This window comes from Zosterops lateralis (assembly GCF_965231275.1).
Source record: "Zosterops lateralis genome assembly, chromosome: 1".
NCBI lineage: Eukaryota > Metazoa > Chordata > Aves > Passeriformes > Zosteropidae > Zosterops > Zosterops lateralis.
Window position 1 is genome coordinate 45572422 of NC_139762.1, and position 548248 is coordinate 46120669.

General features: G+C 40.5%; 7 protein-coding genes across 14 annotated transcripts; 4 read left to right on the forward strand and 3 right to left on the reverse strand.

The window, feature by feature from the left end:
• Positions 1 to 7034: 7034 nt before the first annotated feature.
• On the reverse strand, positions 7035 to 21087 carry LOC310916631 (CX3C chemokine receptor 1-like). 3 transcript variants are annotated; one of them, XM_083874311.1, is made up of 3 exons: positions 21019 to 21087; positions 17290 to 17354; positions 7035 to 8614 (listed from the first exon to the last, which is right to left on the reverse strand). In XM_083874311.1, the coding sequence occupies exon 3, from the start codon at positions 8598 to 8600 to the stop codon at positions 7539 to 7541; it is 1062 nt and encodes a 353-aa protein (XP_083730437.1). In that variant the 5' UTR covers positions 8601 to 8614; positions 17290 to 17354; positions 21019 to 21087; the 3' UTR covers positions 7035 to 7538. The 3 variants fall into 3 exon arrangements, with proteins under 3 accessions (XP_083730437.1, XP_083730436.1, XP_083730438.1); XM_083874310.1 differs by lacking the exon at positions 21019 to 21087 and adding an exon at positions 18587 to 18754; XM_083874312.1 differs by lacking the exons at positions 17290 to 17354; positions 21019 to 21087 and adding an exon at positions 15986 to 16046.
• A 5399-nt stretch (positions 21088 to 26486) lies between these two features.
• On the reverse strand, positions 26487 to 32308 carry LOC310916590 (C-C chemokine receptor type 8-like). Of its 2 annotated transcripts, none has more exons than XM_083874247.1 (3): positions 32205 to 32308; positions 29620 to 29688; positions 26487 to 28772 (listed from the first exon to the last, which is right to left on the reverse strand). In XM_083874247.1, the coding sequence occupies exons 2-3, from the start codon at positions 29671 to 29673 to the stop codon at positions 27693 to 27695; spliced, it is 1134 nt and encodes a 377-aa protein (XP_083730373.1). In that variant the 5' UTR covers positions 29674 to 29688; positions 32205 to 32308; the 3' UTR covers positions 26487 to 27692. The 2 variants fall into 2 exon arrangements, with proteins under 2 accessions (XP_083730373.1, XP_083730374.1); XM_083874248.1 differs by lacking the exon at positions 32205 to 32308 and adding an exon at positions 29780 to 29963.
• A 224-nt stretch (positions 32309 to 32532) lies between these two features.
• SLC25A38 (solute carrier family 25 member 38) lies at positions 32533 to 39059 on the forward strand. Of its 2 annotated transcripts, none has more exons than XM_083874378.1 (7): positions 32533 to 32671; positions 34635 to 34756; positions 35368 to 35452; positions 35959 to 36138; positions 37132 to 37300; positions 37907 to 38073; positions 38935 to 39059. In XM_083874378.1, the coding sequence occupies exons 1-7, from the start codon at positions 32597 to 32599 to the stop codon at positions 39055 to 39057; spliced, it is 921 nt and encodes a 306-aa protein (XP_083730504.1). In that variant the 5' UTR covers positions 32533 to 32596; the 3' UTR covers positions 39058 to 39059. The 2 variants fall into 2 exon arrangements, with proteins under 2 accessions (XP_083730504.1, XP_083730505.1); XM_083874379.1 differs by lacking the exon at positions 32533 to 32671 and adding an exon at positions 33563 to 33653.
• An 8415-nt stretch (positions 39060 to 47474) lies between these two features.
• RPSA (ribosomal protein SA) lies at positions 47475 to 242199 on the forward strand. Its single transcript, XM_083874362.1, has 8 exons — positions 47475 to 47542; positions 47779 to 47946; positions 48894 to 49012; positions 50226 to 50471; positions 51267 to 51395; positions 51635 to 51803; positions 51898 to 52014; positions 242189 to 242199. The coding sequence occupies exons 1-7, from the start codon at positions 47482 to 47484 to the stop codon at positions 51990 to 51992; spliced, it is 987 nt and encodes a 328-aa protein (XP_083730488.1). The 5' UTR covers positions 47475 to 47481; the 3' UTR covers positions 51993 to 52014; positions 242189 to 242199.
• On the reverse strand, positions 65831 to 96616 carry TMC2 (transmembrane channel like 2; the record flags this gene model as incomplete). The annotated part of the gene is made up of 21 exons (XM_083872613.1): positions 65831 to 66084; positions 67177 to 67297; positions 68403 to 68481; positions 72894 to 73019; positions 74782 to 75021; positions 75482 to 75549; positions 77712 to 77840; positions 79174 to 79326; positions 80122 to 80301; positions 81754 to 81942; positions 82371 to 82518; positions 83926 to 84068; positions 87362 to 87460; positions 89287 to 89393; positions 89681 to 89762; positions 90705 to 90795; positions 93016 to 93168; positions 93907 to 94307; positions 95033 to 95127; positions 96210 to 96257; positions 96571 to 96616. The coding sequence occupies 21 exons, from the start codon at positions 96614 to 96616 to the stop codon at positions 65831 to 65833; spliced, it is 2952 nt and encodes a 983-aa protein (XP_083728739.1).
• Positions 200707 to 407287, forward strand: MYRIP (myosin VIIA and Rab interacting protein). The gene is made up of 18 exons (XM_083874194.1): positions 200707 to 200750; positions 214498 to 214647; positions 294909 to 295130; positions 354788 to 354924; positions 356609 to 356692; positions 357312 to 357409; positions 357761 to 357841; positions 359409 to 359558; positions 371767 to 371944; positions 372826 to 372921; positions 375758 to 376407; positions 383438 to 383677; positions 397338 to 397532; positions 401271 to 401432; positions 403086 to 403190; positions 403286 to 403346; positions 404125 to 404243; positions 404927 to 407287. The coding sequence occupies exons 2-18, from the start codon at positions 214538 to 214540 to the stop codon at positions 404957 to 404959; spliced, it is 2721 nt and encodes a 906-aa protein (XP_083730320.1). The 5' UTR covers positions 200707 to 200750; positions 214498 to 214537; the 3' UTR covers positions 404960 to 407287.
• Positions 407288 to 423067: 15780 nt separating this feature from the next.
• EIF1B (eukaryotic translation initiation factor 1B) lies at positions 423068 to 432042 on the forward strand. Of its 4 annotated transcripts, none has more exons than XR_014590128.1 (5): positions 423068 to 423358; positions 425456 to 425619; positions 426315 to 426416; positions 426997 to 427224; positions 428564 to 432042. XR_014590128.1 is itself a non-coding variant. In XM_083861689.1 (4 exons), exons 1-4 carry the CDS (start codon positions 423328 to 423330, stop codon positions 427039 to 427041), a joined length of 342 nt encoding a protein of 113 aa, XP_083717815.1. In that variant the 5' UTR covers positions 423068 to 423327; the 3' UTR covers positions 427042 to 428554. The 4 variants fall into 4 exon arrangements, 1 of the variants encoding a protein (XP_083717815.1); XR_014590129.1 differs by having other exon boundaries at positions 426997 to 427183; XR_014590130.1 differs by having other exon boundaries at positions 426997 to 427180.
• Positions 432043 to 548248: the final 116206 nt, after the last annotated feature.

Consider the following 548248-nt stretch of genomic DNA (forward strand, 5'->3'; position numbering starts at 1 on the left):
AAAAAGAAAACAAAAAGAAAACCTGAAGCTTCTCACTCACCTCAAACATGACAGAAATAGACATTTTGTATGCTGAATTTTACTTAAAATAAAAATTACTGATACAAAAGACATGAGTTTTATTCTTCTTAAATGTGAAATGGCACAACAGAGAGCTTTCTTGATCATGTTTGGTGATCTGTTAAATGTTACCAGGCTGTTTCTACAGGTAGGTAAGAGATTTGGGCTGTTTCCACTCTGAGGAGCAGTTGAACCCTGAGATTTAATTATTTTTTTTTCTAAATGTCCCAGCCATCACCTAATCATCATTATGAGGTCCTGTTAAAGGCTGGTCTTTTTGAATAGAAAAAAAAAAAAAAAAAAAAAAAAAGAAGGCTGTGGTGAATAGTAGAATTGTTCTCAGGCCACTTTGTTTGTTGTTTATTGTGATGAGTTTAGATACAGAGGAAGGATGACAATGTGGCTTAAAGGCTTTGTGTTCTGTGTGCTTTGTGTTGGTGCCCCCAAGTCTCCAACACTTCAGTTGCTGGTAGCCTTTAAAAGCTTATGAAATGACTGAACTTATCCTAAACACCTACATTTTCAAAGTCTCTCCTGATGCGTTCCTCCCACAGCAGATGTAATATAAAGGAGGCTAATTAAAAAAACTCAAGTATTTGCAGAGGACCAACAGTGAGAAAGAACTAACACTTGATCTTACCAATTACTAATCTTTCCATGTTTGCTAAGGCCCAGGCATGGAAAAGCTGTTTTACTGCAAGGGTTGTTCAGCCAACTTATACAATATTCAGTTCACTTCTAGTAGCAAGGGAGACCACTCAGGACACCAAAATAAAACTGAAAGGCACAACAAAAGGTTTTCATCGGAGCACCTCTGTCATCTTTGTGATGCATAGGATATTCTGATGTGCTTTGTGAATTGTTGGTGAAACTGTCTGTAGTTAATTTTACATCCTCAGACTTTCATTTACTCGCAAGCAAATAAATGAAACTTCAGAGAAATTGATGTTTCTTCCATCAGCACATTGTAGTGACGAATTTTTTCTTACTTTTCATAAACGTATTTTTTACACTCTGTACTTGCTCAACAGTGACTCCACTTGTTTGAATGGAGGGCCCTGCTTTAACCAAGGATGACTTTCAGCTCCAGTGGAGTTTAATGCCACCTTCTGGTGGAAATGCAAAGAAAGCACTGACACTTAAGAGAGGCAGAAGGAATGATGGAGTGAGCTTAGGGCAGAGAGCAAGGGTAACTACAGGGGTAGTGAGAGGGTGTGGTGACTCTGGAAACATTTGGCTCCATGTGCTGTTAGCCTTGTGCAAAAAGATGTATACCACTGTCTACAGCTGCACCTTCTGAATCTGACTTGAACTGTAAACCCTGGCCTGGGCATTCTGGGCTGTTTTAATTGTAACTTGAATTTTGTCCATCCTTTCAATGTACCCTCCTGAAACCTGAACTACCAGGAGGATCTGGAGAGCAAGGCTCAGCAATGGGACCAAGGGAAAGGAACTGAACAAGAGACCAAGTGAGGGTCTCTTTGAGTCAAAGAGGGCTGTCTTGGGAAAAAAAAAAAAAGAAAAAAAAAAAAAAAAAAAAACCAACAAAAAAAAACACCACCAAAGCCTAAACCAAACAAAACAGAAAAAACAGTCAAACAAACAACAACAACAAAAAAGCTGAACACAGAATGAGGATAGCTATTTTCCAAGTCAGGAGTCTAAGCAGGAGGGGGACTACAATAAAAGAGAGTCACTGCAGAGGGTCTCTGAAGCCACTTAGGGTTATAACCCCTGGTAAATTTTAGTCAGCTCTAATACTGCCATTCCCAAAACAGGCAAACCCAGCTTTGTGCCTCCTCAGACACAATCCTTCCAGAGCAAAGAAGATGTGAGGTAAAGGTCCTTCATCTATACCAGAAGGCCTAGCATGATATCCCTGGGAAGTGCTGAAGAAGCAAGTCCTGGGCATGCTGACCCAGTTCCCCATCCCTGGCTGCTCACAGGCCATTGGCACGACTGGTTGAGGTCCTTCCAGTGGGAAAAGCTCCCCACTGCCTTGTGCCCCAGCTATGGCCAAACTGGGATCCACTTGTTGCTCAGCAATTGCCTGGGGCAAAGTGGGTGGACAAAGATGGTTCAACAGCCTGCTCCAGGTGCGTTTCAGATTTACCATTTCCTTCTGGTCCCCTCCTACCTGGTTGGAGACTGGAAAAACAGTTGCAGCAGCAGCTGAGGGTTCCAAGCAGCTCTCTCTCACCTGTAAGGAGCCGTCCTGCTCCGGGGCACAGGAGATTCCTCTGGGGAACAGTAGCTCGTGTGTGACACCAGGGGGAACTGTCTTGTCCCGGGTGCCTGGAGCCATCGCCCTCTGCTTCCTCAGCTTTGTCGGTGTCCTCCGACGTGCCCTGCAATCTCTGCTGACATTTCTGTGCCTCTCGGTGGCGCTGGCGTTCATTTTAATGTAGCAAATGTATGGGCTAAAGGCAAACTCCTCACGGGAGAAATGCAGCTTCTCAGTTGCCTGTATTGTCCTGGCATATTGCACCTGTGTGATGTGGGACTCTTGTGCTGCAGCTGGAGCAGTGACAAATGCATGCAATTTATCAGAGACACAAAATCTGAGTGGGGTGGCAAACAGACTGTTCCAGTGACAGCTGCAGTTTGAAAGTGGAATACATCCACTGTATAGGGAAACAGCAGTGCCAGAGCTCTTGTTTGCATTCTCTATCCCATTCACTAAACTCTGCCTTCGGTGATACAAAGTTCATGTGCTCCTTCCTGCTGATTGGAATATTATGGTTAGAAATGTGGTAAATGCAACTGTTTTCCAAAACCGAACCATTTTTGCTCATGTCCAATGGGAGTGATTTCACAGCATATTTTTAGAGAGAGGAATGAAAAATGCAGTATATTAACATTTTTGTGTTGCATATTACTGTAACAAGCAAAATCAGACAGGAATAGTTGGGGAACTTTAGTTTTTTCCCATTTTGAAAATGTGTTAACACTGGTCCTGTGAAACCTAGATCTTGAGGTTTGGGTGTGTATGGTGAAAACCAAGCTCTTACAGTGGCTACCAAGTAAATTAGGAAGTTCTGCTTACAAGTGGCAGCAGAATTATTGCCAACTTCAACAGAAATTATATGTATGTGGTTAAGTGTGAGAAACCAATTTTTAATAGTTAAAAATTGTTCTCAATTTTTGCTTTCATTCTTGAACTTGAACTTCAAAACAACTCTGGATGACACGAATTTTCAGTAGACTTTTGGGTCTCCTACAGAGTTAAGAAACTGAAGTGCAAAAAGTAGAATTTTGAGCAGGAGTAGGTATGTTCTTAATACAGAAAATATTTAATTCAGTGGCTATTTTAGAAGTGGCCTTTGGCCTTTGGCAAATATGCATCATGCTTGGGCTATAAGTACAGAGGAAAGACATTACCAGATGGGGCCTGAAAAAGCAACAGTGGATAGAGATAGTGCAACTTTAGATTTTCTTTGAAAAATTCTCTTTTTTTTTTTTTTTTTAGTGATAGCAGGATTTGGGATTGACATGGATCAGACTTTTTCCCTTGTTGTCCTGCTAAGACAAGGGCCTTGTATCACTCACAAGATCTCAGTGAGAGGATCTCACAGAGGTTAAAGGGACAAAATGGAAATGACAGAACTTAACCCATAATCCATCGATTCATTAGTAGTTTCTCTGTGAAGGGAATTAAATAATTAAATAATTAAATAATTAAAACTTCAGACTACCCTGGACTAGGACTTCAAATTCACTCCCACCAAATGCTGAATCCAAAGGAAATACATGCGTAATGACTGACTCCTTCCCAGTCATTGAAAATGCCATGACTTTTCAAGACTTCCATGCCAGTCTTGAAAATGACAGCTTTCACTGCTGAGTAATTTCCTAGGCCAATGTGATGCTTTGACCTACTGCACTTCTAAGCTTTTTGTACAAGGCTTTTGTTGAAAAACCCAAGAATCCAGAGTGGTTAAAAAAAGAAAAAAAAAAAAGAAGAAGAAGAAGAAATGAAGAAATGTAAATTCTATTGTTTTGGAACTGTTTTGTAATATTTAAATGAGATGCATTCACAATGGCACCTAAAAATACTAATATCCATATATCTCACTGCAAGTAGTTCAGCTAAATATGTGTCTTGTTCATTCTATTTTTAAGTAGAACATGAAATATAGTCATGAACTTGTCAATGAAATTTGGATTCAGGTTTTACTAGTTCCTCAAATTTAACCCAGCTGGGAAAAGATTTATGGTAAGTGTCAGTGTGATTCTCAAACAGGAAAAGGTTGATAATACTGAAAAATTAGGATGCAAAGATAGCTCATCACCCCTCAAAACCCCAAAGCCCAACACCCACTCCCAAAACTCAGATATTTCCTCACCTCATTTTTGCACTAAATACTATTCAATGGATACAAGTGTGTGTGCATTTCCATGTGTAAACTGTGACTTGCTAGGTGAGCAAGAGTCTGTCCTTAATTTATGGCCAATGAAAAGGTTTTATCCCACACTGAGAGGGTGGTTTACTTTCTCATGGGTAGGAACTGGATGTTGCTGGTCCTCAGGGATGTGTTGATCCAGTCTAAGGATAAATATATCATTAGTGCTATACATAGAAAAGCTTTGCAGGTCCTAAACTAACTAGGCAGTTAGAAAACACCAGTTTCCTGCTGCAGAGGTTTTGAAAGAGAAGTTGTATCTTTAAATAAAGGCTACAATTAACTGAAAGTCCAGATCTTAAAGAGACATCAATGGGCTTTCCATCAGGCTTGAATGGTGCAGTGCAGCAAAGGGCAGCAATGCCTGTCCCATCTTGCAGCTGAACCCACACCTGGTAAAGTTTGCTACTTACTGCTCTCAGAGCACAGGTATGTCCCATGGAGGCCGAAGTTTTTAAAGGAACAATTACAAGAATACTCTTCCTGTTGATACAAAAAGTATGAAAATGGTCATTTTGGTTTCCACTTGGGTTTTCAAAGATTTACCACTGCTCTTATGAGGAAGAACCTGCATAAACAGTGGTTTGTTGTGGAGCCAAATGTCTAGGAACTCCCTGAAGTTTTTAATCTCATACAAATGCTCACATATGGAGCAATAAAACCATGAAAATAAATGGCAAACATAATAACTTGCAAATGCATGGCATAAAACTTGACAATGGCAATCTTTGGAAGTATTCCGTTGCACAGTGTGGTAAAGAAGACAGGAGTGCAGGTTTTCAGGAGTGGCCCTTGACTTGGAAGTGAAGGTTTTTTGCAGCTTGCAGAGGACCCAGGGCTGTCAGGCAGTCTGACTCACAGTAGCAAGTCTGCCCTGCCAGAGGGAGATGCATCTGGAAGGAGAGGGATGCATTGTGCTGGCAGTGGGTAGGACTGTTGGGGAACCACTGGGTCAAAGCAGCAAAAACCTCTCCTTTCCTGGAGAGCTGGCATCAAGCTCTGGGTTTCCACCTTTCATTCCAAAGACAGCACATGGATCATATTTAAAGGTGCCTTTTACTCTTCCCACTCAGTAACTCACCATTGTCTGGAAAATCAAAGGGAAGTTAAATAAACCAAGTGAGATTGCACTGAGTTTGGCAATCCACCGTCTTCAGGCCGAGTTCATGCAGATAACTTCTTGTTTAGTCTCAGAGCCTTCCTCTTTCTTTCTGCACATCTTGACATTTCTTAAAAAAACATTGTAAAAATACCATTTCCTAAAATAACACTTTCTTGGGGGTAGGGACAAACAAAGTTGCCTTATATCCCTTGATTAGGCAGACCAAATATTGAAAAATAATTTAATTTCAAGTGACACTCATGCTACACATAATCCACTTATAGCTGAAAATTACAAAATTGAGCATAGAGAATATATTTCAATAAATATAAAGGATTTTATGAAAATGTGGTCTGGTTGGGGTTTTTTTACTGTAGATTGTGATGAATGTTCAGTACCAAAAAGTGGAATATTTGTGTCATTATTGTCAATGGAAAATTGCCCAATGGACAAACTCTCCTCTACATTTTCTAGGAAATAAGGTGGTACTAATGTCCACAAAGAAAGGCCCTACTCCTCCCCATGACAGTCTGAAACAACTTTTTTGCATTAGTTCAAAAGTGAGGGTGTTTCTTCAGATTTGACACATTACCAGTTCCATCAGTGTACAGAAATAGGATTCTACTGTCATGGGCTTGTTTTGTAAGATTGGTCCTTGACTTTTCCTTATCAAGTGATCTCAGCTTCATTACTGGCAACAATCCTTTTTCCACTCACCTAACTCTAGTCCACAGTGCCAACAAATCCTCTTTTGCTTTTGCAACAGATGATGACAGGGATGCCCAGGTAAAGGACTCAGTTGTCTGATGGACATTTTGCATCCCCAGCACATTGTTACTACATGAGTAAAAAGGATATTTGGAGGCTGTGGAGTGCACATGAGAAATGTGCCCTCAGGGATGCATTAATTCTGGGTAGAGCTGCAGTTTTCCCTGAGGAAATCAGCTGTAATGGGAGAAGTCCCAAAGCTTGAGGAAGGTTGTGGCAAGCAGCATGGGAAAGTGGTTATTTTGTCCCCAAAGACATTGTCTGTGACAGTGTAGACACAGTTGATGTTTACAACATGTGGCAAGCAGGGCATGGGTGAGAGGCAGGGACTTACTTTGCTCAGCTTGATTGTGCTATATTTGTCCCAAAATCAGAGATATCCAAACCCACGCTTCTAGTTCTCATTGTTCCAGAGGGTGCTGATGTTCCCTGGTTAAAGCCCTTGGGAATGTGCTGAGTGAAGGGCTCCACTCTGCTCTGGCATTTGGCTGAGGCCAAGCTTGTGGAAATTGGGAGACAGACCAACTGGCACATCTCTGATGCTAAAGGATGGATTAGAGATCCTTGCTCTGATTATTGCATGCTATAAACACAGAGTGAGCAGGTGACACTAAACACGTGAGAAGGAGACAAACAAGGAGAAATAACTCTTTTTCTTTTTAAACAGTGGGATTTTATTACATATGAAAGCACAGTTAAAACATTTGCTGCAATCAATAACCACAAAATCATTTCTTTATGGATACATAGCATCAAAAACACACCCCTTTACTATGAAAAATATTCCCCTCTCCTAAAAGTCCGTCACCATTCATTGAAGAGATTTCTCTTCCCTTAAAAAATGAGTTTAGGTCTATGTACATCAGTGTCACTTGCACATACACTGACACATGCACAGGTTCCAGTGATAGAACCATTCAAAAGGTTCCCTACTCTTAAATTCTTCTCCACTTTTTTTTTCTAGGCACAGAGTGGTCCTTTTGTTTCTACTTTCCCTCTTCCTTGCTCTTGATTCCATTCCATGTCCAACACTGACATATTGTACTGCTTTTGTTTCTAAAATCTTTACTGTTTTAGAATATTTAATGCTTAACTAGAGGCATGACAGTAATTCCGTGCAGCCATTAAGGCTCTTCATACAGGTAAATGCAACCCCTCAGTGGTTGCTATCCCTGCAGGAGACATATATTGATACATTTTCCCTTTTAGACGAAGACAGAGCCATCCTGGTCACTGGTGTTCAGGGTTACGTCGCTGCACACCACACTTTCTGCATAACTAACTGAATGAGGGACCTGGTAGCGATGGCAGGGCCCACAGAAACATGGGAATGGACAGTACTTCGAGCAGACATGATAAATGTATTTCCTGAATTTTTCCCCAGCAAAGGCATAGATAAGAGGATTGAGACAACAGTGACTGAATGCAATGGTTTCAGTCAGGTGCATTGCGTAGTCCAATGACTTAATTTGGTTGCAATTTGTGAATAACTCATAGTGATTTAAAGTTTCTAGAAAAATCAGTACATTGTAGGGGGACCAAAACAGAAAGAACACCAGCACCACAATCAAGATCAGTTTTATGGCTCGTGCTTTTTTCTGATTTTTGCAGGACAGGAGGGTTTTGATGATCCCGCAGTAGCAATAGAATATGATACAGACCGGGATGAAAAAGCCAATGGTGTTCAGCTCCATATTGCAGAACACTGGCCAGAAGTTCTCCAGCTTCTCTGGGAAGACAGCCATGCAGTTATTTTCTACAAGCTGGGAGAACACAAAATGTGGCACTGACACTAAAACCGCTATTGCCCACACCCCGCAGGTTACAAGAAAGCCGTGCCTTACTGTTCTGGATTTCAGAGAGTAAGTTGCCCGGACAATGGCAAAGTACCTGTCAATGCTGATAACAGTGATAAAGAACATGCCCCCAAAGAAACCAATGTAATACAGTGAGGAAACAGCTGTACATGCCGTAGTCCCAAGGGTCCATCCACGGACGGTGTTGGACGCCCAGAATGGGAGGGAGATCACAAAGAGAAGGTCAGAGACCGCCAAGTTCAGGAGATAGATGTCAGTGATGCTTTTTTTATTGCCTTTCACAATGGCAAAAACCACCATTAGATTCCCTGTGAGGCCGAGAGCAAACACCACAATGTAAAATATCGGCAGAAATATTCTCCCAAAGTCTTGGATGTCGGTTTTATCGCAGAAGAAAGCATGTTCATCGTAAGTGTATTCAGCTGTGGTTTCTGTGTATGCTTCTGTCATGCTGAATTTGCTGGCTAAAGGCAAAAAAGAAAGAGTAAAGAAAATAACATTAGAGTGATCTATGTGCTGTGGTAAAATACTGAGGAACTGCACCGAGCACACTTTGGAATTTTGTCACTATTTATTTTAGTGAGGGTTGTACTACTGTGGAGCTGATGGTAGATATGTTATGACAAAAGCCCAGATTCTGCTGTTACAGGTACTTCACTGAAAATTAACTCTTTAGGATAAGAAAAAAATTAATGAGAATTTCAAGGGTTGTCACATAAGCCCCTACTTACTGGAGTGCAGCAGGAGCAGCAGCAAGCTGAGATCTGGCTGAGCTCATGTGGTGTGTGGTATGGGCTGCACCATGAGCAATGCAGGTGCTCTGCTACTCTGTGGGCAATGCTTGGCAGGAAACAATAGTTCACAAATAGATCAGATTCTGTGCCTGTCAACACCCCAGCAGCCCCATCTCCCCCTCTTGCTAACCCTGGGCTGGAAGGTGGCAAGACACCCAGTTTGGCCAGGCCTGAGCTGATGCTTGATGATAAGAGAGAAGCGAGTCTGCACTGGGACATTGCTGGCAGCAAGTGTATCTTTGATGAGGCTTTTTTAAAGATCATCCTATGATCAAAAGAAGAGAAAATATATTGACCCTTTTCCTCAAGCAACAAAACATCTCATGACTGCTCCTGCTCTGGCTGTGAGACTGGAGCTAGGAATTCACTTTGGCTGAATCCAAAGAGAGTATGGGGTGCAGGTGTGTGACCTCTGGGCTCACTGATCTGCACACTCAAAAAACCCAGAGAACCTGTCAATTCATCTACTCTCCTTTTGGATGTGGTGTTCAAGTCTCCACAAAGATTTCTGTTTGCAAGGAATCAAACATCCTATAGGAGTGCAGAGGTTGCTGTATTCAGTCTGCTCCCTCCCTGGCTGGGTAAAGAGCTTATAAGCATCCATTATTTGCTCTCACTGTAGGAGATAAAAGAAAGCGATACACTGTTCAGAAGCCCAGGGAGATGATACCATGGCCAAAGCAGGCTGTTAAAGCTGAGAATGAAAGAAAAGTGATAAGAAAACAGCGACTCATAACTACCCCTTGGCCACAGTGTCACCATCTTCTTACAGGAATGCCCCAGTGCCTGACCAGAAGGGACTCAGTTCAGTGACCATAGGCTGTCTCTAATAGAGGTGTCTACATTTCCTGTTAGTGGAAGATATAGTCAGTGCAGCCAACAATGAGCAGTGCATCTCATCCAATGCAGGTCAGGCCAAATCTGCTTTAAGACAAGACAGACTGCTTTCCAGACTGCTGACCACACTGATGAAATTTCTTTTCCCAAATATAAGGTGAGCATGGACACACTGCTCAGCAGGAGGTGCTGATGGTGTACAGCTACTCTGACTCCTGACACTTATAGCTAAGTGATTGGAATCCACATTTCACCAACAGCAATAGTTTTTATACCTTCTGTTTCAAATAACCCATGCGAGACTAAACACGAAATAAAGATGTCCTCAGGTGTGAGACAGTTTTCTATGACATGGTGGTAACTACAACACTCTTCCCCATGAGTAGCTACTGTGACCATACCATACCAACATTTTCTCCTAATGCTTCATTGCCAGAGCATCGTCTGTGGTGTAGACTGTGAAGTTCTGGACTATTATTTTGTAGAAATATCTTAAAGAAGGTATGTTTCTGTGCTAGTTGGAAATGCAAGCTCTCAATTTTAAAATATATATTTTATCTTAATGTTTAAACCCTAATGATTAGCACTGACAGACTTTAGAAAACATCGTTGTGGTTTGCACAGGAAAAGTGAGCTAGGAAACGCTGTCTCAGCACTGGTAGTTCTGGGGCATGGGCACGGTATGGGGAAAGCTGTTAGCAGCAGGCAGGCACACCCATGGGCAGAGCAGCTCTTGCAATATCTGTCCACTTGAACTGGGAGCTGAGTCCACCTTCAGAGTCTGTCCAGTCCCTGCCTGTCAGCCCAGTTCAATTCTCCAGCCTCTGGAGAGGAGGTATTTGACACCAGCAGAGTTAAAGGGATACAAAAGCTTAGATGCTGAGGTGGAAGCAGACAGCAATTGCAAACAAGATACTTATTTTCTACTGGTGAGATAAAGAAAGAGTTGCCATCTCTTTATCTGCCCAGTTGAGTTATACAGACATGAGCAAGAGACACCATATATAATCCCAATAACCCATCATTTTATGCCGTCCCATCCTGATTTCTTTCTTCCTATGCAGCAAAAGCACCAGGATACACCAAGTCTCCTGTGCCAGGTATGTGTCACTCTGTCACCCTCCCCAGCTCCTTTGTCACTGAGCTGTTACTGCACCCATCCGTGCAGCACCAGATCTCCACCTTTCTCTGTGGGCTCATGTGCTCCACAGCTGGCTCTTCACTGATGCAGCTGAGGGCTGGAGGAGTGACTGGCTGGGGCAGGAGCACCTGCCCTTGGAGAAGACACTGGGTTTGGTCAGCCTCAACAAGAGATGTCTCAAGAGGGATTTAGCAAGAAGGTGTAAAGGTGAAGCAGACAATTTTCCTCAGGCGGATAATATAGCAGTAGCCATAGGAAATCACTATTTAATGTTTTGAAAACAAATTTTTGCCATGATGGTGGTCAAACACCAGGACAGGTCTCCAGGGATGTTGTGAGATCTAATCTCTGGAGGTACTTGAAACTCAGCTGGCCCTGCTCTGTGCATGGGTTTGGGAGAGACCTCCAGAAGTCCTGTCCTATCCTTGTGACTGTGGCAATGCCTGACAGACATCATGCTGTTTCTGCAAAATATCTCAGCTTCTTCTCTGCCATGTCAGCTCCTGTTTCAGACATGTCATTCCTGGTGTAACAACCAGAAGTCTCATCAGACAAAGAGGTAAAAACTGATCAAAGCTTGCTCATACCCCCTTAATGCTTCTGCTAATTGTGCCATCATCCAGATGGGGCTGTTTGGTGGTGCTTGCCTTGACTGTGTTGTGTGAAATCCCTGCTCTGGAGAGAGGGAACCCACATTGCTTTACTCACCTCTCTAAGAACCTCAAGCTCTGCTGGTTTTTAATATGCTTGCTCCCTTAATTCATATCTAGAAAGGCAGCTTGTCTGCCTGGAGAGTTTCCATATGTGTCCATAGAAGTCACTGTGCCCTGTTGCACACAGGATATCATACATATAAGGAGATGCAGCTCCCACCAGGAGTTAGCCCTCAGGTCTGGCAGACTTCTGCACAGATTTCTGGACTGGCATTGCCTGGAGAGAAACCTGGGTGTGGGAATAGGCACCTTCTTCAATGGAGAACATTTGACCCAGATGTGCAGGAGAAACTCCTGGCCTTAGTGAAGTAAACAGAAATATTACTCGTGCTGGGATATTTCCTGAAATATCTTTTCAGTCAAGTAATCTCCTCTAGCTCACTGATGAGGACCATTTATTTCTACAGTAGCAAATTATTTCCTTTACCCTTGGATGGGTGTTTGTGGGGTCTGTGGTACCTACAACAATGGGAAGGGTAAGATTCTGTATTGCATGTCCAGGAGCAAGCAAGGACTGCAATTACCAAAATGACATTGGGGTTTGAATCTGCTGGAAGTCTGTGGCTTGTTTACCATCTAGCTCCTGGATTTCATATATCAGAAGTCATATTCTTCCACCACTACTCATCCTGCACAGGCAATGCCATCAGTACTGTTTGAATATTTAGCTCCTCTGATACCACCTGGCTCAGTTTAAACTGATGATACTCAGTAGGTGGGCTGCAAATTTCAAAAGGCTCCCAAAACCCAGCCCATGCCAGATAGGGATAATACGTTGAAATTATATTGCACCTTAAAGAGAAAAACTTAGATCTGACCATCCTCCATCCTTTCCTGTCAGGTATTCTCTATCAGCCTCTCAAAGTCCACTGCAGCACATGCTACAGGTTTCTCACCATCAGCTTCAACCCAATTTTCTCTTTTGTGCTTACAATAAATGTTCACCTAAAGGATGGAGTGAACTGAAGGGTGTAGAAGACACAGGAGGACTGCAAGGCTTTGAGGTTTCTCCACCAGATATTTTCCCTTGCTGACTATAAGAAATAGTAGATTCACTTCTGCTTCTCATGGCCACTTTTCTCTCTCTCCGGATTTCCCCATCAATTTTACACCCTACTCTTCACAAACACTTCTGCTCTTAATCATGTTTAGAGCTATGTCAAAGACCATAGTCTGCAAGACCAAGACCCCTGTTTCTCAACCCAGATATTCCCAACCACCATGTGCACCCCATGTAGTACACAAGGAAGTGAAATTGTGAGAGGTTTGCAAACTCCTCTAAGGAACAGAAATTGCATTTCAATCTCCAAACACTGGTATCAGGCTGGGTGACACCAGAGCAAATTCTCTTTATATATCTGATCTTTCCAGGTGTCATTCTTGGCACTCCAGCCAAGTGCCATGTTACAGGCTTTACAGCCAAAAAGAGGGAGATCTACCAGCAGTTTGCCTCCCTGTATGCTGCTCCTACCATCAAATTAAAAGAAGTGAAAAAAATTACCAAATCCAGACCTCTGCCAGAGGGTCACACTCCAGATTTGCACAATATGCTAATAAAGGTATTTCAGCCTCAGAAAGATATTCACAACTTAGTCAGCATTTCTGAGTGATGCTTACATGATTTTTTCATGCTAGCAGAAGTTTTCAGTGCACACTGAATAGCCCAATGAATCAACCAGCCCTGGGAAGCTGAAGGCTTTGTGAGAACCCCTGGGAAACCCTACAGGTATATGTATATCCCTTTTTCACCTTTAGATCTGAGCTGCCATCACCCTACCCAAATATAAATGCTCTTGCTTTTTTGCATTTGCAACTACACCCACCTGCTTCTTAACTGCTGGTGATTCTCAGTAAAAGCATAGGGATGACCTCAGGCACCTCCAGATGAAATGTTGTAGCTATGGTGGCACTTCTAACACACAAGAGAAAGAGATTAAAGGAAATAACCAGAACTGGGTGAGAGCTAGGAGGAGATGGCACTCTGGGTAAAATTTAACCAGCCTGGCCAAGCAGCTACTACAGAATCATTAGACTGCCACGGACACCTCTACCCACGGTTTAGATGATGCACCACCCAAAACTTAGGCTTACAGTTAATACATTAACCAGAGATGGGGCCCAGTTGTTAGTCCTGCACCCTGCTAGTTCCTGTAATTCAATTGGTTTATTTTTCAGAGCAGGGTGGTTCCATTCATAGGCAATGGCCTCTGGAGCTGGTTGGGGTTATGTTAGACAGCCAGGGTCAAAAGCAAGCCCATCCCACCAAATGCAGTTACTTTAAATCTTAAATTTCAGCCTTTCATTCAGTCCTGAAGTGGGGAGATGTTCTCCCTATTTCACCTCTACATGCAGACCTCTGAAAGTAGGAAGCAAGGTGAAAGGGCTGATCTAAACTAACCTTGAACTCAGGTAAAACAAATTTAAACAGTTAAGGGGCAGAGTGCTGCTAAGGCCAATCTGTGTGGCTTTATAGAAGAGGATTTTTAGTTTGGGCTTGCAAGGTTCAAAAAGGAGGATGTGTGAGTGAGTTGGAGCTCTGACTTGCACGGCATGCTTATTTGGTTAACACACATCTCCAGCCCAAAGCAGGACCAACAAAACAGTGCAATGAGATTTGAACTGGTTAGACATCTGATCTCAAAAGACGGACATCCATGGAGGAAGCCTTGCTGGACTAGGAATATTTCTTGTAAAATATCTGTAGAAATGGCATGCTGAAAGCCAAAAACTCTGTGGTGTTTTCATCATTGCTCTGAAAACACATTGGCCATGAGAGCTGGCAGGGGCACATGACAAAAGGGTTACAGGACTGGAGAGTGATTCAGACAGTCTGGGTAATCTGTGGCTTCCTAGATGATTCACATTGGCCCTAATGTAGCCAAATGTAACCAAAGCGACACGCTTGGGAGTTAAACAAATGGGCCGTGTCTCAATAGTGGGGCATATCCAAAAGGAAACTTGACTGCAAGAAAAGCTGATGCAACCCTCAGGCGTTAAAAGAGCTTCCAGATGGGACGGAACAAAAGAGGGATGACTTTACCATTGCAGAGTTTGATACAGGGGCTGCAGATATAATTTGGTAACACCTAATTTCACTTTTGCTTGTGTTAATAACCTTGCTAATTATTTGAGTGGGATTAGCCATCTATTACAGTGATGCAGGTAAATTCAAACCAGAAACATGCAAGACAGGAATAAGATTAACATTTTTAACAGCGAAAGGCTAATGATTGGAACAGACTTCATATAGGAAAAGGACATTTTTGCATCTCTGAAGGCCTTCACTTTGAAAGAAGGTATCAGTCTGGGAAATGGATTTAGGCCAGACATAGTGAAGGAGCTCAGCAGGAGGGTGCTGGGTTAAACCCTATGGCCCTTGATAGGCAGACCCAGTTGGGGCACAATTCTCTGAACAATCATGACTCTCTTCTGGTAATAAGTGACTGAAAAAGCTTAACTGTCCTCTCCCCAGCACTAGCTGGCTCAAATCTGGAATGTGACCCCTGGAAGGAGCAGGAGCTGCTGCTGGTTTTGGGTTAGCAGTGAGGCTATCATGATGGCTGTGGAAAGAAAGCAGCACAGTTTGGAGATGTTGTTATCAAATAGCCACTCAGTTGAAACCTGTGTGTTTTCCCACCCTAGCAGTTCTTTTTTCATTCCTCCCTAGCTTCTGACTGAGTGTGGAGTAATGCCACATGCTCAATGCCCCTCCAGTTCTTCCTCGGTGACTTTAAGGTGAGGAAATTCCTTTCTCTGGTGTTTCTTCTTTCTTCTGTCATTTATTCCCAGATCAACTGGACTATTTCTGTGGCCCACCAGAATTCTGCAAACCTAATAATTGCTTTTCAGTTTGGGTGATTAATTTATGGAGGCTTCCCCCAATAATTAGAGGATAAGTTTTTTAAAAGCAAGTAGTTCTCTGGTATGCTTTGTTATTGAGTTTTCCAATTCAAGGTGAAGTTGAAGGTGCAGAAACATGATGCTGAGGCTTTCAAAGAATTAGGCCACTTAAAGTGTCATAAGTAAATGACTCAGAAATAGAAGCAAATAAAACAACTGCTGATAAGAATATAACTGAATATTGCAGAGGCCTTGGATCCCTTTACAATGGTATTTAGGTCAAAGATATTTTAAAAAATGCCACTTCCCTGATCAAATTCTACAGTTTCTATACCAATACCACAAATTAAATTAGAAGCAGACACCACTAGTTGAAGATGAGAAGCATGTAAATCTACAACCTTAAAGCAATGTTTTTTGGTGCAAAAATACATTTGAAAAGATCAGACTCTGATCATGAAAGGCAGGAGGAGATAATATAGAGTCCAAAATCCCTGGAGTCTCTCTCACCTTAGCCTAGGGCATTATAGTTTTGGAAAGCACTTTCTCAATGATGCTCCATGCACACCTGGAGGTAACAGCACGTAACCAGAGCACAAGATTTATATTAGCCCATCACGTCAAAATTACATGTATTCATCATTTATAAAGAAAACACAAACTCATGGACTTTCTGCTGGATGTCTCTGCCAATGTCAAGGGCATCATCACCTTTCTTTCAGAGCAACAACAGAGGTATATATTTTGAACAAGATCTTGCCCTTGCTCCCTCCGTGCACTGGCCAGGCTGGTGGCCTCACTCAGGCTGTTTGCGCTACCACCACAGCAAAGCAGGCACAGGCCACTGAACCCAGATGTCCTGGGCACATCCTGCCCCCAGCAACATCCCCCTCAATTGCTGGTTTTGTTGCCCCACCAGAAAGACTTGCTGTGAGCCGGTTGGAAGGGAAAACTGCACCATAGCAGTGTGTGGTTTGCTGGGGCCAAGGAAAGCCCTGCCAAAGCCCTGGCGGCTCACTCCTGTCATTGCTGGTGTATTTATAGCAAAAGCTGAAGATTTCAGTGGTTTCAGCTCCTTCTCTCAGCACTGGGGAGGACAAAGCCCCTCCGAGGCTGACAGGGTGGACATGCAGGAGCCTTGGTGGCTGCACACTTAATGGAGCAGGGAAAAGGTTCATGTTTCAGGGCATGACCAAGTCTCTTGAGCACGTGAAGCTGTTTCAGAAATGACTTTACGCATTTAGGAAAGATGACCAGACAGTGTGACTCAGACTCCCACATTTCCCCAGCATGTTAAAACTGAGGTTCAAAAATCACTGAAATCGTTCTGAAATTTGCATCCATGTCTGTCAGGGTGGCCTTGATCCTATGACTAGAAGCAAGGGATCTCTGCAGAGCTTCTGCAGCCTGAGGTGGTTTCCCAGCAGTGCCCTGCTCCCAGGGGTCAGCCAGGGGATAGGAAATTAGGTATATGGTGACTACTGTTGTAGAGCAGTATTTATTTTGGTCCTCACAGAGGCTGGGGAGCACTTTAACTCAGCTGCTGAGAAGCAGTGGCAGAGCTGAGAAAGCAGGTGCCCTCCCAAGAGCTGCCCCCAGGGAACTGGGTGTTTGGGGCTGTCATCTGACAATGGTGACTGGATAGTGACTGTCAGGATCAGTTTTTTCTTGGAAAATTTATTTCACAGGTATTTCAACTAGCCTGTTAGTTCCCCTAATTGCCCTTTCTGCTTGCACGGTTGTTCAGACACTCAGTATCTATTTTTTTTTTTTTTTAATGTATAGCTGACCACTTTGCCAGTGTTTTCTCTTACCTGCTCTTCCTCAGTATTTATTTTTCTCCTCTTCTGAAGCAATGTTCAAATTCCTTTTGTATTTTCTGTTGAAGGGATAGCAAAAACAGATGATTATTTGTAGCTATGAGCACTGTTTGTACTCGTTTATGAGTACTGTTGGCTCCATCCTCTCACTGCCTTTATAATGGCATAAATTCGCTTCCTGCCCCCACACCCTTTTTGTGATTAATAATTTCACATTGCCTCAGCATCTCTGAAAAATCAGAGAAGGCTCTCTAGCAGTGGGAGATTTTTTAAATCATCTTCTCAATCATTTCAGAGAGCAAAGCACATTAGACTTTCTTGATTGTGTATGGATGAGATTTAAGTTCTGGAGTTCCCATCTCCTTCCTGGGAATATCAAGTTTTCTATGGGATTTACTCTCAATTTATTATGCATTGCCTTTTATCAAATTTAGCCTTTTCTTCTCCCGTTTGAATTTTTCTGCACTGCCTAGACTCTTTTTATTCATTGTAGTTGTCTTCTTTTATTCTGTCATCCAGTGCTCTGCCTCTGGCTGCACTGCCTGCACACAGGGCTTGCCACAACAGACCAGATTTTGGGAACCACTGTGCAGATCTGTGTTTATACCACACAAATACTTAGTGGGTTGCCACCACTATATTACCGAAATCTCTCACCCAAACCAGCAGACATCTTCATATAACATCTTTCCTGTGGAAAGCTGAGTCACAGAAAAACGTTATACAGAAAGTTAAGGGTTTTCAAATGTCTTTAATTTCCGTTGCTCTCTTGCTGGTCTGTCTGTATCAGATGTTTTCTATTGACTCTACCAAATTTTCTGCTTTGGGTTGTCGTTCAGTGTCAGTGATGTTTTGGATGTTGGTTCACTGACTAAAACTAGAAGCAAGCAATGCTAGTGAGTTGTGAAATCTCTGCAGACATCAAACAAAAAACTTCTAATGAAGTAGAAGGGCTGCATCTTCTTGTTCTGTCCTTCTAGTTAATGTTGCGCACTATCAGCATTTACTGACCTTGAAGATTTCTATCCAGGGTGAATATTCTTCCTACCACAAGATGTCACAAATAATTAGTGACCGAATAAAATTTATCTGCCCTGGTTCACTTCGTTAACAGAAATGCTTCCCTTTTTACTGTCACAATTTGTAAAGAGTACCCACATCACCTTTACCCAAATTAAATATTATTTAGGTTCCAAGCACAAAGCAGTGAAGAATTTCCTTAAGTTCATGAGATACCATTTTGTTTCATCTTGCTCTGTCAAATTACAGGAAAAATAGAATTGTGTCTTACCTTAATTCATAGCTGCATTGAAAACCAATGTTTTCTTCAAGCTGAGGCTGTTTGGATTTAAATGTACATTTCCTCTTCTCTAATGCTCATGAACATATTGGCTTCCTGGGCTGAGCTTCAGGGCTGAGCTAAGAAAGCACTGATGTGCTGTGCTTGGGTCCTGCTGGCTTCTTGTGAAATTGTGAAGCAGGACGCAGCCACTCAGAGGGGCAGAAGTACTTACAGGGGACAGGACTTGCATAGAGACAGAAATGCCTGAGGTGCCACGACAGCATGTCAAAGCTGTCACCCCCTTAGTTTCCCCCATTCTTTGCAGAATAAGTCATTTTTCGCTAAGACACAGTACAGTGTGTAGAAATGCAAGTTTGGTAAAACAGCAGGAGCCTAGAGCTGTGAGGATGCAGGAAGAAGCACAGAGGAATGCAGGTATGGGATGTTAGAAGAAGGAGCACAGGCTGGCACTGGGGAGCCCCGCAGGTCTACACAACTCACCGATGGTCAGTTAAAAAAATGTGGATCTGGAGCTAGCAAAATTGGGATAATGGTAACAGAGAGAACAAAGTATCTAACATACATAAGGGGCACTGCCTATAGTAGGTTGTGTATAGACCAGTGAAGAAAGAAGAAAGTATAAAGGCATGCTGGAAAGCACAAAAAAGCAATCCAAAGTAAATCCTAGAAAAAGACAGAAGGAAAATCAAGGTAAACATTGCACTCATCTCAGGGAAGAACTGGAGGTGCTGACAGCTCAGTCTGACACCTCACTTCACCACAACCATCAGCTGTAGGACCCAAAGGAGCAGAGAAAGAGTGAGGATAACACCAGGAAAACGGATAGAAACTGTGTCTTGAAAAAATTTGAACTGCGATAGTGTTTTTGTTTCTCCGTAGCCATCAGATTTAAACTGATAACAATTGGAGCCTTGAGAATGCCATTGCACTCACAACAAATTCTTGGCCCTACCTATGCATACATTGTGCCCACTCTTTGCCTGTAAACAAGATTTTAAGAATAACATTTCTCTACAGCCCAGAACCAGGGGAGTCTGAGGGTTTAAAATATTGGGATGTTCATTAATCAAGGACCCTTCTTGGCCCCTGACCCAAGCATCCTGCTCAGGGTTGCACTATGAGTGAGCACAACTGGGATGCTGTGAAGCACACTGCCAGGCACCACTGGGGCACAGAAAGCAGTTCCTCTGGGGTGGAACCAGGCAGGAGGCTGTGCAGTGGGGTGTGTTGTGAGAAACAGACACCACATCCAGTTGGCTGCTGTACCAATACCGAGGCCCTCCAGGACACAAGGAATGTGGTTCTGGAAAGACCTCCAGGTACTCTGCCTCAAATGTCAAGGGAGATTAAAATGCCTTCTGCCCAAAGGCAGAGTTCTGCTGTCTTCAGGCAGATGGACCTTGGTGGGATTTTGGGGGTGGAGAGTATCTTCCAGGCTGCCTCAGCTGTTGCTTGTGGATTGGTTAGCAAGTTGCCAGGCAAACACCTTCATATAAGTTCAGTTCTGGTACTTCTGCCAATTACATTTTGGGGTTTTTATTATGTTATGATTTATCTAGCAAATGTTACATCCCCAACAGCTACAAGCAATGTAATTGAGGTCAAACCACGGGCCTCCAACATCAGCCAAATTACGCAAGTGATGTCAGCCAGATGGGCCAGGACAAGCACCTGTGGAAATAATTAGGGAACTGACTCCTGGATGGGTGCTAGCCAGGGACAGCAAAGATACACTGCTGGAAATAAAGTTTAAAGTGTAGGGAATTATAAAGGGCCAAAGCAGTGTACTTCCAAAACTCATCTTTTTCTGACAAGTGCCAGCAGACCCATCCTACCCATTCTTTAAAAACAGATGTAAAGCACTCTGCACTGTTTTCAGGACAACATCAAAAAGCTGGTTTCTCCTCACACCCTGAAAGCAGGATCTATGACTGCCAAAATGATGAACTTTTAACTTGCAGAAAGGTAATTTCTGGTAGATGGTACTAAGGAAACATTCTCATTGTGTGAGAACCATGAGATTCAGAAAGTTGAAAGAAGGCTTCTTCCATGCCACTGATAGTCTGATACTATCAGAGCAGAACTGCCCTGCCTGTAGAGGTGCTGTTGTCTCCCATGTTCTCATGGTGATGATGAAGGGCTCCACCCCCACCTCCCTCAGCCTTATAAAGAAGGCACAGATAGACCAGTAGGAGCTTCCCTACTGGGAACCTGCACATGCCAAGCTGCTTTGCTGCTGATCTGTAAAACGTGGGCAAAACCCAGACAGACATGGACACTCTCACCCTGGTGGGCACCCGCTCCTGGGTCACCAATACTCAGCATCTCTGCTGTAGACCTGTGCAGGTAAAATCCTTGAGAAGGGGGGTCAGGACTTCCCACATGTAACAGCAGGAGAGGCTGTCCCAGGTGTTGCTTACCCCCAAGTAGAAAGAACCTCCTAAGAACAGGGTTTTCTTGAAGGTGGTCATCAACCTCTTCCTCCTGTGTTGCCCAGAATTTAACTGGAACCGAGAACAGAGCAGACTATTACTCTCAAAAGGAAATGAGGTTTGTCAAATTTAACCCACACAAGTTTTATCTGGAGACTTCAATTAAAGAGAAACCAAGTCAAGTTGACTTACAAAGATCCTGGAAGACAGAAAAGGCTTTCTGCTGTATTCTGCTGTGAGCGGTAAACCTAGATAAGTGTGCTACTCATTATAATGGTGTGCACTTGTATGCAGCATAGACAGGTGTGAAACTAACACTACCTGAAAGACAACTGCCACATCAACCATATCTCTGCTCTCCATCTTCAGCCTCTGGTATTGAGGCCAGCTCATGAATAAAAAATTTTGAGGAAGCTGCTGAAAAGACTTTCATTCTGGCTCCTGCATGATGGAGGAAAACATCTTTTGTTTCTCCGAGCTAAAACAAAAAAATACATTGCATCCCTTGTAACCAGAGAGATTTTCCTGGGAATGCCTAGGTACAGTGTGCTGCTTTCCCAACTAGGAGGCATACAATGATTTTACAGGAAGAAATCAAGAGTAAGGGAGGTATGTGCAGGGACACTGTGGATAAAGGGGGGCAAACCCCCTGTTCTTTTTATTCCATCTCTCTATGATTGGCCTTCCAAATGTGAAAACTCATTTCTCTCAGTATCTGGGGAGAGTTGAGGTACTTCTACACCACTGGCATCTCCTCCTGCTCTGTGGCCAGGCTGCCAGGTCAGCTGGGGAAGCTGGGTTTTGCACGGCATCACTGGGAAGTTCAAGTTTTGTGGACTAAAGCAATTGGCAAAGAAATGTCAAGCCTGAAGGATCAAAATGCTGTTCTCCCCAGCACACTCTGCTTTTGCTGCCATGGAGGAAAGCCTGACAGTTGTGATTTTCTATGAAAAGAAGCTCTCTTGGTTCTCAAGAGTTTCACTGGAGTCCTCTCTGCAGGGCCAACGGGGAACAGTAGTGGTCTGGGGGTACCTGTTCCATCCTCCCAGCATGGAGCCCCTGAGTCCCACAGGAGTTCTGGGGTGCAGAGCTGCCCTACATGGCTCAGCAGCATGACACACATCATTGCCATGACTGCACTGACCCCTGCTGGACACTTTTTCTCTTAATTTCTCCTAAACTCTCATCTTTCCTGTCAGCTGGGTAGAGGCGCTTCTGGAGCTGCATCCCTGCCACACCGGCATCCTGTTCCTCCCCTGCTATCCTGCAGCAGAGCCCACCCGACAGCTTTTGGTGCAGATGTGAGCACCAGCTGCTCACACACAGACACACATAAAAATCATAGAAATCATTTCCGTACCTCACCTCTGAGAGAAAACTCAGCAGAAAGAGCCTCATCCCTTCATGTCATGTTCTGCAGAGATGCAAGAAGACAACTGAGCTCTGGTGTCTTTCCAGCCACCAGTGGGAGAGGCATTTATTCTAGAGGCATTATTCATTAAAAAGGTGGGGATGCAGAAATTACCCAGCGTGAGGAAGAGAGAAGTTATGTCTAGGGATGAAAATGTTTCATCCTGAGGCCTGGTGAAGGGAAGAGCCACAGAAAGATGAAGGTTTGCACAGTTTCACATCCATTCCCTCTCAGGCTCATCCAGGCAGGAGGAATGGCTGCAGAACCACACTCCAGCAAGCTGCTGTTCAAAACGCTGAATAGAGAAATGTCTTTCCTCCCTCCTTCCCTCCTTCCCTCCTCCCCCTCCCCTCTCTTTCCCTTGTGCTGCTTGTGAGAGCTGGAGGTGTTTAGTACACCTGCATCAGCACCACCCCTCTCTCTCCAGGGCTGCAGCTGAGTGCATATCATGGCAGTGTGGTGCTGGGGACACCAAGATGTGCAGGGATGGTGGTGCAAGATGTGCACGGGTACAGAGACATGTGCAGAGGAGAGTGGAAATGCTGCCTGCCTTGCAGTGAGCATGGACAAAAGACCCAAGGAAACCACCCAACATTGGTGAATGCCCAGCTGGATAACTGAGCATTAGGGAACAAGACTCATTTCCTCTACTCCTTGTTGTATAGGAAAGGCACTGCCTTTTGGCAGTTTGCAAACATTTTGCTGGTTTGCAAACATTTCTTGCTACATAGATCTCTTTACCTCGCTGAGTGCTGCAGTCAAGGCTGGTGCTGATTCAAACACCAAGGGCAGTCAATACTTTTGCAATGTTCTCACAGCCTATGTTAGGCCAGGGCTGTGTCCTTCCTTTTTTCCTTCTGTCCATCCTCATATTCTGCACACACATTCACACCTCTGAACTCGGGCATGTGGAGGGTCAAAGAGACTGCACAACCTCCAAGGGTTCCAGGTGAAGAAGGAGATTAATGCCTTGGCAATGCAGACCTGCATGCACATGTTACACATTCATTAATGTTGTAGTGGGAACTCTGCCTGGATAGTGGAGTATAGTGAGAAAAACCCATTTTCTGGGGTGACACAGCAGACACTGCTGTTTGCTTGGTGGCACTTCTTTCTTGCATCGAGCTCATCCAACAGGGTAAGTGTGATCCAGCTGCTGACACCAGCATTACACTGGTGGCACTGAGTGCTGGAAAACACAGCAGACCCACAGGGACAGCTGATGGCCACTGGACAAGAGCAGTGCGGAGTCAGAACGAGGCCCCAGCAGACACACGTGTCAGCAGCGGCTGTAGGAAACAAATCAGTGCTATTCTGAGGTGGGGATTTCTGTGACCTGTCCCTGTACATTTTGACATTTCAGCTAAGTCAGCAGAAACATAAATTTACCTAGAGCAGAAGCACACTGCTCAGAAGTCGTGCGTCAAAACTGACGCACTACAGTAGCAACTTTGCTTTGCCCAGTATTACTTGCTGCCTTTAAGGGACATTAACATTTAAGGTATTTTAACCAAATAAGAGTAGCAGCCCACACCTTACAGTTAAACCTGACGTATTCAGATGAAGATTATAATTATCTTTCAATTTCCCCAACTATTTTTACATCTGGACAGAATACCTAAAGCCATGGGGTTTTTTTGTCTGTCATGATCCTTTCTAGATCCTCTTCTGGCACAGTTAATAATTTCCATGCTGCTTCATAACTGGTATACATACATATGTATGTATATATAGTAAGTGTTTTCAAGAGTCTGAAAATAAAACTGGATTATCCTGGACATGATACAATTAACTTGGGGAGTTGGGCTTGGGGAGTTTTATGTATGCTGATGTAGGCCCATCCCTGTGCAGGGGCATCCTTCAGCTAAAAGAAGAGCGGGACACAAATATCCTTCATTAATCTTTCTTTTCCCTCTCCTTGAAGTTTTTCCTGGTTCTGCCCTCCAGGTGTAGCTGGATGTCACCACAGCAGAGGTAGGCAGAGTTGTGCTGCTGGCTGGCAGGGCTCCTCCAGAAGGCACCGAGTCCGTCCTATCCTCATCCCCAGACTGCATGCACTGGCCTGAGCAAGTGATCAGAAGTCCAGAGATTCTGCCAAGAATTTAATAAGTTTGTCTCCATGTTGCCTTGGGAAGGAGGCTTCAGCATAATCTGGCTTCAGCCAGATTTTTCTGGCTTCAGCCAGAAAAAGCCAGATATGGACTAGTTTTTTACTCCAGGATACTGTTTTGGGACAAGAGACTATGGTTACTAGTGCTAACATGGTAGTCCTGCAGCTCAGAGCTGAGAAGAGGAAAAATTTGTGAGGTCCCACTTCACACAGTTTTCTGAGGGATCTAGCAACATCATAAGCTGGCAGATCCTCATACATCCCACTTTTTGCTGCTGTAGTTCAACAGCATGGTCCTTAAACATGCCCATGCAACTGCTGCACGTTTGCAGAGTGTGGCAAGTGATGAGCACCCCTGACACCACTGCAAGGCTCCAGCCTGTCAAGGCCTTTCCATCTAGACATTCAGAGAGTGTTGTGAGTGGCATCAGACAAAGTCTCCATCTTTCTAAGAGGCCCTCTGTAGAAGGAACCCTCTGGTGCAAGTAACGTCAATAGATCAAAATAAAACAAGTATGTACTTCAGGTTTAAGCGTGAATGTGGGTAACAGTTACTCTGGTCTGTTTTAGGATAGTGTGCTGAAGCCAGAAGAAGAATATATGTGATGGTTTCATGTGACAACATCATCCTAAATCCTCTTTAACCTGCATCATCTCAGCAAAAAGAAAAAGCAAGATCAGGATATGAAGGTAAGCAGCAGACATGAGCAGGAAGAATACAACACTTGTGGTGGAACACCTGTGGGTGGGTACCTTTTATGCAAGTAGATGAACAGGCACTGAGGCTGTGCAGGATATTTTAGCCTCAGCTTCTTGTGTTCTCTGTCCTTGGGAAAACCCTAAAATTTGACATTTTCCTCAAGCTGTCTGTCAGCTTGCACAGATACAGGAAGATGTCTTCTGCTCTCAATGCCCTCACAGGCACTGGAAGGACGGCAGACTGCTCGAGGCTCATCCTTTCAGAAAGCAGAGGAGCTCTGTGACATACAGGGATGCTTCTGGCCACCCAGAACAACATAGGGCAGCTCTTGGCAGCCAAGCACTCTCCGGATGTGGTTCTCACATTCCCCCTTTGCACAGGAAGGCAGCAGTACCAGCTTAAAGCAGTTGGGCAGTGAGAGAAGTTGAGGTCAGGTCCAACTCAGCTCCTGGTGTTGCTAATAAAACAGAAGCCATCTGCCTCTGGCAGAAAAACCCTTTAAGATGCAGAAAGTATGTCCTGACTCCTTGCTAGAAGGCTTGTGAGTGGTGTTGAGGCAACGGCAGGACAGAATGTCCTCCAGTGAGAGCTTGAAAAGTGAAAGACTTTGCAAAGAAGGCTCTGTATGTTTAAGCTACCCTCATGCCACTGGGTTACAGCCCTGGTGGGGAAGCCTCACTCCAACACCTACACAACAGCAATCAAAGAAACCTCTGAGCACAGCGAGATGTCCCCTAGCAGACATGCTCAACAACCAGAGAAAGGCCATCATCATCTTGCAGCTTGGGCAAATGGGCTCCAGCACGTGTCCCAAAGCACTCACACAAGGGGTGCAGAGCGAGGCTGTTGAGTCTGCAGAAATCATTCCTTGTGCTTCAGCTGATTGAATTGTGCTCTAGAGGGCTCCTGCTGTGAATCTGCAGGGGAGATTGCCCCCAGTCCTCTTGCCCACCACCCTTTGGCTTTGCCCTGAATTTTTTTGTGAAACTCCTAGAGAACCTGAGGGTTTATATATCCAAAAGAAGCCTGGCTGGCAATAAGGCACCTGAAAGGTAGAGACTGCTGCAACCCAGGCAGCAGCTGAACTGAAGAGGAGGCAGAGAAGAGGTGGCTGGAGGGATTATCAGTTGTGTATATCTGTCCAGGACAGAATAAAATGCAAATGCTGACACAAATAATGATGAAACAGGTTCCTCAGGTGTAAAGACTGTGCAATTACACTGCACACAGTATCTTTATTATAAAACTTAAAATATAGTGGTATCTTGTCGAGACAAATAGAAGAGAACAAAAAGCTTTGGAAAACAATTGCATTTATCTAACAATATTTGTACATAAAAAAGTATATATATGTATATACGGGTATATGTGTGTGCATTTGTGTATATGTACACACATGTGCAAGTATAGATATGCATGTATATGTCCATACTCCTATATAATACAGATACATATAGATATATCTATATGAATGGGTATATATTCACATATATAAAATCAGTCATCCCAAGCTGACACAATAACTGAAATGTCAACCCCAGTCACCTGCTCAAGAGCAGTGACCACACTGGCACACCAATTTTCCAAAGTTCAAAAAGTTAAAAAATGTTCAGAAAGTCCCCTGATAGGAATGTGTGACAACTTACACGCACTATTTTTTCCACTCTTCAGCCTTTTTCCTGGTAACAATTTCTCCATCCATTCCTACAGCACTCATTCCTTCTCATAGGGGTTGTTCCTTGACATCCACAGCACCATTTCTAAGCTACAGCTTCAAACCCTTCCAGCCAAGAAGCTGCAGGCCCTGGTAGCAGATGGGGAGTCAGGATCATACCCAGATAATAATTCACATTGATTTTACCAAAGCACGTGGACAGCATTTATTTATTGGTTGCTTATCCAATCATATACTAACTAAGCTCTTCTGGGCTGGAAGCATTATTCAGATCTGTCAACTGGAAGCCAGGCCCTGCCATGACACCTTAAACCTGGGCACCGTTTCCTTCCAAAGAGCAGGTTCCCATTCCTACAGCAAATCCCATCCCTGCTCACAATGCCAACACACTCTGCTGAGAAGAGGGAAGTGCCCAGGGTTTGGAAACATAAATATTTCTTTTCAGTCCTGAGTCTAAAGGGGGGAGGGTATGTTTCTAAGGTACCTCTCCATGCTGCTCTGGCAGTGTGGGAGTCTGCTGGTAATTTCACAAAGCAAGCAAGGCAGGATGTGCTGAGGGAAAGAGAGATGATGCTAAAAAAGAAAAAACCAACCCTCTAAAAAGTGAGAACACCAAAAGCAATCATGATAAAAGCAAAATCAAACAGCTGTTTCCACTTTTCGTGTCCTAAAAAGTTGCTCAAACAGTCAATAGCAGTGGATACCCAGTTGAGGATTTCTCCATTTTAGGTCACCCGTCCAGGATGATAGTTTTGGACTTGTAGTTCTAGAAGACAGTGCCAACAGAAGACAACTGTGAGGACTTTGTGTGCAGAGAGGAGTGCTTGTCCAGGCTGCGCCCACTGAAAGCCCCATAGCCTTTGCAGTTTGACAGAAAACAGGCAGATTTTCTGAAAGCATCAAGGAGATGCTTCTTGAACTTCTCACCCACAAAAGCATAGATGACTGGGTTGAGGCAGCAGTGGATAAAGGAGAGTGCCTCAGTCAGCTCTATGGCTAGGTCTAGCTTTTCACTTATCTGGCAGTCTTTGATGATGGACATGTTCCTCAGAGAGTCCAAAAACAGCACAATGTTGACAGGTGTCCAGGAGAGAAAGAAGACAATGACAACAATAAAAACCAGTTTTATTGCTTTGTACTTGTTCTTGGTATGGCACTTCTGCAGGTTTTTCAAGATGCTGTGATAGCAGAAAATGAGGACAACAACAGGGATTAGCCACCCCAGGATGTTGGCTTCAAAATTACTGAAAGTCTTCCAGTCATTTTTGCCATCAGGATAGTGACGGAGGCACTTAATCTGGTTATTGTCATCCACTTCCTGGAAAAAAAGGAAGTCTGTCATTGATGCTAAAATAGCAACTACCCAAACAACCAGACTGGTGATAAACCCAACGGCAGTTGTCCGAATCCCTTGAATACGGAGGGAGTGGACTATGGCCAAGTACCTGTCGATGCTCATGATGGTTATGAAGAAAACATTGCTGTAGAAACCAATGAAGTAAATTGAGCTGATGATTTTACACAGTGCATTTCCAAAAATCCACTGGCTCTGAACAGAGTATTGAACCAAGAAGGGCAGGGAGAATACCAAGAGGAGGTCGGAGACAGTCAGATTCAGCAAATACACATCAGTCATGGTCTTGATTTTCATGAAGACTGTCAGAATCCAAAGAACCAAAGCATTTCCCATGAGGCCAGTCACAAACAGTAGGGAGTACAGTACTGGATATAAGGTAGATGCAAATGCTGGAATACTTTCAGGAAGACAGATAATGTACTCTTCTGAGTAGTCATAGGTATAATCATAGGCTGCAGAGGAGTTAGGTGCTGGTGATGTGTAACTCACCTGTTTAAAGACAACAAAATTCATATGAGCCAAATTCTACATTACCAGATATACGAGGCAGGAGTCAGCTCACACCAAGCTGTATGAGGACAAAATGGACATGCCACAGCTGTGGTATAAGATGAAAATGAAGAATGAACATGAGGGGCTGGCCATCCCCTGCAAGACACAGGATGAGATCCTTGCATCACAGGGCAGAGGAGATCAAGGAACATGCAGCTGTGATGGCCCATGCCTGAGTCCAGGTGGGGTAGTGAGGCCAGAGACAGGGAGCATCCTCAAACCAGCAAAGGCATGGGCATGGCCAGAAGGCTGAGAGCCCCTGATATGGGTTTTGGGGTCCTATTTTATATTTCTTTCTGAAAGAAGAAAGGGAGCAGGGCCCAGGGAGAAACTGACATGTTAACACTCATCTCCTAAAAGCTTTGTTTCCAGTTAGCTGCGTGCCAGAAATGGGATGCACCAGCAACAGTGACATGCCCCTTTCCTGCTCACTAGCCCCTTGCAGCTCCCCCAACCCCCAGCAGCAGCCACCCCATCCCTGGGCAGTACCTGTGATAGTAAACAATTAAAGAAGATGGATAGCAGCATCCCTGTCAGGATGTCCTCCATAGGGCACTCCTAGCACTACCTCTGCCCTCAAGGACAGTCTTCTTCCACAAGCACAGTCTCATCAGCTAAAGACATTTCCACCCTGTGTTTTGGTTTCTTTCCAGAGAACAACAATGGCACTGATTTATCCTAAACGTCCATCATCTCCACCAGTACTGTGTCCCCACAGGAAAAACTCTAAGATGTTCTCCTGGTCCCAGCTTGCAGGAAAGAAACCTGGAAGGAAGTAACTCACCCTTATGTCCTCAGAGCCACCGCTGCCCAGCAGGTATGAGAAATTCTGCTCCATAATCCAACACTGCGTCTGAAAGAGCGTAAAATCTGTCTTTATATAATGTATTTTTGAGAAGCAGACCTTCTATATACCTTTGCATATACAGGCTGGCAATATTTACCTCAGCTTATGCTGCAAGGCCAAGTCACAGTTAAAGTCCTTACTGTAGCAGGACACAGTCCTAAAATAGCTTTTCCTCTGTGTGACCTGCTATATTAAACTTGTATGAAACCTCAAGCCAGTGAGTTCAGCCTCTGTATCTAACACCTACAGAACGGAAATGTCAAGCTTTATCTTCTGTAGGATCATGAAGTTTTCATTTTGAGCACTTAAACTCTTCAGTGAAAGAGATCTGAAATTTCCCCCTTGTCTTTGAAGTGTTCCTGTCTCCCACCCCTCCCACCTGCCTGCCCTGTCCCACCTGCTGCCCCTGCTCTGCAGTTCCAGTGTCTAGGAGAGAGAAAGTGGTGTCTCTCCTCTGCTCCAAGGACTTCTTGTGAAGATGGCTGATGGTGATGGTTCAATGTTGCCAATATACAGTGATGGCAAAGGGTCCTATGTTTGCTTAAACATTTCATTTTTCCTCAGAAGGCAGCTTCCCCCCACACCCACCCAAGCATAGACAGGAATACTTAAGGGAAATGATTACAGAATCATAGCCATTTAGGCTGGAAAAGGAATTTAAGATCATTGAGTCCAACTGTAATCCTAACACTTCCAAGTACATTTAAACCTTTCTTCCCAGAACACGCACACTGCAGGATGCTCTCTCAGACTAACACTGAAATAAAGCCCTCAACAGCATTGAATTCCCACCAACTCTACCACACGCCTACTGTGACCTCATCCAGACCCAACACAGCTTCCACCCCACAGCCATCTCTAATCTTCCCCACAACACAAGATACATGGGAAAGAGCAGCACTACTGAGCAACAGGCATCATTTGAAGTGTGTGTTGTCTCCTTAAATTCTGCTGCTCCTCACTAGAGCCTGGTGCCAGCACTGAAATTCAGGCAAGACACATCACCTTTTTGTTCGTTTTTGAACAAACAGCACCTCATTGTCCATCAGTCCATGGAGGTGCTGCTAGAGATCCCCATGTGGAATGATCTGTTGTCTTTCTCAAACCCTTTGGATTTGGCAGAGGGATAATCTTCTGCAAAGGCAGAGGGATAAATTTCTGGGAACCAAGAAAATCTGCAGCTGCCGCATGTGTGGCAGTGGACGGCTTTCCTTGGCCATGTGAGCAGTGTGATATTAGGGCAAAGTTTTAGGTGTGAGTCAAGCCATGACAGACAAGCTCTGCTGGATATTAACTCTTAAAATACCCCAAACTAGGAATTAAAACCAGAAATAAGCTCTTCTGTTACGGACAATGTTACCAGCAGTTGCTGGCAGTGTTGAAGCTTGATCTCCCCTGCACTTATGGTGGTTTAAAATGGCACTCACAACTCTGTTGGTTCTAAAATGGCAAAGAATACAACCAGGAATTATTAAATGTAGAAAAAGATGTGTCCACCAAATGGGAATTTGGCTGTTCCGTGCCTCTCATCTTTAATGTTCTAAATAGAGATGACAGGCCATCAGAGCACAAGGACACCGAAGCGACATGAAGGGATGCGGCTCCCTCTGCTGGGCATTCCTGCAGAATTGAGGCACATCCCTGCAGAGACGTGTGTGATCAGCAGTGCTGTTTCACCTCCTTATTCATCATGAAGCTTATGTTAAAGAAGAAAAAGCTTCCACAGCAAGATAAAAACCTAGAGACTGACTGTTGCTGCCAGAGTTTCATGCTGGATGAGCACTTTCTTGGGATAAATGCCATTTGACCAATATTTTTGGAGCCCATTTGGCTTTGGAAAACTACGAAAATGTCAATTGTTGCTCCACCCAAAGATATGGAGGGAGAGGATCTAGCCACACCATCCACAGCCCCACATAGAAACATTTCAAATGCATCATTGAGTTTGTTGGCCTTACTAAAGTTATGCTTACTCCTCTAAACAATCTTCTCTCCCAGTCCCACCAGAACAGCCAGAAACATGTCAAAAGAAATAGCCAAAGGGGCTTTTTCAAAATGACATGTATATCCCAGACAGCTTCCTTATATAATCAAATGGATAACAGATGATCATGCATTGGGTTTACATGGAAAGGTTTTGGTAGCAAGGGGGCTGCAGGGCTGCCTTATGTGAGAAGATGCCAGAATCTGCCCCTGTGGTGGCAGTAGCCAGTTCCAGCTGACTCCAGGATGGCCCTGCTGCTGGCCAACCAATGAGACCATTGGTGATATTGGTAGCGCCTCTGTGATTCAGAAACACTGTGCAACAGCAGCTGTGAGAGAGTGAGAATATGAGAGAAATGCCTTGCAGAGTCCACAGTCAGTGAAGATGGAGTCCAGCAAGATGTGAGATAGGGAAAGAAGCATCAGGAGGGAAGGGGATAAGCTAATCTTTTCCACGAGTCAGCAGGCAAAGTCAATTAATGAAATAAAAGGCAGTCACTCACCCAAGGAGGGAACTGCTTAACAAGGGAGGAACTTACCAATGATAGTCCGTAATGAAGTGCTTTTGCTAGCCTGTGTGTTATATCTTCTCAGAGAAGTATGTTCTCTCTTTCTTCAGGGGCTGCCAAGAGGCCAAGAGAGTACAGGACAGGAAGTGGTTTGTACATAATGGCTACTGCAGCACACAGGGTCTTCCTTCTAGAAACACCAAGAACATGATGTTCTGTATCTGTCATTGGCCAAGGCACAGCAAGCAGGCAATTCTTAGAAAAGCAGTTTGCCAAAGCCATACTCTTGGGAGCTCCTCCCAGCTCCTCCACATTTGTGGTTGATAAGCAGTGTCCGGCCCTGCAGGGACAGTGAAGCCACAGTCTCAGGGCTTTCACAGGTCTAATATTGAAACACTTTGTTTTGGTGCCTCACTTCTTCAATGCTCTGGAAAGCCAGCCTTCCTCTGCTCTGGGCCCAGGATGCGGATGAGCAAGTGGAAGCACTAGCGATAGCGGTAAGGATGTGTCAGTGTGCATCTCAGCTTTCTGCACAACAGGGTATTCATGGGAAGCTGGTTTTGTGAGGAAGTGGGAGGTGTGAACTGAGGGAAGACGTAAAAGCTGTCAGTCATGAACTGACCTTTCCCACCACCCATGTCTGACAGAATGCACTGGGGCTCAGTTGCTGGACACAGCACACAGCGCTGGAATATAGAGTGCAGTTGCTGGAACTGAGTACAATTCTGCTGCCCACAACTTCAGCCCAAGGAACTGTTAGAGAAAGCCCAGATGAGGCCACAAAGTTGATCAGAGGACTGGAGCACCTGCTCCATGCAGTCAGGCTGAGAGCATCGGGGCTGTTCTGCCTGGAGGAGAAAAGGTGGTGTGGAGATCCCATAGCGGCCTTCCAGTATCTGCAGGGGGCCTATGGGGAAGCCAGAGAGGGACTCTCCATCAGGAACTGCAGTGACGGGACAAGGAGTAGTGGGCATAAACGAAAAGAGGAAATTTAGGTTAGACATTAGGAAGAATATTTATCTGTGAGGGTGGTGAGACACTGCAACAGCTTGTCCAGAGAAGATGTCGATGTCCCACTCCTGGCAGTGCTCAAAGCCAGACTGGACGGAGCCTTGCACAATGTGGTTTAGCGGAACGTGTCCCTCCCTGTGGCAGAGGGGCTGGGCTTAGATGAACTTCAAAGATCCACTTCAACCCCTTAACGTTCTACGACTCTCTGCAGAACGTCCAAAAGCCGCGACAACAGGGAGGCGGTGCGGGCAGGCCTCACCCCGGCATGGTGCCTGCGGGGCCAGGCCGCGAAGGGCAGGCGGGGGGTTCCGGCAGCCGGGAGGGCGGTGCTCCGGAGCGGGGCCGGCTCGGGGCGGGCCTGGGCGGCTCGGGGCTGGGCTGGGCCGGCTCGGGGCTGGGCTGGGCCGGGCCTCCCCGCCGCGCTCCGGGTTTGCGGGCGGCGCTGGGATGCCGGGCCGGGAGACGGAGGTACGGCCGCGCCGCGCCGGGCCGGGTTGGATCGGGCCGGGCCGCCCCGCTCCGCCGGGCCCTCCTCGCTCGCTGTGCCGAGGAGAGGCCGGGGTGGCGCCCCGGTGGGAGGTGAGGGGGGCTCGCTGAGCCCCTTCGTCTGTTCCGCGGCCTCGGGGCAGCGAGGGACGGCGGGGACGGGCCCGGGCCCGTGTCGGTGGGTGCGGGCGGCCCTGGGGAACCCTGAGGGTGCCCCACGCTGATTCGGGTCTGTCCGCGCTTTATGATCTGTCGTGATCCTGCTGCGACCAGGGGCGCGGAAACTCCTTCTCCCTTAGCAAATACCGTTATATATTTATAATAATAAAAATCCCTCTCGAAACACAAAAAAAAAAAAAAAAAAAAAAAAAAAAAAAAAAAAAAAAATCTTCACCCTTCCGTGGGTTTTGTTCCTTCTGCCTTACCATTATTTCCCGAGGAGTGGCGGCAGCGGCTGTGTGTGGCAGAGGTCGCCTCAGCCGGGCAGGCCGTGCAGTGCTGGGGGTTTGTCTGGACAGCGTTCCCCGGCAGTGTGGGGGACCTTGCTTGGTGTGCAGGGCGGGAGGGGAGGGTTGGGGATGCTGCCAAGGGTTGGGGATACTGCCAGCAGTGGTGGGTGGAACTGCGGCAAAGGTACGGGTAGGTAGGTGGTGGGAAGGGGACACCTATTTCCTTCTGGCTGCTAGTATATCTGATGTTCAGAAAACTCTTTCTAACCACCGAATTTCAAGGAGACTCTGGAACAATCTCCCAGAAAAAGTAGAGGGACCAAAAAACTGCAGATAAAACTTGATCAGCCTCAGGAAAGGTCTGGAAAAGCTTCCTGTGCCCTAAGCAGCTGTCCTTAGCATCTGGGGTCAATTCACCTCCTTTCCTACATCGTGCAATGTATAAGCTGAAATATTTGCTTTTGTACTGTTCTTAATAAAATGGCCGTTTAAAGTTCTATTCTTTCTCTTCCAGATGCATCCAGTCCTAAAGGCCTTTGTGTGCGGCTCCATCAGTGGCACTTGTTCCACGCTCCTCTTCCAACCCCTTGACCTGCTGAAAACCCGCCTGCAAACTCTGCAGCCTGCTGTGAATAGGTGAGAGGAGGGAGATGTGTCTGCCTGGGGGGTCTGGAGGTGCTTTGCCATAGGCTTCTACCTTATTTGCTGGCTAGGGCTTGGAGTTCAGAGTTGTAATTTGGGAAATCGGTCTTTCTGAAAGAGAAGGTATGTTTTTTATGTTAAGGAGAAGGATTGTTATTTTGTTCCACAAGAGCAAAAACGTCTGTAGTTGTTAATGCTACTGGAATAATTTGTAATCTCAACATTTGTTCTCATCCGAGAGACTGGTGTTTGCTGGAGTGGCTACCAAGCAGTTTCATGGGGTATCCTCTGCCTGAAAAAAATCCTGCATGGTTGTCAAAAATTTTTCATGCACGCAGCTTGGTGTAGTCAACCTAAAATCTGCTGCTGCTAACAAAGGAAATGAGCAACTAAAAATGCTAATGAGTGTTACAAGTTGTAAGATACAGAAGGTGATGGAGAAGCCCTGGAAAGAGTGACCAGGAAAAGCAGAGTGAGATGAGGAAGCACCTTGGAAGTGCTGGGTTAATGCACAGAGATATGAGTGAAAGAGATAGCTGTGGAATGCATCTGCCAAGGAGCAGAAGCAGGTAATTTCTTCAGTTCTTGTCTTGTCTTTCTTTCAGGTCTGGTCGTGCTGGGATGGTAACACTGCTCGTTAGGGTTGTTCGTACTGAGAGTATTCTGGGGCTCTGGAAAGGTGTCTCTCCAGTAAGTGGCTGGTTTAACTCTGATTTGTAAAAATAAGTAGATAAATCAACTTACTGTTTATTGCTAATTATGTCTGCCTGAATTTAAATAGCCAACTCTTGTACAATTATGAGTGAAACCACATGATTTAGATTATGTCCTATTTTAAGGAGTTAATGTTGTGAATTTCACTGGTTTGGTTATGGCAGTCCTGAGCAGCTGAACACTTGAATGCTTTTGCAAATGTGGCATGGCAGCTGCAGGAACTTCATTTTGGTTTGGAATATCTTGTTCCTAGAAAACTGCCATTGAGGACTGCATTAAATCCTGGCATCATTTGAATCACTTGTCTGTCAGTGCCATAAATGATTTCTGCCTTATCTTCTTTCCTCAGCGTATTAGCTTTAGGGATGTTTTTGTCTTCTACAAAGCTTCCTGTCAAGTTGAACAGTATCAGGAATGTTCTGTAGTATATTTTGTCTTATGTAAGCTTTTCCTTTCTTCATCTGCTTCTGTTTCTCCTGAAGTCCTTTGCAAGATGTATTCCTGGGGTTGGGATTTACTTCAGCACTTTGTACATGATGAAGCAAAAGTTCCTTGTGGACCGTTCCCCCACAGCCCTGGAGAATGTCTTTCTGGGTGCCACTGCTCGTGCAATTTCTGGGATTTGCATGTTGCCAGTGACTGTAGTGAAGACCCGATATGAGGTATGACTTTCCAATTGGTCCCCTGTTAATTGTTGTGGGAAACACTAAAAGTTAAAAGGATTTTTAGGAGCTGAAAAAGCAGGCCTTGAACAGAAAAAGCTGAAAACTCAGAATCTGCTGTAACTGAAAAAGTTTGAAACTAGAAAAGATACAGTAGTATAGCAAACAAGGACATGGGAAACAAAGGCTGAGTTTATAGGTCTGGCTTGAATAAATCTTAACACTGCAGAAAATATATGCCTTACAAGATAGTAGAAGGTCTTAAGCTTAATAAGGGTATTGTGTATTGTTAATAGAAAAACATATGAACGAACATTGTTTAAAGCAGGTGTACATGTACTATAATTGATTGGTTAGAACAATTGTCTGTAAGCTTTAACAATATGTTACTGGCTGAAAAACTTTTAAGATGCTTTGTAACAAAGAAATTTGTGGCCACTGCGAGCAGACTGTGACCTGCTGCCATCCTTTATCTACACAAAATCCTGTAATGAGGCTGATGCTTCATTAAAGATTGAGAAGAGTTACCCCGGCAGCTCCATCCCATTCCTGCCTGCACTGACACAAATGGTGTCACACACCTTCCTTGTGATGCAAAATAAATCCTGCTGCCTGGGGAAGGTTGCTGCCACTTGGGTATAGCCAGGAATGTAGTTCTGATTTCATCTCAGTTCACACATTGTGCAGGAATGATATTTAGGCAAGAAGAGGAAACATAATTTACCCTAAGATTTATAAGTTCCAGTTGTGTACAATGTTTGTGCAGCATCTTTCATATGTTAGCTTCTTGAAGGATTCTTTTAAAGACTGAGGTAGGTTAAACCCAGTTTTTGCCTTGAGTTGTCCTCTGTGTTTCCATATTGGGCATCCCATTAAGTTCACACTATCATTTGTTTGGATATTTTATATATTATTATATATCCTTGGGGTGTGTGTAGGGCTCCTCAATCTGTGTCTGGCACATGGATGACTGACCTTTGTCTGGCCTTGCAGAGTGGAAGATTTGGCTATGGGAGTGTGTATGGAGCCCTGAAGAATATCTATCAGACCGAAGGGGTCCGTGGCATGTTCAGTGGGCTCACGGCCACGCTGCTGCGGGATGCGCCCTTCTCTGGCATCTACCTGATGTTCTACACACAGACCAAAAACCTCACACCTCAGGGTGAGGCTGAATGTTGGAATGGAAAATATTCCTCTTCTGTGATGTTGCCCTGCAGCTGGCAGCCTGCATGCTCTACTCATTGCCCTCCACCTCAGAAGTTAAATTAGTCTCCTGTAGGGAGTTGGGTCACACACTCTCGTTTGCCTGTGGAGAACTGTAGACCTATAGTTGAGGTCAGTGCAGAAATGGAGACTGGCCCTAAATTGATTAGTTGTCTTCGTGAAGACTGATGCATAAGTGGGTTAGTGAACAGTTCAAAGACAGGGTGTCTTAAGCACTGCTTGCTGCTTCTGCTTGTCTTGCATACTGCTCAGTTTCCACTAAACTGGGGCTTCTCTGATATTGGAACTCACTGGGGCAACATTTGTACAATTTCTTCTTTTCTGATTTTCAAATTCAGTTCCCTATCAAGTGAGCCTTTTCAATAGTGTTAACTTTTGACTAGCAGCCACTTTTCCCCTTGAAAGGTTTCTCTAGCTGCATAGATTTTAACTTCTCTTAGGCTCTGATATTGATTTAATCATTCAATAGCTTTCACTTTGTCATGCAGCATGAGTGTTCCTGGCCTGAACAGTGTCTGAGTGCGTTCCCCTTGCTCTGTTGCAGACCAGCTGGATCCAGTGCTCGTGCCCTTGCTGAATTTTGGCTGTGGGATCTTTGCGGGAATCTTGGCCTCTCTGGCAACGCAGCCTGCTGATGTCATCAAAACACACATGCAGCTGTCACCCCAAAAGTACCACAGCACAAGCCAGGCCATTGCCTTTGTCTACAAGGTGAGGTGAATCCCTTCTGACATGCACAGCCACATCCTCAATTCTGATCCCCTTGCTCAAAGCACAGCTATGCTGGGGAAGTTGTTGACTTTTAAAGGAGGTGGAAGTGTCAGTGCTTCATCTGCTCTTGCAGTTGGACAATTCAGTGTTGGCATTTTCAAGATGATGAAGGGGGTCATGCTGTGCTAGACCAAGACTATAGTGTGCAGTGCAAAATGCTGATTTCAGATACAAACCAGCTACAAAATAATTCTTTGCTCTTTAGACATTAGAAGATAAATAAATGCCCGGGTCTTTACCCCAGGAATGGGATGGAGAAGTAGTCAAAGCTCACCTTTCCCTTCCTGCTGTCAGAAGGGCAGGTCTTGGCAGATTCACTCTGTTTCCATATTGAACTCTATTCCTAATCTGTTTATTTGTTTATGCATTTTTATGTACCTTTTTTCTCAATTTTTTTTTTTTAACTTAGAAATCTCAGGTTTTTACAGAATAGCTGAGAGAATTTTGCAAATATTAATCTCCAAAACAAAGAATAGTAATTTTCCTGTAGTGTCTGGAAATGATTAAGGGCAATACCTTGCCTTCTCTTTGTAGGACTGTAGTGTGGCTTTCTTCATCTGTTGTCTCCATCCTGGCCTTCCTTTTTCCACTTATTGCTCTTCCTGCTTTCCTGGGTAGCCCTGCAACAGTGCAGTGCTACAGGTTCTTCCTAAACACTAAATGCTATTTAAGCCTGTATCTTTCTGAGACTGATCTGAGTCTGAGCTGAAATACATCCTGTGCTCTTCCATGTAATAAATGATGAGAAATTAAAACCCTCTAGGCAGCGTGGGATGAATTGCTGTTTACCTCTTTTTGCAGGACTTTGGGCTGGTTGGCTTTTTCCGAGGCAGCGTGCCCCGAGTCCTCAGGCGCACTCTGATGGCAGCGATGGCATGGACGGTGTATGAACAGATGATGGAAAAAATGGGCTTGAAGTCCTGACTGAGCTGCACGAGAAAGGACCAGCTTCACTCCTTCTCCCGCTTGCTGTGATCAACCGGCACTGAGAAGTTCCCAGTTCCACTGAGGAATAAGCCTTCCTCAGCCAGGAGGAAGAAAGCCCTTCTGAGACAGGGGATTAGGCCTTTGGGCAAGTAGAGGGAAGAAAGGATTGGATCTTTGTGTTGTTTGATCAATGCATTCCAGAAGGACTGCACTTGCAGACTGCCATGGGAAATGGCAGTGTTTTCACAGACTGGTAACTATGCTGACAAGCCCCTTTTAAAAGTAACTCTGTGCTCACCACCTGTATGCAGTGAGACAGTGTTAGAGCAAAAGTGTTTAAGGAGAAAACAGTGATGGCAGAATGTGCCAGCCTGTTCCTTGCTGGTGTGGCCAGAAAGGCCACAGTGACCACCATCTGATACATCTTCCTCATATGCTTTATTCTCACAGGGGAGCAGTGGGCCCTGATGGGAAACTGGATGTGTCTCATAATGCTTATATTGCAGGAGTGGGTGGAAGAGAAATGTATGCAGAGGAAAAGCTACAAACATGGTCTCTGCCATCACTTTTGTACTGTGGGTGATCACATAGAGAGTAACTGGAACTGCCCTGCTGTGTTATGTGTTATTATGTGATTGAGCATCTTAACACTCTTGAAATGTCCTCCTGCCTCTACAGCAGAGTTTGCACAGGAATCAAGAAGCATAAGGCACTTTAGAATCGATTGCTACCAAAGTTCTTCTTGTTCTTTGAAAAAAAAAAGCTGCTGGTCTAACTATAGCAGGAATACTCAAGTGGGTTTTGTTGGGGTTTTTTACGCAGTTGTCATAGAGATTTATTTGCTTCCTATTTCTTATTTGTTATCCCTGATCAACACCCTCAGTGTGAACTGGTCCTTAGATGTAGCTTTCAGGACCATGGCTCATAATGTATAAATGTATAATGGAAACAGATGTAGATACTGGCACTTCAGATTTCCCTAAAAACATTGTTGAATGCATGTGGAGTATGTTTTGGTTTGGAAAGAAAAGATTGCTATTTCTGTAAGCCTTCTCCAAAGTTTGAGCTCTGTGGGTGCTTGGTACTGACCTTTAATTCCCTTAGGGCTCCACACAGACTCTTCACATCTTCCTGTCTGATCCTTTTCTCTTATCAGGTAGTCCATGTTCGAGTATGCCTGAGTTTAAACACACTTTTCATCCTCTGTGCCTTCTTACTCTTTCCTACTGTGTTACTCAGACCTCACAGTGTGTGCCAGGTACAGCCTGCTCCCCTCTTCACTTGTGCCTCTGTGATGGGTTGGGTCCCTTGCAGCTTTGTTAGCATAGCCATGAAGCTGGCGTGGAAGTGTGCATCCTGTTCTGTAGTGTGCCTTGCAGAAAACTTAGCTTTGGCTTTTATTTTCATAAATATCCAGGCATATTGCAATTCACTTAAGAACCAGAGCACCTGTCTCTAAATATGAAGATACAACACTGTAGCTGTATGAACAGCCAGTGCTACCTACCTGTTGTTCATAAATTTTAGAGTGTATTTTGGACAATCACTGCCTGCCCAGGCAACTTCCCGAGTGCAAGAGCAAAGGGAATGTGGGTTCTTAAAATTCTTTACCATATTTCAACTCCAAGAAGGCTTGATGACTGATGTAAAAGTTGAGTGAAGTGTGAGAAGACAGGCTGGAGGTTTGGAAAGTGCTGCCTGTTTTCAGACTCAGCCCATCTGTGAGGGGAGGCTGGTGCTCTGCAGTTCAGGAATCTCCAGGAATGGTGGTGGAGGGTTCTGTGTGCACATCTACGTGTTAGCAATAGAGCACTGCATCAAATCAGGCTAAATATTTGCTAAATCCTAAATGTGAACACTTGTTCCTTTCTTTTGCTGTTCCTTCTGCCCTTAGTGACCAGAACTTGTGAGAGTACATGAAACCATGGTAACTGCACATCCTGCTTGTTTGCTATCCTCAGCACTACTGACACAGAGAACTGGAGAGCCAGGTCTAGGATTGCTGACCTGGTGGAATAAGGTGGCAATTAGTTGAGCTACCTCATTTGTCCCTTATTCCCCTTTGTATGGGATCAAACCAACATTGTGCTGGGAGCCTGAATTTATTTGGGACTTTTATAAATCTGGCGTGTGTGTTGGATCTGTTGATCATCCTGGGCTGTGGTAGCCAAGGGCAATGTGTGGGGTCACCTGCAAAGGTGCTTCACACATATTTTGTTCCTGATTTAGCAATGGCAAAGCAATGTGCAACCTATGGAGACAGAAACTTAAGCTCTTAGAAATGAGGCAGGCAAGCAAAGAATGCAAGATAATATGGAATTAAGTAAGGTCCTCATCAGAAACCTGAATTTCAGGGACACTTTGGTGGCTTTTATGTCCCTGTACTCTTGCCTGGTCAAGTAACAAAGGAAGAAATAGAGAATTTATTCCCATGCACTCATGTTTTAAGGTCTACTGTGGGGTTGTTTTTTTTTTGTTGTTTTTGTTTTAAATCTGGAATCAGGCCTAAAGCAGTGTTAGCTTTTTCTTTGGGAAAGTTTTTCCATTCTGCTTTGGTGCTTTGTTACTGGAGTAGAGTGAAAAATTTTATGGCTTTTGGCTTGTGAATTAACCTGGGCTCCTCTGAGTTTAAGAAATAGAGAATCTGAACTGCACTGTGTTTCATCTGTCATTGGTGCTGCAAATCCAAAAGCTTATCTACCTGTGAGTTGGGGAGAATGAATTCTGTGGTGCAAGATTGTTGTTTGTTTCTCTTTGTTATTTCTTTTGTTGAGTGTCAAATATGAGGAAGGGAAAGCCTGAAGTTCTGCTTCACTCTGTTCTGAAAGCTTTATCACATGGTCAAGCATAAGACAATTTCTCAGCTCTGATCCTTACTGTCCTTTACCTTTTTCCCCTCTTCAAAAACATTCTGTTTCTGAAGTGATTTATTGAAGTTACTCCTTGATAGCTGTAGGAAGTCAGTACAATCAAGTGTGTGGACTTAAAGTTTAGATGTATTCCCCTTGAGGTTTAATGCTTCTACTTAACAGCATATTGTCACTGTACAGCCTAAAGGTCAAGTAAATCAAATAAAAGATCTGGACAGAGGTGCTTAATCACCTACCTGCATCATACCAGCAATGCAATACTAGCAATCTTGTCAGAGAGTCATTTCCAAACCCATCTTAGCTTGGATTCCAGAGACAGTGGTGTGCTCCCTCTGTGCACTTTAGCATCACAGTTGGATCCCTCTTGGACTGACCTCTGTTGCTGGCAATGCACTGTTAGTGATCTGCACTGTCTCTGCTTGCCCCTGCAGCTGTGGGTAAGAGCACAGCTGGCTGCCATGTTGAGGCAGGCAGTGTTTAAGTGAGTTGAGAAATAGTCTGATTATTCATGCTTTGGAAACTTTGTTTCCACTCTTCCCGTGTGATGATTTTTTTTTTTTCTCTCTCTGTCTTAAACAGAACTGGAGCTTTGGAACATTGCATAGCTTTGGATATTGTGAGTGCCTATGTGTCTTTATAAAATATTTATGTGAAAAGGTGTATTGTATGTTTCTATTAAAAACTGGTTGCTAAAATGAAGGATGTAATATCTTCAGTGCTTCTTTAAAAAAACCCAAACAGGCCCCAAACCGATTAAATGCACAAGGATGGAATAGAGGCTTAAGAAGACAAAAGACTGCCCCAATAGGACAGGACTGTTGCATGTGTTCAGAGCCCATAAAAGCAAGGAATATTCTCTTTCTGTGGTGTATAATATGCACAGGTTGTGCTACTATGACCTAAATCAACTTTGCTTAAATGGAAAAAACACACAGCGTTGGGGAATGTGTTTTACACAGCTTCCTCTGCCTGCCTGCTGTGTGTAAAGACAGATGGCTGTTGAATCCCTGTACTAGCTGCTGAAATACCTGCCTTCAGGGCAGTGGGATTTTAAGCTCTCTGGGGAGAAACTGTTTTTAGTCTCCTGCTGATCAGGTTTTTGCTACTCAGGCAGTCCGATCTCAGCAGGGCACCACAAATTGTGCCTGGGACACAGTTGTGTCTTGCAAGGCATAATGCAAGGGGATGCTGGATTGCTGGGATCTCCTCTCGCTGTCACAGTATGGTTCTGGGATTCAGTAGCAGGCAGGTTGTGCTAAGCAAAATGTTGTTGATACTGAGACATACATCTTCCAGATGTGAAGAACCCAAGCCTTTTTTTTTTTGCTTAGATGACACATTCTCACATGGAGCAATTTTCATGGAGAGTTATCTGTGTGTAACAGACCCTGCTGTTACACCACCAGACAGTGCTGAGGTGCAGCCTTGTGCCAGCTGAACATGAATTGCTTGTGCAGCTTCCTGATAGCAAATTAGGCCTGGGATATTGCACACAGGGCCCTCCAGAGCTCTCCTGCTGCCTTGGAGAAACCACCTTCTGTGTAGTGGGTGTTGCTGTCCATGCTGCTGACAGCTGCCCCAGCTGTGAGAAGAGATAGCAGACAAGCTCCCTAACCCTTCTGGGTGGTAGAAGGTGGGCAAGATTGAAAGTTTAAAGGCACTGTGGTTTTAACAAAACATTGAGTTACAGATCTCCTGTTCACATTAAAAATGGGCAAACACTTTGCTTGCTTTTTAAATTTTTAATTAGTTGTGTGCCATACGTAAGCACTGATACCAGAATTGAGCAGAAAAGATTTCTTATTCCACACAGACACATATATATATATGTACTTTTGTGAAGTGCTCCATGAGGAGCTCTTCAATATGCTTATCCTTTCTGGATTTGGTTCTTATTTCAAAATAGCAAGCTGATTTTCTTCATTGCAGTTTCTTAATTTGCTATTTTATCACCATAAAATGCTCTAGGAGTTTTTAATATAATGCATTAAGGAGTTTTAGTAAAATGACAAAATACCAGTAAAAGGTTAAAATGAGACCTCTGCAAGTTTTGTAACAGGTGTTAGGCAATTCTAACTTCGTTGAACTAGAAATAAGAAGGGAAGAGATTTGCCGAAGTATATCTCCCCAAAACACGTAAGAAGTAATAACAAACTTTTGAAACAAAGGCCAAAATGGAATTTACAGGGAAGCACAGTAACATTAGTGGGGTTTTGCTGAAAATGGGCTGACCTTTATAGTTCCTCTTTGCCTTCTCCAGGGGTGCCACACCATCTCTTGGGTGACACCCACTGTCATGTTTGGTGGGGAAGATACTGGCTGAAAGGCTTTCTGCCTGACCCTCTTCCCCAGACACACAGCCCAAGCCCTTCATCGCAGGAGCTGTTGTGGCAGCACAGAAACCTCCTGTGCAGCCCTGTGAGGAGCCCTCTCTCCCAGCACTGGGGCTCCTGGTGCAGCCCCTTGCTCAGAGGCTTCTGGCAGGGGCTGCTGCTCCCTGCTGCAGCCTGGGCTGGCTCCCTGGGAGATGCTCTTTCTGGGGCTTTGTGAGCAGCCCAGGCACCCAGTGCAGCATCCAAAGGCTGGTGGTAGCTCCGTGGTGCTTCTCTCTGCATCTGAAGGCCCCGAGTCTCCTTGGCTCTGCAGGAGGGGCAGTGGCTCAAAGCTCCCTTCCCTGGCTTTGCTTGCTGCAGAGCAAGGCTATTCCCAGGGGCTGCCAGCAGCTCTGTAATTGTGTAACAGAGTTCACTGTGTACTTTAGACCGGGGAAACCTTGTCTAAAACATGTGATAAGATAGATACACTTTCACCTGTGGGACATGTCCATTATTAACTGGTCTCTTTTAAACTGTCTCAGCACATTGTTATAAAATAAAGACAAGCTTTCAGGTTATTTAAGGAAATAATTAAAAATGCTTTATTGTCAAGCTTCATCACCCTTCATCACCCCTTTTCCAAGCCCTCTCATGGGCTGTGGGCCTCATGTTCTACCAGAAAGGGTCCCTAAGTGTAACAATAAAAAAATAAAGTAAGTATTAGTGACACCAGAGGAGTCTATAATGCTTACCAGTGGCACCCTTTTGATAACCTAATATTTAATGCATTATTCAATACTTAATTTACAATCATTACGTTCAAATACATTTTTAATATGGATGGGTTTCAATTTTGCAGAAGAGCTCTCCAGAAAAAACCCATTACCCACACGGTGGTGAGATCACCATCACCTCTCCTCTTCCTTCCGCAGCTAATATTCACACTGCTCCTGTCTCCTGTACAAACTGTGTCCAGTTTGTACACAGCCTCATCAGGTCAGCTCTCACCATCCACAGTGCATTTACCAGGAGCCACAGATGTCTGTGATCTCTCAGGCAATGATAGTTCGCGCTCTGGCTGAGAGCTCACTAACCTGCTGCTGAGTTTCTTTTTACCTCCTTTGTCACCACCATGTGGCAAAAGTTTGAATTACTCTCTTACAGACTTCTAAAGCTGATCTGATAATCTTGCTAATTAACACCATCTAGTTAACACAAGCACGAAGAAAAGAAGAATAGGGAGCCATTTTCCAGGAGACAAAGAACATACATGAGATGATGTTGTGATCTGCTACTTAAGGAATTCTCCCCCAGAGTAACTCAGGGCTCAGTCATCAAAAAAGGGCTGTCAGGAGAGGCCAGGCCCAGTCACACTGATGTGGTTATATGAGGTTAAAATATAAGTGAGAAAACTAAAGGAGCACTGTTGTTAGAAAGATGTGAAGATGAGTTATCACTTGCAGGAGGCACTAGCAATAGTGTTTGGAAATCTGTCTAGAAATGTATCCAGATCTTGATGGTAGAGAGCATAGTGAAGTAACTATCACTACTTTTATTTTTTTCCAAGAAATTCCTTTCTCAGGCCTGTGTCTGCTTCCAGAATTGGACAAGGAAGATGAGAAAGGAGATGAAGATTCTTAAATCTCATAACTTTCTATGTTTTCTTAAAAACAACAAGAAAACCCCACCCAAACCCAACAACACACACACAAAAAAGGGGCAAGTACCACAAGAATGTCGACTGCAGAACAAGGATGTGTAAGTTCAGTATCAATTTCACGTAGTTTTACTGTCATTTCTGCAAAGGACAAGAGCAGCCTTGGTTTTCCAAGCTCTCCTGAGTGGTGCCAGAGCAGTGCCCCTGCAGGGAGGGGGAGTGTAGGTGCAGGGAAGATGCCACAGCTCCTTAGAACCTTCCCCTCACAGCAGGCAGTGTAGAGGCTAGATATAATTCATCAAATAATCCTCAGCCCCCTGGGACAACGGAATTGTAAATAGTTTAAAATAAATCTTTGCTTTCTTTTCGCTTCAGGACCTCAAAAACTTGTTGATGTTGGTTGGAGCACAAAGCACAGGATGCTCTGAAGCAGCCCCAGGATGAAGAAGCCACAGAATCAGCTCTGTTGGTAAAGGTCTCTGAGATCATGGAGCCCAAGCAATGAGCAAATACCTCCCTGTTAACCAGACCAGCACTGAGTGCTTCATCCAGTCTTTCCTTACACACCTCCAGGGACGGTGACTCTGATAGCACAGGGTTAAATTGATTTCTGAAGTAGCAAGGGCCCGAAAACAGGGGATCGGCTGTACTGTAACCAGGATGTTATTCCATGCTATTGTTTTAATTAAATGAAGTATAAAGTATAACTTTGCACAGGTGGTGGGGGGAGAGAAAGGGGGAACCCTGGTAGAACGCACAGGCTCTAAAAAGAATAAAGTTAGGTCAGGAGGATCTGTACCGATATAATCATTAATATGATGCATGCCAGAATTGTCAATTGTAATATCAGTTTGGTAGCTAAATATGATTATTTTCTCCAACCAAAATCTTGAGCAAAATCACACAGACCATTGTTCCTCGGGATGGAATCAATGGAACAATGGGGTTTAATGATTAACACGAATCTTTATGTAACAAGAAAGGTATAAAATTGTAACCACTTAGCATGTTGGACAAGCCGAGATCTGGGTCTGGACCCCCGGCTTCCAGAGCTCTGAAATAAGGCACCGCACACAATTTGGCGATTGTGTGTTCTTTTCTCGGCTAACAACTCCACCACCTCCCTGGGCAGCCCATTCCAACATCCAATCACCCTTCTGTGAAGAAATTCTTCCTGATGCTCAGCCTAAGCCCCTCCGGTGGAAGGTGGGCCGGTGTCCCTGTGCTGTGGCGGGTGGCCGGGCTCAGGCCGCCCATCCCACCGGCCGCGCTCTCCCCTCAGGGCGCTGTCGGGGGCGGTGAGGCCCGCCCCGAGCCCCCTTTTCTCCGGCCTGAACACCCTCAGCTCCTCACAGGATCACACTGCAGACCCTCCACCGGCTGTTTTGTGCTTCTCTGGGTTCCTAATCCCATAAATCCCACAAATCCCACGAATCCCACAGCTCCCAGGAACTTCCTTCCGAGAGGGTGTCGGGAAGGAGCCGCGCCCGGCCCGGGGACCCCGGGGAGGCCCCGCCCCCCCGCGCGTAGCCCCGCCCCCGAGGCGCCCCATTGGCTGGCGAGGCTATAAATAGGCGTCATGCGGGGGCGGGTTCTCTTTCGGCTCCGCGCCGCCCGGGCCTCCACACGGCGTTGTCAGCGTGAGTCGGGGCCACGGGGCGTGGGGGCGGCGGGGGGCGCGTTCCCCGCCCTGCGATAGCACCGGGGGGCACTGTGCATCCCGGCGCACTGCCGGCGGGCGGGCCGGGCCCGGCCGAGCCGCGGGGAAGGCCGAGGCCTGCCGGGAGTAGCGCGGGAGGCGGCCCAAGATGGCGGCCGGGGCGGCGGGACCTCGTGGCGCGGTCCCGCCGGGCTGAGCCGCGTCCCTTCCCCGCAGGTTCCCTGTCGTTGCTTCCAAAGGGAAACCCCACAATGTCCGGAGGCCTCGATGTCCTGCAGATGAAGGAGGAGGATGTCCTCAAATTCCTCGCTGCCGGGACCCACCTGGGAGGTACCAACCTCGACTTCCAGATGGAGCAGTACATCTACAAAAGGAAGAGCGATGGTAAACAGGCGGGATGGGTGGCCCGGGTTGAGCAGCTGGGATCTTGTGGGCACAACTGGGAGAAGCAGGAAAGTGCTAGTACTTGATTTCTTAAGCATGGTTTCTCCATGGCGTTTGAATACTAAACAGTGTTAACTCAAAGTAGAATAAAATACTGCTTTTAGAACAATTCTACTAGTTCTTGACTATCTTGATCCTTGACTACGTAAACAAAATGGTATTTGTATCTCAATAATGGCTTCTCCTTGTTTGTACTGCTCTTCCATCTAAGCTGCCCTGTGTTAGAAAATTAAAACTCATACCAGGTCTGGGTTTTTGATGGTGGAGCTGGAATCGTGTGTCATTAAAACCATAAGGGAAGAGTTTTCTTTGGAATAGCTTTCTACTAGCTAGAGTGAGACTAGAATGTTGTCATTTCATAAAGGACTTTGAGGTGCTGGAGAATGTACAGAGAAGGGCAGCAAAGCTTTCGAAAGGTCTAGAAAATGTCATGAGGAATAACTGAAGGAGCTGTGTTTAGTCTTGAGAAGAAGAGGCTCAGGGAGATCTCCCTGCTCTCTACAACTACCTGAAAGGAAAGGCCACCCTCTTCTGCCTGTCAGCAGTCAGAGAACCCAAGGAAATGGTTTTAAGATGAGACAAGGGAGATTCAGATTAGATAATAGAAAAAAATTTCATTGCTTGGGGTGGTCAAACAGTGGAATAGGTTGCCCAGTCACTTTTATGAGGGACCTGGATATGATGCTTGGTGTTATGACTTAGTGGTTGCAGTGGCAGTGCCGGCTGAGCAGTTGGATGGGATGATCTTGAAGGTTTCTTCCAACCTTGATGATTCTGTAAATTTTTGAGTAGCCACAGCCATGTGACAGGTTTAATGGCAGAGGAATGCTATCCTGTTTTAGGATCTTCTATTTGCTGGTTGCTCTAAAGCCTTTTGTTGTCCACAGGTATTTACATCATCAATCTGAAGAGGACCTGGGAAAAGCTGCTCCTGGCAGCTCGTGCCATTGTTGCCATTGAGAACCCAGCTGATGTCAGCGTCATTTCTTCCAGGAACACTGGACAGGTATGGACATCAGGAAGCCTGCAGTCCTGGGAGCAGGACTGCCTCGCCATGCATCATTGCCTGCCAGTGACAGCTTGCTGATAATAGGCAATAACACCAGGTATAACTACAGGAATGCTTTCTGTACACATGGTCTTTGTGTTGCACTTGGCAGCTTAAAACAGATGAGTTGAAACCCACTCCCTATTTCAGGGCATTTGATAACTTGTTTTTCTTCCATATCCTTCTTTCTGTTGGATTTCTATCATATTAATGGTCAGTCCCCTTCTCCCAGAACTGCTGTGTGTAATTGGTACTGATTTTCTGGGGGTGGTAAGCACCTGATCTGAAAGGTGTCAAAGAAGAAGTTTGCTGTTATTGAGCAAGGCATGGTAACTGGTATATTTGTAATTTTGACTCCAAAATTGTAGCAAAAACATTCTGTTGTAGAAGGTGATAACCTTTAATTAGTCACTGGAGTTGGTGAGGTTAGTTTCTTTAGGTAACTGCAGGTGGGGCCACAAATGTTATGGGAGATTCAGGGGTGGATTTCTGAAGGAAAAGTTTGGTATCCCGTGGGCTTGATGTGCACACTGTTAAAGCTTGATGCTGAGGTCAGTTTCTGGCCAATGAGCTCTCAAGTGTCGGAAGTGTGCGACAGCAAAAAAAGCAGGGTTTTCGCTAACGCCAGGAGAGGGGCTGCTCCCTCTAGGATTGGAGTTTGATAGTAGGCCCTGCCACATGCCTGACAAGTTGGAAGCTGTTGCCATTTAATAAGAACTGCCAACTGCAATTTCAGTGGACACAGCTACAATTTGTGTGTATTTATTGCTGAGTTTTTGTGTAGTGCCTTGAAGTTCCTGGATAATGAAAAGATGTAGAAATAATGGAAGAGAATGTGCTTTGCTTTTTTCGTAAGCTTATTGTTTAATTCCCTATTCCATGATTTAATTATTAGAGTTTGAAGTGAAGCTTGCCAATAACTTAAAAGGAAGAGAATGCTTTTTTCCATATCCTGACTTACTGCTTTGCTGGTGGATATAGTCTTCTAAACTCATGGTGTAACTCTTTTCAGCAACATTTCTGTTTTGTCTCCTGAGGTGGTGAGCCCTGAATTCACAGGAACGGGAACAAATTGCTCAGTTAAATTTTGTGCACATTCACTGACAGTGCCTGGGTGACCTGTCTGAAATGCACTTTTCCTGCCTCACCTTTGCCCGTGTCCCTTTTGCAGCGCGCGGTTCTGAAGTTTGCTGCTGCCACCGGGGCTACTCCTATTGCCGGGCGTTTCACCCCCGGCACCTTCACAAACCAGATCCAAGCAGCTTTCCGTGAGCCGCGGCTCCTGGTGGTGACGGACCCACGGGCTGATCACCAGCCCCTGACAGAGGCTTCCTACGTCAACATCCCCACCATCGCCCTGTGCAACACCGACTCCCCGCTGCGCTACGTGGATATCGCTATTCCCTGCAATAACAAGGTAACGCTTCCTCCAGAGTGCGCCCTGGGCTTCCAAGATGGATCTTTCTGCAAGGGAGGATTGGCTTGTATCTCACGTGTATCTAATTAATGTCTCTTGTAGGCGGGTGGGGAGGAGAAAATAAACTGCACACAGTTGGAGCTTGGAGCTGAGGCTGGTTTCTGGCCAAGGAACTCTCAAGTGTAGGACGTGTGCTATAGTAACCTGGCAGGATTTTTCGCTGACGCCATGAGGGTCTTTGTGGCCCAATGAGTGGAGTTTGATAGTCATTCTTGCCACAGAGCGTGAATATGAATGAAAGGTAAAGTGAACTGATAGAGAAACTGCTCTGAAATATTACCTTGCCAGAAATTGCCTGAAAGGTAAAGTCTAGGAAGAAGAGAAGCTATCTTTGATCTCTATCTAGATGTTAGTCACCAAAACTAGTGTGAGCCACGTGAGGATGTGCGTAAGCTTTGTTTATTTTGTCAAGTTTTCAATTCCTTCATTCTTGAGTATGTGGTGAACATCATCCCTGTCTTTTGAATGAGATTCACATAGGGTGGTGAGTAGGAGAAAGGTCCATAACAGGAGATTTATTTCAGGCCATCTAATGGTATCATGATTTCTGCAGAGACCTGAAAATATCCCACAGAACTTGAAAAGTTGACCTTTTTTTGAGTTGAAGTACTTCAGTCTGGCATTGGGAAGTAATGTCTTTCACCAAGCACAAGCCTTGGATGGGGTACAAATAAGTCTTCTGCTCTTTTTGCAAAGGTTTATCTTAACAGCAACTCTTACTTCCTTCTGTTGCAGGGAGCCCACTCAGTGGGCCTGATGTGGTGGATGCTGGCTCGGGAGGTCCTGCGCATGCGTGGCACCATCTCCCGTGAGCACCCGTGGGAAGTCATGCCTGACTTGTACTTCTACAGGGATCCTGAGGAGGTAGGAGCCTTGTGACAGGGAGTGTGTTTCTGGGATGTTCTGCTTGTGCTTCTATCCCGTGGTCCTGTGTGTCTGCTGTTGAGAACAGGTTCTACCAACATAATGGTGGCACTTCACACTCTGCTGTGGTGGTGGGTTAATTGTACTGCTGGTTGGTGCCTGTTGTCTGGTATGTGATAGTACAGATTGTATTCTGGGATGTGTTTCTGGGAGACTCAGGCTGGGCTCTTCCATTGCAGATTGAAAAGGAGGAGCAGGCGGCTGCCGAGAAGGCAGTCACAAAGGAGGAATTCCAGACTGAATGGACAGCCCCGGCACCTGAATTCACTGCTCCTCCTCAGCCTGAGGTTGCAGATTGGTCTGAGGGAGTGCAGGTCCCGTCTGTGCCCATCCAGCAGTTCCCCACAGGTCAGTCTGGGGAGGTGTCTGTGAGAAGGGGTGGGGGGTAGTGTTGTGGGTGGAAGGAGCTGGGGAGCACTAAGTGTTGTGTTTGTGATTGCAGAGGACTGGAGTGCCCAGCCTGCCACCGAGGACTGGTCAGCGGCTCCCACGGCCCAGGCTACTGAGTGGGTTGGCACTGCCACAGAATGGTCTTAACTTCAGCCCTGCTGTACTGTGAAAAATAAAGGCTGGTTTAATACACACTGTGCTGGTGCTGCATTTGTTAAGTTGTTGGCTGGTGACACATGGGTAGCATAGGGCACAGTCCTCAGGCAAGAGCAGCCTGTCTGTTACACTCTGTTACATGGAGCTGGGGGCTGCAGGCTCTGTCCCTGCCTGCAGCAGCTCCCTGGGCTGTCCCTGCTGTCTTAGTGTCTGATCTCACATTCCCACCTTCCCTGGCACCACCGTGGTGAGGAGACAGCAGTGTGTGTGCTCATGGGAGAGGAGGTGGTGACCTGGGGCAGAGCAGTTTGCTTTTAGTTTTTATAGCAGCCTGTCTGGGTCCACCCAAATAGGCTGGTTTTCTTGTTCTGCCTGGGGTTTCACAAGTTTGCAGGGTGAGGAAGGTTCTGGTGACCAGGTGTGGGAGGTGGCATTGACTGCACAGTGTGCTGAACAGAGCCCCTGAGTGGGAGCTGCCTCTCTGATGGAATCACAGCTTTAGCATCAGTATTGCCAGTTCCTTCCTCAAAAATATTTCAGTAATCTTCAGTGAAAAAACCACCTTCTTAATTCATCTGCTTTAGTTCTTGAGGATCAATTTGCTGTGATTATTAGCAATAATGAGAGGTAGGGTAGACCCTTCACCAAAAGAAATGGGATTTTGTTTGTTGGTGAAGATTCTTCAGATTGGGTCCTTTTTTCCCATGTTGGTGTGGTCAGAGATGCTCCTTTTTCTACCTTCAGCACTGCCAATCAGCCTGCAAATAATGTTTTCTCTTGGCTCATGTGCTCATTTCATTTTACTGAAATAGTGCATATTAGGAATAAAAAAAACCCTAAAGCAAGTTATGCATATTACTGCACAGTATCTGTCTAAAGGAGACTGATCTTTCTTCCTCTTGTCTTTACCTATTACATGCAAGGTGACTAAAGGTTTTGTTAATAATGAACAGCATTTAGCCAAGAGGTAGGTGAGCACTTCATTTGTTCCTGAAAAAGTCCTCCCTGTTCTGTTTGTTCACTGTGTTCCTCAGAATTGTGCTCGTGGCACATCCTCTGGTACTTCCCAGAATCCAGCAGGGGGAGACTCCTTCCTGCCACCTGAGATCCGTCATTGTGTGTCAGGGTGTGTTGAGAGCCTGGTCATTTTGGGACTATGTATGAGCGTTGTAGCTGGATGAAGAACAGCCTGTACAGCACCTGCTGATAGACTCCCCAGATCTGAGATGACCCCAAAAGGTTTGTTGGTCTGGGCTTTGTTTTCACTCTGCCACATTAAAAATTTCCAAACTCGGAGCACAGTCTTACCCCTTGCTACATTGAATCTCTGCAGTTACTGTCACTGTTTCACCGCTGTCCCATTTTTTTATCCGTTCTGTAACTTCTTTCATGTGAATGTGTTCCTGTTAATGAGTATGTAGAAGTCAGCACCTCCTCTGTGGGTGATGGTGCTGTTTTAAATCAATTGGTTCTGAGTACTTGCTGCTGAAATGTTCCCAGCGTGTTACTGCAGTGTGGTTGTTTTCATTTAAGTATTTCCTAAAGTTTCGCTTTGACTTTCATGATTTTCATTCTTGGAGCCAAGGACTGGCAGTGACAGGTGGATCTGCACAGCCTGGTCAGGAGACAGATCCCTGCATGTGGATTCAGGATCACCTTGCTGGGGTAATGGGTGGAGTGGGAGAGATCGTTTGCCTGCAGCACTGCAGAGGGGATGAATAGCAGCCTTTTAGAAAAGGAGATAGGCTTGGCTGTGACAGCAGAGGACTCATTGCAGGAATGGTATGATCCTCAGCATGCCAGAGGCACAGGATAGGAAAAGTCTCAGGAATGGAGACAGCAGCAGAGATGTAGCAGAAGATCCTATGTCTGCCAGAACTTCCCCTGTGGCAAATAACTGGCAGATGTAATCCATTGAGGCAGTGCAGAAGAATAGGGAGAGGAGGTATGAGCAAATCCTTGAGACACTGGCTTGTTCATTACTTCTTCTGTCTCTTTTTTTTTTTTTTTTTTTTTTTTTTTTTTTTTTTTTTTTTTTGGCAAGTGTAGCATTGATGTTGAACAAGAACATCAAAGAACTTGTAACTGTTGTTCAGGATCTGATTTGGCCCAAAACTGCTTAAAGGGTGGAGGTCTCTGTATAGTGGCAATTTCCATTGAAAGTCATGGTAGTGTTTCCTTTCTCTGTGACCCTCTCTTTGTATTTGATTTGGGTTGATGGAACTGGGTTGAATGGGGCTGGGTGAACTTTGGGTAGCCTTCTTCCAGAGTTGGTCTCAACAGGAGCTGGCTGGGGTTGATGAGCATTGTAGAACCCCTCTGGACAAATGAGCTGTTGCAGTCCTTGCCAATATGCTACTGTGTGATCCATGAGTGTCTCATACATAGGGGCTTTCCAGTTCCCTCCCTAGTTTACATTGCACTGTTCACAGATGTTTTCATCTCCAGGCATTTCTTTGCCCAAACAATCATGATATTTTTAGTATCTGCGTATTGTCAGATTACACCAAGGCTTTTCTTTTGCAGGAAGCAAAGGGTTTTACACACAGCTGAAGAGACTCAGCTCTCTGCTTAAATCCAAGCTGAAAAAATGTTCCACTCTTTGTATCTGTAGTCTGTTTTGCTTTGTGAAACTGAAAATGCCTATAGGAAGTTCGATATTGCATACTTATATTGTGAGCCTGTTTATTAAAATTAAAGCGCTGTATAAGTAAGCATGCAAAGGAAACTGAGGTTTGTGTGATGAATTCACCTCACTGCTCCTCTTAGGAGGCTTCCTCCCCACCCAGGACTGTAAGCATGCAGTTGGAGTGGATCTTGTAACACATTTTTTTTTCTTGGATTACTAGCATCTTGATGCAGATAGATTCTGCACAGAGTAAAGCATGTGGTAAATCTGCAATTGTCAGGAATGCAGCACTGTCCAAAGCTGTGTATCTTCTACCTTAGGACAGATGAAGCCTGGTACCTTGAATATGTGTCCTGGCAGGGGGAGAAAAAAGAAAAACATTCCATATTTATGTCATTATTGCTGTAAGACCAAGGTGTTGCTGGAGCTTGTCCCCACTGCCCTGCAGCTTCCAAAGAGACATCAGCCAGCATTTCAGTCAGTTTCTTTCCTCTAGCCAGTGCTTGGCACTACCAGCTCCCAGCCCTTGCAGCCTAAAGCTTGTGAAAATCACAAAGCCTCAGAGTTGGTGAAAACCTGGTCTGCATCGAGTCTGCATCTTGTAAAGGTAGAACAGTGTTACAGTTGCATGTAGCACTGGGAATGAAGAACATCCTTGATCATCAGCCCTGCAGAGAAGCAGACTGTGACAAACACCTTGGGCATGGGTACAATCTTGCTATGTCAGAGCACTGATTTTCTCAATTTATTGCTATATGGGGCACTGGTTTCTGAACCTGTTTTTATTTGGTTTTAAAATATTTTAAGGATACTCACTGCCATTTTTCTGCTGTCCAACTTTGGAAGCACATAATTTTCATTTATACATTGTTAGTTTTTACACTCAGTAGTCACTTCAACACTATGTAATGAAGATACCTTTTTGATATCTATAGCTGAAAGAACGTGTTTTTTCTGGGCTGCTGCTTAAACCCTCAGTTAATCAAGTGTTAATAAAGTCTTGAGTTTACCTGGAATGTCTTCTCATGTGACAGAGTGCTAAATATTTCTTGTCAGTGTTTCACTGACTACAAGATTGCTTTATTAGTTCTGTTCAAGTATGAATAAAATAAATTCTAAAGGGATGCAGGATGTATACTTTGAAATTATGGCTCCCTAACCATGCTTTGAAGGCCAGAGAAACCTGCTTTGGTAGAAAATCTTTCTCTTCATGCTAAATGCCATTGCACCACATGCAGAAGGGTTCCTGAGGTTGGGTCACACAGCTCACTCTTCATTTTGGTACGGTCTTGCTGGAGACTTTTGGGCAGGACAAGGGGTTCCTCAGTGCACAGGGACTGCCTGTGCCCACTACCCTTGGGGGCTTGGGTTTAAGCAGCTCTGAAGGGGGGAACAGTCTATTGCATGGGCCAGAGGGCTGAAACAACATTTTGGCTCCTCAATGGGACTATACTCCCTCCCACCACATATGTGGGTCAGGTTTAGGATTTTGCAAAGCAGGGAGCTCTGCATGACAGGTGTGGCCCAGGAACAGTTGTGCCAAGCTTTTGCCATGTCAGGACATGCTGGCACTGCTGTGCTGCAGCTGGGAATGCCAGGGTGCAGCCGTACACACTGGAAAGCTGCTGTGAAGCTCAAGTTCTCACCTGGAATGTAGAATTTGTTAGCATTGCCCAAGAAACTGGTTCCAAAGTGTTTTCCACCTTACCTCCTGAATGCCATGGGGACGCTCAGAGTGAAGGAGACGGTCTGAACGTTTGCCTTTTGGGTCTGAACTAGGTCAGGACGACCCTACCAGCCTTTTCCACTCAGACACCGGCATGGTGACAGAAGTGGCTTTCCGGGAGCAGGCTGACACCCCAGCACCGCTCCTACCTGGCAGGAGACAGGAGGGTGGTGGTGCCTCGCACGACTGCTAAGTACGAGCGTGGGAATCGCTTCCCGGTGTCCAGTAGATGGGGCTGTGGTTCCTGCTTGGTTCCTGGTTCTGGGCAGAGGGAACACCCGGGGAGGGCAGGTACAGAGCTGCCCCACCCTGGCTTTGTGACTTCCCTGTACCAGAATGGTGCCCTCTCACCGAGACCATAAGATACCTAAAAAAGCCCCAAACGACAAAACTCTACTATTTTTGTGTAAGTGTCTCTGAGTGTTAAACTTATTTCCTCCGTGCTCAGCTGCAAACTTGATTTTAATTAATTTTAATAATTAAGGGAGCAAGTGTGGGATGCTCCTGGCTGTGAGTGCTCCTAGTTGAAGAAACTCCATGTTGGAAACTTTCTAACTCATCTTTTCTGTTTGGCTTATTGCTTCCAGCATTTTCTAGAATGGCTCATCTCCCTACTACTCCCAAAGCTCCCAGGTATACAATTCACTGCACCTGTTGGCTTTGTTTATAGATGAAAAAATTAAGCAGCACATGCAAAGAGGGAATCAGGTGTGAATCATTTTCCCTCACTTGTTATTTTTCTGTTAGAGCCTCTAATTTGAGAGGAAAGATTAAAAAGAAAGGCACCACCATTTCCCTCTCTGCAGCATTTTCTAAAGGCTCCTTTAAGCTCATTCCTGCTCCCAGCTGGGTTAGGTTTTACGAGTCCCAGGTGCCATGGGCTGAAGTGTCTTCTACCATTTTCTCACAAGGAGTGGTATGGGGTAGGAGTGGATGTGCTGTTGGCTTTTCTTCTTGGCTTTGTGAGGCAAACCCACTTTGTCCGTGTGCTGTAAGCAGGCAGTGGTTCTTCATCAGCTCTTTCAGGAGGGCTGAGAAGTCTAGAAACTAGTTTTTCTGATTTCAAGAGTTCAGCCCTTTGAAAAGTTTTTAGTTAAATTTTAAATCATAATTCTTTTCCCTAAGCCTGTCTTGGATATCTCCTTGACTCCTATGCTGCCCATGCTCATTTTAAATTTTATTTTTGTTTTGTGAAAGCTTCGTGTTTGTGTTTATTGTTTCAAAATGAGAACTGGGATTTCTCAAACCATACGTTGAATATAGAAGAAGGAACTTCATTAAAATGTCAAATCTGAGATTTGTGATTTTAAATACGCCAAGTTATCAACTCTGCATGGTCTCTAGGTGGGATGAGTGCTCTGTGAAGCCATTCTTTTATGGCCTGTGCTGTCTCTACTCCCCTGGGATCTCAGGGATGGAGCTTGCTCTGTTGAGGTAAGTGTCAAGTTTCTGCATTTCTTTAAATTTTATTTTAAATCTTCTATCATTACAAGAATAGTGGATTGACCTTCCCTTCTAGTGTTCATCTCGTAGGCACTGCTCTTCTGCTGCTAAGATAATTGCAACAGAAAATATGGAGGCAAGCAAAGAGTGCCTCTCATGGGGCAGAGGGGAGCAGGGTGGGCATCAGGCACAGAGCAGCTCCCTCTTTGCTCTCCTAGGCTGGGGTGAGCTCAGCAGTTGTGGTAGCTGCTCAGGAAATATGTTGCTGGTACCATAGGGATCCCTGTGGCAATTGTGTCCTTGGTACATCTTCCTGGTTAGATGGAATTTAAGGGATGCTGTCTAGGATGCATCTGGGTATTGTGGAGCCCCCAAAACTGCCCAGAGGCTCCCTTTTTACCTGGAAGGCCAGATGGAACTGTAATCTCACAACAGTTTAAACATATGTTACTTTCAGAGACTCTGCCTTGCCTTCTATAGTCTTTCCTCTGAATTCGGGGTCTGGTGGTGGAAGGGAAGAGGAAACCCTTTATTTTAGGTGGAGATTTGTTTTTCCTCCTGGATTTTGTATTGGAGGAGTACTGTGAGCAGTGTATGTCTGGTTCATCCCCAACGATGTGATGGTTTTGACTGTTTGGTGAATAACCAGTTCAAATACCATACTTTGCTTCCACGGCACCACGGTAGTGTTGTGTACCCAGATGATGACTTATCCTATTCCAGCAGGGCAAGTTCAACTCCTCAGAGCCAGCTAAAGGTCTTCAAAAGCTACTTACCCTCCATATTACTGGCATAGGTGCTGAGGAGGACATAAAGTGCTGAAAGGGCATGTACATGACACTGGGCTTTCCCTGGAGATGGATTACAACAATTTTACACCACTTCTGTACAAGGGAACTGCTTTTGCCCATGGGTCAATGCTCAGGGCAGTGCTAAGGCAGATGTTTCCCAAATGTTGGCTCTCTGCTGCTGTGGCACAACCCCATCCTTTGTGGGCATGATGACAGGGGTGTGGAAAGTTGAGCAAAATCTGTCGAGTTTCACAGGCAGAGCTGCAGCTGCTTGTGAAGAAAACCTTGCCAGTGGTTCATTTGTTCTATTTGCAAATGCAGTATCAAAATGCTTCTGCAACCTTCTCCAAGAACTGCAGAACTTCTTGGGGAGCAGAAGCTGAGTTTGACACGGCCCTGTGCAAAAGCCCTGCAGCCCTGGCCTTGGAGCTGTTTCCATGCTGCAGCAGCTGCAGATGGAGCTGGGGGACCTGCAAGCTGCAGTGGTGCTGCTGTGTGAAGCTCTGTTGGTGATCAGGCAGTGTTTGTGCTGCTCTGTCCAAGCTGCTGTAGCAAAGTACTCTGGCTAATGAAGAAGGCATGGTTTTTATTATGGTGGTTTTTTTTCTTCTCTTCCTGGCCTTGAGCCCTCCAGGTACCTTATTAAAATAAATCTGATAATAGCCTTCATATTTTGAAGATCTTACATATCTGCCAAGGCACTGAATTATTTACTGCTGCTGCTATCCAAAAAAAACCCCCAGAAGTCCCATATGTGTGAAATGTTTCTTAATTAGAGGAAGGTTTGGATCTGCAGGCTTTTGTAGGGAAAGCCTTGGCTCCTCCAAACAACTTTGCTTTGAAGGAGGAAGAATGGAGGAAGGGGGAGGACACAGCTGTTTGGGATGTTTCTGCAGCTGCTCTTCCCTTTAAAAATGAGTTAGTAACGCCATTAAAATAATGTTCCACCTCCTACTAATCTGATCTGTGCACTTGATCACTGTGATGGTTTGTCTATCCTCAAGCACTCCAGGTAACTGTGCTGTGCCACTTTGGTTGTTTCCATTTTATTTTCAACTGAGCTGAAGTTATTTTTTCTCCCTCCCACATTGCCAGGAGAGGGATGACACTGGCAGCTTCTGCAAACATTGCTCGGCTCCTAACGGAGAAGCTCTGCTGCTTTTATATCCTGCAGCTGTTTCCTTGCAAAGATTTTTCACTGCCTTGTGAGGCAGTGGTGGGTGCAGTGTGCCCTTATCTCCATGCTGGCCCCAAGGCAGATGTAAGACTCTTGAATTTTTTACCCTCCTGATTTCCCAGCTCCATGAGCTGGGTTAAAGGATGCTAAATCCCACTCTTGTTGCCTTGGGCATGAGCCTCTAGGGAGCACAGCTGAGATCAGCATTAGGGATTCATGTGTCCCACTGTTGCTCTCCTGCCTGGATCTGCTCCTCAAGAGATGGAGAAGCCTCTCAGTGGTTGTCCCCCTCCTCCTCTTGGATTTTCTGCCACCTTCCAGTGACTTTTGACCATTGGGTCTTTCCATGGAGGTTTGATGCTGGTGCACATAAAGCCCTTGCCTGCTGGGAAATGGCATCTGTCTATCTATCCATCCATGCCTGGGGGCCTGTCAGCTCTCCTCCCTCCACCTGCGTGCTTGGAGCACCAGCTGCAGAGAAATCTCTGTGCTTCAGTGCTTCCTAGTTTTGCTGTCAATCATGGAGGAGTGGTGCAGAAAATAATATCAATTCTGAAACATTTTAAAAATCCATTCATCTTGATCTCACTGCCTGTGTGGATACATGCATACACAGATTGTCTCCTGATATGTGGGAGCGTGGTGGCCTCTTTTGCTAAGGTCGTGGAGAACGTGGGTATTCTCTGGGTAGCACCATGTGGTACCAATTTAAGATTTAGAGACAATGCTCACAACTGGGTTTTGGTGTTTATAGATGACTGAATGGAAGGGGACCCCAGGAAGTTGGGTGCTGTGATTGCAGTAAAGCCAAGCCTCCCTGCATCAGCTCAGTGTTGTGTTGGTACAATCCATTTAAAACACAAGTCTGAGTTCTGATTCAGCACTGATGACTATGTTGTGTGAGAAATGGGCCAGGACCTAGAAATCCTGGTGTTTCAGAGTCACTTTTTTCCCTAGGGGAAAGCTGAATCTGAGCACTTGGGAGTGATAAAGCCTTGGCTGCAGATGAAGCTGGGCTGCCACCTGCCAAAGGACAAGCTGCTGCCTCAGGGCTCAGGCAAATGGCAAGAAAACCATGACAGAGAGCAAAAAATTCCCCACGGCTGTCAGGCTGTAGAACTGATAGCATTGCATGTAATATGAATCAAAATGGGAGAATCACAAATTTAAAGTCTTTTGGCAAGCACTCCATTTTTCTTCTCCTTTTTTACCAGGACATTTCTGCTTTGAAGGGATGTGATTTAGAGAGGTGGTGGGGTGAGGCTCAAAGGTCCCTGTCTGGCCTGCTTTGGTGCCAGCAAAACCACTGATATGTGGTTGCAGAGAGTGCAGAGAGGGGTCTGAACATGCTGGGATGGAGGAAAGTGGGAGACCTGCTGTACCCATGGCCTGCTGGGGCCAAGGCAGGGCCCCACAGGACATTACATTAATTCTTAGTGCATCTTCACCAGCATAGAAGCTGCTCTTGTGCTCCTGACACTGGCAGGGGCCCTGCCTCTCTGGGCTTCTGCCAGTGCCAGTCTGTGAATGTCCTCCTTTGAGTGGGGCAGCTATTTCTAGAAATGACCCCTTGGCTTTTCTGTATTTGAAAACAAAACTCAACCACATGATTTTTGAAGAATTTTTGAAGTCTCTTTTTATATATCTCTTCCTTGTATTTCCTGGGAGTTCTTTTTTAAGGTTCTGATCTTTTTTATAAGCCAAAGATATCAAGGGAAGAGCTAGGCCTCTACAAATGAGCACAATGCAGTATTTAAGCTCTTAATTCCTGTGAGGAAACAGATACTTTAGTGTTTTCTTGGGTTAGACCTTTAAAGTGGAATCCTTTTTGAATTTTCCTCATGTCTGACCTAACCAGACTCCTTCGCTCAGTTCCTTGAAGATGGACATTCCCAGACTGGCACTGGCAGAGCTCCTGCCCAGCCAGACAGGAGTTTGTGGGGCAGGATAAACAGATAAAATCCCAGTCTCCATCATCAGGATTTTTCTCTGTGAAGTGGTTTTTGGTTGCCTTTCTTGCCTGGATTTGTCAGAGGAAGTTTCTTAGAGTAGGTCTGAGAAACTGGTGCTGGTGCCAGTGCAGCTGGTGGCCTTTGTCCCTACAATGGCTCTTGTGGTGTCCTGAGCCTGGTTGTAGGCTTGAGGTTTCTATAGCTTAGATGTGCAGCTGAAAACCTTCCTCAGCACCCTGAAAGAAAGTAAAAATCCATCCCCAGAGCTCTGGTTTGTTAACTGGTATGAGGAAACCCTCTCCCCTGTCTGTGAGCAGAGAAAGATTCCAGAGAAGTACAGAGGTGGATGACACACAAGACCTCTCCAGCTCACATTTTCAAGCAAGGTGACACTTCTGTTTCTGTGGAGGTTCAGAGTGTGTGATAAAAGGCTTTGTCATAGTGCAGGGTTAGCTATAGAAGGAGAGGATGAAAGCTCAAGATGGTCTTGACTGCTTGTTTAGAATACATGAGGTTATCAGGAAAAAGAATGCTGCCAGTAGTGGTGGCATCCAGTGCTTGTTTCCTTTTCTCTCCCTGGAAAGCTTCATATAAACTACCTGAAAATACAAGTTCAGGTGTTTCAAGGTTCCCTTTTGAAATGAACTTGCTGCCCTTCTGCAGCAAAAAGCTGATTTTTCTGCTTTGGAGAAGCCAAAGTGCCTTAGTACTGAATACAGATTCTGTGTAATCCTTGCATTCTTTTCTGGGTTTATGAGCAAACCTGCCTAATGTGTCTAGTATTTTCTGTTCATTGAGAGTACAGAAAGCAGCTTGTCTTTATACAGCTGAGCACATTATGGTAGAAATTTCTGAATTATGTTTTTGACCCTAAAAGAGAAGAGTGCACATTGTTATTCCCTTCACAGCTCATGTTTAGCCATGTGTCTTGCAAAATTACAAGTTTTAAAATTTTAAAAATTTTAATTTTTTAAATTTAATTTAAAAAATATAAATTGCTGAAGTTCCTGTTCATTAGTAATACTGAGCAGATGCTTAGTCTGTCCATGCAAACTAAAAACCAATGCTCATGAGAGCTGCCTGTTTAAAAACAAACCTCTGATGAGAAGACTAATAAAATAATTAAGCTTAGATATTTCCTTGGTTTTTTACCAAAACCTCTTGGCTGCAGTATTTTAGCTAGTGGCAGTACAAGATGTGAAAAATTTGCAATTCAGAGGGTACTTCCAGTCATCTATAATGAGTGCAAGCTGAAGGCTGTGAGGGTTGTTACTAAGAGGCTCCCAGTACTCACCACTGAGCTTTTCTCTTTTTTTTTTTTTTTTTTTTTTTTTTTTTTTTTTTTCTTTTCTTTTCTTTTTTTTTTTTTTTAATTTCCCATTGAAGTTGAGCCCTGGAGGATGATTGAGATGGATACAGTCTTTCAAAAAATGTTAGAGGGTTGGAAATCAATGCTCAGACAAGAGCCTTTTGCTGTTTCTAACAATAGAAAAACAAGAATGAAACCAAACACTACTGAATATTCCAGTGAGTTTGTGGAGTTTAACCTTCAGTTGCATGTGAATAACTGGTAAACGGACTCAAAACTCCAAGAGATAAATAATCATTTTAGTCAATATGAAGAGTGAGGGTCGGCAGTTTTGGAGCTTTCACAACTCTTGTACTCTGACAGAGAGTCCCACTGTGGATTGGAGACGGGGAAGAGAGTTGCTGCTGGTCTGCAGGACTTGTCTGGCTGATGCTATCACCCTTGTATCCTGGAGTCTCTGAGCTTGCAAAAGACATTGATCAATGGGTGAACCTAATGTATTATAATTAGAGATAAACAAGCCTTGAGCGAGTAATTAGCTAATGGACAGTTGTGTGTTCCAGAGATGACACAGTGCTTTGGAATGCTCTATATCATTGCTAGTCTGATTCAGAGAGTGTCCAAATCCTGTAATAGTGATTCATCTGGTCTAGGTCTGCTTCTGCTTCTCTGGTTTTCAAGACAAGTCTGGAGCTCTTTATGGCTTCCTCATAATGCTTCTTGTTGCCTTTATATGTGTGCAGACATGTCTGCTCACACACCCTTCCAGCCTCCTTCTGTTTGCTAGCAGAGCTGAGTGACATCTGAAGCCACATTCTCGCCTTTCCAAACTGTGTTTCAGTGCTCTTCCTTGATATTCAGCCACTCCCTAAGATACCAGAGTCTGCAGGGCAGACAGGCTGTGCTGAAGTCAGGGCACTGTGTTGTTTCTGTGACATCCTTCTGGGTTAAGAGGCTGGGAACATCTTCCCTCAGCACTTTCTGACCAATATGGACACCTCCAAAGAAGGATGTCTCCTGAAAAAGGCTTTCTCTTGTCTGACTTTTCTCCAGTTCAGTGAATGGGCATCTCTGCAGAGAGCTCACCACAGCCATGTTGCATCAGCAACTCTCATGGTAAAGAGGCAAGTCAAGACCTCACCTGTGGGACCCAGATCATAGAAATGTCCTTCCAAGCCTATGAAATTAAGCTGATGATCAGCTTCTCATGTGGAGGCTCCCTGGGGGAATGACCAACCCTGACCACAGCAGTGTCTTAGGAGCAGCCAAACCAACTTTGAGCTGTGCACGAGGAACAGCTGTGTCTAGAAACAATCCATTGACTTTTCTAGATTTGAAAGTAAAGTGCAATGGTTTAGTTTTTGAAGAAATTCTGAAGTCTCCTTTTATTTGTCTCTTGCTTGCATCTCCTGGAAGCACTTCTCTAGGACTCTGGTCTCTTTTATAAAGCTCAGACATCAACAAACAAGAGATGTCTCTATCTATAAATAATTACAGCACAATATTTAAGCTCATAATTTCTGCTGAAAAGCACATCTAAAACTTTTTGTTGTATTAGACCTGAAAGACTGAATCCTTTTCCCAGTCTGCCTCATGTCTGACCTAACTGGACTCCTTTTCCCAGCTCCTGAAAGGTGGGCATTCCCGGGCTGAAGGTCAAATGCTCTGTGCTCTGTCAAGACAGAGGAGAAATAAGTTACTGAGTTTCCTGTCCTGAACATAGCATTTAGCAAGATTTATGGAATTTAGTAGAAAAAAAATTCAAAGTGAGAACCTTTTTTAAATCCAAATATCCCAGTTTTACCAGAACTGTTACTATCTAGGTTATGGGCTTAGTTTTATTGATTTTTATAGACTTTTTAATGAAGAACAACACCCATGTAATCACCATGTCTAAGCTGGCCAGGGTGAGTTTATGTCAACAACTGGAAGAAATGGTAGGTGTAAGAGAGCAGGTCAACTCAGAGAAGATCTCTCACAGAGTCCTGGGAAGTCCTACAGATCTGGATAATACTGTACTTAAATTGCACCAGGAATTTTTAACTGGCTATAATCAGAAACTATGCCAAGGCACTGTTAGTCTCTCAGTTGTGCTGGGTGGTGTTGCTAGACTAGGAATCATATCCAGGGATTGAAATAATGGTGCAAACTGCTGTCAACAGACTGTGAAGAGAGGAGTGCAGTGGGAACCTAGAGAAAGTGGTGATGAGATTGAAACAAAAAGATGAAAGTTTGGAGGAGGTAGACTGTAGGAAAGCTATCACAAGGAACAAAATGCAGCTGACGAAACCCCTTCTGGTAGGAATCCTCTACTCCTAGTAGCAGCTGCCTTGTGGCTCAGCAGGGACACTCAATTTTTTATAAGAATACTAAATTCTTCAGGCAGATGAACAACAGAAAAAACCAAGAACAAACCTCTGTTTAAATGACAGGTAAAGTCACACCACTTTTATTAATTAAAGAAGCCCTTGAAAGTACTGGCAAGCACTTGCTCCACAGAGAAAATTCACTGCTGTTAGTGGCCACAGGGCCGTGATCTGTGTGAAGCAGATCAGCAATGTCACAGCTGATTTTTGTTCTGACTGCCTCCCATTTCCCTTGGGATCAAAATCAGCACAGCCTTTGGGGGTTACAGCTCAGAAGCACTACTCAGTGTCTAAACAAATCTCTATTAGAGAGTGTTGCATAGATACAGAGCACCACGAGTGGATGTCCAGCATGCAGCAGTAATTTCCTACCAAAACTACAGCAGTTCATGCAGCACCTCTATTTTAAAGTCAGACAGGAAAAGCTTTGCTGAGGTTATCGAGCAGCCCGTGGGTAGTATGCCTGCCCTCTCCCTCTTCCAGGGAGTGGTCCCAGGGGATGCCCCCATGGCCTGGGCTGGCCAGGGTAGGGAGCCCGAATGCCCAGTGTCCGTGGCTGTGTCACAAACACTTGTGATGGTGCGGTGAATGCTGCTCCTCTCCCACCGGCCATAGGGCTGCCAGCCTGGAATTCTCCTCTTCCTGGTTTCCTGACAGGGCTGGTTCCATTTGGAGACTCTATTTTCTTGTCTAGAGCAAAAATTATGAATGTTATTTTCTTGGGAGCAAACACTGCCTTTTGTCCTCTCCCCAGTGGCTACTGTTTCTTGTCTGTGCAATAACCAGAGTGTCTGGGGAATTGTGTTTGAACATCTGAGTAGAGAAACCAGCAATAAGAATGTTCCCCCCTCCTCTACTCCACTGCCAGTACCTGTCTCTGCTGCCCAACTGATGCATTCACGAGACATGATAATCCTACCAGCCATGCTGGTATACTTCTAGGCATGGGGTGGTTGTGAGTAATTCCTGATTTTAGTTATTATTTTCAGTGCACTCAAAACACTGCCAGCACTATTTCAATTTAAATGAATGCCTAGAGTCTGCTTTGGAGGAGATCTGTACTGGGTTGCTCTGAACCTTCCAGTTTGTTTCAGCCCATCGAATTCAAGGGGGTTATGGTGGCACTAGTCTGCTTTTCTCACCTGTACCAGGATAAGATCAAAATCTTTCAAGTGATTTTCACAAATAAGATCCAGGGGCTCTGGCAGTCAGGAAGTGGCTGGTTGGGATGGAGCTTGGAGGATCCATTTTCTCTGAAAATAACCCGATCCTGGTGCTAATGCCTCCTTCTGGTTCTTTCTGCCCAGCCATGGACCCCCACAGCAGAGCTTAAAGCATGCATTTATTTACTCTAAGACTTAACCTAATCCTGTGAAAAGTTTCTGCCTCATGCATGATGAGTTTTCCAATGAAAAGCTTAAGTCAGGAAGAAAAAGTCTGACTCAACTCATCAGCCCTGAAACAACAGTCAACTTAAACATAGTCCCCAGAATAAATCTGGTTTCATGACCAGCATGTTTAATAGTTGAGATGTGAATCACAATTTTGGACTACAATTCCCACTGTGACAAACCTGTGTGAGATATAATCCAGTCTAAAAATGTGCCCTTCCTAGGTGTCCATTGGCAGGTGAACTTCTGAGACAGGATAAAATCTCTGCTAATTACACTCATCCAATCCCTTGCTAAGGTGTATCCATCCAGTTTCTCAATCCTACCAGTCACTTTGGTGGCTAAATGAGCCTTTTCAGAAGTGTTATGGGGAGATTGTGTAATTTTTTACCTTCTGCTTGTTTGGGGGGACTTTCAGTCTTCGTGCTTGGTGTAAGTAAATCCTCCAGATCTTGCAGCATTGGGTTGGTACTGCCTTTGTTGTTTCTCTTGTTTTTCTCCTCTTCGCGTTGCTGCATCAATAAAGACCATGGGGTTTAGTTAAAAACTGCAGGTGTAATCTGGGAAATGGCCTGCTGTCGTGTTTGCCTGGCTGTTTGTTGGTATGAATGAATCTCTTTGACAAGTTCAAGATGCTGAATCCTGGTCCAAGTGATCAAGTGTTTGCAGGAAAGAAAGAACATCCCAGGCAAGGCTGGAAAACAGTGGTTCTGCTTCTGTTAGGGCAAAGCACTTGCTGATAATATGGTTTAGGTCTATCAGGCTGTCTGTGTGTTGCTGCAGCTACCAATCTTCAGTGTATTGGTTAGTTTTAAATGTAAGCCTCTTGAGAGAGGGTGTCAGGGATAAATGCCAGAAGAGGATATGGCAGCACACAGATGTGGGGCTGTCTTTGGCTTTACTTGCATACATTTAGGGCTGCAGAAGATCTTCTTCTGGATGGTAGATGGAATCTGTACTTTTGGATAGTGCTGAGTCCTGCTTTGTGATCCCTTTAGCCCTGAACCCTGCCAGGCTGTGCAGCATGAAATAGAGTGCCCCAAAATCTGAGCATGCTGTAGCACATGTTCAACTCCTGCAGTACTAGAGGATGCCCTTTGCACCAAGGCACTTCCTTTAAACTGAGTGATTAATTCTGAATTTGAGCATTTGAATGTAATTTATGGAGTCCCATTTCTCTGTACTCACATCTTCACTTTTAATGTTGCACAAGTCTCTGCTTTATGTGATGTTTTGCTTTATGTGGCACCACTTCCTTGTCTTGGATCCTGTCCTGTGCCAGGAAAACAGCTGTGGCTTTCACTGGTTTATCATTGTTCCTGGGAAAACTCAGACACCAAAGCATTGTCTGAACTTTGAGGTAACTTACTTTTGTAGACAAAAAGCACAGTTTATGTGAAAGCCAACTGTGGTTCTGATATATGAAACAGCAGGCTATTATGGGATGTGACCACTCTGCACAGCTAGACATTAAATGCCATCAGAGGGGACTGAACAAGCATAAAATACATCATCTTCTTGCATCACCAAAGTGAAGAGTGACTTAAAAGCATATGCTACACATCAAAATTGAAGCATGTGGTATTTCAAAGGTGGTTTTGCCAGATCAGTACCTACCATTTGCATTTTCTTCTTCAGCTCAGCATTGGCGCGCTGATATGCTTTAGACACAGCATTCAGGTAATAGATGGTGAGGCTAGAAAACAAAACATGTTGCTGTAGTGGAAGGATCAGGGGAAAGAGGAAGTTTCACAAGGAGGGAATATGTGATTTTTTGCCTACCTTCCAATAGCTAATTTTCCCACCAGCTGTTTCCAAATTTCTTTCAGAAGCTCAAGGTTTAGGAAAAATTTGGGCTGCCTGTGGCATGATTAGCTGGGACGGACTGAGCCCATCCAAAGCTCAGTTCTGCTCAAACAGAAGAAAAATGACCAGCCTGCTCTCGTGCCTCCACCTTGGCTGGCCTTGGGCTCTCTCCACTTCCTTTGCACCAACCTTGGGGAAACCAGCCACCAGCCTTGAGATGGAACTGCCACCAGGTAACACAGGCACCTTAGGAAAAACTGGGAAACTGGGGAAATAGTGGTAGAATAGGGCCTTGACACCTCTCCTGAAAAGCAGTGCTCAAGGAACAATCCTCCTTCCCCTTTTTCCAGGGCCAGCTGCATCCTGTATTCCTGGATGGGGCCTGAGTGAACAGACAGGAACTGAGGGCAAGCAGAAGCCAGGTTGGAGCAGAGCCACGGGCTTTTGTTTTGATCTTGTCTTCTCCAAAAAGGGCACACCAAAGGCAGGGGGAAACTGAGCCAAGCTGGAGGGAACTGAAAGGAAAGCAGGGATGGGAGAGGGGATGCTGGCTGCCAGCCTCTGGCACACAGGGAGACTGTGCTCTAAAACATGCCTGAGAGTCTGGGTCTGTCTTGCCACCTCTGACACTCACCAGCCAGTAATACTTCGGTAGTAAAAAATTGTCTCCTTCTACTTTTATGGAGTGTCTTTATTTTTCTAAATTGTAACCATCATCTGCTCAGTTACTCCAAGCCCTTCCCAGGAAAAGTACCAGCCGTTCAGTTCACTACTATAGCTGTTTAGGTGTTTTGGTTTTTTTTTCCCTAAATGAAGTAGAAAATTCTCTTATAAAGGGAAAAAAAAAAAAAAAAAGGTAGGGAAAGAAAAATGGTTTCCTGACAGTTCATAACCTGTGTGTGTTCAGCAACCTCAAACCAGACTCAAGGATTTAATCAACTGAGTGCCTGACCCTAAGCCTGGCAAGGCACCATGTACTGGCATGTGGGTTTCCAGGTTGGAAGATCAGGAAGCAGTGCTTAGGATTGCCTTTCTTGAGCCTTTTTACAGGAATCTGTCTAGAGGAAACACATTTGCTTCCTTTTGCCTAACATTAACCCAAAATTTAGACTTGGTGATCTGAGCTCTCTGTCCTGCAAATGCTCTTGGAAATTGCTTTTTCTTTCTGTTCTTTTGTAAAGGTGTGATAATTTTATTTCTTCTGTGTTATCAAGCTCATTGTCTAGAAAATACTACTTTGTAATCAGGGCTGTGAATAAGAATGGTGTTGATAACATACTGATGTTTTCGTTTTGCTAATTCTTGTTTATCCTAAGTTGAGCAAGGACCTTTGTTTCTGTCCCAAGCTCTGCCAGTGAGGAGGTACACAAAAGAAAGTGGGAGGGGGCATAGGTGGGAACAGGTGACCTGAACTGACCTAGGAGATATTCCACATCATAGAACCTCATGCCTGGTGCATAAACAGGGGATTTACCTTTAACAAGGGCAAATCTGGTTTTGGGAAGGGGGGCCTGGCATTGGTCAGTGGGCAGTGAGCAACTGTATTGTGTGTCACTTGTTTTTTCCTTATTATTTACCATTATTGCTATATTTTACTTTGATTTTGATTATTAAATGTTCTTATCTCAATCTACAAGTTTTTCTTTGATTCTCCTCCTCATTCTGCCAGGACTGGGGAGAGAGGGAAGAGGTTAAGCAAGTAGCTGGGTAGTGCCTAGTTTCCATGTGGGTTTAAATCATGACTCCCAGGCACCACTCTTCTCTGATATATTGCTTCCCCAGTTCTGAGGATAGTACAGGCTACTGTCCTTTTCTAGCCTTCATAAGGAATTAGAATTTTCCCCCCATTCTTGATAGAGTAAAATGCTTCTATCTTTTTCCAGGAAGCTCTGCAGGCCACAGCTTGAAATCCTACTCTCAAACTGAGTGGGATTAGGTTATATGCCTGTGGGCACAGTATCTTTCATTCTTCTTTCTCTGTATTTCCTATTTCCCTTGTTCTTGAGCAGTTAAAAGCAGGACAGTAAGCTTGACACCCATATCACTCACTGGACCCCATCATTGTTTGGAACCAGGAGCTAAGAACCAATATAAATAGAAGATGTATTTTGGATTGCACCTGGATAAAAGAGAAGAGGTTGTCATGGCTAGAGAAAATTACTTAATTCAGTCCATAGAAGTGGAAAACACCTTTTTTGAGAAGCTGCCATCAAAATTAACAGACCATCTGTTTATGATCCACCTGTTGCTCTTTGTAGAGGCTATTTTTAGTTAGGCTGGATTGTAGGTTGCCTTGCCTGCCGCTTTGAGAGCTTCTGGCTCTCTGCTCATCAGGACTAAATGAAGCTTTACATTTCCCCAGTTTCAATCTCTTTGAAAACTGGATGGGGTTCATCATAAGGATTAGCTCCAGCTTAACCCTGTCTTCCTGTCAGCACCACAGCAGAAATTGAAGATTTTCAGAGATAAGGGAGGAAACTGGGCACTTGACTGAAAAGGAGAAGAGAAAAGGGCCAAAGCCCTAAGAAACAGCCTTGTTTGGTTGCTGTGATTTTGTCTGGGATTATCAGAGGCAAGTATGAGTGTGTAGATAACAAGTAGTGCCTCTGCAAGACACCCAATGCTCTCAGAGCAGGTGAGAGCTACTGCCAAGGGGCCGTACACCTGGCTGGTCCATGCACTATAGGGGAAGCCACTTCTTTAGGGCTGTGACTCTCTTGGGAGCTGAACAGCTGGAAATCACAAGTATGTAATACATACAGGCAGTGTATCTGGGTGGAAAGTGAGGATGTTTTAGGTGGCATGGACATAAGCTATCTCAGTTCTCAGAGGGTAATCGGGGCAGAGACAAAACTGTGTCTATGCGTGGGAATAGCCAACACTGGAAAGGTGTGATAAAAGGTATCTCTTCAACAAATACACTGAATTTGTGCTGTTACTTTTCCCAGCTGTCAGTAGAAGAAAGGGCAGAAGATTGTCACTAGGAAAAAACCATTCTTTTCAAAGGTATTACTCTTTCCCATCAGCTATTTGAGGGTTGCATCAAAGCCTCAGAAATCTGGCTTGCAGCCCTACTGTAAAGGTGGCTCACTTAGGGTGTTCCACAGTCTTCACTTTGTGTTTCCAATGGCATCTGCCAGTGCAGCTGCAAAGCCCACAGGAGCAGAGTTCATAATTCTGTAATATGCTTGGCCGTGCTAGGGATGTGGTGTGAGACTTCTTGTCTCCTGCACAGACCTGATCTGACTTGTAGGTATAGGATCTGCCTGATCACAGTTACAGTACCTGATCACCCTTTTTAGGTTAAAATGAACAAATAGTTTGAGGCAGGTAGAGGGGTGACATGTCATTTTCAGTTTAACTGGGATGTTTTCTCAGGTTGTTGGTATAGGAAACTTTGTATGGAACTTGTATTTAATGGCATTGCCTTCAGTATAGTTATGCAGGTTGAAGCATCACAGTGCTCAAGGGCAGCTGTACTGGATCAGCCCAGAGGCTCATCTCCAGTGTGTGTGGATACCCCAGAAAGAATCAGAACAAGAAGCTCTGTACATCACAGGCTCCTCAGCTCTTTCCCCATCTCCCATTGATTAGTCTGAAGTGCCCGGAACTGCCTACAGAATTTGGCCACAGCCCTCCTACTCGTTTTGGTAGCTTTGGAAAACCTCAAGAACAATGCCAAAAATATCTTTAAGAAAAAAAAAAAAAAAAAAAAAAACAAACAAAAAAAAAAACAAACAAGGAGAACTAATCCTAGTACTGCTGAAGGTGCTGGGGATTTAAGTCTGATTTCAAAGCTGAAATAATCAAATGGCACTAAAACAAATACCAGATGTATTATTTGGAAAATAAAAAAGTAAAACCCCCCAAACCCAAACAAAGCTCACAACTCTTCATATTTTTGGAACATGTAATTTTTGAATGCCCTGTCTTGGCTGTGCTCTAAATACCACCAGCTGTGACAGAAATTGCTTCTCCAAAAGGCACCAGGCTGAGACTGTCCATTTATTTCCTGCTGGCTACAGAAAAATTTTCATATGGAAGAAGCTGTGACAGCTTTGATATCTACAAGGCCTCTGTCAGCAATGTATTTCATCCACAAAGTCATGTTTAATTGGGTCAGGTAATTAAATTTTGGGAAATTGGGTTAGGCAAAGGTAAAGGGGGTAGGGAGCATGTGTCTGCTCTAATCCACGCTGTTATCTCAGCAGAAGCTGTATTTTAGACCTGAATAATATCCCAGAATTTTTTTCCCAACATTCTTCCCCAAGGCCGGCATGTAATATTACAGGGAAAACTTACACCATGAGCAGAATTGCAGGTATGATCAGTCCTGGATTTGCCACATAGCTGAAGATCTTGGCAACAAAAAGTGGAAAATCGAGCTCGATGGTCTCTTGAATGACATCATACATCCTTTTCTTTCCACTGGAAAGACAAACGGCCAGTTAAGGAATGTAGATATTTTCTGGAGGGACAAAATGCCTCATAGTCTCATGGTGTTAAGCAGCATGTTTCAGCTCTCTTTCAATGAACATCAGCTTGCTGTCGGCCACCAAGGAGTTTAAAATACCTTTATTTTAAATTATATATTGGTTCATTCATTCCCTCCCTCTTTCTCCTCACTGATACAAATAATCTTTGCTAGGCCAGCTGGCTCCTGGAGTCAATACATTTATTTCCATGCTTGACTCCTTTATGAGTCTATTTACCCCTCTGAAATAGATAAAACCCTACAGACTGCAGTAACCACGTATTTCTGATGAATATCTTGTTAAGTATGGCCTTTTCATGGTAGAGATGACTTTCCATATGCAAATTCCAGCTTTCTGAAATAATGAGCCAACTTGAAGAGCTGCTAAGTAATGACAAAAATAGCAAGCTGTGATTATTGCTTAATAGGAGACTCAGTGAAAGAGTAATTTCAAACGGGATTGATAAAGCAGAGGAGAGTATTCTGTATGAAAGAAGAACAAATCTGTAAAGGGCTGGATTATGTAACTGACCTTCTTCTCTCCCCAGCATCTCTGGGTCTGGGAATTGAACCCTATCAGTGCTATTCCTCCCATTTAGGCTTGGTGCCTCCTGGAGCTTGCAGGATTCCCGTTCAGGAGGTATTGGACTCTCCGTCTTGATGATGAGAGTCAATAAAGAAAACTTGGATAAACAGTATCCCGACCTCATCAACTGCCAGGAGCTCAGGAGAGCTGAGCTTTCAGTCGAGCTGCCAAGGGTCTGAATCAAGCTGAGGGTTGATTGGGAATTGAAATAGCTCTTTCACATTGCAGATTAGTCATCCCCAAATGATAGTGTGTGTGCAACAAGTTACGTGTCAGAACATCTGACATGACTCGTTGACACCTGTCCTTGTTATAGAACTGAGGGTATTTTGGTTTCTTGCCATTCCCTTGAGTCTTTTAGCTTTCTGATGTCATTCTCCGTCAGCAAGCAGATAACCTAAAACAGTGCATCTACAAGAACAATTTGTTCCAAGCTGGCTCCTTGCTGAGTCAGATTCAGCAGGCCCAAGAAATAGCGTTATTCAATCAAATTAGACTTTATTGTCATGCTAATCCACTCCACTGAATGCTTTGTGCAGTGCCAATCCTGTCCTAATTAAAAGAAAAAAAAAAGCCCCACAACATTTAAAGAGAACCCAAACACACACACACACAGAGCTCAAAAAAAGCAGCAATTTTACAGGCTCCCCCCTATCCATTTTCTGCTATTTGCCAACTAAAGTCAACATGTAAAATACACCCTTTGGACTCATTTTGTTTCCTCAATGTTCCAAAGAGCCTTTAGGATCCTATAGTTGGGGTTTTATATTGTGGTGTTTTTTTTTTTTTTTTTTTTTTTTTTTTTTTTTTTTTTACTGGGGGCTTCAGCTTGCTGTCCCATCCCTGCTGTTCTCTGGTGCTTTCATCAGTGTGTGTTGGGGAACCACTGGGAATCACGTAGCAAGCAGACAGGAGCAGGCTCAGTGCTCCCAGCTGACTGTTTACACCCCATAGCTGCACATGATCCTTTGCTTCAAACGTCTAAGCATTTAAACACTTCACCATCTCTGCTGGAGTCCAGTCCTTCTAACTTCATGAAAATATGAAAATTTTGTTCACAGAATGAAACAAAAATTTTGTTCTCATGCACCAGAGAACAAAAAATATCCTTTTTGGTGTTTTAGTAGTACCTGAAAGGTCCACAGTCAAAGGAGGGAGGCAGGGACATGATGGTGTAAGCCACAGGCAGCAGGCTGAGGAAGAGGATCAACAGCAGCAATCCCATGTAAAAATTGTTAGACTTGGATGCTTTGAAGACTCTTGCATGAGGGACATTGCTGCTCATAACAGCCCAGCACTGAAAATACATGGAGGTTAATAAGCGCAGCACGTTTATACCCACGAGCCCTGGTGCATAAAAGGATCCCATCCTGAAAAGGAAAAGAGGACAGGCGCTGTTTTTTGACAGATTGGAAGGTTTACTCTTTTCAAGAAGAGAAAAGGAGGTGTTTGTGCAGTGACAAGTTTGTTCACAAATGAAGTCTGAGTGGGCTGGTAGGTCCTATCCCTCTGCTCCCACAGTAGAAGCCACCTGCACCCATAGGTCGTGGTATGGCCCCCCTCACTGAGAACCAGCAAGGCCTCAGACTGCTCAGGGATTGCTAAGAAAGTTTTCAGTTCGGGACAAAAATTTCTTGGAGATGGCTTGGAAAATGTCAGGTGAATGTAAGCAGCAGAAAGAGAGACCCACTTTTATAGTTAAGCACAGAAAGCCAATCAGTCAGAAAAAGCAGAACCCAAAGGTTTATCTAGTTGGCTTGGAAGCTTTCTAACTCCACTAAGAGATTTTCTAAACAACATGAAAAATTAATAAAAAAGGAAATGTCTTACCAAATCATTCCCTGGTTGAAAACCAAACCCAAAACATTGCCGCTGATGTCAAACTCTGCATAGGACGGCTGTACAGGGAAAGAAAGAAAAGTGTGTTGTTGCTAGAGGGACCTGCTATCATTTCTGCTGGGTGCATGATGCTTATTTAAAGCTGGCAAGCAGGGATTCCTGGGAGGGCTCCTGCTGCATGCACACTGCTTGAATGGACAGCCAGCAGTGTGGGGAAAGCAGAACTGGAGCTACTGTGCTGTGGGCTGCTGCCTTTCTCTTGGCTTCCTGAAAACTGGAATGATATTTGGGGATGCTTAGAGCTGCTTTGTGTTTGTCTCTCCCAGCTAATATGACACCAGCTGTGAGCATGGCACGGGACTGCATTTACACTCCAGCTGGTGCCTGGCTATGGACTTAGGTTCCACCCTGGTAAAATATTGAATTTTGAAGCAGTGATAATTATGAGCTGGAAGACAAATGCTATGCTGGATTATGCCCATGTCCCTGGGTCCAAGCTGCTGAAGAACAGAAACACAGGGCAAAGGGAGAGAAATACGAGGGAATATATGACCTGATGGGTATTAGGTGACATTTTTCTCTGTACGAGCTGACATGTTGCTTCATATAAAGGAGGATTTTAGCTATCTGATGTGAGTGCTAATGGTGGCAGGTCCAGAACAGGCTGATCTGATCTACTGGCAGTATTTGTTGATGTCTAAATTATTGTTTTGTTAGATTTGCATATGATGAAGCTATTTCTTTTATATATATATATATATATATATGCACAAAACTCAGGTAATTTTTGGCAGATGAAACTTTGTGTAAAGATTTTCATGTTATGTTTTCTTGAAAAAAAACTATTTTTTTTTAACTGCAATGCAGAAAACAAAATTCTAAGAAATGGTAAGCAATGCTCATATCTTTTGAATATCTTATGTGGTATGTATGTTTTTCATGCCATTTACATTTACTTAATACTGTCAGCAATTCATAAAGTTGAAGTTTAAGATGTTTATTCTTTATGATGAAAACTCAGGGGGAGCCTACCAGAGTCTTGCTCAGCTGACTGCTCACAGCTTTGGAAAGGGATTCGTGTAAACACTGTTTTCCTTGTTCTTTTGATTCTGGTTCATTTATACTTTTAGTCTTTAGCTAGGGGTTAATGTTGGCTTCTCTTTCACATGAAAATAAAGACAGCTTTCATAGTCTGCTGTCCTCTGCCTGGAGTATTCCTATGTGAGAAGGCTGGGTTAAACAAGAAGCTTATTCATTATCTGCATTAGAAAAACACATATAAAATTGTGCTGGTGTCTCTGCTTAGATTATATTAGATGGCTGTCAGCAAACCATCTTTGCACAAGCAATGAAAGAAATTTCACGCTGCTTGTCTGCTGGGAGGACCTCCCTAGGCCACCCTGGGAAATGTTCTCTGACTCCCTCAGAAGAATCACAGAGAGCTCCACAAGCAGCAAAATGTCTGTTGTGTCCCACTTGCTCTTCCTTGACCAAAGCCCTAATTTTGCTCTTCCTCAAACCATTCATGGGAACCCTCCCAATATGACAGCTAGGCAGTGGGTCAACTGATCTGCTTGTGATCTTTCAAGATATTTTCTTCTGTGTCTGAATCCATCTGGTTTTGCTTCCTCTCATGTGAATCAATGGACTTCCCTCCATTCCTCCATTATTTTATTTTGTGTTTTGTGCAGCTCCAGTACTGACTGCCTTGGTAATGTAACCTCTATGAATACCAAAGAGTCCAGGGCTGTTGTGTGTTACACACACAGGAGAGGGGAAGGAAATGTTCCTTGTTCCACTGCAGCAGAAGAAACACCAGCTTCCAGGAGCAATCAGAAACACTGCTGTGAGGAAAGCAAGTTCCTGCCTGTAGGGTGGGCAATGAACAGGAAGGTCTGGGGCTTTGAGAAGGGATATAGAAGGGCCCAAGGTTTTGGGCTTATAGCAACTGAGTGAACACCGGATTATTTCTTTGTTAAGTCAGCTTCATGTTTTAAAATTCTGAGATGGGGAGGAGAACTGCATTTTTGTAGACTTCTTACTGGAATTGAGCTGATTGACCCAGAAAAGTGATGCAGACTATGGATACCCATTATCCAGCAAGACCAGACAGCTACTGGAAGCATTCAAAACAAATTCATTTGTAATGTTTGACCAAATGGTCCAAAATTACTTTTATCTTCTTGGCTAAAAAATACTGACTCAGCTATGAGATACTTACAAATCCAGCCTCTAGGTCCCAGCACCAACAGTAATTCACAAATCTGACAAAGCAAGCTCGGATGAAATCTCCCACCAAAATGGTTATGAAGGTCACCAGGATATCAGACACAGTGAGCCTCACAAATTCCTGCAATTAAAAAGAATTTAAAAAGCCCCCACTTAATGCCTATAATTTCAGTAGTGCATTCAGGACTGTATTTTTTATTAAGCAATTTGTCTTTATATGACAGTAATCTTCAGAAAAGCATGCCATGAGCAAACTCCCTGCCTGTTTTCAAACACTGTGCAGTGTCTAAGCTCTACCTCTGTGCTTGGGAGCTACGAGCTCTGTTATAGTTGTTAGACCTGCTGCTGGCATTATTGACTGCACTGCATGCTGTGGCAGTACAGAAAATGGGAGCAGAATGCTAATGCTGCAGTGGTGCTGGTGTAAAATATATGTATGTGCTCAGTTGTTCTGATTGTGTGTAGCTCTGGTATGGCTCAGCTCCAGAACTTTTATGTGGACTCCTAAGAAAATAGTTCAGTTGTAAATAAGAGCTGTGTGTAAGTGTAGAGAAAGGAGATGTGCAAGACAAGCTAAAATTGTAGGCAGAAGGAAGACTCATGGGGTGGAAATAACTGGTGGCCCAAGGATGTAAAAGGAAAGACACTACAAGAAATGTTTTTAAAGTATGAGAGGGGAAAAAAAAGATTTATTGAATGACAGCTCAACTGCAGCAAGGATCAGCTCCTTCTGAGGGGTGACAGTGGCTAGTCTTTTCCCACAAAACCACTTGGCTTTTGAAGATGCTTTGATGATTTGAGGAATGCATAGCCTTGTAGTTTGGCAGGACGTAACTATCTCTATCAGCTAGTAAACAACTTCTTTTACTTTTAAAGTTTTCCACAGTCTGGCTGCAGATCTTGGTTCAAGGTAAATGTTGCAGGGTGGATTTGTGTGGTGAAACTCTGAGGATTTGAAGGCCACCCTGCCTGCCTTTCAAGGGGCTTACTTTTGCCTAATTCTGCATTCATCTCAAGACCTCATGCTCCATTACGGATTGGGACATGTCAGGAGTTCCCTTGAGGCATGTCCTCTGGCTGGGTTTTATGCCTGCATCAAAGCTTCTCTGGAACAAGTTCAAAAATAAATGAAGAAGAGAGGTTTGCTTCAAAGGCACAATCATGATCTGAACAAGAACATGATGCAGGCATGGCTGCAGACTGCCTGGCCTTTTGTGCTGTGCCTCAGAGCTGTGCACGCCCTGGTTGTTTCCAGCTGAGGATTTCACCACCATGGCTAGAGAACTATGGCCAAGGGCTTGTATTGCCTTGATGATGCTATATGAGGGTGGAGGAAAGAGCTGCTGTTTGTGAGGAAAACTTCAAGCCTGGAAATGTTAAAGACATTAGTGAGAAAAACAAAAATGAACCATCACAAACCAACACAGAGAATTGCTCCATAATAAATTTCTTACAATGCCAACAGTTGTCTCCCAGCAGGGTCCCCTGGGCACGTCTGCAGGGTCAAGGGGAGGTGGGGTGACAGTGCTGTCATTCCCTGCAGACGAGTTGTGGTGACCAAGCAGTGTCCAGTGTGTGATGTTTCTTACTACATCCTCTTCCGCCAGCTGCAATGAGGAGGACACCCCCCAGACAAAAACATCAGAAAATAGAAAGCACGGAGATGTTTGAAGAAATCCAAGTTCCTCCCTCCTCCTTACCAGTTACCACCCCTTGTATAAACATCTGTCCACAATGGAGTTACAGTGATGGCAATAGCACAGAAACTCTTTTTCCAGGAGCAGGAGAGCAGCAGCTGAGAGCAGGTCAAGGCTCTGTGAGTTTTTGGGGAACAAGCAATGTGCTCCCTGTACACAGAGGAGTCAGACTTCCTTCAAGATTCCTGCATGCAGATGTAGCCTTCACCCAGTCCTCCTCCTTTGCATTATTCATAATTTTTCAGGGCAGAGCAAGTTGCCTCAATTCCTCTAATTCTTCTCAGTTTAAAACAGAGTAATTTTTTCTGTGGATAAGTTAGACGTTTATCCTTTCCTGCAGTTATCTGCCCACAACACGCTACCAGGATAATGTTAAAGAGGGGAGGCAGGGGAAGAGGATTATAAACTATCCTCAGGGTCTGAAGTAATAGAAATTGCAAACAGTGTCAGATGAAGAAAAAATAGAATTACCCTAACATGCTGTGGTTATAGGAAGACAATAATTATGCTCTTCCCAGGGCTGCAAAGGGAAACCAGAGATTCTACTTGGTGAGTTTCCCTGGGGCACTGCTCAAGAGGACTGGGGTCAGAGCAAGCACCTGCTGCAAAGGGAATGGTTGCCCCTGCTGGCTGTTGGGACAGGTTGTATTCACCCTCGACTCTGGGAAATGCTATTTGACTGTAGCTTTTTGTCTCAGCTCTTACTTTTTCGTTGACATCATCCATCAAGGCCAACAGAAATGTGTAGAGGTTCCCCAGGAAGAGTGCAAAGATCCTCCCCAGCTGCCATTTCAGCCCGATGCGAGGATGGTAATTTTCTAGTGCAGCGATGGTTTCAAACAGTGGAGGGCAAAACATACCCAGCAAGGACATCACAATTTCAACCTGCCACATGAGGAAAATGAGATAACTGCTAATAGTAACAACAGTGACTATCTTACTTTGAGCAGAGCAGGAGCTGCCAGCAACTGGTTGGATATTTCTGAAGGATTTATAAAGGGGAGGGAGTCAAAGCAAACTCAGCTTCTGGCTTTGCTTAGTGTGCAGGCAGCACAACGTCAGACTACAGGGTTGGGTTGCACAACTTGCTCTTGCAGGAGCATTTTTGCTCTTATCTCAAAGGGATGAGCTCCAAAGAATTTGCTCCCTGTCAGTCCAGACTCATGAATATTTAGGTTCCTCAAGTACCTTGCAGTATTGCTTGCATCAGCTCCAAGATTCTTATTTTAGTTTCAGAGGAAGTGCAAGACTTGGCTTGTGTGCATAAAGATAATTAGTAAATGCTAATGTTTATTTTCCACGTTCAGCACCTTTGCTTTTGCAGAAGGCATTTACAGACTTGAACGGAAGCACATCAAGATCTCAGTTTTGCCGCTCAAGAAAATATGTCCCAGTGGTATCTTTGTTCCTGTTTATCGTGTCAGATACTAAGTTGTACTGTGGTCAATGAAGTAATTGGCCAGTCAAGGTTAGCTCAGGCATGACTTACAGGCTTTAAATATTTTAAAAGCCCTTCAGGCCCATGGCCTGTATCTATACAGGTGCAGGCAGTCTCTGACTCCTCTTTGTGCTTTTCTTTCCAGGAGAAGTAACAGTACTCGGCACTATATTTATTCAGATCTCACATTATCACCAGGAAAGAGTTGGACATTAAACTTTTTTATAAGATTTTTTTTTCTTTGGGAAAAATATATAGTGATAAATCAAAGTATTTTGTAAGCAAGGGCTGTCTTTCTAAAGTTTTCTGAAGGAATTTTGAAAATGCATGGCTTTGAATTTAATCTGGCCTTGATATATGTGGTAGACATTGAAATTAAACCTTTCTATAGATTGAAATATTTTTGTCTGTATGTGAAGAGCTTAAAGATTTGAACCTCTCATTCCAAAATCACACACAGGAAAACTTTGACAATTGAATTTTTTTTGCAGGTTCTAAAATTTTATTCCCATTATTTAAGGTGGATGACAAAGGTTTGATTTTAGTTTTGTCTGATTATGGACATTTCTGACACCCAGAGAGCTTTCTAGTACAACAGAATTTGTAAGTGTTATTATGCAATTTGATTCTTAAGATGGTGTTGAAAGTGCTGAAAAGCCATTGACTTTTCTAGCAATTTATTATAAGAGTATTTTCCCTTCTCTGCAGGAGTTGTTCATTTGCCCTAGGAACTTACAGGGAGATCAATGTATGTTCAAGTGCAAAGATACTGAAGGGGACTCCTGGGGCCTGGTAGGGAATCCCCCTGCCTTGGATGCTGTCCTCAACCTGTGGCAATTAATTTGCTGATGTCCAAAGCAAATTATCCCAGCAGAAAATTGGAAGCAAAGTTTCCTTACCTCATTTCTTTCATACCACCCAACATTTTGCATTTTGGAAAATGTCTGGGAGCGTTTCACCACAAAATAAATGAGGTAGCCACTCCCGCACAAGCAGCATATGATGAGGACATTGGCCAAAACCCGCAGGAACCTCCTCAGGTGGATATTCTCATCCTTGTTGCTTTCTTGCTCATCTACTATAGACTCCTGAAAAAAACAGGAGTGCTTAAGAAATTTGAATGGGTATCTTGCAGCACCAAGCATAAGGCAACATCACGAGGTTGTTCACCCTATGAAATGCGATCTTCTGCTATTCTGGCTATATCCAACTTGGTAGTTTTGGTTAAATTCAAACTAAGCTTCATAGAGGCATCCTGGTTTGACTGAAAGATATCAAATGGCAGAGTCTGGCATATCCCAGGGGAACTGCACCCTAAATCAATAAAAATTCTTTTAAAAGCTGAAGAAGGGTATTAGAGGAAGCAGGTCACAGAACCTGGAGCTGCCATGGCTCAGCACCATGCCCCATTCATATGGAGAGATGCTGAGCAGGTACCCATATTTCCCCTTAAATCTCTGTCATTGGTATGTGCTGGGAGTGTCTCCAGGAGCAGGCAGAGGGCAGTTAGGTTTACCTTGAAGCTGGTGGTGATGGAGGCAAACTTGTTGTCTGCTGTCTCTGGGTTGCCAATAAGGTAATCCCAGCTGGTGAACATTTTCCAGCTGAAAATGAAGTTGTTATCATCCCCATCTGCCGTGCTTTCGTTGGCATTGCGTGCCATCCTGCAAAGGGTGTGTGCAGTGACAAGGTCAGACACTGTTCCACAGAGCCACCATGTACCCTTCAGCTTTGCAAAGCTTGGGTAAGAGCAACCACTCTTGAGGTTTGGGAATGACTAAAATGTGCCATTGGACTTCGGGTCTAAGGAGGACTGAACTGTCAGGACTAGGTGGGTCTTCTATTAAAAATAGTGATACAGAGAAAAACTCTGATAGCATAGGTGATTAAGGAGGTCAGCTGGTGCATAATGCAAGTTTATTTACTGGGTGCTTCTGGGTCTTAGACTGGAGTATATTTACATTTACAATTTACCCTTAGTTAAATTTAGTTAAACCCCCCTGTCCTGTCCAATACACCCACAACGGCAAAAAGTTTTAGTGAGACTTCACTTGCTGCACAATGTTGGAGCCAAAGAGCCTGCAGCAAGTCATGCAGGGAGAGAAAAAGGATTATTCTTGTTAATCAGCATAGGAGCAGATATGGCTTCTGCTGTTTCCTCTCTATTATTTGTTCCCTGAAATCCTTCTGTAAGGCCCCTTAGAGTTCCTAGCACTAGTCCCTCAAGGAAGGCAAGACAAGAGATGCTGCAATTTCATGGCAAATGTACAACAAATCCCCATGTCCCACTCCAGCCAAAGGCTCAAGAGGCTCTTCCTGCTGCACAATAATATGGCCAGTTTCAGCAAGTGATCCAAATCCATGGGCTTATTCTTTCTTCCAAAGAAAGGAAGACCTTTTCATGGTGTGTCCTTCAGGCAGAGATAGAGGGGCTTATTTTTTTCTTTTTAATTGTGCAGAGACTTACAGCACTGACAAGTGCATTGGCTGCATCCTCAATGCCTTGAGGATGCTGTGGGAACCTCACTGGTGTTTTGGGACAGTGCACAAGAAGCACTTTTAAACTCCACCAATTAGTTAGGGAATCAACAAATACAGTCTGGTAGCATTTGGCTTTTCTCTGCAACCCTTGCACCATTTGTGGGACCCACATTGGAGTTCAGGAATATTTATTTTGCAATGAAAGGATGCAAAAGGAACCCTTGAAATTTACTGCAAGTAAAATCCTCCTTCATTTACAAAATCTACCTGTTTGATGGCCCTGTGGTAGTGTTGGGGGAAGGGTTAAAGAGATCTGGAAAAGACAAGAAGGAAGAAAATCGCTGGAGTAGGAAAGGTTCAAAACAGTGCACATGAGTACACAGATGAGGCAGGGGAGTGGATGGAGAGGCCAAGTGCCAGGGTGGTGGATGGAGAAGCCAAGTGCATGAAAACAGCAGGCACACATTTCCCCACATTCCCCCGGCCATCCAGTCAATACTGGACCAGTTCTGGGTGCCCATGGAGGAGAGCCCAACCGTGAGACACATCTGGGTGGATTTTGCAGGGGAGGCAATGTCAGCTGCACTTACGATCTTATAACAACCATCAGGCTGTAGCCAAACACGCTGATCCCGACCATGAAATATGCCATTGGCAGCCTGTATTTCAACCAGCCAATTGTCCTCTGGTTGTTGTAGTAGCCATAAAAGAGTGCTGAGTATTTAATGTAGCCCTGGAGGTAAAGCAAAAGAAATCCTGTGTAAGCTGTGCAGTTTTCTTCTGCAGGAAAGGGGTTTTTAAAGAAAACTGAAGATTTAAAACAAGGACAATCAACTTGGAAAAGTTTTTAGGGTCCCATTCTTGTCTGTTTGCTGCCCTGGCACCTTTGAGAGACATCTTCTTAAGAGTTTATCTTCCTAAGAGAGGGAAGATGAGGGAGAGCATGTCAGAAGACAGTGGCTTAAAACTAAAATGTAATTTTGATCCATCACTCTTTCATCCCTCCTAGAAAAACATCCTTATTGCTCTTTGTGGCTGTAGCCCACCTACTTCTCTAAGCCAATAATCAAACACTCAGATCTTGTAGAAAAGCTGTAGCAAAGGCTTTTCCCATCGTGATATGAAACTTTTACTTTCAGGTAGGAGGCAGCTGATGCTCAGTGCCTTTCAGATTTAGTTCCTTTTACTGGCTACCACCTGCAGAGCAAATATAACTAAGGAGTGAAATCAAAGCATTACTTTCATGTGGAAAGCAGAGCTCAGACACAATATCAACCATGTTGTCTCAAGTAAATCTATTTTTTGCTCTGCAATCTGTTCGGCAGAGCGTGCAGATCACCTAATCTGCATTAGCAATCTCTCCCTGTTTTTCTGTCATATCTCATCCGAGTTGATGTGTATCACTGCACATTGCACTTCTCTGGTTTTTGCCCCTTGTCTTTCAGCTCCTAAGTTGAGTGTACTTAATCAGTCTGGCCATGATAGTTGAGCAAGCTCCCCTCTGATCAAGCCTTTGGAAAGGCATAACTCGAAGCTTGTATTGAAGCCTGTGTAATGGCTCTTGTCTAGAGACATTGAAGAGTTTACATGTAAAGGGGCTTGTGGACGCTGTCTAGCCAAGCCCCCTGCTCAAAGCAGAGCCAATTGCAAAAGGAATTGTTGTGGCTTGGGGCTATATCCAGCTGAGCTTTGAAAATCTCCAAGGACGGAGAGCTCCCAGATTTCTGGGCCTTTCTTTCAGGGTTTGACCACCTTCACTTGATCAATTAAACTAAGCTCCCCCAAAACTCTAAGCTTTTTATTCCTAACCTAATAAAAAGCTTTGGTACCCCCAGGTGCCACGGAAGATGCATTTTTGCCCTGCACAAAGCTCAGTGCCACGGGTTCAGGACCACTCTGTGTGTGCTTCTATCAGTTCAGCAAGCCTGTGGCTGGCACACCACAGCGCAGCTGCTTGGGGCTCGTAGCCTGCTACACACAATATCTGCTGGGGAGGTGTGGTAGAAGAAAGCCTTGTAAAATATAATGTCCCTGGAAGGCACTGGTGAAGTTTGTTTCTCAGGTTGTAATTCCAAACCTTTGTCTTCTTGATTCATCAGATGGCAGGGACTGAAAAATTAGCTTCTCTGCTCACAACATCCAGTATGTTCTTTAAACTTCATTTGTGAGACGTGGTGTCTGGTGTCCAAGTGAGATTTATTCCTTTCTACTCCTCTAGAAATCCATGATGTGACCTCTTTCCTGCCAAAGCATACATTTCCCCAGCTCCTCTCTCCTGAAAGGTATTTTTCAGTGTAACGGTATTGACCCTTCATTTATGCCTGCTCTGATATATATTCCCCCCCTGCACCTCTCCTGTGGAGTGTGCTGGAATGAGCCTCTATTAATTTTCAAAGGGCAGAGCTCTGCACAGTGCTCCATTTGACATCTCCTGGCTGCAGAGGGTGTTGGTATACAGTGTTCCCCCATAGCTGTAGATGCTTCTCAACTTTGGTTGGTTGCTCCCTGATGTCAAATGGGAAAGGAATGGGTCCTGGATGGGGACCTGTCTGGCAGAGGGGTTCAAAGGACCAACACTTCACTGACAGCAGGGGAATGTAGATGTGTGCACCAAGACAGAGGCAGGAGACTGGCAGGTCATGGGAGTAAACATTTCCTCATCCAGAGGTCCTCACTGATAGGTCTATTACTTATGGTCTCCTCAAGAAAATCAGCAGCTGCATTTAATCAACACTCCTTCGGGTTTGTTTGTTCGTTTGTTTGGTTTTGAGTCTTATTTTGCCTTTTTTTTTTTTTTTTTTCTTACTGAGTTTAAATGTTACCTCTTGTATTTTCACAGTGCACTGCTCAAATGAGCTTTTCATTCCTTACACTGATATTAAAAATGTCCCAAATTCACCTCTGGATTCTGGCAGTGGGGTAAAGTGCTGAGAGAGGAAGAGCTGAAAGGATCCTCAGCAGACTATGGGGGGTAAATGAAGGCCTGGCCCTGGCAGGTTCTGGGACACCAGTATTTGAAGCCTTATTACTAAACTAGCTTAAATAATCTGATTTACAACAAAGTAGTTTGGTTTCTTTTTTTTTTTTTTTCTTTTTTTTTTTTTTTTTTTTTTTCTTTTTTCTTTTTTTTTTTTTTTTTGGTTTGGTTTGGTTTGGTTTTGGGTTTTTTTTTTTTTTTTTTCTTTCTTTAAACTAAGGAAATTACAAAGGGGTTCATTACAGAAGGACTGTAGCATGTGGTCCCGTGCTTGTAGCATGTGGGCCAGTGCTGACAAGCATTAAAAAAATAGTTCCAGAAGTAACTGCTTTGAAAGTCAGATCCCAAGGCACTGGTTGCATGCGAAAGTTTTCACCCCCTGAACATATACCTTTTCTTGGGCTGCCACCCAAAAACACTTAATCTCTTTGGTTTAAATCTTCAGAGTAACTGAGGTGGGAGGTGAATTTGTATTGCAGGTAAGCACCCAGAGATGGCTGGAAACTTGGGATCTTCCTTTGGGTGCAAGTTCTAAACTTTGGTTTGCACTTCAGGCTCATGTAAATATTTCAGGGGAACAGGGAGAGCAGGGACATGGGGAAGAATCCCCTTCCCAATCACTTTCAGTGGTCTGGCAAGGTGCTCCCTGCTGGTGAAGGGGGTCTGCAGCTTGAGGTCTCTGTCTGTCTGCCTGGTTTGGAGCAACTCCAGCCTTTCACTTTTTTGGGTTCTTGCTGCCTTTCCAGTTGGAAGCAAAATGGCTTTTGTGTCTACATACATGTGACGTACACCAGGCAGCACATTTGTGTATGGAAGTGGTTCAAATCCATATGCAGGTGTCTGCATGTGGACATGCTGTTTTGGCCAGAAATCTCAGCATCCAGAAAGATTTTGTGGCAACAAAAGGCTTTCCAGGTTTTTCTTCTGGAAGAAATAGATGCTCTGCTGGTTTATCTCAGAAAAAAATTCATCCTTTTAGCAACACTAACTTCTGAGGGGTTTTAGGAGGTATTCAACCAATCTTTTATGATTAACACTTATGTGCTTACCTCAAAATCCCAGAGAACTGAAAAATCCATAGCTGTTGCTTGTTCAGCCCGGGGTACAGTTTTCCTTGGCAAACTCCCATATGGCATTCCCATTAGGACCTGGAGAACATTAATAACAGTGATGCATGTATACTATAAAACACCAAAGAGTTTTTTAAAGGTTGTTCTTCTTAATGAGTCTGCTTTTGGTTGGTTTTCTTTTTCTGTTCATTTTGATATGTACTTTATTTCTGAACACTAGAGCAGCAGTTTTTAAAAACTACTTAGCATTACTGTAATTTATAATTATTTAATATTAATTATATATATTAATTTTTAGTGTGAAGTATATTTATTAATGTACAGTATGAAATTTATTGTCACTATTTAGTATTAATTTCAAATAATGCAAATAACCAGAGGACTTCCCTTTTCCTGGACACATCCATTGCACAGGAAATATTTTTTGGAGAACCTGTATCCTTCAATGAACAGCAGCAGTTGAAATGTCCTTAGTTTAGCAAGAAGTTCTTAGCTTGAACTTCATGGGTCTAATGCAGTAAAGGGATTAGCTTCATCTATTTGTGCAGAGCTCCTCCTCTGAGAGAAGTCAAGAGCATGGGGTCAAGCTTGCAATATAATTTGTATTTTTCAGTCCTGAATGGAAAGATATTCTCAAGGTGAGGTAAAGGGCAATTAGGTTTGGGATAAAAAAGTATATCACAAAAAGATGCAAAGAATAGTTTTCATGGCAGAGCCTATCCTGATGGCACCACACAAGTCAGGTCTTGCACCTGGAGCAGCAGTAGAAGTCCAGAGAGAGAATGCCAAGGGCTATGGAGAATTATTATATTTACAAGCTGATTGGTGCCTATACCAAAATATCTCATTAGCATTCATAGCCAAGAAAGGTCCTAGCATATCATCTATCACTTATTTTTCAGGGCTATCTAATTACACTCAAAATAATTTATGATTAAATGTTTATTGCCCAGCTACTCTCCGTACGGTAACAGCTCAGTAGGCAGCGAGTAACAGTGTGCACACTTCAGAGACAAAAGCTCCTGCCATATGCATATTTCCTAACCAAACACATTTGTATTGTTCAGTGCTAATGGTTATGTCTCCTCATCCTGGGAGGAAACTGAGCTTTCCCTTTCGATAGTGTGAGCAAGCACATTAAGGAGAACAAAAGCATGGTCCTCGGGAGACATTCTGCAGTGCATTTTTGCTTCATAAAATTCTGCATTGAGCAGAACAGATGCCACTGTCTGTGGATTGCACAGCCTTTAAATACTGCACTGAGTAATTTTGCCAGAGCTGTAATGGCTACATTAAAAAAATTCTTCAATAAACGATCATATAAAGTTGGCTATGAGATCCTTTTAATTCTCCAAGAAGAATGAGAAATAAAAAACCTAAAAATAAAACAATTGCTTGTAAATCATATGAATTGGAAGTACAAAAAAAGGGGCTATTTCCCAAGCAAACATTAGTTGGCAAAGTGCTGGGAAATCGTCCGTTCCCCGAGGGGCTGTGCCATAGCTGCTGCTCCATGGCTATGCCCCTCAGACAGCCCAAAAGTGAGGGTATTTAATTATTTTCAGAGCACAATCCATTTCCTCTGGCTCTTGCAGACAGGATCTTGTGCCTAGGATTGAAATGTCATCTTCTTCACTTTAGCTAAAATGTAAAACTAGCCTTGAATTAGATAGATTGTTGAGCCTCTGTTTCACCTGCTGGATGGGCAGGATCTTTGATAGCATTTTATGTCTCCTGATATCAATCCAACTTCTGGTCCTGTGTCAATAAGTCTCTGTAAATAATTGCCCTCAGGCATTTCATTTTTCTGAAGTGATGCCTGTTATGAGACATTTGTCCTGTCAATGTCATGTTTGTGTCAACCAAAGGGCAATTTATTACTGAAAGGAGAATTAAGCACTTACCTCTGGAATTATAACCAGTCCAAATATTAATCCAAAAAGGACAAGGTTTACTCCATACATCCACCGCAGAAATATGAAGTAGGAAGCAACAGAGGAGCCGAAGTGACCTTGAAGCAGAAGACATTTCACAGTTAGGAGTTTAGGAGGGTTCAACTGTTCTTAGTAACTCTTTCCCCTCAGGTCTCCCCAACATGTTTCCCATGAGCCTCCCAACAGTCCCCACAAGTGCTGGAGAGAGCAACATCTGGAGCTGGCAGGAGTGTGTGCTCCTTGTTTGGCACTGATGCCCAGCTTGAGTGGAGACTGTGGATCAAGAAGCTGGAACATTGTTTGTATGAAGACAAACCCGTCTTATAAAATGTCCCACTGCCACCACACAGCAACTTCAACTTACTCTCCACTTCCTTTATCTTCATCTCCCAGGGTATGCACTGAGTTTTAAAATTTTCGAAGTCTCTCTTAAATTTCACCCATTTCTGAAACAAGACAATATTGCAGTCAGAAGAGAGGTGCAAAGAGAGGGTCTGCTCTGAAGTAGGGCTTTCTAATTTGGTAACACGGTTAGGTGTGGGTGTAAAGTCCAAAGCAGGAGCTCTGGTCTGGGTCTTATCTTTTGGACTATTTCAGAAACTCCCTTCAACCAAAAATCCCCTCCACTCCCAAGTGTTCACATTTATGATTTGAGTTTTAACAGTTTTAACCTTTCCAGGCTTTTGGAAAACTGCAGTTTTGCTATGGATTGATCAGATTATATTGGGGGGGGGGGGGGGGGGGGGCGGCGAGGGGGGCTGAGAGAGAATTCAGACCAGGCTCTGGATTGAAAAAATTGGTTCAGAACAAACTCTATTCAAAACAAAATTTAGTTTGATAAAACACTGAGCTTGAATCTTTCCTCACCAGACCAGCAGCTAAACTCCCATTGATTTCATAATCTCAAGTCTGGCTCTGTTTTGAACTTCTCAATATAATCTCCATGACAACATGCAACTTGGCTACCAACTTCAGTTTCAAAACACAGCCATCGTTTTCCCTGTTATCTCCTCATCACTGGAGAAGATGAAATTTTACAGGACTAAGGGTAGTGCAAGAGTTTGGCAGGGCCTCTTTCACCTTTAGGAATATGTTTTCTCACATATCAAGGTTTTGGAGACTGCAGCCAGAAAGCCATGGTTTTCCCTGCTCCTGTGAGCCCTCTCTTGCTTCAGGAAAGCAAGGTTCAAGTTGGGGCAAATTTCCCCCTGTTTTGTCTGCAATAGTCATAGATTTGAAGCCAGCTAGTAGTTTTTTGAATGTGGGCAGGAAGTTTTATTTTGACTTCCTTGTGCCTCTTTCACCAAATAGAGGTCAATAAACCTAAAAATGTGCTGAACACATAACTGAGTATCCAAGCCTTTCCCTGCCATCACTGCAGCACTTACCTTCGCCATCATCATCTTATACGCATACAACTTCTTGCCCTTTCCTTTTCCCAGAGCTCCTTCAAACTTCTCTACAAAATCTTGTGCCTCCCTAATATGAAAATAAACAAACAGTTTATTAACACAGCAAAAGGGTCCTTAGTTTTTCACCCCTGCCTGCACCAGTGGGATAAGCAACCTTGCTGGTAGGAAGGTGGGCACTTGGTGTGTCTCCCCACCTGCTCTCTGCTGGTCAGATGCTGTTCCATGTAGAGCTCAGCCACCCATCCAGGACTAGTTATCAGGTCCCCAAAGCACTCACATTCATGTAGAGATGTTTTACATTAGCTTTAAGTATTGTTAGTGCCCCAAATCTTGTTCCACGCGTCTTCCTGAGTGCAAACTAAAAGCCTGCCCATTTTTCTCACAGCAGAGCTCTCTCAGCCTGCACACCTGTTATAATTTTTCTCTCCTCATGCGTTGGTCAAGAAGAAAATAACATTGCCTAGTGAGATAAACTCCAAGAGGATGCGGAGTTTCCTTTTATGAACACCTCCCAGGATAAATATCAGAGCTATGCAAATGGCCCAAGGGGATAATCTCAATGCCAGAGGAATGTGTGTACACCAGTCAGGAGTAAAATCAAGCTGCAAAATGAAATTAGTTTTACTAGGATATCTAAGGGAAATACAGAGAAAATAGTCTAGGATGCTGTTATGCTGAGTATGCTGAGCTTGTGAATAAAATTATAATGTATATTGGTGTTGCCAATAAGAAGAGATTAAATTTCAGGAGCTGGGAGGTTTTTTGCCATCCTAAGCCTGTGGGAAACATGGACTTCCACTTGGTATAAATAGCTGGCTAGGTCAACCTGTAATCTTGGGAAAATCACCTGTGACTTTATTTACAAACCTAAAGTGAGATCTCTAAGTCTTGAACATATTGTTTCCCTCTCTTTGTGTTTTACACCCCTCATCTGTGTGATGGGGCTAATAATTTCTTCTCTCATGGTTGAGTTTATGCAACCAAAAATATCTAATATCTCAGCATGCTGAGAGTCTTTCTGGAGACCCCTGCACAAGCAATGCAACAGTTTTGTTTAGGTTCATTAGTAGGCAGTGATGATTGCTATCACTCAGAAATAAGATGCAAGTATGGAGGTACATTGTCAAACATGATCCTAAGTAGAATTTTAGTCAGGATCCTATACCACAGTGAAAAAAATGCATCAGAAATAACTCTGCTTTGCTCCTTTTTCTTTTTTTTTTTTTTTTTCCTTAGAGAAATTTGGAATTTTAGGGCCATAAGAATTTATTTGTTATGAGCACAGGCTCACAGCAAAGCTGCAAGGTGGAAAAGCTACTTTAACACAGTTTCCCTGTTATAGACCTTTACCCAGATTTTCAGAAGTAATTGGCAGAGTTCACAATTCCTAATTTTATTGGAAGATGGAACAGGTCTTGGCCTCTAGGGCATAAAAAAGAGAAGCAGAGACACATGGTGACTGTCAGCTTTCACAGCACAGTCCTTGCAGCTTTGAGCAACCTCTCAGCAAACAAGGAGCAGGGCCATCAGCACTCCCTGTGGGCCTGTGTCATGGTTTAACATAGCTTGGATTTTAGTTAAAAAGAAAATGTATGTGTGCTTTGCAATGCATTTTTGAAGTCTCTCCTTTTAGAAAGGGGTTTCAGAGGTTCCTTAAGCAGTATAGCTGGGAGCTGAATCATTGCCCTGACAGGGGAATGGTTTGTTATGAGCCATTCCCTGTCAACCTGTGGGCTTTGATTTCCCTGGTCTGCTCTGCCCCACTGTCCCCCACTGCCCAGCACTAAGGGGTCTCTGCAGCTGCCTGAGTTGTTCCCACCTTCATCAGGGGCTGCGTAGCAGACTTATCCTTGCTCCATAAACTTCTGAAAATAATACAGCATTTTTTCCAAGAAGCCCCATCTCAGGACTGTGTGCTAACATGGCACTGTGCTGCTCTGATTTCTGCCTGACAAAAGACATGAATAAGCAAGCCAGGATACAGAGTTTGCTTTAACAAGTAGCCTGGCTGTAGTGAGTCATTTGGTTTTATATACGAGGGTAGAATGACTTGGCCATGGGTATCAGTTGAACAGATTTGCACTTTGTCTGTTCTTTGGTTACAGAGGCTGAAAATCAGATTGCACATTTTAACTTTGATCATTTGAACTCAGACAGGCTGGCCAGGTTCTGCTGGTCACTTTTTATCTGACACTATGGTATTATAGCAGCATCAAATACATAATTTCAAGGAAAGACAACAGTCAGCAGAGACCCCAGGAGTAGAGGTTCCCATTTTGATGGGTACCTGAGCACCGAGAGCTTCTTCACCATCCTCCAGGGCTTGTTCCTCATGGTGGAAATCAGCTTTTTCTTTTGCTCCACCTGCTCCTTCAGCATTGCAAGCTCTTCCTCTGACAGTGACTCCTCATCAGATGAGTTGGAGGAAGCAGAAGAAGTACTGGAAGACACACAAGATAAAGGACAGAGAAATGCTCACAGGGTTTAGAAGGAAGGCCTTGCTTGTGGTAGGCAGGCTGCTGCTGGCCCTGGGGATTCCACTCCAATGTGGGCACAGCACCTCCACATCCCCTGGCTCAGTATGATGCCAGTGCCCATCACACTCAGAGCAGGGGTCCTTCCAGCCAGGATAATGAGGAGGCATTTGTGCCCCACTACAAATCACTCAATGCCATGCCTTGGGCCATATTTCAGCTGTAGAACATTGCCTACAGCTACCAGAGCTACAGCTGGCTCCAGAAAAATGTTTTTCATGCCTTCATAACAAAATGGGAGATATGAGGAGAAGTGGAAGGTTGGGACAAGCAAGATTTGGAAGAGGAAGAGACTTGAAAACACAAGGGATCCATTTTAAATGGAATATTTCCATGGACCAACCAAAAAAATCTCCATGTCCAAATTTCTCGAAGTACCTTCTTTAGGGGGAGCTTTTCTACTCCTGGTTGTAGGTACTAAAATTCCACTACATGCATAGACCTGACCCTGGCTGAGAAATGATGATGACTTGGAAACAGTTTGATTTTGTGGCATTTTACAGTGTTTTCCACTGTGTCTCTTTTAGGAGAGCAGGAACTTATTTGCAGTCTATTGGTTTTGCCATTCTTATCCATCCACCAGTGGCATGTCAATATCGCTGCCAGCCTGAACAAAGCACTATAGTCAGGAATTGTTTAATTACCTGTTTTTCCTGTCTTTCTTCTCCCCCTCCTTCCCTCTCTTGGTTGTTTTCTTTTCTTTGTTTTCTGATTCTTTTTGATCTTTGGTAGGAGCTGTTTTGCCTCTGTCTTTCTTCTGGCCTCCTTCCTCTCTTGCCTTTTTTCCATCTCTGTTTTTCCTTTGGTAATTTTTTCTCCTAGAAGCTCTGTTTTGTTGACTGCCATTGTCTTCCTCTTTGCTCTCATCTTCTTCTTTGTCTTCTTTTTCTTCTTTGTCTTCTTTTACTTCTTTGTCTTTCTCTTGATTTTTGCTTTGAAGTCTGCTTGCTCTGCCAGTTTCCCTGAGGGGTTGTTTGTTAGTTTTCTTGTTCTTTACTTCATCTTCTGCAAGTGATAAAAAAACAATTACATTGGGAAATCCATGCTGGCAGAATAAAGATTCATCAGAAGAGCATTGGCAGCCAGGACACCTGATGCAAACCCTAGCAAATTCAAAGAGCAGGTGCCTGTTGATCTCGATGGGCTTTGTGTTATGCCCTGTCCAAGAACCAGGAGGAACTCTCTGCCTGTGCAACTCCCATTTAAGACAGCACAATTTAGCACATCAGCAACTTACACGTGACCATAAGAAAATTGGAAATTAGTTACAAATGCAAAAGCCCATCCATCAGACAGCACAGGCAGAAATCTCCCTGACCTGTAAACACACCAGAACAAAGGAAACAGAAATTGCAGTCTGTTACACAATGTGTAGTTTGCTTGTTGATGCGATGTCCTTGAAAGATGTTTACTTTTCAAGGCTGGGAACGGAGTTCTTCTATTTATAGAGAGAAAAGGCACAGCACAGGCAGTATCCGGTTTTCTTTCTCTGAGTTTTCTTTTATATTGGATGGTCTATATTGAGAGAAGAAAAAGAGCAGATAGTCTCTGAGGCACATTTCATTCTTACTGGCATTGTGAACTAAAACCCTCCTCTTTCCAGAAGTCGGAAATACTTCCAGCTTAAAGGATTGGAGTACGTTTAATTGCAGGATTTTATGGAAAGGGAGAAAAAAAATTCAAAAGTCCCCACATCTCTCCATCTCTTTCACTACCAAGCCTATTAAAATCAATAGTAAGTTTTCCAGAGTATTCTAGCTTCTTATTTACCAAAATTTCTGGCTGATGAAAATAAAGAGTTGGAGATGTTGTAATGGAAGAAGGAAATGGTGATGGAATGGGATCCAGAGTGTAAAATGAGGAGCCTAAAAGGTGAGAAAAATAAAAGCAAAAAGGAATTTGAGTATTTGGATTTTTGGTTTGGTGAAAAGCTAGAAATTAATGACAGGCAAATGATTTCTTGGTTTTAGTGGTAAAAAAATTAGTAGGTAGTGGTTGTCACATTTGACACTGGAAATGAGGAGGAGCTTCCAACTAATTTCTCAGGAGCCGTTAGGCAGGTTTCAGTTACTATGCAATGGTTCATCTAAACTAAATTTTGGTCAATCATCTAGATCAAAGGATCATTTGCTCTCTTTAGGAAAATGCTCATTTTGGATAGCAAACGATCTAGGGTTGTTTTTTTTTTTTTTATTTGCAACCTATCAAGTATTAGATGAAATATGAAGCATTAATTTGTTACCTTTATCTTACTACCTCTTTTGCCTATATGGAAAAGGTGGGTATGATTAAAAAAAAAAATTAAGTCCCAGTAGTTTGTTGTTTACTTTCTCATATTCTGTAATACAGACACAGTGGTGAGCTGTTTTTGCAGTAGCAGCTACATTTGTATCACCTATCCAGTGCTGTTATGATCTTACCTCTTAGCTCTCTCGCTTTAGATATACTATACATGCAGAGTTAAAGGTGTTTTTAGTCCTGTCACAGGCTTTTCATTACTTCCCTCTCAGTCATAAGTCTCCCTTCAATCCATCTTCATTGTTATCTTCTTGTGGCCACGATTAACGAGGATCCCAGTGTATTACAGTCTAAACAAGCATTACAGGAAGGGCAAGCAGAACCTCAGTATGGTGCAAAGCAGCCCCAGCCCTGCACAGGGTGGTGCTTTACTGCACTGCCTGATTCACTATGGACTGGCTCCTAAGGGATGCGGGCTCTGACAGCCCCTGACTCTGGGAACATGGATAAAAGAGGAGAGACTGCTTAAGAATGGCGGTTTACATATCACTGTTATAAGTCAAACCTCAAGGGAAAAATCTGCTTGCTTGCTTGCAAGTAGCTCATGAAAGAGTTCGTGTTGTAGAGCAAGTCATAAGTCAGAGACAAAAAGAAAAGGCATCACTTCTTGTATTTCAAACAAGACCACATTTGTTAATCTCTACATTACCTTCACTCTCTGTGTCAGTTTCCACTTCTCCATCAAACTCTATTCCGGCTGCAAAACAAAGAACAAAGAGTAATTGCATTTGTTTCTGGTATTTACACACATGATGCTTTACACAGCTGACCCTTAAGTTCCAGCTGAGCTTGGCAGAATATCTCTTATTGATTATACATTATATTCTTTCCCTACAGCAATGCTCTTAATATTTACTTTAGTCTGGCAGACTGACAAAAGTCTCCTGCCCAAGCAAACTGAATTTGTACAATCTTCGAGAGATACAAAACGGTGTGCTCAGGAAGCCCCAAGAGGTTTAGTCCAGTATTTGGCAGCATGCAAACTGAAATCATCTCGCAGTGATACCAACCATCTTCCAGGATGACCTGTAGAGCACTTTTCTTTTTCTTCCCCATGGCAGCCTCCTGTCTATGGCCCAGACACCGTGGCTGCTACACCGCACACACCCCCCAGTCATACACAGGCTACTCCCTCTTCCAGTGCCCATGTGCTTGTCTCCTCAGCCTTGCGGACAGATGGGCACATCCAGCTGTCAGTGACCTCTTGGTCGTGAGCCATGAGGACAGGGAGGGGTGGAAGAGGCAGGCAAAACCTGGCCTCTGCTTCAGCCTACCCAAACACTCTCCCTTCTTCTCCCTTCTCCCTGTGAAAAAAGCACCTGTTGGCATTACATTGCATTTCATTATTTAAACATGAAGGAAAGCCCTTTGGTGGGCACTTGGTGGTGTCGTATGAAACAGACACAAGTCACGTCTGGTTCTGACACAAGCATGTGGCTGGAAGCTTTCAAAGGATCAATTTTCTTAATGCCATATTCCTTACTGACCTGTGACAATCTGTGTAACCCCGTTAGTCATTCTCCTGCATCTTATTAAATCTCTCAGCCAGTGCCCCTTGGGACTCAGCTGTGGGTCACCTTTTGTCCTCCATGCGTGTCCTTTGGAGGGGACTCATGAGCTAATAGATGCAGCAAGGAGTCAGGAGTCAGGATACCAGGATCTCTCTTTCCTTTGCTCCTCTATTCTGTGTGACCTTTGCATACTCATTGCACTTGCTGGTAAAATAGGATAGATTTTCCTTCTAGGTGCTCTGAGGCTTAATTAATTAATGTGAGACCCTCATTTGGAAGGTCCTTTAGAACCACAAAGTATTGTATTGCATTCTGCAGCTTGCAGTTTTTCAGTGGGCCAAGAATAGGTTTGTCTGAGTGATGTCCAGAGTAAAACCTGCACCCTCTGCCTCAGCTGTAGCTCCCACAGAGAGCACCCAAGGGTGCATTCGTGGTGCAGGGTGGTTTCTCTTGGTTTCCCAAAAGGAGATCTTACCCTCACTCCATCTATGAAGCATACTGCAGACCCTTGGCTTGCAGGGGTGCTCCTTAGGGACCTGGCATAATGATTTTTTTCCAAGGATTAACAGGGAGAGTGCTAATTCCTTCCTTTCCTCCCAAAAGAGAGGATTGTTGCAGAGATCAGCTTGAGGCCGTTGTCACCATTGACATGTGCTGATGACTCCTGCTTTGGATCAGGTGTAGTGACTGAGGAGGTGCCAGCCTGAAGCTCTCTCCACTGCTTTTTCTCATTGAATTTGGGTCCAGGGGCACCTTTCAGGTACTCGAAGTCCAATCCCATACATTGTTTGATCTATGTTTGACTTTAGCTCAGCTCTCCTGAGCTTAATACATAATGTATGGGATATGCCTGTACATTATTAACAGCTATAACCCTACAAAGTTCAGTGCACAGGGCATTTCCACTGTGTGTTCCCCACACCAGTGGGCTTGACTGGATCTGAAGACAGTGATAGTGCCTTTTGAAGGTCATCCCAGTGAATGAGTTTCACCTGTAACTCTATATGTTGATGTGGTTTGTTTCCAATGTGATCGCTAGGTCGTTGAATTAATACTGCTCCAGGAAAAATAGAGAAATTCCCAGCCGCTGGAGACTACTGGAACAGATCTTCTGCAAAATACTTCATTTGCCTCAGTCCCAAACATCTCTTTCCCAAACAGAGGATCTAGGGGCCTTCTACTTATATGAAGACCACGTTTCAGAAGAATTGTGTGGCAGGAGGCAAAAGGGCTGTGGATGCTCATCAACCACACCCTCCACCCTCCAGTACTGTACTCAGTGATAGCACTGCTTCTGCCCCATGGAATCACAGAGTGGTTCAGGCAAGAACTGACCTTTAAAGGCCATCTGTTCCAACTCCACTGCAGTGACCAGAGCCATCTTCATGTAGACCAGGTTGCTCATAGCCCTGTCCCAAATGACCTTGAATGTTTCCAAGGATGCGACATCCCCCACCTCTCTAGGCAACCTGTGCCACTGTTTTACCACCCTCATTGTCAAAAAACTTCTTCTTTGTACCTAATCTAAATTGACCCTCTTTTAGTTTAAAACCATTGCCCCTTGTCCTCTCATGGACCTTACCCCTTCTTTCCCACCGAGGTATGCTCAGATGCTTTTTGCATGCTCAGGGTCTGTTTATGTGAGCATCTCATCAGCAGAGTTGAGTGTCCTGGTTTTTACTCCACCACAGAGTTGATGATTCACCCATGATCTGCACTGGAGCTGGGACAGCCACAGGCTCCAAAGCTGCTTGTGCCACTTGGCATGCCCATAGGTACCAAGTACATGATTTTGAAAACTGATGGGGACTACAAATTCATTTTACTACCAAAATGTGTGTCCAGGTAATATCTCTGTCTCTTGCCCTGAGATGAAACACCTACTCTTTGATTTTACAGTCTGTTTACAGCACTGGAGGCAAGGTGTGGTGTTTCCACAGCAGTCACAGAGGCCCTGGGCACCCCTTGCCACATGGGGGGATAAGACTGCCCTGCACTCCCCTCACAGTGGGGGTGACAGCTGAGGGGTGCCAGTGTATGGGACAGAGCAGGAACAGGGCTGTTTTATGTTGTTCCCATGAAGCAACATGCCAGTATGGATGAGCATACTTGCAATCAGCTCTGTTTGGCTGCTGCTTTGCTCCCCTGTAACTACACTGCCAAAGGTAGTGGGACTGGCCATGGTAAAATTGTGCTGTTACAGGCTGGGTGGCAGCATTTCACTTTTGTGTAGGTGGGGACCTTTATCTTTCACACTTCTGACTCCCTCCCATGGAGAGGAGGGGATTGCATAATGCCTAGCAGTTATTTCCTAATGAAGAAAATGTTATTAAAGTGTCTGACCAGGAAGTTACCCCTAAGGAGAAATCCCTACATTGCCTTTCCAACTCAGCCTGTGGTGCAACAGACCCTTAGCATATGACATGCTGCTCCCTTTGCCTTAGAGTCTCAAGAGAAATAAATAACCTACTCCATCTGTCTGACTCCTCTGGAAGTGATGGTCCCCCTGAGGCTGATGTGCAGCCTCACAAGCATGATGAAAAACCTTGAAATCTTGATTCTTTGTGATACACATCCTTGTCCTTGGGGGAACATGTGGCAGACTTGCAGAGCCACTGTCACTTTTGGGGTGGACCAGGCAGTGCTAGAGGCTGTGATGCAGAGGAAGGCTGGGCAGCAGAGCCTGGGGAGGAGAGGAGTGGGATTCAGTGCAACAAAGTGTTGTCATGTAAGATGAGACCAAGAAAAAACTGCAAAATGCAAGGTTGTCTTGCCAGCCTTGTTTGCCTTATTTTTTGGTAAGTGCAGAGAGATCTGTAATTTCACCCCAGAATTAGGCTGGTGGAGATCTTGCTGTACTTCTGGGCTGGTTTTGCCTGTGTGACAGTCTGCTTGTAGTTTGTGGACACTGAAGAGCATTGCTCAAAAAAACCAAAAAAAATGTTTAAAGGAAAAAAGATATTATGACATGGAATTAGTCACAGGAAAAAGCCTTATGATGGGATATTCTACAAAACACTGGGTGTGAAGTAAGAAAAGTGCACTTCACATCCTTTTGACACCCATCTTTGATGGTAGAAGGTGCTCCATTAAAGGAAAAATATACACCAAAGTTTATAATGAGACCCCAGCATGTCAGGCTTGGGAGAGCAGGAAGACCCCTCAGGGGCTGTGAGAGAGGTGACACACAAGGACTTTCTGTGTCCATCAAACAGACTATAGACCTGTGCAGGGCTTGCATGGCTGTTCAATGGGCAGTTCACCGGCAGTGCTTCAGCACCAAGTACACCACCATCCTCAGCTCATGAGCCTGATTTTCCTAAGAGGATCAAGTGTCTTGCAGGGCCTAGGATTTCTTAGGATTATAGACTGGGGGGAGGAGATTAATGGATGAGTCTTTTACCTCTTGAGTTATTTCACACAAGGTGTGAATAAGTAATGCACAGCCACGAACCCAGCTATTACTAATGTAAATATCATGTGTATGCAATTTATGGAGTTGTAGCGCAAATATTTTTTACTGTGTTATTTAGTAATTTTCTCCTCACACTGGTTATCACTAGCACTCAATAATTTGACAGTTCTGAGTTTTAGCATACGAGGATGTTTGGTGTCTCACACACATCCAAGTGTTAAATAAAAAACAGTTGTGTTATGGAGAGAGGGTAATTGAATCCTGGAAGCACATACAACATACTTGTAAATGCTTAATGAGCTAGTGTTTCTTCCTTTCTTGTTTTCTGATTAACATAGGGCTTTAGCTAATTAATCCATGGATTACATTTATTCAATATTCATCTCATCTATAAGTAATCTTTACTTGAGACAGTATTCGAGTAATAATAATAATAATAGTAATACCTGACCTGTGTGTGGACATTTTGATGAGGACCAAAACCTTGTGAATTACCGGAGCCAAGTTTAACAATGTATCTGGTAGAGACATTTAAAAGTGAGAGTTCACTTTCAAACCCTTATTTGGTTCTGTTGAACTGTTAAAGAAAACCAAATTCTTTTAAAAAACCCAAACCAACCATAATCATGTTTTCCAGGGTCTCTCAGGCATGTTCCATAAAACTGGATTCAGCTCCAAACTGACTTTTGACCATGTCTGAGTTTAACTTCGCAAAAACAAATTTCTTACAAAGCCATGAAAATCCACCAGGAGCCACAAGCTAACCTGAGCATCTACCTATCTATCCAGAAGTCATCTTTGCCCTCACATAATCTCTGCAATGCTGTGGTTCTATTCTCTTTGTTCAGGGTGGGCATTAGTTACTTATAAAGATAATGAAGTCCCACTGAAAGAGGTTGTGCAAGACTAATCTTGTAGTGTTGGGGATGCTCAAGTCAATGCCTTGTTATCTTGTGCCTGGCCCATGAAAATGAGCTTTATCTGTGCAATCCCAACCCAGGGTGGGGAGCACAAGGCCCTCAGATACATAACTATTGCTTTTTTTACTTTTCTATTGTTATTTCTTAACTTCAAGACACAGCTGGGAATTTGCTGTGAAGGAAGGCAAAAAGCTCTGTTAGCCATTAGCCTCTTTTAGCTGAAGAGGCACCTGCAAATTCAGACAGGTGCTCTGTCTGGAAGAATTAAACCAAAACAGGCAGAGGATGTGCACAGGTACTGGTGTTGTGCCAGCTCAGAGAGATATCTAGGAATTTCAGATCAATCATAGGACAGAGCCCGTCAGTCTTCCCCATAGTCTTCTTCTGATTCTTGTCATGTAGGAACCAGTAAAGATTTTTATTTTTTTTTCCAAATGTGCTCATATCACCCAGCTCTGTAAGATTAGAGCCCCACATTTGCAGCAGCCTTGTGGGAAACACTGCAGTTATTAAGACCCCCAACAAATGCAAATCACAAGCCAGTGTCTGCCAGCTCACTGCCATCTTCATCTACTCTTTATCTCAGGCTAAGCACGTGCATGGAGTCATCCTGGATCCAGGTGAGCTTGTCAGTGTTCTCCAAACACAACATAAAGGTGTTGAGCAGTGGTGTTCATCACATGGTGTGTGTGTTGCCACTGTATCATCCCTCCTCATTGCTGACATTTTTGCGGACAGGCTTTGAGGAGAACAGGCTCTTGTTCATCCAAAAAATGGTGTCCATCAAGATCCTTTGAACCTGGCACTGCACAAGTAACTAAGTGGTATTGGAAAAACTGTTCTGATTTCTAACTAGATACAGACACCCCTACCCATCTCCCATATCCCTTTTAGGGACTGGAAGAAACACAACATTCTTGCCAATGCATTGCTCCATTTATGCAGAGTAAATGAAATCCAAAATTGAAGTTCTCATGAAGTTTCCAAAGACAAGAAGAGAAAATGTTTAAGACAACAAACTTCTGGACTAATCTAAATCATTAAATGAGTCAACACTCTCATGTAGGACTGGAATGGAGAATGATTTTGTCATATAGGATTTATATGAGAAGACTTATGGTTTTAGAGAACATATGTGCAAAACCAGAAGAGAGCATGGGCTCCTTTTCTGGTTTATACTCTCCTGGAGGAAAATTTCAGCATGGTCCTCTCAGCTTTGTAGGAGAGCCCTGAAAGGGCATAAATGAAGGTCACAGCATAAGAAGATCAGGAGAAGCTTCTCCAGACACAGAGGGGTTGCTGCTGCTGGATTTCCCCTTTAATTCTGAGTCTGAGAGGATTTTGGGGGGTGGGAATCACATTCTTTCTGTCATCTCTTTGCCTGAAAAGCAACTTATTTCTTTTCCTTTTATTTAGAAATCAGAGGGAAAGCTGCCAACAATCCAGTCATGGCAGGAGGATCTTGCATGCTTTAGCCTCTTCCTAAAAGCTCCCAGAGAAGCTCTGCTTTCATTTGCATCAGCCAGACCCTCTTCTGCTACAAACTCTTAAAGTTTTAGTGACTTCCACGAGGATTTGACAAGTCACAGCAGCCATGGGTTTGTGCCAAATAACCCTAGGGCTCCTGCTGGATGGTAGGCTCAGAGATGCACAGGATTTTGAGGGGTCTCCACAAAATGCTCCCAGAGTCAGATGGTCCCTGTTAAGGTTACTGCTTGTGTCAGAAAAGAAGTAACAGGGTGACTGGAAGTCAGAAATAATATCTCTGTTTAAATTATATCAAGGCCTTACACATGGTTGATTTATACTCCAAACCCACAAGCTTTTGTACCATTGTTGGAAATGTAAAGCCATAGTAGTGAAACATGTTGGATTATTTTTTTAAATTAGGTTTTCTGGAGAAGTTTTTAAAAATAATAATCACAGCATCATGGTGGAGGACAGAAGTCACATAACATGAGAAGACAAATTTGTTTGAGGAAGAGGACTGCAATGATTTGGCATTCTAAGAGATTCTTTTAGTACATTTACATCATGCTACAGTAACCTGCTTCCTCCTTTTCCTCGGTGTCACTGTGACGAACAGTTGTGATGAACAGACACTTCCCACAAGAACTGTATCCCTCCTCTGCCCCTGTGAAAGCAGGTGAGGGGAAGCGAGCCCAGCTGGGCACATGGGGACCTCCCTCTTGCAGCAGCCCCTGGAAAATTCTTAGTTTTTTCCTTAAAGTACTATTATTAAATATCTTGCTATTGAAGGATCTGTTTTCTTTTTTTTTTTTTTTTTCCTTTTCTTATAAACTTGTGCTTCCTGTACTTAAGAGAACAGAAATAGGGTTGGAATTCCCACTTTGTTAACAAAAGCAGATCAGAAAAGTCTCTTAGTATATCAGCCTGAAGAGTTTTCAAAATATTTATCACAAATATCTTTAGGAAGAGCCCCAAACTACTGGGGGAAGGGCTGGAAAAAAATAAAATTGTTCTTTCCCAGCAGGGTGGTTTGATGAGACATCCGTCACAGCTGAGCTCAACAAGTCAGCCAGTCTGCACAGGAGGGCTGAGCCTGGGACCTGAGGTCAGTAACTCAGCACAATAATAGAAAAGTATTTAGATATGGAGGTAAGGCTATGCAGGTGTGTAAGCAGCTCAGTAATTCACCTGACTGCAGCCCTGCCATGTAAATACTTTATGTTAGGCATGGTTTCAGGAACTTGATCAGTCCAAATCTCTGATGGCACAGAAGGCCAGAAAAGATAACCCTCTTGATTTCTGGTGTAATTCTAGTGATGCTGGAAAGATCTATTTTAAAGATACCTGAAGCCCTTGTTGAAGAAAAATTCTGGGCTGTCTCTCTAAATTATTCCAGTTTGCTTTTATGATGTCTCATTTTTGAATGTATTACTGATACACTTAAGTATCAAATCTCAAGGCAACAGGTCAGAATGTCTTCAGAAATGTCTTGATTGTCATTCATACAAAAATATTCCCTAAATTCAGTGGCAACATTTGTTGTTTGGTCTCATAAACAAATTAAATTTCTAATAAATAGTGAAGGAAGAAAATCACCAACAAGTTACATGCTTTTAAAATGTTAATTATTTCCATGCATATTATTAAAATGATTGTGTATTATTAAATAGTGACTAAGAAAAATATAGTGATGAACGTCTGTCCTTTGCTAGCTTGGAGTGTGTGGCAGATATTGGCTTCTGAGAAGTTATTGTTTTTATCTGGGGTTTATTTAAAATCACTGTGTATCTGCTGGTGCATTTATTCCCTTTAGATGGTTTGTGAGGAAGCTGCCTTGGTTTAGAGAAGTAAGAAGAAGGGTAATTTGTTACTATTATTAATAATATGTGTGTGTGCCTATGTATTTGTGATCATGTGTTTTTGTGTGTGTTTATATGCTACAACTTCATGGCTATCATTGATAGAGTGTATGTAGTAATTAAAATAATGCATAATGGAAAATATATCTGCATGCCTCTCCTACTGTATTGCTGTGGCTTCATGTTCATATTCTTTTGAGCTTACAAATATACTTGTTGCCTTTACCTTTTGGAGGATTCAAGGTTTGAGTTGGGTAAGTCAAGTGTTAAAACTAAAACTGAGCTGGTATGGATGAGGTTTCCAGTCTCACAATGAAACTAGATTTTTTTGTGAAGCTTTAAAAGAAATATTGGATGCAGGTGTGTGCAAGCAACCTTTTCCATCATCTTGGTCTGTGTTAGCATTTGGAGCAATTCATGATCTTCTGGAAACTGAAACAGACTGGCTTTAGGCTGGGAAAAGAATTTCTGGTGAACTCCTAAGAAATGTTTTGTTGTTCACTGGGCAGATCAGCTGAATGCTATCGCTGAGCCACTGCTGTTCAACTTGGCTCATGTGGTAGTAACAAGGGGAAATTTAGCCTGATGTTTTAAATTTTATCAAGTGCATAGTCACTGGCTCAGTTTTTTGAGTGCTTCTCTGATCAGAGACTTTTATAACAGAACTTGTTAAGTCACCCTTGAGTGAGATTGAGATCAGGTGAACTAGACTGCCATGAAATCATCATACATCCAAATGAGAGTGTTTGAAAGATAGGTTATTTAAACAAGACAAAACTCTGTTGATTAAATTATTAATCTTGTGTGTGGAGTGTAGAATGGATTTTGGTTTTTTTGTTTTTGCTTCAACTGCATTGGCCTGCTCCTGAGGCAATTTGTTAGCAAGTGCTCATTTACAGTGTCACTATGCTGTCATGCTTTTGCCTTAATAACCTGCCTTCTGGTTTATCGTTGCTTATTATGACTGCGGAACTCTTGTCAAAACCAGTATTAACTTGCTCTAGCCATTGAAGAGGGAGATCACACTGTATCTATCTAAAGACCAAATGGACACAGTCCTAAGAAATCTAGTCTGAACTCCACTTGGACCATGTTTTGAGCAAGGGGTTGAACTTGAGACATCCTGAGGTGTCTTCTCAGCGTGAACAATCTTACTTTAAAATATCATGCACTTGTGAGCTAATGGGAACTGTTCTGTAGGGCATGAAGGAGGGGCTGCTAACCTAGACTATATAATCTAAACCTTTACTTTGGGCTAGAGCTCCTAATCCCTCTTCTTTGCAAAAAGGATGCTAGGGTTCCATCTCTGTCACAGAGAAATCCTGATTACACCTGCTGTTTCCAGCCTGAAACCTCTTCCTGTTTCCCCAGAGCACTGGACTGTTTGTTTTCTTTGGCTTTATAGGAATTTTGAAGAGTTTTCTCTAAACCTCATGCCTTTATGAATATGAAAAAGATGTGAAAGGCCTTCACTTTGACCTGGAATCAGTTCCTGAAAACTCGGAATCCTTCTGGGGTTTGCCTAAGACTAAAATTTTTATCCTATAAAGTTATGCTAAAATAGTTTTCAGTGTGTGGCATTTTAAGTTACCAGAATACTGCTGCTCATATATTTTGTATTTCTATAGAGAAATACCAGCCAAGTTTTCCCCAGGAGAAATCTAGCTTTATTCTTGTTTTGCTATAGGGAAACTGAGCCTGCAGAGTGTTAAACTAGGAGTTCCAGAAGGTTAATGAAGGTCTTTAGCTTTGGTCTCCTGATTCCCAGATTTGTCCTTTACCCACATTTACTTGCTGGTTTTGCATCTCACCTTTGGTTTCCTGAACATGTGCTCTTCCTGCTAGAGATTTCTAAGCAGGACCAAATCCCTGTTTTTATTAAATTGCAATTCCTAAAACCATTATTAAGACATTTCCCTGCTGAATAGGCCAGGGTGAGAATGCAAGTTAGGTAGAGCAAAAATGTCATTTGGAAACACCAACATTATCAGTATCTGACCATGGCCAGAGAGGTGTCTGGAGAAGTGAATGTAGAAGCATCATCTCAGGTCCAGGAGCTCCACTGACCCTCAGCACCTTTTTGAGGGGCAGCATCTTCTGTGAGAACAGTGCTGACCAAAAGGACATGTTGTGGGAGAGTGAGCTAAAAATGCAAATGCCTCAGGGATGTTGTCACTCTTGACTCTATCATGTATGTGTTGAGTGCAGGGGCAGATGAGTAACAGCTGATAGATCCCTCCTTGTCCTTGGGTACATGAGATATTTGATGATTTCTGCAGCTCAAACAGTGACCCAGGAGGGCAAGCTATTGCCTTTTCAACCAAGACAGACCTAGATGAAACAAAAACTATTTCTATGTGCTTATTTGAGCCAATTTATTCTGCTGTAATTAAGGTAATATTGACTATGATGTATGGATCTGAGAAATACTTATCATTGATGGCACTGTACCACTTCAGTGGGGTTTCACTTTTGACCTCTCCCTCCTCCAGATGCTGAAAATTGGTGCCATCTCGAGAGGATTTTGTTACATTGGGAGTTAGAGGGAGGATTCTTGCTGCTTTCTCAGAGAAATAGTGTTGAGTTGTGTTACTGCACTCACTGAAAACAACTTGTTAATTTACTGGGAATGAAATGTTGCTACTATAACAAAATATATAAATTATAAAAATTAGATTGCTCTGTCAGAGATTCAAGTGCCTATTTGAATATATATATATGTAAATCTAATGGATGCAAGGCTATAAATGCAGAGGAGAGGGAATCATTACAGCAGTAGATTTGTGTAGTGATCAACTTATAAAAGTCAAACAGCCAAGGCATTTTTAAAGGAAAATTAGGATATCATTAACATATGAGTAAGTTTGCAGACAAGATAAAAGGAAGATAAACTGTGATATTTGCTAGATAAAAGGAAGATATTTGTTTTCAAATCTTCAGGCTTATCCAAAGTTGCTTGAATAGATCCACACCTTAAAAAGCATCTCTGTCTGTCTGATAGAAGGGCTCTCCTGGGTCCCTACAGATAAAACCCAACCTTTCCTTCACAGAGCAAACTTCCTTGCTGTGTTTATCACCAGCAGCAGCTGTCAGGATGGAATTCAGGCTGCTCTTCTTCACTCCCTTGAGTTTCTTACAAGCTTGACTTGCTGGATCCTTTTTTTTTATACTTCTCTCAGTTTCGAGGCACACAAGCATTGTTTGTGCCTGGTTTTAGCAGAGTGATTTTACAAACAAAAATTGCAAGCGTGGAAATTGGTAGCACAGATTGAAAGCACTGTAGAGATCCTGTGTGAAATCAGAACAAGCTCTTGGGGATGATCTGTAAAAGGAAATTTTGAAAAGAATCTGTTTCTAAATGTCAATTTTTTGAAAGATACAGGGCAAGATGAAGAGAAGATTGCTTTGAGGAAATAGGACACTTGACTTTAGGAATCTGTAATCTATCATGTTTTAATAGAAGGTAAATGGCATATGTGTATATTCTTATATTGACTAACACAAGCCAGAATTTTAATGTATATAAGACTGAAGCAGAAAAAGGCCAGTATATGCCAGGTCATAGAAGATGAATTGAAGAACCACCCCCTGGCAGTCAATGGCACCTTTTGATCACAAGCAAATCAGTCAATAACCAATTAAAATTTATAATCCCCATGCTACAAAAGTCCATGCATTATATCACTGCACTGGAGTACAGGCAAGAATATGCTGGGGCACCTACTGGCTTCTCAATACTACTTGGAGGAAATAAGGATATTATGGAGAATGATTTTGCTCCATATTATTTACTTTCAATTAAAATGTTATGCTAGAGTGAAAACAGTCACAGGAAAGTACACTATCACAAGGAATGCTGCAGTGAACTTCACAGTGAGCACAAAGCACTTTGATATCCTCAGTGTGAAGCATGACCACTAACAGGGACATGTGCAGTAGAGTAGGGATGCAAGGATGTCCTGTGGGCTTGCCAGAAACCTCTGGGCATTTTAAATTTTGGGTTTCATAGTGGTGGGACACATTGTCCTTTTATCTGAATTTATTTCTTCCTGAGCTTCTTAGCATAAGTTTTGGTACATGTTCAACCAACTTGCTGTGACATGAAACGCTTTGGGAATTCTTCTCAAGAATCACAGAACTGCAAAACAGAAAGGTTATCCTTCTGAGTTCTTGCAGATTCCTTGCTCTGTGAATATATACATATATATGTGTATCTGTGCGTGTGTGTATATATATATATATATATATATTTCATTCATGTGGAAATAAGGTTGTGATTGATATGTAAGAATGAGGACCTCAGTAATGCCGAGAGGTTCAGAAAGTATCAATCATCTTGCTGTACTGAAAAGTAGAAGATTGTTACCATTCTTATTCAATGCTAGAAACCTGAACAGATCCGTATGCAAAGACACTCATGCTGCCTCCTTTTGTTAGCTGTGCATTTCCCCAGACAGGTCTAGTTTAGAAATGCTGGCCAAAGCAGGGTTAGAGTAAATGTTGTTTTGAGTGCAGTCAGTGTTTTTAGGAGATGTCATGAATAAATCACTGTCATATGTTCAAGTCCATAGTTTAGCAAGGTCATTTTGTTAGCATTAGGGAAAGCTATGGTCAAGCTTCCCAGATGGAATTTAAATATGGGGTAACACAAAACCAATCAGCTTTGGATATGGTCTGGAAAAGTGGAGGTGTTAGTTTTCTTGTTAAGCACTGTTACACTTACAAGTATCAATAAATTAACTTCCCAGCACCATAAGAAGCAGGGAAGGGAGGTCCCTTCATTCCCCAGAAGAAAATAAAGCTGCTGGTGTGTTTATTTGCTGCCTTAACTGCACTGTGGTGCAGCACAAGGTGCAGGCTGGCTGGGCCATGGCAGTGAGGATATGGGATTCTGCAAGCTAGCTGGGCAGAATTCACTCTGGGTCACTGCTGTCACCTGTGATGTGGCCTGTGTCTGACTTCTGTCTTCTTTCAAGACAGTTAGCAGAAATGCACACAGGCTTTTCTCTCTGGCTGCACTTTTTCTGGCTGATGTGTTGAATTTTAAACAAGCTATCTGGCTCTTCCTTCAGTTTGCTGTGGAGGGAGTATTTGCTGCTTGACTATTGATGTGTTATTCTTAAAATGGAATAGAAATAATTACAGTATCCAGTATTTCAAAATACATGCTGTCTAGCATGGCCTGTGAGGCACTTCCTTATTTTCAATAGAGAAAAAGCAAAACCTCTGATCGTAGTTCTGTGTATTTAATGCAGGCACATCTCTTTCTCAGGAGAAGTTTCTATGTGGAGCTTGAGGGTTAGAGAAAGAAAAGAGGAAATTATTGGAAATACTCCTGCTACATCCTAGTTTTCTTTCTTTCCCTCCCCAATGTTTGAAAAATTGCTATCACTGTTAATGAGCAGGTCTAACTAGAGAGAATGGTTAAAATGAGAGGCAAGATTTCTGAAAAAACAAATTAAGCTAAGACTTCTTTCAGCCACCAGCTGTTTTTCTGTACCATGTATCTTGGTCAGTCACTACACCTTGGAAAGCCTAGATTTCTTAAAAATCCCACTTCATCCTTCTTATCCCAGCCATACAGGCAGTACAGTCTGATCTAAACATCTCTGTGAGGCCTCCAGTGCTGCCATTGGGTCAGGCTGAGGTGCACTAGGGTAGGACCTGCCCCATGACTGCAGGGTCATAGAAGAAAAATTTCAGGCTGCTCATCTGTAATACACAGATTTCCCATGGGCACTGCCTGTATCCTGGTCTTTGTCTGGATGCTGAACTCAGGGCTAAGATACGGGCTTGTGGTGAAACATCCAAGGTCATGCACAGCAAAGCAAGCAGTGCAGATTTTGAAATGCAACATTGGCCATGCAGAGGGATGAAATTGCCAAGGAAAACAATAGTGTGAATTAACTGTTAGCTCTGGATGTTGGAGAGTGATGGTCTGCAGGGAGCTTGCCCAGCTCAAGGGGCTGAGCACATGATGCTGCTGGCACAGGACTGGGTTGTTTTCTCACAGGGAAGGAGGCAGCACAGAAGTCCCTCTGAATTTTTTTATCTTCCCAAACTTAGGTGGCCACAGACCCATCTCCTCTGGTTCTACCTGCATTTAAGCAGATGAGATCCATAATTATTCTCTTGGATATTGCATAAATACTCCTGGAGTGGCAACATCCCTCACGTGTGGAGCAATATTGGCTGAGCCTGCAACTGGTCAGCTGGGTGGAAAATTTAAAAATCAGCATCAGGTGGAAATGGATGGAAACTGGGAATTAGGAAAAAAAAACCAAAAACAAAACAAAAGAACTCTGAAAGCCTGGAAAAGCGTTTGAGAAGTGCTGGTGTGTTTGGGGTTACACAAACATTGTTTTTGGCATTACACAGCACTGTCAACATCAGTGCTCTGTGTGCAGTCCTTGCTTGTGATGGCTTGGCTTTCTTGAAGTTTTTCATAGTCCCATAAAGGATATAAGCTTCTTGTTAGCTAACAAAACATGCTGTGTAGTTTAATTAGCTCCCTGGGAAGGGAAAATCCCTGTGGATTTAAAATACGGGAAGACTCGTGGATTTAAAGAAGCTCTGCAAATACCAACCACGTTTTTGGCTGGTCTCCTGACTTCCAGTTGCAGAGGATTTTTTTTCAGCCCTCTGTGCTGTCTCCCTGTGTTTTGCAATGTAAAGGAAGCAATGCTTTTACTTAATGTGGGTTTTTTAGGTTTTTTAATTAAATCAGAATACTTGATTGAGGTGAATAGAAGCCTCCACCTTTCTGCCTCACTGCTTCGATTTGTATATCCCAGGAGGAGGCTGCTATCCTGCTGACTGACACATCACTCACAAAGCTGTGTGCTCATCTTCCTTCGTGGGAACCCCTTCCTGAGAATCCCACACAATTCTTAAACATCTGGCAACAGATTATGGTTAACTGCGTTTTCAGCAGTTAAATCCAAAGTTTCCTGCCCCAAGGGACTCAGAAAAAGGAGAGAACATCTGTTAATTTATCTTGGGCTGTATTCCTGCACCTTTGTGGCAATCTGTGTCTTAGTTCTGGGGTGCAGGATCAAATATCCCCACACGCAGCATAGGAACCAAAGAGCCCAGAGAAGTGTGTCCATCCCCATCAACCTCTTGCTATTGTAGCTTGTGTTAGAAACCTCTCTTCAGTCTTGGAATTTCTGTATTGCTCCTTGTAGTCTGACCTCTGCCTTAGGGAAAGTATCAGGTGTCTTATTTTCTGATCAACGAGTAAAAGTTAATTTCTTGGGGCGTTCACTAGTACAGACACCTGGTTTCATTTTCATATTGCTTGTCTTTGAAACAGTTAATATCCATTATTCAGTTAGTACCTGGTTTCCTACTCCAAAAAGAAGACTTATGTATGGACTGAAAAGAAATGTAATATTTCCATAAAAACCTGCATAAACCTAATGTAGGATGACTTTTAGAAATAGTCTCTGTGTGAATGGTAGAAATCTTGATTTTGGGTAATTCCCAGATCATTAAGGGGGAACAGGTTTTCCAATTGCGATGCTGTAAATTAATATCTGTGAATGGGGAGGTGATAAAAAATTCAAAAATCCTATTGGATCCCTATTCAGAGGATTTCCCACCACATATAGGGCCTGAAGACCTCCCATCCCTGAAGGTGGTCCTAATACTGACAACCAGTGAGACAGTCTAGTTAAATGCTGGGCAAACAATTATGAATCTTTAATCTGGCTTTCCCTGTCACGTGGGTCAAATAATTTCATTTTATTTATTAGGGAATGTGTAAATCTTTGGCTGGATTCAAGTATCACTTGCCTGAAAAGCTAAAGACTTTCACAGCTAAGATCCAGCACGTTTCAAGCCACCTTATTCCATCAATCATTGTAGAAAAAAACTTTCACCTTCTTTTTAGTCTTTACTTGAGATGAATCTTGTTATCATGAACATATTCTTTTCAATTTTACCTGATAGTTTTGGTTCATCTGTAAATGCATATGCGTTTTTCTTTCTTAAGTCCAAGAGGATTCTTACCAAATCAGGTGCAGATAAAGTTCTGGATACAGTTCCCAGATTGAACTGCATTCATCAAAAGATTTAAGGTACAAATTGATGATTCAAAAATTATTATTTTCTGAGCTTTTGCCAATTAATAAAAAATCTTTCAAATGTGTGCAGAAGCAGTATCCTGTTACATATATCCAGAAGCATCCTGTTTTACAGCCTCGTTCATTTGTATGTCTAGAAATGTTTGCAGCTTATTTCAGCTTGGGGTGTTCCTCGTCTCCTGTCCCACACATGCCTTTGTTATCTTTGTAAGTGCATTATTTCCCACCTTCTTCACAACTTTGCTGGCCCCTTCAAGCGGGTGCTTTGTGATGGCAAGGAGCTTGGGAATCCTCCCCTGTACAAAGAGCAGTGCAGGGAAGGTTCTGTGGCAGTGGCAGCTGGACTATGGGACAGTGGAACAGAGGAACAGTCTGGGGAAGGTACAGCACAAGAGCACTTTATGGCTGCACAGTTCCCTGGTCCTTACAAGCACCTGTGCACTTAGCCTTGGGTTTGAACATAAACCCTGTGGTGTTTTTGCTAATTATGACTTGGTTTAAGTGGGTACCTCTAGGTGACCAAACTGCCCAATATACAAATTATAACATCCCCACAGGACACTGATGCTTGGGGCTGCTGTTCAACAATGGATTAAACTCAGAGCAACTTTAGCAAAGATCAAAACTTGTAAATTTTAACCCCCTGCCATGTTCACATCCTCTCTGATCTTTCTTTCTCTCTCATTCTCTGACAATCCAGGAGACAATCGTGGTTTTTTCGAGCTTGTGCTATGGAAAAATCAGTCAAGCTTTCTGATCCCATGACAAGTGAAAGAAGCACCCTGCTCTCACAGGAGGAAAGAGACAAATGCTGTCATGTCCCCCATGCCACCTTACCAAGGCAAATTGTCCTTTAATCTAGGACTGAGTGGTAAATTGAAGCAGAGGGCCATGAAGCAAGCTCACAAATTAGTCTACTTAAAAGGTTGTGCTTTACATATTTGAACATAATTGAACCATCATGACTAATTCATGGAATAATTCTATGTTGACAGAAAAAGAGCCATTCATTCTCCTAAGATTAAATATCTGGAAAGTCTATTTTTTAGCCCCCTTCCTTCTATCCTAATGGATATGGTGATGAAACAGATGTATTTACTCCTTTCTATACATAAAGGAGTCTTTCTCAATTCTGCACTATAAAGGCATGAATAAGGCAATGGACATCAAGAAGAGGCTTATTGTTGTTTATGTGTCTTTGTAAGAGATGTCAAGGTCTTCTTCCTGTTGTATCCCAGGCTTGTTCAGCAATGAAGTAAAAAAAAAGGCCTCATGCCACAGCTTTTTCATCTGTGAATAGTGCAGCAATCATATTTGCAGGGAGAAGCCTTCTATTATTCCTACACTGGCTGCATCGAATTGACAGAAATTCTCTTGTAGATGGATATCTGTCTTGCACAGCTCCTTTTCCATTACAGCAGGCAACAGCTGGCTGTGCTGAGATGGGGCTCTGTATGCAATACCTTGGTGCCCACAGTTACTCCCAGAGAATTTCTTTCAGATTCTTCATTAGCCATTCTGCACAGGTGCAAAAATGAATACTGAAAAAGATTTGATAATTCCTATAAAAGCATCCTGCTGTAAGAAAAAGAAATAATTCTCTCATCCATCTTTAATGCCTCTCTATAGGCTGATCCTTAAATGTGATACAGTGCCTTCAACACCATGAAAATCAGAGGAAAATGAAAAGAGGGAAGGAAGCAAAATAGCAAGAACCTCGAGTTTCTATGCCTTGAGGGTAAACAAGCAGTTTTGCTAGTAATCAGTGGCATTAGATAAGCAGTGCAAGATATAAGACACCAGTGTCTTTCTTTTCTGTCTTATTTTTAATCATTCTATCATGTCTTAGGACTGTATGTTCAGCTATATTAACTGACTAAAATGGAGATTTGTAGTGGAAAAACAGTTTTGTCTTTGCTGAATTATTGGGCTGATAAAGTACAAGTCCTACTCCTCCTCACCCCTTGGTTTACTTCACGCTTGCTAATGCTCTTGGACCAGTTGTATCTGTGAAATAGATGTTCCCTTGTACTGAGTGGAATTTTACAGACCTGAACACTAGCATTGGAAAACAAAGATCCTCGCATCATCTTTTCTCCTATCCAGCATCTCTCGTGGACTTGTCTCATCAATCTTTGTTGCATCTCTAGAGGCTCTGCACTATAATATGTCTGATGTTCTTGTATCTTTTCACTTCCAGCTACTCCAACTGATCTGTTTCCTTCAGCTGTTGCTTTTAGTATGTATTCTTCTCTTCAGTCTAGCCACTGTTCCTTCAGGTATAACACCTTTGCTTCTTCCAAGCCAAGGCTTGTCTGATCTCCTTACTGTAATTCTCTCCACAATTTCCTCTATCACCTTCCAAAACAGGTATCTTCACCTCCTTCCTCTGTGCCTGGTTTGAGAATCCCCCTGTCCAGGCTTCTGGCACCTCTTGCAATGCCACCTCACTGTCTGTAGCTCAGATGAGTGGCTGGGCTTGTGCACACAGTGCCTCTTTTTGATCTGCAAAGCCACCAAGGCGTCTTGCTGCAAATCCCTTAGGTGTCACAACCTGGAAATGCAGCCAGGGCCAGCATCCTGCTCACATAGGCACTGGTAGCCCCAGCCAGAATGCACAAGGTTATGGTTAAGGGACCTGGAGCTGTGTGAAAAAAAGAGTTTGGGAATAGCTTATGTTTCATAGAATTTTGTCAGGAGAATGAACTTCACCTGAAGGCCCCTGCTCACAAGTGTCTGGTTTCTGGATCTGTATGTGTATTTTCCTTCCATGTGTAATCAGAAGCAAAGCAAGCTGCTTTTTCATCCCAGCCACAGGTTTTCTCATCCCTGTCACAACAATCCCCACTTCCTCTCTTTCGATGGCTAATTTTTAGAAAGCAGATCTGGATTAGACTTTGCTTTTAACCTTCCAGGTGAACCAGCACCACTGCTGCTTCTCACATTTCTTGTTCAAGCCCAAATGCTTTCCCTGGTGGCTGCATGGGGCTGCTGCTCACAGGTGCATGTGGGACCTTTTCCTCCCATTTCCCAGCATGGAGTGGGCCACATGATGAACATAAAGCCCTACTGTGAGCCAGGGGTTGTGCTGTGACCTGATTTTCCCGAGTGCTGCCCTGCCAACCACCCCAAGACGACCTGCTGTCTCCCCTCTTTCTGAGCAGTGTTTCTCTTTCTGTGATGTGAAGCCTGCTCATCAGCCTGTGCAATCTGACTGCTATTAAAACTGCAGGTAGCTGTGCTGATTTGCACCTCCCAAGGAGCCAGCCTGTCCTGCTAGTGCATTATTTTAAATGATAAAAGCATCAAAAGTGCTTGACTTTTCCTAATCAGAATTGCCATAATTTTCTGTGGTGGTGTGTTATCACTTTTAATTAATTAATAAATTAATTATTTACTTGTTTTATTTTGTTGAAGAAATACTGTGAGTGTAAATTTTCTTCCCACCAATGCCAGGTTTACTGTGACACAACTCATAAAAATTGAGGGTGCACCTCTGTCCTTGTGTAGTGTTGATGCAAAAGGAGCAAGGTTTCACTAAGCAGCCAGTCAGCAGCACAAGGGGCTGCTCCCTGTCACAGCTCACCTGGAAGGGCTTTGGGGCAGCATCAGCCCCCAGCACTGCAGGGGGGTCACCCCTGGGGGCAGTCAGGTGGCCACCCCCAGGCTGCAACCACTGCTCCTCCTGTGGGAACTGTGGAATGTGGGAAAAGCTCCCAGTGTGGTTTCAAGGATCCAACACAGAGTGGTTCATGGCTTATGCCAGGGTGAAATGAAAGGAAATCAGTCTCCAAGGGGGCAGCTCCGTGAACATACATAGTTCTTTAAATAAAGAGCTCATGTTATGAGAGCAAGCAATGCCATAGGTAGGGAGTGATGGGCTCATTGCCATGGGAACTGGTCTTTCTACTTGAATAACAAAATCAATAATTGCCTAAAATCTCCACTGTGTGTTTGGAGTTTGGTCCCCTTTTGCGATGTAGGTTTTTTGAGATGGGATATGATGGGTTCTGCAAGAAAACAAAACCTCTGAGGGTGCTGTGTGCTGTTTCCTGCCCATCCTGGGCCCTGTGCAGTGATAAATTAATGCCATGCCTTAATTTAAATAGAAGGAGGCTTTATCCTGCCATGCTGAAGGCCTAATTCTGTAACCCTTGGCTTTATCTGAGGGCGGGAAAGGCCTGTGCTGCTAGGAATAGTAACCAAAATATTAGTGAGTACTAGTCAAGATTTCTGGCAGCAGTAAAGACTGTGCAGACAGACCACAGCATAAGGATTGTACAGGTTGCTGAGTTTGAGCCAGTGCTCACAGTAATTACTCCTAGTTCTGAAGTTCTGAATCCCTCCCTATGGAGAAAGGAAATTCTGTTTGGGAATGGGTGAGCCAGGCTCTTCTCTGGCATAACTCCCCAGAGCTGTGGGAGCCCCCATGAGTCCCCATGGCTCCTTTATGTCCCAGAGACATGTGGAAGCTGGCACTTCTCCATCACCATGGTGCCAAAATAAGATATTGCTCCAAGTACGTCATGCAGGCTTATTTTTTGCTCCCACTCATTGCACACTTTGGTCAGCAGTGAAATAACTCCCAGTGTTATTGTGCTAGAGGCTCGTTACTGGGAATGATGCTAATGCCCCACTGGGATGAACAGAGGTGATTCATGCTGCTCTGAACTGCTGGGTTTGCTTGTTTACAAACTCAAGCTGCTGGTGTGACAGCTCAGTAATGTCCCACGTTATGAGTTAGCTTTTTCTCATAGTGATTTTCCTTTTTGATATTTTTTTTTTTTATTTATTTTTTTTTTTTTTTTTGGGAGGGGAAAGCCTTGGAGGGACCTGTTAAATTTCTGCATAGGTTTTGTGTATTTGTGCTAGCAACATGAATAGATAGATGAATTGATTTATATGTAAATATTTGTGTTTAGCATTTTGATGTATTCAGCAAAATGATTTAATGATGACAGGATATAGTTCCTGAACATTCCCTCCCTCAGCTACTTTCAGTAGTGCTGATCTTTCACACCTGGGAACCCCAGGGATCTATTTAATCTCTGCAGTTTACAAAATACATCAACAACCTGTGAACAAATACCAAAACACTTAGGAAAAAAGTGATTTCTTTCTCTTCCCATCATATTCAACTTGTTAATAATGGTTGTCTTTTTTATTTTGTCAGATTGCAGTATCACAAAGCTACATTTACACTCTCAACATACTTTTTTTTTTAAAGAGAGAATAGATTTTTATTGTTTATATATTATTTTGTCCACAGGGAGTTTGAGGAAGGCAGATGTCGAGGTTTGGAGCCCACTAGAGCCAGCAGACAGGATCTGGTCATTGCACCAGTGCAGTTGTAGGTGTTATGATAAAGATACCAATAGAAATGGCAGCATGTGGGATCATTACACATTTTCCAATTGGTTGTTTTCCCAAGGCTTCGTGCCTGGAACGTGCACACACACCTGATATGAGCTGTTGCTTAGTCTTAGTCCCATAATGGTCCCAGTTTTACTCTACAAGTTTACTGCAGGTTGGTCTGACCCTTTATGTGGCATCTACAATTGTAGGATGCTGGCAGTGAATCTATTGGGAGTTAGCTTGCAACTCATGCAATTTGTTAAGCTCAGTCAGCTTTGTACATTTGACAAATTGTTTGTTATCTTCAAAACATTGAGGTCATAAAAATGGCCTTGGACTGTGCAGGTAATAGAGATATTGAGTATAGTATCACATATACTGCTCTCCATTTATTTGACAGGGCTGGAGGGAATTCACCAGCTTCACAAACTGGCAAAGCCTGCAAACTGGAGTTTAACTTCAAGCTGGCTTTTTTAGTCATAGTTTTAAGTAATTCATGTGACTCAGACAGATGGGTCCTCATCTGCTGCATACCTGCTGAAGGCTGATGGGACTCTGTGACATAAGCTTTTACATGGCATGAGTCAACAATACCTGAGCTGGTGCAAATCTGTTTCAGAAGAATCTTTAGAAGCCTTATGAAGTCAGCAATGACTTTAAATTGTCTGTCTTATTTTGGGTTGGCAAAACAACTCTAGAAATCTGTTTTTTTCCAGATGAGTAACTAGAAGCAAAAGCCCTTTTATGGGGGGTCATGTTTTTGGGTTTTTTTTAGCTTAATATGTTAATTAGTGGGATTATTTCATAAGGAATATGAATATTCCCATTGATTCATCCTTGCAGTCTCACTAAAGGGAAATGTTGTATTCTGCCTCCATTTTCTTTCTGGTAGGGGCAGAACTCTGCTGCCCCCTCCAACATCTGGTTTCATAGTCAGGAGTTCACTTTGTCTAGCAGGGCTGCCAGCTGAAATATCTCTTGTTGCTCTTAGTGATTTAGATTGTTTTTCAGCAACTACTTAAATTTCCAGAAAGAGATCATTGAGGAGTTTCAAACATGTGGGAGACTAATTGATTTTTTAAAACTTTTTTTTAGTTTTTTGTTTTTCGAGAATAAAATGGTAACTTTCCATCTAAGATATAATTCAGTGCAATGAGCACACAAGATGAACAGGTATCTGTAATTAGGATGCACTAGCCATGAAAGTCATGAGTCACAATAATTTTCATTATTTTAGAAAAAACACCACCACCAGTCTGGAAGAAAATGGAGCCCTTTAAATGTAGATCTCCACCTTCTTCAGTTCCATATGTCTACTTGGACTATCTCCTGGAGATCTTGGTGCTCTCTTTCTGAGGAACAGGACAAGGATAAATACCACACTGAAGTGACTACAAGAGACTCAGTCTGATCCTGTGTCACGACTGACTGCATACCAAGCTGTTTTCTTGTACTTATTCCCCTCCAGGGTACAGGGATCTCTCAACATCATGGGCAGAGAAGTGTGGCAAAACAAGAAGGGACAGAATAGAGAGGTTTAAAAATTCCTCCCTCCCTCTGATTTTGAAAGTAGATGTAGGAGTATTCAGATTTTTTTTTATATTTTTCAGATTTATTTATCTAATTTTACAGCAAAAGTAGTGTTTGTTGTGGGGTGTTTTTTCTTTTGTTGTTGTTTTTTGTTTTGGTTTTTTTTTTTAATGGACACATGCTTGTTTCCAGCTTCCTCTGAGCCTCCAGGTCTTCTTGATGTGCTGACCTCAGCTCAGGCCACAGAAGACCCTCACTGACATGTCCCCCCATCCAAAGTTTTTGAAGAGCATCTTTTTTGCTGTTACAGAGCTGTCAAGTTTTCCAGAAAAACAAACCCTCTGACACTGAAGGCATAAGTCTGACATGCAGCCAGCATTGGTCTGTATTTAAACCATACCCCCTCCTGGGTAACCAGGAATAATTGAGGCTTTGATGGATGAACTCTGTTACTCCAGTCATTCACTGATGAACCTTTGCACCTACTTGAAATTCATAGAAATTCCTGTTATTGAGACTGTTTACTGTGTACATGATGAATATGGGCCTGGCTTGCTCTAATGCACTTTTCCATAAGGCAGTTTCCCTTATACTTTGTTTTACTGAAGATCTCCCCTCTCCTTTGTCTTGATGGTTGGCAAAGAGCCAGTTGCTGGGGCAGGCATCATTCCTGGGGGCTATCAGCTTTGATTTTCCTCTTATGCACTGTATTCCTGCTGCCTGCACATGGGAAAGCTGTGTTATAAATCTAAAATCTGTGTCTAAATCAATATGATTTCTATCCCTACTACTGACAGGAGCTGCTACCAAGCTTGCCAGTACATTGCTGTGAATTAGAGAAATTGCTGTCTAAATTTCTTCAGGAAAAGGAGCAAAGATAACAAGAGAACCAGGCAGGACAGTCAAGGAAATTTGGGAAGTGTTGGCCTGGGAAGTCAGAAGTTCAAATAATCCCCTTTATTACAGGACAACACCAACATACCTGGTAGAATAATAACACTGGATATATGCTTCAGATTTGCACAGTGCAGCATTTATTGCTATGGAAATAGAATTATGTGTTTTCAGAATGGTCTGTGGTAGTTGGAGTTTACTCCACTGCAGTCTTACAGTAGGGAAAAAGAAATATGCTCAGGGTGCTCAGGGCTCATTACTTCGTATCTGCATGGGATCTTAATGCAAAACTAAGTGAATTTGTCTTTTGTGGTGGGTTGACTCTGGCTGGATGCCAGGTACACATCAAATCTGCTTATTGCTCCCCTTTTCAACTGGCCAAGGGAGAGAAAACATAACAAAAGTCTTGTGGGTTGAGATAAACAAAAGTCTTGTGGGTTGAGATAAGGGTAGTGGCATGTCCATCTTGCAGACATCTGCCAGTGACTCTACTGGACATGGAGAAACTTCCAGAAGCTTCTCACAGAAGTCATTCAGAAGCCTCCCACTACCAAAGCCTTGCTACTCAAACCCACTATAATTATGTATTTAGGACTGTCTGAAATTTAAAATATCTTTGCATCTTTAACATAATCAGGGGTCAGGCAAAGCTGATAGTGTCCTATCAAGGAGGTCAACTGGTTTTCATTTATTCATATTTTTCTTAGAGAAATAATATAGAGAAATTCAAGTGACTATATACCATGTATTAGCACAGTTTTAGGGTAGGAGTTTCCCTAATTTCTACTAACAGCATCTGTGAGAAAAAGCCGCGGGGACAGGAGAAATAAATTATGTGGGAAGTCACAGTGCAGCATCCTGTGACTATAAGTCACAAATGTATTTGCTCTTTTCTAAGACACAGACTGTGCTTGATGGCATTTTTTCAGCTTAGTTGATAGACAAGGCAGTGACTCCAGTGAGGGCAGGATATTATCACCTTCTGTGAAGTGATAATCTTTCATGTCTTATCACCTTTATAGACTGCCTCAGTCCCTGCTTCCCAGGAGAGAGTGCAGTGAAGCACATTCCATGGACTTGCCCTATTTCTCCACTCTGCCTTGGGCACTTGTTATAGCAAAAACCCTCTGGGGGGAGCTGGGTCACCTTTGGTCCCACGCTGTACAGCCATTCCTATGTCTTTCCTTTCATTTCCTGACCTAGAAATGTGGGGACAACCACTTGCAGACTGAGTTAGCATGTAGAACAGGTCTCTACAGCCACAGGCCTGAGCCTTTACTGTTGCAAACTACCACACTGAATATAGTTCCCACTATCAATGAATCCAGATCCACTTTAGAGTAGTAGTATTTATCAGGCAGTTTGGATCACATATGCAAAGATACAGTAATTCCAGAGGAAAACTCCAACAACTCAAAAGGGAAATCAGAGGGTGAAGATGACTACACTGCTCTTCTCCAATGAGTTGTGCATGGTTGCAGCCCCCACAGTTTCTGATTTATAGCATATTTATAGATCATACAAAGGCTGTAAATTTGAAAATATGGTAGTCCAAATAATTTGGCTTATTGTGTGAATTTCGGATGCTGCTTTGACAACAGAGCGCTCTAGTCCCCAGGTTACATTTATTCCTGTCCAGTTTATACTCATGTGTTGTTCTACTAAGCTCTGTGCTTCCAACCCCTCTTTACAGAGGGCAGCTGTGTTTCCACTCTGTCCTGTCTCAGGGCTAGAATGGAACAAAGCAAGCTTCAGATGGCAATTGTAAACCAGCTTCCTCTTCCCTACTCTTCTTGGCATCCAGCTAAGAAGTATCTGATTTACTATGGCATTTAAGTGCATAATCTAGTCCTTTTTATAATTAAATTTCTATTGTTTCTCCCTCCAGGGTTCTCTAGTTTTTCTTAGACAATTTTCAAATTGTCATCTTTACTAACTGTGAGTTCTCACTTTGAAATCTTGGTAAGAAATGTGCTGATTGCACAACGTAAGCAATGAAAACACTAATGAATATGAATAGAAAAAATTTGAAAAGATTGATCAGTAATGAATTCTGCTTATAATCTTCCTCTGGCCTGATGAAACCTTTCTTCATCCCAGCTGGTTGCAAGTCACTTTAATCACTTGAAATTTCCTGTATTAATTCTTGGTTTATGTCATAATACTCCATAGTGGTTTAACAAAGTTCAAATGAATGCAATTTACCACATTTTCCTTTATCTAGAAAATAATTTTTTTCCATCAAAGAAAGACAAAAATCTAGTCCAACATAACTGGAATTGCTAGATATATGCTAAAGGTTATCCTCCTTTTTATCTTTTCTTCTCTGCTTTCATCTGAACACTAGCTGGTGAGACCAGACTGTTGCATCCCAAGGATGGTCTCAAAGTTCTGTTCATCTCTTTCTTTAAAAAAACCAACCAAACAGTGTTTGCTCTTCTTCCACGTACTGCTGCACAAATCCCAGTGATGGAGGTCACTGTGCTGCCTTTGCCTCTTTAACACAATTGTCTGGAGAAAGGCAAAATCATCTCAACTTAGATTTTGGATGGAATCTAGATATTCCTTAATGTTTTCAGCATCTAAATCCCATCCTATTCCCATCCTTGGTTTTAGCAGGCCAAGTGATCTGTCCTCATTCCCTCTAGGAATGATTTCCCACAGGCTTCTTCCCTGGCTTTGTGCGGAAACTTCGTAGAGCCCTTATTTTTGCTTTGGATATATGGAAATATGAAGCCTTTAGCATTCCAATGGCTCCAAGCTTTTCAGTCCAGCAGACTTGCATTTCCAGAAGGTCTCCTTATTTTTTCACATGTGCCTTTGTAAGATACACCCATCTCTCTGTTTGATTCCTTAAAGAGAAACAGCTCAGGGTTTGTCCATTCCAGACTATTTCCTTCAAGTGGCTCTTCCACAAACCCTTCATCAGGTGCCAAACCCAACTTTGAAAGAGCAGCAGCTCTTGCTGGCTCAGTGCCTATGTCTTCAGCTGTCTGTCAGCTCTCACATTCAGACACCCACCTCCGAGGGGAATCGTGCACAAAGCAGAGTCTTCACTGTCATGCCCAGCCTAACAGCAGGGCTTGATCTTCATAGACACTCCAGTTCCTTGGCAGGAGGTGTCACTCTAACTACCTGGCAATTATGTCAGCTGAAATTATCGTGAAGCACTGCATGTAGCTGGTTGTTTTCCATGCCAGGCGTCAGAGGGTACAGTACAAAGCCAAAGGTCTCATGTTGAGGGCAGGAAATGAGACCAATTTTGTGATGACATCAATCATGTCAATAGTGATGAGTAAACAAAAGGTCACAGCTTTTTGGCAAGGCTCCTGGAGTTCAGTAACAGTGGTTAAACCAACTTGAGGCTTCTGGAGTTGTGAAATATCATTATGCTAATTTTGGAGAGGCAATAGCATTAACTGAAGCCTAGATGACTTGTTGAATTTGTCAGATTAGGGCAATTTGCTGATGTGATTCTATTTTCATTCACTGTAGTTTTGTCTTGGAACATTTAACTTCATGTGTTTATTTAATCCTGTATTGCAATTGAATCTCTTACCTTGCATATACCTAGCCTACATTCACAGACCTTTGGAGAAAAGATTTTCACACCTGATTTGCAAGTTCGGACATGCTGGCTACATTTTCAAAGCGTTGGTATGATCAGGGATAAAAAGTCTTACTCACAGGACTTTTATTGGGCTGAGATTGCTGAGAACTTATGAAAAATCCTCTGTGCTTCTTTCAGTCACATTAACACTTGTCAAATGCCTGGTCCTCTGGTCATGGGGACATGCCCATGTGTGAAAGGCTGAAGTCAAATTAAACTGACCCCAAGCTCCTAAACTGACAGATAAACTGCCAATTTGACTCTGGCCATCCAGGGCTATTGAGCCCAGATCACTTGGGGTTTGAATTAGGTGTGTTGACCATGTCTAGAGACTGACTTCTGCCCCATTTCTCATTCTCATTTTGGTTCAGGCAGAACCATTTTTGGGTTATTCTTGGCAGCAACTTTGGTACCCATTGCATTTAAAATGCCTTATGATGCTGTCAGAGATGGATCTGCTTCAGGGAATGCATTCTTATTGAGGAGCATTTCTCACTGCCTTTTGGGAAACTGATTCCCTCTTGATTTCAGAGCTTTGGGCTGTTGGAGGAAGGGAGGGGATAGCCCAGAGTATTTACTGTCATCACTGTGCAGAGAACTGGGCATACAGCAAGAATGAGAGCCAGTCCCTTGTCATCAGTGATGCTGTATCAAAGTGAAATGCAATGCATAAAGGAGGCTAGAAAATGTGAGATTGAAGGCTTAAAAGCTTTTTTGCCTCCTTTTTTTCCCTCTGGAGTCTCCTGAAAACAAAGGGTGAAAGGGTGTATGACTGCAGGATGCTATAAAGCGAAAGCATCATGTTCCCTTGAAATAAAATTCTGCACAAAGGCAGTTTGCATTACATCCTTGTTTGAATGCTTTTTAGAACTACTCCAGATCAGCAACCTCTTGTAATTGCTTTAAGTCTGCTCTTCCACTGCTGCAGGTCTAATCTTTGTTTTCAAAATCGCGACAGTGATTGCTCAAAGCTGCATGCAGTCTTCAGACAAAAACTTCGTCGTTTTGGCACCTGTTGGTCCCTAAAATCTGCAGGTTTGGCTCAGGTATCCTCAGTTCCAGCTCTGTAGACAGAGTTTGTCATCAGTTCAGTCACAGAAAATCATCCACATATCTGTGGGAGCCTGCATGTAACCAGGGTTACAGCCCTGGATCTAGTCCTTTTGTCTGCAGGACAAAGTTTTTGTGACATCAGTGTAACTGAATATCCAGAAGTGTGAACAAAAATTTAACTTTTGCTCTGGGGTTTGCTTCGACTGAAGCTGCAGTTTCTGAGACTTTCTAACAGGCTATTCAGTTAGCCCATCTTCACAGAGATGACATTAAAAACAAGAATCTAAAGATCTTTGAATGAATTTTTGATTCTTATTTTCAAAACTTGTGAAGAAATCTGATTTCTAGAAAGGACACACTAAAAATTGTTTCTTAAAATAATTAATTTACCTTTTAAGGTATTTCAGACTTTGGTACCTGAAAATTGGAGTAAATTAATAACTCCTGGTATTCTATTCTGTGTCCTATTTGCCTTTCTTCATAGGATGAAATTTGCTGCACAGAACTCATGTAGGAAAAAAAGAAGAAAATGTGAGAATTTTATAATGAACACAAAATCTGGGCTCACTTCAACACTGAGCAATTCAGATCAAAACCGATGCCTCTGGGTCGTGATTTCTCTTAGGAGTATTTTTATACTCATAAAAAAGCAAAAGTTTCTACTGGAAAAGATGGTCAAATAACCTTAAATCCTAGTTTTGGAGTATTTCAGGTCCGTGTTTGATGTTTGCCAGATGTGCCCCACTGTAGCACCCACAATAATTTTGCTGTATAGCCCTGGCAAAGGAGAGCCTGATGCCTGCACATGTGTCCTTCCTGCCCCTGCCACTTCCTTGGCAAGGGGCGTGTGTGCTCCCTGCCAAGCCGTGTCCCAGCAACCAGTAAATCCTCTGGCTGGAACGCCATCTCCCCTTGCACTCCTGCCTGCTGTGTAACAAGTCCAGTAAAACGCTGGCAATTTAAGCAGGTGTTATTCTGTCTGCCTCCTGGTGAGCAGCTCCTGTCTGGAGTGCTGTGAGAGAGTGGGCACAGACTCCTCTGAGGTGAAATTGTGTGAGCACTTGTGCAGGGTAGCAACAGGCAGCTTCATCTCCTCCATTGCTCTGATGTTCCCCCAGTCCCCTTCCCCAGGAATGGGAGAGTATGGCTGTATTGACTTCAGATCATCCTCTCCTCTTTTACAGCAGAGCTGTTGCCAGCAGTATTTTCTCTCAACTTGCTGCAGTGCCCTCATTTTAGATGTGACTATTGGAGAAGTAAAAACTGTTTCAAATCACTATTCCCCAGCAGCTTCCCTCCTATGTCTGTACCCCTGCATGACAACTCCTCATCCATGCACTCTTAGTAGGGATTTCTCATACAAAAAGATGCTTTCCCATGTCTTTCCAGGCTTTTCTGTCCTCTGAAAGGTTCATGGCAAACTATTCTCAGGTGTCAAATTTTACTGCTTTTTCTCTCCTTCCAGTAGTCACTAAGAGGCAACAAAATTTTGGATGTTTGTGTTGTCTGTCTTACAAAGTCATTTACCAAGGGAGGAAGTGTTTGTCTCTCCTTAACACAAGTTCAGACATATATTACCTTCCATTATCTGGATCAATGGGCTGAGGCAAATTGCACGAGGCTCATGAAGGGCAAGTGCCGGGTCCTGCTCTTGAGTCACAACAACCCAAGGCAGCCCTATGGGCTGGGGAAAAAGTGGCTGGAAAGCGGAAGGGTGGAAAAGGACCAGCTGGTAGACAGCAGCTGAACATGAGCAGGGTGTGCTCTGGTGCCCAAGAAGGCCAGTGACATCCTGGCCTGGATCAGCAACAGTGTGGCCAGCAGGACCAGGGCAGTGATTTCCCCCCTGTACTGGTGAGGCCATACCTCAGGTGCTGGTTCTGGGCCAGTTCTGGGCCCCTCACAGCAAAAAAGACACTGAGGTGCTGGACCGTGTCCAGAGAGGGCAATGGAGCTGGTGAAGGCTCTGGAGAATAAATCATATAAGGAGCAACTGGGGGGGCTGGGGTTGCTTAGCATGGAGAAAAAGGAGGCTCAGGGGTGACCTTATCACTCTCTACAATCACCTGAGAGGAGATTGTAGCCAGATAAAAGTCAGCCTCTTCTCCCAGGCAACTGGAGACAGGACAAGAGGACAAAGCCTCAAGCTGTGCTGGGGGAAGTTCAGGTTGAACATCAGGAGGAAGAGTGGAAGGAGGACTTATTCACGGGAAGAGTGGTCAGGCATTGGAAGACACTGTCCAGGGAGGTGGTGGAACATCGCTACTGTCCCTGAAGGTGTTCAAGAAACAACTGGATATGGCACTTAAAGCTGTGGTCCAGCTGATGAGATGGTGATCTAAGGTTGGACTCAGTGATCTTGAAGGTCTTTTCCAACCTTAATGATTCTGTGATTTTGTGATCACGGAAACCTCTTACCAGCTTTCAGTTGTGCTTTGCTGTAAAGTTCTATCACTCTTGTTTTGCACTAGTTGCTTTTCCTCAAAGATTGTTAAATATTTCCTCCCAGGTTCCTGGATCATTTTTCCATGTTTACAGATTTAATTTTGGTTTGTTTGTTTCCCCTGATGTCATGCCTTTTGCAACCATAGAAGCATTTTGGAAGTTATTCAAGCATCACTTCTTGACATCTCTCCAAGCAAGTCTTGGAGAGTCAGTCTTTATCTGCTTTGCACTTTTTGATCAGGCTATTCATCATGAAGTTATTAGTTTTAAATTATCTTCCCTCCTGCTTTCCAGGTCCTCTTACTGTTATGAACAGAGTTTTCTCCTTCTTATTTTTGCCTGCAGATACAATGCTTTATTGAATCTCTGAGTCCTGAGTTCTCAGTTTTATTCCCACCTGTCAAATTTATGCTCTGAAATTCCAGCTACTGACACCACTTTACTTGGCAGAATCTAGCACTGCCTCTTCAAGACTTCTGTATCTGTGGGTTTTTTAGCTGTTTAACCTTTATTGAGGAATAACTTAGAAAAAAAATAACTGCATTATTAATGACTTTTCCAACTTTTCCAGTTGATGATGCACACATTTTTGATACAACACTGCAGTTTTATGTATTTTATGTACTAGTCTAAAAGAATCTCTGCATATCAGGAACTAGCTAACCCACCCCTCCAATGACTAAGTGAGTCATGAGCAGGTGATTCAGTTTACTTCAGCGTGTGACAGGTACTGTAAGGCAGTTGCAGGACATTATGGACAGCGTTTGCATCCTCTGCATCTATCTACCTGCAGCTTTGATATATCTGGCTGAACTTGTCTTTTTTTCCATTTCTGGGCTTTGACAGTGTCACGGCAGTAAAAGAGGGTTCTTCAGAGGGCACGTCAGTGTATTACAGAACAGCCTCTAGCCCTTTTATGGAGCAGCAGAGTTCAAATCCAGTTACACTTTTTTGAGAAAAGTATTTATCAGTCTTCATGACAAACATACAGACCACATCAGTCTTACCTTGATGTTAGAAAGCCAAACTGAGGTCATAGCAAAATACAATAAGGACAACACAGAACCAACAGACTGAGCCAGAGATTTCCTAGAAGCATGGGCAGCTGAATGAGCCTGATCACAAATAACCAAACAGATATGCTTGCTTTATATGCTATTTATTTTAGCAGGTGTCATGGTTAAACCCCAGCCATCAGCCAAGCCCCACGCAGCCACTTGCTCACTCCCCCACCAGCAGGATTGGGGGCAGTAGCGGGAGAGCAAAACTCAGAAAACTCATGGGCTGAGATCAAGGCAGTTTAATAGAGAAAGCAAAAGTTGTCCATGCAAACAAAGCAAAACAAGGGATTAATTCACTGCTTCCCATGGACAGGCAGCTGTTCAGCCATCTCCAGGAGAGCAGGGCCCCTCACACACAATGGTGACTTGGGAAGACAAACATCCCTTTTTCTTCCTTTTCCCCCCTACTTCATCATATACTGAGCATGATGCCATGGTCTGGAATATCCCTTTGGTCAGTTTGGGTCACCTGTCCTGGCTGTGCCTCCTCCCAATCTCCCATGCACCCTGAACTTCCCAGCCAGTGTGGCAGCATGGAAAGCAGAAAAGACCTTGGCTCTGTGCAAGCTCTGCTCAGTAACAACAAAAATATCTCTATATTATCAACCCTGTGTTCAGCACAAATCCAAAACACAACCTCATACCAGCCACTGTGAAGAAAATTAAGTCTACCCCAGGCAAAACCAGCACAGGAACACAGGTAATAAAAGAACAGCCCCTCTATTGGGTGAAGCTTTCATATTTTTTTCATTGGTGCACATGCAATGTACACTACCCCAGCTCTTCTCAGAGAGTTAAGTGAAGGTTCTGAGTTTATTGCATTTAATTTGTTATTCAGCATATAATTTGATATAATTTGTCTCCACTCAATGTGCATTACATATATTGCATTTATTGTTTCTTGACCTCTTATGAAGAGTAGTTAAGGTTTTTCATCAAGTACACAGATGTTTTTCTTTTCTTCTTTTAAAGAGTGGTTTTCTCCTCATGGGAGGGGCATTCCTTGAAAGTTTATTGAAATTGTACCTGAAGGTCAACAGAAGGAACTGACCCTGTTTTGGAAAGCAGCTCCTCTTCCTTCACTGACAGGGGCAGAGAGGGAGCCACAGAGGCTTCCTCCCCTTGAAATAATAAACATTATTAACCTTGCCAATTTTTGTGATATCCCCAGGCAGATGGGATAACTCCTCACATGTTTAGTCACAGTTTAGCCTAAGACAAGAGTAGCTAGGCAGCAGGTTTGTCTGCTCACTGTGTGTGTCAGCCACAGCAGCCTGGGTAGGGGGGACTGTCCCAAGGGAGGCACTACTCCTTTCTGTCAGCAGTGATGCTTCCCTATGTCCTGGTAGGTGTCTGCTGTGGCACAGAGGAGCTGATACTGGTACCTGTTGTTGAACTGGTTGCTGGATGTACCCTGCTCATTCTCTATGACATGGGGTGGCAGCCCTTCAGTAGCTAGCATTCCGCAGACATTCCTATTCACAAGGTGAGACATCTTTCCTCTACCACTCATGGTCCTCACATGTCTACCAATACTGTCCCAAGCCAAAGTGCAAGTCAGAGGAGAGTTTTTTTTTTTTAATTATGTTATTATTTAAATACCAAAATAAGATTTATCTAGTGTGGTATTTTAAGACTATTTAAACACCACATTGTCTTGATCTAGTCAGCATTAATGACTAGAATTTATTAATGATTTCACAACACATGGCAAGAAAGCATGCTTCAGAGGCATATTTTCTTTTCCACATGACAGAATAACAAGTCCCTTCAGGAGCATATCAATGGCTTTATCTTGGCTAATCAGTGCAAGTCTTCCATCTGTCCTGTTACAACTGCATAAAGGAAACAAGCAAATGAAAATAGTTTTTATACACTGATTATTCTTTCATGCCTCAGACCTGAAAAGACTACATATTATTTCACTAAAATAATGTTTTTGGCAATATCCAGATTTCAAATAGCTGATTTCATTGCTTGCTTGAAAGTACACCCAACAAGCTCCAAGTTCGTCACCACTTAGTTCCACAGACATGACGCATATGCTCCAGACCTTCCATAACAATCATGTTTATTGCAAGCAAGTCAAATGTTCACCAAAACATGTAAATAGAAGCAGTAGCAGCAGATGTCCAAACAAAACCAGTACTGTGCTGTCCAAGTTTCAGCTTGGCACCCATCTTAGACAAGCTCTTCACAGGGAAAGGTTATTCTATCTACAAAAACTATGTTAAAACAGTGAAATAAATCTGCCCAGCTGAGCTTTTGCCATCTTAGAAGCTACTGCTCTAACTTTATACTAATTCTTCCAAAATTTGTCATCCTTAAATGTAGGTTTTGGCACGTTAGCTCATTTTGCACAGTTTTTTTACATGATATTGTACTCATGTTCTAATTAATTTTGTTGCTCAGCTGTTTCCACATGATCCTGTCAGTTACAGAGTCCCACAGCATTTCTTACTGAAGTTGACTCCAGCTGGAGGCTTCCCCTTCAGGTTTCCAAAGAACAGTGAACAAAGAGAATTTAGAAAAAGCTTCAAGACAAGAGACATAGTGAAAAAAGATTACAGCCTCCTTGGAGAAAGTGTTTGGCATGCAAGTAAAATATATATCTGCACCATCTTGTCAGAATCTGATTTGGGCACCTGTCTTTGCACTAGATACCTTATAGTGACAGCACAGGGCAAGTATTCATTCATCTCTTCTGGTCTTCAGGTTTCTGTGTGATGGAGTCATAGGATATGATTTATGATCATCTCTTCTAGGCAGGTGGGGTGACCCAAGACACTCTTCACTAAAACAGGCTTCAAGCAAGGAGGCAGGAAGGACCGCCAGGAAAAAGTGCAGAGGGATTTAGAAAAGAGAAAAATCCTTAAGGCGAATGTTTGATAGCCAAGTTGAGAGAATCTTCAGCTGAAATTTCACTAGTGTTTTAGATTGATTTATTAATAAAATCAAGGTTGACACTCAGCTGTTCTTAAAGTAGTACAAGGAGGCTGGGCTGCAGGGCTTTCAGTATTGTTAGACTGACTTAACTGGAGAATAAGATTCTATTTCAAAGTCTCTGTACTATATTGAGGGCTGTATAGTATACTTATTTGCAGTGTATTTCTTGGTGTAGTGCATACATGGGGCAGCTGTTGAGATGGCTCATTGGTTTTCTTTCCCAGGTATTTCACCAAATATTGTTCACAGCTTCTCTTAAAGACACAAGCGGATCTTGATATTCCTTTTCTGGTGTTACTCTCGTGGTATTCCTCTGAAACCCTTGGCAAAGCTTTCTGTTCACAGTAAGATTTTTTTGTTTCATTTTAAATAGGAGTACAATGAATGTGTGATACATCAAGACACTGAGCCTGATTCCAGCTATATTTTTATAGCATGGGTTCAACTTTCCTGATAGTAGCTATATTCTTGATTTTGATACATATCCTTGGAGTGAGGTAAAAAGATGACATAAGCTTAAAATTAGATCCAAAATCTTAGTTCTTCTGCTGCATATCCTTACACAATTTTCTGCAGTCATGTTCTTATACACACTCATGAAAATTTATCATCTATTTGGTTGATTCTTATCCAGCTTTAAAATCTTCCTTAGAAAAAATAGTGTGAAATGTAATTTTACCTTTTCAAACACAACTAAATATCTACTTCAGGCTATAACTATTTAACAAGAGACACACTAGGTGAGGGTTGGTGAAAACAGCCAAATTGTTGCTTTAGCTCACTGGCAGAGGTGTCTAGAAAAGATGCAAAGAAGAAAGATATTCTTGCACCTGTTCAATGCATTGTTCTTGGTTCCAGAAACATCACTGCCCCTTGGTGCTGCATTGCTGGCAAAGACATGCCTTGTGGAAAATGCAGACTCTGGATAGCAGTAAATGAACCCTAGGTCCAGCTGGGACCTGTCTGCAGCCCAGAGAGAGAAATGTTGTCTTCCCCACTGCATATAATCTAATCATCTCTCCAGTATGAGAAAAAAGCCTGTCTGTAAATCCCTGTTTGCTGTGAAGAAAGTGGCACTGATGGGGATTCACTGCTTCAGGGTAGCGCTCTGTTCCCTTCTCTCCCCCCCACTAGTTTGCTTCTAAAACATAAGACAAAATATAGATAAATGCTGTGCAGAATGCAGAAGGTAGCAGAAAGCTCTCTTGCAGAGTATCTTGAGAAAGTTTCCCCTGCAATCATTTTCTACACATGTACTGCATGTATTCACTCACCTCCTTCCTCTGCCACGGGCTGATTTTTTTTTTTTTTAATGATTGCAGCTTCTGGTTCCGTTGTCTCAGATTTTATTGTTTAAAGCTAGAACAGATGGTGTTATGTCTATTAAATACGAAGCTGTGTCATGCAGGAATCATTATCTCAGCTGAATTGGCTCCTCTTAAGAGTGATTTTATCTTTTAGAATAGATTAAAGGACTGGGAAGAAATTCACTGCACTGCTGGATGCCAGTGACAGACTAAATGGATGACACTCCACTCTTGGCCAAAAACACCGTGTGGGTGGACAATCACTATTCTTTTCTACAGGATCAGATTTACCACAGGTTTCTGCATTCCTGGGTGCAGTGCAGAGTTGCAGCACTGAGAGGGGAGCTCAGCTGGAGAACTTTCCCTGGGGCACGGGGTAAAAGCCCTGTGAGATACTGAGCTACTTCCTTGCTTGTTTTGCATGGACCAATTGATCTGGGATGCATGACAATTCTGCTGCAGGAACTGTATTTTCTTCTATTTAACACAATTCCCCAGGAGTCACTCTGCATAGGTTTCCAGGGCTTTGAGATATCTGGGGAAAAAATATTTCTTAAAATTTGAAATATTCATTGATTGGGTCAGTTTGCCCCTGTTTATTCTCTCTTGCTCTCTCATCACTGCAATGCAAATAATTAATAAAAGGACTGGTCGTAAAAAGCCACAGGAACTGCAGTCATCTTCTGAGTGATAAATTACAAAACAGGATTCATTGGGTCTGAGTTTGACTCCCTGAAGTATAATAGTCTTGCAATTCACTGTCTCTGATGCAATGGATCAAAATATTCTTTACAATAAAATGAAGACATTTACAAAGTACAGGACTGTACTTTAATAAATATTGCCAGAAGGAATCTCATTTAAACAGCAAGACTCTACATCCTTTATTTCTTTCCTTTCCTCAATAAAATCCAGTTTGCTCTTGAGATATTTAAAATGTTTTTTCTGTGCGTATCAAGTGACACCACACAGTGCAATGAGTACAGCTGGAGAGCTTCACATCAGCAACACACTGTGTGGAAATGTGTTTTTCTGGAGTCTCTGTCTCTGAAGGGGTCAAGATAACATGTCAGACAAGGGCTCTTTTGGTATCGCAATCTGGTACCTCCCAATTCAAATAGCTCCAAAATGGACTTGACTGAAGCCTCATTTCAATTCTCTTATTCTTGTGATCATCTGTGCTGAAGCACCAGCCAAGTTGTGCTACATGCTTTGTGTATACTTGGAAGCATTTCTATTTGGCCTGAAGCAAAACTATTTTGCTGCATGACTGTTTCAGGAACTCTCCAGCACGAGGCAGTAGCCATTCCATCTTCTTTCCCTCCACTACTGACCATTCCTCAAAAATACATTCTGAAAATTCTGTTGAATTTTTCCGAGTCTGAAAATCCTTATACTGGGCCAAGACTGTGTGTTCTGTAGCCACCACAAATGAAATTACATTTCATTAGATCACTGGCTCTGCTGGCTCTCAAAACAAACCTGCACTCTATCAAACACTTCTGTTAGCCATACTCTGGTAAAACAATGGAAAGGGAATGGAAAAGCTCTTAAGGCCCAGCCTTACAAATCATGTGTGTGTTTTATAGAAATTTATATTTCATAGAAAAGAATGTAGGCAGTAGTTAGCCTATGAAGCTATCATAGAACTACAAGTTTTTTCATCTGCTCATTATTTTAGTTGCCCTAGTACTTTGCACATCAAGGACTACACCACATCAACTTCCAGTCATGGACTTGAGTAACAAAGTACACCTCAACATGGCATGCCAGATCCAAGTACTTGGAAACCTATATACCCAGGGGGACGTAACACTGGCCAGCACTTTGGGATTTCTGTTTCTCAGCTTTGTATGTGGCTTCACCAGTTCAGCATCCCTATCTTAATTTCTGTCTGAGCCAAAAAAATTGCTATTCTTAGTCAGAAAAATCTGTGACTTGAGGTGCTCTGGATTGACTCTGTGTAAAACTCAGTTGTGCTGTTTTGATTTTAGATTTTGATGCTGAGATATAAATGTAGAGTGCTTGACTGTTGGCTTTACTTTCTTGTGGATTTGATGAAATCTAGCAAGCAATATCAAATATTTGTCTTTCTCACTCCTTTATTGTACAATAAATTATATTTCCTTCCAAAATGAAAGCTCTCATTTAATTTTCTCCTTTGTATTTCTCTTTGCTGTCCCTCATATGATTGGGCAGACTGGCTCCCACATGGTCACTTCTGCTGGTTGCTCTAGAGAGAGCACACAGACAAGTAAAATGCCAGAGAGTTTTTTCCAGGGTTTGTACAGAAGATAAAATCCTCATAAAAATTCATCGGTACAACTCTTTGGGGATAGAAAATTTTAAGAAATGAGAAGCAAATTATCTTTGTGACCATTCCACCCTTCTAGGTCTATCATCACCAATTTCATTATTTTATTGGTAGTGTTTAACAAAGGTTTCTCAAATCTGAAATATGAGCCAAACTCTTCTTCTTCTAAAGACTTCTACTAAGCAGCCAAACTTTAAACTCAATTAGATCTTGGCAGTACAGATCTTGTTATCAATGCTTTTGAGACACTCGTGAATGTCTGAGGAATAAATTGCACTATCTATTGATGAATGACATCTCCACAGATAGTTCAAACTGCACAGACCATTGCATTAATTTTCTTTGCAACCAAAAGTCCTTCTCTGCAGTGAAATGAACTTTTTTCCCCACTCTGAGCTTCTCTTATTAAATTTTAGTTCAGTATTGAGGCCTAAAAACTCAGTGAGTCATTTGCTCAGCAGAGAAATTCCTGAGATAATCACCATTCTTTGAGGTATATCTGTGTTCCTTGCCTTGCTGAAAAAATGAGATGACAGTGAAGGCTTCCAAAAATAAGTACCTGCAGCTGCAGCAGGAACAATGGCTGTGTTCAAGCAAGATGCTCACAGAGGACCAGTACTGGGGTATCTGGAAGTTGCCCCCCAGTTTTGAAGTTGACAATCACTCTTTATCCCTTTTGTTCCCGCTGGTAATGAGCAGGCTGCCTGGACCCCTGCTCAGATGCAGGTGTTTAAATTGGCTGTGGTTTGGTCATACTTAAAATCTCTCTTTAAGGGATGAGGGGGTTGGCCCTATCAGTGCATACAGTCACATCGCTCTCCACTTTTTGACAGTATCTCCTCGCTGTGCCAGTCTCCTCACTTGCTGCTTTAAGTGGAAGATTGATTAGCTGAGGGCACTGGTTCTAAAGTTCTAAAGTCATGTTAAAATATCTTATTGGAATAACATGCTGTAAAACATACCCTGAGTATAAAAGTGGGTCCTGGATCATCAGAAGGATGGCAGAACACAGCAAAACCCTGTGTTGGACAGGATGTAGGTAAAATTCAATCCTGACAGACTGCTTTTCTTCTGATGTGGTCTGTAGTTTCCAAAGATGCTTTTGTTGTTTACATTTAAAGAGTTTAAATAAAGCATTAACCTAGAGGCTTTCCTTTGTCAGCAGTAAGCATCTTTTTCCCAAATCTCTTGGCCCAAATAACCAATTCACTTGCTCATGTTTGAAAGGGAGAGAGGCCACAAGATTGAAGGAATACGGTTTTGGTTTGGTTTATTTTAGTTTTTCTTACGTAATGCAGCTTGTAGCAGATCATGGAAATCTAGTTTTTTTTCTAACCACAGGAGAGAGTGCAACTATTCATATTCCTGAATGACTTTGCCACCAGGAGTTATGTGTCCTTGCTGGCAGAGTGCACACACTCGGTCACTAAGTGCCATTTCTGCAGAGTTAACTCAGATGGGAGCAGTTTCTTCTGTGCTTGGCAATTAGGTAAGTATCACTTAGTTATTTCCCTCAGCATTTGGAAGTTGAAGTTTTTAACAGAAAATCTAGGTATTTGAAAAGCCTAAACAGGTCAACAGTCTTGTAAATGGGACCCAGGGAACATTAATTAAAATACACTGGTGCCCAATTTCTTATCTGTCCTCTGACAAGTAAAGATAGGAAATGCCTCAAGCAATTATACTCTAGTTAATTTATCTATTTGAAAAGGTCTTTATAAAACTTTTATTCTGTTACAGTGAAGTACACTCTAGAACAATTTTATTTCCTGGTGAGGCTTTGCAAGAGAAATTTGTAAACTAGCAGCTGCTGTTTTTGAGCACTTCAGTGCCAGTGTTTCTGAGTAAAAATGAGTTCACTAACATGGTGGTGCAACCTACATCAATATAGATAATTGTGTGTACTGACCATGCATGAAAACTTGTTTGTATCATCATCCATGAGAACTCAGTCAAAAACTTTATAAAGCTAGGACTTGAGCCTGGGATTTATGGGTTTTACTCTTCAAGAGTCTTGGATCTGGAAATCCCTCTCACTGCATGCAGCTGGTGAAAACACGCAAAGCTCCTAAACTGATGACAAAGTTTCTGTGGATGTTCCAGTTGATAAAATAAGTCAATTACCTGTTGTAATAAGGCCTATTGAACAGTCTGGTTTGACGTAAGATAGGCTTTAAAGTTCAGCTGACGGTGCTTGGTCTCAAGGACCTGTATTCAACCATTAAAGTCTGGTTGAAACAGTCATTAACCTCTGGAAAGATACAGCAATGTACAAGAGATTTTGGATTATCTCTTTGACAAATGTTGTGGCTAGGTGTGTCTGAGGAAACTTTGGGAGTCGTAGGCTTCATCAGGGACACACCCTCATTTCCAGACAGCAGTGATCAGCCTCAACCAACAGCTCCTCTGGAAAGGAGGTGGCTTCCACAGGAAAAGCCACTTAAGATGTCTAAAATTGTTTGTACCTTTATTTTTATCTCCTTGAAATAAGAAGGAAAGGCGTCTCCTGATGTAGTTATACGAATTCCAGCCTCTAACTTTAAAGTAGTCCTTTGTGCTAGCATCAATATTGATTCTTTTCAGGATGACACTGAGGTCTCCATGTGGAAGGGAAACTACTAACATTAAAAAAAAAAAAAAAAAAAAAAAAAAAAAAAAAAAAAAAAAAAAAAAGTTGAACTTTAATAGATACTAGCAAAAATAACCATGTCTTCTCTCAGTGAGCCAGGTTTCATACTCATGGCTTATGCTGATTCCCTGATTAGTCAAGGCTTCCAGGGATAGCTGAACAATTTGCCTTAGGTTTTTAAAGCAAAGGCCCCTCTGTCCTCCCACAGCCTCCTCTTTGCCCTCCTTCCCTAAGCTAAAATATCTCACATTCATGGGCAAACATAAAGCATAAGGAAGCAAACCACTCACAAATACACATTTTCCCTTTTCGGTGACCTTTACTCTGTTTGTGTTGTGGGAAGCAAATCATAGAAGTATTAAAACAGTGTCAGATTTGTCACAATATTTTTTCAATGCCGGATGGCTTGCTCTTTAGGCCTATCTATCAATTACATGGCATTTAAATGTATGAATTCACACATCTTCAGGCAAAGGGGAGAGATGATTATTTTAACAATTAAAATCACAGATGAGGTGTTTATATTCACCTTGCACACATCTTGCATTGCACCGCTGGTATTTAAGACACTTGAAGCAAGGAAGAGAGGCATCTCCTAGGCAGCTGAATATTTCTCTTATTTCTTCTCTGAAAATGGCAAAACCTGGCCAGGTCAAAGATCACTTGAATTGGTCTTTTAAATCAAACATCTTTGCACACACAGTCAGGGTCCCATTCCCAGTTATGTGAGTGAGATAGGAAAGATTCACAACCTTCTGGCTGTATCAAAGAGATACAGAGAAGGGGAGCAGCCCATAGAGCAGTCAAGGGATCTGGCTGCAGAATAGTCCATGCAATCCAAATTCAGAGAGGTGTTACTTTTGATCTGTGTTTTATCCATTTGGAAAAAGAAGCTTTATAAACCTGATCAAAAGATTGCTGATACTGACAGAAGTCTGCAAAATACTGATAGCTATATAGTGACATAATTTTTTTTCTCATTAGCATACTCAATCCCATTCCTCTGATCTCTGGGGACAGAGTTTTTCTTCCCCTAACCCTCCACGGCCCCATTTGGCTTAGAAGCTTCCACAGGAGCACTGCTGAGACTGACAGGGCACAGGATTATTTTCCAAGCTTTGCCTCTGAAAAATGCCACACAAACACCAAATATTGCTGATGTGGATTCCCAAAAGCACAAACAGCCCAGCAAGGAGAGCAGGGAAGTGGTTTGCAGGAAGAGAAGTGCAGAGGTAGCAGAAACACAGGGAGCCTGAAGTGCAGGGGAGACTGAGCTGAATGCAACCTCAAGGCTGTGTGCAGGAAGGTGTTTCCACTGCCACTTGGCTTCCTCTGCCTCTCCCCCATCGGAGGAGATGCTGGGCTTGCCATAGCAACATCTCTGAAAACAAACTTATGCTGGAGTAACACAGCCTATACTTGCCCTCAATTGCATTCAGGAGAAGCCAGTCTGAGTCTTTTGAGGTTTGGATTGGGGATCTTTCTCCTCCTGCACCTTACATGCTTTTCTTTCAGGTTCTCCACTTTCGCAGGCATTGTTAATGCCCCCATTTGCTTTAGCTGCTTTCTCTACTTGTCTTTTCCACTTTCCTTCACAGTGCTGTCAGATGAAAAATAATTCTGGGCAAGAAGTACACCTGTCTGGTGTGTTGGAGGAGCAGTCCTAATTGCATGTGGCATTGCAGCACAGTGTAAGATAATTGCTAGAGGCAGATCTTCTGTGTTGTAGATACATTCATGATCCCAAATCTGCAAGTGTCTGTAATGATAAAGGAAGAAAACTTCAATGAGAACTGATATTTTTCCTCTTTTGGTCAGGAAGGAGATTGACTGGTGTGTCAATCATGTCTGAAACCTCTACTCCTTAGGAATCTGTTCCCACATCTCAGAGAGATTTGGGGTCTCTATGACTGCTATTTGTGTAGTTAGTTTAAAATGTATAATTACTTCCACAGCTCCTTAGGACGGACTGTGCTAAACAGCCAGTCAAAATTACAATCTAAATTCAAATAGATTTACAAAGGGGTGTGTGTGTGTGTGCGTGTTCAGGATCTGATCATCAATTTAAAATCATATCAATTTTCACTTGCATCAAATGAATTGTGTTACACTTAAACCAGGTCTCTCTGTCAGATTATCTGTGGTCATGCTGTCATTTACTGTTACTGAGCTCAAACTAGATGCAGGAACCTATGTCAGATCAGACCCAGGAAACATCCTGGGAGAAAGGAAAAATAGTCTGTGCCTAAAAGCACAGCAAATCTCAGCAGTCTGAAATTATGTTTTTAAGTGTTGTCTCTCAAACATCCCTTCTTCAGTTCAAAGTGTGCTGGAGTTAAGATCAGGGCTGTCTCTGGTCAGCATTCAGGTAAGAAAAGTTTCTTGTAGGCAAAACATTATGTGATTCCAGTGTGGGACTGGGACAGGACTGCATGTGTGTTCCTGTTTGAAACTTCAAACTTGATTTGGAGAGGCTGAGGTTGAGATTAGCCAAACTCACTGCCTTTATACTCCATAAAAATCCCACCTAGTTTGAAAAGATCAGCTGAACTCAGCTTGCCAGGAACAGCATCTCCTAATAAAGCTTAAGCCATGTGAAAGTTGATTTAGAGGCAATTTCATATAAATAAGTTAGAGTGGATAGAAAGCAGGGCCTCTACTACATGCTGAAGGCTCAGTATACACTCTGCCCTGTGCACATTGTTGGTGATCTCCAAGATTATGATATAAAAAGCAGTGTCATGCAGATAGCAAGAGATCCAGAAGAATGCTTTCATGCCAAGAAAATTAATTTATAGCTGACTAGTTTTTGTAGTTCCCTTTTGTGGATCTTTGGCCCCACTTATGTGTTCAGGACAAAAGTGTACTATGTGACAGCTCCTCAAATTCAGTTTCTAAATATTTCCAGCTTGGAAAACATTCATAGCATTTTGGGAATTGAAGGACATTTTTGGCCTCCTCCCATGTCCCCACACTTGGGTAGCACCCTCCATAAAGAGAATGGGAAATACTTAGAAGGGATTGGAAACAAGCTCAGTGCAGGCCTTTTAAGAATCACAGATACAATTTGCTGCAGCTCTCAGCATGATTCTACTTGATTTTTAAAAGTTTAAATTCTCAAGTTAAAATTTTAATTAAGCTCTTGACCATTTATGTCACTCTTTCTCTCAGTTGTTTATTTGCCTTTTGAGAACAGGAGAATATAAGAAAGTTTCCTTTTAATGACATTCTGCCTACCCAAATATCAGTAAAAGGATTGAATAGCTTCTTGTCTTTAACCCTGATGTGTTGTTCCTGCTAAACTCTTATCGTATTTCATACCTGAACCAGTTCCTATCAGTGGTGGATGGAGCGTTGTGTTTTTATGTGCTATATCTCAGCCACAGATTGTAAATTCTCTGCAATCCTTTTGGGGCAAAAAGCTTTAGGTAATAATAGGTATGATTCATTTTATGTGATACCTAGCTGCAGTTATTACTGTTTTACATATTCATCTCACATCAGTGCACAGATGTTTAGAAGACAGGACTAAATAAAATAAAATTTAAAAGAACTCTGCCTTTTTTAGGAGTTTGTATCTCTTAATGCTTTTTGCATTAGGGTGAGTAGAGCTGGGCTATTTTTACTTCTATATTAAATCCTATTTCCTACCATGGCTAATGAGTTTGGGTTTCATGCTGCTCGTTGTAATTCTATTTCTAAATAAAACTGAAAAATAATTAGGCTTCTTCTCCTCCCAGTGGATTGAAAAACATATTTAGATTCTTATCCAGAAGCTACGTAAAGAGGTATTTAAAAGTTACCAAAAATAGGGTGTCCAAGGAGTATTGTGAAACATTTCAGTTGATGTATTTCCTGTGTGAAGCATCAATTCAGTGTGAGTCTTCCTTGGCAGAAAGAAGCTGTCACACCAGAAACAAATGGTCACTTCAGCTTTCCTTTTTGGAGCTGCCAGCATCTCGACTTGTGTATTTGTGTATTTTGGAATTTTGGTGTCCACTCTCAGTGCCAGTAAAGCCACATGATCTTCCAAGCATTTATGCACCTTGTCAAGCCACTATTAATTTCTGTCTTGACCTTGTTATGAACATGAGAAAGAATAACAGTGCTGTCTGTGGAAGAACTGCACAGACAATATTAAGGCATGGTCAGTGACAGAGGAAAAGGAGCTTCTCTGCACCCATCATGTGGTCCAAAGACTTGCATAAAGGGGAAAGGCAAGAATTGGAGGAAAACTGAGGGAAGCCCATAAATGAGCACTGCATCTCCTGGCAAGCTGAGACTTTGCTGTGCTCCCAGCACACTGGGCAGCATCCTCTGGAAAACCCAGTGCTGTTCCTGGGGGCAAGGGCTTATGTTCATCAAAGATGCATTTAATGCTTCTTTTTTTCTTTTCCAAGCTTCCATATAAAGCCCAAGAGTGGTGCTGCATATCTTGAAAACATCCCTGTGATGCCATGAGAGGTCTTTCCAGATTTAAGAACACAAATTGCAGTCTAGAGTGACAAGAGTGGCAAAGGTGTAGGAAGTGAAGAAGAGTCTGTGCAGAGCATAAATGAATTATATGAAATCTCAGGGGAAGCTGAGGAAGCAGAAAAGGTTTGAACTCTGATTTTTTTAAGGGTAATGACTACAAAATTGTGTCCATCTTAAGGTATGTTCCTTGCATTGAAAGCAGTCTTTTGCTCTCAGCTCAAATCCATTTTAGGTGGGTCTGTCTTCACTCCAGGTGTATTAGAATAAGTAGTAATAAGTAAATTAAATAAGTAGTAATATTAGTAACGTGGTTTTTTATTTGAATGAAGCCCTTACTTTGAGGCTCAAGCAACAATTTTGATTTCCAGTTTGTCATCATCAGACAAACCAGGATGGTGGAAATGGAGACCAAATTCAAGGACTGATTTGAATCCTGGGTGTCTTTCACTGATAGTCAACTTCTCCCACCCCATTCCTCTTCCATAAAGCTTCAAATAGGCCTACCAGGAGAGAAGGCCAGCTCACTTGGGAATGTCATAGAGCTTGGTGTTTAGAGCACATTTCCAGACTACAGGGAGCTCTGCTGCCCTATCTTACCCCTTCACAGGTGACAGGAAACTGAGCCAGCTCTTCTCATCCACTTTAGCCCTTTAGTCTTAAATATACAGCAAGCTGGTAGTAACTCTTTCTCCTCCATTTTTTGGCTGTAGTTCACCTAACAATTCTTATTTCAAACCCACTGATGAATTTGACACAAATAATGGATAATTCTTAATTATTGATTTTTTTTCCCTTAGGCCAATACATTACTTGCAGAATTTTATTTCACTTTTATTGGCAAAATCTAGACTTTTATTTAATCTTGCAATTCAGGTGTAGCTAGAGAAACTGATATCCTGCATCCCAGGTGAAAAGCAGGAAGGGGCGAAGAATTCCACAGCCCAGATTTGTGTTAGCAGGGGAGAGGAGGGGAGTCAAGTGTACCTTGTGGGCTTGGCTCCACCTGTACCCTGGCTTGGGATCCCACATACCATTGCTGGTTTTACACCCACTATCAGTCCTGCTTGGGAGCTTCCTTCTCCAGGATAGGAGCTGAGGAGAGCTGGAGGAAACGTTCTCCCCAGCTGTCCCAGCAGCAAGTGCCAGAGGCATTGGGCAGGCAGGGGGTGGTTCAGTTCAGGGTGAGTGCCCCACAGCCTTCCTGCAGAGATGTCTGATCTTGTATTCAGCTCAGCCAGGGGCACATGGGGAGATTACCAAAGAAATGGCTACTGCTAGCCTGAAGTGCTGTGGGAGAAGGAGCATCTTCCTGCTAAAACACAACAGATTTTCACATCCAAGTGTGACTGACAAATCCAGTCTCGATAACTCTTTAAGGCAAATCAATTAATTTAACACTCCTAACTTGCACTATGTCTCAGCATTCTGTAAATTGGATTTTGATGGGATTTTTATTAGAGCTCCAAAGGGACAAAGCTGCATTTATTTAATAGTTCAAAGGAAGACAAGAAACTTTCTGAAATCTATTTAGATTGTCACCATTTAACTTATTTATATAAATAGGTTTGTCTTTTATTAGGAAAGTGGGAATAATTTCATTTATGCATGTTTCTAGCTTCAATTTTGCCATAAGAAGCATGAAGCCATTTTATCACTTATACTTAGCCCACTATAGTGACATTTAAAGATCATAAAATCTACTTGTTTCACTCTTACCTAACACAGTTTAGGAAATGTTACTATTCACTTTTTTTTGCCTGAAAATACTTATTGTGCTGCTATATTTTTTTAATTACTTTTTTAATGCTAGAGATTAGAATCTAAAATGTCTGCCTGCTCTCTCTTTGGATCTAGAGGTAACAAAGGGGTGAAATCAAGCAGGACTGCCTTTTAGAGGCAGTGGTTTCTCACACCAGGGCTGTGTTGTATGTTTATTTTCCCCATCCCCCAGACCTTGTGTATCTGGGAAGTCAGCCATCCAGCAACCAGCCAGAGATGCTGCTTGGGACATCTAAAATCCAAATGAATACAGAGACAGTGGCTGGCTAGGTAAGCACCCAGTCCTGTCTGATTGGCATGCAGGAGACCTGCCAAGAGGTTAAGAGGAAAAAGCAATGAGAGGAGAACTCTGGAGGGGATGGGGCAGCAGTAGAGAGAGGCAGTTTCTGACCCACATATTTGGGTGTTGACTCCATGCAAGCTGAAGATGAGGACATGGGACAGATCCCCAGAGCTGAGAAGCCCATGGGATGTACTTGGCTACTGTTTTTAGATCTGCCAGAGGGAGACCTGCTATGGGACCTGCACCCAGGGGAGCAGCCTGTGGCAACCCATGCCCTCTCTTGCCATGTGTGGTGTCCATGCATACCTGGTGCCTCTCAAATCCTCTGTTTGGATAGAGGAGCTGGAGGAGGTCATGTAAGGCTTTGTGCAGGGGCTACAGGCTCAATGTCCACAGAGCAGAACTCAGCAGAGTCCTTCAGCACTCGGTATTGTGGTAACAAATTATCTGGTCAATAAAGCCTCCTAGTGGGAGAGACCAACATGGGCCTATTCTGTTGTCCATCAGAATTTTTTTTTTTTTTTAATTTTATATTATTTTTGTCCCTGTTGGGTGGTAATGCAGTACTACATGGCACAGCAGAAAGACCAGGAGTGATGTTTTTAAGCAACAATAGCTGACCGTGACCAAAGGAACAGCTGTGACCAAGAGCATCCCTGGCTGTGCCAGCACAGTGAGCTGACTGCTCTTGGCAAAACTCTCAGGATCCTGAGCCATTTATGGAGCCTGGGATCATAGCTGTCTCCTTTTTCCATTTGGTTTAGTCTGACTGGGTTGGAGAGGAAGGTGAGTTTTTGGAGGAGAGGGACTGGCTGTTAGGTTTCAGTGGCTGGGGTTTTATCTGCAGGTGTTTGGATTTAGGCTGTGCCACAAGCTGGGGAAATTGGCTTCAGAGGCTCAAATCAAGGAGTAAAGATGAGATATTTTCTACATGAAAACCCACAGTGTTCTCCTCAAATGTTGCATTGAATGCTGCTCTGACATTTGCCTTGAGATGGCTTTGCTCTTGGAAAGGCTGGGAACATCAAAACCCAAAAGCAGAGTCTGATGCTGTCCAGAGAGCAAAGACTTGCACAGCACCATGTTCTGTCACCAAAACATCTTAAAACCAGGGCAGTCTTGGCTTCAAATGTAATTTTTCTCCTCATGTATCTTTAAAACCAGTGTGTTTATAGGTTAATAGGTACAGGATAAGACCTACTGAAAGGTAGGCTTACAAGGAAGCTGGAGAGGAACTCTTCATGAGGAACTCCAGTGGTAGGACACAGGGTAATGGCTTCAAATGGAAAGAGGGGAAATTTAGGTTAGATATGCAGAAGAAAGTGTTTTACTCTGAAGGTGATGAAGCACTTGAATAGGTTGCCCAGAGAATTTGTGGATCCCCCATCCCTGACAGTGTTCAAGGCCAGGCTGGATGGGGCTTTGAGCATGGCACGGAGGTTGGAACTGGACACTCTTTAAGGTCCATTCCAACTCAAACCATCCTATGATTCTGCTCTATAATTCTGTATATTAAATGGAATTAGTGTGACTAGATGGGGCTGTGAAACCTACTCACATAATTCATCATAATGTACAGAAATTTTTGTTTAGTTGTCTCTTCCTCTGGTGCTAAACTGGTGTTCTTTCAAAGGACCGCCTCACTTGCTTCAGTTTACACATCTTTCTAGTTTGCTTCTGATATTTGCTCACATCAGTATTTAATTGCCTTTCTCTGAGAAACAGCACATTTGTGGTCACAGGTCAGTAGTTGTTATTATTACCTTTGCTAATGATAAAGTTGTGATTTTTTCTTATTAAAAGGGGGGGTTGTCTCTTAAAAGTAGTTTGTCCTGCAGCAGATGACAAGAGGCCACTGCGCATTTTATTTTTGGGATAAACAGGCAGAGTTGGCTGAATAATGACTAAAATTCAGTAAAATTCATGAGCATTCATCATCTGCCTATGCTAAAGGTGACATATTGAAAGGCTGATGAGTAGCAAAGATAATTACAGCTGTATCTGAAATGGCTGTGGTAGCTTAACATGCAAAGGGACATACAGCTTAAAGGGGGAAAAAAACAAACTAGAGGTGGCATGAAGAAATGTGCCATTGATGGTAGATTAGAAACTGGATCATCTGGTAGCTGCAAGGTGTGAAACACCTCCTGGATGTCTCAGTCAGATACCTGTTGGGTTGGAGATACCTACAGAGAGGGTCCCTAAGATACAGCAAAACATTTCCAGTACTGCACTTTCCCTACATGCATAAAATGTACAGCAATGGATTCAGTCCCTTTGGATGCTGCAGAAGGGCAGATTGTTATTTACTCACACAGATTACCAAAATGGCAGGATTCTATTTTTGGTGTGGTCTTTAACCAAGTATCCCCAAACTGAATGAAAATACATGCAGAAACCATCCTTGAATGAGAATCAGAAATAATTACCTGCAGGCACCCCTGAATTTCTAAGGATTACTTGCAGCCAGATTCTAATTTACAGGGACTTTCCAATGAAGCTGAACTAAAACCTTTTGGACAGCATTACTATACATGAATGAGTTACATCCAAATGTGCCCATCTAGCTAAGAAATGAGCTTGGGAGGATTGTCTCATTACAGGATAACCAGTATATTCCATCTTTCAAAGTTCTTGCTTACTTATAAATAATTTTAATAAGGGTCAACATAGGAAGAAGCATTTGGGATGAGAAGTATATGGGATAAAAACAGGTATTATATTATTTTTTTTTTAGTTCATCTGCTGATCAACTAATTTCTTAACTATCTCCTATTGTCAGTTTGGAATTGGGGCCTTTTATCCTATTTCATTATTGTAAGGTCACTGTTATTTTCTTCCTTCTTTGAATATTTGATATCATTGATTCCCATCTTCTTCCTGGCATCTCAATACATATTTATAGTAGTTATCCCATATTATCTGTCAGATGCTCTTTTGCTATGGTAAAGACTGCCACTTTTCAGAAGTTTTCCCACAAGGATGAATGTGTGGGTCCTTCTCTTAGGTTACTGCTTCTGTTGATATCTGTTTGCAGGAAATAAACCACCAGATTCTGGCTGGGAGCTGGCATCATATTATGCCATTGGGTCATATGAGGACAGTAATCAGAGCCTGGGCTCTGGTCTCACAGTTAGTCTATGAGACAGACCCTGCTTAATATTCAGAGTTGATTTTAGGGATAAGCAAATGAAGAAAGCAATATTGGTACACAAATGAGATGATCTCTGCCTCGCAGTCACAAACTGCAGTCTGTGCTCTTCCAGTACCCAGCAAACCCAGAGGACCATGTCAGGCAGATGTTGGTCATGAGCTGGTGGCACACTTTTATCTCTACCAATGTGTAGCAGTATATTCTTTGGAAAGAAATGAAATAAAATCTGAAGAACTTCTTTCTATAGTTAGTAAATCTTCATTATTTAAGAAATGCTTGGGTGTTAGTTGCAGTGCTTTTATCAAAATCTGGTAATGAACTTGTCTGGAAATCTTTGTTTATCACTTAACTGTGCCTTTTTTTTTTTCATCCTACCTTCATCTGAAGCTGTTGAAAGCTCTTGTGCACGTTGATAAACAAGATGTAGCTTTTGGGCTCTAGGATGAGAAGAGATTCAAGTGAACTTCTTGCAGTGGAGACAACAACAGCAGCAGCTGGGACCCTGTGAGGGTTCACTGTAAAAGCATATATCTTTTATTAATCCTTTTTTTATTGCAAAGTTAAACTTGTGGATGGAAGAGCAGCATGCTTGTTCTGACTTTGGTAATAGATTTTTAAGAACACAATTTTTTTTGAACAAGAACTTATCTTTATTACTATGAAATATCTACTTCAGTTAAGGAAAAGTGATTGTCATGAGAAATGATGAAAGATGTTCACTCAGTTGCAGGTTTTCCTTTAATTTTATTTATGATAGCAGTCCATTTTTTGAGCTGATACATTTAAAAGTTTTAGACTTGTTTTTCTCTAACACATTTTGTTTCCCCGGTGATGTGAAGATAATTATGGAATAATGCAAAGGGGTGATTTATTTCAATGTGTAAAATATCTCTGAATGGCTCATTGTCTGGCTTAAGGGGGCTGTAAGAAAGACCATACTCTTCAGGCTAGTTAGTATTTCTGAGTAACTTTTCTCAGTGACATTTTTACAGGTTCCTTAGGATAATCATGCTCTGAATATAGCTTACCATTTTATTAATTCAGTTTCTTTTGTAACCTCCAAACCTTTGTCTTATGTCCAAAACCTGGTCTTTCTTATCCTGTCCTGCACTGAGGTTTTAAAGAACAGCTATTGTCCTCTGGAGATTGATTATTTGTCTTTTGTTAAGTACCCTATAGACTTCCTTTTTTTTTTTTTTCCTACTCTTTCTTACTCTGTGTATCTAAATTATTTTATTTCCCATTCTGTCCTCTCAAGTGATCACTCCAGAAATTAAAAATGGACATGGTACAGCCTACTCATTGTGTGAACAGCTGGCATCTTAGAGGATCTGGACCTTTAGACCTGATATTCTTCAGTGAACATAAATTGGAAAATTGAAGACTTTGATTAGTTTTAAGGAACAACATTTTCCCTGGGGTAAAAATCTTCTAACCCAGAGTAGTCAAACACTAGAACAGGGTTGGGCTGGATACCCATAGGGGCCCCTTGCTGCTTGTGCTGGGTCTGTGATGCCCTGCAAGGGAATAATTGTCCTCTGTAATTTGTTGGTATTGCAGTTATCTTGTATAGCTCAGGGTTGGCTTTGTTGCTTGTGAGGGATGCAGCCTCCCATATTGTTCCAGAAATGTGTTTATTAAATAACTATTTTCCATTTATAACTTTTGCTTCATTTTGGGGTCTATTTGTTATGCCTTTTGATTGCCAAAAGTCATCCTTTTGGCCAGGAAATATCCCTGTTCAGGAAAGAAAATATCCGCCCAGTGGCAAAAGCCATATGTTCAGGGTTGCTGCCAGCTCTCCAAAGAGTCATGTGTGGTTATTTAGCCAGCTGTGGTCTGCTCTGCAATGAGAAAGACCCAGTTTCCCCTATATTGGATCTGCCTAGAGCTACTTCTTCCTTCCTTTTTTTCCTTTATTTAAAATCAGGGAGTTTATTGATTGCCCGCAGACACCTAAAATTGTTCTCATCTGCAGTAGCAGTTCTCTACTCCGTGTTTACTTCTGGCTTTAAAGGCACTTTCCAGCCCTTCTGTGCTGGAAGACAAGATGTGGTTTCCTTTCCTTTACCATCAGGAACCTCCTTCTGAATGTAAATAAGAGCACAGATTTACTAAGACAACCTCCAGCTTTCACTCAAGCTTGAGCTCAAGGTAGCTGGCAGAAAATCATCATTTGGGGTTTCCTCGCATAAGGTGAGGCTGTTCTACTGTCAGGTTCCTCTGTTTTTTGACAAAGGGCCTGTTAATTCCCCACCTACCTGTCCTCCCAAAGGCTGCACTGCTGGTTCCATGATGCTGCAGAGGGTCCCAGACAAGCAGGTGAGTAAGGGCATCGTGGAGGTCTCTGGAGTGAGAGGAACATGAGAATGCAGAGCCTGGGTGGCACACTCAGCATGAAAGCACCAAACAGCTTGTATTTCATCAGCTCAACCCCTGCCCAAATGCCAGTAAAAATCTGCAGACCTAGTGCCCACCTTTAGCGCAAAAAATCCTGCTTCTCTGGCTGTGGAATATCCCATAGGCTTGCTCTTTCAGGGTTTCTGAGTTTATTCTTTGGAAGAACAGGAGCAGTTTTGTGGCACTGCCACTTCACAGAGCAGAGGGCTCCAGCAGACCCCAGCAGACGCAGTCACACTGGTGCCATGCAGATGGAGGCAGCACATCACCAAGGCACCAGAGTGTAAGTGTGTTTCTGAAGCAGTGGTCAAAAATTTCCTTTTGGAAATGTTTATAAATTAGCAACTTCTTTGTTTATCTATAATTCTTCATCAAAAGAGGAGCTCCTGAGTGCCCCATTTCTTCCCCTTTCTGCCATTAAATATGAAACAAAAAGAATATAAGTAGGTTTGGGGGCTCCCCCTTTTCACTTTTCTCTTTTGTGTTTTTCCTTTTGACTTTCTGAAACTTTCTTAACCTTAAAGCTGGCAAAATGAATTATAGGGCACCCCAGCTCTCTGCTTTAACTGAGGTCCTGACCCAGGAGGAAGGGTTAAAAATCAGCAGAAAGAATGAAACACAGGAAGAAACAAAAAATACTATTAAAATAAAAACCTCTCTGGATATCAGTGCTGTATTTTCTCACATAGAGATCTCAGTGAATCTTTAGCTAGTAGCTAGATCTGCAGAGGAAACCTCACCTGCATTTCCTTAGCAAAGATGCAGATGTAATAAATATTAACTGAATATTGACTTCTTTGGAGTTGTTGAGATTTAGTGTGATAACAGGATGCATGATAATGCTCAAACAAAATCCCTAAAGCCTTCACTGGGCATCAAGAACTGCAGCAATTATGTGTGAATCTTATATTCCTTATTTACTTGGCCAGAGGAAAGAAATGCAGTTCATTTGGGAACAGGCAGACAGTGTCCCACTTCCTTCCCAAGAGGGGAAGTGTCCCACCATTTGTGCAGGCAGAAATCTCCCAAAGCAGGGACTTGTCCTATGCCCCACCACAGGTGCTGGCTGCAGATGGAAGGTGCTCTCCCCATTTGTAGGCCCAGATTTGGGATCACTATGACCTTTCCCATCCCTCTATGCTTTGAAAAGTAAATCCCCCTTCTTCCTCTTGGCTGAGCGTAATCCATTATCACTTGTTTGCCAAATTTTCAAATTCTTTTATGTTTTCTCCAATGATGTTCTTTCTAGTGGAGAAGAAAAAAAGAAAAACACTAACAACAGCCATAAAGCTGGATTTTCAAAATCTGTTCCGGCAGACCTGGCTCTGACCCTTGCAGGGATGCAGATAATGCCAGGCTGGGGATGGGATGCTGGTGGTCACTGTGTGGGGTGGCACTGCCTCCCCTTCCCCATGTTCATCCCCCTGCCTGCCCTGGGGATATGTCCCCTCTCAAAGCCACCCCATAGCGAGCTCCATGGGGCAGGGATGGGCTTTGCTGCTTGTCACAACAGCTCTTAAGGAGCACTGGCATCGGTTATAAATAACAGGCAGAGACCTTCACTTCTGTGAGGAGGTGCAGCAGCTCTGGACGTGGTGAGGTAAAGATCCCTCTGCACAGATGTTCTCCGTGTTCCTGGTATGCCAAGGATCGTTTGCACCCGCAGGAGTTATTTTTACAGTGGCATTTCATTAGCTTTTTATCTCTCCTGAACCTTTCCATAAGCTTCCTGCTTTGAAACGGCAGCACAAACGAGATTTAAAGGTGAGCTGCTACCAGCCCCCCCAGAGCCCGTGGTAGAGAAGCTCAGCTGTGGGTAGTGCTGCAGATGCTGCTGCTCTGAAAGGTAAAGTGGAGCAGAGGGAGGGAAGGCACAAGTGGAGGAGGAAGATAGAAGGCAAAGCAGATGCATGACAAGAGAAAATGAAAATAGGCCTGTTGTGAAATATTTTTTTTTAGGAGAGAAGGTTTTCATGTATTTCTATGTTGGGCAATTTAATTACAGTTTTTGTATAAGCTTGTCTGCATTTATAGCAATTAATTCAAAAAGAAACATAATTTAAATGTGTTAATGTGACCTATAATTCCTTATGAAGCACCAGTAAATATATTCATATTCCCACCTCCCATGAAACAGCCATAGGCAAGTCTGATAATTACTAACTGCTGCTTACAAAACAAAACTACATTTCATCTACAGCCAAATGCTCAGTCCTTCTGAATGCAAAATAGAGGATTTTTCCATACCAGAATTTGAATTCTGCACAAAAGCAAGTGTGGTTAAGCCTTATCCAACTGCTTATGTAAGTAAAACTCTCAATATACCTTAGTGTTAGTAATAACAGAGTAGTGTAATTTTCTCTCAATACACATTAGTGTTTGTAATAACAGAGCAATGTAATTTGGATACATTTTAACCCTGCTTTGAAGTAGTATATTTTGTATGGCAAGTGTTTTCCTAAGTAATGAGCCAAACAAATTGCTATTCAGTTAGAGGAAGAGGCTGTAAAATATGAGTTCTCTGAAACATCACAAAAGCATTTTCAATTGATAGCAGTAAACACAGAGATATTCACTATTGCTGGACTTGCCTCTTTTGAGAGGAGCCATAAAGAGCTATACTGAAGTTATCAGTAAGTGTTTCATCTGTAGGATAAAAGAGGAGAGGAAAGAACATCATATAATCATGAAATGTAAAGACTGAACATTTTCAGTGACCTCAAAATCTTTTGGGTGAGAAATAGGTTACATTAGTGGTGGACTTAAGGGTGCTGTCAGCACTGAGTTTTTCATCACGGGAGAACTGGATGTGCCATGAGCTAGCACATATATGTCTGTTAGTCCACTTGAATATCCTCCAAAAAAACTCTCTGCTAGCAGGTTACCTGTGGAGCTCACACCCTGTGAGGGTCTACACTGAGCTTAGCTCATCTCAGAATTTCAGCAAAAGCCTTGTGCTTTTCCCTGTGCAGTGACAGTGTGCAGAACACAGAGCCATCAGGTTGAGTGGTAAATAATGGAAGACGTGAACCTTCCGAAGGCACAGAAACCCAAGGCACAGAAATCCCTTCCTGCTGCTGGAGCAGGCTGATTCCCCTGGAGGGACTCCTTGGCTGGGTCCAGGGTAGTGGACTTACCCCAACAAGGAAGGGTCTCCCAATCCCAGGAAGCTGCCACAGGCTGAGCAAGAGGCATGGACTGCAGTGTCACAGCACCTCCATTCCTCCTCTCTCATATATCTTTGTTCCTCTCAAGAAGGCGGGCAGGAATCCAGCTATTTACACCACTTAGCTTACCTGGAGCAACACTTGCTACATCAGTTTTGCCCAGCTTCTTGCATGATGCTTTACATCTTCATGAGCTGTGCTGCAGACTCCAGCTTGCAGTGCTGGTGCCCTGATGACTGTCATGGGACCTGGCTGCAGCTCCAGCTGTGAAGTTTGAACCATGTGGGCTGAGAGACCAGATCCAGACTGATTTCTACTTGCCAGCCAGCTCCCCTAGCCTGTGGTGCTGCAGGATTTATCACATCCCAGCCACAAGACTTTGCATTTGCCTTTGCTGAATCCATGATGTTCCAAACCACCCTCTCTCCTGCCTGCCCAGCCCAGCTCTCTGAATAGCAGCCTGACCCTCCAGCATGCCCACTGCTCCCTCAGGTTGCCCTTGAACTTGCTGAGATCTCACTCCATTCCCCTTTTCTGGTGTTAGCAAAATTGCTAAACAGCAGTGGCTCAAGTAGTAGTGGGCTGCTAGCTGGATTCTATTCTGCTGATCAAAACCCTTTGACCAGCCAAATTTCCACCCACTTCACATTCTAGTTATCCAGTTGACACCACATTAGTTTGGTTACAAAGACCCTGTAGGAGAGAATGCCAAAGGACTTGCTAGGTTCAAAATATGCAATATCCAGTTGCCTAATCACAGGCTGTGGAAGCCAAACCCTCATGAAAAGACCACTTGAGCTTGGTGCTATACTGATACAGCCACACAGTCTGTATTTTGGCACTAGTTTGGCTGGTATTTCTGGCTGTCACTGAGCTTGAAGACAGCACAGGCTCTTGTTTTTCTACACAGTTATTCATGCAGATCTATTCTTTTCAACGTCAACCCAAACAGCCTGTTCACAAACAAAGAAGACCAGATAAGCAGTGTGTCACTCAGCACTGACAAGATGCAAAACTCTGAACTGGCCTCAGGGAAAGGGCTGAGTAATGTTCATCATCTGAGTTTAAACAAGGATAACAGATTTTAATATTACTTGCAGCCACAGGAAGGCTTTCAGTAATTTTTCTAAAGCCTTAATATTGATTTTGACCACTTTTAGCTCAGCTGAACTTTAAAAGATATTGAAAGCTCAGGTGGAATTCCTTTGGGGCACGTAAAGAGCAAACTCCAGATAACAACAATAGAATGTCCTGTTCACAATAGTCAAAGGCTTGGTTCCAACACAGACTAGAAGTCAGCAAAGAGTGTGCAACCACAAATGGGAATTTGCTGACCTGTCAATGGCAAGTTGAACGTGAGTCAGCAGTGCCCTGGCAGCCAGGAGGGCCAAATGGGGCCCTGTGTCCTGGGGACATCAGGGACAGCATCACCAGCTGGGCAAGGGAGGGGATTGTCCTGCTCTGCTCTTCACTGGGGCATCCTCACCTCAAGTGCTGGGGGCAGTTTGAGTACCACAATATAAGAAAGGCATTAAGCTATTGGAGAGAGTCCAAAGGAGGACTATGAAGGTGGTGAAGGGTCTAGAGTGGAAGACTGGTGAGGAGTGGCTGAGGTCACTTGGTCTGTTTAGCTGGAAAAGAGGAGGCTGAGGAGAGACCTCATTGCAGTTACAACTTCCTTGTGAGGGGAAGAGAAGGGGCAGACACTGATCTCTTATCTGTGCTGACCAGGACACAAAGGAATGGCCTGAAGTTGTGCCAGGGGAGGTTTAGGTTTGATGTTAGAAAAAGCTTTTCACCAAGAGGGTGGTTGGGCACTGGAAGAGGCTCCTCAGGGAAGTGGTCACAGCACTGAGCCTGGCAGAGTTCAAGAGGCATTTGGACAATGCTCTCAGGCACGTGGTGTTACTCCTGGAGTGTCCTGTGCAGGGAGCTGGACTTGGTTATCCTTGTGGATCTCTTCCAGCTCAGCTTATTTTGTGATTCAGTGATGTAATCTCAAGCAATTTCCACTTGATTGGTATTCTGACTGGGAGATGCATGGAAGAAAGTTCCCAAGCAAGCAAATATGATACTACTAAGAAATAAATCATTCTGCTAATGGAAAAATGCCTGCTGACCAGGAATATTTCATATCTGAAAGCTACATATCTGCTAAGGGGTCAGGAGCAGAGCACTGGAGCACAGCTGATCAGTGAAGCTGTGTCTGAAGATCTCCTCATCCCCTTATGGGTTTTACAGTGATGGAAGGAAATGTGTTTATTATATACCTATTTTGTGAGGCAGTTTCTTAATGCTTCTGCTGCAAAACCTGCTGACACTAAGTAATGGTTTCTAATCTCCAGGGCTCTGAATTCAGTGTTTTCTACAGTATCACATTCTGTCACTGAGGGTTTTTCTTGGCTCAAAGAAGTTGTTTGTGTCTCTGAGCATCCTGACTGGAGACAGTACAGGCACCAAGACAGGGAATCTTAGTGCACTGGTCTGGTTGCCTGTCTGTATACCTTCACTCCTGAGAAACACTTGTTAGAGTAGAGTTTTCAGAAGAAAATAAGCTCATTCTAAAAATCAGACCCTTTAAAATTGCCCTGAATCGGGTGCTTAAAGCCAGAAGCCGGACTAGAAAAGGCTTGATCAGCAAATATTTGTAATATTCTTTGAATTTTATAAAGACAAAAATGGAGAGATTTCCTCTTGGCCACATTTGGGGTTTAAGGCTTTGAACGGAATTTTATTTCAAGATTAAGAGATAAGGTTATGTCTTGACTCTATGCCACCTTGTCAAGGACATGGAGGAGAGGGAGAGGCGTGCTCCTTGTTTCACCAGTGTAGCTGGGCTCCTCAAAATCACTAGGAAGTGGGAGTGTCGGGTGTGTAGGAGGTCAGAGGGCATGGTACAAGTAGTGTGTCCTCTTCTGACCCACAAGGGGTGGAGATCTGACCTCTAGAGAAGCCAAAATATTTGCCAACATTGCCATGATCACCAAATGGGTTCAGATTTCAAGCCAAGGTGCCTGAGCATGTTCCCCCAGGTCTAGAGTGAGAGCATGAAGTTCATCGTGTGGGCACAAACTCTGAAGTTCCTTGTGTCAGCAAGGAAGGGGAGGCAGGGCCATATAGTAGGGAGAAGGAAGGAAGAGCATGGCCAGGAAAGAAGTTATTGCTTTGCTAAAAAAGTATTCCACTGCTACATCACACCTTTAGACAGGCGTAAAATGAGGCTCCCCAAGGCAGAACGAAAATGAATCTTCAAAGTTTGAAGCAATCAAAACAAATAAGGAAAGTCCTAAACTTCTAGGCACCCACAACATGGCAGGGCTGGTTCAATAGCAACCTAGACATTTTGTAGAACTGTAGAGTATTATACAACAAAATCTTGAATAAAAAAAGGCACTGCTACCTTCTTTACGTCATTGCTCTGCCAGCACCAACAGAAGAATATTTTGGGTCCAGATCTTGTTTCTGTGTGATACCAGTGTCTGCATAAAGTAATTACATAAATTTGTAAAGTGTATGCATGAATGAAGGTAACAGTCAACTAATTTACTTCTGTTTTCTTTGCTGCAAAAACACACAAGTAAGTAGGGAAAGTAAGAATAAACTGCTGCTTTGATGATCTCTTTGATAGACACTTCAAAAAAGTAATAGTGACAGTATCATGAGTATCACCTGAGGAAACAGCTGTTTGCTGATAAAAGAACGAAATACAGAGGATGGGAAAGCTGCAGCCAGATAGACAAGTAGAGGTGGCTCCAGCCATCCCACTGCCATGCTCATGATGCACTCTTTGGCTTCTCCACCCAGGGATGGAGCCACAGGATTGCAGGAGGCTTCTTGGTACCTCCACACACCCCAGCTCTGAGATAAGGAGCACTCTTTTCCCATTGTAAAGCTTCTCCCATCAGAAAGGCATTTGCAAGATCACGTGCAGAATCAGTTTAGCTTTCACCTTAGTGTTTTGTCACGTGCACTCCTCTCTTCTCCCTTTCCAGCATCCTCCCTCCTCTGCTCTGTTTTGCAGCTCCAGGTGCTTGCACAGACAGCAGAGCAGGACCCTGGATCTCCCAGCAGAGAGTTAAACACCATTCCAGCATCTCAGCAGATCCTGCAGCACACCTGGGGGGAAGCAATTTGCTTGACAAAGTCTCACGCTGGATCCCCAGCAGGCTGTCAGGGCATGGGTGGCAGAGGGAGGCAGAGGCAAAATCTGGAGGAGCACAGGGCTGCAGACCTGTGCTTCTGGTTTTTAGAGAAAACTTGTTTTAGTCCTGTTAAGTGTGGGGAGAACTCTTTGATAAGTCCTGGAGTCCTTGTTCAGGACCTGAAGTGTTTGATAAAGCTGAAAAGCTGATGACTCCAAGAGAAAAAAGCAGAGCAGCTATGCTGCTACTCGTACAGACATAACAAGAAATGCCCCTGTGATTTAGGGTAGGTTTTAATATGGAACATTGCAAGCAAGCCAAGTAGATGACTATAGTTCATAGAGCTATGATATTACACAACTTCAAATGTCATATATAATTACAACAAGCAAAATGGAGATGACAATGATGTAAGGAAGAGTTTTGTTTAGCAGTTGAGGTTGCTAGCAATGCGTGAGTACTGTTGATGCATATTTAATCAGAGGAGTTGAGTGCTGGACACTGTATTTCACATCTAAAAGCTTAAGCTAATTTGCTATTCTGTGCTGCTTTGGCAAGAAATCTGCAAGATGAACAAAAATATTTTGTAAGCAAGAGATAGGGATCTGTGTGTTATAGAAAAGGAAGTTTCATTGCTCTCCCCTTCACACAGTAAGGTAAGGAGTGGTAGAAGGTAAGAGGGTGTTTTTAAATTACATGCCAGATGCTTTGGCAGAGGAGAGGTGAGTTTGCCTGAGTTCTGGTGACTTCCCACAGCTTCTAAGGAGAGAGATGACTCTCCAGGGCTGTATCTCCTGCTGTGTCTTTGATCTGCCTTTTGTGCCTCAGGGTGAGAGCAGGATGTGGTGGAGAGTCCTGCAGCAAAGCTATGGTTTCGTTGTCTTCATCAAGTCAGGACCGCAGCCTACGCCACCCCAGGTGTCTTTTAGAGAGTTCAAAGCTCAGCTGTCCTCAGGTTAAGACCTTCTTGCTTAAGCTCTATGAAAAAGTTCTTTTTTCAGCAGAAGGCTTGTAGGCCAGGACTCATTTTGCATGTTTAAAATCATGCATAATTTACCTGCAAGTCAGAGGTGCCTAAGCCTGAGGGCTTCTTCTAGTGCTTAATGCAATAGCTGACTCAGGGAAACTGCAGGGCATGAGGAAATTTGTTGATGGGGCTGCTGCATTTTCCTGTAGACTCCCAGTGGATCTAGCCAGTCCTTGAGAGGGCCCATGTCCATGTTTTCTTTAAAGGCTGCAGTCTTGCTTTCTTTTTTTGCAAAATATGAAATGAGATGTCTAAGAGCAGGGCAGCACGGTATACACCTCAGCTTGCACACTAGGGCAAAGGAGTTCAGATTTTGATTAAGCAACTTGCTTTTATCCAAAATGCAAGGCTGTCCCTTGCTCTACAGCACTACCTTTGAAGAAGGAGCTTAAAATTCCATGTATCCCTAACAGCAAAACAAGCAAACAAACAAAAGTAGAAGTTTTAAATAAAAAAATAAATCCCATGAGGAGCTGAGGTTATGAATGTCCAGAGGACATTCCCACAGGCTGAAAGGTTAGGAAAGATAGCTGACCCATGCATCAGCCTGTTGTCAGCCAGCTTACACAACCCTGGAGTAGAGAACAGAGGAGATCCTGAGAAACTCAGCACTGCTCACTACATCAGTGAGTTCTCTCCAAAGAGGTGAAGGATTGGGAAGGAAAAAAGACTAAAGATTTTTCAGGGGGGAAAGGAAAGGCCAGAAAAAAAGGAGAGGGCACTGGCAAGATCACTGCTAAAGATGGGAGTGCAGCTGCATCTCTGCTTATCCTCTGCAGCAAAGCATCAGTGAACGTAGGCTAAGGTAATGCGTTGGGGCTGTATTGGCAAATCCCATGGGAATTGATGTTTGTGAGAATTTGCACACTGTAGACATCAAAAAAAAGCCCCTAGACAAGGGCTCTGGTGTTGTAGCTCGCTGCAAGCTCATGGCACATCAATACCCATCAGGGTTCAGGGCTTATCCCTGTATTTGCTTTGGCAGTGTGTATACTTAGAGGAGGATATGCTGCAAACAGCACCACAAAATTAAAGACAAAAAATAGCAATATTGAGTTTTTAATAGCAGTTTTGGTGTTCTCTAATGAACAGTTTAGTTTTGTAGTGTGATTAATTTGCTGCCACAGAGGATGTTTTGTTAATCTTAGAGGACCTAGAATTGAAAAGGGGGAGGGTGTGGGAAACAGGCTTTTTAAGCCTAGAAATTTAATTGCAAGATAGTGCCTGAAATATAAATTGATATATATAACTGCTTTGAGAGATAAGCATTACTGATGACGTTGGTTTCTGGCAGACAGGATCATCACACTATTATGAAAAAGATACTGCTCTGGGCTTTAGTTTGTAATTTATATGGGCATGAATTTGTTTGACATAATTCTCTTGGCTGCTTCTCATTCTGTAACAAGGCAGCACAGCTCTTAAATCTTGTTATGGGCATAGAACTTTGTGGAAAGGATGGAAATATACAGATTCTAACACAGTTGTGAGAATCAAGCTTATCTTCCAATTCCTTTAAACCAAGTGCTGAATTCATATTCTGCACTCTGTTGTTCTCCATAGACTGGTATAAATCCTTGCAAAGGATGGGCTTATGTCTTCCTAGAATAAGGCAAAGCAATTCCCATTTAACAGGATGTAGCCAAATTATCTCATAATAATTAATTTCTTTATTGCTCTTCAGTGTTTGGCTTTCCATGCACCTGGGATTTTGTTTTCTTGGTTGCTCTTTTCTGCTGTCTCAGATGTTCAGTAATTAGCTAAAGAGGCACATAAAGTATTTTCATATCACAGACTATGGCAAAGTTTACAAGTACCTCTAAAAAGTCTAAGACAGCATTCCCACAATGATAATAGATGAAATGTTTCTAGGAATCATTTATCCACGGAAGTTGACCTTTTCTCCATTTGAAGGCTTGAAGTGATTATTTTTTCTTAATCGTGACTTCTGAACCATGTTTAAAGTAGATATCTTTGAGCTGACAGCTGTGTGTCAGGAGCTTGTGCCTATCATATAAATCCTGTATTGTAGGTATTTGCAATTTACCATAAACAAGTATTGTATGTTAAAGAAACCAGATACAACTGTAAGCCAACAGAGGCAAAATAGTTGGATTTACAGTTTTGTCTCCCTGGATTACAAGGGACCCCACAGTCAGCTTGTAATTCCATTTCTTCACAACTCCAAAACTACAGTAACACTAAAAATACACTGCTCTGAATCAGAGCATCCCTGATGAGGGTTGCAAGAGTGTAGGAGGAGCAGAGAGGAGGAGAAAGAACTAGTTGCCAGATGGGTTTCCTCAAAGGAAAGGTAGGTGCCTGACCCAGATATTAGAGATATTTTTGCATCGAAGATTTTGTATTGCAACATATGTTTACAAAGCACATTGTTTGATCCCACCCTATGTAATATTAATCCCACCCTTAGGAGGCAGCAAGAGGGAAAAGTATTTCGTTATCACCTGAGATCAAAGCCAGGAAGCACAAGAGAGGTTCAGATGAGCTACCCTAAGTTTTTCCCAGTTTTAGGTGAGATCTGATCAGACTGAGTTTATTTCACTTTCTGCCCTGCTAAATTTCAGTCATAGCATGAGGTACAAGACATAGCCATCTGCAGAGACTTGGGCCTAGTATGTGTGTTTCATCTCAGAAAAACGAATAATGAAACTAAGGAAAGTATAACAATGTTCCACCTCTATTATAAAGCATCTTGTAAGTGAACTTCTTTGTAATCACAGTCCCTTTTCCACACTGCATCTCCAGCAGGTTATGTAAAATTATTGTAGGGGGCATAATTTATGACAATATTTAGTAATCAGATAAGTGGTATATTCACAGGAAGGAAGACATTATAGTATTCAGCACTCTGTTCAGCTCAAAAATAGCTCAGATGTTAAAAAAAAAAAAGAAAAAAAAGGAAAAAAAAAAAAAAAAAAGAGAAAGAGAGAGAAAAAAAAAAAAGAGGAAAAAAAAGGGGCATGATTGCAGGCACTTACTGATGCTGGGTTCCAGAGCTGTTTTCAGTGATATGCAGTGAATTGCTAGATGATATAAAAGCCATTTGATGCTTAACAAAAGAAAACTGCAGTGGCTCAAACAGGCCAAATACACTCGAGCGGCCACAACACAGAGCTGGATCAGTGACTCATGGGCAATTATTGCTGGCAGTAATTTCAACTGGCAAGAAACTAAACTAGGAATTTCAGTTCTTGCAAGAAAATCTTCCCAAGGTTTGTCAGCCTACCCATGAGTCAGAGGCTTCCTTATTGTTCCCTTAAATGAATATTTAGCTTATGTCCCTTTTAGCTGGCTTAGAGACTCAAGAGGGGGAAGGCACCCCTGTGCCCTTGCTGTAACTCAGGAGTGTGGGCATTAGTGAAAGGCAGAGGGCAGGTGAAGCATGTTCAGGGTGAACACTGGTTGGATTTTGCTGGGCATAGCAGGGGCAGCATGCCAAGGAGATGCAGGAAAATGCTGATACTGCTGCCTCCCAAAGTGCCTGCCCAGCAGCACTGCACAAAACCCTTTAAAACTTACAGCCCAAGTCTTTATCCAGCCACAGGCTTAATCCTCACCTTCTTTCAGACTAGCTCACCACTGACACAGTTTTTCTGATTCCAATCCTGAGATGTAGCCCAGAAATGCCTCCTGACCACGAACTAATCCTTAGTTCCACTGAAGACAGGACCTTTAAAAACAGTGTTAGCATCAAATGTGGGTTTGTAAACTGGTTTTAAGTGCTAATAACAGGAAAGTTTGAGATCAAGCATTGGGATGGAGGCAGCAGGGAACTAGAGTTGATACTGGTGCCTATAAACTCTTTCTCCCTAAAGCTTGGCTTGGTCAAGGCCAAAAGTAATGTTTGGTTTCATGCTGGAATAGGTGCCAGAAGGACAGAAGAAGAGTTGTGTATAACTGGATTCAGTATATTAGCAGCCGTCTTTCTAACTTTAATGTGAAAGTGGCAGATTAAAACAAGAGCTGGTGTGAGAACTAAAAGGGGCAAATGTACATAATACAGCACTGCCTGGGTTAAGGGCTCTCCCCAGTAAGCAACTACATGTTCATAGGATGGAGATGACAGGGGCCTAAAGGGATAAAACTAATATTAGTAGTCCTCACCTCACCTTTACTCCCCACCTGCAACTGGAATTCTGCTCTAAATCCAGAAATGCCTGCTAGCACTATATCTAAAACCAGAGCTTAATGTTGTTTTGGCTTGTGTCATAAACTTCATTTGGCAGCTATTTTTTTTTAATCTCATCAGCTTCTGATTGTATTAAAAGCAGTTCCCTGAACTCTACAATCCATCAGTATTTTCTTAGAGACAGGCATAAAAGCCTTTTATTTCATATTGCTTAAGTCTTTACAAATGAGTTCCTCCAAAGAAGGTTGCAGTATTTTAAGAAATTTATACTACATGAATCAGTCATTGAAACACTTACACATTGGTTGTACTATTGCTACTGTAACTTTTTTTGTTCCCTGTTCCAATAATGATTTATCCATATCCTGAAATTGAGTTATAAAAATTATTAATCCCATTATTGAATGTATATTTTCAGCTTGTTCTTTGTTCAAAGAATATCTGAAACTAGCATATGTGAGTAGATGTGCAAGGAGATACTATATTCTCTGCAGAATCCTAGAAAATTCTCTGCAGAGCCTAGAAAAGGCTTTTCAGAAACATCAAGTTTAGCAAAGTTTTGCATCTCAAGTTATTGCTGAAAATCCAAGACTTAGGCATGGCCGTAACCAGTCTGTACTAAAGATTTAACCCATGATCTGCTGATATATAGGCAAAGAATATATTAAAAAGCCAGTGTACAGAAAAACAATTCCTTTTGATTCTTTTATGTGGGTTTTTCTCACACTGACACTGGTGCACTCCCTCTGACATAACTGTGCTTTTAAGAAATTGAGAAACTGGAAAACTCTTCTCTTCCTACAGGAGCCACTTACTCTGTAGCCTTCCTAAAGCCAGGAGCTGTATATTTCAAACTGTTTCACTTCGGGGAAAACTGATCTGAGAACAAATTGTGCTGACCCTGTGTTCCTTCTGTTCACCCAGAGAGCAAAACTGAGGCTATGTGCCCTGTGTCCCTCACTGAGGAATGAAGCTAGAATTGAAGGACACAATTATACATAAATGGGATTTTTTAAATTATTATTGTTGTTGTTGTTATTTTTATTGTCACTTGTGTGAAGTCATTAAACAAAACTGAACTGAAATGAACAGGCAGAAAACTAGTTTGAGAGTTCCCAGAATTGCTCATCTTGGTGTTTCAGTGAGGTGTCTTGGAAGAACGACATTTTGGTATCAATTTTTCAGTGGTCAAGGCAGGGTGGAAAGTTTTTAAGAAGACAAGAGGGAAATCCCTACATTTTTCTGATGGTGGGCTACTGATGAGTTGTCTGTCAAACATTAAACATTAATATTAAAATGGAAATTCTCCTCACCAGATTGTGTTGATGGAATGAGAACAGCACCTTGATGAGTTTTCAGCTGGGCCTGTTTTCCTGTAAGCAGCAATGTGCCAGTGATGTTAGCAGAAATGTATTGGGCTGTCTTCAGGGCTCTGTGGCTTTGCTCCTCTGATGTGTTGGCATGTGAGTTAGTTCAGTGGGAGAGCTAGATGCACATGAAATCTGTGCTGGTGAACAAGGCCAACAATTAATCTTGAATTGCTGGCGGGTGAAGGAGAGAGGCCATTGTTTGGAATACCTCCTCTTCCCTTCCGTACACCATGAAGAGCATCCTCACAAAGGAACGTTAAATTAGCACTAGCAAGCACAGCTTACAGAAGAGACTACTGCATCATTTTCCCTTGTCATCACTGGAGAAGCTTTTGCGAGCATTGTTTGGAATTATTTTGATTCCATACAAATGAGGGACAAAACCACAAGCGAGAATCTCACAGATGTAGTGATAAACACAGACCAAAAGAAAAATAAAAGTGGTATTAAATGGCTGCAAAAGGCTCAATGGATAAGCACTCACCTATGCTTGCCTAGCAGATAGCAAGAAGGTCTATCTCTTCAAGCTTAGTTGTTGAAACATTCGATGTTCAAATGTGATAAACTCTGCAAGGAATCCCATGATCTTATCCTGTCAATCTCTTAACCTGGATATAATAGATGAAAGAAAGGATAAAGAAATAGCACCAAAAAGAGGCCTTGCAGAATAAAAATTTTCATCATTGAACAAATAGATAGAAAAAGCACTCTGTTTAATGAGATTGCACGATATGATATTATAATAATCCAGAAAGTCACGGATTAAACCCCTGATGTTTAAAGCAATCTGAAGAGTCAGTAGAGCAGCATCTCATGGCAAAGAGATATCTCAGTTACTGTGCACCTCTGACCCTCTTATATCAGGGAAATTCTTCCCCTTTCTACTCTGAAACTGCTACTCCTTTTGGAATTTCACACCATTCTCAGATCTTGTTCCACAGTTGCCACGTATTTGCCATGTTTCCCTAGAGGGTTTGGGAGAGGTACCTGCCATAAACTATTGTGGCAGACTATGAAGGCCATGTTCTCACAGCAAAAGATGGGTTATTCCAAAGCAAAGTACTGCAGCAGAAAACAATCTTAAGGCAATAAATAGGCTACACGTGTCTGGGTCCCATCTGTTTACTTTTCTCAATTCATGTGGGAAGCTCATTTGAGCGGCCATTGTCTCATTTGATACTTCAAATAATATGTCATTTGACATGTAAAGTAACTTAACAAAGTGTACCTCAGGCCTAGTTGTAGTGTCTTGTCTCCATGATGGATCCAAGAGGATAGTATATTGACAGTAAGAAATACAGGCATTTCCGCTTACAACAGCATTAGGATAATGGCAGTATATCAAATCCCCTCTTAAAATTTCATTTGTTTACTTTGGTTCTAGAAATATTCATAAATTTCACCTATAGTGACATATTCACCTGTCTTAATCTATTCATTGTGAATTGTGGGAATCTAGTTAACAGGGAAAGGCAGTTGCAGCGTCATGGAATGATGTCAGTACTGGTCACTGGGGAAAGAATCTGGCATTTACTGCTGATTTTGAAGACATCTTTTTCCAGAGAGATTAATAAATATGACTGCACACAATATATGATACTATTCAAATTAAACATGGCAGAATCCAAATAACCCTGGAGATGTTAAAAGACTGGATATGAGAGCAGCTGAAGAGCTAACTGCTGAAATTGGAGGTCAGAGTTGTGAAGAGGAATTAGTCTCTGGAAGGAAACCTAGAGTTGTTTTGTGCCTAGTTCCCCAAGGACTTTTTTTCTCTGTAGTACCTGTGGCAGTTTACTTTCTCTTTGCTTTGCATCTTCATATAAAAGGACCTAACTTATGGGAGTATTCCCATTTGTCAGAGTGCAGATCCTAAGCTGTGGGAAGAGAGCACAGAGCACTTGGTTTCGCTCAGGAGGGCAGGTCCCCTCAGCTCACTGTGATCTGTGACATAAGTCACCAATGTGAATTGATCCCAGCTGCACTAGTCCTAAAAATCTTTTCTAGAGGCATATGCCAGTTATGCCTACTGTCCCACCTGCTTCAGGTAGCCCTTTCCAATTGTCTGCTCATGAAGAGTCTGACACATGGGACCAGAGTGGGTCCATCCCACCAGCATGCTGTCAGATTGCACTCTCACAGCTGGTATCTGTGGATGCCTCTGATAATTCAGGAATATATCCCAACGCTCTGCTATAGCCACTTGGCAGGTGGAGGGATCATGTTGCTGGTAACTGAGAAGTGATCTTTTTCTTGTTATTTGGTCCTCGTTTGTCCTGCTGGAACTCACCACAGGATTTGCAAAAAGGGAACAAACTCATCCACCTTGAAAGACAGCTTTGCATTGATCTATTTATTTATTTATTTTCTGGTCAGTTGCCTCACAAAAAAATTACTCTGCAATCAGTGCAACTTGCTTGCAGTCTACTGGTACCATTGTCCTTTAGTGTTGAAAAGTTTATTAGTGGAACTGCATTTTGTATCTGAATAATGCATTATTCTGTAGGGCTTCTCTCTCTGCAGGCAGTCAGAGGGAACAGGGGAGTCCCTTCCCCCTCACCATCTTTGTATCATCCTTGAAATCTCTGGCTTCTGCATGCAGAAGACTGAGCTTCTTAGAATAAAGCATTGCTTCCAACATGGTTCAGTGTTGACATTCATCTTCTTATTCTTAAGAGCTAATTTTTTCTGTCACTAAGTTACTGTCTCAGATGGACACTCCAGAATCACAAGGCTTTGAAGAGAGAGCTGGAAGGGGCTGCCTGGGACGGCAGCATCAAGCCCCCTGGTGTGGCAGGGAATTGTGCCAGACTGTTCTTGCTGGGAAAACTCCACATGAAAAGCAGCAAGGATGTTTTTCTAGGCCAGTTTAGCCCAGATTTTCAGACCCCCGATAAAAAATGTCTCCACTAGTTATGTTCATAGATTTTATTCTGACTTGGTTTGAATTCTCTTAGACAGTTCAAAGTGCCCAGGGATGTGGATTGCACCATAGATGAGGCAACAGCAATTGCTTCTGCAGTGGCATTAATATTTTCCTATCTCTCCTAGAAAATCTTTTTCTGATGCATATTAATTGCATTTGACTTCTGCTTTGTCAGCTCCTTCATCAGCAAGTACTTCTGGCTTTTACTTCACCCTGGGGACACCAGCTCCCAGTGCTCCAGGTGACCTCCAGAAAGTTATGGACAGCCTGCTATGCTGAGTAAAAATCTTCTTTGTCAAATTAGAGTGAATGATGATATCTTAGGATGTTTAATTCACTCAATTTGCTGAGAGTCCTAGGTCACTAACATGAACTAAAGTCATACTGACAGTTCAGCTGCAGAGTTGAGCTGTGGGTGCAGGTTAGGACTGCACAGTCTGATAGCACAGACAGCAGTACTCAAAGAAAGGTTAAGCTGATGATTACATGCTTGCAGCAGCAATTATACAAAGCTAGCATGAAGCTCCCTCCTGAAATGAAAGATATTCTTCTTTGGTACCCACAGACATTTTGGAAACACAACTGCTCCTTCCTCAAAAGCAAAGCTTGGTATGGTACCATCAACTTGCCATAACCTCATGCTAGAAGCACTTGCTGTTCCCTGTAGTGGTGCTGTAGTGCAGCACTGCAAAGTTATCCAGCAAAGTTATCTGTAATTTGCTACTGCTTTTCCATTACTTTAATCTCCACCTAAAAATTTCCCCATTTTTGTAAGATTTAAAGAACTAACATAGCATTCTGTGTTCCTTTCCAGTGGAAAGTAGAGTCTCTAAAAGCTTGTGTATCTCCTACCTTCTGTCTTCTATCATATTTGCCCATTACCAGTCCTGATAGAAGTTCACACTAGATTAAATGTTTTAAGATTTTTGCAACATTTTTGCAGTTAAACAAGTTGTCCAAGGAAGAGAGATAGATAGATAGATAGATAGATAGATAGATGATAGATAGATAGATAGATAGATAGATAGATAGATAGATAGATAGATAGATAATTTGCTCAACTGTGTCTGTTTCAGCTCTTCTGGTGAATATATTATCTCAATTATTGTCCTGCAAGTGAAAAATGTTGACTGAATTTTTATAGGCTGAATATTCATAGGAGGTGAACATTTTAGCTGTTTGCTGAGTGAATACAAATGCAAATATTAACATCACAGATTCACATCTGCTAGAAATCTCTGGCATAAAGCAAGAGAGATTTGAAGTGACAACACTTTTCCACTTCACAGGAGATGAAAAGCAATGACTTAATTATAATATTTAAAACACCGACAATTAATACTCTGATCAGAATTTCTTTCAGAATTTTAAATTAACGTGTACATGTGGGATGTGGACAGCTCACTGCTGGTCACCCACATGCTGTCTTCATTCTTGCTGTGGTTCTGCCATTTTTCCTCCTGGGAGTTTAACACTGATGAAGCAACTGAATGCCTCCAAGTTACTGTAGTCATTCACAGTAAGTTTAAATCTGCCAGGGAAAATGGAAATTTAAGGCAAAGACTAAGAAAGAACATCTTTAAGTTGGGCTTTAATTCTTAAGTTTATTTTCTACTTCAGGTAGCTTTTTCACTGCTATGTTTGATCAAACACAATACAGTGGCATTGCTGCCTGACAACTATTTTGAAGGAAAGAATGGAATGTGTAGGGTATTTTTTTTAAAGATTCATTTGAATATTTTTGTCCTGAGGCTTCCTTGAAATTGTTTTATTCTCGTAGGTTATGATTTTGGTGGTAAGAAGCACTGTTTTAAACTTCATTAAAGCATTTATTGTGATAAATCAGGTCTCCTAGGAGTGCAAAAATTGTCATAAATGATGTTGTGATTTTTACACCCAAGACAAGGAAATGAAGGGAGGTACTGGAGACAAGAGGAAAGGAGAGAAGATGTGGATGGACCCAAGCCAGGTTCTGATTCTGGCTTGGGTGTCATGTTGTTTGAATCCTTTCCTTGTGTTCATTGATTTCAGTTGAAAACACACTGTTGATTTTAAAGGTCTCCATTAGTTCCACATCTTGAGGATGAAGACCTGATTTTTCCCAGCTGTCCTGGCTAAAGGATGACAAGTGTGGAGCATTTTTGGCATGGCCTGCACTGCTTTGTCTTTGTGCCACCTAAAAGCAATGAATAGCACCATCTTTCAAATGCCTAGCCAAGCAGATCTCCCTTCTCTCCTGCCTACAAATGCCTGACATACCTGAAACTGCCAACAGTTAATTTGCTGGAGTGCTAGGATTATTCATTAGTGCCTAGACCAACGTCCTTTCATCTCAGCACTATTTCTTGACGTATTTGAGGACAGGAACTCTCTCTGTGATTTGCGTTGGCACAGTTCCTGGTGAAATAACCATCTGGTGTGGGGCTCCTCAGCATATCAGTGGTGCAGATGGGAACCAACATTGGATCAGAGCTCTGCATGTTTTTCTCGTTGCTGTAAAGACGTTTAATGTAAGGAAAAATGGGTTCCCCTGCAAGGCATGGCTGGCTGGCTGCACCAAGGCAAGAAGAGCCCTGCCAAGCTAATCTTTGGCATCCTGTAGGGTAACACAGGAGTCAGCTGGGTTCCTCACGCTGTGTCTGAAGACAGGGGTGTCACAGCTTGCAAGAGCACAGAGGGGCTCTGACAAGGAACTGGTGAGAGGGGCTGGAGGCAGGGGCTGACAGCCAACCTGCTACACAGTGCCTGGGAACCCCAGCTGACCCCAAGTCTCTTCTAAAGGACAGAAAGCAGCCAGGTTAGCATGAAGGGAATATCCAGGTGGAGGTTAAGACTTTTCTCTCTCCACTACACTCATTTGCCATTGTAGGATTACTGCTAAGTGTGGCACTTTGATCTCAGACAGTTATTTTGGGTTGCCTGGGTCTTAGGCTATGGCCCAGTCAGGGAGGAAGAGGATAGTGTTATTCTCTCCCAAAGCCTTACAACCTCAGCCACACAAAAGCTGCATGATTTTCAGTTTTTTCCTAATCTAACTATTGGCATTAGTACCAGTAGTTTGGTAGGACATATGCTAAACCTCTAACTCTCTGGACAGGATTCTGTCAGAAACTCTCCTTTCAGTCCATCAATTGCCTCTCTCAGCTATTACCAGTACTCAAGATCTGTGCCAAAGACAAATATGGTCACAAAAAAAGAGTCAATTCAAAATCCAAACATCTCCAGTAATACCAAAAAGGATGAGAGAATATAGAAAATTACTGGAAAAATAAATTACTTTATACATAGATATTGATGCTAGGGATTTTTTTATTTGCCCTAATGTGAAAGTCCCTCTTTGAAGTAAAATTAGCGGTAGCATAGTACTTTTTGTTTAATCAACATGGAAACTACAAATGAAAGGGCATAGATAGGCAAGGAAAGTAATTATATAATATGAAGGAAACAGTAACAGTAATTAACTGAAGAGTTTTATGGCTTTGAACTTGGATAGGAAATGAAAATACATAAAGTGCAAAACTTATTTCTAAAAATGTAGACAGATGGGGTGAAATGCCACAACATTATTGTTGTCTGTGTGACACTTTGAAGAAAGATAGGGGTATGCTTCTAATGGATAAAGAGCTCTTTTCTGAGAAAACACAATTAAGTCAGACAGGGAACTATAAAGTGTAATTGCTTTATTTAATTTCAAATTTGATGCTAGTTGAGAGAAAAACTGATGCCAGTGGAGGCAACAATACATTTTGAGTGACCGAGTATAACCTCTAAATTAAAAGCCTAAGTTATTTTGGTGAAGAAAGGGAATGTTCTCTGCCCATATCCTTGTGACTTAGTTTAGCATGGAGCAGAGATACACAGAGTACAACAACCTAAGGAAATGTTTCTCTAGAGCCTCTTTGATCCAGCTGAGGCTGGAAAGCAATAAATCAAAGTATCTCCAGCAGATGGCAACTATTCAAATTTCTGCTTTCTTTCCTGCATATAATGCAGGATGAATTGCTTGTACTTTTCATCCAGCAGAAGCAAGTAAAGAGGGAAACACAAAATCTAGCTATTAGGGCCTGAAGTCTGCAGTGGCAAAGACAGCACCTGGCTTCTTGTCTCAGTGCTGACAAAGATGAGTTATGTGATCCTGAGAAAGTAATTTAACTACTCCATGAACTGTGAAGATATAATAAACTCAGCACACAAGACACAAGTGGGTAAAAGTCTCATTGTGCCAGCACCCAGCAGTGGTAGGAGCACTAGATAGAGTCTCTAGAAGTACTGAGCATTGGCTTTGCAGCATCGCCATTTTTTATTACTATTTTTGAGCAGCTCAGTCTATTTAAATAGAAGTAAATTCGCTGACAGATCAGACTTCATAAAACTGTCCATCCAGGCTTTGTGCTGTGGAGAGGGTTGTTATGCATAAATGGCAAATTTATTTATCTTAGCCTCGTGTGTATTTTGGATTGCCTGCATTCAACCTGCATTATGTGCAGCAGACCAAACCTGCTCCTGCTTCCTCTGTCCACAAACAAACTGCTGCACAAGGGTCTGTTCACTGGGCTTGGTCAAAAACTACCAGCAGGCCCTTAGTCTTGGCTTGCTCTGTACCGCATCCTTACAGTAACACATCCACATGTGACTGTCATTGCCTCTCTTGCACACCCCATGTGTGCTTTGAAAGAGCAGTGTTAGTCACATCAGGTAGAGAGTCTTCTGGAGCATCTGCTCCTTCACTGTCTCTGCTTTGTTACATCTTCTGCATGGTACTGTGTGTCTCAGCTCAAAGCACTCACAGAGACTGCACTGGCATTCCTCCAAAGCCCACAGGTGGCACCAGCTGTCAGTGGCTGGAGAGCAATTTGCTTAATATTGGCACCTCAGGAGTAAGCAAATCTATTTCTTCAGACTACCCATGACCGAATTTGGTTACTCTTGTTTTGTTAAACCCTTTTCTTGTGGCTGTTCACTAAAAAATGGTTAACAAGTGAAGTGGTTTGGTCTTCATTAATTCACATTCCTGCAAAGAGAGAAACCACTTGTAAAGGAGCCACTTGTTTTTAAGCCTGGTCCAGGTGTGGGGCAGTGTCCCGGAGCAGCCTGGGCTGGTGCAGAGGGAAGCATTAGTTCATATCAGATGTGCTGTGAGACTGGCTGATCCTTGATTAGGAATGGGTTAGCTATCCCTGTGAAATTATTCTACTGTATTTTTCTGTGGTGCAGCAATAGAGTAGCTATTTACCCTCACTGCTTAATTCTGCTGAAAATACTGATGTCTTCATGTGTTATGAAATCTTAAGGGACTGGATGAACTGTGTCTGTATGCAGGAAAATGAGGTTCCTTAGCCCTGAAGGATCATGTTTGATCAGGGTCCTGTAATGCTTTTTCCATTACAATAATTTTGCAGTATCATTCAAGGCAAGCTGGGAGGATCATTTTATGAACTATTAGTTGGCTCATTTGCTCTTTTGCCTTTAAAATCTGAATACTCTTATACTAATAAAAACTTTTCCTTGGGGACATAAATAACTAGGTGCTAAATGATGGTAACTTAATTTTGAAAATGTACAAATTGGCCACAGAGTTTCCAGAACCGAATTGCATTACCATATGTTTTCACACAGGTCACTGTAGTAAATTTTGTAGCAGAGCTCAGAAATAGCAGCTTTAGCAGCACTCACAGGCAGCAAGATCTGGCTAAACTGACTTCTTAAGCGACCTCCCTGTGGTGAGGTCTGACTTTCAGAGCTATATTCTGCTCACATAGCCATAACTCCAGAAAACTGGTATTGATTAACTTTGCTTGCACAGAAAAACGTTCTATTGCTTTCCAATAATGACCAAAACGAAGGTTTCTGCTAGAACTTTTTGCTAAGGTGGGAGGGAAGCTGTGACTTTACCTCCTGTGTAAAGATGGCCCTGAAGCCTTTGAATCACAGCCATTCAGTTCCCCCATATATTTGCTATGAGTTGAAGCCCTAGTAAGGTAACTGCATCAAAGTGGAAACGCTAAATAAACCCTAAAAGATGGTGTCTCAGAAGCTTCATGCAAGAATAGTGAGGAAAGTGAACAAGAGAGAATTCCAGGGACTTTGTGAGTAGACAGTGCTCCAGAAAGCCTTGATTTCCTGTCCCCTTCCTCACCCAACCCACTGGGCTTAGGGCAGTCCCAGCACCCATCTCAAAAGCTCTGTCTCTCAGCAACAATGTTTTCCAGCCACTGGTTCTTTTAACCTTTACCCCAGGTGGTACTTTGGCTCCAATACTGAAAAACATCAAAGCACAAATATCATGTTCAATGAAACGTGAAGCAATTGGAGAACCCAAATCCATCCTCCTTATGGCACTTTGATATTTGCTGCTTCTGGTTGTGAGGTTTCTAGATATCTTGCCAGCACTCTGCCTCCACTAGCCCCCACCTTCTCACCTCACAGAGTAGTGTTGATGATTATTTTACTCAGATATTTATATAAATATGACACGCTGAGAATCTGAGCTTAGTGCCTTTGCTTTCGATTCATCTAGTTTGGAGGATAATTGCTAAGTTCTTGTTCAGTGAGCTGATGAGGTTATTGTTTATGGGCACAGAAGGAGTTTTCTCTTAGTCTTTTTATTAAGATGATCTGTCTGGGATTAGAGAAGAAAAGTGGTTTATGAAAGGACTATCAGGCAGCACAGGGAGATCTAGGATGTCCAGCCCATGTGGCTTCTGGGCAAAGCAGCCCTGGAGAGACAAGAGGAAACAGCCCTGACCCTGAGCTTAGCACACACATAGCCTAAATCAGTGTTCTGAATGTTGCACCAATAAGGGAAACAGCATGTCCTGCATCACTTTCTTCTCAAATTTCTTCAGCTTTCATATTCCCTTTCAGTTCCCTCGTTTCCTCAGTATCACTGGTGAGGTGGCATCTGCTGAGGTGACATGCATTGATCATGGACCTGCCACGATGTTGTCCTTCTTGCCCTCCTGTGTCAGCAGTGCCCTGGGACCATGTTGTCACCCTCCCTCTCCAGGGACTTTCCTGCCAGCTAAGATGGAACAAAGATGGGACAGCAGCAAGTATTGTGGTCACTACCTGGCTCCTGCTCTGGGCACTGGGGGCATAGTGTAGGACTCTGGGCAAGGTCATGTGGCTCTGATGGCTACTCCCTCACTTCAGCCCTGGAAACACCTCAAATAACTTTTAGAAAAATATTTTCTTGTCACAGTAGAGTGTCTAGGATTAAGTACATGCTAGTTCTCCTCTACCCTCATCCCTATCTGATTTTCATGGCTACCTTTATCCTGATCTACTGTGACAGGTCAGAACAGTTTGTGCTATTTAGGGAATGAGTTCTGGGCCCCTCTCCCACTTTTGTCATTTATTTGGCCCTGAAACCATTGGTTCAGATGATTAAATCAGCTCTGGAATTATGAAGGATTGGGATTGGCAGCTAAACATGTCACTTTTTCATGGGTGTTAATGCCATGCTTGTGTACCTTCATGGACCAATAGCAAAAACCCTGGAGCTCTTCTGGGCTGCAGAAAGTGGCAGTAAAACTGTGCAACTCAGAGTTCCTCCAGAGCTCTTCTGATAGAAGCATTCCTGTGTTTCACAACAAGAAAAGTCATCAGGGCAGGTTGGCCTGTTTCTCATGCCTGTGTCCTCTCCTAATGAGGAAATTTCCCTGCAGGGAGAATAGGAAGGTTTGTACTGGCTGTGCCATCCTGACATGTGCCTCCTGAGACAATACACACTGGCTGGGAGGTGCTGAAATCTGAATGGGACCAAAAAACATCACTCAACAAATGCTCTTTATGTGAAGTCCAAGAATGTCAAAGTGCAGGAGAGACTGAAAATGTTCAAGATTTTGATTATCTAATTCAAGGTATGTGATGTGGTTTAATGAAAAAGGTCAGGAAGCCTGTGGTTTAATGAAGGAGGGAGGAAGAGGAGAAAAGCCAAACCAGAAAAGGAGCTGTAGAAATACCTGCATCAAAAATCACAGTTCTTTCTTTAGTGATTGCACTTTTTAAAACTGCTTTTTTACCGTGTTCAATTCTCTGTGTATGTATATATTTTTAATTCTATCTCAGCAATTTCATTAACAAGAAACACCTGTTTTGGCCCCAAAGGGGAATGCAGGGAGGTAAGCATATCCACTCTCTGTGAGAGACTCTGCCTCAGGTGGTTTAATACTGAAAAGGCATTTTGCAGTTTCTCTAATTTAGGCTACCACCTCAGTAGACGTAGGCAATCGAGATGGAGGCTCTGCTCCAGCTATTTCATGTCCTGTCACAGAATTACATCACTTTGCCACTGCGAGATAATGGGTACAGAGGTGAAAATTGGTTCACTAGTTATGTGTGTGGGAAGGCTTTGATAATGAGTCTGGGAAGGGGCCATGTGGGAGGGCTTGTCTTCTGTCTAGAGAAGTGGCAGCTGCCATCCTGCTGTGCCTCAGGATGGCAGAGAGATTGTCCCACGGCACAGCGTAAATACACAGTGTAAACTGAGTCATAGAAGGGCCTGGGAGAAACCCTGGGTCTGGTGCTCAGTGGGCAAGAGCCAACAGAGCAGAGGGAAAGCCACCAAAACCTCTCATGAGCCCATAATTCTTTCCTTGTAGGCAAGGATTTCGGAGTACAGCCAATGTCATAGCAGTGGACTTGTCATTACAGGGCAGAGCACTGCTAGCCCAGAGGTATCACAGGAAAGGCTACGACTCAGGTTATCCAGAGAGGTTCTGCCTCTTGGGGGCTCTCAGGACCTGACCAGCTAAAGCCCTGAGGCACCTGGTGTGATCCAATGGTTGACCATGATTTGGGCAGGAGGCTGCACTGGGTGTCCTCTGGTGGTCCCCTCCTACCTCCTAGGATTCGATGATGCTGTGACCTGAGCAGGCAATGCTTGCTGTACTGCCTGAGCAAAGTTGCAATGTAATTGCATTTCATCTACTTTGCCAGTCTTATACATATGGGATGAAAAACATGCCAATTTACTGTGATTCCTCCTGACTCTTCTTCACATTTCCCTAAAGCTATTTCCACTGCAGATATGGAAGGGAAAAAACAGGAATGCATGTTTCCAACAGAGAAGGAGATGTGGTATCTTAACTTTGAAAGAGGCAGATTCACAGTAAAAACAGAAGGGGCAATACTGTGGGAAAAAACCTCAGAAAAACACACACAGGGACTGTTTGAGAGATTTCATCAATTCAATATTTTCAATCTTTTTCTTGTGGTCCATGTCTACCAAAAGAAACTTACCTTGGTAGTCTCCAGAAATACTACAAAAAGTAACATTCCAATACTTGAGCAAGAGATGTTATTTGCATCAATTTAATCCAAATAAGAATTTAAATATTAATCACCTCTCTCAACAGTAATGCTGCAATTTGGGGTAGCACAGATTAATAATCTGCACCTGATATGGCATAATCTGCAACATATCTTAACCCTGAAACAATATTTTGAAATTATTTCTTCAATCATTTGAATGTTTCTCTGGTGTAGGGAACTTCTGTGCAATATTACCAGTACAACAAAAGAGGGAAGATCTTGAGCACACTACCAGAAGTGAATTTTATCAAGAAGTTTTTGGGTTAGGAGCTGCAAGGACATTTGCAAATGGAAAAGGAAAACATATTTGCATTTTATCTACACTGGGATGTTGACTTGCATGTAACTCAGATGTGTAGTATGGATTTGCAAACAGGGAAAGTCTATTATCACCAGTCTTGGAGGGAAAGGTGAGTCACAGGACACAGAGTGCAGGGGTTTCAGAGGTGCCACTGGGCTGCTTCCTCCATGCTTTGACACAGCTGAATGGCAGGTGCAGCTGAGACTCCCCCTTGGCACTGTGCCTCCTTAAGCTGGTTTTTATACTTAAACTAGTTATCAGGCTGTAAGGATGTGCTTCAGAGATGTGCAGGAGGGATTTTGGTGCCTAGGAGTGCTGTGGGACTGGCTGTGCCAAACACCACTTATATTGGCCACACAGGATTGCCAATAATTGCAGAGGGCCAGAGACAGTGATCCTCCAGTCTTACACCTCCCTTTTCAGCAGGTGAAAAATGGGTCCTGACTTAACATTTTCTGTACACATCCAGCCCTAGAGACAAATGGGTTTGGAATAGCAGCAGCAGGGTGCCTGCCAGGATAACACTGCACAGTTCTGTCTTTGGTGGTGCTTATTATAAGCAGGGTTTTTCATTCTAATTCTCTTAACATCATCTTTTCTGCTTTGCTTTTATTTATTTGTGAATAGATGAGAAATATTTTTACTGTCTCTTACACTACCTCTCACTTCTTGTTAATATTTTCAAACTTTCACCTCTCTGGGACAGGACTTAAGGAATTTGGTTTCTTTTACTACTGGTATCTGATGGGGGGTGGAGAAGCAAATACTTGGAAATCAGCTTATTATGGCTTTTTTATTGCTCCTTCACCTAGCAAGTTTTGAAAAGGTTGTATTTCTGCTGGAGAGTTTACAGTCTTCTAAGATCTCTGTATGTTTTTCCTGAGATTATATCCAGCTCCAAAGAAAAATTAAAAAATAAATATCTAGTGTGTGGCTGCTCACTAAAGAGTAGCTAGCTTTTGCTGAAGCCCAGGCATGAGACCATACATGTCAAAATACATACCTTATGGAAAACGGGAGTGATTCACTTAGATTTCTACAGCTGTAAGGATCAAAGTCTTCAAAAATCTTTGCATGCCCTTCTGATTAATTCCTTTTACAGCAGCATGATGATTACCCCGCAGCAATTTAAGCTGTGCAGTTGGTAACAGATCCAAGGAAGCCTGCTTTCCAATAGATTTGGACTTTCGGCTTCTGTATTTTTCCCTGCATATCTCAGCAGAATTATGCAAGTGTGGATGAAGCAGTGGCCTGTGCTGGCTGCCTGTAGGACAGTTCTTCTCCATCTTTCTGCTGCCCCTCTGCTTTCCACCCTTTCCACATGTTTTCTCAGGCTTTGAGGCATGTAGTCCTCCCTGAGATGTAGTTGAAATTGTCCTCTGATTAAAAGTAATTATGTGGGCACTCACAGATAAGACCATTCCATACCTCCTTTACTTGGAAAAACAGGGTAAGAGAATGTATCATTGATCAGCAGCACAGAGCATTTGCATTAAAAAATGAGAACAGCTCTGTAGTGTCAGGAAAGTAATGTATGCACAGAGCCTGAAAATGTAATAGCTGGATATTCTCTTCTGCTCAGATTTGTTAATAAGCTGCACAAAATAGTAATTTATTATAAAATGGGATTGCACAATCTGGGGGCATCACCAAAGCCATCCATCAGCCTGCGAATGCACTGCCTGCAAGGACATGTTTTTTACTGCTTTGCCTCTGCATGTGTCTGCAAGGCCCCCATTTTCTCTGATATACCCCCTTTTTAATATAAAAGTGTACGTTATGATAGTCAAAAAGAATAAGTAACCAAAATTACTTATGATGGCAAAATCAGTTATCTATCCATTTTTATTGGAGAGTAACAGCACAAATCATTTAGAATGGAAGACACTTCCTGTCTGAACATTTTGTTCTGTAACTCAAGAAACACTAGAAGTTTTAGTGTAACGGACAAACCAAAATATTTCCTCAGACCATCACTCAGGGGAATGGAGCAGAAAATTCAGCTGAAATCTTCCCTACTTTTTTGCAAGTGAGCTGTCTTCACAATTTTAGCCAGAAGATTTTAAATTTAACACATTTAAATTAAAAAAACAAAAAAACCCAAAACAAGCAAAAAAAAAAGAACCCCAAACATATTTTGAAGGAACAGGAATTACATCCTCAATGCCATACTTGCCTGTGCTAAACATTAGGCTGAAATAGTCTGCCAGACTTCAAGGCAAGTTGGTGCAGGCTGTGGTCAGAGGACTGACAGGTTGGTGGTTGGGGTGTACAAGGGGAATGGTGGCACACCCATAGCAACTTCCTAATGAAAATTGTGGTTTACCTTTCACAAATTCTTTTGCAAAGCTATGAATTATTTACTGTGAGCGTGGTGAGGCACAGGAACAGGCTGCCCAGAGAAGCAGTCTTATCCCTCACTGTTCCTGTCAAACAGGGAAATTAAATCCTTTATTTCAAAGTGACTGTTTTTGAGCAGTGGATCTTTCAGAAAAGCACCTTTGCTTTTGGTGTTACAGCCTTTCAATATAAGAAAAAGGTGAATACCTCTATCTCCTTTAGCTTCTAAGAGCAGTCTTGTTCTGGCAGCTTTGTGGCTGGTTGCAGAGCTGAGCAGCTCCAAGGAAAGGAAAAGAGAGAGACCACAAGGTACCCAAATACCAAGGGAGACATGGCTATGGGGGTGGGGGGGGGATTACCAGGTTAAAAGGCAAAACAAAACCAATAGGAAATTTCACCTGGGTTAAACTCGACTCTGGAGTTTGGAGGCAACTGAGTGTTTTCCTGAAATAGAACTAGGAAAAAAAAGTGTTGCTCTGTGTCCAGCAAAACACACTGTCTTCCCAGAAAGCAGCTGCTTGCTTTGAGGCGCTTGCTATCAAAGCAGGGAAGTAAAATACTTGATTTGCAGAACTGCTCATGAGCAGCCCAAGGCTTTGTGCATGCATCCACGGGTGCTGGAAATCAACATTTAACTCCCATCAACGCCTTAGGGAAAATAGACCTCAGAATTTGGTAAGCTTACAAGATTTACTGATCAAAAAAAAGAAAGCCTTTGGATGTATTTGTTACCCTTTCATCTGTCACTTATACTGTGGGCCACCATGAAAGTTAAGCAGGCTGTTATTCTTGTGGTACCTTAGGGTTTAGAAAATGAAATTAGGAGATAACTTTGGAAATGACAATAGGAAGGTGGAGAAACAAGAACCACTTTTCTGGATGTAGTGGCGGATTCTAAAAGCACAGAAAGAATGGCTGGAGATCCCAGTATCATGATTTCTATTACACAGACACAATTAAAAACATTGCTTCTGTGTCTTAATTTGCTGCATAAAAGCCACAGAAACAGACAACTTTACCAAGGATTAATTTCACTATTTGAAGTTTCTATGGGGAATCATTAGAAACTCTGCTTATCTTGATCCTCAAGGGAAAACCAGAATGGTATTGTCTAAAATCACTGCCTCAACAGTGATGATTTTTAACTGTTAGCACAACTTGAGAAAAGACATACTTCATGCAATGCTGGGAACTGATTGTTTCTGTGTTGGGGACAAATTAGAAATTAAGAGTAATTTGTGTTAAAATTGGAACTTAAGAGTCATTTGTGTTAAATTAAAAAAACCACAAAGCCCTAAAAGTATTGAATTGGCTAATCTCTATGTTTATTATCTCTGGGCTCAAGCAATAAAAATGTCTGCCCTACTCCTGCTCTCTAACTGTAGGGAAAATGGTCTGAAAATGGTCCAAAAATGGACTGAAAGGGCAGTAATGCTGCTGTTTTCATGTAATTACCTCCTTTTTAGCCTTGAAGGGCAGCCAGTACAAAGACCAGTCAGGTAGAAGCGTGGTTAGTCCATGAAGAGAACAGCAGCCAGGTACCCACATGCTGATCTACTGCCCTGTAGGACCTGTCCAGTTGGGACTATTGGGTGTCTGCACGGTAGGTCTGTTTTCTGTAGGTCCTTTCTGACATTGGATGTGCTGTCTTTACACTGGTGCCATGCAGGGATGCTCTCTCTTTGTCATAGGCATGCTGGAGAGATCTCAGGAGACATAGTTGCAGTGAGCTCTCTATGGTTACCCACAGGTTCTCATCAGCTCTGTCAGATCCACAAATGCTTGTGGGAAACACTCAAGAGACACTTGAACTTGGAGAGATTTTCCATTAAGGAAAAAAAAAAGGTCACCTGACTTGTTTTGTTTGTGGGTGTTTAATCACTAGTTTGATAAATTTCTCTTAGTCTGCAGGCTGGCCCTGCAATAAGCTGATCAGTGAGCTTGTGTAAAGGATACTTAAAAATGTAATGTGCCAGTTTGCAGCGGCTCCTCTCAGCCTTTGATTGTGCCATCCATTTGTATTGTTCTGCCAGACATACTTAGAATCCAGCCCTGTAATCAGGAGCCTGAATAGAGTGGCTGAACTGCATTTCCACAGCACACACCATCCCAGAGCTACTGTGTTGGCATCCGCCAAATCCTGGACTTTGTTTCCCCCCATGCCCAGTCAGATAGAAAACTCAGGAAAGGAAAAGGTCATCCATACAGAAGATGTGACATTTATAAAAATGGACAGGTTGGAAGAGGATTTGCTATTTAAGACAGACACAATTAGAGTAGCTTTGCCCCTCCAGGCTCAAGCGAGTGTGACTTTGCCAGAGGACCTGGAAAATGGATGTAGGGACAGTGAGTCTGGGCATGGTAGAACCCTTCCACTTTCCCAGTGCCATAAAGGTTCACACCACTGCTTTGCAGTCCATTCATTTCATGTGTTGTTTCAGTAACACCTGGAGGACTCACTGGAGAGCTCAGTGGCTCCAGGAAATGCAGCTTAACAAATCCAGTCTCTCCTTAACACAGCTGGGGAAGGAAGCATCACGACAGAGCAAATTTATGGACACATTTAATGGAAAGCACTTGGTGCTCCAGAATCTTACCAAGAGCAGCATTCAGCATGTGACTGTAAGAGTGTAGGTGTGTGTGAGACGGGAAAAAGCTTGTGGGGGACCAGTGGAAGAAGATACTGCTTTTCTTCCAATTATTATTTTGGATCCATCTGGTGTTTTAACCAGTCTTGCCAAGTCATAAGAAAAAGATCTGCTCTTCAGCAGTATTGCTGTGAGTCTCAGCTGATTTCTGCTCATGGATCGTTAGGGAAGTATCTGCAGAGGAAAAAGCCCTTCCAGGACCAGGAAAGCCTCACAACTTTCCACTTCTTATGCTAGGTGAAAAACAATCCAAAGTTTATAGGGTCAGTCACCCACTCTGACTGCACTGCTACTAAAAGGAACTGAGAATATTATTTTCTTGAAGTGTTATATTACTAGAGGTGGTCAGATGTCGGTAGGGTCAGGAAAATCTAAAAAGTCCTACATAGGTAAAATACAAATCCTAAATATAATATAGATAATTAAGTATATGCCTAGTGTTTACTTTTGGCCGCATCAAAATTTTGTCTAAGCTGACACATATTTATCAGCCTGCCCCAGGAACATATTTTGTTATGCAGTGTGGAAATTCAGGTTTGAACAAATGGTGGTATTTTATATAAATCCATGAGTTGAAATTTAATTTTCTAAAAAATAATTGCCTGTTTCTGATGACTATTATAGCAATTATCTGGGGGCAGTTTTTACTTTAGAGACTTTGTCCAAGGATTTTTTTCAGAATTTTATAAGCAGTCATTACTGAAGAACTGTATCAAATCTGTGGGGAGGCATAATTAAGTTCATGATACAAAAATTAGTGGAAACATCGATCTTTAAAGACTGAATATTTCAAAACTTCTAATTTGCCCATCTGACTAAAGTCAGCTTCAGAAAAGGTTTTGGCTTTTTATCTCATCTTTTAATCAAGATTTCTCACATCTTTTTAAATTCTAGGGATTGCTAGAATAAACTAGAAAAGAGAAATTACATGAGTGGGTCAGTCTTTTCTGTGCTGCTCTTTCCTAGACTGTAGGGGTTTTCTTTTTCTGTCTCATAGTGTGTGTTTTAATATCTTCATCCACTGCATGTAAGTTTATATCAACGTGAGATTTCCGGGGATTGTCTGTGACTAGTGATTTCATTTTTCCTTCATTAAAACTTCCAGGTGGAAAATGTAATTTGGAGCATTTTGCCCAATAGGAATATAATTTCAGGTTTTTTGCAGTTTTAGAGTTTGAAATTATACAAAATACGAGCCTTGGCTCCCCAAAGGCCAGTTCTGACCATGGTAGCTCACTTCCTCTTCCAGAGGGGACAAAGTGGCTGTTGCAGGTAGAGCCAGTGCAAGTCTGAGACAATGACAAGGACATGTTTCATGCACACACAGAACAGTGTGGTGCTTTTGAGGATGCTGTGCTATCCAGCAAATCTCAGCCTAAATCAAAACTTCCAGATAGGGGCCAAACATCTTCCTTTCTCCAGGCACCCCTGATTCCTAAATAGCCTGGGGCAGGGAGGGTGGAAGGCATGTGCACTGTTTGGTGCAACATCTCCCACTGGGCAGGCAATGAGCTCTGCCTGCATTCCCTCCAGCCATGAGTCTGCTCCATGGGCAGCCTAGGTCATACACGATTGTCACTTAGGGCAGCAGCCACACATTGGTTCTGAAGTAAGCTTCCTCTGTGTTTCTGTGTGCCCACAGCAATCCTAAGTGATAAAGATGCTCCCTGCCCCCTCAAGTATTGGCACAAGACTGTTCTCTTTTTTTTCCCCTAGAGCTTATTTTGCATGCATGTTTCAAAGAGTGCAGACATATCTGTTTAATCTAGATGATTTAAGACTGACAGGTTGCATTACCAAGAACACGCTTAGTCTCATCTCAAGCATAACATCTGTACAAGGAAATTTGCCAGTGCCTCATTACAAACATTGCTCCAGGATAAATGCAGAGGTGGAGGTCTCAGAGGAAAGTCTGTTTGCCTGTGTGGAGATCACTCCTCAGGACCTTTTGGCTAAAAAATTTAAGTGCTGAAAAAATACTTGGTTCCTTACAGGGACAGAGAGTAAGTGAGAAGCAGATCTTGCTTTGGGACCAAAGAGATTTCTGGTGGAGGAGCTAGAAGTTGGTGTTAGTGGGGTGGAAAGCCATGCAAACACACCCAGTCAATGCCTACTCACAAAGGACATCCTCCCTTAAGAGAAACAGAGGGGAACAGTGCAGTCAGCAGTGTGATCAGAGAGATACTGTACCCTGTACTGTGGGACTAAAAATCCCCTGGTAAGAGAAAGGTCTCTGCTTAGATTGAATCTGTCACAACTGAGCAAGCAGCAGACTGGCACTCTTGGAAGAAAAATATAACCTGGGTGGTTAAGCTCCTCTGAAGGAGTGAAGGAAAGAACTACTGAAAATTTATAGAGGTGTTGCTTGGCAGAGAGATAAAAGAGATTATTCCTGCAGCAAAAATAAACTGCATAATAGATTAAAATAGGAATTTGTTGTCAAAATTTTAGGGTAAGTATGACCAATAATATTTGGGTATTAAAATGCCTTTGAGTAACAAGAAGTTTATCAAGGAATAATGCAAAGAGCCAAATGTAGCTAGAAAAAAACCATGATGTTGAAGGCATTTAAGCCAGGAGGTGTTTCTAGAAAGGGTTTCTGTTCTTAGTGCTCATGTAAATAGATAAATAACACTGAGTTCTGCCAGATATTGGTTTTTTTTTTTTCTTTCCCATTCATTAAAGTATTAGCTTGTAATGTGCAATGCAAACTTTTTCTGGATGGTAAATGACTCTGAACTTTGTTCCCTGCTGTTGTTTGAAGTTTCCAGAGTTTCAAGGAATCCCTGTCCTATTACAACAGAATGTGGAGCTTTTTGGTTCATTTAATTTTTTGTAGTTGCAGGTGGGGGAGGCTTTCTGCTACAGTTAGTGCAAACACATCTTGAGTATATTTGTGCATGCCTTGCAAAGATTTATAGAAACAATATTTTTTTTCTGCACACTAATAATGGGAATAATAAATTTCCTGTTCTGGATGTCATCTGCTGTTCTCCCGCACCACAAGATGAGATTCCTTTCTAGGAATGAAGCAGGTGAGGGAACTTCCTTTGTTTCTTCTGGGACTATGTGATATGCAAAAGTAGAAAACATCTCTTCACACTTAGGACAGGTCAATTCCACTGGTACCCTGGACTTACCCATGGGTAGGAATCAGGTTTGCTATGTGTGATACTTCACAAAAGTAACACAAACATCTGAATCTGTTAAAAAACCCTCAGATCTGGAGTTGGCTCTGGTGTGTAGGTGAGCAACATTAGTCAGTTGCTGCAGGACTACCAAAGTCCCAGGAGAAATACTGCTGCTGGTCTCCCCAGTGTGTGTGCTCATTGAAGTATCTCAGAAAATCAGCTCTTATTTTGTAGCCTAGGATTAAGGTGTTGAAAACAAAAATTCCCTTTACAGTATACTCCACCAGTGACTGTGATGAATTACTGAGTCCAATGTGTATTTTTAAAGTAAAATTCTTGGGTGTATTTCACATTTTTAGTATGCATTAGTTGGGTATTTGATAACTGGAGGATTTTTCATTTTTCACTGATATATTTTCCCTGCAAAATAAGTATTTAAATATAATGCTATTGAATTCCTATCACAACAGTAGTCTCTGTCTTAATGCTGATAAGAAATTTAATTTGCCTCGTACAGCCTTCTACTAACCATGATAAAAACTTATTTAAATAAAGTGGATATTACCTCCTTAGAATTGCCAATGCCTTCTTCTGGGTAGGCAGAGATGGGTATATAATTTCTTTTCAGCCACCTTTAGAGGCAATAGGAAAAACTTTCAATTAATTGCAACTGTCTTGGCAAAGCTGATCTTGCAAGCCAAGACTGTGCACTAGCCTCCACAAAAGCTGCTGCTGAGGAAAATTGCAGACAAAACATACAAATTGGTTGTTAATTGTGTTCTTGATTGGCTAAAGTGTTTGTGATACTGTGCACAGTTCCTATCATTTTACAGAGGAATACAAAAACCACAAGACTTGTGTGTATTTACAGGAAGCTTAGAGGGATGACTTGAAAGGGGAAAAGCCCAGCCAAACACTAATAAATCCCTGCTGTGTTTCCAGTTCTTAATCTGTCATACACACATCAAAACAATTTGTGGTAACTGATGTGTTAATTTTTCTACTTCAAATATGTCAGGAAACTATGCAAGTGATAAAGGCAAAAGGTATATGATTTTTGTTCTGTAGTGTTGGATTTACTGATTAGACAATGATTTCAAAACATGAAATACTTGTATTTTTACTGTCACCTAGCAGTGTGTCATGCTATCCTACTCAAATACATACAGTAAATCATGTGGTGACCCTACAAGCATTCAGTGTCTACAGAAGCTGCATGTGGGGGAAAGAAATTCTTAGTCCATCTTTTTGTACCCTTTGCAGTGCATCTATTTTTAAAACCTCACAAAGGACTTTGCCCCTGTCCTCTTCAGAATGCACACACGTCAGCGCTGCTTGTCACTTTTATTTTCTTCTGACTAGAATAACTTGTAGAGGGAATTCAAAAAGTAAGCAGTCAGCCAGTGTGACACGACCACCGTCAGGCAGTGATGGCAAGCAGCTTTAAGCCATGCTTGGAAATGGGATCAGTTTTATTTCCTCTTCCCCTAGTTTGTCTTTTGTTTGTTTGTTTATCTTTTGTGGTTGTTTTTGTTGTGGTGGTGGTTTTTGTGGTGTTTTTGTTTGTTTGTTTGTTGTTTTTTGGGGTTTTTTTTGGTTTTTTTTTTGGCGGGGCGGGGGGCGGGGGGCGGGGGGGGGCATGGTTTTAGGACTTAGCAATTCTGCCCAGCATTTTGTCAGGGAAATTTCCAAAATCAGGATGTCCTGGAGAAAGCCAAGAGAGAAGCAGAAGAGCAGAAGCACACTGAAACTGCTGAAAAGAGGAGGTAGGGTCTAGCCCAGCAAGACATGAAGGATGTGGCCCACAAATGTGGCTTTGGGACAGCAACTTCTCTGCAGCCCAAGTGCACCGTGAGGAATAACAGAGTTGATCCACTGATCCACTGTTTGATGCCTGTGCAGATGCCCACAGCAGAACAGGAGTAGCACCTGAATGAGCTGCCAGGCTGAGCTGTGCAGTGCAAACAGGGTTTCATTTGGGGTGAGCTACTGAATGATGGCCACAAGTTAATTGGGTGAGAGGACATGGGTCCTTCCCAGCCATCACAAGTCATAGAGGGTATTAAACTGGTGGGGTTAAATGTCTGTAATTATATGGAGAGAAATGAGCAATTAGCAGCCAAGCAGAAAGCTCTGGGCACAGTTTATTGTGTACCAGAGGTGTTTGGACCTCTTAGAGCCATGCACGCAATTCCTGGTCCCCTGGTTTAGCAGTATGTGTCTCCTCAGTCCCCTGGTTGCAGAGCATCCCTTCCCTGGGCGTAGCCAGTTCCAGTAGCATTTCCTTTCTCTTCTCACAGTTGGCTCCTGATCAAGTCCACTGTGTGTGCATGCACCCAGGGCAGGGAGTGTTTTCGCTCATAATCGCTGTGCAGATGGTGCCCAGTTGCTCTGTTTAAGCACTGTGGGGAATACATGGGCACAGCCACCAGCTTTACCACAGCTGGTGCTGAGAAATCAAAGCCTTGTCCTGCCTGTTTGAGTGGGTAGAGAAGAATTTGGCACTCACTGCAATCCTTATCTTTCTTACCCCATCTCAGGGCAAAGCCACATCTGCTCCTTGCAGACCATTTCCTCTTCTGAGAAACTGCTTCATTTGGGGGATCTGGGAGGAAGCAGTCCCTGCTCCTCCTGCTTTCTAGCCCACTCATTTCACCCTAGCATGCAGAGATGGACAATGTGAGATCAAATGCATTCAAGGGAATGGGAAGCTGAATGCCTCCTGGATACTATATCAGGACATGTCACTGCCTTCATCAAACCAAGGAGTGAGGGGTTTGTAACGCTTTTCAGAGAAACTCTGAATTTACTCTACCCAGGCCAGCCTGGTTACATTTCACCATACAGCTGGGAGGTGTGGTTCAGCTGGGTTGAGGCCAGGAGGGTGTGGTGCCTGCACCCCCAGGATAAATTAATTATCATTAATGCAGTAACAGAACTTTCAATTTAGGCGTGCAAAGCCTGGGCTATAAAATTCCCCAGCTCTTTAGTACAGCCCTAGCCTGTGCTTGCCTCCTTTGCTCTCCTGGAGGAAAGCTGCACACCCCAACCTGGCTGCAGAAGGCTAAACCTCAAGTACCAGGGTTAGCAGGTTGTGAGTAGAACTATAGAATCTCCCTGAGGGGAAGCAGTCTAACCTGGCTGGGGAGGACAGATGAGCTGGGTGGCTGCAGGACTCTGGGCTATGCAGGCATATATATCCCAGTGTGGTCTGACCTGTCTCACACCTGCCTCAATATCAGTGGTGCAAGACAAGAATCTAACTTGGAGACAGGTATCCTTCATACCTTTGCTTGCGTCTGTCTTTGTTGAGACCAGAAAGATCCACAAATGAGAATGTATGCAATATTGCCGTTAAGATGTACTCTGTAAATATTTAATTCTATTGCTTATGGGTTGCTTTCATGGTATTTCTTTCCTTTCCTCAGCCACAGGGGTTGCGCATGAACTCCTTTTTTTCCCTTCCTTGCATCTCCTGGCTACCTTTCCAAACTGTGATTAGCTTTAAACAACTGCTTAGCCATCCTTGACGCTGAGCAAGGCTTCTCTCTTCTATCTTAACACTCTTTCCTCCTCTGACAGCAAGGTTATATACTCTCTCACACTGTCAAGTATATGATCCTCTGAACTCCTCAGCAAACATTTCTTATTGCCATCAAGAGTAATGGTGCTTACAAGTTGAGTGTTTTACATTTAATTTTAGTAATCTCCCTCTGTTTCTCCACTGCAAGCTGCCAGGCTGTGATGGGGAAAAAAAAATGCTGTTAATTTTATAGGCCCTGAATAACCTGGTTTGCTGAGGTTGTACCTCTAAAAGAAAAAATAACCTTCAGTGTAGAAAGTAATCTGGGCTCACCATGCAAACAGCTGTGTGATGCACCTCGACTTAGAAACTTCCCCTGTGTCTCTTCTTCCTCTGCTCCAATTGATTGTGCAAATGCAGTGGATTCCTGCTCCAGGAATAAAAACCTGAGCATCCTGGTGCTGTGATGTGGCTACTTGCTGGGATGCAGCAGCCACCTATGCCAGCCTCGGGAGAGCTCAGCCTGGGCGGAGATCAGGATTTCTTCCTGTGGCTGAAGGAACGCAGTAACACAAGCCTCTATCACTGACAATCAGTGAGGTAAAAACTTGTCAATGAGTCATGCTGAAAATCAATATTTTCTCTGCAGTTTAAATCATAAAATGGATGTCCAGGGCATGTTGATCTGAGCATAATCCATGCTGACACACTCCCTGCATTCCATGGGAATACATGGTGGCCTAATCCAGAGAGCATGCAAGTGGACTTCAATGGCACATTCACCTGTGTGCTGGCACTGTAGGTTAAAGGACACCTCTCAGGCCCAAAGATAAACCAGGGATAGTGTGATTGGGCCCTTTAGATGGGGAACACAACGAATGTGGTAGATGAAATTAAGGCAATATTAAAGAAAATGGGGAACCTGAGTGTGCCAGAACTGTGATCAGGCTGTTATTCATCCTCTCATTAAGCTGACTGAAGTGCAAGTTTCTGGATTTAAAAAATAACATTTTGAAGGCATTTTTTGGCCAGACACATTCCTTGAGCTAGCTCACTATGTGACTGCCGAAGGAGAAAAAAGCATGACTGAAGAGGGACAGAATGACAATGTCATTTGAGCATAGCCTGCATGCAGACTGGCTTCTCTTGAGTAAGGAATACCCAGTCTCAGAGAATTTGGGTTATTCTTACCATCACAATGTTTAAAATGGCAATTGTCTCACCTTTTCCCATTCATGTGCTCCATTTTGCTTAACAAGGAGCAAACTTCAAACAGCAATTCGCTCTCATCACTTGAATGAGGTTCAAGGTGACGTATAAATCATGGATTGGTGATTTATTTTCATGCTATCACATGACTATTCAAGCTCAAATCCCTACAGAGAGGAGGTATTTTAAGAAGAAATAGCATAAATGTGACCAGACCATTAAAGATGTCCTTGGCCGTGGACTACAGGGGTATGCAATTCATGAGAATTGCAGAGGATGAACTCCAGGGGCATTATGCTCCCTTTGCTGCAGTGCAAACACAAAGGTCAGATTTTAATTCAAAAGGTCTTGACATTTCCCATAGGAAAGATTCTGTTTCAGACCAGTAGAGGGAGAAATCGGGACAAAGACATGAATTAGGTTTTTTCATGAAGATTTATGGAGAGGGGAAAAGGTCTAATTTATCTCTATAGTTGGAGTGCAAGAACAGTTGTCTGGGTTTCTCCTGGGTTCTTTGCTGGTGCCCTTTATTATGTCATTCAATAAAAAGCTAATGAATAGCAAGTACATGTTATATTTTCCTGACTGGGAAAAAAAAAAAAAGACAATTTAATTCGAGAAGCAAAGTTTTAGTAGTCAGTAGCTCAAAAGTGCACTGTAATATTTCTCAAGACAAAAAGAAACTCTTTGCACATATGACACTTGCTGCAACACAAAAAAGTTATTCTTCTGAAAAGTGTATAAGGCGTAATGTCCCAGAAGACCATTAAAGAATCTTTGAAATAATAAAACACAATAAGAAGCAAAATAGTAAATACAGTCACATGCAGATTTTAGGAAGTGATTGAAGTTATCCCTCTCATCCATGATAGATTTGGTACAGCATAGGCAGAGAGGGGTAGAATAACTTGTACATTGAGACCCTACAAGACAAGGAACAGGCATTTAGAAGGAAAATCACCAAAGTAATCACACCCAGGGAGTAATGAGATTGTCTGAGACTCATCTTATTGGTGCCACTGTTTCAAATCTAGTTGCTCTGACACAGATTCAGATATCACTCTCCTTGCACAGTCTATTCTCATTTTCTTGTAGAATGGATGTGACTGTCACTTCCAATGTGGAGTGTATTCTCTCCTTCCCTTGGTGTCTATAAAATATGTGCTGCAAAGTGTCTGAATCTGATCGCATTTGCTTTAAAATGCAAATCATATCAAACATTAAGAAAAATTTGAAGAAATTTTATAGCAGAATGCAAGTGACTCTATGTCTCTCTCAAGATTGGCTCCATAGGTAAGCAATACCTTTGGAAAGCTCTCTCCCCTGCCAAGGCCTTAACAGGGGAGCTTCAGAGGAATAGCCACCCTTGATTTCTACCCCAGAGCCTCAGAAGACCTTTTATATCCTACCCCGGGTCCTTACAGACTTGGAATAAAAGAATGAGATGCTGTGCAACACGGTAATACCCGGCTACATCGGGCTTCAGAGCTGCATTGCAGTGCCCTGATTTTATTGGAATTTCTATAACAAGGCCAGAATATTGTTCACTGCTTTGGGATGGAGCCTCTTAGTCAAAAGGAGATCCTGTGATTCTGGAGTGGAATGCCAGCGAGGAATTGGACTTTGCTCCAAAACAATGGTATAACCTCTACAAAAATGATGTGTGACTCCTGTAAAATGGGAATTTGTTGCTGCTGAGAGCTCTTGGAAAGGTTTTAAGGATTTTTTTTTTCTTCCCATACATCTTTACAATTTTGTCTTCCTTGAGTTCAGCTTTTGATGGATGAACTGGTCTCAACCAGAACCTTGGTTGTTTCACTGTTGCTTTTTTCTTGTATTGCTGAAACCAACCTTTCACTTTTACTTGAAATAATAAATTTAAGTAGTCCCATATGTGAGTAGTAGTCCTGCAAAATAAGACACAAGTTATGTCACGACCCAGCCACACAAGGGAAGTTGGAAAGGTGTTTATTTTCTGCCTATAGGAATCACTGACTGTATCTCTATCATCACTTATTATTACAGTACCATCTTTCATAACATATCAGGCACAGTGTAAGCAGATATGGAAAAATTGCAGATTATGTGATCTTTATTTCTTCATCTAATGACTTTAAAGAGACACTGAGTGAGTCTGGGAAGACAACTTGGGTGTGTATCCATACATGAGGACTCTCTTGGTAAAGATGCCATATTAGCTACAACCTATTGGGAAAAGATTTTAAGTTTTAGCAGATTTCCTGAAATCTACAGACTTTTCTTTATCTGAATGGCAGGCTTTGTGGTCTAAAGTTAGTTAATGCTCCAGTGAAGATTAGGAGAATGGATTCTCCCATTAATAACTGAACACAGTCCACCAATGTACTTAATTTGTACTTCATTTATAATTTCGGTTTTGCCTTTCCCTGAGTTCCTGAGGTTTGAGATATCAGCTTCCGAGGGTGTGTGCATTTAGCCCCATATAATTTTCTCAATAAGTAGGAATGAAAGTTGAGGTCCTAGAGCTGACCACAAAAGCTGGTGCTCGTGTCCTGCTCCTGAACTGCACTTGGTCAACAGACTGAAGGATTTTAATGTTCATGTAGCTGGTAAAACGCTATGTATTTCTGTCCTCTTATCAAGAATTCATCCTTATTCAAAGAACCTCATCTCACAGATAAAGCTGTGTCTGGGGTCTACAGGGACCCTGAATTTTCTCTGCTTATCCCTCTGCATTCCCCTTCACTTCTCCACTGGCAAGATATCCCCTTCCACCAAGTGAAGAATCTTGATAATGCCTTTGAGAATAGAGTCATTTTAAATTCTTTGGTACTTCATATGGAGATGTTTTTAAATGTTTATGCATGTAGTAGAGGTAAGATTAAGTTGCAAGAAAGGGCAATATAGCTGCAAGTGAAACAAATGAACCTTGGATATAAAAGCTAAAGCCTTACAGCAACACTTGCTTGACAATTTATTTGCTATTCTGTTTGAGGGTTTGGTTTGGGTTTTTTTTTTCCAAAGAGTTATAGCTTGTGGTCGAGCTATTTGCATCAAGTGCATCAACGGGGTATTAAAAGTGTAACTGAAACTATTCCTGTCAATGCTGTTTAATATAGATCATTGAATAGTTTAGAAGTAATGAAGTCACATAATGCTCATGGTGTATGCTGGGTCACTACTAATAGTTGCTGTGGAAACCTTATTGTCTCTTCTACCATGGCAGTACATAATTGTAGTTGGTCTGTTTTTTCAAGGATTACATTCCAGACCATTTCAGAGAAAAAGAAATATTAATGACCTTCACCAAAGATAGTTTCATTAAAGGAGAGCAAATTTCTCACTTTTCTGTGATGGGTGTTGTAATAGGAGTGAGGCTGCATTTCAGATGGCATCTCAGGACCACTCCAGCTTTGCTCTTCAGGCACAAGGAGATAAAGCTACAGAACCAGGAGCACTTGAAATAAAATGGGCTGAAATCTCCATTAAGAGGTATAGGCCATCTGCTCTTCCAGAAATCAAGCCATCAAGCAGTGATGGCTGTAACAGCTTAACTGCCCATTGATGGAGACCTGTTCTAAATGGGTTTGCATACAGGGAGGATTCGAACAATGGCAACTTGTTACAGGAAATGTGGTAGCACGTGTGCAGCACACTGGTACCAACCAACACATGGAAAATTCACCTGCTCAGGAAGGCTGTTGATGGCCATGCTCTTCCTAGGTGCATTTAAAGAAAAACATTGGTCTGCAACTTTGTATTTACAGTTAGGGACTGCCCACCTGGGCAACCATCCTGTTACCCTTCCCAAGTCCTGCTGTGAGGGCTACAGGCATCTTTCCTGACACAGAGATGCTTGTCAGCAAATAGCCAGTGCTTTAGAATAATTCCACGTAAGAATGACCACAAGAAAACAGCTGAGGGCTTTCAAAGTGAATGTCAAAGGTTTTTTTTCACCAAAAAGTTTGTTGGATTAGGATCTGCCTGCAGAGCTTTCTGTTCCTGGTATCACAGATGGCCTGGGCCCAATAAGACTAACTATTCTCTGTGCTAGACCCCATTTCAGTAAAAATTATCTATAATTGTTTTAATGACTTTGTTAATGATTCACGGATATCTTATATGCACTATTTACTCATCTGTCTTCATTACCCCATGGCCTTAAGTGGAGATGCCACCAAGGAGAACAACAACAATTGGCTCCCATAGGAAAATGAGCAGTTAAAGCTCTGCAATTAGAGACTGGTCTCTCCCCTTAAATACTTAATTAATAGATGTGGGTATTCTAGGTTTTAAAATTCTAGTGACTGTATTTTTATACATTCACCAGGAACTTGCATAAGGAAATGAAGCTCAGTATATAAATATTTGTCTGGAGTGACACACCCTATTGTTCAGAGAGCTGAGAGTTTCAGAGCTGAGCAGGGAAAGAGGACATATGTCATCTGGGCCTGGGTCTGCTGCAGGGCTGGTGTCTGCCAGTTTGCACACTGGAAAGGTGGTTCTCATAGGAATTATAAAAATGAGAAATTCCTGAAGTCTAGCTGTTGTTAATTTGAGCAGAGTGTAAGGAGTTAAGGAATAAGTCTTGCAAGGCTGATGCTGGTCTTGCAGAAAAAGAGTGCATCCATGCAGTGCCTGCAGCCCTCTGCAAGGACAATGCAAGGTGAAGTGACATGGTCCTGTCAGACACAATACCTTTAAAACAAGATGGAAAAGTAAAATGGCTGATCTGAGGTCCCAAGGCAGATATAGAAAAAAGAAACTTGTGTGTATTTGGGACAATCCCTGGAGGATTTGATTTGAATAAAACCACACAGTCATTTCTGCAGCTTGTGACAGATATAATCCTGCTCCAGTATATCCCATGCTCTTTTGGGGGTGAATTAAATATGAGAAGAATTTTACTTTGTGTGTGAGAAAACACCAAGTAACAAACTGATTATAGAAAATCCAGGGAGATGAATTAAAGCATTCATGGGGTAAGCTCTTTGAAACAAGCACAATGTATTTTCTATGTGCTTGTACAGAACAAGCTCAAAGGGTATTGAGCATAATCAAGGCATGTGAGAGGTTGTGCAAGAATATGTCAAGCAGTAACATGATTAGATGTGCCAGCATCCGACACATCTACTTTCACAATACTTTGCCTCAGCCCTTTTCTGGAATGAGGTGCTGGTAGGCAACTTTCTTTTAATTGTTTTGACTGTTGCTGCTTTGCATTCGTCACTAAGCTTTGGGTTTTGGAACAGAGAAACTACCTTTCTTCAAGAGTCATCGTGGAAATAGTTTTTGCTTGGTAATTTTTATTTTGATGTTCATCTTTGCTAGATGTACCATGTAGAAAAGATTCTCAGAATATCTGTTACTACTGCTCCTGGGTAAACATTACCAGTCAGTGTATCTCGCTAACATGGCTCAGAAACGTTAATGAACTAGCCCAAAAAGAGCTTGCCTCACTGTCACAAGGCATTTTTGCTGTTCACAACATCCTTTTTTTCCCTCAGCCACATGCTACTGATTCTGAACAGATGAATATCACAGAAGAAGGGACTTCAATGTAAGATGGCTGCATAAAGTTTTGTACATGTGGATGAAATTGTACCTATTTCCATCCAATGGTCTAACGGGAAGGCAGGAAAAGTGAGCAAAATTTTTCTCTTTGAAAAGATGAATTTTCTCTTTGACTCAGAAATGGTTAAATCCTATAAACCCAAACAATTCATTGGAAAATTCTGCTGATCTGGTTTTGTTGACCTCATTTCCATGTGGAAATTACTGTCAGGATTAGGGTTTCTTTCAGAAAAAAAGAAGAATTTCTGAAAACTACTTTATTCAGGATGTACTAAAATATAAGAAGTTAATATAAAGTATTTTAATTTTGACTAATCTTCCTTAAAGGAATTCACTGGTTTTGTACTGCCTAGGATTTTCAAGACTCTGTTCATGAGGATTTGTTACATTATTGCTGTGGTTTTGTTTGTAAAATATAAGCATAGAATTATATAATGTATACTCTATGCATCTGAGGATTGTTTTTCTGTATAGAGTTATAATATGGGACAAAAAAGCATTTAACACTTTCACCACTTATCAGCTTTAGCCAAAGGCAGTTGGGTTGATGACAACTTAGATTTTAATAATTTCAAATAATGAAAAACATCAATTTATTTGAATAAGAAAAGCATTTGAAAGGTCTTTTTATGAAAAACAACCTTCTAGAGTGTATTCTTGTAGTATGACTCTAGGTATCAGAGATGTTGAGTAAAATAAAAAATTCTTGATGGTGCTAGAGAATTGAAGCCATGAACTCAAAAGAGAGCTGCAGGCGTAATAGTTTTAGATGGGTTTGTTTTAAACCCAAAATTTCACAGCTGTCTGTTGATTCTGGTACAAAGAAATCAAATGAAGCTGAAAGAAAATACCACTAAACACAAGAGATCAAGAGCTAAACCAACATTCGCTCCTGTTTGTTCAGTGCTTGAATCTGTAAAATCAAATCTGCCTTAATATGAACATTTTCCTGTTTAGTTGGAGACCTGCACAGTTTCTCTTATTCCTCCTCTGGGCACCACAGAGCTTTTTCCTCTTTTTTTTCTTGATATGTGAAGAAGAAAGCAGAGCTGAGCCATACTAAAGATGCTACCACATCCTCAGTGCCACTTTGCCCAGGACACAAATGCAGCTCTAAAGAAAAGCAGGCGCGGACCACATCCCTCCTGCTGCTTGCTCATCCTCAGACTGATGGCTAAGAAGGAGTTATAGCATGAAAGGTGAGGTTAAGTGGAGAAAAAGACTGATATAAAAAACAAAGAAACCAAAAAACCACCCCCTGAGGATGAAGGACACTTGTTTCATGCGTTTCAGCCACAGCCAAAAAATGAACTCCACTCTTCAGAAAAATTGAAGAAGCCACCAGACCTTTTTAAGAATCTTCTCTTTAGTTGCAGAAATGTAGGAGTTTAATCTTGTCCTCGCCCATACCCATTTGGTGGCAGTCATCAGGGAAGAGCACTGAGAGAGTCTTCATTTCTTTGCATGGAGCTTCTTCTGCAGACACCTTCAAGACTTGCATTTATGCACCCTGAAAGAATGAGGAGATCTACAGTAACAGCAATACATTAGCATAATGTTCTCTTCTGCAATTTATTCCCATTCTGATTATTCCCATTCTTTCCAATAATCATGGAAAAAATTTCACTTATTAATTACGTATCACATGTTTTTTCTCTACCATCTCTCTAACAAACTCATATTCCCATTGTTGCTTTTTCACTGACCACAAAACCACAACAAAACAAAAAAACCCTCCTTTCTCTCTCCCCACTGATCATTAATTACTTTTTCTGCATTAGTTACAGTTTGTCTGCAACTATTTTCATCCCAGTTGTGAGTTTGGTGTCTTTTAAAAGTGTTAGCTCGTCTAAGTTTTGCTGCTGCCAGGTAAGTACCAAAACTTCCTCAAGCTGTCTCCTTTACTAGTATAGGTATATAACCCTAATCCTGTCTTCTATCAGCTTTCCTTTTTCTCTTTTGACATTTAGCATTTATCAGAGCTCCTCCATACACTGTGAGGTGTGTGGGGCAGGGAGCATGGCTGTTGAAATCTCCAAACAAAAGTCATAGCAAAGTGTAATATCAAATGTTATGCCCTACATACTAAGTACTGTTAAAAATGTAGCCACTCTTTTCAGTTCTTTCTCTTCATACTCTTTTTCTTATGGCCTGTGAATAACTTAGCTATTTTAACTTATTTATCATAATACTCCATTTTTTGCATAGCGACTTTGTAAAATGAATTGTGTTTATGAAGTTCTTTAAGACCCTAAGATAAAAGTTTACAGTGACTTCTGAGTTATTACCATCAAATTATTGTTAACTACACTTTGCAAAAATACTCTGAGGTCTTAAGAGATCAGTTGAAAGCAAGAGAAACTTAATTACTTACTACTGTCTTCATTTGCTGCCTTGAGATACCAGTAGGCTGGAATAAATTCATAATTGGTCCCTGTGGCTAAAACAGCAGCTGGTGGCTTTTCAGCAGGTACTGTCCACATTTGCATCTCCAATTTCCCTATGAAAACTCCTACTTTTATCGAGAAGGTTGGGACACTCAGAAAGCGAACTTCATAAAGTCCTCCTGGAGTGGTCTGTGATTGTCAGTCAATAATCCAGCATGACTGTGTGCATTGGCTAACGTCACGTTTCCCCCTGTGTATCCTCTGAGGGAATACCAAGCCAGCAAAAATCTTATTTTCCCAAAAACCAATTTATTTGAAGGTTTTGGCAAAATCATATGCTGTACAAAAGATGGCCAAAACTCCTGATTGCATGAACTGTGCTCCAAAAATCTTCCTATGGCTAGCAGTCCCATTCCATGGATGCCGAGGGCAGAGAGAAATTTTTTGTAGAGTGGGACCTCCTACCCAGAACTATTCCTGTCAGGCTAAGGTGGGATCCCACAGGTCCTGGCAGCAGCCTGTCCTGACCTCCTTACACCAGTGCAGCCAGCTGGTTGCACAGCACAGCTTGGGGCAGCCTGAAGAGTCACCTGTTGGCCACTGCAGCCTTGTAGCCACAAATTATGGCATCACTTGATTTAGTGCTGAGCATTCCAAGCAATACCAGCCTGCTTATTTCAGTCTGCATTTGGATGACTTTTTTCTTTATGGAAAAAGGCTATATTGTGACAAGAGAAACTTACCACCAAGAAAACACATTATTTTCTTGTCCTGCACACCATTATTATGAGATCTGCCTCCCATTTTTTTAGAAGATTTTTTCCCATGCTGCTGCCTAATCAGCACCATATGGCAACATGGTTGCTGTTAGTACAGATGCATTTCCCTGGTCTGACTTCTTTTTTGCTTCTCTCCACACTGAGGTTATTATCACCGAAAGATTGCATGGTCTGTAGTTTATCCTAACTATTGTGAATATATGGACAACTGGGAATTTCAGAGCTAGAGGATGTCAGACAAGCATGCAGGACAGTCTCCTATCACTGATGACCATTCACTGTTGCCAGTATCCCTTGCTCCTCTCTGCAGCTGCCAGGCACTAGGTGAGAAGGTGCTTGGGCATGTTATTGCTCATGGGGCAAAAATTCCCATGCCACCACGAGGGACTTGGTTTTGGCTGGGTAGTTTCTCTTCCTTAGACTTGTTTATTCTGCATGTTTATTCAGATACTTATTTTAATTAGTCAATGACTGTGTCTCATGTGATTCCAGGGAAAGCCTGGCATATCCCAGTTTCCCCATCTATCCCTTATGATTTGGCCTATGGTGTGAAAAAGAGATTTTATGCAGGTTTGGGTGTTTTGTTTATTTTTTACTGTGAATGGCATCTATCAAAAATACTTGCTACAGATGCAAAGAGAAGCTGATTTCTCTCCAAGTGAGACACCAAAATCTGTAGATGAGGACAGAAAGGGCATCCAACAAGTAGGGTGGGGATACAGTCAAATAGAAAAGTCCAGCACAGTATCCACAAGGCGATTACAGTATTTTTTCACTTTTCCATTGTTCCCTTTTTCCTCTTTTAGTGGCACCCTGTCAATTGTTAATGGCTGGCTTAGCTGTGATACAGATTAATACCTTCCCCGTGGAGTACTGTTGCAGTAAAAACATGTAAATGTAAACATGTAAACATGTACTGATTTACATGTTCACATGTAAAAACATATTGATTACTGTACTGGTGTGGAATGAAAGAGCCTCGAGTCCAATGCTTTATCTCCAGTGAAGAATGTGAAATACTACCTTCAAAGGAAAAAACCCTCTGTGTACCTAACTGCAGAATGTTGAGGCAAGGGCGAGACATTACTCTTGAACTCAATATTAGCTTAGTAGCTTGAGTGTGAGGAGCAGGATCTCAAACAGTTTTATCTGTTTGACCTCATGGTTGTGTAATCATAAGCATTACAGAATTATTGGTATTGGTGGCTGACTTTAAAAATATTATTCGTCCAGGGTTTCAGCTGGAAGATTGGAGGGGAGGGGGGGTTCTATCAAGATGTTTTTTCAATTACTAAAAGTGCTTATGTGTGTTATTGATTACTCTTCTAATACAGGCAATGTGTGACCTTTTGTTTAATTCAATCTGTCATTTGTTGCCATGTCATGCTGCTCTTGAAAAAATTTTACTGCTGAAAATGACTGCTTCTTTTTCTTGTTTTTATTTAAAGAAGTAAAAAGTTTCTTCTGTTTGGGAAGCACTGAGACACATATTCACCTAGATGCATTTGGGAAATACAAAATGCTGTTTGATGCAGAGTACTTCCTAAAGTTGTTTTTGTTTGTTTGTTTGTTTGCATACACATTTAAAATGAATGTGATGTCTGCCTCACAGAGCAGGCATTTTACTAACATTTTGCTAACACAGGCAAGTGTAGGTTAGCATAGAAGTAAACGTTTCCTAAACCAGTTTATTCGTAACACCATGAAATTTACGTAAACAAAAATACTCTCCCAGAAAATATTTGCTTCGAAAATCTGCCAAAATTTGTCGAATTAATCCGTCTTGACAGAGCACTTCAGCTGAGATCAAATAAATCCATACCTTGCAGTGAACAGCTGCGGCTGTTTCAAAACGTAGTAAAGCAAACATGAAAAAAAAAAAAAAAAAAAAAAGGGAAAGAGAAATAATACCGAGGAAAAGTAATTAGCCTGATACAACACAACCTGCAGTGATTCAGGAATTCAGGACAGAGAAAAGCACTTCTATGTTACAGCGGTGACTCACAAATGAGCGGAACCACTGACCAGGCCGCACCTTCCTTATGACCGCCCAGCGCGCCTCATCCACACGGATGGGAATCTCGCCCGTTCCCAACAACCGGCCTGTCTTTTCCTTCGCCAGACCCGCGCCACGGGCGGTCCGCAGGGCGCAGACGGGCTCGGCTGGCAGCACCTGTGCCTCTGGCAGCCCCGCCAGGCTTTTTTGGTGGCCGGTGGGTGTGACAGCTGAGGGAGGGACAGCTGAGGGCGGCCCGGGCACAGCCGGGGCGGCAGGAGCGCGGTCCTCGCCTCTCGGGGGCGCAGCTTTAGGGAGGGAGGTGCGCGCAATTCCCGCCCCTGCCGGGCCCGCCGCCCCCGCCTCCCGCCCGGCCCCTTCCCGGCGATTGGCGGCGGCGCCCGGGCAGGTGCCGGAGCGCGGCGGGAGCTGCCGCCGCCGGCACCGCAGCAGCAGCAGCAGCAGCGCTCGGTGGCGCGTCCGGCGGGGCGGGGAGGGCTGAAGGCGGCGGCGACAGCAGCAGCAGGAGGAGGAGGAGGAGGAGACAGCGGCTCTCGCCTTGCGCCGGCCGGTGCGGAGCGGGACGGGGCACCTGTGCCCAGCGGTGGTGCCCGGGGCCCCGCCGTGCATGAGGGACGGGGGCAGCCGCCGGTGTGTCCGTGCCCGTGCCCAGCGCCAGGCGCTTCCCGCCCGCCTGCCATTGCGGTGCAGCCTCGCACTTGGCCGGGGTGAGTACGGCCGGGCCGGGCCGGGGCGGGCTGGAGCCCCTGCCGGGGCCGCTCGGGGCCGGGGCCGGCCTGCGGCGGGGCTGAGGTGCGGGGCCGCAGTCCCGTCGGGGGCGGCCGGGCTGGGGCCGTGAGGGGCCCGCACCGCCGGGAGGGTCGGGCGGGGCCGGTGTGGGGCGCGCTGGGGCCGGGGGGCTCCGCGGCGCTCGGGGGCTCGGCCGGGCGCTCCTCCTGGGCCAGCACCGCGGCATCGGGCCGTGCTTTAATTACCGGACAGATGTCTGAGCGCCTTCGCGGGGCTCTGCTGCCCGCGTGGCTGTTGGAGCGCTGTCACTGCAGTGCATCATCATCATCATCGTTATCATCACTGGAGTGTCTTACTCCTGATCAAGTTCCCCGGGAGCCCGGGGAGGGTCCGGCGTGGCGCTGTCCCCGTTCCACGGGAGCATCCCGCCACGCTGCTGTGCTGGTAATTTATGCCTCAGACAGAGGCAGCGTGCTTTCCCTAGTATCAAGGTCAGTTTATCGTAACTGCTGGGGAAAATACCATATGGCTTAGACTGACTTTTCTTAGGGAATCTAATTAAGTAGGAGCCTGTGTTGTGCTGGGATTTGTGTTGCGTTTCAGGCAAGCGTGACTGAATTAGACTGTGAGATGCCTTATAGCGTGTGTGTGTCCCTCCCCAAGCGTGTTTGCGGGGACATTACTGTAACCAGCAATCTATTTTGACAAATTATGCTTTTTGCCTCATACCTACCATTTCACTATTTTCTACATTTCTGAAAATGTGGGAAGCTGTCTTGCTATGGAGCCAGGAGTTTTTTAGAATAGGCACAGCAAAGATTTTAGCAATAAAGGCTTTTACTCATTCGTTTTGTAAGCCTTTTCTGGAAGGCTAGAGGGAGAGAAAGGAGGGATAGTTAGTCTAGTTTTCATGTTACCAGACATCTTTCTGATTTTGGTGGATCTGTCATCAAACTGGACAGGTTTTTATATTGCTTTTTTATGGTGATAGCTGTTCTCCGTAAATTGCATTGAGACCACTGACTAAGCCCATGCTGTTAAATGTCAAACAGTAGTGTTTGCCGCTTAATTCTACCTTTAGACAGTGAACAGAGCTGTGCAAAAAGCAGAAGATGCTGTGTCTTGTACATAGTGCCTCAGGCTACTGCCCTACCCATCATTACTCAGGTATTGGATTGTAGCAGAGCATATTTACTGATGCCTTATGCCCAAGCATCTAAAAAGGTCCTCGGCTCCTGTGTAGCCTTCCTGGGGAGTTTGTCAGATAGCTTAGTACAATGCAGTTAGAAATGGGGGAGTAGCATTTTCAATACCTGTAACACATCAATTGCAGTGGTGAGAATGCACACAAGTCAGTTCCACCCTGGTAGCCCTCACGGGGGTGAGACATCCTTAGAGCACTACACCCTGTGACAGGATTTGCCTCTTGGACCTGCCGCCTCTTCAAATGATACAATATTGTCCTTTCAGGCAGGCTAATGTTTTTTGTCTTCATCTGAACCAGTGCTGTCTGGATCTAGAAAACTGAGTTAGAACTTTCATTTATTTTCCTGAGTTGGTTTCTTGCTTCCACACTAACCTGATGAATACATCTGAATGCACTACATAGAGTTACCCAAGTGTATGAACACAGTAGGAGTTCACCTTTCTCACTTTATACTTGCAGTAAACAGAGCACTTGAACGGTTTGTATTTAAATAAAGAAAAAAAAAATCCCCAAAGTATGCATGGGTGATGATGAAGAAAGGCTGTATGTACCAAGTGCACTATTGTTCATAAACAGTACATTGGTATGAAAATGCGACTCTTTTGTATTGCTGCCAACATTAACATGCCCTATTATTATAAGACTTGAAACTGTGGTTTGGCAGTCTTTAGCTTAGCTTGCCCTTGGAAAACTGGACAAGTTGAAAGAAACTAGCTGAATATAATTCCGTGAAAACCACAGGGACAGTTTTTCTCATTGAGAAAACCCATTGAATTGTTTGAGCGGATTAATGCTGCCTTCCCGTGGAATGCTTTATTCACCTTCCTTTTGGTTTCAGGTAGGTTATTTTCTTAGATAGATTTTTAGAGATAATAAAGGCTTCTGGCTTACCTGTGAACCACTGCCAGCCAGAGAATAAAACAGCTCCAAGTTTCTTATACTCAGAGATTTATAGCAGCTTACTTTCAGAAGAAGCTTTTAGGGCTTAAGGGATGAGGAAGATGACTGCTATATTTTGGTGTGAAGTGAAGCACACCACACTATTCCTCAGTTTACCAAAGAAACTTCATCTTTATGATAAAACCAGGCAATTTTACAGAAGAGCTAAATACAGTGTAATTTGATAAGATTTCAAGTGGTGGTCTAGTTTTGCACATCTTTTAGTGAGGTTGGTCAAAGATGTCTGTATCCAAAATTTTGTGAATTTATAGAAACCCGAGAGGAAAACCTCCCATACGTGTCTGATGCACCATTCTGTCACTCCTATGGTAGGCTATGCTTGCAATTTAACTTGCAGTTAAAACATGCTATCCCTTTTTTTTTTTTTTTTAAACAGTCTTGTAGAAAAATGCCATGCTGTGTTTTTTAAAACTTCATTTTCTGTAAATGAACATTATGCTTGGAATTCTGTGTCCTGAAAATAAATAAAGCACACTGTAGTGGAAATCAGTTTAATGAATCACCTTAGCAGCTTCATCATAGATGAAGAGGGCATAAAGACTGCAGTGGCTTGACTGATTAAAAGCTAATATCAGCATTATTGCAATAATGACACATTTTTAGATTTTTATGCATACTATTCAGGGAATATATATATATATATATAAATACTTTCTAAAGAGTGTTCTACTTGTAAAACACGTAATCTAGCAAGTTTTTACTGACCACTTAGCCCCTGAACTAGGTAAAAGAAACAAAATCTCTTGTTACTTTTTATTACTTTTATGCTTCATTTACCTTTTGATCCATTGATGATCGAAAAAGGAAAAACTAATATTGGTGTTTGCTGTTCAGATTATTGGAGTTATTACTATCTACTGGTTGTTTGAAGGTATAAAGCATTACCTCAGGAAATGAAATACACATTCTTCACAGCAAAGTATACCTCCAAAAAAACCCATCACCCATTAGGGCGGAGCTGACTTCTGTGGAGATTAATCTTGATGAGACACTTTCAATGGCATTTCTTCCATTGGCTCATGGTAATCAATTAAGTAATATTCTTGAGTTTTGCTGGCGTTGACTGGCAGGGAGGAAGGCAACTCTAGCCTGTCCTCTTTCTGAACACCCAAGCTCAAGTTCTGCTGTGCAGCAGTTTCAAGAAGCTCCTTCTGGACTCTTCCTTGCAAAATGTGCTGCTTATTGGTGGAGAAGAATAAGTAGGGCTGCCATAGTTTCTGGATTAAGTCTATTTAAAGGGTGCTGAGGTAATTTTCTGTTGAAAGTGAAATGTAGTATCTTCATGTGATAGCAATCTGGAGTGTAAAGTCTCATTCAAAGGCTATTAAAGTTCATGGCATTCCCACTGTTTTTAATGAGTCTTGAAGCCAGGCAACAACCCGAAATCTTTGGGGTTTTTTAATAACAAAGCACTCCCTTCCTCAGCACCTCCACCTGTCTCCATGCAGAATAATAGGTGGTTGTGCTGTTGTAAACCAGCTTTCTGCTGTTGGAGGAAGACAGTATTTGTGGTCTTTTGTGGTTTTCTTTCTTGAGAGCAAAGAAAGCAAAATATCTTTTTAACTTGTGGAATGAACTTTCTCTTCTGCTCTTACGATGAGTTTATCTCTTCTGAAATTATTACAAGAGCTTTTTTGCTTATTAGGCATTACTTATGGGACAGAGGAAATATTTAGTGGGGTTTTCTTCTGCCCCTTTTGAGCTGTATGAACAGGATTTTGTGTCCCAGTGTAATCCAAAAGGAGAAGTGCTGGCTTGTGCCATTATGATTAATTGCTACAGTGTAAATACGCAGTGTATGATTTAAGTGCTGTTGACAGAGATGCAACTAGCACTGACCTGAAATACCTTAAATTTCAGAGATGTACCTATTTTTCTAAGTATTGTTAATCTTGCAAGAAATTGATTCCTTTTTTTTCTCCTTGTGAGAACTGATCCTTTTGCCCCTCAGAGATCATCTCCAAGAGTGCTTGGTATACCTTTCTGGAAGTAATCTCAGCACTTGCATCTAGCTGTCATAAGTGCTTTGATGTTTGTTTGACAGACCGTGACTCGAATCCGAGTTAAATCACAGTGCGTGAATTGGAGCACCATCGGGTTTTGAAAACAATCGAAAGAGCTTTGGGGAGGATTCAAAAAGTTGATGTTGTATTTCACTATCTCAACTGGTCTTGATCTAAAAGCCAGTGACAAAAATTGTCCATGTGTTGATCACTACAAGCATAGACACCATGAATTGAGTCCCAAATGAGAAGAAAATTAGGAGGATAAGCCTGATTATTCTGTCTCCCACTTCTTTTCTAATGTTCAATGATGAGGTTTCATATTCCTGCTCCAAGGTAGTATCACAGGTAAAAAAGAGGCAAATCATTGGAAATACTGTGGACTTGGGACAGGATTAAATGAAGAGCCCTAGTTAGTTCATAAAGGTGGTGGCTTAACTTGATTATGCTGTTAAAATAAGTTCTGTGGAACTCAAAAAGGTGTCTCAGCTAGCTGGATGATTTCTTGAAACTGTAAGAGGTTCTGTAGTTTAAACTAAAGGAGTTGTGATAGTGCTCCAGTTTGGATCCAAATATCGGTGAAGCAGCAGTCAAAACCTGACACTGAAGTTGGCCTTTGAACTCCAGAAAGTGACTGACCATGTATTATGCTTGAATATAAACATTCTTTGTTTGCATAAACTTATGATCCAGAACTTCAAATTTGTGTTTATTGATCTAGGCTTAGGTTATCTCCATGTTTTGCAGTGTCAATATAAAAAAAAATCAGCTCAACACTGGTCCAAAGCAGAACCTCTTCTGAGCACGGTGTGGAGTAGGTCCCAGTGTCAACAAACAAATCCATTAACTCTCCCACCTGACAGATTAACCAGCTCCTTTGGTTTTCAGAGGCTTTCTACAGCTCTGACTCTGCTTTACTCTTGTTTTATTCCACTTGATAAATGGTTATCTAAACAAACCAAAGACGACCTGCTACGGAGACCCTTTTTAGAGTGCACAGGGCATACGTTGTGTGTGTCAGCCAAGGACAGCTCATCACAAATGTCCCAGTGAAATGGGGCATGTGGCTTTATACATGCCATTTCTTTGTTGTATGTCTTATGATTCTTGCTTCGTTGTGGGTAAATCAGGGTTAGAAGCATTTTACAAGTGTCACAGTGAATGTGGACAGCATTGTCTTAGGAATTTATTTTAGCTTTTTATTTTGTTAATTTACTTGCTAATCTGTAAAATTCAGTAATTTGCAGTGGGGTTTCCTGTCAGTGGCTTGAATTAACAGTGATTTACTGTATTAAATTTGTTTTCACATCTGGCAGCACTAGAGAATACTGCCTCATTGTGGCAACTGCTGTTGGAAGCATTTTCTTACCTCTAAAAATAGAGCTTTTGTCCTTCTAGTCCTGCAGGAAGATTCTCTCAGTGAAAGTTTAGTTCTTGGATAAATCTTAATTATATGTTCATGGGTGGTACTTCATAAGAGGGATGAGGGATATCAATTAGTGCGACAGATGTTGTGGGGAAAAATATATTTTACTGTGTAGGATATTTTAAGTATGCCTGTGGTATGTTTGCATATTGGTTGGATTTTATGTTATGGATATTTTGGTAGCAGTCAAGCAATCCACACTTAGTTGTTCACTTTTGTAGTTTGCTTGGATTAATCACAATATGGTTGTCAAATTATGATGAGTTTCTTAATTTATCATAACTCTATTGCCTATATTATTGAAATGCAGAATTAAATGCAGATGCAAAATATGTAGTGCTTCCAGAGCTGTTTGACTTTTTACACACGTTCACCTTTTCTCTCAGTTTTTTTAATTTTTTTTTTTTTTTTTCCCATCTTAAAGATGTTAATAACTCAGATGAGAAGCCTTATCACCACTTAACTCTTAACTTAACCACTTAACAATAGTGATGCTTTGGCATTTTGAAGTTGAGAAACTAATTTTAGTGGAGCTATTTTCTTGGTTAGTTTATGAAATGTTATCTGAAGGGGGCTCCCCTCTAGTTGTTCTAACAAGTAGTGACTGCTATGATATAGGGGCAGGCATTTAACTTTGATACACATACTTGTCATGTTCTGCTCCACAGCTTGTGTGGTGGGGGACCTTCTGTATCATCAGTTGCTTCGGGTCGTACAGGATGTTGACATCTGAAATAGGGATCTGCACAGTAATATCCAGAATGGGTCAAGCTGGAAGGGACTATCTGGTCATCTGGTTCAACCTCCCTGCTCAAGCTGGGCCATCCTAGAGCACAGGGCATGGGATTGGATCCAGGGTGGTTTTGAGTATTCCTGGTGAGGGAGATGCCACAACCTGTTTGGGCAACATGTTGGAGTGTGTGATCACCTCTTCCTCGTGTTCAGGTGGAACTTTCTTGCATCAGTTTCTGCCCTTTGCCTGTTGTTTGGGACCACTGAGGAGAGCCTGGAAACATCCTCTTGGCACCCGCCCCCCTCCCCTTCAGATACTTACAAGCATTGATGAGTACTCCTCTCAGTTGTCCACCACAAGGAGGGGGATAAATAATTGAGCCTTCCCAGATTTAATATGGCATTGAACCTGAGTTTTTCTGGGTGCCAGTAATAGACTGGTATTTACATGTATTTACATTGGTAGAGTGCTCCCTTCTCTGCCTGCCTCTTAGAATGAGAGAGCAGCCCAGCAATTCTTTGAAGGAACCAAGAAGTATTCACTGCTTCTTTCATCTCCCTTCAATCCATGTGGCTCATCTGGGGGCCATGGGTTGTGGAATGCTGAGACCACAGGTGTCTCCGGAGAAGTTTGTGGCATGTGTAATGCAGCACGAGTGGGTGAATGCATTTTTGCAGTCCTCACTCTTGGGCTAATGCTGAGGGGAGAGGTAGGAGTACAAATAAGCTTTTTGTTTAGTGTTCTCTTCATGCTGGCTCAAGCTTAGCAAGTACAGTGTGAAGCCTGATTTGCCAGGTGAGTTCTGGTTTGTGTTTTGATGCAAAGGTGGAAGAGGCATAACTCAGTTCACTGACTCTCTCTCTCTGTGCAGGGAGTCTAGGCACATAGAATTAAGCTCTGAGCCCCACTTTGCAGGTTTGGCATTCAAAGGGAAGCCCCTGCAGTTGTGTGCTTACCAATGTGCAAATTTCTGATTGTATGGACTCTTTGGGATCAGCTGAATTCCCTAGGTGCACACGCTGGCTGTCTTGCTGGCCTGTGATGATTCACTCTGGAGTTGGTTGACAGTCCATTACAGTAATGAGCTGAATTTCATGCTTTAGATTGAAGGCACATGGAGAAGAGGCAAATCATCCAAGATACAATTGCGTGTCAGCACATTACTGCTCCAGTTTTGTTTTTTTCTCCAAGCTGTCTTAGTTTCTGGAAGAGTGATAGTCAGTCTCACACAGTCAGAATACTGTCAGACCCATCATCTTTATGCACTCTTCCATAAGACGGTTGCTACTAAATAGAGAAAATAGAGCTGAACATGACTTGCCTAAATTCAGTGTGAACAATGGAAGAAGAGACTGAAGTAAAATGAGAATATACACTAACTAGAAATCCACTTGCATATGAAATATGTGAAGTCAGTATATGCCAGATAACCTATGATCTTTAGCAGCTGCAGGGACAAATTTTGGTAAGACTTTACTCTAGTTCGGTTTTACCAGTGAGAGGATTATTCTAGTCCATCAATTTAGCTTTCGTATCACATTTTGATTTCCCAGTGGGATTTGTACTTGTGTATCAGTTGTAGACCTGATCCCATAAGTATAAAATGGTCATCAGTTGTTATACAGATTCTCTTTTTAATGTGACTTTTTTTGAACCATCAGAGGTAGATGACAGAAATTAGGTCCTACAGCACAATCTCTAGTCTTATCTATTTTTTTTTCTATTTAAATAAAATGGGTTTTATTTTTTAGAAGCTTTTTTATATGCTGTGTTCTGCCTTTAGGACAGTGCTATCCTTAGATGAGAGATGCCATTCTTTCTTGAATGGAATGTGACTTCACTACGATTTTTAATTCTGTGTCATGGTTTAAGCCCACAGTACTGTACCAGCTACTAAGAGGAAAATGAACTCTATCCCAGCTGTCACCAGGACATTCTGCTATTTCATATTTGGTACTTAAACTAACATTAAATATAGGAGCAAGAAGAGCGTGAAACTCCTGTTTATTTCCTAAAGCCATGCAGTACTAACCTTTGACCTGTAAGGTTTACAATTTCACCCGTTATGGTATGTTCCAGCAGTCTTTTAGACAAATGTACATAAAGTTATTGTAATAACTTGCATTAACAAGGAACATTTCTCCCTGAAGGAACTGAATGAACCTCATGTTTTAAAACCTGCTGCTTTACCCCTTGCTTTACCCCAATGAAGCAAGAGTAACTGTTCAGGAGCTTGCCACCTCTTTGCTTTGCTGCTTGCAAATCTCTCATAAAATTAGTCCAGGGCTGAAAGCAAGATAATTTATTTTTGCTTTTATAGGCTGGAAAATATGTGCAGTAAAAATCTGTGGGTACAAAGAATAACATCCTCTTTGAGATCTTTATCTTATATCTCATTTAAAACATGATACACCAGATACAAGTCCCATATTGAAGTCAGGTGGGTTGTATTGAATTTTTCTATTAAGGGGGCCTTTTATTTCTGATGAGTATATTTTTCTTTTTCTAATTTTGAGACATTTGTTCACTTTGGTGTAAAGGGAAGAATACTCAAGAGTTTTTCCCAAGCTTCTAGACCTTCTTGGAGTTTAAAAAAAATTAACATATTTGTACCAATATTAATTATGCCTCATTTCAGACTTAATTGTGTGCTAGCTGTAGTAGAAATTACTTTGGACAGTGATGTTTTTTTAAATGTTGGGTTATGGTTAAAGTCTGTTTTGTTCAAGTGTGTTGATACAACTCAAAGCACTTTTCAGACCTTACTTTTGTCACCTTATATTAGTCAAATGAAGTGTGTGACATTATGTAATTTATTTGTTAAATATTGTGACATTTGCATTCAAAATTATCATAATGACCTTGAGGGCAATGTGGCAGCTTCTTTTGGACAATTCAGTAAAAAAAAATTTGAAATGTGAAGGATGGTGAAGGAGCTCTGTTGAGGACAAAGTGCTTGTCTTCCTCTTTGTCTTAGAAAGGTGACTGTCTTTTTGTATGATTTAAAAGGGAAAAATGTTCACCAGTAAGATTATACAAGGAATTTCTTATGGTACTAAAAGAATTCTGGAAAGCATGAGAATAAAGATTGAGCAGTATTATTTGGGTCCTGACATCCTTCTATGAAGGATGGAAAGATGAGCGTGTTGGTGACAGAATCAAAGATATAATTACTAGTAGGTTTCTTCTTGATTTTCTACCTGGAAATTATAGAAGCAGTAGAATAGCAGAACAGAGTAGAAAAGCTGGTGAAGAGTTTGGTGACTGTAAAGCTGAGACTATGTGGGGAAAAGGTACTGTGTGTGAAATATTTCAGTTGCAAATAACTGGGTTGAAGGAGTTTGTGGTCTTAGTTCCTCAGGTATTACATTTCATCAATGCACATCAACGGCATTTTAGAGCAAAACTTGTACTGTGCTGTGCAAATCGGTGAAATCTTGGTTAAAAATGTGCTCAGAAACAGAAAGAATTATAGGATATTCTTGTCTGGAGAGCTTTTTTCCAGATACCCACTGTATATACCCCCCAAGCCTTTTCTTCTCCAGCCTGAGCAGCCCTAGTACTCCTGGCATCGCTGTGTGTGAAAGATGCTCCAGTCCCTTAATCATTATTGTGGCCCTCAGTATCTTTCTTGTTCTGGGGAAGCCCAGACTGGGCTCACGACTCCAGATGCAGCCTCACCAGTGCTGCTGACTGCTTTGCTACAGCATAAAACTAAGAAGCCTATGTTGTACAATATTCAGTGTGGCCACTTGCATAATTAACTTTATAATGTGGTTCTTTGTCAAGCAGAGAATCTGTCTTAAATATTAGTTGGCACTTAGCCCAAAAAACCCCTTTTTCCCTCCCCACCTCCCAGTAATGCTAATCATCTGCTGAGACTCCAAGTCCAAACAGCTTAGCTGTCATATGGGTGAGTAGGAAATGCACTACTTGCCCTTGTTTCTTGTGTTGATGCCCTTGTCTGTGTTAAAACCATGCGTTGCTTGCAGTTCTTGAAAAACATTTCATTTGCTTGTGGTGGTGTTGTTTTTTTTTTTTTGGTTTTTTTTTTTTTTTTTTTTTTTTTTTTTTTTTTTTTTTTTTTTTTTTTCTGGGGTTTGGTTTTGTTTTTAAGGTTAAACTCAAGAAATGTTTTTTATGTGGAAGTTTTGATTAGATTTTGAAATAGACTATCAGAAGTGTTAAGATTACTCGAAACTATAGCCACAATAGCCAATTGTGTCTTGTAAGACTAAGCTTTCCTGTTAGAATGTTTTCATTTGTTGAGCAAAAGTTTTCTAGGGAGCAACACTATTCCTTGTAAAGTCTGTGAGACCTTAGATTTTGTATCCAGTTTGAGATTTACCAAAGAAGTTTTTATGAAGGCAATCATCTGAACAGTGTCATGTAAGTTATTTTAATTGAGGCCAGAAGTTATTTTAGGCTGAGAAGCTATTTTGTGTGTTTTAAGCTAGTTTTAAGTCTAACTTGTTACATATCCCCTAGAGAACTTGCCATTGTGTATTTCCAAAATGCATAATCTGGATCTACCACAGAAAGGACATTTGAGAATTGTTTATAAATATTTATAAACTGCTGTGATACTCCCAGATCAGAGGTGATTTTGTAATGTGATGAAAAATTATTTCCTGGGAAAATACATGGAGTTCCTTAGAGGTTAATATAATATTGGAATGCAGACTGAGAATACCATAGAGAACTAAACCACATGAAAGTCAAAAGTTAAAGTCACTTGTGATTTTAAAGCATATATACTTGAAATGAAAAAAGTTTTCTAATTTCTTCAAAGAAATTCAGTCTTTCCTAACCCCAGACAGTCGGAGATGAGGAGGCTGCCCACTTATTCCCAAATTTAGGGGTAAATTTCCCCCTTCTCATACATGGTCACAGTCAGCACTGCTGGCTAAATCAAAGGGATAACTTTTTTACTGATGGACCAGTTTGCATATGTGAAAAAATGTTACTGATTTTTACACCATTTCCAAAAGGAAGACCTGAAGGGAGAACTTATTTTGAGAATGTTAATTACAGTTGTTAACTTGATGCTCAAGATACTAGGAGATCAAAGATGATATTCCAGTTGGCTTCATCATCTTGTATCTCTGAAGACTGTAGCCCTAGCATGAAGGTGTCTCTACTGGCTCCAGGAGTTGCTTTAAAAAGTTTTATTTTCTTTTACTGTGTGTCCTGTATTTTCTCCTTAAATGTATGTGTGTGAAAAAAAGTTACTTGGAAAAGTCCTGCTCACTTCCCCATGGATGTGGCCTTCCTGTAATGAAGCCCTTCCATGCTTTCAGAAAGTCAGAGCTGCCTTTGCACTCAAGTGGTTTGTGTGGGAAGAGCTGAGCAGATACCCCAAAGCCTGAAGGGAAGGATGTGGCCCAGGGCACTTCATGCTCTTTGAGCTGCAATGCAAGTGTTCCCTCAGCCAACTGTTTTCTTTTCCTCGCCGGTGCTCAGTGAGGTTTTGGTGTAAGGACTGTAGGTGAAAGGACAGAGGAAAATCTTAACATTCTGGTGAAAATTTAGAGAAGATTTATGCACCTGTGTAGCATTGAAGAAAAATCTTGCCAGTTGTTCCTCGCTATGTTTTAGCCAGTCTTTAATTTTAACATACATTCCTGGTCTTGCAAGTGAGATTAATGAAGACTACATACAGTCCTTTGTTTCTCTGGCACTTTTCCTCTATGCAAATCAGGATAAATTTTTTAGAAGTAAATTTTTATGGCCTTTATTAAGTACTCATTGTCATCTTCCTTAGTAGATTCAGAGTCAAGCCAGAACATTGTGACCTTTTATTTTTTTGTGTGTGTATGGTGAGCATGTATCTTGTTCGAGGGGTCTTGTTGTGTTTATTTCACCTAAACCTGTATACCATCTGCATGGTTTTGGTGAAGTGTTTTCTTGAACAAGGAGTTTATTCTAAACTTCATAATTAATAGCCTAACCAAAACAGAAAAAAATAAGCAGTCCCCTCCTTCTGTGTGTGGTTTTTTTTCTTGTTTGAAGAATGGTAATCAGATGATTGTAGGAAGGTAAATATTGTATTGTATTTAAAAAACCCTGCTGAACAGAACCCAACCAACCATATCCCACATAATTATCTGAGTAGCAAATGAAATGTTCAGAAAATAAAGCTGATTTTTTTTTTTCTCCCATGCTTCTACCTGCAGTAGTACTTGGAGCACTTAATAGTCTGCCATAGCAGTTTTCCTTAGAGGTGGAGTTTTTTGAGCCAGAACCAGCTTAGATGCTTTACATAACCTCATTCAGTTGCCGCTCTCCATGGATGAAGAGGCACTAATTGCCTCTTCTATACAGTGTAGGATCTAAACTGTGTTAATGGTTATTATATATGTTGCTGAGAGCTCATAACAGAGATGCAAAAACTGCCTTATGCTTCTGAAACACAACGTGGAGATGGGCACCTCTGTGATTGCCTAAATAATTGCATAAATCAAATGACACAAGTTAATACTGAGAGCTGAATTTACTGGAATTCAATTAAATGAGTAAAAGTATTGAGAAAATAAATTAGAACAAATTTCATTAGTGAAACTTAATAGACCAAGCTCTAGTACAAACTTTATAGTACCTTCAATTCACACATAATATTAACTACTACTTTTTCTCCTCCAAATATGGGAAATAATGATATAGTAGTGATATCTAAATATAGATAATGACATCTAAATCTTTCCAGCCACTCTGGGAAATTCCATTTAAAATTTTTGTGCTTAATTTTTTAAATGATACTTTAAAATAATTCCTGATTTCTTAGTTGGCAGTATAAAACATTTTTGAGTGTTACAGCAGAGTATGTTCTCTGTTCATACACAGTGGCAGGGATTGCACTGCAAACTATTTTATAAAATCTTAAGAAATGTCTATACCTGCTTTGACCCAACTTAGTAGAACATGTTCTTTTTTTGAGAACAACACTGACATCTGTCCTCAGCATCTCTTAATATCCCAAATAATTTATCTTTTTCATTTATATTTAAGTGGGTGGGGTGATTGCTTTCAGTTCATGGAACCTGAAAAATAATCCTGAAATGAATCCTTCAAGTTGTACCAGGGAAGTTTAAATGGGATTTTAAGAGCAATTCCTTCACTGAAGGGGTTGTTGAACATTGGAGCAGGCTGCCTGGGGAAGGAGTTGAACTGCCATTCCTGGAAGTATTTAAAAGATGTGCAGGTGTGGCACTTAGGGGCATGGTTTAGGGGTGGGCTTGGCAGTGCTGGGTTAATGGTTGGACTCAATGTAAAATGTTTTTTCCAGCCAAAAAGGTTCAATTGTTTTCTTTTCTGATGTATACATGCCTGTGATCTCAACACACTTGTGAAAAATATGAGTGCTTTCAATTTATTTTTTTTCTGGTTTTAATTTCAGGTATTCCTTATAGTTATTCATATCCAGGACCCAGTGTATAATGGGGAGAAAACTGGACCTCTCTGGCTTGACTGATGAAGAGGCAGAGCATGTGCTCCAGGTGGTTCAGAGAGATTTCAGCCTTCGTAAGAAAGAAGAAGAAAGGCTGAGGTAAGGATAAAAAAAGGGTTAAAAATATTGGTCTATTTGGACTATTACAAACTGGTTTTGAAGGAAACCAGAGAATGCAACTTTTTTTTTTTGTGGTGTTCTATGCATTAATAATCATTCCTGTCACAGAGGCAAGAAATATTCAAACTCCTCCACATGAATTCAATTATTGAGTAGTAATTAATTTTTGCATTTAGTCTATCCTAGATTAAACTACAGCAATAGTTTCTAAATCACCTGTGTATATCTCCTGGGTAGAGGCTAAGTAGTGTTTGACATAGCAAAAGGAGAAGTTCATGTTAAGAGAATTTTTTGCCTGCTGTAGTCGGTTCCTTTTTTTTTAATTCAGAAACTTTGTCTACATGCAAACATCTGAAAGTGAAGTTCAACTCATCTTTTTCCCCAAAAATAGTCAATGGGATATGTTCTCCATTGTATTGGGATAACTTAACTTTGTTTTTAGTAGTCTGTGTACAAAATGATGGCCAGCAGAAATAATGCAGAGGAAAACAGATGGAATTTGTTGGCCAGGTAGCTGAGGAAGTTTCATATGTGACAAGGGGACTAAAGATAGAGACCTGTATTGGTAGATGCAATAGTTTTCTTTCTCATTTACAATATTTCCTTGAATTATTATGCCTGATTTTTTTATTACCTTCTTTGAACATATCATTATTTACTATCCAGAATGCTCTGAAGTCTCTATCTATGGTTGGCAAATTCTTTTACTGTGCTACTCATATCTCAGACATTATCCTGTTTCTTTTTCATTTAGTATCAAACTGAAGTCAACGGAGCAGGAAGATGTCTGATATCAACACAAAACTAGGCATATATACTATGTGCAATTGAAACTGAGAGAAATCCTGTCTCACCTGTAACATAAGGAGCAAGGGATGTGTCTTGCAGCATAGGCCTAATTCAGTTTTAGCATGCTGTGCAAGTTCTTGCTTGGGTTGTTGGGTTGGTAGTGCAAGCTTGCTGCAGGGAGAAAAAATTGCATGAGGATAATGCAATTTTTTTTTCCTCCTGTTTGTTTGAACCATGGGTTGTTGTGATTACTTTGGTAATTTTTCACAGCATGGCCAAGAGATTCCAGAAACATCTTAAGGAGGGTGAGTGTGTGAGCTCTCTCTGGCTTTTTATACTGTGGCTGCTTGTATTCTACTGGAGCAAGCACACCACAGCTAGGAAGCGCTGGGGCATCTTGCCTGTTCCATACAATGGATCCATAGTGGAAGGAAGAGAGGGAGGGATGAAAGGCATGCACACAAAAAACTGACTAGAAAGCCTGGATAGATAAATTTTTTGCTGGTGTTTGTGTTTGCCATTTTGCAACTTAAGTTTTTCATGACATCTAATTTTCATGACACTTCATTTCGTAAGTAGAAAACTGGTGTGAGAAGACAGCTAAAACATTGGAAAGGGTAGGGGAAATACATGGATGCAACTCAGCTTATCTATGAGTATGTGTAGTTCAAGTATATATGACTTTTTTTCTCCTTGCAAAGTTACGCCTTTTGCAGGTGTTAACATATGCTAAAATGCTGTGAATAATGAGCTGTACTGACAAAGGAAAAGTTCTGAAATTCAGCTGATGGTTAAGATATATGAATTTAGGTAGTTTTAATGACACTAAAAATTGCTGGTGCAGTTCAAAGCTTACTTCTGATTTAAAAGTTATGGCTTTTATTTTACTTTCTTTTTGCTTTTTTAAATCAGGCTACTCTGATTGGTTTTGGTTGCTTGGTTTGCAGCACATCTTTTTGTCTTACTATGTGATTGAAAATATATAAGAAAATTATATGATCTTGCTATAGATTAGATTTTTCAGCCTGTAAGAAAAGAGATTAGATCTGCTTTGATGTTCCTGGCTCCATTGTGTTTGTATTTAGAATGTTATCAACTGGCAAAGTTTACCATGTAGTTTCAATTTAGATGTGAAACTCTGTAAGGCATTTTAGTCTTTTCTAAGATAAAAAAGCTGACATATATATATTTTATGTTAGACTTTTAGGCTTCTTTTAAGAAATTCAAAACCAGGCTATATATGAAGGTATGGTTTTGCATTTCTTTTTTTTAAAATTCCTGTAATTAATTTGAGGTAGCAGTATTAGACTTTAAATAGAACTGTTGAAGCTTTTGTGTGTGATACTTACTTAAAATAGGGTTTCTATATAATTCTTCATATCATATCATAGATAGTTTTATTTTTGGGTGCTTTTCCCCACCAAGATTTAAGTAGCTCTTTCACATATCCCTCTCTGTATTATTCCCATTGGTAACAAATATTTCTAAAGATCAAGAAATACTTAAGGGAATATATCATAGATTTCTACTGTATCAAGAGAGTAATGAAAGCTAAAAAAACTGAGTGGTTTTGGTTCAATTTTGCTTTTCTAGTGGCAGCTGAACAGTTAACTAACATACTATGGGAAGTGGAGCTTATCTTTACTTCTAATAAATGTTTTTAAGGTGGTAAAGTAAAATGACAAATGTTTTAGAGCTAACATTCCAATGTTTTTTTATAATATTTCTGGTTTTACATGTTATTTTATTTTTACATATTCTGTAAACAAAATGACATAATGTATGGAGAGAAGCCATACTAGCGATCTGCATTTTCTGCTGCAAAGCTGTTTTAGATTTCTCTGCAGTGAGGATTTTTTGCAGTGGTTGTCTAATTTAGGTCTTTCTCAGAACTTTATCTCCCACTGTTATCAGACAGTTTGCTCTTGTACATTTTGTGAGAAAAAATTAGTTGGCTACAAGGAGTAAGATAACAGTAAGATAAATGTGTACCCATTTAGTGAGTAGAGTGGTTGGTTTGTTATGCCTTACTGCTTCATGTAGTTTCAGTTTCTTTTTTTGCTATGGCTTTCAACCTGATAGGAGATTAATAATATTTACTGTTCTTTGTCACTTGTTCACACATTATCTTTCTATTTTGATTATGTGTTCGTTGTGGTCTTTGGCAGTAGTGTTATGTTTTTATTTACCCCAATGTTAGTGTAGTCACCCAGAACCATTGTGGCTAAAATTGTAACACAGACTTGCAAATGGATGGGTTGAGTTTTCTGTGAATCAGTTGAAGTAGACGAACAAGGCAGATCTGGCGTAACTAGGAAGGTGGTTGGTTTGAGTTTCTTGCTGTGTATTCTCAGGACAACCGTGTGTACATCCCTTCTGCCACTGAAGCTCTGTGGGCTGCCTCTGGGCTCCTGGGACACTAAGAATCATAGATGGCTTTTTCAGGAAGTTGACAGGACATGCTTATGGTTTGTTTGCTCATGTACATATCAAGTCTCCCTTTGGTTTTATTTTTACATAAGTATGACTGTATTTATACATACGTGTGTCCGTTTGTTTTAGGTCAGGAATGCTGAGAAGTCAAGTTGTTTTAAATAAGTGAAATTATAATTAAATGGAAAATATTTGATGGATCATCTTATTATGGTAGATGTTACATTTTAGCCATGTGTACAGGTTAAAAAATGGCTTTTCTGATTCTTAATTTAACCTTCAGAGTTAGTGCAAAGGGAGGAAAATTAGAAGGGCAGAAGGCTTCAGGCATAGAAAGGACTCAGTGCTGATCAGCTGTAAACAGAGCAGACTACAAAAGGACCAGATGCTTTACCTGTCAGCAGCTACTTTACCTTGGGAAGCCGTGGTTGGAGTGACTTAACCTGTCTTCCTATAATCATTGGCTAAGAAGAGTTTCCATCACTTTAGTGAACACTGGATCAGCCATTTGCATGTTGGTATTTTAGTGGCAAAACTGCACTGGGCGGGGATGAAAAGTGCTTCTTTGCAGGCAGTGTGGCTCTCTTTTGTTTAAACCACTGCTGCTAATCACCTGAGAAAACGTATTTAAAAAGAAAAACTGCTGATCTTCTGGTGCCACATTGATACATGATCATAACACTTCAACTACTTAATATATTTATGTGGGGTTTGCTGGAACAGCAGAAGGGAAGTATTGAGAACTGACTGTATCCCACAGGCAGAAACATCACTCTGTCTTGCTTGATGTTGTGTCTTTCACAGCTGGGTTGCTGAATATCAGCTTTGCTACTTTTATTTATAATGTCACATTTTCAGTTGTAGTAAAGACAAATGCAGTGATTTGTGATCAATTTTCCAGAAGTGTTTTATTTGCAGGAAAAAAATGAGATGTCTGTGCTCACAGGAGGGCCCTCTCTGCTCTGGTTGTTTTAATTACCCTTTTAGCTAAAGAATGAGTAAGGGATTAGTACAGAGCCTTGTGTAAAAGGTTACAAAATGATTTAAATTGCTTTTGCCTACTTTCTTATTTTTGCTCCATTTGCGGCATATCCTATTGTAGCCTGCGAAGAGGCTTCTGAAGAAGCAAAATTCTCATACCTAACAAAACCCAGAAACCAGTTTGACACTTTCTTGTCAAACTACAGTAGAATTCAGTGTTTTTACAGTATGTGTCATGGGTCTTGTAGTGGATAAAATATTGTACTCCTTCCAAAGCTTGTTAATCAAAATATTGTCGGTGTGAGTCATATCAAACTGGCAAAATGCCAGGACAGACATTTGGGTAACTAACTGTTGATTCTACATATCAGTTCTTGTTCTTCCTTCCTGTGGCAGGCTTGTACCAATTACCTTAAACCAAACAAAAACTGAGCAAAAAACCCTCCTGTCTGTCTTCCCTCTTCTCCTTGCCTCCAAGCAAAGCCATTTTATAGCTGTTTTCCTAGAGAAGAAGGAACAGGAGATTGGTCTCATTGTGTCAAGCTTCAGAGTTCCAGCAGATGAACTTGTTTGTTGATCAATATCTTATTACTTGAAGTGATTTCATAAGGTCAGCCTTCCTGCTCTTCACTCTGATGAACAGTGTGGGGGAAGCCCATTACTTTGACTTTTTTTATTTGAGCAGGTAATCACTATTCTGCTTCCTGGGTTCTCTCCCTCTGATGAAAGGTCTTACTCCTCTGAGAAAGTTGCTCTTTGTGATTCCGATGTTAAAACAGCTGCACGCTTTTCCAGTGCAGAGTTCTGCTGAGCTGTCATGAGTTTAGCACTCATGTCTAAAATTATTTTTGGGTGCAAGGAATGATTCATCAGAATCATAGCTGCATCTAGATACATTATTTTGCTAGTGCTTTGACTTATAAAACAAGATTAAAACATATGTAGGGCACTACAGCTCTTTCCTGGAAGTAAGGGTTTGTTAACAAGATTAAGAGCAAGACTTTTTTTTTTTTTTTAATAGCTTATCACCAATTTTGTTACATAATGTTCCAAGATGCAAACCTGTTTTCTAGCTCACACAGCCTGTCAGGATTAAGAGTTGTCTCTATACTATGTATACTAGATGCTTTACACTGTTACTGTGTTGGTCTCTCTCAACAGCTGTGTTTAATATTTTAACAGCTATTCCTTAGCAGCATTCTCAGGTCAGGATAAGTTACTTATCAAAAAATGGCTACTTGGATGAATTCTGCATGAAAGCCATAGCTAATGGTTGTTTTTGCTGCAGTCAGTAAGGGTGCACTTTAAAATGCATTTAGAAACTTTTACTTGCTGCTAATTTCAGGAAATATTGATCCAAGTTAGCTGCTTGCTATGGAATAATGCCATGTTTGGGGTTAGGCAAGGAAAGAGGTATCTCAGCAATGATGCAAGGTCTCACCTTGTGCAGTGCAGCAGTGTTTTGAGTCCTTTCTGTGGTTTGCCCAAAACTCCCTCCCTTGACAGCACAGGGTCCTGGTGCAAGGGTGGTGAGTGTGTAGGTTCTGCTGACTCTGACATTGATCCTGGCCTCACCTGTAAGTGGAGATAGTGGGTGCAGCTGACAAGACAGTAGGGTCTAGTTTATGCTTTACAAGAGAGAAACCAGGGTACTAGAAAGAATCTGGCCTTTGAAGCAAAGAACTTTCACCTGTTTCAAGGTATAGATTTGAGCCTAATGGAGAAAAAATGCCAGGGTGCTTCCAAAGAGCAACTGATGCGTAGCTTCCTCTAAAACTAGTTCTGTGCATCTTGCTTGTGCACGCTTGTGACTATCATGGGAACCCACCATGATGTTTCTTGCTATCTGAATGGCATGTAGATGCTATAGGAGAAGTACAGATGGAACTTCTGAACAAGTTCTTTCTGCCAAGTATTCAAATGTAGGCAATGTCTATAGTTTGGCTTTTTCAAAATGTATTTACGAAGGCAGTTTCAACTGAGAGGAAATGTTGGTGAACCAAGCATCATCTCTCATGTTTCTTCATGCTTATGAAAAGGTGCCAAAAAAAAGTGCCTAATTTTAGGGAATATTAGAGAAATTTGTATAGAAAGAAGTGTCTTCAGCTCACATTTTTAATACTGGACAGCCCATAGGAGATGTAGCTGAAGTACGTCCCACATTTAATGTGCCAAGCTTGCATAAACTGTGGCTAAGTATTTGAAGGAAGCACCATGATGTTGTGGAGATGTCATAAAACTTATTGCAGGGGTTTTTTTGTGTAATTTGGTCTTCATTGTGGGTTATGACTAATCAAATTATTGGCTACAATTTAGCTAAAAGGAGTGAGTGTTCCTAGTGATAATGAATAGCTATAATGTAAAATCAATATTTAATCTCCGATGTCTCCTGTATGAAGAGTCTGAGCTGTTAGACGTGACTTGTAGCAGTAATCTTCTCTCACCTGACTGGCCCTGCAGTGCGGGAAAGGGATCTTCTCTTGCATATGGACTCCTGTCTTTACAGTTTAGTCTACCTTAAGTGTTGGTTTCTCTGTTTGCATGTTTTTATCGCAGTACAATTGGTTGTTCTTTCAAGTTATGGCAGAGCATGTAAATAAACAGGAGAAGAATGGCTGCATAATGTATTTTATTCAGGATTTATTCTTCATATTGGAGTTTAGAGAACAGGGATAGGGTACTCTGAGTGCATTTCCATATAATGAACATTATATGTAACTTGTAAATAATGCCAAGTGTTACAGTTTTGGAAGAGGTGATGTATTTAAAATTTGTGTTGGGTTTTGGTTTTGAGGTTTATTTATGACAGAAGGGAATGGTTTTACTTTGTTTCTATCACAACATGCCGTAGGCTTGCCTTTGTCTGCACTAATCTGGATGGATCTGACTGAAGCTGGAGACTTCCCATCTTCATTATACTCACCTTTGGTTCTCCAAAAAATAAATACTCAATAAATACACACTTATCGTTATGAAGTTTGCTTATTATCAATCTGAGCTATGGCTTTTCATTTAGCTGTGAAATTTGACTTGTAATCCTTTTTCAGAAATATGCATTAAGGAATTGTAAAAGTATACGTTAAAGAAATGCTAATATCTGTGAAAGGAAAATACTTCTTCTTCTGCCTACAAAGCAGTAGCCATTCTTAAGAAGAAGAATAATATTTCAGAGACAGGACATGCATGGAAATTAATATTGGCTTAGATTTGCTGATTTATTTCAAGTATTGTTGGTGAATCAAGGAATAGTCTTTGTTTTGCTTACTTCAAGCATTTCCATGCTCTGTGTTATTCATAGACCATGAAATTTCTCTGGTCATTTTTTTGTGGCCAATTACTTTGTCCCCATTTGGGAGTAAATCAAGAACAACTGTAAGAAACAGCACAGGAAGGTGACAGTGAAAAAGGGCTGCTGTGAAGTTGAGTTGTCCTTGCAACTGAGCAACTGACTATGGAGCTGTGTCCCACTGTCCATGCTTTTAGTTATAAAAAGGTGCATTTTGAATAATTCCTAATACTTCCTTTCTGAAGCCTATGAAGAACCAAAAGTATCTTGGAATCCACATGACAAATAAATGTTCTGTGTGTGGAAGGAGCACTTTGGGGAGGTAAGGCTGCTGTATTAGAGCAAATTGGGTGTTTTGTTCACTGTGCTGAAGCTTAAGGGATTATGTCACGGGATCCGTCTCAGCCTATTGAATCAACAGAGGTGAATGTTAATAAATTGCTTTGGTGAGTTTGTATTTACCTAACGCCTCATCATGCATTTCTCTACTACTCTTCTCTTGTGCAGCTTCCTACTCAAAGCTGTGCCAGAGGAATAAGCTGTGCCAAAAAGGGGATATGGTTCTTAGAAATCTGTCCTGAGTCTAGGAACCTGAGGAGGTCTGTGGAAAGACAGCTACTTTATGATCACTTGTGCCAGGTTCTTCACTATTATACTTAATTCCAAAGTGAACTATTGCAAACTAGAATGTGCTTGCTTTCCAGAAATGTCACCATGTGTAGGTTAAGGGGAGGTCAGTTTTTAGTGTTTATAATCGTGTCCTGTGTTTATGATGAGTTCCAAGGACTACCAGTCAATTTCTGTGAGGAATGGAGCTGACCGAATTAAGGTGTATGTTAAAAATCACTGATCTCTGTTTCAAAAATGCCAAAATTTTCAGCATGAAGTTTTCTAAATGAACTTGGTGAATATTTTCAGCTAAAGGAAAGAGGGATATGCATGTGTGGGAGAATACCACAGATGTCAAAACACTTCATCAACACTTCCAAAGTGTAGCTTCAGAAATATCTTTGGAGATACTTTTTAACTGTAACACATTCTGCCACTTGTTGGTTCATATATGAAATAAAATGGATTTGCTTTTGCTACTTCTGTGAAAATAATAAAAAAAAGAGTAGTAGTAGTAGAAATTAATAAGTCAAGTTTTACATTTACAATATTTTAGCCATACAAAAATTGTCAGATGTATCTCAGCTGAGGGTATTACGCAGCCTAATATATCACAAAGTTTTGCTGCAATGGGTGTTGCCTAAGTATATAATCCTACCCTATGATAAATGCAAGATAATTATAATTTACCCTTGAGGGATACAGTAAGAAGCTTCATGTTTGCCTAAGGGAAGGAACTAACATATGGGCAGTTACTGCAGTCATACTTTTTAGTGTAATTCAGCTTGGGGTAAATTGTTAATCTACTGTTGGCTTTATTTACAGTTGGTATGTTTTTGGCTCTGTGCCTGAGGCGAGAGCAAGTCTTTGAACTGCCCACCAGAGTTGTTTTTGATTGGAATGAGTTATAACTGCTCTATATATTTGCTTATGCATCTTTTCCTTTATTGATGCAATAATTTGTTTCTCCTTTTAGTTATGACTTTAAGTTCTCCTGAAAGCAGTTGAACACAAACATACTTTTTAAAGCTTTTCCTCTATGGTACTTACTTTACCCATTCTGCTATCCTAACTCCATAAAGGAAAATAATAAATATCTCTATAAAGCTGGCTTACAACAGAACTAATATATTAGAGTTATCATAGTAAGTCTTCATTAATGCTGTTCTTCAGTGCATTAGGAAGATGCAAACCTAATGCTGGTTTATGGCGAATTACCTGTGGTTCTTGGTACGGTTTGGATTACAATTTGGCTAGTAAATATTGGAAGATACAGCCTGCAAATTATGTGGTGTTTCTGCAGCACTTTCAGCTTGAAAGGATATTCCAAATTTATCTTGGTTTTGTGAAGCACATTGGAAATGGAATGAAGCACAGAAGTCAGTGTTTGCATCTCAATCAAAAGAAGTCTAAATCAGGAAGCAATTAAAAGAGATGCCTGATGGAGGTGGCAGGGATTTAATAATTATTTTTTTTCTGCTGTACAGAAACACTTTGATTGAGATTTAACAAAAGAATCTTTGGTAGCGTTTGTCAGTGAGGGTGGCTGATTATGTGCTGGTGGCATCTCTCTCCTTTATCCCTCTTCAGTTTTCGTCAGTGCATGGTGGACTTTATGGTTTTTCTCAGCATAGCACTAGGAAGGGAGAGGACCATTGTATTGTGATAGAAGATGTGTCATTAAAGGGGGGAAGCTCATTAGTGCAGCCACTGTGATTCTGTGGTTTTTACAGTTCTTGAACCTGCAGGAAGTGATGAGTTATTTGCTTCTGTTTTGATTTTGTGGGGTTTTTTTGTTCCTTTACTTTCCTATTTAAGAATAAAAATAAAGTTGTGGTCTTCTGGTAGGAGTGTTGAACATATGATGAATTTTAAAGGCTTCTTTGGAACTGCATGTAGGCTGTCAGTTATCCTGGAGATAATCCTGTGGTAATCCTTCTGCTGCATTGGTCTCATAAAAGAATGAACCTGTCTTGTCAATTGATGTCCCTTCAGTCGATAGCAAGATGTCACTTGTGACTCTGTCTTTTGAAAACTTCAGTTTATTGGATTGTGGACTAGTATGAAAATAGTCACATACTTGTATGACATATATAGAATATGTTTTGTTAGATAGGGGACTGTAATTTAAATAATGTCACTAGTAAAGAAACCTGCTCCATGCCATAAAATATTATTTGAAATTTCTATATGCCTCATAAATATTGCTTGCTGTTATTTCACTGTTATATTATTACAGATATCCAAATTTAGTGCACAAAATTTGGGTTTCATGTATAGCTAATCGGTTATCTAGATAAAGAAAAGTAATTTTATTGTAAATTAATTAAAATTACTGCCCTTGAGTAATGTAAAAAGATGCAGCATTCCAATAATCAACTTAGAATTCAGTTTCATAAAAGGAAGGACAGTAACTCCATGGTCACAGAAATTTATTTCGTGTATTTTTCAGGAGTACTCTGCTTTGACCTACATTTCTCTGGCTAAGTTGATAGCATTGACACTTTTTATGATAACATAGACTGTTCCTCAAAATTTTCCCCAGTCTCATGTTTACAGTAGCTGAGTTAAGTAAGGTAGGTTTCAGATCCATATCAGTAATGACTCCTGATAGGAATAGCAAGTGAGACTTCTGAGATTCAGCAGTTTAAGTGGTCTTGTAGGCTATTGAACAGGAAATTCCTGACAACAAGACTCTACATTGAAATGTTCTTTTAAGCAAACAGTCCTGGCTGTACAACATCTATTTTAAATGAATTACAGCAGAGGATAATGTTGCAAGAGGAGAATGTGATATCATCACTTTGAGCAGAAATTATGATCTTAAATATATATGTTATCTTGGTATTGCGAGCATTCCTGCTTTAGCATCAATTATTGACATTAGCATTTATTACAATTAATATGATAAGTCAGCAGTACATAATTGTAGTGTATATGAACAGGTAAGAATTTTAAAAACTGCTATGATGCAGAATAGTAATCTCAGACATCTGCAGAGTATTTCAGTCATGTGTTTGAAGTCTCCACATTTAACTTGCTTAATATGGTGGTGGGTTTTTTTATTAGTTTGCTTCAGCATTTTATACTTTGTAATGGTGATTTGGATTATCTAAGACAAGGGATATTAGGAAAGAGATGGAAGAAGAAAGAATATCTTTGAAGTCACTGTTATCTAGTGAAATCTGGTGTTCCCTTTCTCTGCTTATGTTCTCTTGATTTGGCTACCTCTGTTGTGGTTTGTGAGTTCAGTTCAGTTGGCTGTCCATGGATAAAACTCCTCTTCAGTACTATGGATTTCTTTCTTCACTCAAATACTTTAGTTTTAGATAACAGCATTTAGCATGGAGGATGTAAAGTCAAGATCTAGTCTTTTTCTTTCTGAATAATAAAAACAAAATTGTGAGGTACTACAACTCGAAGATACATATGTATTTAAGTCTCTACATTTTGTAGTTGCCTAATGTAGCAAAACTTGAGACCAAAATAGCTTACTGTTAAACATCTCTAGGTAATGGATATTGAGTTTCATGAAGTGGTCAGAAATTGGGTGGTGGAAATAACAAACACTGTGTCTTTTTATATGCTGCACATCTTGAAAAAACATTCTCCACAGGTATCTGTGGTGAGAAAAAGTCATGGTATGTATCAATGCTGATTAGATCTAGCTATTGATAAATGTTATTTGGGTCTTCTCTCTTTTTGAACTCCTCATTTTGTTTCCAAGTATTCTGCTGCTTTGCAAAGCTTTAAATTGTACTGTGTGTTCATTTTTACCTACCTGGCTTGTGAGCTACTATTTACTACCTCATGTTGATCACACATGATGCACTTCCTAGGAAAACATTTAGGTTTGCTTTAATAGGCAGGCAGATGTTGAGAAAATGGCACATATTGTCATAGTTTTAGAGTTTGAGACAGAAAATACATTTCTATGGCCATAAACCACACGGTGGTATTTATTGGAGAACTTTTTCAATTATATAACTACTCCCTCTGTTATCAGTATCAGAAAAGGCAATGAAAAAACTATATTTAAACAAAGCTCATGCATAGTCCTGATGATGGGTTGTTTAAAAGTGGATGTTGTTTTCTGGCAGGAATCATTTGACAGGGTGTCCATTTTTCCTCCACATTATGCAAAATCTGGTAAAATTACCTAGGAAACTGATTGGAAGAGGAACCTCATACAGAAGGAAGTTGTGCCATGAGCAGCTGCCATTGAAAAGCAGAAAAGCCTGTTTCCTGTGTACCAAAAGCCAGATGCCATTGGCATTGCAGTGATCCTGGCTGTTGATTTAAAGCTCTGAGGGTTGTAGGAACTTTCTTGGGAAATTCTCAACTGGCACTAGGATTTTGCCATGCTATCCTTAGTATCCTGCCTCCTCCTTGGCTCATGAAGTGCATGGTAGGGGGAAAAGAATTGCACTCATCTCACTGAAGTGAGCATCTGTGTGTATGTACACAGAGGATTTGGGATGTTGTCTGGAAGCTCTTCTGTGTGATGCCGGAATAAACTCACAAATCTGTCCTACCTTGGGGAAGAGAGGGAGGCTTCACAGGGTTTGGCTGACTGTGATTTAGCAAGGTGCAGCAAGGTGTGCTCATGTTCGACTTAATTAAACCCTTTAATGTACAGCTGGTTCAAAAAACATGAATGTAAAAATTCTTATTTAAAGTTCCATATTCACTGTTTCTTGGTATTCTATCAAATCTTGGTATTTTATCAAATGCATTCTCTATCCCCTTGATACTAACTGCAAACTTGACATCTGCTGCAAAAGTTGAGCTGAGTTCTTTCAATTTGATTCATTGCTGTCCTTTTAAAATCCCTGAAGCATTGGTGGGATGGAAGTATTGCTTGTGCAGCCTTTTCATCACCAGTAGGGTTGCATGACTGTGAGTAATTAGATTTTTTTGTAAAATATTGTATAAGAAGTAATAAAGCCATTTGTGTTTTCAATTTGCCAATGTTATGTCTTCAGGGCTTCTGAGGAATAAGAAGTTATATACTGATTTTCATCAAAGAAGTATGAATACTCAGTGGGAGAGAGACTGCAGTATAAAAAAATAAGAGAGTTATGTTTCAACCCAAGTTAATATTTCTGGAACCATCATCTCACAAATCCACCCCTGAGATAGTAACACTTCAAGAGTTAAAATTTTAGACATATTGAGCTTTTGTTTAAAACCTGTTATTTACAGTTGTCATAATATTTTTAGTTTCTGATGCAAATCAAGTACCATATCTCTGTCTGTTAGCTAAAATGAACCTATCATATGAAAGGCTCTAACTTTCATTATAGACCTAAATCTTCAATAGTTAGAGAACTGGGATTGTTGTGTCTTTCGTCTGTCCATTTACAGTTGTCACTTCAAGATTAATTATGAAGAACTAAACTGTCACAGAAAAGACAATTTTAGTTGATTGCAGACATGCATATTGTGGGTTATATTCATATTTAACGTACTTCAGCTGGTTTCCACTAGCATTGGCAGATAATCTGTCATTACCTTTTGTAGCTAAAAGTGAATTGGTTATTAAAAAGGTCAGCAGTGAAGTAGGCTTTTAAGGTCTTTGCCTACTAATTTTTGTCTTGTGCAAGAAACAAAATCCATATAACATTGCAAATTGTAGTAAAAATACTTCAAATGGATTTCTTTTTTTTAATTTCTGAATTCATCACAAGGATTTGGTAAGACTCTTCCAGGTGATTCAACTGTGATTTCCCCTCTTACATGCTCTAGGCAAATGCAGTGTTTGTGCCTTCAGTCTACTGAAACCTTTTTGCTAATGAATTACAGATTGGTTTGTTATTTAGTTACTGAACACAGCAGTGCAGTGTAGGAATTGTATTGATACCTGGCACTGAGGCAGTTTTTCAACATTCTGGGTAGCTGTTGTTCCTGTTAGATGTATTTATAGGAGTAGTTAGCTGTCTAGGGGGTAATACTGTAAAAACTTTATTGGTCATCTGAAGGGAATTTTAGATGGCTGAAGCCTATATTTTCACCAGCAAATTACTGTTTGAAGAAGTTTATCTGCTTATATAAAAGAAATAGTTCCAAACTCTGTAGATAGTGTCTAAAATACTGTCAGTGCTTTGAAACAGGACAGGCATTCACTTGACTGTTGTTGAAGCCTTGCCATAGGCCAGTTTTCCGTCTTGACAGAAAGAGGAGAGGGACTAATCTTCTGGGTCAAGACACTCATCCGGGGCCAAATCAGAGCTCTGTTCACTCACTTGCATCTTCCTGTACTTCTTTCCAGCTGGTCTGGTATTGTTTCATTAACTCTGAAATGAAGAGAGTGGAAGATTGTAGACGATTTAGGTAAATGATTCCTGGTAACAAAGAGATAGGAGAGCCTGCTTGTCTCTCACCTGTCTCTGCTTACTGGTAGGAGATTGAGAACACCTGCAGAAGAGAGGTCTTTGTTGCATTAACTAGCACATTCGCTGCCCTTCTTCGAAAGCTTTTCTTTTTTCCCTACAGATCAGTGCATCCCCTTACACCCCCTACAGATCGCTGCATTGACTGGCAGGTGTGCCTCATAATTGTTGAGCCCATCAGCATGTTTTGTTTGTGCCTCTTGCTGAAGGAATGAATACTGTTTTGGGCAATAAAGCAGACATAAGTGCAGCAGGACTGGGTTCTACTAAGTCCAGCTATGGTCTCAGGGCTGAAAGGGGTATATTCCCTGACAAATCCCTGCAAGGCTTATTAGCTCCCAGGCAGTACAAACAGGACTAAATTGTTTCTGGAGTCAAACAGATTGGTTGTGTGTCTTACTATGCTCCAGCATAGATGCAGTCCTAGAAAAAAATCTGTGCAAGTGTCTATATAAAAGAGCCTTGGAGCAGAGAACCAACTGCTTTTGTGTAAATGGTGTTTCGCTGTAACTGTGTGTAAGGGAGAAGATAAAACACCTCAGTGTTGTCAACCCAGGTATTAGGAACACAACCCACCCTCCAGTAAACAGTTTTTTGAAGACCTCTGGTTAAAGAAGGCAAGAGTTACTAATTTTTCTTTTTACGCATAGCATTTCCTACTCTGTGTAGAAAAACAAAACCTAAAACGTTTTCTGTTCCTAGGCAAAAAGAACTTCACTTTTTAGGAGTTTTTCTGTTACCTTTCAGAAACACTTAGGGAGAATAAAAAAATACAATGTCAGTTTCTCATTTGTATGTGCTTCATCTTGTTCAACGAGAACTTGAAATGTGTTACAGTGTTAAATGAGCTATTCCTGACCTAAGAAAAGCAAACTTGGCACTTTTGAATGTAAACATTAAAACATGACTATATTTTTTAAAAATGTTTATTATGGTAAGCAGTATAGGCAGATTCTTATTGCTTGCTTTCACATAATTAGCTTGATGACTACTATAAGTTGCTCATTCAGCTGGAAGAATGGACCTTTACAGTGTATCAGCAAAGTCTTTCTGTTTGGTGAACTCACTAGAACTGAAGTTGTGCGGTGATAATTGGTTTCAATATATTTAGCTGCCAAGTGTGTTAGAGTGGCCTTTTTCTGAAATGTGAGTCACGCATCCCTGGCAGGGATAAGTGCAGGATCTTTGAGGGTTATTTAAGTTCTATAAAATCCCCTGTAATCAATTTGATAGTACTTGAGGGACCATAGATGACAGAAGCATGGGTCAGAGAGGTTCAGAAAGGTTTCTTTGTTTTGGGGAAATAAGCTTAATCTGAGTTGAGTGTGCTCTTTGTTTTTCCCTCATCCCCTGCAACTGATTTTTAAACTAGACTTCTGATAGAGCCTTTTATAGTGAAAGTATTCTGGCAAAGTTTTGTAGTTAGTGGAATAAAGTATTTCACAAGACAAATGCAACCTTCACATCTCTGGCATGTTAGTGCAATCACTCTTATCTCCATTAAACGTTTTTGATTGCTGTTGCAGCAGCACTGCTTTGACCTCATCTCTCTTAGCTGATCTCGCTGCAAAGTTCTTCTCTAACAATGTCACATTCATGCTGTATGTCTAATTCTTACCTATTTCTGGTTAATCAGTGTGTACTGCCAGCCTCTTTCCCTTGCAGGCTTGCAGCTTTTTTTTCCTGAGCATTTGAGCATGAGTCAAGAGACAGAGGAGGGTCGAAGGGTTGTCCAAGGAGCGAGGAGTCTTTCTCCCACTGTAGCTAAAGGGCAGCTCTAGTACAGAGTAAATAGAGTTGCATTTCATCTGAAGTTAACTTTGCTATTAGCTGCTATGTTTATTACACCAATTCAGAATTGGTCTCAACTTTGCTCTGCCTCAGGGGAATGTGAGGCAAAGGAGCTGGTTTGCTTTGTGGATCTTTGATCCTGCTCTGAAACTGGCAGCCATGTCTGGTTCTGAATTGTGCTGCTTCTTGGAGGTCTCCAGTCTGGCTCCTGACCCTTCATGCAGGAATTAGAAATTGGACGGGATTGACGTAGATAGAGGAGAAGCTGGTAGCCAGTTTAAGCACCCTGGGAAATAAACCTTATCCTCATCCAGTAGAGTTGCAAGCTTAGCTGAGCACATACTCGACCTGAGGAAACCAACGGCGCTCTGTGGGTACAAAGACTCTGGCTGGGCAGAGACCTTTACTTAGCAAGGGATTAGCTGGGTTCAGTGACCTGGGCTCCTGCCTCAGTCGTCCTGAGAGTGTGTTGGGGTTTTCTTTATCTTCTTGAATTTGAGTTAGGACTTTGGCATTTCTTGAAATAAGCTTATGTATCTGATTTGACAGGGTTTTGTTCTTGCTCTTTGTAGTATTAATGAAAAACAAAGGTTTAATCTTGAAGACACAAGATTTATGGAACCATGCACCCATGGAGATTTATCAGCTTTAATCCTGTATGTGACCTTCTAACTAGAGTATAAGAGGACCATTGTTGCTGTCTTGGCTTGTACTCTTTACACATTGTAGCAATAAGTCCAGTGATTTAAAGTTGAATTTTTTCCTTTATATATTAAAGAATTCTGTCAATAAGCTATCAACTCTATTTTAATGAAGTAATATATAAATAAGTATTTCTTGTTTGCATCACTACAATAAGGATATTCAGTTAATAATAAAGAAATGTTGGAACAAGCGATACTTGGCAAAAAAAGAGAGAGTTTGCCAAGCCAGAGCAGTTTCTTTGAGGGAATGGGCAAAGGAGGACAAATAAGTTTTCCTCTGTTAGGCTGCAGTAGAGGAAGCAAAGCAAGTCAGATTAGTGTTGCATACAGATTTATCCCTCTGTGTGTAACTTTGACACATTAACATCAGTGCTAACAGCTAGAAGAGTTGGGACAAAAAAGTTAGAGTAATAATCATATAAAGGTGTGAGGTTTTGGCAGAGAGTGGGGCAGTTTGTAAGACCAGCTTTGACTGAATATTGTTTTATGATGTCTGTTTTGCTACCCACTTTAGTTTCATTCCATTTTGCTGTCATGATGACTTCTTACTCATCTCATTCATGAATTTGTGTATTTAGCACTACTTTTTTTCGCTTTCAGCCTTGCCTTCATCAACATACTGTCTTGTTTTCTCACCGTTAGAAATGCTAAAAGATGCTTAGAATCATGTCCTCTACACTGTCATAGAAAAAGTCTAAAATTCTGAGGCAGTAACTTTTTGGGAATTTTGTATGCATAGATATTTCTGATCTGAATGAGACTTTTATCAGACTTTTCACAGATGGAGTTGGTAACTTGAACCAACTTCATTGTCTATTAATTGTGATATTAATTTCAAAAATGAAGTAGTATGTACCTTTAAAGAAAATATATTCAAGCTGCATGTTATTTGTGCTCATGTTGAATATGTTGTTAATATGTTTTTTCAGTGTGTTATTAAGAATTAAGTTAATTGCTGGCACATACTGGCAGCTTCGTTCCCAACTGGTTTTCAACATTTTTTGCTCCAAAGTATTGATAAAACATTAATGGTTTCAGAGATGCCTTATCTTCTGTGCTTGACAACCTCCACCCTCAGCTAGTAGCATTGAAGTGCAGTGTTCTCTGGGCCAGGCTTGCTGTGCTTAACTGATGCCTATGAACCTCAAGCATCCACATCCTGCTTTGAGAAAAGATATATTCCAAGTGACAAGGTGTCTATAAGTATATATGTTTTTCCTTCAAAATCTGCTTGGACAGGTTCTCTGCCAAGCTGCTGACCTTGGCATGAATACATCTATAAAACTTAATTTTAGGATACAGTGTTGGAATAGCAGCTGTTGTTGAAAAATAGATGGAGGACTTGAGGTTTTGATTTTCTTCATAGTCTTCCACTAAATTTCAAGCCTTTAATTTTTAATGTTTGGGAAATGCTTTAAAGTGTGGCAAAAAACTGTCAAAAGAATTTGTTATCTTTCTAGTAAACTGAAGTGTGTGCTGCAGTAATTCACAGCAGGCATAGTTGCAGCAGTTGATTTGATGGGCATTTAACCTTCTACCCATCCAATAGAACTATTATCTGACCTTTTTTTAAATTTCAGCCTCATTACACGAAGGTCACAGGAATAATGAATGTGGTTTTTATCTGTGTTTCCCCAACAATTTGTTGTCAGCTTGTGAAACCCCTTACGAAGATGGGGGCCTGATTTCTGCTATGTTCCCAGTGCAGTTGCTTTGAGTGAAGCTGCCATCTGCCTTGTGCACGGACTGGGCTGTATTTCCTACTGTTTGTCTTAAATTACAGCATCCATCATCTCTTGCTTAAGTGGTAGGAATAGCCAGGTGAAGGTCATTTGAGTACAGCACCCTGTAGAATCTCTCTTCCCTTGTGTGATGGGCTAGCTATGGCAATAATGCCTGAACTACTCCCAGCACATGAAGGGTGCCTTTGGCAGCAAAGCCCACCATGGTGGCTGGTGCTCCTGCTCAGCAAGACTGGCTGTGGAAGAATGTTATCTTTTTTTTGCCTTTTTTAAATACATGGCAGTTTATGGCTATCTTTCTGACTGGAAGTACCAGGAAGCAGATCTGTTGAGTAAAACTGTGTCCTTTTTCCCCCCTCCTAGAGATAATTCCATAATGAGTAGCTGTTCTTTGGTCTGTTTGAAGTTGGTGTGTATTATTCATAAAGGCTAGATTGGTTTTAATAAAGGTAATTGTCTTCAGATAACATAGAAAAAACTACTCATTTATTTGGTTCAATTTCTTTGTGTTGCTGGGGCACTGGTCATGAACAATAGCTCTGATATTGTAGGTTTTTTCTTTGTATTAAATTAAATGGTCTGGATTTCTTTTTCATTTTATGGTTTTAACTAGACCCCTTCCATAATTAAAAATGTATTTTGTCCTTCTTCCTTCTGTATGGTGGCAAGCATCCAGGAAATTAAATGCAGGCAGCATGAAGTATCTAGCAAGCTTTAGAGGTCCAAGTTTGTTTCTCAGCTCCTTTTGGGACGTTTTTAGTTCAGGCTCAAACTATATTTTAAACTAATGAGTGTTGGGAACACTTCTCTTGTAAGCAAAGCTGATATCTTGGTGATTGTGTATATATACATAGATAGATATAGCTCTGGCCAATAGTAGTTTTATCAGCCTTCTGATACTGGTGGCTTCTGGCTACAGCATGGGAAATAAGGGGAGCTTCATACTGGAAGTACCTTTTTGAAGAGTCAAAAATACCCTGAGCTTCATCAAGACTCCATATCAGTGGGAAATTTCAGGAGTAACTTGAAGCTCTAGCATGAGATAGTGTAATTAAAAGCTGACTCCTAATGTAGAATTAATTAATGGCGCATTCTGCGTGAATTCGTGTATTTCCTAACACTTTAACTGTGCAAGCATGACATCCTTTGGTGCTACTTTTTTTGGTAGAGTTCTCATTTGCTTTTAATTGGAGGTAAAAATAAATTTCATTGTCTGGAAGAATTTTCTCATAATTGTTTTTTCCAGCATTAAGCTCAGTAAATGAAGTCGGGGATGCTTCCTACTCCTGTCTCATTAAGAGACTGTTTCAGAGAAGTACTAAGTGTCCCTAGCTCTGATTCTCTGTCTGAGACCTGAAAGCACACAGTGCCTGCACAGCAGATGAGGTATATGACCCCACTTCAGTGAGGACATGACTGCTGTAATGTTACCTTGTTCAGGAAGGGTGCAGAATTTTAAGAGTTGCATCTAGTCTGTGATTTACAAATTTTTTTGTTTTGTTTTGTTTTGTTTTCTCCAAAATCTTGGGCATTATAATCAGAGGGCACTTGTAGAATATCATATCCTCTACTTAGAGGTGTAAAATAGAGCCAATGAGTTTGAGCCTAAGCAAAATGTTTTGGGTAGTCAAACCAAATTAATGATTAATTTCATGTGAGGCCTGGAACTGCTGTGGGGTTGTTCCAAAAGTTTTGATTGAATGCCTTGGGGCATCAGGGAACATCTTTTCATATATTTGTTTCCAGATTTTTATTCTATCAATGTTTAATAATTGATGACTTTAAATTTACAATGGGGAAAAGCCAGTGATATTTAAACTGGCATGCTGTAAATGGGTATTTCCATTCAGATGCACTTTAACATGAAAATTGATGGATTGGAGATATTGTATTAGGTGATGCATTCGAATAGTCTATTAAAGCTTTGTACTGTGCTTGCCCAGCTTAGGGTCTCGTTTTGGAAACAACGTGGTCTTTGCCTGGCCTTTAATCTTTGATGGATGTCTCGTCTTGCTCTCTATTTCTGCCATGGGTAGCATTTGTCTCGTGAGAATTTCATGCTTGATTGATATTGCTTTACTAATTAACCTTGCCAGAGGCTTATTCAACACTGTGATTTATATTTAATATCAAAGCATAGTAAGAAAGTAGAATTTTTTTGCCATATTACTGCTAAAAGTAATTCTCAAACATAATTTCATCCATCTTAATTAAAGTATTGATCCAATAGTAATGCTCAGAATTTTGCCAATCCATATATATTGAGCCATCTTCTAAAGAGTGCTTCATCGATGAGACCTACTGATCATTTAGCGAGATTGCTGAGGTTTGAACACCATCTGAAATTTAGAGTGCAGTTTATTCTGAAAATTATAAATTGCTGTGCTTCTTTCTTTTTTACTTGATGTTCACAAAATCATAGCATGGTTGGAAGGGACCTCTGGAGGGTCCTCTTGTCCAAGTCCAACACCTCTGCTGAAGCAGGACCACCAAGAGCCAGTTTCCCAGGGCCATGTTCAGGTGACTTTTAAATTTCTTCAGGGAAAACTCCGCAACTTCCCTGGAAAACCTGTGCCAGTGCTCTCGTTATCATAGAGGTGATTGCTGTTTTCTGGTGTTCAGGGGTAATTTCCTGTGCTTACGTTCGTACCCATCATCTTTGATCTTGTCACTGGGAACCACTGAAAAAAGCCTGGCTCTGTCTTCTGTGTGCTCTCCTTTTAAGTATTTATGAAAAACTGATGAGATGCCCCGCTGAGCTTTCTCTTCTCCAGGCTGCGCAGAACCAGTTCTCCTTATAGGAGGGGTGCCACAGTCCCTAAATAATCTTAGTGGGCCTTTGCTGTACTCCTTAGGACGTCCATCTCTCACTTGTACTGGAAGCCCAGAACTGTTTCTTATGAATATCATAAACATCCCATTTGTTTCAAGGTTTGATGTCCATATTTTTTAAATGGTAGCTAATAGATGGCATGATTTACCTATAGTAATGGCTCAGTCTCCTGTAGGACCGTTTTTTTCCATCAAGAGAGGGGAATAGCAGCCAGTCCCATTAGGTGTCAGAGGGATGCCTCATGTTTTGCATCTCTGGAAAGCCAGTCCCACTGACAAGATGCAGCTCTTGTGTGGGTCTGTGGGCAGGCTGACTTTTCAGGAGCCATGGTATTGGGAGGTGGTCCTTGAGGGATGATGCTACTTATGTATTAAGTTATCACATTATGTATGAAAATGGCTGAGGAGGAAAGAGAGCTGCCAGACCTCAATTTGCCCTTTTTTTCTTTTTCCTGAGGACTTAATTTCAAAGAAAAATGTATTGTAAAGACAAAAGTCAGAGCATTTCATAAAGTGCCTCAAGTGGAAAACTTGCTAATAGCTTTGAGAACATAAGTCAGAGTAAAGCTGCTATCAACCTAAGCTACTTGGTGCTTCTAAACTAGAACTTGCCTGTCTGTACACTAGCTTGGGGCTAGTTCTGTTTTAGAGAGTATTCATTATCCCAGTGAATGCTTGTTGCTTTTGACTTTTGTTTCTAAGGATAGGTGTGCAAGAGGTCTTGTACTGGTTCATTCTGCTCTGCTATGCTCTATACTGTTACATGAGGATTAAATCAAGGTGCAACTTGTAGGCAGAGCACAGCCTCCTGTGAACTGTTTGCAGAAGCACGACTCAGTAAGTCTGGCTTTCTGTGCTACTCTGAGCATTTCAGTAGTGGTACATCCTTATTACCTTCTATTTATGATTTGTTCTCTACTTTTTAAAAATTTTTGTTTTAAAAGAATCAATAATAAAATAAAAAGACTGCTATAAAGATTCCTGCTACTGCATTCTGGAAAGTGTAGGAAAAGGTATACTCATGCTCTTTCCATAAAAGCTGGATCAGTGGTTCTTATAAATCCATCAATCCTGATCATTTCCAATGTGACATCCTAATCCTCTGCATATGACACACAATCTTTTTCCCAGCAACCAATTGTGAAAAATATTTACGATTCACAACATTAATATAAACTTGGTATAGGCCTAATTAATTGTTGTTAATTATTAGATGTTTATTTATAGGCAACAGAATTTTAAAAGATGTGAAGGTACCTTAGGTGTATGTTACTTTAACATTGACAAGTCAGTTTTTACTGCCTTTTTTTCATTTATTGAACCCCAGCTTTTTAGCTCAAGAAGCTTTCTTCAACTGCATGTAATCAATATTCTCAAAATATAAACGATCACTTATGTGAGGTTGACTTGCAACAAGTCATCCTAGAATACTAATTCATGGTGCCTGAAAGACCTACTGCAAAAGCATTTCTTTCTTACTGAAAGAAAATGAAAACATGTTTCTCAGGTTTGGATTGGGTTGATTTGTTTCTTGTTGGTTTGGTTATTTCTTGCTAACCAGCTGTGTTTCTGTATTGCAGTTTCTGGTTATTTGAACCTGTGTGATTTATCTTTTCTTGGCAGAAGAGAATTTATGTTCCACTGTGTGTCAAAAGAACTGTCTTTTAGGAGCTCAGTCTTTTATGGTCTAAAAGAACTATTTATGCCAGACAAGCATTGGATCAGAGTTTATGTGGCAAGACTGAGCTCTAGAGATCACTGGAGAAGTAGCATTAAGAAGGGTGAACAAGCCAGAAGCTTTCAAATGTTGTATTTGCATCAAAAATGAAAAATTAAGTAATAGCAGTATGTACGTGGTTACAAACCTTTAATAAATAAGTAAACTACTAGAGCGAAGAAAATGATCTCTGTTTTACCTATTTAGCCAGCCAAAACCAGGTGTACATATGCTTGGTGTGTGAGGATTTTTTCCACTCAACGACTCCAATTCTGTAATAATTTAAGAGTCATAGAATGGTTTTGGTTGGAAAGGACCTTAAAGAGCATCTAGATGCAAGCCCCTGCCTTGAGTAGGGACATCTTCCACCAGATGGGGTTTCTCAAAGCCCCATCCAACCTGGCCTCGAGCACCTCCAGGGGTGGAGTATCCACAGCTTCTCTGGACAACCTGTTTCAGTGCCTCACTACTGTCACAATAAAGAACGTCCTAATATCTCTGTCAGTTTAAAGCCCTTCCCCCCTTGTCCTGTCACTCCATGCCTGTATAAAAAGTTCCCCTCCATCTCTCTTTGAGCCATTTTAGGTACTGGAAAATGCTCTAAGGTCTCCCTGGAACCCTTTCTTCCAGGATGAACAGCCCCAACTCTCTGAGTCTTTGTAGCTGAGATGCTCCAGCCCTCTAATCATCTTCGTGGCTCTCCTCTGGACTCGCTCCAACAGGTCCATGTCCTTCCTGTGCTGGGACCCCAGAGCTAGATGCAGCTCTCCAGGTGGGATCTCACCACACCAGAGCAGAGCAGACAATCCCTTCCCTCGCCCTGCTGCCCATGCTGTGTTTGATGCAGCCCAGGATTTGTTTGGCTTTCTGAGCTGTGAGTGTGCATTGCCAGGTGATGTCCAACTCTCATCTAGCGGGACCCCCCAGTCCTTCTTAGCAGGGCTGCTCTCAATTCATGCTTTGCCCAGCCTATATTTGTGCTTGGGATTGTCCCAGCCATATGCAGGACCTTGCACTTGACCTTGAAAAAGTTTATTCTGTTGTTCAGAGGGAATGACTTAGCAGACTTAGCTTTAGAGGTAGACACCGTAAGATTCTTTGGGGGGGATGGAAAATAAAAGATAAAAGGCTTGAAATTTCTGGTAATCTTTATTAATTAAGGAGAGAAGTGCTTTGCATGCAAAGTCCAGTCCATATGTAATCCTGGAACTGTTGTGTTATAAGCACCCAATAATGTCTAACTTGCATTCAGTGGTAGGACTAAGCAAGTTTTGTCTTCATAGTTATGTCACTAGCTGAACAGTGTCCCTGAGTTTTTAAAGCTTTTTATTTTTTTGGACTAGATCTTATGTGCCCTTTGCCTGAAAAAGAGAAATGATGGCTGTGAATATAGAAGCCTTTTATTCTTTGCAGAACAATTTCTATGGTGGAGGTTGGTAGCACCGCTGTACCCTTGTTTTACTTTTGTTTTGCCTAGTGTTTTGAGTTACAAAAAGAATTTTAATTTAAAAAAAGAAATAAAAGAAACAGGTAAAAGGGAGGGTGCTTGGAGTCAGGATGAATTACATTGAAAGGTAGAGGCTCAAGTAAATGTGTCCCAATTAAGGGTAAAGTCTAAAGAGAAAAAAAAAAAGAGAAGCTCCAGAAAGCTGAATGAAATATCTGTTGAAAATAAAAATGCTTTCTTCAGAAAGTGAAGGCAATATCCCCTGAAGAAAATGGAAAAGATGTAAATTCTGACATTTTAAAGACAAAATAACAAAAAACCCACGCTAAATTTGTAAGTGTATAACAGCTATTAATACATGATAAGCAAGAAACAAATTTGCTAGGAGTGAGTAAAGCTAGTGATTATTAAGATGAAAAGGAGACAGTATAGACAGATAATGTGATTGCAGCACAGTTAATTTAATTTTTTTTTTGTTGGAGCTCATGTCTGAAAAATTCAAGAGTGGTTGCCCCATTGAAATATTAGACAGGAAGTTGCAATATGTTGACACTTTTTCATTATGGAGAAAGATTCTTGTGAATCAAAAGCAACCATGAAAACTTCTGGGGGACTTGGTGGATTCAGTATTTAAATGCAAATAGGGTTAAACTTCAGTAAGTACCAAGAACTTTACATGGTGAAGAAGAAAAAAAACTTATTAAAAACCTTGACCTTTAAATTAATAAATCAGCTGTTGTTATTCAAGAAGGACTTATGTCTTGGGAATTGGTTCAGTACTCAGTGGTACTTGACTATCTAGAAGGAATCTAAAAGGATATTGCCAATAGACTAGTAAAGGAATAGAGAACAAATCAGAAAACTTGACTAGTTCAAATGCATTAATTTCTACCACATCTACTTTTCAGTATTATCCACTTCACTAATGCTGTAGTTATCTTTAAAATATGACAGCAGTACTAAAGGAATAGCAAAGGTTGTCATGCTTGATCAAAGGTATGGAATATTTTCTGTCTGAGGACTAAAACTTCTCGGAAAAAACCCAGCTGTGTAGGGATAGTTTAAATAGGTTTTCAAAACACTGAGTGTAGTGAAAAGTGTGAATATAGACTTTGTTTTCATCGTTTTGCATTGGTGGTCTGAACTATAGTATATGGTTGAATAAGGAGGAAACAGGTTGTTCAAAAAGAGCAAATGAATACCAATGACTCTTCCTTCTAAGACCTGTTCATACTGGTAGTGCAGCCAAGATTGTCTACAGAAAAAAAAGAAGATATGATCTGTAGGAAGATGTTATATCCTTCGTTACACCAAAAGTCACAGTCACTAAAATCAGACTAGTCTGAAAAAAGCCTTGTGTGTCCAAAATACATGTCTTCCTTCTTCACCTCCCCTGCTGCATTAGCTTCTGAAATAACGAAGTTGTGGAAGTTACCATGGATTAAGTAAACCTGTACATTATGTTTCAACTGCATATTTTAAACAAAGAAAAAGCATTTCTTTAGAACACAGATTCTCTTGCATCTGTACCTGGTTCTTCTAATGACTCCTTGTCTCCCCATGAGTGTGGACATTGCAGATTGATGGGTTTGTGTCAAAGGCTCAATTGTTTCACTTATTTTTAATCTTTCTGGCAGCTGTTATGCCAGCAATGCCTTTTACTGTAATCTTATTTTTAGGCTTTACCTTTTAAGTTTGACAAAGATTTAAACTGATTATCCCCATTTCCAAATATGTGGCCTAGTTATTGATAAAGTCTGCATGTTGTTAACATGCCCAATTTTGAAAAGCTGTACAACTTTGTACAGCATGTACCAAATTATTAGATCCATATTTACAGCTAGCTGTAGTCTGGCAAAAGCTCAGATGTCTTTTGTGTTGTTTGCATATTTTTTTTTGAGAAAAGCCAGTCTATTCTGAAAGACAGTCTAGTTGACATGCTTGTTAGATGGAGTCCCTTTAGACAGGGGGATTAAAGGAGACCCACCAGTAATCAGGGATGTGTGTGAATCATCTAGTCTTTATAGCAAATATAAAAACTGTTACTGTGTCAAATGGCAGAAGGATCTGCACTCTCTTTACTGTATGGGATCATCATGCAGTTCATCCTTTTTTTCTTGTCCCTAAGACTGAAATAACTTTTACTTTCATTCTGCAGTTCTCAAAACCTTCAATATATGGCCTGTAATCTTTCAGATTTCCAAGTCTGGAAATGATACCATTCTCCACTGATAAATGTTTTAAAAAATAAATGTAGCAGTGGTATTTTAAGAATAATTAAAGTAGTCTTGTTTAATTAGTCACTGATTTGAACAGTTAGCCCTCCGGCTTGTCAAATTATTTTCATTAAACATGAGTACTGTTAAAAAAAACAACAACAACAAAAAAGTGCAAATTTATTTTATTTTTCCTTCTGAAAGCTAAAATCTAATATATTTATTTCCTGAAGGGGAAACAGACCATTTCAATACTCTTGTTCATCAAGATATAAAGAGGAACAGTTCGTCTTGCTCATCCTAGTGTTTTGATGGCCTGTCATATTTCAATTCACTTAAATATTTTCTACTTTTTCTGCTTATGTATGTTTGTTCTAGTTGTTTCGGCTATTTTGTTGGTCTTTTAGACTCTCAATGTTTTGGTTCCTTCCCCCCTTAATGTTTTCAGCTTTTTGACCTGTAATTATATGTGGCTTTCCTGGTTTTGAATTGTACTGTTCATCTGCTTTACAAGAACAGCTTCTAGCTTCTGAAATGTCATGCTTAAGCCTTTCCTTCCTCCAATTGTTGCTTACCTCACTGAGAAATAAAGAAAATCTCAACTAGGAAATTGCTTGACCCTTTCACTCGCAGATCATCATAGTTACCCATACTTGTCAGGTTGGAAAATTGCACACCATTAATTTTTAATTCACAAATTACTTATTAAATTAAATGGAGTTGACAATAGTATTATTCTATTTGGAAAAACACATAGAACATTAAGTCAAAGGAGCAAGCTTTCAGTTTGAGAGAAGAAATTAAAGGATTTAACTCATTCTCTCCTTGACCCTTAATCCTCCCTTAAGTGGGACAAACAATTCTGTGAGATGGGCACTGTCATGCTGGATGTGGACAACTACCAAGCAGACATAGTGTACTCAGCATCTTCATTTTCCTAGTGCACCATCTACAAGCTCACCTCACTATTTAGTTAAAACATGCCTTAATCTAATAAAAGCCTTTATATCCTGTTAAGTGTCAGAAGACAGTTATACTTTTACATGCCCAACCTCCAGATGAGCTCCTGTTTCTTGATCTCAAGGGGCAGATGGCCTGAGATGCTTTGTAGACATGATCCAGAAGAATGCTTTGACTAAGGTCAGTATGAATTCCAGCAGTCACTATAAAGTCATAGCTCAACTACAAAAGGCAGGCTTATTTCAACTGAAACTTTCAATTGAGACATAGAACTTTTAGTGTCTTGCTTGGTTCTGTTATTTACCTTTATTTCACTGTATCTGGTTCTTACTTGGAGAGCTGAGTGTACAGTGAGACTATTTAGAAATTCCCTGTGGTTGCTACAGCTTTGTATAGATTTTTAGAATAGGGACAGGATTAAATTTGTTTGCAAAAGTGGGATTTTCTCCCCAGCTCCCACTGTTGGTATGTTTCTTTCTTTCAGTAGTTGGTGCATTCCAGGTGTCTGGGTTATGTCTGTTTATCTGTGTTGCATCTTAGACACCAGGGACTAGATTGGCTTCACATTTTACTGTGATAAACCCATGGGGAAGGCAGTGAGTTTGTAACATGTGAAGTGTGAGAGTAAGAAATGCTCTGTGCCTTTTAAATAGTGCAGAAGTTGTTTTTATGAGAGTATGGAAAGGGAGCGGTCACAGCTAGCAGTGGTGCAAGGGGAGAAACTGGATACCTGTATGGAGAGGACATTGTTAGCAAAGCACAACCCTGCTGATCTGTTGGCAGCTAGAGACAGTCTTGGAGCACTCTTGTCCAGCAGAAAACTTGGTTCTGTATTGCTTCTCCTTGGCTGCTCTCTTTTGTGGCAGTAGTAACTCTTAACTAGGAGCTCCAGAGGCAGCATTTGATTCAAAAAACTTTCTGGACATAGGGAACCATATGTGTTGCAGTTCTCACAAAGTGTAATGACAGATATCCCAATTCTGACAGTATAGCTGACAGGAAATACCCCTACCCAAAAAGGCTGGAGTAGAAATATTGTCGAAATGGAGGGAGTAAGAGGAGAGAGAAGTAGTTTGCATCAGCGTGTTACACACACAATATTACAATCTCTCCCTGGTTATCCTTTTCTTTCCCATCTTTGGGGGCTCCCCCTTTGCTTTGCTGTTCTATATTCTTTGTGGAAACCACTTGAAGGGTCAGACCCCAGTGGACCCAAACTGAAACTGGAAGTCCTGTTAAGTACCAGTCAGCATCAGCATCCTCAATTAAGAGCCACTTGAATTCTGAATTTATAGATTGTATTGATTTTTTTTCCCAAAATAAACTCGCAGATGTTTCCATGTGGTACTTCAAAATGACAAGAAGCAATAAGTGCACTATATTTAAACATTACAATTATAAATAGACAAAACTGGTGTCTTTGAATGATTCATTAAATATAAATAATGGAGCAACTTTGCCTTCTTTCTTCTAAAGGAGAAGAAACAAAGTGCACTAATGCTTGACTCAAATTTTAGTTTGAAAAGACACTTGACAGTACTGAGGTAGCATATTTACTCTTAATTATCCTGTATCTCACGATCAAGATAGTTTAGCTAGATCTGGTTGATGACTTCTGATCATTTTTAGCTGTAATTCCATAAAAGTTTTATTCAAAAATTTTATTACATAAAAATTCCTTCAAAATTTTTATGCACGTCACAAAGCACTGGATGCTAGTATAGGTCTGAAAGTAAAGGGCAGCATTCTCTCCTGTCTCCCTGTCTCAAGAGTTTAAATTAATTTAAATAGAACAAAACAATGAAAAGGTGTTTAACACTATGGTTTAGTGATGCAAGATTTGGTTGTTAGATAAATGTCTGAGTACTGAGGCCTCCGTCTATTTGAAAACTAAGTAACCAGTCAATGGTTGGGGAAAAATAAGTGTATGTAATTTTTTCCTTTTTTTTAAGAAGAAAGACACCCAACAAAAGAATACAGTTAAATACAGAACTAATTTTTTATTGCCATAATGACACCTACTTGTTTCTGTATCATATAATTTAAAATTTGGGGTTAAAATGTTAAATGCTGACATACTAACTAGTACTTCTAGAGGAAAGAGGGGGAAAATTAGAGGCCTCACCCAGGTGAAGGGGGGCAGCTGATGGTGTTGCAAGTACAGTCCTTGTTCTCTCAGAGCACCCCTCAGGACAAAGGCATGGAAGGGAAGGGCAAAGGCCAAAAAGAGCATTCATTTCTGCAGCCAGTGCTCAGTGCTGAGGGCAAGTGGGAAGTATGTTCTCTCCTTAACTCTTCCTGGCAAAACTTATTGAGTTTGTGTCATCACAGGGCTGCTTAAGGCACTGGCTTCAGTATTACCTTGAGTTGCTTACTTGCGGCGGTGTTGTGCAGAGGAAACCATCCAGGTTACCAAGATTATGCTTCTTTAAGCAGAGGGCATAGAGAGGGTAAGGGTGAGTGAGGAATGAGAAATCTCTTTCGGGATTTAGCTGGTGCTGGTAGCTATGAGTCCTCTTCTTTATCTGTCAGGGAGAGAAGGAAAAGATCCTATGACTTCCCTTTGACATATCACCCATAAATGCTCTCTCATGAGGTCAAGATTGTGCCCAAGATCACTGAAGTCTAGGTAGTGAACTTACCTCTGTTAACCAGCATTCTCCAAACAAATATTCATGGCTTCTCTTGCAACTCTTAAAAATTTATGTATATTTCCAGTCAAACAACTCATGCAAGTCAGGTGGTTTAGCTCTAATGTGTTTGGTTACAGTACCCTGCTGGCCCAGCTGAGTTGGCCCAGCAATTAATGCACAATCTCCATCTGCTGACAGTATTTGGAGAGTGAAGTGGTGCTCCCACAGCTGATAGCAAATCATCTTTGGCTCTGAGGAGATGCCCTAAGTTAGAGGAGCTGAAATGATCGGAATGAAAGATAACTGCAAAGAGGGGATAAGCTCAAAGTAGGAATGTGCTTTAGATGTGTGCCCTGCAGGTTGCATTGCAAAATATTTAGGAGTACTGTGATAACAAAATACAGACATGAATGGTAGAGCAAACAATAAAAGGTCCTTTTAAATGAGAGTACTTTCTTGTAATTTGTTTTAGTACTGTAGCGTGAAAAAATAATGTTTACAAAAGAAAGTAAAAAAGGAAGCTTTTTCTACAGTAATTGTGGAAATTCAGAAATGGAAGAATGGGTGTTAGAATGTGCGTGGCAAATTTTTGACTGGGTTCCATTTGTTTTAAAAGTTAACAGGAAACATTTCTCCTAGGTTTACAGTAGCTAAATCATGAAGGGTTTTTTTACTTTATGAATGTAAATTACTTGTTTTTCTCAATGTCCTGATATTTTCCATAGTCCTTGTGAAAATCAAATCTTCTGTTTTGTTTCTTATTCCTTAGTTGAGCCAGTGAATTTGGACTGCTGTTGACTCAATATATTTTGTTCCAGCTTGTTTCTTGTGGGTGTGTTTTTTTTATTATGCTTTACAATGTGTACTGTGATGAACTTTTTTTAAATCAAGTTTGCAGTTTCTACTGCATTTAGGGTCAAATGAGGCTGTGCAATGAGGCAATGTTCATTCAACAATGTCTCATTCCTAAAAGATTCCATCATTTTGCTTTCATTTACTTCAGTTCTTTCTGCACTATTATATACAGTTAAAAATAGCATCAAAACCATCTCCTTTAAAATCACACAGAGTGCAGAGAGACTTCTCAGTGAACAGTGAGAGCATGCTCTGTGTCCTCTCCCCATGAGTTTTCCTATGGCTCCCAGGCAAGGAGCAGTACTGGAGGGAGCTCTCCTGGTGCTGTTGGGCTGCTGGGGTGTTCCAGCTGCCAGGCCTGTCCATGATTACCAAGTCAGCAGTGGAATAGCTTAGTTTTCATTTCAGGCTAAACAAAACTGCTGTCTTCTCTGTTGGAGTCTAAACCCTTCTGGTCACCGAATAAACTCTATGCAATCTTGACTTTACCTCTTACTTAAAAAATCTTGAAACTTGCTAACAGTCTCAACCCACATAAAAATACTGTTCTGAGAGAAACATCTTGCAGTAATCTACTAAATGCAGGCAGATTCAGGTTTTTTGTCCTAGATAAGAGTATTCAGATGCTCTTAGACACAGCCAGTCTTGGGATTATGCTGCATCTGTTAAGAAGTGCTTCTTCAGCAGAGATTCCTTCAAGTTTCTTTCTGTTTCATAAGTTTGTCCTTCAAATCCCGTGTCTTGCCATTGATTCTGTTGGCAACAATTTGTTGGTCTCTGAGTGTTCTCCAATATTGCTAAGATGAAGATATGTTCTACATTTTAAAATTGATTATAAATAGAAAGACTAATTTCTGTATTTCATCCATATAGAACAAGTTTCATATGTATAGACATAATGTACAGGTCTAGTATATCATGTTGTTTTTTGAACTAGAAGCAATGATATTCTGTTTCCATAGTTGCTCCTGAGACATATCAGAAACAGTGTAATTTTTCTCTATATCTATATAAAGAAGTGTATGATCTTGTATTACAAAGTAATGGATCACTTTTGACTGTTCCATTAAGGAGAAAAAAGGAAGTTAATTAAGCATGGTATTAAATCAATCTGTTTATTATTCAGTCTCATTTAGCTGAAAGGCTGCTGTTGAATTTTTGTGTTGAAAGTAACTTTTATTAAATTTCATTATGTGGCTGTGTAGGAATTCAAAACAAAATAATAGACTCCATGTTCTTCATTCATGATTTCTTGGAGTAGGGATATAGTTCACCAAGGGGAAGTACAGAGTCTTGCACGTGGAGAGGAACAGGCCCAGGCACCAATGTATGTGGGGGGCTGCCCATCTGGAAAGCACCATGTGAGAAAAGGACCTGGTAGCACCAAGTTGAACACGAGCCAGCAGTGTGCTCTTGCAAAAAAAGGGAATGTTACTCTGAGCTGCACCAAAGCACTGCCAGCAGTTTTAAGGTGATCATACTCCTCCTCAGCATTGGTGAGGCTGCTCTTGGAGTGCAGGTCCAGTCCTGGGGTCCCCAGTACAGGAGAGGGATGGGCACACTGGAGGCTGTCCAGTGAAAGGCCACTGACGCTGTTACGGAACCAGAGCGTCTCTCTTATGGACAAAGGCTGGGAGAGCTGGGACTGTTCAGCCTGGAGAAGACTCAGGAGTAACTAACTTACTACTTTTTCATAAATGCCTCAAGGTAGAGTACAAAAGGGGATGGAGCCAGGCTCCATTTGGTGCTTCCCAGTGATAAGACAAGAAGCACTGGGCACCAACTGAAACACAGGAAGTTTTCCCTGAAAATCAGGAAAAAGTCTTTCAGTCTGAGGGTGACCAAGCACTGGCACAGGTTGCCCAGGGATGTGTTTTGACTTTGCAAGCCACTGTAGTAAAAGCAAAGTAGAAGTGGAAGGTAGCTAAATGGTGTTACACTCTGGATGAGTAAAAACAAGAACAAAAAGGATGAAAATAAAGAAGTAGCATCCTATTCTAGTACTCTAACACGTACTGTGGTGATATAAAGGCCCACAAAGTAAAGTAACACACAGGTATGTGTACAAACGTCACATTTGCTCATTCTGGGGGCTTAATTATGCAAAACATTTTATAATTAGGAACACTGCCTCATTAAAGCTAATTGCAAAATATAGAAGTTTGGAATATCATATACATTTGTCACTCTTTAGGAATGAAACTACCGACAAATAATTAAATTGCCAGTAATAAAGCTGTACAGTGGTTAAACCCCTCGCTGTAATTGCGTAGGATTGTACTTTGTGATAATTAGTAAAGTGTGAGGAATTTTTGCTTTTTAATTACTTCAACTGAAAAAGGCAGGATGCATACATCATCTGTATTGCTGAGAGCAATAGATATCACAGGAATATCATCAGCAGAGGAGCAGAAAAACTGAAAGGTGTACCAGATGCATCACATTTCATAGCAATGACTTTACAGACCCCTTTCTCCACAATTGTTTTCAACAGACTTTGCTATTTACATTAGTGTTCCTGTGTTTAAAGAACTAAATAATTATAATACGTCGATGACAAGGATATAAAGCTTTTTGCCTGAAGATCACAAGTTCAAATTTAAATATAAGTGGCAATGACAAAGTAGTTGCCCTCTGCTGAGCAGTCTGTCTTAGAGGGAGTTGTTTGTCCTAGCCTTGAGCTCTGTGGAAACATGCCCATGTAACACATGGCATGGGAGTGATCAAGCTTGCCAGAGGGTAAGAATTAAATGGGCATCTGGACACTAAATTATTCTCTGACTTCTGCAAAGTGTGTTTATTTTTGAAAATATGTGGTCAGAACAGCAGTCGAGCTCAGTTGGATTGCCTCTGAGTATTTTCTTTGCCTTGACTCTTTCTGAAGCTGAGACATGATGTGAACATAAGCACAGAGGTGCGTGCATGCTTCTTTAATGTAATGCATAAATGGATGTATTAAGTGAGATATGTTTAGGGAGAATTAATTTTTCATGTGTTTTACTTCAACTAAGTTTCTCTAGTAATGTGAACTCTAAAGCTGTCCTGACTCTTATTATTCATAAATAAAATGTCTTGTTCATTATTATTTATACGTTTTAAAAAAGAGCAGTTATGTGGATGAGAGATGAGGTTTTTTTCCTTTTAAATATTAATGAAGAGTGTTTTGCTTTTGCCAACCCTGTCTTATAACTGTAATTCTGTGGCCAACATGTATTCTTGTAAATGTCTCTTACACATTTTTTAATCTGATCAAAATACCCATTGACATGGTTGAGTTGCACTGGAAAAAATTGGGATTGAAACTGGCTCCAGTGCTACAACTAAAATATTCCAAAAAGAGACAAAGCTTTTTAATGTTACACTTTTTGTGCTTCTCACTTGTATTTCAAGTATTTTTGGGGTTTATTTCGTTTCTTTGGTGGTTCTGTTGCTTTGTTTTGGGGGTTATTTGTCAATTTTTTTAAATCCACTTGAAAGATTCAATCATAAAGCTCCTAGTAAATTTCAGGTTGTGTGCTTTTCTCCCTTTATTATAGGCTAACACTGTTGTCATGTGGGCATTACCTATGCAAGGGTTCTCGAGCCTTCAGTTGAGAAGTCATAGCATTATTATGGAATTTTTAAACTGTTTCATAATTTGGTAGGTTTGAGGATATTAATTGTGTTCATTCTTTTGCTTCCTAATGCTTCCTGCATGTCACTTTTACAAAAACCTTCAGCTACCCCTCAGCTCTGTCTATTACCAAAGGAAGCATCCTTCTTATACTCTTCTCCTACCCCAATAGCTTTCAGTTATGGTAGTGAATATATTTACTCTAAAAATCTACCATATTTTAAGAATACACTAAAATGTGGATAATAGAACTTAAATAGCAGAACTACAAGGCTACTACTCTGAGTGATTTCCCTCATCCCCTAAAGTAATTAAACCACCTCTTTTCCATCACAGTAGTCTTCAGAACCAGAGAAATCTTTGTCTTGAAATCTTGACAAAGTGGAGAATATCTGTCTTCATTTTCTTTCCCTAGTGGCTGTTTTAGCACTCACTTTGGAGGATTTCTCTTTTTCAAGTCCTGGTTTCATCTTTTCTTGGAGATCCTACACGATCAGTTTCTTGATCTTTGATACTGTGTATCAAATTGTAAGGACCGCTGTCTTGTTACTGGTAATGAGTTGATCTATCTGCACGCTGGGCCTATTTCCTTTTTGGATGAAACTCAGCCTTCACCCCACCTGAAAAAAATCCAAAAACTTTGTGGGACTCCAGCTACCTATTTGTAGCTAAAATGGGGCTCCTGAACTTTGTTTGGCCTGCCTTCTGCTACTTTTTTCATTGCCTTAGATGAATTCATCAGCCAGCCCATCACTTTGAACCCATAATCTGCTGGTACTTGTAGGTCCTGGCCTCTGGGCTGTACCGAAAGAGCACGTAGTATCAGCTAGTTGAGTTGCCAGCCTTAATCTTTCATTTCTGTCTACTTTTGGAACTGTAGGCCATGCCATGATTACTTACGTTATGATTTCATCTCCATGCCTGTTGCCTCACATGCTTCAAGCATTCAGCAGCTCTCTAGACCTGTCACTTCCTTGTGCGATTTGCTTTTTTTAGAATTGCCTGAGTCAGATTCCTTATCCTTTATTTTCAACATCTTCAACAATAGTACCTTTTATGATTAGTTAAGGTTGATTCTTCTTATAACTCCACCAGTTATGCCAGACTCTGTTTCTTACATTTTTACTATCCTGTAGCAAATGTGCTTCTTTCCTTCCAATGCAGCCTGGCCAACTGCTCTGAATCAGAAGTGCTGGGTGTTTTGATTTGCTTGTGTTTCTAAAAGGACTTCAAATCTGCAAAATTTTTGTTTGTTTGCAGCATTTGATGTCTAAAGTGTTAATCCTCTTATTTTGGTCATCTCCAGATCAAGTTTGCCTAGCCTTGCCTTATCTTACTTGTTTTTCCTTCCAATGCTGGTCAGATGTCTGGAGAACAGGTGGGAAGCAGCTGAGGAATCACCTTTCCTCTCAAGACCAGGAGGTGCAGCTATGACTTGTCCAGTTCAGGGTTGTGCTGATAGCCAGACTTGTCAGGAGTGAATGCTTTCCTTTGGCTTCACTGGTCTACTATGAATTTATCCCTTCACTCCATGCCCACTGGGTGTCTGAGTCCTGATATCAAATAGGAATTTGCTGTCACAGGTTTCCTGTGATAAGCACAGGTCAAGATGCTGATTGTGTCTGTATTCTCTGTGTGTTCTGTTCTGTCTTCTGTGCTTACAGGTAAAGGTCTAGAGGGCTAGTTCTTTTGATACATGGAGCTTGCCATCCATGCTGTGGGTATGTTACTGACTTGAACTGAATGTCTGTTTCATGACTGCTTATGGTTTAGTGATTATGGCACTTACAGGCAAATAAAACACTATTATCACCTTGCAGTAACTGTCAGCACAATATCATTTACATTCCTTTAAAATTTTACTATTACTTTATTTTAAAAGTCAGTAAATTTTTTCAGCAATTATATCCTTTCTTATAAACTGTAAAATAAATTAGTGTTCCTTTCACAGAAGCAAATGTAAAAGTTCTGGTTGGTTTTGAGGACAATCCCCTTGTCCCGTTTCTTCCATTTTTCTCTTCTGTAAGCAGCAGTTGCCAGTATACTCTTGTATTGCAAATGTGAATTCACAGATGTTGGTGTGTTTCTAACTCTTTGAAATTAATATAGATATCAATATTTTTAATACTTTTGCTGATTCCAGAGGTTTTAGCATATTGTAGTCCTTACTTAGTTTGGGTTTTATTCATGCAGAGAGAGAAAAAAAGATTCTCATCCAACATTTTGACTTTTCCAGCACGAAAAAATAAACCCCTCTGGCTGAATTGATAATATAAAAGCCACTGAACACAGGGATGTGTGTGCTTTTTTTGCTAATTAAATGCATGGTAATTGTGTTGGAATTGGAGAAAATAGTTAAGGGCACAAATTCAGGCAGATATTAAGGGCATGGAGATTGATTTTGCTTGTTGACAAGAGTGTTATGAAATGCTGAAAGTGATGACTAGAAATTAAGTGTGTAAGAGGTTAATCTTTTAAGGAAAAGATATGTTAAAATAAAGAAGTTAATTGGAAACAGTTTATTCCATGAAGATACTCCTTATTGTGCACAAAAGCAGTAATTTCCAAAAGGATATGCTTTAGTATGTGATATTTTCAAGGGAGATTTTTCAGTGATGCTCATTTGAGAACACTGCAAGAGAGAGAGATTGACAGTTGTGATCTGCTGAATTTTTATTATTTGATTTGTCAAAGCAGAGCCTAGACAGATTCTAAAACGTGCCTATTCTAAGTCTGCTGCTGTGTCTCAGCAGAATCCTTCTAGCTAAATATGATTGTTTAATTGCATTAATTAGGGTATTTTGCAGACTACAAAGACAAAATGAATCAAAACACAAATTTCCAAATATAGCTATTCCAATGAGAATTAAAGACTAGTCTGTCGATTTGAATTCACCTTTAATTTGGCTTTTCAGTATGTAATGAAATGTTTTCTGTTTATTTTCTCACACCTGTAACATGCTGTTGTCAAAAATTATGCTTCATTTATCTGGATTAAAGTAGGGATATCTTTTACTATGGCAAAGAGAACAGTGAAAAAGTTGGAAAATATTCATCTAAACAAATTTGATTTTTTTACTCATCTGCAAACACAACTATTAAGTTAACTGAAGAAAGTGTTATTATAGGAATTCACAAACTACTGTGAAAGAATCTTTAGTGCTGAGCCCAGTCATCCTGGAAGTCATGTGTATTTTGAAATCTGGACATATTCTAAGATGTTAAAAATACAACCTTTAAGACATTCTGAATTAGACTGTCTAGGAATGTTATCTGAAGTCGGTCAGCTGTATCTTGTGTTATTTTGGAATGCTAGACCTCTGAAATTAAAAAAGATGCATTGAAGTTATACAGTGTTGTTGGAGTCCAGGACATCCCCTTGGATGACCTGGGACCTGGGAAAGGGAATTTGAGCCCTGGACAGGGGGGTGTGGAGCCGGTCCAGGGCAGTCGGAGACCTTGGCACAGAGCCCAGGAAGACACTGACTTTGATTTTAGTCCATGGGAGAGTCTTCCGACACAGAGAGAGGAATTGCAAATTACCAGGAGGTGAAAATAGTAGTTTAGCACAGTAGAAGATGCAAAATTCAGTAGTTTTAGGGTTTTTAGTGTCGTCCCTGCATTTCTTGGTTTCAAGTGTTTGAGTCTTAGCAGCCTGATTCTCAGGCTGCTGCATGTAAACAATATTGTATTCTTAGAATTTATCTGTATGTTTTGCATTCTTGTTCTCTGAGAGAAAACTTGACCAATGGAGTCAGGAGTTGTAACCTCCTTGGGCCAATCTCGGCCCTCTGTACAAAACGTATATAAGCTTTTGGAGTCAGATAATAAAGAGCGTTCCATGTTTGATCCTATGGCTACTTGCTGTCCTCTGTGAAGGTCTGCTCCCACGTCACAACATGTTGCCCCTCTAAAGGCAGGGGTAACATTTTAGAATAGAGGTAAATGGGGGACAAAATGGTGAAATTTGGGTGGTACCTCTTGTCCCTCTCCTTCTTCGTCGTCCTCCATCTTCTGGGGTGGTGATGATACAAGGTAGAGTGGATTGGGTCAAAGCAGAAGTGACCCTTTTAGTGTAAGCACTAGGCATTGGTACAAAATAGTAAGTAACCTACACGTATAAATGTATAAATGTAAGGTGACATCCCATTGGGGGGCAGTCGCCTCATGTCTCAGCCACTGTCCGGACCTCCGCTGGGAGCAGAGAAAAACTCTGAAATACCAAATAATAAACGTCATGAGAAACCTGAAAACAAGGCCTTGAGGGCTCCACTTTTTATACCAATGCAACTCGGGGCTTTTAGAGGGCCAAGGACTTTAAACAACCTAAATCTCAGGTGAGAAAACCAACCTGAGGCAGTGTGACATTTGATAAACAGACAAAATTCTTTTGCTAAGTGTAAGGAGTGCGCTCCTACTGCTTTGCAATATCTCTGCATTTAAAGTATGATGAAATGTAAGTAATAAACTTTTTGTTGCCACATCAAAACTGTGGTTACTTTTAATGTAAATACAATTTTCATTTTTACTGTATGAAGCAATCCCAAGGGTTGATATTGACATTTTCTGAGGCAGAAAATCAGACAAGATTTATCAATCATTTCACAGTTTACCTCCAGTTGAAACATTGTTTGTTGTAGTTGAACAATTTATTTTACATATTTGGTCAATCATTTTCCTCACTACACACACAGTCTTAATGCTTAGATGCTCAGCTAATTTTGGAAGTGAGATGAAAGCTTTACTAGAGTGCTTAAGTATGAGAGACAGAAAACTACCCAGGTGTACATGTCAGCATACAGCTGACATGTCCATAAGTCTGTGAGTGATGATGGATGCCTTCTTTTTCTATTAAAAGACAGGAGAGGGAGCTGCTATATTTATTCCACAATTCTATTTTCTCTACCTCAAAAAGGAAAAACTTTCAGGATGTACCTGAAGAAAAAAGAAATTTTGATGAGATATGCATGGATGCGCAGTTTTATTCTGAAGAATGATGTATTTTAAAGCAAAAGATCTGTTAATAAGGAATAACCACAGTTTGAAAGTTGGGGGCTAGAAGATCTTATCTGTGTCTATATGCTGTGGCTACTGCAGCAGTTATGAAAGGAGCTCATGTGGAAACATTCCCACTTTTAAACAGGGAAATGTTATTGCCAAGTGATAGTCTCCTTGAATCAAGATCATTCATAATTTCCCTGATTGCATCTCTTTGTTATATTCTGCACCCTCCACCCAATCTTCTTATTTCCTCTTTATTCCTTTCACTGAGTATGAATTTCAGCCATTTAAAAACATGCCAATTACATATTGCGAGAATTTCATTTTAAGAAAGATGAAGAGACATAGAAGGAACCTTTGGAAATCAGCATTTTTTTCCTAGACTTAGTAATTTTTATTAGGTAGATATTCTTTTGTATATATATATTAATTATTATTATTTCTAAATCTCAGATCATTACAATTCCTGCTGCTGACTGTATTTGCTTGGTGCCTTATTGCTTAAAAAGAGTACCTTACCCTGGTTTAATAAGCTCAGCTGAGACCTTACCTGTGTAAAGCAGGGTGATTTCAGGAGTTTTTCAGGTTGTTAGTCTGTCAATGCTTTGTGGTTTTGCTGTAATATTGAAAACATTGTTGCCTTGTACTCAGCTTTTGCTATTCTTCTGGAACTGCTCCACCACTGTCTTTGTCCTGGGTTTGCACAGCTGATTCTCTCTGTGTAAGTCTCCAGCCTTGGATTATTCTCTTACTGAATATCACAGAGGTTTCTCTTCAGCCAGTTTACCAACAATCTCGATTATTTTGAGTTTCTTCTGACTGCCTTTGTCATTTACAAGCATATTCTTTCTTCAACTTCATTAATTAACAGTGAACAGCTGGCAGTGCCACTTAATCTTTCCATTTTGAGGGTGCATTGAAAGCTTCTCTTTGTCTATAGTTGGCCAATCCATTCAGTATCTATATTTCTTATTGTCAAGACTGTGCATCACAGATTACTTTGACTTTATTTTTAATGGTTTTTATAAATGCCATCTAAATGTTTGTAAAGTTTTGTAAAGTTTTCATTAAGAGGTAATGAGAAGTTTTTTTTGAAGGTCACTGAAAAGCTCAGAGTTAGTTCTTGCTGTAATAAAGTCTTGTAAAAACAGCTTTTTTTCTCAGATGCAGTAAATGGAAATTGCATAAGGGAAGCTGATTAGGTTAGATTTTGCTACGGGTTCATTGCACTTAAATAGCGCATAGTAAAAGCATTAAAGTGTTGCCACGATTTATTTTTCTGTTAGAAGCTGGGTTGCCTGCTACTAAAGTGTATTATTTATAAAACTGACTGATCTACATCACCCCATTCACTCCAGTGGGTACAAAGCTGAATTATTTAGTGAGGTAATATGGGAGACCCTCTGAACTGAAGCAATTTTGTTTCCATGTTTGTCGTGCTCATGAGAACCCCTCCGTCCCCATATGAGCCTTGAGGAGCCTGGTTGGCACCAGTGGTCTTGCAGAAAAAATGGAAAATCCTGTGACGAGAGATGAGGTGGAGTTTATACAAAAAACTTTGATGTCTGACCTTGGGGGAACCTGTTCATCCCACACCCTTCAGAGATACTTGAGTTCCTTCCATTGATTTCCTTGATGTCTAAGTGCCTTTGAAGGGTCAAGCCTGGCTGTGTATTTTGCATAGTTGAGTAGTTGAAGGCTGTGCTCAGCACACATGTGGGTCTCTCTGCCATTGCAGGCAGTGGTTACTAGTGATCACATCACCATGTTTATCTGAGTGAAATCTGACCCTGGATCATATGGACTGTGTAGTATCCTAAAACCAAAGTAAGTAAGGACAAAGATACTAAATGGCAGTCAGATGCCAAGGTGGTCTGGCTTATGAAAAGTTAAAAGGGATACTGGGTTTAGCTGTGCTATAGACTTTGGTGCTTAAATTGTCTCATCAAATTCTAGCTGATGATTTTCTTTAACTTGTATGGTTTTTGATGCATACTAAGGGATATCCAATATACGTGTATATTCTCTTTCCATTATTAAACATTGGATTAGCTCCCAAAAGGCTTCATTCTTCCCACAGAATTCTTTGTGCTTTTTTTTTTCCTTTTCACAAACTCTTCAGGGGTTTTTAGGAAGGAGTCTCAATTTTCAAAATGTTTTTTTCTGGGTGGGATAGTCAAATTTGCATAATAGTAGATTGCATTCAATACTACCCTGGAAAACCTTCCTTCATTTCATCATTCTTCATTATGTTCATATTCCTTCCTTTTCCCACTGAGTTGTGTTGACCTCAGTCATGTAAAGAATGAGTGTACGTGGCTTGTGTCCTTGAATATTTTATGAAATGTGCATTTGATCCAAACTATTCCAAACTTTTTGGGAGGTCCTACAGAGACAGCTTCCTTCTGGAACTACATTTGACTTCTGCTGTGAATTTGATCTCTGTGTGTTCCACTGTGAAAAAAGACCTGGATGATTTCTTTGTAGTCCTTTTAACTCAGGTTTAGAAAACAAAGCTTTGCCTTTCTGTTTTTTGAAGTGTTTGTGTCTTGAATGGATCTCATAGTTTGTATTGGCTTTACCCCAACCCAGTGAAGTTGCCTTTGCAACAGGTGATTTCTTTCTATGTCACCATACTGCTAATTAGTATGCTGGGATTATGAAATGTCACCTTTATGACTATAGGAAAATGCAGCAGCAGTGAACACAGACCATCTTGTTTCTGCAGCTTTTATTTGATAATATTTTATTTAATTATAATTTGGAGAAAGATAGCTTGCCTGCAAGCAAAATTCAGTTGTCTGCATGATTTAATTAATAGTTAATGATATCAGAATCTCTATATTAAATTATGCAACGACATTTGTGTGTAAATGATTCTTTACAACTGACATTTTAACACTGATAGCCTCAGGAAATAAGAGCGGGGTTTTTTTGTATTTTCAGAAGCCTTCTTGCTAGGCTCAGGAACGTATTTCCCCCTCTTGCTGAAGGTGATATGTGTTTGGCTGGATACCACTGTGGGTTTAAAGAAAGCTGTTGGAATCAATGTAATTCCCCAGTCTGGGAACGACATGATGCTGTTTTTGCATGTCAAGAGCTGGCTGCATGCTGTTTGTGCAGAGACTTAGCCCCTTTCTATGGCAAGCAGCTGCTTCCCTGTCCGCATTATGTTTTCCTGTTTACTTTTAAAGCTTTGTAGCCTTTGATAAACACCAGAGTTGTCTACATATCTCTTTCACTTTTCTGTGTACTTAATCTTCAATTGCATTAACATCTGTGTACTCTAGTCTTTGGTCTGTGCAGCCTTTTATGCATCCCTGAGAGTTTTGGAAATCCAGGTAAAATTCGGGTGCAGGTCAGAAGACAAGTGGAGGCCAGAAGACAAGAAGTGACTTGTCAGATGTTGCAGAGGAGCTTTCCATAGTGCAGGTCATTACCTCTGGTGGCAAGGCCTTAGTTCAAGCTCTCAGCTTGCCTTTCCTCTGAATAATCGTCCTGAAACAACTGTTTCCAGGGTAATATTTTCTACATTATAGAACAGAATGCCAAGTGTGCGGCTGAGAGATGTGTTATGATAATGATGGTGCTGTCCTTATACTTCAGAAGTATAAATAATAAATGCTTTCAGGAACTGGTTGAAGCAGGCTAGAAAATACGGGTTTTTCTGTCTCTTTAAATGTGTGTATGTGTGCAGAGAAGTCACAGCACATCATTTGCAGAAGTAGCCTGTTTTGCGTGTCTCTGTTTCAGATCTATTTTTATGTACTGCTTTCATTTCAAGGTCCTGAATAGCACTGCTTGTTTGTGAAATTGTGCATATCCTGAATCTTAAATTTCTAGTGTATCTAAATTTGTACCCTCCTAATGAAAGTGTCATAAATAAGCATCCTTTAGAGACCTGGCATATTATGGATGTAAAAGCAGATAGAGCCAAGCTTAGAATGTAAAAATTTGTGGTATAGTGTTCAATGCTTTTATACCAAAGAAAGAAACCATAAAAGCCTCACCATAAAAGCTAACTTTCCTTTGGATTTTTGATGCATAGTATTTTTTCCCTTTATATTATTGTATAAATTTTTTAACCTAGCTCTCATGATAGTAGAGTAATTGGTATTTTGAAAATTAATATTTAATGTTTCAATTTTTTCTGTCCGAATTTATTTGTTAACTGTGAAACATAAAAAGGAACATAGTGGAATAAAGATTACTAAAGCTGAAATAATTTCAGAATTGTTTCATTTTAGACCTATGTTTAGCTGCAGATCTCTCTTTTTTTTTTTTCCTCTTTTTTTCTTTTTTTTTTTTTTCCTTTCTCTGAGATGAGTAGCTGTTCTTATTTTCAGACTTCTGTAAGTCTGGAATGTCAGCATTGTCTGGGTCAACCCACATGTGACTGTCCAAAGTATTCACAATAATATTGACAGGGAGGAGAAGAATCAAAATTTTGAAGTTGTTACACAGGAAAATGTTATCAGTGATTTAATTTAACTGAAATCAGTTGTTACAGTGGTAATAATGGAGACAGTTATTACTCTGTTGTACATCAGCTTTCCCTGACATGCCTTGTGTACCATCAGCTTGATGTAGAGGAGGAACAAGGAAATGCAAGTCTGAAGTGAAGGTAAGGTGGATCTACTGGTTTGAATAAAGGAGTGTGAATATTTCTAACTCTTTTGCATCATGTATATTCTGGTATGTAGGTGTATTCAATGAGAGTGTATATGATACATCCCCTGTCTCTTCAGAGATGTGTGGTGCAGGAGAAAAAGTGAGTGAGTAAATGAATATGGTAAAGCCAAAATGGACAGAATTTCCTAAAAGACAAAGGCATCTGGAAGTTTGGCTTTTGTAAAGGTGGTTTTGTTCCTTAAGGTTGAAAATGTTTTAGACTGAAGTCAGTGGTGAGCTCCCTGGGTGGGAGGATGGTTCAGGCCTGAGAATGGTGAGGTCCTCCATCCTCCCTCAGCATCCTTCCTGAGAGCTACTGAGGAGGAAGAGGGAGTGAGCCAGGTATGTCTTTGGTAAGGTCCACGTGCAGTTCTTTTTTGCCTTATAAGAAATAAGTTTCTGCCCTGTACACCCTCATGTGATTTAGGGTGATACAGACATGGAACAAGAATGGGATTACTGTGGGACAGCTTTATATATTCCTCCTCTCCTTCTCAAGATTTTTGAACCACTCCTAAGATTCCTGTTACAGAAAAGTAGCTTTTCATTATTGCTGGGTACACAGTGTACTCAGAGCTATCTAGCATCAATATACATTATTCAGACTCTATATAATTGCAAGCAACCAGCAATGTACGTAATCAGAAGATCAAAGAGACTTGGAAAACAGCAGAAAAGAGGCTGTTTCCTCATTAAATTTAGAGATAAGGACACAGGCAGAAGTTGAAATAAACTTTTTTCATTAGGGAAGAAAATTAATGCCTGCAGAGGATCCCAACTGTTTGCCTAATAGTGCCAGGCTTTAAAGTGCTTGCAGGGCTTGTGCTCCATGCACCTATTTCCTTCATAATGCGCCTTCCTCGGGGAAGATAATCTCTGAGAGAAGGGGACAATGTGACCCAGAAACAAGGCAGCTCTGGGAGAACTGGGAGAACATTGTGAGTGAGCCCTGTGACCAAATGGTTGTGTGAGTCTTGGCAAGTTAATTCTCTTTGTTTCTCAGTGCTTTTGCCTAAGCAGGCAGGGCAGTCAAGGCCAGTTACCAGCACATTTAAAGTTTCTTACTGTACATATGTAGAGTGCCTGGTACAGGGTATTCCTCACTGTGAAAGGCCTCAGTGCCAGAGAGAGTACACATTATGAGCTGTGAAAACACACAGTTTCAAACAGACTCTTTTGGGCAGATCATAGTGTATCACAGTTTTGTAAATAAGAAAATCAACACTTGCTAAGGTTTTTAATATTGTGAACTTCAATTTCATAACTTTGATCGTTTGACTAGATCTCCAAATGACAAAAATTTGTGGTGGCTAACTGTACTGGAGGGAGGCAATGGGATAACATGCTGGTTAACTAAACAAATGTAAAGAATGTGCAGTATTTTTCATTATTAAAAATTCTAATTCTGTTCTCCCAGGTAAATTTTTCAGATGTGTGTTTTTTGATAACTCAAGAGAATGGAATTGCAGTTAAGCAATATTAAAAAATACATGTTATGTACCTAATAGTCGAGCACTCTTGAATATACCTAATTACATTTCTACAGCCTTTTTTTCCCTGAGTTTGTAATGTTAATAACCTCTGAATTGTCATGTATTTTGTATGTTTCCTACTGAAAGAAGCAAAACGTTTCTTAATGGCAAATGTGGAAATAAAACTGCAGTCCTAGAACAGACTTTTTTTACAGTTGAATTCATTCTTGTGTAATCTAGGACGTGTACATTACCCTGACTCTGTTTTTCCCTTTTGTGGAACAGCCGGCGCTATCAATGGATATTTTGGAAAAATGCAGAGGGGTATCTCCCAAGCTGAGCAGATTTTACATTAGATTAGGAAAGCAGTTTAAAATAAATCACATGCAGGAATTTGGACCCAGTCATATGCAAAAGTTCGTATTTGATGCTTACATTGACTGTATGGAAGTGTTGCATCCTCCAAATCAGCTCTCTTCTACAATTATTGAAAGTATCACAACTCAGAGCTAAGTTTTCATTCCATGCTTTGTTGCCCAAAAACAACAAAAAAATGTGAGATCTAAACTGTATGATAACTTATTGAACATAATGGGAGGTCTCATTTTCTCTGCAAAGTAAATATTTTAAAATATGCAACATCCTATATTCAAATGATCATATTTGACTTGTTTAGATGACATTTGCATGAAGTTCAGTACACTTTCAGTAAGTAGTTTTTAGGTGGACTAATGACAGTGGTAAGGTGTCATAGTTTCTGTGGGACATAAAGTACTGAGTATCTAATATAGTAATTGGTATGCTAACTCCATGATCTTTTTACCACTTCGTTGGTTAGCAAAGGATGTTAATAATTCAAGCTGCCAAGTTCTATTATTCTTGATGCAAGGGATGGGAGAACTCCATGAAAAATCAAAGCTGCATTGTATATAGGTGCCAGTGAGCTGTATTCCATGTTAAAGTGTTGAGCATTCCTCCTGGTTTGCACGTTTGTACATAATGCACTCAAAAGGCTGAAGACCCTCAAGTGTTCAGCGAGGAAGCAAAACACAGCAACAACAGCTTATTTTGGTTTCACAAAGTTCTACTGCTAAGCAAGACAATGCAGAATCAGCCTTTACATATTGATAGAATGTGGTGGAGCAAAAAGCATATAGACCCTCACTAAACACAACAAAAGATCAGAAAAATTAAAATGTTACTATCTTTGCTATTTGTATTTTAGAGAATTTTGCTCTCTTGCATTTGATCAAAAATCTTTTAATTAGGTTTTCTATTTTACAATTATTTCCACCTGTGTATGTGTTTGCTTTAAGGTTGTTTTGGGTTCTGTCTTGCCTCTGGTGTAGTTTTCCATCTTCATGAGATGTGGCTGAGTGAGGTGTCTGCTTTATGCAGGAACGTTGCAGTCTGTGTCACTGTAGCCTTGGAGAACCCAGGAAACCTTTATTGTTTATCCCCTGGTCCAATGGTCCAATTTCAAAGCTGGAGACTGAGGTTAATAAGGTGATGTATTTGAAGCCCAAATGTATTCAGGAAGGACTTTCTGAAGATGAATCTGTGACCTCTTCAACCCTGAAAAAAGGAGCAGCTCCTGTGCAAGAGAGGGTCTCTTTGTGTGCATGTGGAAGGCACAGGCATCTGAAAAACTGATCTAGACACGCTGTGGGAGCAGGGCTAAATATCCTGCAGTAAGGAAACTCAGCCTTCCCACCCTCGTAGGTATTGCCCTGAAAACTGTCCCAGCTGGGCCCCTTTTCTGGTTCTGGCCCGTTCTGGGTCTCTAAACTGGTTGCTCCCTTACTCGATAATGGAGAAAAATGCCTGCCCCCATAAAAGATGATTAAATGCCCTCTACCTCTCTGAGAGACATTCCAGTATATAGATTTAATGGAATTGTCACAAAAGCCTTACATTTTGTTATCAAGTCAGATAAATTTCCATGTTTTTATAAATGTGTGTTAAGATTTTTGATCTCGCTGAATATGTGATTATATAAATAGAATATTTTTTAAGGTCCTTTAAATAAGGAGTAGCTGAAGTTTATTTCTATAGGAGATTTATATTTCTTGCCCAAATGTTGCCAATTTTTTACTCATTTGCATGGAAGTGGAAAAACTCTGTTAGACCACAAGGGTTAGAACCTATTCTTATTAGAAGAGGACACTTTAATAGAAGTACTTTTTCTTCTTTTTTTTCTCCAGAAAAAAAATGATGCCAGTATATGCCTGTGAGGTATTTAATGAGAGAATACTGTGAAACTGTGTCTGTGAGATTAATGCAAGCCCTAAGGCTTATTTCTATATGTTAAAAGTAAAGCAGAATTTAATGAAAATCTATTATTATGTCTTGGTGGTGGTGAGGAGACTATTCACAAAGTGACTGTTGAAAATAAGATGAGATTTCATTTTTTCTCTCCAAACAATTTGAAATGAAAGAAGTTTGACGCTCATCAGAAGTGCTTTATATAATGAAATTTGAGAGATTGTTTATTCCTGTATGGCAACAACAACCTCCACATATTCAGGGTTCATGGAATTGTATGTTTGTCTCATAAGGGCAGGAGCAGATTCATCATGCAAAGGGTTGCAAGGTCATTCAGCAAATAACTGTAAGTTTAAGAGTTGCTAAAGCAATGTGTAATTTCAGAAGTAATTTTGTATATTTGTGTATCTGGATGTTATGAGTGGTCTCTGCACTTGTGAGTGATTTGCTACAGCTTACACTATTTTAAAGATGATGAGAATGTCTGGATGCTTATCAAATGAGGGCATGCTGATTTTTTCTTCTGTGTGTGGGTGGTTTTTCCTTACTGGCAGTCTCACTGTGATTACTTAATAGATACTGTATTTTCATGATGGTATGGAGCCTAGACTTACCACTTTGAGCTGAAATAGATACTTTTGGCATGTGAAAACAAGGTTCTTCTAGAGCAAATTGAAAAAAACCCAACCAAGCAACAAAAGTCCCCACAATAAGTTCAAATCTCTTCGGTTATTTAAATAGCAATATTTTACTGTATTCTATGGCATGATATTTATTCTATTGTATTAAAATCAGGTTTTGTTTTGTTGGGGGCTGATGTGTGTAGAAATCCATCCAGTGGAAAAAAAATGCACTTAATTATAATTACTGTTCTGTTTGCCTCTGTTGGCAGAACAGTCTGTGTCCACAGGGTATCACATGTCCTCTCCATGAAAAGTAGGACTATATATATTGTGTAATCCTATTCATTCTCATTGTGAAACAGGTGACCGCTGAGTGGATTTTGTGGGTTTATCTCACTCCATTCTCTTAACAGGCAGTATCAAAAAATGCACTTGATGTAGCTGGCCTGAAATGCTGAACATCATGTACCATGGAATGCTGGAGTAAAACAGATTTTTGAGCGGTTTTTTAACTTGCATTGAGGTTTTTATCTTGAGGTTTCTGATAAGATTTATTTTTCCCCCAAGCTTTCCTCTTTATACAGGATAGCTGGAATTCTATAGTATAGCATATGCCAACATATGCTGCAGATTCTTTGTTTCTTTCATCAGTTTTGGATGAAAGCAGAAGAGGAGTATCTTGAAATAAGACAGATTTTTTTCAGAATATATTTTAATTCATTCTGTGGCTTTCTAGTGTAGCACTCTCCTGGTGTTCACTTAAAATTGTTTAAATTTCATATAGGTACAAGTAAACTCCCCTATATTGGAAAACTAGAAAACTGAACACTGGTAAAACCTGCTGATTGCCCTACTCTGCCCTACACATATATATATAAACAATTGTAATATTTTGTTTCAGAAGTGAAGATAATTGAAGTAGGGAAATAATAATTTCTCTGTAACCTTTCAACATTTTTGGTTTACTCTGTAACTACAATTCAGTGAAATATTTGAAGTGTGTTCCAACAAGTTTAGATCAGAATGAAAATGCATGAAAAAGAATTTCCATGATTGTGAGCCACCATGTCATATTCTCACTCTTAATTAGTCTTTTCAGGTTTTCTAACTCTCCAGAGAAATACTGCTGAGTATTTGTAAAATTAATTAGGCCTTTATGGCTTGACCTTTTTTATTGAAATTAATTTAACCGAAGCTGTCATGAGTAATTATAGGTGTAGATTTGTAAGAAGCAAAGGAGAAACTTTTTATCTTTGCCACTTTATTGTTGAATGTTTTACCTCTATCAAAAATTAAAGATACATGGGTTTGATTGACATTATGTAGTAGTTTGCTGTATGACAAGACTCAGGCAGTATAAAGACTATTAAAGCAAATTTTATTCAAACTCTGGAGATGAGAGAATGTGGGGAACATGAATTTTAAACAATCACAGACAGAGAGTCTTCATCTATCCAAAGGTTAAAACCTAATTCCATTTTGGTGTGATAAAATAAATTTCATGAGACTTGTGCTCTCTTTTTGCATTGTCAGACTAGGGTTAAAGTAAGAATCCTTCTTGGGAAATTTCAGTGCAAGAAAACTAAGAGTAACCTGAACTCAGTCAGCTACCTGAGGAAATATCTTCTAAAATAAAGTGTAAAAAGATTGCAACTTCCTGTTGTAGATTTCCTCTATTTCTGATGCTATGCCATTCTGTATTTTAATTATCTTAAATAAGAATTTTTGGTTGCTTAATTGAGATGTTGACTGAATGAAGTAACATAGGGTGGGTGCATCTTGATTGCTGCTTTGAATTAGTTAGAATACTACAGTCATTCCTGAAAAATCTGATCAATTTGGATAAGTAGGAACTCTAGGCTTTGGAGAGATCTTGAGTTATTACTCCTAACTATTTAAGATTGAAAGTAGCTATGAGGATTCCATCTCTTTAAGATGGATACCACATCATTGACTTAGATTGTAGTGTTTCAGTGTTATCTATTTTATACTAACATTCATTTCTACTGCAGATTTCAGTGCCTGATGGGTCATCTTACTCACTTTGTTAACCCTAAACTGCTTTCTATTTACAGGAAAGCTTTTGCACATTAAGTAGAGTACTTTTTGACCTCCTCTCGTACAATTCTGTCTTGTGGTTTCAGCCTGGGTGAAATTGCTTCAGAATAATCCTATTTGTATGATTTACTCAGGAAACATTTTCACTGTGTGCACAAAAGATGATCAAATGACTGAGTCACTGAGGTGCATAGTACAAAATGTAAAGCAATATCTTTGGAATACATAAAAATAGGATAAAGGCTAATTTAATGGTTGGGGTGGTAGAATAGCAGAAGTAATGAATTTTAGTTACAGAAAGGTTTGTTGCATTTCAGAAAACTTTCCGTAGTTCATTTTGTAAAAAGTATGACGTTGATTTTTAATAGGCCATCTCATGTCCTTGCCTGTCTTTCTTTGTAAAGATTAGTCTTGTTAAGCTGATGGATGTTTATAATGTGTACACTTGAGTCAAAGAGGTTCAATTGTCCTAATTCCAACCTCATTAAATGTTTATCATATACTACTAGCCCTTAGACAGACAAGAAGTAAATAGATTAAATCTATTGTGCATTTTCTTTTCCATTATGGCCTTTAAAACCTGGAGTGGGGGAGAAAGAGAAGATGGCTCTGTAAAGCTTGTCTGTTATGCATTTGATTCTTACACTTACAGAAAGCAGGTACTTTCCCCTGTACTTTAACTTAATTCACTGTATCTCCTATGGCGTATCATGCAAGCTGCTACTTACACAGTTTCTTAGATACAAAGCTTGTTTTGGCACATGCTTAGTAAGGTGTAAAAGGCAGTGGCATGAACTCCTGAGAAAAGGATGAACAATCCCTGACCGTCACATGAGCAGAAGGAAGGTCAAAGTGTATTAAATTAGAAAATATGAGCATGTGTGTTCTTCCCATGTCCTCATTTGACCATTTCTGATCTATGGTGAAAGTGGCAGGAGCTCTTTCAGTAAGTGTACAGCTCCCACAGCTGTTAGCCTGAATGCTTATTGAATAGCAGCTCTGCAACACAGAGAAACCTCAATTAGACAGGTGAAATAAATGCAGTGTGCGCCCAAGAATGAGTCTGAAATACCTCACAGGTCCTGCAGCCCGGCACAATCAGGCTGACATGTACTGCACAGACCAAATAAGTAAAAAATTCTTGGAATAAGAGAAGGAATAAACAGCTGGTGCTAGGAGATTAATTAATGTGTTTAAATTGGAGTGAGGGCTCACATTGAGAAGCACCATTACGCACTGAGGCTAGTGAGACTTTGTACTGCTTACCTGCAAAAACTGCAAGATCTCAATTTCTAACAGTGTTTTGGAATAAAGAAATATTCATAGGAGCTGTATGGATGTAAGTGAATCAGCCTTGCGGGGGGAGGTATGAACTAAATGTTCTTGTGAAGACCCTTCCCTGCCCAATTTTCCATAATTCAGCTTGTATAACCTAGGGTGACTGGCTGCCTGACACACACATCCTCAAAAAGCATAAATTTCTCTTTCTCAGTGTGTCAGGTGGAGCACCAAGACAGACAGCTGCCTTGATCTTTGCTTCTGTTGCTCAAAGCACTTCTAGTCTGCTGCCCTTTAGTAGAACAAAAAGACAGGAGGTAGGACACTGAAGATAACTGAGAAAATCTGTATTCAAAAGTTGCTTGAAATTCCATGTTTTGAATCTTGAGTATAAACAATCTTGTAATTAAAAAAAAAGAGGGGGGGCAGGGGGGAAGGAATACAAGGCGCCCAGATACTGTATGACTGTATTACTTGGGGAGAAAAGCATCAAATTTTGACCTACATGCTCTTTATTATTAATATCCTTCTCTCCATCAGCCACAAAAGCTTAGAGTTTGGTTTAATGAAATACAAAGATCTAGAAATACTTAATGAAACATTTAATTTAGTCTCTTTTGTTTCACATTATCTTTTCAATCTTAATATATCTGCAGCAACCAAGGTTGCAATTGCAGCCAAAGCTCCCAGTAGTAAAATGTCTTGATACTGATAATTGGCTGGATGAAGTTTGAAGGTATCCAGCACCAAAAGTGTAGCAATGTTTTCTCACCTAACCACTGTGAGAAACAGAGCCATGCCCTGGTCTTTAACCTGTGAAGTACAAGGGGTACCACACTGTGTTCTGCAATACACTGATAAGATGCAAACTGTGGTTTCCATATCACGATGTAACTTTGCAATATCACTGATAACTAGGCATGGAGTCTTAGTCATCTGTGGGCTATTCTTTCCCAGGTAATTAGTCCTTCTAGTCCAGGCCAAGAGCAAATGATGGTTGTTGACAACTGGCTGTCTACATGAACTTACAGCACTGCACCCCCCTGATTATTTCCACTGTATCACAGTACAGACTGCTTTGAAATTTTGGAATTGTTCTGAAATTGCTGCTTTATATTAAAAAGAAAAAACCAACAAAATTCTCTAATGGCCCAAATCCCCATCATGCCCACTTGTTAGAATCTCCATCATGCCCACTTGTTAGAATTTAATTTCTTTGATATGTTCTAATGTATCCCCATTGCATATGTAAGGAATTGGGGAAAAGCTTTTTTTTTTTTTTTTTTTTTTTTTTTTTTTTTTTTTTTTTTTTTTTTAATCAGGAGTGATACTTCTGTTGAGGAAAGCTAAAAAAGGTCACCCTCGATGTCTAATGGACTTTATCTAGATATTGGGTTAGCTGTACTCTGACCCTTCTTAGGACGGCATGTGTAGAAGCAGCCAGGGTGGTCTTTTTCTGGGAAGAAAAAGGCATGACTTTGATTCTGCTATGAACTTCTTTTTCCCCTCTGGAATTTAATAAACTCAGGATTTTTATTGATGAGACATATGGAGCTATTAAGACTTGGCATCTTGAACAGCTATTTTTTTCAGTACACCAGAGCTTTCATTCTTTCTTTTAATAAAATAGTGCCAATAATAAGCTAAATTATTCTATGCACATTGTTCTTGGTGCTGAGTAGGTTTTCTCACCACATTTTTTGTCTTACATTTCTACATTTTTGAGAATGTTGGAATACTGCAGCTAATAATGTTACAATATATGAGAATAAAAGTGTATAATGATAGTGAATATGAAGTCTATCAGAATGTGATAGCTTATTCTATCTGATTAATAAAATCTCTCATAAAACCAACCTAAATTCAGTGTTAAGACATCTTTACTGAATTTCTTTATTGTACTGAGCAATAGAGGACATTACAAAATGGAGACTAAATAACATTAATTTTTAAAGTATGTTTTGTACGTCTGGCTGTGTATTTCAGACACAGTCTTTGCCAGTATTTTACAGTATCTCACATTTTATTCATCTGAAGAAATACAGAATTTACCTAGTGCGAGAATAAGAAAGAACAAAATGAGGATTGACTGAATTTCCTCAAACTGAGATGCATGCAAAACGTAAGATTGCCAACATTAGTTTATCATTAGTTTTAATTGCAACAGATATTTTTATTACAGTGATGCTAAGGCTTTGCCTGGGATTGCATTAATCACAGAGTTCAAAGGGCTGTAAGAGACAGGTTGTGTGTACCTGCTGGACAGTGATACATCATTTGCTGGATCTTGAGTGTTTTCTAACTGTACTTTTTAAAAGGAGGACACTCTGTTCACTCTGGTTCAGCAAAGGTGATAGTTCATGGTTCAGGGCACACTTTAGGGAAACCTGCTCACACATGCAGTGACCTGGAGATGTCCTCTGTGGAAGTCTTGGTCCCAAAAGCAAATGCCCAAAACCTGCTCTGCTTCCTTAGAGCTGAGTTGTTAAATTGTTGGGGTTTTTTGCTGCTGAATTTGCTGAGCTTTTATTTTGTGGTCTGTAACACAAATATTAAGTGGCTTAAGTGGATGAATAAGTGTAGCTTTTCTGTCTTATTGGAAGTGGAAATCAAAACAAGGTGGAAAACTGCAGCTTCACTGCAGTCACATCAGCTCAGGTACAGCTGCCCAATGGTATAGCTAACTCAGGTATCTCTGTTTGCAAAGTAGCAGAAATTGCATGAGATTTAGTGTCAGTGCACCAGTGTATTTATGGACACCGCTTTTGGGGGGGTCTGTGCTGCCCTGCATGTGTGGATGGTACTGACCACCCTCTAAAAGTCAGCTTGAACTCCTCAGTCTAGTGTTGATGAACACAAAGCAAGGTGTCCAGCTTCCACGTATCAACATAGTTCTCAAGTGTCTCAGTGTCCTTGAAAGGGGTTAGATAATAATGGGTAAGGGGAGTGCTGTTGTAGCAAGGCTAACTCAAGGCATAAAGTCCTTGTGAATGTCTGGTGTGAAGCCAGGCTTCAGCCAACCATGTTTTCACTGCTGACAAATGGGAAGAGTTGTAACTTCCTTGAAATGGACACATTTCCACCTACTATCCAGATAATTAAGGACAGAGATGTTATACAAGACATTTAATATAAACTCCTCCCCATAAGAGAAGTTTTTCATATTTATTGAATAAGTCTGTATTTATGAAAAATGACAGTCGTAAACTTGCAGTTTCTGGTTTTGAAAGTTTTGACAGTGATGTGCTGCGTGTAACTGCACTTACTCATCTGGCCAGCATCCATGCAAAGGACAAGAAAGTTTCACTGCTTTTTCGTAAGAGTTAGGTTTTGTTAGTGTATGCATCCTTCTAAACTGTACTGCTACTGAAATATGTTCCTATAGAGCAGGCACCCCACTTCTACTCAGGCAAAGCTTGTAGTGCCATCTACTTGATACACTGACAGGAGTATTAAATTTAGGAGCTAAAGCAGGCTCCAGTCAGAGTGAGACAGAGAAAGATTGCTGGGATTACGATCTTGGCGTGTTCATTGCTGGTTTGCATTCTGGGCTGTAAGCCTTGCATTTGATGGTTTCACATTTGGCAGGTGACATTTTTAGGAGCAGTTAACATCAGGTTGAAGAAGTGTGCTTTGTAATCCAGCCTGGGGCTTTGGGGGAAGGTGGCAAGACTGTGTGAAAGAGATACTGTGTGCTGCTACTCTGACTTCTGCTTTGTGCAGCTCTCTCCTCTAACATTATTACTCCAGTGTGACCCCATACAAGCAAATAAAACAGGATTATTTTCAAATTTCCAACACAACTTTCCCTTTACTAAATGTATTACAATCACTTGACATGACTCTTCATGCCAGTTGGTTCACATGAGCAAATGTTAACTTCAGTGCGATTCATTTGAATCATCCTAATTTTATGTTATTAAAAAAAAAAAAGGAAGGTCAAGCAAAAAACCCCACAAGAACTTCACAAATATTTTTTCCTTTCTGCATGAAACATATTTTATCCATCTTAAGTCACAATAGTTTCAAACATCTAGTTATGGTTACAAATCTAGTGGTATTATCCCACCCAAGGATCATGGATGCTGCCAGGACACTGCACTTGGGCAGTCTGATCATGTTTCCCAAAGAGCTGGACAGACAACTTGTGCTCTGCTTTTTTCACAAGCAGGTTATAACTAAGGTTTTTCAAAGGTACTTAAAAGCCTGCTCATTGGGGTAGGAGTTGTGGGTGGACTATACTGGTTTAATTTGGAGCATAAGAAAACTTGACTGTCCTATAGAGCATATAAGTAGTATCTGGGTTAATTTTGTGTAAGTTAAGTTACTGGCTATTTAAAACAGGCAACTTTAAGTTATATAAACTTACTTTCATCTTTGAAGAGTTATGTGAGTTATAAACTAGTTTGGAGCTCAAAGACCATAAATGGTGCTTTTCTGAGTACCATAATGCTGAAGTATTTGAATGTTTTTGTGATTCTTGAAAGGGAAGGAAGGGCAGTCTTTCTTTTCCATTGATAATTGATTTGTTTACAAAAGAGAATCTTATTCAAAGAAAGCTGAGTAAAAGTCTGACCAATGCATCAAAATAGCTGAGCTACTGTGGGACTGTAGGAAACGACCATGTAAGTCATGGTCATCAATACAGAAGATCCAAGCTCAAGCTCACTGTCATCTCCTGTTGCTGGATAAACTTCTCAGATACAAGAATCTTGCATGTTCAAAAATCAGAAAAAAATCCACAACGAGTTATGTCAGACTTTGATTTGGTCTGCGTAGTGCTTTAGTGTTTTTCAGACAGGTTCTCACTGGGAGACAGACAGTGGTAGTGAGAGTCAGCTATTTATGCAAGACATCAAGACAGCAAGACCTGCTGGGGAGCATCTTTCCCTTCTCCTCTGGTGCAATGTATCAGAAGCTGAGTGGGAGGGTCTGTATCTTAGTGGATTTCTTGTGCTTTTTCTGGCTGGGATGGGGACCTTCACTTGCCTGAAGGACATCTGAAGAACTTCAGAGTGGGATTTTACGTGACTGATTCTCTTCTTCTTCTTCTTCTTACTTTGCCATTCATGTTTTTCAGGTGTAGTGCTTCATTGCAGAGAGGCAGGGTGGAAGGGCATGATAAGAAATCTCTTGTACTTGCCACAGCATGGATATGTAGATTTGGAGAGTGCTTTCTTTGCTTCAGAGACAGTAGGTGGAGCTGTTTATTGCACACTTGAAGCCTGCTCCTTCAAAAAATTAGAAACTCAGAAATGTCGTTGAGAAACAGTTTTTGTTTGTACTGATGGAGTGATGTATCTTAGCACTAGTTTGATCACCTTAGGGATCTGATATGCTAGTTCTTTAAAGATCTAAAAATTTAGAAAGAAGAGTAAACTGGTGTTTTAAAAATAACGCAGCTTCTTGAATGCTGTTTTATGTATCGAGTTTTTCTTCTGCTATCAATGCAATTTTCTATACTGATCAAATGGAGAAATTCTGTCCTGCTGTGCTGCACTTAGCTCTTTCAGTTTTGGAGGTTTTTTTTTTTGTAAGACTACACAGATGTTTGCAATTAAAATGTTTATATTTTTAATATGGTTCAGTTTATATCGATTATGTCACAGTGGTAGACTTGATAGTATACTCTTTTTTTTACTTTTTTGCTTTGCCATTATAAAAGATTTTTAAACATAGTCCTTTGGAAGACCAACATTCTTCTCCATACCTCCATTTTGCAAAAGTGATGTAAGGGTTTTTTTCCTGCACAGAACAAATAGAGGTCCAGCACAAGTACCAGCAAAATGACTTTTGAATGGGTTTGTTTGCATACAGGGGTTCAGTTTGATTTACACGAGATGGAAGAGTTTAGGCTCAGAAAGGATGGGCCTGTTTGTATTTTACCTTAGCTTTTCCATTATTTGAATGAGGATCAGGTAGATCCAAAGAGATAATCCTGTTAGTGAGGCTGGTCCAGGAGTTTTCTTTGAGAGCTTGCATCACTTGCAAAGGTCCCTGACTCCTTCTCTCTGTGTTGTGCTGCTGTGCTCCTGGCTGGGCTGTTGGAGGTGGTGAAATCCCTTCAGGTGGCGAAATCAGAATGTTTTACTTAAGGGAAACTGACATTGTAACTGAATTTACATCGATACTTTTATGTTGCCTGTTTGCAAGCTTAAAGAGTGAAGTTACTGAACTAAGCCATAGAATACTTGGTAGTAATAGATACTCTTCTGTTTTCTTTTGCTAATGAAAGCCAATAAATGGTAATTGCAGTTTCTTTTGCCAATCTGTACTTAATAATAACCTTTGATATAAATGAACTTCTTTCATATAATAGCCTTCTTTCCAGTTTTGGCAGGTTGAGAAAATTAAAGTAAGCATATAATTTAATTTTCTGCAGCAGGTAATGTAGCAGAACATTATGGTATGCAATCAAGAGCACCAGCAAAGTATTACTTGCAGTCTTTATTTTCTTGGTGTTGCACTGGGCATCAGTTAATAAAGTTTATTGGTGAAATAATCATGTTTACTTGAGAAATAATAAAAAATTAACAGCAGTATGTAATTTGCAGAACTCCTGGGTTCTCTTGCTTAGTTAACTGTATACTCGGTAAAACTATTCTTGGAAACCAGAAGGATCTGTTTTACAGTATTACATAACTACTGGCTGAAGTCGGGAATCTGAAACTTAAAAAAAAAATAGCAGCAAGAACAGCTCAGCATCTCATTTTAAACCCAAATTATCTAATGACTTCTAAAGCGAATTACTCAGTAATGAAAAAATAGCAGTGCATCATTCGCTATTGCTATTATTCATCTTATCATCAGCTCTGGAAGACTTCAGGATGTTCCATGAATACAGGATTGTATCTTATTCCAGTAATCTGAAAGCTCTTGCGTAGGTGATGGTGTCTTTCTGTAAGCCATTGATAGTAGATTACTTATTTCTGAAATACTTTTGGCATTTTTGTGGAGTGTGATTATTTTTGTAAAAAAAATTGTTTCCTGCAGGCATATCCCCTTTGATTTTGAAAATCTGAGCAAAACATTTGGCCACAATTTTGGCAGTTTATACTTTATGAGGAAAACAAATTGAGCTGCTTTATGGAGAAAGCTTTGTAAAACGTGGTTAGAACCAAACCAATTAAGTCATGTTTGCTGAATTTGCAGAAAAGCTGGAATGATGTTTTAGAGGTGTAAATTATCCCATTGTATTGATTCAGATGGCAATAAGGATGCTCTCAATGTTAACTATTTTTCTGGTCATCAAAATGTTTAGGGAAAGAAAAGTAGGAGTCTACTACTAGGACTTGAAAGGAAAATGAAGTTTCTTTGTGGAATGACTAGCAATTCAGTTTTGATTAGTTCCTTTGGTTTTCTGTAACATGGGTGACTGAACTTGCCAGTGAATTAGTACAGCTAAAGTGCTTTTTAAAGATGAGGAAGTAATTAAATTAAAAAAGCCAAAAAGCCCCAGAATTTTATGCAGTGATATCAAGAGCAAGTTTTCTGGAGAGTTTCTGAGTGAGTATCTGAAGAGGAGGATGAAAAAGGAGCCTACAGGAAGATAAAGTCAGTTAATGACTGCAAAAGATTTTTTTTTTGCGTTGGCTTTTTTTTTTTTTTCTTTTTTTAAACTGAAAGAGTTTAGAAGAGTTTTCATATCAGTCTCTCACTGTGTGAGGGCTGCCTTAATTGGAAGTGTCAAGAGTAAGTTTTTGACTAAATCAGTAAAGAGAAATTAGTCTCCTGAACCAGATGGCAATTGCTCACAGGTTCTACAGGAACTCAAAAATGAAATGGCTGAACTGTGGTATGAAAATTGTCTCCTAAATTGTTCTTAATAGCAGGAAAATTAATGGCTTTGCTATGTGATGGTAATTTCTAAAAGAGGATGCAGGAATGGACAAGCTGCGCACCAGGAGGGCTGACTTCTGTACTCAAAGAATAATGAAGTTTGTTAAGAAAATAGTCATACTCAAGCCAGGAATACTGGGGAGGAATCCACCTAATTTTGGAGGTAAAGTCACCTCTTGCAAATCAAGCAGATGGTCTTGAAGACTCTGACAAATGTGAATTATGGTGACCAAGTTGTTGGACTGCACTGGATTAAAAAGGTTTTCAGTGAGTGCACTCAGTGGAAGCTCTTGAGGAAAGGAAGCTGTTGAGCAGTAAGAGGGAATGTATTTCATGGATTGAATACTGATTTTTAAAAATCAGGCCAGGCTGAAAAATAGGACTAAATGATCACTTTTCTTAGTATTAGATTATTACTGCATTTCCTTTAAAAGCTGTGTAAGAATAAATAATGAAATTAGCAAATTTGCTGAGAAGAGTTGCACAGAGACTTCTGATCCTTAGTGACTGGGCAACAAAGCAGCAGAGTGTTGATATGTTCAAATTTTTTGTACACATGTCTGTACAAACACACATGTGTTTTCATATGTAGTATGTTTTCTTAGTTTTAAGAAAGGCAACAAACATGCCTACCAACCTTAAGGCCTTCTCTTGTAATATAAATGTTTTTGGTAAGGAGAACACAATCCATCATAGAAAAAGTGTTAATGATCATCTTAATGTGCACTGCTTGAAAAATTTGGGCCCAGTTTGTGATTCATGTTGTCGTTACTTTTGGGAAGGTAATTTCAGCCATTTGGGAAGACTGTTAAAGGGTTTTTATTCTGCTTCTCTATTCAAATGTTGATAGCCATTTTTGCTTACTAAAGGATGAAAAGATTTGTGACTGAGTCACAAATAGATGTGTAGAAAATGATTTATTTATGCTTACACAGAGCCAGAAAATGAAGCTACTGTAGCTTAAAGTAACTTCTATAAATGGTTTCAATTGTAATATTTTCTTCTATGGAAGCTTAAATGTGCATGGGAAAAATATATCTATTATGTTTGAGGAAGATAAAATTTTCTTAGGCATGCCTGAATAATTTGAATAAATGAATACGTGATGAGGTAGTTCATGGTTCAGAAGATAACCTTGCCACCATTTCCAGCAAAACATTTTGATGTGGTTTGGAGTTCAGCTAATTTTCTACAGGCTGCAGTGTTTCATGTATGTTTGGTTATTGCGAACGTTTTTTAAATGCCATTGTTTTGTTAACATAATGAAAAATAGTTTTTATCTGTCTATTATGTTAGACCTTAATTAATAGGATGAGAAATTATAATAGATTTGGAATCATCTTATCATATGGTTTCAATTTTTAATGTCATTATCTCTAACAACAGAGATTAAATTAGATGCATCCAATATGTATATCTCCTATAGCACTTTTCACTTGCAGGTATGATGGTGCCCTACAGAGAAGTTGGGTAAATGTTGTCATCTCCATTTAGCAAATGAAGCAAGAGGATTGTATTATTTATTAAGGAATTGTGTCCAGTTTCAATTAATCTATTAGCATTTGTCTAAACATAAAAAAACCCAGTAGCCGTAACATTTATATCAAGTTCTATATATCAAGTTTATATCAAGTTCTAGGTGTCAGAGTTAAATTTTTAATCTTGAACATTTTTGCTATTTGCTCTGCTTAACTCCATAGCATTAATTGTTTCGACTTCCAGAAAATGTTGGGGGAAAAAAAAACCCCAAAAATTAGCATTAAAACAAAAATGTAGAAAATGTCATGAGATTAGAAATAAAGAAGTGTTATAGACTAGAAACTGCAACTAAATTAAGGAGTAGGAGCAAACTGAATTTTCAGCTTTGATTAGAGGCATGTGGGGCTTCATATTTAGGGCTTTTGTTCATTAACTTAAAAACAAGGATTTAGAAATGAAGGACAAAGTGTTCAGAAGCAACAGAAGGATTTAAATTAGGTGAAGTCAAAGACGTCTCCAACGACATAGGTAATAGTTTATTTCAAGTTCTGACTGGATTGGGATTTTTTGGATTTTGTTTTTAATTTTTCCCCCTTTTTTTTTTTTTTTTTTTTTCTTTTTTTTTTTTCTTTTTTTGCCCTTTTAACAAATGCTGGGCAATGTCACCTGGGTGGAGGAACCTAGCCAGATGTGCTGTGCTGAGTTTGAAAACTCATGGGAAATAGGTAGGAAGATGCCTCATCAAAAACTGTACCTGTGCAAGGTAGGCACAGGAGAATGTAAAAGTTATGATGAATGTAGTGCTGATGCTCTCGTAATTCCACTGGCAATCTGAAGATGCCTTCTTGCCTAAAATAGTCATTGCTTCTGATCAGGATAAGAGCTAATGGATAATAATGAGAGCTTTCATTAGCGGCTTCCTTATTAAAAGAAACATGAGAGTTTGCCTTACAGAAGGGGCAAAAAAGGACACAATGAAAATACAGGAGATACTACATAGTATAGAATTAAGTGTTCTTGTAGTTCCTTTTGATAACACATGTACCATCATCAACATACACTACATAAATCCAATTATTTTTGCATGGTTAGGCCAGGGAATTCATTTTTCAAGTAATAATGAGGTTCAGATTTAACTGGAGGGAAGATAAAAACCCCCAAACTTTCTTTGTTTCAAAAACTCCTGTCCATCCCAAGTGTTACATGGACCATAGTCCATCATGGAATTTACTTCTCAAGTATAAAGTCAGTAACTGCACAACTGTTAGTCACTAAACTAAAATATGGAAGAGAGGGGGAAAAGAAGGAACAATACAAGGAATAGACAGGGGAGGTGCCCTGATCCAAGAAAGGGAGGTATATGTAAGCTTCAGTGTCTATTACAGACATCTCAGGATGCAGCCTTGACAAACTATTGTAATGCTGATTGCAGGTTTTGATTATGTGCTTTTCAAAAGAAAAAAAAAAAAAAGGTGAAATTTAATTCAGAGATTGAGTTTTTAAGTGAAGGCTGAATGAAGAAGCTGTTGAGATAAATTACTAGCTGTTGTTTAAACAGTTCATTGAAAATACGTTTTAAATATTCAATTTTAAGAAGTTATAAAGTCTCCCGAGCTTGATGTGTGTGAAAAATCCAAAATCTTAGATCAGGAGAGAGAAAATGATAATGCTACTGAATAACAGCAGCAAGAGCACAGTGTACAGCAGGTATTCTATACGTCACCTGCTTTAGACAAATGGGTTTGGGCTGGCAAGGAAAAAGCATGGTTTATGCAGGAGCATATTGATTTATCTCTCTCTCTCTCTCTCTCTCTCTATCTATCTGTCTATATATATACACGGAATAAATTTCTGTGCTAGGGTACCTCATGTCTTTGCAATATACCAGTGAATTATTTGGTCTCTGGCAGACAATTAACAATACCAGGTGCTCTAGAGTCAACATAAAGGAATGCACTCAGTGCTATAATACCCAGAAGACTGAATGAAAGCCTTAAGAGAGGCAGATGATTTTTAATGAACTCAGATTGAGAATTTTGCTGGAAAAGATCACCAGAAATCTAAAAAGAAGAGTAAATTAGCAATATTGAAGAATCTGGAAGTAATTTTTTTCTTTTTAAAAAAGTGATATAGTTTTTTTGTTTTTACTTAAGCAAAATGTGGCATAATCAGGTTTAAAATTCATATTAGTGAAAAAAGTAACATAAATAGTATGTGTTTAGCAATATTTGAGTAAATAAACATTTTGGTTATGAATGGTGAACTTTCCAGAGGGCAGTACTGTAATGACACCTTCATAGTTTCGTTTCTTTTGACAACATTTGGAAATATGAAATGCAGTGGGAATTGTTATTGCACAGTTAGGCCTAGTGTTACATGAGGTGAATGTTGCTGGCCGCACATCTCCAGAGTGACATTGATGCTCTCAGAAATGCATCAGTTGCCATGACTTCCTCTCTGGATGTGCCAGCACAAAGCCTCTCATGAGAACAGCTGTGTGTGTAGCTTGGAAGTATTATGGGAGGGATTGCTGCATTAGCAGAAGGTAGAAAAGCAGGAGGAGCAGAGGTGAAGGGTGAAGTTGTTCCTCTGTTGTGCAGTGTTACAGAAGATGTGCTACTGGCTGATGACCTACACACAGGCTGTTGAAGGGAAGAAGTAAAAGAAACTACAAAATAAATGTTAAGAATAAACTTTCGGTGCTCCGGGAAGACAATCCTAAGTAAAATGTTGAATACTAAACAGTGTATTTTAATATGAGTACACGTCCAAGCTTGAGAAAGATTCTCCCTGTGTGGAAGAGGACTATTTTCACTGACTTGAAGGGAACTTAGCTTGAGTTACTGAATAATATAATTGCCTTTAAGGATCCTCTTTCAATGGCTTGATAAAATAGTACATATCAGGATAATTGGCACTGGGATGCCAGAGATGTCTTAGAAGTACCCAGCCTGCTAATTAAAATCAATGCCACTGCTCTTACCATTTTTTTTCCTTCCAAGTAGCAGATCCTGTTGTGGTTGCTGTATCTGATGTAGTGTGTAATATTAAGATACTGAAGTAGGTGAATTTTGTGTCACTCATATTAAGTCACATACATTCATATCAAAGTGTTGTGGGTTATTAAATGACTTTTATTATCATTCTCATTTTATTGAAGGACAGAAGCTCCTGTTAAATCTCAGATGTGAGGATCATGGTCCTAATAAAATTTAGATGACATGTTTTTATTTTTATTAGGTTACTTTGTGTTTGGTGCGTTTTTAATAGTGTTAACAAGGAAGTCAAAATGACTCATTTGTGCTTTCTTGAACAGAACATTGGACCTCCTTAGATGAAATACTTGCATGCACTCAAAGAGTTTGGTTGGGATTTAGGTTGTTATAATTGCATAAACACAAATGTAACAAGCATATTTTACAGGCAATATAATACATATTTAAAAATGTTTCTCCAATTTATGTAGCTTACTTTTCTCTTGCATCTCTGTTTCTTTGTTCTTTTACAAACTTGCCTTTATGTTCTTCTGATTAAATAATAAATCTGGGAATTTCTACCCTCTCGTAAACAAATATTTTATTGTTAAGGGTTTTGAAGAAGTTGGAGTCATTGAAGGTTTTTGGAATATTATTGGAGGAACTTCTCAGCTACACAGAGTAGAGGCAGTTTATATAGTTCACTTCAGCACAGCATTTTATTTTAGTATAACTTTAAGATAGAAAATAAAGGGCATATATTCTGGTACAGTGTGTTGAATATAACTCATTTTAATGGAGTTTGACAAGAGCTGATATTGTACTAATTAGCAATAGAGAATAAAAACTCTGTTTGATCAATGCTTTTGTATCTTTAAATTTTGAGATATGCAAAGAGAGAAGAAGAGAGAAAGAAATTTAAGGGACTTGATTTTCAAGAAAGGCTGTCTTCCTTGGAAAACAAGCTCCAGTAAAACACCTGTCATTCTACATCCCATAACTAAGGAACCAAACATCTGATTTTTAACATACTACTTGAGTTATCTGCAGTACATGTATGGTGTGATCTAATATTCACATATATCTGTAGTGACAGGCTGAAAACATTCAGAATGCAATTTTGAAAAATAAGTCCTGAACACAGAGTGCAGATGACCAAATCTGATAATGACATTGGGTTCTTTTTATTGCTTTGCATTGCTTAGTTCTTGCTCTGGGATTTAGCTGGGCACTGTACAGCCAAAAATCTCTGAAACTGCTGCTAGATTTTATAGCATCACTATAATTATTTATTAATTGTGTGTTATTTGAGCTTAGTCTGTTCTTTTTCTTGCCATTGAATGTAGCTGATGTTGATCTGTCCCATGTGAAGCCTTTGAACTAGTATTTTTGCCAAGTTAGAGATTCAGGTTTTTTAGTGTACTGGGGAGTTTAAATGTGTTCATAGAGTGGTTTAAGGACTTCTTGGGCACAGATTGGGGCAGCACTGTTCAGAACTGAACTGAGCTGCAGTCAAGGGAATCTTTGTAACCTCAGTGTTTCTTAAAGGAGGAAATATTTCAGATGCTACAGTTTTCTCCATAATTGATTATGTGTGTTAGAGCCGGCGCATACTTTGTCTATATAGCAGAAAGTGAAATGCTTTGCTTTAATTCCTTGCTGATTTTAAATAATGGTTTTCATAAATCAGCTGCTCTTCTCAATTCTGCTTCTGGTTTTTGAAGTAAGGCTTTGCTTTGATTTTTAAAATATTGATTGTACTCAGAGCTTTTGTTTTATCTGCTTTTGTAGTTACACAGATATAACCAGCATACTGAATTCCTCTAAAGCTTTTTTTTTTTTTTCCTCCTCAAGGGGAGAGTCCTTGATTGTAAGTATTGGTGCATTCTGATTTGTGTTTCAGAGCTCTCAAAAATGTTACTTATAATTAGACTTTTGCTGTAGGAATGAGTTTGTGCAATTATTTTTCTCAGGAAAAATAAGCACCTGTCAATCAAGATTTTTTAGAAGAATTTTGTGTTTTGCTGTAAGTTCTAAAATACTGCCTTTTTTATGTTGACTTACGCATACTGCCACAGTAATTGCAATTTGCACCCTTGGCCTACAATGGTGGTTTAAAACAACCTTGAAATATTTAGGGACAAAGTAGAGATCTCTGTGAAAAATCATACAGCCTTCTGTGCTATATAAAATCATATAGCCTAGTGCGAAGAAAGCCATCATCTTGCTATCTCAGTATTTGCCCATATTTTCTTTACTCTTGAATGAATATAAGAGGCTGCTAAACTGCCAATAACTAGCTCTTGATTACATGTGTCTTCCACCCCTGCTTGTGGGGAGAGCTACTTGCCTTTTGGTTCCTGTGGTCCACCTTTGACCCTCTGTGACATATTTTCTGAGTTTAACTTGCACCTTTTCCAGGATGTTCGTACTTTAAACAGAAAATAGATAAAAGTGTCAAAGCTGTAAAAAGTATGGCATAGGGTAGAAGTGAGCAAACAGACAAAAAATAAATGGTGATTGCTTTGCTTTCTGTGGGAAGGGAAAAGCACCTCCATGGTTAGGGAATATTTATAGAAAACAGAGTTTATGCCTTTTCTAAGAAGTAAAATTTCGGTTAAATGTGAATTTAGAACTGTTTTGAAGGAGTTATCCAGTTGCATTTCTCTTACCCTCTAAGCATCAAGTTGGTCACTCCTTAGTCTTTACACATATTTCCAACTAAATGTATAAAACTAAACTGAGCTCTTAATTTCTTAAAAAGAAATACTTATTTTGTCAACATCAGAATTTTTAATTGTTAATTGTATAATTGTGTAACTTTTAATTATATTGTTCTGGCTCCTACTGGAGGATCCTCTTCTACTTGCAATTTAATTAAATGCATTTTGATATTTGTTATAAATCAACCAATATTTCAGTTACAGAGATAGTCCCTTGTGATGACTTAATCATTCAAGTTTTGAAGTTCTGAATTTATGGACATGCCAGTGCTTTTATATTGTTTTGGAAGATTTGTGTTTCACAGTCATTCTTCTTTTGTTTCTTAAGAATAAATGTTGGATTTTGAGAACAAATGGTTACTTTAAAAGCAGTAATTCTCCTTTTTGATGTATTTAATATTAAATCACTTACAGTCACACATCAGAAGCAGATTTTGTCTGTAATTCAGGTGACGGTGCATCAGTGCAGAGGGCTTTAGGAGGGGAGTATCTGCTGACAGTTCTCTGCCCACAGACTGTCACTCCAGCTGCTCGGTCTTGAAGGTAAACCCAAGCCACACGTACCTATGATGGAAGCAGCTTGGTAGAGCTTTGGTTTTGTTTGAAAGCATGGGAAGGGAAGGAGGAATTAATTGAAGTTGAATTGAAGCTGACATCTGCTAGATAGCAGAAAAGTCTGAGAAAATGTTTGTTTTTTTGAGAGAATCCTTAGATTAGGCTGTACCCATTTTCTGCTGCTGATTAAAATCTGACAGTCTGACCATCCTCTGGTAGTATTTCATGCCATAGCTACAAAAGTGTACCTTCTGTCTCCTTGTTCCATTACCCTGTCTTTCTTCTTAGACCACAGTGTTGATGAAATTCCTAGAGTGACATCATTGTGCGCCAATGCAGTGCTATGGACAATTAAATCAGTTATGTTCAAAGGAATTTCAAACTAACTGTTGCAAATTAGAGTCCTATTGGAAATGCTTTATAAAGCTAAATTTTAGGTATACCAATCCAGAATATGTCTCGAAATGAAGTGGGTGTAGGATACATTGAACTTCTAATGTTATTTCAAGGGAAAAATTTTAAAGCCCCTGCACAAGTCTTCTGGCCCAGCAATTTATTTTAAAAGAGAAAGAATTCCTAATCAGAAGCTACACTTTTGAAGCAAGCCTACTCCTTCTCCTCACTTATTACAGCATGGCGTACAGGCTGGCTTTGGTATGCACAAACTAGATCCCTTCTGGAAGTAACTAAGTCAGTGTTTCTGAACCAGTGAATTACAGTCAGACAGGTTCAGACTGTGTGCAGTGTGGGAACATTTCAGGGAATCATACTCTCTTCCCTGAAGCAAAGCTGCAAACCTACATGCTGTGTAGGTGTAGGCCTTCAGCATTTTCTAGTTCAGGCTACTGGCCTGCTCTTAGTGCAAGCAGTTCTCACAAATTCAGACACAGCCACAGGGTCTGCGCCAAGTATGTGAACCAAGTCTGGGGTCTGACTGTGCCATAAACTCCCCACAGGGGAGATGTCTTCCATCTGCTGTTTTTGAAGTGAGGAAATGCTCAAGGGAGAGAAGAGAGACATCAGATATCTGAATGGTACTGTCCACAGAAGAGCTGAATAATAATATTTGAAATTCTTTTATTACAAAAAAAAGTCGGAACAAGATGACATCTTTAAAATTCAAAACACATTATTTTAAAAATAGTGAAGAACCATTCTGTCTTTTCCAAGTGTGCACCACCTAATCTGAATTCTAATTGTGAATTAGGTGAATTTAAATTTTTTAAAAGTTTTTGTGTTATTTTAGTTTTTGTTTTTTTCCATTCACCAAAAACATCCCACTGAAGTATGTTCGCTGTACTTCAGATTGATAGATAGCTGATTGGGAAGATCAAGAGCGTCAACAGGCCAAGAATAGGAATGACAATGACAGCTTTATGAAGCTCCCCTTTGTCCATTTCCCTCTGGGACAGTTCACTGACCTTAGCTTTCTGTGTCTGGGGTGAGGCATACTATCAAGGCCTAAGGAAGATTTACTGGGATTCATAGACCTGTAGCAGCATCTGCACGAGAGGACTTTAATTTATCTCTAGTTCCTTAATAGGCTATTTGTCTGGTAACCTGGCTTTCCTCTTCTCTAGCTAAGTTGTCTTGTCAAGGACAATCCATAGTACTATGTTTCCATGGGGATGGGGTACAGAGAGTATTAGGTGGGTGAGAATCCTGGTCTTCACTTGCAAGGGATATTAGATAGTGCAGTTTAGCTATAAGTGTATGCATGCTCACACACACATGCAGAATAAAACTAAATAGTAGCACTTCTGGTCACAGCTACAGAATAAAGATGATTGTTTTCTAAATAAATTCTGAATTATTAGGGTGTTTTCTTTGGTTTTTGTGGTTGCTTACTGATTTCCTTTAAGTCCATTACTGTATATTCTTTTATATATTAAAATACCAGTATGTTGTTAAATTTGCAGAAACATTCCCATAATGAAAAGTTCTGGATTAAGTTAAGAACATCAACTGTAAGATAGCCAAAGTATTAAGAAAATGTTAACTGAAGATTGTGTCTTTGTTAAATACAGGTGTTACTATAGAAATAGTATATGCTAATATTTTTTAAAGGACTACCCAAAATATGTGTGTTTCAATGAGGAGGTGGATTTGCTGACTTTATTTCTTGGGCCTTTGCAGACATTTGTCTGGTTTGTAAGAAACAATGCGATGCTGCATTCAGAAGTTATTAATATTGTTGATATGAAACATACCAGGGTAATACATCATATTAAATATAAAATATTTTCTGTGAAAATAGATTCTTTTGTCTCCCAAAATACTTTTCTTGTGTACAGTACAGGTGTGTGGTAATTTTAAGATTCTAAGTCTTTGTCTTTAAAACAAACAAACAAAAAAACCTACATGGAAATTGCAAACAATTTCTGTAGTTAAGAAAATAATTGTTTATATGCTTCAATCTGCAAAAATATCAAGCTGCTTTTTTTGACACATGCTGACTGTTTGGAATTGCAGGGATTGCAGTCTTAAAGCTACTTGAATTGCAGTCTGTGTGGAATATCAAAGAACCATATTAAACTATGTGTTAGGAAGATGGGCAGTATGAAGAGGAGTTGGACTAGGGAAGTGGACTTCAGGAATTACATACATGCAGACTTATTGAAAGTATACTGTTGAGTGCTACAGTTGAAAGGAATTCACTCTGAGACCAAGTTAATGGGAACATCATGGTGTGATCCTATGATTTCACAGGAGTCTCACCTGAAACAAGCCCATGAGTGGCCTAAAGCATTTGTTAATGCTTTCTGCTCTCTGTTTGTGCCACATTAGAGCTCCTGTGGTTGTTGCAGAAAGTGGCAAAATACTCAGTGGGCACTGGTGTGGGAAGATACGTGCTGATTTGTCTGTCTTGCATTCACCATGGAGGATTGTGGAGGACAGGGCTTTCCCAATATTCCCATCCCACATGGGTTCTGGAGTGGCAGTGGTTGGGAAGGGCAAATTTCAGAGCCAGTTTCATCAGACAGAAGGCCCTTGAGGACACACCATCACTCATCCTGTCTATACACAAACCAGGATGAAAATCTTTGGGCTGTTCTTTCTAACAACACAGTCATCAGTTCCTTAGCGAGCTCTGCTGTTTGCTCTGCTGCCTGCTCCTGTTTATTCTGCTGTGTGATCTGTGGGGAAGGGTCAAGTAACAACAACGATTCAGGAACAAATCTTTGTAGGACTGCATTGCTAGAAGTCCAGCCAGGAAGAGGGAAGAATGACTCATGGTGAATACTTCAGGGATTTTCAGAGCCAATGTCTCAGTTATTCTCCTGCTGTACACAAGCCAGGCTATGAATTGTGCTTTATGAGGTCAAGCCAGATGACTCTGTGAAAGGAGCACTGAGAGAACTGTTTAATGTAGGAGGACTGTTTCTATTATTAAAGAAAGTTTTTCAAGTTAATATGGGCGTAAAATTGGATTCTGAAGAAAGGTGGACTCACATGTGTCACCAGTGATGCAAAAAGTGTATGGCATGTAACTATGATGGAAGAGTATGTACATTTTAAAAAATACTTTCACTAAAATGGGTTTTTTGAATTGAAAAATGCTTTATTTTAAAGAGTGCTTGTCTGTATTTATCATTCTCTAGGAATGAACCTGTACTGAAAGTCAGGACTTCACAGGAAAAAGGTCTCCAGGGAGAGGTAACAGACAGGCAGTGAGAAATACACTTCAGGGAGAGCTAAATGACACTTATTGAGACGAAATGAGATAAAGGCAAATATAGCAAATATTTATGTAACTAAAAGTCACTATCAAATGTGGGAAAGGAAGAAACAGGGAAGCCATATAAGAAAGATGGTAAAGCTAATGATGTTTTGCTAGACTGTTAGGAAGTTTGATAGAGTAGGACAACATAAAGTATTACGTGTTTGTAATCTGAGAGAAAAGTGCCCCAGAATGCTATTGTAAATACTAATTTAAGCATACCATTTTGTGGTCACGGTGTAGGGCTGTGGCTTATACTAGTGAAATTATAAAAAAATCACTTGGATTGTAGTGGTTAGTGGTTTAATAGGGATATAATAGGGAAAAAAGGGGAAAACTTTCCAGCTTACCATCACTTGCAGTTGATGTCCAGTATGGATACACACCTTTTGATCATTCTGAGTCAAACCGGGGATTTAACCAGAAGGTCCTGTAGGATTTAACCTGCAGCAAAAGTGCTTGTCCCTGATACTGACACATTATTTCACCTCAGACTACCCTACCTTACTGCAGACCAAGCTGTAACTGAGATAGAAGAGCAGATGAGGAAGAAGAATGAGGAGGAAAAAATATGTCAAAACCCAGCTTTATTTCATATGTCCCATGTGGCAGTAAAAGAATGGGAGGGCAAAGGAGCCTGTACTCAGGGCACTGTCTTGAAAAAGATCATTTCAGCTTTCATGTGGAGATTTCCAATGTCCCCAGAGCTTCCCAGAATATCTCCTCTATATTTCAAAACCCACTTCAGCCTTGGTGCTCCACTTGCCCACAGAAGATTTCAAAGCCTATCAGTTAAATGTGGTGCACAGTCTGTGCTCTTGTGATATCCAACGTGACAAAAGAAAACAGGGTTAAATACAATGTCCCTTGACAATTTATGGGTTTATAAAGTGAGAAGGAATTTAAAATAATACCAGTATAGTATTTATTTCATTTATCTACACTCTGACATGTCAGTCAGTTCCAGCTGATGACAGACACTGACTGACAGTGCTTTTGCCAGCAAAAGAAAAGGAAACTTCCCCTAATAGCCGTTAGCACAGTGTCTATAAAGTAATACAGCAGCTGTCACTCATTTTGTGAAACAGCTTCGCCTCAGCATGAAATTGTTAACAGATTAGGATAGAACCTGGTATGACAAACTAGGTACTGGTCTGGGGCAAGTGCACCACAATTTGTCTTGGTGCTGACTGGCTTTCTCTCTAGCAAACACAGTGCCTGATCTGTGTTTTTTGACAAGGGTAAGTGTTGAGTATGTTGGTATTTTTCTCATTCTATCAGCAGTTTAATTGGTTCAACTCTGATTAGCACAAAACTTCCACAGGTTAGTCTGCACAACATTTATTTTATGGTATTTAATAAGAAATATGAAGGTGTCAATGCAATTTTTTCCCAGCATAAGAAGTGTTTGCAGATCTTAAAAAAGGTTAAAACCCATCAACAGTGTTTCCACTGTGATGGATTTCTTTATTTTTAGAAAGAGATTGTCCCCGGATCAGAGTATAGCATATATGCAGCGTCATCACTTTTTGCTCCCACTTCTGAAGAGAGAAGGAAAGAAAAATATAAAAAGTGAGATTTGATAGGAATACACATGAATATTATAGAAATGTAATTTTATTGAAATTAAAGCTGAAGAGGGAAAAAAACCTGAAGAGATGTTGGTAAGGTCTTAAGTAAAAGAACACAACTGCAGTTGGAGTAATTAGACTGTGAAATATTAATATTTTTGATTTTTGTAAAAGTGACTTACTCATGACTATTTATGAATTTCTTAGCACCCGAGTCCCCCTATCTCCCCCTGAAGACTTTGTGGTTTGCTTTTTTGCTTTAGGATGTTTTTTTGGCATTACTGCTGTCACCTCCCATCTCTTCCCCCCTCTCATTTATGGTACACTCTCTGCTGTCTAATCCCGAAAAATGTCAGCTACTGCTGCTGGACTGATATCCCTCCGAACAGATTAACATGATGTGCGTTCCTCCAAGGCTCCCCAAATGCAAGTGGTGTATTTGTGTGTGTGCCTAGCATGGCTTTTTGATAGTACCAGCAATGTGTAGAGTGCTATTTCCTGTGTTAAGTGTTAAATATAGCACAAGGCACACTTGTGGTAATGTTGATAAGAACTTAGGAAAAAAGGCCTTGATTATAAAATAATGAATTGACTCAGCATTTGCTATAGTACTATCCTATGCTCCACTTTTTCTGAGAGCAATTAGAATCTCACTAGGGGAAATTCAGAAAAGACATAAAGGAAACAAAAGTCATCGTGGTGTAGTACTGTATTGAAGTTGTGTTAGATGCCTGCCTTAATGGAGAAGAAAAAAATACTTTAGAAGAAGAGGCAGCAAAAAGAAATTAGCACTGAACCCTTAGAGAGTAAATAGTGATGAAGGCACATGCCTGCTGGGAGAATCTGGTTCTTACTGTGTACTGCAGGTGAAAAAGGTGCATGACACTGTCAGCGTAGAGCTTCACCCCTGTTTGCACCATGCCACAGTTTGAGACACAAGAAACATGGAAGAGATAAAACACTGAGCAGCTCTCCTTGGCAATTTTGGCTTGTTCTCTCAGATCCCTGCGCAGGAGTCAGGCTTGTAAAACTTCCAGTGGGTGTTTTTCCTAAATTTAGCAGCATTTTACTAACCTGGTTGGTCCATTTCTGAAGGTGTGGGAGGTTGGGTGAAGAAGAGAGGAAGTAAGGGCTGTGATGGGAATTACTTGTAGTTATCACAATCTAGGACCTTGGACATCAAATGGAAAACATGTGAATGGGAGAGAAATTTCAGTCACATTCAGCCTGTGGCTCCTCATTGTACTAGTAATCAAGGAGTAAGAGACTATCATGTTCTCCACAGATTAAAAGATCTTTACCCCAGCTCTGGCATCTGGCGCACATCTGGCAGGTTTCGGGAGAGTGAAGATAGGAACACTGTGTACACTTCACACTTTAGTCACTTAATATGAAAAGCCCTTTGTCCTCCAGCATTAGAGGGTATTGGTAAAACCTGTATTTTAGGTGATCTTTGTAGCCCAAGGAAACTCCTGGCCCAATACACCAAATTTGGATTGAAGTGTGGATTCTGCCATGGAAGTGGAAAAATGTGAGGTGCAGTGGTAAAGTGGTCTTTCTGAAAGGCTGGGAATGGGTACATCAGAACTTGTTCATCTGCTCCCCAAAATACGCAGAAAACCAGATTTTGTGCTAAGCAAAAGGCCTCAATAGCTTGTTATGCATGGGTGAGAGTATGAAGGATGCCTGAACAGAAAAGTGCCCAAAGGCATTCTCTTATGTGGAGGGAAACAGTGTTTTAACAGTTGTCAAACTGAGATCGAAACCAGTTTTAAGACAAATTAGTGATCCTCATGCACTGCTCTGGATCCACTCTGGGAAGCGAGACAGTACAGACAAGTGCAGTGAGACAACCAGTTACCCAGCTGAGCAAACAGTGTTTTCCTAAGAAAAGCACTTTGCAGTGTGCGCTGTGTGGTCATTAGTCTTTGAAGTAAAAAAGGCTCTAAGGTCGATGGATAAAATGTGGCTTATTCAATGAAATAGATATAATTTGAATTAAGAGGACAGAAAACAGAAGAAACAGAAATCCTCATCTGTAGTACCTAAGGAAACAGTTTCTACCTGTCTTTGATAACTTGTAAAAGCACTGCTCCTCTGTTCATCAGGAGGGAGCAAGGTGAATCTAGGAACATTGTCCTTCTGTTTCCCTCTTTGCCTGTGCAGGCAACTAGAATAGATTTAGCCTCTACTCTACTGGGGGAAATAAAAGGTGTTCAAACAGCAGGAAAAATTGTATTTATTCATCACTTAAGAAAGCAACAGAGCGAATGGGAAGCTGTCCAGCTGGACTTTGCTTTTAAACTGCCAGGTTTAAACTCGTGAAGTGGAGACTGGTGTGAGGCAAGAGTAACATGGTACAGTCCAAAAGCTGGGCTCAGAGAAGCCCTTAGAGAAAAGGAGCTGCATTTTTGGAAGCCTGACAGACAGACTTACTTATACAGACTGTCTTGGAGCTCAAGCCAGCCATCAGGAACTGTTCTCTTTGTTATATGAGAAACAGGGTTTGGTTTTTTTTAGCTGTGTGTTGTAATACGAATGCCTGTTTTATAGTCTCCTTTCTATTGCTGCACCCAGAGGTATAGAGTTCAATCACCCTCAACTTACATGTTTAGTAATGAATTTTTAAACCTGTTTTTAAAACTCATCATAGGCTTCTTTCCAGTTGTCTTTTTTTTAAAACTTCACATTATTTTTTTATTCTGGCAAGTGGTCAATGTGTATATTACTATTGACTTTGCAGTTTGAGATTAAAGTTCCACCTGGCCCACCCCTTGAGTATTTAATCACAGTGATACCTCTTGGTGGGAAGCATACAAAAAAAAAAAAAAAAAAAAAAAAGGTAACTTTCAGAAATACTTTTCTCAAAAAAGTTTGTATTTCTGTGTTCAGGAGGTTCAATAAATCAATTGTTTTAAAGAAATTTATTAGAGGAGAAGGCATTGTTCAGGCAAATACTGAAGAATTATGTTTAAACCTGCCAAACACTAAGAAGAAATAAACCATACCAACGGAAGCTGCTTAATTTAAGTTTTTAAAAGTCACAAAGACATAGTGGGTGGTGAGGGGAAGACATCTATTCACCCTCAGAATATAAGAGAAAAATCTACATCCAAAACAATGTGATAGAAAGTGTTCCTAATCTGACTAAATGTGGGAATTACATGCCAGGAATCTATCACCTAAAACATTGACTGAAATTAATTACATATTTTTATGCAAACTTTATAAATTCATTAATAAGAGCTTCTAGAAAAATCTAAAATGCATCTGCATATTTTTTAATTTATTTGGAACTCATACAATGTTCTTTGACAGAATTTGTTTTGGTGATAGACATGTTGGATATCCATTGAGTATTTTTTGCTTCTTTTGTACTTGTAAGCAATTGGTGAAATGCAACCACTCAAGAAAGAAAATGAAGCTCAATCTGAGATTCATTCACACAGCAGGAGTTCTCTTCTCCACAGGTGCTTATTACTATGTTACACATAATCATAATAGCTGAGCCCCATCACTTGTGACTTCTGAATAAATTCTGTCATTTGTCGTTCCCACTGTTCTGTGCTTACCCCAACAGGCCCATTTTTTGGTGAGGTTGTATTTTGTTGCTTGTTTTATTTGCACATTTATCCTACGTATACATCTCTGAATACATTACGTTCCCCCCTTGGGGAAGTAAGCACACATAAGTGCACAGTCAGAGAGGGAGAGGCATTGTCCCTCTGTTCTCTGTCCCGTGCCCCTCAGCTGTGTTTTTTGGGTTTTTGGGGGGAAACAGTGTTGCAGGGGGAGGGAGGGGCAGTGTTGGCAATGACTGGGGGGGGGGGGGGTTTGACCTTCTTCTTAGAAATAGCTCCTGCACAGGTGGCTGTCGTCTTTTCGAAGCGAGTTTCACTTCATGAGACGATCAGTTGTTATTGGCTGCTGCCCTTTCCGTAGAACATTCTGACAATCTTCTTGCACTAAACAATTTGAATGTCCTGAAGGTAAAGCCTGAGAGTTTCAAATTTGGGATGCCTAGAGATTCAGCTTGTACCTCCTGAATTTCAGTGCAACAAACTTTCTCAGTGTATCAATATTGGTGACCATGTTAATCATCACTCAGGGCAATCATCCAGCTGGCATTACATCCAAGGTAAGGTTTTCTCAGTATTGCTGAGTGTAAACCAGTGCCTACTTTTCACTTCAGCTAATCTTCCTCAAACCGGGCAGGTTGAATTGCAGCGCTTTGCTTTCATATGAAACCCATGTTTTGCTTCTAAGGAAAGAGTGTGGAGAGGAGCCTTTTGGCTTCAAATGACAAGTCCAGTTGACGGTCCCTTTTGCCATTTGACTCCTTATAGAACAGCCTTTGGCAGGCAGTGCGTGAGAACCTTAATTTGTTACAGCTGTCAGAGAGATGCGCATTGCTTTCTTTTCTGTTCTGCCTGGTTTCCTGTGGAAATTAGGCTTTTTCAGTCATGCTGTCTCTCTGACAGACTGTCCAACCCTATCCTATTTACTTTTTTAATCCATTGGCCAATTTTAGTCCTATTTAATACTGATGCAGATGCCTTTAATGGTATTGAGTTCTACCACTGTAATGAATACTGGCAGCCAGACAGAGGAGAGAGATGTAATTAATGCCTGTTCTGATGAAAAGATTTCATTGTGTGCTCAGCTTTTTCTAGGTATCAGGCTTTATTAGCTCTGTTGTGAACAGAACTGCCTGGTTTTATATTGTAAGCATCATTGCGGTGTTTTAATTGGTGGCTTTGCCTCTGTGGTTTATCTTGCTATCATGCATCAGAGCCCTAATGAGGGTTCAAAATGCCACTGAGCATGACAATGTTGAGTGTGTGGGCTGATACTACCAAGCATCAGCGTTACTAATTCTGGGAGATAATTAAACTCCATAAGAACAAAAATCTCTTCTTTCATCACTCCCCCTGACCCTTATTTCTTAGCTGTTCTTGTTTTAAGGGAAGACCAGCATCTGCTGCCTGGGGTCTCCATCCTGAAGCAAAGATTGCAGCATCTTGGGCTGCTGAACACTTTTCCATGCCAGAAATCCTCCTTGAATCTTACAGCTCTCACCTTCACCAGCTTTTGTTCTGGGACCTGGGACTCCTGCCTGACCTTCTGTGCAGAAACTGTGCTGTGTCTCGCCCCACTGCTGCAGAGCAGAGCAATGTGCCTACTGTGGGTGGAGGAGCAGCATGAAGATGGTTCACTTCCTCTCTTGTTCCACTACAGAGGTTGTCCATGTAGTACCATAGTAGGAGGGAGTAATGGAGATTAAGACAACCTAGTCTATCCATCCCATTTAGTCTCTGGGATAGTTCATCACTTTACCTGAGGAAGCCAGTTTGACTTGCATAAATCAGACATTTGCTCTCTTACATGATAATCTCTTACCTTTTGCATTTTGCACATTCTGTAAAAATGTGGCAGAACAAGCATGTTTGCCATCTGGACAGAAAAAAATCATAAAGATTATTTACTTGAAAGTGCAAAGAGTATCTGTTTGAGCACCTAGTCTAATTTAGTCAAACCCTTGTACAGGGTGCAAGCAGCAGAAACATACATTGTTTTCAAATTTTAAATTTGCTAAAAGGCATATATTGGGAATACTCTTAATATGTTGTGTGTGCAAGTGCAAAAATTAGATGCTTTAGATCACTGCTTTACTTGTCTTTTAGATCTGAGGTTTAGAATTGACCTGTCAGATTTTCATAAAACAGGCTGGTTTTATTTTGAGTTATGAATCTGAGGCAAAATGGCAAATAAGATGATATATAGCCCAGTAATGCAATTCTTATTGAAATTCCAGGCTTGGCTCACAATGATGTTCTTGATCATCTCATCAATAGATGATCTTGGTTGAGTTCCTGAATAAGTATGCCATAAGTGTATTCTTTTTTTCCTGTAGCAAGATATTTAAACATTCATTTAAGAGTAAGTCAGCATGTCATGAATATAAGTATTCTTGCAGCTTAGTCTGTTTTGTGGTACCTCTAAATTTTGTTCAGACTTTGTATTACTCTAGTCTTACAAGTAGTTTTTATCAGCAATTGGAAATAGTAAGGTACTCACCACTAGTTCTGAGAAATAGAGAGAATGAATGTAAGTATGTTCATGCTGTGTTAAAAGCTTTTATTTTACTTGTTTTTCATTGATTCTTATATTTTTCTTCTCACAGTGTGTCCTAGTTGTACATGTCAAAATCTGTGATGAATTTATAGACCTGTGTGCCTTCACAACTCTTCCTTCTGCATGCTTTTTTATTACTCCTATCATGGAATATATTGCCTAATTTGTAAATATCAAAAGCACTGTAAAATGGGAGAAAGCAATTTACTTAATACCATGCATACACAATTTATTTCAGTTTTTTTAAATAAATTATCTTTTCTGCTGCAATACGGGAAACTTTATTCAGAGTGCCTGCAAACACTTTCACAGTTAGCAGTTGTCTTAATATTGGTCCTAACTAATAAAGCACCTAAATCTCTCTGAAATGAAGGATATCATTAATGTTGCTTGAAAAATTGGAGCTATTATGAATAATATGACCCTATTGGTCAGAAGAAAACAAACTTTTTGTTTTCAAAACTATTGGTCGGAAGGATTTTTTATTACTGTGCGCTAAGCTTTTTGACTTCCATAAACTGATTTTTGATTTGTAAAGGGTGCTGAGAATAGCCCTGAATTTTCACACGGCTTCTATGGCTTGGCACAGCTGGAGTGCCTAGAGCAGCAACTGGGCTTTCCTTAGGGTTGTCTCTCTGGAACTGAGTAAAACTTGCTCTGGTTTGTGACTCAGGGAGGGTTTAATTGGGTTGGCCATGGGTGGCTTAAGGAAGTATAGGAATTTTTGCTTTTCAATTCCTAATTTAGAATATACATTTCTGATATTCATTTCACACCTGCAAAAGTTACTGAAAGAGTATAACATGAATATGTGGACAGAGGATAAAGATTTCCCATTGAAATTTTGTTTATGTTTTTGTTCTTATCATTCCAGTGAAATGAAGCAGAAGTTGGATGAGGAGGGTAACAAGTGCAGCATCCTTTCCAAGCAGCAGAAGTTCAATGAGCACTGCTGCATTCGCTGCTGTTCCCCTTTCACATTTCTTATCAACAGCAAGCGACAGTGTCAAGACTGCAAGTACAACATCTGCAAGAGCTGCAGCACTTACCAGAAGAAGGAGAAGGCTTGGATTTGCAGTGTCTGTCAGCAAGCAAGGTAAAGGCCTATTGTTCAGCAACTTGTGCAAAATAGCTGTGGCCTAACCTGAGCTTTTCCTTGTATTTGTCAGTAGTTAACTCTGGTGGGATAGGACATGAAGTACCTGTTTATATAGAGGTTGATTTATTTCTGACGTGCCTGGTTTTTGTAGAGGTTAATTTGTTCTGAGAGTGTTTTGTTACCTGTTGCATTTTCTGGGCTTGTTTAGCTAGACTGATGTATCAGCAAGCAGTAACGGGGCATAGCTTGTGCAGGACTGGGATGTCCTGAAACACCTGGGTTACTAATGGAACCTGAGCACAGACAGTGGTAAGACAGTTAGTAGTTTGGCAGCTTATCCCACTGATGGGTCAGGAATGAAAGGAAGAGTATTTGTGAATAGATCATCCAGCTGTGGCTGTGTTTTAGAGTGCTTTTCTAAATGCCAGCTTACTGGTTGGGCTGCCTTGAGCTTACTTTGGCAAGTACCCAAAGAAAATAGTGATACAACCTGTTATAATTCATAACATCTGCTAAGAATATGCTGCCGGCTTCTGTTTGCAGAGAATATCAGGGATTTACTGTCTCACCCTTCTGAGGGTAACAGAGCCCCAACATTTAAAAATAGCACCAGACAAACAAAGCAAAACACTTAACAGTAGCAGAGTCATCATTCCTTGGATGGTGACTGTGTTAGTCCTTGTCTCCAAGTTCCAGAAGCAGCTGTAACTGTGGTGATGTAGTTCTGACCAACAAGTCAAATCCCTTTAACTCAGACAAGAAGGGTGAATGAAGTAATTCAATTCCTTATGGTTTAATTTTGACCACTGGTGACTAAAGCAGCAAGAGCATATGTGACAAAGATGACTTTTTAATTATCTTTGTCTTTAGTGGAGAACGCAGGCTGAAGACAAGAGACAAGTCTCTTTGCCATGCTTTGTGATACTCCTGTGCTCACCAAAGCCGTACTATTCCCCCTTATTACCCATTAACACCCACTTGAAATGACAGTCACTGGTTTGGAAGAGACCTTCAAGATCATTGAATCCAACCCCGCCCTAACACCTCAACTATGGCACTGAGTGCCACATCCAGTCTTTTTAAACACATCCAGGGATGGTGACTCCATCACCCTCCTCAGGCAGACAAACAATTCCAGTACTTCATCACTCTTTCCATAAAAAACTTTTTCCTAATGTCCAACCTATATTTCCCTTGGTGCACCATAAGACTGTGTCCTCTTGTTCTGTCAGTTGCTGCCTGGAGAAAGAGAATCCCCACCTGGCTACAACTACTTTTCTGTAGTAGAGTGATAAGGTCACCTCTTGAGTCTCCTTTTCTCCAGGCTAAACAACCCCAGCTCCCTCAGTCGTTCCTCACAGGGTTTGCTTTCCAAGTCCCTCACCAGCCTCGTTGCCTCCTCTGGACGTGCTCAAGCATCTCAACATCTTTCCTAAACTGAAGGACCAGAACTGGGCAAGGTGTGGTCTCACCAGTGCTGAGTACAGGGGAAAAATAACCTCCCCGGCCCTGCTGGCCACACTATTCCTGATACAGGCCAGGATGCCGTAAGCTTTCCTACAGGATTTGTGAATTGTGTGCCCTTTGACACAGGTCCTTAAAATCAGGGATCCCAGATAGACAGTGCCAATTTCCAAACATCAGTCTTTGAAGGCAAAGGTGGTTGTGTTCTTTGGGGCACCTGATCCCTCTCTGCTTTTTACCCTGGAAAACCTACAGAACCCCCTTTTCCCTGGTGAGGAGACAGATAAGTGACAGGAGTATCTTTTCCAGCAACACAGAGAGCTGTGGAGCCAGTGCTTGTTTCTGACTTAGTCATTCAACCATTTCATATTACACCTCTTTATTCCATTTATTCTGTGTTCACCCATATGAGCAGCAGCACAGCATCCAGGTTTGTGGATGCTGATGAACTGCACTTAAAATACCTTCTGCTGACTCCACAGAAAATGTCTCAGAAGAATTTAATTTCAGAAGAAAAATCTGTAGCTACATTATAAAAATGCTGTTTCTGACCCTTGGAGTCAAGGCTTTGCCCACAATCCTGTGCAGCCCACAGAGTCACCCACCTGTAACTCAGTTGTACACATTTTCTTTATTTATGAGACCTCAGACACAGCTTGAGTTATTTTTCAGTGAATAAATTAACTAACACTGCTGCTAATCATTTTTTTTTTCTGGTTTATTGCTCTGTGCTGCTTAAAAATTCCTATAGGTAGATCAGGGGCTAGTATTCTAGTATTCCTCAGAGACTGCTGATGTATTTTGATTTGGTGTTGTTTTTTTTTTTTTTTTTTTTTTTTTGTTTTGTTTTTTTTTTTTTTTTTTTTGTGTTTGGGGAGAGGTGGGTGGTAAAATTTTTTGAGGTTTGACTCTCAGTCAGTATTTCTTCCAGGGGAAAGCAAAAACATAGCAGTCTGTTGGGAGTTCCTGTTGTCTTCACAGTGACTTATTCCTCAGGTGGACTGTGTTCTCCTGCCTCTCCTCAGCTCCTCTACTTGTGTCTTTTATTTTAGGTTTGATAAGGCAGCACAGGTAGTGGAGGTGGTTCTTGGTTTAGTGTTATTTGCCTGCACATCTTACTGCACAATAGAAAGTGAGCTCTAGTGGGCTAGAAATGTCTGAAGGCAGTGTTCTACACTCAAGAAAAGATGTGTTGGGTTAGTTAAGGCTTGACCCCATAGGAGATACCTGTTCTGTTGATTTTCATCTTCTAAGGCAGACATCCACATTAGCATTTAGCAGAGAGCAAAAATTCAGGTCAGCATTTGAAACATAGAACATTTATAGAAAAACAGTCAAAAAAGTTAGTCTCTGCTTCTTCCAAAAGCAGAAAACTTCTCAGTAAGTCAATGAAAACTTCGGTGTTTGAATTCCTTTAAAGCACATCTCCTGTTGCCATGCATCTTTTAAAAGTTAGAAATTGGGCTTGGTATGGAATCTCAGCCTCAAAAATGTCTTTACAGCAATGTCTGAAATTATCTTATGAAGAACAGGAGAACCTTCCTTCAATTTCCCAATTTCTCAGATTTAGCACACATTCTGCAAATGCTTTTTGATTTCGATTTGTCTCTGAATACTATTGTTAATGTTCTTCAGGGTTCCACCTCTCATGTATCTTCTTAGTCTGTTAGTACTCTTTGATAAAATGATACGATACTAATTTATAGTTTTTGATTTCTGTATAGTGCAGTTCTGATTCTTCCAAAGCTTTGTACAATGTCTCCTTGTTAGACACCTGTCAGACAATGTATTTAGGAAGCTTGCTGAGGTGTGTGTCCTTTTTAAGTGCTCTTGGCTAAGTTGATTCCAGGCACAGTTTTTTTGCCCTCTGTATTAATGCTTTTGATGCCAGACACAGAGGTTCTTTGCTCATTTAGTAGAAATAAGTAGAAATAAGGCATGCTTTCCCTGTGTCAGACCACTTTTCATTTCCATTCTCCAAGGAGCCATAACCCAGAACACCCTGCTTGTGATACTCTGATTTCCGGTTTAACACTTGTACTAATAAAAATAATAAAATATAAAAGAGAAAAAAAGGAAAAAAAAGAGCATAATCCATTAAAGTGCGTATTTTTGCAGATTTTCTAAAATAATCACATTTTGCTTCTGGTCTGTAGTATAAGTATATAGAGTCCAATCCAAAATAAGGTGTACCAACATCTGGCTGTCCACATCAGCTTTTCATGACTGAATTCCCCTGCATTCTTGGTTCACTTCTTCTGGTCTCGCCATCTGTATGTTAAAATATTTCTGTCTCTGTTGTGAGTGGGAGCATGGGCACCTAATCCTTTCATGCTTTCAGATCCATCTGGTGTGTGATTTTCTCACTTGTTCTCAAAACTCTTCCTCAGGTAGTGAAAGTTCATCACTTAATGGACTCCTGCTTTGCTTTCTTGAACCAGGCCATGGGTGAGAGGGTCTGCAGAAAGTTATTATTCTGCTTTCTTATTATTCAAGTTGGTGGTGGTCCTTTGCTAGTAACAGTTATTAAGAGACAGAGACTCAGTCACTGGTCCTTTTCTCCGTTGTCATAAACAAATGAGGAGCACAGTCATGCTGCACACACTGAGGCTTCCTGCAGTCAAAGTAGTGTTTTGGGTGGCTCAAACTGTGTCTCAAAAATTGTCACCCTGGTTGCTTGCAGCACAGATCTATTTGAACATTTAAGAGAACTGCACTTTTTGTTTTTAACTTCAGTTTTCGTACACCTAATTTAACTGCTGCTTTTAAAAAGAAGAAATCAAAGATATATTAATTACCTTCATCAACTCTTCAATCTCGAGTTATTGCTGAATGTTCCTTACATTTTCTTTTGGTTTTTTGGGGGGTGTCTTGCTGAATATAACTAGACTGTAACAATTTGCATCAGTAGCAAATGTAATTGTCTTACTGGAACTTGAAAATTAGTTAGCCTAATTAGATATACATCAGGGTTTTTTAATGCCCATCAGAATGAGATTTGAGAAAATGCATGAAGGTCTAGTCTACCTGCAGTACCCAGTACATTTTTCTGCAACTGGCATGCATTGGAATTAACATTATTGTAAAAATGGAGCAATGCTTCTGATAAAATGAAAATTGCAACAGAAAATAAAAGTCTAGACTCACTTGGCAGGCAAAACATTCTTCAAATAGAAAGGAGCTTTGCCAGCCTCAGGAACAGTCATAAATAAAATCTTTGTATTTCATATGGTTTTGTTTGGAGGGCTCTGTAAAACAATGTGATGTGTTTTAATGTCAGCAGAACAAAGCATGTATTTGTGGAAACATGATGAAGTTAGCTTGCCAAAAGGATACATCTCTTCTGCTTAGCTGATGCAAGTTTTAGTGTAAAACACTTTACTGTCTCTACAGGGAAAAAGAGAAAAAAAGCACCAAAATTCGGCAAAACATTGGTATGGTACTTGAGAAAAAGTAATACTTCTGGTTAATAACAGAACTTTGTATTTATTTGTCTGTAACAAAACCAGTCAGTTTCAGGACTTTTTTGTGGAGAACTAATGAAGGTATATTGCTGCTTAGCAATTTTGTTTTGCTTTCAAGCAGGCTCAACCATCTGGTAAAAGGAACCCGAAATGTATTTTAGGTAGTTGGCCTCAGCCATAGCTCGGAGCTTTGTGTATAGTTCTGTGACAGTTGCTATTTCTGCTGTATGAGGTCCCTGCCTGACATTACTGAGAACTTCTGCAGAACTTGGAAGCTGTGACATTGTCAAGTAAATGCCAGGAAATGTGTTTTTGCCTCTAAGATCATAGAATTGTATAGGAATGTTCACTTGCTCTGTGGCAAAGCACAGAAGATAAAGTCTTAGTTCTACCATGTGCCTGTTGTCTTCATTTGACCCATATGGGTCTTGTTCTGCTTCTTTGAAAGTTCTCTGAATGATCCCATTCGTATTGTACTTAGGGATTTACTAATTTTAAGTAAGTTGCAGTGAAAATTATTTTTCTCAGCTGTATATACTTGTAGAAATCGATGCAATTCCTTCAAAAAATGCATGCTACTCTGTTCAAATATTTTTTCTTCCTCCTTGTCCTGCCATGCTTTAGCATCACAGTGGATCATAGACACCATGTCCTTTTGCTCACTGTATCCACGAAGAGCAAGGATAAGAGCTTTGATTTTGCACAGGAGCCAAGAACAGTCTTTGGTTTATTCATTTGTTCCCTAACTGGGGGAGGAGAGAGAGAAATGTGCAGACTGGTTGCTTTGACAGGTTGATCTCTGCTGGGTTTTTTGCTATACTGATCTGTCTTAATTATTTTGAAGTATGCACTGTGAAGAATTTCATTTCTGCTAGACAGAATAAAGCTGAACTTGCATAACATACAGCAGACTGCAATGCTGCACTTAGCTTTAAGAAAAGTATCTAAAAATGGAATTGAAGAGGAGAATAGGAAAGAGAGGTCTATTAAAACAGCTAAATACAAATGCTGATCAGGCGATCTTTTCTAGCTTCAAATAGCCTTGGAAGTGAATGTGTGCCTGAGTGCCTGGAGGACTAATCAGTGTTTTAGAAACTCTGGATCCCAGTTTTAGGTGTCAAGTGACCTTGGGGAAACTTCCATGTGTCAGGTTTCCCCCTGTGCAGAATGGATTTGATGACCCTGAGCTCTTGGAGGTTAGTGGTTAGAAAGTTAAATGCTCTGGTTGTAAAGTGCTAAGTATTATTAATGTACTGTTATTAGGGGAGTTTTGCTGCAGTCAGCATGCCTAAACCTTTGTGGTTTTCAGTCCCACAGAACAGTAAATGCTTGGATTCTTCTAGGGAATGAATGAGGGTAGAATATTGCAGCTTTATGTTCAATGTTCATATATAAATACTTGCCTGTGTTTGGCTTCACCTACCTTCAGCAAGTTAAGATAAGGAAGGCTATTAAACATTTTCCCTAGTAGTAATAAATACTACATAAATAGTGTGAAAAAATATTGGGACTGGTAACCTGGGAGGAGCTGGATAATGAAAGGATGTAAGAGTTTTTCCACATAATAAGCAGCATACAAATTATAGGTTGGACTTACTTAGCCTTTCAGCTTTTTCAAAAGCTGAGGGACTCTCATTGAGGGTGACAAATTAAAAGCTAATTAAAATTGCACAAGATTCTTTAAGTATAGGCACTTAATGTCACATGGGAACATCATGCTTTACAGTAGCTGAGATGGAAAATATTAAGTATCAAGCACAATTTATGGAAGAACTTCCCTTGCATAAGTTCTGCAACTGGAATTTTATGTGGTGTTCATCGTAAAATGTATGTAATAAAGCAAGAAGCCATGCTGTGGTTAACACTAGAGGTAGCTCTAGGCAGAATGCCCTTTCACACAGCCATATCGCTGAACATTTTTTATTATCACTAATGAAAAATTACTACCTGCTTTGATGTTTGATGTTTGATGTTTGTTTCAGCATTCAGTGAATGCTTTCTTCTGTTGTATTTGTGCAACCACCAAGATCTAACAAAGTACAGTTTGCTGTGGTTTGCAAAGGTTTTTTTTTTTTTTTTCTTTTTTTTTTCTTTCTTGGTGAGAAAATTAGAAATCCTCAGGACTTGTAGCCACTGGCAGTGAATGGCAGTAACAAATGTGTCTTTCCTCTAGCTAGTGCAGTTTGCAGTATTACCCTCTTAAAATGTTTTTGTATTATCAAAGAAGTTAAAGTGAGAATTTAATTTGTCATTTTAAAAAAGATTGACCACATCAATAAATAAGTCACTCTATGTTCTCATTGTTCAGGCCCACCTTTCACATGAAATACATACTGAAGCACTCACTGCTTAAGTGTCTCCAGTAAGAATCTATGAGATCCCACATTCACATGTTCCATCCTGCTTCTGGAACTTGTGGAAAAAGGAAGGTGGAAAAAGCAATTGCCCTGTGTCTGACAAAGATGAGGTTTTCCAAACCAGTGTGCTGATTTAAGTATTTAATTTCTTGTACTTTTTTGTAATCATCCCACCTGCATCTTTTGCTAGAGCTGTCTAGGCAAACATCTTGTCCACTTTAGCCCAGAAGCTAACAGACAGTTCTCTCATTTATCTTGTTTTTATGGACAGGATCATGTTAACATAGTGGAAAAGCCATCTCTGACCTAAAGCTGTCTTTGAGTTTCCACCCCATTCATTTCAAGTTGTTTTATGCTTTTTTAAAATTTATTTTTGCAGCAGCAGCTTCAAAAAATGAAGATTGAATTTTGACATAGTGCCTAAATAAAAATTGCTTAAAACCAGAGCCCTTTTGCTTGCAGAAGTTGTGAAGTCTTTGGAAGTGCTGTTTGATCACAGCAAAAGAAAGCTTTTGTTTTCAGATTAGTATTGGATTTATAGTGTGCTTGGGATTAACTTTGATAAATTGTTTTCATCAGAAAGATGCTGTAGTAAAAATGAAAATTCTTCACTGTAACTGAAAAATAATGAGGGCTAACATAAAAATAATCATATCAAATAAGCCTTCCATTCTCCTCATACCCCCATCTCTCACCAAAATACTTGAAATTTATGTACATTTCTGGGAATCAGCACAGTGTGGCTTTACTTAAACTTTTACAAAAATTTGACTTTTGTCTCTAGGTGTTAGAGGCCAACAGGGAGTTGCTAACATTCTTTTGGAGGAGTTTTGTTAGTCCCTTTTTTTGAGGGCTGTTCTCTGACAGAGTTGCCAGTGCCTTCCTGAATGAACACTTTTTCTTTGGGAAGGAATCTTTGTTAGGTAATGAGGTGGATGCGGCTTCTGGATCTGTAATACTGTCTGTCCTGATCTTTTTGATTTGAAATTTAATATGCTGTAAAGCTTGTTGTAATTCAGCAAGTGATGTCTCTGGGCAAAATGTGGGAGTCAGATGTCCATACTGGTTCATTTTTGTTTCATCTCTGTTTCTGTCCATTGATGTGAAGATTTGTGGGGTGCTTCCCCAGGCCCCAGGCTGAGTGACCCTTCCTTCTCTTTTCATTAAGGTCCCAAGAGATAATTAGTGTTGAATGAAAGTTTGTTCATTTAATTAGGAAATACTGTTTCCCATCATCTGACACACTCTGAGGTTTTATGTGAGATTAATAACGTAATGGAGACACCATGGTTCCTATTGTTCTCAATTTACTGATGACAGATCTGCTTTGTGTTCATGTTTTTTTCCTGGTTGTTCTCTCTCTCAGGCTGGGCAGGTGACTACAGCCTGTCCTGCCAAGGCCAGACCTTAGGTATTATAGGTATTACGTCAAGGGATTGCAGGGACTCCACATAAGGGCTTGTAGAATAGTGCCTGGAGTATGGAAACCTGAGTAAATGCTTGTGAGATAGAGGAAATGCATATAAAGAATGGCAGAAATTGCATCAGTAGTCACAGTTGTAATCTTGTCTCTGATGTGTTTACAGGACTTCGTAACCTGGGGGATTTCTTGAGCTCTCTGTATCTCAGGTAGTTGCAACTGTCAAAATCACTTTCAAACTCTAGCAAGATAAAAAGTGAATTAATATCTGTTAACAGAAAGAAAAAAAAATTCTGATGACTTGTCCCAGTCCTGCAAACTCACCAGTAACCAGGACTGTCTGTGGTGGCAGAGCGTATCTTCAATCAAACAAGCTTTTGGAAATCGTCCTGAGGGGAAAAAACTGTAGAGTGCTGTACTGAGAAGTGTGAATGTAGCTCCACTGTGAGTTGCATTTTGAATGACCCTGCCTCCTGTGCTTCAGAAATTCTGAGCCATTCGTATTGGGGGGGAAGTAGTTCTCTTCCATATTCTAAAAAAACCCCACATTACAACTAGTGCCTTTCAGTCTTTGGCATTGTGACCTATCACAAAATGCCTTCTTGTGTTTTGCATCTAGGATCCAAGGGTTACTGGATATAAGGGAATTTAGGGCTAATATTTTGGAACATGTCTGTACCAACATTGCTCCCTGAAATTCTTCTGAGTATAGACCACTCACACAGAAAACATACTTAACTTAGGGTCTCTGTTAGTCCTGAGCATAGTGTGGCAACAGTGGTTGTTCTTATTTTTTCTCTGTATTTTTCTCATTGTGGAAATTATGATTAGAGATTGAATATTCTTGAGAGACACCAGCTTTCAAAGCAATCTTACCCCCAGCAGGGTTTGGGTAGAGAGGATTGGTTTTGAGACATGTGAAAACCTGCTTTACTGAGTCTATTCTGTGTGGTACATTTAAACACTGTATTCTCTACTTTTAAAATGTTGCAGTTGCTACCAAAGAAGGTGCTTCTGGCAAGAGAAACAGCAACAGAGTAAAAGGAGATTGACAGAAAAAAATATAGGGAGGAGGGTGGGGGAAATAGTACAATCGTAGTTTGAAAAATTAGTCATGTAACGTGTCATTGTAATTCCCAACTGGCAATTAACCAGCACATATCTGCATAAAGGATTAGTAACACTGGAGGGTAATGTTCAGGATCCTGAACAACACTTCCAGTATAAAATTTACAAATGGTTTGATGGATACCTGCCTCACACACTCCATAAGCTACCACATTCCAGTGCTTAATATAATTACCAAACACAGACTTCCAGCTTTAAAGGTAGCTGGGTATGACTTCACAGTATGTTGCATTAATAGACTTAAGGGGGGAAAAAAAGGAAAAAGGGACAGCCAGCTGGAAAAATGACACTGTTTATTCCTCCTCAGGTGTCAGGGTTCTGTGCCAGCAGCCAGAGCTGTAGTGACTGAGGCTCCAGCGAGCTCCTCTCTGGTGATGAGAGGTCCAAGGTGAAACAGTGTAAGTTATTCACAGCAGGTTCTGCAGGGCTTGCAAAGGCAGCAAGTGAGAGCCTGAGTAAAATGCAGAGGTAAATTCAAAACAATGCATGTTGAGCTCTCTGTAGCGATATCACTTTTGTGATACCTTTTTTTAATGACAGCTCACTTTTGATAGGATAAGTGGATGCCAAATAAGCTTCTCAGGTGATCAGAGTGGATTAGCTACAGTAACAGCATCAATAGTAATCTGGATGTGAAAAACACTGAGGAAGGAGTTTCGGGACAGAAACCCTCTTTGATCTCAGACAGCTGAGACTTCAGCCTTGCAGGCTTTATTTAAATCTGTTGACTTCCAGAGGCATATGGAGCATTGTGCTAAATGAGCATATATGTCACCTCTGGCAGGTTTACTCCAAGTTTGGCCTTTCCCACAGCTGCCATTGCTCAGATGCATCAATTAGAGCATCTTGTGAGGAAATCATTGCCTCAAAATTCTGGTCAGCTTTCCTTCAGATGATCTCTGTCTAAGTGCAGCTATGTTAAACTTTACATGTGCTCAGGTCCTTTTTGGTGAAACATACTAGATGATGATGGTAATTCCTTGAAGTGCAGAGCTTCTCAGGAAAGCACCTCCTCTAAATTCAGCTCAAATCTCAGGCACAGAACAGCTGATGGGTTTTATCAGAATGTAAATGCAGATCAGCACCACTTCTGAGCTCTCTTATTTTATGAAATAATGTGTGGTTTAGCCTTTTTATGGGCTTTGTTAGCTCCTGTCACACAAAGATTCTGCTTCACTCAGTTCACATGTACCACTCCAGTTATTGAAGGGCACATTGAAAAGTTGCCACTGCAGCATTGTTTAAGCTGAAAAATGTTGTCAGAATTACTTTGTAAAATAAAAAGTGAATGTATGCCTTCTCATTGTTGAAGCCAGGCAATGACTTCTGAATTGTGTTGAACCTCATGAGCTGTCTGATATTTGCACAATTTTCATTTAGGTTATGAAGACATCATTGTGGCTTTCAAAATTATTTGGACACTTCCATTTTCCTGGATGGTTGCTGATGCTGATTCTGTGTGTTTCAAATGTCTTTGGATGCTTTATAAAGGGCAAAGGAACTTCAAATCAAAACATAACTGTGATGTATATTTAAAGGTAGAAAATTAATACACAGATTCTGCTATGGAGGAAAAGGGTGTTTCTTACATATCTTGACATACCTTATATCTCAGATATATATGAGGACTTGTAGATTTTTTTATAGTATGTGAATGGAGGAAGTACTTTTATTACTCTGTTGGTGACAGAATTCAGGTGAGGAAGTAGAAGGCAGGACTCTGCTTCCTGCTCAGCAGGTGCTCACCATCTAGGTCACCCTGGCTTTCCCTTTTTTGCTCCATTATGAGAGAAATGCAATCCCTACCTTGATAAGCTCATGTGAACTTTATATATATATATATATATATATATATAATTTTTTTACTTGCTGTCATACAGACCTGGAGTTTAAATAAAAACCATGGATGTGACAGGCTCCATATGGGTTTTGGAAGGCTCCAGGCTCTGATAAACTTACTGTGTCTTGAATGATGAGCAACAGATACACCATCCACTTAACTAGGTCAGATACTTTAAAACTTTTCTCCTTCTGCATCCTCTGTAAGGATCAGTCCAGAGCATAATCTCATCTGTGAGAAGGCAAGTATCTCCAGTCTATTTTTCTCTATTATCTTTGTGTGTCTGTGTGCTCTGTGCCTTATTTTGGCCAGTTTGAAGAAGGGCTTTCCAAGGCAGAAGAACACGTTACTTTGTTATACCCACAAGGTAGGTCTGTGTTCAGAAAGGCACCGAGATTCATGTTTTACTGTAACAGGGGAAAACAGTGGAAGGGTGGGGACACCGCTGGGGTTTCTGCCTTCAGATTAAAAAACCCCACACTATAGACTTTTAAAAGTTGGTTCACACTGCAGTGGTGTGTTTTTTCTCAATGGTCAAGGCAGTGCAATTGAACCTGAGAGACAACTGTGGGAAAAGCAGCCTTTCCTGTCCAAATGATTGTCAAGTGAAATCTGAAGAGAGCTCACTGGAAAATTCCGTAGTGGAGAACACAGCAGATGGGAAATCTTGATCAGAAAAAAACCAAAACATAAAAATAAAGCCTTCCATTTAGCAGAGGGAAACACCTCCTCCGTAGTAGCTGTCTTTAGCTGTTAGATTTCATGGGTTTAATAATTTTTTTAATAGTGAAGCAAAAATCTAAAAACTGTGCTTCTTCTGGTTAACACATAAACGTTATCATACATTTTAATTAACAGACTGTTTCAGGCTTGTGTCCAGGGCTGGCTGATTTGGTTGAAATTGGACAGCTGATAAAGTAAACTCTAAAAATTGTCCTATAGGGAGATTTTTTACAAGTAGCCTGGTCCCTTGTGATAGGATTTCTTAAATCACAGCAAATCTTGTTCATGAAATCAGATATGGATGTACTTATACAAATGTCTCCTCCTGTCCTTTCTGGGAAGACCAGCAGATGAAATTTACAAATATGCACCTGGGCAGCCAGACCAGGAATGAGAGCTTATTATAAGTGAGAATTTGGATTCTGTAAGGAATTTCCTTTTAGCAGGGCTTGTAGATGTAGAGTGAGCTGATTTATATCCGACATGTTTCATCCTGCCTGTTTCAAGTAACTTACATTGTTACAACATGTATAAGAGAAAATCAGCATGTAACAAACATGATTCTTGCCCTTCATTAGTAAGGTATGGATCATTCTGCAAACAGGCTTTGTGTATCAAGGAGGTTGTTACTTAAGCAATATTGATGGGACCTCCCAAATTCTGTTACTTACATTTTGCAAGAAAAAAACCTCAGACACTATGTGGTGGGAAGGAATTAGCTTAATTAGAGAGTGCTTTTAACTGGGACTGTGTATTGGCCAGAATTTCCTTAGTAGTGGGCAGTTTCTGTTAAGGCAAGCCAGAAAGCATAACTCCCTTACCATGCTTTTGTGATGGCTTTCTTGTGCTAAAAATGTCTTTTGCCTTTGGTAGAAAAGATTCTGGCAAATCTAAGGAAATCTGGGGTGGGGAACCAGGTGCTAAGTGTCTTTATTGCTTCTCTGTGATGTGACTTCTTCTAATCCTGTCAGAACGGCAACATATTGGTTGTTTGGCTCTTTTCCCTATTTGACTTATATGTAAGACAAGCAGAAAAATCTTCATCTTTCCTCATTTAAAATGGTGCTTTCACTAGTGCACCATTTTCCTAGGAAGGTAAAATGTTCCTTGGTACCAAAACCCACAAAACAAATCTTCAGAGCCCCTGCACTGGCACAGTGCTGTTTCCAGAGCACAAAGGCTCGCTCTTTTCAGCACAGATCTCACAGGCCTGTTCTGCTTTTAATTCTAGCTGAATAATTGTCTCCAGATGCTTCTATAGATTCATCTTGATCTGAACTCAGAATAAATGCAGTATTTATGGTCTCAGAGTGTCTGCAGAAAGTAAAATGTTTCTACCGTTATCCTTACTGTTGGGATTTATTAGACAGCTGCTTTTATGCCTAATAATTAAAAAAGCTGCAGCATCAGGGGATATTGCCACAGGTCTGAAATAAATTAATTCAAGCTGGCATCAAGATTTAAATGAGCTTTGCTTTTTCTTATGACAGGGAGCTGTGCCATCTCACCTCTTTTTTTTGGTTTTTTTTTTTTAAGCAAATTGCTAACTTAATCTGGGTTTGCGATGGATTTTTTTTTTTTTTTCCCAAGAGATAATAAGCTCCTTCCATGAGGTGAGTTGCCTAGATTTCTACTTTTCCAAAAGAATCTAAATTTTTGGTTATTTTCCTCTGGGTACTCCTGTTTTCCTAAGTTTACACTGAAAAATCACAAAGTACTTAGGCCTTTTAACTGGTTTACACAAACCCTCTGCAAGATGTCATTTGAGGTTCTGTGTTTCCTTTGATGCCATGGATTTAGTTGTGTGTAAATGTACCATGTCTAAATGGCTTTTCTGTGTATTTACAACCTCTTTGGCCTCATTACAAGAAGGACATGAAAAATGTTAATTTAGGATTTTTAAAAATCCACAGTGTTGCTGTCAGAGGGAGGAAAAACCACCCTGAAACCAAACTTGCCTTTCAGAGTCAGTGTGCATATATCTAGTGGGATCATGTGGTCCTGGTTTAGCTTATATAAATAAATATGAACTATAAATAAATATTCACTAACATCATCTGTGAAATTTACTTGATGTTATTATGTCAATACTGTTTGTGTTTCCATAATTGAAGTTAAAATGAATTAAATATTTGAAGCAGAGCTCCACAAGAGGGATACTTCACAAGAGCTATCCTTCATATTGCTGCTAAGATTAACAAATACATCTAGAGGGTTGAAGTAAATATTCTGAAAATTTTATAAGTATCTTGATTAATTTGAATTTAATCTAATTTAAAAATAATTTCTCTCCATAATGTAGCATAATGATAAGACAGGGCAAGCTGTTCAGACTTCCCATTTCACTTAATCACTGAAACCTTTTGTTATGTATGGGGAATTTCCTGTTACAACTTGGGTCTTCTGCCATGCTCTATAATGAAAGGTTGTTTTTTCAGCAGGAAATTAATAATGTTTCACTGACAGAAACTCTTAAAATCCCTTTGCTGTCTCAAAATTACTTCCCCTATACTCTTCTGTTCAGCAGGACAGTCTTTTAAAATGCACATTACTCACTGATCTCTTAAAGGGGGTAGATCTCAATGCTTTCTGGGGCAGACAACAACTTTGAGCTATCCCTGTTCTGTTCAATATCGACATATTCATCTTGAATTCCCAAATGAGCCACAACTTTCATTGTGCCCCAGTACAGTATGAGTGGGAATGAAAAATATTCTTTAAAAATCTTAAACCTGGGACTGTGGGCCTTATAGGACTGCAGGCTATGATTGGTACTGCTTTTAGCTGTTTGTGAAAATCTGCCTTGCAGGTACATACCTTAATGTAGCTGGATCTATTTGAGATGTAAATTGACCTTTTAGTTTGGTGAGTTTGGGATAACAGACACAAATTTGCAGATTTTTGTTGGTTTTTTAGCTTAAGTTTATTTCTACAGACTCTTGACTGCAATGCTAGATTGAAATAGACTTAAAATTTAAATCCAAATGTTGAAATTATAGAAGGGCCAAAAAAATGCCTAGATTTTTTTGGGACTATTTTGGCAGTTCATTTCCCAGTAAAAATACTAGGAATTACATCTTGTAAATAATAGGTCAGATACTGAGAAAGCTCAGAGCAAATGAACAGACAGGTGAATGATTGCAAGTGGAAAAAAAAAATGTAATGTACTCTGCAGAGAAATTCCTTTCTTTATGATTCTGTGCTTACACCGGATACCTGCTATCGAAGACTTGAGCCATTTTCCCAGCGACCTTCTATTTGTCATTGGTCTTTGATTATATTTCCTTGGTAACGTTTCACTTTTCTGTTTTCCCATTCTCTAGCTTTACCTTGAAATACAAGAACTGGTTATTATTGAGAAAAGATACAGTTCAGGTCAATCTTAGTGCTTCTGGTTATTTCTTTTACCAGCATTATATTTTATCAGCTAGTACAGTAGATTTACTATTTGCATTGGTATTGATCTAGTTGTCTTTCTTTGCTCTTAATATTAATTAAAAACATTTTTAACATTCTGTAGAATCCAGAGGGCTGCAAAAAGAAAGTCACTGGAATCAGTTAAACACAACCTAATGCTCTGAGTATCTTAGTGACATAAAGGTGTTTAAAGAGCATTTTAAGCTGCACATGAGAAGTATGTTTTGCAATGATTAAGAAAGAAGACAGTGAAGGGATAACTCAAACTTATGCATTATAAATTCTTTTCAGTCTGTGATTTCTCACTGGTTTGCCCACAGGACATCTGACTTATTGTGGTCCCACTGCAGAAGAGAAAAAAGGACTATCTAGGGGTTAAAGCTGTTATTTGTTTCAGAAGCTGAGAGTTATGTGGTCAATAAGCCAAAAATTGCCCTGGAGGCAGAGCATACATTTCTTTACAGGAATCTTCACAGCTTCTGTAGTCCTGTTGCAAAGAAAAGAACAAACCAAAAAAAGTCTTCCTCGTGTTCTATTAGACTGAGACCTATGTGCATCTTTAGCAATGTCTGCCTTTTTATGCAAACCTTGCAGGTCTTTGTCACTGGAGGCAAGAGGAGCAGCAGGTGGTTGTTAGCCTTTGGGTGGCAGAGTAAAACACGATGCTTTGTCAAGTTGTTTCTTAGAGATCTGTCAACAGCAGATGACTCAGGCTCTGCTCCTGCTTTTGCAAGGGTGTTTGCTTTAGTGAGCATTTATTTTTGTATAGAGTGTGTTGGCAAAGTTACACGATGCTGCAAAGTCTCTAAATTTCACTGTGGTTTCTCAAAATCACATAGTTGTGCCAAGGTTTCTTTTTTTGTTTTCATGGAGTGAAAATGCACAAACTTTCTGGTGTCTTTCAGAGGTTGTCCTCCAACACATGCAAGAGCAAAGAATCTCAAGGAAAGAAATCAGAAAATTAATGTTTCCATATATGTAAAAAGTGTGGTTTTAGCCTCATCCTTAGAAATTGCAGAACAACACTGATATTTTTTTCTAAATATTTAATGTAAGGCAAATTCCCAGTATAACACAATTCAAAGAGATAAAGTTTATCCAAGTAATGAAAAACAGATGGAGATGTCAGGTAATCTTAAGAGAATAACAGTTAATTATAAGCCAGTTTACAATATACTTCAGACCATATCTGCTCACTTCCTGTAATTAAGTAACTTGGTAGGGACACACTTCCTAGCACTGATGAGTATTTTCCTTTCTTACTGTGTGTTTTCATTGGTGATGCCAATAAATCTTTTTCTGATCACCGTACCTCTTTTGTTCCTGGAAGCTAATTGCATTACAGGATATATTTATCTTTCCCTACACTTAAGTAGATGGTTTCAGCAAAGGAGCCACCATATAAGGGTGTCACACTGCCTTGGAGCCATATTGCTTTATGTTCTAATTCTGCCTGTTTTTGCAATGTGTTTTTACTTACTGGAAAAGCATTAAGACAAAAGCAGGTGCTGGCATTGAGCAGAAAGCAAGAGTCTTGTTTCCATTTCAAGCATATTTTTTTCTTAATTTCTATTCTCATAGAAATCTCATAGATCAGGGATTTATTTGGGGTTTTGAAATAGGCTCTGTGAGGCAATGAAACCTGGTCCACTCATTTGGCTGCAGTCTAATTAAAATCTTGGAGTACATTGCTGTAGTGTAGCCATCCATGTGCTGTGGTCAAGAACATCCATCAAGGCTTTGGTAGATCGGATTGTTTTTCATATTGTTCATAGAATGTTCTGCATATTGCCAGATTTCAGGCTTTTCTGGGCAGGAATTATCTCCTCCTACTTGTTTTCTCTGTTGTCAGGCATGGCAGGGCCTTAATACGGATGGACTTGGTGCAGAAATCCTGTGTGATATTGAATAGCAAATTCTAGTGCTGTTTTCCTTCTGGAAGGTGGCTTGCTTTCTTCCTCACAGCTTGCTGTGGAGATTTCCTTTAAAGCCTGAAAATCAAATTGTAACCTTAATTAACACAGAGCTGGGAGTTGTTCCATCATGGATTATTTGATCATGTGACTGTGGCTTCTCTTGTCTTTGCAAGCCGGGCTGAACTTAGGATCCTTTTACTGTTCCTGATGATCAATTAAGTGTTAACCATGAAAGGGAAAATTTAGTAGTGGGAGAGATTTACCTTCTCTGAATTTAAAGGTGACATTGGAAACAGTAGACCATATTGAAGTTTTATTGGGAAATCTTAATCCACATTTCTCCTCTCTTGCTGGCAGATTGGGTTTGTGCCTAGAGTAACTGAGCTTTTCTTTTGGTAGAAACCAGTGTTCTAACAGAGCACTGCACATCCAGAAGTATTGAGGAACTTTGTTTTGCCATAAACAAGTATGCCCCCTCCTGTACTAATTCTTCCAAAAAACGAGCCGCAGTAGTCTGCTTTGTAGTGTGAGAAACACGAAATTTAGTTTGGATTTGGTTTTTGTGGTGTGGCTCACTCTTTCTTCGGTTACACAACAGTATTGACCTGAAAGTGTAAATTTTAACTATATGAAGTAAAAGCCATGTGTGATTAAGAATATGGTGGACTTAGAGCATACAGAAGGGAAACCACAACTTCAGTTTTCTTACTTTACTATTGATCTGTGTTATGAAATTCATCTGTTTTGGAAAACCTCATTTTTTTTCCTTTGCCATCTTACTAGGATTTTTTATGTTTTAGGGTTTTTTTCCTCCAGGAAATTACACAACATAAATTTCCCAAGCGTGCTTTTTTTTTTTTTCTCTTGTTTGACAATGTTGTGTTTTGAAGTGTTGCCATTGTGTATTGTGAAGTGTTGCCATTGTGTCTTGTAATCTGCCACTGTGCAGATTACAAGAGGAAGCCAGAATTGCCACAGCCAGAAGTTTTAGTGTCTGACTTGCTGAATCTTAAGACCTGTTGCTATACCAACATTGTTATCATACTACAGAAGTCAATATTTTAGCTTGTAAGATGCATTATAAATCTAGAATTACTGATTTCTCGATCAAGTCTCCCTAGGAATAGTGGAGTTTTTACTCTTCAGAAATACAGTTTTCTTATTCTTTTTTCCCCAAAGGAGAAGGAAGCTTTAGTATAATATACATTTGATAATATGCTGAAATCTGTCAGCTTATATTTTAAGAAAGTTAGAATGTTTTAGCATTGGTAAATTAAGTATTTAAGATACTTTTCTTCCTTCAAAGAAGGAATTATTTTAATATCAGAAGTAAAGAATTCTGATCTGAATATGTGAGTCAGTACCTTTTCTGTATTAATAGTAGATTGAAATATTTTCATAAATTGCATTGTTTCACTCATATTTTGCAAATTTCTTTGACTTTTGTGCCAGACATGATTACTTCTGTAAGGTAGTTTCCTCTGCTTTCTATAATGAAGTCAATTACATACTTCCCTTCAATTTAATTTCTGCATTTTCACTTTTAGTGGGAATGAGATAAATGAGTGCAGTTCGCATGCCAAAAGGTGGAAAGGAGTGGGATATGCACAGCATGCACAGCTGTCACAAGGACACAAGATAATAAAGGTGAATTACAACAGCTTATTAAGGAATTAATTACTTGTCTCATTTTAAGTTTTAAGACTGGAATTAAATTCTTTAATTTGATGCAATCTGTTGTTGGCAGAAGGAGAGAAGGCACACCAAGAAATCATGGGGAGATACTTGCATACCCTTGCATCAGCTGCAGTTGGGTCATTGCAAGAAAGCTGTGCTATTTATCTACTAAAGCACAAGGAAATGACGGAGTCATTGAGGTTGAAAGTTATCCTCTTGGGATCATTTTGTCTAGCCCCACTGTTCAAGCTAGAGCAGGCTTTCCCTGAACATGTCCAGCCAAGCTTTTAATATCTTTATGGAGAATCCATAATCTCTCTGGGCAGCCTGCTCTACTGTTCCACCACCCTCAAATGGAAAAGAAGTGTTTTCCTGTCATTAGGTATAGTATTTTGTGTTTTCATTTGCCTATATTGTCTCCAGTCCTTACTGAGTGATTGGACACTGAGTGATAGGACAGTAGTAATAGTGTCCTATCACTATTACTGAGAAGAGCCTGGTTCTTTCATTTTAATTTCCTCCTATGAAGTGTTTATACACATTGGTAGGATCCCTCCACTAGTCTTCTTTTCTCCCGTGTAAAGAGTCTCCAGTCTTCCAGCCTCCCTTCCTCTCCCATAGATAGTCCAGTCCCTTAATCACCCTTGTGCTCTTGCCCTAGACTTCTCCAGTAAGTTCTAGTTTTTCTAGCACTGGGGAACCTAGAACTGGATGCAGCACTCCAGATGCATCCTCATCAGTGCTGAGTAGAGTAGAGAGGAAGGATCACTTTCTTCAGTCTGATGAAGATGCTTATCCTAATGCAGCCCAGCCCAGCATGCTGTTTTACCTTCTCTCTCTCGCTCTCTTTTTTTTTTTTTTTTTTTTTTTTTTGCTACAAGAGTGTGTTCCAGGCTCATAGTCAGCTTCTTTTCCATCAGGATCCCCAAGGTCCTTCTAGACAAACCTGCTTTCCAACCAGTGTACTCTCAGACTCTACTGGTGATTTCTGCTTTTCCATCAAGTCAGTCATTTCACTGAGAAAGGCAATGAGGTTGGTCAGGTGTGATTTCCTCTTTGTAACTCCATGTCGACTACTCCCTTTTTGTCTTTCATGTGTTAGGAAATGCCTTCCAGGAGAATTTTCTCTCTTTCCAGGGATTGAGATGAGGCTGACCAGCCTGTAGTTCCCTGAATCCTCCTTCTTGTACTTCTTCAAGATCAGGAAAAGATCTTTCTGCCTTCCAGTTTGGGGTATTAAGACTGAGTATGTGGTACCAAGGAGGTGTGTTTAAAAACTGAAAGAATTCTGTGTGATTTTGTTCTGGAATTAATGTAATAAAATACTGATGCACTTGAGAAAAGTTGTTGGAATGCAGGTAATTGAATTTCTGTTGCACAAGGACAGCATGTGTGGCTGTTCCTCCTGCTGAGCTCTCCAAGTACTATACCATATGCTCATTAGGGTTATCTCAAAAACTGCTTCACGTACACATTGGTGGAAGCCTTGTTTTGTGTTTGCAATGCCTGAAGTGACACTGGTGCAGCCCTTTAAAAATGTAGATGTAGGACTTTTGGAAGACTTTATCACATTTAAAGAGGCATTTATGGGAGATGAAAACCTGTGCTTTAAAAGGACAAATGCTGGACAGGTTGGAGTGGTGTCCAGAGCAGCCAGGACCTTGATCAGTTGTCAGCAGCAGTTCATGCGCAAGTGCCGTGTTCTGCACAGAATTTGCCCTGTCAGTTTGAGAGCTACTGCAGACACCTATACAGTCTTCTGCAGGGCCAGATCCTTTCTCAGTTGCTAATCGTGTCTGCCCTCAGCTACATTCTTGAGCTGCACTTCTTGTCCAGGATTTGCTCTGGAAAAGGTGCTGATGTTTATAGAGCCTTGAAAACTGCAGTAACCCTGGTTTCTCCTGGCAGAGAGATGGTAGGTGGTAATCAGGGTATGCTTTCCAGTCCCTGTGTCTGGGGGCCTTGCTTTCTTCTCTTAGCAAAAGTTCTCCACGGTATTGTTTCTAAAAGTGCTTGTGTGGCCTCGATTACAGCGGTTCAGTACAGTGACATTGTCGTCATGCTTTATTTTTAATAATGACAGCAGCAAAACAGAAATACCAATTCAGTGTCACATTCACCATGGGAGATTCAGTCTAGTGGAGAGAACAATGGCCTGACAATCAAGGGGTCAGCCTCTATTTTTGGTTTGCTCGCTGACTGGCTGCATGGCCTTGGGCAAGTTGCTTTCACCTCTCTGTGCTTCTGCTTTCCCTCCAACTCCCTGCCTGTCTTTTTTATTTAGATGATTAACAAGGAATCATCCCTTAGGCAAGGAATGCCTCTTGTTCGTACAGTTCTCTGTGTTTTGTTGGAGGCCTTGGGGTCTCCAACCATGTAACAATGGGATTCACATCAGTATTACCACTTATCTTTCATGTACAGTTCCAAGGAGCCTATTTTTCACAAAGGGATGGATGTTCCTGGCCCTTGTGTTAATAGTGTACAACAGGGAGCTATAATGACAAGAAACTTCTCTTTTTGATGTGTCGGAGCTATCACATCTCCAGGGCTTAAATCAGGAATCATGAAAGTGTTGTTCCTGCTGATGCTGGTGTCACTCACACAGGAGTGTGGCATGTCCTGTGCTTGTGTAGGTTGCCCAGGAGTGAGATGTGCTCAGTCAGCACGTGGTCTGTCAACCACCTGGCCCTGCATATCTGCAAAGTATGCTCATGATCAGGCCTCGAGCCACGTAGCAGGATGTGGAATAATGGATTCCAATCAGTGGGATCTGTCTGTATTGCTGTTTGGAATCCAAAGTAGCCAAAGATCTTACACGTGGTTAGAGATCCAGATCTACAGGAGCTAAGAGAGATAATGGTCAGTACTGTCCTCAGTCAGGGCTAGTTGGAGCCATGCACTACTGTAGAAGCAGACCAGGATACCCACTGTTATCTGGTAGTGTAAAGGTAAGCAGCATACAAATGCCTTGAGCTCATGATTTCCCTAATCTGACTTGTTAGAGCCATTCAGCATTGAGGCAGTGCTCTTCTTTTGAAAGATTTTTCAGCAATTGTGTTTGCCTATTCTCACAGCTGTCACCAGAGAGACACTGCCTGTTGGGCTGATATTTATGTGTCCATCCCCTCACAAGCCCCTTCCCCCTCCCCACCCAGAAGTGTCCCAGCCAGGCTGTTGTACACTACTGTGACACTCCTGGTATTACATTACTTGCTGTTCCTTTCTCGTAAGTTTTCAGTAGTTTGTGTTTAGTGACAGCATGATGTCATTAGGGGGTTTCTCCTTCACATGTTATGTGATGTTGCTGGCAGTCATGATTTTATTATGGATCTTGTCGTGATTCCCCTTAAAGCTTCAGTTTCTACAGTAATGGAAACTAGGGCTTCTTTCTTAAAAATAGTTGTGATGCTCAGCTCTTTAGAGCAGAAAATATGATTCTAAACTGCTAAAATATTGAAGCAATAAGTAAAAATACATCAGTTTGTTCTATTTCTTATAGTCTTGAGTTTTTAAAAGGTCAGGATTGATAGAACAAATTACATAATGTAAGGAAGAAATTATAACCTGCTGCCACCCACTGTCCACGCAATTTTAGTGGTACTGAACACCCACCTCCCAAAGTAGAGAATACACTCCCATGATGGATCTGTATCTCATCTCTTGTCGTGGCAACAGTACAGGCTGGGTTGCATTCATCTTCCAGAGCATCATCACATGACTGTGATGATTTCACCAAATACATGTTCAAAATGGACAAGTATTATAATAAGATGTGTCAGTGTGTTTTTAATTTGCATAGGAATTAGCATATATAAACCACATGGGGATGAAAATTCTCCCTGAAACTTCTCTGAGTTATTATTACTGGATTACAAAATATAGTCATTACTATATCATTGTAAATACTATTAATACAATAAAAATTACCATTTTTTTTTTAAAACAACTAGTTGTAAGTAGCACTGTTTTAAAGCTATGGGTGAGGGAAAATTGGGGTCATATCCCTTAAGGCTGGTTATTAAAGTCAGCATGGACAAGAGACCGTAGTATTTTAATAGTTAGAGTTCCCTTTAAAAGTCTGCTGTTAGCAATAATATGTAGGAAATCAAACATTTCAACTCCTGTTGCTTAATGTAAAGGTGCATTTGTAGTCAAGTGCTGTGGCTGCCTGTGAGATCACACGTGGGGGATGCCTAGGATCCAGCCCCAGGGCTGGAGGAAAGTGCCAGAGCCATACACTGTACGTCAGCTCAGCCCTTGGAGCTGCCCGGGAGCTGCAGCAGGGGATGCCAGATGAATAACCCTCATGCTCAGCCTGAGGCTCAGCAGGTCTTTTACACTCCACTTACACGATGGCTGGATGAGCCTTGCACATATCTGATTAAAGTCTGTCTGGCACATGTGCTGTGTAGATTTGCTGGTTATTTGTACATGCAGAGTAATTTTTTATCTCTCTGGTCACTTAAATTACTATTCAGTAATGGACTGTAAACAGGACTGTCTAAGCACCTGCAGGGGTTAATGTCTTAGTTGTTTGTTCATCATCAGAGGGGAGAAAATACTGAAGAATTCATTGAGGAAAATGGTATCTGTAAATTCTAGCAAAATTTAAAAAGTGTCATATGAATCTTGAGGAGGGACAGTATCAAGACTGATTTTGCAATTAGATTTCAGGCTGAAGATGTTATCTCACATCATATTGCTGTTTGTCTCAAAATGTACATTGCATTACAGGAGTTGTAACAGGGCGGTGTTAATATTGCTATAGGAAATGTAACATCTTGCATTTCCTAGCGTTAGTTATTTTAGCCAACTCCCTGTGTTAGATCTTACACAGCATCTCAGAGCCTTAAAATCTTTGGTGTGCCTATCCTTGTATGGGACCCCCATGAAAGAGGGACATACAGCATTCCTTAAGCTGAAGAGAGAAGCAGCTTTCTGAGCCTTTTCTTCTCTTGCTTTCCCTGACACCCCCTCCTTCGCTTATACTGGCACTTGAGAAATTCTCTTGTTATTCCACTGCAGGCTGTTCGCTGCGCTCGAGCTGCCTGTGCTGGGGAGAGCAGCGCTGCTGAGAGGAGCTGCACACACTGCGACTTCCCTCCAGCAAAATCCTCCTGTCCACCTGCAGCATAAGAGTTTTAGCTGGGGGAGCTAGGAATGGGGGCCCTTCTCTTCCCCCCACCCTCTGCCTTCCTGCTGAAAACCTTAGAGTTCTTCACTTAATAATGAGGAGTACATATGCTATGAATAAAATATTAGTGCAAAGTGGGGAATATACTTTAGGGGTGTTTATCCAGAAAGGAATATGAAACAAAGCAGGAATAGAACACAGTTACTACTTCAGGTAAATCTGCTTATTGCTTTATTTTTTACCATTTCTAATGATCATATCCATATCTTTGTTGTGCATGACAGTACAGTGAGATGATTTCATTCCTTGTGTTGTGCATCACTGTCCTTGCAATGCAGTTCTTTCAGTTCATAACACTAGTGTGTGATTTAATTGTAGGCTGGGAAGTACCTTGCAGTATTGAATGCTGAGATGCAGTGAACATGACAAAAATTTTAAGTTTTGTTTTCTGAACTTGTGACAAATGTATCTCTGCACAATATTTATCTGGACTATGTAGGGGGAGCATTAATTATCTTGAAGATGCTTTGATTTATCTTTACATTTATAATTACTTTAAATAATGTTTTGAAATAGCTTATTCCCCAAATGCAGACTTTAAAAATCAAATCTGGCAACAGAAAGGCTTACATGGACAAAATAATTTTACTTCTTAAATGTGTAGAGTAAGAATAAATGTTTAGTTAGTGTTTATTAGCAGTGCTAAAATCCCAAGCAATGCAGTGCTGTGTGGCTGCCTAAGGAAGTGGACACAACCGTGGCAGGATCTTTCTTGGACATACAGATACGCTGAGAGCTCACTGATGCAAAGTAAACTACTTATTGATTTAATGATGTTTTGATGATCCACAGTGTTCTCTGTAACTGGTGTAGGATGTGTTTCCTTCAGCATTGCATCTATTTTTTTGTATTGACAGTGTTTTGACAAACATTCTGTAGTGTTCCTGCATATGTTCTCTCTTAATGCATTTTAACTGTATTCTAGGAAGCAGCATTAACATTAAACACTGTTTTCTCCTGGTGCAGTCATAACACAGGTTTTACAAGCGTCAACGTGAAGTCTTGCCAGATGCATCACAGCATCTGGGATGTGATGCTGGAGAAGTGGTGTGTTATCCCACTAATGTAGGGGGAACCACCACTTCTGAAGTGAGCAGAAGCTGAAACATTATTACACTGCATATACTTAAGTGTAGGTTAATGGGAGGATAATACTCTCTTCTGTGTTCTGTCTTGCCAACTGCAGCAGCTTCAGAATCCTGGATGTTTATTTTTATTGTAGGATGGAGAGAAAAAAAAAGAAGTTAGGCATAGTCAAGTAACTGATTGTTTTGGTTAATTGTGAAATATATTCCTGTTCTTCTATAAAAACAGCTTTAAAGGATGTAACGTCTCTCTTACAATTATAATCAATTTATACAGAGACAGGGAATGCCATTAGAGAATGTACCTTGGGCTTGTTGCTGCTGAGTTTTTTCCATGTCTGCTGCCTGTGCTATGGAGATGATCTTTGTACTAATTGTAGAAAATAAGGCTGTGAATAACTAATAGTTATTCATAATTCTGGAAGCAACAGATACTGAAGCTTTGGCTGTCAGTAGGAAAAGTAGCTGCAAAGATATGAAAGAGACTCTAGCCTGGGGATCCCAGTTTTTATAATAATAAAAACTTCCATGGAGTTTCCTCCCTTGATACTCAGTCTGGAAAAACAATTCTGTTCTGACTCTGTCCTTTGCCAGGAGGCTAATGAGAAATTTCTTCCATTCCTGCCAATGTTTCTGCAATTAAAAGGGAAGTCCCTTGTAATGGAAAAATATACACAAGCTGCCAGAGTGTGCAGTAGGAGGGGAAGGCTGGGGGAGAGACCAAGGAACCAGCAGTACCTTTATATGCCCAGGTTAGCAGCAGGGGGACTTCTTTGAAAGGATGGGAGGTCCACTGGTTTGTCCATATGAATTTTTGGCTGCTGGGTGGGAGCCATAGGCAAGGTATGGGAGTTTGGAACAACCTGCCAGTCAGGAGCTCCTGCCTCACACTCCTCTCCAGGTTTTTACTAAAATAATACTTAGCACACCCACCAGAGAGAATTGCTCTTCTTCCATGGTTCCACAGTGTATGTGGTTGGATATTCAGTCTCTGTCAAGCGAGAAACTAAACACAAGGATGTGGCAGTAAGTTCCACTGAAACTGTTGTGTTTGTTGAACATTTACAAGCAGTTGTGCAAGTACAGGGTAACACGTGCATCAGATTTGAGGTGATTTTAGTTGCATGCATTGACATACTTTCTTAATGTCTGAGTTGTCAGGGGAATTTTAGATGCAGTACAGAACAAAAAGGCTTGCACAGTGCTGTGGGGAGGAAGCAAAGATGAACCAGCATAGTAGGGAAAACAGAGGGGCCAGATTTAGTTGCTGGTGTATTGTGAGCTTGGATTTACCTTGGAAATGCCTGGGAAATGTCTGCAGTGGTGCAGAGTGCTGGCAGATGTCTTTGGAGCTGAGCTCTGACATATGCTGAGCATTTCTTCCACCTGCTCCTTTCTTCCCCTCTCACGGAGTGACTTTATGCAGCCTGTCCTTGGCATTCAGTCATGTGGAAAGTGTAACAGCCCCGTGGTCAGTAGCCAGGTCAGTCAGATTTCTCCTGCTGTGCCATTCTCCACCATCTTTTGATGGGTGGCTGGACCTGGCCTCTGTTTTCCATATGAAGCTTTCCTTGATGAATTTTCACTCTTGGGAAGCCTTAAAGGTCATGGCAGGCTTCTGGCTATAACTTCTGAAGAAGGCCAGTGAGGAGGGAGAAAGACTGCAGGGCCTTCAGTTCCCAGTGCTGACATTTCCCTGTGCAGTGGAACTGGACTTCTGGCCCTGCTCCTACCTTGGCTTCAATAGGAAGAAAATAAAAATTGTGATTATGTAACCAGTTGCTCTCCCAAGTGACTTGTTATTTGTTCCTCAGTAGCAACCTCTGTTATGCGGTGATCATCATAATTCTTGGGGAATTAAAAAACTAAAGGTGGGTTTGTGGCTTATGCCTGAATTTAGGAAAAAAATCATTTCAATCTAAAGAAAGAAGATCTGCTTTGGAATCATAAAAATTGACACAAAATTACCCCATTCTATACTTGTGTTTCAGAGAAAATTACCAATATACAGTATCTTTGAATACTGGTAAAATAGGAAATGACAGAGGTGCTCTCTTAAAATATATTGATCTGAAAGTGATGTTTGAAGATAATCTGGAAAGAAATACCTGAAATATTTTGGGGTTTTCTTATGCTCTCCCATTCAGGAAAGCAGTGAACAACCAAAAGTCTCAAGAGCTACAATTGTAGAGGGCTACATCTCATCAAGCACATTTGTAAACTGCTTATATAATGTTTACACAATGGCAAACTTCAGGTACATTTTCTTTTCTGCTTCTGGTGAAGTTCTCCAGTGTGTCTCCAACTGATAAAATATATTTCACTATATGCAAAGAAGTTAAAAGATATAAGAATGTTTGTGTATGTATGGTAGAAGATACTTATTGTCAATTCATACAAAGCAGACTATTTTATGTATGGTCTTAAAGAGAAATACAAGTCATCCCTACTTTTATGACTTAACATATATACACACATATATATAAAATATGAATGAGAAAAAGACATGGAAAAGCAGGTATTCTGATGGTGTAAATATGGGGAAAAAACTCATCCATCTGGCTAGATATGAAATCTTACGTCAAATATTATAGCCATTTACCAGTAGTTGACAAGACAAAACCCTGTTAGTTGATTTCTTTTATAAAAGCTGGATAATAAATTTGAAGAAAGAGAGAATAAGCACTTTCCCAGCACTCACTGAAGAATGATGCCAAGAATACAATTAGTTTTGTTACCTTGCTCCACTTAAGTTTATGAATGAAGCAGAACACAAAGGTCTCTCGTGCACAGAGCTGAGGTGTATTATAACTTACTGATTAGTCACAAACCCATTTCCATACGCCTTGATGTATTGCAATAGACTGTGTCACCCTTAGAGGAGCTAATCATAAACAAACAGTCAAAAACATTTCAGTCATTTTGTTAGCTGCTCTTAGGATGAGGCTGATGACAGCCTGAAATGCTCCATTGTATCAGACATTAATGGCTTCGTTTTACACCCTTGCAGTCCCATGGCAAAGCCACCAGCACATTTGGAAGTGCAGGTGTTTTCTATTTGCACCATAAAGTGCCTGTTGAGGGCTGTATTCCAGCTGCAACACGTGGATGAAACAAGTAGATGAAAAGATAAAAATACATAATATAATCACATGATAATGGATAATTATTTTGTAGTCTCAGTGACCCAGCTGACATTTCCCTCACTTTGACAGAATAACTAGGCTGAATATTTTTAGACACTGTTTCTAGTCACTCCGATCCCTCTGAAGAGCTTTCTTTTGGTAAATTAGAAGGATAGTGATTTTGTTTGCTCATTTTTTGCAGGCATTTTTGAGGTGAGCAGGAAATAATAATGAGCTGCTAATTTCCTTTGGACTCTGAAATAATGTGTTCTGTAAGAATTAATGATTTTTATCACAAACATAGCTGAGAAGTCTCTGTTGCTATACAAGGTTCCTGAGCAGGAAACAAGTACCAGATAATTGCATGTCATCAATGTTCAAGTATTAAGAAAAATAAGGATCCCTTAGAGCAAAAAAGGAAACTGCATTGATTCACTAAGGCAGAGTTAAAGAATATCTGGGCAAACTACTGTAGTAGTTATCATCAGTCTTGAATTTTTCCAATGTTCTTTTACCATGAAATGAATGTAAAGCAGTAGCAGTTCTGTTCCAAGGAAAAATTATCTGTCGTTCCAATTATAAAAATTTGTGCATATTCATTTGGTTTAAGTTTTTTTAATTAAAGAATTGACCTAGGTTATTATCACAGTTAGAATAAGACGTAAAAAGTATTAAGAAGGAACTTTATTGAGCTGATAATTGGCTGCTAAACAGAGTCTTAATTTTGTGACTGCGAAATCTTGCTTACATCCCTTTAGCTCCCTATGTCCTGGTTTTCCTTTTATAAAAGTGAGTAATAGTATTCCCCACCATTGTAATGTAAGTTGAGCTTCCCCAGAAGAAGTCATTGTTCAGAATTAAACTTAATGCTGGCTTTTTATGCCAGTTGCTGGAACATGTAATTCAATCTGCTTCCATGACAGAAGCTTCATGAAACTCATTATGTTGACCCGAGCTTATTCCTGCTGAGGTTCTGGTGGTTAATATCCAAAGTCTCAAATACTACTGCTTCATCCTACTTTAAATGCAACTGTGTTTTTATCCCGTTTCCCCAACCCCCAGTTTGTTAACACAGAAATTTTGCCTTTAAAGTTGTAAGAATTGTTTTAATGAGAACAAAGAAAAACTGAAACCCCTAACTCAGTTTTATTAGATTTATCCTTTTAATGACTGCATCTAAATATATCTAATTACAATTATTGAATTCTCCAACGTCCTCTTTGACCTACAAAATATTAAATACACTCCTGATAAATTGTTAGTCTCTCAGAAAAGGTAAAACAGCCTTGAAATCTGTAATTCGTTAATTGACTACAACTTGACTAAATGCAAAGCTTTCCCTTGAGACATAGATAGCTGATATTATTACAGTTCTCAGATTTGAACAGTGTGCCAAATCTGCAGAAAACTAAAAAACAAAAAACTTGTCTCTTTTTTAAAGCAGACTAAATCCAGCAGCTAAACTCTTGGCTGTGGTTCTCAGATTATACCCTGCCCTGGGGCTGGTGCACACTACTGGGAACACACTGACCTCTGCAGTGTTTTTATGTTTTATAGCCTAATCTAGAAATCCCCCATTCTCTTTCTATGCTGGAGATGTAAAAGGCATCAGGCCATGTCTTGGTAAGTGGTTTTTAGCTTTTGACATGGCACCTTGCTCCTTCCTTGCTGGTGTTACGAGCTGGTTGTGAAACACCAGTGGTTCTAGACCATCAGCTGGTTGAAGTCCAGGTCTGTCATGCAGGCATTATCTGTGCTGCTCCTTTTATGAACTTCTAGCTGCAGCTCATGCTTTGTGGCAAAAAAATTCTTCCATATGCTAATTGTGTTTTTCATTGAAAAAACCTTCAGTCTGACACGTGATTTTCTTTAAACATCTGTTTCACAGATAATCTTAGTGGATTTGTCTGTAGCTTTTTTCAGCCCTGTTCTTCAGTCATGTATAAGTCTCCTTTTTAGTAAGTCTCATTATCCCTCACTTCAAGGTAAGAGCTGGTCCACTTCTCACTGCCTTTCTGTAGGTCTGTTGCAACTTAGATTGCTTAAGACACCCAGATAAGATCTCTAGGGTTTCTAAATATGTTTCTGATCTATATCAAGTGTATGTATGAAGGTATTACTTGTGTGCCTGTTATGCACACTTTATTCAATCATTTACATTTTTGTTGGGGTAGATTTTATTGATTTTTTGTTTTTTCTTTTTGTTTGCTTGTTTCATATTTTGGGTGGAGGACAACATAATTTGGACACATTTAATACACAGCTTGGTAATCTGTATGAGCAGTTTAAAATTATTTCCTTCAGTGTGTCATCTTTCCTTTTCCAGCCATAAAGCTCAGCCCTCATCACACTGCCCCATTTGTTCATTTCTGATCAGTCACCCTCAAGAATATGGTCTGCACTGGCCAACGCTTAAAAGGAGCTGCTCAGGTTGTATGACAGGACAAGAGACTAGTGTTTGTCAGTGCTGCTGTCACTGAGTTACCCTAGGGGTGACAGAAAGTCTCCAGTTGCCTCCTAAATGGTTAATCCATGAGCTGCTGCTGCTGTCCGTCTTTAGGGTCCCATCTAGTTTGTAGTAAGGTCATTTGCTTAAAGTGGTCCTAATTGTGTTTGTGCAGGCTATTGGGGTATTTGAAAAGTGGTCTGATCTTGTAATGGAAGCAAAATGAACTAGAAAACCAGTTGACTCTATGATACAGTTGTGTTTGGGTCCTCCTAAAGTTGTATTTTTTGTTTCTATGCAGAGTAATGCAAAACCACCAAACTTTCTTACAAAAGATAGAAGAAAGTATGTGATTTTACTTGGTCCTAAAAAAAGGTTAAAATAATCAGTCTTCAACAGAACTTACAAGTAGGGTTTGGATTTGAAAGGAAAGGCTACAACAATTAACATCTACTAGCCTGCTGTGAAGCCAGGCTGGATTGTCTCTGACAGCCAAATGCTGCAAGTGTGAACAGTCAGTGACTACTGGAAAGGCCTTTGTTTCCCTGAAAGGAACACAAGGAACTTTTTGTGACACTATTTGATCGTAACTTATAGTTTATTTACCTTCTGCTCAAAGGTAAAACGAAACAAATAAATAAATCTTAAAAATTTTGAAAGGCTAAATGCATTTCTTCAACTACAAAGTGAAAAGCAATGTGAGAGGCTATACTAGGAAAAGATGTTGCTACTTCATCTTCCTCCGAAACACATTTATGAAAAGAACTGTTATATACATTTTATGAAGAAGAAATCACAATTGTGTTTTTGAAGTTAAAACCTAACTGGAGAAAACTGGACAACAAAGAGAACTGTCAGAACACATGGAGATTTAGAAAGGCATTGCCTCTCATGAACAATTTTATTTTATATCTTTCCTTCCTTACTTTTCTGACAGCATGGGAATAACATGGTAAAAGTAGGGCATCAGAAGAAATGGTAGGAGTGGAAAAGTTCAGGATGAGAAATCTGGAACTAATGGAGAAACCCCAAAGCACTGGACAGTAATGACAAAGTACTCTTTTTCAAGAGCTGATTTTTTTTTTTTTTTTTCATTTTAAAAAGTATTACCTATAAAACCTATACTAGTTGAATTGAAATAGAAGATGACCATTTCTGAAGTCTGGGAATGAAATAACTTAATGATTTCAACTAAAAAGTAAAATTTGATCAAAAAAAAGTTATTTGTAAGTTGTTTCTACATTCCCCTTATCAGCATAGCCTTTTCTATAGACTTTCACATTATTAATGTCTGTAGGCGTTTCAATTCTGAATGTGAGCTCATCATATGGAAAGAGATGAGTGAGTGTGATCTGAAGGGCTCTGGGATGTCATTTATGGATTCACAGTCTTTTCTCAAGTTTAAGAACCAATAACACAGTTCTGATAAGGGAAATAGTCTATTACATTTGTTGGTGTTCTTCCATGATTTTCTGTAGTGCTGTGTCAGCACGGTATGATTTCAGTGCTCTTCCCTGGTGATAGCTCAGGCGCAGAAAGTTGGGGCTTTGGTGTTTTGGAGGGTTTTTTGGATTTTTTTAACACTTTGTTAGAGGAAGCAATTTTAAACATTTCTTCAGCAAGTTTCCAATTTTGCTGGATGCTTGCAGAGGCCAGTAAACTCTGCAGCATAAATCAGAGAGGAAAGAGTTGGTAACTGACAAAAGTGATTTTTCTTCTGTGAAACAATTTATGAGCACATTTACTTTCTGGAAGCATAGGTTAATACCCTTTAAATATGCCCAAGAATAAATCTTTCTAAGGAGATAGAAAGGCAATTGAGGAGTGAAGGAAATGTGAAGTGAAGCAAACACAGCTTAAAGCTAGTCCTGCCCTTTTGCATCAGGAACTTGCTTCAAATTCACTCAAGTTATGTGAAGTTTTGAAGTGCTCTTGAACAGATCCTTGAGGTGTTTGGCAGTGCTGCTACGCAGAGTGCAGATAATTCAGGAGAAATTCTGACCTGCTGTGTAGTGCTTCTGACTTCTGGAGGCACATTTGTAACTCCTGAACACATCCAGTGTGGGAAGCCTGTAACACATTCATTGACTTTAAAACATACCTGGGAATTGGTGTTTTCCTGCCCTGTTTCCATAATGATCTTGTTTGATCCACAGAATTTCATTAGCTTACTAACTCAGCCAGACTGGAAGTATTACACGAGCAGTAAGACAGAGCTGAGGCAAATTCTGTAGCAAACAAGTGAGTTCAGGGAGAAAGGTGAGGCTGAGATTTTCTAGCTACAAATCATTTTAGACACAAAAGGAAATCCCAGTAAGAAGATTTAAAGAGAAGTGGGAACGAACAAAGATTCCGTTTCAGATATTTGTGTGGCCTCTGTAGCACAGTATTTCATAACCTTTAATGTAATTAATGTATGAAGAAAGGGATGTTGTTGTTTTAATAAGCCCAGTTAAAAGAAAGGGCATAGTCTAGAAATTTCATCTGCTGAGTCGGTCTGTAAGCCTGTGGGTATTTTGTTTGGGAGGGAGGAATATTGCTGATTTTAATATCACATCAGGGATGGACATTAAGATTTTCAACCTGTAAGCAAACATGATTTCTGATTAGGAGAGAGAAAGAGTTTTTTTTACTTTCTTACTCTAATGCTTCTAATGAGCTTGGCATACTTGTTGCTTTTTCTGTATCATTCAAGCTGCTGCTACAGCTTTGGCTCTACTTTGGCTATCATTATTTCTTGATGAAAGGAGAAGTAACACCTCTTTCGGGGAAGAGCTGCTTAGAAAACTGATATGTCCTCTCTTCAGACCTGTTAAATAAATTAATCACATACATTTTATGAAAATCAGTCTCTATCAAAAACCCTGATGCCAGATGAAAACATCATTTTGGTCAATAGTCTGTGAATCTTAGCTTTCCTTTCTGTTACCTGGAGTACAATGAAGAAATTAAGAATGTCTAAGTTACAGGAGGTGTTTGGCTAGACAAACTAGAGTTATTGAAGTAGGCTTTTAGTAATGACCAAAAGAAAATGCAGTTTGCTCATGAACTTTGTCAAAGAAGGTACCTTTTTGGGAAAAGATTAAGGCATTCATTTAGTGTTGGCTCATACTAGAAAATACTAAATTTTCCAGTGTAACATACAGTTCCATGGAATTCTTGCTTTCAAGGCATGATTCTTCTGGGGTTGTCCCATGAAGTTTGTGCAAAATAAGCCAAGAGAATGTGTGTATTTAAAATCCTCCCTTACTTGCTGACTTCCAATGGAGAATCAAGGTCAGTGAAAATAGCACTATCCATTCCTGAAGAGGTTTTTATCCAGAAGCAAAGTAAGGGCCACAGGTTTTATGTATGCCAGTGACACATGTTGCTGCTCCTTCACAGGGTTTGATCTATTCCATGCTGGCTGATGGTATCATTGCCTCTTTGCTCACTGGATCATCTTTTAGTCTGAACTATTTCTCATTTGTTCGCTGCCTCCTGTTACTCAACATATTTATTGTTTGACTATAAAGTATTTTGAAGGAACTTGGTTTTGTCAGATATGAGAAATGCAAGTCAAGTGGACTGACAGCAGACATGTATTGAAATCCCTAGGGTTTGTGGTGATTTACTCCATTGATAGGATCAGTGAGTGACCATTTCACTTGTGTGCCCCATGCAAAAGAGATTTTAAGTACTATTGAACCACTCCTCCCTGTGCTCAGCACTTCTATTCCATCTGTGAAATGGAGGTAAGACTTGGACATTCACACAGAAAGCTGCTGGATCCACAGATCAAAAAGTGCTGCCAAAGCCCTGGGTTTTGTCAACATTGCTGTTCTCTTGGTATACAAACTGAATTATGTTCTGACATGTTAGCCCCTAAATCCAGGTGAAGGAGCCTAGGACTTCATCCCATTTAATTGCTGGAGTATTAGGAGGAATAACAGCAATTCAGGCTTGTGTAGTTACTTTGGGGTCTCTGAAAAGTCCTGCCAATGTTTCAGCTGACATTCATGCCAGCCCATGTCTGGACAGTGGAGAAGGATGCTCCTTAGTGTCAAGGGATTTGTATGTGGCTATGAGGAGCTGGGCTTCCAGACAACCTTAGTCATGCAGAAAGCTTCTCTGCTTCTCCAGGGGAATAAGCAGTATCACTGGAAGAATAAGCCCCATTTGATAAGCCTTTAGCAATCAGTTTGTTTCCATTTCTCTGGGGGTGAAGAAGTGCAAAAAAAATCAACGGAGTCTGTTTCTCTTTCTTCACCACCTGCCTCATGTCACTTTTTATATCTGCTTTAGCCTGTCTCTGGAATCTAGCTCTAAATTGTATTGCAGGCAGCAAAATAGGATTTGTACACTGTCAATAGTCCTCAGTTCATTTACATCTTGCATCATTGGGGAGCACAAGTCATATGAATGGCCTCATGCAACAGTGTCTGTACTTTTATAATCCCTGTTATTCACTTATTACTCTGAATCATTTGATAAAACCTCTGCCTAACTCATTAGTAGTGGATTTGCTTGTGTGCCCATCCCTTCCCCTGTTCCAGGAGCAGTAACAGAGAGCTGGTGAATGACTTGACCAGTCTTCTGAAGAGACAACACAATGTGTACAAGCTGGAGGGTCACAAGCTTCTCTGATTAATCCCTTTGTTAGCATCTGCCGGGACATGTTCTTTGGCAAGTGCCAGATACCTGGGTAATAGGTGGAGGAGGGAGTAATAGATGGAAGGAGCATGGATTTCCTCCTCTGTGTCTTAATGACCATCAGGGCTGCTGCAGTTGGTGATGTATTGTTCTGTTTGGTGCAGATGCATGGATGTGAGCAATGGATCTGTGCCCCTTTCAGCTTCATCACCACACACTTATGAATCAGCAGCATGAGGGAGAATGTACTTGTGCCTGTTGACACACAGCTCAAGAAACTGAGAAGGGATTTCCCTTTTTGTGCATCATTGTTTGAGGACACTAATATAAACTCAAATCTTTCCTTTAAATGTCTCTGTCCCTTTAGTATTTCTGTAGGATTTAAATATAAGTCCTAAATGACCAGGCTATTTGGAATGCTTGGTTTGATGCTACTGAAGGACACTGTGTGTTTTGGAGGCTGAAAGAAAAGCATGAAGTTGATTTATCTGATGCTTTACCTAGAAATTAGGAATTTACGTAGAAAAGGACTAATCGTTTGTCACTGCATGGTACTCCAGGTCTGGAGAATGTTAAAGGACAGAAAGTATCTGCTGGAGTTCTTTGGTTTTTTTTCCTGGTGGACCTGCCAGTGTTTTGCCCTGGTTTGGGACAGCTGATCCATCAGAAGCACTGAGAGTGCCTGAGAATCCATGATCCTGGGCTTCCAGGGGCTGTGCATCAATGGTGCATAGTAGGTGAGTTTTCCTGAAGGCAGAGATGCCACTGATTGTGCAGGCCCTGGGCTGGTTGGCATCTGACGGGAAGAGCCCTGGTACACAGGCAGCAGCTCTGTCTGTGTTGGGCCAAGTTGGTAACTGGAGTTCTCAGGGGAACTCAGGTCTAATGCCAGTAAAAAGAAGGGGAGCAACTCTGAAATGACAGTGGAGGAGAAGTGGTGCACCTGGGACCAAGGGAGGACAAGCAACATGACTCTGGTGCAAAAGCAACTTGGTTTGAAACAGAAAAATCAGCATCAAACACCAATGTGCATTTTGTCTGTCTTATTCCTAAGATGAAAAACAGTGTTACTGTTAGTGGAGATTAGTAAATGGATGTGCTGTGATAAGTGATAAAGAATTCATTAGATCTTCTTGTACAGAAAGCTAAGGATAGCCACCACTCTTATTTCTGGGTTACTGATACTGTTACAGAGTGCTAAATAGCCTTGTACCTCCATTGCAGGTCTAAGTGCCTTTTTAAATAGTTTCTGCCACCTAAGATAGATTTCAACATGTTTTCTTGAGAATGTCCCACTCTGGGATTTGCATTACTGGCAGCTTTTGGAATCTGTGATTTGGTGGTCACTTTTTCATTCTTCTGCAAGAGCTTTTTGTGCATTATTATTTATCAAAGGCTCCAGTAAAAGTTTTTAGTGGATTTTACACCTATGGCAGTGTCTTCTCACAGCCACTGAGGCAGAGGAATATACGCAGTTTCAGGAATGAAGTTCTGATCATAATGACACCAAGATAAATATGAAATAGTGTTGATGCTAACAAAGATGTTGGTGTAGAATAAAGAGGATAAGCCAATATATAGTTTTTAAATTGGAATATTTTTTAATTCTGGAAATAAATCTGTTCATTTTGGGCATAATCCTGAGTTCTAGAAACCAGCTATATCCAAAAGTAAAGCTGATCAATCTATTTCGAACAGCCAAGCTTTGGGAATTACAAGACATGAAGAACTTCGGTATTAGAAATATATTTTAATCTGTAGGACTGAAGAGATACGATTTCTATTCTACAGAAATCTTGTAGGTTTATTTCCAAATGTCTCCTCTCCTACGTAACAGAGATTTACCTGTGGAAAGAAGGATTTTCAGAACAAATGCTTTGAAATTTTTCTTCATCCTTAGATGAAGAGCTATCATCCTTACTCCAAATTCAGTATTTCCTTTTTACCTATGCATAAGTTCTGTAAACTAGCATAGTCTTAAATTCTGATTGCAATGAAAATGAAGTAAATGGAACAGAAAGACTACTTAATGTTGTCTTTTGTACTCCTCTTGCAAATTTTTAGTTAATTCGTCATCTCTCCCTTTGTCTGATACCAAATTAGTCTGCAAAAGCATTCTAGGGCTAACTCAAATATGCAAGATGAGGGTGTGTGCAATCTTGTGGTCATGTTTCTTAATCCTAAGGTATGTGTTAGGAATAAACCCCTTTAATATTAAGTTTCATGTCTTTTGGTGTCTGGGGCAGAGGGCTGTCTGTAACACAGAAAATTTCTTGTTTTAAATACTGTGTATTTATGACTCATTAACCTTCCTTGGGTCTGCATATAGAAACAAGAATTCCAGTTTTTATCTTTAAAGTCCAGCCACTGTACGTTTGGTTTATTTATTCTTGACTATTGAAACCACAAGTGCCTGACAAACTGTACAAGTGAGTCAGCTGACAATTTAGAAATTAATTTCAGAAGCTGTTGCTACAAATCACTTCCTACCAAAAACCATGGAATAATAATGGTCCTAATACTACTCTGAACTGTCTGGCTGAACTTTGACAGAAAGCATGGAAATGACATTTAATGAACTGAGGCAATCATTAACCTATCTGTCTCTGTGATACTCCTCTCTGACCTCTTGTTTAACCAAATAGATGTGCACATTGTTTCCCATGATAGTTCTTTTCCTGCAAGTATTCACAGCGAATGCATGTGTAACAAGCTTGTCAAAGGCACTAATTCTATGTAGCCTTCTGAAATACATAAACCTGTATAGTATTTTGAACGTGTTAGTTGGCAGGTTCAGTGCTGTACCAAATGCAGTCAATCCACCTTTCTCTCAAAAGAGTGAGAAAGAGAATTTAGGTGGCATTTTATCCTTTCAGCTTGGGCTACACTTACATAAAATCTCTTTTGTTCTTTGCTACCTGCAGCAGACTTTTTGTCCTGTGTTTCTCAAGATCACTACCAACATACTGGCAGTGGAGGGCATCCCGTTCTAGCAGGTGAGTTAGGCAGTCTGATGTGAGTGATGGGTGGCCAGTTTCCTTGGCCACCCCCAGTTAACTCTCACACCAGCACCCCAAGTGTCACCAGCAAGCTTCTGTCAATTGTCCGAGAGCTTAAGTGTTTAGATGAAAAGATTTAAGTTATCCTAAAGTGAAGAAAAGTTTTATAATCAGATAATCAGCATTTTTTAATTTTCTTTGATTTTTGATAGGTAAGGAGAGTATCAGTAAATGCCAAGCAAGAGCCAGAAGAATTGGCAGACACAAAAGAATCAGCTGTTGAAGCCAAGGCAGGAGGCGGCATTTAATTATAGTAGGATTTGCTAGGCTCAGGGTGTTAGTTGGCTAAAGTGTTGATGTGAATTTGGCAAAGTGGGTGTAATGCACAGAAGTAAGACTTCAAACAGGTTTTTTGTTTTGAGGGAGGATTAGGGATTTTTGGACACCCCTTCCCGAGCTGGACTGCAAAAGAATTAGAACAAAGAGAGGGAGGGAGTGGAGGAAGAAATTGAGCACAGGTGAACCCAGTCCCCTTTTCTCATCATTCTGACACTTCACCTTCAAAATCTGTATTTGACTTTTACCACAACACCTGCCTATCATTTAGACTTTGCTAGTCCTGCTCTGAGGGCTGAAAATAGGTCCTGGCAAAAGCATCAACATGAGCCAGGAGTTCAAGGGAATCCCAAGATGTGCAGAAGGTAATGTAGATCTTTCAAAATGGGTTTCTTCACCCCTTGAATAAAACTTTTAGATCTTGTTTGCACAAGGAATCCATTTTCTTTATCATCCCTCAAAAAAAGCAAAGGTTTTTATATAGTACCAGAGCTTTTAGAACAGGCATATAGAGGCATGCAAAATTTTCTTAAGACTCAGATGACTGTTTGTGGCACTCACTTTGTTTACTCTTTAGGGGAATAGATGCTTGTTATATTCCCATCTTTTGCAATAGCTCTAATAAATAACAATAGCTTGTGGTGACGCTGACAAATAATGAAAATTTATGGCTTTTATGGTTTGCGCTAAATCCTTTAGAATAGGGATGCCCAACAAGCACATGTTTGGGATTACATCTATTACCTGTGTTACTCCAGTGCTGCTTCATGCTCCCTCTCTTCTACCCAGCTCAAGACCACAGCTCCTGCTGTGTTGGTAATCTGGCTGGCTGGCAGCCTCAGCGAGGGCAGTTGCACATGTTGGACTGGACTGCAGGTTTGACAGCCAAAATAGGCAGACTACCTGTTCAGAGAGAGCATCTGATCACTGCCTACTTGCTGTACACCAGCCACTGCCAGTCACGTGCTGTACAACCTGCCAGACAGGCCAAAAATCTGTGAGCTTGCCCAAGGGGTGCAGCTCCCACTGAATGTGCTAACCTGCCTCTGGCTGAAGTGCTGTTGCTTCCCAGCGAGGCTGCTGTGCTAGCAGAGTTATGAGGGGAGGATGAAGGGAAAGTTTAAAAGAAGAGAGGAAAGCTCCATGTGCAGTAATTATATGGCCTCTTTATTTGGTCAAGGTTTGTGAGTGTTCTGTATCTAATCTTCTATGATCATGCAGATTTTAATGTTTTGATGTAATGGTTGGAATCAATGATCTTAGGTCTTTTCCAACCTCCATAATTCTATGATTCTGTGAAATATGCCACTTGGAAACTCTCTTCCTGAAAGAAATAATAATATCTTAGGAGACAATATTCAGGGCTGACTATCCTGAGTTAGTTTCAAAATCAAAAATAATCTTTCAGTATGAAGGTACAATATTTTCAAAATACAAATTTGAAATATTCTCATCAGAAGTATGATTGAACTTTTTATTACTTGTGCATTCTTTGTGGTTTTCAATGTGCTCATCAATGCCGTGTAAGCACTCTAGCCTCTAACTGTGACATTTTAATGGCAGTTCTTACCAAAGCCATTGCAAGTTTTTGGCTCACTCTCCTGTTCTGTAAAAGGCAGCTGTTTTGGATATATTTGCTCTTGTTGAGAAAGAAATTATGAAAAATTGATTCAGCACTAATGGGTGTCTTACAGCCACCTGTGCCACTTCAAGTTCTCAGCACTCAGACAGCAACAAAAGCTGTGATAGCAGCTGTACTTACCAAAAACAAAAAACGTGAGTTTTAAGAATAGATGAAAGGCAGTGGTGGAAACAGGGAGGATTGTTCCTTTTACATTTTTGCATTTGTCATACTATTATGGTGTTAGACAATGAAGACAGTGAAGATGATGCGGGACATTGGGGAAGGTCTAAATGTTAGTATTGACTGTGGTTAAGTTGGTCAGAAACGCTTTTGGGGTGGATGTTCATGCCAAAGTGCTTCATCCATCTTTTTAACGTGCATTGGTTCATACTTCTGTGATTGCCATCCCATACCCCCTTTGTCTGTAAAGGGAAAATTCTCTTCAAGGGTTGCAAAATGCTCTTCAAGAAACACCTGAAGAAAGGCTAAGACTAAGATTTGCTTTTGCGTTCTGTATGAGGCATCTGGTACCTATAATACATAAAGGGGGTGGAGCCTGCTTTTCTTCAGTGGCTCTGTAGCCACAGCTCACAAAGAGAAGTGGTATCCAGGTCTTACACCTGAGAATCAAGAGAGAAACAGAAGCCTCCATGGAGTCATGAGAGATCATGGACCTGGCTGCTTCTCCTGCTTAGTTAAATGCTGCCTGAGCTCAGGCAGGGCTTTTTTCTCTCAGGAAAGCCTTGAGAGAGTCATAGCTGCCAGCTGAATGTTCATTCATTGAAGCAATGGCCAGCTAAGAATATAATGTCAGGTTGACGACTTCTTCCCATTCAGCCAAAACAACCCATTTGCAGGCAGTGTCAGTCCCTACATCCAGCTATATGGATGAAGAGAGGTGATGAGCAATTAGTTTTCTGGCTGTGACAAAAATTATTTTCTCTCAAATAGGCAAAATTTGGCATAAGGCCGCAGAAGACGTGTTTGTGGAGGAAAGGATTATGAAGAGTGTATAGCAAACTCCAGAAAATATTCCATCTGCTGGAGCTTTGTGTCTAAATATCCCTGAAAGAAGCTTGGGTACAACAGAGAAAAAAACAAAACAGACAGATGTGCCTCTTGTCATTTCCTTGCTTAATCATCATAGTCTCAAGTCTTTGAGGTGTTGGAGTGTGTCCGAAGGAGGACAACAGAGCCGAGGAAGGGTCTGCAGCACAAGTCTCATGAAGAGAGACTGAGGGAGCTGGGGTTGCTTACCCTGGAGAAAAGGAGGCTGAGAGGAGATTTTATCACTCTCTAGGACTCCCTGAAAGGAGGTTTCCCAGGGAGGTGAGTGAATCACCATCCCTGAAGGTATGTAAGATGGGGCATTTAAGGATATGGTTTAGTGATGGACTTGGCAGTGTAAGTTTAACAGTTTGATTCAATGACCTTAGAGGTCTTTTCCAGTGTAAACAATGATGTTCTGTTCTGTGGAACTACTTATGTCTGGTTTTAAAGAAGCAGCTGGATACAACCTATGTGCAACTACATTAAAAAAAAAGTAATGAAAGTGTGTGTGTCTCACTATAGTAACTGGCACTGTGCACTCTAATTTTTTATTTCTCTTTTTTTGTTACTCTATTCCCAAATTGCTAATTAGAGTCAACAAATTGGCTGTAGAATACAAGACATCATTTAGTCTGCCAAAAACAGTGGCTGGCATTCATACAAATTGGGCGATGATGTGTTTGAAGACTTAATGTTGAAAAAATCTTTCCATATTCTCTTCATCCTCCCTGTCCTCCTACTGAAGTGACTCAATTTCAAAGGCAGCAACATATTGCTCCTTTGTTGTCAAAGGTTTGGTTAACAGAAATGAAATCCCTCATGAAAAACTTTGGTCCTCTACCAATTAAGTTTTGTTGTTGTGGTAAATAACCACTAAGTTCAGGCCCTGAGTGATGGGCAACTTGAACATAACCCAGCAGAATTGTTGTGATAATGGCTGCAGTAGTTCGGCTTGGCAAGTCTTGAATGTGTCTTCTGTAGCTGCAGAGTGGCGTGTGTAGAGCTGCTGCAGTCCTGTGGTGCTGCACAACATACACACGTGTGTTGTGCTGTGCGTCCATGTGCTCCCTCCCTGTGCCTCACAGCTCACATATGGGTGTCTGGAAAAGACTGTTTAGAGTGGAACTGGATATTCCAGTCCTTTTCTGTACTGAATGGTCTGAAATGGCAGTGTCAGTACCTTCACTTGGTTTTTCGTGGTGATTTCCTGTCCTCATATCCCCATGTATTGGCCAATGACTTACCAGTGGCTGATTTGTTCTGAATTCACATGGTGATACAAAGGTTAAAGCAGAGTCCTGGTGTTAGTTTTCCAAGTATATTTTCTGGAGAAGAGAATACAGGTGACTTCACCCCTGATGAGTAACAGCTATATCCAATAAGGATGAGTGAGATAAAAGAGAGGGTGAGCTGGTAAGGGGAGGATTGTGGGTTTGATTCCCACACTCTGAGGGTCCAGCCTTGCAGAAAAGTGGCTATAATAATTAGCGAGAGTGCTCCTTGAGGATGTTTTGGAAATCAAGAAGTTTAATAATGAAAAAATAAAGTAAACAGAATGTTGCAGAAAAGAAATAATAAAGTGCGCACAGGTGTCTGAGAAAACCTCAAACACCTTGCTAAGACATCTCAAAAAGCCTTTTCTCCTTTTTGTATTCTTTTTTAAGTACTAAATCTTTTAGGAGGGATTCCTGGCTTGCAGCCAATAGAGAGGGATACAGGGTTTAAGAACAGTGACAAGATCCAGTAGATGCTTCTCTCTGGCACTGAGCCAGTCCTTGTCAGAAGGCTATGGAAGAATCTAGGTTCTTTACCTTAAGGGGTGAGCTTTAAACTTTCCCTACATGGAAACACCTGCAGGGTGTGTGGGGTGCATTATCACAGAGGATCATCATGGAGGAGGAACTTTGAGGAATGTGAAGGAGGGAATCATGTAGCAGGATCCTGGGAAGAGAAAACGACTGCTGCGAGGTCGGTCTGGGTCTGCAGTTAGAGCCTGTTGTTGGAACCTGCAGTCATAGTCTAGCCAGGTAAAAGCTTCATTCAGAGCCTGCAAAGTAATACATGCAGTCATAGTTTGTCAGGAAATAACCAGCAGTCAGAAGCTGCAAGGGAAACCTACAGTAGGAACTTGCTGCAGCCAGAGTCAGCAAATAGTTGGAGTTAAGATGACTAAGCCATGAAGAGCAATAAACCAGGACCCTTTTTATGCTGTATTTAACAAGAAGTCTGTCCCTTGGCTCATTTTACCCTCTAATAAGAGGGCTGTTGCAACATATTTTTAGTGGCGCAGTGGCAGACACATTTGGATATCAATGATACACAGAAATTTCTGCAAGTATTATTTTCCAGCAGGATAAAAGACTAATATGAAAGCTTTAACTCAAAGTAATATGCTACAGGTGGACTGAGAGGTGACATTGGATCCAAGGGTGGTATCAAGAGGAAGAAAATTACCTTTTCTTCTGAAATCTACTTTATGGAGCTTTCATTTAGCCTAGGATTCAGTAATTTTCAATAAGCCCAAACTTGGAGTGATGGTCTTGTTTATAAAAAGGGAATATAACTAAAAGCATTCAGTAAGGCTGACCTGACTCTTGCACCAAGACAAGCGGTGTCTTGGGAAATTGAGCCTTTTTGATCCTACTAACCAAAAAATATTTCTAGAATACGTTTCCCCATTGATAATTGTTGTCTTGAGGAATGATGGTCTTTTCTGAATGAGGCAGCATGAGAAACCTTACAGAAGCCTGTAGGTGTGGGCATGGAGCTTTTTCTGTGTCATCCCAAATCCTCTGACAATAAAGACAGTGTTAGGGCCACAGGGCACACAGGCTTGCATGAGGGGATTTGTGTGGCAGGAGTTTGCTGGGACACATGATAGGTGTTTGTGGCTCCTTCGCTGTAAAATAGGAATGTCTTATTGCTCTGATACATTTTGGAGCACAGCAGTGAAGCTGTTGGAACAGAAGCAGTGCTAAATAGGCTTAATGCAGATGATCACTTTTCAAGATTTGCATCTGCCATCATATATTCAGCCATTAATAATTCTTGCCGTATATCTTAACAAAGCAATCTGCAAAATCCTTGGCTGCAGGCTGTTTCCAAGTTCAGATATGCTGCTTGTCTAGTGGATTTGGAAGAGGGTTGCATGCATTGTCACACTGCCTTATACGACCCTTTGATCTCACTCACAGTTGTTCATGTGTAAAGATTTTGAGAGTGTTGGTTTCCTTTTCTCTTCAACATGAGCATCTAATCTAAAATATCTAAGTCGAACAAATCGCAGATATGAAGATGGCGTTTTAAGACAAATGTTTAGTGGCTCGGAATTGGAGAGGGGTCAGCTTGAGTGGAAAGCATAACCCTAGAGTTAAGATGTCTGAAATCCTTTCTCAACACTGATTTCCAAAGTAATTGGGAGCAAGTCTTTTGGTGCCTCAGTGAGTTTAAAGGATATTTGGCCCTTTCTTTTATTGACTACTTGAGATTTTAGTTGGCTGCCTGAAAAGATCTTAATTGCTTTAAAATAATGGCATTATTGTCAGTGAGGTAGTAAGTTTCAAATAACTGTGGTATATTGTATAGCCTTATTGATTGTAGAGAATAGTAAAAAACATATAAAATGTCGCATAAAAATAGGATTATGTAAAATAGTTTTACTAGCTGCTTCACCTACCACAGAATGGTTGTACTTTTTCCCTTACAGAGTTAATCTCTAAAAATATTAGGAGATGGATCATGGGTTATATCACAGGATTAGTAGCTGGCTCTGACCTGCAAAAATACTTTCAGTACTATTTATTAAAGACATTCTTGTTTTTAACTCTATTTCTAGACATTTTCTGGAAAATCTCTTTTCACTACCTGTGTTTTTGGTTTTGGTATACTTAATAAGTAATCCCATTGTTGCAGCTCGCAGAGTATTTGTTATTATTATCTCAGATTGTGTTATTTAATAGTATTGAGATGGATTAGATGTATAATACCCAAATATTTTAAAGCAGCACTACTAACCTGTCATTATTCAAGGTATGATTCATTCTAGGAGTCAAATGTCCATGTAGATCCTTTTATTATTTTCCTTAATATGCTGAAAGTAAATAGATACTCTTGATACTTAATATTAATAAATCCTCTTATTTTTGTGGATTGATGGAGAGAAATTACTTTTTTTTGCCATCTTGAAACTCAAAGTCAGGTGGAGTTTTTTTCTGATTTTTGTGTTTTCCCTCCTTCCCTGATGTTTCTACTCCTGAGGTCTGTACTCCTTTTCAAAGATGAACTTACAAAGGAGATTTTTTAATGGAAGTTCATCATAACTAAAGGGAAACTGGAGGGTAAACACCCTTGAGTAGTTGGTATTTATTTGTTTGTTTCATATCTAGAAGAGATAACCAGTTTTATCTTTTCATTTTTCTTTACACAGTAACCAGATTTAATGTATCCATCTGACTCCATGTAGATTAATCTGTCATCTTTAGGACTAATATGTTCTGTGTTTCAGTTATATGATTCTTTTAATGCTTTTCTGTGTCCAAAATAATTTTAAACTTTTTTGCTTGAAAATATGTGCCTTAAATCCATAAAATACATCCTTTAAAAATATTATTTAATTATTTTCTCATGGGCATTTGTGTAATGGAAATTACTTTAGCACCTGCACTGTCTTTGTAACAGGGCAAACACAGAATTACACCCTCTTGTGAGATGAAATTTAAGCATTATATATATTAGACATTTCATATCCCTGGTTCTGATGACCTGGTGAGTTCTTGTAGTCTGACCTCCTAAAAGAAGGTCAGTGCGTTAATGAACCAATGCTTGGAACATTCTTAATGTATTGTCTTCTGCCTACCTGCCCTAGTACTCTGCAAATTTGTCTTCAGTTGTGCAAGCAAATAATTTATCTTACCTTCACATTGTCCAAAAGAAAGGAAGAAGAATGGAAAAAAAAAAAAGAATGACAAGAAGAAGGGGCAGGAGAAGCATGAATTACCCACCGTAACTCACTAAAGTACTGCATATGTGCGGAGAGAAGGAAGATTTTCATGTTTTTAAAACATTTACCTTAACTGTAGAGGATAGACAGACATGTCTCTGTCTCCATCCCACTGGGGCTCAGCAGCCATTTGGCAGCCTGTATCATGACCCATATTAGCAGCTGGTAGTTCAGACTACAATCAGCCTGCTCAGTGGGCAATCCTACTAGTTGGGATTGCTTCCCCAAAAAAGTGCTGTCAAGTGTATCTTCTCTGAGAGGAGTTCTGCTTGAGAATTGGCTTAAATTCTGTCTCCTTTGAAGAGAAGTTAGAGTAAACAATGTCTCAGAAATGAGAAATGGCTTCTGTTGGCCCCATCTTTCCCTGTGGTCACCACACACAGGAGGGATGCCCAAGATACCTCCTGTTATTGCAGTGGGCTCTCCTCTGCCACCACCAGGTGAAACTACATGAGTGTCTCTATGCAGCACTTCTGCATTAAATCCCTTTATTCACTATGGGCTTAAGCAATACGTTTGGAAAAATGTTAAGAAGAACTTGATTTCTTTATTCTTCAAAACTACCTCTGTGGGTTTACCTTAATCAAACATGAAAAGCTGTGGTAGTTGATACCTTTTGCAGTTAAAGCAGGAAGAGATGTCTAGGCCAGGTAACATAAATCCTTTATCTAGCAGATACTAATTGCAGTTTGATGGGAACTCAGAAATTCTCAGTGTGCGTTCCTTCTGTGAGCGAAGCAGGGGCTGTTCTCAGCTGAGCCTTGTGGATGTAGCTCTGGAGGGCTTTGTTGTTGGTGCTCCATTCACTCCCAACAGCTGAAGGCTGGCACCAGGGGACTCAAAGGCACACTGCACACTGGCATCAACATGTGCATGACCAGGGTAGCTTTGCAGCTCCTCCTGTTCATACACTGATTCTTCTAATTCCTCCCATTTTTCTTGGTCGATCAAACTTGCTGATATCTTGCACACATGCATCTTATCACAACTGGGTGGCCCTATGAGGATACCCCCTGCCTTGTGCAGATGAGAATAAGCTTGCCTTGGAGAAGGCAGGAGGATTGTATGGCTTTGAAGATTTCTGCTGTTAGGGAAGTGAATCCTCTGGACAGCTGATCAATTTTACCCAGAAGCAGGAACAGTTTTGAGAAACAGCTGTATTTATCTGACAGTCTGGCTAATCTGTGCTTGGTTTTTTATTACTCTGATACAAACATTTATAAAAACAGAGATTTGGGGTTGGCTTGGGTTTTTTTTTATTTTTTCATTATTCAGATAACCGAAAATCCATATGAAAGTACATTTGTATGTGTGCCCAGATGTAGAGCCCCTGTTAGTGAGGCCAGCTGGGATTAAAGTCTCATTTGTATAATTTATAAAGGCTTTGGAATTTTTCCTACAGTTTTCAGCCATAAGCTGGAATTTAGCTTTTGTCAGACTGCTAGACAGCTTGCACAATAAAGCTTCTAACTAAAAATATTTTCTGTGCAACCGGGAAAACCTCACCATTTTAAATGCAGTGACTGTGGAGTTAGTTTGAAAAAAACAAATTATTAGAAAAGAAAAAAAACCCAACAGTCATGCCCTGTGCGTGTTTTAAAGGCTTCATCAGTGAGCTCCATGCATAAGTAGCACAACAGATAGAAAAGCAGAAATGGAGTGGTAAGTAACTTAGGAGGCACATATAAGATGCTTGGGATGCTCATGTGCACACAGCAGTACCATTGCACAGCATGAGATACTCACTGATGGGTTGTCCTTTGTCCATTTGGGAAGAGCTGCTGAGGGGCAGTGACTGACTAAGCCCACCTCCTGGGGCTGGCCAGCTATTCTATTTCTGTCCCATTTTTCATTGTAATTCAAGGAAATCTCCTTGCTTGAACTGCTGGATAAACACCTGAACCTTGTCTGGGAAGTTTGATCTTTGGGGAGTGTAATATCACTACATCTCATTCTTCCTCTTACCACAATGGATGGGTAGCTAGGAAATACTTTCCTTACACCTCCCAACTCCTGGATGGGAGGATTTGCAGGTGTCATGCTCCTGCTGGATAACACAGCAGTGCCTCCAGTGTGTTCCTTAAGCTATTGTGTGGCTTGTGGAGCTGCAAAGCGACAAGTATGTGTTCTCACAGAGGGGTGGTGGTGTCACTGTGTGCACAGCTCCTGGAAAAATGCAGTGCAGCCTACTCCAGCAGAAGTTGGGCTTGTGGGGTGAGGTAACAAGTAGAAAAGATAGGATCTGAAATTGCATCTCTTCGATCTCCAGCAAGTATTTTTTAAATTATTTTTCACTTTTTTTCTTTCTTTCCTAAATAATCTTGCAATGAGCCCAGCTTTCTCATTGATTTTGCGTGGTGATGAATCTTCTCATCTTTGCTGGCATTTCACAGCTGTTTGTTCACAGCTTTCTCAAAACATAAGAACAGAAACAGACCTTCAAGCAGAGGATTGTTGTCTTTTTGGTGTTCCTGAGCTCTATATTAAAAGCCCTGCGTATTTTTCTAATCAGGATTACAGAATTAATTTGCATGGTTTATCCAGTGGTATTTTTTTCTGATGGAGCAGAGTTTGTATCTCTTTTGGGAAATTTTTTATGCTTCATCAACCTTACTTTTGTTGTTCTTCAGCTGTTTTTCAAGATTCTGTGGATTAAAAATGAAGTTTACAGAAAGAAAAGCCTTCACTTAGGTAATTTGAGTAACTAATCAAAGTGCCTTTATGCTCTGTAGTTTCATTTGTTATCTGCTGTGGTTATGGAAAACATTTCTCATGTGGGTGAATGGTGCATTTATTCGTAGCTGTTTATATTCAGTTGTATTTTGACTATAAATAACTTTTGTTTCAGTAACATGAATGCAAAGTTCAATGAGCAAATGTTCCTGAGGGTGTTTTGATGTTGCTCTCTGCATTCGGAAGTTTATTTACATAAAGTTTCCGTATGAATTTTCCTTCACTTCAGTGGGTAGGTGCAAAGGATAAATTTGTAGTAATAGCACACCAGGAAATTAATGTCTCTCCAATTGAGAATTTATGAGTATCTGTTGCTGTTGCTGTTTCTTAAGAAAAGCAGCGGGATACATTCATTTTGAGGTACTGTCAGTGTGGATTTTTGTTCTTTTTCTGTATCTTCTTACAGAAATTTGAAATAAAAATTAGACTGATGCATTGGAGCAAGTAGAAACAAATATGACAGGGACAGCCAATATATGTGTGTTCAGTGTAGCTGTAATAACTTGTTTTGATTCATGTTTATTTGCATTTTGCTTTAGCATGTTGTGTGCCTGCAAGTGTCATAAATTTACTAATGATGCAGTATTGATGAATTCATAAGATTTGCCTAGAAAAGTATCTGATACCAGATGGTCAGGATATAAAATTCCTTTCCTTTGGAAAATACTGTGATATTGAAAATGTATTTTATTGCAAATTAAGATGGCCAAAAAAAAGAAAAAAAATTTTACATTAAATGAAGATTCTGAGTGAAATTACTTAAGGGGGGGGTATTTGTTTCAGAGGTAACATTTCTTATTTTTATGATTTTTGCATCATGAAATAAATTCCAGGGATCTTATACAAATGTCAGGAATGTATCCTGAAAGAAGCATTTTGAAGCAAATATGTGGAATATTTCATTTGTGCAGTATCTGAGCCTTCCAGCTTTTGCAGAGGGATTTGGACTTGTTTCCATTTAGTTTCAAATATCCAGTGGTTACTTAATTTTCATCTGGGTTGACAGGTAGTATTAATGGGCTGTGTAAAGATCAGAGTTTTAATGAAAGGCTTAAGAGGGAAATACTTGGCAGTGTGGTGAGGAAAAAAATTCCAGGCAATGAGTGAAACATGTAGAAGGGCTGAGAAAAAGAAGGGAGAAAGTCAAAGTCCTCTTGTTCCATTTACATATGTGGTAATGAGGACTACAGACCAGTTTTGGCCTCTGAATGCTCTGCAGTGGCTGCAGTAACATCTGGGGATTTTTACACACCAACCCAGAAGTGAAAGCAGGAGTCAAATGAAGAGAACTGGGCTTTTTGTGCAGGTGGAGTTGGTAGTGTTATGGATATGACCATAAGGCTTCTTGTGAAGGACGGGCTTCATGGTTCTCTTATATGATAGAGTTACTAAATGCCAGAGAGAGACACTTTAAACTTCATTTAAGAAAGTGTCATCCATGTAATTATCAGTTTCAAGAAAAGGTGGATTGAAAATAGCCTTCACTTAGTTTGACCAGCTCTTTCTTTCTGAAGAGTTGGCAGGTCCTGTGGCGCAAGGCTCAGCAGGACTTTGAGGGATGTGTGGCTCACGGCATTGTGCAGCCCAGATTCGGGATCAGTGTGGCATATCTGGTGCTCTCAGTGTGGAATGTCATCCACTGGGGCCATGCTGTGCAGAGTCACATCCCCACAGTTATATTTGGCTTTCATGATGGAGTGCTGCTGTGGCCTCAGATTATCCATTCTAGGTCTGTGTTTAAAGAACCATACAGACCACTTGGGTATTTTCTTACTCATCCCAGGGGAAGAAACAGTGGGGATGATTAGATGACTAGAAAACACGATCTGGGATGAAACTGGATTCGTTAGCCTTTTTTTAAAAAAAGGAAAAAGGAAAAGAGCAAACATCTTAAACTGTCTTGTTTAAATAGAAACAAGGAAGGTTCAGCTTAAATGTTAAGAAAACCTTTCAACATTAGGGTGGGAAAACATTGGTGATGGCTGGGGAGCTCTGCAGCATCAGCAGTCATTAAGAACAGGCTGCCTGTGTATCTGCTGGGAGTGATAGAGGTATAGCTCATAATGTGTAGGGACAGGGGGAGCACCAATGTGATCCCATTTCTTTTATGGCTTAGGGCTCTGCCAGAGTGGCTTGAAAGCAGCAGTAACTTGTACTGCAAGCTCCCCTGCAATGCAGCCTTTTGAACTTTGCAGTTCACAAGTCAGGTTTGAATAAATAAATACCAGTTAACTGAGGCTCACTTTACAAAGCAAAAATAGGGAAAGAACATTCACTAATAACTATAAGACATGACAAACATCCTTATAAGCATGTTGTTATGGCAAAATTTTATTAGTTCGTGCTGAGATAATGTCAGGAACTGTATTGGATGTGGCCTCTTATGTCTTTTACTGCTGGTAGATGCCTGAAGAGAGGTCCTGCCCCTTCTTAGGTCACTGCTTTAACTGCTGTTAACTCTCCACAATCATGTTGTCACCCCTGGAGTTTATAGTCAGCTAAATTACAGTGAAGCACTGGGTTTGAAAACCCTCTTCTTTTAAAAATTGACTTTAATAACTGCTGCAAAATCTGTATTTCACTTAGGTTACCCTAAAACAAAACATGCTTTCTGTGAGCAGCAAGTCATGTTAATATGTCAAATACACATTTATTTGTGAGCCAGAACATCCTGACCTACAGCTTCATAGGGAAATTACAGGGCAAAATAGCTCAGTTAAAGGCTGGCAGGTTCTACTCTTGTGTCTGTTTTTCTACTGGAGGAAAGAATAGCACAAAGATTACAAATATCAATCAATCTTTCTCTTTTTTTCTTTTGTTTAATAAAACATGGGCTTAGTCTGTGATTTTCTTAAAAGAGGAGCACTGTATCTTCTCCACTCCAGTTTTCAAAAAGGCTATTAGAGGTACATGCTTGACACCTGATTTTTACATACTGATTACTGTCCAATAATTGAATGATGTGTTTAAGGATCAGCAATCTCGTGGTTTATTTTAACATAGATTAGATTAGATCAGTCTACCACTGGGCATGTGAGTCAAAAACCTGTGATAGAGAGAAATGTCTGTGAATGGAGAAAGGGTTTTTAGTGGGATTTTGCATACCACATATTTAAGATATTTCTCCTTTTTTAGTGAGTTTTGAAATGTTACCCAGTAGAGGGGAATGTGATTCTACATGAACTTTAATTCATTTTGAAACCAGCGCATTACTTGCTGTTTTTCCTAGGCTGTTCCACAATGCCTGTATTTTCACTAAAGCTTTTTTCCCAGTTTTGCAGGCTGGTGTTAGACAGCTTTGCTGCAGTGTCTCCTGTCAGGGCATTTATGGGGCATCCAGAGAATTAGGAGATAGATGTTAAAGTGAAGAAAGGTGAAGCATCCCTATGTGGCAAATAGCTGCAGACTCTGATTGTCAGAGAGCTTTGAGTGGGCCAGAAGTATGCCTTGATTCAGGTGAAGTATAACCAAATTTTATGGAGTATAAGTCCATCCATTTGTGTCTTTTGAGGCTTTGTTTGTTGTTATGTCAAGCACAGAGTCCTGAACTGACCAGTGCAGAGTGGGCTGAAGGCAGTCTCGGCTTACTTGGACTTTTCCTGTCATCTCTTCCGTGTCATTTCCAATGGCCAGACACAGAGTACAAGGCTAGGTGAGCCTTTTATTTGAGCTAGTATGACTCAATATCTTATTTTTATGAACCAGCAATCAGTTACTCTGGCCTGCTTCATAACAAGGAAGTGATTCCTGCCCTTTGGTAAATGCTGCTGTGGGCAATCCTTATCATATCTCTTTGGAAAGGCACTGAGACTTGGTTTAAAGGGCCAGGGTGGTAGAGGTTTTAATACTTTCCACAATAACCAGCATTAGGTGAACTTGTTACAAGTTTTTTGTCTTTCTTCCGTTCATGAAGTATATGTAGGTTTTCTGTGTAAAACCTACTCTGCTGGTTTCAAAGGTAAAAGAAACAGTAACCAAATTTGAGAGTTGCACGTACTACTGTCTTTTGTAAACAAAAAAAATCTTTGTTTTCTCTCTGCTGACCTTAATTTGTTTTTTCTTGTGTGTTGCTCCATGTTGAAATTTAAAAACCCAAACTGGAGCAATGAACTTCTCAGTCAATGGTTAGGATGATGTGGTTTTTTAGGAAATGCCCAATGTGATACTGTCATGTTGGTTGAGCTCTCTGAATAATTAATCAACTGTAGCCTGCAGTGCAGTTACTGGGCCAGATTCATGTCTGCTGCACAGGAAGGTCATGATTTCACTTTGAGGGACATGGACAGTTGTTTTGTTCCACTTGTGAGAAAGACAGATGATGTTTTCAGTGGGATAGACAGTTCTGGGGTAGATGCTTTAACTCAAGAGTCTCCCCTCTGCTGTTACTTGGATTTTGCTGACTGCAGAGCAGTGAATTCATTGTGCCCTGCTGTGGCCTTTCCTGTGACACACTTGCATGGCTCAGGGTGCTGTGCTTTGACCTGTCACAGTGTAATCTGTGTTGCAGCCCTCTGCTGTGGATAAGTAGAGGAAGAAATTTTCTGGAACAGCACTTCTTGAGAGATAGGTGACCTGCAGAATGCCATCAAGAAGAAAATAAATTGGATTTCAACTTGAGGCTTGGGAGGGAAGTGTCACAAGGAGTTAACAATGGTCTGCTGGGATAAATGATTGGGAGCTGTTTTTCCTGTGTAAATAACTGCCTTGCATAAGCACAGGATAAATGCAAAACAATTAGAGCAGTGCCCTCTTGAAATAACATGGTCTTGACCAAAGTTCCTGTTCAGGGCTTCAGGGTGCTGAACTTCTTCAATATATGTAGTTTTTTAAGTCTGAGTTTTAGACAACTAAGCTTTGGTAGGATGTGTGTAGTGGTTTTGTGTTATAATAATTCATCCTGATGGGAATGAAGGTGAACCTGGAAGTAGGTTTGATTTCACTAAAACTGAAAGGAACTGAAAACCTTTAATTCAGCAATTTATAAAGAGCAGTACATTACAAGCTCTAAAGCATCAGCCCAAAGGAAAAAGCAAATATCGCTATTGGCAGAGAAACAATAGTTCAGGATGTTGAGTTTGAAGCAATTTTACTCCAAAACGAGTAAATAAGGAGTGACATGTTAAATCTTAATTGTTTCTTTGGGCACCGGGTTGAGGCGACTTTGTGATGGGAAATGGAAACAAAGGCCTTGAGCTTCATATTGCGTGTGAGTCAGTACGGGGAGAGAGCCCGTGGCAGGGGGGCCTGTCACAGGCAGCGTGCCTGTCACAGCTTAGTCTGTATTAGCTGGAGTTTCCCAACCACTGATGCATAACATGGCACTGATGCAGCCAGAGGGAGATGGATGTGCAGCTCCCCAGGAGGAGGGAGACTTCAAGGATGTCAGTCCTGCAGCAGCAGTCACCGCTCTTGGGGGAACATCAGAGTTAAAGGCAGCAATGTTTAACTGCAGTATAGCTCTGTCTCCAGCCCAGCATCTGGCTAAGCAAGTCTGCTCACAGGGAGTCATGGTGTCCCAGCTTTGACAGAGCTCAATCATCCTGGCTCCCACCCCCTCCATCACTTCACTCCTGGCTGAATCTCAAGGCAGTTCAATGAGCCCAGGGAATGCTTTCAAAGAGTGAAAACTAAACATTGATGTTGCTTTTCCACTGACAATTTGCATTTACAATATTTCTTAAGTTTGATGTGGTTGCGTTGTGCTTTGGAGCCTCCCCACAGAGCAGCAGTTCTGACCTGTGCATAGTCCTGTATTTCAGAGATGGGTTTGATTGGCCTTTTAAATTTTCTTAATTTTAAAAAATTATCACATTCGCAAAAGTAAAAAGGTCTAAGAATTGTAAAGCAACTCCATTCCTAAGTTAAACTAATCACTTGCTGAATGCAGATCTTGAGTGACCTGAGGCTGGATGCTGTAGTAGGTCATGGGCACAGCAGGAGAAGCACAGCATGACGTCTGAGGGACTAGAACAGTTTACTGGCCTGAGTGTTGGCACAGAACTATGGAAGATATCTTAACACGGGTATGAAAAGCTAGACTGCAGCTCAGTAAGAGACTAGTTCATCTTGTGGGGGAAATTTCCCACAAAATGTTGTTATAAAACACTTTGTAGTCCAGCTTGTATTATGAATACATATTAAGGTCATATGTGTTAAATTGGTACTACCTTGTAGAGAAAAGTTCTTGCAGAAGCTCCATATTGTCTTTAGACCAAGTAAAACCTCTCAATTTTTTAGAAGAAAAAAGAAATAAGTGGCAAATCAGTCACTAAAGAATCCCCTATGTTTTGAGGACTGTGTGAATTATGTCTTTTCATGTGATTGTCTTCTGGTCATCACTAATAATGAAGGAGGTGGTTCATGTCCCCACTTTCCTACACAGCTGGTGTACTTTTTTTCCTGAAGAAAGGGCTAGAACTTTACTATTTAGTGCTTTAGGTGAGAAGTGTACTGAAAACCAGTTGTAAAGATTTTAATCCTTTCTCATGGTGCTGCTTAATTAAGACAAGCACTAAAAAAAGGACAGGGGTTTTATAATACTTGTTCAAGTTTTAATGTGAAATCAAAAGCATCTTCCTGGCTTTCCCACTTTCTTTCTAGTAAGACAGAATTTTAAAATCACAGTATTGTCCTCTGCCAAAAGCATATCAAAAATACAACTCAAATCCATGGCAATATTATATAACATAAATAATGTCCTTAGTGTTTAAAGCTATTTATCAATAAAAACGTAACAGTCTTCGTTGCACAGAAAGAGCAGGAAATGGCTTCAACCAGTCCTGCTTCTTTAAAATGCAGACAAATAATATCCTTTAAGTGTGAACTTCTATTTCACAGAGAGAACTTGCACACTTTCTGTTAAAGGTAATAAGGGGAGTGTTTCATTCCAACAATTTAAGCCTAGCACTGTCATGGTCTTTCATTATTCTGGACTCACGGACCGCTTTTGCAGAAAACAGCTTTAAAATATAGGTCAGCATTAAAGGATTTTGAAATGAGGTGAAAATGCTCTTATTTCTCTTTTGAGTGGGTCCTTTATTTTAGTATCTATAAGAGAAGTTCTCTCTTCTTCAAATCCTTTCTCCGTAGGAGGAATCAGCAGGGACATTGTGACTTATTTGAAAGTTAAGAGGCTGAAAAGCTTTAGAGAAGGCATTGTAATCTGTTATAAAACATGTTCAGGACCTAGGCATAAATTTGGAGTGTTGGTAGCTCTCCAACTCATAGGAGGGAAGCATGAGATGATTAGATTACTCACAGTGTTAATCCTACAGCAACGAGTAAACCTAAAGAAAAAAAAAAAAAAAGAAATAAAAAAATCTTTGTGTTTACACAGATTAACTAGTACAAAGAGGCATCTCCTTTCACGGTTGCCTTGAGATGTATAATCTCTATCCTTTTGAATCTTCCAAACTTCACATACGGAAAATGTTATCATTACAAATAAAAAACCTGTTTTAGTTGCAAAGCATTCTCACCTCATCAAGAAACTAGTGCTGTTAGCTTTCTGCTTTTATACAAAAAGTATTGATCAAACCCAGAAAAAACATGGTGACGCAGGGAAAAAGATGAGGAAGCAAGCTTGCAATGAATCACATCTTTTGTTTTCCCAAGCTGCTAGGTCAGCATTCATAACTGGCTATCTTAACTCGCACAGAGCATTCAAAGATAGGTGACTCTCTGTTTTTTATCTTGTCACTCTGTCTGAATATTAAGAACTGGGTCTACTTGGCTTCCAAGATGACAAGTTTAGCATTTTGAGCTAGTACAGCTGAGGTTACTTGGTAAACTTGCTGAGGGAGTTAGTAAGGATCTTCAAAGCCTTAAAACAATACATTTGCGGACTCCCAGTGCCGTGAGTCCCCTAGTGGTGGTGGTGCTGCAATACTTTTTTGTGGGCAGCTGGGAGAAAGCTGAATTTACTGGGCAGAAGAGCATCCTTGCTGGTCAACACCTCTTGCTAAGCCAGCTCCAACTCAGTCATGCAGTTTGATCTTTCTTAATTATTGTGACTGTGCTATTGACTGAAATTTTACCTTGTCAGATTCTGTAGAAACTCAGTGGACAAAAGTGAATGAAATTCAGCAAGCAGAAGACGTAGTATTCTGATGCAGTTTACGTGAGAGCAAGTGTTTCCTGCCCACAAAAAAAGGCAGGTTCTCAAAATGCCAAAGAATTGCAGGTTTGGGAGAGAAATTTTCCTTCATTCTGATTCAACACTCTGCCAGTAGCAAACCTCTGGTCAGTGGGTCAGGTCTTGGACAGGCATCATAGCAGATCTCTTGGTGGCAACATTTTGGCAATTCAGAAACCCTGTATTTCATGGATAAACCAAGGCATCCTTCCCATTGCTTGTACTCTGGACACTTGTGTTTCATCAGAGTCATCTGTGCACCACATGTAAGGATTAAAAAAAAAAAAAAAAAAAAAGGAATTTTGCCCTTGCCACATGTTAGTGATATTTGTAGAATGGTGAATATTGGAACTAATCAGCCTCTTGGTAACCATAGTTAGGCTTGGGATATTACAGTGCAAATAGATATTAAAGGGCTGATACTCTTACATTATCTGTAAACATCTCTCCTGCATCTGCTTGCTGAGACACAATGCAGAAAAAAATAGACTTCTGTTCCATTACAAGCTTTTTCTTCAGTTGTCTTCTAATGTAACTTTAAGGGTTCACAGTTTGAATACGACAGGGTTCATTGATTTTTATTTTTAATTTCCCACTGCTGGTGTTTGCTACTAAGCACTTTCTGATGATGACAGATAAGTGGACTCCATCATGATGTTCTGCTTTTCATTAAGTGGATGTTCCTTTTTATAAGTATACTGGAACATAGAAAGTCTGGATACAGACTGAAAACACATAGTTGAACCCCAGGCTCAGCATGTCTGTTTGTTTGTATCTCCTGAGGTTTGGTGCTGAGTAAGAACTACATTTCCAGTCTGTCAGTAGGTGACAAAACAAAAATTGTGCATTGTCACTTGGCTTACACTTTACAAAAAGTCCAGAGTCCCTGAAGGAAAATTTAAAGGTGACAGTGGGCCTGTCCTTTTATTTTGTTTTTCACACCTGGCCCTGGGTTTAAAAAATGGAGTTAAATAATCTAAATATGTTGAAGTCTGGAAATCCTGACAGTCCAGCCCTCCTGGTGGTGACATAATTTCTTTGGGGGTTCATGTATTGACCCTGAGCACTGACATTAGCCTTTTGTTCACCTAAATCTGCTGCTAAGAATAAATCAGTTTTAACTTATACGTGGAACCCTAGTGCCCACCAGTGCCACCCTCAGTAGGAAATGTTCAGATCTGAGGTCACCTGAGGTTGTTTTTTGCCTGGAAATACGGCACAGGTTCTCTCCATGCACTGCTGAAGGAATGGGTGAAGCAAGTTGCCACATGCCACACTCGAAAGAATACAGAGCTTGCCAGTATCTCATGGCTTTATAAAGTATCTGAGCTCTGCGGACAAGTCTGTTAAGATGAATTACTGTTGTCAGTGATGCTTCCTGTTGAAAGTGAGAAAGCAAACTGCAGTTCATTCTGCTTTGAGGTCCTCTGTTAGGCTTTGTCTACTCTTGTTTTCGAAGATAAAAGCAGTGACGTATTTTTATGTAAATGAAGGGGGTTTGTGGTACATTGATGGGCTGGTGAGTTTTTACGTTATCTGTAAATCTGTGTAAATGAAAACTATTTTTAAGCCCTGTGCTATTCCAAGGCTTGTTTGTACTTTTTAAGACGTCGTAGCATGAGCATTATAATGTAAAAGGAGAGACCACCTAGTCTGATAGTACCAAAACCAAATAAACCCTTGAGTAATCTGAAGAATTTACTTATGGCTTAATCTGTTGGGTTTTTTCTTGCCTTAGTATTCCACACTTGCACACGCTTGCAAAGTACAAACAATAAAGAACTATTCATAAATTAATAGGTTTGTGATCTGAGGCCTAAAAGATTTTTTTCTCACATTTATTTGTTGTAGAATCATTCCAAATATGTGGTTTATTTTTCTGTTTTAGACTCCTAAGGACCCAGTCTCTGGATTGGTACTATAACAATGTCAAAAGCCGCTTTAAGTGTTTTGGAAGTGCCAAGGTCCTGAAGAACTTGTACAAGAAGCATCGACTGGAGAGTGGACTTTGTCCTGATGCAATAGGTAAGAACAGCTGTGTTGATTTCTTATAAGATTTATTCTTATCTACTTTAACACAGAAGCTGAGACAATGGGAATTCTGTGATTATTTCAATAGTATTTTTACTATTGCAATTTTCTTGTTTGTGAAAGAAATAGCTCAGTGGAGAGAGAAAAGGATGAAGTGTCTAGAGAGCTGTTTAAGAATTCAAGCAATGTTTGATCTTAATTATGTCACTGATACAGAAGAACTGTCTATAAAGTAAATTGCAATTTGTATTCCAGCTTGTGTCCCCAAATTTATCACATTTCTGAGCAGTCAAAGAATGAGAAAATAATTTCGTATTCAACATCTGACCATAGGCATATTTCTATGGTGTTTGAAGCAAAATTTGATTAACATGAGATACATTCAGTTGACCAAAACTGACATTTCCTTACTTAGAGTTTTGCATGCTTAAGGATCTGAAACTGGCCACATTTTATTTTTGTATCAATGTTTGGAAACAGGTAAAAGATACTGATAAAGTATTGGCATCAACCTTTTAAGTGAAGACACAATTCATCCCAAACTATGCTGTTCTAATGCCCCACCCCATAAGAAGAGTGATTGGAGTCAGAAAAAAGGGTGAAGAAGTGGAGTTTGGTGTCATACTGATAACTTCAGCAAATTACTTAGACTACAACTAGCTGAATATTTGACATTTCACTGGATTTACTGGGCCAGATAATTTACTCTTGTAATTCTTTCAAAATTTGTACAGAGACTGTAATTTTTCTATAGTCCTTACTTTGTCTTTTTTCTGAAAATATATAGGATGGTAAGTAAACTCCGTAGTCCTGAGTAGAAAATTAAGGTGGAATTTATTATTTATTATTTTCATGCATTATGAAAATCGACGTAAAAGCTTCTAGGGAGAAGTGACCTATTTACTAAATTGTGATTTATTAGTCTTTTTCCTTTTGGGTATCAAATTCATATTTCATTGGAAGATTCTTTAACAACTGAGAACAAATATGTATGAGGACAAATAAATCTTGTTTCAGTTATGGCAGAAGTAGGACAATGGAAGTAAAAACTGTGGCCAGGGATGCTCCCAAACTTTTACATGACGTGCTGCCTTTTTTTAACCATAGTCTCAGTGAATGGATGCTCGAATGGAAGTGTGAACAATGCAATGATGAGTTGCAGTGGCATGTGCCCCTCTTGGTTAGACCTTTCTGAGGAAGGCCTTTGAGTCTAAATGTCATTGCTAACTTTCTTCTGCTATCCCTGTGACTCTTAGGTCTTTTGTTCCCTTTGAAGAGAAACACTAGTATAGGTGTCTGAGTTTTGCTTTATTTATACAGCATTGCCCTTTAAAGTGTAGAGTCTATTTCTACCCCAAATGTCATAGTAAAGTCAAATTCCCTGTACTTAACTTCTGCCATGTAAGTTTTATGCCTAGTAGCTTCTTCATCTCTTTTTTACTGTAGTAACAGGTTTTTCCTTTCAAAATGAATGAGAGGTCTATGATATAAAAGCAGTCATGTTTTGTAGAAAAGCTCCTGCTGTCATGATTTATCCAACAGCAACAGCTAGGAAGAATTTTCCACGTGTCCCTCATTGTGTACGGTGCCACCATATCTTAAGTGAATATTCTAATCTAATGCCTCTGTTGTTAATGGGTACTTCTTATAGTAACACATGAATCTGTCTTTTTTTTAGCAGAAGGAAGTTTGTATGAAGGAAGCTTTGAGAATGAAGGAAGCATTTGTGGCAGTGACTCTACCTTCTACCAACAGACAGAAGGTATGCTACTAAAATCTCATTTGATTAAATAACAGTCCTTACACTTTGAATTACTGGACAAGTAGCTTAGAGTGCTGGTAAGCCTTGTCCGCAGATCCAACAATATTTTGGCTGAACTGTTCAGCAAGACACTCAGACTCTTTTGCATACCATGCTGTGACATCTTGCTTCAGCCTTACACCTACTACATGCCTTTTCTGGTGTGATTTTCTTGATGTTCAGTTTTTGTTACTTCCCTCCCATTTCCTTTCCTATGCTCGTAATTTTTTTTCATTCTCTTTCTTAAATTTTGTTTTTCCTGCTTATAGGAACATCACAATTTTTCTTTCAGTTATTTTCTCCAAACTATTTTGCTACAGTCTAAAATAAGCAACGTAAAACACTATGTTTTATTGTATCTAAGATTTGCATTTAAGCAGAAACTTAAAGATTGCAACAAATTTCTCTGTCTTAAGTTTTTTTATTTTACTGTGCATATTTATGGATTGAAGAAATAACTTTTTTGTGAACAATTTAAGATTTGAATATGAGTCCAGAATATAAATCTGAATTTTGGAGCTCATTATGCAAAATGTGTATATGTAAAGAACATGGTGGTTTTATCTTATTCTTTATCTAGGACACAGCATGATGGATACCCTTGCTGTGGCCTTACGTGTTGCAGAGGAAGCAGTGGAAGAAGCTATTTCTAAAGCAGAGACCTACAGTGACAGCCTGGTAACACTTTAAAAAAAAAAAAAAAAAGCATTGATTTAAATAGGACAATCATGTTTCTTTTTATTTGAGTAGTGGTACAAACCAAGTAGATGTATCTACAAGTAGATATAAACAAAAACATGATGAAGTAATGACTGTCTCATGATATACCTAAAGAGTTGGGCATGGGTTTTATGAACTGGTATCCAAGACACCCATTGCATTTCAGAAGATGACATCTACTCTTAAGTGCCTATAATTTCTTCCCACAGTGCCAATAGGGCATATTACCCATTTTCCAATCTATTCATTTTCTGTGGGAAGGCTGTTTTTACATGATTTTTGCAAATACAGTTATTCGTTTTCATGCAGGACAAGCAGAATGAAGCTTGTTACTTGCAGGAGCACAAGGAGGACCTCATAGAAGAGCTGGCCACAACCATTGTGCAGAAGGTATGACATGCTTTTTTTCCCCCTGTGTTTAATCGCCAAAACACAATATTTTAGACCTCAAACACTGCTAACAACAAAAAGGATGACACCTAACATAGAAAGTAAAGTAGGTGAACTGCAACAGTGTAGGCTTCATCAACTATGCCTGACAGAGATCAGTTAATAAGTAAGATCAATCCCATGCCTAACCTCCTGAGCATGTTCAGAGCTGAGAGATATCTCTCTCTGAGGTTTGTGATGTCCTTTCTTGGAAGGGAAGATCCTTGCTTGATGGAATTTGACATCTGTATTTCACTTCCCCATAGGCACAAAGTTTTCTAATGTGAAAAGGTTTGGCCCTCAACCGTATACATCACTTCCCAAAAGTTAAGGTTGGCCAGTGTAAAAGAAGTATGATGCTCTACTGAACCCTGTGTCTGCAACATGTTCAAAGAAAACAACGCCAATCATTAACACAGAATTCTCTTAATGATGCTGTGAGAGAGAGACTCAAAAAATCACAGAACCCTTGGTGTGTCTGAATTCTATAGCTTTTTATGTAAAGCTCATTCTTCTCCCTGCAAAGCTCGTGGCTGGAAGAATGAAAGTAGAGGGTTAGTGGGAAAAAAATACCTCTTGAGTTTGTCTGGACAATTTGGAGTAAGGCCAGATGAGCATGAACAGATCACTGTTAAGGTCCTGTGGTCAGTAAAGTAACCACTCTGCTAAGTTAGTCTCCTTCCATGTGAAATAAGCTAGATGCCACATCTTTGTATAGGCTGTGGCATTTAACAGTGTATGGATCACACACCAGAAGAGGAACATGTTGTTTATAGGGCTATCAAGAAAAGCCAGAAGAGCAGCAGCTCACTGGAAAATAATCTGCCTTCTTTTTTAATGGCAATGTTAGATTATCAAGTAAGTCTGTTTATTGGGTCTTTCATGGTCCAGAGTCTCTCTCAGCCAAGCTTGAATTGCTACTGTTTTTATCAAGAGCTACCTAACAAGGTCTTTTATGCCACAGAATAATGGCCTGTAGATATTTTATATTTGAATTGTGGAAACGAAGTGTAGCAGGATATAATCTGTCAGTGTAGGGAGACATAAGCATGCTCTCTCTCTCAAGATGGCGTAGATTTTCAAAACCAAAAATAGTTTCTAGAGACCTTAGACCTCATTGTTCTCACTAGAATGTGTCTGCATGCCATGGGAGCCTTTGAAATTCCCCTCATCTCTAGTATTTTATGTTTCTTGGCAAAAAGTGTTGTCTGAGAAAATACTTTGACACTTAGATGCTGCTAAAGTGTTACTGTAGCAACAGGTTTCTATGTTTATGTAATTCACCTCTGGTATTCCTACAGGCACTGTTATATGTTCCATGGATGCTTATGTACTTGCAAGCGGTAGGACTTCAGATGAGAAATAATTGCATGAGCTGGAGCCAGAAAAAAAGGGAAAATCAGATGTTTTTCCTGGGGAGCTTGCCTTGAGACAGGGTTCATCTAGATCTTCTCCATATGGCTCAGACAGTATTTCCCGAGCAGCATTTTTCTGTCCCCTCCCACCCTGTTTCTCCCCTACCGTGCAGATTATAAAGAAGCAGAAAAGCAAACCCGAGCATGGCGAGGGCGACTTGGAGTGGCCGCCGTCGCGGAGCAGCGGCCTGGCGTCCGGCGCTGTCTCGGACCAGAGCATGCTGACCTTCCCAGGGAGCCGCAGGGGGTCCTACACCTTGTGGGTGAGTGGCACAGCACAACTGCTCATGTTTTCTGGGGCACAAAACCAGAAGATTGCAGTTATAAATAACTATACTTACTGCCTGGAATGGTACGTAGAGACTCGTAGAGAACAAGCGTTAATTCTATGGCTGGACAAACTGTCACTCAGTTTCATGGTTTCCTAACATCCCACAGACCATGGAGGTGCATCACCAACATTGTGTTGTTTTGGTGACTGTGTTGGGGAGAACTAAGTTTGTGATATGAGAAGTCTCACTGCTTGATTTGAATGTTAACAGGACTCAAATGCCTCAGTGTTTATTCCTCAGAACAGTGTTTCTGCTCACTTAACCTTTATGTAGGTCTTTGCCGAGTGTTACATTCTTTTGTATAAAGTTAGGTTTCTGTAATGTTTCTTGTTCTCCTTAGCCATCTTACAGAAAACAGCCACCACCAGTAACAAAAAAGTAAACTCAGCTGCAGAGCACCATTTATATCTTACACTAAGGAGTGTTTCTTCCTTCCACTTATTTCTCAGCACATCTTTATCTCCTGTTATAAAGCTAAAGAAAATCTGACAAGCTACATTAGTAACAGTTTTAGAAGAGCAGCAAGTAAAAAGAAGTGAAAATAAGCTGTAGGCCTGGACAAGCACTTTGACAATCAGAGAGGGAAGACAGTGACAGATGAGTTAGTTCCAGTTCATTTTGACACTGTGGTTTAAGCTGCTGCTCCCAAGTGTCCTGCTACTGTTTCAGTAACCACCTCTCCCCCGCTAAGCAGAACCCCAGAACTGAACGTGGGCTATGTCCTAGTTCCCAGCTAAGTTTGCTCGCTTACACTCCCAGTGAGAACAGATTTATACCAGAATATTGACTGCGAGCCAGAGTTGCTGAGATACAGATTTGTATCCTAGTCTTCTACCTATTTGCAAAATGAATGGGTGTTGCCTGTAATGCACCACTGTTAATAAGTGATCAGAAGTTAGGGTGAGCGTGATTTAAGTGCTTTGCTCTGTTGTTCCTAGGCAAGTTGTTTGTGGAATATAAAAGCCAGGAGAGAGAGAGTTAATTTTGTGTCTGACTTAAACAAGTTTTCTTTCTTAAGTTTAAGGACAGGACTCAGAGAAACATGCTGTTCAACTCCTCAGTTATTATACCAGAAGCCTGTTCAGCATTTGGAGAGTTAACTTTGAACTCAACACATTTTGAAATTATCTTCTGAAGTAACAATTTAGTCCTGATTTTTTTTGCCAGAGGGAGGCTCATTGGTTTGAGTTATAGTAGACTTGGTGAAAAACACTGGAGAAGCAGAAATGTCACACCAAGGTGCAAACAACTTCAAAACCTCTGTAGCCATCAGTCAGTACTAGAGATCCAGATGTGTAGAGTATTTTATAAGAACACTCTACCTCTGTACAGGGCCTTTTGCCACATTTTCCACCATTTGTTCCAATTGTCTTCCCACAATGCTTTAAGGAATGCGAATGAATTTGGCCACTTGCTGTGACTTGTTTCATCTCTCCCATAAATTTAGTTTCTGCCTTTTGCTGTGCTAGGGTTTTGTTATCTTATTCTTTTCCCCTTTGAAGTGTGTAGTTGCTTATTTTTGCTTTGTTCTGAGTAGAGAATTTTATTATTATGACCAGACACCCTTGTAAAAGAAGTATAGCTCCAGTCATTCCGATAGCTAAGATAGTTGCAGTTATGTTAGGCTGTTAGCACAATTAAAGTCACAGAACCTGGGCCTACTGGAAAGTCTAATGAAAGGCAAACATAGAGCACATACAGCCTGCTTGATTCTCATCAACAGTGCTGAAACAATTCAAATTCCTTTTTCTGAGATTATTTTCCATTCCACTTTGTTTCATTCAGCAACAAATGGGAAGCATGCATCTGTCAGTAGATTTCCAGGACTAAACCACATCACTTTTTCTTCTGTATATTATGTGAGAAAGTTATGTTTTCTGTCAAAAGAATTGCAATTTTTTTTTTTAAAACAAAACTTAGCTTCTACAGAAGCTGTCAGAGAGGCCCTATGCACATGCCAGGCAAAGCTCCTTACTGCCTCCCAGGAACTCTTGAGTCCAAGTCTGTAACAGCAAATCTTCTTGGATTCCAATATAATAAGTGAATTTTTCTTAGTTCTTAACTGATGACATTCTGTTGACAAAAAAACACCAAACTCTTGATTTGTGTATATGCATCCTAACATTGATCTGTATGTGACAGCTTAGTTTAAGCAGAGATCTGCCTGTAATAATAAAAACCTTTTACTATTAGTACACACGACAGTTAACGAGGGGTCTGCTGCAACAGATTTATTAGCACAGGTGTCCCTAGTGTAACCAAGGTTTTTACAGACAGACCCAGTGGCCACAACAATCCCAAGAGAAGGAAGAGGAAAAACAAGTTTTTGTTCTATCAAAGAAATCCAAGGATACTATTACTTTGTCAGAGTTACATATGTGAACCTGTTTCCCTATAAAAGTTATTTAACTAGAACTTCCCCTGTTCAAGTATTTCTTTGGTACCAGGCTAACAAATTAGCAGAGGCAGGACAGATTAAATAAAAGAAAAGAAGAAACATGATTAACAGGAGGACAGACATGCGGGGGAAAGGAAGGTATGGATAGCAAATCTTAAACCAGTCAGAATTTCATAATTTAAAACTCAAAATTTGTCTTAGAGGAAATAATTTTTTTTGTCTTCTGTGCTGAAGATAATGCATGTACTTTTGTTAGCACAATGAAACTAATAATATATAACACAAGACTAATATATGCTGTAACACTGCCCTTTAGAAACCCATGTTTATTGTTGCATTGCTTTTTATTACCAAAGTCACTTCTTACAGAATCAGGGGATGCTGTAATAATCCCAGATATCACCTTGCAGTTTCACCTGTCAAGCAATTTTTCTTTTTATCACAGCTATTTGTGTGCGACTCATCCGTATCAGCCAGAAACTTCCAGTGGTCTCTGGAAGCCCCGCATTACCTCCCTGCTCATTCAAAACCACTTGCTTTGAAGAAGTAATTAAATAATAAGTTCCTTACTTCCCCCCTCCAAACTATAGTGTTGATTGTTTAGCTGCAGTACTACGCCGTGTTAGTAGCTACAGACATTGTCTTCTCCTTTTTTTCCCCTCTTAGGTTTTTTTGAGATCCTTTCCCCAGGCTAAAAATAGTGAAACAGGGCTGAATATTTTATTTCCTCATCTCATAAAAAGAGATGGATGGCACCATCTGTTTCTCATTACCAATAAGCAAAGACTGTGGAGTGTTGGGATAGGAGGAGTGCAGAGCAGTGGAGAAATGCTTCTCTGCTCTCTCAGTCCAGTTCATCCACCATACATCACTGCCAGCCAGAGAGCAAACGACCAGTTGGCAAGTTGTATCCCTTTTAAACATTGATGGACTGAAGGCACCCTGGTGTGCTTTAAGTGTTGTGTATTAGGGGTCTTTATTTTACAGCATAAAGATTGCATATATAAACAGAAGCTCATCCATAATTTATGGTATATAAAACAGCTAGGGATATAGGGAAAAGGAGGATTTCATTAAATACACATTATGATGCACTCAGGGGAAGCAGAAATATACTGGTTAAGCTAATTATAAGGTCCACAGTGTACTGACAGCTGTTTATTTTTTCGTCCTTTTTTTCTCTGTTTGATTTGTTTTAAAGAGAAGGAAGGTTCCACAAGCTTGAGCTCTAGCACTGCTTTGGAAATCCCTGGAGGTTTTACAGGTGCTCTATACCTTTTAAGTTAGTTTCAAACAAAAGTGCTTGAAGAAGACCTCTTTGGGGAGGAATCCTGTTTAGCAGTCATGCAGCACAGTGGGAGAGTGATTTCAGATGAGGGAGGCTGTTGGTACCAGCTGGTATCAGTTCCTACCTGTCAATGACTGCATCAGAGATATCATATTTATGTCTAATAAATAAATGTGTCATGTCAGAGGGAAGATGGAGCTTTTAACTTCTATATAAGAGCTGGCATCAGAAGGTTGCATGGCATGTATTGCTGGGACCTATTTCCAGTGAGACAGGTGTGCATTCATCCAGAAGCCCATCAGCTGGATCCCAACGAGTTATTTGCTGAATTGTTTCCTTTGAAAGAAGCCAACTGCAGCACCATTTTCTTTGCACAGAATGGGAAAGAGCAGTGCATTTTGAGATGGAAAAGCACTTGATGCTCTAAAAATAATGTCTTTTTCATTAATATTTATTATTTGAAGATCCAACTTTCGGTACTTTCCAGGTTACAAATAATGCTGGCGTCTGCTGACTCCACAGGTGACACTGTAACATTGTAATCTCACTGCAAAAACAATCTGGATTTCAGATTAAGAAGGCTCTGTCCATGGTATACTGGTTGATTTCCCTCCTTCCACTGCTGCAGAAGGATAGGATACAACTAGTCTGTGATTCTGACTCAGCAACTAGAGCTGGATTTTAAGACTCAGATTGCTAAATAAGCAGTGCAAGGCTAAACATGACAGCACTGTCCTTTTAAAGTTTTTTGTGTAGCTTGAGTTTGTAATTCTTCTTGAGATGTATGTCTAGCATAAGATTACGGATGTTTGGTTTCACAGTGCTATCCATGCACTTGACAAACTTACAAGACAGTTTTGGATGCTAGGTACATGATCAAGCCCATGCAGGCCTGCATTCAGCTGCATTGCGCATACTGTCAGCAAACCAAGATAAGTTTTAAGAGATGAAAGAGGGAGTAGGAGAAAGGATGGAGAAGGATGGTCATTGTATAATGTTATTTTCCAAATAATTAGGCTCATATGTTCTTTCAGCTTTATTTTGTTTTAAAGATGCTATCGTAATACATTCCTGGGTTTTGCAGAATTTTCAGGTCTAACTTAAAATCTGTGATGCTCAGAGCTAGGCTACCTGACAAACCTTACTTTATTTTTAGATTAAATCAGGGTGTATATTGCCAGAGGAAGAAGTAAATAATCACAGAACACTTAAGGCTTCCTCTGGTGTTTGAGTAGAAGATACAGTGATTCTCTCTGATGGGCGAGTGCCCATCTGCTGAGCACAGCTTTGTAGATGAGGGTCAGAGCAGGACATGAAAGGTTGCGCAGGGAACTGAGACACCTAGAGATGGATGAAAAAAGAATGGTTGTGTTTAGTGAAGAGTATTCACTTGAAAAAAATGAATGTGTTTATGTGTAAGGCTGCAATTACACCTGAAATGTGGGTGCCAAGTCGCCTCCTCCTCCTACCCACTTATACACAAGCACTCTTCCAGAGAGGTGTGCTAGTAGCAAAGCAAAATCCTCCTATCTTACACCAGAACCAGAGATCTGCCTTTTGCTCTTCCTCTTTTTCTTCTGCAAATAAAATGGCAATACTGTCACCACAGGATACTAACTGAGCTCTCAGTGTCTTCAAACTGGGAAGTATCTTCCCTGTTTGTTCTTAATTTCATTGTTTAGGTTTTTTCAGGACATGTCGTACAATATTCAAAGCGTGGAAGGAGGGAAAAAGAATGAGCTCTGGGTGAGCATCTGAGGAGCAGTAATGGCTAAATGCCTAAGGATAACCTTGTAAAGGCATTGGATGCATTACAGTTGCATTGGAAAATCTAGCCTCTGTTCCACAAAATTCAATAGACTTGTTCACATAAATTCATTACATTGATCAAACTATGATATTTTATGCTCCTAGCACTTTCCTAAATTGTTAACCCCATAAGTATAATAAAAGGATGTTTATACTCATATTCTGGGATCAATATGAAATATCCATTATTACGTGCTTACAAATTGCTTGCAAACAAAGCAGTAGCACTTTCACATGTGGGGCCAGCTTTTTTTTCCTTCTTTTTACACTATAAGTGATCGTGTAGAGCTAGTGGTATGCCCACCAGCAATGGATTTGTTGAGGAATACAGGGCTGTGTAATTCATCCTACTGACAGACCCATTCCTGATTAGCTAATCATTATTTTTGTAACCTTTTTAAAGGAACAGTGCTTTTAAGGGAATCAGATATCTAAGAGGCCACTAGAAGGATGGAAGCAATTCGTTGCAACCAGGATATGTCTTTCACTAGTGAGCAAAAAGCCAGCTTGGGTAGACCCTAGGAAGACATATGTTCTAAGGCTTTTGCACAAGAGGGACCAGTCATCTTTGCTTTCTCCCAGCCTGCTGTTCATGGGTTTGCCCTGATGGCTGGGATATCCACAAGGGGTGGTTAGGAGGGAATTTTCTTTCAATCGGGTGTGAAAATCTATTCATCTGCCTGTTCTTGCCCTTTTTCAGAAAGTTGTTAACAGATCCATTGCCACATACAAGATTAACTAAGGAACAGATGCTCGAAACCCTTGATATTTCACTCCCACTGCTAGATGTCTGGACTGCATACATTTGAGCAGAGCAAAAATCACTTCCAGGATAAATAGGCTGTGGCAGAGTGGCACCATTTGCAAGCTCATACTGTCTCCTTCCTGGTGTGGGAGTTTTCTTACCAAAGGATGCATAAGCTGTTAATGCCTGGGGATTGCTACTGTATTTGCTACCAGACCTGCTGGTTCTTTCTGTGTATTGATTATATTCACAGAGCACAGCTGAGAAGGGGATTTGCAAGCATAGCTGCAGAATTTGCAAGGGATGAGAGGGGATCAATAAGGTTGCATTTAAGTCATCTGAGTTTAATATGTCAGTTCTAGGTTGCTTCCCTGAATAAACAAGGTAGTCCTCAAAGCCCAACTTAGCAGCTGCTGCTCAGGTCAGAGCTTGCCCAGCACAGGATTCTGCTGCCCAAATCCAGAGGTACCGGCCCTCAGCATGGGTGTTGAGATCCCTGTGCCTGCAAGGGCCTGCTGTGGTGACCCTGCAGCTGCCTTGTGGCACCCAGGGTTCCCAGTCCCTCCTAAACCTGGGAGAGTCATTGATCATTCCAAATAATTGCAGAATAAATTACTGTTTCATTAGTTATACCAGACCAAAGCATAATGTAAGGGTGGAAACAGGGTGAAACAGGAGGGAACTGGAGGAAAAAAACAGGTGTGACCCAGTTGTGAAGTCCCATCAGATGCTTTTGGGACCTATTTGGAACTACCATTTTGGCTTTTCTTTAGGAGAAAGAGGAATTCTTTTTCATCTTTTGGTGAAAACTCATACTATTAATCTTCTATTACAAAATCTTCATGTTGTCTCTTTAAAAAATATGCATACATATGAGGCAGTCATTCAAGGTAGAGGATCTCCAGTCATTCAAGGTAGAGGATCTCTAGATTATCAACATTAGACTCAATATTCTTTATAGTGGTTTATAAGGTTGTTCTTGCTTTTGGTTACTTGTTTTGCTTTTATTTATTTGGTGTTCAGAAGATGAGCTCGTAAATTGTTACTGATAGAAAATGGAATATTTATATTTATTAAGTAATAGAAGATAGGATTACTTTTTATTCACTCCTTCCTTCTTTAATCTTCAGAAACCACTTCATTTTCTTTTTAAATTTTTTTATGCAAGGCCATCAATGAATTAGATGATTCCTGTTAGTTCTAGTTCATTGAAAAATGAAGGCTGAGTTCGCTCCATCCAGACATTATAAACTATGCAACAGAAATCCATGAAGAGGGATAAAAAAAAAAAAAAAAAAAAAAAAAAAAAAAAAAAAAAAAAAAGGATAATAATGTGTCTGTAATTGAAACAAAAATGTTGCAGGAGGTACCGCTAGGTAGGATTTGGTGGGGAACTCATCTAACTCAAGTGTCTGGGAATGCCTGTCAATACCCCAGCTGTATTTTGTGAGCTGTGCTGCACTGCCCAGGACTCCAGCATGCAGCACCTGCCCCTGCAGGGTGTGTGCAGAGCGCAGCAAATGATCCGCGGGGCTGCACTGCCATCTGCTGATGCACCAATTTACTGCAGAAACCAGCAGTGTCTGACTGCTAACTTACAGGGCAGTCTGGTCATTTGTAACACATAAATACACCTAAAATAGCACTTGCTGGATGGGTCAGGGTTTTTATTTGCTGAGGAAGAGCTTCTGGCTAGGAAATACGCCAAGTATCTTTAGCTCCTTTCTTGACATCTCATGTCTTTATAAATCAGAACCAAAGTTCCTACATTCCTGCCTTCTTTTGAAAATTTTATCTAGGCTCCTGTGTTTTGGTTTTTTTAATATACTTTTGGTTCTTCTTCCCTGAGATCTTGTTGCAGTCCAAGCATGTAGGCAGCTGAAAAAGCTTGAGGGACACGGTTCCTTCATTTGGCCAGTAAAAATCCCTTGTTCCTAAGCAAACCAATCCAAGAACCTACCAGGGTTGCCAGCCTTACCTCCAGTACTTCCGTGCATCCATTCACAGGGAAACCACATGGAGCATCAGCCCCCAGGCAGGCTTCTCAAACCTGTTCCCTTATTTTCAGTGTTTTGCTTTCCATACAAATGTCCCCAAGGGAAGACATCCCCTATGGGTCTACAGACGGGCTGTTACCTCTGTGAAGAAGAAAGGCACTGATGCAGCACAGTAATGTGTGCTTCTGCTGCCTGCCCAGGTCAGTGCAGCAGTGAAATCCACCCACAGGGGAATAGGATGTAGCCCGTGCTGCAGCTGTAGGGCTGTGGAGTTAGTGGTAATGGCTGAATTTAAGTTGATGCAAATGTGCCAGCCAAGATGAGGGCTTTTGCTGTGTTGCCTCACACCAAATAACTAACTTTCTAGTTTGCTCTTTATTTGTAAAATCAACAAAAGGAGGTCTTGAGGTCATTTGCATTTCAGATAGAGTCGTGATCTAATGACTGCTAATTGATTGGAGATAAACTTGTAGACAAACATTTACTTTTGTGCTCTGAAAAATGCAGTCAATTTAGACTGATTTGTTCTCATGCCAGGATGTGCTTCTGTCCTGTTCCTACACCAAGCTTGACTATTGACACTCCTTTTTTGTGTCATTATCAGTGCTACCAGTGGTTTGAACTGCTCAGGGATGAATGTTTATGCTTTCTTTCCCCCCCCCCCCACTTGTCTGAGTAAAACACAATTCTACTATCTCTCCCTCCATCCCTACCTAAAACTAACTTTCAGAGCAAGAAATAACCTAATCCTCTACTTTTATCTATTCTTCTGAATTGGAGCTTATTAGAACATTGGTACTTCTTTGATTGATTGAAATGATCAATCATTTCAATCTCTCAATAAGAACTACAAACAACTGCAAATGTACTAGTGAAGAGTGCAAGTTCAACAGCGTCTTTCATTTTCAGGATCTAAATGCAGGGGTGCAGCCAAGCTATTTCATCATGCCATTACTTTTCTCTCCTTGAGCCTTCTGTTACATTGAACCATCCTCAGTGAGAAGAGGTGGTACTTCTAGCAGAGCAGTCCAAGACAGATTTTATCAAAAATTCACATAAAGTGTAGAAAAATAATGAGGATGGCCTCAAGCCAAGCTTAGGAGGCAAAAAAAGCTTTACCCCTTGCTGTATTTCAACTGGATTTCCTGGGAAAATTTCTTAGCAGTAGTTCCTGCCTAATACCAATTTCCTGCTCCACAGAAACTTTTCAGAAACTATGGAGAGCAGGTTCCCTCTGATCTGACCCAAAGGTTGTAGCACACGATTTTAAAAAATCAGCTTTTTGCTATATAAGCTTGTTTGGTTGAGCTTATTTCAGATCCTAGGCTACTGCACCACATGGGATTGTGTCCACTTCCTTTTCTGTGCTTCCTTGTTTTTCAGCTCCTTTCATCCTTCAGGCTGTTCATCTTCTCTTTTTTAAATCCTTCAAGCTGTTGTTCCCTCCTAGTCCTTCTGAAAGCTTTATCTGCCCTATAGTGTGGATGCACCTGAGCTGGCTTGAAATTGCTTGGGCACTGCTGGCTGCAGCTTTGCTGCCAAAGCATCGTCCTGGGGGCAGGAGTGCCCCACTTCTTCAGGAGCTTTTGCAGCCCCGGCCAAATTCTGCCTTGTCAGGGTTAAGCTGCTGGCAGGTCTTAGGTGAATTGAGAGCAAAGAACAGACACTGCCATCACTGCAATGGCATCACTTTACTGTGATGTTTATGAATGGTGAGTAGGCACACAAGAAGCTGCCATCTAAACAAAACAGGAAAGCTGTCAAACATACAGATAGCTCTCATTATCGAGTTCCAGTTATCGTTTTACAGACTACTCAAGTTCTTCCTGGTGTTGTTCTTCTTAAAGATCCAGTTCTTTGGGTAATAAGGGAAAATAGATACTCCTGATTCAGCATCTTCAGCATCTCTTATCTCTCGTGTTTGCTATATGTATGTGGAAAAAGAATGTGCCCTGAAGAGAATATTCATGGACAGCCACAACAACCTGCTTCTTCCAACTTTAACACAAAGATTTTAAAAGATGTGGCAGACACCAGGCCTAATTTATTGAAAGCATGTCAGTTTTGATAGTTCTAGCTTTACAATGAAGTGAAGTGAACCACAGCACAGTTAAAACTCAGCACAGTTCAGGTGGCAAATTTGTGGCAGGATTTTTTATATTGTCCACATATCCTGCCAGGATGAAATCAAAGTTTATGAGTGAATTTCCTATAGTGAAACAATTTATGAACCCGTATGCATTGCATTAAATTGTTTAATTTTATTACTTTTTCAGAATTAAGAAGGATTCAGATGATCTTGATCAGTGAAAGATCTAGTTCAAGGTTTGGAAGAGATTAAATACACTCTTGAATATTGCTGACATGTAAAAATGATGCACCTGAAAGATTCCCTATAGTAAAATTACTTCAAGCTTGTTGTGAATCACTAAAGTTTATATCACTATATTTAAAAGGAAACACTCCAATGCATCATGTTAGGACCTGTGTCTTTGTACGGACAAGATTAACAAAGTTGTGCAGTCGTTGTAGTTACAGAAAATATTTTATTCCAGTGCAATAATTCTGGCTTTTCTTCATGAGTTCAGAAGCCAAACTAAACCCTTGTGCTTAATTTTGTTTCTTTTTACTGGTGAGCCAAGGATACAGGAAGATTTGCTGTTAATTAAATCTTCTGGCACGGTACATGGGTCCCACAGAGGAGCATTTCGGATGAGAGGCGGTGCAGCCAAAAAGCGGTATAAGTGTGGCTTTCGAGCCAGCAGGACTCCCAGCAATGCTTATGCTGTCCTGGGAATTGAAGGGACTTGAAAATAGCTGAAAGTCAAGTTCTCCTTTACCTCACCTGCACTAGTGCAAAGCAAACCTCTGATACAGGCAAAGATTGGCCCTTTTGAGAGGAACAGATTTAGTTATTTATTTGTAATTTGAACATCACTAAAAATGTGCAAAGATCTGAGAGTGCCAACTTGGCCTGTGCAAAGCAGCTGAGCCACTTGAAAATCTGGCATAGAAGTCAGTCTTCTACTGACTCTGCTGGGAAGGCAACTTGACTCAAGTTCTGAAAGCCTTGTTTCTAGAACTACATATGTGATTTGATATGCAACTGTGACTTCTACTGAAATCAGCAGGACACTGACAGCATTCAAAACTTTTTAAAATGAGCTAAATTTAAATTGTAACTGACTGACTTCTCTGTGCCCAGGTGAAAACTAAAATGTCTAATCTGTTTATGTGGAACCAAAGACAAGACCATTCCCCTCAGTAGCAGCCAGGCTGATTAACAATCACAACAGTATTTTACCTTATTACGCTCTGAAATGTTACCCTCCTAGAACTAAATGGATATGCAATTGTAGGCTAAGTTGATTTCATTAGTAAGATGGCATAAAACTGCTCAGCATATTGGGTGTTATGTATGTATGTCCTAGCAAACAGAATTCTGCATTAAAATCAGTTGAGTTGCCTATCTGTTTCCGAGGAACAGGCTGTTTGTTTGCTTTTTTTTAATTTTTAACTTCTGCAAATTGTTACACCAGATGGCCTGTTGAGCCAACAATAGATCATCATGTCTCACCACAATGGGATCCCTTTCTGGCTAACTTAAGTCAAAGCAGTTTGTTATCAGTCCTCACCAAGTGCCTTCCCAACAACTTCACCTTAATTGTTTCTCTCCATCTGGTCCGTGGTAGTATAAACAATTTCCTGCCTCTTTGCATAGCATCAGAAATGCACATAAATAAGCACTCTAATGCTGAATTCTTTTGAATACATTAAATCCCATTTTTGATGTTAGCAGATCCCACACTTCCATGGGTAACTGAATACTAATTATGATAAAGAGTTGGATAATTAAATACCTCTATTTTTAAATTGCACTCTTTGATTTTTTAATCCCACAGAGGTCTCAGTCTGCATTCTCCCTGGCTAGTGAAGATACAGCCAGTAAAGGACAAGACCCTGCATCATCTGTGACCGAGGCTCTTCGGAGGCAGCAAAAGGGACAGTCCAGGAAGCAGAAGGAACGCAAGCTCTCTGCTTTACCCAGCTGGAAGAGTGTAGACAGGCTAAATGAAACAAGTAAATATTTCTAGTACGAATAAGATTCTTTTTTTGGTTCTCACTCCCATGTGGAATAAACACAACTTAAAGCAAAGACCTTCTCAAGGGCATTTCTGCTGACCTCTGCTTTCAGAGGTCAAATGTAAAATGTATATTAGATGTTGTCGTGTCACAATTTCATTGGGCTATGTCATTGCTTAACTTTCTTTTAAAAAAAATTATTCAAAATTTGTGTCTTTGTGAAGTTGATTTTGGGCTGTTGCAAAATTTAGACAACTAGTTTGGATACATTTCAGGGCTTCTAAGACACAAGAGCTCAAGGGCCCTTCTTTTTCATTGATAATCTGTCCTCCAGTTGAAGGAGTTTGCAGCCCACTGTATCCCTTTCATGGCACAGGGTAACTGTTCACAAGGTTACATGGTCATTAAAATAATTCACATTTAGAATTCCTCCTTACAACTTTATTTTCAACCCTGATGAATTCACAAATGCAGTGTTCTGTGCAGTCCTACTCACTGGTGCTTCCAGACTAGTTTGAGAAAGCTTTGTGAGTAGGAACTTTGCAGACCAGCAGCTTCCCTGGCTCTGACCTCTGTCATCATGTATTAGGTATGGATGTAAATATGGATGATGGATGGTGGGCAGCTTCCCAAGTTAGCTCCATTCCTGAATCAGCACCCTGGGATAGAATGCAATTCCCTGCTTACTTGTAGATGACATAAAGACAGATTGTAACTAAAAAAGATATCAGTGTATATAAGTATCTGAAGGGAGGGTATCAGAGGATGGAGCTAGGCTCTGCTCAGTGGTGCCAAGCAATAGGACAAGAGACAAAAGGCAGAAACTGATGCACAGGAAGTTCCACCTGGATATGAGAAAGAACTTCTTCACTACGCAGGTGACCAAGCGCTGGAACAGGTTGCCCAGAGATGCTGTGGAGTCCCCTTCACTGAAGATATTCAAGAACCTGGATGCAATCCTGTGCCATGTGCAGGTTGGTTGGACCAGCTGACCCACTGTGGTCCCTTCCAACCTAACCCTTTCTTATGCTTCTGCAGTTGTGGCTCCTGCTTTTGGGGTGGTCCCATTTCCACTGCCTCTCTTGTTCTGGCTGAAGCATTTGTGAGGCTACAAGAGAGCAGCACCAGGCAACTCCCTCACCATAGAGTTGGTTAGTTTTTACCCCTACAGCTGCACAAGGGGAAGAGCTGAACTTGTTACAGCATCATTCCCTGGCTCCAAGTGTTGTCATTCTATGGCAGAATCTGCTTGTTCTTGGTTCTTCTCTTGTAGCAGCTGTAGAACCCATCTGACCCCTGTAGCACATTGGTTCATGCAGCTGTACAAGCAGAAAACTTCTCTTTTGTGGGATGTGTTCACTGGTGCTGTAACTCCCACAGCTGCCTCACTAGGTGCTGGCAAGCAGAAGCAGTTAAAATATGTGTTTGGGTTTGGTGGGGACCAGGGACTGGGGCTGCCCATCTGTTCAATTTGTTTATCTGTAATGCCAGTTGATAACTGGGGAGACTGACATTTAGACAATTTCAATACTTCTCCTCCCCCGTGAAAGAAATGAATATTAAAGTAGTATTAAAACCTGACTTAACCAAGTATTCGTTACTTTGTGAATTTCTTAATCAACCCACTGTCAAAAGTGTTCTTCTCCTGGGCATTTTAGTAGAAAGCCTATTTTCAGTAAAGCAGTTAATTTGGTGCTTAAATTTAAGAACCCACTTGAATCCCATTGCATTCAACTGTTGAGCAATTAAGTATTTAACAATTGCTTAACCATAGCAGAAGAACAAATTGTCCCAGTTTCTTTTCGGGTGCTCTATGCAGAGGATTTGTTCTGCTTCTCTCCTCTAAAAACCACATTTGTGATGAAATTGTGGTGCCTGTTGAGTTAATAGTAAATTGTTGATTGTTCTAGTATCTGTAAATACAGTCTCACCTATGCAGTAATAATCAGTTTTGTATTATGATACAGAAAACAAGAGAAATCTCAGCCAAGAGTCTGGTGTGGTGACATCAATGGGCTTTTCAGGCATGTAGCCAAAAAGTAGTTCACAATTCATTTTGGTTACAGTTTATATTTGTTGAAATGGTCACTCAAGAGCCAAATTATGGTATTGTCACTTTTCTCCCCCTTTATCAATAGTCTTACAATGAAACTTAATTTTTTTTTCCTTTTCACATGGATGAATTATAGCTTATGCCCAAAGAATTGTCAAGTAAGTGACTTTGTTTTGAAAAATCAGGAAGGGAGCACTTGACATTATAGAATAAAACTGGGATAAAACTGAGTCAGCTTTCTGAATATAGAGTTCTCAGGGGCTTTCTACCCTGTTTGTCCTCTAAGATGTAATCAACTATTATCCTGTCCTTTCTTCAGTTAACTGAGGTTGGTTGACTGATTCTCATGTGGTGGTGTTAAATAGAATTAGGGAATATGATTTGGGGGAGAAAAAAAGTTTTGGCTCTCTATTACATTTGTGTAATGTGGTGCAGCTGAATTCAGTTCCTGTTGGAGATCTATATCCTACAGAGCTGTTGGTTTTGCTTGGAGAAACGGTATTTTAAGGCAAGTTCTTTTTCTCAGGAATACCCTATACTTAGATTAGTTAGTATAGTTGGGAAAAGTAAACAAGCAGAAGTTTCTTATGATTGATAGCTTGTTTGGGTGGGGTTTTTTTTCTCCAAAACCTGAAAAGTTCATTCAGTAGGCTGGACTACTGTGTAAATCCATGGCATTATATATTTTTCAAGTGCTGCAGAAGGCAGAGTCATCACACATCCATATATCCCATGAGGGGAATTTTCAATTATTATTGGAAATCAAATCTAAATTTAGAAGAAATGCAACTCTCAGAGTTACGATAGTTAAAGAGCACTTTCTGACCATATTTATGACTTCTTTTGGTTTTTATGTTGGAGTTGTAAAACACACTCTGAAAATGTGGAAGGATACAAGAGTAGCAATGCTTGTATCAGGCAGAAATCTCATTTGGTATTTAGTCTGTGATACAACAACAGCAGGGTAAGGATGAGGTTAGGACAAAGCAAGTATTTTTCATACTGCCTCTAAGCAGACTCTGAACCTCTAGAGTTTTCAATTTAATGACTATCTCAGCTAGAAGGGTTTTTCTGTTATTAGAAAATTTTAGTGGATTTTTCCTCCATGTTCATAGCCATCTCTGTTTTATCACAGATAATTTCAAGCATCCAGAACAACCTTAGGCAAGAAGCTCCATAGGTCTGGGATCTGTTGAGTCCCACTTCTTTCTTTTGTTTGTTTGGAACCTTGATTTCTCTAGCTTCACTTCATGCCATCTAGTAATTATGTTGGAAGAGATTCCCCGGTCTCTTTTAGCATGTATTCTCTCTCTCTTCTGTCCTCCAGATGGCAGAGCTCTGGCTTACTTAATCATTCCTTGAATGGACACTATTTCAGAGCCTGGTACAACCTTTGTTGCTCTTCTCTGATTCTTTTTCCATCTTTCCTTTTCCATGTGAGGGATCAGAATTGCGCACAGAACCAAAGACATTTGCAAAACTCAGGATTTATACATGCCTGTGTGCTTATGTTCCATCAGTCTTTCCTAATCATTCTTTTAGAAAAAAGCTTTGGTCCAAGTACTCTCCCATTTTAGTCATCATGACTCAAAGTGGTGGCTTCTGAGCAGTAGGGAAGTGTTGCTTTCAACGTGGGAGAGTTCATGTGGCAGCAGCACTTGCATTTGTTTGTTAGTTTTGTTGAAACTTTAAATCTGTGGCAAATAAAAGCAGCCATTCACAGTGTGATCACAGTCATTCTTGTTTCCTTTTCATAGGCCCACCTTCCGTTTTCCAAAGCACGGATGGAAACTGGGTGGCTTTGCAGAACGTCGCTCTGCCTCGTCCCCGGATGCTCGCCAAACCAAAGAGTCAGGTGTTCAAAGCTTTGGAGAACGAATCCAGCATTGTGTCTGCCTATGACGAGATGGGCTCGGACAGCGAGGATGACTATGACTGGAACGTGGCCTTGAACAAGCTGCGGCGGAGACCTCGACAGTTGCCAGACGACTTCTATTACTCCGGTTCCCAGTATGGCACTGAGTGGGTTTATGGCAACGATCAGTACCAAGCAGTGACCTCCCCCTCCTCTGGGTTATACACCAACACTGAGACACTGTTCTCCGATTCGGAAACATCTTCAGTAAACTCTTCCCAGGAAGCTAAAGGACCTAGAAAACCCCTCTGGTTGCAAAGCAGAACTCAAAGTGATATGCCCAGAATGGAAAAGAAGCACTTCCATGGAGAACTAGATGTAAATTTCAATCCACAGGCAACTAGCTTGGAGTATTCAGACAGCAGCGAGACTGAAGAAGTCCATTATGATTTAGAAAAGAGGTCAAGAAGGTGGAAGAAGAACAAAGCTGTCTCTGAAGACTTAAGTGAAGAGAAGAATCAGGCAAAAGTCAACAAGATGAATTTAAGTCAGGTAATTGTGTTTGAGCTTACCAAATGCATTCTTAAGAAGAGCTGGGCAAAACTAATTAAGCTATGCTGGCAATATCATGTGAATCATGAGTGGGAGGTGGAGTGTTCTTGCAAGCTTTATCTTCTTCATGTCTCCTAAATAAGAAGAAAAGTAGGGTGTTAGACAGGCTTTACCTTTTTTCTCAGATAGGCCACTTTTATCCAATCAAAGACATGGTTAATGTTGTAAAATACAGTGCTCTTAGGAAAAAGTCCCTCAGGATTTGTCAACAGCCAAGAAATGTTAATTAATCACTTGTTTTGTTCTGCTGGGGTTTTGTTTTGCTTTTTTTTTTTTTAACTTCTGTTTTCTTGGTACAAGAAACAACTCATATGCCTGGCAATCTGCTCTGCAGTGTCTACAAATATTCTGGTTAGGGATAAAGCTAATGAGCAGCAGAAATTCAAAAAGGGCTTTTTGTGAAATCCAGTCCAAGTGATGTCTGCTTTTAATTGATCACCTTAAGATGAGTTCTGATGTGTTAGGGTGAGTATTTGCAAACTACTTCCATTTAAACAATTTGTCAATTCAATAAGAAAACAAACAAAACCCAAACAAACAAGCAAAACCCTGGACTGTAATGTCTCAAACTTGGAAAAACTGTTCATACAACTTGAAGACAGGAAACATTTCTTTTAAATGATAATTGTTGGATAACCAGAAAGCCAGGAAGTCTCCCCTAATTGGAGTTTGTCCAGACCTGGGACTGATATTAAGGGATCCATTTATCCTCTAGAATTTTGTTAGCAGTGCAAGCATACAAGCTCAGGAGAATACTGACCCCTTGTCCAGTACCATTTCCCACATCCTACCCCTCTTAAATCCTGAAGCTGCATCTTTGCTGCAGCAGAGTAATAATAAACCTGAAGCAAGGAGCTGAGGGCTCTCTTCTCTCTGTGCCTCTGATTACAAGCAGCCTGATTCAGTCTTAAAGCTGTATGACCAAATTTAGGATGCCTGGAACAGTTTTTCTTTCCTTATGCTAATAGCTGGTATTTCCTATAGAAAAACATCAGTACAGCTAATGGTAAGTCAATATTAGGTTTCCAGGATTTCAGCAGGGCTTTAATGCTGGTTGTCATTAATTCTGGACTCATTCCATCTGCTTTTAGGACAGAGTGTGGGTGTTTGGGATGTTCTGTACTGATTCATTTATACTTGAGTCCTCATATATTTAAAATCAACAGTAGTTGAAGGGGAGTATGATGTATTATAATGTGATCTGACAGCACATCAGTGGCCATTATTGACTTCTTGGGACATCAGGCAGAATCACAAGGCCTTACAGGGACTGTACAAAGGCCATATCTTGTACACAGACTTCTGCATTTAGCTTTCTGGCTTTGTGCATGATCTCTGTGTGTCTGTACTCATATTGTGGCTTCCTAGTGGCTTCCTAGTCACAATAGACAATATGTAGAGCATGGAAGATCAGAGCTCACAGAGAAAGTCCTGGAGATGTTATAGAATCATAGAATCATTTAGATTGGAAACACTTTTAAGATCCTTAAGTCCAGCTGCTAACCCTGCAGTGCAGGGTCGACCACTAAATGTTGTCCCTAAGTGCCACAGCTACACAGTCAACTACTTCCCTGGGCAGCCTCTTCTAGTGCTGGATAATCCTTTCTGTGAAGAAATTTTTCATGATATCCGATCTAAACCTCCCCCATGCTCATCCAGGTGAGTAAGGAACCTGATATAATATATGAAAATTAATTAGCCAGACATCATTTACATTGCTCAGGAAAATGTGATTAAAGGGATGCCAGAGTTTCATATATTCCTCAGAATAATTTATTGATCTTGGTAAAATGATTGAGGCTGCAGCAGGGAGAGCCCTACATAGAAACAGTTCTACAAAATTATAGTGTAGGTGTGTGAAGAACTGCAGATAGCATAGACTTAAAAAAGATTGACTGCAGGGAGGGTCTTAAACCAGGCATAGCTTTTCATATGATGAAATTATGCAGAGTTTGCAGAGACCATACAAACCCTTCTAAACTCTTGTTGAACCTCAAGATATTAAACTTCAACTCTTGTTGAATCTCAGGATATTAGACACAGAATAACTGATTATATGTCAATTGCAGTAAAGAAAGACACTTTTTCTGTACTTTACTGCATTGCAATATAATCTTATTTTACTGTATTTTAATAAGATGATCATTTGTTAACCATTATGTTTTCATCAGCATTGTAGAACAGGATTTCAGTTTATCAGTGTAAAAGTTAGGGCTTCATTTTTAATTTTCAAATAGTGAAGGTTGCTTTCTTGTTTTCTACTCTCCAAGTTTCTCAGTGAGATGACAACAAGCCCTTTTTCTTCTTTGCTCTGAGTCCAGAGAGTTGTAAGCAGTTATGTTCTAGAAAAACTGCACTCAGTTCATAACTCACAAATTATTTCAATTTAAAATCAGGTATTTTTTTAAATCAGTATCCAGTTCCTAGAGTAGGACAGTGCTGTGGCATGTTTTTTTAAAAAATATATGTTGGACACAACAGTGGAATGCTAACTTCATGACTGAGAGAGAATCATTTTGTTTAAAGTCTTCAGTGACTTAGAAGAGGAAACCTGAGAACAGAAGAAACCTGAGAAGAGATACCAAAATGTGCTGTATTTGTGGATTTTTTTGCTTAATGATAATAAAAAAACAAGCTCCTTTATTGAGCTGCCTGTAGATATGCCATAAACACAGTCATAAAGCAAGATAGGAAAACTGTCCTGATAAAACCAAAGTCCTGCTGTAAATAATATCTGATTCCTTATGTACCATGAGACTTTTATTTCTGTGGGAACTGAACTGGAAAGTGCAACCCTGCTTTTAATGATTATTTTTCAAATGATAACTTTTTACAAAAAATGGACACTCGAGCCACCAATCATTATCTGTTTTTTATTAATAATAATTTTAATAGTTGATACTATTAGTAATAATAATATTGATGTATTGGCTCTCATCTTTTTGAGAGAAGGATATGATTGTTGCTTAATGTAGCTGAAGTTCTTATGTTTCTGATGCAAAGTGGAGGGGCTTAATTGCTTCAAGTAAGTGCTTTCATTATGAGTTTGCTTCTTTGATCAGGAGACCCCAGCTGTTAATTACAGCCCTCCTGCCCTGCAGCCAGGTAAGTGGTGAGCACTGTCAGACTGCCTGTTCCCACGGGATGGCGCTTGGGATTCTTTGAAAACAGCTCCCTGAAATCACTCTGGCTCTTATTAAGAAACTGCCTGCAAACATCACAATTTGTGTATTCTCCTAAAAATTTTAGTTTCCAATTTTTGGGTTCCTATATAAAGGGAACTTTCCCTCAGGAATTTGTAGTTCAACATGGATTTTGTTCTGGAGCATCTCTTTGTTTGTATTTCGTTTTGTCTGCCCTGATTACATTGAGTTCTCAGCAATTTGTGCAAGGGTTTGGACACTATTTATGATTAAAGGTGTAATTCTTGTTTTCATTGTTTCCTAAGGCTTATGCTTGCATAAAAACACTTGATTTTCTTCTAGTGGAACTGAGTTTGTGGCTGTGTCAGTCTGCCAGGCCCTCACAGAAACGCAGTTTTCAGATGAAATGGTAGCCCTTTATTCTTCTTTGCAGTTATTAGCATTATATATTGCTGATAAATGCAAATGGGAGTTTACACAATGGTTTGTGTAATGACACAAAAATGTCGTTAAGTTTACCAGAAAGAGTGAAAATATGAACAGTAAAGAATAACAAAATTTAATGCAACATCTATTAAACAATAGTAGTAGTAGCTTTCAATGTATTTATTTTATTGTTTTCATGCCTGCTAATGCATTTTTTAACTTGTCAATCCATAAGAGGTATAATCTCCTCACAAATAGTTTGCTACCACTATCTGAAAAGCCCAACACACAAGTCAAGCAGCCTGCTATTAACAGAAACCACAAAGTGCAGCAGTGTAAGGTACCATTATCTCTGCATGTGCACAGGAATTAACAGCTCTAGCCAACATAGATAATCCACCCATTCATTTAAAGGAGGTTGGAGAGCTAAAAAAAAAGGGTAATAGACATACCTGAGCCCAGCTGTAATACAGTCAGTACTCTCAAGATGAGTCCTCCCTCAAGAAACAATGTGTATTCAAAACACAGATTTAACTAATGTGGAATGAGACCCTGGGGTTGCCAAGGCATCTCATGGCTTTTATCTGTGCTGGTAGACCTAATAGAAAGATCTTTAAGTTGCTGCCACGTGTGATCCTATGAAGACTGGTATTTTTTTCTGGATCAAGAGAAGTTGTCATATTTCTGTTGTCAATACAGATTCCTTGAATTAACTAGTGGTGATTTCCATGGGTGTATATGTGCATTGCTACTCCAATAAAGCCACTGAGCAGTTAAAGCTAAGCAGATCTGTTTAAGAAGCTCCCAGAGGGCTGATGCATGTCCTGCTGCACAGTGAAGTCAGTTCAGCAGTGAGGAGGAAGTGTGGGAAAATCCACCACCCTGGACTGCCAGCCTCCTTCACTGTTTCACTAGATTTTTTATACATATCTGTAAGCTCATTTAAACAAGAATAACAAATTCTTGCCTTTACAAGCTTGAGCTGCTCAAATGTCTGCAGAGAATGAGATTTTCTTCTTTTCCTTGCAGACTTGGCCTCAAGGTAAACCATGCTCACTATTAATCAACACTGCTAGAGTAAGCCCACACCCCTAGTGCAGAGCTGTAATCCTAAACCAAGTGTTTTGGTAGATGAGAGCAGGTTTTTGGAGGTACTAATTAAATAAATGGAAGTTAATCAAGTAAAGAGGGGTTCCAGTAATTAGCTTAGACTAGATACATAGCTGTAAATAGCTGAGGTTTAATGAGGTGTATCTTCACTAAACTGTATTCTCATAAAATACAAGTGCACAGTTTAGCTGTGCTTTCTATCCTGTATATCACATAAATTATGATTGTTTCTTTCCTGGGTACAAATTGATGGAGTGATTGATTCAGCAACAGGTTTCAGGGGTTTTTAATAGTAGTTTAGTGATTTGTGAGTATTGGTCATTGGCAGATTGCTGGTTGAGGTGTAATACTGATATTCATAATGATTTCTGGAGTGATGTGCAAGAAATGTCTGAAGAAAATTTCTCTTGCAATTTGAGAAAACATCATTATGATAGATTTTTAATTTAAGAGGTGAAATACGCCAGTCTTTTGCATGTATAGAAGAGCATATCATTATAAAACTGAAGTGAAAATACACTGATTTGAAATCTTGTTTTTTGATCATTTAACAGCTTGTTAGCAGAAAAAGCTTTTTATTCTGCAAAAGCAGATTGTTTGGGGAAAGAGTTTCAGCATAAACCCATGGTTCCCCTTCTATTGTAGCCCTCAAAATTCTATTTTTCCTTCAAATCCTGATTTTCTAAAAGAGCCGTCTGCATCCTGAAAGTGAACTATAAAGCAATAATTCAGTTGTGTAATTGATTGAATTGCAAATAACTGCAGACAAAAATTGTCCAGAACACTGTGAAAGTGCTGAACACTCCAGTACAGTTTACTGTATGAAAGATGAGAACTGACATTATGAACACAATGTGTCAATCCATTAAAAGCAGTTTGGTGGGTAGGGTTTGTGAGGGAGTGGGCAGAGTTAACATTTCCTGTGAGAACCGGAGGCAATTGGTTCATCCATGAACAGTGCTGCTACAGCTGCTCCTGTTTATGTATTTCCAAATGAATGGAAGAGAGAACGGATTTTAGCCTCTCCAGCAGTGTCTGGTCTTGTCAGAGTATCAGAAACTAAGGCCGATGTGAATAATTTCCTCTCTGAGAATTGCTCCAAATCATCCTAGACCTGCTGAGATGTGCCTACCACTCTGGTCCCAGGCTGAATTCTTCGTAGCCTCCTTCTGGGTGGTTTTGCACAATTATGCTCCATTTCAAAATATCTGTCTTTTAAACTCACCTAATACCATCTTATTTCATGGATTTGGCTGAAGCACCAAACAAGGTCATGGCTCAAAACTTTGTCCATCAGTCAGCAGGGAGAGGACATTTCCAGAAGGCAGAAAATGCTGTAGGTGGAACAGGTTGCTTTGGGAGGTGCCAGTCTCTCTCCAGGGTCTGTAGTGGAAATCAGGGCAAATTGGGTCCTAATCAGACAGCACAGATCCAGAAAATGAATTAATACATGCCTGGGGATTAGGTTTTAGAAAAACTGTGAGATACTCTCAGATTTTTTTTCGGCAAGGGCTGACAAAACTATTCCCCTTTCCACCTTAATAAATGCTGGGCAGGCACCCTGATAAACAGATTGGCAAAAAGATTTTGCTTCTCTTCAGCTTCTAAGGGGAGTTGTGGCTGAGTCTGAAGTACCCACTGTATTTAACACCTTTAAGTGTTTCCCAGCTTTATGGATCCAAGACTCAGAACAGAAGGTGCTCCTGAAGACTGAACTTGTTCCAAGGAGGTTGGCACTTGGGAAAAAATCATCTCTGTAGAGGATCTATCTAAGCAAATAATCACTGGGAAAGCTGACAATCTTAAGAACATCGTGTAACAAAAGAGAAGTTTTTCAAAACTTGTTTCCAGCAGTCTTTAAGAAGAACATGGATAATGCTAAAGACCATGCAGTCAGGGAATGCAAGCACAGCTGTCAACTGAAAGCTGAACATAACTGCCAGGTTACAGTTGTGTGAAATACAAGTTATTTCATTCCCACACCACACTTCTATCTGCATCTGCCTGCAAGGGATGGCAGTGCTGGGAATGGGAAATAGAGGCATGTTTTATTAGTTGCTTACAGATACATAGTGATTTTGATACTTCCTTTCTAGATAAGATGAAAGTAAGCAGGAATGATGAATATAATTCAGCAAGCGTTGGTTTACTGGCATTCCTAAGCACACTTAATGTGCTTTCTTTCTAGCTTCCCTGCAGAGTGATCATACCTATAGTTTTCTAGAAAGCTGTTTGTTTTTCCTTTCTGTGCCTACACAGGAATTATATGTTTCTTTCTAATGTCTTTGTAGGATTTTGATGATTTATCAGAAACAGATGTAAGCAATGAGGATCAGCACCATGATGTCAAGCCTGAACTTATGGAGGATGAGCTTAAATCCAGGTTGTTTCAGCTTGCTGCTAAAATGAGTGACAAGGAAACATCATCTGGTGAAGAACAAGAGTCAGAACCTGGAATAGATCTGGAAAACCAGAAAGAGAGTTTGTCCTCAGAGGAAAATGGCAAAAGTATTCAGGAAGAGTTAAAGAAGGTAAGTGGTAGTTGTAAATAAGTGGGGATAGTATTGTAAGAGTTAGAATCAAAAAAGAGAAAATTCTGGCTGGAAAACTGAATACAGTGTCTTAAAAAAAACTGAGGTCCTTTATGCTGAGCCTGAACCCCTTGCACAGACAAAGGTTCAGTCAAGGTGTGTTTTCCTCTCTTGTGAGGAACAGACAGCCTAGAGCATCAGTTCCAAGCAGGGAACTTAGCTTGTGCAACAAAACTGTTAACTGGGTAATATTAATGGAATTAAAGTTGGTCCTTTCTTTGTAGTATCATCTAGTTCATGCTGATGGCATAGATTCTTCTTTTGTGTCTCTATCAAAATATTTAGTGTTTCTTTAAAGCTTTCCAACCCTGTTACCCTGCCAGTTAATAGGCTTCTGAGAGTAGTAACATTTTCTAATGAAACTAAAATTCAGTGTCAGTTCTGATAGTGCCTGAGATCCTTCATTTGTGCCATTTCACCCTTACCAAATCAGATTTCACTGTCAGTCACAGGATTTCCACCTCCTCTCTTCCCTTTCTGCCTCTGAATTTCTCTTCAGATCTTGTGGTGTGCTTGAATTTGGTGCTATAGGAGCCCAGTGCTACCCCTTGCCAGTCAAGCTCTCTTATTCCTTAGATCCACTTAGGCTTATTCTAGTCTACTGCATATCTTGACTTGCCTTTTGGGTACTGTGTGCACAGTAGCTCAGCTTTGACAAGGGATGTGGACAACTCTCTAACAGAAATCTATTTGTCATAATTTGAAAGTCATTTTATTCAAATTATATAAAGAACTAATACACTGGGAGGTGAAAACAGGACTGGGTCATCCAGGCAGATGATAGAGATGCTGTCCAAGTATGCAGGAATAGTGTCACAAAAGCCAGTGCTCATCTGGAGTTGAATCTGTCAAGAGACACAAAGGGGAAAAAAGTCTTCAACAGGTCCATCAGCAGCAAAAGGCAGATGAGGGAAAGTTGGGCTCACTACTGCAGTGATCTGGTGACACAGAACATGGAAAAAGGTGTTACACAACATTATTTTCACCTCAGTTTCCAGGTAAGATTTTCCCTCAAGAATCCCAGGCCCCTGAGACCTGTGGGAAAGCCTGGAGCAGTGAAGACTTATCCTTGGTAGAGGAGGATTAGGTTAGCAAATATTTCCAAAAATGGGATGTGCACATGTGCATGATGTCTGATGGAGATGCACTTCAAAGACCTGAGGGAACTGGCCCATGTTATTGTGAGGTTCATCTTGGAAAGATCATGGCAATCTGACACATTCAGAGCTATGAATATTGTTTGTTTGGGCTTTAAAAAGGCTTTTAGCAGTCAAATGCGAAGTCCTGCACTTGGGAAGTGATTATCTCATGCAACTCTATTAAGTATTGGTGAGGCCATTTCTGGAATGCTGTGTCCTCTTCTGGACTCCCCCATACAGGGGATCCATGGACACACTGAAATGAGTCCTGTGAAGGGACACAGAGATTATGAGAAAATGGGGTCATCTCTCATAGGAGAAGAGGCTGAGAGAACTGGCACTGTCCATCCAAGAAAAGAAGAGAAGACTTAGGAGAATCTCTTCAATGTGTTTAAATACCTGATGGGGGAGAGTGGGGAGTGTTAGATGTGGGGAATAAAGTGGAAATGGAACTCTTTCCACTGACAGGAATGGAAGCAGTGGGCACAAACTGAAATACAAAAAATCCCATCCAAATGCAAAGCTTTCTCACTGCGATGGTGTTTAAATACTGGAATAGGTTTCCCAGAAAGATTGTAGAGTCTGTGTCCTTGAATATAATCAAAATCTGACTGGACATGGCCCTGGGCATGTGCTTTGAGCAGAAGAGTTGGACCAGGTGATCCCCTTCCATTCCAAATGTAAGGAGCGTGTGACTCTCTGATTCTAAGTTATTTAGCCATGGACTACACTGGAGAGTAAATACCTTTTTTATCATGTGTGCAAATAACTCCATGACATACACACAGCCTTTCCAAAGAGATCACATAAAGGCTTTATTGTCAGAGCTTGCTGGCAGCATTTAATTTGTTTTTATTTGGCTTGCAAAGACAAAACAGCAGTATCACATCATTCAACAGCATATATGGGCTAGCTGGGGTTATAACATGATACAAATAAAATTCAGAATTAAAGGCTGTAAAGACTTTCTGAAATGTTCCTGTATAGAGAATTGAGCACAGAAAGGTGAATGTATGTTTTTGGTGTACTTATTCATCTGTATGCATCCACAAAGTAATATTGGTTGATTTTTCCTCTCCTAATTCTGCTATTTCTTTAAAATTTGTTTGTCAGTTGTTTAAAATAAAGTAGAGATTAATATCTGTTTCCTCAATAAAATTTTCTTAAGTTTTAAAAGAGAAGGGCTTACCATGTTCAGCAAAAAAGGAATGCTTGGAGTTCCTAAACCTTTATTTGATTTGGATAAAAAAGTTTTCACCATTAGTGGCCAAAGTATATTCTCTTTTTGTCTATAATAAAGAAACCAGGATACTCCAGTACTCTTCATGGTCTGGAATTCAGCAGAATTGGCATGGGAACCTTCTCCAAGTGTAGAGAAACAAGCACCCTGCTTTCATTCTTATTCTTGACAGTTTTCCTTAAAGGTACTTTAAAATCTTCTGACATATGCCTTCTCTCTGGAAAGTTGGTTGGCCAACATCTTACAAGGAAATACTGAAGATGATAGTGTGTAATACCAGTTGGGGCTGTGGCAATCTAAAATACAGACATACCTAAACTCATAAAAGATGCAATAACTTTAGGATGAGTATAGATGTCATGTGAAAGACAAGCATAGAAAACCAATTTTCAGGCAACCAGTAATATTAGATGCCTTCAAATCCAGAAGTCCCAATATGCTGTCTCTTTTAAAAGCCTGATATTTGGAGAAGTCACTGGTAGGGATTTACAGACCTTTCAGACTAGCACTCACCATTATTGGTCAGAGACAACCTCCTGACCTGGGCATCAGGTTTTAAATTAAATAAGCAGAAACATTATATAATATACAGTTCTGCAGGATTAAAATGAGAGCTGGAGTGCCTAGATTCTGCTTTTTGTTCCTGAACATAAATACTGTACTTTAGCCATCTTGCTTGTATTTTAGACATGCTGCTTGTCTTTGTTAGTCTTTAATCTTCTGTTCTCATGAGCTTATTCTGGAACACTTCAGCAACTTTGAATCGCTGGGAAGTTTTAGTTCTCCTACACCTGATCATAGGATAAGACTTAAAAACATGTATTGGTTTTTAATTACTGGAAATGAAGTAGCTGGTGCTTATCTGACCTTCACCTGTCTGCACCTTTAAATACTTAGACCTCTGTTTTAATGGAAACTGTGCATCTCAAGTAATCACACATTGAGCTGATGCTTTTAAAAGGGTATTATGATCCAAAGCAGTGGTAAAAGTTATCTTTAATGGAGAGTTAGCTGAAGTTGTTTTGCATTTATGGATTCTCAGTTCTCACTTCAAATTGAGCTTTTGAGTTGTATTTCTGCCTTTAAGATGCAAATTTGAATATGACGACCTTTTAGTTAATTATTTAGTTCATCTGGGATACCTGAGGATTAAGGTTGGTATTAATTAACACAACTTAATTTCGGGACTTAGACTTAAATCTTTTTAGATTTTCAGCCCCTTCATTTTCATTATCCCTCAGTTTGTGATTGCATGAAATGGTCTTGTGGAGATTCACAGCTCTCATTTTAAAACAAACTTAATCCTGCAGCAGACTCGTTTTTATGGAAAAGATTTTGTGCTTATTAAGCTACAGAAGTAGTTAATGGTCTTTCTGGAGTATACAGAGCCCTGAAAAGTCCATTTGTCTTAGTTGTGCAGTGAAAGGCCATGGTTTTCACCAAAAGCCATGCTTAGGTTAGAATTGGCCTTCAGCCCTTCTAAACCTCAGGTGAGAACAAACCAAAATTCAAATTGTGCAATTGCTGTCTTACTGAAACATCTTGTACTAGCACAATGATTTGCATAATTCTTTCTGTCTTGCTCTTTTTTTTTTTTTTTAATTGGTTGGTTAGGTTTTGCTTTACTCCCCCAAACCCTAAACGAATGCCTAAAGAAAAAAAAGCAAAATGTAAATTCCATTTGAAGTATCTTAATGTTACTGATCCTGAGAGTGGCAAACATGATAAATGAGATGTATTTAGTTTGTACTCTCCTCCATCCATTCTCCTTCTCTTTTAATGCTTTCATGAAGATAAATTGACTGGGTCTTTATTTCATGCTGTATGCCAGAATTACATTCTAGAAGGTGATTTTGGCAGGCTGCATTTTGAATGCAGTCTATCCCTATGAGCACTTCATCAGAAACAATAGAGATTATGTTAAAAAACAGGTTAGCATCTGCCATTTTCTCAAATTGCCCACATAGCATAAAAACTGAAATAGTTGTTAAAACCTTATTCGTGGGGTTTTTTTCTCCTTCTACTTAGTACTACAACTTGCTTAAGATATACAAATTAGCAGTTAGAGGAGTTTCTCTCCTCTTTGCATTAGCTTGATGCAGTGTGCTGTGTGCATAAGGAATTTCCTTAATTCCCATTATGCATTTACTTCTGCTCAGATAATCTTACAACCAAGACTTAGTAATTTTGTTTAAATTCTACTGTTGTCTGTTGACATTACTACATGATACAGTAGCTCTTTTCTGAATGACAACCTCTAAGTGAGTTTGTTAAGTAGCACAGTGGGATCCTGCTTCCTCAGTGAAACCTCCTGAGTCTCTTGACAGCATGAATAACAGCATAAATAATCTTTTCATTAAATATTTATGCTTCCATTCTCTGGAAACATTTCATTATTCTTAGGTTTTAAAAAGCTTTATTTTGGGGAAAGTATAAACTTTGAATAACATTTTCATGTTGGTTTTTGTCAGAGGCCTATTTCCTTTGTTTCAAGAGAGTACATCTTACTTTTTTCACCAGGTAGATTAGCACTGATCAACTACTGGTGTAATTCTCATTACTGGAAATATCTTAGCAGGGATGTCTGGGATGCTGAAACAGCAGTGCTGTAATACTGAGAGTGAGCCTATGTCTCCTGGTGGCCGGGCTTCTTTAGGCATTAGTGCTGGTGCAGGCACTGTCCTCACAGAAAATGATGTCAGTAGATTTTGTGATCATTATCTTGCAACTGCCTGAATTCCTAGGTATTTTGGCTGGTGTGTTGGTTCAGGCAGGGGTTTTTAGGAAACTGCCATCCAGCTTCATATGCCTAAAAGCTTTAGAAGTCTCTGAGTTAAAGTTTGTAAAGGAGAACTGCGTGGATCACTTCGACCGAAAAACTCAACAGCGTAAGTACAGTAGCTTTACTACATTGCTGCTCTTACAGTAGTAATGCTGAACAGTGTAGTACAATGATACTTTCCTGGGTTAACAGCTTGGAAGATATTTGTGTGTCTGTTGTTTCACATTTTTGTGTGCAAGATGCTCAGACTAAATCTTGTGTTTTCACAGATCATTGCTTTTAAGATTGTGTTAATTATCTGGGCAATCTCCCAAGGTCCAGGATTAAAAACTGAATGTAGACAGCATTGTAAAAAGTGATTTTTTGATTTTTAAAGTTTATGAACTGCAGATAATTATGAACAGGATTTTGAATTGCAGCAGAGAAAAAAAGATTTTGTTTAGGGAAGGTGAAAATGAGACAATAATCTTCACCTTGGTCTAATGGATCCAAAGTTATAAGTTCTCAGTTTAACAAAGCAGTCAAGTATATGTTCAGCTTTAAACTGAGGTTTAAGTGGTTTGCTGGGCAAAATTCCCATTTAAGGTGTTTCTCCTATGTATTTGCTATTAATCAGTCTTTATTATGAAATACCAAGCTGACCCTAAGTTTATTTTGTCAAAATCTGAGTCTTGCATTTCAAGCATCAAGACCATAAACATTTTTTAAAGTTTTCAAAGTGAGCAGTGATGTTTGTGTACCTCCAATTCTGACACTTTCTGGGCTCAATACAGTTGCATAAATATGGATGTAGCTGGACCATCTGAGATATCTTAGAGTGTCCCACAGGGCCTTAAGCTGCTAGTCCAGAAGAAACATGAATCTCCCAGGTCGATGTCATATCTGACAGTGTTGTTTCAAAATTCTCACATACTTCAGGCTGTTTCAAACTGCACTTTGTCTACCTGTGTTTAAGCAACTGAATCAAAGCCCTGTTGGATCTACTGGTGAAGGGCAGAAGAGGTGACACTTCAGCTGCCTTCACATGGGGAATACAGCATCTTCATAAACAGCTTTTGACACTTGTGTGCATGGACGCCCAAGCCAGCTCTGTCCAGTGTGCATGCATGGGGAATCTCCTTCAGTTCTCTCCTTGCCAAAGATTTATTTACTTAGGGAGAAAATGTCCCAGCCATTCTACAGATAAAATTGCAGAACATCAGTGAACACTACTGTAAGCTGCTGGAATGAAATGGTGGGAAAATAGACTATTTTTTACTACTATTTTGTCTTTTTTCGTAAGCTGCCCTGAGACCTGGTAGTGAAAACTGAGTTCTTTCAGATCTAGCTGGAAGAGTTTCAAGGCAATGCTGCTCCTCAGCTGGAAGATACTTCTGTCACAGCACAGCCATCAGGGTGACTATGGTTTTGTCATTACTTCAAGGCAAAACTACTCAGTTCAGTTTTAACAGGCCTAAGGAAATTACTGTAAGGGAGATTACTGTAAGCCTACTGGAAGCTTGTACTATGAAGGGTTTTACTTGTTTGTTTTGGGACAGTGAGGCCAGGAGAGGGACAGCAGCAAACAGTAGGAAGTGATTTGGCACAAGACATCTTACTTAACTTAGCCCAGCTGTTAAGCTGTTAAGGCATCTGACATAAGTGAGGTACAGACTCTTTAGTAACTACTGTTGAAATTGCTGCCAAATACACTCCGAAAGTGAAGATAGCTTTTCTTCTCTTTTCATTCCTAGTGACACTTTTAGTGATGGTGGATATAGTATTTTCCCTCTGTTTCATTTTATAAACAATTGTGTGTGACTGGCAATATCTATCTCAATGAGGTCCGTTAGGCTAAATCTCACAAAATTAAATTAGGCATTGCTTTATTTTAAATATTTTAGTAATAAATGTAAAATCTAAATTTTATGCTATTTTAATCTTGGTAGTTTTATTATCCTTGCTGTTTATCCTAAACTTCCCTGTAAGTCTGAACCTATATAGTTATTAACCTCTGTAGCTGTTAATATAACTTTTCTGCCTTTTTATTTAACTGCTTTCCCACTATCTAGGAAAAACAAAAGGCTTTTGATCTTCATTTAAAGCTGCAGTTTTTATCCACTGTATTGCAGCAGGTGAGAAAGCTTTATTTTGTTTGTGTCTTCTTACATCTCTTATGTAGTAAGAGATGCCATAACGTGATATTGAGGGTTTCCATATTTCCAAATCAACATTCTCAAACTCAGAATGTTTTCCTGGAAATATGAGGCCTGAAAAAATCATACCTTTTGGCCACAATCACTAATCATTGCAGAAAATTATTTTATAATCACAGTTAATGTGTGATGCAGACTGCTCCCTTGTTTGGCCTTGTGATGAATATTTTGCTTTATCAGTAAAGAAGAATAGAAGATAGAGATAAGGTGTATGAACTTTCTATTCTTATGTACTCACCTGTATTAAGAAATTTGAAAGGAAGTTTTCTGAGCATAGTGGTCTTCAAAAATCTTTCTAAGCTCTCAATTTAAAAAATAATCAAAACTCTTAATTCATTGTAGAGTTTGTACAGTAAGTAGATATCTTCTGACTTTGCCACTAGTGTCTGTTGCTTACCATTCTTCTAGGTGGAAAGAGGTTTTATATTCTGTGCTATTTGAATCTCAGCTTGTGAGGATCACATATTAAAAAACATTTTCATTATATTCCCTAAGCAAATATATACTTATCTTGTATTTTAAAATACCTGCTATTTTTAGTATGTCATATGTCATTCTCTCAGTCATAAAATAAGAATCATTTTTGTGTTAGAAGTTGATGCTTAATTTAGCAAGACACTTCTCTCATTTTTTTCTTATTTCCTTGTTCTTACTTTTGTCCTATGAGTTTTAATAATCTTTTAATTATCTTGATTTTATTTAGTAAAAATGTCAATGGTGACATTAAAGAAAAAGTGTTTTTCCAGTTGTGTAATGTCATCGGTCTGTGTCCATTGTAGATCAGAATCCTGTGTGGATTTTAAGATGTAAATATTTTAATTTCCAATTTAGACTATAATATGTCACCTCTTGGAAAATTACTTCCCTTCTCATGATTATAGGCAACTTGACTCTAGAAAGAAGGCATTAAAAGTTAATGGGCATAACATCTCTAACTATATTGGAACAGTAGATTGAATTAGTAAAATGTAATATTCAGAATTACCTAGCACAGTCAAAAAGAGAGACTTTATTTCTTTGTGTTATACTTTAGAGACTATCAGTAGAATAAGAGCTCTCAGCCTGTAAGATAATTTTGTTTTCTTTTTCTAAAGAAATACCCATAAATGAAGCTATTGATGTTAACGGTCAAGGCAGGAAGTCTTAAACTTGAACAGAAGAGTAATTCCTTGATATCACAGTTTATCATGGTATACTTGTCTGCCATCAAACAGCCAGGCAAAATTCAGCCTTTTTTTCCCCACAGTTTTCGTGGTAATGAGTGGTTAGGGCTCGCTTTTGGGCCAAAGATCTTTTGAAGGTCAGGCTTGACAACTGCCACAGATAGCTGGACATTGATGGCTCTTTTCTTCCCACATGTGACTTGTGTCCCAGATTCTGCTGGCCTGTGAAGGACTTTTGTTGGGTTTTTCAGGGCCTTCTCAAAACTTGACAGTGAACTTCCATAGGGTGGGGAGATGAGGGAGACAGGTCTGGGGTTTGCTTCTGTTTTCACCCAGCTTGGTGAAAACTGGTTCGTTTTGACCAGTGAAACTGGTCAGTCAGGTTACTCTGAAAAGATGAGTTAATTAGTGGCAAAGCAAAACTTATATTCTCCCCACCTCTTCTTATCTCCCTACATAAAGAGAGGGATATGGACTGTGACTCAGTGCACGATATAACACCTTGACACTGGAGCTAAAAATGATTGCACCACAAGTCATCAAGGATGTGGTCAATACTGCCAGGACTGCTAGTGATGGAAAGGTGTTCTTGCTCTGCCGTCTCGATCTAGCTGTTGATGTCACTGTTCTTTGTTGAATTGCATGTCATTCCCTCCCATGGTCTTGAGAAGAGCCTAATGATGACATCATAGTGGCAGAGAAAAAGAAAACATTAGTGGCTGAGTACAATGGGCAGAAAAAAATAGTGCTAGTAATAGAGAAATTAACTATTTTAAGAGCATCAAAAATAAAAGCCATAATATTCATGGAAAGGAAAGGATGTGAAAATGTCACAGGCTGCTGAGATGCATACAAACACTTAAAGCTCAACTGCTTTTAGCAGTTTGGATACTTAATATTGCTTCAGTTGTATCATCCTGTTTTCCTTCTGTTACTTGTGCAAGAATGCAGATAGTGGTCTATAAAGCATCTTCCAGTGTAGCATGCCAGAGTTAAACAACACAGGAAATATTGTCAGCATCAACAGGGAAAGGAAAGAGAGATAGCAGAAGGAAAAGGAAGTGGCTAACAGTCATCAAGACCACCTTATCTTAGACCACTGAAACATAATCTTCTCAAAAGAGGAATACTTTCCATTTGATAAACAGAAATGACAGTAAAGAAGTTTTACAAGATATTTGTTACATTCTGTGCAAACATATATGTATGTATGCTTGCATACACACACATTTTTAGCGTTTCATTGGTTTTAAGATTCCATCACAAAGAACTCAGAGAAATTGGTCATGTTCTTTTGACTGAGTCCTTAACATGTTGGTGACCATGGATATTAATTATCATAAAAAGGATAAATGCATGTTTCCCTCATTCCATTAGATGCTTGGTCTCAAATTCAGTAACAAAAAAAAAAAGATTCTCATAACTAGAAGAAACATCTTGGTCTGCTGCATGGATTTGATTTGGGAGTGGTAGTGTTAATTCAGAAGTAGGGTAGCACAGTTGAAATCCAAATGCATCCCAGAGTTTCAAGAAAAATGGTTGCACTTAGCTTATGCTGGATATTTGTACCAGAGATTGCTTTCTACATCTACCATATTATACCACATCCATATTAGTTCTCTGTCTTGCTTGACAAGGCAGACCCTGTGTCATGGCATAACAGCTGTCTCTGTGAGTCACTTAGAGGTGTAAACAATGACCCTTCCTGCAAGGGCAAGATAAATTAGACAACTAAGAGGTGTTTGGAGCAATTTGAAATCCACCTACCAGGATGATCTTGATGTGTGTGTGTCTGTGAATTTCAGGTGATCTTTATATGATCCTGTAAATCCTGAGTTTGACATGGGTGGTCAGGGAAGGGAGAGCTTTGTGAAGTACTAAAACCCTGCAACACATTTTTTTCCTTTTCTCTCTCTCTCTATTTTTTTTTCTGGGTTTTTCCCATTATGCATGTTAAATAATTTTATCTAGGGTACCTCACTATATTTGCAAATTGACCATTTTAGAACATGAGCTGTTTTAACGGCTTTTGACCATTGCTCAAGGAGGGTAAAACATATGTAAAATCATTAACTGAGTATCCAGGTTTTTACAAATCCCATTTCTGTACCTATGGAGGATTAGACTGGACATTAGGAAGCATTTCTTCACTGTGAGGTTGCTCAAACATTGACTTCTTAGAGAGGTGGTCAGTGCCCACTCCTGTTAGTGTTTAAGAGACATTTGGTCAGTGTCCTTAACAATGTGCTTTAACTTTTGGTCAGCCCTGAACTAGTCAGATAGCTGGACTAGGTGATCATTCATCATCTTCCAAATGAAAAAAATGGTCTGTTCTGTTCTATTCTATCCTGTTGAACTTCTTTTTCCCTATCCATACCTATTGAGAAACTAGGGTATTTTTCACTCAAAATCTTGATATCACAAAGATTTCTATCAGACAACTTTACCTGAAAAACAGAAAAATTATTTTATAGTAATTGGTCTGTGAAAAATGCCAGTGTGGATTCTCATATTGTGGTATAAAAATAACTTTTTCTAATTTAATTTAATCTCTTTTTTTAAATTCATCATTAACTAAAAAGGATAATAAAAATTTAAGAAATAATGAACACTAAAGTGAGGCTACAGTTCTTGAAATAAAGAACATACATCAGTGAATATGATGAAGAATATGTAGTGTCTGGCTTTCATCCTTTTTTGTTCACTACTCACAGAATATAAGAACTAGATATTTATGGAAGTAGATAATAAAAGAAAGTAGCATTGATTTTCTTTCTTCTCCTTTTTCCTATAAAATTATTGATCTGTTTTTAACCTAATTGGCACTTGTGAAAATAAATGGAAAAAAACAGTAGGTTTTCATGGGGTTCAAGTATTTGTTCTTAGTAAAAGAGTCCCAGGCCTGCTTGTTTGGGGCTGTGTTGGCTGTCCTAACAAGCTAAAGATCGAGCGCTGAAGCATACTGTATTTGCTTTGTTCTTCTTCTCTTTTATCTCTCATTCTAATTATTTCTTGTCATTCAGATGAATAATAGTGCTAAAGATGCCTTAACATATTGATACACAAAAATTGAATAGGTGCTGCTGAAAATGTAGCTTTTCAATAAAAGTCCTATCTAACATAAGAATGGACAGCTGATTAAAGGAAAGAGATAATGAAAGTAGGTTTCCAGTTTAACCCATCAGAAACTGCGGGAATCAAAAGAAAATTATTTCTTCTGTATCCTGCCTGTTGGAGTCTAGGGCATCCTTTTGGATGCCCTAGAAGGCCACAGACCTTGGCAGAGAGGTCTAGGACCCGAGCAAGAGGGTTTGAGATCTGTACAGGAGGGTTGGAATCTGTACAGGGGAGTTGTAGTAGACCCTGGCCCAGAGCCCAGGAAGACACAGTCTTTGACTTCAGCCCGTGGGAAAAGCTTCCAACACTGAGAGAGGAATTACAAGTCACAAAGGTGTGACAGACAGTAGTGTAGTTTATCACAGGGTGGAAAATTTTGAGTTTTGGGGTTCTTAGAATGGAGGTAAATGGGAACAAGATGGAGGATTTAGGGCAGCGCCCTGGGTTCTTTGTGTTCTACCTTGGCCTCCATCTTCTGCAGTGATGGGGGCACAAAGTAGTTCAAGGAGATTGGGTCAGAGTAGAGGTGACCCTTTTAGTATAGGTGATAGGCATTGGCATGTAATTGTAAATAAGAGATGCGTAATTATCTGTATAAGAGGACAGCGATGCCCCTTCGAGGAGAAGTCGCCTCATGTCCAACCTGCTGTTCAGATCTCGGCTGGGCACAGAAAAAATTGTGAGATATGAAATAATAAACAACACGAGAATCCTTGAAAAACAAGACCTTGAAGACTCCACTTCTTTCTTGCAACCTGGCTCAGGGCTTTCAGAGGGCAAAAGCCTCTCAACCACCTGAATCTCGGGTGAAGGACCAAACCTGTCACCTGCCTATAAATGTTTTATTCACTTACACTCTCCTATACTCTAGTACCATAGAATTTACTGTATAGAATCCAAAGACTGTCCATTTTCTCAGTACTTATCCACAGATACTTTGTTTGTGAGAAAGTTTACAGATGGATGAGGCCCTAATTCACATGCATAGGTATTTGCAAGATTTTAGGAATTAATTAAATTTTGGTTTAAATTTTTTCCACACTTTCTTTTAGGCAAAGCAACACAACAGTTATTGCACATATATTAAGTGACAAAAGTATTTTTATCGGTTTCAACAAGCTTTGGCTTAGTCTCCAAGCTGTATAGTTTGGATGTTGAGCTTGGTGCTTAAAGATACATCAGGTGAAATTTTATTCCTTCATCAGAAGAGTTGTCCTGAAGACTAAAGCTATGTGAGAATCATAAGAATCAGGACAGTAAGGAACACTGATAAAAAGGTTTTCAGTTGTTTTTAAAATATCAATAAACAGCGTGCTTTTCCTTCATATCTGATATAATTTATTCCATATTAAAAAAATAGGTTAAGTGAAATTTAAAAAAATAGAAGAATACAAGTGTTAGCACACTTATAGATCATTCTTTGTTTATTTGGGGTGATCATTTAATTTATAGGAAGCATTTTAGTAAAATGCTATCCTTACAGGGCTGCTGAAGATTGCTTTCCCATGTTTGCATCTGCAGTGAAATGGCTCCTGTGGATACATACATAGATGATTGCACATCTCTTTGCCAGTATCCAGAAAGGAAAATTGTGTTTTAAAATATGTCTAAAACACTTTCACAAAATCAGCTTTATGTAGCTCGCTTAGAGTTTAAAGCTGGATATTTGTGTGCTCCTTTGGGATAAGATTTGAACCATCCCCATTCAGTAGAATTGTGTTGTAGAAGAATTGCATGTGTATGTTATTTTGCATGTGTAGCAGTGTGGGTATGTGAGAAAGGGAAGGAGGAAAACGTAAATAAATTCCAGGTCCATTACATGGTTCTTGTGTCTGTTTGCAGCAGAGAGCCATGGATATGGTTTTAGCATGGCTAAAGCTGTGGCTAGTAAATGGTGACATATCTTACTCCTCTATGCTAATTTAATGCTGTTGTTTTCTCTGTCTGTTCTTGTAACAAAATAGAAGTACTCTGCTGTCTCTCTCTGCAACATATCTACAGAAGTCCTGAAAGTCATCAACGCCACTGAAGAACTGATAGCCGAATCCACCGATCCCTGCGATTTCCCAGATGACATTCAGGACAGAGGCAGAGGAACCCTCCCGCTGGGCACAGATCCTGTCAGACTCGATGAGCAGCTCACCACACTGGAAGAAAATGTAAGAAGATGAATCAGTATGTGAAAGAGTCACGTGTGAGTGATGCACCTGATTGTGTGCACCAACTCAAAAGGGAAAATACATGGGCAGCATCAGTGGATGTTCAAAATTTATTTGGGGTTTTTAAACAAATACACGAATAGGAGGGGGAAGTGTTCCAACAGTGCTTAACTGTGTCAATGTGGTTTTTTATATATGTAGCTTAAAATATTGAGGGGGAGGGGGAGTTGGATGCTTTGGAGTTTACAACTAAATTTAGAAACTCTATCTCAAAAACTCATTTATGCCTTCCACACCTCTATGGCAGTGTGGCTATGCCATGCCTGGCTGAAACTACACATATCCCAGTCTCAGAACCACCTCATCACTCCAAGGACAAGTGTGGAAAGTATCTCCCCAGTAACACAGAGAAGTGGAGAAGCTCTTCCTCCCCAGCACCCAGGGAGCTGGAGCTGTCTCCTGCACTGTTAGAAAGAGCTGGCTGGAGAATCTGAATTAAACAAACATTTGCTTGGCCTTGTCCAAATCATCCATCCTTTTTCATTAATACCTGTCATCTGCAGGGGAAAGTACAATTCCAAATCATACAAGGAAGTCACTACTCATTGGAAATTTTTGTGAATCTACTTAATGGAGTTGGTAAACTTCCAACTTTCGATTTTCTCTGCTTCCCACATTTAAGTGATTACTTCGCAGTGCTCTTTCCCTTCATTAGGCGCTCTTAAAGATCTCATAGGAATCTGCACTGTCCCATTAGATCATCCTGGTCAATTCAAGAAAACAAATCCTGGTTTTCTTTAGCCCCATAAAATTTTCAGACAGAATCTCCTCTTAGAGGATAAAATCAGTTTCCTCCACAGAAACACATTTCCTCCAGCAGGCCCAGGCTAAGAACTGAGTGGAAGATGCTCTATGGCACTAAAAGCCAGTCCTAGCACTGGACTCTCCTGAAATAGTAAAGTATCCTAAAGGTCCAAACACCTCAGAATTCATCTGGTAGGAGAGTGAATATGGAATAAAATCCAAATCCAGGCTGAACCACATCTTCAGAAGAACTAAGAAACTCAGCAGGACAGAGAGCAATTTGTACAAATCTGCTCCCACTTTTTTTTTTTACTTTTTTTTTTTTTTTTTTTTTTTTTTTTTTTTTCCTGTGGATAACTGTGTGGTAAGCTATCTAAGGTGCATGGTTTTTTCCTCAATTGCACTTCAATAGTCGCTCCCAGCAATGTGGAGCTTCAGCATCTGTGGTTCTCTGGACCCTAATCATTCATTTGGGTCAAGCATTTCTCACTGAGCAGACACTGGGAACAGAGGCAGAGAATTTCTTGCTTTGGCTTCACCCTTGCGGCAGTGTCTCTGGTTTTAGCTTCTCCCAGTTCCCTGCAGAACTCACAAGATATCCAGCTCAGGTCCAAAAATGTCGCAATTGGAAGATTTCAGCATTACACTCTATGGTAAAGAGCTTTTAGAAATCCAGGAAACCCTAACTTTTCCCATTGCAGCTGGGACCATATCTACATGAACCACATCCTCTTTGCGGCAACTTCCACAAGAGGATCTGGGTGTTTATAAACACTTTGTTCATTTTTGTTCTCTCTAACCTTTTGAGGACAGTGCATGCAATAGTGTGGAGAATGTAGGGCCATCTGTACCAGCAAAAGGTTGGGATTTTGTGGAAGTTGTACATACCTAAATAATGGTAAAGTAAGTCTCTACAATCTAAATGTGAACATATGAATAAGGGCTTCATTTAGGGAAGGCCTGCAAGGACACCATTGCTGTTTGGAAGTATAACAATTGTCCAGGTAAAGAGAACACTCTTTAGAAAAATACTTTCTTTAGCTTCAAATGGAAAATGTTCATTAATATTTCACAAATGTTGTAGGGGCTGATTGAGTTACAGAAACACTGATGACCTTTCTTTCCCACATTTTTCTATCACTCCCATTATCTTTAGATTTTTTTCCCCCTCTTGAAAAGGACATCTTACTGTGCAGAGATTTTTGCCACAGCACTTAAATGCATCTTTTCTTCAACTTTCTAAAGTTGCTCCTGTTCAAAATGTTCTATTTCTTCTTTCTCTAAGCTTTTAGATCTGACAGAGAAATCTAAAAAATTGCCTTTTAATCTGAGCTGGCTATGGAATGTTATACTTAAAAGTTGTATCATTTAAATGAACAGTTAGAATAGTTAAACCCCACAAAACCAGGAGTATTTCTATTTAAATCATCACATTAACTTTATGGACCACCTGTGTGGTACTGCAGCAAAGATGTTACATCAGATCATTTATTTCTTTTAGGTATGTTTTTCAAAGATTTCATGCCTGCAGTTAGAAAGTGTTCTTACAAGATGCAGTTTGTACAGATGTAGTGATTTTGTTTCTTAGCAAAGTCACATGCATGAAAAAAACCTATCTGCAACTGACACAAAGAAAAAAGAAAACTATTTCAAGCAATTAAGAAACAATAATGAAAAACAGAAGAAGAATAAAAAATAAACAAATTTCAATCTGGTCATTCTCCACCATTTTGATTCATAAAGTCACAGCATAAATTATTTGAATACCTCTTATGTCAAAGGACTGAATGATCCAGGAATTGTGGACAGATATAATGACTGGAGTGGAAAACATATGAAAAGAAGGTATTGGGTCAAGGATCTGCTTCAGATCCTGTTTGCTTCCCCCTTGAACCCTGAAGTCAGCCACAACCATGTTTAATTCATGCTGGGTTTGTAACAACATGGTCTTTACTGCTATTGCAATGGGGAAAATCAGAATGTATATTTAATTTCCACTGTGCTGTTATCAACCTGATGGAAACAAGTCTCTTGCCTAAAGAGTGAATGGGCAGGAAGTGCAGTATTTTCATGTGGTTCTGCACAATTTTAAGCACAGATGTCAAAAGCTAATGCTTGAAAATTAATGCTTTTCTATAAACCAGTGACCTCCATGTACCTTAGGGGGTTTGTGAAATAAAAGAAACAATAAAACACAGTGTATCACTAATTACTGCTCGGAGAGGCTGAATGGGAAATGAAACCTTTAGCTGTAGTTACAGATACCAGAGGTGTGCCAAAATAGTAAGAGTTGTTTATTTTTAGGGAAGAACTCTGAATTATAAAGTCAGTAATTCTCTCTTATGTGGCCCAAATAAGCCTATTGATCCTCCACAGATTCACTCAAAGGCCCAGGAGGTGGGAAGGTTTTGCCTGCTCTGTATTTGGGTGAGAGCAGGATGGGATTGAAAATCATTATACATATAAGCACATTTACTCCATAGGAAGTTAATAACTATTTGCTGCTGAACAGTTATTTGTGCAGTTTTTACTGCCAGAAGGCATCAAGTGGGTTTAAAGAAACACAGCTTTATATGAGGCACGATCTGTTGACTTCCCTTTGTAGACTTAGGGTGTTATGTGATTGAGTATCAATAATAAAAAAAGCAAGCTTTTCAACTTTTTTCTTTGCTGAGCAATCTGGAACAAATCTGGTTTGGAATACCATTGTAGCACCTATGAAATCTGCAATGCAGCCACCTCATTCATCCCTTTCCTTTATGGCTGCGTGCTTTTCAGATTATTTCCCCGTGACTTTCCTCTGCCAGGTAAATCTTCCTGTGGTGAGCTGGCAAGCAGGGAAGCTTGCAGGTATGATGGAAAATGCAGTCTGCTCAAACCTGCATGCCCACAAACCAGGAATCACTGACCCCTGTCCCCACCTTGGCCCTGCAGGTGTACCTGACAGCCAGCACGGTGTATGGGCTGGAGGGGCAGCTGACCAACCTGGAAGACGCCGCACGCAAGATCAACAGTGTGACTGAGGAGTCTGAGCTGGCCGATCTGGAGGATCAGGTGGCCACAGCAGCTGCCCAGGTTCATCATGCAGAGCTTCAGGTGAGGACAGCAGCTCCTCCCCATCTGCAGGTTTCACACTGCCTTGCCTAACACTCACCTCACTGTACGCACTTTGAATATTCTTTTGTACTGCCGTAGTCTGATGATCCAAGGGTGCTGACTGCCTCACACAAGCTGAGCAGAGCATAACTGAGCTGTATAACTCAGCCCAGCCAGATGTACTGTATCTCTGTTTCTTCCCTCAGCTTGGTTTTGGACATGGCACTGCAGCAGCCTCTTACTGCACTAGTGATGCTGGGCTGCTCCTTGCTGCCAGGCAGCTCCCGTGGTGGGCTCCATGTCATGTGCATGGCCCCAGTCAGGCAGCAAACAGAGTCTGAGGCAGTTTATCTAATCTAATCTAAGCTTGTCAAGCACTTTCCAAAAGATGCCACTGTTGGCAGCTTTCTACCAGCAAAGGCCAACAGGAGCCAGAGGCTGAGCCAAGGACAGAGCCTAGGGCTTGCATGCCTGCCATGGGATTTAGATGCTAAGCAGCACACATCCCAGCCAAAGGCAAGAACTCTTGTGTACTGTGATCTAGCACCACTCTAGCTCCAGAAAGTCCAGGGCTCAGAACAAGTTGAAATCTGGTGCTAAAAGCTGAACAAGATAATGCTGCCAGACCTCAAGGGGCTAACACTGCTTGCAGCTCACTGCCCAGTCTGTACCCAGCAAGATGCCCTGACCTGACTGTGTCAGGGTTTAATGGGAAGTATCTGGTGATTTTACTCAGTGGAAGCATGCTCAACTCGGGACTGAGCGAATATCTGAGAGCCTGACATGTCTCTGATGTCAGAAGTGCATTGCTGTACTGTTTGGCAAACTGGCAGTGGTGTTTTGTTGGCTTTGGTCATTATTTTAGGGTAAATCTGTTAATAGGGATGAGAGGGAGGAGGAGAGAGGCCTAAGCTATGCAAGGAGGCCAATGGAAGATCTTCTGCAGAGTGAAGTGGACTGTGGCTTCAGGTGTCATTGTGGATCATCAGCTGGGTTATATGTCTGACTTCTCTGACTCTTCTTTCTCTTTTGGCAACACTTGTCGCCACTACTCTCAATATCAGACTACTTTTCCCTGGCTGTTTTGCATTCAGTATTTTTATATAGTATGTGCCTGCATTTATGCATGCTTGTGTTTAATATGGATATACATTTTAACCAGAAATATTTAAGACCAAATGTTTAGAGTTTGTGACAGAGGATGTACTTTGCACATGTATTAAATTAATTTTGAGTTAGAAAATGTGTCCCACAAAGTCATTCATTGAATGTAGCCTTTTAAAAACACAGCTTGAATGAATTTGGGATTACGCAGCTGAAGGTAATTGGGAGATAGCAGATGCAGGTTTTCTCTCTTCCTTTCTTTTTTTTCCTCAAAAGGAGTAAAATGCCTCTTCCTTGGAGTCACAAGGTAGGTTGGATTGTTCTTTTACTCCATCTTTACTAACAAATTAAGCCCCTTTTAATGTCAGGACTAAAGAATGCAGGAAAGTGTCAGAATTGCTGAAGAAGTTAGCCAACTGTTTATATTTTCTTATTAAAGAGGATTTTACTGGGGGAGGGTTATATTTCAGTAGTGGCATCCACAGTAATTTTAAAACTTCTTTTTCCCCCTCCCCATCTGTCTGTCTCTCTCTTTTATTTTCTTTGAAGATTTCAGATATTGAGAGCAGAATATCAGCTCTCACTGTTGCAGGCTTGAACGTGGCTCCCTGTGTTCGCCTGACAAGGAAACGGGATCAAAAGCAAACAAACCAGGTGCCAGAACATTATGTAGTATTCAAAAATACATTGGGGAAATCTTGCCTCTTTCTCTATAATGGAGTTGAATAATGTATATGTGTTGTTTACAGATGCATACAATAGACACATCAAGACAGCAGAGGAGAAAACTTCCAGCTCCACCAATACAAGGTGCGCCTAAAGTGTTATATAATTGAGAAAGAGAGAGAGAGACTCTCTTTGTAAGATTCAATATAATGTACAGGTCAGCAAAGAATGGAAAAGTTTAAGTTATGAAATGAACAGAGAAAGCCTAATAGACTGTCCCACCCTCCTCATTTTCCATGTACTTGCATTATATAAAATACCCCTTTGTTACATTTAAAAGCATCACCACTTTCTCTTCAGTGAAAGTTGTGACAGTGACAAGTAAACAAGAGCAGAGGCAGAAGGCTGGAGAAAGCACATAAGGAATGTTCAATACTTGCCCTGCAAGAGGGGTGCTGCTGCTGCAGCATGGCTGGGCACCCGACAGCCTAGCTGTCATCCTCCTCAACCCACCATAGACTTCCTCAAAGTCTGTATTTACTGATTTCAGACTGTATGAAATGGCTCAGCAATGTTCCTGGTATGTCAGAGAATGCCTGTGAAATGTCTTTATAAAATCAAGTGGGTTTTTTCTTTCGTGATTTTTTGTGGATTTTTAGTTTGTTGGGGTTTTTTTTTAACTCTGAAATGCATTATCTCTGAAAATTCTAGGGCTTGGTTCACTGCACTATTCTTTTGTAATTCCACTGATTGACATGGCCTCAAACTTTAATTTATTTGGAGTACCACAGCCTGCTGTTTTTAATTTAAATTAAATCCAGCTTTCTTCATACATCTTAGGGAAGCTGTGACTCTTCATAAGTGTTTTTATATCTGCTTCATTCTCTTATGTGAAAAATGTCTCCTTTTGTATTTTTCCCAGGTGAAAAAATAGATGGTTCTCCAGTTACCACTGTCAGAACGTTTAACAGAAACTTCATGCTTCAAGGATCTCTAACACAAAGAACTAAAGAAAGGAAAAGCACTGCCAAGGACTTAATGGTAAACAAATGTTTTTAAAACTCTGTTAAAAGCAGTCAAATAGAGAGCACTATCTGTGTAGGCAGCTTTATTCCAGCATCTTCAGAAATCTTCTCTTGATAGTTTGAGGAAAAATAATAGAGACTGCTGATGCAACTCTTGAACAAATATGACCAGTGTCCTGGAAGATGTCTGACTACATACCATAGAATAGCAGCTCCTGAATGTCAGCCTGTGATAATGTAGCCTGGCTGCTAGGTCTCCAGGAATGTGCTACCCATATTTTTTAAAGAGTAAATAAATAAATTAGTCATCCCTTGCATTCAGACTTCTGAACCAGACCCTCACAGAACCGGCTGTGTATTGTAACTTAGGAGGTGAGAATCACCTTGAATTTCACTAATTGTTGAGAAACGTTCGAAGGTTATTTAAGTGGAATTTAAGGGGTAAATAGGTCACACATTGGCTCTGCAGGGTTTGAAAAAAGAGGCTTCACTCAGACCACCCAGGACAGCTGTCAGTCATTCCTTCTACGGCAGCCATAGAGGGATAAGGGAAAAAGATGACTGTCCCGAACAGCCTGCCACAGGATAGGTGGGAAATATCTGGGGAGGTGAGAAGGGAAAGGACCCGGCTCTGTTCTTCAGCAGGTTTTTTAGTCCTTCATTCATGTTATTTTTCTTTCCTATCCCTCTCTGTTCTAGGAACCTGCTATAGGATCTGCTGTGATGTACTGAACTTACACTTTCCCTACTGCCAATAACACACTGCCTAAGGCTGTACACTAGAGTGCCTTTTCTTAACAGCCATTGTGTACGTCCAGCTGAAAATGGACCCTCAAGAACCCACAGAGCCTCAGTTATAGGGCTTCATTTGGATACCTCACTGAGAAAGCTGTCCAAGTCTTCAGCATCGTGGTCTGCTACAGGAAACTCTGCCTTAAAGTTCTCAGAGGACTCTAGACAGGATGCTATGTTTCAAAAGCAAGGCTCCACATTTTAAGATGCACTTTTTCTCCCTATCGATTGTACTAAAGTATGTCGTCTTTAAACTGCAGTATGTTTTTGTACACTCAGTCAGTCATAACTATAGGCCAATCAATCTGCCAAAGCAGACCTGTGATCCATATTTGCTGGCCTCTTAATATTCATGTGGGCATCTGTCTTGTCGAGCAATAAGAACAACTCTGTCCAGTGTGTGCTGCTTTTCAGCTGCGTGGAAGGAGAGGAGAATCTGTGTACCTCGCTCTGCTCCCAGGGAGTCAGTGGGAGTCTTGGGAGGGTTGGTAGGAGGAGGAAAACTTCTCTGTTCTCTGAGAGTGCATCTCGCAGATTGAATGTTCTAGCTCCAGAGCTAGGGATGTTGCTCCAGGCAGCAGGGGTGTCATGCTGAGCCAGGAACTGGTGGCCACACATGTGGAGCAGATGTCTGCTGAGTTATGATCCCAGTGTCTGGAAACACCTGAACACTGTTAAAGAAACTAACACCTTCATACGTCTTGTTCTTGGCAGCATTGTCTACTTGGTGATGGCCAACCATGCTGTAGTTCAGAAAAAATTCTGTCCAAACCTTTAAGATTGGAGAAAGGAGGTGAAAGCATTGGAGATGAGATCTCTGCTGACTGACTGGTAATTGTGGGGTGGCTGCAGCTTGCAAGAGATTCCTGTCTGATGTTCACTGGTGTTTCTGAGAAGGAGGCAAATGTAGCCCAGATTTCAGTTCCTGTACTAATCTGGAGCGACCAGAGAGTAGCTGGGGTCTCTTGCTGGTGCCACATGCACCCCACTACTACTGGACCACTCTGATTTGGATTGTGTATGGTAATATTCCTTTCATTTCTTGAGGCCCTTAACAGGTGAGTCAAGCTAGAAGGCCCTTTGGCAGATGCCCAGGAGGGTGGATGCTGCTTACAGGATGTTCCTCTCCCCCTTTTGTGGGAGAACATTGCCAATTTGTGGTATTTTTTGCTCTGAAGAATATGAAGAAGATATTTAGAGGAGGTGACAAGCCAGTGAATCCCTTACCTTCCACACCAGTTGCAGAGCAGGTACCCAAGTGCAGATGGGGTTGGTGTGAAATGTGCAATGAAGGAAGGCATGGGCTGGCAAGTTCCCCCTCAGCATTAAGGAGTGGTGAGCTCTGCCAAGAGCTGTGGGTACCAGGAAGGAGGAGAGCTCCTGCATTCCCTGGGCTCCCAATGAACACCCACAAGCAGTGTGCCACATGGTACATTCAGCAGGAAAGCAGTTCCCTGGGACTCCAGGCCGTGCAATGTGGCTGGGCAAATACAAGCAAAACTGGGCAAGTTTCCTGACTAGGCTGGATTTAGGGGGGTGAGTGGGGAAAACAAGGAATGGCTGGATGGGTTGATTGGAAAAACAGTGCCAGTTGAAATCTGCCATCCACATTTGACATCTAGCTTGTCAGTACTCTGATTTCCAGCTGCATGTGAGGAACCCTTGGAATAAATACAACCATCTTCCCACTTACAATACATGTGTCACTCCATCCCTTCAAGGAATTTCCATCTGCCCAAGATCTGACCCAGTGTGTTCATTCTGGGTGAAATTAGGCCTTCTTTTACTCTCACACAATACTAGTTCTCTGAAATTGGTTTGCACAGATGTGAGGGAAGAATTTGGCCCACTCTGTTTAATATATAAATATATACATAAAACAAATAGATTTTATTTATATATGCAATCCAGTAAAGGAGATTAAACAGAGTAGGATGCCTAGTAATTTTTTTTGTTATTCAATCTCCTCCTTCATTGACTGTTCTCGTGTATGTATACAATACATTTCCAGGTTCTGGTTTATGCAGGTATGCGTGTTATGAAATGTCATTAATGGTGGTTGGTCTGCATATTCGTCTAATAAATAATAACTAATATTGTGTATGTAATATCAATACAGAAATGACTAATTTTAATAGAATAACTCTGGCTTTTGTTCTGTTAGTGTGACTTAAACAAGCCAACAAAGTTTGGAGTAGGTTGTTTCCCTTAAGAGGCATGAAAAGCAACTATTATCGTGTTACAATGTTAAAATATTCAGTCTTCTTTGACAGACTAATGTGTACTGTGTAGGCATTGCAAAAAAAAAAAAAAACTTAAAAAAAATCCCACTTGCTCTAAGGCATTTGAATTTTTACAAATGTTTATCGTGCCAAATATGTGCAAAGATATAATTTACTGTTTTAAAAAAATCATAAAAGCATATGTTATAGCACACAAAGAATTATTTTGTCATCAAGTGATTTCAATCTTTAGTGTTAATATTTATATTTAGATTAATTTTTATAAATGAAAATATTTTAATGGGTAAAATGAAGACTATATGACCTATTTGATTAAGTCTAAGTGAATATTAAGCTTGCCTTGTTGTTGTTATCTGCATAATCACTAAGAATTATTGTCAAGAGAAATTATAAAAGAGTAAAAGCGATTTATGAAAAGAATGCCTTTTCAAATACTTGATTCATAAAGAAAACCAAAAAGCTCATCTCTGTTGTTTGGATTTATGTGCACTTTGTCCTGGAAGTGGGCAGAACCCGCAGCCACGCAAGTGACACTGTCACACCCGGGACATGGGCATCTCTGCAAGGTTTGCCAAGAGCAAGGGTGCAAGCTCAGTTCACACCTCCTCCTCCTCCTCCTCACACCTCCTTCTCCTCCTCCAGGGCTGGGATGGGAGGAATCCTGTTAGGAACATTTGCTGGTGAGTCTTCTCCAAACCGTTGAGTCTCTTGGCTGAAATACCATCTCAAGTACACTTTCTTAAGTGGAATTTCTTGATCTCTCTCTGGGACTGCTACAAAAAGTGAGCAAGAACCCTGCCAATAATCTTGGTCTCGCACTTCCGAAGTTCCTTGCAATTAATGCGGATCAAAATATTTACCAGCCTGTCTTCTCCACCATGAAAGCATTCAGTAAAATGTGTGTTTTAGTAACACTTTGGGTCAGCAGCTTTGTTGTATTATAAAAGGAAGTAACTCCCTTTTTATTGTAATAAAAATTCATCCCTTGCTGACAGGCCATTTGCAAAAAGAGAAAGAAGGGTTAAAATGTCTGCAATGGTTAATTCAACCATTATTCAATTTTAGTAGTAGTTCTCACAAAGCACAACTAGAAGTGGAAGTTCGTTCAACTTCAGCCTTTGCAGAATGATTCATGGCCTGGATTTAACCATCAGTTATTACCTAAATTGTAAAGTATCTTTTTTGGATATAAGCCATAGATTAAGCTGTATTATTCCTGCTAATAGTTATTAATCAAGATGAGACACATTTTAAGTAACATTTCTTATAAAAGTAATATAATAAAGTTATATTAACATGAGTAAATAGGGGTATTGAGCTGCATCTTCTGGCTTATTGATGTGGACTAATGGAGTAGATAGTACTCAAAGAGTGACTTTAGCTTGCTCAGACAATGTACTTGGAAATAATGACATTGTTTTAAAGGGAATCAGCTCATTCAGGCCCTTGTTCCTTTTGGATTATGGTGCATGATTATATGCAGTGGGCACAAAACTACTCCAAGCGGTTCAATTAGCCAATACTTTTTCTTCAGCAGGGAGAAAATACTTATCTTCAATAGGAGTTCCTCTTTGTTCATTAATATATCTCTCCACCAGTAGAGGAAGAATTATGAAGGGCCAGTAGGTACTTCAGGGAGACATTCTTAAGAGTGGATGTTAACAATCTCTATAAAAGCTACACACAGAGAAGCAGTATTTCATGCCATTAATGCAGGTACATTAAAAATTGGTAAGAGCCTTTTTTCTTTCTTCCAACCATTGCTTTTTATTTTTACATATCAACATTCATTGACTTTAAAATGTGACAGGAAGATTTCATGATACATTTAACACTGCAGAGTTTAAATCCCAGCCCAAAAGCTGTGTAGGTTTTGGATAAACCTAACAGTGAACAGGATCGGGAGTTTGATGGGGATGCACAAGGAAGAAATGTTTTTATAAGCAGTGGTGGCACTCAGTGCTGGTGTCCATGCATTGTCTTTTACCTGCACCCTGAACATGTTTCTTTTTGAAGGTACTTGCACAAGGAGCAGAAAGAAGAGCAGCGTGGGATTGCTAGGCAAAAGCAGAACTGTAGGTCTGAGATGCAAGGGAGGGCACAACTCAAAGAACAGAGGTTGGGTTGCCACCCTGGGAAACAGAGATCACCAGTCACTGTCCTCTGTGTCCAATTTTTGCTCCCACAAAGCATTCAAGATGAAATCCAGGTGTCTGCTCACAGGCCTCAGGCTGCCATGGCTGCTTCTCAGCTGCCTCTTCCCAAAGCGACCGATGGGGCGAACACCACGGCCTACATACCAAAAAGGGTCGATCTCGGGACCTGGAATTCAAAGCATTCAGTTAGGTTGTACCACTGCACTTGGAGGCAGTGTTTCCTGAACATCTTAAGGATGTTAGACAGCTTACTTGGAGCCCAGGAAAGGGAAAGGCCACAGCCAGACACACAGCTTACTGATGCCTTTGATTACTTTCCATGTGTAGAGCCCAAAGGAAGAGCATTCAGTTGAAAAATTAATTTTCATCCATCTGGGCTCCAACCTGCATTTCTAACATGAACCAAAGAGCCCATCCAAATTTTCTGCAGTAGGTACCAGGTACACTATTTCTACAGGCTAACAAATCCACTGGACTGCAGAGGGAGCTCCTACATGAGAGGTAAACATGAAAAGTTAATTCTTGTTCACTTAGGAAGTTGTTTTCATGGATGACTATTTTTTTTTTCTTTTAAAGCTCTGACACATGACTTCATTTTGTGTTCCAGTGCAGTTTTGGGGCAGGTGTGCAGAGGGTTATAGTTATATTAAAAGACTATAATATTAAAAAGACTATTTAAAAAGTATTAAAGACTATATATTAAAAGATACAGCAGCAGGGAAATTCTAAAACACCCTGGAGATGATGCCACCCTAAGGAAATCCCAAATCGTTCCAGAGACAGACAACTGCCAGGAACAGGAATAAATTACAATTTAAGTGCATTATATATCAGCCCCATCACAGGAAAGTCTCAGACAAGGAAGAAGGATATTTCCCTGTGCATTTTAATGCTTGAACAGAGGAAAAAAATCACCTCACCTTTAAATTGCTCCATAAATACATCTTTTTAAGTTTTTCAGCACAGTGTTTAACAGCCTTCCTACTCAACAAAACCCAAGAAACTTTCACCTGTGTACCTAAAACCTGAGGTTCCCAATATCTCTATCCTCTTGAATGGGGAGAGGTGTGGCACTGAGCCCACACACCTTACTCTCCACAATGCCTCTCTCCCACTCCATCTACCATTATCAGCCTATGCTCCTGGGGGGAAGATGAGATTTCTTGGTGATTTTCTCGAGGATCTTTGGGATTGTGTGTGCTACTTTAAACTTTGGATACATGGTATCATCCCTGAACTGGATACTCTCAGTTCTTCACAGCATCTAGGAATGGAGATACTGCAAAGCACTTGTATTTGGACTTTCAGACAACTCATTCTGACCCAGACAGAATTGAAGATGTCTATAAAGTGGACTTAAGCTTCTGGGCCATTGCTTTCTTTTTTGTTACATAGAAGCAGTTGTGTAGGTCTACAGAACACAGCTACAACAACACAACAGTTGTGTAGGTCTACAGAACCCTGAAAATTTGGTGCTTAAATATTTGATGCATACTTTGCACTTTCTTGTCTATCTTTTGCACATTAGCGTTTTCTCTGATATTTATCAAAAATAATGCTATTTGCCTTGGCTAATTAAGGGCTGTGAGAAGGACATGAGGTTCTGTACGTGCACTGACAAGTGCAAATGGAAGCACAGGGCCTCAGGGCCTCACACCAAGGTGACACCACTGAAACACCTGCGTGATTTGCTGTTGAACTTTGCCTGACAGCCCAGCCCTGATCCCTCAGTGCAGCAGAGACTGTGGGGTCACCATGTCAGGTGAGACTGATACTTACTTCTGTTGTCTATCTGATGTTTAAGTGGCCTGCTCTGTCCCGAGGCAAAGCTGAGCGACACCAAGAGCATCAGGACATAGACAGTGACTAGCTTTAAGTGGTTGGGTGACCACTGGGCACGTGGTGTCCAGGAGATTGGATGCCACATGACGGAGCAGTGGTGGGAAGGCTGTAAGGAGAAGAGTGAACACGGGGAACATGAATGAGTTAAAGCTCTCAAGGTGAAGGAACGTGTCAACTTTAACAGTATGTTCCCATCCATCAGAAGCCATTTCATGGCTCTAAGTTCTGTGGAACGCTCATGCTGGGGATATCCTGGGCATTCCTGTTTGAAGGCAAAGGCTATGAAGTGGGCCATCTACTGAGGTAAAAACTGGGGAGTTTTTCTCTCCAGCAGTGAAAGCCTTCACAGGACACTTCAGTCCTGGCCCTAAGTTCACTGCTGATTCTGTATGGCTCTCTGTATGACCACAGCACTGGCCACCAAAGTGTGTCTTACCCACGACCACCAGCATCTTTTCCTTGCTTGTAAAATGTATATATCATTCCTGTTTTACACACTCTTTTTACAACTAAATGAATTTCAGTATGAATGGCAATGCTCTTCTTGTGCCATTATACCCTTTTTTTGCCAGCATGCAAAATTACAATTTCTAGTTATGGTTTCCACTGGTAGATGTCTCAGTCCTGTAAATGCACCCAGATGCAACAGAATGAGAAATCTCTCCCACTTCCATAGAATAGGCTAGGAAGAACAGAAGTGCTGAGATGGGAAAATTGCATCCAGGAACAGGAGGGAGCCAGACTCTGGTTACCACTGTCTCTGGCATTTTGTACAAGCTTCCTCATGGCAGTTGTCACACAGGACAGTCTGTCTTGTGACATGCAAGGTCTGCCTCTACATTTGACATCTTGGAGCCTCTGCCTATAAGAGCAAAGCCTATTTGCTTAAGCATCATGTAAGTGATGTAGATATACCGGCACAGAGGCTGTAGGAAAACCTCTCAGCTGTGCCTACACAGAGGCTTCTCTTTATGTATAGGTGGATTTTTTCCCCAGTTGCTGCCAAAATCTTAGTCTGCTTTCAGTACAAGCAGAGCAGGAATGAAAATCTTTGATGCAAGATGCTCCCAAACACACCAAACAGGCAACACAGCAAAAACACATGAAGAAGTTGGTTGTGTCTTTGACTAAAATGCAGTCAAAATCTTCTTCACCCCTAGTATGCAGTGAAGGTTTCTCAAGGGCTTTTTCCCACACTGACAGTAGTTTACGAGGCAGCTTAGAAGAAAGCAATTTTAAGTCATGATTTCAGAACTGCAAATTAACTTTTTCTAACTTGAATATCTCATGACAATCAGGACTAAATTATCTTAGCATGTAGAGTTCATCCACATGGGGTAAATTCTGCCTTCAGCTTCAGCCGAGGTACTTCTCCTGTTGCTCCATTTTTAGCAAAGCCTTAGGTTCAGTGAGACAAAAATAATGTGTTTTGAAGCATCTCTGTGATGTATTTACAGGGCTGCTGATAGGTTTTCCAGGTTATGTGCTCCCTGGTTTTGTATTTTGTTTGGTTTTGGGTGGGGTTTTTTTGTTTTGTTTTGAGGTTTTTTTTGTGGTGTTTTTTGTTTTGGTTGGTGGGGGTTTTTTTTGGGTTTTTTTTTTTTTTTTTTTTTTGGTTTTTTTTTTTTTTTTTTTTTTTTTTTTGGCAGAGTTACAGAAAGAAGAGCTTGCCTTAAGCTCATTGTTGATGAAAGACAAAAATACAGGGAAAAGCTTTTAGCACATGCTTTTTCCTAAGTACTGCTGTGCTTCAGTCCCCACCAGCTCATCCTGTGCCACTGCAGCCACTTTCTACAGCAGTGATAAGTATTGAACTTTTTGTTCATACCATTGTCCTGTCTAGGGTTTCTGTGAAACACATCACTCCCACTACTCCTCAGTAAGTAACATGCCACTCTAAATAATCAGGGCACTCAGCACTCTAATCTTCCCTAAGTTTTCCTATACCTAGTTGTCCCACCACTGTTTATATGGGAGGAAACAGAGACTGAAGTACTGCCACAAACTTCACTCTGAGCATTTCTAACACTCAGCTCCATCTTGTCACTAAGCAAAAAGCCTGGTTACCTATGCACAGTCCTTTCAAGAGTCGTGTGGCTGAGATGGTCTGTGATCTCCTCAGGTCCAGACCTGCAGCTTTCTTCCAAAAGAAAAATTGAAAAAGAACAAAACCTCACACAGTAAAGCTGTGTGCTTCCATTTTTAACTATTAAGTAATTATTAAAATTTTAAAACTTACTAGTTGCAACAAGACTTGACACAATTAAAAGTTTCAGGAATAATTTTGCTCCTGGAGCTCAGCAAAATTCAGTGCCACAGTCATTTGATCAACTTGCCACTTCTGCTTGGTGCCCAAGCAGAGTTTTTAAATTTTGGCTGAGCAACACGTGTGACAGAAGTCTGGCAATTTTCATCGACATGAAAGGGGAAAATTAAAGCCGCAAACGAAGGTACGGTGAAGCAGCAGAAGAATCACAGCTTGCCATGGGTCTGCTTCACAAGGAGGGGTCGGAGACCACCCTGGCTCTCACTCCGGACACACAGGGGCTCTTATCATATCAAACTCAGGCTCTGCTGCAGCTCCATCAGATATGCCAGGCTGGGACCAGGCTGGTTTGAGGAGCGAGGCGCAGGGCTGTGCTGGGGAGTCCTGCCCGCGCCCTCCCTGCAGAGCACAGCCCCGCCCGCGGGGTCAGCCACCCCGCCTCGCCACGGGCTGCTCTGCTAACAAAAACTGGCCAAAAGTTACTGAGCACAGGGCACAGCTCTGTATGTTAACCTAGGTAAGCTAAAGACCAAAAAGAAAAAAAAAAAAAAAAAAAAAAAAAAAAAAAAAAAAGAAAGAAAAAAAAAAAATTCAGCAAGAAAGAGCCTGGACAAGCGCTGAAGCAGACAGGGGAAGGCACTCACCTGTGTGCACCAAAGCTGCTTCTCAGGTAGTCGCTGCTCCAAGCAGAAGCAGGGCAGCTGACGGGGGCATGTCCCTTTTATACTGGAGGGAAGTGGACTTGAAGCAGGGAGGGGGAGTCAAGAGGTGGGCCAGCAGGACGTCAGCAGTACTGGTGAACAGGATTTAAATTTTCAAAAGGAGGGGTGGGAGTACGGAGGCTCTGTTAGAAAGCCAGTGATCAAGGCAGGGAGCAGGAGTTGAGGGCGGCGCCAGGGGATTTTAGGGGGGGCATGGCAGGACAGGACTGAGGCCCCCAGGCCCACCAGGAAAAGGCAGAGGGAAGGGGGCTGCTGCCATGTCCCTGTGGGTGAGGGGGCACAGACAGACGGGTGCAGCTATCCCTTCTGCAAAGGAGAGCCAAGCTCTCTGCGCTGCCCAGCTGAGATGCTCTGTATGAAGAGCATGTCTGCAGGGGGAAACATGCGTGGCTGAGGATGAGTTGAGGGGAGAAAGAACAGCTGGACAGTGGGGAGCTATCAGGGCTAGCAAGCTGGAACAATCAGTCCACACAACTCCTTTCTCAGCCCTTGTTCCTCTTTCTGTTGTCCCATCTTTGCTTTTTGTTTGGGATCTTGATGGCAGCTCTTGTTTCATTCAGCCCCAACCCACAGCTGGGATCAACCCACCTATGCGTAAGTTTTAAGTCATACTGCAACACAGCACACAAGTAGCTGATAAAATAAGTAGTGATTCAGTGCTTAAGTAGGCCCTTACCAGTTTTGTGGCAGAGAAAATTTCATGTGCGTGAGGCCAACATGTCAAACAATATTGTATTTCCACAATAGGTGTCTCCTCTAAGTGGTTATTTTTAACTCTGTCTCTTGACTAATGTGTCACCACAGCCTTTGCAGTTAGGGATCTTGCTGCTCTGGAAGCTAAGACCTTGTTTACTCTGGAGGTTTGCAGGGGAGAACAGCTGAACTGGGAAATGCTTCACTCCTTGGGCACCATCCTGCAGAGAGGCTGAGATGTGAAGCATTATTGGGCTAACTGGAAGCCACAGGCACTCTCTTCACAGCCCCATGTTCATGCTCTGGTCCTGGTGAGGTACCCAAAGGAACAATTTTCAGGCTGTGCTTTGAAAGGGGCCTGACCTCATCCATAAATTGAGACTGCATAGGAAATGTTGCAATCCCATTAGGATGAAGTTCAATAGAAAATGTGTACAGTTTTTCTATAAAAAACACTTCAAGTTGGGAAAACCTCAAAGCACAAATAATGCTATTTCACTGTAGGCACTTCTCAAAAGAAATTGGGTTTTTTTTTTTTTTTGCTATGGGAAATTTGTAAGGTTCTTCTATGAGGAAGCATGGTGAAACATTGCCTGGCCCTGCCCTTTCTCACCATCCAAGCATCAAGTACCACTGGGAGAGTATGGCCTGTAATTGCAGGGATTTTTCATTTCTGTATAATAGTTTGGTTTATGGGTACATGTATGAATGAAAATTGTAAAGCAGCCTGAGAAATACTCTTCTGTTCTCCAATTTCCACCCAATAGCAGCTAAAAGAAGTGTCTTCCTCATCCAAGTTTTCAAGAGTTTACTCAGACTACTCAGGATCACAACTTCAAAATATGAAGAGCACTTCAAGTCCATGGTAGCACAAAAGGTCTTCCTACAGCTATCACAATCAATAACAGATATACATGCTTTTCTCAGAAGCCTCCTTTTAGCGTGTTCCCTTTGAACCTTGCAAACACTCCCCACCTAAAAATCAATCAGTGTCCAAGAACCAAGCAGTGGCTCTGCTTCTGTGCTAATTTTGTGTGCATGTGGCAAAGGGTATCTTCTTAGTAAGTAAAAGTCTTAATGGCTTCTCATTGTAGATCTTTTCTCCTCCTGCTTTTCAAATTCATTTTGATCAGAAAATGTGGGTATCCTTTCATGATCTCTAGTGGGCAATTGCTGGAGTAAAGGTTTCTTTTCTCCAGGATATACAGGACCCTTTCTTGCTTTGTTGTTTTGCTAGTGATCCTGTCATCTTAAAATAGAAGCAAAAGGGGTTTTTCCATCCCATTTACTTTTCCTGGTCTTGCTGATACTGCAGCGTGAGCCTTTCCACAGCACAGATCATTTTCATCAATTGTCACCTACATGGAAGTCACCACATAAAACAAAATTATGCAATGTCTTCATGTTAAGAATGATAGTTAAGAACTAAACTAAACTAAAACCCCAACCACACACACACACAAAAAAATCATTATTAGGAGAGTCAGCATTTAAAATGCTCTAATATGATCATCTATCTTCATTCTGGCCCAAAGCTGATCCAGTGCAATATCTTCGTTTTTAACAGTGGACAACAAAGGACATTTATGGAAAAGTCTAAAATCAGGGTAGCATATTTTCACATTCCCCACTATACTCTTCTCACAGACCTTCAAGCCCTGTGGTCCAGAGACTTCCCAAACCAAATGTTTCTTTGTGGTAGGTAGCTCTTGACAGGTTTCTTTTCCTTGACTGTTGCTTCCTGAACCCATGTAAATTCTCAGCATCTGCAAAATTGTGCCAAAGACTTCACAGCTCTTTCTCTGCTACCAGAAGGATCATGACTGTGCATATGTTCTGGACACACTACTTCCCAGTTTCAAGACTTTCATTTTCTCTTTCATTCAAGTATTTTCATTTCCACTTTAAATTATTCTGACTTCATGAAAAGCTCCTGCAAAATGTTCTCAGCAATGAAGAGCAATAAATTACATGGCAGTCTGTTTAAATGAGGCTCACCAGGTATTTCTCTGACCAAAGTAAATTTTACTCCATTCTCATTCACTAGACATCATAATTTCTATCCAAAACTGAACCACACAGTGCTATGTACAGTACTCACAAGTTTTCACAGAAATCATCCTGGCTTCTCAGGGTCTTTTCATGCAGCTGTGATTTGATTTTATTTTGTTACCCCATCTATAGCAGGGCTTATGCTTTGGCAGTGAAAAGCAAGTCAGCTCATGCAGCACAGCAATGTGAGAGCCACTCAGACTTGGGAGGAACCAGGAAAGAGCTGTCAGGGGAACCAGGGTTGTGAAAGACCAAACCAGAAAGATCATCTGGAGGACATCTTGGTTTGTAAGTGAAGGTGCAGAGGTTTGTGTGCTAAAACTTCCCTTCTTTTCCTGTTTCTGAGGGAGAGGCTGGGCACATGCTGTCCTCTTTGTAAAAGATTCTTGAAAAGAACTCAACTCCTGCACATAAAATTCCTGCATAAGTTACCCGCAGGAACAGGGCTGAGCCAGATGCTAGCTGGAGTGTCTCAATGTCTCAGTGCGAAGGCTGACCAAGGATGCACCAGGATGCAACTAAATCAGAAGACAATAGTAGATACAGAGGTGTGAAGGGCTGTGAGGAGGAAAGCAACTTCCCAAGGTAAGGAGAGGTCAGGCTTCTGGGCAGGAAATGTTGAGGGAGATGAATGGAGATGATAGCAAGGTATTGCCTGGAGGCTGAAGTGACTCAAAAGAATGAAGTCCAGCAAGCCTGATGCAGAAAAATATTCTTTGATAGAATAGTACCAGAGCAGAGGGCAACATTGAATACAGTTTTGATGACAAATCCTCCCATTTAGTTTTCTCAATGAACTAATCCAAATCTTTTTTCTGTAATTCTTTTGCTGGTCAGAGCCTTCCACAAACAGAAGGGGAAAAACCACAAAAGTAAAGACATTTTATGCAGTTGGATGGAAAAACAGAAACTTTTTTCTCCTCCAGCCCACCACTCCTATTATTTCACATGCCAGTCTGGGAAAAGTTTGCAAATGCCTTTAACTACTGCCTGACCTATGAATCTGCTCAGCCTTCTGTAGTGGGTTGGACGTCTAGTTGTACTAAATGAGTTTGGAGGGCTTATGAAAAGTCATATTCAAACCTATTCAGAAAACCATTAGATGCATAACATCTAGTAACACCTTTACAAAGAAACTGTTCTCTACTAACATTCAGGTTCAGAGAAAAGCCAGGAGTGACTTTATTTTGGAGCCACTTTTTTTTTTTAATTTGAGAAAGAGGACCATCTAGTGGTTAATGTCAAAATCATCATCTTGTTTGCAATCGGTATTGAACAGGGAATTAACTCCCCACATTTCAAAGGAAAGCATGTGTATCTTGAAATCTGACCATGTTCAGCCAAACTACACACAAGCCCATCTCTCTTGAGTTAGGCTGGATACCCAGGTGTTTATCATCAGCACAATTTCCAGTTAGCCCAGTCTCCCAGGTAGCACAAGCCCATCGGGACAACTTGTTAGCAGCTGGGTAGCTCAAGCATCGGCTACAGCTCAGGCCTTTAGCCACTCTCCACAAGCCCTTCCTTGGCACACTGTGGAGGCTTTGCACCAGAGTTGGAGCTTTGATGGAAAACTACAAGTCATGCTTGGCATGGTTACAGCCACCTTCAAAACTATTTTGTTGATGGAAGAGAGAGGATTTCTTCTGGCACTTTTGCTATTCTTCTTTCCTGATAGAAAGCTACTGAGCAGCCCTCTGCACAGAGGTTTGTGATGTGCAGATTCCATATGGAGCTGGATACTGTAGGTAGGGTCATGTAGTGAGAGCAGGAAAGATTAAAGTCCAAGAAAAAGAATAAAGGTTGGAAATAATTTTGTATATCTCTCAGGGATCCAGCACTTTGACATTATTTTCAGAATGCCAACATAAGCCAGGATATGCCAGCTTCTGGTGCTGGAGTGGAGCAGAATTTGTGTATAGAGCAGCTGCCCTTCTGGCATGCAGGATGGAAATCAGTGCTGCTACATGCCATTTGCACATTTCATGCAAGTCGCTTTGTCAGGTAACTTTGAACACCATGTACTCCAAGCAGTAATTGGGTTTCCAGGCTGTTGCAGAGGACAGGTCAGCATGCAGCTCTGACATTCTCTGGTAAGGCAGGCTGCAGGGCCAGGTATGGGAGATCCTCCTACCGGAGCAAGCCCTAATTAAATTTTGGCTTTGTAAAAGCTCCTAAGGTATAAAACTCAAAATATTGGTGTGCTGCACCTGAAAACAACAGTACTATATACTAGAACTGTGTCTGTAGGAAGTGAAAAACAATGTGGTTCATTCTGGTTATTACAGGTGTAGACAAGGGTGGCCTTTTACCTGCACACAATCAAAGACAGATGTCATACAGAGTCCTAAACCAAAGCACATGTTTAGCCCAACTGCACGGCTGACATTTTTTGCCTGATGCAAGGCTTTCTTGTGCCATTTCCAGCCCATTTTTCCATCACGGCAATTCTCTGGAAGAACAAAGTTTCTCCCACTGCTCTGGGTTACCCATTGCTGTTCAAGCACATCTCAAGTGCTTCTGAGAATACCCAGTGAAGGTGAGGTTCTGCACTAGGGTGACATTTCTTACAAAAGTGTACTTCATGGCTCCAGTATGTCATATTCATCATCTGTATGCCAGTGAGCCCCTGGTTTTAATCCCTGAGGCTTATCCAGTCATAAATAACCTGTAATGATTCACATACAGCTTGACAGATGAACTGAAATACAGTAAAAGGCAAGCAAGGGGATCTCTAATTGCTATTCATAAGCAGGTCTTGCAACTATCACATTTAAATGGCTTGAAGCCGTGATCAAGTTAATTAGAGATGATGTTCTTTTCTGGAACTGCAGTTGGCAGGTTATACATTAGTCATGGAAAGACACGAGTCTCATTCCCAAAATATTGCTTAAACCCTGATGTCTAATATTAGTGAATGAGATTAACTCCAGCCTCAGCCCTATGATGATCTAAAAGTGAACAGGTTTTGAAATCTGAAATTTAACAGTTTTCAAAGTCTGGAATTTAGCAGTTAAGCAACAATACCTCTTACCTTCACTTAGGTTTTTAAACCTATTTTAATTGCTTCTACCTCTTTTGGTTGTTGAATGTCCATGTCTGCTTTGCCCACCTTTCTTCAGTCCGGTGAGACTGGAAGTCCCTCACAACCAGCACTTTTACAAGTCTATTGCCACAAGTGACTGCTCAAGAGCAATGGGAAGGACTCAGTCAGGGCAAAGGACCTCAGGACAACTGTCCTGTTGAGGGGCAATAGCAGGAGCAGCACATCTCCAGCAGGATGCCACCTGCCTCTGCACACAGACACCAAAGTTTGGTGCAATGTGCTGGCAGAGACAGGATTTGTGTCAGATGCTAGTGAGAGATGTGACATCAAGACCTGCAGCTCCCTCTGAGGAGGACCACAAAGGGAGAGCTCTTTGCATTGACACAGCCCCACAGAGGCCCCGCCAATTCATACGGACATCGGACATCGTGGAAGGCTGGCAAGAGAACAATGAGAGTGCTGCCCACCACCTTTATTTTAATTGCTGCACAGTGCATGCCAAGCTGTGCAGCTGGGGGTTGTTTCCATTCTCTCTGCAGTTGCCAGAACTATTCATTGTTTTTTCATTTTAAGGATAACAAAGTCACATCTTCTTGGCTTATAAAAGGAGCTTTGTTGCTTCCCAGACACTTAATCTCATTTGTCTGTAAACTGTAGGATTAATTCCACAGATGCGCAATGAACTCACAGGAGTGGATTAAAAATGCAGTGAGAATTAGAAGTGTAAAACTATTTTAAATGCATGAAGATTCAGAATAAGCAGAAGAACTGACACAACGATGAGTGTACTCAGCTAAACCTGCACACTCAGACTTGAGGTTTGTGTCTGAAGATCCACTGTTCCTCTCATCCATGGCCAGCCTTGTCCTCCTCGGTTGTCTCAGCACAAGTGTTGCAAGACTATGCGAGTGGATCTGAGGCTTTAACTTTTATTTCTTAACTTAAATCAGTTTGCTGATCTGGCTCATCCCTGTGGCACACTGAAACTGGTACTGGCACAGTCAAGGTAACAAAAAACAGTAGCTGGGAGAAAAAAAAGGGTGATGGAACTGCTTTGCCACGGGGAAAAATTTTCATGGGATGATGATGAGAGAGCAAAAGATACAACAAAATCTTGCAGAGAGACATAGGATTAGCAAAAATATATCAGTCAAAAATTATTCACATTAGTAATAATATAAGTTTTCTGAGAGAGGTGCTATTGATATCCTGGGGTCATGTCCCTGAACATAAGTGTCCTGAGCTTCCTCAACCTTCCCAGAAGGTTTCCCAGTGTTTAGTTCTGCATCCTTAATCCACATTGACCAAATTGTGGCCCCAAGCTCTTGCCCCATCCTCCCATTACTACCCCAATAGTGCCATTTGCAGCTGCTTCGGAATGAGTTAAACAACCCCCCTCTAGAGCCCATAGTGCAGTGAAAGGTTTAATCAATGATAGTAGCAAAGGGTAAGCAGAGGTTTTGTGCCATAGCCAACGCCCTTGTTTTCCCCATGGGAGAAAGAAAAGCTTCCTTGCAAAGTGCCAGGACTAGAAACTTTCTTAGACTGTTGCACACTGGCATTCATAAAACTACTGCAGTGCTGATCCAGACCTTGGATCACAGAAAAGAAATATCCCGTTGATATAAGAAGACTGAAGTTCAGCATAAAAACCAAAAAGGGAAAAAAAAATAAAAGCAAAAGACAGGTTCTGCCACTTCTGCCAGTGGAATTAGCTAATTGTACATCTGCAAAGCCATTAATCACCTCAGAAGGACCAGCAAGCTTTGTAACACCACTTTAAAAGAAACTTTTCTCATTGCAGCCCCTACACTGCTGATATCCCCCCAAAACAGGGATGGACAGTGAAGGGGTTTCACAGAGGAATCCTGTGAGGCCACATGCAGCCACCCATGGTGGCCCAGGGACTGGGGAACAGGGACTGAGGAACAGCAGCCGCACCCACCTGAAAGGGTGCAAAGTTCTCAGAATCACAGGAGAGTTAAGGTTGGACTGGACTCTTGAGATCACCTGGTCCAACTCCCCCGCCAAGGCATTCTGACCCAGGAACATGCCCGTGTGGGTTTGGAATGTCTCCAGAGGTGGAGGCTCCATGACCGCCCTAGGCAGCCTGTCCCAGTGCTCTGCCTCCCGCAATGTAAAAAACTTCTTAAGACCTCATGCTGAGGTAGAACTTCTTGTGTCTCCAAGCCATGCCCGAAGTGGAGACACAGGCGATTTGTGGGGCGCGGACTGCCTCCCTCACCACATTCAGCACTTAAAACAGCATTTTATCCAGTGAGGGGGCCTCAGGGAGTGGGGTTTCCAACATGTTTTAATGGGGAAGTGCTCTCCCAGTTTCAGATCAGCCAGGAAAGTACCCACGGCACAGGGATGTGAGCAGGGAAGGGCCCCCATGGGGGTCACCCTGTGGGGCAGGGGGTCCCTGAGGGCAGCACAGAGGGCACAGGGCTCTAGGAACACGCCACAGGGCTGCTGGCGATCCTCCGAGGAGAACATTGTTGTGAGAAAGGACATTGGGGCGCTGGAGCAGCTCCAGAGAAGGGCAATGAAGCTGGTGAAAGGTTTTGCACACAAGTCCTGCGAGGAGCGGCTGAGGGAGCAGGGGAGTTCACCCTGGAAAGAGGCTCAGGAGTGACCCTGTATCTCTCCACAGCTGCCTGAAGGAGGGTGACCCAAGTGGGGTCAGCCTCTTCTCCCAGGGAGCCAGCAACAGGACAAGGGGATGTAGCCTCAGCCTGCAGCAGGGAAGGCTCAGGTTGGACATCAGGAAGAGTATCTTCACAGAAAGGGTGATCACACAGGGGAATGGGCCGCCCAGGGAGGTGGTGGAGCCGCCGTCTGAGCGGGGCACTCAGTGGCGCGGTCTGGCTGGCATGTTGACATGCCGATGCTCGGTGAGGGGTCGGACTCGGTGACTCAGGGGCCTTTTCCAGGCTCACAGACCCCGATTCCTGCCCCGGGCGGCTGCGGGGCCGTCACGCGCGGGACGCCATTTTGTGCGGCGGCGGCGGGCGGTGCCCGTTGGCGGTGCCGAGGGGCGGTGCGGGCCGGGGGCGGGGGGTCCCTCCTTCCCTACACGTTTTATTCCCCTTTGCGCTTCCTCCTCTCCTTACTCCTTCCTTTCGCTCTCGCCCTCCGTCTCGAGTTCGGTCCCCTCGTCCCTCTGCCTTTGTCACCCCTCCCCTCGCTCCCTCCCGTTCCCGCCCCCCCGTGGCACTGCGGAGCCGGAGCCGTGACCCGAGCGGACTCGCTTCCCGCAGCTCCAGCCTCTCGCCGCAGAGTCGCATGTCCTCGATCCAGAACCTCCAATCCTTCGGTAAGAGCGGCCAGCCCCGCAGCCGGCCCCGGGCAAACCCACCCACGGCCCCTGGCCCCTGGTCCTGCCCCCGGCCCCTCGTCCTGCCCGGCTCCCCTTGGGCCGCGGCCCCGGCCCCGCGGTGACATTGGGCGCTGTCGCTGCGGGCGGTGCTCCGGGAGGCAGCGCCTTGTCCTTGTCCCGCCGCGGCGCCGGCCTCGGGACGTGCTCAGTGTCGTGGAGCCCTGGGGCGGGAGGCTCAGCCCCTCAGCCCCCGTAGGAGGTGCTGCCATGTTCTCGGCTCCCCTTATCGAGGGCTCGTGTCCTCTGCTGAGGAAATAATTCCATCAGTTACGGTTGGTTTGCTGCCGCATCCTGTCCTCAGCAATGCCCCGACACGCTGTACAAGCCCTGCAAAGGTTATTGTGAGCTACGCAGATGGCAGATCGTTTCTCTCCTATCAGCAGGGAAGTTTAGCCGTGCCGGGCCAGCCTTCTCCTCCTGCCTTATCTATTAGCAGCAGAAGTGAGCGAGTTAGCGCTTTATACAATACTCGCAGGCTTTTGGTCACAGTTTTGACTCTAATCTTCTGCACGTATGAGCCATGAGAGAAGGTTACGTTCAGTCCTGATTTGGGAGCTCACCCTGTGCTTAAGGAAGGTGCCACCCAGAGGATTTGTTTGAAGGGATCCAGTGTTGACACCTACAGTGCTGGCTTATTTCCAGCCCAGAGCCCTAAACTCCGCCAAGCTACCTTGGCTTATCTGCAGCCTAGAGTCCTAAGCTCTGCCAAGTGATCCTCGTGCCTGACTCCTCTTTTTCTTTCACTTTTTCTTTGACTAAGATTTTCTGTTAGTGTTTGAGCCGCCAGCTGTGGGAGACAGTAAAATCCAGCATGGTATAACAAATTCTGTAGTAGTAGTTGAGCTAGTCGAGATTCCCAATGCTGTACTCGTTTCCTGTGGTGCTTGAATCCTCATGCTTTCTGTGCCTTTAATGCTCGTGTTCTTGTTTCTACAAGGATCTGTCAGTCTGTACCTGAACTACTTATTTTTGTGCTTCTGCTGAAATTTTACTCATTTGGGGCATTTCTTTCTAATGGATGGCAAAACTTGACCAATGTTTTTAGATCTGAGTTTTGGATGGAAGTTTGGGAAATTGTAGCTTGCCTGAATATTGAACCCACATGGGCTCTTAAATATTGTTCTGATTAGTACAAACAATTACTTTTGATTATTCTTTAAAAGTAATAAAGTACTTCACGCGTCAAGATTTAGGAGATTTGGTTAGGAGATTTGTAGAGCTGTAAAATTTCATGATTGAGTGTTAAGTATGTTTTTGTGAAGTACAAAGTATAAAAAGTGTTAACCCAGAAGCCCCCTTCTTTCTAAATGCCTTTCTGTTTTATCTGTACTAGATAAATGGAAGAATTTGAGAACTGACGTTTCTTTAGTCTGAGCCTAAATTCATTTTGTTACATATTTGACTAAAGCAGCTGACTGGGGGAGTTCTGGTTTACAGGCAGCGTCTGGCATCAGTTAAAGTGTATCTCTCTTTTATTTCCATTAGTAACCAAGAGTTACATCCCTGCCTTAACGTGCTAGAAGTGTGGTGTTACCACAGTCTGACTTCTGTTCTGGACCTGTAAGGAAGTGTCTGTTCTTTCTAGACCTTTTATATTTATCTGTTCTCATCAGTTGATCTGATAAGAGATAACAGCTGCTTTATTTCACTTTAAATATATGTGATTGTCTAAAACTTACGTGCCTTCGATGTTCTTTCAGAACAATGTTTTCAGGCTCAGGATTTACAGCTTGCAAGAAACAATGGAGTAAACTGATACTATAGCAAAAATACCTGTTCATACCTGGGAAGGTGTGAAAGAAACTGTGTGGTAGTTGAGAGGGCTGTCCCGAGTGTGTAGTGTAATGACACTTAATACAGCTGTAGAAAAAACACTTTGGTTTTCACAGTGTGTTGTTAAATTGGGATTGAACATCAAGATGATACCCTGAATATAATAATAATAATTTATTTTGAAGTGAGAATCTTCCTTCTTAGATTTGAACTTGGGTGTTTTCCTTTGTGGGAATGACATGAATCTTTTTCCCCTTGCAGACCCCTTTGCTGATGCAACAAAGGGCGACGACTTACTCCCGGCGGGGACTGAGGATTACATTCATATAAGGATCCAGCAACGGAACGGAAGAAAGACACTAACAACTGTTCAGGGCATTGCAGATGATTATGACAAGAAGAAACTTGTGAAAGCTTTCAAAAAGGTAAAGTTGCTGATTTGATTGGATAATGATTACATATAAAGTAGTAAGATTGCTTTTAATTCTAAGTAACAAAATATTTATGTCACTTCATTTTTTCCAGTACACACCACCTTCATATTTGAGTCCTTTCCCTTTCTCAAAACACCTGTCAGTCTCCAGTGACACTGTTTCTGCTAAAAAGTTAAACATTTCTATCTTAAAAAGAAGTAAATAAAATATATCCTGAATGTTTCTTTAAAATTTCACAGATATGTGACCTTCTTTATGTGAAGAATAAAATCCATTTAAAGTAGTGCTGGTTTTTATTCCTGCCTCTGTTACAGCTGGGTTGTTGCTCAAAATAGAGGTCTTTAGTTTTGCCAGGATAAAAATACTTATTTTTAAATAGTATGGAGTTGAAAGGCTGTATCTTATGACTTTGTTTTTTATTCTTGCAATCACTGTTGACCACTTCCTTCTGCACAGTAGCTAATCATGTCACTGCCTGAAATTGCCATCAGCAGTTTAGTTTGTGTATGTATGTATCAGCAGATATATTCCATTTGCTCTCAGAGCCAGTAAAATTGATTTAGCCTTTGCCTGGCTTGGCATCAAAACAGTAAGCAGCTTCTGAGACAAAGTTCTTCTGAAAAGACTGACTAAGCAAAATCATGATGTATATCAGATGTCTTATAACATGGATGTTTCTCTCTTAGAAATTTGCTTGTAATGGAACTGTGATTGAGCATCCTGAATACGGTGAAGTTATCCAGCTGCAGGGTGACCAGAGGAAGAACATTTGCCAATTCCTCTTGGAGGTGAGAGACTGCAGATAAATATCTAAACCTCTCTGGAAGCAGTAGGGTGACAGGTGGTACTGATGTTAATTAACCAGCTAAAGAGGGCCACTGTAGTTCTTTTGTATTTTCAGCCAGAAAGTAAAATGACACTTGTAGAATGAGAGTAAGCCTCTGGTAAGAATCAAAGCACTGTAAATGCCTTTGCACTGTTACAACACACCCCTTGTTCTCTGGCAGTGCAACTTGAGCTCTGTGCTTGGAAAATCAAGTGTTTGATGCAAATCATAATTGTGAGACTGAAAACACTATAGAGGAAAGAGGCTTACTCTGATGCAAATTATGATGCAGAGTTGCTACACTGTCAAAGAATAAGTCCTAGGACTACAGAACAAATGAGATGTCTGATAAGATTTTCTTTTTGTTTAGTCAATTGTTCTGCTTGGCCCAGAAACATTCTGTAAACTACAAGAATGTTTCATTGAGTTTATACACAGTATAGCAGTTTCTTTAATCAAAGTGTAAGATTGTGATAACTTGATATCACTGTAATAGCCTAAATATATAAACTTTACTAAAATATGTTGTTTCTCTCCTTTAGATTGGCATTGTCAAGGAAGAACAACTGAAAGTTCATGGTTTCTAAATACCTGTACTCTTATGAAGAACCCTGCAGTATTGGTCTTACCTATCCTGTCTCTTCTGTGAAAATGAATCTTTGCAGTGAATGGACTTCCCTATTACCTGAACATTTACAATCTGATTTGCATGACTGCATGAAACAGGTGGTGTGTAGACTAGAAACACATAAGAAAACTTCAGTAAGATGGTAATGAAGACCCTTTGAACTTTAACACATTTCCAATGGAAATGTATTAGTGATGATTGTTCAGTTTAGTACTCTCCACCTGAGTTAAATGTGTGAGTTTTATTAAAATAGTGTGTGTTGTTGCTTAAAAATAAAAGTTTATTCATATAATTTCTGGAATATTTGAAATGCTTTAGCCTAAGTTTTAAACTAGCACTGCAGCCTTGCTGAAGAATGGCTGAACTGCTTTGTGGCAAGTGTAGCTCACTGCTGATTGAAGAAATTGGACAATCTACATGATTAAGTACTAGCTGATTAATCAGTAGATTAGCTTGGTGTGATCTTACTCTGTAGCTGTAAGACTAGAGCTCTAAAGCCTGTAGTGTAGGTGTACCTTAGTAGCAGCATAATGAGACATCAATTGTTTGCTGTGTAAGTAACTGGATCTTCTCTAAAACTTATTGCAGTGACTGTGAGGTATTAGTGTGAAGCAAAGTAGGGCTAAAGCAAGCTGAGCTCCTCAAGGCAAAACATTTGGGCAAGAGTCCCAAAGCATCTGAAAGAAGTGGATGGGATATTATATCTCCTGTGTCACTGAGTAAGGAGAAATGACATTGTGTTGGCTTCTGCCATGACTGCACTGAAAGTTGGCAAGCAGAGCGCTTGACTGAGCTGTAGTGTTAGCTGCAGGAGCAGGGAACGGAACGGGATCTGCACTAACCTGGTTATGAAATGTCTTCCTAGGATTGATAGTTGAGTTTTCCTAGGACTGATAGTTGACACAGAGGGTTTTGTAATCCTGTTTGGGTGTTACTACAAAAAGCTGATTTGGTTTACTTTTCTAGAAGGCAAGTCTTTCAGCGTTACTGGAGGTTACAGTAGGTTTGTTCCACCATGCTTTTAAGCTAGTTTTAGTTAGCTGTAGGCATTTGCTATTCTGCTTGTAGGATATGTCTCGTGCAGAATGAAATTAATCCATTTGGTGAAACAAGCAGATGTTGTCTTCCTTTTGAGGAAGAAGTGGAATTTTTTCCTGAAATTATTCAGAACACACTGAGCTGCAAAACCATAACAATAGAGGGAAATGTTTAAAAAACTTCATGTGATATCATGTATTTTCTGGAAACAAAGAAAGAGACATTTCTTTATTTCTAAGACTTAACTAATAACTTAGCCAGAAGAAAAAAAAAAATGATGAAATTGATAAAATAATTATTTACTTCCTAAGTAGTAAAGAATTAGGCAAAATTGTATTATTTAATATTACATGTACCTGTACTTTATTTACTATTCATATTTGCCTTTCTAAACAGAAATGTTTCAGTTTTAACTCATTTGAACTTTTTTTTTCTCTTTTTAGATTTTTGAGTTCAAAAATGAACACTTAAGGCACTAGCAACAATTAGGGGAGCATTATGTGACGATTTCTTTCTCCGTCTGGTCTAGACAATTCCACTTATAGAAATCCAGTGTCCCAATCTCCACAAATTCTACCTGATGTTACAAATCTTAATCGTTCCAGAGAAGGGCTGCTCCAGAAGATTGTATTCTGTTAAGGTGCAATACGTTCAGGAGGAGGAAATGCCTCATGCAAAGCGCAAAATACCCACATACCAAATGGAAATCCAAAAATAAATCTTATGCAAGTCTTGCAGATGAGCAGAATAAAGTCATTCTACTGCAAGTTTACCTAGTCCTGATTCTTAATTGCTAAAGTAATGTCTTTTGGGGGTACATAGCAATTAGTGATTTTCTTTTTATCACATGCCAAAAAATTGATATTCCCATTTAAAGCTTGCTCTCCTGCCCAAGAGGAAAAACAAGCAATATCTTCTATTTCACTGGTATTATACAAGTGCTTCTAGTGGGCTTTGAATTGAAGATTAACAAATGACTAGCAGGTCTCATGTTACTGAGTCAGTCTTCATTTCAGATGGCATTCCTTTAACTTTTACTACCTAAGCTTGAGTCATTTCTCCATAGTCATTCTGCTTGAGATAAATAAGAAAAATCTTTGGTTTTCTTCCTCCTCATTTAAAAATCCTTTCTAATTGGAAGAACCTTGCAGCTGATAGGTGGCTTGGGTGGAGATGCTTGTGTTTTGATCTTTGAAGGGCAAAATTATAAGGAGATGGAATAAAATGTAACACATTTTAAGTTTTAAAGAGGTGAGATTTGTTGTGGCATTTAAGCCATTTAATCTTTCTAGAAGGAAAGCAGAAATTTTTGTCCAAGAATGTTTTAAACTAAAACAGTCTTTCTGAGATTGTAATTAGCCTTGTTACAGGCTCAAGTGTCTTTGTGTGTTTTAGATGAAAGGCTTCAACAATTTAATGTTTTGTCATCTTATATTTGTTAAAGCTAAACTTATTTGGACTACATATCTGTATTTTAAAAATGCCAAAAATGAAGGCTTTGGAAAATAACTGTTTAAAGTGCTGCCAAAGAAATCTGTCTTGAGAATGAAGGCAGGTTTCAATCTTTTTATCTGTTCCAAAATAGGTTAAAAAATGTTGAAGGATGTGGCCCATAACTGTCAAGGCAGTAAAAAGGAGCTTATAATAGAAAACTCATTTGAAGTCCACTAGTAGGACTTGAGGCTGGTCAAGTAGACTGCAAAGAATGGTGGTTTTTGTTGGAATGTTGTGGAGTCTGTGTCCTTCAGACCTACCAATCAAGACTGCCTTCTTAGTGATACTTAGGCTTAATCTCAAGGTGTTATTGGATGTAGAAACTCGTTTTGGATTCACAGCCTTGTGCATAGTTTTTATTGGGCTGTTCTAGCTGACTCTGAGCTGATACCTTGGAGTAAAGTGTTGCATAAATTCACTAAATTGTCTGTTCTGAGTCTACATCTATTTAATGCAGCTATGAGCAACTCAACCCTCGCTTCCCAAATGCTGCTGGCAGTTCTTGTTCGTAGAATATGAGATTTAGTAATTTAAGTCTGTAAGATGCCTACTTCCTCCTTACTGTGTGAGCTATCAGGCCCTTGACTGTCAGCTATGGTCTGCTAAATCTGACTCTGTCAGAGATGAGCATGAGGAGCACAGCTATGGGCAGATAATTCTCAAGTGGGGCAACCTCTGAAAAGAGGAATGCCTGGGCTGTGTGCATGCTATTCATTACTTCAGTGGCTTTCCTTGAACCTTTATTCCTAAACTCCATTTTTGCACAGCCTAAATGATCAACATTTTGTTTTGGAGAGTTTTTTTTTTGGAGGAAGAAGAGGGAACTAGTAAAAAAAACTGTGTTAGAAAATATGTTTATATCTGAAGGGTTTTTTCATTAACTTAGATTCCTAGACTGCAAGACCTCTGTGACATTGTTTCTCTCTGTATCTTTAAAGATCCTAGTTAAATGTCCCAGAAAGTTTGACATTTAAGGCTCTAAATACATCTAAAGCCATTATAAAACTCTAAAATGTGAAGTCATTGAAGCTTAAGTTTCAAATATTTGAAATAACAATTAGGCAGAACTCCTCATTTTTTCTATATTGCCCTTCTGCTTATAGTTGGTATGTAGTTGCCCTGAAGATGCATGTGTTACTTACAGTCAGGCAGTGATCAGATATCCCTGCTGTAATGCCATACCCTGTTTGTAGGTTTTTTGAATTTTATCTGATGTACCACACTCTTACAGGCTGTACTACTCTAATTTTGCAGTATAGGACAGATGTACCTTGAGTTCCAGTCAGCAATTAATCCCCTGTTCCTTCTGCAAGGCTCTAGTGTACAGGATCCATGTGTTACATCTTTAAGTGGTTCAATAGTTCCTCACACTATGTGAAAATGTATACAAGATTGATATTTAGCCTGTTAAAATGGGGAGAGGTGTTTTTTACAGCTCACTCTGAGACACGGTAGGAGTTACTGTCCCTTGTATCTGTTCAGTGTTTGTCGGTGTCACTGAGCATTCTTCTAACTAATGTGCTGTTGACACTGGGGAGATGGCAGTGAGCTTAGAGGGTTGTATTGAAGTACTATGATTTTCTACATCCATACTCAGTCAGGAATCTGTCCCCTGGGCATGGCAACGTGAAGGTTGTTTTCCAGTGGCCAGATCAAAAGCTCTTGAGATCATTAAGGGAAAAATGGCATAGTTGTTTTATGATTGCTGTATAGATGTTTCATGCCTACTGTTTCCTATTTAAATTAAAAATACAAAAATAATCTCAAAAGAGGATTTGTACTTGGCTTGCCTTTTTTTAAGTTTGCTGTGTGCCTGTCATTGATCTCTTAATGAACAAGTCTTAACCTATATTGGAGTATTGCTACAGAGCTGAGACAAAAAAGTATTTTAGAATAAAGTGTGCCAGTGTTACTTGATGTATGCTTTTCTAAAACAAATGGAATTTTATGCTGTTGCTAAGGAGGGTTATATTTTTTCTGGTGGAAGATAAAGTAACATAATTTAATAGAGATGTATGTGATCCTCTTGTAAAATGAGCTTTGATTTCATACAGAAATGTTATTTTTCCTCCTTTACCTTTCTGACAATCTGTATTAGCCAACTTAAAAATACTATGACTTGTCCTGGAATATTGTGGCTCTAAAACAAGATGATTGGCTTGTATTGGCTTGAGGTCTAAAACTTTGGGTAGAAGAGGATCATCTAATTTCTTGAATAAGCAAAATGCGCAGTATTTTAGGATAAAGCCAGAATTGTGCTCAAGTTTGGTTTCAGCTCTTTTAGAATATCTTACATCTGTGAAATGTGACACCACATTTCTGAAATGAATTTGAGGCCTGATTAAAAGGAGATGTGTATACAATAAATGGGGTTATTTTTATTATTCTCTTTATTTTTACTTATAGCCTATCTTTACTGTGATTATGATTATTTTTGTTATGAAAACAAAACAAAACAAAACAAAACAAAAACAAAAACAAAAAAACAAAAAAACAAAAAAACAAACAAAAAAAAAAAACCCAAATCAGAAAACCCACACAACACATGATCCAGGCTCAGCTCTCCAAGTTCTGCGTAGCTGAATTCAGCAGATGTGGTTCCAAGCGGAATGGTCCTGCTCCTCACTGAGAGGATTTAGCTGTTAGTGGTGTTTGCAGTCCCTCTCACCATCAGAGAGGGGCTCAGCTTTGTTCCTGCAGTACACTCAGAGAAGCCTTGACTATCACAGGACAGCTGACCCCAGGGAAGGGGTGGCACTGGAGCTGTTTAAATGGTTCTCCCACAAATGGAAGAGGTCTCCCTTTTAGGTAGACCCAGCAAATTACATAAATGTGTTGCCTTGTCATTGGACAATAATTCTGAGGTAAGAAAGGTTAAAATGGTCTATTCCCAAGGATTCTGCTGGAAAGATCTATCGAAGGGCAGCCCCTGTCATAGAGGAAGCAGCCTTTAGCTACTCTTTACGAGAGGAATTTCTGTGATGGGGCGGCTCCTGTGAACAGTGAACAGACAGAACAGACGTCAGTGTGAGCACACATGTACTTGGTAACACCAGGGAACGATGGCCCTGAAAACTGATACTTGTCACTGTGTCTGTGACCTACACCTGCAACTCAGAGTGCACATCTGGAGGTGAATTTCAAGGCACGGAACAAAAACACTGTCCAGGTTCCTTTAGTAAATAGTAACCCATAAATTAATCCACACAGTTTAAATAAATCATGTGAGTGAGAAGTCAGTATGAATTCCTCACACGCAATATTGAGCAAAGAGTATGCTCTGTGCTTAAAATTTTCTGTGCTTAAATGCCTTTCCTTTCAGTAAAATTGTTGCAGTGACATGGAGAAACTTTCTGATTGTCCAGTAGTGGCCTTACTTCATTAAAAATATTAGGAATTTTGTTCTGTTTGAACGTAGCTGGACCTAGAGTCTTCACCTACCACTACCATTTGTGCTAAGCTGTTTTTGAGGATACTGAGGGGAGGGACATCTCTTGGGGTCATTGAATTGTTTCATTTGTCCTGGTAGCACAAGTCAGTTCCAGTACTGATTTAAATCACCCTGCAGTTAGATCATCCTTGGTAAGTCTATGGAAGATAAAAATCGGTTTTGGAGAAGTTGAGGGGAGGAGGTGTTTGCATCCTGCTTCAATGCAGAGCAATGCAGAGCCCTTTAGGCTGCTGCCACCTGAAGCAAAGCCTGAATGTGGCAGAATCTGCTGCCTTGTGTTCACACTGTGCAAAAGCACCTGTGCTGTTTCCAAGTCTTGGCTGCTTCTAGTGGTTCAGACTGATACACAGCTGAGTCTCTGGCGGTAAATTCAAAGTACCAGCGTGCTCTGGTCATGGGATCTGGCCTGGACACACAGAAATGGACATTACTGTATCCCTCTAGTAATTTATTTACTTTTTGTCTGTCTGATAAAAGTAGTATTCTAACTTCAGGGCAGTACCCTCTGAAGAGAGAAAATTGTAATTTTCTGGCTATGGAGATTACAGGAATAAAAGCACAAATCATCAAGGCCAAAGTTCACCTAAATAATAGGAGGTGATCTTTAGTCTCCTGTTAGTTTCTAGTATTTTCTTAGCTGTCTCAATGTAATTTCAGGCTACTAATATTCACATTGTATGTTTTCAGGAGGAAGTCCTTAGGAATGCTTTAAAGGAAAGCCTAGCTTAAACAACTGAGTATAAAGAGACAACGTAAAAATTTTCCAAGTTAATGAATTAGTTGTTACATTTCTGCACTGAGGCTTTTAAAATTGAAGCCCGTCTTATACTCCCCTAAGAGGTATTTCCTGTCCAAAGAGTTTCTGCTGCATTTATTTCAGTTCCCTGTATCAGCCCTGAAGCAGTGCTTTCTCCCAAGTCCCCGTGTGGAAGCTTTTGGAGACCCTGCTGCAACTGGTGGTGCTCTGATGGTCACTAGGAAAATGCAAGTTGCCTGTGACTGCACCAGGACAGGCCGCCATCGCTGGCTGCTCAGCAGCACTGCTGTGGGATAGAAACAACAGCTGTGGCAAAACCAGAAACAAAAGGCTTGGTGCTTTCTCTAGTGGTTTAGTGAGCTGACAAAGTGCTGGGAGCAAAGGGATGGATTTTTTTTCCCAGTTACTTTGCATACACTTAGCAAGAGAAATTGCCCTGGATTTAATAGTATTTGATAGACCAAATTCCCAGGATTGTCTTGTAGTGCTGGCACTGGCAAAGCATGTACTGACTTTTAGTTTTCAAAACTTTACTTGACCTCTACTTTTGAGCTGAATTTTTTCTGTTCACTGAATTTGGGCCATGGATGGCACAGCTTCATTTGCTCAGACCAAAAGTTCTTAGAAAACCAGCAGCTTGCCTCTGTCCCCACTCTCTCCACACACTTTTGTCCATGTGAATATATTTAAATACTTTGATTTTGGACATGCAGGCCTCTGATACATATATAAACACTTCTCTTGATATCTTCTTCTGATAGTATGTTTGACAATTCCTTCTGCTATCAAAGAGATGTATTTTTTACGTTCTGCAAAGGCCCAGGCATGAATTAGCACAGAAATTTTTTTTTGTTGTTGGGCTGTGAATACCTAGGAAGTCTAGATTTACAGGAAAAAAACAGAGCAGATGTAGATTGTACAGTCACACGAAGTCTGTTTTGAAAGAGTCAGCTTATACATTTCTGCATCTTTCATGTGATGTATTATGCAGGTACATAGTGGGTTTCCATCTAATCCTGCTTGGCTGTCCCTGATTATTTTCTGGAGGAAGCCTGCCTGTGCTCCATAAAGAAATGAAGGCACAGTGGGAAGACTTGATGCTGCTTCTGCTATGATCCAGTAGAGATAAGCTGTTGAACACTGTAAACTGAAGTCTAACATGAAGCCACACTGCAAAGCAGTGTAGATAGAGCCACTGTTCCCTCTGCTCTACTGCCTCCGTCCTTTGGTTCTTCCTTGTCCTGCAGGTAAGATCTCCAGATCAGGGCCCATATCTTAGTCCTTTGTAGGTGAACCACCAAGCATGGCAACTCTCTTTGATCAGGGGACTGATACATAAATGTAATGAGCAATTTAGTAGTGGTAGCAATGAGTAAATAATGGGTCCAGCTACTAAAGCTACTTGTTTGATCTTTTGACCTCAAAGTGTTTTTGATGATAACATTTTCCCCCTGATAACATTTTCCCTTTCATGTGTTTTGTTGTTAGTACTGATGTGCCTTTATCTTGCTTGTATTCTTTCTACCAGAGCAAAATGTTATGTCAATTAGTGCCATGTCTCTGTAGGCACTTTATGAAATTAATGTTAATGCACATGAGTCGAGGAAGGGGCCTTGGGGCATCAATTCAATCCTGCAAATCATGCAAGATTATTTTCACCTGATCTTATTTACAATTGTTCCTTAAGCCTTTTGGCTTAAAAAAAAAAAGCAAGTTTTATCAGTTTGAAGTATGTTTTAAACACCTATGTAAGCGTCCAGCTTGCAATTTCCAGTCTCTATCCCTAGATGTCACTGCAAGACAGCATATGCTGAAAGTAGTGACACTGAAGCCAGGAGAAATTACTGCAGAGCTTAGATAGGGGAACGTGGAAGTCAAGATTTGGTAAAATTCCCAGGTGGTTGCAGGCATGACCCATGTGCAATTGTTCCCCAGGTTACCATTTTCTGAGAGGTAGAGGATCCGAAAATTTGTTCTTAGATCTATCCCTTCCGTACAGCAGCTGCCCAGCATGGGTGACTCCTAGCTCAGTGCAGGAGTACCACAGAGCAAGAGGTGTGAGGAAGAGTCCCAGTGCACCACTTCAGAGAGAAGAAATAAATATACTGGGAGAGGCAGGAAATGAGAGCTATGGCTTCACAGCAGGTGAAAGTCAGCTCATGGCAAAGTGTCCCAGAAAGAGGCAGACCTGCCTTAGTGCATCTCCACAGTTTCCACCAACCAGTGCTGCCCATCCAGACAGCAAGCCAGTGCTGTCTGATTCAGCAGTATCAGAATCTGCTTTGGGGGCTTAAACAGCCACTCCTTCTCCACTTCTGTGCAGGCTGAGAGAAGGGATGGTCTTGGGTCTGGTGGAATGAGCTGGAGAAAAGCTCGATGCTCATGTGCATGGAGGCAAAGAAAGTGACTGCATGCCAGACTCAGGTGTCTACAGGAAAGAGTTATGATGATCCAGCCATTCAAAGCCATTCAAAAATATGGCAGAATTTAAAGGAAGAACGTTTAGGAATTAGAAGTTTGTACATGATGGTCATCTCCAGTGCCACTCCAGGCTGGCTGGTCCCATAAGAGTGTTTGAGTGCATCTGGGTATGGACAATGTCTGGGGACCTCCTCCCTTCCCACAGCTGTAAGAGTTTGAAGCAGCCCATTAGAGATGGGCTTCTCAAATGCTCTCAGCCATTTGAATTTCAGTGGAAATTTTTTTCTTGAAAGGAGGCTGAAACCAGTTTTTAACATCTATAGGATCAAAACTATAACTCAATTTTATTAAAACTCTTATAGAAAAGAAAAATGCTCTGATTTGGTGAATACTCCTAGGGCTTTTGCTAAGAAAGGATAAAAGTTATCACTACATGATCTTTAAGGAAGTCAATTCCTTCCTGAGCTGAAATTGTACAAAGTGTGAAGTGTATTCAGCACTTGATTCAAATGTCGTTGTGAGTCAGAAGCAGACTTTCTCTTGACCTTAGCAAGATTCAGGTAGATAAAGGGAGCTTTGTAAAACTGAATCTTCCTTTTGTACTTTAACCTTTTTTATTATTCTTATCATCATTAGGAGCAAAGAATCAGCTACAGTACAATGACTTACAATATTATGTGATTAGAAAGTATGCTGTGCCTACAAGGCCAGAGTTTCTGAAACTCTGGAGCCAGTTATATATGATTGGAGTTGACTTGCATAGAGTGAGAACCTGGTTGATGGGCCTGTGATTGCAGTCAATGCCAAGACGCAGCTCCAGAGAAATGTGTTGGTAATTGGAACCTGTTTTCCTAAAATAATGAATGTCTTTCTGATTAAAGCAGGGATGTGTTCCCTGTCTTTGCAGAGGTATACAAAGGTGTAAGCCAGGCTCAGTGATGGAAGGAAACAAATTAGCCTTTCACCAGCACCTGCCAGAGTAACTGGGTTGGTTCCATCCCCACAGAACTGAGGGTACATTCCATGAGAGTAGTGTCCTACCATGCAGCTGTAAGGGCTCATTCCTGCCCAAGGCTCTGCCTGATCTCATAGTTGGTAAGACCTCAAACCACAAATAGCATGCATAAAGCTTGGGTCCAGAAGCCCCCCTGCTGCCATCCTTGCAGCTGCCTACAGAACAAGACTTATTCCAAAACATAGCCTAACATCTTCCACTCACATGTAGAGGGACTTGCTGATACTCTATGGGTTATCTTCCATATAAATAAATAAATATACATTCATAGCATTTCCTGCAACATAAGAAGGTACTGAATGATTTTATTTTTTCCTGGTATGTTATACTGGTTCTATTAAGGACAGCCATGTAGAAAGTTCTAGTTGCTGATGGAAATATTAGCCCTGAAGTAAGAGGACTTGTTGAGATGCCTAATTGCCTCTTTTTTGGAGGCTTGCAGAGCTGACCAGGTCATTCTGCATTGTCACTCTCAGATGTGGCAGCTGTAGCCTACTGCATGCTGTGATCCTATGGACATTTAGTTCTGTGGAATAATGACACCTGCCGCAGCCAGCAGGCAGCACCTCATTGTTCCTGGGGAAAGAGCAGTGATCTCTCCAGTACAAAGTCCTAAATCCCATGACTTGAAAGGAAAAAAGGAGAGCAAAGCAGCCAACAGCAGAAAACTGGCACTGAGCTCACACCACTGAGACAGATACTGTTCCCAGCTGCATTCAGCCTGGTCTTGAGGAACAGTGGTCATTTCAGGTGAGTGCCTTCACAGCAGTATTTAACCTTCATATACACTAATAGAAGTACATTAGGCATGATAGAGACTTAAGAGTCAGATGGTCTTATGTGATCCATGGTGGTCCAGTCCACATACCTTGTTGTATAGGCATGGCAGGCTCAGCCATGTAAATGTAACCAAGCACTACAAAGCAATCTGCAGCAAGGCTTCTCTCACTTGTTCAGAGCTCAGATGAAGACTAAAAGGGTTTTCTAATTTTTTTTTATGAAAACACAAGAAGAGAAAGCTTAGGTTTAGCTGTTTCCCACAAGGATACATATGTGAGGAAGAGTCTGGCTGAGCTACTTCAGAGAGAAAGAAGGTGGTCTATCAATAATGCTGGGAAACAGGCTATAATTTTGTGACTGAGGAAGATATACTAATGATCATACCACTGAAATTAAACTATGAGTTGCTTCTACTAAGGATAAACATGCTAGTTACAATACTAGGAGCTGCCCACAGACCAGGTGCCTATGGTAGTAAACACTGTGCAACATTAAAAGGTAGTGCTTGCTCCTCTCCAAATTACTTGAACAGTCAACATCGTTTGTGGGTGTAGGAACAGAATTTCAGAACCACCAAGTTTGTTGGTATAGGCCTTACATGATTCTCAGCTGCCTTCAAATATGAATTGAGAGATGACAAAGCAATCACAGACAAAATACTGATTCAGGAGTCAGTCACCTCCCACTGACTTCACTGGTGGCTATGCACACCCAGGCATGGATGCAGCCCACATGGTCAGCCAGCTGCTGCTGCACCACCTTTGGAAACTACCAATATTAAACAACAGGCTCCAGTGAGTCTCTTAGGTGCCTGAGTGCCCATTGATTCCTGTGAGTCTGTAGGCACCTAAATATATTTCTCTATTTGACCCAAAGTTTCCTTAATCCTCTACCTGCCTTCCCTTTCAGGAAATTGAATGAGTGGAACCAGTTTATTTGTTCAGGAAGCAGAGAGGTTCCCTAGGAAGAAAGGACATGCAGACATTCAATTCTGGAGCACATTCATTACAAGATACAAAATCCCAAGCCAAATAGTTTGCAGGTCAGAGAGATTAGAGTATAATCCTTAACAATTTCACCCCTGGTCTAGATTAAAACTGTAAATATAACTTGAGCATTGCATCTACTGCAAGCAACAATTCCTCATAAAACTTAGAGACAAAGCCCATCAGTCTAGATATCAGAAAACCATTTGGAATTACATTTAAACAGCTTGTCTTGGGTCAGTTTAATTGAAGTACTGCCCTTTTAAATCTTGCGTGGGCTCAGTGTCAGTTACTTTATCAATATAAACATTTTGTATAAGCTTCCTCTCTCCTTGCTTAAAGACAGAAAGGTACTTTAATGCTTTCTATAAGAGGTGAGCTTTGGTCATGCACTGAAAATGTGGATCTTTTACCTGCTGGATAAGATCTGGCTGGTTTCAACTTTGTTACAGAGATTCCCACCAGAGAGACCAGCTGTAACCCAGGTTTTGCAGCTCTCCTGAGGAGCTGCATGATGGAACCCAGCCCAATGGCTGACTTTGAGACCAGTAGACTTGGTGAACAAGTATCCTGAAAAGAAGTCTGTCTTTAGGAGAAGCTATAACACTGGGAAACATAAACAGCAGGCTCAATCGGTCTTTTGGAGTCTATACATTCAATTCTGGAAGATGCCATTCATAAGTCATTTTACAGTAATTTCTTTTGAATGCAAAATAGAGAGTAAAGGTTTCAGGTTTGGATTCACAGCTGGGAACACAGATCTAAATCAATGTTATTTCTGTCCTCAAATTGCCAGTCATATGACAATTTTGACAATGGGGGAAAAGGTAGCACTAAAGCTGTTAACTCCCAACTGAACAACCGGATGGATTTGTATTGCATAATAGAGGGGTTGTTCTGAGGACTTGTGGCATTACTTTTAATTAAATGTTGATGATTGAGACCCAGCTGGAAATTGATTCCTTGATCAGCTCTTTTGTAAGAAAATAAATGAGGTCTGGCTGTTGTTTGGATGAAAAATTGAGGTTTCATGGGACTGGTAACTGTTCTGGAGTCATGGAATGGAGGTTAGATCTGAAAGTCATAAATTGTTCATATTTTTGAGAAAATACCTTTTACAAGTAAAACTGGATGCATTTAATAACCCAGATAGGCAGGGCCTAGAGTGATTTTAGAGGCATCTTTGCATTTTATCAAATTTACAAGATTTCACTCCTTTCTTTACCAGCAGCAAGCACCCCTCCTCAACATGTTGCCCATCTCTCTCTTCTTACCAAAACCAGCAGCGTTACTGGGGATTTTTCCTGCTGAAATAGAGTGTTCATCTGGTCACCTTTTTCAGTTCCTCTGCCTCCTTGCTGTCTTCTTCAAACCTTGATCCTGTCCCTGCAGCCCCTTTTCAGCAGGAAAAGCAGAGTACAAAAATGACTTGCTGATAGTTGCTTGATGCTGTGCCAAGATTTGAAATTCAGGCTTATGGATTCAGGCAAAGGGATGACTCCACCTGTCTGCAGGAGACCTCTCCTAAGAAACCATGGACATGGGAAAAAAAACAGGGTTGCCATTTTCATATTGCTGGAGGGAGAGCATTAAGCAAGGTGATGTAAGAGGTGGGAGAGAAGGGCCTGGTAAGCTCTGACCATTCTGGAAACAAAATGAATGCTTGCTGAAGCAATAAATGCACCCTTCTTCAGCATTAACAAAATACTTCATTCTAGACAAAGCCAGTCTCTCTGTCCACCCCCACCAAAGAAACCAAATAACTAAAATCATCTTGCAGAGCATGAAATTTCCTTGGAATAAGCTGTTTAATATATATTTCTGCTCTTACTTAGTTGTAAGCCACTTTTCCCAGAGGTGAGTAATTGAAGAGCTACAGTTAGTTTAACAATAATGTTTAATGAACTGAGAAATGATCTGATTGTAGGAGGAGTAGTAGCTCTCTGCATATTAACCTTGTGAGCAGGTTAGTGAGAAAAGTTATGGCATGGACCTGCAGCTTTCAGTCTTCAGCTCCTGGGCTGAAGTCACTCCTACTGTAGCCAAGCCAATCTTCCAGAGAAATATTGCCTGGGTCTGTCAGGTTTATAACAAAACCAGGTTCCTTTTCAGTGGGTTCTCTGTCTGAGCATTAAAGATTACTCTACATTTAGCTCTCCTGAGAATGCCTAGCCGTGGACGTTACTGCATACCTATGATTTTAGCTTCACTGTTGAACATGGGAAGTTTAATCACAGGGAAAAAACATGCTTGTGTGGTTATCCTACCCTTAAAAGCAAATTCCTGGAGGAGACCAGAGGCATTTTACCACAGCATAAACTCAGCAGTGGCTGAAGCTGATGAAGTTACCATTATGGGATTATTTGCAGATAAAAGCCATAGTCTTATCACCCCTACAGTGCCACATGGAAAATATCAGGCTTTGGTGAATGTAAAAGTTTACAGCCCGAGACAGTATTTGATTTAATGGCTAATGGGAGAGATTGCCGAAGGGATGGACCTGACATTAATGCTGCTGTGCCTGTTATGTATAGAGAGAAGTTGATATATTTTTTAGTTTCCCTCCTGAAATGTAACTCTTGGAAATATGAGTGAACAATTGCTTTAAAAAAGCAAAACCTCTACAAAGAACCTGACATGACAACGGGGACCTCCAGATGTTTTCTCTCCAGCATTAAATAGACCTTTTTCTCACACTTTTGCTTGGGCTGAAGTGCTGGCAGCTTTTATTTCAATGCCTAAAGAATGTAAAAAGCCACCTCCATTGTAGGTTCATTAGTACAAAAGAGAAAGAAGATTAAATCTGGCCGGGGAACTGAATGACCTAGTTCTAGGCCTTTACAATGAACACCCTTGGTCTTTTATCTGCACAATAAGCAGACTTTTCTACAACACATTAAATATAATGGTTGGTCTGGCAAGAGGGAAGAAATATGATGGTAGAAAAACAGCCATCAGAAGTAAACCCAACTTCAGCTCCATCAGCAAACCCAACAGTAAATATCCAGTCAACACACCTGTAATGAGTGTCATCCGAAAACCTCAGCTTTTGTCCATTTAACTGAAATCCAAATTCTATTTTAGAGTGATGGATGTGGCAAAAACACACATTAAAAAATATTTTAGCTTCATTTGGGCCCTAAATATTAATTTCTATAAATAGTGTTTGGTGTGGTAGTGGTCTGTTGCCACATTTATTCAGTCCAATATTCACACCAGTGTTTAGTGCTGTTTCCTTTTGGTGGAGTTTAATTTCTGTAGCTTTGTGTTCTATCAGTTAGAGCTAAGTAAAATTAGACTGCAATTTACTTATAACACAATTAGCGGTTCTGGTCAATTAGAATGCAGTTAAGTGCTGTGCAAATCTATTATGGTAGAAAGCAATGCTGAAATAAGAACTTGGAATCTCAAGTGAAAGGACACTGCTGTGCCAATGCAGTCCCCTCCAAGCAGTTTGAATTCAGCATATATAAGACAGACATAAGCCTTCACTGCCCTTTGCCAGGATGGGGTACCTGAGTCCATTTCTCCCTTTTGCCAAAGGCCAGGGATTTGTGGTCCACTGTTTTTGATGGTTGCACCAGGTGGACTTTTCTCCTGTCACTCCAAATCTGGCTGGTGAGGGAGGGCCAGGATCACTCCTTAACATTGCCCCATGGATTGTGTAACCCACAAGCCACCAAGGAATAGGTACCACACAGCCATGGCAATAGCCCTCACCCTTCTCCTGCAAGACCTTTGGTATGAGCCCTCCCTGAGGGGCTGGGACAGTGCAGCAGAGTTAGTTTGCTACTACCAGCTGGACCCCCAAAACAGGCACTCACACCCACTCAGCCTAGAGCTGAGCCTCTCCCAGCCCCTCTCCTGGATGCTCCTAGGTGCCACTTCAAGTGTCAGCTGCTGGATCCAGAAAGTATTAGAACTGATTGCAAGCCCCAGTGTCTGAGCAAACACAGTTGGTACTTTTGCCCTTTTGCCTCTGCAGCACTATCCAGCAGTCACAGGGGACACTGGCACTTGTGGGGCCCTTGGGCTGCAGGATGATGATGAGATGAGCTGAGCTGGGAAGGACTTAAGTTGAGAAGTCCCTGCAATGGGGCAGGCAGCTGTTAATGAAGCAGGAGTCCTGCTGTGGATCAGCAGGTTCAGGAGAATCCATGCTCTAATGGAATTAGTCTAATACACTGTACCAGCAGGAGGTTATGCAGACATTAGATGGCACTAAAAACTGCACTTCTCAGGAGCTTGTTCAAGCAGAAATAGGATTAAACCAGTGCTTCCAGGTCACTGGGAAGCATCCTGTACAACTGAAAATTATAAGCACAGCCTAAAAAACAATTACCTAAGACACCCTCACAGACTATTTGTTGAAACAAGTTCATTTTCATTAGGCCTCTAGTAAAACCATCTGGAAGGACTTATTTTCAAAGTATTTTCAAGTGGTCACTGACCACTGGTAAATTGCTGCAGATGCAAGGCATAGCTTGTGAATATCTTCAGACTTTAAATGTCAGGGCTCCTGGTGCAGGCACCTCTCGAAGTGTAGGGGTTTTGAAATGTCCTTGTGGCACAGAATAAAAGAGATGCTTATTGAATTGCTCTCACAGTTGTAAATCATGATGATAACAGTCCAGAGACACCATTGTGGGTCCCACTTATTGAAGCTGAACTGAGAGTTTGCAAATAGAAGAGCAGTGTATATGCATTGCATGCTTTGCCTTGAAAATGGGAAAGGGCTTCTGAGCAGATAAAACAAATCTTTTAATACCATATAAGCCACTTTTTCCCTTAGCCATGTCAGAGCTAACAAAACCAAATGTTGTCAACTCACAGTTTAATTCCAGTGCTGGTAAGCCTCATGGTAGCTCTTAGGGTTTGGTTTGGTCTATTTTAAAGTCAAAACAGCTTGTAATCAAGTATAGGAGCTTTTGATTCTTTTGTTCACCTGATTTTGTTTTTAGACAAGTGGTTTACTCCTGCTTGAATGAATGAATTCTTGAATGAGTGTAAATTTCTTGCCCAAGAACCTGGCAAAGTATGTTTGAAAGGTAGAGTTGGACAAGGTTTTGCTCAGCCAGCCAATGTAACCTACTCTCTGAGGTGTCTGATGAGGATCTCAGGGCAGGCTAATTCAAGGATTGTTGTTGGGGATGGAATATTTAAAGGCACGTCATATGGCTAAACCCATTTCATTCTCACAAGCATCTCCTGGCAGAAGGGTTACATTTCTTTTTGTGTACAAAGGGGTGGAATACTGTTTTGTGCATTAATTCATTCATTTCTGGAAGTTTGCTTTCTGCAATTCTTCAGCATGAGTTTCAACTTGTCTAGGAGAGCATTTGCTGGTAAACAGCACAAGCGGAAGAGACAGTGGAACACTGAGGTGCTGCTGTTTTCCAGCAAAGTAAACCCTGGAAGTTTGTTACCAGTGCATTCGTGATCTGTTCAGGGCTGAGAAAAGCCTTTAGCTCTCTGCTCCTCAGTGAATCAGATGGAAATGAGAGAACTCTCAATCTCTGCAAATCAAACCTTGAAGTCTTTCCAAACACTCTGGGCCTTTTCACAGGAGGCTGCTCAGACAGTGCAGTCATGGAAACTCACTTTTATTTCATCTGAGGAGTCCTGTGGTGGGTAGCCAGAACAACCAGATGTGAACCAGATGTGACACAGCTGGTGCAATGTCCCATGGGAAACACAGGTGGGTGACACAAAATGGGAACCTGCAGGCTTCACTGCCCTGTGTTGTGTGGCCCTGGAGGCCTCTGTGAAAAGTGTCTGCTTGAACCTTATTTCATTGAGGGTCATGGTGAGGTTTGTGTGAGTCTACATATTAATGATTGCCTGATTAACAGGCAGTCACTGTCAATAATCACTCAACATTATATATACAGATATAAAGTGTTTGCTTTCATGTTGGAGAGCTCTAAAATGAACATATGTCTTCTAATTTTATTCACCCAAGCAGACTTTTAGCTCACATGAAATCTCACAGGAGGAATCCTTAAATTTAATGTACTGTTTTCTGTCCCTGAGCTGATGGTCAATTTATGATGTTTGTGATGTTATATTTTTTACCTCAAGTATGCATTTAAAGCATCTTTAAGTAGAAATTAGCTTTCCGTGTTAATAGTTTCAAGCAGCAGTTTCAACAACAAATCTTCTTTTCTCATCCAGACCTGTCCCTGTATAGCAGAAAGCTGCATCATTATCCTTATGTACTGCAGCAGGCCAGCTGGATAACTCAGTGCATCTATGGGAATGAAGTAACCATGAAATTTTAGTGTTGCCAGAAGATGTAAGAACAGCAGGAAGCAAAAATAATGACAATTTGTTATCATAGCTGTCCTGGCCTTGTTTTGCACAATTAGTATTACTTTTATCAATACTTTGGGTGTCTCTTTCCTGCTAATGGGACCCTTCTGATAACAGCTGCACACTGGAGGCAGTGTAAGCAGAGAATGAGAGTTCCTGGTCTGAAGGTAGGAGAATAAGAAGTTCAGAGAAAGGCACACAACTTACAGGCAGAAGGTTGTGAAATGAGCCACGAATAACTGAACTACTTAGGATGAAGGGCTCTCACTGAGGTCTTTTTGGCTTGCTCCAGTGTTTTCCTTTGAAGTGCATATTATCATGGCAGGCATTTAAAAATACATGCACACAACAGAAAGACTGCAGAGGCCTTCCTTCTGTGAGTTGTGTTGAGACAAATATGTCTTCCCTTGTTTGGATGGGCAGAGTAACTACTCAGTACATTTTGATATAGATAGTTGTAAGTGGCTCTTTCCCAGGGGTTACAACAGAACATTAATTTAGGTGGCCACATTGAGTCATTACCAGCTTCCAGTAAGATAATGTATGAAGTGAACATGAAAATCAATAAGACAAACAAATGAAATATCTTGAGATAAGCAGAGAGAGACAGAAGAAATCAATGCCATTCAGCTACTAGGATGGTGAAACAGAGTCCATAGGACATCATATTAAATTCCTAAGTCAAATATTTCAAATACTGATCTGTAACATCACCTGTGACAATAACAGGGATTGGCGTCAGTATATTCACATAATTGCAGTAAAATTCTCCAGACAATCAGTGAGCTTTTCCTCCTACAAACTATCACATTAAGTTTATAGCTGTGCCAGGTAGTGTTTTCCAGGAATAACCTTTATATGTTTAGTAGGGAGATGTATTGATAGAAGATCAAATATTAACCTGCATTTCATGACCTGGAAAAAATACATCACATTAGGAATAAAGACATTGACTCTCACCTGATTGCTGGTTGCGAGTGTGCACAGATACATAAATAAATAAAAAGATAATAAATACAGCAAAGTCCTCTGATCAAAAGTGATTACTAATTTCATTTAGGCCACTTGCTCACACGTTTTGGAAAGATTGTGTATTGTCAATAGGAAAAGAGACTGAATGTTTTCTTTCTGCACTTTTTTTGCATAGTTTCTCATTTTTGTAAGTAGGCAGCTTGGCACTGTGAGAGTGAAGGCTTTTATTTCTTTTCTCACCTAGGACCAGGTCACACAGTACATTATTAGCATCTGATTTTGAATGCATAATGCAGATTGTATTTTACACAGTATTTCTCCACTGACCATGGGGTCTCTCTCTCTTGTTCAACATTTTTGGGTCACACCACTGAATAGCATTTAATAGATTTTATTAGATTCTGTTTACATTTTGAAACCTTTCTTTAAACACTCTTTGGACAAATGAGGCATAGTCAGAGCATGGTTGAGCATAACTCAAGAAGTATAATGTGAAGGCAAAGGTGCTGTATTACCATTAAAAAAAGTATTTTTTCAGGAGGCGACAGAGGCAGCAAAGGTCTGTTCCACAGCCCAGTGAAACAGCCTGGCTGCTAAAGCCAGTGACCCTTGCACCAGCTGCCCAGGACACCTGCAATTGTAGGGCTTAGATGATTTACTAACAGTGTAAAGAAGATAGAGATGTTTGCCTTTTTGCAGGCATTTACTAGTGTAGGGAAATTCCTGAGAATATAATAATTTTCTATATAGGTCTGCCACTAATTCTGGGGGCATTTTTTTTTTTGTCTTTTTTACAATTTCTCAAATAAGAAGTCAGCCTTCATTTCTTCTGGTTTGTTACTCATCATCATCATCATCATGAGTCCTTTGAAATCTGTCAGCCACTCCAACCTTGGGTTTAACAGCTGAAAATTTAAAAATGCCCTAAAACCCTAAGGGTTACCTTACTAGGGCCTTGCAGCAGCAGAAACTCATAATGTGTATTATTTTCTTCTCCTGAAGTCTGCAGCCTGACAGTTTACACCTGATTTATTTCTAATACCACTTGCTGTTAGTGTTTTTCCCTTCCACTGGAATATAGCTGACATTTTTCCCCTGGAAATGGATTAACATATATTTTTCTACACTGAGCAATATTTTAGTACCTATATGTAACACTGCTAGAACAGCTCCCTTCTGTGTTGCCTTTGTTCCAATCATCAGAAAAACATCATCCCTTGTTTATGCTGAGGTTCCCATCTGGAGATCTTTCCAAATTCTCTTTGAAGTTTGCCCTTTGAAACTTAGGAGAATCCTGCCTAGGCTGGTGACTCTGTAGTAAAGGCTGAGGCCTTTTCTTGAGTTTGTAATGTGAAGTATTGGAAGATACAATCACTTGTCTTTGTGTATAATTTCTTTTGTTTTTCTTATTCTGCATTGATTAACTGTTTGCATGCTTGCAACTCATTTAATTTCTAAGGAAAACATCCTGACAACATTGACTTGCTTCTTTTCTGGGACAGGTTTGCTAAGCTTCCCTGCATTCCCAGCTCATGTCTTGGGGGACTCTAAATATAAGAGTTAGGCTGGTGATGTGACCCAGCTCAGAATGCCAAATTGGAATTTTCACCCTTAAATGTACAGCTATGTGGGATGATTCTTCCAAACGCAATATATTAGTTTACAGACAAATACACAAAAGTATGTCCCAGCTAGATTTTGTTTTTCAGTGAGGAGATCATAATTTTTTTACAGAATACACCTCATGAAAAGTTTGCTTTTACTACATAATAACCTTTGTGAATAATTGGATTGTACTTTAAACAATTTTTTCAATGAATCAGTGAAGGTATTTAATTCACTACCATTACAGGTTTGGCACTGGATTCATTTGTATTAAAATGCTTTTCCTTTACATCCAATTTTATCTAAAGTATTTCCAAATATTGGCATCAAATTGTCTTCCTGTAGTCATGGAGAAAGTAAAACTGCCTTTTTTTTTTTTTTTTTTTGCAGATACAAAAATAATAATTTATCTAAGCAAAATACCACCTATTCCAAATAGCTCTTTTAAATCAATTTTCCTTCTTCCATTGCCAAAATAATGGAATTCCTCAGATTTTCATTGCTGTAAACACAGCTGCATTCCAATGTTGCTGCATTCATTTCAGCTGCATTACTCTGATGTGATGCAACCCAATGATAGGACAACACTTGCACTGTGAGATGTGGGGATAAAATAGGAGCATTTCCATCAGCAAATGCACTAACTTAGCAGTAGGCATGAAATGTGGCATTTACAGGAAATTTAACAGACCTCTTCTTTGGAGAAGGTGTATATTTGTATGTGTGTCTTATCTCTGGTGACATTTGTAATTCTACCTTTTCTAGATTTGGTATGAGATCTTAGGAAAGCCAGTTAGTCTTTTTCTTTCTCTTTCTTGGGGAATGTGTGGTCTTGGTGTATTTTAGGCAATTGTCTGAAAGTGAGACAACTGAAAAATTTGTCTATCTGTTCCATGCACCAGAAGCCACCTATTTGTGACTTGCTATTTGCAGTCTCCCATTTTTAGGAAGTGAGCCAAGTCAGAAACCAGCCCTTATTTCTATCACAGCAAAAGGAAGACATCACTCCCATCCTTCTCCTCCTTCACCTCTGCATCATGCACTGGAAATTAGGAGGATGACAGGAGTGAGTCAGTCTTCCCAACTCTGCAAAAGTCAGTCTTTCCAGAATATCTTGAGTGTAACTCTTCTGTTAGTTACTGTCAAGAAATAATGCATCGGCCTTAAAATAAATCATCTTTCAACCTATCCCCACGCACACATATGGTCTTCAGTCTCCTACGTCTTGCTGGGGTTTACAATACTGCAAGGAGAGCTGTGACAGAGCAAAGACAAAACCCTCAGAGCTTTTAGTCCAATCAGCAGGACAGATAGAAGTAGAAATGGAAGCAGGAGCATCCAAAGTTTGATGTGCCCATGAAGGTCAGAAAAGTCTTTGTTAGTGGCTTTCTTGCTTGCCAGAAAGGACCTTGTAAGAATATGACTCTGCAGTGAGTTTCTTGAGTATTTTGACAGAATGGTTTCCTGTTTTGATTAAAGAGGAGCCTTAATCCAGAATCATACATAGGTTTTTATAGGATAGAACAGGAGCTCCTATAAGTCTGACAGAGGCCGTGACTGAAACTTTATTTGCTTCCATTCTCTTTCCAGAGATGTAGTGTTTTCACTTTTCAGAAGTATACATTAGTTCTTTAATTTCAAACAGCACAGAGAAGTGATTTCTTTGCGGCTTCTTCTGCAGAGCAGAAGAGGTGTCACTAATCAAAATTAGAACTGTGAATCATGATTTTTTTGCTCCTCTGACCCAGGTACAATATATTTTAGGCTTTCACTTCCTATGGCCTGTACTGCTCTTTCTGTACTTGCAGGTTTTCCCATGGTGTGAACACTTCATGCTTGGGGTGGGCAGTGCTTCATGGCTACCCATCAGTGCCATGGAAGGAGACAAGTGTGCCCTCAAAAGAAATACTAGTCTTGGGCTAAAGGAAATTTCCAGCTGCAGTAAAAATGGGCCTCACTTTGTTATCTGTGATAGAGCCAGGCTCTTTTACACCAGTAAGGAAATTAGGAATGAAGGACAAAGCAGCCCTAGGAAAAGACATGTGGGAGGTAGTCACTCCTGTTTTGCCAGTAACACAGTCGGGTTTTGAGCTCTTGTGGGGGCACTTTGCTCTTACCAGTTCAACTGGAAATCAGAAGACTCCGTATTCTGTTGTATCAGATCTACAAATGTTTGTGCCTCCTTGGGGAGGATCTTCATCACATAAAACTCCTACTGCCTTTACAGACACCTCTGTGTGTTTTCTGGGATGTCCTAGGCAACCACAAAGCTCTAGCACTTGAGCATCCATAAGTTTCTCATAATTTCATTAAACATTCATTATATCTTCAATGTGCATTTTCTACAATTCTTTGTCCTACTCTGTGCTTCATTTTATAGTAATAAGGCTTCTTAAATACTCTATTTCGGAAGCCTTTTGTTGCCTTTTTTTTTTTTTTTTTTCCAGAAGAGGGAAGGAAGGTGAGAAAATAAAGGCAGATATTCACAGGAGTCATTTAGCAGGGATGCTTGGCATAACCTTATCAGTAAAAATGGTGAGAAATAAGGAGGAAGATAGGGAAGGCATTTTTCAGACCTATTTTTGGTGTGGTGTTAACTGTGGTCTAAAAAACTGTTGTCCTGTGATGAAAGCAAGAGGATGTTTATCCTTCAGCAGCTGAGCCCCCCAGCTTGTTAATCCCACTTGCTATCCTGCACTGAGGAGGCAAAGGCTTGGCAACAAGTACCCCAGTCTTGTGGTTTGCCCTGCTGCTCACCAGTTGCGCATGCCCATGTTGCTTCAGAGGGAAATTAAAGCAGCTCCTTCCTGTGGGACGTGATCCTATGTCCCCTCAGGGTCACTGTCACGTGGTGCTCAGCAGCTTTGCTGACTGCACAGATTTTGTGGGGCCAAACCATCAGCACTGAGAAACAGAGCACAAAGCAAACCACAGAGAGCAGGTTAGACAACTTCTGGCACCCGATTCTTACTCCTGTTTGGAAAATAAAGTTCTGCACGTACCTTTTATATGCACAGTGTTAAGACACCTCTGATCAGGTACAATTTAGTTGCTCCTACAGCAGAGTGATGTGCAGGCTACTTTGCTCTTTCCAGGAAACATCAGCCAGTGAGGAGGTAGAGCAGGCTAGAATTGTCTCTGCCCAGCCCTTGTGCATCAGGTCCACTCAGGCAAGTTTGAGCATCCTCTTCTGTTTGTGGTGCCTCTTCTGGCCTTTTGATGGTGAGAATCCAAAAACTGCATGCAGGCAAGTAAGTAAAGACAACAACCCCTCCTGAGAAGCCCTAGAAAAGAAATGCTGTTCTGAAAAGAAATAAAAGTATGTTATATAAAAAATGGCATTGTTCTTGATTCTTCCTTCTCTTTGTGAAATTGTCTCTTATTTTCCAAAGAGGAAATACAGTCCTTAAATTAGATCTCACATGGATGCTGGCTCCAGAATTGTGAAAATTAATACACAAGCAATTAAATTTGAAAACAAAAAAATCCCAGCAATGAATCAGGAAAGAAGTCACTGACATTAAAACCAGAGTTATGCAAATTAAGTCATAAACTCTCAGCCAAATTTAGGAAATTTTTTGATCCTTAATTCACTTCACTCTGCCATCAGAATCCTTCTTGCCTATTTTCCCCCAGGATAGAAGTCCATCATTAAATAATGGATGCATAAACCTCTCTTTTTATTTCTTCCTTTAAACAAAACTCTTTATAGGAAATACTGGAAAGGAGCAAAAATTAAGGATGAAAAGAAACTATAGTGATGGTAAATGACAAACAAAGCCAGGGCTTGAAGAATTAATTTCATTCTCTGAATTACACTGATCTTATTTGCAAAGTCATTATATGCATCTTTGTTTTAGAATTCTGGAGAGTCCTTCACATAGAGAAAGGAGTAAAATACAGTCTTCACTTGATGTGAAATACACTGAGTTTTGATTTACTTGGGGTTTTTTTATAAACAAGTCTTTTTACTGGACTCTTGCAGTACTACCCTGCAGGATCAGCAAAGCTATCACTGTCCCATCATCAAACAAACCCTCTGAAGCCACACCATCCATGGGAAAGTGGAGGCCTGAGGTCTTCAGGGAACTCAGAAAAATTTGTTATATGAAATCACAGGAGAACTGCAACTTTTCAGGTAGCTGGTGGGCTACAAAATTTGTACTTTGCCTCTTATAATGTTGTGTACTTTTATTAATCTACCCAAAACTCTTCAAGTGATCAGTACGGATGTTACAGCCTGGACTGTGCTGCTCAGTACTGGGATTGCCCTGCTCTGAGCAGGCCTTCATGGCTCCCAGGCAAGGTGTTCCCTTCTCCCAGAGGAAGGGACTTAGTGTCAGACTGAGTGGTATTTTAAAAAGTCATGGCCCACAGAGTTGTTCACAATTATCTAGGAAATACATCCACAGCTGTTAGTGTAGTTAGCTGGTTAGAAACATGGAAAAGCAAAGTCAAATAGATGTGGATTAGAAAAAGCCACAAAAATCTTCTTCAGTAATCTTGGCTCAGTTTGTCATGGATATGAGTTATGACACAATCAGATCTTTGGCATGATGTGTAATGGGCTCAGCACCTTTTGTTTTTGCAGCCAGTTGATTTCCAGGGAGGTGGTGATGGAGCAAGGGAACTGCTGTCTCTTGGGCAATAGTGGACTATTCAGAGCAGAGTTATATCTGTTCATTTTAACTCCAGGAAGACCTCTATACATTTCAGCAGCTCAGCTGTAATTAAAAGTAGTTATTGATAGAGGATTAAAGTCTATATCATTAAAAATTACTTGACCTTACCACTATAGATTATTAGATTACTGAAGATAAGAAGGCACTTTCCAATAAGACTCTTTTACTCTTCCTGATTATTCTTGACAGCTCCTGCAATGAAAATGTCAAGATAGCTATGTCAAATGCCCTTGAATTAACAAGACACATTATCGTGTTTGCAAATTGTTGCCAAATTACATTCATCAAAGGGGTATTTTACCCTGCTGATTGTTGCCCTCACAGTAACACAGAACTAAGACTCTAGAGATGGATGTCCTTGTGCTGTGGCATTTTGTCATGTTGTCAAATCCCATTAATCTTCCATTGGTTCATCTATGCTTCTAAAATACCTGCAGTATTACTTGCATTTCTGTACTATTATGTATTATACTTGTCTAACACATATTATCAACATAAGATATAAACCCTGAAAGTGGCATTACAGGCCCTTTGTAGGGGGGGATGGAGGCTCTATTGTCATTCATTATACAAAGAGATTAATCAAAGAACTGCTGAAAGAAATGGTTTAAGAGCCTCTTCAAACTAATTAAATGTAGGGAGTCCTGCATTAGCAATAAACTGATTCTGGTAGACTAGAATGATGTGTATGGAGTATTGGGTTTGGTTGTTTTAACATTTCTAGGCACTGCATAAATAACAAGCATTGCCAATTAATAACATTTTAGCAGTCTGTCCTATGAGACAGATGGACAGATGGATGACAATTTTTTTTTTTGAGAGTCCTATCTAAATTGCATAGAAATCTCACAAAAATATGCATAGATTGTAGTTACATGTATTACTTAAAGCCCTACTTTACAATTCTGAGATTTGTATGAACATCTTGGTTTTCATATCAAAAATATTCATGGCCTCTGAGATCAGGAAAAGAACATGCTCTTCCTCTTCCATTTTTGCTTCCTCTTTTCTTTTTCCTACAAAAAATAAAAATGGGAAAGTAGAATACAAATAAAATAATAAAATTTCTTTTTTTCCTTTTCTTATTTCATAATCTGTAAATTGGCCTCACTTTTTAAAAAGTCTTTCTAAACACAAAGCTCAGAAATGCAAAACTGGTCTCCACAGCAGAGATGTTGTTTACAATGTGTCATTTCTTCAGCTTTTAGCAAGGAACAAACTCAAAGTAAGCATTATAATGCTGATAACTGTAACAGGAAGAAGCACAACATGTTTTTCTTATCTAGACCAAAGTAGTAGGGGTGCTGGTGCTCACAGACACAGACTAGAACAGAAAAATACACTATTTGAAGTACCCTGCTTGGAAACTTCCTTTAAGAAACTAAAACTTCAGTTTTCCTAGGTAATCTGACCTTTGGAAGGAACATTCTTCGGAGATGACGTTGACATCAGTAGGGGATAGGAGGGTTGAGCTCCCTTTTGTCATCTTTCTTTCCTGTGTGCAAGGCAGCTTTAGAGGCTCCTCTTAAGAAACTCAAGTTTTAAATTGCCTTCCTGTGCCAAATTTTACATTCAAGAAAGCAGATGCATAATTTCTCTAGTAAGGAGCTGTATGTGGGGCCCTACTGATACAACAAACGTGTGGAGAACCTTGTATGGACCTGGGAAAAAAAGGTACAAAGATGTACATGCACCATAAGTTCATAAAAATAATTTCTTCATTCATTCCAATTTACCTTCTTATTCTGAAAGTCCTGGGCCTGGAGAAATAATATAGCTTCTACAGTATTCCAAGATATGCCTATTTTCTCACTGAAATTTATGTTCCAGATTTGCTGTACAGAGCCTAAGAAAAAATGTAAATGGTGATTATCAGAGCCAGCATGCAATCAGGAAGCAATTTTATTCAGGCAAAAATCAAAGACAGGGGTTGTGCTGTGTTACCCCATCTGGTGTGCATCTGCATCAAGGAGATGCTTGACTATCTTGGTTTCACAGCTCTTTTCACTCCATGGTGGCAGGAACCCATAGCCAGTTCTGATTCTGTACTGATAGAACAGAGTCAAAACAGTAAAAAGAAGCCCCACTGGCCTGGTTTTTTTTACCTCTAGGAGCTCAGCATTTCAAGTGACACAGTTCAGCTAGGTTACTGGGGAACCTGGGATCAGCCCCTTCCACACTGCACATTGTGTTCCAATAAAATCAGATAGCTACAGGTGCCTTCTCTTCCCCTAGGTTACAGATCTGCAGAGATTCAGCACAGAGAAAACTGAAAGGTGCAAGTGGCACTCTGCTGGCACTGTCAGAAATGTTGGGGCTTTTTATTAACCTTACATCAATCCTGATGAATGTAAACCTTGAAATAAATAGAAATACAAAAATCACCATTTCAGCTTGATGTGTGGGGTCTCTGATAAGTAGTCTTCTGTGAAACCCTGTCATTCACTTCCTGAATAACTGCTATTTTACAGCACTTTTAAGAGCTGGCTTTTATGAGCCATTTCTTATCATTACCCACTTATATTTTTCCTGTACTTGAAGCACCAAAGAAGCCACTCATTCTGTAGTCCCTCCATCCACTCTGCCAGCATCCCAGCAGCACACAGCATGCATATGTATATTAACCAAGTGGAAAATTCCACTGAATGGGAGCTTTCATAGTACTCTTCCAGGCTTATATCAGTTTCTGTAAGACAGGGGAGTGGAGGTATTCACTTTCAATGCAGCAGTTTGCCAAGAGCATTGATCCTTCACGGATTCCTGCCCTCCTTCCATACTCTGTGAGAAAGCCACACGTGAAGATGGGCAGGACTCCTATTAGATGCATGCCCACATGTAGGAATTAAGAGGCCTGGTTTGCTCCCTAACACCTACTGTCCAAGGTCTGATTTATCTTCCCCTTCCAGTTACAACTCTAAGAGATTATTCCCCACTCTCCTTAGCCTACTTATATTTTCCTTCCTGCCTGTAACAATTCATACAATCAATCTCACCCTCACTCCCAGGAGTCACTGCAAGCCACCAAACACTGACAGATAGAAATGAGCTGTTTGGATGGAAAGGGAGCAGCTCAGATTTAGCAAATGACCAAGGAAAGGATGCACTGTGGCAGTGATGGAGATGCAGAGCAGGTATCAGTCAGGATGGATAGGCACCAGGTCCTACTGGCCCAGCCACAGGGAGGTTGAGAACACTCATGAATGTAGGTGTGTTCTTGCTGTCCCCACAGAGCAGACACTGGTTTTGATTTTAAGGACTTGAGGAAGTGCAGTATCTGAGGAGAAAAAAAGGCAGCAAGTGAATCCTGTTAGAGGAGCATTAGGGTCACTGAGAGGTCTGCATGCAAACATCTAGGAACACTGACTTTATGTTACTCTGCAGAAGTGTGACAGGATCCTTCTGAGCACATGCACAATAATGTGAACTTGAATGTTCTGTTTGCCAGTGCTTGCTCTGCAGCATCCCTGTCCTATGTAAGCAGCTGCTTTAATACTAGGCCCAGGCTGAAAAATAAAAAGAAGGGATTGCAAGTGCATAAAATACACTACACAGTAAGCATAGCAGTGCCTATTAAAAGCTTCTTCATTCCCCTTCTTGCAGTACAGATCCAAGCAAAGTGTGTGCCTCTAAAACCAATTAAGAAGCTACCAACAGCATGAAAATAAGCTGCTTAAAAATCCTGCTGTTAAAGAGACACAAGCTGGGTGCAGCTCTGTGCTGTGATTACACACAAGTACACAAGATTATGCCTGACTTAGCTGATGGGCAGCTGCAACTGAACACAATCCCTACAGGAAATATCTGCACTCAGCCAATGCCATTCTGTGCCCCAGTCAATGCAGATGGTAGCAGTAAGGAAAGCAAGTGTGCCATGGCAAGCACAGAGCCTGCAAATCAATAGCTACACAGTAATAACAGCTATAAATTCAATCTAGCACATGCCAATCCAATCTGTCATTATCTTGAGCCCCACACTTGACACCAGTAAGGGCTATTGTAGTTTAATCCCAGCTGGCAGCTAAATACCACCCCTCTGCTGGGATGGAGGTGGGAATCAGAAGAGCAAAAGTGAGAAAAAATTTGGGTTGAATTAAAGTCAGTTTAACAGGTAAAGTAATAGCTGCGCACAGAAGCAAAGTAGAACAAGAAATTCACTCACCACTTCCCATGGGGAATAAAGAAATATTTGCATAATACAAGCAAAGGTGTTCAGCCACCTCCAAGGAAGCAAGGCTCCATCACAAGTAAGGGTCACTTGGGAAGACAAAAGTCATCACTCCAAATGTGACCCTTTCCTTCTTCTCCCCCTGCTTTATATGTTTAGCATGATGTCACATGGCATCAAAAACCCTCCTCATTTTTCATGAGCATGGGAAAGAAGTGTGATGCTACAGTACTGGCAACAGAGAAGGATCTAGAAGAACATGATTAAACTGATGTACCAAATAAAACCAAACAAAAAACCCAAACACCAGTGAATCTGTAGCAAATGGGAATCAGAGAAGTGATGAAGCTGCCATTGTTATTTATGAAAATCATCATAACTTTTGGGGTATTATTATTATTTTCACTACAAGGCTATACTTCATGGACAGCAGTTGAGTGTTTTCCTGATTGCATGAAGACTGCATGATCTCTGATACAGATCTGTGCACAAAATTCTTATGCCATTCTTATGTCCCATGTTATCAGGCTCTAGCTCAGCCTAGCTTTGGTGAAAATCACATTTTTAATGTAACAATGGAAGAAAAGGTACTTGTCTTGCAGTCCAGCCTTCTCACTGAGCTGTTACATAACCAGAAGTGAAAGCAGTGCTCTCTGCCAATTTTCTGATATGGTTTCATTATATATTCCTGGCTCAAAATAATTACTGTGTGACCCATATCATCACCCCAAATAGCTGCAGTATTTCTGGCTAGGTTTGACACTCAGCTACAGAGCATCCCTTTTCCTCCATCCTTTTTCAACAATGTGAAAATGGAATCTGGATTAATCAAACCCTGCTGCTCACCACCTGCAGCACTTGCAATTTCCAGCTTTCAAGGCTACAGTGGCAACAGGAAAGGCTCATCAGGGCATGGTAACAATACAATTGCTTCGAGGCAAGGGTACAAATACTGGCCACATCATCACAGGAACAGGGAGGCTGCTTCTTCTAAAATGAACTCAAGGCTAAATACTATCCCCTTGTAGTTACTTATGAAATTATTAACTGGGAACAGATCAAGGCTAAACGCTCAGAAATGTAGCTATTGCTCTGCTGGGTCCAGTTTACAGGAAAGCACATGTAGAGCAATATTATCAGTGCCACCTGCTACTCAGAGGACCTGACCATTGACAGACCTAAAAAGGGGAAGCTAAGAGTGAAACCAGCCCAATAACTCTAAGTCTTTCTCATTTTCTTTAATCTTTTGGATACATGTTGCTTGTAGTTATTACGGAGCTTTCTCACTTTTGTCTAATCCACTGGAAGGGAAGATAGGTGCATAAAAAGTATTAGGAGACTTCCCTCAAGTCATCAACTTCCAACTGATGAAATGAGTCCTGAGCTTCACTTGAACAGATGAGTTCATTGTCTGTAATCATTACAGCAACTGGGGAAGAAGTAAGCCTATTCTATACAAGCTTCTAGGTGAACAAAAATGTTCTTGACAAAAAATAGGTGAAATTTAAACCCTTAAAAGTTTCCAATGAACTTAAAACCCAAGGAAAATTACAGAATAGAAGAAGAGATAAAAATTTCAGTTTTGCAAATTTCAAGTTATAGACACTTTTTGAAGTACCCTACTTTTCAAGATGAAAACTTTTTGCTTTGGAAAACAGCATTTTTTTTACATTTTAGCAATGATGTAGTGAAACATACAAGAGTGTTGAATGTCATTTTAAAGTTTTAAAAGGAAATTCATTTCAGTTGATGCCTCCTTATGGTAGGTTTTGGTTACTACACATTTTCCCGTCCAAATAAAATATCATAAAACTTTTCTCATCTCTACATAAAATATCAAAACAGAATTCATCACAAGTGCCTGGTTTTAGGAGGAAGCAACATTAAACTGAGTTTTGTATAACTCTTCTAAAACACCTACATTTGTTTAGATACACCTGAAAATTTGATTTCAGGAAAGGGATGGGAATACTGAACTCCAGAGGAGCAGACTGGTGGTGCCTTGCTGCTGTACCCTGTAAAAAAACTTGACTGTTTCTGGTTTCTGAGTGACAGATTATTCAGTATTGAGAGGGATTCTAACAAGCTTTGCAACTGATGGCACGTCTGGAGAATGAGCTTTGTTTCCGCTCTGACTAATCTGAAGGGAAACTTCCCTTCAGCTCCAAATGCTGTGCCTCTGCTCTTCTCAGCCAGTTACCTAATGAGAATAAGCTCCCTCAACTATTTTTTTTTTAATCAGGTAGTCAGTATTATGCAAATGTTTCCTTATTCCCCAAAATCTTGAACACTGGAGAAATTAATTTTTGTCTCTTAGGAAAAAACTTCCTCTTTCTCACTTCTCTCTTCCTCTCTCTTGCCCTTTCTCTTTTTATATGTTGTAATGCACTCCTTCCTCATTGCATCCACACACAAAACAGATGAGAATCTACTGCACAGCTCTAAGCTAATTTACTCTAGTTTAAAATTCTAGCACTGCTAGATGCTAAAACCTCTCCTTAAATTTAAAACCAACACATCCTTAAGACTTAAAAATGAAATTAATTTGGCCTTGAATAAATATCTTTCTCCTGACAGTCTACTAACAGGAAACAGCAGGAGATCACAAGAGTTTATCTCAGTCAATGCAAAAAGTAAGAAAAAGTGTGAGCTGACGTTTCCCTCCAGCACATGCACACAGACACACGCTTGTGCTTACGCACAGACACCGGGGCTCGCTTTCCGTAGCAGAAGGACGTCACTCACACGAGGCATGTGCAGGAAAGCTCTACAGACTTACAGTTCCAGGGCAAATGTATTTCTGCATGGATGCACCTCGCAGCATTTTCAAAGACTTCATTACTCTCAGCAAAGTACAAAAAGAATATTACACATTTGATATTTGTGATACGTGGTGTCACCTGTTACAGCAAGTGCATTTCAAGCTGCAGTTACAGACGCAACTGTCTCCTCTAGGGTTTAATGTTCTCACCCACAGCATTAAAAAATATATCAAAGTCCTATGTGTGTAATCTGTGATAAATAATTCTTGCCCTGCAGGTTGTTTAACTCAGAACTGCCCTCTGCAATTAGTGGTCAAAGATGAAAAAGTAGAAAGTGATCTATTTAAGAGTGCAGCATTTGAAGTACACATACTCTCATGAGTAATTGATTCCCATAACACTTTTGATTCAGTAGCCGTGAGGTCATACACAGAAAATGATATATGCATACCTACACATGTATAAATTACTGTTGTCCTACATCAAGCAATTTACAGGAAATGAAGTCTTGCTAAATATTTGCACGATTGTGGAAAGACTCATATTTTAAAAATTAATAAGTAAACAATTTTCACAGCAACAGCATGACTAAGTTTTACACACAGCTATTGCTGCTGTGGGATTCAATACCTAATTTCAATACCACATTTTCTTCACAGTGTGCTTTAACTGCAGGAAATATCTCATCTGGATATAAGAGAACCTGGATGCCAGGACATGAACAAGGCATCATCAACTAAAAAAAAGATCCTTTTAACTATTCCAAAGACTATTTTTTCAGGAATTGTTTAGAACATATTTTCCAGCAAGGTCTGATAGGGTTTAGACAGTTGTATTTGACACATTGAATTAGCTGGAACTATTTTCACGGTGATCCATCTGTCCTTTAAATTAGTGACTGAAAAGACCTGACAGATGGTTTGTGGTCTGGTTAATAAGAGGAAACCCTCAGCATCATACTTCAAGTACTGCAGGTCTCAGTCCCCACCAGGACCAGAAAGAAGGAAATCTTCCAAATTCTGCAACAAGAAGCAGAAATACACCAGCACTGGGACACTCAGGCATTCAGGTGCAGCCTATGGCCCTTTCAGTGGGATGAGCCAACTGGTGAAATTATGGTAATACTAGATACAAAATTCAAATTATGTGATAAAATTCCCCACTATTACTGTATGTTAACAAGTCACAATAAAAGGAGAATTTATAAACCTATGTGGCACAGAGAGACTTCAGCAACATTTTGGGGAAGAACCAAACAGCCCAGTCAGAGACAGGGCAAAGAAAGAAGTAGGCTGTGCCTATGTCAACTGACCTAAAGAACTGCCCCTTGATATACAACTACATTTCTAATATGTCTCCAGGGCAATAACTATGGCTCTTACAGGCTGTATGCTTTTAAGGAGGCCTTTGAAAATGTACTGATTTGATCACAGCAATCACATAGGTTTTTCAAAGCAAATCTACAGCAGGTGAAGGTAGGTGAGAGCAGGGAAGCCCCATTCAAACAGGCCCAGCTCACATCGGGGGTCCAAGCGCTGCCACATTTGTGTTGGGAATCAGCCAGAAACTCCAGGCACCAGCAAATGACACCATGACTCCTGCCAGAACAAACATGGCTCTGGTTGTGCCACCAGCAGCCTCCACTCCCTGGGTCCCCTCCAGCAAGGCATTAGCTGCCACCTGCCTCTGAGAAAAACCCAGATATCGCCACCAACTTTGCTGTGGTTGGAAAGAATGAGGCTCTCCTGTGCTTTCCCCAAAAGTGGGGATATGAGTTCAGAGAAGTAGTGAGGTGAAGGAAGGTAAATTTGTTGATATGCAGCACATGCTTTGCTTTACAGAGCTTAGAAAACAAGCCCACCAGTAGACAGTAGAGTGCCTGTATAAATTCACCCCTTGATAATGCAGCAACACCGCAGGTGCTAACAAGTTGCAGCAGAAATGGATTTTTCTCATAGAGACTCGTAATTCTCTTTAGGTTTTATAGTCCTGATCAATGCAGATACTCAAAAGTGCAATGGCAGCATTCAGGCTCCAGTGCAAGGTAAAAATCTGAAACAGAGATCCCTGACACTACTCCTATATCCCAGTAATGCAGACATGTCTTTTTCATGTGAATTTTCTGTACCCTGGTGAATGCATTTTTATGACATATTTCTTCCAACATTGTGAAAATAGCAGAGGATGTGAGGAAGCAGGAATTTATCTCAATGTCATTGCCAGTGAAAGAAGGATGGGTTTCTTGATTAACAGCCATCCTGACTGCAAAACAAGTACGGATACAGCCTGCTCTCTCCACAGTAAGGGGTCATTATGGAACCCCTGGGTCTCCTGGAGGACATTCACCATTCTGCTCCATATACCATCCTGGATTGTTCTCCTCTTATCTCAGACAATAGAGTTCAGGATCTAGCAAATATGTTTCCAGTGCTTTCTTTAAGGATCGGCATAGCAAATACTGACCATCTCCCTCTGTAAGTCTCCCTTGTCACCTCTTGGTCCATCTGAGGTACTGAATACAGGCCCAGTACCTTTCACTGCTTTTTATGGTATGCAGTCATCTCACAAAGCTTCCATCTAATAAAGGCTCCAGAATGTGCTTTCAGGAAAAAGCTTACCAAGAGTGTAGGGAGTGAGAAAGATACCTGAAGTGTGATAGAGGGAGAAAGAAGTAGCACAAAGGAAAGGTGAAAAATGAGTTTCAAGGTGTTGTGTGCTTTTGGAGATGAAACAGGGAAGAAGAGCCAGGCAGTCCTAACCTCTTTAGGATGAAAAACTGAGAGGCTGTAGAAAAGCCCATCTTTGGTGATGAAGATCGATTAATCTTTGGATTCATTTTGGCTGTGAAGGGCTTCTTTATCAACACACTACATTAACACAAAAATAAATTAAGAAGGAATGAAACAGAGGAAGAGAAAAAAAAAACCCTAATAGGCAGGAAGAGTGAAGACAGTTAAACTGGCCTTTTAATACTGCTGTTGTTTTCCTCTCTGCAAGTGATGGTCTGCTATAATGCATGGATCAGCAAATGGCAAAGTCCATACTGTGCTCCCATTAGAAAAACACCCATATGATTTTTAGTATTTGTAGCAATCAAGTTCCAGAGGGAGAAGCAGGTTGGGAAGACATCAAAAGAGCAAAGGAGAATAATTTATTTGATTGATTCACTCGTGTTTTTTTCTGAATATGATGGCAAATAAACTAACCACGTTTTCCCCTGCAAATGAATCACTATCCAGTCATCTCTTCTGCAGTGACTCTAAATGAGGGAAAACTGCATGCAGAGTGAATGAGGTACAACTCTTTAATAGTATCCTATCTCTTATTGTAACACATTCTGGCATTCTTTAGCTCTTTTTATTACAAGAACTTTCAGCCTGGGAAGATTGTTCCCATTGTCAGAGATGGGTATCTGGTTTTTGGAAGGATGCAAGTCCATCCCCTTTGGGGTTTTCAAATGGCAAAGTTTTGGTAGTGGTGTGATGGGCTATAGGGGTGGCTTCTGTAAGAAGCTGCTGGAAGCTTCCCCTGTGTCTGACAGTGCTGATGCCAGCCAGCTCCAAGATAGACCCACTGCTGGTTAAGGCTGAAACCTTCAGGGATAGTGGCAGTGCCTCTGGGAGGACGTATTTTTTGTGTGGTTGATCCCTGTATGGGTCATTCACTTAAGAGTTGTATTTGGTGATCCTTGTGGGTTCCTTCCAACTCAGAATATTCTGTGATTATATTATATTAATGAAAGGGAAAAAAACCAGCACAACAGCAACTGTAGCCAGAGGAGAGGGGAGTGAGAATGTGTGAGAGAACAACTCTGCAGACACCAAGGCCAGTGTAGGCGAGGAAAGAGCAGAGGTTCCCCTGCAGACCATGGTACAGACCATGGTACAGACTGTGTCCCCCGCAGCCTGTGGAGGTCCACAGCCTGTGGAGGTTGTCCCCCTGCAGCCTGTGGAGGCAGAGATCCACCTGCAGCTCATGGAGAGATCCATGATGGGGCAAGGGGATGTCCTGTAGGAAGCCTGCACTGAAGCAGTTTTCTTGGCCAGGACTTGTGATTTCACGGGGGACCCATGCTGGAGGAGTTTGTGGAGGACTGTCTCCCACGGGAGAGCCTCACTCAGGAGCAGAGGAAGAGTGCAAGGAGGAAGGAGTGGCAGAGACAGTGTGTGATGAACTGATGGTAACCTCCAGTTCCCATTCTGCTGCACCTCTCTAGGGGAGGAAGGAAAGAAAATTGGAGTGAAGTTCAGCCTTCTTCAGGGAAGATGAGAGGAGGAGGAGGAGGGGAAGGCATTTTTAAGGTTTGGGTTTATTTCTCATTATCCTACTCTGATTTGATTGGTAATAAATAAAACCTATTTTCCCCAAGTTGTGTCTGATTTGCCTTTCATTATATTCCCTGTCTAGCTGAGGAGAGGAGTGATAGAGCAACTTTGTGGACATCTAGCCAGGGTTAACTTGTCACCGGAGAATTTAAAGTATTTGTACTGGGTTGCAAACATCTGTTTATCCCAGTTAAGCAGTTGGCTTTTTTCATTAGGAATGCCACCTTATTTTGTGAGGTAGTGCCATGAGTAGCAGAGCTCTTCTGAGCTTTAACAGGAAAGAATGTGCCAGTCTGGGGAGAGGGGACTGTTTGGTATTTTCACTCATGTCAAGCAATTTTTGCCCCACAGCTTTCAGCTACAAGCAGGGCTGGTTGCAACACAGTCAAACCTCTACAAACCATGGAATAGTCTCATCTAACAGTAACATTGCTGCTTTTCAAACAGTAGAAGATAGATAATGAAAATGAGTACTTTTCCAGGCTGGTAACCAACACCAGCAGGATGCTCTGCTTCAGGAGGTGTATTTTTTTTTTTTTTTGCCATATACTAAACAGTAGAAAAGGTAACAGTACATATTGATACAACAACACTTTCTCTCTGATAATTTATGTTTGATGTTACAGGGCCTGTAGGATCTGTAGGCAAAGAGGGGCATGTCAGACAAGAAGGGTGGAGTCAGGCAACTGTGTGGTCAGTTGCAATAAAAAAGTCATGTCAGTGGTGTCTGTATGTTGAAGCTCAGTGAAAGGAAGGCAGTGCAAATATGAATTTTCATGGGAGGTTGCTTGGGGTTTTTTGATTGGTTTGGATGGGTGTTTTTTGGGGTTTTTTTTAGTATTTTTTGGTTTTATTTTTCTGTAGCATAAAAGCAACAGAGAAACAACACTAAGCAGAAAGAAGGATAAGGAACTAAAAATTAAGAAAAAACCCAAAACACCAAAACCAAACCACACCAAAAACAAACAAACAAAACCAAAACCAAAAGAAAAAAAAAAAAAAAAAAAAAAGGAAAAAAGAAAAACAAACACAACCCCCCAACGAAACTAAGCAAAACCCCAACTGTGACTGAGAACAGAAGGCAGCATTTGTGATAGCAAGCAGAAGGCAGAACAGACATGAGACAATTCATAACAGAGAAGGAGGAACTTATAGGTCAATTGCCAGAGAATGTGAGGCCAAGCATATTTCACTGCTAGCCAAGAGAAGGGTGCAAAACACAAGGGAGAAGGGAAGATAGTGCCTGATAATCCCTCATATGGGAAGAGAAAGATGCTGTACTGGAACAATCAAAAGTGAAGGGGAGTGCTGGAAGGCTCAGAGGAAAAGCAGCACCATTTGGAGATTTGGCAGGGGGTGGGTTTGTGTTTTTTTCCAGAAGAAAATCAAGAACTTGAGATGAGGAAGGTACAAGTTTCTTTCAGACTGGTGTAATGCATAAGATTTTTAGGGAGTTCATTATGGCTTCACTTACTATAAGATTGACAGTCTACAGAACAAAAAACCTCCCCAGATCTCTTTTCATCAGCCTGACACTGCTACCCCTTCCATTTTGGCTCTTTTCTCAGTTCCAGCTCAGTACCTACAGGCAGGTAGGCTGGGAATTTCTTTGGATAGGACTGTGTGCAGCCAAAACCTCTGTGGCCAAAGCAGGATGGAAACCCACATTCCCTGCACTCCCTGGGAGAGTCTTCTGACCTTGGGTGGGAGTAGTGTAAAAAGCAGGCGTCCCACCATATGCCACACCTTCTCTTCCTTATTTTCTGATTTGTTTGGGTGGCCATATTTATCTACTATACTCATATTAAAAACATCCAACACCTGCATCCTCAGCAGGCAGAGAATTTCTAGCTCAGCCTTGTAAATCCTACCCCTAACACAAACTATTTGGCTACTACCTTGCTGATCACTGCAACATCTCTCATGGGCAGGTCCCATGGAGTTTTTTAAAGTAAAAGACAGGGAAGAAAACAATTTCTAAAAGAAGAGAAAAAAAATCCTAGGTCTTGTTTTGTAGCTTGCACTGCATTACATCATGCTCCTGTGGAGCAGTCTTGGAATTGCACAGTGCCGAGGGGGGGAGCCTTAAACATTGTGATTGAAATCTGACTTCTCAGCCAAGTTCCTCTTGATGATATTAATGACAAGTCTGCATGTTACTGTGCCTCTAAATAAAGGTGGTGTAATTTTTTCAGCCAGATTGCTTTTTCCTGCTTGGAATAGTTATATTATTATGTTGTACTATAGTTACACTGCTCAGAAAATATGACTGCTGTGACCAGTAATATAGATTGTAAATAGCTTTTCTGGATTTAGTATATAAGTTCTATACTGCTAGAGTTCCTGAGAGAATTCATCTGATGAGTACTAGGAATATGTATTGAATAAGTTATTCAATTAGGGCTATCAGTAATGTGTAATCACAAATTAAATTTATTAAATACAGGTCATTTCCCCTTGTTGCTTGACCTGCATTAGTCATAATGCAATTGTCTGGATACAACTCTGTTGAGCTTCTCAGCTCAATACCTCATTTCGAGTTATTTTCGTATAACATTATTTTTACTTTCTGGTACATTCTGAACTGAGAGCTGATCTGAAGTAACACCTCCACACAGGCCTCTGAGAGCACCCCTTTTTCTTTCATGAGCTGCAAGTGAACCCAAGTATAATGTAGGTGATGCAGTCTATTGTCCAATGCAGCAGCCCACAGACTTCATTGTGCTAATGACACCAGCCATCAATATTCTAATTCTAAAGTGAGCAGAGGATCATGAGATATAGATATATCAAGTTATACAGCACGTTAATTATGTGTATGGGCAAACACACTGCCTTGTCTCACTTTGAGGTCCTGATCTTCGAGTGTCACTTTTTAATGCCAAGAATTAATAAAGGAGACAATACCTTCTGTCAGAAGATATTGGTACTGACATGACTGGGGGAAAAAAAGCAGACAGGCATTAGGAAGTAAAAGCCTTTCTTCAAATATGAAATGGAGTTTACTGGATTTAATGCTAAATAAGGGTGGAGAATGATCATTCTGAATTTGAGTATGTCAGACCAGCTGAGTGAGGTAGTGGTGTTAAAATGATGGTGGCAATAAATTTACTATACTCTACAGAAGAGAAAGAGACTGGACTGAGAACAAATATTTTAAAAAATGAATGAATGAACAAATGAATGAATGCTTATGAAACATGAAATTGTGCACAGAGACACAGGAAATGCAGTGCGACATAAAATGTGTGTGACATAAATGCAGTGTGACTACAAAGTCTAAGTGACTGAGTTTTTAAAAGCGATCATAAAATAACACTTCAAGCACCTTATTATAGTCTAAGGCTATGTATTCTTGTAAGACATTGTTTTTTAGGCTACCTCTTGGTGTGAATCCAAGCACAGCCTTGACATAATAGTAAACCTTCTCAAGGAGCACTCACAGTCTCACAGATAATTTAGAGCACAAGGAACATGTTCATTTTGAACGAGTCTATTGCTTGTATAATCCCATTGGATCCAAAATTCATAATTTCACTTCAAAACAATAGTTAACTCCATAAAACCTTGACAAGCTATCAGCAGCAGTGTAAAATGATCAATATTGCAACAGAGTCTGCAGTCCTCACAGATTAGAAAGGGAATTAGTGCAGGAAGTAAAATGTTCTCAAAGGCATCGAAAATCAAATGCAAATTTCAGTCTAAAGGTCAAGACTAGATAACATTAAATACAACCTTTCATATGCCATAAATGCACTGAATATATTTCCATCTATTTTCATATAGATAAAGGGAGCTGTATTCACTCGCATTTTAAATGCAATTTTTATAACAGTAACTCTGTATGTAATGCTCTGGCTCCATTAACTCTCTTTTGCACAGTTTTGGGCAACAAACCTGAGATGTCAAGGGTGTGGAATAATTCAGCACTTCATATTAACTTCAGAAACACAGAACATTTACCTTCGCTGGGTTTTGATACCTTTTTACACTAAATCTTTCATTTTTACTTAATGATTGCAATAGTTTTCTATCCTAAATGGGGTATATAAATGTTGCTGAGCTATTTCTTGCCATACTCTGCTTCAGAACCATTATCACTAAACCTCCACTGGCACATAAATTTACAAGCAGGGTATTTGAAGGTGGAAACATGGAGGAAGGAACATTTATAGTGACATTAAAATGATCCCGTAGCCAAACACCACCATTAAAAAAATAGATGTTGCTGGATTAGATGGTTTCTTTCTCACAAACTCCATTCATGACATGGCATATGGCATATGGTTTCTAAAAAACAAGGGAAGATTTGAAACATACTGCTAGGAAAGCTGGTAAAAAAAACATTTCAGAAACACTGCACATTTATCAACCAGAGACTGTCAGAAAGTGTGAGGCAAGGAGAGCAAGGGAAAAAATGTATAGGAGTCTAAAATGATAGCCAATTGTTTGCATTAATCCTTCTTTAAAAAATAGAAAGAAGAAAGAAGTCTGCTAGTATTATTCCTATCAGAACTTGGAGGAACTAGCTGTCTCTTTTCATGGCAGCAGGCATTGTGCAGAGGGCAGCCAGTCAAGCAGAAATTGGAATAATTCCTGTTGATGCTTCATGCTGTAAAAAGGGAAAAAGTCTTTCTTTTGCAGTATAGTTTGGCTCATTTTTCATATGTTCTTTACTATAACTGTTTTGAAATTTTATTTAACTATATTTGAATTTTCTGAAAAAATTAAGTCTAAATAATAAATGAACGGAGTGAAACTTTTAATAAAGATAAGTAGGAAATAGCAGAAGTGGTTTTCTTTCCCTTCTGCTAGATGACATTTAACACTACAATCTAACATAATCTATAGAATAAACTTGACATTTTTAATATAAAATTAGTTTCCTCCAAGAACCTGGGGGGGGGAAGAAATTAACAATAAGATTTAATTACTTTTCTGTAGTTAGGACTTTAAAAAGCTGTTAAACATTTGCCAAGTGGCATTTATTATTATTTTCAAATATTTTTAAAATATTCCATAAATTCTAAAACCATTTTTTATTCTTCTTTTGAGTTTTCTCAGCCTGAGAGAAAAACTTAGTTCACATTATTAAAAGAAAATTGGGCATCACACTTGGACAAAATAATATAGTATTGCAGCTAAATGCTTTATTAACAGCCCTCTGTGCACACTGATGTCTGAAAATGCTGAAGGAGTATTAGGCAGAAGAATGTGCTAAAATATTAAACCATTTTTCCTTTTTTTTCTTCCACTTGACATTGATAGATGCACAAAACATACAGGTAAGCAAAAGTTTTAAACTGTCTGCTGTCCTGCCACTTGTAAAATACAGCCCCAAATCCTGCCTGAACATTTAACTTTGTTCCTAGAGTGGAACTGAGGTCCTCTCTCCTGCCTTGTTTCAAGAGGTCCACTGGGATTTCCTGTCATGGGCAGCAGTGGGGTCTGCTCTTGTTCAGGTGTGGACATCCCCCAGTCCCTGAGCATTCCCAAATCTAGGTCACTCAGGGAAAGAAACTGGGTATATCCCTGCCTAAATATCCTGATAAGGTAGAAAAGGCAGAGATCTTTGGAGAATGCACTATGTGCAGGTCCCCTGTAGAGGCAGAACATGTTCAGAGGAGAGGGATAGGATGCTTATGCTTGGTTTTGCTCCTCATTTGCTCCTCAGCTGCCTGTTTAGGATCCCATTCTGAAGTTTAACCCTGCCAGAAGTCCCCAGGCACCTCTCTCTTGTTTCCTAATTCCACCACATCCCTGGAATTTTGCTCAAATTAGTGACTGCTTTGCTGAAAACTGTAAGATCTAAGCCATGCTCCTCTCACCAGTGCTAAGGTCAGATGGCACCTTTTGCAGCTCTTTTTTTGTAAGCAAAAGGTCTGTTTTATCAAACCCTAGTCTTCCCTACATGAAATAAAAGTACTCAAGGGACCAATTTGCATCTGTGGATTTCTGTAAGCAGCAGTCATCTAATACGTGGAGAACAAGCATGGCAAAACTTCCACCTTTCCACAGGGCTGGCTGTTACTGGGGAAAAAAAAAAAAAAAAAAAAAAAAAAAAAAAAAAAAAAAAAAAAAAAAACACCAACCACATTAAGAAAGGAAGGATGCAAAGACCAAAGTGCTCTAAGGACGTGCATGGCCAAGATCAGAGCAACCTCCACATGGCAAGTAGTATCTACATCAAAGTTCTCCCAAAGCCTCTCTCTCCAAAGAAGTGACAGGCAGGCATAGGAGAACACGACCAGAAAACATCACCAGCATTATTGGTCTCTTCAGTTTGTGTCTAGATCTGCTTGCTGGAGATTCAGATTAAGTATCTTATATTAAGTAGAATTTACAGATGTTAATTGAAACTTCTTGGGAGCAAAAAGTTGGATTTCACCTGAAAAGACATGATGGAATTTTTTCAGGAGGACTTTCCTTCCTCATAATGTCAGAATAAAGGAATAGGACATGTTGGGGCTATATTCCATGGGCAGTGGCTAAAGTCCCATGAACAGAGCTGTATCTAAAGCTGATATCTGGAGGAACAAGACTTAGCAGTCTGGTAGAGTTTCCTAGTTCTTCAATGGTGAGGTAAAGAGAAGCCCAGGAGAACTTACCCCTTCACATGTTGACAAAACATTAAAGCTGGGGCAGCTTATACAAGCAATAAGACAGGTGCAAAAAATATAGGAACCTTTCTCCCTCGATGAATCCATGTGAATAAAATAAAATATTTACCAGGAAAATATAAAAAAGAATCACCTCACTTCCTGAAATATTTAGGTGATTTTCAAGGGGACTTTTAAAACATTCATTTGAAAGGTTTTTTCAGGTGAGAAAGACACAATCGTTTGGGACTCTCTCCCAGGAAACATACATAACTTGTGCTTCATCTCCTTTTTCTGCCCTTAGGCCTTCAGCAACTTTTGGACTTGTCTGTCCATGCCATCCTTGCTGGTTTCTTTGATTTCACTGAGATAAAATAAACCATCTCAGTTCCCAGAAGAACGAAGCTATGCCATTCCTCAGAAAAATCAATGTATCTGCTTCATGGTGTATCAGTTTCTCCTAGGTTACCTGTCTGCTACAAATGTCTGCATCTATAGATTTTTTATGGGCATTCTGACAACTTCCTGCCACAAAGGGAGTTGTTCATCTATTTTGATGGTTACATCCATCCCCACTGGTGTAGCACACAGACAAAGCAGTACATACTGTGACTGCCCATGAGCAAGGGAAGAGGTACAGCCCTGTCCAGACAACCTGAAGCTGCCCTCCTTCACTATCAGACCCAAGGGCCTCCAAGCCCTGGGCTAGGTAAAATATCTGCAGTGTTACCACAGCAACAGTGGGCCTATAGCTCTTAACAAGACCCATGGAAATGAAATTGGTCCTGCTTAGACCATGTGCACAAGAGGCAGAATCATCTCCTCTCCCTGAAGAGTGAAGGATAGCCAACAAGCCCAAAGAAGATCTTTCAGCTCCATATATCCATTCAGGTTTACAACAGCAGGTGTTCCAGCTTTATGACAGTTTTAAGACAGGACAATTCCGCACATATGCTTTTAAACAGTATTCAGTGTGCTAACCTTCATCACCACTCACACTATCACCCTTTTTCTCTTTGGCACAGTGCTGTTTATTATATCTCTTATCTTGCTGGAAATATATAAGCATCTTTATGTATTTCTCACCACTTGAACAGACCTATCCCTGAACTGAATCAACCACAATCAAAAGGGAGCATTTAAGACTAAGAGCTACTGCATTTCCAGGAGTGACTTGGAATCACTTCTAGCATAGCAGCAAAGGCTGTATAAAGAAAAGGGCCAGACCATTCCCAAGATCTGTTTCTAGCTAGAGTTGCTGATCTTTTAATTGGACACAATCCCTGGTTACTATTGCCAAAGAGAACTGGGTAGATTTTATTTTAGCTCAGAGTTATTTAGCTTAATTACCCAGCAAAAGACCTCGAGGTAGGTATGTAAAATGTAATTAGCATATTTTACTTGAGGGAGCTGAGTTGTTCAAAGATATTAGGGATTGAATATTGCAGTAAGGTCTTGCGTGTACACATTAAGCAAGCACGTGCAGTCTTCCTTTAAGCAATGTGCACCAGTTCTGCAAGAGACTTTTAAAAAGGCATTGTTAAGTGTACCTTAAGAAAATCTTAAAAAAGAAGAGTTTTGTCTTTGCTGTATTGCAGCCTTTGGCCAGGACAATAAAGGAAGGCTGTTTGCCTTCTCTGTGTAATCAGGAGACCAAAGGTAGCACAGCTGCTCCTGTTTCCATTTGGCAGTGGAACTCCATCATTTTTTCATAGCAAGGCCAATTCTCAACTCTGAACTGCAAAAATGAGAAAAATAGTTTGAGCAAATTAAGGTGTACCCTGAATTGCTCAGTGAGAAAAAAATGAGTCTGAGACAGAAATATCCTTCTTTCTTCAATGATGTGTCTATTGCTAAAATTTGTGATATGTCTGCATCCATCTCTTATTGATACTGACTGGGGAATATCTATTAAGTGCCTTACAGGCTCAGACTGTTTTCCTCACCCCCTTTCTGAATTTTGATGGAAAGGATTTGATTTAATGCCCACTGAGATCCACAGGAAGTCTAAAAAGGGAATGGGACGCAACCTCAGAGCTGGACTACTCTGATATGGAAAAATGCTAGAAACATTGAAATAAATAGTGCTATTGACAATGCAGTCATTAAAATAATGAGTATCAGACCTCTTGCGGTCTCTTGTGAGGCTTGTGGTAAGGTGTCAAGAAGTGGCAGCATAGGAAACTGATCCCCAGTCACATTTTAGGTCCCACTTTGGAGACTCTGGGAACTTTGGACAAGATTTATATCAACTTCTATTCTGTGGAGATTCCCAGATTTATCATTCCATGGAAAGACATACATACTCTTTTCTCTGATAGAAACTGTGAAATTTGCCACCTGTTAAGAGAAAGTAGCTGCTCAGACACAGTTAATTCAGTCTCAGTGGTTCAACAAACATATTTGACCAACTGGGTCATCTTAAGCTGGTGTTTTCTCTATCCAAGATAAAAAGAAATGAAGTCAGAAAATGTCAAAATATTACATTGTATTGACTCAGCTCCAGATCACAGAAAACATGGAACTGTAATTTAAGCAGTTAGATTTAACAAGGCAGAGAAGAAAATGGGAAAAATCCTCAATCCCAAATCATAAGCAGTAAAGGTGGAAGCTTAAAAGAGAAATTATGAATAAGGATTTTAAAAAAAACAGTTATTAATGATATTTTAAATCTTTCTTTACATCTGCTACTAGAAATTACTTACTGTGTAAAGCAGTACTACTACTACAGGAAGATGTCAAGTGAAACTGACCACTGAGGAATCAAACGTTGATAAAAATGTAATAAGAATACAATAAGTAATTCACAAAAATTGTATTCATCAGCTCAGGGAACTGACTTGGTTCTATGTTAGTACAAGTCATTGAAAATGAGAATGGCTGTAAATCTTTCAATCCATATGCCACTTAGGGATCCATGTCCATCTTGGAGCAGAAGAGTTATTGCACAGTGATGAATTTGCTTTGTTTGCACCATGATTTCAGGAACAACACAGCAAAATTAGATCTTCCACGAGGTGAAAATCATTAAATACTGTGTGAAAATTACTTAATTCACAGTGCCACATAACATTCAATTGAATGGGTATGGACAGCTCATTTATTTCAAAATATTTGTATTTGTCAAGCCTGTCATGAGAGCATGCATCCTTGAGGAAAAATTGCTTTTGCCTCTGCTACACCATCTCAGAGAGAATTTGTCATTTGATAGGCAGGTGTTATTACCTTGGCCTTTTACACTGGCCAGGGACCTGTTTAGGAACAAATCAGTCTAGTAGGGCCCCCCATCGCATTGAAACAGACAGAAAAATAAGCTTAAACATGAGGGAAAAAAACCCCCATTTGGACTGTGAGAGTCATCAAACCCTGTCACAGGTTACCCATAGAAGTTGTAGAGTTTCCATTCTTGGAGATATTCAAAACCAGACTGGCTATGGCCCTGAGAAACCTGCTCCAGCAGACCCTGTTCTGAAAGATGTGTCCTGAACAGATGTGTTGCACCAGCTGATTTCCAGAGGTCTCTGTGATCTCAGACATGCTGTGAGTCCATTAATGGTTTCTAGCTCACATTTGGCACTAGGAGGAGAAGGCCCTTCTCCCCCTGTCCCCACAAAGGTACACACCACTGTGCACAGGAGACCCTGATAAGAACTCAGCAGTAAGCAGGGCTTGTGGTGCCTCCATACCCAGCTGTGATCACACAGGGAAGGAAACGTCCCTCTCTAGGGTACACTTCAGAACCTACAGGCTGAGCTTTGGGACATTCTTTAATAAAAAACTTAAAAGATTTTTTTCCCCCAACAAACCAACCATCCACCAAATAAAAACACACACACACACACACACACACACACACATACACAAAAAAAAAAAAAAAAAAAAAAAAACCAAAACAAAAACAAAACAAAACAAAACAAAAAAAACACCAAGAGAATCCAGGGCAATTTCTGCCTTGGCTTTCAGCTTGGAAACCTCATATTAACCACCTGTTCCTTACTGCCTTTGCATTCTTTCCAAGATACTTTTCTACCACATCTATTTTCCATGTTTCTCCTCCTACAGCTTTTCTCATCCTGCATCTTGGGTGGTCTTCTCCATGTGAGGATACTTTCCTTCCTATGTCTACTGCTTGGACCTCACTGTCTCACTGGAACCATTCCTGTTTTACAGGCGACTGCAGCTTTGGAATGTAGAGCATACACCTGTGTGTATGTGCATCTGTATTTGAATGTATGTCCTGTCATAGTGGAGGACTTTTCTGGAGAAAGATCTTAATCTTGTTGAAATTAGGTTAATCTGAAATTAGTTTTTTCAGAAAAGACAGCATCAAATTTGACCATTTTTAATCTCCTAGGTTAGGTCAAGATTTTCAAGAGAATGACCATACTGCTGTCTTTGAAGGCAATGGAGATTTATCACCAACTGATCCCTTTGGAAATTATTACCTTAATGGAGATTAATAACAGCAATCAAGTCATGATTAAATCATCTTACTGAGGAATTACCCATACATTCAGCAGACATTTTGGAAGAACAAAAACTCCCTCTGCATCCTGTCTCATGTTCTTGGACTGTTGCCAGAAACAGTCCTTGTGTTTATTCCTCTGTCAAACAAACTGAATAAAGAAACCAAAGTTGGGAAGGACAGAGGCTACAACTCCAATAACTCCAGAGCCTCAGCCACCAGTCTGGGATCAGAGAGGACAGACACATTCTTCTGGACCTCTGCTCACCTCTGCTCTTGCACATACTCTGTTTGCATCAATGGCACTGCCTGTACAAACAATGCTTGTGGGATTAGACCCACTTCAGTATCTGTCCAGGAAAGCAGAAACAACTCAGAAATTCTAATAGTTTCTGCTTTGAGTCATTTGTTTGCAGCCTCTTAAGAGGAAGCAACACTGCTGAAACTCTGTGAGTTTCCAAATCTCCACCAAAACAACCAGCTTGAGAAAAAAAAATGCCTTCAGGTGGCAAAACCTGTGTTGGCCCTGCAGAGAAAGATCTTTCTTTTTCATTTATACTCATGTGGCTGTCAAGCAATACTCATGGCCAAGTATAAATCCTTCTGAAAGTGCAGACACTCCACACCAGTGATGTGCCAGTCCCAGTACCTGTCTATGCACCCTGGGTGCAGATGCAGTTCATTTTCATTCTTTTGGAACATGGTCTGTTTAAATAATAAAAAAGACACAAGCATTTGACAGAGGCATCACTCCCCCTAACTGCTGATAATACCACTGTCAAACAGATTACTTTGACTTTGGGGAAAACTGCAAATATGATTCTTATTAGACTTACCAAGAAGAAAGATCTATAATGTCGCTAGCATTATTTCTTCTTATACTTTTTGATTTTATTTTAAGCTGAACAAACCAAGCAGAGAAATATAATAAAAACGAATGGGTCGGTAGCCTGTTTTGAAAGGGAAACAAATTCTGAAAAAACCGCAATGAGATTTCAGCAAGGCCTATGTTCTACTACAATCCATTTATTTTGCTACTGATTTTGATTGCTCATTCTTATCTGCAACTTCCTGAAAGTACAGCTGTGTACAGCTACCTTCATCTCATCTACAGAGGAGGACATGATGAGGCACCTGAGGCAGCAGGGGCGTAATTTGGTAAACACTCCATGGGCAGAGAGCAAGATGGTCACTGTAGGATGTGATCGAGGCTACCAAAAACCTTCCACTTACTGCTGAGAATGGTACAAGGACCCTTTGCAGGAGAAAAATGCAACTTCCTTATGGGTTGCAGATTGTAATCCACACATTCCACACCAAATAAGCCGCCAGACCACAAAAAGTCTTGGCCTTGAAAAGGATCTTTTTGTACATTTTACACAGACATCAAAAAACAAAAAAGCACTATATAATGGCTGTGGAGTTGCTGTACAAAGTCTCTATATTGTCCTGTCTGTACTGAATTTTACCTCTTTATTATCTACACTACTTGTCCATGATAAATTAGATTATAGTACAGACTGGAATGGTTTGCTGCAAATATCCCCTAGTGCTCCATTCAGAAACTTCTTGACCTCCAGATTTCATGAGTGGTTTTCTACTGAAAGGGAATGAAATAGAAAATGTTTATCAGCATTCACACTTTGTTCTTCTACATCACTTCACTTCCAATGACATCCCTGCTGACACAAAGATAACCTTTAATTCCAGGAAACCTGAAATAGAAGGGATCTTATTCAACAGAACATAGGAAGTTATAGGGAGCTGTTGCTCTGGGGGAATTTCTCTTTTGGGGACAATTTTATTGTAACATTCATGCTTGTCTCTCCTTTTTTTTTTTTTTTTTTTTTTTAAGAAATTCTTATGCTGGTATGTTTTTTCTCCTTTTGGACTCTGAAAAATCACCCAATCAAAGAGGTGCAAATTCTCCTGCCTTAAACATATTTCTTTGAGTTGTTTTAAATTTGATGTTATTATAATTCTACTGGACAAACATTAGCTCTTTCGAAGAAATGGTAGAAAACAGTAATCTTAAAAACACTTTGTGATGTTCAAAAAGCAAGCAGAGTTATGAGAAAGGAACCAAGAAGAAAACAATGTTACATACCACAGTGTAAGTATTTTTCCCTTTATTTTAATACATTATCTAGTTTCAATTACCTAATTTCCCAAAAAGATCCAGTAGAAAAATAATCACAGATATAGCAAACAAAGTTGGCTAAAGATAAGTTATGAAGAGAAAAGCAAACTCAGGTTTTTTTAGAAAACATTTTGTAAGGTAAGTTACATATGGGAAATGTAAAAAGCCCTCACCACTTCTACAAACTGTTTAGAGAACCACAAGTTAGAGACCTTAAAAAGAACTCCTAATGAATTTGGGGATAGAATGCTACTGTGTGCTGTGTATTTAGGTTTCTAACACTTTTCTCTACTGAAAGAACTACTCTCCCTCTTTTTAAAAATTTTCATTTTAATGATAATTCCAGCCTGACTTCTTATTTATTCCTACATATGCTCATTAATTAAGTACAAAGGTATGACATATCAGACAGGGGAACTTGGACCTTTTGGCCTCAGTTTAACAGTACATTCTGTGTAACAATGCCATCTTGTGCACATTTGCACACCAACACATAGACATACACACTCCAGCATAGTCAGTGCCTAGATTTATAGTCAGCCTTTCTATCCATGTGACAATTCACATTAAGATCTGCTCTGCAAAAAAGTTTGTTGGGTTTTTTTTATTATTATTTTTTTCTGGTTTATCTCTGAATGGTTTATCTAGGATAGTCAGGACCCATAGAAGACTAGAAAATCCATAGCAAATTGAATTGTGTTTTACACAGGTGGACTTGTAGATATTAAAGCTAAAGACTACTGCCAAAATAAAATCGTTTAATTTGTAGATCCTAGCATCTGAAAAGGAAAGACAATATATGCCAGCATTTACTTCTTAATTGCTTTGGGCAGTTTGGCTCAACTTCCTTCAGCAACCCTGAATCACACTGTTTGCTTTTAATGAGCAGTTTAAAGCTGAATTTTTATCTTGTGAATAGATCACTGACGTCAAGAGCCATAATTCTGTGTACATCTATATTTGAAAATGTGGGGCTTGGCTTTGTTTTTTTAAATTTGTCTTGATGAGATGTTTGTAAACACCAAGCAGTGCATGTCCTTGCCCTAATCTTCATTGACACTCAACCATTTGCTTTGCTGTCTTGCACAAGATGCATGTTGACATTAGGCTGCCATAAACAGTTGATGATTGTGGAATTAATGGGCCAGGAAGAGAAGGCCATGTTGTAAATTTAATCCTCATTCTGGATTACAGGTTGATCAATGGTACTGCATTGTGGCTGCCCTATTGATATGGGAAGTTCAGGATTCAATTTAATACTTTCTTCAATATTGTGACTGGCATATATTTTAACAGGCTGGCACAGCTTTGCTTTCTCTATACTTTCTGATCAATTATATCTACTGAGGGATTAAGATATCCCATTTGAAACAATTTAATGATTGAACTGAAAGGTTTTTATAGAAAAGCTTCTCTTTTTTTTTGAAAGGGAAATGAGGGAGTGATGTATTTTAGAATAAATTTTGCTGTCTGTAGTAACCCCTCATAAACTTGTTATAGCTCTTTATAGACATTAGAAAGAACTAAGGACCCTGTGTTAATTCCATTTAGTTTTTCATTGGCAACAGAGCTTAAGGTGTTAGGTGACAATAGCATCTGTTCCCTGAACCCAGAGGACAGTCTGTGCTAGCTGCTACAGAATAAGGGCTTCTCCATGAGGCAGAAGGTATAGAGCATAATGTGCTTGCCCACATTGAAGCCAGTTTCTGTCTCTCACACTATGCATAGTGATACCTGGGATACCTGTCTTACATCCTTCAGGAGCTCTGTCACATTTTTCTTTGAAGACACTATGAAAAATCAGTGTTTGTAAGGTCTTCTCTCATTAGTACATCTCAATTTGTTTTCTGAAAAGATAAATATTAGGAAAGAGATTTTTCCAATGTGGTCAATTTCCTGTGCACGAATGCACTTGCAGAGGTGCAGGAGAGGCTCAAGAGGAAACTCACTGCAGCACAATAGGAAGATTCTAGCCACTCTTAGGTGTCTAGAAGCTTATAGGTACTTCTGGCAAAGGGCTATCCAGCAATTAGGGATTTCCTGTGTGCATTAGTCTTTGAACAATATTTCTGCAGATAGTCTGCAATAACTCAGCAGATTCCTCAGTTCTTGGGGTTTTTTTCCCCAAAGTTTGAAGACAAGGCTGTATGTTTTCAAACGTGAAACATGATTTTCAAAGATGCTGGCCTGTTTTAAATAGTTTATCATGTCAGGGCTTATGGAAACAGGATGTTCCTTGAAATGTATCAATTCACCAGGAACATAGTATCTCAAGGTTAAAAGGTCTCAGCCTGCAGCCTATTTTCACCGCAAGTTTGTCATTCACCACAGGCCAGAAGAAAACTTTTTTTTTTTTACAAAGCTTTGCCTACTCTTGAGGAAGGATTCTCTGTTTTATGATCTGCTTCCCCATTATAATTTCTGAAAGGAATGAATTAGTGGTACAAACTTGCAAATATTGACTGTATCCCATGGAAAAATAATCAGTTCTCATTGCATCACTTCAGGAGGGCAGTTTATTGCACAAAACAGATGAGCTGTGGTCATAGAAGGTGTATTGCTACATGCATAAAATAGCACTAATGCATAGGGGAAAAAATTTGGGGTTTACACCTGTGAATGCTGTTTTTAAAGTCATGTAAAAAAACTTCAGGCTTTGCAATAACAGTTATTTCTCCTCTTAACATTTCACACAGGTTCTTTTCTCTTTATTAAATTTGCTGTTGTTGGACTGAAGCAGACTGGAGAGGATTTTCTCTCCTTGGCAGCTGCTGTGTACAGCTGATGCTTTCTCAGGGCCTGGCTCTCCTGCAGATGCCCCAGAGCTGCAGTGGCTGCAGTGAGCACCCTGCCAGTTCCTATGGGCACGGGGGAGACCAGGCTCCAGCCACCAGCTCTGAACAGAGTGTGCCTGAGGCTGGAGCTGGACCCTCCCTCAACCCAGCTGATGCCAGTAGAACGTTTAGTAGATGCCCAGCCCCACTCAACACGCTCAGCTGAGCATTTTCACTCCCATGGCTGGGATGTGGGTTGGAACATGCAACATGGAACACTTCCTTCATCAAGTATAAGGAAGCTGGGAGGAAAGCAGTGGCTGTGAGGTGCCAGCCACCTGGAAGAGCACAGCAACACACTGCACCCTGCTTTGAACATGCAGGTACAAACCCTAAACATGAAAATGTCTACTCCAAGTTCTTCATATCTGTATTAGATTTAAATTGCTGCTGTGTTTTGCCCAATGACAAATCAGCTTTGAAGTAGTAGTCTGAATTCTTGGTTTGAGTCCATTTTAAAAGGAACATTTGAGTGTTAGAGGCTGGTAGTGACTCGCAAACATATTAATTTTCAATCTGTTCCTTGGTCTAAACAAACTAGAGAACACATCAAAGGGGGCACTCATATCTTCAGGCATTACCTGCATTTTTCCATCTCTGGGAATACAGACACAAAAAATCATGATCCAGTGGAATAGGGAAGAACTGAGGGGTCAATAAGGAGGGAGGGAAAGAGAAAAATGCATCAGAGACTTGTTAGAGAAGGATTCCTAAATAGATGGATGAGAATAGCATGCTATTTCTGCCAAAATAATGAAAAACAGATTGCAAAATAAATTAATAACAAAGGGCAGCCTCTGGAGAAAAGTGGCTGCATACATTTCTGATTGATTCCAAGGGGAACTATGACAAACCCACAAAACTAAATCAGAATATATTATAATTTTAAGTTTCTCCTCTAATGCTTATCAGCCTGGTGAGCTGTCGTTTTTCTGTACCATGCTCAACAGTACACAAAATAAATTGATGTGTGGATAACATTAATCACAGTTTGTTAATCAGGGACAAGTTTAATTAATTAAAAGAGAAGAAGCCATTCATAGATGGACACCCATCTCAAACAAAAGCTTGCTGTGATATCTGGAAAACCAGTCCAATTAGGAATCTGACTTCCACATTAGGCAAGTTGGCAGAAATTATTATAAAGAATTAGTTCAGTAGACAAAAGGGCAATATTTGAAGTGAAGTAAATTAAAATATTTTACAGAATACAGCTTTAAATCAGAAATAACTTGAGTGTTATGACCAAAGATGTTATTTTTAGTATGGTTTATAATGCCTTGAGAAGGTCCCTTACTGAGTGCTTTTCAACACCCTGTTTTCACAGCATTAAGTAAAGTTGACTAAGAATTAAGATTAGGGATTTAGATTGCTAGATAAAGAGTCTATGAAATGACAATCATAATTTTTAGGGAAGGACAGAAATATATGATCAATTTTAAAAATAGAAGAGGTTGTCAATGGCACCAATGTTTTGACCTATGATGATCAGCAGATCTAGCAGTCCTAGAGTAAATAGTGAGATAGGATAATTTAATGCTGGACAAAAATATCCAGGACACTGAAAATGACTGCAGAAACTCATGATACTGAGATGCTGGTGACCTCTCGTTAAAACAAAATAATTTTAAGAGAAATATAAATGATACATACACCATGATGGACCCTAAATGGGGTATATCATCTCAGAAAAAGGTCTTGAACTCAGTGTGGATGGGTCCAAAATTTAAAGGAATTTAAAACCTACTCAGAAGGCTCCAGAGGCTACACATCAGAAATAGTAGCCATTGCTCTAGTAGCATACATTGAAAACTAACATGAACAATTTTCATGACCCTAAATAGTCTATTTAATTTAGGGGAAAAAAAACTTCAGAATATCCCAAGTACTGTTGTCCCAAAACAAGTTCTTTCACTCAGTGTGCAAGAGGCCAGTCCGCATACAGGGGTATTTGATTTATTTACAGTTCTGCACAGAAAGGAGTGCTGCGTGCCAAATTCACAGAGCTAGCACCACGATTATCAAAACTTTCACTATTTATATATTTTACCAAGCAAAGGCATTAATGTTTCCTTGGCTACAAGTTACATAGTTCTCTTAATACCTAGTATTCTATCTTCTATTGGTTAAATGATTGTCTCTCTTCTTATGCTAATTAAGCCACATGTTCAGTGTTTCTCTTGGGTTGGTGGGTTTCTTAAGCTGGGTGGGGATCTGTGAGTTGTAATCTTCCCCTGCCTTTTCAGGTGGAACTGATTTCCGTTCAGTTGCTGAGTTGGCTTTAATAGCTTCTCCCTTATCTTGGGTGTTCTGCCAAATGTCCTTGTGGCCCACAAGTTCTGTATTATTTGTGTCCACCAGCAGTGGTACATTCTTCTCCCCAAGCTTTGTCAACCTCCCCCTAGGTCTGAGATCATTGAGGCACATCAAGCCCTAAACCTTAACCAGTCAATTCTACCAACAAGTAATCTATCTTCCAAACACCTGGGTATCAGTATATCCCAGTCTTTGAGCTGATGAAACACACATTACACTGTATATTTGGTTAAGAACATCCTTCACCTGCAAAATATTTTGAATCACCCAGCATTGGTAATGCACTGACTTAGAAATCAGCCACTGCCCGTAAATAAATTATGCCCATGTTTATGTGTAGAAACTACTACACAACTCACAAAACTGGCAATGCCATGTCTGTAAGCAAGAATTAGATATTAACTGAATAGATATTAACTGTAAAGAACAAAGCACTGATACCAGAGCAGACAGACATTACACAGGATGTTTGATAGTCACTGTATGTCATCCTAAAAAAAAAATAAGAGCTTTCTTCTGGAAGGAATATTTCATGGAGAAAGATAATTAATACATTCTCAACAGGACAAAATCTTTTAATTTTCTTTCAAAATTAAAAAAAATCAAAGTTGTTCTCAGAAGGAATAAAGAAAAAGAAAAAAAAAGCCTAAAAATATCTCAAAAAACAAACAAAAAACCCACAAACAAACAGACCCAAAAAATCATAAATTGCTGCTGCCCCAACTTCCTTCTCTGTTTCCATTTTCTCTGCAAAGGGTTAAGCTTCTCCAGTTTGTTCTGACAAAAGTGCCCTAGAAATCTTATTTTACTAACAGCACAGAAAGATCATGCATGACAGGACAGTGTCAGTTCTAATAGGGGCCTGGATTATATGAGATTGCATCAATTAACATTGGAGAGGATAATGCTAAAATTCAGGGGTAGTGTCACTTAACTCTGTGAGGTTGTGCTAATTTAAAGTGGTTCAATTTGTACCCTGTCATCAGAGGAAGTGAATACTAACTTATAATTAACTAAATATGAATGCGCATGTCAAAAATTGGAAATTAAATTAAAATAAGTTGCATATGTTGCACAGCTATTCCAGTGCCCACTTCCAAGAAATGCTGCCAAAAATTAATTGCACAAAAACTAAAACTGAGCATTAACGAGATGGAAGCTTTAGGATTGTATTAATGTAAGCAGTAACCAGTGCTAAGGTTTCTCCTTTTCTCATCATTTGAAAAAGCGTTTTGAGGGATATACACAGTTGTAGAAAGTACCAGACTTCGTAGCTATATGCAAAGAAAGCCCTCTTCCACAGATGCTATTCAGATGTTCCTCTTTGCTTCAGACTTAGGGCTCTGAGGCTCTTTTTTTTACCTGCCAATCCCTAACTTTACATCTATTCATAACTACTTTTTCCTTGCTTTCCTACTGAAGTTGGAATAAAACATGAAATGGTTATGTGCTTTTAGAAGTTTCTCCATCAAAGAAATGAAATATCACTGCCAATGAACAATAGTGAGCTCCTTCTCATTACACTGGCATCTAAATTCCCTGAGGATAACTCAAGAAACAGAAGCTGCTACCATCATGAATATTCCAGTGTAAGGAACATTCTAGAAAAATAACTGACTGGGTGTAACTAGTAAATAGGAAGAGAGTGTGTAGTACATGGTAAATTAATCAAAAAGTTCCCTAGAACTAAACCTTTGAAGTGACTGGAATATTGATGAAATCACTGGCTTTTGCTTCTTCTTTGAAGAGACAGGAGAGTTCTTCAGGGCTTAACCTGACAATGAGCTCCTGCTAAGTTCATTTCCTGTTAAGTTGTTAATAACACTAGAAAATCACTCTCACTTCTGGCAGATGAGCTGGGTAATATGGACACAAAGGCAGTGTTCTCAAACAAAAATATTTGGGAAATTCCCATGGTGGCTGGTTGGTCATTGGTTTCTCTTCCCTCTTTGGAAATGCAAGAAATTTTTCCTTCCCCTCTTTGGAAATGCAAGAAATTTTTTACTTCAGTTAGATTTAGACCAAAATAATTTTCTTCTTTACGTTTCTCTCAATGTCTGCTTCCACAACCCGCCTCTCTTGGACAAATTAAGCAAGACTTTTTGGGTACTCAAAAAAGGCATTTCAAAATACAAGCTACTGCCTTAGTAAGATGCAGAGATCAAGCAATTCCTTCAGAAAGCTGCAAGGTAGAAATTGGCACTCAGTTTATGAATGTGTCCTTCTCTACAATGAGCTTAAAAAAGAGAAGGGACAATAACAGGATCAGGACCAGGACTGGAAAGAGGTAACTGGCTTCCAGAGAGTCCCTTTGTCAGCTACATTCAGTCAAGTCTGAACACAGCAAAGAATTTGGTCCTTTCACATTATTCTTGCAGCCTGCAAATTACAAAGTGCTGATAAGTGAAACAACCCAAGTGTCAGGGGCTCACAAGTCATCTGATTTTTCTGGACAAAAACTTAGAATTACCTGATGATGACTCCAGAGACAAGCCTATTCAAAAGTCTTGTTGAGACTGTTCTGCTGTTCCTTGTCCCAGCATCCATCTACAGCAAACCTAATGAAGTCACTGCCACAGAGAATGCAAAATCAAGTATTTCTGTTTTCATGGCATGAACCAGTAAAATCTGTTCAGAAAAGCAGCCTACCAAAATGTACAATGGTGGAATGGCTTAAATGAGGAAAAAACCTGATGATTTACTCAACCAGATTTACAGTGCCAAGGCCTAAAATTTATGAAAATAGCTCTGAAAAACAAGGAAAAAGACAACACCTGGCAGCTTCCCTGACAAACCTCTTGAGCAAATCACTCCTCCACAATTAAAATTCAGAAGCATTGGGAACAGAGCATACACACATTCTTTGAATGCTCTTCAACTTGGTCAGCCCTACCTTTGTTCCCAGTTGCTGCTCTAAAATAACTTTTAATACTCTATATCATAAAGGGATTATTAAGTACTTCAGCCACACTGTTTCTGAAAAGCAAGATTTTCCTGTCCCTATCTCTTATGCAAGAAAGCAACAGCACTTCAGCAAACAGAATGATTTGAGCAGGAGAGCATGATTGTAAACAAATTCTTGCTGCACTGTATTACTCTCTGCAATAGATGGATGAGAAACCATTTTACTGAACATAATTTATTTCACAAACTCAAGGGTATAAGCAATCCTCTTTTTGCCTCTTCTGCTGTAAGGCTCATCTCTCTCTGGATAATGAGATACATAGATACAGTCTTTTTATGAGGAAGAGACTTGATTAGAAATTAGAACATGCATTCTTACCTGTGAATGGAACAGATACAGGATTCTGATTCTTAAGGGAGTGAACTAAAATCCAAAACTCAGTTTTTAAAGACTAGCGGTACAGATAAATTACAATGCAGAATATTAGTCAGGTTTCACTGTTGCTTAAGTCTGGGTAAAAAGAAAGAACTGACAGATACAATCCCATTTTTGCTGATGTCTTCTGCAGGCATTTGGTGGAAGAAAATGCTTTTGCTGTGGGATGGCGGTATGAGTATATCTGTTGTAAACTGAGGCTGAACCCGATAGTTTTCAACCTGTGTGTCTTCTGGACTGTACAAAAAAACTACTCAAATTTTCGGTGTTAATGTTGCAGTCTGACTACTTAGCAAAGGACATAATCCTGACAGAAAAGAAGGATCACAAATACCTTATCTACTACTTCTCCTGTCTTATCAAGAGGTCTTGAGAAGAGGGGAGCTCTGGAAAATTAAGATATGCCACTAATGAACAGAAAAGTTCCCTTTCAACAGGGGATACCCTTTGACCTGTGGGAACTGAGGCCTGCTGTATGGAATGAGTGGGACAATTGTAATTAAACAGCTATTGTCTCTTTTAAAGTCTTTTAAACTCAAAGAGTGGTTTGAATGAAAAAGAAAAAGTGGTTTCTCACTATAAAGGGAAAATTATGTTCAAGAGGATTCTTAACTCAGGCTATTCTTTTTAATACAGAAAAACTGATGATCTGAGTTACTAAGGTTTACATTTATACTGTTCAAGATGAAGATACTCCAGTTAGTTAGAGTTTGGGTGGTAAAAATCATGTTTTCTGACTTGCATTCTTCTTGAGGAGCTCCATGCCACCTTCCACATTTCCAGCAAACTCACAGGTATGTAAACTTATGTCACTCTTTGGGGAAAGCTGAACTTAATTATGTATTCCTCTTCCTATGTGGCCTTTCTCTGCTCCCTTTCCCATATTTAGTACAGGAATACTAGTACTAAACTAATTTAGAAGGAGATACAGGAGGAAAAATGTTTTCATGACTGTGAGAGGTCTGATACTATACTAGAGAGTTTGGATTTTAGCTAGTTAAAGATTACACTACATTTTGGAAACAATAGTTTTACTGAACTTTGCAAAGGAGGCTTTGAAGTGAAATCAGCATTTGTTTCTCCACTGCCCACTTAAACAGATCCTTTTCCTGCCTTGCCCTCAGTTGATGCCAGCAGAGACTTATCATTGCTCTGTCTTGATCTCACACATGAGTTAGTTTTCACTCTCAGCTTCACTAGCAGTGCAATAACAGCAGCAGAGAGCTCACAGACTGCCCAGCTCACCAGATGAGATGATCAAATGCTCCTGTGGACAGGCAGAGCAGAACTTCATGCTGGTACAACTCTAAGCTGTACCAAACCAGTTGCTTTTAAGCCATGCTTGGTATAGGCAGACTTGCTATAGCCTGTCACAGACGTTGAAGATTAATAAATGTCAAATTCCACATTGATTTGCATCCTATGCAGTGCTACCAACAAGAATAAGTTGTATTGCTGAATTTGAGTTACTGAACGGAAGTAGAATGGACTTTCTTTGGAAAGCATGGAAATGTGCTTTGTTCCCCTGCCACACTTTAATTGGCAATTTGTGATTCAAGTCACAAGAATGGTGATGAATGGGATTCCATCCCCACATTCAATTTCCTTGCCCAATAACAAGGGAAATAATAAACCAAATTCTACTTGAAGCTACACTTGGTGCTATCTCATTAGGTTGAATTATATTAAAGAACATGTTCCTGTAAAGCTGCCAGTCTTCAAGCTAAAGGCACTACAGTTTTAATTTTTTTTCCCTCCAGGTGTATTTTGCAAGTAATTACTGAATCTCTAAAGTTTCTAACACAAATGAACTATACAATTCTGTTCTCGTATTTTCCCCCTCTTTTCTATTTTTCTAAATATAGTAAAAAAAAATCCAATTCCATTTCTATTTTTTTTTCTCCACATGCTCTCATTATGACTTTTCATTTCTTTCCCCAGTCTGCCTCTCCTTCATCAATCCTGCCTTCACTGTTTCTCTCTTCAGATTCTACTATCCAACCTGCTGTGCCATTGTGGCTTGTGCCATTTGGGATTCAGCTTCTCAAAGGTGAGAAGAGAGAAATTCCCAAGAGTGGGGTCATTGCACCCAACTTCAGGTATTGAAGGGCTGACCCTTTTAGAAACTCATTTGTCATCCATAGAAGAGAAATGAGCATTTCTAATGACCGATTTCTCCTATCATTAAAAGGACATCTAATGGATTCCCTTCTGCACAGTGGTACTACTCCTAGCTAATCTGTGGATAAATATAACTGAGAGGAATTCTCAAGCTGCCCAGGTTTGACACTGAGAAGGTCTTGTTGCAGTCCATGGCTCTAGGGGAAAAAAGAGAGACTGAAGCAGGTCTCTTGCTGACAGCTGATTGATTGCTGCGCACCAAACACTAACAGCGGTAAAATGGCAGGTGACAGATGGGTCAGTTTAAAATTGCCCAAATTAAATTCAACTGAAAAGGCATCTACTGAATTTACTTTATACCTGTAGTCAAGGAGAAAGCATCTAAAAGGGAAAAAATTAGAATTTAGACACATGTGTAACTACAGCTAGATTTGGAATACTCAATTAACTCACTGAGATAGCAATACCTATGAAAGATATTGGAAAGGTTCTGCATTTTTACCCTGCATACAGAACTGAAACTGGAGAAAAAATTGAAAAATAAGAAGATTCAAAACTCAGAGACACTGAATCCTTTAGAAAAGACTGGACTGTTGATAGCAACAACTGAGAGTTCTCCTGTACACAACTGGACCCCAAAGGTAGGCCATTTGGCAAAGCAGTTCAGATTGGTGAGCCAAAGACATCAACCCTGTTCCTATCAAGAATGACACTTGAGGAGGGCATATATGGTAAGCACAACAGTGTTCCAACTGCTACAAGAGCTGAGAGGGTGCAGAGCACTTGCCGTCTCTCCTGGGTACTACCGGGTGGGTGGCTGATATCAGCTAGACACTTGATATATGCTCACTAAAGACTTTCTGAAGGGCACTTTAAAATATTTCCATGGGCAAAACCTTCAGAAGGTTATTTTTCTCCACCATCCTTTCAAAGCTAAATAGATTGTAAATGTTTCTAAGACAAATATTCTGCCAAACACTCTGGTGAAGTAGGCTGATACATCACAACTGATCTTTCCCTTCTCTCCATGCACTCTTCCACCAAATCAACAAAATGCCAAAAAGAGCTTCTCTAGCTAACACAGCTTGAGGCCAGTACCCATAGTTTGATGGACATTATATCTCAAAAAAATTAGGTCTTGGGGCAATGGAGAAGTTGCACTGAGTTTCTACTGGAGTTTTTACTACAAAGAGAGAACATCAAAGAGGTTTTGTGAACCTGCTATCACAGTAAGGCCTGAGACACATCTGGAATGCTGTATCCAGCTCTTCAGTCCCCAGCACAGGAACAACATCAGCCTGTAGGAGCCCGTCCAGAGGAGGCCACAAAGATGGTCAGAGGGATGAAGAACCTCTCCTATGCGGAAAGGCTGTGAAACTTGTGTTTGCTCAACCTGGAAAGGACTTGTGAGTGACTTAATTGCAGCCTTTCATCAAAGGGAGTCTACAAGGAAAATTAAGAGGGTCTGTGCACAAGAGCACGTAGTGACGGGACAAGGGGGAACGGATTCAAACTGAAAGAGAGTAGGTTTAGATTAGATATTATGAAAAAATTCTTCAGTGTAAGGGAGTTGAGGCACTTGAAGAGGTTGGTCAGAGAAGCTGTGGATTCCCCATCCCCAGCAGTGTTCAAGGCCAGATTGGATGAGGCTCTGGGCAACCAGATCTGGTGGAAGGTGTCCCTGCCCAGGTCAGGGGTTTGGAACTGGATGAACGAACTTTAAGATCCCTTCCAACCCAATACATTTTATGATTTCCTGATTCTATTCAGGCACTGGGCTTTGGAGGCCTGATGATTTTTTTCCTTCGATTTTGCCTAGGCATTGGGTGCTGGTGATCAGGCACTGGCAGTGGGAGGGCTGCAGGGGTGGCATCTTTGAGAAAAGAACACAGCTTCCCTGTGCCAGGCACACCCATTTCCAGCTAATGTCAAGATATTCATCACAGGACATAGCTAACACAAGCAGAGAAATTATATCCTTCATCCCTGAAAACAGCTGGAGCTAAGATAAGTGAAAAAACCATGTGAGCCATAGCCATATGGCCAGTTTTCTTCCAGACATTACTTCCTGCTGTATCAGAGCACCATCTTTGCCTATTTCCGTCCTGTTGCTTCTTAGGTTCTTCATCTTTGAGTTTCCCATTGTTACTGTGTTCCGTGATCACTGCAGGGTGCACTTGCAGGGTCTAAAGAGTTGTTCATGCTTCAAACTAAATAAAAAACATTTTGCTAACTTGATGCATTAACTGAATTAACTTTTACTGCAGTATAAATAAGCAGCAGGATCTTTTGTATCTGTACAGCGAAAGACTATGAAACAAATCTAAAATTAAAAGGGGGGGAAAAAAGCAAGAGTAATCAGATTACAATTTCCTTCATAGGTCAAATTTATTCTTGCTGTTTCCCCAGTTTGTCCATAATTCACTGTGATCCATAAAAGTCTGAAGCAAATAAACCAAATTTCTATTTCACAGAGGCACCATACAAGTAGTGAGTCAAGAAAAGAAAAAGCAAAACTCAAGCAGCAGAAGAAGAAGTAGACAGCATAGCATTAAGGATATCCTTTATAATTTTTAGTAAAACACCTTCACAAGAACCTTCCTCTTAGCTGAAATATCTGGGAACAAAACCACATGTAGTAAATATTTTTATTTCTCAATATTTTTGCACGTAGCTTGTTTAAAGGCAGTCTAAAAAAGCAGTCAGCTAACGTATAGTCTAAATGAGTTTTCTGCCCTTGAATTTTTATTAAAAAGTGGGAAATAACATTAGTTTTAATATTTCCAAGGGTTCAACAGTAGCTGTGCAGGTGGTGGAAAATTAATTGACCGAAAATTAAAAAGTACAGAAAACCAGAGAAAGTTTTAAAATCTCAATTGGAACATGAAGAGATGTTTGAGAATAGATCAGTGTCAGAGAAAAAAGAATACAAGATCTACTGGTTGCATCTGAGCCAAAGTGAATTGGTAATTATGGACTATGATGGTAATTATCCATTGGATTCATCTTAGGGACCTAGGGATTATCTTAAGCTGTGTCCAGCTGTATTTGCAGATGTAGAGGAGACTACAGACTGAAGAAGAGCTGGTGGCTGAGTGCAGAGAGTATTGCTGACATTCTTCATTTTGCATAAGTTAAAACTTGGTGTCACTAGTCCTAATGTTTCATGGGATCCTTAAAACTAGGAAAAGGAGGGAAGGTGTTACCCACTCTCTCTATATAGATATAGATGAACAAAACTTTCCAGTCTAACCAGCAGGTCACACTCTACTCACTTCCCAAAGCTGCATAGTTTGACCTTCAGGTGCCTCTTTAAGAGTAATGAAGTTTTTTTGCTTGGTCAAAAAGCTTATGCACCAGAGATTTAAGATACTGGTTTTCTTTGTCAGTATTGGCTTTCATGACATTCAACACCATTCCCATCAGGTTCACCTGTCCTTTCTTCATAGCCTTCTTGGGAAGCTCCAAAAAAAGGCAAAACTCAGCACAGACAAGGAAAAAATATATTAGAGTTAAAATCTTGCTCCAATCACTTTCCACGGATTGGAAGCGTGACAGATGCAATTATACTGAAGGTCAGTAACAGATTTGATATTCCCTAGAAACCTATTTTTACCAGGCAGATGACAGTAGAGTTTCTGAGGTTTATCACATTAAATCTCCATTATCATGAACACATCTAAACATAGAAATTAGATGAGCTAAAAATACTACAGAAACAAGGGTTATGAATGAAAGCAAAAGGGCTGCCAACAATTTACGTAGCTCTACAGCAATAGCTTCAATCATAACATTTCCCTGAATGACTGACCTGTTTTTCTCTCTGAGGCATCAGCTGACTGAGAAACTGAGCATTTTCATAGTTTTTCAGCTAAATGGTGAAGATGAGAGTGAAGAATGTTAAAATCAGACAATTTTTATTTTTACACCTAGGCAAACCAATCGAAAGCTGCCTTACAGAACCAGAATAGATAATATAGCAGTGCAGAGGTCTAAGTGAACAAGTCTTACTGGCAAATATTTAGGATAAACCCTGGATGAGTACCTCAGTGGAGTAAGTCTCTAGATCACAGTTTGGATTATACAAGTAATATTTTCATGTGTATTAATATTTTTAAGACGTGTTTATATGTTCAATGACATAAAAATTAACAGTAAATCAATAAAGCTTGGTTATGGCTTTTTCATTCTTTAAACTTATGTGGATTTTGAATTATGTGGCTGAAGTACTTGCAAAATGCTGTATTCATGCAGGCCAGTGTTTTGCATTTGTGGAGTGAAAATAACAGTAGATTTTACAGGAACCTGCATTCCCATAAATATCTGTAAAGAGCTTTGGGAACGGCTGTTCTCTGAAGCTGAGTTTTGGCTTTATATGCAAAACATGGGACAAGTCTCATAGAGCTTTTTAACTCTGTGTTCTTTATGAAAGAGCATTTTACCTGATACAGGATAAGAAACTACTGACTTGCAAGTTCTAAATAAAACATGCTTTTCTGTCACTGACTTGTCCAGCACATAAGAATAATACATACTTACACAGGATGGTGCTTTTAGGTGCTGTACTAAGGTAAAGAAAAATTAAAATTCTAAAATGTTCTAAATTTATGCTAAAAACTGATTATGATGCCTCATAGCTATGATAAACTAGGCTGTGAAATGACAAAACTCAATCTAGGCAAGCAACACCAGGACAAGATGCTGAGGGATTTATCTAAGATGAGCCACTGACACACTCCATATTCACTAGACATGTTGGCTCTTAGCTGCTTTGTGAAAAATTGAAATGTGAAAGTACTGCCACTCATTAGATTTTTAGCTCTATGGTCAGCTGTAGAATAAGTAGAAGAAGAAGACTAAGTAGAATAAGAAGAATAAGTAGTCTAAGAAGACTATGTAGAAGAAGACTAAGTAGAACAAGAAGAGTGAGTAACAAGACTAAGTAGAATAAGAAGACTACATAGAATAAGTAGAGTAAGCATATGTAGAGTAAGAAGACAAAGTAGAAGACGAAGACAAAGTAGAATACGAAGACAAAGACGAAGACGAAGAAGAAGAAGAAGAAGACGAAGAAGAACACGAAGTAGATTAAAAAAAGCAAGTCTAGGAATAAGAAGAATAAGAATAACAAAAAAGACAAAAAAGAAGATGAAGTAGTGGCAGTGAATAAATAAACTCATTACAACGATAATAATATTAATAGTAATTTCAAGTTCAAATACACATCCACACATCATCTGTGATCACGGAATGGTTTGGCTTGGGAAGGGCTTTAAAGATCATCTAGTTCTTTACCTGATTACCTTTTGCTCTCTTGCTCTCTCTCTGAGACCTCTTTTTTATTTCTAGCTCTCTGTCTCACATTTTTTGCTGAATGAAATCTGTATGTTGTCATCATATGGTCTCATTTGCACCTTAATTCAAGCAGAGGCACCTCTCCCTCATCAGTGCCTAACACATCCTCTGTCCAGCCTGTCTTCACAGAAGAGGTGCTGCACCTCCCTGATGATCTCCATCTTTACTCATTCTAACAGGTCTGCATCCTTCCTATGGTGAACTCCCCAGATGTGGGTGCAATGTCCCAGGTGGGCTCTCTCTACAAAAATGAAATAGAGGGGCAGAATCACCTCCCTTGACAGGCCGCTCTTCACTCATTTCCATGCAGCCTGGGACATGGGTGGCTCCCTGGGCTGGGAGAGATTTCCAGCTCACCAAAGCCCAATCTGTTTTCATTACACTTTAAAATTTGCATCTGGAGGAAGTTATACCACTTAATGTCTTTCACAGCTAAAAATTTTCTTTCCAGGTCATACTGCATTTAACACAGCTATGGTGAACTGCACTAGCAAATTTTTGGGCCATCTTTCACCATCCTAAGGTTATTTTTGTAATCCTTGAGGCTGCTAACTTAAATATACTGGCTAAATTCCTACCTTAAATAGTGCTGCCTTTTTTTTTTTTTTTTTTTTTTTTTTTTTTTCCCTTGGCAATACCTCATTCAAAATTGAATTCCAGCCTAGCTGTTTGTCAGGGCACACTCTCCTGCCATAAGGGCATTTAATTTTGATTTGCATTCCATACTGACAGCACTGACAGAAAGCTTAACATCTTGTCTCTATAAAAATATCTGCAAGTTGCAACTCAGTTTGTTACTATTTTAATTATAATTTTTTCTGGTTACAGATAAGTTTTTCCTCCTCTTCCAGAATCAAGGTTGTTAGTGCCTCTTCACTCTTAGGCTGTGCTAAGTTCAGCAGCCTTGCTGCAAGGCATGATTTAGTTCTTAGTAAAATCAATGGATGTGCTCCCATATCTATCTGTTGTTACAGAGCCAGGCTGTAATAACATTTAGAGGTGGTGAAGATGTGTATTCTACATCTGCCTCGTCAAAAAGCACCAGGTTGAACAATATTAGACTTGCTTGAATGACAATAAATTTCAACAAAGTGTATTAGTAGTTATCAGCTCAGGCTTCTCTAAACACTCACAGGACTGCTCTACCTTTCATTATTGTGATGTGATACACACAATGGAATTTCACAGCCCCAGGCACCTCCAGATGGCAGGTTTTAAGTTTATATGTCCAAAACCTTCTCTACAGTTCCCAGTAATGATAATACAACTATTTAGTAATAGATTGTGTAAAATCTGCACAGAACAAATTCAGAAAAAAAAAAAGTACAGACTTCTTAGTGTTTGACTTGGTCCTATCAAATGTGTTCAATATAGCTTAAAAATATCTTTAACCTTTTATTTTACCACTTGCCTGTAACTTCTTATAAAGTATTTTCCCAATTTGTTGACTTGGAGTCTACCTGCGCTCGAACTGCTCACAGCCAGTAATCCCATAAAATAAGGTGGTTCTAGGATTCTTTCCTCGTGACTGAACTGTAAAACAATTGCTGATATAAGATATTGCACAAAGCAAGAACAAAGAACCGGCTATAATCTGTGGTGGGGTCTTATAAAATAAGCTGAACAGCAACTTCAAAAATAGGGTCTTTTCACTCCTTTCTATCACTTTGCTGTTGGGCTTTTTCTTATACTTTTCCCATGTGGTGTAATTTAATCAGTTTTTCAGCAACTCTTCTAGCTTCTGGTTCCACAGGAAGCTCAACTCCTTGCTTTCTAGCCTTTTTTGCGCCAGTAGCAGCAAAATATTGTTGTGTTTTCCCATCCCATTCTCTCCTCTCTTGCTGTAGCCATCCAAGTTACAGCAGAATTACCATACTCTACTGAACATCAAGGCAAGCACTGAGTCATTGGTTTTAATTGCCACTGGGTACAAAAAAAATCTTTCTTAGAAATTAATTTAATTCAGGCAGGAGTGTCCCATCTTCATGTTATCTATTTCTTTTAAGTTTTCCTTGTCACTTTGTTCTGCCTGTTTTGCACCTCCATGACCCCTTAGGAAAAATAGAAGTGGTCCCTCTGGTGACAGAGCTGCTAATGCTAATCAAATGGAATAATCACTTTCACCATCTATAATACAACATTAAAGGCCAATTAGATCATTATTATGTAAGAGAATAACCTTTCAGTTTAATGGCATCCTCCAGATAGTAGACTATAAGACTAAATGAATTATTCATATTAACAAAATAAGTCAGCTAAGGGAGCAAGTGATTTTACTAAATGAATGACCTGAGCATTATAGAAACCAAAATTATTAATTCCTGTTTAAAGACAGGAATTTAAAACAAATAAAAACAATCAGGGCAACTCTGAAAAAAAAAGCAGATAGATGAACAAGCAAGTAATTTTAAGCAGAAAATAACTCAAGGCATTACTCTAGGTGACAGTGCTGTGATCTCATAGGGAAACTGACATCCTGAACAGAGAAAAAGCAGCAAGGGACATAATGAAGGAATTTTTTTATATACTTGTGACAGTATCTCCTGATGGGCTCCCCTAAACTCAAGTGTAATGTACTATTAAGGCATCCTCCCAGCCTCAGCTCTCTTCTAGCTTGTGCCTCCCATCCTTTAAATCTAAGAGCTCTTTCAAAATTATATTGCCACAGGGCTGATCCACAGCATTAGCTGGACGCCACAGGACTGGACTCTGCCAAAGTTTCACGTTGCCCTGATGGATGACTGACAGAGGACTGGAGTTTAGACAATTCTGCTGGCTTGAAAGTGGAGGGAGTGAACTTATAGCATATAGCTTGTCAGACATTAGTGTCTGAGTCCAGGAGTTTAAAAGAATCATCACCTTTTCTGTGGCTCATTTCTGTCGTTACTAATTTCCTAGCCATAAAGCTAACTTCTTGACTATATGACCTTTTGGATCATTACTATATCTCTTCTTAAAACACTCTCCTACATAAGTTTCTTCACAGCCACAGAACATGATTTTATGAGACATCAATTGTCTTTCTTTTAAAAGAGACATCAAATAAAACTACAAAATATATCCTTCAGTCTTTTCTATCTTTTGCAATTCACAGAAAAAATTCTACTTAAATCAGTTCAGTCTTCACATGTTCATATCTCTTGATCATCATTGCTACCCTGTGGTGGTGCTTAAATTCAATTCCAATTGGGTTTTCACTGCTCCGGTTTGGTTTTATAATTTGTGTTTTATAATTTTGTATTTATTTCTATTGTTTAAGATGGCCTCTCCTTCCCTCTCCTTCTATCCTTCCCTCAGACTTTCCTTCCCCCCCCCTCAAACCTTCCTGCCAAAATCTTGGTTGTCCTGGTAACCCCATCCCATAATAGTAGTTTACCACTTTTCGGTTACCTGTCAATCTTTAAGTTATATAACTTCCCCACCCCCTCATCATGTATTCCTCCTCCCCAAGTTACTTGTTATTGGTTCAAAAGTTGTGCATTGCCTCATTATACCTTGGTTGAAGGTTGTAATTGGTCCCACGCAATCCCACCCCTGTAACCCACCCAATAAAAAGCCGTGCCATTTCGAGGCCAGCGTCTCTCTCCGGAGCGCTGCCTTGGGGCTACGCATCCCTTGGTTGCACACCCTGAGAGTCCCGCCTTTCTATTCTGCGCACTATCCGCACCGTGGTCGAGTTTGCCCACGCCTCTGGCAAAGTGAGCCCCTGGATGTAGTGGCGGCAGGGCTGGCCGGAGCTGCACCCATTGGAAAGCCGATCCACTGCACTACCCTGTGCCTGATATTCTGTAGTGGATTACCATCTTCTGCTGCCATATTTGCAAACTCTGCATCTGCCCTCAGCCTCCTTCATGAACGTTTCCTGAGGCAAACACCCTCATTTATATTTGGATTACTAATTTACATTTTTAACTGTCTCAAATTGCACACTGGCCCTCTGACACCTTACTCAGCTGTCTTCAGCTCTTCTTCACTTCATAAATTCAAATTCCTGTGTATAAAGAGCCAAATAGTAACATGACAGTTGGTAGAATTGCTTTCCTCACTAGGGATGACATCTCTGTCAGCACTGCAGAACTTGGAGACTCAAATGCCAAAGGCAGCTTTATAAGTAACCCAAATGATTGGCCATACAACAAAGGAACTGTCCAGAAGAAAAGAAAACAAGAACAATCATTTCATATTTGTTCAAAGCCTGAGCTTAATATATGGTCTCCAACACAGGCTAACTTCAAACATCCAGGGAGAAATACAAGAACCAGGCAAGTACGGAAAACAATTCCAGCAGTTTCTGCATTAGTCTATCACTGTAATTTTGATTAGTTCGAAAAACTTGCAATACTGAGGGAGGGACTCTCCTCTCCTAATGCATGGTTTCATTACATCATTTACAATTCTGTTTTTGTGACATTGAATTTGAGAATATCATTTCTAGGTGCTTTCTCAGAGCAAGTAACATTTCCATTTGCTGTTTTTTCTCTCAGTTCTAGCCTCTGGCCCCAAGAATGACTGAGTTAATGGAGAATTCAATCCCCAGCAAGCATACCAGTCTTAAAAGTTCATAAAAAAGGTGTTTAAATCAGAAAATAAAAATTACTTAAATCAGGAAAACAAATTAAATATAATTCAATAAATACTATCCCTGTAGTAGACTCCTCATTTTGATTCAACTTTAAAGACTATTGCTCCCCATAAAATTAAAATTTGCAACCTGGCAACCATGACAGGACTTCTTTTTAAACTAGGTTGCAAAAACATGATTCAAAGATCATTCCTATTCTGTGGACACATACAACACTCTAAGCAGATTATATACAGAATGCAGAGGACACCAGCAGCAATAAGCAAAGGTCATAGGTACCATAGACCCTACATTAATTTTGGCTACTGGCTTTACAAAGAAAAAAATCTTTCAATTTACTTATTTGATCACTCATGAACAGACCATTTCACACTATCAAAGAGAAGTGAAAACTAGAATCCTTCTGTCCTGTGCACTGGAGAATAAAATTCTTCATGTTGCTCTCTAACATTTGCCAATGTATCAAACAAAAGTGCTCCAGAAAATTTGGGGTAGAAGTCATGATTCAAGCCAGGTACCCTCCATGTAATAACAAGGAAAAGATACATGCCTCATGAACAGAGATGTCTGGAAAAGGACAAATGTTTGTGGACGTAGAAAGGCATGAGAATAAGAGGGAGGAAGATGTAACTCCCTTCAGCCAGTTTTCATATTTTAAAGTAAAATTTCTCGAGGGAAATATAAATTACATCTCAATTCCACAGATGGCAACATCCAGCACTATCAGACTTTTAAGGTATGTATTTCAAAGAGGCAGTTCTTTGGTGCCCAAGTTCCTTGTGCAAATCATGTCCAGGCTGAATGAGACAGCTGTTTTATCTACTAGTGATTAGAGCTACGGCCCGAAAATCATCTCCTTTGTTTTCTTCTCAGCTCATAAGAAAGCAGATGAAACTGGGCAATGGCACTTCTTACCCCTACTTTGAGATCAGGCAGCACTGTGCTGTGTAGTGACCCTTGTGTTCATTAGAGGGACACATTTTGGGGTTGCAGAGTCCAGCAATCAACCAAATTCCTCATAGTTCCTCAGAATTTTTTCAGCTTTGTAGATAGTGAATGAATGTGAGAACCAACCAAGCTCCCAGCACCCGTGTGAGATGAGATTTCTTTTGTGTCAACCTAAAGCCCACAAAACACTGTAAGAAGCACCGGGGAGAGAAAAAAGTTCTCAGAGGGCAAGCTGTCTTACCTCTCTGGTAAACAACATCTCTTGATGATGCTTCAGCAGCATCCACAGCTCTAGTATGAGAAACAAAACTAATACCTGAAACAAATGTCACTGCTGGCCTTTATCTAATCCATTATGATCATGGTACAATACTATTCCCTGTAGCATTTTCTTTTATGACTTCCCAAGCTCTTGCGATAGGCATTTCCTCCTTTATATGGACAAACAGTACCATGAGCTCAGAGTTCCTACTGTCACTACTGGTTCCCTTATTCTTTCCATCCTAGACTTCATCCCAAACCATTTGACACTCTTACAGATTGTAAGGGCAAAGGAAAGGTTGCAGTAAGTTGAAACTGCAAGGAGCAGAGGAAGCAGCCCCAAAGGAAGAGAAGAAGGAGCAGTTGCCAATGGAAGCACTGTTCTGGAAAGATGTAGGCATAGTAACAATTAGCCTGCAGCCATGGTCTTCTGACTGGTACTGAATTTGCACTGTGAAAACCCAAAAGAAGGACAATTTTTCAGGCCTCTGTCACATCAAACAAGTGAATTCAGTGTTGGTCCATCTTGGTGAACTTTTCTTCCTGCCTTCCACTCCCTCTATTGTCACCATCCTGAGGCCTTTTTCTTCTGATATACAACTTTCCACTTGCAGTGATCTGAGAGAACGGAGCAGGAGTGAAATGGGAAAGAAACTGATGAAGAGGAATGCCTGAAAATAGATCTGTGGAAAAAGAGAGAACATGTGGATGCTGACAGCCAGGTCAGAAAAGAGAAATTTTCAAGGATCAAACAGCAGCAGAGTTTGTGGGAAAGCAAGCCATGTAACTTTCCCACACTGGAAGGAATTAAAGCAATCTTTGCAGCTGGTGTTTTGAACTAGCTGTTTATTTGCAAGGTGTTTATGAAGAGTGTGGTTCCTAGGTAGCCAATAATAGTGAGGTGTTGGTCATCATTGGCGAGGACCAATCGTATCTTGCTCTCTCTGAACCGTCTGTAAAAGGATGTGATGTACAACAAATGAGGCTCTAGCCTTCTGAGACCTCAGAGTCTTGTGTTGTTATTGAGCCATCTATAATACAATAGGGACAAGAACAGAAAAAACAGGGAGACAAAAGATACAAGGAACAGAAGGCATATTTGATCCTAGGCTATGTGGTGAAAAGGCCCTGCAGAGGCTTCAGATGAGATGCGTTTGAGAACAAATGAGACAAAGAAAACTGCTCTTGGAGTCCTTGAGAGAGACTATGGGATCAAAGCAAGCAAAAAAATGGGATGAGAAACAATATTTGAGAAGCAGACTACAATGAGCTGAACAAGTGAGCTGAAAATAGGTTGATAAGAATCAATGCCAGAAATCCTCTGAGAGGAAAATGTTATGCAATTAGACTATAAAAATGAATCTGGCATTAGAAATTTAAGGAATGGAGTCTAACCTGTGTAAGGAAAGAGATGGGACAAGAAGAAGCAGACAGACCACACTAGGAAAAACGGGAGCTTAGAAATCAAGGTACAGCCGTAGAACAAAGTTTAAAGCCATAGAGGCAAACACTCCTAAGGTATTTAGAACTGGATACAAGATTCCTGAGTTGGAGTGGTCCTCTCCTATATAAAGGAAATGCATATTTCATCCTTTGCTAGAGTTGACAAACTTTTATTTTTACCAGGTAACTTCAGGAGTGGATGGATGTAAATGTAGAGACTACTGGTGAATGGTTGTGTATATCTGATAAAACATGGAGAAATTCCTAATTTGGTTCAAGGCAAAGGTATAACCTAAAAAAATATTCTTTCAATGTTCTGGTATGCACCATTAATTTTGTGAATGTGAATATCCCCAGCAGTAGGAAAGGTAGATTAAATTTCTTCATAGACATAAGTCACATGAACATAAACACAGGGCAAACGTTGCAAAAATTGCGTGTGTTGATCCGAAACCAAGAAAAGGCTCCAACCAATAAGATAAACACATGGAAACTCAAATTTCTCAACATTATCAAGGATCAATCAACTGTTCTTTCGGTATTCAAATGTTTTGACGTGCACAAATGCACTAGTGCTATCCCTGTGATCTAAAGTGATATAAAAGTAACTTCCTAGATATGGTTAGTCTTATGTTTAAATATGATGTGCCATACAGTGTCCTTGCCCTTTAACTCATCACTTGCTCTCTGATTAATAATTTAAATACTGTTCCCTAGGGAAAAAGAAATTATAGTTCCATTTACTTATGATGTTTATTGGTAAACATATTGTACTAGTCTTACAAAGTCAGCTTGAGGAATTAATTTAAAACACTTAAGGGAAAAAGGCTTCAATTGAGGCTGTCTATTCATGCACATAGATGTAACAAAAAGACATCATACTGTGCAAATAGCAGAGTCTTTATTTGTCTTATTTATATTTAATATTACCATATAAGCAGTTCATGTAGACATGATCTTAATTTATAGCAAGCAAAGGTATTCACCCTAAATCCAACAAAGGACTTGGATCCTAGGGACCTGGTTTGAGACATGCTACATCTAAAGAATATTGTATAGAGACTGTCTTAAGCAAAGGGGTTTTGTTATTTCTCCATTCAGATTCACAAGTAAAGGAATTATAACATCATCAAAACTTCTGGACAGTTTTGGTCCTTAGCAGGAGAAAGGTCGGAAAGGAATTGTAGTGCTTTCTTCTCCTCTTTGCACTAACTGTAGCATTAGCTTTTGAATGTGTTTCAAACAGAGCCTTTTTCAGACTGAGATGAAAATGTGCCAGTTCTTCTGCATCACCAGCAGATAAATAGGTCAAAAGTACTCTCACTTCATGTCAAAGCAAAGGCATTTTAAGTTATTCATGTTTTTTAAATTACAAAGACAAATATAGCTATGATGATGCCAGTTATGGATGATATGCCTGCTTCATGCAGTTCACTTAGTATTTTCCAGTCAATATTATTGATCAGCTGCCAGAACTGTTTAGTCTCTTTCCTTCTAAAGCTCATCCTTACATCATTACCAAGCAGTCTTTAATCCTCTTGTGACAAAGCCCACTGTTCCAAAAGCCTGAAGCAGCCAGCTGAACTTCTTCACTGTTGTTTTCCTTTGAAAGCTCACTTTTACCAGAAGAGCTGAGAGAGACCTTCACCAATACAACTGTGACAGAACTATGCCTGTCTCAGTTTTCAAACTGATTGAGACAAAGATGACTTTGGCCAAAGAGCAATGTTTTGTGTGTGCGTGTAAGATGTATCCAAAGGAAAAAAAAAAAGTCAATTAGAGTTTTTACTGCATTGAGGTAAATCCATGTTGCAGTGAGAGAGGATTAATGAACTCCAGTATATCCACCTCATACAGGTTTAAGTAATTTTCAGTGTTACTTTATTATATGTGATGGGCTGTTACTAGAAAAGCATAATATTAGGCCAGGAAAAACCCTGCAGGCTGGGACTTTCTAGAAAAAAAAATAGGTTACATGGGGGAATGAACCATCTGCTTGCTCAGTAGATATCCACAGCAAGAACAGTGTTAAAGTAGTTTTAGATTTTATAGCTAAAGAGAAATGAAAAGCAGATGTACTATAGCAGGACATACTGAAATATCTCTTGATTGGTGTTTGAAATCCAAGGAAAATAGGCAAAAAGATTCAGAGTGCTGCCTGTCCTCCAGGTCTGTTCAAGTTATTTGCAAACTCCTGTTGATTTCAATAGGATGGGGTTGTCTGAGGGCAGCAGAGGAGCAAACCATCAAAGATAATAGCCTGGCTTATAGACAGAAATGAATAAAACTTTAGATTAGTAGCTGTCCTCAAATAGTTTAAGCTGGATTTGTCCAGAAACAGTATTAGTGCAAGGAACCTTTTAAATCCATTAAAGGTCACATCATAACATTGCAGTTGCCTCTTTTAGCATTACATCAGATTAGAATTTGTACTTCAGATTCATAGAAAATCACATTAATTTACAGGAAGCTGAAGTACTACTCACAAATACATGATCTGACTGGAGCATAACAATCTCTCTGAGGTAACACATAGTTTCTAAAATGAATATTTCTCAGCAAAGAGTATGAACATTGTCAGCAAGACGGTAGTTTTATTAAAAATATATGAAAACCCTATTTTTATTTCTATGTGCAGTACATTACAGCTTTTTCATGAGAAAGATTAGGAAATTGATTGCTCTGGTATTTATGCTCAACAAGATAGAAAAGCATCAGGTCACTTGAAATCTCAAATGAAAATCCTCCAAAATCTATTACCCAGAGTAAATTTCAATACTTCTCTGATTGTATTTTGTCTGTTGCAAACATCAATGATCCATCAAACAACAAAACATGTTCATCTACATGCAAGAATCACAAGATGGTACGTAAGGTGGAAATTCTGTGCGGGACATTTCCAAATTCCGACTCCTGGGGTTACAAACTGAGTTGATTATTTCTTTACTGTACACAATATGTTTTCTCCAGATTCCAGAAAAGTTGCTGGAAATGTAACTCCAGGAATAAGCTAAAGACAGCTTGATTTACTGCTCCATTGTACGTTTTTAATGAAATTTTTGTTTATCTTTTTGCTGGTGTGACTTTAGAATCCATTAGACAAATACTTCTTTAAAATAAAAATGAACATTGAGTAGCAGATCTCAACTACAGTTCTGGATACTGGAATAAAATTACAGGGATTACAAAACGTGGATGTCTACTCTTCCAAACTGGACATTCACAGGTTATTTGTGGACTGTCCTCTGTTCAGATACCACCCATGAAACAAGCAGCGTCATCTCTGTCTAAAGCTCACATGGATCTTCTTTCTGTCTGTTACTTGAATCATGTGTTACCTTGCCCTCAACAGCATAGAGGCAGGTAAATCAAGAGACTTCTGCTGATAAATGACATGATAAATAAACACCTTTTACATGATAAAATAATTGGTGAAAATCTTTTCATTGCTACAATTTCTTTACAGGTATGTACCACGGCTACTTCACCACAAGGCAAAGTCTTTGAATTTATTTTCACTGTTGCTGGGTCACAACCAAGTGGAATCTTCATAACCACAGTGCTGCATCTTTAGGCCAAGTTCTTTTCATTATGATTCAGTGTAAAACTACAAGGAAATATGTCACATCTACTTCTCTAGAAAAGATCCAGAAAATAATTTAGACACATAGAACTCTTCCTGACACATCTGCTGCCTTGCAAAAAATAGGGAGGTAGAATTGTTTAGTTGGAACTTTATTTTATTGTACACTGAAATTTTATTTATAAAAAATTAAAAGGGATGGCTTCTGACTGCATGTTCATATTTGAATAATTTCACTGTTGCTCTGATTTAATCTCACGGAGAAGAAAACATTGGCAACAAGCCACAATTTATTTACTGTGCTTACACCAGAAGTGACTATAACATTTTTAGTATGTCCTCTAGGACATACTAAAATAAAATCTATTTTATTTCCACTCTTCTTTTTTTTTTTTTTTTTTTTCCTTTCTCTTTCTGTAAATTTTAGGAAAGGACATTCTATGAAAGGATGTGACTCAGTCTGTCTCTTTCATCTTTTATCCAATTCATTCCTTTAGGGATTAATAGTTTTCACAGAAATGTTGCACTGGAACAATCTTTAAGCAGGATGTAGAAAAAGTGCCAGCACTGAGGCAGAATTTAAGCAATATGCTGGTTGATTCTAGTGTGTAAAGACCCAATCTTGAGAACAACTGAGGTCATTGCAACTTGCATTGACCTTAATTGAACACAAACCTTGAGTCTGTAAATAGAAATGTCTTCATACTTCCCTAAATATATCTTAACTTAGCATTAGAATATAATACAAGCAGCTGGTTCTCTAAATGCATCTCTGGCACAAATGAAGCAATTACCTTTGACACAAATAACCTGAGCAAATTGGATTACAATAGACCCTTTCACACACAACACCACACAGATTATGTCAAGTTATAATAGCACTTCATCAGTTTATCTTCACTCAGAATTGAGTTTTTTGTCTCTGCATAATTGATCTCCCAATTCCACATTAGGAATCTATCGATTTTCTGCATGTCAAGACCTCCTGACCTCCTGCAGAAGCTATATTATACCTGAACATGCTCAAAAATCCATGTAGGTTTAAATTAGTGCTTTATCTATGACCTTAAGCCCAGTGTGCTTTATCTCCATTTCCTCTGCACTGTCTCCCAGGTCCATCACATTTCCTCATTACTAGCTCATCAGATGTCCATGATAGCCACATTTTCCATTGTTCAACCAAAACTAGTTTCTACTAGTTTCCCTACTTCTGCTTAACCACTACATAGTCCTGTAGAACTTACTCTAAAAAGAAACTAAATCCAGATGTTTCTTCAGTGCTCCATAAGCATTATTTACTTTTTTTTTGCCAAAGTTAAAAGATAGAAATTTGTTGCTCCCCACATCTTATTTCTTTCCTTTTTGTCTGAGATTGCACCTTTGAACTGAGGTGATTCCTTGAGCTATGGCACCTTGTTTTCCCCCAGAGGCACCAGGGTAATAGGTGACAGAGACAACTTTTTTTTTTTTTTTTTTTTTTTTTTCTTTAAGTAGAAAGCATTACTACAAGAAATCAGCTGAGGGCTGATCATAACAAACAATATGGCAGCCATGCTTCTGCTCCACATTTTGGTTTTGTTCTTCCTAAAGATTTCCTTGGGCTAGAATACTACATGATGATTTCTCATCATTAATTCGCATACTTGTTTTTGCCCTGGTAAGACCTTACCCCCATTGAAGCATTTCAAATATAAGGTAGCTGCTCTGAAGAAGGGCATTTTGGCTTAGTTATTCTTTTTATTTTACAATGCTTCACAGGTCTTTTATCATCCCGACTGAAAGGGAATACAAATGCTAATGAACCATGCACTGTGACATAGAAAAATCAAAATGTAAAATTACTGTCATGTTGCTTTCACTTTTAATTTTAGAGTATGTTTTGTTTTTATGTAAAAGACAACCTGAGCCATTTCTGAAACCAATTACAATATGGAATTTTTCAGCATTCCACTATCTCTAATAAGTTACCATGACAGAAAGTGCTGCTACTAACCTTGGCCATACCAATTACTGAAGAAAAACATTTATTTCAGCATGACTGTGGGCATGCAGGCCAATGGCTACAAGTAGGCCTTTTTGCCTTTAAGGTCACCACTTAAAGAGGGGCCAATACTAAGGCCATATCTTTGTTCATGGCAAGAGAACATTTTCTTATCACAGGATGACGAATGAACAAAAGATAAACACAGAAGACAAAGCTCCTAAGATTCTCCACCATGTAAATCTTCTGTCATCTGCTACAGAATGAAATATAGAGCTGACCTTTCTCTTTTAGGCTAGTTCATCTAATGACTAAGAGTAAAAAAGGAAAACTTTTTCTTTACTAACCAAAACAAGGCCCCAAAAATTACACATGACAGCCGCACATCAAAGTAACAGCAAAATACAACTCATACAGAGCTAGCCTTTTTCTTCTTTCAGATGCAGCTTTGCAGAAAAGGATTTGGGGTCCTACAATGTGCCATTGCTACAAAGGTGGTAAACAGTATCCCAGGCTACATTGGATAAAATATTCCTAGTAGATCCTCTCTACTCAGCACGGGTGAGGCCACACTTGATGTAGTGTGTCCGGTTCTGGGCTCCTCAGCACAACAGGGAGATGAACACATTGGACAGAGTCCAACAAAGGGGCTACTGTTACTAAGGGGGATTAATAGACACTGGAGCATCTTTCCTATGAAGAAAGGCTGAGACAGACAGCACAGTCCAGCCTAGAGAAGACTCAAAGGCATCTTATCCTATATAAATACATGAAGGGATGTGCAAGGAACACACAAAGCAGGTTCTGTCAGTGGGGTACTCAGCGGGACATGGTGACAAGAGATGCCCAGGTGATGGGCACAAACTGCAGCATTACGAAGTTTCCCCAGAACAGCAGGAAACACTTTTTCACTGCAGGGGTAACTGAGTACTGAGACAGGTTGCCCACAGAAATGATGGAATCTCCCTCCCCAGAAGCATTCATAAACCAGTGCGAACATGACCGTAAGCAATTGGCTCCCAGTGACTTTACCTGAGTAGGGAGGTTGCTCCTAAAGGCGCTCACCTAGAGATGACTTCTAGAGGTCCCTTTCATCCTTACTGTTCTGTGATTTAGGGAAATATAGACTGAAGTTTCCAGTCATCATTTGACAGAGGAGGCACAATTGACACTGAAAAAGGCTTCAAGCATCAGCATCTCGTTATCTAAAACTCTCATACCTTTTTTATGTAGCCTCCCATGGGCATCTCCACACAGCTCTGGCTCTTTCTCTCCTTCTTTTCTCTTCCTTCTGCAGTTCCAGCTAGCTCTTTCCAGCTAGCACACTCACCTAACCTTGTCTACCCCTTGTACGACATCCCACCCTTTCTGTCCCTCACATGACCTCCTGTCCCTTCCTCCTCACAGCCTGGCCAGCAGATTCCAACTAATTCCCTACCAGCTAACTCACTCTTCTATCACACCCACATCTGTTTGGGCAAGGCTGTTCCCACCCTTTGGTCATTAACACAGCTGCAATATATAGGGGGTAAAATCGCCTTCAGCACTATCTCTATCTGTCCTCCTACAATCAGTTCTATAATGAGTTGTGATATCAGCTCAGGTTTTAGCCATTAACAGAGATAGTGATGGATATGCCACTTCCCAGCATCACACCCTTCAGTCTTGTTTTCAGTGTCACCAGCAGTTTAATCACCATAAGAAATGGATTAACCACTGACAAACCCTTTTAACATCTGCATCTCTGACAACTCTAAACGACTTTTTGTGAGACTATATCCAGACCATTCAAAATATGAGGTTATGCTGATTGTTAAAGGAGTATGAAACAGACACAATAAAGAAAATAAAAGCAGTGTTTGTCAATTTGTACAGTTGTAACATTGAAAATATAGCTATTCCTTGCAGAAGAACTCTTGACATTATCATTATTAAAAGTTGCAGGCTGAGTTTTAGACAGAGAAAGATAAGCTGACCTGTACCAAAAGATCAGGTAGAACCATCATGTGTTGACGTCTACATCTTATGCTGGTTTCATTGAGAACACAGTGATTGTAACTCCACAGACCTACATTTTGCCTTCAGTGATTTGTCTGCTTTATAGAGGCTCTTCCTTTTTGAGGGAAAGTTGTATCTAATGACATAAGCAGTTGCACTACACTTTTCTTTGGAAGCTGGCAATGGTTATGACAAATGATGGATAGGAACACGTTATAGCACTAGAATAAATTAAGTCCTTAACAGAGGTGATTATCAGTTTCATTCTGTTTTTTCCTAAACAGCATTGACCTCGTACTTCAAAAACACTTTAGTGATGCATCTGCACTTAGCCAAATTTACATTTGGGAGCTATTTTCAAATACAAGATTAGAAGCAATTGTAACTTCAGCATATGGAAGGCACAGGCAAGTACAGGGTGCTACTTATAGTTTCCATTTTTGAGCATCCAGGACTACCAAGATGTATAAGTGAGAAAAAAAAGAGATTTTAGCTACAGCATAACTTTCCATCAAGTAAGAAACAAACAAAAAAATATGCTCCTGACACATTTACCTTTTGCAGAAGTATTTTTGAGAGGTGCGCTAAAGCCACTGACAGTGTTGTTAGGATGGTTTCTGTGGTCCATGGTGAGATTTTGGTTCAACAGCAGCCTTCTCCCCACAACTCAAACCTTTGACCACTGCACTACACAGTGCAGGCTCAAGCAATTTGGCTGAGTGACAGCTAAGAAGCCTCAATTCTCATTCCCCTTTGCCAAGAAAGGAGGTAGTAATATTTTGAGAGAACTTACTGAACCCAGGAGAACATGAGCCTTCCACACACAGATATCAGCCCAAATCACTGTGACTACTGCATATGCGGAGTCTCAGAAAAACACAGAAGGAGAGGGAAAAGTTTTTTCAAAAATTAATTTTACTCTATAATGGAATGAAACAAAATATGCTGATTTCTCTGTTTCCATGGCATTGAACTGCTATTTCTAGCTATTTTTATTTTCCAAAGTTTACAAGTCAGATGGGGCTGGATCCACCTAAGGTTACTGGTAGAAGTGCTCAGCAAACAATTATCATCAGTCCTGGCTGACCAGGGAGCTCCCAGCTGACTGGCGCTTAGCAAATGTGACACCCATCTATAAGAAGTGTTGGAAGGAGGGTCTGGAGACCTATAGATCATTCAGTCTGACCTCAGTACCAGGGAAAGTCATGGAGCATATCATCTTGACTGCCATCATGCAGCATGTACAAGACAACCAGGGGATCAGACCCAGCCAGCAGGGGTTTGTGAAGGGCAGGTTCTGTTTGGCCAACCTAATCTCTGTCTCTGATGAGGTGACCAGCTTAAAGGAAAAGGGACAGATTGTGGACGTTGTTTACCTAGACTTCAGAAAAGCCTTTAACAGCATTTCCTACAGAATTCTCCTGGTGATATTGGCTGCATATGGCTTGGTCAGGTCCACTTTTTGCTGGGTAAAAAAACACAAAACCAGCTGAATGACCAAGCCTAGAGTTGATGGTGAATAGAGTAACATCCTGTTGGTAGCCTGCCCCCAGGGCTTTATCCATGATCTGGACAAGGTGATCAAGTACTCTGTGAGTCAGCTTGCAGGCAACACATAAAGTTTGGTGGGAGTGTTTATGGGCTGGAGGGCAGGAGGGCTCTGCAGAGAGATCAGAACAGGCTCGTTTGATGGGCTGAGGTCAATTACATGAACATCAACAAGGTCAAGTGCCAGGTTCTGCACTTGGGTCACAACAGCCCCATGCAGTCCTACAGGCTGGGGGCAGAGTGGCTGGAAAGCTGCTGGGCAGAAAAGGACCTGGAGATGCTGCTCAACAGCCACTGAACACGAGCCAGGCTGTGCCCAGGAGGCCAAGAAGGCCAATGGCATCCTGGCCTGGATCAGCAACAGTGTGGTCAGCAGGACCAGGGTAGTGACTGTTCCCCTGTACTCAGCACTGGTGAGTGCTGTATTCAGTTTTGGGCCCCTCCTGACAGGAAAGAGACTGAGGTGCTAGAGCATGTCCAGAGAAGGGCAACAGAGCTGGGAAATGAGCTTGAGCATAAGTCTGATGAGCATTTGAGGGAGCTGGGTGTGTTTAGCCTGGAGAGAAGGAGGCTGAGGGGAGACTTTATCAAATACCTGAAAGGAGGGTGTAGTGAGGTGAGGATCAGTCTCTTCTCCCAAGTAATAATCAACAGGACAAGACAAAATGGTCTGAACTTGTGCCAGGGAAAGTTTGGATCTAATACAAGGAAAAACTTGTTCACCAAAAGGGTTGTCAAACATTGGAACATGGAAGTGGTTGAGACATCATCCTTGGAGATATTGAAAAGACATGTAGATGTGGCACTTATTCATGCTTTAGGGGTGGGCTTGGCAGTGTTAGGTTAGTGGTTGTACTTTATGGTCTTAGAGGCCAGTCAAAATGATTCTATGAAAATTTTGTGCTTGAAATAGACAAAACAGATTCAGTTAACAGTTAACCTCTGATAAGGCTGGTGGTTAAAAAACATTCAAAACACAGGTGCTCTTGGCCCTTTCTTGTATCATAGATAAGTAAAATTGGATAAAAATGCCTACAAGCCAAAGTTTTAAGATTCTCCTTGTATATCTTTGCAAGCACAGTCAGCACAATGAGGAGGATTCCTCTCTCTCTTGTGGTTTGTACTACATTGTATACTAAGATCCATGTTTGTTTTTTTTTAAATTTGCTGGGAAGTCCTGTACCTTTTGTCATGACATTTACTTTCTTTGGAGATGATAAATGTCTCTGCCTTAGACCCTTTATGATTGGTTACTTGTCTTTCCATGATGTGAGCAGATTGATAGTGACACAGTCTTACAAGGTTGCTCTTCTCACTAAATCACTGTGTGGGAAGAGTGTCAGAATCAACAGCCAGCAATATGTTCTTGTGTTGGCTTCCTTCTGTCGTGTACACTCACATTTAGAATACAGATGGGATTTATTATGCTTCAGTTGGGCTTTATGCACACATTCAGAGGGGTCACTAGTGAGTATGTAAAACCAATACAGATTACGTCTTTGACATAGTGCAAAATGCCATAAAAGTGTATTTTTTGCAGAGATTTTCTGGGAAAAGTTAGAAATAGTTTATGAAGTCATCCACAAAAAAGGGTCACGAACAGGGCTTCAGAATTTAGATCAAAACTCTGAGAAGTGTGACATTTTTATGCAATGGTGGCATCCAGCACAGACATACACATAACCAATTTTCAAAGCTATGAGAGTGTGCTTCCATTTTCTTCAAAGGATTCCACTGGATGCTCAACACAAAGAATTTATCCAACTACAGGCTCCAACTTACGACAATTCTTGGCTGAACATTTACAGCTGAACATTACAGAAATTCAGCTGGGCTGAGCACTTTCCTGTAAGAGCTTAATTTAGATTTTAGTTTCAATATCTCAATGATAATAATAATGTGCAGAAATTTGTCTAGAGACAGGAAAAAATATTTTCAATGACATATCCTTATTCTTTTCCTAGTTATAGCACTTGAAGCACCAAATATCTCCAAACTTCCTCAAAAGCCTCTTTTTAGCAAAATTCTTTCTGTCTTCAAGGGATCATTTGGAATAAGACAACTGCCTTTCTTGACTCAGTCTGCATCCTACATGACACTTTGCTCTCACCTGAGTTACCTTCAAGAGAGCAATTTTTTAACATTCTGAAAGAGAATTCTATATTTAAGATGAACAGATGAGCAGGGAGTTTAAGTTGAAGTTTCCTGCAGGATAAATACATTTCCAGGAACTTTGAGAGTTAACTTTGTTATTTAAACATAGAGTGCCTTAAAAGAAGTTGTGATTGGCACCACTCATATTCTTAAGCATCACTAAGTTAGATGCAGACAGATATTTGGTCAGCAAATGTTCACAGCAACTTAAGCCATGCAAGTATCAGAATCCTCAAAATCCTCTCTCACAACAATCTAAAATAAACTGGTTAAGTCTACACTGAATCACACAAGGAAGACTTGGAAATTCTCTTCCGTTGATGGGCCAAAAGAGGCAAAAAATTCCATCAAAAGGACAGCTGCAAAATTTTTTTTTATGAGGATCACATCCTTAGCCACCAGAAGCATCTGCCAAAGCAGCTTACTCTGATAAGCTGTTGTTTCTCTCTTCAGAATAGGGCATTATAGTACTGGGACCATACTTTCAGTGGCTCTCATTGCTTCCAGCATAGACTTCAACATTAAGGCTGTTCCTAGGAAAAAATTGGCCCCTGGCATTTTGAGCAAGAATCTCGCCTTGATCAATAAAAAGCTAAGCCAATTGCTCTCACTGCACCCCAGTGAGACAGTCTGCCAGACATGCAAACTGTGCTTTTCTCAAACACCTACACATAGTTACAGATTTACTCAGTTCTCTGGGTAATCAAAATAAAGAGTCCTTCATGAGAAAATTCTGTCTGAAGGAATTTTTGCTATATTGATCAACACAGATAAAGACAGAATAGATTTATCTAATGTCTCATGGTGGTCAGGTAATGAGGTTGCCTTCTTTTGCCCTGTTCATGAACAAATATTCCCACAATAACAGATGTTCTGTAAAGACAGGGAGAATTAATCCTAGTTGAAAGATGGGCTGGTTGGTTCCATGCTCTTTCAAGGAGAAAACCGTTCTTAAATTGGTTCAGCTGTACCAAAACCTTGGCTTTGAAGCCAACAAATGCAGATATGAGCTCCTAGCTCTTTGATGCATTTGAAATGAAATAGGCAGATAGACAGTGAATACATTCTTATTTTTAGATTGTTTCTTCAGAAAGTTAGAAAATTCTCTGTGTCCTTTTTAGTTACCAAACTCTTCAACAGTACCTGCTAATGGGATACTTTAGTTAAACTGGGGCAAGAACAAGCCCTGCCAGACAGCTTATCCTTCAGTTCAAACTTTAATTAAAGGGAAAAGACACTTTTATGGCATTTTGCACTTTAAGTTGTAGAAGTTACAGTACTAGTTATGAGACAGGTGCTTGCTCTTTTGAGAGCACCAACAATCTTGTCCTTGTACTAGTCTAAAGGACTGCTTATTGGAGCGCAGCAAGAGTAAATCACATTCCAACCTGCACAGTCTGCGGCACATTCAGCTATAGGGTGCCTCACACTGCCTTTGAGCCCAGGCAGACACCAAGTGAAATGCAAGTTTGTTTGAGTTCATTAAAACTATTTCATAGGTCACAGTCTGTGATTCTCTAGGACACCACTGAGACAATTACAGAGGACTGTCAATCAAGTTCCTTCCATGTAACCTGGTTCTTCAGCCAATGTGCTAACCATTGGAACATGTCTAACCATAATGTACATAATAAAGTACTTAATAATGAAACAGGTTGCTCAAATAGGTATTATGATTCACAAGGTATGGAATAAAAATACAAATTTACAGAATATATTGTAGTTTTACCATTTTGGCCATATTTAAGCCTTCTCACTCATGAGCTATTCACAAGCATCATAGGCTGTTTTCTTTCATTCATCAGTCAAGAATGTTGTGTGTCTGGCAGAAAAATAATAGAGGGAAGAAGGATGAAGTCATAGAACCATAGAATGGAGGTTGGAATCAACCTTAAAGATTATCTAGTTCCAATCTCCCTGCCATGGGCAGGAGCAGTTTTCACTAGACCAGGTGACTCAGAGCTCCATCCAACCCATTCTTGAACACTTCCAGGGATGGGACATCCACAACTATTCTGCCATGCAAAAGAGTCCAGAGTAGAGATAAACAAAAGACTGGGAAGACCCACAGGACCACATCTCCTTAAGCAAGCCAGTGTCTTTCTGAAAAAAACAAAAAAAAAAAAAAAACCCACAAAAAAACACAAAACAAAAACAAAAACAAAAACAAAAAACAACAAACAAACAAAAAAAAACAACCAAAAAAAAAAAAACCACCCCAACTTTTTCTCCCTCAGCCTTTTGAAATCACACTGTTGCTCATTTCTGACAGATGAGACGATAGAGACAGTCTCATTCTCCAACCAAGATGTCACTGGAGAGTCTGAAGAGCTCCATAATAGAAGCAATATTAAAACTTGTATTCAGACATTTACTATTCTTTCTATAGGCAGCAGCTACATGGTAAATTTTAGCAAACCAAGAGAAACTGAAGATGTGAGAAACATCCAAAAACTCTCCAAGTAAAAGGTGTTAACATCTCCAATTGTAAAACTGATACATGATAGAAACAACTGTCTGGAAGGAAAACATTAGCCAAGGTAAGTGGCCAATATTGGTGCTTACAGACTTGCAGAGTAGTTGAGGTTGGAAGGATATCCAGAAAGCAGAGCAGCTCATCTAAGTGCCATCCATCTACTTACACCTGCAAAATACACATATGTTTTTCTGAGAGGACTGATGCTACACAGAACTGCCCACAGTAGGCAGAGATGAGCAAGGCAGTACAGAAAATCTTACATATCTGTGTATTGCTCTGCTGGTAATCTGGGCATATTTTTCCTGAGATTGCATTCTGATTCACTTCCACCAACATCTAAGGAGTCCTCATATGGAGGTAAAATGCCCTGCTGAAAGGTTGTTCAAGGTAATGGCCAGAACAGTATTCTGTTGGAAGGTTAAGATCAGGAGTGCCTTTTCACCAACCAGTTGTCCTATTTCAAGCCAAAACATACCCAATCTTCTCATTATAGAAACAATCCCACACTGAAGTAAAATAAGGCAATTTTAACCTATTCAGAACACAATTTATGTGACAGAATGAATAAATTTCTGCTGGGTGTCAACAGAATATCACAGCCCTTTTTTCTTGAGTTGTCAGCTAGAAACTACTAAAACAAACTTCAGAGCACCAAGGTTATTCAGCTCCTGACTTACAGTGATGTGGTAGACATGAAAAAAAATCACAATCAAACGTATCATTAGCAATGGCAATGCTATCTTGTGTCTTCTAGAAAGAACATAAAAAGGCAATTCCAGCAGAACCTTTCAAATTAACACCTAAGAGCCTTCTGACAGTGAAGCCAAGCCAAAACTGGACTTCAGAACCCAGATCAAAGCTGTATTTTATAAAGAATTGACCTCCCAAAGAAACCACTGGAAAAGTTCTTATTATCTTCGTTGGGACCAAAATGCTTGTCTCTAAACACCACCTGCAAACAGTCACGAGATTTGAGCTGTGGCTTATTCCTACCTCCTCTCCTGAGGTTTCCTAAAGGCATGCATGAAGTCTGGGAAGTTCATTTCATAGGCCTCTGCCTCAGCACCTTTTCTATACACACAAGTTGATCCTTCAGGCAAGCTTCCTGATGTTTTTATGTACACATGGATGATGCTCCTTCATTTTTTAGTCATAATAATTCATCATATACCCTATAAAAGGGATTATACGCTTTTTTCCCACTTATTATAGAGTCTTAAGATATCCTGCTCAATTTTCCACTAAACTGACATACATTCTCTTATTAACTTAGAACAATATAAACAATGTATTATAAGTACTTTTACTGTCAAATAATTCAAATTATCATCACTATGTGCCACTAAACTGAGGCTGCTTTTAATACACTCTAAATCTCTTTCACATAATAAGCCTTGCCCAATTTCCAAGATAATTCATCAGATTCTGTGTCAAGGGCTGGTTCATGAAAGATAAGTGCTTTGTTTTCCTCTGGTGCTTTGTTTTCCTCTAGTAATTTCTAGAATTATTTGGGGGGAAAAAAGCTGATTCCCCTCAACACTATTATTTTGTCACACTAATGTTCTGCCACAATGTTTGGAAAATTGTTTTGAGAAAAAAGTATGCTTTGTTGATACAAACATTGAGGAGGGAACTGTATTTCAGGTCGGGGAATCAGCAAAAGGGATTTCTCTAGATATAAGAAGTTGTGAGGTAGATTCAAGGCATCCCAACCAAAAATCCGTGTTTTGCCATGCTCACATATGCCATAGGGTCACTGTATCACTCAGAGAAATGGAAGTGAAATTGTGCATATCCGTTATTATTTGGACATGTAGTTTTAAAGCTTACTGCAGTGTCTGACCATGACTGTGAAGCCAGACTCAAGCCAGGACTGTCAGAATAATTTAAATATTTAAATAAAGAAATGTTAGGCATGAAGAGAATAGGAATCCATAATTCCTTATGAGATCTTGTGATGTTTTATACCTAAGGACTAGAACCAAGAAAGCAAAATCTTGTATGAACCAAAACGTTCTAAATAAAAGCAAGAACAGTTCTTGTCAGTGTAGTTTGAGAAACACACAGATACCAATGCTTCTGTATTTCTCAGAATGAGAGGAAGGTACATGAGGCCTCTCAGGCAATAAAAACAGGAGAGGTACCTTCTAAGATAAGAATTCCAGCTTCAATAAAGGATGTGAGTGTCAGTGGTTCAGTTGGATGGATGGCATCCAGTAAGTTTTAATTCTGACAGACTGGACCCATGACCAGCTCCTTTCATTCTCTCTGGCAACACAAACTTTTTTTAGCTGAATGAAACAGAGATTCTCTTAAAGACAAATGAATTTACAGGTAACTAATACTCAGGACTTATTTGCATTGATATATACCCAGGTGTGTCCATTTCTCTCCTGCACAAATTTTGTAATACTGATCAAAACCCACAGTGTAGTGCAAATCTCAAAAGTTCGTCACCACACGAGGAGGGGTAGCGAAATAAAATCTATCATTAGAGTCTTCTTTGTGAGAAAAAACTAGCAATGACTCCCTTTTCATTGGACAGCTATGAATCTAACATCAGATACACAGCCTGTACTACTGCACAGATATCACCCACAAGAAACCAGCTTTCCTTCAATCCCCTGTTCATAAAACTGCTTGTCTGATTTGGTGATTAAATAGAGCCCACTACTTGGTTTATCCACTACAGAGTCAATATCATTGCCAGAGGGCTATTTTGTTGACATTTTCCAGGCAAATTACGGAAGGATCCAGTGCTAACTGCCAGCAGAGACTCAGAGAATGTGGTCTCACCTCCTGAGTCTCCATCATCAAATGAATGAACATTCCAGACCTCAGGAAAGGCTCAGTGAAGACTAATGCAAACTCATGTGAACTCAGGTAGCAGTAAAAGGATCCACATAAATATGTGAAGTCCTTTTTAAGTAAGTTTTATTTTTCATGATGCTCTTGCCACCCGTATGCTGCTATTGAGCAGTTCTATGAAGTATATCAGATTTCTCACGGGGCTGCAAAAAAAAATTAGAGAAACCTGCTTGTGATCATAAGGTGGCCTGAACTAGACAAGGAATAAAGCATTGTTAGTAGTTCTCTTACTAGGCTCAATGACTCACTCAGCATCTTCAAACAAATAACATAAAAAGCAATTATTTCTATTCCCAAGTGTTAATTGGAAGGAGTAGCAAAGACTGTCTTGATGAATATCATTACTTGCTGCAGTGTATCACTAACATTCTTCAGAGCTACATACAGCAGGGTTGTCCTACCAGCAAAATAATTTTGTTCTTAGTTCACAGAGTGGTGTAATAATGACGATTTACTACAGCAGCAGCAAATGGCTTCCTGGAGTTTTTTCTTATCTTTTAATAGGAGAGATTTCAGTCTCATTTTGGTCAAATTCACACAGAATGTGAGGAGTGTTAAGCACATTCAATAGTGTTCATTCATGTGCAGTTTTATATAAGGATTCTGCAAAATCTCACACTGGGGAGTTGTCTCTTTTGACTGAGAAAGTGCTCAGCACTATGCACAGCTTTTCCCTTTAGGTAATTTCACTGCTAACCCAATTTGCACACAGTCAGACCTGTTAAAGAAGGCCCTGATCACCTGACAGGGCAAAGATGCCTCCTCACTCCTGCTGCTCCATTCTGTGCAATGAAAGATGTTTCAATCTATCAACTCCTACATTCCTAGGACCAGAAGGGACCATTTTATGGTAGCCAGAATACTCACAGCTGAGATTAAATAAAAGATGATATAGCAATCCAGCATTCAATTGCAGTGGACCACATTGGTTGTGTTGGTGTTGAGTTATCATTACTGGTGCTATTTTCTCTTTAGAAAACCACCACAGTCTAATGATAAAGGATATATTTTTCTCCTCTGCAGAGGAATTGTGAAACTACAAATCATCTGCCCTACCATTAAAATAGCTACAGTCTAATTGTACAGTCTAATATAGTCTACAGCTTGTGTTTATAACTTTTTTCCTACTTTGGTAACACTATGAAAACAAAGATCCCTGCACTTCAAAATATGACAGCTCCTCTGCTTTTTTAGGATTTGACACTGCATTTGAATCTTGTCAGCAAGTAGCATTTATGCTTGACATTTCCAATGAGGTGTTTAGGACTTAAATAATGAGTGGTGTTATTTCTATTTTAATGATAGTGATTATGTTGGTTTGCCAGAAATTTACTGGAATCTGGGATGAGGATATACTGGAGCCCTATTGTCACCAAGTACCAATGCTGCTGTCCATATGTCTCCTTTTCCATCTATGTTGAAGTCATGTCTGCTTTTGGATTAAGTAATTTTTGTTCTATTACAAAAAGGAATCACTCTAAATGAGCCTGAGGAGTCTTATATAGCTCCAGGAACATATATACAGAATGATTATCCACCTTCTCAACTTCACAGTGGAAAAGAATCTGGCTTGACTGCCAGCATTGTTGCCATCTCAGAACTCAGTTTAGTTCCACCCAAGCTTATCAAAGGCTTATCTCTATCTGACCCTAGACTTGAACATCCCTAGATGTAAAAAAACTTTAGATCAGTGCTTTCTATCCAGATCATATACTATGACAGTGCCATTTCAGACAGTCAGGTTCACTGAATACATTGAAGAGTAAAAAACTCATTAAAACTATATGCCTTCTACAAGAGACACACAGTGCTACATTACAGTAAAGAGGAAACGGGCTTCATCATAAAGTCCTAATTATAAATACTTTTAAACTACTGGTAAATGTTTAATAGGCAATTTAATGATCAATCAGTTTTGGGGGGCTATTAAGGTACAAAATTATCACCTTGTTATAGTTTTCTTCTGCTATAGTTACAAACTGACACAATGTGCAGTGCTCAGGTCTGTAATATCTATTATTTGTGTGTTTGTCATTGGTAAAGCATTTAGAAATGAAACATTGATACAATATTAAAACTGAGAAGCTGTTCTACTCTATAGAGCTTCCTCTACCACTTCTTCATTACACCACTATCAGTCTTACCATTCCATGCCTCATATTGCCTTCACTCTCTTCCTTCTTAGGGAAGAATGTTGACCAGTACAGCATTTTGGTTTTCAATAAGAACTTATTCATTTTCTCTCGTGCAAATCTTAAAGACCATTTAAAAGAGAGACATTTGCTCTTTATCAATCTGCTTCTTATCATTTTTATGCATGTGGAAATCCACATTAAGGTAGAAGTGCTGTCCTTAGAACACCATCATGTGTTGCTACACAATGCTACTCTTAAGCTTGAGATGAATTCTGACAGAACATGTACAGACACAGGTCCCACTGGGAAACTGATGTTTACATACAAACTAAAACAGCTGGCAATTCTGAATTTTTTATGATAGGTGTGATAAATTTACACCCATTAACTTCCTCATCAGAGAAAGAAGGTAATACTGACACTTCCATCTGGGACTTTGGCCAAGCCTCACCTTTTGTAGTTAAACACTCATAAATCACAAAAAACATATTATAAAACTTAGTACACAGATACAATGGCCATTGTGAAGAATTGGTAGCGTTGTATAACAACCTCATTAAAAAAACCCAAACAAAAAAATCAGCAATATAAAGTCTGTGTTAAATGAAGAATGAACTGGTTAATGGAGAAAAAAAATTGGGAAGACAGCCACCAAGCCAACAAAGGTGAGGATCTGACAGATCTAAAAAGCACATCTGATAAAACCATGCAGACGCCAAAGTTTAACAGAGGTTCCATAAAGTGCTGGACTGAGTGGAGAGACCCAGACAAGTAACTAGCAGAGCTCTTACTGCATTTGTGGGCAAAAGGGGCTTATTGTGACCATTAAGGGTCACCCTGGGGTCCAAGTAACTGTTTTATTTTTCTGTACAATATCAATGTGGTGATCAGCACTAAACTACTATGTTCATTTACTTCTCTTTTTTCTTGTAGGATGTAAAAAATTAATAAAATCATAGAATATTTTCAGAAATCTGTTCATAAATTGAGAGAAACACCTTGCAGTGAAAACCCTGTAGTATACAGAACATTCAGTGCTTTTGTATGATTTTGTCAGCTACACATGGTTGGGTCTGACAGAAATGAATACCAAAAGAAGCTTAAGGCCAAATCTCTCTCTGTGGAGAGTGTTAACACATGGAATAAACTAAAAAAGTCCAACTCTATATTTCAGAAGTCATTTTGAATAAAAATAGATGCTGCTCAGGTGATACAGTATTGGTAAGCACTTCCACTCAGTTCAGTTGGTGATGATTTATGGACTAATATACTGAGGAGGGTAGAATAAATAATCTAAAGGTTCCGTCTCACCTTGAATCCTTCACATTCTTTTTTACAGCAAGAAGAATGGTTTCAAAGATTAAAATGCCAGTGGATATGACTCTCACAGTCCTTCTTTATTTGTACAAGGATATATAGTCCCATCTCTAACTCCTCATAACTACAGTGAATCTTAATCTGGTAGAGGAACAAACTGCCTCTCTCTTGCCATGATGAAGAGAAGAGAAAAAAGAAAAATGTTTCAGCTGCTCTCCCCACTTGTGCATAATTGAATGAAGACAGTCACAGGAAGTTGTAAAGCTTCTCTCCATTAATGGAAGAAGAATTTGGGCTCAAGGCAGGAAAACACCCTTCAGGCAAGCAGCACTCCAGCAGTGACTTGGATGCATTTTCACTTTTAAGGATTGTACTTTCACAAAGCAAACACACCATTTCAGGTGCTCCAGAGGGTTATATACTATGACCCCATATTCCTAGAGCTCCATGCTTTGAGATGCAGAATGCTCTGCACAGCCCTGGAAGATGCACAGTGTACAGCACTGAAACAAATGGACTCAGCCTGGGTATTTAAAGCTCAGCAACAGTGCCCTGCAAAGGTTCCAAGAGCTGCATTTCTGGAGTGCCTGAAGCTGAGTGGAAGATATGGTCATAGATCCTATCAGACTCTTACGAGTAATTATGAGATTTCTCACCATTTAGAGCACACTAATGACTGAAACCACCGCATTAGATTATCAGAATGTTTTCCTGGCAGTTATAATTACAGAAAATAAACAAATATTCACTCCCAGTTGGCAAATAAACAAGACAGGATATTGAAGACATTTCTTTATACACTAATACAATGGCTTAGACAAGCACTCAGCCTAGTGCTCCGCTATCAACCCACAGTTTAATTTGCAAAGGTTTTAATTTACCTCCATTTTCCACCTCCTACATGAAAAAAATTTGAGAGGAAAAAAAAAAGACAAAAATATTTTAAAAATTACTTAAATAATATTTTCTATCCCTTTGACTGATGAAAACAAACTCAACAGAACAAGAACAAAACCCACAAAAACCCAAACAACCACAATAAAATGAGAGATGGCAAGAAGAAAATAGCAATATTCAGAAATATTAAAATTAGATATTTCTATTGAAAATCAATGACAAATATATTTAAGTTCCTGTTCAGTTGCTTTAAATGTCTGTGGATTATTGTCTCTGATTATTCTTATGGAACTCGAATCTTGATTAAACAACTGTTGTTTCCAGTCTTCATTTCAGTTCTTTAATGCATGACTTTGAAAATTTCTTGATCTTTTTGAGATCTGTAGGTTGGAATACGTGTGGATGTCAGCTTCATGCTGACATCAAACTTTAAGTGGAACACAAGTAATTGGGACAGGAAACCAGCCATAGGAAACAGATTAAAGGAATATAGTAATGGGGCCCAATTTTTTTTTTTTTTTAATGCTTCAATCTTCCTGTATCCCAGTTACTGCAACTCCCATTCACACAGTAGCAAAATTACGTGGATATTAAAGTAATACTAAAATGCTTTAAGATTGAAGTCCTATACGAGCTGATAGATCCACTCTTACAAAACTCATAGTATAAAATTAGGCCAAACACTGTCACTAAAGCTTGCATAGCAGGAACACTTTGAACACCCTACAGAGAGTTTGCCATCCTTTTAACTTTGTGTGAAAGCATTACATCTCAAGGCCAGGAAAATCAGCCTTTCCTCCTTAGAAGTTTCTTGAGCAAAATAGTCCAGGAGAGTTAGGAAAGACAATAGCCATTATTGAATTGAATTATTTATCGAGAAGGATGTTTGGAAAGAAGATTTCTCTTAGTCTAGGCCTTTGTACTGTGTACTTAGAGTTGTGTTCATCATCGCCTCTGACAGATCTGTACTCCAGGTATGGTGGAGATCACAGAATCCTGAAAATTCAGCAACTCTCACTTCTGCCCACAAGCTGTCACTGACACGGAGGCTGAACAGTGCTTTTATGAACACCTGCACATCTGGAAAGCATGGAGTTATTGGTACAACAAATTTAGATGAGTTTTAATGGAAAAAACAACAGCTTTGGAGCTTTAGGAGAGACTCATCACTGGAAATACCAGCTGGACACCATATCAGCCATGTTTATCTTTGGGTGGTATAAATGGAAACTGAGAATTTGAGAATCCTATGGAAAAGATGTTATACAATGGGTATGGGATAGATAAGGGACTGTTTTAAAGGTTCATGTGAGCAATAAGCAGGGATATAAACCATGTATGATATGAACCACATGTATCAATACAAACACATTTATTTCCCAATGCTTTTCCTTTTTTTTTTTTTTTCTTCAAGTGACCCAGCTATTATGAACACCTTTGCCATTAAGAGACTCTGGAATTAATCAGGAAAAAAAACCCCTACTGAAATATTTCTTTATTGAAGTACCTTAACATTGTTGTTTTCATATAAAGAAACAAAGCTAAAAATTCCTGCTGGAGGAGAACTCTGCTTGTCACTAATTCTGCTAAATAATTTCTCTATCTTGCCAATTAGTTCTTTTTCACTACAACTGCCATCCAGCTAAAATCTGGCTTGCTCCAGCTCATCAGGATTCTTAAACAATAACAAACACAGGGATTTTGTAAATCAGAACTCATTTTATTCATGCTGTGGGCACTTCTAATTGTATAATATTAAAGCAGGACCTGCAGGCAGGTGAACAGATAAAGAAGAAACTTTTAAAAATTCTAAGCAATTAGGCTCTGTTCAAATCAACCTCATAAAATTTAGGGCCCAGAGTACACTGGACTCATTTAAAATTTATGTAGCTGATGCTGTCATCTGAGCTGTCCCACTGAAAGGATTCACCTACATTCTAATCCACCACTGCACCACTCTTAATACCTGTATTTTCAGCAGTTCTTTGATATTCATAAATATGGAGTAGATTAGCTCCTTAACAGAAAAATTCTCACCCTCCTCCTACAAAAAAAAAGTGAATTCTCCTTATTTATCCAAGTCCAGATATGATTCCTTAGTGACCATGAAGGTAAACTGCACTTTGAATCACTTTTGTGGTTTTGTTATTAATTTGTTCAGTGTATTCCTTGAAGTGTGCTATTAGTCAGAAAGATCATGACTCAAATGCCACCCTTGCTAAGCCCAAGGGAGGTTGATGAGTAAATCAGAGACAAGAACGTGTCTTCCAATTCCCAGATTCTGCAGACATTGACTTCACTATATCAAATTTGCTCATAAGAATTTACTGGGAGTAACACTCACAAATTCACTTAGGTGAATAAAGGATTCATAAGAACACAGTAATATTCATTTCCCAAACAGTAATATCCTTTTTCATTCCCTATCAGGGCTGGATGTTAACATTTGTTTATCTATAATTTAAGTATGTTTTTTTAATGAAGGAAATAAATGCATTCATTTAAGGGGGAAGCTCCCATTCATATTGATAAGGCTTGAGGTTATCTTCTTGTTCACTGTATTTTATCTAAGTCCTTCCCAAGAGGATTTAAAATATTCGAAACACACTTGCAGAGTCAGAGTACAGCTGAAGTTAGGAGCTCCAAATACCCTATGCAAAACAGAGTCAACTACAGCTAATTGCTCAGGCTTTCAGGATCTCTAAGGACAGAGATTCCACAACCTCTGAGCAACTTATTTCAGTGTTTGATTACAATTTAAAAGCAAAACAGACTATTCTTATGTTCAAATGCAATTTCATCTATTTCATTTTTCAGCCATTTCCCCTTGTCTTGTTTTCTTGTCCTTCAAACCACTGGAAAAAGTCTGCTTCCATATTTCCTTCTCCCATTAAATGTTTATAAAAAACATGATAAGTTACCTTTAAGCCTCATTTTCCCCATGCTGAACAGTTCCAGCTCTCAGCCTCTCCTTGTATTACAGGTGCTCCAAGCCCTGATTCATACCCTTGGTCCTTCACTAGATTTGTACCAATGTGGCCTTTTGTCTCTTGGGCCATGGAACCCAGGACTGTTGTATAGCTCTCCAGATGTGTCCTCAGTAGTGGGGAAGGATGACCAGAACAGACTCCTATTTCAAAATCCAGTTTCCAAAATCAAGAGTCCCTGTGCTCATGCACTTCACACTAAAATCATTTTCTGTCCCTCAAGCTAGAGAGAGAATTTGCTCCCACTAACTTTCCCAGAAAAAACCTTGCTTATGCCCCAGTCCTCTCCTGAAACAAGCCTTTTTCTACCTCTCCCAACCAAGATTCTCTTACCTTCCCCTCCTGCCTCTTGTGGAGGGATGCCCATGTGGAGGCCCATTTCCTATATACCAACTTCTCCCCTCCACCAGTTATATCCCTAAGTCTCGCTCAGAAACTCTCTAAATCTTTCCCACATAAAGCTCACATTCCCAAAACTTTGGGAAGTTTGCACTTCAAAGTCCCCCACCAGTATTCCCCAAACCCATCTTTGCTCTGCCATTCTTTATGTCCTTTCCATAACTGCCCTTTCCCCTTGCCTTCCATACAAGTTATCTCCTTCCCCTGCCCAACAGAAGGGCTCCATACTCAGCTTCACCAAGGATTTCCCGTCACATACTTTAAGTTAAGGTTCTGAATTTCTGCAACGCTCTCGGGCCTTGCTTCTCTGTTTGAATCATTAAAGTATATTTGAGGTTGCTAAAACAAATGTTTAGAAGACACCTGGGTCCTTCACCATCTCTTGAATTTCTCCCCTTTTTCTGTAAAGGAAATTCGTTGGGCACCAGTCACTCCCTGAAAATTTGCAGTAGAGAAGCAAATATAGACATTGGCCTAGAGGCATGATGAGCTGCACAATTTCCTCACACAATGTCAGTTTTACTGGCAAAAATCACAGGGGTTGGGTCGTAGAGCTTAAGCTATACCGATACAGATTACAGTCATTGTCAGAATCTCAAAGTCCACTATAAACCTTTTGTTGTGGAAAACATCATTCCTGTATCACTACAAGTTCTTATGTGTGATAAGCTGGACATAGTCCAACTCTGCTTTACCTCTCAACTTTAGTAAGGCAGTTAGGTTAATGGCAATTATCTTCGCAAACCCTTCAGTGCAATTTTTGGTACAAAGCAACTGCCCTTCTGAGCACATTCTCATGCAGCATGTGGCCATTCTCTTTTCAGTTAATTCTACTTCAGCTTAACGTCAGAAAAACAGCATATAAGAATCTTTGTTATATCTTCTTGCTTCTCTTTTAGCACTTGAAGACTGGAGGTTACTCCAGAAACAAGCTTTACCACCATTATTCTGTCCATCACAGCTTATGGTCAAAGCTCAAAACTGAAGGCATAAATTGGGTTGCTGCTTTGAACAACTGAGAAGTTTTGCATAGAAGGAAAACATGTGAAAAATCATTGAAAAATTTTCAGCATTAAAAAAACACAAACACAACAGTCAAAAATGAAAGGAGTGTACTGAGTGTTCACAGTATGATCTACTGTATGGTCAGCCTCCCCGGTGAGCCTGCACCACAGACTCATCCTTCTTATCCTCCTTACCTTGCAGGATCCAGGATCGGTCAGCTTTAGCCTTTTTATAAATTTATTTATTTTTAAAAAACCCCCACATCTCCTTCAGTATAGTAAAAGTTCTTTCCATAATAATTGTTACCTTTTACAGAAATAGAATGAAGTATCTCACCCCTTATTTTATTCTTGCAAGGCTCTTTTTCCTTCTGGACCTTGGCTATGTAGCTCAGAGAGGCTCCTGGCAAGAAATCTTCACAGCTGAATAGAATAACAGAAAAAAATGTTTGAAAGGGACTGTTGGAGTACACAGTGCTGTCAAAAACCTACTGCCAAAGAATTTTGACAGGTATATAAAAGTATATGTCATATTCAGATATGAATATCAGACTACATTCAGAGTGGTAAGTGTGTAACAATTGGAACTGTTTGTTCCTCTTCTTCAGAATTATCCTTTATTCTTCACTTAGAGTCACTGTAGATTTTCTTGTTCTTTTTATATAAAAGGACATCCTAAATTATTTGGACTGTGTACTCACAGGAAAAAAAAATAATAAAACTGACAGCTCTGCAGTTTCATTTTATTTTTATGAGAGCAGCAAGAGAAGAGCAGCTTCACAAGGTATAAAAAGGCAGGAACCAAAGGTGACCACAACACTGGAAGTGACCTCACTCACCAGGGCACGTTCCCAGAGGGTTTGAACACTGCAGGCAGTCATGGTGATAATAACAGAGTCTATTTATAGTCTCAGACAAAGCAAGGTAATGAACCAGGTCCAGGGTATGACCTGAGAACCCATACAGCAGATCAGCCAAACAGGGCTAGAGATGATGCTGCAAAAATGGCTCCAATATCTATTCAAAAGAAAGGACTGGGGTCAAAGGCACCTAAAATGCTGACCCAGAAATGCTCTAAGAGCAAGACCAGAGACGAGACTAGAGCCAGGTATACCTGTTACATAGTTCAGAGCAGGAGTGAATGGCCAAGCCCCAGCTTAAATGGAGCTCCTGTGACTACAGGCAGAAGGCATGGGTGGAGAAGGCCCCAGGTGAGGCTGGTCAGGGAGACTAAGGACTATTAGTGCCCTCATGTCCCAGCCATGGTTCAATGCCAGATTATCACTGGTGTTAATACTCAGTATCATTCTCAATAACTTAAATCATGCAACAAGATACAGCCTCAGAAAATATTTCAAAGCAGGGACACATTGCTGCTCACAGGCAGAAATCCCAGTGTACTATGAACATGTCCTGGGAGCAACTCAAGGCCAGCTCAATTCTTGGTTGTTGTATTGCTTCCCCAGTAAGTGCCATGGACATTGTGCCATGGAACTATGGAACTTGAAGAGTGTTTCACTGGAAAATATACAGCTCTCACAGACTATGGCTAAATTGCATACAGTGGCCATGCTTCCCACCTTCAGGATTTAAGTAAGCCTTGATCTTATGTAGGGTGAGACCCAAGTGGACACCATATACTCTTCCCTTTCTGCACTCATGATTTAAAGAGGCAGACAGGAAACTGTGTGATGCACTCTGCCATGTCTCCCACCTGTGTGGCAAGCAGAACAGCACTCCGTAAAATATAATGCTCCACATCTGATGTAGGACCACTGAGACAAGTCACAGTGAACACTCCAGGCTAACGTAGTAAAATGCTCAAATAAATGTCTAGAGAAAAGACTCCTGACATAGTCAAAGATGAAATATAGACCAGAGTCACAGAATCACTTGGGCTGGCATTTAGTCCAGCTTCCCTGTAATAAGCAGGGACATCTTCAGCTAGATCAAGGTTGCTCAGTTTCACTCAATCTGATCTTAAATGGAGCACCTACCATGTCTCTGTGCAACCAGCTGCATTTTCACCACACTCATCATGAAAGAATTCTTCTATCTACTCTAAATCTACCCTCTGATACTTTTAAACTTTTATCCCTTTTATTGCAACAGGCCCAACTAAGAAGTTTGTCCCCATCTAAGTACTGAAAAGCCCTATAATGGCTCCTCAGAGCCTTCTCTTCTCTAGGCTGAACAGCCCCAATGCTCTCAGCCTTTCCTCATAGGAGAGGTGTTCTATACCTCTGACAATTTTTGCCCTCTTCAAGATCTGCTCCAGGTCTTACCTGTACTGAGGACCCTGGAGCTGGATGCAGCACTGCAGGTGGGATCTCACCAGTGCAGAGCAGAGGGGCACAGTCCCTTTCCTCACCCCGCCGATAACACTGCTTTGGATGCAGCCCAAGATGTGTTTGGCTTTCTGTCTGTAAGTTCACACTGCCAGCTCATGTCCAGCCTCTCATCCACCAGCAACCTGATGGATGAGAGGCTGTTCCCCCAGGCTGCTCTCAATCTGTTCATCCTCCAGCCTGTGCTGATACCAGGGGTTGGCTGGACTGTGGTGCAGCACCTTGCACTTGTTGAACCTCATAAGGCTGACACAAGCCAAATCCTCAAGCTTGTCTAGGTTCCTCTGAATGGTGTCCCACTCTTCAGGTATGTCAACCACACCACAGAGCTTGAGGTCATTGGCAAACTTGCCAAGGATACACTCGATCCCACTTTGTCATTGATGTAGGTATTAAACTGTACAGGTCCAAATATGGATCCCTGGGTGACACGACTTATCCCTGGTCTCCATCCAGGTATTAGGCCACTAATTCCTACTCTCTGGGTGCATCCATACAGCCAATTCCTTACCCACTGAACAGTCCACCCATCAAATCTATCTCTCCAATTTAGCAAGAAGGATGTTGTGAAACTGTCCAAGGCCTTATATGGGTCCAGATAGATGACACCCTTAATTCTTCCTTATCCACTGATGTAGTCACTCCATACCAGCTAGCTGAGATAGATAGTTGTGTGGGGAGCTTTCCCATGCTGCATAGGGTAGTCCTAATTGGGAAAGGGAGTCAACTCCCTTGCTCCTCTGGAACATCTGCCCGAGAAAGTTAGACAGGAGGCCATTGGCTGCACCATACTCAGAATGAATAAACGCAGACAGTTTCTACTCTAAACAGTCTGATATAATATAAAAGGTCACTGAGCATTGCTCATGTCTTTTGCAATTAATCTCTTAGGAAATTCATGTATTTCTGACTTTCTATGCTTGTTTTATTTGAAAAACCAATTGTGTTTGGTGGAAACAGCAATTTGTGATATCAAATATCAGCCTTTGTAAAACTTCATCAATTTATTCTTCAGATTAAGTACAGCCATATTAATTTAGTTGCATAACAAATGCTTGTGGAATCTGAATACTCTGAAGGACTTGAATAACCATTTGGCTATTAAAATCAAGTCACTTGGGAGTGAACTGGAGATTTAAAAGTCTCCACCACGACTTCTGAAGCATATTAGTTCTTTCACGCAGGACATCTCACTTTGTGGAGTCCTTTAAAAGAATTCCCAACTGCCTTGCCCTGGAAAAGTGAAGATTACCCCTCCCAGGTGTAACAAAAGGCTTCTCCCCCATGGTTCCTTGCAAACATTGTGGAACCTTCTGTCTGGGTTTCGCAAGTCCACCACTCCTCCCGTGGCATCCCCTTTCCCTGTTTCCTCATTGGCTATGGGGCCTCGTGTTCAGTTTACTGTCTTCTCTATGGTCACTTGCCCCCTGCCCTGCCCCCTGTACCACCCACAAACCTGAGACATGATATAACTGAGAAAAACCACATGATCAGCCTCTTTTGGCCTCTGAATTCCACCTTCAGCGCGTGGAATAAACACTTGCTGGAATTAATCTGGGGCTGGGAGCCTTCTGCCTCTCTGCTGAGCTAACATTGTAACGTGTGTGGATGTGTGAGCTTGATTGCTGCCTGAATTCTTCTCAAGCAATTTCTCCACTGGAGAGGCTGACTGGGATCTAGGAGGGCTGTAGCTGCACTCTGAAAAAGACACACTGTTACACTTTACCTTCCCCTCATTCCTTCACTTTTTATCAAAATGTGCTCAGTTTCAAGCAACTGAAGCCATTATCTCACACCTACATCACAAGTGGAAGTTCTCTGATGATGTTAGAGCCTCAGATTTAATGCCTCATTCTTGCATGTAATTGTGCAATTAAATTAGACAGAACCCTGGAACAAACTGTTTCACCTGCCATATGCTCATTCTCCCTCCATTCAGCAGCAGCAGTAATTTTCTCCTGGTAGCTTTTAGACACGGAAATATTTGGTATTACACAGGAATAAGGTACTTCCATTCCAAAAAGGAGCCTCTATTTTCAGCATTTGACAACAGGCAATAGCCAGCTAGACTACATCATGGCACAGCAAGAAATTATACCAGCTAAAGCACTTAATTCTACCTTGATACTGTGTAAAGACCATGGACGTGTCATTGAGGGACTGACTTTCACTGAGGGGAAGATAAGCCAGGTGCAGACCTGTTCTGCAGACTCATTTGGGGTTGATTTTTAGCTCTTCCTATTGAAAACGTTGTTTGGCTCAGCCTGTACTAGGCACTTGAGAATTCACACCAAATTAGAGACACAGACATTTAGATGTTTTTTTCTGTGCTGCTCAGACTGTCCACTAAATGGAATCCCTTGCTCTGCCATTTGGGTGGCAAATGGAGATGTTTGGCTTTACAAGCCATCAGCCTAGGTTGAGCTAATGGGAATAGGGGAAAAGGAGTGGATATCCTCTCATTCCATTCCAAGACTTGCAAGAGAAGAAGCAGACTGTTCAGGTTTCAATAAATATGTACATCTACAACGCTAATTTTTCAGCAGAAAAAGGCTGTGATTCAGATACTCAACATTAGCAATTTGTTTGCCTGGAGTGGCAACTCTTCCCCCACCAAGCAAAACCAGAATATTTTCATTTCAGACAGTTTTTTGGCACACTGCCTTTGTTGCAAGCAAATATAGCTTATTCGGAACCTAAACCCCTTTTAAAAGATGGTTTTCATTTCATCTTATCTGATCTTATCTAAGAAATTACATAGCTGTTTCAGTCTAAAGTAGATGTTACTATTAGCAGTTAATCTGTCAACAAACATTGCACCACCACTGCTCATTGCCCTGTAAGAGAACATCAAAGAAAGTGTAAAGGACGTCATTCATTGAGGGCCTGAGATGCAAGATTTAAGAAATGCATCAGAATAAGTTGAGATTTCAGTCCAGATAATTAGTTCCAGTAGGCCGACAAAAGTAGACTTCTGGCTGAAACTGATAAAAATGCTTTAGCAAGAAGCCCTTTCATAGCCACATTGTTCTCCTTGTTGCTCAAGAAAACAGCTGGAAGTTAGAACGGGGTTGTCAGATTTTACACAAGCTCAAATTGGGTGCCAGAACCCACGAATTTTGCTCATCTTCTCTGTATATTCAAATACAAAAAGCAAACTAGGGAGTGAGAAAAAATTCATATTCTCTCTACATCTGGTTACATTTCTTCATAAATACTCAGTAAAGTAAAACCCTAATTAGGGTCTGCCTAAAAGACCACAAGGGACAGTTTCAGGTAAAGGTGATTGGTTAACCTTGGCTGAATGACAGGTGTCCACCAAGCCACCTCCTTAGCATGATCAGGACAAAACAAGATGAAAAATCTTATGAGTTAAGAACAGGGAGATCACTCATCAATTACTATCACAGTCAAAACAGACTTGGGTTGGGAAGATTAATTTAATCCATTGACAATTAAAAATAGAGTAGGATGGTGAAAAGAATACCAGCCCACATTCCCTCCTCCCCCCAAAAACTAAACTAGAACAAGACAAAACCCATTTTCATTCCACTCCCAGGCTCAACTTCACTCCTAACTCTTTTACCACTTGCCCTGTCCCGAGAGATACTAGGGCATGGAGAATGGGGGTTACAGTCATTTGATAACACTTCATTTCTGTTGCCTTTTCCTCCTCACACTGTTCCCTACTCCAGAAAGGGGTCCCTCCCACAGGATACAGTCCTTCACTAAGTGCTCCAATGTGGGTCTCTCTGTTGACCTCCAGCTCTTCAGGAACTGCTTCATCATGGCTCCTTTCTATGGGGTACAGTACTTCAGGAACAGTGTTCCAGCGTGAGTCCCCCATGGGCCACAGGCCCTGTGGGTGTTCCTTTGCATGGGTTTCACCTCCTGCCAGGAGACTGCTCCAGTGTGGGCTCTGCATGGGCTGCAGCTTTCTTCAGGACACATCCATCTACTCTGTGGGTGCAGGAACACAACCTGCTTCACTATGCTCTTGCCACAGGCAGCAGAGAAACTTCTGCTCTGGCAGCTGGAACACCTCCTCCCTCTCCTTAATTGACCCTGGTGCTGCAGGACTGATCCTCTTCCATTTAACTCACTCCTCTCTCACAGCTGCTGTACAATGTTTTTTACCTTTTTTTGAACATGTATCACACCGGTGCTGCCAGTGATGGGCCCAGCTTTGGGCCGCAGTGGGTCCATTTAAGGGCTGGCTGGAGGTGTCTCTTTCCAATAGGGGGGCAGCCCCTGATCCCTTCTCACAGACTTCAACCCTGTAGCCACTCTGTTACCAAAATCTCCCCTCATAAATCCACTACAGTCAGACAATGCAGGTAGGAAGATACAGCTAGAATAAGATGTATAATATCATATAGATATGGCTTGTCTCCGGGATGGAAACACATGCAAAGTAAGTAGAGTTTTTCTTTGAATGATTGGATATCAGTGGCAAAGTCAAAGAGAAAAGGATGTTCACAAATACAACCATGCAGATCAACTTGCAGCAGCAAGAAATATTCATTTGAATTGACAGAGGCAAAGAAGAACAAGTATTTATGAGTTTATACATAGGGAAATGATTTTGTATGATGGAGACAGCTAGAAAGAAAACCACATTAGCACATTGGTAGGGCACTGCAAATCAAACGTTCCAAGCAGAGACTGTCTAGGCAATCCAATCACTGTCTAGGCAAACCATTAAGAAAGCTTTTGATTGCTTGTGAGAATGCCTCAGTAAAACAAGTATGAATTATTCATACGTCATGTCCTTATGTTGTTAACGCTGTGAAAGTAAATAATAAAAAAAAAAGCCATAATATGCTTGTTACTTAGCTTCAAGTAATTTTCAATACGCTAGAAATGTGAATTGTTTGTGTTAAAAAAAACCCCAAAAAACTAACAAACAAAAGAGAATGAACTAAAAACCCCAACAGCACAGAAAAGGACTCTCATTTGAAAACAAAATGATATAACTACTGTAATCAGCCTGATCAGCCTGTAGCATGAAATTTACCCAGAGATCTACAGTACATTCATGGCTGGTCATGCCACCACGTTTCTAACTGCCTCCAACTCTTGTCTAGTACATCTATTTACTGCAAATCTTCAAAACATTATTTCCATAAATGTGTTGGCTTAGAAAGTAATATAACCAAGAACTATGTACAGGCCTCATCAGAACTGCATTTTCTGGGAAGGACACAATTAACAGATATTTTTTCATACATACTTGATAGAAACAAAATAAATCCAAATATCAGGAGTGATAGGTCCCATAATCTGCTATGTGCCTTAAAAAGGCTTGGTATAATTCCCACTGAGAAAGTGGAAAGATTCAAGGGAAATTATTGGCAGCAGCAACTATATTCTGTATGAATTCTCATTCATATTTAAACACAGCAGGAACAGACACTTTGTCAGGTTTTGAGTTAGAGAGCTAAAAAATGCAGGAGTTGGGGGTCCAATTTTGTCCCAAAGGGAGTGAGGTTAAAAGACTAGTATGCTTTTGACAACCCTTTCCTAACCAAATATACATATTTTTCCACTGGGCTATCATTTATTTAATAAAACTAATGAATATAATATGGTCCAAAGGCAAATAAACCCCAAACTCTCAAAGCTACTCTGTGGCATTTGTGACCTTTTAACTACAGCTGAGCACCTCCTGGAGCAGGTGTGGAGTGTGTTCTCATATCCCAAGTGACTCCCACATGGTCTTTGGCTACATCGGCTGTCCCACACATGCATTCCATCCCACCCATATTTTCAGGCTGTGCCAGTATAGGCACCTTTGTATCTTGGCTTGGTGTGACAGGTTTCCTGTATTCCCATGCTGTTGTTACATTTCCCAATTAACAAAACCAGGACAGGAAAACAGCAGAAACCTGTGCATTGCTAATCACCACACTGGAGGTTACTGCATTTTCAGGAGAGTTGCCAATCCTTTCAAACAAACATGCTTACAAGAAAATAATCCAATTAGGCACTTGAAGATTCTTCAGGAAGAACAACATAGTATATGGAATGCTTAGTGTAACCATGCAACGGCTTTGGTCTAACAATTCTAGCAAGAAATCTTAGAGCTAGACAATTAATGAAATAGTCCCTTTCCTACAATAAAAGCTCAGACATGATAAGCTACCCAGTGATCATTTAGCACTCTTAAAAGTTACATAAAGAATAGGTGCCTTGGTAAGTGGGAAGCTTTAATTATTTTTTGTGTTGCTGTACCACTCAAAGTTCAAATGAACAATAAAGACTGTAAGAGTGAAGCATCTTATCAAAACATGGATTCCTAAAATCTTTGTACTAACAGTGAGATATATAGAGAAGAACACTTTGTTTAAGGGACAGAGAGTATCAATCAGAAAGCCTTGACTACATCTCTCAGGAGTAAAAGACATCACTTTGTAACTTGTAACATTTTTTCACTACAGTAACAGTGTTTGAAATAGTACACCGAAGATATTCTCTGAAGGCCTTCCTTATTCTGTAGATCCTCTGAATTTGAACTATGTCTGCAAATGTATTGAGTTCATTGTTCTTTGGCCAAGCAAGCAGTGAAAAATGGAGAAAGAAGGAGACACCACAAAACCAGACTGAAAACCAAACTCCAGAAATGGACTGGATCAGCACTGAAAGAAGAACTTGTGCACAATACAAGCTGCATAAGAGGTTTGAATCATAAGCAAATACATAATCTCTTTGTTTTCCCCTTTCTTAAAAGTAATGAAACTTCACACAATCTTCAAAAATGAGGAAAAGGGTACACAGCCTGGGCGCAAATAGTGCAGAATTGATGCACTCAATAAACATGACTGTCATTTTCTCAGTGCCTTGTTGGTGCCTGATAAAACACGCTGCCTTGTGCAGAAGCTCGTAATCTGTATCTGTATGTAACACATGAAAGAAAGATTCTGCAGATAAGGCAAAGAATAGGGAGGTAAAAATACTTAACAGCATGAGTGAGCTTTAAACATAGAGTAAACTAGTGAAAGATAAGCGTGATACCAATGCTTATGCTCACACATTCCTGCACGGGGAAAGGAAATATAAATGAAAGAGAAAACTAGCAGAATATTACCCAAAACTTTACAGGAAAGGTGCCATGTGTAAAACATATGCAGTTTACCAGGAATCACTGCCAAAACGAATTTGCACCTAATCTAGTGGGTGAATGGTGCCAAGTAACCCTTCTGCCTTCTGTCAGCAGAACATAGGAAATGTTGAAACGGCACTGGGGGACATAAAGGGAAAAAGTGCCACAAGTTCCTTCTGCTTCAGCTAGAATACAGTTGAAAGCTATAAAATGTGTAGTAGAACTACAGCAAAACACAAATCTAGGGATATGGCTGTTTACACAGTTCTTAGAGGAGTGCTAGTAGGGAAAAGAATGTCAAGAGAGAACACATTTTTCTTTTTCCCTATTCCTTCTATTTTTCTGTTTATTCCACCATATTGTTTCCTTTTTCTGTTCTGCTAGACACAGGTTTCTTTCTAGAACTACTTTCTTTTATATAATAATTTTTTTCTTCTTTTTATTCTTTCTTGTGCTCCTCCTGCTTTTGTAATTGTCTCATTTTTCCATGCCTTTCTCTTGCTGGATTACTCCCCTCCCCTCTCCTTGCAGTGGAGGCAGCAGCTGGGAAGCCGTGCCAGCATTAGCCCCCACAGTGAGCACCCATTAGGAATGTAATTGACTTGCTTCACACCTTTGCAGTCAATTCCCCACACAGCAGAAACCAGCTACTATGTCCTGGGGTAGAGCTACACAGCCTCAGGTACCTTTTAAGAAAAAGAGGTGCCTCAGCACCAAAATTCCAATGAAATCCATTGAACTGAATGATGACTTGTGAAAGCACAGGCAAAACCCCTGGACAGGATCAGGAAAGCCACCAGGAAGCCCAGGCTAGAGTGGGATTCAAGAAAGTTGTGAGGCAAAGCAGAGTACAGGATGTTTTTAATATCTATGGATGAGGAAAAAATGCAGAGGGAAGAAACCTATACATAAAATCTCTCTGTGATTTTGATGATTTCCTTTAATGTGGTTGGACTATGGAGAATAGGCTTGATAGGCTGTGCTTTTATTAGCAAATTGAACATACACTGGCCAAAGGCTCAACAGACTCCCATAGTCATGGATACAGTCCAGATCATTAGTGCACTGCCAGGCAAAGTGTTGGCTCTGGCCATGTATCAGGCACTCTAACCTCTCAGAAGGGAGCATACACCAGAGATTGCTCCAGGACACAGCACAGATGAAGGCACTGTGTTCAGCAGGGGAAAGAGAATTCAGCTGTTATGGGCATGACCTATGACGTATCACTTGCCTAAGGGACAAAGAACTGCCATGGATCATTTTATTTATGAGTATAAATCCCAGGATTACAGAACAGTTGACGTTGGAAGGGACCTCTGGATGTCATTTGGCCCAAACTCCCTGCTCAAGCAAGGCTACCTAGAGCCAGCTGCCCAGGTCCAGGTCCAAAGGATATTTGATTATGTTCAAGACTGAACACTCCACAAGATCTTCAGGCAACCTGTGCCTGTGCCCAGTCACCCCAGCAGCAAAAGGAGTGTTTCAGTTTGTGCCCACTGATACTGGTCCTGCCACTGGGCACCACTGAAAAGAGGCTTTTTCTGTGCTCTCCTTTCAGGTACTCATAGAGTATTAAAATCTCCTCAAGCCATCTCTTTGGCCTGAACCATCCTAGGTCTCTCAGACTTTCTCCTTAGGAGAGATGCTCTGGTCCCCTAATCCTCTTAGTTGCCTGTCAGTGGACTATTTCCAATTCATCCATCTTGTACTGGAGAGTCCAAAACTGGAAATCCAGTTGGAAGGCCACCATGTACTGGTACATGGATATGTAGCATGAAAATTTCTCCATTCCTTAGTCCAACCAGTAGGCACAAGGGGCAAGATTGCACCAAGCTGGCCTTGTGCCCTACCCAGTCCTCCCAGACTATGATACTATTCACCATTCTCAGCCTTTGTGCTGCCTTGCAGGCACATTAAACAAACCCTCAGTTTCATGCTTAGAAACACCCCTGTGAGGGTTCCAGCCCACATCTCCAACATCCACACACCCTGCAGAAAACAAGGCAGAGCAAAGGCAGAGAAGCATCCCATTAGGCCCAGAGAGGATTCAGAGTCTATTACATTTATTCTCAGAATGAAACTGATGGCTTGAGGAATTATTATTTTTCCCCAAGTAGAAATCAAACATCAGACACCAAATCTGAATTTTTTTAGAGCCCTCAAACAAGTTATTTTGTTTGTTTCTTTGCTGGGAAGAGAGCCAAGATCTAGTGATTAAAGTTAAATTTTAAAAAGCACTCAACTCTTTGCTGCTTTAAAAGCTGATTTAAGGCATTTAGTGCTAGAAGCTGTTAACTAATGGAAAACTCTGTCACTATGTAGTTTTCTGTCAAGGCAGACACCTTATTCACTGTTCTTTAATGCTTTTATCATATAACACTTCATAAACTTTTAGAGGTTACTGTCTCTGCCTGTTTATTCCTCACTGAGAATATTCATAAAGAATTTTTTTTCTCCTTTGAGGGCCTATACAAAAATAAAAGGAAGGACAAGATGGGGGCGGAGGAGCTCACATGGGACAATTTCACTTGAAGAGGACCAGCAATGGCTCCAAAGAAGGAACCTTCCACATCCTTGTCCTTAACTCAGACATAAGACCTAAAAGAAAGAATCCCTTTCAAAAGAAGATAAACAACCTTTGTAATACTACAGACCACTAATTGAAATCTTCAATTAGCAGAGATCCTCCAGGACAAGGCCCCATAAATTCATGAGAGGGGGAAGTCCAGGAGCAGCTTTTTGTCATCATACAACCCTAGTGTCCTTGGAAGTAATTTTGCAGCCAGCTGGGCCAGCAGAGATGTGTAACAAGGACCCAAGGCAGTATGATGGCATAGTCCTCTGGAGCCACCCCAACCAGTAACACTCCTAACAGGGGGCTTGGGTTTTCCAGTAGTCCTCACACCAACATGGTGCTGCTGCCACTCAGAAGATACAGCTGCACTTCAGATGTGACCTTGTACTGGAGTGATAAGACTGGAAAATACAAAAGTATTTTTTCCTAGGATATTCCAGAATATCAAAGAGAAAGAAAAAAATAATTATTATCAGTATGGCACTCAGAATTCCCTGGGCAACAGGGCAACAGAAGCAGCTAGGTCAAGCTGCTGTTAAGACAACAACTATGAAACAGGTCATGTACACTAAGTGTAATGTGTAGAATACTAAAAGGCAAAATCCTAAGGGAAATAAAAAGATAGTTGAAGCCAAACATTACGAAGTTTTTGACTCAGAAAACAGTAAGTTTAGAGTGAAGAAAGGTGGATGATACCACACAGCATGCAGCACAAGCAGAACAGAGCTCTGGCCTTGTGTTCTGGTATTGCATCTGGAGTCATGGAGACAAAGTCAGTGAGAAGTGGTAAGAGAGCAGGTAATCAAGTGTATTGCACCCCACTGTGGCAGCCAGTCTTTCTCCTTTAAGATGGGCAGAATGTAAAACTCAGACCAGTGTTACAACAAAGCACTGAAAACTAACCTTTTCTTTGTGCCATTAGGTGATGGATCAGGCTGCAGACACAGAAATCAGCATCTGTTTTGCTTGCATGCCTTCATACTTAGACTTAGAGTCTGGAATTAAGTATATCAAATATACAGTTTAGCACATGAAGAAAACATGATTAATAACAATTTTACATTCCCTACACATGCTACATTTCAAAACACTTGTCTTTTTCTCGGGTGCAGTGTGGTACACAGTAACTAAAGCATACTTACCACATGATGGAATTAATTATAGACTCAATGATTTCAAGAGCAGAACTACTCCAGTGTTCCAAGAAGAGTTATAGCAGCATTAGTACTGCAATACTTGCACTCTTAGCCAGTAAACTGGGGTGATCTTGTAAATCCTGTAAAGGAATGTCATGATACAGAACTAAAGTCATCAGAAGATTTGGCTTACAATTACTGGAAGATCAGCATATGCAGATACACGTAATGTAGATACCCACTTCTGCAGGAAAACATTTGGCTTTCAAAATTATTCAGACACTGTCCCATTGTGGTCTGCAATCTACAGCACAGTAGAGTATTAATGAGGCAAAATAGCAATATTCACCAAACGGCATGTGAGGATGGGCCTCACTTCAAGGTGTACAGTCATCCCTTTCGATAGCATCATGTCTGTCCTTTTTTTTTTTTTTTTTTTTTCCATTTTCACAGTCACTTCTCCAAGGTGAAAAAGTAAAAAGAACAGCAATGAGAAAAGAAATTGCCCCAGCGGGAGTTTTGTCAGGAACTCTCTGTTTCTAGCTTGTTTCATCTCAAAGGACTGAAGGAGCCCTTCATCTTTCTTGCCAAAACCTGGTTTTCAGTGGAAGTCTTTAGACTAACATGGTCATCACCATCACAAGGGCAGAGAAGTGGTGGGGAAAAGAGAGAGGCTCAGGTATTTGCAGTTGTGGCTAAAGGTAGAGTTTAAGCTAACAAGGTGAGTTTTTTTCTTCAGTTTCATGATCTTAAGAGATTTGTTTTTACTGATGGTATGTTTGTTTTCACTTTCTGATTTATTTTAAATCTTTTAAAAGGGATTTTCCTTTTTCTGCTCACTGATTTTTTTTTTTTGTTTGTTTAATCTCATAGAACCGATCTCATTCAGCATGTGAATTTCACATATTATTCAGATCTCTGTTCAATTCTTGACCCCTGAAGTAACATAGATTTTCTTCATAGTCTTGTTGTGAGCTCCCTAGGATATTTATTTTCTTTCTTCCATACATTTTACCAGAACTTAACAAAAAAGCACTCTAATCTCAGCAAGGGGTGTCTAGTTACCCACCTAATACCACCATCATTTTATGGGGCAAATAAACTAAACAGTCAGCATTCAAACAATACCAGACTACATTCCACCCATAAAAAACTCCAGCTATGAACCCTTATCTATCTGATTCCCAAAATCTCCACCTTCATCATCTCATTTTATTTCAAAGAAAGTTCTGTGTGGGTATGTATATGTTTTTGTTCTTGCTTACAAACTTATTGGGTCCACAGTCAACCCTCTGTCAACATATTGACAGAGAAAGGGAAGCCTCTTCTGTACAACATTGAATTTTCTGATAAATACCCCAATTTATAAAGTCTTAAAAACCTCCCAAAACCCCAAACAGAGATGCTTTTCTTTATTGTTTTACTAGATAGGAACCAAAGTCAAACTTCTCCAGGAAACAAAGACTAAAAGTGTGAGGTAACAGATTTAAAGCAGTGAGAAACCTGTGAAAAGGGCAGGACTGCATTTTGTTTAATCCTGACTTTCATCTTGATTGTGAATGAATTGAAAAGGAAATGAGAAATGAAACCAACAGGCAAAGCCTGGTGCTTTAGATCAGGATTGATAAACTAAGCAGCTTCTTTCAATAAGAGAGTGAGAAAGCAAGTTCCACTTACCGCTCATTACAGGTAAGTGGGAATACATTCCCATTTCTGCACTACATCAGTCCAGTGAAAAGTGCAGCCCTTAGACAACACCAGATGCCCCTCTCTCATTGTCCTTCACTAATCTGGTACTCAACCAGCATCTTCTCACCTAGTAATGAAATACAACCTAATTTTTTTGGTTACCTTTAGTTTGACCTGCAAAAAAAATAGCGGGGGGAAGAAAATTACTGGGTTGAGACACAAACTGGAAAGATGTCCTTGAAAATTTCTTTCACAGCTATATTTGTTAAACCAGGCTAGGGGAAGATCTGTATTCATATCAATGCAGGAAGGATACAAATCCTACTTTATTTTTCAGTGGTAGACAAAAAGAGTTCTGCATACAAAGATGTAATCAATTCTTTTACAAGTAATTTTGATATTTGGGTAAGAGACTGGAGTCTAATGAAGGGTTTTGGTGATTTGTGCAGATTTTCCCTTGCTTTGGAGCAAAAAATACGCTGCTTCAAACCAGATTTACATGAGCTCTGATTTGGATACAATTAGAGCTCACAAAAAATAATGACTACTCTGTAGAGATAATTACTTCCCACTTTCCAAGTTAGTTGCTTCCCACTGAAAAATGCTGTTTGGTCAAAAATGTCGCTTATGGAAACATTGCTTTTAATTAAAATGCTTGAGATCCAGGGTGGAATCTGGGGAAGGACAAAGTAACAAAATAACTCTGCAGTTACATCATTTGGTGAGAATGGATAGAAGGTTCCAAACCCACTGTATTTGATTTGAAACACAAGCTGAAAACCAGAGGTTTCTCAAATCTCATGTAAATGACCAAATCATGGCATTGTTCACTATTCTTATCATTTTGAATACTCACTCTCCTAAAATAATCATCTTGTCTCCTTTTATATGTCTTTCCTTCATCTCATGCTAAAGATTTATTTTTTCACATTTTCTATTAAATAAAATTAGTGTGGTTGTGCCGTTTTCCAGTCTGGGTCGTGGATACTTTTTTTAAACTTGACTTCTTATGAACAAATGACATCGCCAATTTGTGAGGAATAAGAGCCAATATTCAGCTGTTGTAAATCAATGTTCCTGCAGCAGTTTCCCTGCAGGTCCATTGATTCATAGCAGTTGATCTTCTGACAAATGTATTCCAGTCAGAGAATAGACAAGACAAGGTAGGACCTTAACACAGCAAGAAGCAATAAAGTAACGTAGTGACAAAGCCCAGTAAAAAAAGGTATCTTGGGAAATGGCTGGGCAAACACTATAAACCTCTTCTGCTTATTAAATAGAATGAGACAGCTCTATCAATGACTGGAACATCATGCAATATTTACTCCTTCCTTCAATAAACATCGATTATGGGCTTGGTGGCACATCCTCTGTTCAATAGCAGATAATACCTGAATGCAGATTTCCTCTTTATTAACGCTTCAGTGTTCTTTACACACACACACACACACATTTAAAACCAAGCTGGCAATACTTAATATGAAACAGACATAAAAATCAAAGAAAGGAAGACATTCTCCAGCAAGAAACTACTACCATGAGCTTACACAAGACAGTCCAGGAAGCTTGTTTGAAGTGCCAGCTGGGTATTCGTGTTGGATAAGATGCTAGTAATTTCCACATCTGAAACTACAGAAAATTTTCCTGATGCTTACATAATTGTAATTCTACTTTTTGCTAGAAAGCAGAATTACATAGCTTGCTATCACCAAGCATTTACATTTGAAGTTACTTATTTGTCTTGCATTTGTGGGGAGTCAGAGGCATGGCAAGAGAGGGGAGGCTTTTACTCACAAGTTTTTACAAAACTTTAGCAGAAGTGGTACTTGTTCTAGGAATTAAAGTTAAGTTATAAATCTTCTTGTTCTCCAGCAAGAGAAGCACTGCATTTAGTTTTGTTTCAGTTATTTGGTATGTACTCTGTCACTCATGAACCTGCAAGGTTACTGAAACAGTTTTGGTCAGTTGTTCATCAGAAGCAAATCTTGCTATCTGTCTTAAATATATCAGGACGTACCTAGGATGACCTGGCCTGGTGTACCCCCTTAAAGGCCTAGGTTGTCTCCAGTTGTCATTAGTATTAACTGTTAAAGATTGCTATTGAGCTATAAGTGAAGACTGATACAAAAGAAACATTTTATCATTTTTTAACCTTATAACATATTTATCCTCAGAGTCAGTGCTGCTCCAACTTTTCTTGCTCTTTGCCTTGTCATTAATGTACTTCTCAAGTGATTTCCAGTTACTTTTCATATCCCTCATTAAATGCATGAACATTCTGGTCACTGACCCTTCTGGTACCTTTATCTTTGCCTACCCATCCTGTGCTTTGAGGCTTGTCCCAGCTCTCTGACCTTGCACTCCAACTTCTGTATTTTTATTCCTTGTGTTAAAGTTCAATGACGAACTTACAATTTAGCCAAGTTTGTTTATTTCCACATTTATTTTACGACTTTACCCTTAATACTAATCCACCAAAGAGCTGTGAGCTATCTTCATCTTGTTTTTCTTTCAGATCTGAGCCTCACAAAACACCCCATGAATTCCCAAAGATAACGGAAATCCACCTTCTTAAACACCATCTTGATTTTCCTGTTTCTCCATTATCCCTTCCTTGAAGATGAGAAATACTGTAATTTCATGGTCAAATTCATACATTTGGTCTATATATATGAATAAATACTCAAAAAATAACTGCTGAAAAAAGTGGTTTTACCCATTTTGGATTGAAAACATACCTAGCACTAGCTCCTTATCTCTCAGTCTCAAAGCATGTCTACACTGTGAAATTCCTGGCACATCGCTTAACTGCTAGGATTCACATTTAGCCTCTGTTGCAGCCAATCACTATATGAATACTATAAAGGAGGAAAGCAGACTTCCAAAGTGAAAGACAAGATCAATTTAACTCACTTCCTTCCACTTCCACTGTTGCAGAATTTGCAAGGAAAGGGTGAAGATTCACAGCCTGCTCCTTGGATTTCCATGTGCCTGTAGTCACACTGAACTTTTGAAAAATGGTGTGATCTCCAGCAGTCAAGGACTTGGGGATGGAGCAAACACAAACAAGTAAGTTTTGTCAGATACTTCAGAGCATTTTCAGTCATGGCATAAATTCACAGCTCCAAGAATATGAAATATTCATGTAGATACAATTAAAAGAGATTTCATTATTTATCATGTCCAGTCATTCATATCCTGTTACAGAAAAAATAATAATTTTACTATCTAATCCAGGCAAATCCCAAATTAAACAGAGCAAAATGTCTGTGTAGAAGGAAGAGCAACAAATCTTGTTTAGCTGAACTTTAAACTGACTCTGGAACCATCTGTTGACTCCAGGCTAGTACAGAGTTTTTGATCCAGTAAAAATTGACTTGAGTAACTCAAAATGGTGCCTCAGAATATTGTTTGATAAAACGTTACTGGTTTATAGAGAAGAACCTAAAATTTTCAGTGAGATGGTTATATTCCATATGGAGATTGCAAAGGAAGCAGTCTGCAGCAACCAGAAAGGGTGGAGAGCCACGTGAAGTCAGTATTATAGTCTTTTGAACATATGAACAATGCAATGCAAAAGGACAAGGGTGCCTTTTAAATTTTTTACTTCTCAGAAGAGGCAGACATATGTTCTCTGTAGCTTGGCATCTACAGTCCTTACCCAGCTCCTATGTATGGACTTCATCTCAAAGCCAAGAAGCCAACATCACACTTTGAAGCAGAGTAGGAGATGGAAACCCAAGTGGAAGAAATTGTGCAAATTTATAAGTGCAGAAGTTGTGTACAGTCTGGACGTGGCAGTGATACCCATTCTTCTTAAGCTTTGACTAACAAGTAATTCCAGACATATTAAGCAGAGGATGGAGAGCACAGTCTGGCATTGTGTTCAGTAGTCTGTACCAGGGACAAAGCAGATTAGTTGTGATTGACATAAAATAACTATGCAAGATCTAAAGCAGAAAATTCATTACTTTTCTGTGAGGAAAAAAAAAAAAAAAAAAAGAAAAAAAAAGATGAGCTTCATCATCCTTGGGCTAGCAAGCAATACCAAACTCACCTATAAAGATCTTCCTTCCATTTCTCTCCACTTAGTACATTTCATTGTGTTAGGTAATGATATCAGTGTATGTGACATTTTCCCTCTAATTAGCCTGCTTTAAATAAAGTTAAGAAGCAAGTCAAAGAACTGGGAAAAATATTTTTAAAAAGCACAAACGTGATATTTTATTTTAGAAAGGGAAAGGGGAAAATAAGACCTTTCCTGCAAAGAGCTGTGTGAAAATGCACTAGAGCCACTGTGAGCATGGACAAATCAGAGATTCTCTCCTGTGGCTCTTAGTCCTGTATTTAGAGGTGCTCAGATCTTTTCAAGGAGTCCTGCAAGAGTTACAGCTTTCAGTGGCCTTATGAGAAATGCATATGAGTGGAAATGCCTTGGCAGTGTGAGGTCTTACAGACAAGTAGTTGGCTAGGACATATGATTCTGTTTGTCCCTAAAAGGGCACAACTAAAACACCTATCGATTCTCTGCCCCGTTATTCAGCAGCATATTAGACAAAATGCATAATGCATGATGCTACGTACACTGTATTTTACCTTCCCAGAGAGTTATTGTTACGAGGGTGTTTTTCAATTTCTTTAGTCTATGGATCTGTCTCATGAATATTGAATGTTTGTTTTCTTGAACAATATTGTACTTGGAAGAAAACACCCTAAATCTATCCTAACAATAAGTTACCCCAGGGACAGAGAAGAACAGATACAGCAAAAATCCCTGCAAAACTTTTACTATTGCAAACATTGATGAGCTGCAGTATTATTTCTAACATAAGCACATGACAAGGTTAATATTGTCCTACACTTCTGCTGGTATTCTGGTTTTGTGGCTAAGGCATGAAGAAGAGCTAACACTGTTTTCAACATTAAAACTACTATTCCACTGTGTAAACCACTTCAGAGACAATGTAGCCACACTGCAAAGATCTCTACTCACTTTTGGAGTATTCTCCAAAAGTTACCTGTTATCCACACTCAAGGTTTGTGTGTAGCTTCTCACAAAGCATGCTGAAACCTTGTCAGCATTTAAAACACATTCAAATTTAAGAATGCCTACAAAGATAATGATTTAGGTTAGATCTATTTGTAATTTTTTACAATTTGATAAACCAAATCAGGCAAAAAAAATTCAAGAATGAAGATTCAGAAGCCTCAGATCCACCTTTACTTAACCATCAGCATCAAAGCTTCAGCATGTCAACATCACTGCAACAAATGTCTTGTAGGCCTCTACTTCACTAGGGCATTCTTTAAAATATTTTACTCTAGCCACATTGCAGCAGGACTCAACAAGGCAAACTATTATTAGCAATAAAGTCCAGTTGAGGATTTTTCTTTTCATTTTGTTTCAAATGAAATATTTAATCCCAGATAGTGCAAAGGCTCTCTACTGGGCCCTAGTGAGGCCTCATCTGGAGCAATGTCCAGTTCTGTGCTCCTCAATACAGGAAACACAAGGAGCTACTGCAGAGGGTCCAGTGGATGTCCACAGGGATAATTAGGGGACTGAAGCATCTCTCCTATGATGGGAGACTGCAGGAGCTGGGCCTGTTCAGTCTGGAAAAGAGCAGACTGAGAAGGGATCACATTCATATATATAAATATCTTAAATATAAGTGCCAAGAAGATGGTGTCAAACTTTTTTCAGTGGTGCCCAGCAACAGGACAAGGAACAGTGGGTATGAACTAAATCACAAGAAGTTCCACCTCAACATGAGGAAAAACTTCTTTGCATTGAGGGAGGCAGAGCACTGAACAGGCTGCCCAGGGGGGACATGGAATTTCACTCTTTGGAGACATTCAGAACCCTCCTGGATGTGTTCCTGTCACCTGCTTGAGGTGACCCTGCCTTGACAGGGAGTTGGACCAGAAATTTGCAGACGTCCCTTCCAACCTTAACAATTCTGTGAAACAGCAATAAAAGCTCTTACAAAGGTCTCAATTCTATAAGCCTTCCCAGTGCATTTTAATATAAAATATCTTGTACTCTCGGTGAAAATGAAAACCAATTTTGGCATGAAAAAAACATATATACCAGTGTTCAGCTTAAGATGAAAAAAGGATGAAAAAAGAATCAGCAACAAGAGTACTCTCATGGACTGGAAAGAAAGAATGGTACCAAGGAAACTTCCATTATCAACTTCCTGACCTCCTCCCCGCATATATGTACATATACATACATAATTTAGCCTTAATGAACAATTGCAATTTGCCAGTGTTCTGAAGGAGCGGGATTTGGCTTAATCAAAATATGGTCAAATATTATACTCTAATTATGTTACAAATACCAAAAAAAAAAAAAAAAGAGTGTAGCATGAAATCTGGCTGCTCCACACTCCACAGCACAGTCTGGAAGGATCTGTGGTTGCTGCTATCCTGACAAGGCAGGTGGTACAGAAGACATTAGTCACACTGCTCTGGTCCCCAACTCCACTGAGGAAAAGCACACAGACTTCTGCCAGTCTCTTTTTCCCCTCTTGGTGGAAATCTCTTGTGGGCATATTTCACAGAGATAAGAAAAGTATACTCACCTGAACTCACCTGAACTCACCTGAACTGCAGCATCACTGAAGAAATGTAATGTGTATGAGCTATGCTTGCAGGCTTGGACAGAAACATGGTTCAATGTTGAACATCACAGTCAAGGAAAGCAATATAAAAATAATGAAAATCAAAGTAAATCATAAATAATTTATTTGTACAAAAAAAAGGTCAATTTTGTCTTTCTAGCAAGAGCATGATTGTCATAAAACATGATCAATTGAATTTCTGTTAGTCTTATGAAACATTCTTAGCTCTTTGTTTTGATTAGCAATGAAAATATAAACAGGTGAATAAAAATTCACCAGGTAACTAAGTATTCAGGAATTGTTCCTGCTTACAAATACAAAAAATAAATTCATTAAGATCTACATTTCAATTTTATTGTGCAGTTCTAGTAATTACATTAATAGCATTTTTTAAAGATTAAAGGGTTGTCTTTGAAACAGTTCAGGATAGTGACTCAAATTCATATGAGTGAAGAGGTTTTTTAGATAAAACCAACAAACCAACCTGAGCCTGTCTCTCTGTTATGTTAAAGTATATCTAGAGCATTAGACATCCATTAATGTGAAGAGTGGACTTTTTGTTCAGTAGTGACCTAGGATGTGGTGACCAATTCCACTTCAAAATGTTTTGATCAGTTTATCATTGTATTATTTGTGGCTGGAGACTGTTCTCTGATAGGCTGGTAACCCACTTGAAATCTTTGCCCCTTGCCAATCCTGAAGAGATTTGATACAATTTTCCCTGAAATAAGGATGGGAGAGCACGTTGTTTGTGACCTGAACTCTTTTATGAGGATGTCACACAATGCCAGCCCAATAATGCCAGCTGGTGGCATCAACAAGAGCATCATCACATCCAGCACTACACTATGGATGAGCATTTCAGGTATGGGTTATCCTGACCAAGTGGCCAAGAACCACTTAACAGAGCCTACATACATCCAAATAGTAAATGCTCTACTGTACTGCCAGAACAAGAGGACAAAGTGTACAGCTCTTATGAGGTTGATGGTTATAAAGCATCTGCATTGCTGTCCTCCCATTGACATTATCTCCCAAAGAACTGTGTCCTCATGCAGAACCCCAGCAATCATGTGAGCAGCTGGATCGTGTCCCTGAATCCCAGAAAATACAGAACACACATCAGCATGCAGGAAACCACCACCATCAATTGGATCAGGACAAAGGAGTG

Excerpts from the sequence above, each read along its gene's own strand:
- SLC25A38 (XM_083874378.1), top strand. The coding sequence starts at position 32,597 with ATGCTCTGGAAAGCCAGCCTTCCTCTGCTCTGGGCCCAGGATGCGGAT. Across the intron at positions 34,757-35,367 it reads CTGCAGCCTGCTGTGAATAG|GTCTGGTCGTGCTGGGATGG; the intron begins GTGAGAGGAGGG and ends TCTTTCTTTCAG. Across the intron at positions 35,453-35,958 it reads TCTGGAAAGGTGTCTCTCCA|TCCTTTGCAAGATGTATTCC; the intron begins GTAAGTGGCTGG and ends TTTCTCCTGAAG.
- MYRIP (XM_083874194.1), top strand. The coding sequence starts at position 214,538 with ATGGGGAGAAAACTGGACCTCTCTGGCTTGACTGATGAAGAGGCAGAG. Across the intron at positions 383,678-397,337 it reads TTCAGGAAGAGTTAAAGAAG|AAGTACTCTGCTGTCTCTCT; the intron begins GTAAGTGGTAGT and ends GTAACAAAATAG. Across the intron at positions 403,191-403,285 it reads ATCAAAAGCAAACAAACCAG|ATGCATACAATAGACACATC; the intron begins GTGCCAGAACAT and ends TGTTGTTTACAG.
- LOC310916590 (XM_083874247.1), bottom strand. The coding sequence starts at position 29,673 with ATGGAGCAGAATTTCTCATACCTGCTGGGCAGCGGTGGCTCTGAGGAC. Across the intron at positions 28,773-29,619 it reads GTGGCTCTGAGGACATAAGG|GTGAGTTACACATCACCAGC; the intron begins GTGAGTTACTTC and ends GTCTTTAAACAG.
- EIF1B (XM_083861689.1), top strand. The coding sequence starts at position 423,328 with ATGTCCTCGATCCAGAACCTCCAATCCTTCG. Across the intron at positions 423,359-425,455 it reads CCAGAACCTCCAATCCTTCG|ACCCCTTTGCTGATGCAACA; the intron begins GTAAGAGCGGCC and ends TTCCCCTTGCAG. Across the intron at positions 425,620-426,314 it reads TTGTGAAAGCTTTCAAAAAG|AAATTTGCTTGTAATGGAAC; the intron begins GTAAAGTTGCTG and ends TTTCTCTCTTAG.
- LOC310916631 (XM_083874311.1), bottom strand. The coding sequence starts at position 8,600 with ATGACAGAAGCATACACAGAAACCACAGCTGAATACACTTACGATGAA.
- RPSA (XM_083874362.1), top strand. The coding sequence starts at position 47,482 with ATGCGGGGGCGGGTTCTCTTTCGGCTCCGCGCCGCCCGGGCCTCCACA. Across the intron at positions 51,396-51,634 it reads TCTACAGGGATCCTGAGGAG|ATTGAAAAGGAGGAGCAGGC; the intron begins GTAGGAGCCTTG and ends CTTCCATTGCAG. Across the intron at positions 51,804-51,897 it reads CATCCAGCAGTTCCCCACAG|AGGACTGGAGTGCCCAGCCT; the intron begins GTCAGTCTGGGG and ends TTGTGATTGCAG.